The 574556-nt window shown below is 49.1% G+C and overlaps 9 protein-coding genes, 14 non-coding genes and 1 pseudogene across 42 annotated transcripts; 11 read left to right on the top strand and 13 right to left on the bottom strand.

Annotated features, from left to right (window-relative positions):
• Positions 1-29822: 29822 nt before the first annotated feature.
• Positions 29823-54333, bottom strand: LOC128823051 (zinc finger protein 383-like). Its single transcript, XM_054005094.1, has 5 exons — positions 54047-54333; positions 48960-49042; positions 45458-45584; positions 33590-33703; positions 29823-33191 (listed from the first exon to the last, which is right to left on the bottom strand). The coding sequence occupies exons 1-5, from the start codon at positions 54225-54227 to the stop codon at positions 32362-32364; spliced, it is 1335 nt and encodes a 444-aa protein (XP_053861069.1). The 5' UTR covers positions 54228-54333; the 3' UTR covers positions 29823-32361.
• Positions 54334-54565: 232 nt separating this feature from the next.
• LOC128822987 (zinc finger protein OZF-like) lies at positions 54566-126653 on the top strand. 10 transcript variants are annotated; one of them, XM_054004942.1, is made up of 5 exons: positions 113604-113999; positions 116510-116636; positions 122439-122552; positions 122902-124257; positions 125524-126653. In XM_054004942.1, exons 1-5 carry the CDS (start codon positions 113673-113675, stop codon positions 125628-125630), a joined length of 2031 nt encoding a protein of 676 aa, XP_053860917.1. In that variant the 5' UTR covers positions 113604-113672; the 3' UTR covers positions 125631-126653. The 10 variants fall into 10 exon arrangements, with proteins under 10 accessions (XP_053860918.1, XP_053860920.1, XP_053860924.1 ...); XM_054004948.1 differs by having other exon boundaries at positions 122902-123690; XM_054004943.1 differs by lacking the exon at positions 113604-113999 and adding an exon at positions 54566-54768 and having other exon boundaries at positions 116510-117154; positions 122902-125612.
• Positions 85342-85423, bottom strand: TRNAS-AGA (transfer RNA serine (anticodon AGA)). The gene has a single exon. It is a non-coding gene; the product is annotated as a tRNA-Ser (tRNA).
• On the bottom strand, positions 86444-86516 carry TRNAS-ACU (transfer RNA serine (anticodon ACU)). Its single transcript has one exon. It is a non-coding gene; the product is annotated as a tRNA-Ser (tRNA).
• Positions 86879-86951, bottom strand: TRNAF-GAA (transfer RNA phenylalanine (anticodon GAA)). Its single transcript has one exon. It is a non-coding gene; the product is annotated as a tRNA-Phe (tRNA).
• On the bottom strand, positions 97251-438956 carry LOC128823020 (zinc finger protein 883-like). 5 transcript variants are annotated; one of them, XM_054005028.1, is made up of 4 exons: positions 438917-438956; positions 111461-111553; positions 110677-110791; positions 97251-100521 (listed from the first exon to the last, which is right to left on the bottom strand). In XM_054005028.1, exons 3-4 carry the CDS (start codon positions 110708-110710, stop codon positions 98888-98890), a joined length of 1668 nt encoding a protein of 555 aa, XP_053861003.1. In that variant the 5' UTR covers positions 110711-110791; positions 111461-111553; positions 438917-438956; the 3' UTR covers positions 97251-98887. The 5 variants fall into 5 exon arrangements, with proteins under 5 accessions (XP_053861003.1, XP_053861004.1, XP_053861006.1 ...); XM_054005029.1 differs by having other exon boundaries at positions 111461-111549; positions 438917-438940; XM_054005031.1 differs by lacking the exon at positions 438917-438956 and adding an exon at positions 113599-113686 and having other exon boundaries at positions 97251-100518.
• TRNAS-GCU (transfer RNA serine (anticodon GCU)) lies at positions 167171-167252 on the top strand. The gene has a single exon. It is a non-coding gene; the product is annotated as a tRNA-Ser (tRNA).
• TRNAS-AGA (transfer RNA serine (anticodon AGA)) lies at positions 173185-173266 on the top strand. The gene has a single exon. It is a non-coding gene; the product is annotated as a tRNA-Ser (tRNA).
• TRNAK-UUU (transfer RNA lysine (anticodon UUU)) lies at positions 178992-179064 on the bottom strand. Its single transcript has one exon. It is a non-coding gene; the product is annotated as a tRNA-Lys (tRNA).
• Positions 217129-218900, bottom strand: LOC128823109 (potassium voltage-gated channel subfamily E member 3-like). Its single transcript, XM_054005213.1, has 2 exons — positions 218887-218900; positions 217129-217456 (listed from the first exon to the last, which is right to left on the bottom strand). Exons 1-2 carry the CDS (start codon positions 218898-218900, stop codon positions 217129-217131), a joined length of 342 nt encoding a protein of 113 aa, XP_053861188.1.
• Positions 229400-229471, top strand: TRNAV-AAC (transfer RNA valine (anticodon AAC)). The gene has a single exon. It is a non-coding gene; the product is annotated as a tRNA-Val (tRNA).
• On the top strand, positions 250550-250622 carry TRNAK-UUU (transfer RNA lysine (anticodon UUU)). Its single transcript has one exon. It is a non-coding gene; the product is annotated as a tRNA-Lys (tRNA).
• On the bottom strand, positions 251195-274275 carry LOC128823004 (zinc finger protein 154-like). 2 transcript variants are annotated; one of them, XM_054004995.1, is made up of 10 exons: positions 274188-274275; positions 271182-271268; positions 267065-267286; positions 266295-266317; positions 264615-264727; positions 264284-264316; positions 263315-263419; positions 261515-261603; positions 260790-260916; positions 251195-253840 (listed from the first exon to the last, which is right to left on the bottom strand). In XM_054004995.1, the coding sequence occupies exons 1-10, from the start codon at positions 274248-274250 to the stop codon at positions 252882-252884; spliced, it is 1821 nt and encodes a 606-aa protein (XP_053860970.1). In that variant the 5' UTR covers positions 274251-274275; the 3' UTR covers positions 251195-252881. The 2 variants fall into 2 exon arrangements, with proteins under 2 accessions (XP_053860970.1, XP_053860969.1); XM_054004994.1 differs by having other exon boundaries at positions 264615-264730.
• On the top strand, positions 274647-274718 carry TRNAM-CAU (transfer RNA methionine (anticodon CAU)). The gene has a single exon. It is a non-coding gene; the product is annotated as a tRNA-Met (tRNA).
• Positions 277285-295654, top strand: LOC128823050 (zinc finger protein 135-like). The gene is made up of 4 exons (XM_054005093.1): positions 277285-277832; positions 279120-279246; positions 291371-291484; positions 293104-295654. The coding sequence occupies exons 2-4, from the start codon at positions 279213-279215 to the stop codon at positions 294294-294296; spliced, it is 1341 nt and encodes a 446-aa protein (XP_053861068.1). The 5' UTR covers positions 277285-277832; positions 279120-279212; the 3' UTR covers positions 294297-295654.
• TRNAT-UGU (transfer RNA threonine (anticodon UGU)) lies at positions 299763-299836 on the bottom strand. Its single transcript has one exon. It is a non-coding gene; the product is annotated as a tRNA-Thr (tRNA).
• TRNAM-CAU (transfer RNA methionine (anticodon CAU)) lies at positions 350321-350393 on the bottom strand. Its single transcript has one exon. It is a non-coding gene; the product is annotated as a tRNA-Met (tRNA).
• TRNAA-UGC (transfer RNA alanine (anticodon UGC)) lies at positions 353391-353462 on the bottom strand. The gene has a single exon. It is a non-coding gene; the product is annotated as a tRNA-Ala (tRNA).
• Positions 383042-383114, top strand: TRNAF-GAA (transfer RNA phenylalanine (anticodon GAA)). Its single transcript has one exon. It is a non-coding gene; the product is annotated as a tRNA-Phe (tRNA).
• Positions 398603-438980, bottom strand: LOC128823031 (gastrula zinc finger protein XlCGF57.1-like). Its single transcript, XM_054005060.1, is given in 4 exon segments — positions 398603-400044; positions 400413-400526; positions 405449-405575; positions 438917-438980. Coding segments are annotated over 3 exon segments (1590 nt in total). The 5' UTR covers positions 405483-405575; positions 438917-438980.
• Positions 438981-439120: 140 nt separating this feature from the next.
• On the top strand, positions 439121-452966 carry LOC128823079 (zinc finger protein 470-like). Of its 4 annotated transcripts, none has more exons than XM_054005163.1 (5): positions 439121-439203; positions 446169-446257; positions 446936-447062; positions 451271-451414; positions 451736-452966. In XM_054005163.1, the coding sequence occupies exons 2-5, from the start codon at positions 446177-446179 to the stop codon at positions 452347-452349; spliced, it is 966 nt and encodes a 321-aa protein (XP_053861138.1). In that variant the 5' UTR covers positions 439121-439203; positions 446169-446176; the 3' UTR covers positions 452350-452966. The 4 variants fall into 4 exon arrangements, with proteins under 4 accessions (XP_053861138.1, XP_053861137.1, XP_053861136.1 ...); XM_054005162.1 differs by lacking the exon at positions 439121-439203 and adding an exon at positions 439223-439286; XM_054005161.1 differs by lacking the exon at positions 439121-439203 and adding an exon at positions 439306-439638.
• Positions 452967-486655: 33689 nt separating this feature from the next.
• Positions 486656-519840, bottom strand: LOC128823083 (zinc finger protein 239-like). 3 transcript variants are annotated; one of them, XM_054005168.1, is made up of 6 exons: positions 519615-519840; positions 500723-500805; positions 493716-493842; positions 491934-492033; positions 488453-488566; positions 486656-488043 (listed from the first exon to the last, which is right to left on the bottom strand). In XM_054005168.1, exon 6 carries the CDS (start codon positions 488033-488035, stop codon positions 487106-487108), a length of 930 nt encoding a protein of 309 aa, XP_053861143.1. In that variant the 5' UTR covers positions 488036-488043; positions 488453-488566; positions 491934-492033; positions 493716-493842; positions 500723-500805; positions 519615-519840; the 3' UTR covers positions 486656-487105. The 3 variants fall into 3 exon arrangements, with proteins under 3 accessions (XP_053861143.1, XP_053861144.1, XP_053861145.1); XM_054005169.1 differs by having other exon boundaries at positions 486656-488082; XM_054005170.1 differs by lacking the exon at positions 500723-500805.
• Positions 519841-520051: 211 nt separating this feature from the next.
• Positions 520052-548247, top strand: LOC128822998 (zinc finger protein 883-like; annotated as a pseudogene).
• A 14860-nt stretch (positions 548248-563107) lies between these two features.
• Positions 563108-563179, top strand: TRNAR-UCU (transfer RNA arginine (anticodon UCU)). Its single transcript has one exon. It is a non-coding gene; the product is annotated as a tRNA-Arg (tRNA).
• The last annotated feature ends 11377 nt before the right edge of the window (positions 563180-574556 follow it).

The raw sequence follows: 574556 nt of genomic DNA on the forward strand, positions 1-574556 counted from the left end.
TCCGGGAGCGGCCCTGGCGCACTGCAGCGCGGTGGCTCCAACGCTGTCCGGGGCCGCTCCTGGTCGCAGCACACTGAGGCTCCAGGAGAGGGGGTAAGCGCCATGGTAAGGGGTGGGGCACCCCCCCCGACCCCATCCTAACCATCACCATCACCCAGCAGCAGCCCATTATGTAATTGCAAATGTATACATACCATTAAAGCATTTAATGTTTTTAAATAATGTATTTAGTGTATTTTCAAATTATTACAAATTAATTTTTGAATGTATGTCACTGGTTATTTTTTACATTTCAAAATACATGTTACTATAGTATTGCAACTTTTTTTATGGAAGGGGCCCTCAAAATTGCTTTGCCCCAGGCCCCCTGAATCCTCTGGGCAGCCCTGTACACGGCTACGTTACTGATCCAGCCAGGAGACTGAATGCGGTGAAATATTGTACAGACACCCCCTCCCTCCAACTCTGCCTCTCACATTTTGAATATGTAAAAGTGTCTTCTATCGGTTTCTATGCCTATATGAAATCACTGCAGTTCATTTCTCTTATATAACGTGCTGAGTTGCTAACTCCCTCCCAGAGCCCACATGTCTGCACCCCCTCCTGTACCCCAATCCCATGCCCCAGGTCAGAGCCTGCACCCCTCACTCAAACTACCCATAGCCTGCAACCCTACTGCACCCCAACTCCATCCCAGAGCCTGCACCCCAAAAAGGGCTGGATTAACTTTTTGTGGGCCTGGTGCTAAACATATTTGTGGTCCCCAAGGCAGGAAATGGGGACATGGGGCATGGGGGGCAGAGTCCTCAGAGTGACGGGCTGGCCGGGGGCAATGGGAGATGGGTCATGGCACGGCAGGGACAACCCTGCTCCACCCAGCCCAGTACAATGGCACTGTTTACAAACCGGGAGCTGCCAGACGCACACTGGCCAGCCCGGCCCTGTGCTCCCATCATGCTTCTTCCCCTTCGGGGCGGGACCATGACCCCAAGGTGATACCAGAGTGGCCCCTTTGGTTGATCTGCTTCCTCCTGGCTAATGTGACAAATTGATCTATTGTACGATTGAGGCGCTCTGTTTCACGTATTTGTGTGTGAGTCCGTGAAAAGGGAGGTAAGCTTTGGGGGTACGGAGCATGCCCCTGAGCCCAAGGTGAGACCAGAGTGGCCCCTTTCATCAATCTGCTTCCTCCTGGCTAATGTGACACAGTGATCTATTGGATGATTGAGGCGTGCTGTTTCACGTTTTTGTGTGTGAGTACATGAAAAGGGAGGTAAGCTTTGGGGGTACAGAGCATGCCCCTGAGCCCAAGGTGAGACCAGAGTGGCCCCTTTCATCGATCTGCTTCCTCCTGGCTAGCATGCCCCTGAGCCCAAGGTCATACCAGAGTGGCCCCTTTCATTTTTTCCACTGGCTTCCGCCTTCCTTATTTCCAATGACTTGTCTGCTCATGCACCTGTCACTAGTCCATGGGGTTGCGAATCAGGAGGGATGGGGTTTGTGGTCAAAAACACTCACGGTCTGCTTCCTCCTGGCTAATGTGCCAAATTGATCTATTGGTCAATTGAGGCGCGCTGTTTCACGTTTTTGTGTGTGAATACGTGAAAAGACCCCCACAAACCCCCATGCCCAGTGCCCTCCCACAGACCACTCCGAACCCCCCCCCAGATCCTCTCACTGCCCAGTGCCCCCTAGCTGTAGACCCCCCACAGCCCTCCCACAACTGCACAGTGCCCTGCCCCTCCCCGCCCAGAGCCCCCCCACAGATTCCCTCACTGCCCAGTGCCCCCCACCGCCCCACTGCCACAACTGCACAGTGCCCCACCCAGACCCCTGCACACTTCCCAGTGCCCCTGTCGCGGAGTATTGGGGGACTCAGGGCCCTGCACCCCCGGCTTCCTGCGATTCACCATGACTCTCAGCCAGCCAGTAAAGCAGAAGGTTTATTTGGATGACAGGAATACAGTCCAAGACAGGTCTTGCAGGCACAGACAACAGGGACCCCCTCAGTTTGGTCCATCTTGGGGTCCCAGCCCCCCTTGGGAGGTCAGAGCCATCTCTCCCCCCAGCCATCTCTCCAGCCTGCTTCCCACACTCTCCCTTCAGCCACCCCTCCCACAGCCTTTGTTCAGTTTCCCGGGCTAAGGAGTCACCTGGCCTTCAACCCCTCCCTGGGTTCTCGTGTTACACACTTAGGTATGCGCCCTCGGGCTGTCTCCCATCCCCCAATGCAGACTATTCAGCCACACTTCCCTGTCAGCATTCACAGACCACAGTGAGAACAGGCCCAGTTCGTCACATCTCTCCCCCCTTTGAGACCGAACTGAGCAGGGTCACTTTAGCCAGTGACCCGGGGAAGTTCGAACCTACCCCCGTTCCCATGGATGCCCCCGCATCCCTCCAGTTCCTTGGTGGGAATTACACCAGGCCCCTTCAGTTTCACGCCCCCCCTTAGGTCGGGGTGCTTGATGGCACTCGCAGTTCGCATGTGGGAAGGTTTATGCGGCCTGTGCCCTTTTCCCACCCCCATACCTCTGGGGTTCCAACTGGGCTGTGGTCTTCTCCCAGCGCTCCAGTCTGGAGGTCTGTGCTTTGGGCTGTCTTGGTTTAGAGCCGCCCTTTTAACCTTGGCCACCCGCTGGAAAGGATCCTTTATGCTGGGCAAGGGTCCTAAAGCTGTTTTCCCCTTGTCCCAGGCCTTCCTCCCCCTCTGACAGGGGTCACAGGATCTGCAGTACTGTCGGACAGTAACAAAGACCCCAGGCCAGTAAAAGCTCCGTAGCAGCCTCTGCTGGGTACGCCAGGTTCCCTGGTGCCCTGAGAGGGGAATGTCATGGGCCCGGCACAGCAGCTGGCGGCGATACTTCTGGGGTACCACCAGCTGCCTCCTGATCCCCCCTGACTCCATTTTCCCTGGGGGAGCCCATTCTCGGTACAGGAACCCCTTCTCCCACAGGAACCTTTTCCGGCCACCTCGTCCCATGGTCTGTACCGCATTGAGGTCGGCCAGGTCCCTTATCTTCCGCAAGGAGGGATCTCTCTGCAACTCGGCCTGGAACTCAGCAGCTGGGACAGGGATGGCCACCTGCTCTTTCTCGCCCGCTGGGTCTGAAGCTGCAGCCTCCCTGAGCCGTGTCCCTGGGCGTTCCCTCCCCACCAGGTTAGGGTCCTGCGCCTCAGGCAAGGCACCCCCCCCAAGGCCAGGGCGCAGGGCCCCTCGCCGGCTCTGACTGCGGGTCACAACCCGTGCCTTTTGGGGGTTGCTTGGCCAGTTCTCCAGGTCCCCCCCATCAATACCCCAGTGGGCAAATACGGGTGTACCCCCACATCCTTGGGGCCCTCCTTGGCCCCCCACTTCAGGTGTACCCTTGCCACGGGCACTTTGACTGGTGTTCCGCCCACCCCCGTCAGGGTCAGGTAGGAGTTGGGCACCACCTGATCTGGGGCCACCACCTCGGGCCGGGCCAGCGTCACCTCTGCGCCCGTATCCCAGTATCCATTGACCTTCCTCCCATCCACCTCCAGGGGAACAAGGTACTCTCTCCGGAGGGACAGCCCCGCGCCCACCGTATAAACCAAAAACCCTGAGTCTGGGGCATCCAGCCCCCTAGAGGAGCTGGCCTGGGGCCCTTCTCTCTCTTGAGCAGTTGATAAACTGCCAGCCCCTCTGGCGTGAGAAGCCTGCCCCTCGTCCGTCTGGGCCTCTACCAAGTTAACCCGGTGCGGGTTCGGTCTGCTCAGTCTGTCCTTGAGCTTGGGGCACTGGGCCCGAACGTGGCCTCTTCGGCCGCAGTAATAGCAGCTCATGTCCTGTGGGTCCCCTCGAGCCGGTCGGTTGTCCCTGACGCTGGGCATTCCCCGTGGGAGGGGATTCCCCATATTCCCCCTTTGGGAGGTCCCAGGGTGACTCTCTCTCTGCATCGCGGCGGGCCTGTTCCTTTGGGGCTCCTCCCTGCCACCCCCTGACCGGCTCTTTACAAACTCATCAGCCAGCTGCCCGGCGTGTCGCGGGTTCTCTGGCTTTTTGTCCACCAACCACAGCCTCAGGTCAGAGGGGCACCGCTCATACAGTTGCTCCAGTACCAGCAGTTTAATCAGGTCCTCCTTCGTCTGGGCCCCACCAGCCCACTTGCTGGCGTATCTTTCCATGCGGACGGCTAGTTGCAGATATGAGATCTCAGGGGTTTTATCTTGACTCCGGAACCTTTCCCGGTACATCTCAGGAGTCAGCCCAAACTCACGTAGCAGGGCCTTTTTGAATAGTTCGTAGTCCCCTTTCTCTGCCTCTCCCAGTTGGCGGTACAATGCCACGGCTTTGGAGTCCAGTAAGGGGGTAAGGACCCGGAGTCTGTCCGCGGGATCAACCCGGTGCAGCTCGCAGGCCGTCTCAAAGGCCTCCAGGAAGTCATCCATGTCCTCCCCCTCCTTGTATGGGGCCATGATGCACTTATCAAAGCTCCGTGCAGTCCCGGGTCCCCCCTCACTCACCGCAGCCGGGGGTTCGCTGCCCTTCAATCTCGCCAGTTCCAGGTCATGCTGACGCTGTCTCTCATTCTCCTGTCTCTGTCTCTCTTCATGCTGTCTCTGTCTCTCATTCTCCTCCCGTTCATGCTGTCTCTGTCTCTCTTTCTCCTCCCGTTCACGCTGATGCTGTCTCTCTTTCTCCTCCCGTTCATGCTGTCTCTGTCGTTCATGATCCTCCAGCTCTCTCAGTTTTAGCTCTTTCTCCCATTCCAGCCAATTCCGCTCCACGGATGCCGAACGTCGCCGGGGGGATCCCCTGCTGGCCGGGGGGGTCACGGCGCCTTCGGTATTTGCTGGGCTCCTCCCCACCCTTCCCCTAGGCATAGGGAGGAGGGGTCTCGGGAAGCCCTCAGCAGCCGGCTGACCACTCCCAGCTGGGACAGACACTGGTGCCTGCGCTGCATTTGCCAGGCTGCTTCCCTGAGACACAGGGATCAGTTCATTCGCGCGATCTTCCGCCTCCAGCTGGGCAATGAGCTGTTCTTTGGTGAGCCTCCCAATGCGCAGCCGCCTCTGCTTGCACAGCTCCACCAGGTCGCTCTTAAGCCGCTTGGCATACATCTTCCTGCTGGCCACTCACCGGCCTGTGTGCTCACAGCTCCCCACAGTTCCCAGGGGGACCCCTAGTGTGCCAGCCCTTCTCGAGGTCACCACCTCTCTGCCAGGGTCGAGCTGCAGACTCCTCCGCCCCTGGGACCACTCGCTGCGATCCCCCCGGGGGACCCTGTTACTGCAAAAGTCCTCGCTGGTCACACACTCCCAGGGGTAATAACCGTCTCTCTCCCACTCTTCAGCAGGCCTGGTCCCCGTCAATCCCCCTTCGTTTTACTGCTCCCCAGTCACTTACTGCAGGAAGCGCCGTCCACGGGGTGCACTAGATCCCGCCGCTGCCACCAGTTGTCGCGGAGTATTGGGGGACTCAGGGCCCTGCACCCCCGGCTTCCTGCGATTCACCATGACTCTCAGCCAGCCAGTAAAGCAGAAGGTTTATTTGGATGACAGGAATACAGTCCAAGACAGGTCTTGCAGGCACAGACAACAGGGACCCCCTCAGTTTGGTCCATCTTGGGGTCCCAGCCCCCCTTGGGAGGTCAGAGCCATCTCTCCCCCCCAGCCATCTCTCCAGCCTGCTTCCCACACTCTCCCTTCAGCCACCCCTCCCACAGCCTTTGTTCAGTTTCCCGGGCTAAGGAGTCACCTGGCCTTCAACCCCTCCCTGGGTTCTCGTGTTACACACTTAGGTATGCGCCCTCGGGCTGTCTCCCATCCCCCAATGCAGACTATTCAGCCACACTTCCCTGTCAGCATTCACAGACCACAGTGAGAACAGGCCCAGTTAGTCACAGCCCCAACACACACAGATCTCCCCACCCCCCACTGCACAGCACCCCCCCAGACCCACTAGAGACCTACTCTCCCACACCCTAATCCCCAGCCACAATACCCGGCCCTGATGGGAGGTGACTGTGTCTGCCAGGCTGAGCCGGCAGCGCAGCCAGAGCTTGTCCTGGGGCAGGATAACTCCGGCCCTTGGGGGTGCAATCAGCCAGGCTGGAGCAGGAGCAGGGCCTACCCGGGCCAGGCTCCCTCAGGACCCACATGCCTGGCAGGACCCAGCTGAGCCTCCCACACTCTCCCCCTCCCCCAGCCGTCCTCTGGGACTGGCTGAGACTGGCCCAGCCTCTGCACCAATCCCAGGTGGCTCTTTCCCTGGGGAGGCAGGTGGGGCCCCACAGGTCCCAGACAGTGGAGACAGCTCAGAGCTGGAGCAGTGCTGGGGAGTGGGGCATATCCCTGGGACGTGACTCCTGAGATCCCACCCACACCCATTGGCCCCGTGGCCAGCAGCCCTGCCGAGCCCACATGGTGGCCCCCAGCTGCTGGGTGATGAGCCCCCTACAACAGCGGCATAGCCAGGTTCTAACATCAGGGATTTCTTGTATTATGTATAGTGAGTGTATTATATACAAATCAGGTAGTAGGTGTACAATGTTCTAACAAGAGATTCTGCTATTATCATTCTCCAGTCAACTTGCACACCACTATTTTGAATTAGTGATAATTCACAGAGAGAGAAAGAAGAAAGCTGAATTTAGAGAATAATTATTAACCAGATTCTTGGTTATTCACTCCAGTCCATAGCACACAGCACCATAAACCCAGTAGAATCTGGCCAAGAGAATATTCACCTCAAATTGTCATCTGCTACACTCCCCCCCACCCCCGGCCCATTCCCAGTCACCACTATTCAGCAGGTCCGCCCAGAGGGGGGGCAAGTGGGGCAATTTGCCCCAGGCCCGAAGTATGTCGGAGACTCCCCACACTTCCGTCTTCCCCCATCCCATCCCCCGGCATCCTGGATGTGGCACGCTGAGGCTCTGGTAGAGGGGGTAAGCGGCATGGTAAGGGAGGGGCCGGACAACCCCCTGACCCCATCCCCCCACAGCCATGACCCCCAGCTCCAAGCCCAGCCCCTCTGAGCCGGACACCTCCAGACCCCATCCATCCCCTCCACAGCCCAAACCACCAGCTCGGAGCCCAGCCCCTCTGGGCCGGCCCACCCCCTGACCCCATCCCCCCACAGCCATGACCCCCAACTCCAAGCCCAGCCCCTCTGAGCCGGATACCCCCTGACCCCATCTCCCCACATCCCTGAGCCCAGCCCCTGTGAGCCGGGCGCCCCCCAACCCAGAGCCCAGCTCCCCCCAGAGCCCTGGGCAACAGCAGCACCACCCCCAGGCAACGACAGCCCATTTGCACCAACCATCACCATCACCCAGCGACAGCCCATTATGTAACTGCAAATGTCTACATCCCATTAAAGCATTTAATGTTTTCAAATGCTGGATTTAGTGTATTTTCAAATTATTACAAATTAATTTTTGAATGTATTTCACTGGTTATTTTTTACATTTCCAAATACATGTTACTATAGTATTGCAACTTTTTTTTATGGAAGGGGCCCCAAAAATTGCTTTGCTTTGTAATAATTTGAAAATACACTAAATACATTATTTAAAAACATTAAATGCTTTAATGGTATGTATACCAGCTGCTTAGCTGCAGCGCGCCAGGGCCGCTCCCGGGCACAGCGCACTGAGACGCCGGGGGATGGAGGAAGACGGATGCAGGGGGAGCCTCCGACATATTCATGGCGGCCCCTGCGGGGCCCCCGAGGCCTGGGGCAAATTGCACCACTTTCCCCCCTCCCCCCCGGGCGGCCCTGAGACATTCTCTCGCCTAGACCTAGACCAGTTTCAACAGATTTAAAATTTTTATTAAAATGATTTAAAAAAAAAAGTGAACAGAGTTTGAGCATAAAAGTTTATGGTTATCAGGGAATACTGTACAGAATTATCGATGGTGCAAAGTTTGGTTTAAAATCAGGTGGCATAAGGAATACATAATCTGCAATATCCCCGATTCGGGGTAAAGGGTTGATGGGTCAAAGTACAGGCATTGAGATATGAGGGTATGAAGTTCATATAGTGGCTATGTATGGGTGTGGAGTATAATGAGTAGATATAATGATGAGGATGGATTGACCCTCATTTGGTGAGATTTAATGTTCAGGGAGTTTATGGTTCCAGTAATTCTCTACAGATTTGTCACCAAGATCAAGGACTGCAGTGAAAAGACAGCAAGGCCTGTGTGCTGGACTTGTGTGTAGAAGCTGATCCACAAATATTCAGTGTAGTGTATTATATGGTGTCATCTTACATCCTTCCCAAGGGCAAAAAATCTTCTGAAACAATGACGGCTTGGGCTCATAACCAGTGGCTGCAGAACTTTTGGATGCGCAAGTCCACATTTCTGCATCTGTGTGCAAAACTCACCAAAATAAAAGCTGCACTGACAATGGAAAAGAAAAAAAAATTGCACTATGGGGATCTGCAACAACCGATTCTTATTGGTCAATCAGTGGTCTGTCTCCTAAACCAAGGTGGACTGGATTTCTTTAATGTAAGTAGTCACAACATATTGTTAAAGCTCATTTTATGCTCAATGCTGTGTTAAGATCTCTGCAGTCACAGATAATAACGGTCTTCTTGGGGAATCAGGGCACAGTATCCAGTCTGCAAGACACACACACACACACCCCGCTTGAACAAAACCCCATCCCCCCAGTTTTGCAACCATCCCCCCAGAGGAAACAGACCGTGATTGTTTTCGACCACAAACCCCATCCCTCCCGTTTTGCAACCATCCCCCAGAGGAAGCAGACCGAGAGTGTTTTCGACCACAAACCCCATCCCTCCCGTTTTGCAACCATCCCCCCAGAGGAAGCAGACCGTGAGTGTTCTCAACCACAAACCCCATCCCTCCCGTTTTGCAACCATCCCCCCGAGGAAGCAGACCGTGAGTGTTTTCAACCACAAACCCCATCCCTCCCGTTTTGCAACCATCCCCCCAGAGAAAGCAGACCATGAGTGTTTTCCACCACAACCCCATCCCGCCTGTTTTGCAACCCTCCCCCCCCCCGAGGAAGCAGACTGTGAGTGTTTTCAACCACAAACCCCATCCCTCCCGTTTTGCAACCATCCCCCCAGAGGAAGCAGACCGTGAGTGTTTTCCACCACAAACCCCATCCCTCCCGTTGTGCAACCATCCCCAGAGGAAGCAGACCGTGAGTGTTTTCCACCACAACCCCATCCCTCCCATTTTGCAACCATCCCCCAGAGGAAGCAGACCGTGAGTGTTTTCCACCACAACCCCATCCCTCCCGTTTTGCAACCATCCCCAGAGGAAGCAGACCGTGAGTGTTTTCGACCACAAACCCCATCCCTCCCGTTTTGCAACCATCCCTGGACCAGTGACAGGTGCATGAGCAGCCCAGTCATTGGAACTAAGCAAGGAGAAGCCAGTGGAAAAAATGAAAAGGGGCCACTGTAGTCTCAACTTGGGCTCAGGGGCATGCTCCATACCCACAAACCCAACCTCCCCTTTCACGAATTCAATGAAAGGGGCCACTCTGGTCAGGAAGCAGATCGGGATTGTTTTTGACCACATACCCCATCCCTGCAGTGGAAAAAATGAAAAGGGGCCACTGTGGTCTCACCTTGGACTCAGGGGCATGCTCCGTTCCCCCAAACCTTACCTCCCTTTTCACGGATTCACACACAAAAAAGTGAAACAGCATGCCTCAATCATGCAATAGATCAATTTGGCACATTAGCCAGGAGGAAGCAGAGTGTGAGTGTTTTCAACCACAAACCCCATCCCTCCCGTTTTGAAACCATCCCCCACAGGAAGCAGACCGGGAGTGTTTTTGACCACAAACCCCATCCCTCCCGTTTTGCAACCATCCCTGGACCAGTGACAGGTGCATGAGCAGCCCAGTCATTGGAACTAAGCAAGGAGAAGCCAGTGGAAAAAATGAAAAGGGGCCACTGTGGTCTCAACGTGGGCTCAGGGGCACGCTCTATACCTACAAACCCTACCTCCCCTTTCACGAATGCAATGAAAGTGGCCACTCCGGTCAGGAAGCAGATCGGGATCGTTTTTGACCACATACCCCATCCCCTCCTGATTCGCAACCCCATGGACAGGCGGTAGCAAGTTAACAAACAGTTTACCAAACTGCTACACTGCGTGGCAGAAACCGCTCCCAGTTGCAAAAGGGGAGGGTTGCGTTTTGTGCTGATACACCCCTTTTCCCAGATCTTCCTCCCAGTCCTCCTCCTGCTGCGCCCTTGCCCAGCCAGGGGCCCCCTCCTCCCCTCAGCTCCCCCTCCCACTTCCCCACTCCTTGCCCCTGGTGCCCCGTCCTTGCTCCAACTCCTAACGGCTCCCAGCTCCAGCCTGGGCTAGAGTAGCAGCCACACTGTCCCTCCAAGTCCTGGGAGCATCAGGCGGCTTAACACTAGAGAGGGAAATGCCCCTTCCAGCAGCTGCTGTCCCATGAAGTGTGCAGGCACTGAGGGTCAGGAGGGCCTTAACACTGCACCCCCACCTTTACTCATCCCCCACGGCTATAAGGGGAGAGCGGTGAAGAGCTATTGCATCACCAGCACTCACAAGTTTTCTTTAGCTGAAAGAGGTCACAGGACTTTGCAAAAAGAGAAAAGTGCCCGGTTTTCCCCTCAAAAGGATAATTACTAAAGGCAAAGTGGTGATATATTTTGTGAGGGAGGCGGTGGAAAATTCAGTCCCCTACCCCATCTGTTCCTTGGTTTTGAACATTTAATAACTTTCAGGAGAGAGAAGAGGAAGTGGAGAAGAGGTGGGGGCAGGGCCTTGGGAAAGGGGGTGGAATCGGGGCATACTCTCTCCAGCCCCCTGCTGTGAACTGCTCAGGGCAGGGGGTTGGGAGCACCCCCAAAACCCCAGCCCACCTCCCCAGCCCTGACCCCTGTACCCCCTCACAAACTCCCAGCCCCTCGCCCTGACTCCTGCACCCCCCCCACAACCCCAGTCCTGACTCCTGCGCCTCCACACATACCTAGGCCCCCACCCCATGCCCTGACTCCTGCACCCCTCCACATCCCCACCCTGAGCAGCAAATGGGAGCTCCTGCACCCTCCCCCCTTCACATACCCACCTGCACCCCTCGCACCGAATGGGAGCTGCCCCAGGTAAGCACTCCACACCTCAACCTCTTGCCCCAACCCTGAGCCCCCTCCCTCATTCTAGCTCCTGGCCAGACCCCAATCCCCAGCCTGCTCCTGCACCCTAACTCCCTCCCAGACCCTGCACCCCCACCCTCAGCTCAGTGCAGAGAGAGGCGAAGAGAATGGGCTGGAACCAGGGAGAAGGTAGGTACCCACTCTATGTGGGCAGGGGTGGGGGGATCCTGTTTACCCCCTCCCCAGCCCTGCTGTGCTTGCAGTTTGCTCCCGGCCTCTCCCTTGCTCCAAGGATCAACCCTAGCTCCCGCCCCACTGTGTTTTTGCCCCCAGCCCCTGCCTTGCTCCAGTCAGCAGGGACTAATCCTCCCCCCATGCCCCACTGTGCTCATCTCACTCCTGCCCCCTCCCTCCCTCCAGCTGGGGACCAATCCTTCCCCCACACACACCATGCCCAGCTGTCAGGGTGGATAAAAATCAATGACTTAAAAAAAATCAGATTTTTTTTTATTTAAATCGTTTTCCCCCTCAAAAATCCAATCTAAAGATAGTTTTAATTAAGATACATTATATCATGGAATAGGGATTACAAATTCTGATTCTATCGTATGAGGCAATATATTCATGTAATGTTTAAGAAAAGTTTTGTAAATGAGTTCTAATAGTTCATGGCTTGTTATGCAGACAAAACTACACAGGATCATTTCAGGGGGCAAGGCAAAGATGCCACATTTATTATGATAACAATTTGATCTATAACCACTAGCTAATACCTTAATACTTATATATACACATACACACACATATCAGATGTTCTGCAGCTTCTGTATAGTTACCAGTCCTGAACATAGCTTGAGTTAGCAGCTTAGGATCGAAGCTTGTGGTGACTAACTGGCCAGGAAAGCCAGGCACAAGAAAGGGCTGGGTCTGCCATCCCATGTTGGCAGCAGAATGTAACCCTTCCAAGTCTTCCATAGCTTGTGGCGGCTAACTGGCCAGGAAAGCCAGGCACAAGAAAGGGCTGGATCTGCCCTCCCATGTTGGCAGCAGAACGTTACCCTTCCAAGCCTTCCATCTCACCCATCCTTTTTGTAGGCTTTAGTTTGAATCCAGAATCTATAGGTCTTGCTGTGTCAAGCTGCCTCTGGGTTTGGTGATTGATCACCTGTCCATTGCAGACGTGACTTTCAGCCTCAGACCTGGCTTTGATCTTCCTTCTATTGTACCTTTGTTCTTTTCTTCTTAGGGTGGACTCTTCTTACTTTGTTAGGGCTCTTGTCTGTATCTTCAGCTGTTGGTGTTTGAACTCTGTTTCATCAGGACAGGCTGTTGCTGGAGGTTGATTCCATCATCCATCCATACCTCATTCACACATCTAAACTAAACTAATAAGATTACAGCAGGGTTTTGCAAAAATGAAGGTTGCAGCAAGCTTTTACAAAATGGAGTAAGCGTTGTAAAATGGAGTTTGAATTACAATATGGCAAACAGTGAACAGAAGTAGACAAGTGTAGTGAATGGCAAAGAGTGAACAGAAGTTACAATGTAAGCAAGTGTAATGAATGGCAAACAATGAATGGAAGTTACAATACTGAAACAGTGCAAGTCTCAGGGTATGTCTACACTACGAAATTAGGTCAAATTTATAGAAGCCGGTTTTATAGAAATTGGTTTTATACAGTCGATTGTGTGTCCCCCCACATAAAATGCTCTAAGTGCATTAAGTCGGTGGACCGTGTCCACAGTACCAAGGCTAGTGTCGACTTCCGGAGCGTTGCACTGTGGGTAGCTAGCCACAGTTCCCGCAGTCTCTGCCGCCCATTGGAATTCTGGGTTGAGATCCCAATGCCTGATGATGCCAAAACAGTGTCGCGGGGGGTTCTGGGTACATGTCGTCAGGCCCCTCCCCTTCCATCAGAGCAATGGCAGATAATCAATTCGCGCTTTTTTACCTGGGTTATCTGTGCAGACAACATACCACGGCAAGCATGGAGCCCGCTCAGCTCAGCTCACCGTCACCATATGTCATCTGGGTGCTGGCAGACGTGGTACTGCATTGCTACACAGCAGCAGCACCTTGCCTTTTGGCAGTGGACGGTGTATTACGATTGATATCCATCATCATCATATTCCTCAGTGAGTTTGGTCAGAGGCACCTGGGCAGACATGTTTTGTCTCCTGGAGACTCAGTCCTGCCGGCAGTCCTATTGAACCGTCTTGACAATGATGGCTAGCAGTCGTAATACAGCATTTTCTGCCAAGCACCCAGAAGATGCTGATGGCTATCAGTCATGCTGCACTGTCTGCTGCCAGCTTAAGATGTAAAAAATAGATGGACCAGATTTGTTATGTATTCATTTGCATCACCCTCCCTCTGTGAAATCAACGGCCTGCTAAACCCAGGGTTTTGAGTTCAATCTTTGGGGGTGGGCATTCTGTGTGACAGTTGTTTGTGTTTCTCCCTGATGCACAGCCACCTTTGTTGATTTTAATTCCCTGTAAGCCATGTCATCACTCACCCCTCCCTCCCTCTCTCCCTCCGTCAGACAATAATTTCGCGCCTTTTTTCAGCCCAGACGCCATAGGACTGGGATCATGGAGCCCACTCAGATCACCGCGGCAATTATGAGGTCTATGAACACCATGCGCATTGTCCTGGAGTATATGCAGAGCCAGAACATGCCAAAGCAAAACCAGGCGAGGAGGCGATTGCAGTGCGGCGACGAGAGTGATGAGGAAATTGACATGGACATAGACCTCTCACAAAGTACAGGCCCCAGCAATGTGCAAATCATGGCATTACTGGGGGAGGTTCATGGCATGGAACGCCGATTCTGGGCCCGGGAAACAAGCACAGACTGGTGGGACCGCATCGTGTTGCAGGTGTGGGACGATTCCCAGTTGCTGCGAAACTTTCGCATGCATAAGGGCACTTTCATGGAACTTTGTGACTTGCTTTCCCCTGCCCTGAAGTGTCAGAATACCGGGACGAGAGCAGCCCTCACAGTTGAGAAGCAAGTGGCGATAGCCCTGTGGAAGCTTGCAACACCAGACAGCTACCGGTCAGTCAGGAATCAATTTGGAGTGGGCAAATCTACTGTGGGGGTTCTTGTGATCCAAGTAGCCAACGCAATCAAAGACCTGCTGATATCAAGGGTAGTGACTCTGGGAAATGTGCAGGTCATAGTGGATGGCTTTGCTGCAATGGGATTCCCAAACTGTGGTGGGGCGATAGACAGAACCCATATCCTTATCTTGTCACCGGAGCACCAAGCCACTGAGTACATAAACCGCAAGGGGTACTTTTCAATGCTGATGCAAGCCCTAGTGGATCACAAGGGACATTTCACTAACATCAACGTGGGATGGCCGGGAAAGGTACATGATGCTCGCGTCTTCAGGAACTCTGGTCTGTTTCAAAAGCTGGAGGAAGGGAATTTCTTCCTGGACCAGAAAATAACCATTGGGGATGTTGAAATGCCTATAGTTATCCTTGGGGACCCAGCCTACCCCTTAATGCCATGGCTCATGAAACCGTACACAGGCAGCCTGGACAGTAGTCAGGACCTGTTCAACTATAGGCTGAGCAAGTGCCGAATGGTGGTGGAATGTGCATTTGGACGTTTAAAAATGCGCTGGTGCAGTTTACTGACTCGGATAGATCTCAGCAAAGCCAATATTCCAACTGTTATTGCTGCTTGATGTGCGCTCCACAATATCTGAGAGAGTAAGGGGGAGACATTTATGGCGGGGTGGGAGGTTGAGGCAAATCACCTGGTTGCTGATTACGCGCAGCCAGACACCAGGGCGGTTAGAAGAGTACAGCAGGGTGCGGTGCGCATCAGAGAAGCTTTGAAAACCAGTCTTGTGACTAGCCAGGCTACGGTGTGAAACTTCTGTTTGTTTCTCCTTGATGAACTGCCCCCCCTTCACTCTACTTCCCTGTAAACTAACCACCCTCCCCTCCCCCCTTCGAGCACCACTTGCAGAGGCAATAAAGTCATTGTTACTTCACATTCATGCATTCTTTATTAATTCATCACACAACTAGGGGGATAACTGCCAAGATAGCCCGGGAGGGGTGGGAGAGGAGGGAAGGAAAAGGACACACTGCAGTTTAAAACTTTAACACTTATTGAAGGCCAGCCTTCTGATGCTCGGGCAATCATCTGGGGTGGAGTGACTGGGTGGCCAGAGGCCCCCCCACCGTGTTCTTGGGCGGCTGGGTGAGGAGGCTATGGAACTTGGGGAGGAGGGCTGTTGGTTACACAGGGGCTGTAGCGGCGGTCTCTGCTCCTGCTGCCTTTCCTGCAGCTCAACCATATGCTGGAGCATATCAGTTTGATGCTCCAGCAGCCAGAGCATCGACTCTTGCCTTCTGTCAGCAAGCTGACGCCACCTATCCTCTTCAGCCCGCAATTCAGCCCGCCACCTCTCCTCTCGTTCATATTGTGCTTTTTTGCACTATGACATTGACTGCCTCCACAGATTCTGCTGTGCTCTGTCAGCATGGGAGGACATCTGGAGCATCATCCCGAGTCCACCGTTTTCTCCTTCTAATCTTCACGAGCCTCTGTGAAGGAGAAACATTTGCAGCTAGTGGAGGAGAAGGGAGAGGTGGTTAAAAAAGACACATTTTAGAGAACAATGGGTGCACTCTTTCACATTAAATTTTGCTGTTCACATTACACAGCACATGTGCTTTCATTACAAGGTCGCATTTTTCCTGTTATATTGAGGGCCTGCCAGTTTGGTGTGAGAGATCACTCACGCAGTGCCAGGCAACAGAATTCGGCTTGCAGGCAGCCATGGTAAGCCACAGTCTTTTGGCTTTTTTAACCTTCTTAACATGTGGGAATGGTTTCAAACAGTAGCGCCCTCATTTCCCCTACCAAGCAAACCGTTGAGTTGGCCATTTAAAATGGGTTTGCAATGTAAAAGGAGGGGCTGCGGTTTCTGGGTTAACATGCAGCACAAACCCAACTACCCCCGCCACACACACCCAATTCTCTGGGATGATCACTTCACCCCTCCCCCCCACCATGTGGCTAACAGCGGGGAACATTTCTGTTCAGCCGAGCAGGAACGGGCACCTCTGAATGTCCCCTTAATAAAATCACCCCATTTCAACCAGGTGACCGTGAATGATATCACTCTCCTGAGGATAACAAAGAGAGATAAGGAATGGATGTTGTCTGCATGCCAGCAAACACCGGGACCATATGCTGCCATGCTTTGTTATGCAATGATTCCAGACTATGTGCTACTGGCCTGGCATGGTAAAGTGTCCTACTATGGCGGACGGGATAAGGCAGCCCTCCCCAGAAACCTTTTGCAAAGGCTTTGGGAGTACATGAAGGAGAGCTTTCTGGAGATGTCCCTGGAGGATTTCCGCTCCATCCCCATACATGTTAACAGACTTTTCCAGTAGCTGTACTGGCCACGATTGCCAGGGCAAATGTATCATTAATCATTAAACACGCTTGCTTTTAAACCATGTGTAATATTTACAAAGGTACACTCACCAGAGGTCCCTTGTGTGCCCTCAGGGTCTGAGAGCACGCCTTGGGTGAGTTCGGGGGTTACTGGTTCCAGGTCCAGGGTGATAAACATATCCTGGCTGTTGGGGAAACCGGTATCTCCGCTTCCTTGCTGTGAGCTATCTTCATTGTGTTCATCATCATCTTCCTCGTACCCCGAACCTGCTTCCTTGTTGTGTGATTCTCCATTGATGGAGTCAAAGCACACAGTTGGGGTAGTGGTGGCTGCACCCCCTAGCATGGCATGCAGCTCCGTGTAGAAGCGGCATGTTTGCGGCTCTGCCCGGACCTTCCGTTTGCCTCTCTGGCTTTGTGATAGGCTTGCCTTAGCTCCTTAATTTTCACACGGCACTGCTGTGCGTTCCTCTGTCCTTCATGGCCTTTGAGACTTTTTCTAATATTTTGCCATTTCATTTACTGCTACGGAGTTCAGCTAGCACTAATTCCTCTCCCCATATGGTGAGCAAATCCCGTACCTCTTGTTCTGTCCATGCTGGAGTTCTTTTGCGATCCTGGGACTCCATCATGGTTACCTGTGCTGATGAGCTCTCCACGCTGGGCAAACAGGAAATGAAATTCAAAAGTTCGTGAGGCTTTTCCTGTCTACCTGGTCAGTGCATCTGAGTTGAGAGTGCTGTCCAGAGCGGTCACAATGAAGCACTGTGGGATAGCTCCCGGAGGCCAATAACGTCGAATTCCATCCACACTACCCCAAAGCTGACCCGCAAAGGCCAATTTTAGCGCTAATCCCCTCAGTGGTGGTGGAGTAAAGAAACCGGTTTAAAGGGCCCTTTAAGTCAAAAAGAAGGGCTTCGTCGTGTGGATGTGTCCAGGCTTAATTCGATTTAACGCTGCTAAATTCGACCTAAACTCGTACTGTAGACCAGGCCTCAGTGATTTAAGCAGGAATTGGATTGACAGTGAAACTTACAAGGGCAACTGGCTGAACAGCCAGGGCTCTTAACAAGCATCTTAATTGTCAATTAGCCAGTTATTGGGATAACCGGTTTTAAGAATGAATGTTGTTTCATTCATAAAACTTTACTTATGAAGTTACATTAATAAAGTGAACAATTAAAAATTTTATTCATCAGTTCTACAGGCTTAGGGACCCAATCTTATGGGATTCCACAGACTTCTGTATATATTATTTAGGTTAATCTTTCTATCTACCCAATGGGACTCAGTGCTCTGTCTAGAAAATGCCATCAGAGATGCTTAGTTTTGCAGTTCTCAAACTGTGGATTTGTGTCTCCAGAGGTAACATGCTTATTAACAGCAAAATGGTTTTTAATAAATAAATAATATATAGAGGTGAGAAGTAACAGACCTCAACTCTATTGTCCCTCTGCAAATTTGTGTACACAGGGTCAACCAAGGGGTTGGTTTAAAAGTGAAGTTTCAAAAAGTTCAATAAATAAAAGATTGTTGGGGGCAGAATAGATCTGGACAAGGAGAAGTCTGGAGATAAATGTGAGAAGTGAGGGACTTTTTTTTTTTTTTGTTAAAATATTATGTTTGCTGTTGAAGAAAAAAAATCCAGAATACTTAACATTGTTGTTTTAGTTAAATAAAACAATTTAAATGTCTGTCCTAATACAGCATGGCAAGAAAATCCTCCAAATATTAATGATTAACCTCTTGAATTGGAGATAGTTCACCTCCCAATGACTTCAAAAGTATCTAAATATCGACTTCAATTATCTTTGGTAAATGAAATAACCAAACAATCATTCATTTTCTGATATAGCTGTAAAACTCATCTGAAAAGTTTTCAAAATAAATCACGGTTTAAAAATGTATAGTGCGTACCTTCTAAAAATGAAACCTAAATCTATCTCTAAGTTGTGAAGAATATGTTTTAAGGTTATAACAACCAACAAGAATGGACTTTTATGTAGAAACCCATGATTAAATCAAGTCTTCCTAACTAGTGATCATGATTTAAATCAAATCCACCGCCAGCTGTGCTCTTGCCCCCATCCTCTTCATTCCCCAGGGGGGCCCACAAATATGTTTGGGGCCGGGCCCACAAAAAGTTAATCTGGCCCTGGTGGGAACTAGCCCCAGCTTTGCTGCTCCTCCTGCCTGTGTGTGTCCCAGAGCCCCTGCAGGGACTGACCCAGACCCAGGCTCTTGCTGCTATTAGCACTTGCAGGAGCCAATCCAGCTATGGGAGAGTGAGCACCCCTGGGAGCAGGGAAGTGACCACATCTCCCTGCCAGAGGGTGGAGGGAGGCGGAAGAAAGGGAAAGAGGAGCAACTGAAAGGGGATAAGGAGAAATAAGTGGGGAAAGCAGCACCCATCCATTTTCTACTGCATCACCCCTGAGTAGATTACTCCTGAGCGTTAGGTAAATATCTCCAAGTGTCCAGGGTCTCCCAGATCCCCCTGCCTCCCAAGGGAATGCATACAGGCATCTTCTTCCTGCCAAGCATGATTACAAGGAGCTGTAGGTGTCACCCTTATGCCATGATTTGAGAAAAACAGCAAACCTTGGGAACATGTGTCTGTATTTACAGTCCAGTGTTACAATCTCTGCTCCAGGAGGTGTTTGTTCTATACTCCTGCTGGATGGGCACAGAATAGGGCAGCAAAAGGGTTGTGGCAGTTTTTGTTGCTGCACATTCCTTAAAAGTTCCAGATCCTGTTGCTTATTGAAAGAAAAAACTCAATATTCCAGTTACATGATTTATTAACAAGAACAAATAAATCCAGGCACACACATCACTAAGGCTAAATGACTATAAACACCACTCAGCTAAGGGTTAAACAATACAGTGATAAAGTTCAGGTCAAATCAGTAAATCAATGAGTTAACATGGATATTGCATTGGAATCAAGTCATCAATTTAGTCAAAGAATCAGATTAATACAGCAGAAAATCAACCCTTATAAATCCTAAAAGAGGAACCCAAGAAGACAGGTGCATATTTAATGATGCCGAAACCCCAATCAGAGATTTTTCCCCAGGCAGTGCAACCCAGATTTACCCAGCTGAATATTTAAATACCAAAACCAAATTATGACTTACATTTAGCCCACAACCTGAAAGCTAATTACAGTTTTCTCCTTAGATTTCACTATTGTGTAGCAAATACTTCTCCTCACCCTCTTGCCACAAAACACATACAGCCCTAATAGAGAAATTAGTAAAAGAAGTTCAAACAGCTCTCGCTGAACAATTCGTATCTGACAGCTTAACTCTTTGCAATGCTTCCATAGGTGAGGAGCATGCATTCAGTCATTTCATAGGGCGGAGTTTTAAGGCTATTAAGATTTGGGGAACTATTCTTCTTAGCATCGTCCCTTTGTAGATTTCAGAAGTGTTCACACACTGACACCCACTGTGTCACACTATTACACCTCAATCTAATAGAAACTCTGGGAGGTCTCCAAAAACAGAGAAAAATAGAAAAAGGAACAAAACATTTCTAAGATTATAAGGGGTTGGATCTCTGCACCTCTCAGTCTTTGGATTCACCTGGGGTAGGAACTGTAGCTGCAGTTTAGGAACCCGGTAATGGCATAGATGGTCCAGCACTTCAGGCTAGAAGGCTTTTTAGGTAGAGGGAGACTAGTGAAGGCTGCATAGCTTGTCGCCATTGTGCTTTATTCCCCAGAGGGGATCAGTCCTGGGACCCTGGCAGTCAGTCTTTCTTAGGCTATGTCTACACTGGCAGAGTTACAGTGCCAGGAATTACGGTTACACTCAGAGAGTGCTGAAGGGAAACCGTTGCGTGTTCATATTGTCAACTGCCTGTGTAATAGCGTGTTCACATTTGCAGCAGTATTCAGAGTGGTGCACTCTGGGCAGCTATAACACTGAGCATCTCATCCTCTTCTTCCACAAAGAGTTGTGCGAAGGTGGAGGTGCACAAATGGGCTTCCCTAACTGTGGAGGAGTGATGGATGGTCCGCATATTCCAATTCTGGCACCAGACCACCTAGCCACCAAGTATATTAATCGGAAGTGGTATTTCTCTATGGTTCTTCAGGCGCTTGTGAATCACCGTGGGCATTTCACAGACATTAATGCAAGCTGGTCCAAAAAGTGCATGATGCACGCATCTTTCAGAACACTGGCCTGTTCAGGAAGCTGGATCAGAAGATTACCATAGGGGAAGTCGAAATGCCCATTGTGATCCTGGGAGACCCTACCTACCCCTTAATGCCAGGGCTTATGAAGCCATACACGGGGCACCTTGACAGCAGCAACGAGTGGTTCAACAATAGGCTGAGCAAGTGCAGAATGACTCTTGAGTGTGCTTTTGGCCTTTTAAAGGCCCGCTGGCGCTGCCTATATGGGAGGCTGGACCTGGCCCATGACAATATTCCTATGCTTATAGCCACGTGCTGTACACTCCATAATATTTGTGATAGGAAGGGTGAAAGCTTCGCTCAGGGCTGGACCGCTGAGGCTCAGTGCCTGGAGGCTGAATTTGAACAGCCAGAGAACAAGGCACAGTGCAGGGCCATAAGGATCAGGAATGCCTTGGGGCAGCAATTTGAAGCTGAAAGCCACTAATATTTGTTGCTATGCATGGAAGTGCAGTGCATGTAATGCTAGGAGGTTACTGTGATTGGTGCCGACGATGCACTATGAAGGTTTAAGAAAATTGCCTGTTACTTTGGAGGGCTCTATTTGCTTTCAATTAATGGAATAAAGATTGCTTTCAAACCAAAACTATTCTTTTATTAAAAAAGAACAACCAGAGGAGAGTGACAAACAAAAAAACACATCAGCACTGTGGATGATGAGGGAAGGGAGGGTCCCATGAGGAGGTGAGGTCCTGGGACGGTTAGAGATTTGTTTATGTCCAGGTATCATACCCAACCTTATCCTTTAGAGTACTGTACTTCAGCAGGAATAAACTGCAGAGGAATGGGTGTTGAGTGCACTGGGTAGTGGGAGTCTGCAGGGTTGAACTGTGATGGGGCAGGAGTGGAATGTAGCGGGTACAGATTGGAGCCAGGAGGTTGATAAGAGTGTGTTGGCAGTGTCTGGGGGGTGCATGGGAAGGAGTTTTGTGACAGCGGGTGCAGGGGAGTGCGGGCGCAGAGCTGCTCGGTTTGCAGTGCTAGTAGTACCCGGAGCATGTCAGCTTGGCACTCCATAACATTTAAGAGCCGCTCCATGGCTTCGTTCTGGCACACCGCGCTCTCCTTTCGGTCCCTCTTCTTCCTGTCCGGCCACTCCTTCAATTCTTGTTTTTCACCCATACAGTGCATCATTACATTATGCAGAAAGTTTTCTTTAGTTCTTCATGGCCGCTTTCTAATTCTGCATAGCCATTCAGCCAGCGATAACAAAGAGGGAGGCTAGGCTCCCAGGGTCATATCTGTTGAAGCCAAAATGCAACATTTTACAAAAGCATTACTGTTTGCAACACACAGACCATTGATTCAGTGATTTAAAACCCAGCCACTATGCACATACCTATCACTAACTGGCTGACCCCAGGAAAGCACAAATGAGCCAGAAGACCCCCAAAATGGTAACAGCAGGGGCAGGGGAAATCACTGTTCCAGCACCGTACAGTACACTTTCCCACAGGCGGCGTTCATTATAGAAGGTCTCTCACTGCTGAGGGTGAGCAGAGAATCAAGGGAGGGACTTTTTCAAGACTACGGCTTCTGCCCTGGCTCTTTCGTGGCTTGCCTGTGTGCAGGAATGGTCTCCCTGCCCCCCACCCCCGAATGACAGGAGTGGCATGGGAAAGTTATCCTGAAACAAAGCAGCTCTGCCAAAGAACCTGTGGCAGCGGATTGCCCAGTATCTCCATGAGAGTTTCATGGAGATCTCTGGGGCAGATTCCCATGAAGTGAGGGAGTCAATAAACACCTTGGTCCGCTGATCAGAAGAGGCACATGGTGGTACGTGTATCATACAGCCACAAGCCTGCTTTCTGAAACCCTCCTGCCCCCAACAACTTGCTTCAGTGATTCCAAAAATCAAAGCCACTTTCCAGGGGCCTCCTCTCCTGTTTGCACTTCGCCAAGCTCCGACAGCTGTGACTGGCTAGCCTCTTCCAGGATAGAGAAGAAATCCTGGCTGCATGCATTTCTGACCTCCGACACAGCCTCTGCCTCTTGGTCCCCCTCTGCCTCCACATCCTTGTCCAAGATGACCTCCTCCTGGCTCAGTCCATTTTTGACTGGCACGTGAGCCACCAAAGTATCCACAGTGGCCTTCGCAGTGGAGGTGGGGTCACCACCGAATATCGCATCCAGCTCTTTGTAGAACTGGGAGCTCGTACGCGCAGCACTGGAGTGGCTGTTTGCCTCCTGCTCCTCGTGGTACGCGTTCCACAGCTCCTTCACTTTGACCCTGAACTGCAGTATGTCCAGGTCATGGCCCCTTTTTTCTCATGCATCGTGAAATCTGTCTGTAGGCATCATAATTTCTACGGCTAGAGCACAGCTGGGACTGGATAACCTCCTCTCCCCAAATGCTGATGAGGTTCAGCAGCTCAGCATTGCTCCAAGCCGGGGATTGCCTGGTGCATGGAGCAGGCATGGTCACCTAGAAATATGCACTGAGACCACTGCATGCATTGCTGAGCAAACAGGAAAGGGACTTCCAAAATTCCCAAGGTTCAAGGTTGGTCACGTGAGGGCACTACAGTATAGTTCAAACCAATGACCAGAGAGGTGAGAACAGGCATTGTGGGACACCTCCCGGAGGCCAATCGCAGCGCTGTAATCGACCAGAGCGTCTACACTGGCACCGCGCTGCTGTAGCCCTGGTGCAAAAAGCTGTACATCTGTCTTTGGGGTGGTTTTTTTACAGCGCTGCAACTGCGCAGTTTCTGCACACTAAGTGGCTTGGCAGTGTGTACACCTCAGAAGTTACATCGCAGAAAGCTGCTTTACTGTGCAGAAACTTGCCAGTGTAGACATAAGAACGCAAGACTGGTCATACTGGGTCAGACCGATAGTCCATCTAGTCTTGAGAGTGACCAGTGCCAGATGCTTCAGAGGGAATGTACAAGAACAGGCTTGTTGACCTGCAAGGTGAAGGTGTTTCACCCTTACCTTTAACTTCATTGTTGTCAATTCCTACTTCTGCTATCTTACCACACCTCCCCCGAGGTCTCTGGGCAAATCAAGTATGAACCACTCCTTTGATGCAGAAGTGTCCCAATCCAACTGAATTGAGGCAGACTTTGGGCCAATGTCAGTTTGGAAAAGGCCCACTTAACCCAGCAGGTTTCTCAAAGTATCTGTTGCTGTGAACTGCATGTAGTGTGGATGTGTGAACCTCAAAGATATCAAAAATGAAAGAAACACAAGGCCAGTTCTGAGAAGGTTTCCAGAGCCAGGCCTGAGGGTTAAACAGTTGTGCTCAAAAGGAAAAGGGGCCTCAGCACCTATAAAAATATCTGATTGCAAAAACAAAACAAAAGAAAAATTAAATTAAAAAACCAAAACAAAAAAACCCAGAAAAGCTACCATCACACATCCATCACCATTTTAGATTTTGACATCTGCTGTCTGATGCAACGTCTTTGCTTTGCAAACAAGAGACCTGGGGAAATCTGTGGCTGTTACCCTCCACCTGGGTAAAAGGTTACACATCTTGTCTCAAGTAATTTTCCTCTGAACGGAAGATTTATTTTAAAATTTATCAAAATAAATTCCATTAGAAATAGAAATAATTACAGTCTATACTGGGTCTCTATTCTTGTACATGCTATTTCTCTTACATATTCCCCCATTCTAATTCCTGTGGAGTGAGGTTTACATTTCAGGATTAGCCACCATTTCCTATGTAGTAGGAGGGGGCAGGGAGAGAACTATAAGAAAACTTTCAGTGTTACACTATAATTCAGGTTATCACAATCAACCTCTTACGTTATGTTGTGAGAGGCTACCGGTGTGGTGCTTCTGCTTTCTCCTGTTGATATCACTCGGCTGCGTGCGTGTGTTCCCTCTGTGTGCTGCCCCAGCTCTGCAGATAGCTGACACAGCAAACCCGACGAGAACCCCCAACGACCACAGAGTCTAGTAAGGTACAAAGGCACCTCAGCCAGGTTTATTGCGATCTCGGACACAATTGCAGTTCCCTGTAGGTTTCTGAGCCTAATTCAGGGCATACTACGAGAAAAGTGCCTCTTGGCAAGGACCCGGCTCAGTGGCGGGACTTTCCACTGCTCCTGTGGCCGGACAAAGACACCACCCCAGGGATACATTTTTATACACAGGTACAAACAAGTTACACATCACTCCTGACGTATTGAGGTGCAACCCCTCTACGCAGCAAGGTGCAACCCCTCTACTTAGTAAGGTGCCGCCTCTCACCTTGTACATGTTGATTCGATCAAAACAACTCTATCCATCATTTTACCCTTTTGCCCCTGTCATTGGGATGGGTTGGCCTGTTCCTTGTTATCTGTGGAATGTTCCAGTATAGTGTATGTTCTGATATCTGGTGTCCCGTACCTTTTAGGTCTGTCTCTTTTTGCAGCATCAGCCCTTTCCTTGCCAGCTTCTGTAAGCAGGGCCTGCCTCTGGCTCACAGCTTAACTTTGCTTTATGTTAGCAAAGTCTTGACCACTACTTTAGTTCAGGCCTTAGGCCTCATACCAGGCCTCTGATACCAAGGTTTATATCTCAGGGCCTCCTCTTACTACATTCCCCCACTTTTTGTCTTTTTTACGGGGAGGATGTTTACCCATCGTCCCGGAAAAGCATAATGTATGGACTGAGGATAACCCAGTGGGCTAAACACTGTCATGCGGTTACCTCATTTTATCATCCATACACTTATGCCCCATCTGTCTTTTTAGTCTGCACATTCCCATGTACGACTGATAGGCAGATTTTATTATCCAATTATTTTTTAGTCCCTTATGGTGGGCCTGGGAATGTTAGGCCCGGAACCATGACTGAGGAATGTAGTATTATGATTGAGCCTTAGAGGCACTCCCAAATATTTAATGTATATGAACAATATGGATATGGCATATATATTTGTAGTGTGTATGGGCATATATGTATAGTATGTATGTGTACATATTACACCACCTTATATCCAAGCATAACCATGTTTTTTTTTTAGTTTGGTGTTGAACTCTGGCCCTTTTACTTTGGTGACACAGATAGAAACACACTCCTATTAGGGCAATTCCAGTTATCACCTGTCTCATCATTAGTAGTAGGGTGAGTGTTTTAAAATACCGGATAGGGATTGTGATGGTGTGTCTCACAGTGCTATGTATATGAGAAGAAAAACAGAAATTTGGAGTAGTGACACTACCACTGAGGCCTTTATATATAAATATATTGTAATTAGTTACTACACAGTACTGTCCATTCATGTTATAGGTTACCCTTATGGCTAGTTGTCACCCTCTGGTTAGCTTCACTGGGCAGGAAATAGAAGTGGCTAGCTTTTCTGTTCCATTGGTTGCACGGCTCTGCGATACACCAGTAGTTGACATAGATCCAGTTGTTTCTTATGGATGCTGTCTTCCAGATAAATTGGTTACTGTCCATTCAGTAGGTTATCAAATAGTGCTGTGTCAGGATGTAGTATTGGTACCCAGACACTGAACAAGATTGTTTTGAGTAACATGTGCCTCAGTTAGGATGCAGTGTCACTGACCCAAATTATGACTGGTACTAACAGGCAATTTGTTTACCCAATTTGTCGTTACTATGTAACTTTTTGTTTGTTTACCACTTTGTTTTTTCTTTGCCTTCACGTTGTTTGCTGCCATTTGTTTGTTGATTTTTACCTGTGTGTTGGTTAAACAGTTTAGCAAGGTTATGCATATTGTAAATGTTGTACAGCAATAATACCATTCAACAATAAGACAATAGTACAACAATAATACAGTAGTACAGCAATAATACAGTTGTTTTTACATAGTAACCAAGTTGAAATTAAATGATGGCTTATTATGGTCCAACTAGTGGTTTTTAGCTGATTGTTAACTTAATTGTCCATATATGGTAGATAGAGGTGTATTTAACCAGTCTCTTATTTATAAAGCACTTCATTTTTCTGTTCTTGATGCTTGGGGGTTTCTTCGCTGTATACGGATATCATCTGGTGTCTTCAGGGTGTGATATTTTTTGGTGTCTTTGGTCTGTGGGATGCAACTTAAACAGCTAGTTAGTTAACATAATAAAGGATTTTTGTTTGTTTCTTTTTTTTGTTTTCAGTAACTTAAACTTAATACATAGTTTAACATGTTCTTATTACATTGTAAACAAACTAATGTAATAGGGACCAAGCTTTTATAACACAAGCTATACTTTTGCAATTGTTGTATAGACATTTATTTTCATTTGACGTGCATTACTAATATTTTTATACGAAATGTAATGCTTAACAGCTAAAATAAATGCTCACAATCTTCCATGAGAAAGTGTATTGCTTTCCCTTGCTGAACAATTTGTTTCAGCAAAGGAGTTAACAGAATTTTTACCAAGCTTTTTAGAGTTAATTTGCTTGTGATACCAATTTCACTTTTGTTAACTGTTTAGAAGCACAACTTTAACAACCACTGCTTCCCATTAACATAACAAAAGAAAAGCATAAAAAATTAAACCAACTATAAAATTAAATCAAAATAAATTTTAAATACAGTACTTTGAGGGTATTTGAGGGTATACTTTCATGATGCTTTGCTATGTTTGGGAGCCAAAGGTGGAAACCTGTTCAAATTGTTTGGTTAGCTTTATGCATAAATTGTTATTTTAAAACATTTTGGTTATGATATTCTTATAACTATATTTAAAAGTGCAAACAAGTTTATAAAAAGCCTAAACAAGAAATTAACATTTTGTTAATATTATTTTTACCTTAATGTTGAGGTTTCCCCTTACATTTTTTCTTTGAATAACAACAAAAAAAGAAATCTTAAAAAACAAAACAAAACTGTGATTGATAAGAGAGTATTTTTTGTTTGCAATTGCATTATTTGTTGAGGCAGAAATATATGTACATATATATGTAACTGAAACCTTTTTGAACTTTGCACAAAAAATTGGTGCTAATACTACTATGATTATACCTCAACCATGATCTTAAAATAGTGTGGTACCACATATACATAAATTTTTAAAAGGGTATAAAATTGACTTTTGTTGCCACAAAACAAAAATAATAAAAAATAGTCACGTGACTCACACAACATACAACACAAGACAACACACATGACATACAGGACAAACTTACAATTAACAACAAATGGCGCCAGAATTCTATTAATAACTATACAAAGTAAGGCAAACAAAAATAAAAAGGGTTATATTTGAATAAACAAATCATTACTTTATTTAAAACTTGTTACATAAATTGTTAAAAATATATTAATATTTGCCCAATGTATTGTATTAATTTGGTAACAAGGAATTTTGCATCACTTTATATTTAACATTATTTTAAAACTCTGCTATATGGAAATAAGAAAAGCCCATGTTTCAAACATTAGTAAGTGGTTAGGATTAGAAGCAGAGTGTGCATTTCTGTTGCTTGGCAACCATATCTTCAAGAAAGTTAGGAATAATTCCAGCTGTTGCATTCCTGAAGGGTTAAAATACTTAATTTACTGGGATTTATTTAAAGTAAAGTTTTTACCTTGTTTTCTTTTTGTTTCTTGTTTTATTCTGTTTTCAATTGCTTTATCTTTTGGGGGTTTCTGTAAAAACTATAACTTAACTTTTAAAACAAAAAGAAAGCAGAATTGAGGAGAGGCGGGGGGGGGGGGGTGAAGAGCAACCTAGGAAGGTAGTGAGACCTGAGCCAAGAGAGATTAACTCTATCAAGATATTTGAAAGTACAGGCAGCAGCAGCAAGTTTAGCAAACTAAGAAAGCATATAAAGGACAAAACTTAACCGGTATGTAAAAATATTTGAGAAAGAATGTTCTATTTTCAGATATGAGCGTGGAGTGTGGTTCCGTGGGTCAAAGCAGTTGGGAACCTGTACAGTTAGGAACCGCGCCCCTGTTTTTTATCCTGGCTTTGAGAGGAGAATGGGGGTAATTACCTGCTCTGTAAAACTTGAATTTGTTTCCCCAATGTCTGTTGCTTTTGTGTGCATGCCAGATGGATGGCGGGAGTGCCCTTTTTTGCTGCAGTTAACTGGTTTTGGGCAACGCCATGTGTTAATGCATTAATTCTAGGTGTTAATCCATTTAATTTTGGTTTTTTACTTTGAAATGCTTTTTTATTCGCTCCCGTGCGATCGAGTCGCAGCTCCTGTCTCCTAATGTGCTGTGAACTGTTCCATATTTTCCATCATTTGATTTACCAATTCTGTGAAAGTATTATGTGCTACTCTTTCCTTCTGTGCACTTACTTGTCCAGTTCTGACAGGCACCAGTCTAGGTCTCAGTTTAAGTTTAACTGGAACCTGGCTTTTATCATAAGGTAGTGGTTGCAATGCAGTGGACCCCGTTTCATCTTTTAATTTTACTAGGACCACCTTTTTCCACTTCTGTCCCCATTCTTCAGGCACAGGGTAGCTACCTGAAGCCTGCTGTTTACTACCAATATTTATAACAGGGGACGGCACTTTTTGCTTCTGCAGGTTTTTTACAGCTGTTTCCAATTTTTTATTTTCCTGCTTCACTTGCTCGAGCATATCATGAGTTTGGCCCGCCTGTTGCTGTGCTAACAGAGCTTGGGCTTTCCAGTGCTCAACTGCCCGGGTTACCTCTTCTACTCCTCCTGTTTTTTCTGTGACTTGTTTGGCCAGCATGCTAGCATGCTGTCTGAGCCGTCTCACTGCCAGAGACATGAGTTGCAAAATTTTTGCTTTTTTACTCTTATTACTGTTTCTCAGAGCTTCGGTTTCTACCATCGCTCTACATAAGCCAGTCCATGTTTCCCCACTCTCTTTTTTAAATTCATATGGACCCCCCTTACTGGCAATGCAGCGGGTCCAAGACTTATCAAACTCCGTGGGGATTATAAGGGAGGGAATAAGGGGGTTCCCTAGCTCGAGGTTTACTGCCATGTTAGACAGCGATTCTTACCACGGCAGTTTTGCTTACTCACCAGATCAGTGGTCGGGGTCACCAGTGTTGTCAGATGCTACCGGTGTGGTGCTTCTGCTTTCTCCTGTTGATATCACTCGGCTGCGTGCGTGTGTTCCCTCTGTGTGCTGCCCCAGCTCTGCAGATAGCTGACACAGCAAACCCGACGAGAACCCCCAATGACCACAGAGTCTAGTAAGGTACAAAGGCACCTCGGCCAGGTTTATTGCGATCTCAGACACAATTGCAGTTCCCTGTAGGTTTCTGAGCCTAATTCAGGGCATACTACGAGAAAAGTGCCTCTTGGCAAGGACCCGGCTCAGTGGCGGGACTTTCCACTGCCCCCATGGCCGGACAAAGACACCACCCCAGGGATACATTTTTATACACAGGTACAAACAAGTTACACATCACTCCTGACGTATTGAGGTGCAACCCCTCTACGCAGCAAGGTACAACCCCTCTATGTAGTAAGGTGCCGCCTCTCACCTTGTACATGTTGGTTCGATCAAAACAACTCTATCCATCATTTTACCCTTTTGCCCCTGTCATTGGGATGGGTCGGCCTGTTCCTTGTTATCTGTGGAATGTTCCAGTATAGTATATGTTCTGATATCTGGTGTCCCGTACCTTTTAGGTATGTCTCTTTTTGCAGCATCAGCCCTTTCCTTGCCAGCTTCTGTAAGCAGGGCCTGCTTCTGGCTCACAGCTTAACTTTGCTTTATGTTAGCAAAGTCTTGACCATTACCTTAGTTCAGGCCTCATACCAGGCCTCTGATACCAAGGTTTATATCTCAGGGCCTCCTCTTACTACACGTTACACTAATTAACTTCATGTTTAATTTCATTGTCACTGGTAACAACCTATTCAAAGATTACAAAATATAAACCGATAGGGCAGTTTTCTCTTAATTCCCATTTCCACCCAGTGAGCTTTGTGTGAAGTCACATTCTACAATAACCTAGGAGCCTTCCATTTCTTTGAGTTCATTTCTCCCTGCGTCTTCTCCTATAACTGTGGGTGGAAGGGGTCTCACACTACGTGGGAAGATTGCATCATGAGAAAAACCACCTATGCTCTATTTTCACACTTTCTAATCTTTCATAGTAGTAGAAGGCAGAGAAGTGATACCAATGTATTAGACTCAAGAGCAAACCTAAGAGTCCAAACCACAGACTCTAGACTCAGCATTCATGTATCCTGCATTCTGAACTTGGAATCTGATACATTCCCTCATTGGCTACCATCATTTGCCCAGCATGGAAGTGCTTCTTGTCCAAAAAGGCAGCCAGATTGGGACCCATAGGCGGAACGGCTCTGAAGGAATCAGCTGTTTCTCTCTGTGCTTCATGAAACTTTGGATCCAAATGGTAAAAGACAGTTGTTCCCAATTTAACCATGGCATCCTTTAGCAGTGTTATAAATGCCACTTAACTAGGGAGCAATGTTCTAAAAATAGTTTACCTGGGCTACAGGTCAGCATAGCGTTCATTTTTTGGGTGAAAATCAACCATTCGTACCAGCAATTTCTACTTGAGTTCTTGTAAAATCTTTGACCTTACTTGGAGTTATTTTACACTTCTCTGGCGTAGAATTCTTCACCAACCATACAACGTATCAGTAGCAATAATGAGGTATAACTCCCCCAAATATGCCCTTTTATTTCGTGAATCTGGTGGCACAGATTTAAATTAAGGACTAAATTCAGGTACTGCTTAGAATCCCTGTAAGACAACAAATGTCAGGTATCTATTGAAATAGTTGCAGAAAGATACTTATTATCACATTCAACACAGATTTCATTTTCTACACATTTGCAGCATCTCCCAAGGGGTGAGCTGAACAGAAATGTCACTTCCATTTTTCCCATCTCTACCTAGAAAGGGATAGCATTTCCCAAATAAAAGACAAAATGCACCTGATTAGAAAGGAGATATCTTCAGGAGCGACCTCCTGCAGGGCCTTGGCCACAACTGCTTTGGGGGCCAAATGCATGGGTATTTTGCTTAGTTACAAGTCATTTACTAGGGAATACTCTTCCCCACCCTTTAGAAAAAATATTGACCTAACCAATTGAATCCCTCTGCCCTCTTCCTGCTCTTTGTTATAGTCCAATATATTTTAAGTGAGGAGAACGGTAGTAAAAATATCTGCTCTCCAGCACAACCTGAAGCAACATGAGAACAACTGGGAATGAAACAATTTGTTCCCCAAGGGGAAACTTGATGACTAACAATTGCTTTGAAATGGGGGGACAGTATAACCTTGATGCTCAGGGTTTGTTTAGACTAGGAAAAGTCATGGAGTTTAGGTCAGGTCAAGGGGAAAGCTAATGCCAACCACTGCACCTGGGCTGCATCTGCACTACAACTATAATTGTCTTTTTACACCAAGATCACTAACTTGAGCAGCCAACGCCATGTACAGTCCTAGTGGATGTAAAGCACAGGTAGTTTTTGCCTCAGTGTAGCTTGTTGGGATCAAACCTCTCCCTCCCACCTGGAGCGGATGAACATTCCTGGCTGGAGGGACACACACTCCTATGACTCAAAAGGAAAGGAGTTGATAGAAAAGATCACAGGACGGACCCCAAAGAAGGTGAGCTGCAAAAGGCAGAAGCAGGCAACTCATCTGGGGGAGCTGAGAGACCACGGTGAAAATGGTGCAGAGATCACTATGTGGGAATTAGCAAATGTGATTTAAAAAAAAAAAAAAAAAAAATTTTTGGCCAGCCCTAGTCAAGGCACATCTTACAGTTCTCTCCCATGTGGATTTTCTGATGTCGAGTAAGGACTGAGCTATAACTGAAGCTTTTCCCGCACTCAGAGCATGTGTAGGGTCTCTCTCCTGTGTGGATTCTGTGATGTCTGCTAAGGGTAGAGCTCTGTTTGAAGCTTTTCCCGCACTCAGAGCATGTGTAGGGCATCTCTCCTGTGTGGATTCTCTGATGTGTGATCAGGGCAGAGCTCTGATTGAAGCTTTTCCCACACTCAGAGCATGTGTAGGGCGTCTCCCCCGTGTGGATTCGCTGATGTGAGATGAGGGCTGAACTAGCATTGAAGCGTTTCCCACACTCAAAGCATCCATAAGGTTTCTCACCCGTGTGGATTCTCCTATGACTGATAAGGTGTGAGCTCCAATTGAAGCGTTTCCCACACTCAGGACATCCATAAGGTTTCTCATCCGTGTGGATAATCTGATGTGTGATCAGGGCAGAGCTCTGATTGAAGCTTTTCCCGCACTCAGAGCATATGTAGGGCATCTCTCCTGTGTGGATTCGCTGATGTAAGATGAGGGCTGAACTACCAATGAAGCTTTTCCCACACTCATGGCATGTGTAGCGTGTCTTTTTCAAGTTGATTCTCTCACGTGTAATAAGGTCTGAGTGGCTACTGAAGTTTTCCTCTGGCCTCTGCTGAGTCTTACAGGCTTTTGCTTTTTCTGGGAGTGCACAACTCCCGGAAACATTCCCTTTGGATCTTCCTGATAACGTCCCATGTGGTTCTACTTGCTCAGCATCTTCCTGCTGGGGATTCTCCTCATTCTCACTCACCATCCCAACACCTGATGGGAGACAGAGAAAATCCAGACACAGGTCACTCCGTGCTCCAGAGAGAAAGGAAATCTCAGAGAGAGGAATGGAAAAAGGGATGAACAAACCAAAATATGTGCGGGAGAGATCAAACCTATCAGGAGCTGATTATCCCCAAACCTTTCCCGAGTAGAGAGAGGAAGGGATCAGTTCCGGGTATGTATCTCACCAGAACTCTTGGGGTAAGCAAGATTGGGGAGGGACCTGCTGCCAGTTGTCAATCAGGGTAGGTGGGAAGCCATGAGTGACATCTGCCTAATGATTCCACATCTGTAGGGAACAATCCTGAACTTAGAGAGCTCACAAGGGCACCTCAAATGTTTCCTGTATTCACGGACAGTTTTTTTACTTAGTTTAACCAATTCCTCACCTGTGCAGGCAGCTCTCGGGAGCACTTTTTTCTCAGAGCCCTGGAGGTCTGGAACCCACGGCTCTTCCCCTCGTTCCAGCTGCGAGATCACATCAGGTTTGGAAACTGGAAACCCTGCTCAAAGCAAAGAAAATAAGGAAGGTCTCTGGAATTTGTGGGATACTTGTAAGAAGGACTATTCCATGGTTTTAACCCCAGCTCATTTTTAAGTAGTAACATCCCAAGGCCAGCTTCCTTGGCTCAAAGTGGCAGGAGAGTTATTATTATTATAAATCATATTCATAACCTTAGGGCCAACTAACAGTGGGTCCCCATTGTGCTAGGCACAGTACAAGCCCAGAACAGTAGATGGCCCATGCCCTGAAGAATTTACAATCTAAATAGACAAAACAGACACAGAATGGGGGAAGGGGTAGAACCCACCAGCAGAGTGAACTATGTGAAGGCAGAGGGACAGATTTGATGAACACAGTGCATCCAAAGAAGTGAGGTTTTTACTCACGAAAGCTTATGCCCAAATAAATCCGTTAGTCTTTAAGGTGCCACCAGACTCCTTGTTGTTTTTGTAGATACAGACTAACACGGCTACCCCGATACTAGGCATCCATCTTGAGTCTATTGTATTGTTATGACTAGGGCCAGTGTTTTCCGGAAATTGCTGCTACTACTGCTTTCCCACCCCTTCCCGAAATTACTCTTCATTTCTGGAATCGCCCTTCATATCCGGAATTGCTCCCTCATCATGCTATAGAGCGGACGGCGCTCGCACCTGCTCTCGGCTGCATCCACAGCACCTCTCCCCTGCTCATCTCCCCTGCACACAGCTGGTTCATGCCCCGTCTCCCCAGCACACAGCCGGCTCTAGGCTCTCAATGCCCAGTGTCTGGGCCCCACCTCCCTCACAGCTGGTTCCTGTCCCCTCCTCCCAATGCACTTTCATGCGGTAAAGGATAACATATTGCTCATATTTGTCAATTACTCTGTTTTCATTGCCAGCAAACCCTGGCCCTACTTATGACTGTTATCTGTATATTTGAGCCAGCCCTTGAAAGCATGAATACTTCATAGACTATGATGCTGAGATGGGCCAGATGATACCAGGGAGGTCTGAAGGATGGATTTCCTGTGCAATCTGGTGTCACTAAGGGGTGATGAATGCCAAAGCTCAAGGTTGGTTATGCAGATCTCCCTCTTTTGAAGCTTTGCCCCATGCAGAAAAGGGCAGTGACTGATTTTTACCTGTTTCAGGGGACTGAAGAAGACAGACAGACTTTTTGGGGAGAAATAGCTGAGTTTGAGCTGCCTGAGAGGGGTCTTTTCGGCTACAAACTGACATGACCTGACCAAGAGGTAAGCTTTTAAGGAAGGCTTTAATACATTTTGGAACTGATCAGGGATTCCCAAGAGGACTGATGAGGGTGCAATGGTAAATACGCATTTAGATTCTTTTCTTGTTTTATATAGGATCTGTGCAATGCCCTGGCTTATAAACAGTTCTTGGGAAGTGCCCCTTGAGTACATTAGACCCCCCAATGGGTCCCACTCTTCCACAAAGATAGGCCTGAGACTGAGCCTCTGGCTTCAACACTCCTATTTCAACCTGTGAGCTCTGCCAGCAGGTCCAGCTGAACGACACTCCTGTTCAGAGACTGTTCCTCATTCTACACACAGAGCAAGTTTTTACTGTAACACTGGGCAGACTTTTAAAACATAGCAGGGTTTATTAGTGAACCAAAACACAGCATTGGAAAGTCCTTAGATTAGCTTGGAGAAGCAAAGAAGACAATATAGTCCATACTGGCCAATGCCCTTGAGCCCTGATACTGTAGAAAACATTTTATTTTCCTTTCACTGTGCCTGTCCATTTGTCTATGCTCCGGTAGAGCTCCCTGCGTCTGCAAGCCCAGTTCTTCCTGCTCCCAAAAACATAACGAGTCCATGTATGCATCACTCAGCCAAGTGGAGATCCTCCCAGGGACAGGTGACAATTATTCCCTTGTCTCTGTCAGGTATTCCATTGATGTAGGGTGGTCCCAGCCTGTCCTTATTGACCCATTCATATCACACCATGACAGCTGTGTCACAAAACATCTCATGTCTCCTGCTCTTTCTAATCATAGCAATACCAATCACAGAGGAAAACTGAGGTGTGTATTGGCATCATAGAAGTATGTTTAGCTTGGCTAAACAGTGAAATCCTTGCTGATCTTAAACACAAAAAAGAAGCTTACAAGAAGTGGAAGATTGGACAAATGACCAGGGAGGAGTATAAAAATATTGCTCGGGCATGCAGGAGTGAAATCAGGAAGGCCAAATCACACTTGGAGTTGCAGCTAGCAAGAGATGGTAAGAGTAACAAGAAGGGTTTCTTCAGGTATGTTAGCAACAAGAAGAAAGTCAAGGAAAGTGTGGGCCCCTTACTGAATGAGGGAGGCAACCTAGTGACCGAGGATGTGGAAAACGCTAATGTACTCAATGCTTTTTTTGCCTCTGTCAGACTGCTGCACTGGGCAGCACAATATGGGGAGAAGGTGACCAGCCCTCTGTGGAGAAAGAAGTGGTTCGGGACTATTTAGAAAAACTGGATGAGCACAAGTCCATGGGGCCGGATGCGCTGCATCCGAGGGTGCTAAAGGAGTTGGCGGATGAGATTGCAGAGCCATTATTTTTGAAAACTCATGGCGATCGGGGGAGGTCCCAGATGACTGGAAAAAGGTTAATGTAGTGCCCATCTTTAAAAAAGGGAAGAAGGAGGATCCGGGGAACTACAGGCCAGTCAGCCTCACCTCAGTCCCTGGAAAAATCATGGAGCAGGTCCTCAAGGAATCAATTATGAAACACTTAGAGGAGAGGAAAGTGATCAGGAATTCAGCATGGATTCACCAAGGGGAAGTCGTGCCTGACTAACCTAATTGCCTTCTATGATGAGATAACTGGGTCTGTGGATGAGGGGAAAGCAGTGGATGTGTTATTCCTTGACTTTAGCAAAGCTTTTGATACGGTCTCCCACAGTATTCTTGCCGCCAAGTTAAAGAAGTATGGGCTGGATGAATGGACTGTAAGGTGGATAGAAAGCTGGCTAGATCATCGGGCTCAACGGGTAGTGATCAATGGCTCCATGTCTAGTTGGCAGCCGGTTTCAAGTGGAGTGCCCCAAGGGTCGGTCCTGGGGCCGGTTTTGTTTAATATCTTTATTAATGATCTGGAGGATGGTGTGGACTGCACTCTCAGCAAGTTTGCAGATGACACTAAACTAGGAGACGTGGTAGATACGCTAGAGGGTAGGGATCGGATACAGAGGGACCTAGACAAATTAGAGGATTGGGCCAAAAAAAAACCTGATGAGGTTCAACAAGGACAAGTGCAGAGTCCTGCACTTAGGACGGAAGAATCCCATGCACTGCTACAGACTAGGGACTGAATGGCTAGGTAGCAGTTCTGCAGAAAAGGACCTAGGGGTCACAGTGGACAAGAAGCTGGATATGAGTCAACAGTGTGCTCTTGTTGCCAAGAAGGCTAACGGCATTTTGGGCTGTATAAGTAGGGGCATTGCCAGCAGATCAAGGAACGTGATCGTTCCCCTTTATTCGACATTGGTGAGGCCTCATCTGGAATACTGTGTCCAGTTTTGGGCCCCACACTACAAGAAGGATGTGGAAAAATTGGAAAGAGTCCAACGGAGGGCAACAAAAATGATTAGGGGTCTGGAGCACATGCTTTATGAGGAGAGGCTGAGGGAACTGGGATTGTTTAGTCTCCAGAAGAGAAGAATGAGGGGGGATTTGATAGCAGCCTTCAACTACCTGAAGGGGGGTTCCAAAGAGGATGGAGCTCGGCTGTTCTCAGTGGTGGCAGATGACAGAACAAGGAGCAATGGTCTCAAGTTGCAGTGGGGGAGGTCCAGGTTGGATATTAGGAAACACTATTTCACTAGGAGGATGGTGAAGCACTGGAATGCGTTACCTAGGGAGGTGGTGGAGTCTCCTTCCTTGGAGGTTTTTAAGGCCCGGCTTGACAAAGCCCTGGCTGGGATGATTTAGTTGGGAATTGATCCTGCTTTGAGCAGGGGTTTGGACTAGATGACCTCCTGAGGTCCCTTCCAACCCTGATATTCTATGATTCTATTACCAAAATTCCCACCTCCATCACACACACACACACACACACACTGCTCACAGACCTTAGAGAGAAAGCAAAGCACAGGAACTGGATGTTAGTCCAGTGAACGCAGTGGAGGACAAGCTGCAATCCTCAAACCCTGGTCAAAAAGGAGAGGTATGTGGGTCCCTACCCATAGAGAGGGACTGGATAGAGGCCTGATACCTTGAGCAGACCATGGAGGCAGGTCAAAGGCTTAGCTACCCCAGAACTGTGAAATCACAAAAGGACATTTTGGGGAATTAGGAAATCTAGTGACTCAGGTGTAATGGGAGGGAGAATTAAACTCCCCCAGTGTGTGGAGAAGGCTGGGGAATTAAACACTAAAATTCAGGAGCAACAGCCTCTAATTTTTCCAGAAAAGGAGAAGGTAAGAAACAAGAACTGGGCCACGCAACCTCAGGAGAGACAGGCTCAAAATCCAAGGAGCCTGGAGGGAAGACAGCTTGTGGCTGCTGCAGATGGGGAGAGGGGGGACAAGACTCTCCAAACTCTTACTCCTGCTGACCCCAACCTGATTTTATGATCTATGACCTAGTCACATGTCTTGTGGGTAATTTTATATTCACTAGAGGTAAAATATCATCATCAGAGTATTGCTTATTAGCTTGGAACATGCGTGGAGGGGTAAGGAGGTGAACATAAATAAATGGGTTATTTATTGCAGGTCTACACTACAGCTGGGATCGATGCTCTGAGATCGATCCACCCATGGTCCATTTAGTGAGTCTAGTAAAGACCCACCAAATCAACTGCAGATCACTCTCCAGTTGACCCCTTTACTCTACCCTGTAAAGTGTTGATGGGAAATTTTCTCCCGTTGACCCTCCCACAGCGTACACCCTGCAGTAACTCAACCGAAGGTACCTTGACTCCAGTTACGTTATTCACGCAGCTGGAGTTTTGCAGTGTAGGTCGATTGACCACGGTAGTGTAAACATAGCTAAAGCTTGCTACAGTTAAGGGCCTTGTATTAGGTGGAGGCTTTGTGGGAGTGATTATGCTGAAGTCTGGGATTTACCTGAATAGACCTAAGGAGAGAATCCCAGGTCAGATATTTTGCACCCTGATTTTGAGAGACTACCGAGAAACCACAAACAGGTGCAATACGCCACAGGGTTCTGAAAGAAGGAAGTTTGGGGCGGGCTTTAGCAATTAGGTTGCTATGCAATATCTCAGCATTTGGACCACATTCATATATTGGAATTATTTATAAATAAGTGATGTAAATCATGAGTATTAATGCTTGATGCTTAATTATGGACTTCCCAAAGGCCACATATGGGTTGGGGCAGCTATTGACATTATTGTAATTAGAGTAAAGGAGCAGATATGGTATATAGCCATCCTATTACCATAAGAAAGTGGATGAAATATCTCTTCTGGTTACCATTTTTTCATTTTGTTGGCTTCCCTGAGACCATGTAAACTGAAAGAGGGCTCCCTTCTGATGGTCTCCCTTACCTCTTGATCTTTATTTCCAATGGTGTCTGTAACTTGTAAGTATGCACAGTGCAAGACTCTCTTTACTATACTTATCTTAGTCCTGGTCTACACTACTAGGTTAGGTCGAATTTAGCGGTGTTAGGTTGATTTTATAAGCAATGCACAAGCAACCCTGTTCCGTCAACCTAAAGGGCTCTTAAAATCGACTGCTATACTCCTCCCTGACAAGGAGAGTAGTGCTAAAATCAACTTTCTTGAGTGGAATTTGGGTTAGTGCAGACGCAGCATTGTGCAATTCGACAGTATTGGCCTCCGGGAGCTATCCTAGAGTGCTCCAATGTGACTGCTCTGGACAGCACTTTCAACTCCAATGCGCTAGCCAGGTACACAGAAAAAGCCCCAGGAACTTTTGAATTTAATTTCCTGTTTGGTCAGTGTGGCAAGCTCAGGAGCACAGGTGATCATGCAGTCCCAGAATCACAAACGAGCTCCAGCATGGAGCGAACGGGAGACACTGGATCTGATTGCTGTATGCGGAGAAGAATCTGTGCAGGCAGAACTACGATCAAAAAGAAGAAATGCTTATATGCCAAAATTGCACAGAGCATGATGGAGAGAGGCTACACCAGGGACACACAGCAGTGCTGTGTGAAAATTAAGGAGCTCAGGCAAGCCTACTACAAGACAAAGGAGGCAAACTGTCGCTCTGGGTCGGAGCCCCATACATGAAGCTTCTATGATCAACTGCGTGCCATTCTAGGGGTGGGACCCAACCAGTACCCCACCACCTGCAAAGGGGGAGTCTCATGCAACAGGGAGGAGGATTTTGTGGATGAGAAAGAGGAGGAGGAGAATGCGCAGCAGGCAAGTGGTGAATCCGTTCTCCCCGGCAGCCAGGACCTTTTCATCACCCTGCAGCCAATACCCTCCCAAGGCGGGTTCCTGGACCCTGAAGATGGAGAAGGCGGCTCTGGTGAGTGCATATTTGTAACTACACTACAGGGGTTAAAAGTAATTGTGTTTAATGTTTGATTTGGCCTGAAAAATTGGGATGCATTTGCAGCCAGTACAGCTACTGGAAAAGTCTGCTAATGTGTCTGGGGATGGAGCGGGAATCCTCCAGGGGCATCTCCATGAAGCTCTCCTGGAGGTACTTTGAAAGCCTTTGCAGAAGGTTTCTGGGGAGGGCTGCCTTATTTAGTCCTCCACGGTAGGACACTTTACCACACCAAGCCGATAGCAAGTAGTCTGGAAGTAGTCAGCACAAAGCATGGCAGTGAATGGTCCTGGGTTTTGGTCACATTCATGCAACGTTCGGTCTTTATCTTTCTGTGTCAGCCTCAGGAGAGTGATATCATTCATGGCCACTTGGGTGAAATAGGCGAATTTTTGTAAGGGAACAGTAAAAGGACCCAGTTCATAATGGGCTGTTCGCACTTGGCTAAAAGGGGTCATCCCGGAGAACAGCCAAGTGGTGGGGGTAGGGGTGTGCTGCACATCCATCCCAAAACCGCAGCCCCTCCTTTTAAACAACAAATCCAACTGGCATTGCTTGCTATGGGAAAAGAGGGTGTTGCAGTTTGAAACCATTCCTACCTGTTATGAAGGCGGAAGAAGCCAACCTCACGTACCCTTTGGCTTACCATGGCTGCCTGGAAACCGAATTCTGTTGCCCAACCATGTGTGATGTGTCACCATACTGGCAGGCGCTCAATATAAAAGACAAAATGCAACCTTGTACCTAAAGCACATGTGCTATCTGCTGTGAATTGCTTGATTCACTGTGAAAGAGTCTCCCCTTTTGTTCTCAGAAATGTATCTTCTTAAATTTTACTCTCTCTTTTTATCCCCCCTGCAGGTGCAAATGTTTCTATGCTCCCTGTATCAATTCCGTCCCTGAGGTTATCGCAGATTAGAAGGTGAAAAAACCCACACTCGCAATGACATGTTTTCCAAGCTCATGCAGTCCTCCTGCACTGATAGGGCCCAGCTGAATGCATGGAGGCATTCAGTGGCAGAAGCCAGGAAAGCATTCAGTGAGCGTGATCAGAACATGCAGGAGGAGATGCTGAGGCTAATGGGGGAGCAAGCGGGTGGAGCTGCAGGAAAGGCAACGAAAGCACAGACTGCTGCTACATCCATTGTATAACCACCTGCCATCCTCGCCAAGTTCCATATCCTCCTCACCCAGACGCCCAAGAATGCGGGGTGTGGGGGGAGGCTCCGGGCACCCAGCCACTCCACTCCAGAGGATGGCCCAAGCAACAGAAGGCTGTCATTCAAACAGTTTTGATTTGTAGTGTGGCTACAATAAGCCATGTGGCCTTGTCCTTCCCTCCACCCGGGCTACTTTGTCAATGATCTCCCCACCGCCCCTTTTTTTTTTTTTTTTAAATAAATAAAGAATGCATGGATTCAAAACAATAGGGACTTTATTTCCTTTGCCAGCTGTGGTCGAAGCGGGGAGGGGGATTAGCTTACAGGGAAGTAAATTCAACAAAGGGGATGATTTTGCATCAAGGAGAAATGCACACAACTGTGACACCGTAGCCTGGCCAGTCATGAAACTGGTTTTCAAAGCTTCTCTGATGCGCAGTGTGCCTATCTGTGCTCTTCTAATCGCCCTGGTGTCTGGCTGTTCAAAATTGGCCGCCAGACGATTTATGTCAACCTCCCACCCTGCCATAAACATCTCCCCCTTACTCTCACAGATATTATGAAGCACACAGCAAGCAGCAATAAATGGAAATATTGGTTGCGCTGAGGTCTAACCGAGTCAGTAAACAGCACCAGCGTGCTTTTAAAAGTCCAAAGGCACATTCTACCTCCATTCTCCATTTGCTCAGCCTATAGTTGAACTGCTCCTGACTATTGTCCAGGGTGCCTGTGTATGGCTTCAAGAGCCATGGGAGCAAGGGGTAGGCTGGGTCCCCAAGGATAACTATTGGTATTTCAACATCCCCAACGGTAATTTTCTGGTCTGGGAAATAAGTCCTGTCTTGCAGCTCTTCAAACAGCCTGGAGTTCCTAAAGATGCAAGCATCATGCACCTTTCCCAGCTATCCCATGTTGATGTCTGTGAAATGTCCCTTGTGATCCACCAGTGCTTCCAGCACCATTGAGAAGTACCCCTTGCGGTTTATGTACTGGTTGGCAAGGTGGTCCGTTGCCAAGATAGGGATATGTGTTCCGTCTATCGCCCCACTACAGTTAGGGAGCCCCATTGCAGCAAAGCCATCCACTATGACCTGCACATTTCCCAGAATCACTATCCTTGCTTGCAGAAGGTCACTGATTGCTTTGGCTACTTGGATCACAGCAGCCCCCACGGTAGATTTCACCACTCCGAATTGATTCCCGACTGACTGGTAGCAGTCAGGCATCGCAAGCTTCCACAGGGCTATCGCCACTCGCTTCTCAACTGTCAGGGCAGGTCTCATCTTGATATTCCTGTGCTTTAGGGCTTGGGAAAGCAACTCACAAAGTTCCATGAAAGTGACCATACACATGCGAAAGTTTTGCAGCCACTGGGAATCATCCCATACCTGCAACACTATGCGGTTCCACCAGTCTATGATTGTTTGCCGGGCCCAGAATCGGTGTTCCACTGTATCAACCTGCCCACTGCCACCATGATGTCCCAACTACCACATCCCGTGCTTTCAGGAAAAATCTGTGTCCATATCCTCCTCACAATCATCCTCATGCTGGCGTCTCCTAGCCAGGTTCTGCACATACTGCAGGATAATGTGTGAGGTGTTTACAACGCTAACAGCAGCAGCGCTAAGCTGAGCAAGCTACATGCTTGCCTTCCTATGGTGTCTGCATGGGTAACCCAGGAAAAAAGGTGCAAAACGATTGTTTGCCGTTGCTTTCAAGGAGGGAGGAAGGGAGGGGAGACTGACGACATGTACCCAAAACCATCCACGATGATGTTTTTGCCCCATCAGGCATTGGAAGCTTAACCCAGAATTCCAATGGGCAGCGGGGACTGTGGGATAGCTACCCACAGTGCACCACTCTGAGTTGATGCTAGCCACAGTATTGAGGATGCACTCTGCTGACCTACCACGCTTAGTGGGGACATACACAATCAACTGTATAAAATCGCTTTCTAAAGATCGACTTCTATAAAATTGACCTAATTTTGTAGTGTAGACATACCCTTAGTCTAATCCTTATGTGTATTGATCCTTGCCTATGATTTCAATTTTAACTGTCCGTATTAAATCAAGTTTCTGTGTGTTTCACCAAATTCCATCTTCTCAATTAACTTTGAGCAGCCATGTGCAAGGGCAAGTTGTACCCCAATACGTAATCTTATAGGTGTAAAAATTGTACAGGCTACACTACTACCCTGTGACATCATCAACAAAGTGCCCATTTGTGCCTGGGTAGGGGCCCTGCTATGGGAGGGAGGAATGCAGCAAGGACTCAGGATCGGTGGCCGGGGTCGTTGTGCATAGGGATGGGGAGGTTATATGGGGAGGGGGGTAATGAGTGGGAGAGGGAGGTCAAGAGATAAAATAATATTTGGGGAAAAAATGTATAATGAAGTGAAACTGAACGGAAATAAAACTGGAGTGCAGGAGTCTCAAACACGCGGCTCTTCCCTGTGGCCCGCCAAGCTCCCCCCCCCCCCAGTTACTTCCCGAGTTATTTTATGTGGCAGCTAAGCTCCCTGCTTGCTGCTCCCCAATGTTTGGGGCCGTGTCTCTCCCCTGGCCCTGCCTGCCACCCCCACACGCCTCCCCCAAGTGTCCCCCGGGTTCACTTGCTGCCCCCTCTTTGCCCCGGAGCCTGCAGCTCCTGCTGACTCCGCTCCACTCTGCCGGCTTCCAGCATCACCTGCTGCCGCGGGGTCCTAGTGCCCCCCTCCACTAGGGCCAGGGCAGGCTGCCCTTCCGCCCTAGTCCTGAGTCTCTCCAATGCCCCTCACCCCTCATCCCCAGTCCCACAGCCCTCACCCCTGCACCCTCTCCTATCCCTAAACTCCATCCCAGAGTCTACACCCCACACCCTCCCCCACCCAAACTCCCTCCCAGAGCCTTAGGCAGGTAGGGGTGGAGGGCAGGTTCTGGGCACCACCAAAATTTCTACAAACCTGCTACCCCTGGAAGAGGCAGAGCAGGGGTGGAGTGGTGGTGCAGCCCAGTGCAGTGGGGGGGGGCTTTAACAGAAGTAAATCTAACTAAGTGTGTGTTTTGTCCTTTGAGTGAGGTGCATTACTGAGTGTATATATTTTATTAAAATTGCTTGGAAATGACTTGTTGTAGAAGCAGCACTGATCTGTATGCTCTGTATAACGCTTAGCACTTTCCAGGAGGGAGGGGGGGGAGGAGCACACTCAGGGGAGGTGGTGGAGAAGAAACGGGGTAGGGGCGGGGCCTCATGGAAGGGGTGGAATGGGGGCGGGGCCAGGCCCAGCGGAGGGGGGGGGGGGGTGTCAGTGATGCGGCCCTCGGGTCAATGCACTAGTCCTCATGTGGCCCTCGTGGTCATTTGAGTTTGAGACCCCTGCTCTAAAGCAACAAGGCTTGGGTAGGGATTTGGGGTTAAAGGTCTGGGATCCCCCACAGCGCTAGATCCCCAAACCTCTTCTCCCTCCTACTGACCCACCCAGTCCACTTCCTGGGTGCCCTTCCTCCACACTCCTCTTCCCTTTTTCCTGATACTCTCAGACGGCACCACCTCCTGGCACCTTGGGAGCTTACTGTGTTTCCTCCTTGTCTCTCACTATCTCATCCCTCCCTGCTGCTTCTTAGCTCTAATCCTGAACACACCTTCCCCATATCCTGGCACCCCAGAATTATCTAGTCCATCCCTTCTCCACTCCTCCCACAGCTCTTTTCTCCCTTCTCCCGTGGGGTCCTGAATGGCAACATTATGTGCTCTCCTATCAAAAGAAGAGTTCATCTTACTGTCACACAACCCATGCATATGTCATACAGCTATTTACTCAATTTAGAATTCTACAAGTGGCATATTTTCCTCTTAAAATGAGGAAAAGGCATGAAAGCTCTAGTTATTAATGTAGTTATTAATGTACCCAATAAGGATATATTAAATGCAATTCTAATATGACTGACAGAACCAAAAAGGCACGTGTCCAAAAATTATTCTAGAGAATGGGAGATAAGGGGAAAAAAGGGGGGGGGGGGGCGAGGAAACTTGTCAAAACTTGTATGACGAATAAAGTTATTACTACTCAGGTTCTTTAGAGACCCCACAGCTTCCAAAAACTGAGGGGACAGGACTCCTTACCCAGAAAGACCACCGTCTCATAGTTCTCCTGCATGACATCCCTGTAGAGGTCTCTCTGAGTGGGGTCCAGCAGAGCCCCCTCTCCACTGGTGAAATACACAGCCACCTCCTCAAAAGTCACCGGCCCCTGAAAGAGCAAGAGTCCAACACTCAGTACCTGCTGCCCCATCACACCCCACTATTCACGGAACAGCAGCAACAGGTAAATCGAAGCTCCGGGAGGCACATGTTAACAGAGTCCCACCCCATCTTGCTTAAAGCAGCCAGGAGGCATCAGAGGGTAGAAAGAGAGAACGTATGTGTCTCCTAGCTGACAGACGGACGCAGGATCTTCACATTTATCACATACCTATAGCCAGAGTGTGACAGGTTGAATCACAGAAACCCCCTTGGTAACTGCCAAGTGATGTGCCAAGACTACTTCTGCCCCTGCTTTCCCTTCCAGCTCGGGAACCCAGCACCCTATCTTGCTGAGCCAGACATGCCTGTCTGCTCCAACACAGACCCAGGGTCTGAATTACTTGCCCCAAAGCTACAGACTTAACTGGAAGCAGTTTACAGAAGTGTTCTTGTCTTTAACACTCAGATGCTCAACTCCCAATGGGGGCTAAACCCAAATAAATCCGTTTTACCGTGTATAAAGCTTATACAGGGTAAACGCATGAACTGTTTGCCCTCTATAACACTGATAGAGAGATATGCACAGCTGTTTGTCCCACACCCCCAGGTTTTAATACATATTCTGGGATAATTAATAAATAAAAAGTGATTTTATTAATTACAGAAAGTAGGATTTAAGTGGTTCCAAATAGTAACAAAAAGTGAATTACCAAGTAAAATAAAATAAAACATGCAAGTCTATGTCTAATAGAGTAAGAAACTGAATACAGATAAGATCTCACCCTCAGAGATGTTTCAATACGTTTCTTTCACAGTCTGGGCACAATCCTTTCCCCTGGTACAGCCCTTGCTCCAGCTCAGGTGGTAGCTAGGGGATTCCTCATGATGGCTCTCACTTTTCTCTGTTCCACCCACTTATATATCTTTTGCATAAGGCAGGAATCCTTTGTCCCTCTGGGTTACCCCCACCCCACCTTCTCAATGGAAGAGCACCAGGTTAAAGATGAATTCCAGTTCAGGTGACATGAACACATGTCACTCTAAGAATTCATTACCCACTTGCCAGCACACATGTATACAGGAATTTCAGGTAAAACAGAGCCATCTGCAGTCAATTGTCTGGGTTAATGGGAATCATCAAGATTCCAAACCACCATTAATGGCCCACACTTTGCATAATTACAATACGCCCTCAGTTATATTTCATATTTCTAGTTTCAGATACAAGAGTGGTACATTTATACAAATAGGATGATCACACTCAACAGATTATAAGCTTTGTAATGATACCTTACAAGGGACCTTTTGCATGAATCATATTCCAGTTACATTAGCATATTTTCATAAAATCATATAGAGTGCAAAGTCATACAGAGCTTGATATAAAAGAGATGGGGCTGTCTCTGTACCCTGCTGGTGGCTCCCTGGTAGGAATCCCAACACTCTCCAAATAAAATATATGGAAGAAACGGGGAAGTCAATAGTAAAGAATATAAGTTAGAAGGTCAGAATTGTAGAAAATTGGTAAGGGAAGCTATCAGAAATCAATGACCAATCAATGAAAATAAGAAGGAAGTTTTTAAAAGTACAAAATTAATCCTAACAATGGTAGTGGGAAATTACTAGGTGGAAATGGCAGAATAATAATAATAAAAAAAAATGCAGAATATGTAAAAGTGTTCAATAAATATTTCTCTCCTTGATTTGGAGAAAAATAGATGATGTACTCATATCATAAGATGTTGACAATGACACTCTTTCCATTCCAACAAGAACTCATGAGGACGTAAAACAGCAGCAATTAAAGTTAGACATGTTTAAATCAGCGGGTCCAGATAATTTGTATCCAAGAGTTTTAAAAGACCTGGTGGAAGAGCGTGGTGGACTCTTAATGTTGATTTTAATTAGGTCTTGGATCACTGGGGAAATTTCAGAAGACCGGAATAAAGCTAATGCTGTGCCAATATTTAAAAAGTATAAAAGAGATGACCCAGCTAATTACAAGAGTGTCAGTCTGACATCTATACTGCACAAGATAATGGAGCAGTCGATACTGGATTTCATTAATAAAGAATTAAAAGAGGGTAATATAATTAGTACCCATTAACAAAGGTTTAGAAAAAATAGATACTATCAAACTAACTGGATATACTTATTGGATGAGATCAAAAGTTTGGTTGCAGCTAATAGTATTGATGTAATATACCTAGACTTCTGTAAGGTATATGACTTGGTACAGCACAATACTTTGACTAAAAAACTAGAAGCATACAAAATAAACACGGCAGACATTAAATAGATTAAAAACTATGATTGTAAATTGGGAACCATGGTCGAGTGGATTTATTTCCTGCGGGAACCCACTAGGATTGCTTCTTGGCCCTGTGCTATTTAACATTCTTATCAATGACCTAGGAGAGAATATAAAATCATCACTGATAAAGTTTGCAGTTGCCACAAAGATTGGGGGTGGGGGTAACTAATGAAGTGTCAATAGATTCAGTGGGAGTCTAGGAAGTTTTCCCAAACCTGGCTGGAGGGTTATTTCCTGTTCCACAAAGAGGGGAAGTTCCAGTCCCAACTCCTGTGCCTTGAAATTAGGCCCTATCTGACACTACAGCCCATATTCAGTATAGTGGTTTGATTATAATATGATTAGGACAGAATTATGATGCAATATGTGCAAGATGCATCATGTGCGGTGTCATTGGAAAAGTTATGATTTGCTGAATATGATTATCCTATTTGTGTGAGTGGAACATGTTTGTATCTGAAGTTATGGATATTGACTATGTATATGTATTTCAAATGTGCTTAGTCTGGGTAACACCCACAACTAGCCTTTCAGGTACAACAATGAAGAAGCCAGACAGTGCTGATGGCTCATCAACAAAGACAATGGACCGTGGAAGAGCTTAGCCCTCCTGTGAATGTTTCAGCCAGCCTATGAGTCATGGCTACTATGACTCAGCAGGGCATGCTAGGACATGTGACCAGACCACATGACACTGAACTCCATTTTGGTAACTGTATTTTTCCACAAACTGGACTGCAAACTCAGTTTGGAAAAAAAGGGGTTCCGCCATATGGAAAAGCTACATAAGGTGGGGTGTGACATCATCTCTTGGCCTCATTCCCCACACAAGAGAACTCCTGGAAGCACCTGAAGAACAGAGACTGAACTGGGGGAAGTGCTGGACGCAGGGTAAAGGGATTTCTAGCTTTACACAACTCAACAGGTTTGTCACATCCTGTCCCCTCCCTTTCTCCACCCTAGATATTTCCTGCCTCCCATCACCTCGAACAGCTCCCACCAGCCTATGCATTACTGCTCCTCTCCCTCCAAGCAGAACCCACCACCAGCTCCCTGATAATCCCTTACCTGAGCCAGCTCCATTGCAGCTATTTCCTTCCCTCTGGGAGGACGGGATGATCTGGAGCGAAACGTGGACGTTATTCTGTAGCCTGCCAGGGCGAGAAGGGCAATTTGAGAGAATTCAGATGGGGCTTTTGTCCATTCCACACACCAATTCCCCCCAGGATTTTCCCCTGTTAATGGACATTCTAGGTTCTGCCACACTGTGAAGCAAAGAGTGACCTTATTCCAGTACAGGCCTAGCCCCCTCCCACCAGGATGTAATCCTCTGAGACATGGTGACACCCTCCCAGTAACAGAATCTCTCTGTTACACTTATAAAGTTTGCGGATGATACCAAGCTGGGAGGAGTTGCAAGTGCTTTGGAGGGTAGGATTAAAATTCAAAATGATCTGGACAAACTGGAGAAATGATCTGAAGTAAATAGGATGAAATTCAATAAGGACAAATGCAAAGTACTCCACTTAGAAAGGAACAATCAGTTGCACACATACAAAATAAGAAATGATTTTTAGGGAGGAGTACTGCAGAAAGGGATCTGGGGGTCATAGTGGATCACAAGCTAAATATGAGTCAACAGTGTAACACTGTTGCAAAAAAAGCGAAAATCATTCTGGGATGTATTTTTCCTCTTTCCCATGAGGATTTCCTGCTGTGTTGTGGTTTCCTTGAGGCCTTTCTGAGTTGCCCAACAGGAAAAGGTGGTTTGTCCATGGATGCACAGGCTGTCTTGGAAGGGCAGCTCAGCTGCAGTCCCTGCACACAGCTGGGGGTGTCCCCTGGGTCAGGAGAAGTCAATGTCCAGTCCTGTGGGGCTGTGCTCCTGGCTCATACCTCCAGCACTCACTGCTGTCCCTCCGTTACCAGCTGCACTGTTCAGCCAGCCCCAGGCCTCAGTGAGATCACTGTTGTGCTCCCCCCCCCATCCCTCGCAAGCCTTCAAACAGGGACATGGTGCACCTGTGCCAGAGTGCACTACTGTAAATTCTGTCTATACTAAGGGTTTGCACCAGTCCCTAAAACACTAGTGTGGCAGAGACCTTCAGTGCCCAAAACAGCAGTACGGTGGCACTAGAACTGGGATCTATTTCTAGCTCTGTCACATATAGCCTGGGTGACCTTGGACACTTCAATATTTCTCCTCCCAACTTTAGTCTCTTTACCCAACTGCCCACTCATTGGGGTCTCCTCTCTCTCCAGAACTGCTCACCACTAAAATCTGTGTGGGTGTCACCAGAGCTAAGATAGTTAATCTCTGGAATAGTCTTACAAGAGTGGCTGTGGAGTATCTTTTCCTGAAAAAAGAAGAACAGGAGTACTTGTGGCACCTTAGAGACTAACAAATTTATTAGAGCATAAGCTTTCGTGGACTACAGCCCACTTCTTCGGATGCATATAGAATGGAACATATAATGAGGAGATATATATACACACAGACAACCCCCCAACCTAAAGCAAATACTCACCAGCAACCACACATCACTGAACAAAACCACTAACCCAGGAACCTATCCTTGTAACAAACCCCGATGCCAACTCTGTCCACATATCTATTCAAGTGACATCATCATAGGACCTAATCACATCAGCCATACCATCAGGGGCTCGTTCACCTGCACATCTACCAATGTGATATATGCCATCATGTGCCAGCAATGCCCCTCTGCCATGTACATTGGCCAAACCGGACAGTCTCTCCGCAAAAGAATTAATGGACACAAATCTGACATCAGGAATCAAAATACTCAAAAACCAGTGGGAGAACACTTTAACCTGTCTGGTCATTCAGTGACAGACCTGCGGGTGGCTATATTACAACAGAAAAACTTCAAAAACAGACTCCAACGAGAGACTGCTGAGCTGGAATTGATATGCAAACTAGACACAATCAACTCCGGTTTGAATAAGGACTGGGAATGGCTGAGCCATTACAAACATTGAATCTATCTCCCCTTGTAAGTATGCTCACACTTCTTATCAAACTGTCTGTACTGGGCTATCTTGATTATCACTTCAAAAGTTTTTTTTCTCTTAATTAATTGGCCTCTCAGAGTTGGTAAGACAACTCCCACCTGTTTATGCTCTCTGTATGTGTGTATATATATCTCCTCATTATATGTTCCATTCTATATGCATCCGAAGAAGTGGGCTGTAGTCCACGAAAGCTTATGCTCTAATAAATTTGTTAGTCTCTAAGGTGCCACAAGTACTCCTGTTCTTCTTTTTGCGGATACAGACTAACACGGCTGTTACTCTGAAACTTATCTTTTCCTGGAAGTTTTTAAGAACAGGTAGGACAAACCTCTGTCGGATATAATCTACATATACTTGGTCCTGCCTCATTAGAGAGAGCTGGACTTGATAACATCTTGAGGTCCTGTCCAGCACTACATTTCTATGATGCTATGAAATATATACGTATAAAACACAACATACAGAATAAAACCCACCACAACATAATGTCAGGCAATTCATAAAAAAAGAAAAGGAAACCCACAGCATAAAATGACAATAGAAAGGAAAAGAAAACAACACAATGCTAACTAACACACCCTATGACAAAATTACACAACGAAAAAGAGCTCAACTCAAACCAACACAACAGAGGCACCAAACACGCTGAGGCAAAATAATGCACCATAAATCTATGCAACACAACATGGTACAATCACAGTTCCAAATGGCACCATGCAAAACAGCTCAGCATAGAACATAGAATTATTTCAATGTAGGCATGGAAGGAATCTCAAGAGGTCGTGTACTCAAGCTTCCTGTGATGAGTCAGGCTGAAGTATCCCTAGACATTCCCAGACTGGTGTACCTCTAACCTGATCTTAAAGACCTCCAATGATGGAAATTCCACAACCTCCCTTGGAAGCCAATGCAATGCAAACACAGACCAAAAGAACGCTGTACATCCACAAGCTGGGCTTGGGGCTAAGGGGAGAGGCACGAATTCAAACAATCTGGGTTCAGCTTCCAGTTTTGCCCCAAATTCTCCACACAAACTTGAGCAAATTACTTCAGCTCTCTGATCTTCAGTTTCCCCATCTGTAAAATGGAGAGTCGTCTCCCACCATTTGCCTATTTAGCCTTTCAGCTTTTTGTGGCAAGGACGCTGTCACTGTGGGCATGTCTACACTGCAGTTAGACACCAGCGGCTGGCCCGTGCCCGCTGACTTGGGCTCACACGGCTCAGGCTGCAGGGCTGTTTAATTGTGGTGTAGATGTTCCGGCTTGGGCTGCAGCTCAAGGTCTGGCACCCTCCCACCTCGCAGGGTCATATGATATCAGGGTTGGAAGGGACCTCAAGAGGTCCCTTCTCAACCCCCTGCTCAAAGCAGGACCAATCACCAACTAAATCCCCAAATGGCCCCCTCAAGGATTGAGCTCACAACCCTGGATTTAGCAGGCAACTGCTCAAACCACAGACATCTACAGTGCAATTAAACAGCCCCTTTGCCTGAGCCTGAATCAGCTCACATGGGCCAGCTGTAGGTTTTTAATGGCAGGGTAGAGATACCCTTGGTGTCTGTTCAGCACCTGTCACAATGGGGACCCTGATCTTGGTCAGTGTCTGTTCAGAGCCCTGCACAACAAGGTCCCTGCTCTCTGTAGGCGTCTGTGCAGTTCCTGGCACAACGAGTGCCCCAAACTCAGTCAGGGTTTGTGCAGTGCCCAGCACACTGGGGGACATGATCTCAGGCAAGGCCTGAGCCACGCATAAGGTACCATAAGAGCCCTGATCTCAGTCAGAAACCTGGAGAGAAAAGCAGGAAGATTTTCAAGAATTTGATATCAGTAGACCAGAACTGAGGAGAAAAGGGGGCACAAACTAAATATTTGCCAATATAAGAGAGAAACACCAATATCTGAGGAGATTTTATGTCACCATTCAACAGTTCAAGAGAAAAGAGGGGAAATTTGAGGGGATTATACAGTGATATTCAATCAACAACAGAATGGGATGAATTCTTCTTGCCTCACATTCACATGGCCAGCAGGAAGCCCTGGGTGATGTCGCTTTCACAGGGGAAAGGAGTGGGGCTGGAGTCAGAAAGTCACTGGCTGTGGGGTCTGGAAATGTGACTAGCAGGCGGTGTCTTGGGGTCCCAGCTGGAGAAATTCCTAAGTGGGGGATCCTGTGTCTCTCACTGGTAGCAGTGGGGTCTGGGAATGTGACTAACAGGTGATGGCGGGGGGGGGAGGGGGAGGAGAGAAGCTGCTGGGTTGGGTGGGGGAAGGGGGGGAAGTAGCTGGACTGGAAACCTGGGGCTGGAAACCAGGGGGGACGTTTGCTCTTTCCTTCCCTTCCTGGGCCTTTCCATGCCCTGTTGCCAGCAGAGAGTGGCCCCCAACCCAGAGGTATCCCTGTCTCAGGGCTCTCCCAGCCTCTGCCCATTAACCCTCTTCCCAGTTCAGAAATCACTCAGGGGAACCATTTCCCACCTAAACAAGGACAAATCACTGCAGGTAAAAATGGGGGGGGGGGGAAGAACACCCAAAACCTGAGATTTGAACTGGACATTGGCGAAGTGGAGAGAAAATGGGGAACAATCGGGGGAGGGGAACAGAGACCTTCTCAGGGATTTGAGGGAAGGGGGGGGGGGTCACCCTGGATGTGGCTCGTTGCTCTCTAGAGAAAGGGGGCAGGGCTGGAGAGGATGGGGGGTCCCCACGGGAGGGGGCAGCGGTAAATCCGAGGGGATCTCACCCCCCCCTTTCTCTCCACGCTCCTCGGGGGTCACCTGCTCTTCTCCTCCCCCTCCCCCCCGTCCAGGCTACACAGACATATATCCATACGCCCCTTTGCCAGGTCTCCCCCTGCCCCCCCCGCCCGGCAGCCCCCGCCCAGCCCCACGCCGGGACCCCAGTGGGGGCTGGTCTCCTCCCGCCGGGACCCCCCCGTGGGGCCCCAGGGCAGAGCCGGGCCGGGCCCGGGGGCGTTGGGCTCCTGCGGGGACAGCAGCTCCGAGCCCCCCGCGGGCGCTGCCCCAGGGAGCAGATCCCGGCGCTGCGAGATGCCGGGTCCCCCCCACGGACACTGGGGCAGAGTCACCGCCCGGCCCCGCCCCCGGGGCTCGCTCCGGTACCTGGAGGCTGCAGCGCCGCAGCGGGGCAGGCAGAGCCCGGGGCGGCCCCAGCGGGAGCAGGGCGCGGGCCGGGCACGGGGGGGTTAATGGGTCTCCCCGGCACAGACCCTCCTGCTCCGCCCGGCCCCGCAGCGCCAGGAAGCAGCAGCATGCGGCACTCTTCCCCCCTCCATCTGCGCATGCCCAGAGCCGGGAGACACAAACTCTTCTCCGGCTCCGGGAGAGGCTCCAACGGCCCCGCACGAGCCAGGAAGAGCCACAGCGCCCCGCGCGCGTTCACAACCCGACTCGTCCTCCCCAGTCCAACGTCACTTCCGTTCCCAGAAGGGGCAGGAACATCTCCGAGCGTGCCCCAGACGCCGCTTCCGCCCTCTTCAGCTCAAGTAAGGGAGAGTTTCAGCAGCTGTTCTCCGGTCCTCCCTGTCAACGTCACTTCCGCTCCCTGCAGAGTCAGGAACTACATATCCCAGACGGCTCCGGGAAGTGCTTCCGCCCTCTGCAGCTCAGGTAAGGGAGGGTTTCAGCAGTTGCAAGCCCCCCTAGGGCCGGGAGAACAAAGCTGCTGCTGTTTCCTCCGTGTGACCCGGGAGTCGGGGCTGAGCAGCTGCTGCTCTCTGGGGTCTGTGCTGGGGGAGCCCGGCATTAACCCCCCCGTGCCCGGCCGGGGGGGCTTTCTCCAGCTGGGACCCGCCCCCTGGGCAGCCCCGGGCCGGAGCCCCCCGGTGAGTGAGAGACCCCGGCCGGGGGGGGGCGCTGGGGCCGGGCAGGAAAGTGACTCTCCGCCCCGGGGGACCTGGGAGAAGCCTCGGAGCTGCCTCGGCCCCAGTGGAGCTGCAGCAGGATCTGCCCCCGGCCCCGCTGGGATTGGGGGGGGCAGAGACTGGGCCCGGCGGGGAGGTCCCCTGTGTGTTGTGTATTTGGTTGTCATAGTAATAGACTCTTGTGTTGCTATGGCAACTGAGTTAGATTATTAGGGGATAGTCCATACAGTTTTAGCTGGTTTTTGGTTAGTTCTCTGTGTGGCAATAAATGGCTGCTTCAAAGTTTACAGCTCTCTGTGTCTCCAGTGATTTCTTCCTAAAACTGTTACCCTGAAGGATATAACACTGTGGTGTGGGGAGAGGTGGGGGTGTCGGGCAGGGAGGGGAGAAGCCAGAGTTGTGGCCTGGGGCGGCGGGGGGGGGGGGGGTGTTGAACGGTCTCTGTGCAACCAGGAAATCCCTGGGGGAGAACTGGCGGGCGGGGGTGGGGAGTTAATTGGATCCTTTCCCTGTTTGTGCCACTTGCCTCCCACCCACTGATACAAATGCCCTCTAGTTCTTCCCCTTTTCTCTCTCAGTATCTCACACATGGCTATAAAATCTGGGGAGATTCCCCCCCCTTTCCCCTCAAATGATCAGCTCTCTGGTCTCCCCTGATTTCCCCCTGGTCTCTCCATAATTCTGAAATGTCAGTTTAAAATCTGTCCGATGTGGTAGTTTTTCCCACCCATTTTATCTGCAGCGATTTGTCCTTCTCCCAGTGGGAAATTGTTGCCCTGAGTCATTCCCCAAAACATGGCTGCCCCTGGAGTGATGATGGGATGGGATACCTGTTCTCTGCCAGGGTAGGGAAGGGAGGTGCATATGTTCCCCATGGGGACTGCCCATCACCGGTTTCCCAATCCCAGTTACTGCCCCCTAACTACCAACACAGTTGCCCCCAGCCATCTGTTACCAGTCACCTGCCCATCCCCCACTGCTGCCCCCTTCCTTCATCCAGGTGTTGCTGGCCCAGATGACACAACTCCTCACTGGTCTGGTTTGCACCCCACCTTGTGAAAATGGCTTAGGTTGGTAGTGACATTTCTTGAGACATGGAGAGTCTTGCTCCCCCATCACCATGTCCAATAGGCACAATCTGTCTTCTCTGCAAGCTTCTTGGATTTTTGAGTCCCTCATTCCCGAAGTCACATGACCCCGATTCTTATTTTTCACATTCTGCTTTTCCGGACTAATTAGAGTCCTGAATTATAGCTTCTAATTTCCCAGTGTTCTCCACACCCTGGGATTTTCCTACTCCCTCCCATTACACTGGACTCACTGGATTCCCTAGTACATAAGAATGGCCATACTGGGTCAGACCAAAGGTCCATGCAGCCCAGTATACTGTCGTCTGACAATGGCCAATGCCAGGTCCCTCAGAGCGAATGAACACAACAGGTAATTATCAAGTGATCCATCACCTGTCGTGCATTCCCAGCTTCTAGCAAGCAGAGGCTACAGACATCATCCCTGCCCATCCTGGCTAATGGCCATTGATGAACCTATCCTCCGTTAATTTAACTTGTTCTTTTTTGAACCCTGTTATAGTCTTGGCCTTCACAACATCCTCTGGCAAAGAGTTCCACAGGTTGACTGTGCATTGTTTGAAGAAATACTTCCTTTTGTTTGTTTTATACCCGCTGCCTATTAATTTCATTTTGTGATTCCTAGTCCTTGTCTTATGAGAAGGAGTAAATAACTTCCTTATTTACTTTGTCCATGCCAGTCATGATTTTATAGACCTCTCTCCTATCCCCCCTTCGTCTCTTTTCCAAGCTGAAAAGTCCCAGTCTTTTTCAACTCTCCTCATACAGAAGCTGTTTCATACTCCTAATCTTTTTTTTTTTTTTTTTTTTTTTTTTTTTTTTTTTTTGGCCCTTTTCTGTACCTTTTCCAATTCCAAGATATCTTCTTTCAGATGGGGCAACCCAACCACATCTGCACGCAGTATTTGGGCATATCATGGATTTATATAGTGGCAATATGATATTTTCTGTCTTATTATCTATCCCTTTTTTAATGATTCTCAATATTCTGTTCGCTTTTTGACTGCCGCTGCAACTTGAGTGGATGTTTTCAGAGAACTATACACATTGACTCCACGATCTCTCTCTCGAGTGGAAACAGCTAATTTAGACCCCATCATTTTATATGTATAGTGTTTTCCAATGGGCTGCAATATGCGTTATCCTGACATCTAGTACTGCTGAGATCCTGCATTCAGTAATATCCCTGCCCTTCCTGTTCCCTTTCTCCACTGAACCCCACCAGCCCATGCTTACTGTTCCCAGCTTCCCCAGGACTCTCTCATTGTCTCTGGACCTCTCTGTCAGCAAGAAGCAGAGCCAGGGAGACTTGCCCTCTCTCTGGAGTCTTCAAATTCTGGGACATGATTTTACTTTCTCGGTGTTTTAGGAGCCTCTTTGAAATTGAGTGTCTGTGACACCAACCACAGTGCAATCTGGACTGTTGAACAACTGTGGCCCCTCAGTTCCCCAAGCTGGGGTGCCTTTTACCCTGGTTTACTGTGAGAACAGCCACTCCTGGGCAGTTAACACACAGTCTCCAGCATCTAACTCGCTCCCAGCTACACAGTATTGAGTGCTGCTAGTCAGTGACTCACGAATTACAGTACCCCACAGGAGAACCCCAGAAAATTCTCTGGTCACAGACTTCCCCCAGAAATGTGCATCTTGCACTGTCCAGAACACTACTGAACAACGCAAGCTCATATGAAATCTGTTATTTCATCAGTGGAAAATGAAATGCACCAGCCTTTTTATCCCAAATAGAGTTTCCAACACACTTTAATCCAAACACACTGGTTAGATGAAACAATAAAACAAGATTAACTACCGGAAAAAAAAATTGACTACAGATAATGAGGCATAAAAGTCAGAATTGTTTACAAAAGAAATGCAAGGTAAAACACAAACTAATGTCTAACTTAACAAGCTAAAACGGATTCAAAGCTAATGTTTCTCTCACCATATACTGAGACAGGCTGGCTTTCCTTTCAGCCAGGACTCCCCCTAACCCGCTAATTCAGTTCTTCAGGAGTTGGCATGAGCAGAGGGCAAGGGGAGAGGGAGAGTCTCAAACATTTTTCTCACCTCTTTTTATAATTCAGTCCTTTGTACTAGAAACAACTTCAGTTCTAAGCTGAGTCATGGTGACAGGCTGTTTGTTGTAGATATGAACTTCAAGAGGTCCCTGTGATGGAATGTAAATGTCGTCTTCACACCTTCCCCCTGCCGCAGAATGACTATGTGACCAGCTGTTTGCCTTGCTGTCTCTGAGGAACTGGTCTGTGGGTGTTCCCCAGAATTGTAACTTTTTCAGTAATATCATACTGCAAAATCTCATAACTTTACATACAGTGTTGCTACACATTTTTAACAGGAGGATAATATTCAGTAAATTATGTGTTTTTAAATGATATCTCACAAGCCATACTGTGTACAAAATTTTTCATAATTTTCTAGAAGAGTGATCATAGGGGTACAGACTGACACAGTGTCTGTCTGTGTGTGTTCCCAGCAGATATGTGGGTATTTCAATCCCTCATAAGCAGAGGATTCAGCATCTTCAAGGACTTGGGGAGCTGGTCCTGGGAATTCACTGGTTTACTATGTGTGACACTCTATGGAATTGTGAGACACTTTATATTATTATTTTATTATTAATACCAATCTGACAAAATTAAAATGAATCGTGCTAGATATGCCATGTACGGTTTCAGTGAAAAAGTTATGATTTTCCAAGTATGATAATTTTGTTTCTATGTTTGTATCACCTTTGTATTGTGAGTTATAGATGTGTAGAGTATATCTGTATTTCCAGACTTGTGCAGTGTTTCTAGTTGACACCCCCAGACATACTGGCATCAGCACTGCCTAGGCTGTTTGATGGCCCATTCAGGGTCATCAGCTGTACAATGAGCCCATGGAAAGGATCAAGGGGATACACCTATTGAGTCAGCAAGACATGCAGGGGTATGCCTGTATATGGAGAACGCCAAGGCTTTTCCATGCCATGTGCCGTGAAGCTTGTGTTTGGGACACAGGAAGTAGAAGACACATGGCAAAAGGAATATAAAGGGCAGCTGCACCATCTCCATTTTGTCTTCAATCCCTCTTCCTACCTCTGGAGCAACTTCTCTACAAACTGAAGCCTTGAACATAGGACTGAATGACCCATGCAAACTGTGGATGTGTTCCAGACGGACTTTCAAGCAGCTACTCCCCAATACTGTTAAGAACCTGATACATTCCAAATCTATATATCTGACTGCTTTCCCATTTAACGTCTTCCTTCCTTCCTTCCTTCTTTTAGTTTAGATGCTAAAGGATTGGCTGACAGGATGATATTTTGTGTAAGATCCAAACCTATAGTGATCTGGTAATGTGGCTGACGCTTTGGGGTCAGAAGAACATTTTGTTTGTGAGCAGAGTTTTTAAATAACCTCTCACTGTAGTGGACCCTAGGTGCTGATTGGGAGTCAGAGAACTGGAATGCAATAAAGGGGGCTGTGGGATTTCTTTTTCCAGCTTTTCAGTAACCAATGTGGGTGATCAGAAGCACAATTTGTGACTGGTCAGTGAGTTTAACTTCAGTGTTAACCATCAGTTTTGGGAGCATCTGCTCTCCCTTTTTCAGCCTGCCCTGCCCTTGGCATTTTCAGTGAGGACTGCCTCAGGCACACCAGGTCACACTAAGCACTGAAGTTAAATTAATAGAATGTTTTTTTTATGACAAAGTCTTATGAAATCAATGGAACTCCTTTGTTTTCTTTCATCTGAGCAGGGTTTCCAGTTTCCCAATGTGATGTGATCTCCCAGCTGGAACAAGCGGAAGAACCATGGGTCTCAGACCTCCAGGGTTCAGAGGAAAGAGAGATCCTGAGAGCTCCCTGCACAGGTGAGGAAACATTAAACCAACTCAAAATCTGTAAGTGCCTGAAGAAAACATCTGGGATACGCTACAAAGTGCTTGGGAGTTCTCTCAGTTCATTATTGTCCCTTGCAGGGGTTGTATCCTCAGGGTAAATACAGCTCATGGCTTCCTATAGATCCTAGCAGACACCAGGCAGTAGCTTCCTCCCTTCCCCATGAAAATTTGGATGGGATGTGAAGGCTGAATTGATCCCCCTCCTCTCTCCTACTTGTGGGAGGAGTTGGGGGGAGTTCAGTTCCTGAATTTTATTTGACATCTCTCCAGCACTTGTTTTGGTTTGGTTTTCCCCTTTCCATCCCTGTTTGAGGTTTCTGTCTCTATCACAGCAGGTGATGCAATGGTATGTGAGAAAGAGGAGCAGAATTCTCAGCAGGAAAATGTTGTGCAAGTGGATAAACAAAGAGGATTATCGCAAAGATCGAAAAGGAATGTGTCCTGGAGTCATGAGCAGGGAAAATCCTGTGAGATTCAGCACAGACCAGAAAGAGAGCAGGGAAACCAGCCAGGGGAGAAAGTGGGTAAATTTATTTCCTGTTGGGCAACTCAGAAAGGCCTCAAGGAAACCACAACACAGCAGGAAATCCTCATGGGGAAAGAGGAAAAATACATGTACTGAGTGAGGGAAAAACTTCACTCGAAGATCAGCCCTTTCTGTTCATCAGAGAATCCACACAGGGGAGAGGCACTCAGCCCATGTTAGCCATCAGAGAATCTACAAGGGAGATCAAGATGATAAAAACCTCAGGGCTATCACTACTTTTTTTTTTTTCTGTAATACTTTTTCTGATTCCCACATAGTAACGTTTAAAGCTTTTTGAACTATTTGCAGCACCGTTATCCCTCAGCTTGTCCAGATGAGTGACCAATTTTTGCTTTTTGCAGTTCACCCTGTTTTAATGTGGACCCATTTGTCCTTTCTATCAAGTCCATTCTCCGATGAGTAACTTGAGTGTGCCCTTCCTATCAGGAGCCAGGGAACATCACATTTATACCATTCCTCCTATTACAAAATTATTGTTAGAGTAACTAGTTATACAGATCATATCATTGATGTTCTCACGTTGCTCTAGGTCAGGGGTAGGCAACCTATGGCACGAGGGCTGATTTTCAGTGGCACTCACACTGCCCAGGTCCTGGCCATGGGTCTGGGGGCTCTGCGTTTTTAATTTAATTTTAAATGAAGCTTCTTAAACCTTTGATAAACCTTATTTACCTGTCTATCTCATAGAGCTAGAAGGGACCCTGCAAGGTCATCAAGTCCAGCCCCCTGCCTTCATTAGCAGAACCAAGTACTTATTTTTGACTTGGATCCCTAAGTGGCCCCCTCAAGGATTGAGCTCATAACCCTGGGTTTAGCAGGCCAATGCTCCAACCACTGAGCTATCCTCCCATATTACTTTACATACAACAATAGTTTCGTTATATATTTTAGACTTCTAGAAAGAGACCATCTAAAAGCGTTAAAAATGTATTACTGGCACGTGAAACCTTATATTAGAGTGAATAAATGAAGACTCGGCACACCACTCCTGAAAGATTGCTGACCCCTGCTCTAGGTTGTGCTGAAGAGCAGTTATATTGGGAACTTTTCAAATTATATTATTTAAATGAAGAGGAGCAGGGGCAGGAAAAAGTGTCATTTCAGCCTCTGTGACACTGGAAGGAGATGGGGTGACTCAGAGATTCCTTCCTTCCCCATAAATGCAGAAATGTTACCTTTTGTCTGAGCTAGGCAGAGTTTATCTTCATCACATTCTATCCATCCACTTCTCAAAGTGTCATGTGATGAAGCATTCTCAGTTGTCTCTGCTTGGAGATGATACTTTAACTTCTTTAATCCTATACTAGAGTCGCTATGACTGGGGATGAAAGTGTCAAAAACCTGGAAGGGGAATTCAAATGGATCCTATACACAGTGTGATCATTTGGAGTTTAAATCCCAGGTTCCATCTACTGGTAAAGCCACTTCTGACAAGGTGGTTGTTTTGTCCCCCATTATGGGGATGTTAGGATACTAAAAATTTTGTAAATAACACAACTGACTATTGAGACAGTGCTGAGTGAAGCAGGTTTGAATGGATCAGAGGAGACTGTGATGGGAGAATCTCTTGTCCTGGTTCTGAATAATCAGATGTATCCTGCTCTGGAGTTTCACTTGACACTTTCATTGTCATGTATTCTGTCTCTCTGTGAGTGGGTTTCTGTCTTTCCTGGAGGCTCTTTGGTCACCCAATTGGATATTAGTTCAGTTTGATAGGATGTAGCTCAGATTTATTGGAGACTTTAAGAGAAATGACCATTTGCTAAAGTCGTCATTTCTCACTTCAGCTTTGCTTTTTCCCCACCTCTCCATGATGACATGGAGAAAATTCCTGTTGACAGAACTGCACTTGAGAGAAATCTCCAATTTACTGGATGTGCTAACAAAGAAACAATAGTGATTTAAAATCTCCACTGGGAAGTGATGAACAACAGCAGAACCCCAACTAACTGAAGGAAATGCATATGATCACAGTGTACTTCAATTGTTTAAGTCAATATTGTCTCAGATGATCTGGGGAGAGAATTCCATGGTAAGTGGTTTTGAAGTAGGTAAATTGTCCATGTATTTGGTTCCCAAAGCATTTGTAACCCAGGCCCCACAGAGGATCTTGCCTAGCTAATCCTATGGTATGGGAGATGCTGCTCTTCACAATGCAGATGTTGAGGAAATAGAAGTGGGTTTTTTGTTGAATTTATCCTTTGTAGGTATAAATGTGTATAAAATGAAATCAGTGTTTGAAATCTAATAGCTGCAGAAAAATAGCTATTTTTGAATAGGAACTCCAGCTCTGGTAACTAACAGTGTAAACCAGACAATTCTCTCTTGTGTTTTATGCATTTACATCAATTCTCCTCTGCCTCCTCCTACATTGAAAGATTAAAAAGTGTGAAAAGAGAGGTATTTTTCCTCCTGATGCAAACATTCCCACATGGGAGACCCCTTCCACCAACACACATGGCAGAAGAACCAGAGATATATGAACTCACAGAATTGGTTGGGACAAACCACAATTTGAGCCAAGGTTCAGTTGTTGGTAATGGGGATTAAAAAAAACCCTAACATATATGACAAGAATTTGTGATCTTTGAATATGTTAGTGTTACCAGTGAAAATGAAATTATAGGTGAAGCTATTTGTTATAGAGTAAGAGACTCCTTGTGTGATATTGACGTGAAAGTGAGTCACCCCAATCATAGGTCTTGGTGGGGATGGCCCATTCAAGTGGGAGGGAATTGTCATCCGTCCCTTGCTAATCAGTTATGTGATGTATTGCTCCATTATCAACCTTTGCACCAATCCAGAAAAGTCAATGGAAAACTATCAAAGACAAACTATAGATATCTAAACCCTGTGAAAGTGAAAAGAATGATAGGACGATCTCCTCATTGTCGTTTCTGTGAATAAATACAAAAGACAGACTCAGTTTATAACAGGGTGGAGAAAACACTCTGGGTCCATTCACCAAGGAGATCCCCAATGACAAGTGGCGTTTCATGAAAGGTACAGCCCTGGCTCCTAGGAACTAACAATCACTGCCATAGAATGAAGTATGAGGTGAGTATCTACTTAGATAGGGAAAGGTAACTATTGTGGAAGCAGAGAAAAGAACTGACAGAAGGGAACTGCAATGCATGATGGTTGTTAGCAAGAGTCAGGCTTCGTAGAAGGGAACTGCAATGCATGATGGTTGTTAGCAAGAGTCAGGCTTCGTTAGCAAGAGACAGTCTTTGTTAGCAAGAGTCAAGCTAGCTGTGACCCTGATAACCCTGATAACGCGAGATTTGTAGAAGCGAGGATTGTGTGAGACGGGTGAGAAAGAGCTGTGTAAGAAGTCATTGTGACCTCAGTATAGATAAGGTGTAGAAGACCTTGTGTAGATAAGGTATAGAAACTAATTGTATGTAGGCAAGAGTCAAAACAAGTAAGGAAATGAGATATCAAGATGGCCTATGTATAAACAAAATGCAGCTGTCCCTCATTATTTCTGTAATGAAAGGTATAAATGCTTGCTGTAATTAGTTACCAGGGAGAGACCTACTTGCTCTCTCCTCTGCACATGTGAGAGTTAATAATAAAGCCTCTGACTTGCTGCACCTAAACAAAAATAGTGAGAACTCAGTTTTTCTCCGACAATTTGGGGGCTCGTCCGGGATGGCAACGCCCACTGAGGCAACGGCAGCTGCTACGGATCGTTCCCCTTCGAACCCCATGGCGCCACAATAGAGGTAAGAGACCTTTTGAAATCTCTATTGGGGTGTCGGAGGAGGACTGTCCGTGGGGCCGTCTGCCCCTGTTGGGCTCACGCCATCCGAACTTATTGACTGTGCAGCAAGGTCAGATGCTGAGCGGCGTAATAGGGGAATTGTTTGCCGCCCCCTGTAAGCATATGCTAGGTGCATAGGGTTTGCACCTGTATTGAGGAGTTGTTACTGCCTCAAGAGGGGTTTTTACCGCCTCAAGTGATGCATCAAGGTACTTGGGAATAGTACCTGGAGGTACTCAGGAGTAGTACCTGGTAGAAGGCCTTGGTATGTTGGTGTGTGTGTGTGTGTGTGTGTGTGTGTGTGTGTGTGTACACAGTGTGAATTGAGTGTTACCGGAAGACGCCCAGAGTACTCTGCGAAGTCTTTTGGCTCGTGACCAGAACTACTCTAACGCAAGCCCGGTAACTAGAGGATCTTTAGGAGATCCGACCCATGTAGGTTGACTCGGCCTGGCATCGTCCGGCGAGGAGGCTACCTGGGTCTAGGAGTGTGTGCACCCATCTTCCCTCCCCTTTTCCTCTCCGTGTGAGCCACTGACAGTCTGACCATCTCACTGGATGCAACAGAGTAAGCGGCGCTGTCTCTCTGAGATTAGCCGACGCTCTTTGCTGAAGGGAGGTGTAGGGGGTCATGGCTATCCTCGTTAGTCACTCCTGTGTGAATACCCTGTAGGGAGAATCCTTAGTTTATGAGCCGCTAGCACTCACAGGGCATCCTTCCCCTTTGAGTGTGTGATTGGAAAATGGGTGGGGGACAGTCTAAGTCTTCCCTTTCACCCCCTAAGGGTACCCCAGCTTATTTCATGTACGTACATTATGGCCCGAAAACCTGCAGGTATTTAGATAATTTGAATCTTTACACGCGTGCAAATCCATCTAAACAATGTCCACTAGAAGGTACCTTTGATTTAGACAAACTTAAATACCTTAAAGAAACTCTGGCTTCACCAAAAGCCTCTGATACACAGTGGGAGCAATTTGTCTGTTGGTGGGAGGAAGCAACAAAGAGACTCCACGAGTCTCGAGTGCGGAGTCTAAAGGACTCCCAGGAAAAGTTAAAAGCTCAAGTGCAACATTTACAGCTTAAATGCAAGGCATCCAGCTGTTTACCCCCTAGAGCGATTCTTTCTGCTCCTGTGTATCTTAATCCCGTTCAAGCAATTCCTTCTGCTCCCCTTTATCCCCAATTAGTTAGATCTGACAGTGAGGAGGAAACTGCTGAGGATATTTTAGATTTCTTCAGTAACATTCAGCAGCAGCAGCCCGTGCTGCCTCCTCCCCCTGCACAGCCTGGGTCTGCTAACGAATCTCACCCAGCAGTGCCAGTTTCACCACCGCATGTATCAGCTGCACACATTGTTCTCTCTTCCCCTGGGAGAGAAGCCTCCTCTTCACCACAAAGAGGTGATTCTGAGCCTCCCAGTAGCTCCCCTGATTCTAATCCCTCTGAGGAAAGTACCCGTTATTTTACTAGAAGTGTGGCACATGCACTCCAGGTTCCTTTAAGAGGCCTGGAACTATTTCTCAAATGCGTACTTTTCTTGGCATGACTGGGTACTGTAGACAATGGATTTTAGGCTATGCAACAATGATTAAACCCTTACAGGATCTGACTAAGTCAGGTACCCCTGAGCCTCTTCCTTGGTCTCCAGAGGCTGAACAAGCTTTTGTTGCTATCAAGCAAAGTCTGTCCAGTGCACCAGCCCTGGGACTTCCTGATTATGCTAAACCCTTCACTCTTTTCTGTCATGAGCGTAATGGGTTTGCTTTGGCTGTATTAACGCAAAGGCACGGAGACAAACACCGTCCCATTGCTTATTACAGTACTGCCCTAGACGCTGTGGCAGCTGGATTTCCCCCTTGCCTGCGTGCTGTAGCTGCAGCAGCTCTTGCTGTTCAGGTATCTGAATCTATTGTCTTAGGATCTCCTTTGATTGTTGCTGTCCCTCATGCTGTGGCTGCTCTCTTGTTAAAATCTAAGACACAGCATCTATCCACTTCTCGTCTTACAAAATATGAGCTTGTCTTGTTGTCTTCATCTCATATTACTTTGGCTCGTTGCCCTGTTCTAAATCCTGCCTCCTTGTTGCCTGGGCCCAAAGACGGAGACCCACATGACTGTGTGTCTGTGACATCGGTTCTCTCTCGTCCAAGAGATGATTTACTAGATGTGCCTTTGCAAAATCCTGATCTTATTTACTTTGTAGATGGTTCGTGCTGGCGAGATTCTAAGGGCAAATTGGTTGCTGGTTATGCTGTGTGTTCTGCACATGCTGTTATTGAAAGTGCTTTCCTTCCTTCTGTGTTTTCTGCTCAAGTGGCCGAACTTGTAGCTTTAACTCGAGCCTGCATTCTAGCTCAGGATCAAGCAGTTACAATCTATACAGACTCTCGTTATGCTTTTGGAGTGGTACATGATTATGGGTTGCTCTGGAAGTATAGAGGTTTTCTTACATCCACTGGTTCTCCTATTAAGAACAGTCTGTATGTCTCTGCTCTTTTAGATGCCCTTTTATTGCCCAAAGCTATAGCTGTCGTGAAATGTACAGCTCACCAGACCCCTCATGATGAAGTTACCCGTGGAAATGCTTTGGCAGACTCTGCAGCCAAAGCAGCGGCCCTTTCTGCACCTCAGGCTGAATATACTTGTGCTTTGATTGAACAGCCTCCACTAGCCTCCCTTGAGGATCTGGCCAAGATCCAGGAAGCAGCACCGGCAGCTGAGAAACGTTTATGGAGTGCTAATGGCTGTATTCTACACCCTGATCATCTTTGGCGTGCCCCAGCTGGTCGCCTGGTTGCACCGAAGATGCTAATGCCCTATCTTGCTCATGTATACCACGGAATGGCTCACGTGAGCAAAGGGGGGATGGTTGCTGCAGTTAACCGAGATTGGTGTGCGTTCGGGTTCCCAGTCATTGCACATCACTACTGTCAACAATGTGTGATTTGTCAGCAGCATAACATTGGTAAAGCTGTTAAAGTTAGGCAGGCAGCTCACCCTCCCCCTTGGGGACCTTTTGTAAATATTCAGATTGATTTTATTCAACTGTCTAAATGTTGTGGCTATGAATATGTATTGGTTTTGGTGGATGTATTTTCAAATTGGGTTGAAGCTTTTCCCTGCAGGAAAGCAGATGCCAGGACTGTTGTGAAACTTCTGCTTAAAGATTTTGTACCACGATTTGGCATCCCTGTGAGTATCAACAGTGACCGTGGAACTCATTTTACTGGACAGATTGTAAAAGAGTTATGTGCAGCTTTGCAGACTCAACACAACCTTCACTGCCCCCACCATCCGCAGTCTGCTGGAACAGTGGAACGCCAGAATGGAATTCTAAAAAATAAACTGGCCAAGATTTGTGCTGAAACAAACTTGAAGTGGCCAGATGCCCTTCCTCTGGCACTAATGAGTATGAGGGCCACTCCCAATCGAAAGACTGGACTCAGCCCTCATGAGATTCTGACAGGGCGCCCGATGAGACTACCAACTGCGCCCCCACTGACCCTAGCTCAGATGGACATTCATTTAATGGATGACACAATGCTTAAGTATTGTCAGGCACTAATGAAATGTGTTAAGTCTTTCTATACACAGGTGAAAGAAGCACTACCCAAGGATCCTGTGCAGCCCTGCCACTCGCTGGAACCAGGAGACTGGGTCTACATAAAGGTCCATCAGCGAAAGACTGCCTTGGCTCCACGCTGGAAAGGCCCTTTCCAAGTCCTGTTAACCACTAACACTGCTGTGAAGTGCCAAGGACTGCCCACCTGGACCCATGCTTCGCACTGCAAAAAGACCCCTCCGCCTGGAGAGGATTCTCCAGCTGCTGATCAGCCTGTTTCTCCTGCTAGCTCTGCTGTGCCTCCTGGACAGCAGGGAAAGAGGACAAGGTGAAGTGCTAGTAACCTCTCCCTTGTCCACTGACAGATCTACTGTGCCTTTGAATTCTTTTACAGGAATCACACCAGTACAGGGTGAAGTGCTAGTAACCTCTCCCCGGTATTATGGTGAATCACAACTGTTTTTGAAGAAGAAAAGAAGAAACACTCGCTCTGCTGAAACCACCAAAGTCCAGAACTTTCTAACTACAAAAGACATTAAGAACTGGCCCTGGTGGAAGAAACGAAGCATTGTTTATTGGCAAGGAGGGAACTGTGGGGAACGTTCCTGGGAATGTGGGGTCCAGTGGTGGGGTGGATTCTTTCCAGGATCAGGGCTTTGTGAATATCAAAAACGCCTTGCCACTACAAAGACTACACCCACCACCACTAGTCCCTTGACCCTTGCCACCACCACTGTAACTTATCCAGATACAAACAGTACTACACATTCCAATGATGAGAAATTGGGCCAACTAGAGAAGGCCATAGGCCTTGTTTCTGGAGCACAACTAACCCAGGTACAGGCTGGAGTTGGTGAGTTACATGTTATCTCCGCCCTTAGTTTTATGACCCAGAAGTTACTGACAGAGATGGTATTGAATATCACTGAGGCTGGGAAGGCATTGCAGTGGGATCTAGCATGCTCAGAGATTCAGGATTTCTTGAATGACCAGCTAATGGCCATTCGGAATGATCTAGAGCACCAGGCTTGGCCCACTGCCCTTACAGACACGTCAGGAGTGCCATCTGACCTGTGGCCATGGAGACATACTTGGAAACTTTCTGGGTGGAAGTGTGGACGTTCTCAGTGCTCCTTCCAAGCATATGGAGCGGTACAGGGGGTGTGGGCTCCCACATACCGTATCCTGCCGGGTCCATGGGGAGGATGCATATGGGATTGGGTAATTCATCGAGACATCTGGGAAATTAGACCACCTGGTATGCCCAATCGATTTTTAGTTAGTGCTCCTAGGATTACACCTGACATTTGGATGGGGTTAGGTAACCTGTGGACATTCTGGCCATTAGAACCCCCACAGCTTCAGTGTACACGTAAACTGAAGCCAGGAGAAGTTGTCACTGTCTATGACTACGTTTGCTGGGAGGGTAGGGGACAAGGAACTACCCTGACAGGACACTTACTCTTCCAAGCTAATGATAGCTGTGTGTATGTTAATGACACCATATCACAAGACATACATTTTAATCTCACTACCACTGCAGGCAATCATATCATTTACTGGCCTGCAGATAGAGTTTTTCAAGTAGCCCTTAGGTTCCAGATACCCTTTAATTGGACTAGCTTACTATCTGATAGATTTCAAAACTTGCTTTCATTGTTACCTGAGATCCAGAAAATCTCTGAGGTACAAGGGCGAATTCACATGCTTCAAAATGTATATCAAGTAGAAAAGTATGCCTTTCACACTGCTTATAGAGTATCTACCTTATGTACTAAATATGATGTATTGTGCTTTATGACAAAGGCTGTACAACAACCCCATTATAGTATTGCTATGGGAATGTTATTGCTTGTATTGTTATTAGTTAGTTTAGGATTATGTTATTGTTGTTGTAAAAGACGTAATAATAGTAATACCTTTCATGTTCATGCTAATCATGCATTATCATTGCATCCAATCAAAACCCCAAAGGTTGAAGCATCTGATTTAGAATCTGAAGTCCAGGACTTGATGCAAATAGAGATTTGAGAATGTTTGTTGTAATAGAAGTACAAAAGGGGGGGTTGTGGAAGCAGAGAAAAGAACTGACAGAAGGGAACTGCAATGCATGATGGTTGTTAGCAAGAGTCAGGCTTCGTAGAAGGGAACTGCAATGCATGATGGTTGTTAGCAAGAGTCAGGCTTCGTTAGCAAGAGACAGTCTTTGTTAGCAAGAGTCAAGCTAGCTGTGACCCTGATAACCCTGATAACGCGAGATTTGTAGAAGCGAGGATTGTGTGAGGATTGTGTGAGACGGGTGAGAAAGAGCTGTGTAAGAAGTCATTGTGACCTCAGTATAGATAAGGTGTAGAAGACCTTGTGTAGATAAGGTATAGAAACTAATTGTATGTAGGCAAGAGTCAAAACAAGTAAGGAAATGAGATATCAAGATGGCCTATGTATAAACAAAATGCAGCTGTCCCTCATTATTTCTGTAATGAAAGGTATAAATGCTTGCTGTAATTAGTTACCAGGGAGAGACCTACTTGCTCTCTCCTCTGCACATGTGAGAGTTAATAATAAAGCCTCTGACTTGCTGCACCTAAACAAAAATAGTGAGAACTCAGTTTTTCTCCGACACTATTAAAAAGAGTAGGTTGCCTTTTGTGATTTTGTTTAGTTGGTAATGGTTGGTTTCCATAACTCACATTTGTTTCTGTTTAAATTTCTATCCCTAATTAAATACATTTCTGTTTGTTCAATAACTGTACTGAAGTGGTGTGTGTGTGTGTGAGAGAGAGAGAGATACAGGAGCAGTGGTAACCTGGGATATACCATTGCTTCGGGAAGAGAGGATCTGTGATTTCTCTGAGTATCTGGTGATCATGGCTGGACCCCAGAGGGGGACACATTGGAGGAACTCAAGGGTTAGGGTGACTCTGTTGTCAACTGGAAGGGCTGTGCTTGAGTGCCTGACAGGTTGGTGAGATTGGTCGCTAACATCCAGCTACCACATGCAAAAGTCCCTCTTAGTAGTGGCAGGTGGCAACAAGGAGACTCACAGCCCTCAGCACCCTCAGAAGGGTCACAATGTGCATCTATGTTGATCCACCTGTCAAATTCACACAGGGAAAGCACCCTACAGCATAGTTCCCTGCATCAAAATAGCCCTAAAACTCTGCCCTATGAAAGCATGGAACATGTGATCTTAGCTCTGTGAAAGCATGAAAAGAGTCCAAGCCCTGGAGGGTAGGGATTGGTCCAGAGTGACCTAGACAAATTGGAGGATTGGGCCAAAAGAAATCTGAGGCGGTTCACCAAGGACAAGTGCGGAGTCCTGAACTTAGGATGGAAGAATCTCATGCACCGCAACAGGCTGAGGACTGACCGGCTAAGCGGCAATTCTGCAGAAAAGGACCTGGGGATTACAGTGGACGAGAAGCTGGATATGAGTCAACAGTGTGCCCTTGTTGCCAAGAAGGCTAACGGCATATTGGGCTGCATTAGTAGGAGTGTTGCCAGCAGATGGAGGGAAGTGATTATTCCCCTCTATTTGGCACTGGTAAGGCCATATTTGGAGTACTGCATCCAGTTTTGTGCCCCCCCCCCACTACAGGAAGAATGTGGACAAATTGGAGAGAGTCCAGCGGGGGGGAACGAAAATGATTAGGGGTCTGTGGCACATGATTTATGAGGAGAGGCTGAGGGAACTGGGATTATTTAGTCTGCAGAAGAGAAGAGTGAGGGGGGATTTGATAGCAGCTTTCAACTACCTGAAGGGGGATTCCAAAGAGGATGGAGCTCGGCTGTTCTCAGTGGTGGCAGATGACAGAACAAAGAGCAACGGTCTCAAATTTCAATGGGGGAAGTCTAGGTTGGATATTAGGAAAACATATTAGGAAAAACTGTTTCCCTAGGAGGGTGGTGAAGCACTGGAATGGGTTCCCGGGGGGGGTGGAATCTCCCATCTTTAGAGGTTTTTAAGGCCAGGCTTGACAGAGCCCTGGCTGGGATGATTTAGTTGGGATTGGTCCTGCTTTGAGCAGGAGCTTGGACTAGATGACCTCCTGAGGTCTCTTCCAACCCTAATCTTCTATGATTGTAAGTAGCTGCAAGTGGTCCCTAAATGTTTCTTTGTGTTCACATCTTTAAAGACGCTGGGAATGGGCAACAGGAGATGGATCACTTCATGATTACCTGTTCCGTTCATTCCCTCTAAAGCATCTGGCATTGACCACTCTTGGAAGTCAGGACACTGGGCTAAATGGACCATTGGTCTGACCCGGTGTGGCTGTTCTTATGTTTTATGTACAGGAATGAGGCACTTACAAAGCAGAAAGGGGGGGAGGGGCTCTAAATTTAAATCAGTTTTAGAGAGGAATGTGTTCCAACACAATGAGACTCAATGTACAGAAGAAATAACAAGTGATCCCCAGCTCCTTCCCCCAAGCCTTAGGTGGGGATTAGCTGCCAACAGCTGCTACCACTGCTCTGAGGGGAGCGGTATAAGCTGTCTGCCTGTGAATGCGGCCCACCAGCTGGCTTTCCTGGGGCAGATGGTGAGTTGCTGTGCAGGGATGCTGTACCAGCTGTAGTCTGAAATATGAACAGGAATCTAAGGACTCTACACCGGCCTCCAGTGGGGGTTGAGGATGCTGAGGCAGTGTAATCTCAGCATCACAGTCATTAAGATTCAAAGCTGCTTGGGAGTGGAGAGGAGGGGGATGACTCTGCTGGATTTTTAGTGCATCCTCTTAACTACTCGCCCATGACAACCTGCCAGCCCCCAGCTTTGTCGCTGCACTGTGGTTCTGTTCTCTGTGGGAAGGGGCTTTTAGGAACTGGTATTTCCAGCTGCATGAACAAGTCATAAAAGAGAAGGAAGAGTTAATATCTTAGCCCTCGTCTACACTATGAGTTTAGGTCGAATTTAGCAGTGTTAGATCGATTTGACCCTGCTCCCATCCACACGACAAAGCCATTTTTGTTGACTTAAAGGGCTCTTAAAATCAATTTTGGTACTACTTCCCGATGAGGAAATCGACCTTGCTGGGTTGAATTTGGGGTAGTGTGGATGCAATTCGATGGTATTGGCCTCCAGGAGCTATCCTAGAGTGCTCCATTGTGATCGCTCTGGACAGCACACTCAACTCTGATGCCATGTAGACAGGAAAAGCCTTGTGAACTTTTGAATTTCATTTCGTTTGGCCAGCATGGCATGCTGATCAGCACAGGTGACTGGGCTGCGCTCACCATGGAGTCCCAGAATCACAAAAGAGCTCCAGCTTGGACCAAACGGGAGGTACTGGATCTGATCGCTGTATGGGGAAAGTAATCCGTGCTATCAGAATTCCGTTCCAAAAGACGAAATGCCCAAATATTTGAAAAATTTTCCAAGGGCATGAAGGAGAGAGGCTGTAACAGGGACCTGCAGCAGTGCCGTGTGAAACTTAAGGAGCTCAGGCAAGCCTACCAAAGAACTAGCAAGGCAAACAGCCCCTCCAGGTCAGAGCCCCAGACATTTTTTTTATTATTATATGGAGATAGGTATATCTCATAGAGCTGCAAGAGACCTTGAAAGGTCATAGAGTCCAGTCCCCTGCCTTCACAGCAGGACCAAGTACCATCCCTGACAGATATTTGCCCCAGATTCCTAAATGGCCCCATCAAGGATTGAACTCACAACCCTGGGTTTAAGCAGGCCAATGCTAAAACCACTGAGCTATCCCTATGATGAGCTGCATGCCCTTCTAGGGGGTGCCCCTACAACTACCCCACCCCTGTGCTTCCCTCCTCCCCGACCCCTCCCAGGCTACCTTGGCAGTTATCCCATTTGTGTGACAAATTAATAAAGAATGCATGAATTTGAAACAATGACTTTATTGCCTCTGTAAATGGAGATCAAAGGGGGTAGGGGAGGGCGGTTGGCTTACAGGGAAGTAGAGTTAACCAAGGGGGCGGGTTTTCATCAAGGAGAAACAAACAGAACTTTCATATCGTAGCCTGGCCCATCATGAAATTGATTTTCAAAGCTTCTCTGATGCACAGCACGCCCCGCTGTGCTCTTCTAACCGCCCTGGTGTCTGGCTGCGCATAATCAGTGGCCAGGCAATTTGCCTCCACCTCCCACCCTGCCATAAACATCTCCCCCTTACTCTCACAGATGTTGTGGAGCGCACAGCAAGCAGTAATAATGATGGGAATATTGGTTTCGCTGAGGTCTAACCGCGTCAGTAAAATGCGCCAGTGAGCTTTTAAATGTCCAAAGGCACATTCTACCACCATTCTGCACTTGCTCAGCCTATAGTTGAACTGCTCCTTACTATGTCCAGGCTTCATGAGCCATGGGAGCAATGGGTAGGCTGGGGTAGTTGTGACCGTGCGGTGCTGCCGACTGGGAGAGCAGCCTGAGGCAGAAGCCTCCAGCTGGCATGATATTCCAGGCAGGACTGAATCTCCATTAGACGAAACTTAAAGAAGAGAATCACCTGAAGTCATTCCTATTTTTGTCCAGGCCCCCCCAACCGACCTCACCGAGTCCGGCCAGGAGCACCCATGTCTGCCCAGGTGCCCCCGACCAACCTAACCGAGGTTGGCCAGGAGCACCCACAGGACGACAACGACGGTTAGCAGTTGTATTGCACTGTCTGCTGTCTGCAAGGCAAGGCAAGGGGATGCTGCTGTGTAGCACTGCAGTACCGCGTCTGCCAGCAGCACCCAGGAGACTTACGGTGACAGTGAGCTGAGCAGGCTCCATGCTTGCCATCATATGTCATCTGCACAAGTAACCAGGAAAAAAGGCGAGAAACGATTTTTTGCCATTGCTTTCACGGAGGGAGGGGGGCCTGATGACATGTACCCAGAACCACCTACGACAATGTTTTTGCCCCATCAGGCATTGGGAGCTCAACCCAGAATTCCAACGGGCGGTGGAGACTGCGGGAACTGTGGGATAGCTACCACAGTGCAATGCTCTGAAAGTCGACGCTAGCCTCGGTACTGTGGACGCACACCGCCGACTTAATGTACTTAGTGGGGACACGCACAATTGACTGTATCAAATCTATTTCTAAAAAATCAACTTCTATTAAATTGACCTAATTTTGTAGTGTGGACATACCCTTAGGAGAGTCTGTGTTAGATATGTGGAAGGGTGTCCAGAAATCAGTTTGCTCCAGTCTCTTTTCTCTGGGATTTCCTTTAGAAAAAAGTTTGCTCCGTGCTTCACCATCTGCTCTCTCATGCTCAAACTCTGTATCTTCAGATTATAAGGCTAACACACTGACAACTGCGGTAAGAAGGCTTTGGGGATAAGTGCATGTAGGACCTCCTACAGCAGTGACTGGGGCAGGGAAGGAGCCAGGGGTATGCTGGAAGAAGCAGGAAGATCTGGTCCCCAGACACCTTTCCTGGAAGCTTTCTCTGAAGCAAACAAACCAACTCCCCCTGCCACTGAAAAATCCACCTGGGACTAAGAGCAGCATTGGGGAGCTTTCTCCTTGCCACTTCTGCTGGGGTGGGCAGGCATCCTGGAGGCCTTTCTAGAAGAGAATTGGGAACTGAGTTGGGAAAACCAGTTTGAAAAGAGGAAACTCAGGTTTAGACTAATTTCTTTATAATATTAAATAATCGTTTGATTCTAGTGTCACAATCAATACAATTGCTTCAGCCTGATAGTTTCCCAAAGGGAGTTGAGAGAAAGCACATTTCAGAGTCCAAGAGAGACAGAGCAGGTGAAGGTAAGAGCTTGTAGAGGACCAACCTCTGTTGGTGAAAGAGAAAAACTTTGGAGCTAACCCAGAACACTTCTTCAGTTCTGTGTAGTCCAAAAGGTCGTCTCTTCCATCAACAGCATTTGGAACTTAAGAACAGAGATAGTGAGTCAGACCAGTTCATGTAGCCTACTATCCTGTCTTCTGACCGTGGCCAATTCCTGGCGCCCCAGAGAGAATGAACAGAATAGGTAATCATCAAGTGATCCATCACCTGTTGTCCATTCCCAGCTTCTGGCAAACGGGCTAGGGACACCATCCCTGCCCATCCTGGCTAATAGCCATTGATGGACCTATCCTCCAAGCACATCTCTAGTTCTTTTTTTAACTCTGTTCTAGTCTTGGCTTTCCACAGCATCCTCTGGCAAAGAGTTCCCCAGGTGCGTTGTGTGAAGAAATACTTCTTTTCAAACCGGCAGCCTATTCATTTCATTTGGTGATCCCTCCTAGTTCTTGTGTTATGAGAAGGAGTAAATAACACTCCCTTCCTTGGTCCTTTGAAAGATATTATGTGAGCCCCCATGCCCTATCTCATGTCCTGGGACCAACACGGATAGAACAATACCACAAACAACAAGGTTCAAAGTCAATTGCACATTGAAGAAGCATCTTGTGTTTCATTCCTTATGTCCCAGTCCCATCGTGTGGCCTTTTCCTTTCCCTCCTTTATGTTAAAAGCTTTTGTGTTTTGCACAGAAACATTATTTCTACAGGAGACACCCAGGAGTGGGGGCTGCATTCCTGTACCAAACACTAGAAGGAGGCAGACAAAGGCCTTTAAGATGAGGCATCCATCACAGTCAAAATATCATCTCCCTCCTGCAGGTGACTGGCAGCCTGAATTTGTTCCTTATCCTCCCGGAGTATTGTCTGGAATCAGCACTATACAGCCCCTCTGTATGTAGCAGGAAAAAACACAAACCTTGTCTTTAAAACAAGCGGTCCCCTTCCTTCTCAGGGAAAAATTTTCTATGATTGAAGTTGAGCTTCAGTTCACCTCTCCTAGGGGCGGGTTGGGTGTGGGGTCACCTCCCAATGAGATCTGTTTTCACCTTGGCCCTCTTTCAGTCACTCTAGGACGGTAACTTTGCTCCCAGCTGTCAGGTGACTGCCACCACATCCAGCCTGCTTACTAGCTCCATGGTCATGTGTCCCCGCCTCTGCTAGCACTCATAGTATGCAGGAAAGGTGTCCACACCAGGTGCTTTGGTGGTATAGTGGTGAGCGTAGCTGGCTTTCAAATAGTTGGCCTGGGTTTGAGTCTGGAACACTAGATCCCTACTTTTTTGTTGTTTCCTTGTCTGGAAGTGGTTTAATTTCAGTCACATTGTGTTGTAATCACATTATCAATAGAATGAGACAATAAATTCCCCAAAGCCCAGCCAGTCATACAGGATGGAGGCGTACAAGGGGCTGGAATATACAGGGAGCTGCAGCACACATCCTTGTGTCATTAGAGAAAGACAGAACACTTGGAAACCTGCATCTCCCATCCCCTTGCCTTCAGTGTTATGATTCCAGCTGTGTGCAATGTTTGCATGACGTTACTGCATGATGGGGAAATAAAGTTTTGCGTCAGTTTTTGCTTCTGCTGATTCCTTTGCTGTTACAATTATAATGACATGAACAAAAGGGAGGCAAAATAAAAATAAACCCAAAATTGCAATACAGGTAGGGAAAGAGAAGATCATGATTAGGCCAAACACTTCAAAATAAAAATTAACACTAAAGAGGGGGAGGCGAGAAGAGATCAGGTATATGGAAATCCCCTTGATATTTGAACTCACGTTGCTAGAATCAAAGTTCAGACTTGATATTGTGGAAAACCTACTACTACCCAACTCTCTGAATACCTGTGATGAGCAAGATCAAGTTGGGACACCTGTTCTGCTTCAATCATTTACTGTCTCTCTGTGTTCTCTGTCTCTTTCTTCTCCCCCATTTCTCTCCTCCAATGTCTCTGCCTTTCTCCTCTTGCTCCCTCTCCCCCTGCCCTTTCCCAGGAACTCACACTCTACAGCTTATAGGAAAAGCCAGAGCTTCCATGTTCTGCACATGATCCTGTGTCACAGGATGTATGAGACAGGTCAGAACCAGTCACCAGAACAAATTGGCCCTTTATGGGAAACTTCTCTGCCTACTCCCCAAATTACCCACTACCACCACTAAAGGGGGTTGGGTACAGCTGACTGGGAGGCCCCCACAGGAGAAATTTCAGCACAAAGACAAATTTGTGTGAAATGTTGAGAAGTGAAGAGCCCCCTTCCCCCCCCCCCAAATCCCCAGAACTCTAGTGTCACAGGGAACCCATTGAGATGGACTACAGAATACAAGGGGGAGGGAGCAGGGGAGAGAGGTGACAGGGAGTCTCTCTTTTTCCTTCTCTCTTCACTTTTTGTTCTTCTCTTCTCTTCCAGGAACTACAGTCACAGCAGGGAGGGCTTTGCCTCATTGTACGGGATCTGTGTCTGTCATGGAGGTCATGGCAGTGATGGATCCTGTGACTTCCTGCAATCTCTGTGACTTCTGCAGTGGCCACTGTGGCTGACTCCAAGGCTGCCCAAGCAGCAGCCCATGTGGCTGGTCCTGGGGACCACTTGACCAGCCGTTCCAAGGGAAGCAGGAGCAGCCACAGCTCAGTGGCCCCTAGCAATGGTCTTGGGGTGGCCGGAGGAGTGGCTGGCCCCCTGGGGCTTCCCCCCCCCCCAGCAGCAGCTGGAGTGGCAGCGGGGCCCCGGGGCTTCTCCCCTGGTAGCTGGTACTCATTATCCATCAAACAAATCGAATTTAGCCCAGGACCCTCAGAGTCAGCAGCTGTTGCACCTCACACTGAGCTCTCTGGTCAGGTGTCCTAGCACTGGAAGCCTCCTGTTTAGACCCTAAAATAGCATTTTTGCACAGTGGGGCTGAAATTTTGGGCCGGACATTGTAGCTCCACTGTTATTTTATTGAATTGTTTCAAAACAGAAACTCAAGAACGTCTCCTAAGTGCCAGGCTCTTTGCCATGGAAACAGCTGCCACTGCTCTCCAGGAGTCTGTCAGGAGTCCACACAGCAAAGTACAAGCCTGCTCCGAACTGAAGTGGGGTCAGACAGTGACAGGGTTGGTAACACAAATTCTTCATACCCTGGGTCCCTTTCTTTCTTTAACCCGGGACGTGCCAGTCAACTGTTAGCCATGGCGTTAGCATCATCTTAAAATACCTCTCAGTACATTTAACAGAGGAAGTGAAACCCCCTCACACAAATGGCTCCCTGGTTAGGAGTTGTACCATACCTGCCTCTGGAGACTGTCTGGTTTTATACTCTTAGAGCTTTTTCTCTTCAAACCCATCCTTATCCCAATCTATGCACCAACCTCCGCATTTCAGAGTTTAGAATTTACTCTCAGCACCCTAGTATGGCACTTTCCATGTGAATTAGACAAAGTAGGTGGGGGAAGCTACATGGCTATGAAAATTGATGCTCTGGGTGAGGCCTGAATTCATAACCCCAGCAGTACTTTGCCCTGCACTAACCAGTTGTACCCCTGTAGGTGCTTTGTAGACAAACTTGGGAAGTAGGCAGTTACCTATGTCTGTGATTAACAACTTTGGTTGCTAATTGAAAGGCTGATGGTTCAAACCCAACTGAAGATGAAGGTGTTTTTTTAACTGATGAGAATCCAGTACATTTAACAGGCAGAAAATCTCTATTCTGGTTTAGCCTCATTTGACTCCTGACCATCTTCTTCCTCCTCCCTCAGTGTCTTTCCTTCCCCATTGGGGACATGCAGGTTGAACCCTGATCAGTCTGTGTCACAGAGAGTCTGTATCCCATAGAGCCGTGGTGTTCAAACTGCGGAATGTAAGGCACTGGGTTGCGGCATCAGGGCCGTCCTTACCCATATGTAAAGTAGGCAGCTGCGTAGGGCACCAGGAAATTTGGGGCACCAAATTTCCTGGTGCCTTTGCAGCTGCATGCTGCTCCAGCCCCTGCTCTGGCTCTTCCCTAGGGCCCCCACCTCTGTTCTGCCCAAGCCCCAGACGCACTCCTGAGGAGTGCAGCTAGGTCAGGTCTGCGCTCACCGGCGGAGGGAAGTGCAGGGACCCGGCCCAGCCAAGCCACTAGTGAGTGCTGGGGGGTGGTCCCCACCTGTCCTCAAAGCCTGCCCTCCCCCGCCTCCTGTGGAGGCCTGGGGCCAGCCCCCCTGCTCATCCCCCTGCAGAAGCCTGGGGCCTCACACACACAGCCCGTGGGAGGGCTGCATAAGGCCCCAGAGTACCTAGGGACGGCCCTGGCAGCGGCTCTGGTCAGCACCACCGACCAGGCCGTTAAAAGTCCTGTCTGCGGTGCTGCCCGGCTAAGGCAGGCTAGTCCCTATCTGTTCTGACACCGCTCTGCACCCCAGAAGTGGCCAGCAGCAGGTATGGCTCCTAGGCAGGGGGGCCACTGGGCTCCACAAGCTGCCCCCAACCTGGCCAATTGGAGCTGGGAGGGGGCAGTGATTGCGGGCGAGAACCACACAGAGCCACTTGCGCACCTCCACCTAGGAGATGGACCTCCAGCTGGCTGCTTCTGGAGTCCAGCATGGTCCGTAGTGCCAGGATAGGCAGGAAGCCTGCCTTGGCACCCCCACTGTGCCTCTGACTGGGAGCCACCTAAGGTAATCCCGCGCCCCTGCCCCCTCCCCCAGGTGCTTTGGGGTGCCCCAGAGCCCACCATGGAGCTGCTGTCCCTGCAGGGTCCCTGGGAGTCACAAAGGGGTGATGTGAGGTTACTGCCCCGTCTGTCCTGGGGTGGGGGACTGGAGCCCCTGGAACAGCCCTTTGGAGACTCAGCCCTGTGGGAAATTCACTGCCTGTGGAAAAGTACTTCTAGGAATTGGGATTCCCAGCTGCATTAAAGCAGCATGAAGGAGAAGAAAGAGATAAAGCTTTAGAGAAGTCTGGGTGCGTTGGGTGTGAAGGAGGGTGCCCAGCTCTCAGTCTGTAGTACGGCCAACCCCAAACGTTCAAAAATCCTGAGTCAAGCTCACCAAAAATCAAGAGATTGGCTTTAAAATCATGAGATTATGTAAAAATAATATATTGGGGGATCTTTTTATTTGCCTTCTGCTTGATGAGCCTTTAGGGCGCACTGGGGTGACATTTTGAATCTTTCTCCACAGCCACAAAGGCTAGGAAGGTACTGTTTCTTTAAGAGAAAAGGCTGAAATAATCACATCTCTGTATGAATCGACCACTCGTGCATCTGGAAGGACCTGCTGAGACGGTCTGCTAGAGTGTTCTGGGCTCCAGGTAGGAACGATGCCATGAGATGTATCGAGTGGACAATGCAGAACTCCCACAGGTGAATGGCCTCTTGGCATAGGAGAGACGACCGGGCTCCTCCTTGCTTGTTGATGTAGAACATGGCCGTGGTGTAGTCTGTGAGGACTGACACACAACGGCCATGCAGGAGACCCAGAAATGCGTGACAGGCTAGGCGCACTGCCATCAGCTCTCGAACGTTGATGTGCAGAGCTAGTTGGGATGCGGTCCACAGGCCCTGGGTATGGTGCTCCCCGAGGTGAGCGCCCCAACCTAGGGACGAAGTGTCTGTGACCAGGTGGATGGAGGGTTGTGGGGCGTGAAATGGCATTCCTGCGCAAACCGCCTTGTGATCCAGCCACCAAGTGAGAGAGGTCAAGACCGAGTTCGGAACCGTGACCACCATGCTGAGGTTGTCCCGATAAGGACGGTACACCAACGATACCCAGGCCTGAAGTGGGCGAAGCCGAAGTCTGGCATGCCTGGTTACGTAAGTACAAGAGGCACGTCCTTATTGTGGTAATTGGGAAGACCTGGAGTCCGTGGATGATGTTTGTGATGGTGTGAAACCGAGTGCCTGGCAGAAGAGCTCGGGCGAGTCTGGAGTCTAACACTGCCCCGATAAACTCTATTCTCTGGGTTGGTTCCTGAGTGGACTTCTCCTTGTTGAGTAGAATGCCTAACTCGTGGAATATTTGCAGTATTATCTGGACGTGAGCTTGAACTTGCTCCCTGGTGCGGCCGTGCACCAGCCAGTCGTCTAGATATGGGAACACCTGCATCCTCTGTCGACAAAGGTATGCTGCCACGACAGCCATACATTTTGTGAACACTCTCGGAGCCGCGGACAAGCCGAAGGGAAGGATGGCAAATTGGTAGTGCATTTCGTTTACTACAAATCGAAGGAGGCGCCTGTGCGGGGGGTAGATCGCTATATGAAAATATGCGTCCTTCATGTCGAGGGTGGCGAACCAGTCTCCAGGATCCAGGGAAGGGATGATGGTCCCCAAGGAGACCATGCGGAACTTCAACCTTACTATGAATTTGTTGAGTCTGCGTAAGTCTAAAATGGGTCGCAGACCCCCTTTTGACTTGGGGATCAGGAAGTAGCGGGAGTAGAACCCCCTGCCCCTTAACTCCGGGGGAACCTCCTCTATGGCCCCCACAGCGAGGAGGCCAAAAACCTCCTGTATAAGGAAATGCTCGTGAGAAGAGTCCCTGAAGAGGGACGGGAAGGTGGCACGAAGAAAACTGGAGAGCGTATCCCCTCTCCACCGTGCGAAGGACCCACTGGTCCGAGGTTATAAGGGACCAAGCACGGTGGAAATGGGAGAGGCGATCCCGAAAGGAGGGAGATGGATCCTAGGTAGTGGCTGGGGCGCCGTCCTTGAGCGCACCTTCAAAAGTTTTGTCTAGGACCTGAAGGTGGCCTAGGCGGGCCCTGGTTCTGACCGGGTTGGGGGCCGGTCGACCTTCGTCTACCACCTCGACCTCGCCTTCTGGGAAAGTCCTGTCTCGGACGAGGCGGGGGAGGGTAGAACCTTTGCGGCTGGGGCCTAAAGGGTCTGCACTGGGGCCCTGGGACATGCATCCCCAGGGAGCGCATGATCGTTCTCGAGTCCTTGAGGCTCTGCAATCGAGAGTCCGTCTTATCTGAGAACAGTCCCTGGCCCTCGAATGGTAAATCCTGCAGGGTCTGCTGAAGTTCTGGCGGCAAGTCCGAAACCTGGAGCCAGGAGACGCGTCGCATGGCTGTGCCCGATGCTAGAGTCCTGGCGGCAGAGTCCGCTATGTCCAAAGAAGCTTGCAAGGAGGTCCTAGCCACCTTCTTACCTTCCTCCACTAAGGCCCCAAACTCCTCTTTTGAGTCCTGGGGAACCAACTGAATTTACCCATGGAGTTCCATGAGTTATAACTGTAGCAGCTCAAGAGCACCTGTTGGTTCGCGGCTCTGAGCTGCAAACCCCCGGCTGAGTACACTTTACGCCCGAACAAATCGAAGCGTTTAGCGTCCCTCGATTTGGGCGCTGCCGCCTGCTGGCCATGACGCTCTCTTGCGTTCACCAAGGACACGACCAGTGAACATGGTGGAGGGTACGTATATAAGTACCCATAGTCCTTAGATGGGACGAAGTATTTTCTTTCTACCCCTCTGGCTGTGGGTGGGATGGAGGCAGGGGTTTGCCATATAGTAGTGGCATTAGCCTGAATCATCCGAATCAGTGGTAATGCCACCCGGGATGGGGCATCAGCTGACAGGATGCTCACCACCGGGTCCTGCACTTCCACTATCTCCTCCGCCTGGAGGTCCATATTACGTGCCACCCTACGTAAGAGGTCCTGGTGGGCACGAAGATCTATTGGGGGCGGGCCCAAGGCTGATGTGCCCGCCACCGCCTCATCCGGGGAAGATGAGGAGGATGCCTCTGGGGGCAAGGGGTCCAAAGGGGGGTCCGGCTCTAAGGGTCCCTGAATCGGAGGGTCTCCTGTCCCGGGGTCCAGGGCCTGAGGTGTAGGCACGGGAGCCTCCATGCCCCCTGGGGGAGGACGTGAGATGGTGGCCTCCGGGACTCTGGGCTCGGAGTGTGCCGAGCGAGAGGCTAATGGTGGAGCCCCTTGCGCTTGGTGATACGCCCATGGAGTCCAGAAAGACCAATGCATAGGGTCCTGCGCAGGGTCCTCTGCCCCCTCCTGTCAGTGACCCAAGTCAGTGGCAGCTTGACCCTGAGGAGGGTATGCTGATCTCGAAGCGCCCTCGGAGGAGCAAGACGCTGATCTCGAGGGCCAAAGTGGTACCAAACGCATCTGAATGGGCTCCGTACGATACGGTGCCGATTGGTGCCAGTCCGCAGGCGAGCGGTCCCCGCGCGGTGCCGATGAGCGGTCCGTGATCGAGATCGGTGCCAAGATCCAGATCTGGACCGAGACGACGACGACTGCCTGTAGACATGGTGCTGGGAGCGGCCCCTCGAACTGGAGCGGCGCTCATACCGGTGCCGGGAGCTACGTCGCGACTCCGATCGGTACCGATGATCCCGACGGGGCCGAGACATAGATCGGTGCCGAGACGTAGATCGGTGCCGTGAAGAGGACCTAGGCCGCGAGTACGACCAGTGCCGGGGTGAAAGTCTGCGCCAGGACTGCGAGCGGCGTCGGGACCTGCTCCGAGACCTGGAGCTGTGTCGCGAGTCCACGCTCGGAGACGGCGGGCGTACCAGGGCAGGCTTGCCCTTGGATTGCACTGACCAAAGGGCGGGTGGTGCCGCGGGTTGAGACGGCACCGGCTCCGTGAGATCGATGAGGCCCTTCGCCGTCGCAAAGGTCTCCGGGGTAGACGGGATACAGGGCTCCACGACGGATCGTGGCGGTGAGCCAGTCTGCACCGGACTCAACGGCCCCGGTGCCGGAGTCAATGGTGTAGCCGATATCTGCGACTTCTGGCGCTCTAGAGGCGGACGCAGCTCTACCACTGGTACCGGGGGAGCCGGTGTCTGTAGGACAGCGGCCTTCTGTGTCTTGTGGGGTCTCTTATGTCCCGGAGACTGGGACCTGTGCCGAGGCGCTTGCGGCGAATGCGGTGCCGAAGGAGGATGGTGCCGCGAGGCCTTATCCGCATCTGCTCGCGATGTAGTACCGATAGGTGCCGCAGGGGCGCTGCGCACTGAAGCGCTCGGTGCCGGAACTTGGCACGCCGAGGGAGGATCTGGGCTAAGTGCTGCCTCCATGAGGAGCTGCTTAAGTCTAAAGTCCCGCTCCTTTTTGGTCCTGGGCCTGAAAGCCTTGCAGATCTTACACTTGTCCGTCTGGTGAGACTCCCCTAAACACTTCAGACAAGAGTCGTGAGGGTCTCCCGTTGGCATAGGCTTAGCGCAGGTCGTGCATGGCTTAAAGCCAGGAGCCTTGGGCATGAGCCCGGCTATGCGCTGGGGGAAACGTGGGGAGAAGCAGCCCCTTTAACCCCCACTAACTATTTACAACTATTTAACAATGAACTATGAACAGGAATAACTAATCTAAAGAACATACAACTATAAGTACAACTATCTATAAGAATTAACTGGATAAGCTAGGGAGAGTGGAGAACAGCTATGCCGCGCTCCACAGTTCCAACGACCGTCAGGGGCGGTAAGAAGGAACTGAGGGGGCGCTGGGTCGGCTGGGGTATATATCCGGCGCCATGAAGGTGCCACTCCGGGGGGCTCCACAGCCGACCCACTGGGTGTTGCTAGGGTAGAAAATTTCTCCGACGATCATGCACGCAGCACGCGCACACCTAATTGGAATCGATATGAGCAAGCACTCGAAGAAGAACTCCCAAATCCCTCCTGGTGTGGGGAGCCAGGATTACTGTTCAAATTCTGTAGATCATACATTGCCAGGTCTGGTTAGATAGTCCTAGGTCAACAGAAGAACTCATCTGTCAATGTAGCTATTACAGCTATGGGAAAACCCCTCCAATTACTATAGCAGCTGTCTACTCCAAAGTGCTATAGCAGCATCACAGCAGTGTTTTAAATGTAGACAGCCTAAGACTGAGACCAGATTTGGCTCCAGTTAGCACTGTGGATGCTCAAGCACGAAGACAACAGCAATAACAACAACAACACATTAGCACTTCTGTAATTGGCAGGATTTGAATCTGCACAGGGAAACCCCCATGGATTTCTAGTCCATCACCATAACCACTCAGCCACAACTACTTGATAAATAGCTGCTTTGCTACACTATTATTCTGTTCTCACTGAATTATCACTTTAAATTGTTTGCTCAGAGCAGCTGCCCCAGCACACTCACAGCTGTGCATTAGTGTAAGTGTGTCCGTGGCTGAAGAGCAAGAATTCCTGCCCATTTCCCTTCCAGCTGGAGCATGATTAGAGTGTGTTTGTGTTAACCACATTGCTGTAGATTGTTGTTCATTCCCCACTTTGACAATTCAGACAGTCCCTTTCCTATTCAAATCTCCAGTATATTATTCCAAAAGCAGGGGGCAGGATTTCTCTGGGATGAAAGTGACCACATCCCCTCTGTTTGACCACTGTTATTGCAGTAGAGGAGATTTGAATGGAATTGAATGCCCTGGCTCAGATAAGAGACAATGAAAGGTTTTGCTATTCATGGATCTGTGCAAAGGAAAGTGTGTCTCTGTGTGAAATTGAGGAGAGAAATGAAATGTCCACATGGTGGCCCAATGCCCTAAGGAATGTGGGTGAAGGACTTGGGCTGGGAAATGATTTAACAGGAGTTTGTATCAATTTATTGCCCTGATTAAAAACTATGGCTAAAAAGCAGCCATTGTTGTTAATACTGGTACCTGTGTAGGGATACCCCAGTGCTGTGAAGTCCATTGCCTTAACCAGGGGTAGGCGATTATTTTTCTCAAGATCCAAATTTCAAGGTATAATTGAGGTCTAGACTCCAGAGAAAATAATACATTGATGATAATAAGAAGTATATAAAAAGATTTTACAGTCACTATGGGCTTAATTACAATGATTGTGTCATGTCTCACTCTATATATTGCGCCACCGCCTTTCCCTTTAGCCTTTAGCCAAGAGTAAAACTAAACATCTCTTCAGATACAAGGGAGTGTTTGTGTTCATTCCTGCCAGCTACACAGGGGTTTGATGTTGCTGCTTTCAATCCTCCAGCTCTGCCAGGATAAGGAACAAAAACAGAAGAAGGAGTGCTTTGCTGGACAGCTAGGAAAAAGTAAACCATCATGTTTCTGTCCAGTTTTGAACTAGGGGCCTTTTGCATAGTAGGCAAATGTGAGAACCACTACACTACAGAAACTTTGTCACAGTGCTCTACCCCTCCCTTCAAATTCCATCCATTTGGCTGGTGCTCGACCTGGCACACACCAATGGGCGAACCTGGAGAAAATGGTGGGAGCCCTTCGATGGGTCAGCTGGTAGAGCAAAGAATTGGAGGCGGTGGCCAGGAAGTCATCCTTACACCCCCCCACTTTTGACCACAGCTTGAAGGAGAGCTTCTTTTTCTTCCCCTTGCTGAGAAAGAGCAAGAGAAGAAAGAAAGCTCAGGTGGGCCAACTCAGTGCACAAGCCCCCGCTGTTGAGCCGGGAATGGGGGACTCATGGCAAGTAGAGGTACTACTGCACTTCTAGAAAACAGCCCACGCTGGCATACAAAGACTATGCTAAAGCCTAAGATTGAACCAGTGACCTCCAGATCTTCAGTCTAACGCTCTCCCAACTGAGCTACTTCAGCACCTGCATAGTACCTTTGGCCTGCTGCTTCTCTGTCCAGGTTGTTTTTGTCAGCCACGGCACACAAAAAGGACATCATTGCGAGTGCCCATGAAGGTAAGATGAATTTTTGCCTGCATTGCTCAGCTTGACTTGCTTCCTCACCCCATTCCTGCCTTAGTTCCTGGGTTACCTGGTGGCTGAAGGTGACTGGGGCCCAGAAGGACAGGGAGGAAGTTGGACAGCTAGACCCTGGCAGCAAAAGTTCTGCCACCGCTGTTGTCCTGGCTTCATCTGCTAACTGCCAGGTATTTTGGCTCCAGCAGTGCAGGGAATGAGATGGACAGAGCCAGCCCCTTTGCCTCCTGGCTTGCCTTGGTGGCCAACAGCAATTTTGGGGTGCAGAGGCTCAGGGAGCAAGAAGGGAAAGCCTTGGCGGCCATCTCCCCCATATGCAGGAGAATTGGCTTCACCTGCTTTCCCTGTGGACTAAGTCACCAGGCCTTCAGCTCAACCCCTTCGAACCAATGGGTTGACCTAGGTGCCTGGGAGGAAGTTGGGCAGCTAGACCCCAGCAGCAAGAGTCCTGCTGCCATTTGCGGCCCGACCCTGTTGTCCCAACTTCACCTACTGACTGCTCAGCAGCACAGCGGAAGTAGGTGGTCAGAGACACCCTCGCCTCGAAGCTCAGGCTTAATAAACCATATCTTCATTCGACGATGGCCAATGCGAGACCGACATCGCTTGCTATTTTGTCACTTGAAAATGCCATTGGCCAGTCTTTGGCTCGCTCTAATGCTGCGCTTCAGTTCATGAGGGGAAAGGTGAGAAAAGTGACCTTTAAACTAAAGGACTAGGATTAACATTCTAGTGCTGTCTCTTACTGTAACACTATTTAATACTAGTCCACCCTGTGTTGGTGACAGTTCAATGTCTAGATGTTAGTACATTTCAGTTACTGTTCAAATTAAAAAGTTTCTATATGCTTAGAGGAAATGAATTATTTTATTTGCTTTTATATGGCATGAATAAATACAGATTTACAGATCCTATTATGCAAATTTATCATCTTATATGACAGAGAAAATCAAGCATCCAAATTGTGCATCAAAATAATGAAATGAGCTACAAATGCAATAAAAATAAGGTATTTAAAGGTTAAAATATGGGGGGGTACCAAGGGCACTTCTTGCCTAGGGTGCTATTTGGTCTAGAGGAGGCCCTGTCAGGGAGAGCAGGAGTTAGTTTCACATGCCTATTTTCAAGCTGTAATCTGTGGGCACCCTGCTCTGTGGGAGGGATCCCGGAAGCCCAGACTCAGGGCTGGAACAGGACCCTGATTTAGGGGGTGGCTGCATGGTTTACAGAAGGGGCAACTTCCTCACATGCCCACTGACCTTAAAGGCTCTGAGTCTAAAAGGGAGAGGGAAGTAAATAATTAAAAAAAAAAAAACCCAAACATTGTAATACAAGCATGATTCCAACAGCTCACTGTATAGTCCAGGGGTGGGCAAACTTTTTGGCCCAAGGGCCACATCAGGGTTCCAAATCTGCATGGAGGGCCGGGTAGGGAAGGCTGTGCCTCCCAAAACAGCCTGCCCCCATCCCCATCTGCCCCCTCCCACTTCCAACCCCCTGACTGCCCCCCTCAGAACCCCTGACCCATCAAACCCCCCTGCTCCGTGTCCCCTGACTGCCCCCTCCGAGGACCCCCTGCCCCTAACCACCCCCCCACTCCCTGGCCCCTGACTGTCCCGACCCCTATCCACACCCCCATCCCCTGACAGGCCCCCAGAACTCGCATGCCTATCCACCTCCCGCTGCGCCTTGTCCCCTTACTGCCCCCACCCAGGACCCCCTGCCCCTAACTGCCCCCCCAGGACCCTACCCTGTATTCAACCCCACCTCTAAAGACCCTTTCAGAATGCAGCCCTATGAACATGGGCAGCCGCGCAGCCGGAGAGAAACGGCAGTTTCCCCTTCAAAGCACCGTTTCTCTCTGGCCAGAGCCAGCCACGGTGCTATGCTGCACATCTAGCTGAGGCTGTGGGGGAGGGAGGACAGCAGGGGAGGGGCCGGGGGTAGGCTCCCCAGCCAGGAGCTCAGGGACCATAGTTTGCCCACCCCGGTATAGTTCCTCCCTTTCTTTCCTCCACTGTGTGTTTAATGGCCTGCTGGGATTTGGGACATTAATTCTCTCATTCCATTGACAAACTTATACAACGTGACTGAAATTAAACCAATTCCCAGCCAAGCAAACATCACATCACTGCATTGACTGGGAATCAAACCCAGGTCAACTGCTTGCTTCCAGAAGGAAGGAGACAGCTCCTTGTAAAGCACATTTTGTGTTGGTTCTTGCAACGTACAGAAGGGTTTGTTGCTGCCACTGATTCCAATCCTTGGGCTCTGCCTGGATAAGGAACGATTCAGCCTGTCACTCAAGGGAAGAAGGGAGGTGATTTTTTTGACAGGGACGGCTGCCTCATCTTAAGGGTGTTTGTTAGTCACCTTCTAATCTAGTGGGTGCTTGGTACATGCAGGCAGCCCCTGCTCCTGGGTCTCTCCTGAGGAAATAAACTTTCTAAACAAAATACCAAAGTTTTTCAGAGAAAGGAGGGAAAGGAAATGGCCACAAGATGGCGCCAGAACATAAAGAATGTAACAACACAATTCTTAGGGGAAATCCATTATTTTGTGTGAAGGTGCAAAATTGTTGCTCAAGATCTGGTTAAGGTCCAGACTCCAAAGAAAATAATAATAAAAAATAACAATAATGATAATAAGTAAAAAGATTTTGGGGGCCATTCAAAAGCGATTTGGCCCTCCGTTTGCTATTGATTACCCCACATTGACTCTGAGAGGTGATTTATCTCCACTCTTTCGTATTTGAAGAGATGGTTAGTTTTACCCTTGGTAAACTACCAGGCAGAACAAGCCATGTTATCGATGGTGACACTAGGATTGAAGGATTATATCATATTATAAACAATTGTAAATAAACATGTAGTCTGAACTTGAGCTTTCTGTTCTGAAAGGCTGGTTCCCCCAGTTGAGTTCCAAATGCTCTTCTGGAAATGCCCCTGGGACCCCGCCACTCCCCAGCAGGAGTGAAAGGAGAAACCTCCAGCATTGCACTTAGCTCCTGGCTGATTCATCAGGGGTGGGGGGAATTGACTTTTTTGCTGCTGAGCAGGGAGCTAGGGCAGTTGTTGTGGCATAGGTGGACTGTGGAGTTTTTATACCATGTTGGGCGGGGGCCACAAAAAGAAAAAGATAGGGAATCCCGGAGAATAAACACTCCATCCGACTCAATGTTGCCAATTGTCATGATTTTGTCTTGAGTCTCATGAGAATTGTTGTGTTCCTTAATGCCCCAGCTCCTGGAGTCAGGTGGAGATGTGATGATTTCAGCCTTCACTCTTAAAGATACAGTACGTTTCTAGTCCTTGTGGCTTTGAAGATTCAAAATGTGACCCCAGTGCGCCCTAAAGGCTCATCAAGCAGAAGGCAAATAAAAAGATCCCCAAATCTATTAATTTTACATAATCTCATGATTTTAAAGCCAATCTCATGATTTTTGGGGAGCCTGACTCAGGCTTTTTGAACGTTGGGGGTTGGCCGTTCTGCAGATTGGCACCGTCCTCCACACCCAGCGCACCCAGACTGTTGTAAAGCTTTAACTCTTCCTTCTCCTTCATGCCGCTTTAATGCAGCTGGCAATCCCCAGTCCTAGATGTGCTTTTCCCCACAGGGCTGAATCCCCACAGGGCTGTTCCGGGGGCTCCAGTCCCCCACCCCAGAACAGACGGGGCAGTAACCTCACATCACCCCTTTGTGACTCCCAGGGACCCTGCATGGACAGCAGCTCCATGGTGGGCCCTAGGGCACCCCAAAGCACCTGGGGGTAGGGGGCTGGGATGCGGAGTTACCTCAGGCAGCTCTCGGTCAGCAGCACAGTGGGGGTGTTAAGGCAGACTTCCTGCCTGTCTTGGCACTGCAGACTGTGCTGCACCCCGGAAGCAGCCAGCAGCAGGTCCATCTCCTAGGTGGAGGTGTGCAAGTGGCTCCACATGGTTCTCGCCCGCAGGCACTTCCCAGCCCCCCAGCTCCCATTGGCCTGGTCAGGGACAGCTTGCGGAGCCCCGTTCCCCCCCTCCGCCTAGGAGCCACACACCTGCTGGCTGCTTCTGGGGTGCAGCGCGGTATCAGAACAGATCGGGACTAGCCTGCCTTAACTGGGCAGCACTACAGACGGGTCTTTTGAGACTGATCGGTGGTGCTGACCAGAGCCGCCGCGACTGAGTGCCTTACATTCCACAGTTTGAAAAGCACGGCTCTACGGGACACAGACTCTGTGACACAGACTGACCAGGGTTCATCTCTGCATGTCCCCAGTGGGGAAGGAAAGACACTGAGGGGGGAGGAAGAAGACGGGCAAAAGGAGTCAAATGAGGCTAGACCAGAATAGAGGAGATTTTTTGCCTGTTAAAATGTACTGGATCCTCATCACTAAAAAAACACCGCTATCTTTTGGGTTTGAACCATCAGCCTTTCAATTAGCCACCAAAGTTGTTAACCACACATACAGGTAACTGCCCACATCCCAAGTTTGTCTATGAAGTACTTAGAGGGGTACAACTGGCTAGTGCAGTGAGATGCACTGCTGCGGTTATGAGTTGAGATCTCACCCAGAGCATCGGTTTTCATTAGCCATGGAGCTTCCCTCACTTATTTTGTCTCATTCACATGGGAATTGACACACTAGGGTGATGAGAGTAAATTCTAAACTCTGAAATGTGGAGGTTGGCCCATAGATGGGGATAAGGATGGGTTTGAAGAGAAAAAACTCTAAGAGTATAAAACCAGACAGTGTCCAGGGGCAGGTATGGTACAACTCCTCAACAGGGAGCTATTAGCGGGAGGGGGTTTCACTTCCTCTGTTAAATGTCCTGAGAGGTATTTTAAGATGAATATAACGCCATGGCTAACAGCTGACTGGCATGTCCTGGGTTAAAGAATAAAAGGGACCCAGGGTTAATAGTCTGAAGTATTTGCATTACCGTCACTGTCTGACCCCCCCTTCAGTTCGGAGCAGGTTTGTACTTTGCTGTGTGGAACGCACAGACTCCTGCAGAGCAGTGGCAACCGTTTCCATGGCAGAGAGCCTGGCCCTTAGGGGACATTCTTGACTTGCTGCTTTGAAGCAATTCAATAAAATAGCAGTGTCCGGTCCAAAATTTCAGCCCCCACAATGAAAAACGCTATTTTAGGATCTAAACAAGAAGCTTCCAGGCTTCTGGACACCTGACCAGAGAGCTCAGTGGGGAGGTGTAACAGCTGCTGACTCTGAGGGTCCTGGGCTAAATCCACTGGCAGGGGGAAGCGTTTTGATTTATTTGATCAATAATGAGTACCAGCTACCAGGGGAGAAGCCCTGGTGGCTCGCTGCCACTCCAGCTGCTGCTGGGGGGAGCCCCAGGGGGCCAGCCGCTCCTCCGGCCACCCTGGGACAGCTGCTAGGGGCCAATGAGCTGCGGCTGCTCCCACTGCCCTTGGAACAACTGGTCAAGCGGTCCCCAGGGCCAGCTGCATTGGCCGCTGCTTGGGCAGTCCCCGGAGCCAGGAGCTTGGGCAGACCTGGAGTCAGCCACAGTGGCCACTATAGAAGTCACAGAGGTCGCAGGAAGTCACAGAATCCATCACTGCCACAACCTCTGTGACAGACACGGACCCCTTACAATGAGACAAACCCCTCCCTGCTGTGACTGCAGTTCCCGGAAGAGAAGAACAGAAAGAGAAGAGAAGGAAAAAGAGAGACTCCCTGACACCTCTCTCCCCTGCTGCCTCCCCCCTTGTATTCTATAATCCCATCCCACTGGGTTTCCTGTGCTGGTGCCATGGGGGTGACTCTAGAGTTCTGGGGATTGGGGGGGGGGGGAAGGGGGCTCTTCACTTCTCAACATTTCACACAAATTTGTCTTTGGGCTGAAATTTTTCCTGTGGGGCCTCTCAGTCAGAGCTGTACCCCACCTCCTTTAGTGGGGGAGTGGGGTAATTTTTAGTATTTTTATTTTGAAGTGTTTGGCTTAACCATGATCTTCTCTTTCCCTAATCGTATTGCAATTTTGCGTTTATTTTTATTTTGCCTCCGTTTTATTCCTGTCATTATAATTTTAACAGCAAAGGAAGCTGCAGGAGCAAAAACTGACCCAAAACTTTATCTCACCATCATGCAGGAACATCAGATAAACATTGCACACAGCAGGAATCATAACACTGAAGGGAAAGGGATGGGAGATGCAGGTTTCCAAGCGTTCTGTCTTTCTCAGATGACACATTCCAGTCCCTTGTATGTCTCAATCCTGTATGACCTGCTGGGCTTTGAAACATTTATTGTCTTATTCTATTGATACTATGATTATAACACAATATGACAAACTAAATCACTTCCAGACAATGAACCAACAAAAGACAAAAGCTATTATTACTTTAGCTATAAATTGAACTCAGGTCAACTACTTAGAAGGCAGCTATGCTCACCACTATACCACCAATACCCCACACCCCACCCATTACTAGGAGAGAGGAACTGAAGCTCAATTTCAATCATTCTTCCCTGAGACGGATGGCACAGCTTGTTTTAAAGACAAGGTTTGTGTTTGCTCCTGGTACAAACGGAGGGGCTGGATGGTGCTGAGTCCAGCCCCCAGACTCTGGGAGGCTAAGGAACAAATTCAAGCTGCCAGTGACCTCCAGGACGGAGATGATTTTTTGACTGTGATGGATACCTTGTCCTAAAGGCCTTTGTCTACCCCCTTCTAGTGACTGTTTGGTACAGGAATGCACCCCTACTCCTGGGTGTCTCCTGTGGAAATAATGTTTCTGCAAAACACAAAAGCTTGTAACAAAGAGGAGGGAAAGGAAATGGCCACAGGATGGGACCAGGACATAAGGAATGAAATGCAAAATACTTCTTCCATGTGCATCGACTTTGAACCTTGTTGTTTGCAGTGTTGTTGCATCCGTGTTGGTCCCAGGACATGAGAGACAAGGAGGAGGGGGTCACATAATATCTTTTAAAGGACCAAGGAAGGGAGTGTTATTTACTCCTTCTCATAACACAAGAACTAGGAGGGTCACCAAATGAAATGAATAGGCTGCAGGTTTGAAATGAAAAAAAAAAAAAGGAATATTTCTTCACACAATGCACAGTTAACCTGGGGAAGTATTTGCCAGAGGGGGTTGTGAAGGCCAAGACTAGAAGAGGGTTTAAAACTGGACTAGATAAGTTCATGGAGGATAGGTCCACCAATGGCTATTATCCAGCATGGGCAGGGATGGTGTCCCTATCCTCTCTGGGCCAGAAGCTGGGAATGGGGGACAGGGGATGGATCACTTGATTACTTGTTCTGTTCATTCTCTTTGGAGCACCTGGCATTAGGCACTTTCAGAAGACAGGATAGTGGGATACATGGACCCTTGCTGTGACCTAGTATGGCCATTCTTATGTTCTAACTTCTGTTTGTGGAAGAGACAAACTTTGGGGCTACACAGAGCTGAAGAAGAGTTCTGGGTTAGCTCCAAAGCTTGTCTCTTTCACCAACAGAGGTTGGTCCTCTACAAGCTCTTACCCTTCTTGTCTTTTTTGGACTCGGAAAAGTGTTTTCTCTCAACTCCCTTTGGAGAGAAGTTAAGTTTTCCCTCTGGAAAACCGTAACGCTGAAGCACTTATAATTGTGATACTAGGATGAAAGGATTATTTAATATTATAAATAAATGAAACTAAACCTGAGCTTCCTGTTTTGAAACTGGTTTTCTCAACTCAGTTCCAAATTCTCTTCTAGAAAGGCCTCCAAGATGCGTGCCCATGCTAGCAGAAGTGGCAAGGAGAAATCTGATGAGGTTCAACAAGGACAAGTGCAGAGTCCTGCACTTAGAATGGAAGAATCCCATGCACTGCTACAGACTAGGGACTGAATGGCTAGGCAGCAGTTCTGCAGAAAAGGACCTAGGGGTTACAGTGGATGAGAAGCTGGATATGAGTCAACAGTGTGCCCTTGTTGCCAAGAAGGCTAATGGCATTTTGGACTGTATAAGTAGGGGCAAGGCCAGCAGATCGAGGGATGTGATTATTCCCCTCTATTCAACATTGGTGAGGTCTCATCTGGAGTACTGTGTCCAGTTTTGGGCCCCACACTACAAGGAGGATGTGGAAAAATTGGAAAGACTCCAGCAGAGGGCAACAAAAATGATCAGGGGGCTGGAGCACAGGACCCTAACCCTTACCCAGTCAGTCCTCAGCCTGTAGCAGGTCATAGGATTCTTCCATCCTAAGTGCAGGATGCTGCACTTGTCCTTGTTGAATCTCTCCAGATTTCTTTTGGCTCAATCCACCAATCTCTGGACCCAATCTCTACCCTCCAGCACTTGGATTCTTTACATGCTTTCACAGAGCAAAGAGCACATGTTCCATGATTTTGTAGGGCAGTTTTAGGGCTATTTTGAGTCAGGGAACTATGCTATAGGGTGCTTTCCCCGTGTGGATTTCATAGGTGGGTCAACATAGATGCACATTGTGACCCTTCTCAGGGTGTTGAGGGCTGTGAGTCTCCTCATTGCCACCTGCCGCTAGGAAGAGGGACTATTGCATTTGCCAGCTGGATGTTAGTAACCAAACTCACCCAGCCTGTCAGGCACTCAAGCACCCTCCTCTGAGCTACAGCAGCCCTGCCAGTTCCCAATAGAGGCACCCTAAGCCCTGAGTTCCTTCAATGTGTCCCCCCCCGGGTCCAGCCCCAATCACCAGATACTCAGAGAAATCCCAGTCTCTCTCTCTTCCCGAAGCAATGGTATATCCCATGTTACCAGTTTTACTGTAGACCACTGCTCCTGTATCACACACAGCACTTCAGTACACTTATCGAACAAATGGATGTTTAACAAGGGATAGAGATTGAAACAGAACAAAATCACAAAACGCAACCTACACTTTTTAGTGGTTACCTTTCCTATCTACGTAGATTCTCACCTCACACTTCAGTCTACTACAGCGGTTGCTAGGCCCTGGGAGCCAGGGCCCTGCCTTTCATGAAGCACCACTGGTCGTTAGGGATCTCCTTGGTGAATGGACCCAGAGTGTTTTTCTCCACCCTGTTATAAACGGAATCAGTCTTTTGCCTTTATTCACAGAAAGGAAAATCTACTCATTGTCCTATTGTCCTTTTCACTTCCACAGGATTTTGATGTTGCTAGTTTGTCTTTGATAGTTTTCCATTGGCTTTCCTGGGTTGGTGCAAATGTTGACAATTGAGCAATACATTGAGCTAGCAAGGGACGGGTGACAATTTCCTCCCACATGAATGGGCCGTCCCCACCAAGACCAATGATTGGGGTGACTCACTTTCATTACAATATCATTTGGGCATATTTTTCCATATACTTACATTATTCCTTCAATATGACTCATACACACCTCTCACAGTGATTAGGAGTATCAATAATTTACAAGCTTTTTTCAGTAGAGGTCTCGCTGCTATGGCTCTTGAATAAATATAATAAAATCAGTGTATTTGGTGTGGCAAGTTTGAAAGATCTGAGACAGGAGTTGCTTGTGAACAACAGTGACCCCTTTGCCATCTGGCACCAATGAGCTTTTGTCACACATGCCCTGAGCTATACAGTCACACCCTGATATAATAGAAAGGCAGCACCTCTCCTAGCTATTAAAAACAAAAATCAGAGAAACAAATAATAAGATACTAAAATGACAATGGTTGGAACTCTCCATTTCTCTCAGTCTTTGGACTGATGGTTACTGAGAGCTGTATCTACAGTTGAGGAACCAGGTGATCTGACAGCTGGCTCAGCCCTCCAGACTAGGAGCTCTCTCACATACAGGGAGACTGGTTAGTCATACGGGAGATGACCTAACAAAAAACAAACCTTTCAGTTTTTCAAAATAATTCAGATCATCACACAATGATTTCACCTATAATTTCATTTTCACTGGTAACACTAACATATTTAAAGATCACCAATTCTCAGATATGTTAGCTTTCTTTTAATCCCCATTGCCAACAACTGAAACTTGGCTCAAGTTGTGGTTTGGCCCAATGTAGGTCCCAACCACTTCTGTGAGTTCATATATCTCAGGATCATCTGCCATGTGTGTTGGTGGAAGGGTTCTCCTATATGGGAATGTTTGCATAAGGAGGAAAAACACCCCTCTTCTATGTGCACACTTTTTAATCTTTCAAAGTAGGAGGAGGTAGAGGAGAAGTGATGTAAATGCATAAAACAAGAGAAAACTGGTCTGGTCTACACTAAAGACATTTATTGGTATAACTACATTGGCTCGGGGTGTGAAAATAGCTATTTTTCTGCAACTATTAGACTTACAACACTGATTTCATTTTATGCACATTTTTAGCACCTACACAGGATAAATTCAACTAAACCCGCACTTCTATTTCCTCAACATCTGTGTCATGAAGGGCAGCATCTCCCATAATATAGGGTTAACTAGGAGAAGTCTTCTCTAGGGCATGGGTTACACATGCTTTAGGAACCAAATACATGTGCATTTTGCCCACTTCAAAATCACCTAATGTGGAATTCTCTCCCTGGATAATCTGAGACAATATTGACTTCAACAATTGAACTACTCTGTGATCATATGCACTTCCTCCAATTAGCTGGGGTTCTGCTGTTGTTCACCATTTCCGAGTGGAGATTTTAAATCACTGCTGTTTCTTTGTTAGCATGTCCAGTAAATTGGAGAGTTCTCTCCGTTGACAGAACTGCACTTGAACTTTCCCCATGTCATCATGGAGGGATGGGGGAAAAGCAAAGCTGAAGTGAGAAATGATGAGTTTAGTAAATGGTCATTTCTCTTAAATTCTCCAATAAATCTGAGCTACATTCTATCAAACAGAACTAATATCCAATTGGGTGACGAAACAGCCTTCAGGAAAGATAGAAATCCACAACACAGAGAGATAGAATACATGACAATGAAAGTGTCAAGTCAAATTCCGGAGCAGGTTACATCTGATTATTCAGAATTGGGACAAGAGATTCTCCCATCACATTCTCCTCTGATTCATTCAAACATACTTCACTCAGCACTGTCTCAATAGTCAGTTATGTTATTTGCAACATTTATACTATCCTAGCATCCAAATAATGGGGGTGGGGAGTGAGGTGACAGCCACCTTGCCAGAAGTGGCTTTACCAACAGATAGAACCTGCGATTTTAACTCCAAATGATCACACTGTGTTTGGGATCCATTTGAATTCCCTTTCCAGGTCTTTCACACTTTCATCTCCAGTCACAATGACTCTGATTTAGGATTAAAGAAGTCAAAACAACATCTCCAAGCACAAACAGCTGAAAACTGTTCCTCACATGACACTTTGAGAAGTGGATGGGTAGAATGTAATGAAGATAAACTGTGTATGGCGCAGACAAAAGGTATCAGTTCTGCAGTGATGGGGAAGGAGGTAATCTCTGAGTCCTCCCATCCCCTTCCAGTGTCACAGAGGCCAAAATGACCCCTTTTCCCCCTGCCCCGCTCCTCTTCATTTAAATATAATTTGAAAAGTTCCCAATATAACTGCTCTTCAGCACAACCCAGAGCAACGTGAGAACAACTGGAAATGATACAATCTGTATCATTGGTGACTTTAACAATAACTTTGCAATAGAAGAAATGGTATAAATGTGATGCTCCCTTGTTCCGGATAGGAAGGGCACACTTGAAATAGTCATGGGACAATGGAGTTGACAGAAAGGACAAATAGGTCAACTTCAAAACAGGGTGAATGGCAAAAGGCAAAAATGTACCACTCATCTGGACAAGCTGAGGGATAACTGTGCAGCAAACAGTTCAAACAGCTTTAAAAGTTAGTATGTGGGAATCAGGAAAAGTATTAAAGAAAAAAGTATGGATAGCCCTAGAGGTTTTTATGGTGTTGATCTCCCTTGCAGATTCTCTGATGCCTAACATGGGCTGAGTGCCAAGAGAAGGTATTCTCATGCTCACTGCATTCATAGGGCCTCTCCCCTGTGTGGATTCTCTGATGTTCAGAAAGGGCTGAGCTGGTAGTGAAGCTTTCCCCACACTCACTGCATTTATAGGTCCTCTCGCCTGTGTGGTTTCTCTGATGTTGAAAAAGGGCTGAGTTGGTAGTGAAGTGTTTCCCACACTCACTGCATTGATAGGGCCTCTCTCCTGTGTGGATTCTCTGATGCCTAATAAGGTTCGAACTGTTTATGAAGGTTTTCCCACACTCACTGCATTCATAGGGCCTTTCCCCTGTGTGGATTCTCTGATGTCTAATAAGGGTTGATCTGTGATTGAAGGTTTTCCCACACTCAGTACATTTATAGGGTCTCACACTGGTGTGGATTTTCTGATGATCAGAAAGAGCTGAACTGGTAGTGAATTTTTTCCCACACTCAGTGCATTTATAGGGCCTCTCACCAGTGTGGATTCTCTGATGTTGAAAAAGGTATGAGCTGCGACTGAAGGTTTTCCCACACTCACTGCATTCATAGGGCTTCTCCCCTGTGTGGATTCTCTGATGTTCAGAAAGGGATGAGCTGACAGTGAAGCTTTTCCCGCACTCATGGCATTCATAGGGCCTCTCCCCTGTGTGGATTCTCAGATGTTCAGAAAGAGCTGAGCTGGTAGTGAATCTTTTCCCACACTCACGGCATTCATAGGGCCTCTCTCCTGTGTGGATTCTCTGATGCGTACTAAGGTGTGAACTGCGACTGAAAGTTTGCCCACACTCACAGCATTCATAGGGCCTCTCCCCTGTGTGGATGCTTTGATGTAGAAAAAGGCCTGATCTGTGAGTAAAGTTTTTCCCACACTCACTGCATTCATAGGCCCTCTCCCCTGTGTGGATTCTCTGATGTTCAGAAAGGGCTGAGCTGGTACTGAAGCTTTTCCCACACTCACGGCATTCATAGGGGCTCTCCCCTGTGTGGATTGTCTGATGCCTAGTAAGGTGTGAGCTGCGAGTGAAGGTTTTCCCACACACACTGCATTCATAGGGTCTCTCCCCTGTGTGGATTCTCTGATGTTCAGAAAGGGCTGAGCTGGTAGTGAAGCTTTTCCCACACTCACGGCATTCATAGGGCCTTTCCCCGGTGTGGATTCTCTGATGGGTAATAAGGTGTGATCTGCGAGTAAAGTTTTTCCCACACTCACTGCATTCATAGGGCCTCTCTCCTGGGTGGATTCTCTGATGCTTTATAAGGGCTGAGTAGTCACATACGTTTTTTCCACACTCAGTGCATGTATTTTTTCTCTTTCCCATGAGGATTTCCTGCTGGGTTGTGGTTTCCTTGAGGTCTTTCCGAGTTCCTCGACAGGAAATACATTTACCCACTTTCTCCCCTGGCTGGTTTCCATGCTCTCTTTCTGGTCTGCGCTCAATCTCACAGGATTGTCCCTGCTCATGACTCCTGGACACATTCTCTTCCAATCTTTGCAATAATGCTCTGTGTTTATCCACTTGCTCAACATTTTCCTGCTGAGAATTCTGCTCCTCTTTCTCACATACCATTGCATCACCTGCTGTGATAGAGAGAGAAACCTCAAACAGGGATGGAAAGGGGAAGGCCAAACCATTACAAGTTCTGGAGAGAGGTCAAATAAAAATCAGGACCTGAACTCCCCCAAACTCTTCCCCCAAAAGTAGTAGTAGGATTTTGTGTTTATATTTTATCTGATTTAGAATGAAGGATAAAGAATAAGAATGTAGCATATATTAAATGTATTGGTGTATGATCTGATCATATCCTGCCAGCCACCCTTTTTGAATAACAGAAAGGAATAGCCTAATGGGACAACGGGTAGAGATACATCAGCCAGAATCTGTGTCTGGACTGATTTCAAGGCAGTAACAGACCTTCGAGGGTCACCAATTTGTTGTAGGTTTAGCATTGTAAAATAAGTAAAAGAATGCCATGATTGTTTTCTTTTTCATTGCAATTTGATGTTTCTGTTCAAAATGTTGTGTGTAAATTAATTCTGTATTGTGTGTGAATGAGAAATGTGTGTTTTAAGAAATAAGTGTGAAGGCCATTGCCAGATGTACAAGGGAAGAACTGGAGACAGACGCAAGGGCGCCATAAGGCTGCAACACATCCTTCAGGCCATTTAAAACAGCCTGGGGCCCCCACTCACCACTGGCAGTGCAGTGGAGCTGAGTGGCTTCCTCCCTGTTTGCTCCACGTGTCTGCCAGCTCCTCCCTGCATCCCCGGGGAGGCGGGGGGGGGGGGGGGCGGGCTGTGTCCTGACCCAAGTGCCCCTGCAGCCAATGGGCAGTGCCTGGGGGTAGAAGCACATGGAGACTCCTGGCCTGCCCTGCCTAGGAGTCCCAGGTAACCTCTGCACCCCCCCACAAAGAGCTTGTACCCCCCCTTTGCCCCTCAAACTCCCTCCCAGACCCTGCACCCCCAGGTATACCATGCGTATAAAGTGATCAATCACTCTGGGGTTGTGGACACCTGTCATAGAAGATCTAGGCAATAGGGGGAGGATTAGAGCCAGAACCCAAACATTTGCTTCAATCCCTCGGATAGAGACAAGCACCTACAAGATCTCTATCAAGCATTCTTAAAACTACAATACCCACCTGCTGAAGTGAAAAAACAGATTGACAGAGCCAGACGAGTACCCAGAAGTCACCTCCTACAAGACAGGCCCAACAAAGAAAATAACAGAACACCACTAGCTGTCACCTTCAGCCCCCAACTAAAACCTCTCCAGCGCATCATCAGAGATCTACAACCTATCCTGAAAGATGATCCTTTACTATCACAGATCTTGGGAGACAGACCTGTCCTCGCTTACAGACAACCCCCCAACCTAAAGCAAATACTCACCAGCAACCACACATCACTGAACAAAACCACTAACCCAGGAACCTATCCTTGTAACAAACCCCGATGCCAACTCTGTCCACATATCTATTCAAGTGACATCATCATAGGACCTAATCACATCAGCCATACCATCAGGGGCTCGTTCACCTGCACATCTACCAATGTGATACATGCCATCATGTGCCAGCAATGCCCCTCTGCCATGTACATTGGCCAAACCGGACAGTCTCTACGCAAAAGAATTAATGGACACAAATCTGACATCAGGAATCAAAATACTCAAAAACCAGTGGGAGAACACTTTAACCTGTCTGGTCATTCAGTGACAGACCTGCGGGTGGCTATATTACAACAGAAAAACTTCAAAAACAGACTCCAACGAGAGACTGCTGAGCTGGAATTGATATGCAAACTAGACACAATCAACTCCAGTTTGAATAAGGACTGGGAATGGCTGAGCCATTACAAACATTGAATCTATCTCCCCTTGTAAGTATGCTCACACTTCTTATCAAACTGTCTGTACTGGGCTATCTTGATTATCACTTCAAAAGTTTTTTTTCTCTTAATTAATTGGCCTCTCAGAGTTGGTAAGACAACTCCCACCTGTTTATGCTCTCTGTATGTGTGTATACATATCTCCTCAATATATGTTCCATTCTATATGCATCCAAAGAAGTGGGCTGTAGTCCACGAAAGCTTATGCTCTAATAAATTTGTTAGTCTCTAAGGTGCCACAAGTACTCCTGTTCTTCTTTTTACAGAACCCAAACTCTGTCCCAGAGCCTGTACCCTCACCCCTTTTTGCACACCCACCCCCTGCACTAGCCTGGAGCCTGCACCCAGTATCCAAACTCCAACCCAGAGCCTGCACACCAACCTCCTTCCCACACACCCTCTCCTGCACCCAAACTCCCTCCTAGAGCCTGCACCCCTCACCCCCTCCTGCACCCCCAGAGCCTGCACCCAGCACCCAAACTCCATCCCAGAGCCTGCATCCTAGACCCCCTCCCTCACCCTAACTCCCTTCCAAAGCCCAACCTGTCTCCTGTCCCGCACTCCAATCCCCTGCCCAAGCCCAGGACCTCCTCCCCCCACCCAAACTCCCTCCCAGAGCCATTGGCAGGTGGGGGGGGGGGGAGTTTGGGGGGACAGAGTTGGAGGGGCAGGTTCTGAGCACCACCAAAATGTCTACAAACCTGCCACACCTGACCCCCTGGTCCTAGAAGTGCCGGGCCATAAGGGGGAGGATTAGAGTCCTTGCTCCTATCCGTCTGTCAGGGGAAAATTGCATAGGTGAATATACCCTCAGTCATAGAAGGATAGAGCCCAAAGGGTAGGGGGCTTAGCGTTTCCCCATCCTGCTCTGTCAGGCAGAGTTCTTTTTAGTGGGTAGAGACTTTTCTGTTTTATAAGTCCCAGCATGAGCATGGGCATAGAGAAGTTATAAAGGTAAAATAAATTCATAAAAATATATGTTCAGGCAGTATTTTCTATGTGAGACTCAACTCTGCAAGATATAGGAGGGTGGACAAATAGTGGTAGCACCTGTGTAAGAAATGTTTAAAAGGAAGCAATCCAAAGATGATACTTTGTTCAAGAGATTACTCCTGTTAAACAGATCATGCTCTGTGCAGTGGGGCAGCTGCCCCACTCCATGAGAGAAAGGGCTGGAACAGCCAGAGACTCTGCGCAGACCAGCAGCCAATCAGCAAAGGCCTGTGGAGAGCCAATCAGGCCAAGGAAGAGGTAGCCAATAAGGGCCAGGCTGGGCCCTATATAAAGACTGCCTAATGAAGGAGAAGGGAGTCTCTCCCTGACTAGCAAGGGAGGAGGACTGGCTCCTGGCTTGGAGGAGCAGATGAGAGCTCTGGCCCTTTACCTGCCAGGCTGTGGTACCTGACTAGAAGGGCCGAGAAGGTGCAAGGGGGAAATGGCCCAGGGAAAACAGTTGGAGAAGGAGGGCAAAGAAGCTGCTACTAGAGGGTCCCCTGGGTTGGGACCCAGAATAGCGGGTGGGCCTGGGTCCCCCTTTCCCCCCCTTGTACTGCCCCTGGCTGCAGAGATGCGTGGCAGAGACAGACTGCAACATGCCCGAGGGAAGGGGCTAGACTTTGGGGTTGTGGTTGGTCACTGAGGCAGGTGCAAGCCAAAGGAGTGTTGTTACCCTCCCTGGAAGGGGGTGAAAATGGAGTAGTGGGCACTGCCGGAGGGCAGTGTCTTGAAGCGGATGCTGCTGAGCAGGGAGCAACGCAGATCCAAAACCAGCAGAGCAGACAAAGGGCAAGACACCACGCACAGAGGGCACTCCATGGCTGGCGAGAGCTAATTCCCAGACTGACCAGCAGGAGGCATCGCGGTGGTGAGTTTTGACGCTGCTACACTCTGTTAAACTAAACTCTGAAGGATATAGGAGTTTGGGCAATGTAGTATTTTGTCAATGATATTGTGGTGATGTCACAATTTTAAAGGACATGATTAAGGAAAGGGACCAGGAGGGGTGGGGGCTAGTTGAGGACCCCACCCCCTTGCTAAATTAGTAGTGAAACAAAGCCTGTGTCCATGAAAAGGGATGGTTCAGCAAGGAAAGCAGGGTCGGGCCCTGACAAACAGGTAGACAACAAATAAAAAAATTGGAAAACAGGTTGGAAGCCCTGAGGGCATAGTGGCAAAAGAGGGGGGAAAAAAAAGTAAGTGTAGGTCATGAGGAATTCAGATCCCTGGAACAATATTTGGAATGGTGAAATCTGAGTTGAAGGTGTCATTTTGGGAGATAAGCAAGCAATTTAAAAAAGAGAGTGAGAAGTTCCCTCTGCAGAGGCTGGAGGGAATTAAGCAGTTGAACGTTGTAAAAATCTTAAAAGAAAAGTGTTATAGAAAGAGAACTCCTGGTTTCTTTGTAGCCATTCTAAAGGGAAAAAGGCCCTTTTCCAAAGGAATGTCTGTAAAGCCAGGCAAAGAGACAATCTGATTTAAATCATTTGACTATGAACAACTTAGTCAAATTCACTAAAAGAACATAAGGGGTTTCTATTGGAACTTAACTGCCCCCAAATGAATACAAATGTAATCTATGTACAGCTATGTAAAAATTAAAGCAGTGTAAGGAAGGTTAAGAAAGTGTGTATAAATATATTGTGTAAATATGTGGAGCATTTAGGACCTAAAGCAACACTCGCGTTTGTAAAATTCTTGTCTTGCAGGTTTAAGATGAATTGGTTTTGTTTTTAAATAACACTCAAAATCCATTTGAATCGTTCATTCAAAGTTGCAAAACCAAGAAACACTTTTTGCCAGACACAGGTAACAAGTGTTTTGTTTTTTGGTATTTAGCATTTAACTTTTAAGGTACCTTAATGCTTTATAAGTTCAATATCTTTTTAAAAGACCAAAGTCATGGCTGCAGCAGGGCAGTTAAAACCAGGAGAATGGGGAAAAAATTCTAGGGTTTTTTGGGGGGGTAAAAAAAAGAAATTAAAAAAGTATACAGCGCCCCACACTGAGCCTTAAGGTGGCTCTGTGTAATCAAATTGTCACTTTGATAAGAGTACATAAAAGCTTTGAGCATAAAAGAAAGTTACACCTTATGTAAAAATTAATACAGATAATGTTCTACAAATTAAACTATGGAAGGAATGTGCATTTTCCCCAGAATATGTGCAGTGTATATTGTAGAAGGGGTAAAAGAAAAAACATACCATACTACTTAATTAAAATCCTATTCTGGCTCCCTCTGGAGCCCTAATAGGTTGTGTGGTGGTTTTTTTTTGTTTGTTTGTTTGTTTGGTTTTTTTTCAGATAGTTGTGTGTTTTAGAAGCAGAAGTTAAAAGTAATCAAAACTCTGGAAGTTGATTGTGTCCCTTTTAAGACAGTCTCTAAGCTGCTAATGGCTTTAAATCCAAAAGCAAGCCCAAAAGCATCTGTGTTTAATTTAAATTACCTAACTGATAAAGGAAGAAAAGAACTGCCCATAAATTGCAGCACAAAGTCCAACCAAAGGACAAGACAGGAGACAGGTAGATCAGAGGAAGGTAAGAGCACTAGTAGAAATGCCCGCCCCTACCAATGTCCACTCTTAAAGAGTACTACTAGGAAGATTCAATTTTCTTAGACCACACATCTATAAATATGCTAAAATAACTCACCCATTTCTGGAAACTGATTTTAAAAAAAGACAAAATGGGAATGGGAAAAAACAGGACTCCGCTTTAACCCTGCTAAAACAGAAGGCTCTCACAGCCCCAGCCCTGTGTTTCCCTGATGAATCACAGCCTTTTGTTAAAAAAACAAATGAACGTTTGGCAGCCAATAACATGGACTTGGCTGCCACACTATTACAAAATATTAAAAAAGGGCACCTTAAAATGGGAAAGAGGTCACTCACTAGAATCAAAATGGACAGGCCCTTACTCCATAGTGGATCGCCTTAGCCCATTGGTATACTGCATTAAAAAAATAAAAAACGGAAATGGGTACATGTTTCACAAATTAAACTGTTTATATAAACAATGTTTTAATTCTTTGCAGAAAAGGACATCCCGGAACCTGAGCACGAGGCGCTGCTTTCACCACCACAATTTTAATTCTCAAAAAAGAGACTCCAGTGTAAGGTCTGGCTTTACCTGCTTCTGGGAACTTTTAGTGCCCAGATAATTAAAGCAATTTAAAAAATGCAGCCCTCCTTAAGCCAATAATTCACTCCCTGCCAACCAATCAGCCTGATATTAGCTCCCCAGAGGCAAGAGCAAGGAAAGGAACCAACACCCGGGTGGGGTGTCAACCCAGCAACAGCCATTGTCCGGCAAGGGCGCTACAATGCAAAGATTCACCTGCATGAGGCCACACTAGGAGAACTGGTAAACCTTGCTTGGATAGACTCAGAAATGCTCACCTTACTCTGAAGCAGAGCGGGGCGCAGGGGCAAAGCCACAAGGGAAGAAAGGACATGATAAAAGGGAGAGACATTTGCCATTTTTCTCTCTTCCCCCCTACATCTACAGACCTCACCAACCATTAAGTGACTGAAGCGCTGATCAAAGGGGAGAGCCTGATTGAAAAGTAACCAGCCAGCCTGTGGTGAAACGTATCAAAGTTTGTAAGGACATCGAAAGTGTTAAGATGAGTTCAGAATGTGTTTTGCTTTTATTTCACTTCACCAAATCTGACTTGTTGTGCTTTGACGTATAATCACTTAAAATCTCTCTATAGCTAATAAAACGTTGTTTGTTCTACCTGAAGCAGTGTGTTTGGTTTGAAGTGTGTCAGAGGCTCACCTTGGGATAACAAGCCTGGTACATATGAATTTCTTTGTTAAACTGATGAATTTATATAATCTTTCATCATCCACTGAGCATTACTGGACACTGCAAGATGGCAGTTCCTAGGGTTGTGTCTGGACCAGAGAGATTGGCATTCGCTTGCCAGTAGCTGGGAAAAGCTTACATGCAAGAGGCTGTGTGTGAACACCCCAAGAGTGGGGTTTTCACAGAGCAGAGTAAGGCTGGCTCCCAAAGCCAAGGATTGGGGAGGCCGAGCAGATCACCAGTCCAGATAACACTGGGGGGAACGTCACACCAGTGTGTTTGGATTAAAGTCTGTGGGAAATTCCATTTGGGATAACAAGGCTGGTGCATGTCATTTTCCACTGATGAAATGAAAAATTTAACATGAGCTTGTGTTCAGTAGCATGCTGGATAGTGCAATATAAAAATTTCTGTGGGAAAGTTTGGCACTTGACAATTTGTGTTCTCCTGTGTGTAATTCATGAATGGCTGACTAGCAGCACTCAATACCGTGTAACTGGAAGAGTGTTACATGCTGGAGACTGTTTACTGCCCAAGAGGAGCTGTTCTCACAGTAAGAGTGGAAAAGGCACCCCAGGTTGGAGAACTGATTGGACTCTGAGTAATGTCACAGACACTCATTATGACAGAGCCTCTTACAACACAGAGAATGTAAATCCATGTCCCAGAAATTGAAGACTCCAGACAGAGGGCAAGTATCCCTGAAACTGCTTCTCTCTGACAGAGGTCCAGAGACAGAGTATCCTGGGGAAGCTGGGAACAGTAAGCATGGGCTGGTGGGGTTCAGCAGAGAAAGAAACAGGAAGGGCAGGGATATCACTTAATGCAGGATCTCAGCAGTGCTAGATGTCCAGCTAGCACATAGTGTAGCCCATTGGAAAACATAATCCCAACTATACATATAAAATGATAAAGGCTTAACTGTTTCCACTCAAGAGATAGATCTTGGAGTCATTGTGGACAGTTCTTTGAAAACATCCACTCAACATGCAGCAGCAGTCAAAAAAGCAAACAATGTTGTGGATCATTAAGAGAGGGATAGATAATAACAGAGAAAATATCATATTGCCTCTATATAAATCCATAGGACACCCACATATTGCATACTCAGTGCAGATGTCATCACCCTGTCTCAAAAAGATATATTGGAAAAGGTTCAGAAAAGGGCAACAGAAATTATTAGGGGTATGGAACAGATTCCCTATGTGGAGAGATTAAAAAGACTGGCCCTTTTCAGCTAGGAGAAGAGGAGATATGATAGAAGTCTGTAAAATCAAGACTGCAGTGGAGAAAGTAAATAATGAAGTGTTATTTGCTACTCCTCCTAACACAAGAACTGGAAGTCACCCAATTAAATTACTAGGCTGCAGACTTAAAACAACCCAAAGGAAGTATTTCTTCACACAACAGACAGTCAATCTGTGGAACTCTTTGCCAGAGAAAATTGTGAAGGCCAAGACTATAACAGGGTTCAAAAAAAGAACAAGATAAATTCATGGAGGATAGGTCCATGAATAGCCATTGGCAGGGATGATGTCCCTAGCCACTGATTGCCAGAACCTGGAAATGGATGACAGATGATGGATCACTTGTGGATTGCCTGTTCTGTTCATTCCCTCTGCGACACCTGGCTTTGACCACTATCAGAAGACAGGATACTGGGCTAGCTGGACCTTTGATCTGACCCAGCGTGGCTGGATTGACGTACTAGGGAATATAGTGAGTCCAGTATAATGGGAGGGAGTATGAAAATCCCTGGCTGTGGAGAACACTGGGAAATTAGAAGCTATAATTCATGAGCAACAGACTCTAATTAGTCTGGAAAGGCAGAATGTGAAAAATAAGAATCAGGTCATGTGACTTCAGGAATAGAGCCAGAAGAGAAGAGAGCTTGTGGCTATTACACATGCTGAAGGGGGAGCAAGACTCTCCAGGTCTAAAGAAGTTTCACTACCAACCTAGGCCATTTTCACGTGCTGGGGTGCAATCCAGAATAGTGAGGAGTTGTCATCTGTAATCCTGGCTGAGATTCATTGTTCTGCTGCTGGAGCTCCCTTGTCTGGATACCCCCTGCCAGCATTCAAGGTCACCCTGAGTGTATGTGCGACTGGTAACCCTGGACCAGCAGCTCTGACTCCAGCAGCCTGCTTGTTACACCCCATGTACATTCTGGTTTGGGTGAAGAAGGCTCAGGGTTTGGAAGAAGGCCAGGGGTAGGAACCTTCTTTTGGTTATGCTGAACCAAACCCCCAGTTTTCTTCAGCAAACGGGAGATATTTGACACTGTGCGATACTACTCCTGTGCTCTGTTCCCAAAGTGTTCTGTAGGAGGAGAGGGTAGAGTGGTATTGTATATGTCAGTGGCATGATGGGGCAGAGTAGAGGTGGCATTGTGAGACTGGCGTGAACCTTAGCTCTTCATTTCCCCCTTTTTGATGTTATTGACAAGAACTGGAACCGTATAGACCATTGTTGCAACTAAGGTCCTGTAGTGGCACCAAATCTTATATAAAGGGGGACAAATGAGGTGTCTAAGACCAGGTTATGGTTTGCTGGTTCTGATTATGCTATCTGTATGCACGTGTATTTTTGTATTAAAAGTTATGAATATTGGCTTTATACTGTCTGTAACTCAAACTTATGCTATGCTTCTGGGTGACATCCCAGAGAAGCTGGTGTTAGCTCTGCCTAGCCTGCTTGATGGCCCATAAGGACCATCAGCTATATAACTGACCCATTGAGAGAAGGCAGAAATACCTTATGACTCAGCAAAGTATACAGGGACTTACCCATGTGACTCCAGACTATTTTGCTGTAATTTTCCACTGTAAGGACAAAGAGGTGTCCTTACACCTGGAAGAGACTATAAAAGGCAGCTGCCTCACCTCCATCTTGTCTTCAATTCTGCTTCTTACCTCTGGAGGGACTTTGCTACAAACTGAAGCTCTAAACAAAGGACTGATGACCCATCCCAGCAGTGGATGTTCTCCAGAGACTTGATTTGAACCTGCAGTTTATTCCACTATTACTACAAGCCTGAACCAAGAACTTTGACTTTACTGTATGGAATTGATTCCATTTAACCAATTCTAGCTCATCTATATCTTTTTATTTTATGAATAAACCTTTAGATTTTAGATTCTAAAGGATTGGCAATGACGTGATTCATGGTTAAGATCTGATTTGTATATTGATCTGGGTCTGAGGCTTGGTCCTTTGGGATCGAACCTTTTTTCTTTTACAGGGGTATTGGTTTTCATAACCATTTGTCCCCATAACGAATGGCACTGGTGGGGATACTGGGAAACTGGAGGGTCTAAGGGAATTGCTTGTATGACTTGTGGTTAGCCAGTGGGGTAAAACCAAAGTCTTCCCTGTTTGGCTGGTTTGGTTTGCCTTAGAGGTGGAAAAACCCCAGCCTTGGGCTGTACTTGTCCTGCTTGAAGCAATTTGTCCTGAATTGGCACTCTCAGTTGGATCCCGCCGGAACCAGCATCGTTACACCCTTCTAATATCCGAGGGCACAGAAATCCTTACCCAGCGAGGTCACGCTCTCATAGTCCTTCTGCATGACTTGTCTGTAGAGGGCTCCTAAGCAGGTCCAGCAGAGCCCACTCTTCTACACAGCCACCTCCTCGAAGGTCACCAGTCTCTGAAAGAGCAAGAGTCCCACACAATACCTGCTGCCCCACTCACAGCCCCACTATTCGTGGGGTAGAGGAGCCAAATGGAAGTGCTGGATGGCTCGCAGTCAACAGAGTCCCACCCCACCCCGCTCAGAGCATCCAGGAAACACCAGGGTGAGGGGACGAAGAGAAAGCCCCTTGTCTCTCTCAGCAGATCCATCACACACCTACTAGCCACAGATTGATACAGGAGATGGAGCTCCTAGCAGGTTCCAGGGAGAGCTCCCTGGTTGGAAGCCCAACACCCTCCTCATTTTGAGGAGCTGAATATGAAGTGCGAGGCAGCTTTCCTAAGCCTGACTGGTGGGTGCCCCTTTCATATCTCAGAGCAGCCGCTGATTAGTCAGGTCGGGCTCCAGCACTATCAGTCTGGTCAGTTTTCCTAGCCCCATGTAGGTGGCTTATTTTCTGTTCAACAAATTAGAGCATTTCCACCTCCGAATCTCATGGGTCTGCTCCTAAAATCGAGGCCACTTATTAAACAACTCCCAGCAGGTTTGCCACAGCTGTCCTCCTCCCTTTTTCTACCCTGTGCATCTCCTCTCCTGCTCCAATCTCCAAATCAGACTGTGCAAACCTTCTGTCCCTCTCCACCAGCAGGAACCTACCAACCGCTCCCCCCACATGATCCCTACCTGGGCTGGTTCCACTGCAGCCATTTCTCTTCCCTATTCCATGGGAGGACAGGATGAGCTGGAGCGAAACATGGACGTCATTCTGCAGCCTGCCTGGGTGAAGAGGGCAGTGGTGGAGGTTTCAGAACAAGCTTCAGTGAATTTCACATCATGATTCCCCCAAGGCCCTTTCCCTGCAGACAGACATCCTAGATTCTGCCAGGCCGGGAAATGCTCAATCTGTTTATTACAATGTAGACCTGGCCCCTCCTGCAGAGCTAAGCCCACAGACACATTTTTAACCTCCCTTCTTCCTCCCTGCATCCCATAATAAAGTCTCTGAACACAAGGCTAGAAAAAAGCAGAACCAAAGGAGTTACTTTTGACAATTCCCTTTGCCACTGACCCTATGGGAGCAACACCCCAGCAGGAGGGATATGGACTCAGGAACTGGGTTTTCCTCGGTCTGATCCTCATCTTGTCCACAGGAAAGTGACTCTACCCAGGGTGCACTAATACATCTGTCTGGGCAGATTAGAGATCTGGAAATCTCTCTTGAAACTCTTCTCTCCCACAGCCCCTTTCAGTCTGTCTTTCTCCTACTATCTCCTTTTCCCTGCCGATCTGGTAGGAAAGTCCCATTCCTGGGTTGGTTGCTCCCCATGGCTGGATTTGCTCAATTGCTAATGGCAGGACAAATGACCGGGGAAGGGGGCACAGCTGTTTGTGTAGAGTCATTTTAATACCAGACTACAGCATTTTCCCTGGGTTTCTTTCAGTTACCTGGAGTCTGTGGCTCAGAATTTAGTATAAATAGGGCTCAGGTCTGCCCCAAGGCTGGAGAAAGTCATCAAGTGGGCAGTGCAGAGAAGAAGCTTTATTTAAAAGGTCACATCCCAGCACAGAACCGCCACTGGGAGAGCAGCAGCTGCTAAGCCTGGTCTCCCAGATCACAATGGAGGCTGCAGCATCTGACAGAGGAACCTGAACCCCAATATCCTGAGCAGAGAGGAACAGAGCGTTCGAGCAGCTTCCCTCCTTTAGCTCTCTGGGGAGAGCAGCTAATGAGAGCACCTCCTCACAGGGAGAATTACTAATCTCATTTGCCTCACTGTCCATCTGGAATATCTGCTTGTTTTCCATACAGTGACTCTGGATTAACAATGTTCTCAATGAAACCAGATTTCAGAAAGAACGAGTCCAGAATGCTGTGGAAGAGACCATTGTGTGGTAGTGCTAACCCCCTTCCCACCTCCCTCACCCCTCAGATCTAGGACAAGGACTGGGGGGCATGAATATTCCCAATGAAACCAGAAGGTCCTGCAGTTTTCAAGAGGGGAGAAAAGCAAAATCTGTGATTTCACCTCACAGTGTTTGATAAGTGGATAGAAAGTTATCACAGTGACCGAGCATGTGGATGGGGACTGCCAGGCAGTGCTTGGAGCCAGGATTCTGGCACAAACTGATCAGGGAGAAGGAATACTGTTAGTAGCAGCCCCTAGAGACCCCAGCCAGGATCCCACCAGATATTCCCTGGAACCCAGTCCCCAGAGTCCCTGGCCAGGGACCCCAGATACCCCTCAGAGCCCCACCAGACACAATAAGAGCTGGACATTGGCAAAGTGGAGAGAAAATGGGGTACAATTGGGGGCGGGGAACAGAGACCTTCTCAGGGATTTGAGGGAAAAGGGAGGGTCACCCTGGATGTTGCTCGTTGCTCTCTAGAGAGAAGGGGGCAGGGCTGGAGAGGATGGGGGGTCCCCACGGGAGGGGACAGCGGTAAATCCGAGGGGATCTCAGCCCCCCTTTTCTCTCCCCGCTCCTCGGGGGTCACCTGCTCTTCCCCCCCCCCATGTCCGGACTGCACAGACATTTTCCATCCGCCCCTTTGCCAGGTCTCCCCCCCCGGCAGCCCCCGCCCGGCCCCACGCAGGGACCCCAGTGGGGGCTGGTCCCCTCCCTCCGGAACTCCCCGTGGGGCCCCAGGGCAGAGCCTGGCCGGGCCGGGGGCGTTGGGCTCCTGCGGGGACAGCAGCTCCGAGCCCCCCGCAGGCGCTGCCCCAGGGAGCAGATCCCGGCGCTGCGAGATGCCGGGTCCCCCCCACGGACACTGGGGCAGAGTCACCGCCCGGCCCCGCCCCCGGGGCTCGCTCCGGTACCTGGAGGCTGCAGCGCCGCAGCGGGTGAGCGCTGCCTCTGCGCATGCGTGACTGCCCCCACCCCAGATCTGCGCATGCCCAGAGCCGGGAGACAAACTTCTCCGGCTCCGGGAGAGGCACCAACGGCCCCGCACGAGCCAGGCAGAACCACAGCGCCCCGCGCGCGTTCACAACCCGACTCGTCCTCCCGCCGCTCAACGCCACTTCCGCTCCCGGGAAGGGCAGGAACTATATCTTCCAGCGTGCCCCAGACGCCGCTTCCGCCCTCAGCTCAGGTAAGGGAGGGTTACAGCAGCTGTTCTTCGCCTCCTCCCTGTCAACGTCACTTCCGCTCGCTGCAGAGTCCGGAACTACATCTGCCAGACTACTCCGGGGGGGTGCTTCCGCCCTCTCCAGTTCAGGTAAGCTGAAATTGCGCATGCTCCGTGCGAGTCCCTGTGGGGCGGGAGAACAAAGCTGCTGTGGCTGCCTCCGTGTGGTCTGGGGGCCCGGGCTGAGCAGCTGCTGCTCCCCGGGGTCTGTGCGGGGGGAGCCCGGCATTAACCCCTCCGTGCCCGGCCGGGGGGGCTTTCTCCAGCTGGGACCCGCCCCCTGGGCAGCCCCGGGCCGGAGCCCCCGGTGAGTGACAGACCCCGGGCGGGGGGGGCGCAGGGGCCGGGCAGGAAAGTGACTCTCCGCCCCGGGGGACCTGGGAGAAGCCTCGGAGCTGCCTCGGCCCCAGTGGAGCTGCAGCAGGATCTGCCCCCGGCCCCGCTGGGATTGGGGGGGCAGAGACTGGGCCCGGCGGCGAGGTCCCCTGTAGATCAGCGGGGGGCGGGGGTTGAACTGTCTCTGTGCAGCAGGAAATCCCCGGGGGAGAAGTGGCGGGCGGGGGAAGGGGGGAGGGGAGTTAATTGGATCCTGTCCCTGTTTGTGCCACTTGCCTCCCACCCCCGATACAAATTCTCTCCAGTTCTTCTTCCCCTTTTCTCTCTCAGTATCTCACACGTGGCTATAAAATCCGGGGAGACACCCCCCCCTTTCTAGGGTTACCATACGTCCGGTTTTTCCCGGACATGTCCAGCTTTTCAGCAATCAAACCCCCATCCGGGGGGAATTGCCAAAAAGCCGAACATGTCTGGGAAAATGCCGGCCCGGCACTTCCCCTCCCGCGGCTGCTCTGCTCCTCCCCTGACTCTTCGGCTCTGTTTAAGAGCCGAGCTGCCCGAGCACTATGGGCTTCAGGCAGCCCCCTGCCTCCGGACCCCAGCCGCCAGCCGGGCACTTCCCCTCCCGGGCTCCAGCGGCTGGGGTCCGGAGGCACGGGGGCTGCCCGAAGCCGGTAGCGCTCAGGCAGCTCGGCTCTTACTCAGAGCCGAAGAGTCAGGGGAGGAACAGAGCCTCCGGCCGTGGCGGCTCTGCTCCTCCCCTGACTCTTCGGCTCTGTTTAAGAGCTGAGCGCTACGGGTTTTGGGCAGCCCCCATACCTCCGGACCCTGCGCAACCGGAGCCCGGGAGGGGAGGTGCCCGGCCGGGGGCGCAGGGTCCGGAGGCATAGGGGCTGCCCGAAGCCCAAGCGCTACCGGCTTCATGATTTGCCGGGCAGCCCCCAGACCCTGCGCCCCCGGCTGGGCGCTTCCCCTCCCGGGCTCCAGCTGCGCTGGGGAAGCGCCGGCCGGGGGCGCAGGGTCTGGGGACTGCCCGGCAAACCGTGAAGCTGGTAGCGCTCGGGCAGCCCTTTTCACGTGGCTGGGAGTGGGAGGGAGGAGGGGGCGGGGAAGGGGCGGGGTTGGGGTGGGAAATGGGCGGGGCCAGGGCCTGTGGAGGGTCCTCTTTTTTTATTTGTTAAATATGGTAACCCTACACTTTTCCCCTCAAATGATCAGCTCTCTTGTCTCTCCTGCTGGGGTGTGGCTGCCACAGGGTCAGTGTCAGAGGGAATCATCGAAAGTGACTCCTTTGTTCTAGCATTGTGTTCAGAGACTTTGTTATGGGATGTGGGGAGAGAGAAGGGAGGTTAAAAATATGTCTGTGGGCTTAGCCTGGCAGGAGGGGACAGGTCTACACTATAATAAAGAGATTGAGCATTTTCTCAGCATGGCAGAATGTAGGGTGTCTGTCTGCAGGGAAAGAGCCTGGGGGAATCGTGCTGTGAAATTAACTAAAGCCTGTTCTGAATCCTCCAGAACTGCCCTTCTAATCCATACAGTCCAAAGAATGATGTCCATGTTTCTCTCCAATTCATCGCAGCCTCCTATGGGACAGGGGAGAGAAATGGCTGCAGAGGAGCCAGTTTATGTAGGGATCATCGGGGGGTTGCTGGTGGGTTCCTGCAGGAGAGAGGGGGACAGCAAATATACGGGAGATGGGAAAGTTTGCACAGTCTGGTTTGGAGGTTTCAGTGGGGCAGGACATGCACAGGGTAGAGAAAGGGAGGAGGACAGGCCATGGCAAACCTGCTGGGAGTTGTTTAATAAGTGGCCTAGATTCTGGGAACAGACCCATGAGGTTCGGAGGTGGAAATGCTCTAATTTGTTGAACAGAAAATAACCCACCTACATGGAGCTAGGAAAACTGACCAGACTCCTAGTCCTTGAGGCTGACCTAACTAACCAGTGGCTGCTGTGAGATAGGAAGGGGGCACCCACCAGTCAGGTTTAGGGGAGATTCTCCTCCCTTCATATCCAGCTCCTCACAATGAGGAGGGTGTTGGGGCTTCCTACCAGGGAGCTCTCCCTGGACCCTGCTAGAGGTCCCATCTCCTGCATCAGTCTGTGGCTAGTAGGTGTGTGATGGATCTGCTGGGAGAGACAAGGGGCTCTCTCTTTGTCCCTTCACCCTGAGCTTCCATTTGATCGGCTCCTCTCCCCCACAAATACTGGGGCTGTGAGTGGGGCAGCAGGTACTGAGTGTTGGGCTCTTGCTCTTTCAGGGGCTGGTGACCTGCGAGGAGGTGGCTGTATATTTCACCAGGGAAGAGGGGGCTCTGCTGGACCCCACTCAGAGAACTCTCTACAGAGACGTCATGCAGGAGAACTATGAGTATGTGACCTCGCTGGGTAAGGGTTACTGTCCCCTCGGTTCTTGGAAGGGGAAATGAAGAAATAAGGTTCACACCAGCCCACAATGCCACCTCTACTCTGTCCTGTTTCAGCATCACCCCAATATGCCAGTAACACACACACTACCAGAGACCCTCCCCTGCTGCAGAACGCTTTGGGAACAGAGTGCAGGAGCAGTATCTCAGTGTGTCAAATATCTCTGGTTTGTTCAAGTAAAGCTGGAGGTTAGGTCCAGCATAACGAACAGAAGCTTCCTACCCCTGACCTTCTCTTCAAACCTGAGCCTTCTCCACCCAGACCAGAATGTCCTTGGGGTATAAAAAACAGGCTGCTGGAGTCAGAACTGCTGGTCCAGGGTTACTTATCACACAGACACTCAGTGCACCCTTGAATGCTGGCTGGGAGTATCCAGAAAAGGGAGCTCCAGCAGCAGAACATTGAATCTCACCCAGGATTACAGATGACACAAATCCTCACTATTCTGGATTGCACCCCAGCATGTGAAAATGGCCTAGGTTGGTCGTGAAACTTCTTGAGACATGCAGAGTCTTGCTCCTCCATCACCATGTGTAATAGCCCCAGTTTCATGTCCCTGCAAGCTCTTTGGATTTTTGAGTCCCTCATTGCCAAAGTCACATGACCCTGATTCTTCTTTTTACATTCTGAGTTTCCAGACTAATTAGACTCTGTTGCTCCTGAATTACAGCTTCTAATTTCCCAGTGTTCTCCACACCCAGGTATTTTCCTACTCCCTTCCATTACGCTGGACTCACTACATTCCCTAGTACATAAGAACGGCCATACTGGGTCAGATCAAAAGTCCATCTAGCCCAGTATCTTGTCTTCCAATAGTGACCAATACCAGGTGTCCCATAGGGTATGATCAGAACAGGTAATCATCAAGTGATTCATCTCCTGTCGCCCATTCCCAGCTTATGGCAAACAGAGTTTTTAGGGACACCATCCCTGCCCATTCTGGCTAATAGCCTTTAATGTACCTATCCTCCATGAATTTATCACGTTCTTTTTTGAACCCTGTTATAGTCTTGGCCTTCACAACATCCTTTGGCAAAGAGTTCCACAGGTTGACTGTGCATTGTTTGAAGAAATACTTCCTTTTGTTTGTTTTAAACCTGCTGCCTATTCATTTCATTGGGTGATTCCTAGTCCTTGTGTTATGAGAAGGAGTAAATAACACTTCCTTATTTACTTTCTCCACACCAGTCATGATTTTATAGACCTCTCTCATATCCCCCCTTCTTCGTCTCTTTTCCAAGCTGAGAAGTCCCGGTCTTTTTAATCTCTCCTCACACAGAAGCTGTTTCATACCCCTAGTTGTCCCCCCCCCCCCCCCCCCCCCCCCCCCCCCCGCCTTTTTCTAAACCTTTTCCAATTCCAATATATGTTTTTTGAGATGGGGCAACCACATCTGCATGCAGTATTCAAGATGTGGGCGAACCATGGATTTATATAGAGGCAATATAACACAGTAACTCCTCACTTAAAATCATCCCGGTTAACGTTGTTCTTCTGCTGATCAATTAGGGAACATGCTCGTTTAAAGTTGCGCAATGCTCCCTTGTAATGTCATTTGGCAACCGCCTGCTTTGTTCACTGCTTGCAGGAAGAGCAGCCCGTTGCAGCTAGCTGGTGGGGGCTTGGAACCAGGGTGGACCGGAAGCCCCCCTATCAGCTCTATGTTCCCCTAAATTGCCTGGGCATCAGCTGCCCAGCAGGCTACCAATTACTGGCAGTTCAGCTGTCCCTCCCCCCCACTGCCATGTGCTGCTCCTGCCCTCTGCCTTGGAGCTGCTCCTTGAGAGTTCTGCTTGCTGTGTGGGGTGAGAGGGGGAAGAAGGGGGCTGTCAGAGTGTCCCCCTCCCCCCTGCTCCTGCACCCCACTTACCCCATCTTCCATAGAGCAGGGGGGACACATGACAAGGCTCAGGATGGAGGGAGTTTCCTGGCAGCAGCTGCGGTCTCAGCTTGCCTATCTTATTAACAAGGCAGTGTACTTAAGAGTGGGGTCAGCATACTTAAAGGGGAAATGCACATCTCTCTCTCATACACACACAGTGTGGGTCTCTGTCTGCCATGCAGTCTCCCCTTCTCCATTCCTGCTGCCTTGTAGAGTGTGAGGCTACGTTAACAACGAATTAATCCTTGAGGGCTCAGCCAATTGCTAGTTCATCATTTAGCAGTAAGGCATTCCCTGGGAAACATCCCACTCTCTGACTTCACCACCTCAACCAAGCTTCACAATCATCATTGCTGTGTACCAGAATTAAATTATTTGTTTAAAGCTTATACTGTGTGTGTGTGTGTAGATATAGTCTTTTGTCTGGTGAAAAAAATTTCCCTGGAACCTAACCCCCTCATTTACATTAATTCTTATGGGGAAATTGGATTCACTTAACATCATTTTGCTTAAATGCGCATTTTTTCAGGAACATAACTACAATGTTAAGTGAGGAGTTACTGTATTTTCTGTCTTATTATCTATCCCTTTTTTAATGATTTCCAGCATTCTGTTCGCTTTTTCACTGCCTCTGTGGATGTTTCCTGAGAACTATGCACAATGACTCCAAGATCCCTCTCTTGAGTGGAAACTGCTAATTTAGACCCCATAAACTATATATGTATGTGTGTGTATGTATGTATATGTATAGTTGGGATTATGTTTTCCAATGGGCTGCAATATATGTTATCCTAACATCTAGTACTGCTGAGATCCTGCATTCAGTAATATCCCTGCCCTTCCTGTTCTCTTTCTCCACTGAACCCCACCAGCCCATGCTTACTGTTCCCAGCTTCCCCAGGACTCTCTCATTGTCTCTGGACCTCTGTCAAGAAGAAGCAGTGCCAGGGAGACTTGCCCTCTGTCTGGAGTCTTTGATTTCTGGGACATGGATTTACTTTGTGTTTTAGGAGCCTCTTTGAAATTGAGTGTCTGTGACATTAACCAGAGTACAATCTGGACAGTTGAACAGCTGTGTCCCCTCAGTTCCCCAAGCTGGGGTGCCTTTTACACTGCTTTACTGTGAAAAAAGCCACTCCGGGGCAGCTAACACACAGTCTCCAGCATGTAACTTGCTCCCAGCAACACAGTATTGAGTGCTGCTAGTCAGCGACTCCCGAATTACAGTACCCTACAGGAGAACCCCAGAAAATTCGCTGGTCCCAGACTTCCCCCAGAAATGTGCATCTTGCACTGTCCAGCACACTACTGAACAACACAAGCTTATAGGAAGTCTGTCATTTCATTAGTGGAAAATGACATGCACCATTATCCCAAATGGAGTTTCCAACACACTTTAATCCAAACACACTGGTTTAATAAAACAATGAAACAAAATTAACTACTGGGGAAAAAAAGATTTTTAAGTGACCACAGGTAATGAGGCATAAAAGTCAGAATTTGTTTACAAAAGAAACGCAAGATAAAACACAAACTAACGTCTAACTTAACAATCAAAAATGGATTCAAAACAAATGCTTCTCTTACCTATGCTGAGACAGGCTGGCTTTCCTTTCAGCCAGGACTCCCCCTAACCTGCCCCTGCCGCCCAAGTTCAGTTCTTTAGGAGTTGTCATGAGCAGAGGGGGAGAGAGAGAGAGGCTCAAGCATTTTCCTCACCTCTTTATAATTCAGTCCTTTGTACTAGAAACAACTGAAGTTCTCAGCTGAGGGCTGGTCCCCACTTAGTCCGGACTTCGGACTAAGGTACGCAAATTCAGCTACGTTAATAACGTAGCTGAATTCGAAGTACCTTAGTCCGAACTTACCGCGGTCCAGACGCGGCCGGAAGTCTCCCCCCGTCGACGCCGCGTACTCCTCTCGGCGAGCTGGAGTACCGGCGCCGACTGTGAGCACTTCCGGGATTGATTTATTGCGTCTTAACCAGACGCGATAAATCGATCCCAGAACATCGATGGCGTGCCGCCGGACCAGCCGGTAAGTGAAGACTAGGCCTTAGTCATGGTGACAGGCTGTCTGTTGTAGATAGTAGCCTCAAGTGGTCCCTGTGATGGAATGTAAATGTCGTCTTCACACCTTCCCCCTGCCGCAGAATGGCTATTTGACCAGCTGTTTGGGTTGCTGTATCTGAGGAACTGGTCTGTGGGTGTTCCCCAGAATTGTAACTTTTTCAGTAATATCATACAGTAAAATCTCATAACTTTACATACAGTGTTGCTACACATTTTAACAAGAGGATAATATTCAGTAGATTGAGTTTTCAAATGATACCTCACAAGCCATACTGTGTACAAAATTAATCATAATTTTCTAGAAGAGTGAACATAGGGGTACAGACTGGCAGTGTCTGACTGTCTGCATGTTCCCAGCCGATATGTGGGTATTTTAATCCCTCATAAGCAGAGTGTTTTGAATCTTCAAGGTTGGTCCTGGGAATTCACTGGTTTACTAAGTGTGACACTGTGTGGAATTGTGAGACACTTTCTATTACTATTTTATTATTATTATTACCAATCTGACAAAATTAAAATGAATCATGCTAGATATGCCATGTAAGGTGTCAGTGAAAATGTTATGATTTTCCAAGTATGATAATTTTGTTTCTGTTGGTATCACCTTTGTATTGTGAGTTATAGATATGTAGGGTATATCTGTATTTCCAGACTTGTGCAGCGTTTCCGGGTGACACCCCCAGACATATTGGCATCAGCACTGCCTAGCCTGTTTGATGGCCCATCCAGGGTCATCGCTGTACAATGAGCCCATGGAAAGGACCAAGAGAATACACCTATTGAGTCAGCAAGACATGCAGGGCTATGCCTGTGTACTGAGAACTCCAGTTTTTCCATGCCATGTGCTGTGAAGCTTGTGTTTGGGACACAGGAACTACAGGCCACATGGCAAAAGGAATGTAAAGGGCACCTGCAGCATCTCCATTTTGTCTTCAATCCCTCTTCCTACCTCTGGAGCAACTTCTCTACAAACTGAGTCCTTGAATAAAGGACTAAATGACCCATCCGAGCTGTGGATGTCTTCCAGATGGACTTTCAAGTCAGCAACTCACCAGTACTGCTAAGAACCCAGTATAGATTTCAGAATGTATCTGACCGCCTTCCCATTTAACTTCTTTCTCTCTTTCTTTCTTCTAAACCTTTAGTTTAGATGCAAAAGGATTGGCTAGGAGCATAATATTTTGGGTAAGATCCAAACCTGTAGTGACTTGGTACTGTGGCTGACCCTTTGGGGTAAGAAGAACATTTTGTCTATGCACAGAGTTTTTAAATAACCTCTCACTGTACTGGACCTAGGTGCTGATTGGGAGTCAGAGAACTGGGATGCAATGAAGGGGGCCGTGTGATTTCTTTTTCCAGCTTCTTGATAACCAGTGTGGGTGATCAGAAGCATAGTTTGTGACTGGTCAGTGACTTCAACTTCAGTATCAGGGGGTAGCTGTGTTAGTCTGGATCTGTAAAAAGCAACAGAGAGTCCTGTGGCACCTTTAAGACTAACCGATGTATTGGAGCATAAGCTGCATCTGATGAAGTGGGTATTCACCCACGAAAGCTTATGCTCCAATACATCGGTTAGTCTTAAAGATGCCACAGGACTCTTAGTTGCTTTCAACTTCAGTGTTAACCACCAGTTTTGGGAGCATCTGCTCTCCCTTTTTCAGCCTGCCCTGACCTTGGCATTTTCAGTCAGGACTGCCCCAGGCACACCGGGTCACACTAAGCATTGAAGTTAAATTAATAGAATGTTTGTTTTTTTATGACAATGTCTTATGAAATCAATGGAACTCCTTTGTTCTTTCATCTGAGCAGGGTTTCCAGTTTCCCAACCTAATATGATGTCCCAGATGGAACAAGGGGAAGAGTCATGGGTCCCAGACCTCCAGGGTTCAGAGGAAAGAGAGATCCTGAGAGCTTCCTGCACAGGTGAGAAAACATTAAAGCAACTCAGAATCTGTAAGTGCCTGAAGGAAACATCTGGGATGCCCTACAAAGACCTTGGGAGGTCTCTCGGTTCATTGTTGTTCCTCCTAGGGGTTGTATCCTTGGGGTAATTATAGCTCATGGCTTCCTGTAGATCCTAGCAGACACCAGGCAGTAGCTTGCTCACTTCCCCCTGTGAATTTGGATGGGATGTGAAGGCTGAATTGATCCTCCTCCTCTCCCCTGTTTGGGGGAGTTCAGTTCGTGATTTTTATTTGACCTCTCTCCAACACTTGTTTTGGTTTTGCCTTCCCATTTCCATCCCTGTTTGAGGTTTCTGTCTCTATCACAGCAGGTGATGCAATGCTTTGTGAGAAGGAGGAGCAGAATTCTCAGCAGGAAAATATTGAGCAAGTAGAAAAACACAGAGCATTATCGCAACAATCAAAAAGGAATGTGTCCAGGGATTATGAGCAGGGAAAATCCTGTGAAATTCAGCACAGACCAGAAACAGAGCAGGGAAACCAGCCAGGGGAGAAAGCGGGTAAATTTATTTCCTGTTGGGGAACTCAAAAGGGCCTCAAGGAAACCACAGCACAGCAGGAAATCCTCAGGAGAAAGAGAAAAAATACATGCACTGAGTGTGGGAAAAACTTCATTCACAAATCAAGCCTTTCTGTTCATCTGAGAATCCACACGGGGGAGAGGCCCTACGAATGCCGTGAGTGTGGAAAATGCTTCACTAGCAGCTCATACCTTTCTAAACATCAGAGGATCCACACAGATGACAGGCCCTACGAATGCAGAGAGTGTGGGAAAAGATTCACTCGCAGATCAGGCCTTTTTCAACATCAGAGAATCCACACAGGGGAGAGGCCCTATGAATGCAGTGAGTGTGGGAAAACCTTCAATCGCAACTCGCATCTTCTTAGTCATCAGAGAATCCACACAGGAGAGAGGCCCTACGGATGCAGTGAGTGTGGGAAAAACTTCACTCAAAGATCAAGCCTTTCTCACCATCAGAAAATCCACACAGGGGAGAGGCCCTACGAATGCAGTGAATGTGGGGAAAGCTTCACTCAAAGATCAAGCCTTTCTCACCATCAGAAAATCCACACAGGGGAGAGGCCCTACGAATGTGGTGAGTGTGAAAAATGCTTCACTAGCAGCTCAGCCCTTTCTATTCATCAGAGAATCCACACAGGGGAGAGGCCCTACAAATGCAGTGAGTGTGGGGAAAGCTTCACTCACAGATCAGGCCTTTTTCACCATCAGAGAATCCACACAGGGGAGAGGCCCTATGAATGCAGTGAGTGTGGGAAAACCTTCAATCGCAGCTCGCACCTTATTAGTCATCAGAAAATCCACACAGGGGAGAGGCCCTATAAATGCAGAGAGTGTGGGAAAAACTTCATTCACCGATCAGCTCTTTCTGTTCATCAGAGAATCCACACAGGGGAGAGGCCCTATGAATGCAGTGAGTGTGGGAAAACCTTCAGTCAATGCTCAAGCCTTATTAGTCATCAGAGTATCCACACAGGAGAGAGGCCCTATGAATGCAGCGAGTGTGGGAAAAACTTCACTCGCAGATCAGCCCTTTGTGAACATCAGAGACTCCACACAGGGGAGAGGCCCTATGAATGCAGTGAGTGTGGAAAAAGCTTCACTCAAAGATCAGCCCTTTCTGTTCATCAAAGAATCCACACAGGTGAGAGGCCCTACAAATGCAGTGAGTGTGGAAAATGCTTCACTAGCAGCTCAGACCTTTCTAAACATCAGCGAGTCCACACAGGGGAGAGGCCCTATGAATGCAGTGAGTGTGGGAATACTTTCTCTTGGCACTCAGCCCATGTTAGCCATCAGAGAATCTGCAAGGGAGATCAACACCATAAAAACCTCTAGGGCTATCACTACCTTTTTTTTTCTTTAATACTTTTCCTGATTCCCACATAGTAACTTTTAAAGCTGTTTGAACTGTTTTCAGTACTGTTAACCCTCAGCTTGTCCAGATGAGTGGCCCATTCTTGCCTTCTGCAGTTTGCCCTCTCTTGAGGTGGACCTATTTGTTCTTTGTATTGTCCCACGAGTAATTTGAGTGTACTCTTCCTATCAGGAACCAGGGAGCATCACATGTATACCATTCCTCCTATTGCAAAGTTATTGTTAGAGTCACCAATGATGCAGATTTTATCATTGCCAGTTGTTCTCACGTTGCCCTGGGTTTTGCTAAAGAGCAGCTATTATTGGGAACCTATCAAATTATATGTAAATGAAGAGGAGCAGGGGCAGCCTCTCTGACACTGGAAGGAGACAGGGTAACTCAGAGATTACCTTCTTCCCCATCACTGCAGAACTCTTACCTTTTGCCTGAGCCATGTAGAGTTTATATTCATCACATTCTATCCATCTGCTTCTCAAACTGTCATGTGATGAAGCATTCTCCATTGTCTGTGCTTGGAGATGATGCTTTGACTTCTTTAATCCTATATCAGAGTCATTATGACTAGAGAGGAAAGTGTCAAAGACCTGGGAGGGGAATTCAAATGGATCCCAAACACAGTGTGGTTATTGGGAGTTTAAATCCCAAGATCCATCTATTGGTAAAGCCACTTCTGGCAAGGGGGCTGTTTCCACCTCATTATGTGGGTGCTCTGATACTAAAAAAAATTCTAAATAACATAACTGACTATTGAGACAGTGCTGAGTGAAGCAGGTTTGAATGGATCAGAGGAGAATGTGATGGGAGAATCTCTTGTCCTGATTCTGAAAACTCAGATGTAACCTGCTCTGGAATTTCACTTGACACTTCCAATGTCATGAATTCTATCTCTCTGTGATGTGGGTTTCTATCTTTCCTGAAGGCTGTTTGGTCACCTAATTGGATATTAGTTCAGTTTCATAGGATGTAGCTCAGATTTATTGGAGAATTTAAGACACATGACCATTTGCTAAAGTCCATCATTTCTCACTTCAGCTTTGCTTTTTCTCCATCCCTCCTTGATGACATGGAGAAAGCTCTGTCAACAAGAGAGAACTCTCCAAGTTACTGGATATGCTAACAAAGAAACAGCAGTGATTTAAAATCTGCACTCGGAAATGGTGAACAACAGCAGAACCCCAACTAACTGAAGGAAGTGTATATGAGCACAGTGTAGTTCACTTGTTTAAGGCAATATTGTCTCAGATGATCTGGGGAGAGAATTCCACGGTAAGTGATTTTGAAGTAGGGAAAATGCCCATGATTTGGTTCCCAAAACATTTGTAACCCAGGCCCTACAGAAGGTCTGTCCTAGCTAATCCTATGATATGGGAAATGCTGCCCTTCGTGGCACAGATGTTGAGAAAATAGAAATGGGGTTTTTGTTGAATTCACCATTTGTAGGTGCTAAAAATGTGTATAAAATGAAATCAGTGTTGAAAATGTAATAGCTTCAGAAAAATAGATATTCTTGAATAGAAACGCCAGCTCTGGTAACTAATAGAGATTCTGATCCAGGCCTGGATCCAGTCCCTTGCCTGAACCTGTGCCATCGAATTAAAGAAAAGCTGGGCATGTTTCAGAAAGCCATTTCTCACTAACACTGCTGAGATTTTGAGTGGTTTTGTAAAGGATTCCACTTCAGAGAAGTGTAAATTTACCCTAACCAAGGCCAAAGATTTGGAAAGAACTGGGGTTGAAAGAGTCCACACCCAGTTCTTGGCTTCCACCCCCGTAAAGGAAGCTATAGTGACCAATGACCCAAGGAAAATTGTTTGTACCACTCCACTTCCTAGTTCAGTGTCCCTGATGACAGTTCCAAAGGATGCCAGGGTTAGATAGAGAACAAACATCCTTTATCGTTTGGATCCAAACCCTGGAAAAACACTCTGGGTCCATTCACCAAGGAGATCCCTAACAACCAGTGATGCTTCATCAAAGGCAATCACTGCAACAGACTGAAGTGTGAGGTGAGAATCTACTTAGATAGGGAAAGATAACTATTAAAAAGTGTAGGTTGCGTTTTGTAATTTTGTTCTGTTGGGTAACGGTTGGTTTCCATCATGCATGTTTGTTTCTGTTTAAATTTCTATTCCTTTTTAAATAAATTTCCATTTGTTCGATAAGTGTACTGAAGTGCTGTGTGTGAAACAGGAGCAGTGGTCTACAGTAAAACTGGTAACCTGGGATGTACCATTGCTTCAGGAAAAGAGGATCTTGGATTTCTCTGAGTATCTGGTGATCGGGGCTGGACACCAGAGGGGGACACATTGAAGGAACTCAGGGCTTAGGGTGCCTCTATTGTTGACTGGCAGGGCTGCTGTAGCTCAGAGGAGGGTGCTTGAGTGCCTGACAGGCTAGGTGAGTTTGGTTACTAACATCCAGCTGGCAAATGCAAAAGTCCCTCTTCCTAGTGACAGGTGGCAACAAGGAGACTCACAGCCCTCAGCACCCTGAGAAGGGTCACAATGTGCATCTATGTTGATCCACCTGTCATGTCCACACCGGAATGGCACCCTATAGCATAGTTCCCTGAATGAAAATAGACCTAAAACTCTGCCCATGAAATCATGGAACATGTGATCTTTGCTCTGTGAAGGCATGTAAAGAATCCAAGCACTGGAGGATAGGGATTGGGTCCAGAGTGACCTAAACAAATTGGAGGATTGGGCCAAAAGAAATCTGAGGTTCAACAATGACAAGTGCAGAGTCCTGCACTTAGGAAGGAAGAATCCCAGGCACTGCTACAGGCTGGGGCCTGACTGGCTAAGCAGCAGTTCTGCAGAAAAGGACCTGGGAATTACTGTGGATGAGAAGCTGGATCAGAGTCAACAGTGTGCCCTTGTTGCCAAGAAGGCTAACGGCATATGGTGCTGCATTAGGGCGTTGCCAGCAGATTGAGAGAAGTGATTATTTCCCTTCTATTTGGCACAGGTGAGGCCACATCGGGAGTATTGCATCCAACTTTTGGGCCCCCCATTACAGAAGGCATGTGGACAAATTGGAGAGATTCCAGCAGAGGACAACAAAAATGATTATGGGGTTGGGGCACATGATTTATGAGGAGAGGCTGAGGGAACTGGGCTTGTTTAGTCTGCAGAAGAAAAAAGTGAGGGGAGATTTGATAGCAGCCTTCAACTACCTGAAGGGGGATTCCAAAGAGGATGGAGCTCGGCTGTTCTCGGTGGCAGATGACAGAACAAGAAGTAATGGTTTCAAGTTGCAGTGGGGGAGGTCTAGGTTGGATATTAGGAAACACTATTTCACTAGGAGGGTGGTGAAACTCTGGAATGGTGGTGGAATCTCCATCCTTAGAGGTTTTTAAGACCTGGCTTGACAAAGCCCTGGCTGGGATGATTTAGTTGGGGTTGGTCCTGCCTTGAGTGGGGAGCTGGACTAGATGACCTCCTGAGGTCTCTTCCAACCCTAATCTTCTAGGACTATAGGCCACTGGATGCTCTGGAAACAGGAGGGCTCTGAATGTAACGCCTAACAACCATGGCCTGTGTGGGGTTGTAGCTCCATGGTAGAGCACATTTTTTCCATATATAAGGCCCTGGATTGAATCCCCATCATCTCCAGGTTCTCCTTTTGCCCTTCTGCTTTGCTCATGCCCAGCTTTTCTCTTTGACTCCCAGCCCCTCCTACTCTAACCTACTAAGCCCTTCTCTCCTCCCACAGCCAGGAATACAACCCAGGAGTCCTGGCTCCCAGACCCCCACTCTAACCCACTAGACCCCACTCCCTGTGACAAAGAAGAAGCTCTTCTGTGCTGTTCCCTCACCTCCCTGCCTGTGTTGCACTTGAAACCGAATGGGGTTTCCCTGGGCAGTTTGAATCTTGCTCCCAGGAAGGGTGTAATTTGAGGTGCAGGTTCCAAATAGTGCAGTTAACCAGCCAGAAGGGGCAGCAGGTATCGGTGTAGGAGCCATTGAAATAATCATAGCAACATACTTCAGGGAAACCTTTATTAATGATGTGTCAGTGAAAGGTCAGAATCTGATAGTGTTAGTGTCACAGTAGAGGGCGCTGTGATGGTTTTAAATTTGTCATCCAAACCCAGCCACCACTTCGCAGATGTTTTAACCTCTTCTTCTCTTACCATTGCTCATTATCAGAAAAGGGGAGTGAGACCTAGTGACTGAAGGAAACATTTCTTTGCTCCTTGCTTGGCTCTGTCAGTCATTTGGGAAACAAACTCACCCACCACCCACTGTCTCTCCTGGCTTTAATGGGCAGAAAGAGCTCAGCTGTCAGTGGGACTTGGGGAGCTCGGGACATTACTGGGAGTTGGGACCCCAGACTCACTCCCCATCCAGCTCCACCCCATCCTGAGCACTCCAAACCTTCACCTGTATGATTCCTGCTGCAGCTCAAATGCCCCAAGACCTGCCCCCATTCCCTCTCCCTCTCCTACATTCCCATCTGGACCCACGATGCCCCTCACGCACTGTCTGAGAACAGAAGAATGGCCATCCTGCGTCAGACCAATGGGGCTAGTGGGGGTTGTCCTGTGGCTCAGGACTCCAGGTGGTAGGGGCCAGTACTCGTGACACAGAGTGCTGTAGATGCTGGGGTCCGTGCCTCTGGTGCTCTGGGCGCTGGGGGCTACGATGCCTGCCCGGCACTCATGGTGTGGGAGCCAGTGCTCTGGGCACTGGAGCCACAGGGAGCTGCACTACCCACCCACCCGGCACTCCGGGTGCTGGGGTCACTGGGGGCCATGCCACCTGCCTACCTAGCATTTCCTCTAATTTGTGAGAGTGGATCTCAAATTGCTCATATTTGCATCCTTTTCTTTTTAATCATTAATCACAGCTATCAAATTTCAGATTTTGCTCTTTCCTGTATAATTATCATATATTGATTTTTTAAAAATCTTTTCAGGTTTGAGGTGTTCCCTCGGTTTTTAATTGCAGCCCTTCTTTTCTGGAGGGAATCCATGCTAATTAGGCCTCGGCTGAAGTATTATGTCCTGTTCTGCACACCACATTTCAGGAAAGATGTGGACAAATTGGAGAAAGTCTAGAGAAGAGCAACAAAAATGATTAAAGGTCTACAAAATGTGAACTATGAGGAAAGATTGAAAAAAAAATGGGTGTGTTTAGTCTGGAGAAGAGATCACTGGGAGGGGACATGATAGTTTTCAAGTACATAAAAGGTTGTTACAAGGAGGAAGGAGACACATTATCCTTAATCTGAGGATAGGACAAGAAGCAATGGGTTTAAATTGCAGCAAGGGTGGTTTAGGTTGGACATTAGGAAAAACTTCCTAACTGTCAGGGTGTTTAAGCACTGGAGTAAATTTCTCAGGAGGTTGTGGAATCTCTGTCAGTGGAGGTTTTTAAGAGCAGGTTAGACAAACACCAGTCAAGGGTGTCAAGTATCAGAGGGGTAGCCGTGTTAGTCTGAATCTGTAAAAAGCAACAGAGGGTCCTGTGGCACCTTTGAGACTAACAGAAGTATAGGGAGCATAAACTTTCGTGGGTAAGAACCTCACTTCTTCAGATGCAAGTCTGCAAGTTCTTGCATCTGAAGAAGTGAGGTTCTTACCCACGAAAGCTTATGCTCCCTATACTTCTGTTAGTCTCAAAGGTGCCACAGGACCCCCTGTTGCTGTCAAGGATGGTCTAGATTATACTTATGAGTACAGGGGGCTGGACTAGATGACCTCTCAAGGTCCCTTACAGTCCTATGATTCTATGGATGATTCTATTGGAGGTTGCATGGGGGATGAAATGGAGCCACATGCCCCCATCCCCTGCCCAGGGGCTACAAGGGCACGTTGGCCCCTTCTGGGAGGAGTGTGGGGCCAGGTTAAGTAGGGCGCCTGTCTTAGCATCAGCCACGCTCTACCGCCAACCGGGAGCCACCAGAGGTAAGTGCTGCTTGGTGGGAGGCCGCACCCCTTGCCCCAGCCCTGAGCCCTTTCCTGGAGCCAGCACCCCAAACCCCAGCCCTGAGCCCCCTCCCAGAGCCAGCACCCAAATCAGCCCTGAACCCCTGCCAGAGCTAGCACCCCAAACTCCTGCACCCCAAGCCACAGCCCTGACCCCCCTCCCAGAGCCCACATCCTGCATACCCTCCTGCACCCCAACACTCTGCCCCAGCCTGGAGCCCAGTCCTGCTCCCAAACTCGCTCCCAGAACTTTCAGTCCTCAACCCCTCCTGCACCCCAACCCACTACCCCAGGCTCATCCCAGAGCCCCCTACCACACTGCAAATCCCTCACCTGACCCTGAAGGGAGGTCAGGTGAGAAACATCTCCCATAGCAGGAACTGGGCAGGTGGTTATTAACTACAATACACTTGATTTATGCAGCTCCTAACACTCAATAACTAGGAGTCTGGACTCAAAAATTTAGAGGGCAGCTTAAAAACTATGAGATGTTTAAATGTTTCAAAATGCTACCTTTGGGGGTAATGTTATTTCTTTTTTTCTTTTTCCTCAGACTCTTGGGTCATGTTTCCTGCCTGAACTCAAAGGCTATAAATGGCCTTTTAAAAACAAATAAATGAAGGGGGAGTTTTTTTGTATCATCATTGGGCTCTCAGATTATTGTGCCGGGCACTGCAGAGACCCCGATTGAGGGTGGGAGGCCTGATTCTGCCAGGTGTTGTACAACTCATAGTGAGAGAGAGAGTCCTTGCTGCCAACAGCTCACAGACAAAATAGATGAAGTGTGGGAGGGTGGCTCCCATTTTATAGATGGCGAAACTGAGGCCCAAAGGTGTGATGTAATTTGTCCATGTTTGCACAGAGAATAATGGGGCCAAACTGGGAACTGAATCCATATTTTATGAGTCATTGCCTGGCCCTTAACCACAAGCCATGTTTTGTCGATTGCATGGCAGAGGCCTCAATGGGAAGTTGCAGAATCTCCTTCATTGGAGGATTTTAAGGGGTTATGCAAACATCTGTCAGGTCTGGCCTAGGGATACTTGGTCCTGACTCGGTGTTTTGCATAGTGTCACTTTGCACTCTGATGCATTGTTTCGTGTTGTATCATTTTTGCACTGCCTTGTGTTGTGTTAGTTTGAGCTGAACTCTTTTGCAGTGTGTCATTTTGCCTTATGATGCCCTCATTTGCATTGTGCTGAATTGTAGGGCTTTGCACTCCTACGTATTGCCACTTTTTGCTGGGGAATGTCATTTCATGCTGAATTGTTAGATGTTATATTGTGGTATTTTCACTTTTGTTGTTTTTTCTATTGTATTATAGAGATGTATGGCTGCAAGGGACCTAGAGAGGTCATCAAGTCCAGCCCTCTCTGCTGAGGCAGGGCCAAGCAGAGATGATGCATCAGGGGGTCATGTGGGGTCAAGTGCCCTCAGTGGTTGGCCCAGGCACAGAGCACAAGGTGGGAGCTAGAGCCAGAGCAGATTGTCTATGGGAGCAAGTATATGCAGACTATCCTTGTCAGAGGTTTGTTCAACCTGTTCTTAAAAACCTCTAAGGACAGAGACTCCACAGACACCCTTGGGAGCCTATTCCAGAGCTTAACTACCCTTAGAGTTAGAAAGCTTTCCCCAATATCTAACGGGAACCTCCCTGGCTGCAGATTAAGCCCATTACTTCTTGTCCTACCGTCAGTGGACATGGAGAACAATTGATATTGTCCTATTTATAATGACCAAACTTTTCTCTCTGCAATCATCCGTTAAATGGTTATTATCTCCTCTCTTGCCTGGGGTAGAATGAAAGAGGAGAAAATCCTTTCTCAACTCTCATTAGAGGATGCAAATGTCTGTTTGTTCTCTCTTCATGTTTTATTGAAGCTCAGAGAGAGGAAGAGACATTACCTGCCTAAGATTGTAAAGAGGACAGAGAGTTTATTTCATTTTGGGCTCTGACTGTAAGGGTATGTCTACACCACAAAATTAGGTCAAATTTATAGAAGCCAGTTTTATAGAAATCAGTTTTATACAGTCGATTGTGTGTGTCCCCACATAAAATGCTCTAAGTGCATTAAGTCGGCGGACCGCATCCACAGTACCGAGGCTAGCATCGACTTCCGGAGCGTTGCACTGTGGGTAGCTATCCCACAGTTCCCGCAGTCTCCGCTGCCCATTGGAATTCTGGGTTGAGATCCCAATGCCTGATGATGCAAAAACAGTATCGTGGGGGGTTCTGGGTACATGTCGTCAGGCCCCTCCCCTTCCATCAGAGTAATGGCAGACAATCGATTCGCACCTTTTTACCTGGGTTATCTGTGCAGACAACATACCACGGCAAGCATGGAGCCCGCTCAGCTCACCGTCACCATATGTCATCTGGGTGCCGGCAGACGTGGTACTGCATTGCTACACAGCAGCAGCTCCTTGCCTTTTGGCAGTAGATGATGTATTACAACTGGTATCCATCGTCATCGTATTCCTCAGTAAGTTTGGTCAGAGGCACCTGGGCAGACATGTTTTGTCTCCTGGAGACTCAGTCCTGCCGGCAGTCCTATTGAACCGTCTGGATGATGATGGCTAACAGTCATAATACAACATCATCTGCCAAGCACCCAGAAGATGCCGATGGCTATCAGTCATGCTGCACCGTCTGCTGCCAGCTTAAGATGTAAAAGATAGATGGACCAGATTTGTTCAGTATTAATTTGCTTCCCCCACCCTCCGTGAAATCAACGGCCTGCTAAACCCAGGGTTTTGAGTTCAATCTTGGGGAGGGGGGCATTCTGTGTGACAGTTGTTTGTGTTTCTCCCTGATGCACAGCCACCTTTGTTGATTTTAATTCCCTATAAGCCATGTCATCACTCGCCCCTCCCTCCCTCCGTCAGACAATAGTTTTGTGCCTTTTTTCAGCCCAGACACCATAGCACTGGGATCATAAAGCCCGCTCAGATCACTGCGGCAATTATGAGCACTATGAACACCACGCGCATTATCCTGGAGTATATGCAGAGCCAGAATATGCCAAAGCAAAACCAGGCGAAGAGGCGATTGCAGCGCAGCGACGAGAGTTTTGATGAAAACATCTTCCAGAAAGGCATCCAGTCCTGCTTTGAAGACTTCAGCAGATGGAAAATTTGCTAATTCCCTTGGTAGTTGGTTAACCTTTGCATCACCTTTACTGACATTTGCCAGCTCCAGGGTTAGGGGGTTGGGGCAGAATTAAGGTTGCATTGCAGGGGTGGAGTGTTAGTTTAGTTCTTCATTTCCTGGTTTTCAGAGGTTTTTACTTTCACCACTATACGCATGCTGGTAGGGCATGAGGCAGCATTGGGCAACCTTAACTCTGCTTTAATGTCGTTTAAGGGCATTTAATTTCCTTGATTTCTTTTTAATGGATGCTTTTTGCGACTGTAACCGTGTGTATATTAGAGCTTTTGCCAACAAGCTGTGTCAGGTAGGGATGTGATTTTTTTCCACACCAATAGCCGACGGAGCAATGCTCTCAAAACTCTGAATTAGCTACCAGTCCAATATCTACATGTACATTTGAGAGCACTTGAAAATCATGTTCTTAAGACAAATGTTGGTATCAAGGCAAGACTTCGAAGAGAAACTCCTGCAGAATGTAAGAAAAATCCACAACACACATTATCAGAAAGTTGTCAGTGATAGGGCTCAGACTCAAATGCATGATATAGCTCAGGTTTAATGGCCAGGGCATGTCCTCTTGAGCCAACCAATTGCTGTGACAGCAGATTGCTGGAGGCTCTCTAGCTTTAAAATACCTTCATCTTGCTGCACATAAGAATGTCAATCTCTTTGGTTTTATGATGGTGTAGGGAGGAGGGTTTGAGGTTTATTAGGAACTGGGGAACCTCTTGGGAAAGGAGGAGCCTATACAGAAAGGATGGGGTCCCCCTAAACCAAAATGGAACCAGACTTCTGGCATGTAAAATTAAAAAGTTTATAATGGGGATATTAAACTATGAGCTAGGGGAACGGCAATTGGTGTGAAGGAACACATGGTTCAGACAGAGCCATCCCTTAGGGGACGATCGCTGAATGGGGATTCTGTATATCCTAGAGGTTTGGTAAAGGATTCTTCTCCGGTGAAATGTCAATTTGCCCCAATCAAGATCAAGGATTTGGCAAGAACACAGGTAGAAACAGCAGGCACCCAGTAGTTGGTTTTCACTGCAGAGATGAAAGCTGTGGAGAGCTACGGTCCAAGTAAAACTGTGTTTAGAACACAATTCCCTTGTTCAGTGACATTGATTAGAGTCCCAAAGATGCCATGGTTAGATTGAAATTGTCCTTTACCATCTTAATCCAAAGTTTCATGAGCCAAAGTGAAGTATGAACTATTTTTCTCAGGACATTCCTTCCTCATGGAACCCATGCTGTCTGCCTTGTTGAACAATAAGGACTTTCCTTCTGTGTAAGTGATGGTAATCCATTAGGGAATGAGTCTGTCAAGCTTCAAATTCAGACTGCAGGATATGTGAATGTTGAGTCCTGATTTTATGCTTTAGTCTCTTAATTTTGGTCTTGTGTTTTATGTCTTTGCAGCACAGCTCCATCTCCGGCTACTTGGAAAGATTAAAAGTGTGAAAATAGAATAGAATTGGCTTTTCTCATGTTGCAAGCCTTCCCACATAGTGTGAGACCCCCTTCCAGCCACACTTATGGCAGAAAAACGAGAGATAAATTAATTTCCAGAAATGGAAGGCACCTATATGGGTGTAAACCACAAGCTTAGAGAAGGGTTCACTTGGATATGGGTATTAAATTAGAGGAAAGTAACATATATTATAAGATTGTATGATCTTTGATTATGTTATTGTTACCAGTGACAATGAAATTAAACATGCAGTGCATTATTTATTAAGGAACAAGAGACTAATTATGTGATAACTTCCATCTTTCCAATATATTTCTGATTATATTTCTCTTTTGATTAGTAATATAGGAATCAGTAGCTAGTCCTTAAAAGCTTATTTGAGGTATTTTACCTCTTATTACTAAGGAATTCTGAAATAAAACCGTACTCCAAAGGTTGCAGTGATGGAATATGGGAGCGTAATCATGTATGAGAATACAGATCAGTATACACTTGATTTTTATTTCCATTTCAAACTGAATTTATTTTTAGAAGCTAAAGTCAATTTCCATAAAGAGAGCAACTCAAGGAGAGAGTTGTGTAACCTTTTACCCGATTAGAGTGTACGGGTTACCTAGTTCCTCTAGTTCTTTTTAGCAAAGGAAAGACATGACTTCTATGATGAGATGTCCATATATATTTATAAGAAAGATGATGGCCATTACTAACTATTTTGTTTTGTTCTTTTTGTTAAAAACGTCTGCAACCAGTCATTTCTATGGGTAGTCAGACCCATTTCCTTTTGACAAGGCCAGATATTAAAGCATAGCCATTGAACCATTAGGCCAGGGTGTGGAGACATCCTCAAAACTGGCCTTGCTTTTCTTTCATTTTTATCTTTGGGGTTCACACATCTACACTGAATGTGGTTTTTATGAACAGATACTTTAAGAAAACTGCTGGATTAGAGAAGAATTTTCCAAAATGAAAGTTAACCCAAAGTTTGCCTCATTCCAACTGCATTGGGTCATGTTGTCGGCATCCTAGGAATCCTTTACCCTGATTTGCCCAGAGATCTCAGGGGACGCACCATTAAGTGCTGGAATTGTCATCCATAAGGACCAAGATACAGGCTGAAGTCTTTCACCTTTCCAGTCAACAAGCGCTCTAATAAAGATTGATGCCCTCTGGGGAAGGAAGTCATGTCATCAGTGACAGGCTATGGCAACCTTTTCCATCTCCCTATACTTGAGAAAACCCAGCGGTGGCGAATGCTGAGCCAGCTGCCCAATCACTTGGTTTCTTGACTACAGCTACTGCTCCTACTGTACAAACACTACAAGAGCTGGAGAGTTCCAACCCCTCATCATTTCAGCCATCCTTGTCCTACTTTTTATCTTTCATTTTTAATGACAGGTAGATGTCCTGGCTTTCCTCTCATAGTAGAGTGTGACTGTGTTCTTCAGACTCCAAAAAGGAGTTTGAGGAACAGCTAGCCAAAAACTCAAAAGGTAATAACAAAATGTTTTTTAAGTACATAAGAAGAAGGATGCCTGATAAACAATCAGTGGGGCCCATGGATGATCGCGATACAAAAGGAGCACTTAAAGACCCTAAAATCATTGTGGGGAAACTAAATGAATTATTTGCTTCAGTCTTCACGGCTGAGGATATTAGGGAGATTCCCAAACCTGAGCCGTCCTTTGTGGGTGACAAATCCAAGGAATTGTCACAGATTGAAGTGCCGTTAGAGGAGATTTTGGAATTAATTGATAAACTTCACAGTAACAAGTCATCAGGACAAGATGGCATTCACCCAAGAGTTCTGAAAGAACTCAAATGTGAAATTGCGGAACTATTAACTATGGTTTGTAACTTATCCTTTAAAACTGCTTCTGTACTCAATGACTGCCTAAATGGAGTCACACCAGGGATGAACTTATATTTTATCTGGTAGGTTTACAGAATGCCATCAAGAATCAATATCAACATAAACCCATGTGAGATTTGCAGCACATGCTTAATTGGAGAATAATGCAAAAATGTCACCGAGACAGAACATCTTAAGCTGCTTTGCTATTTGAAGTGGAAGAGGGGAAATGACTTGATGTGATCCGAAATTTGAAGGCTGATGAGTTTCTATTTCCATTAAGATTTTGACCAGTGAGCCAATTCTTCCCTCTGCCTCCTACACAGAGGCACTCTGGTTCAGGACCACCTCCTTTGGATGAAGTTTGTGAAATAAGCTGCTTCAAGTTAGGGGTGGGGGAAGGCCAAACCTTGGGGTTTTCTGTCAGGATATCAAATTAAAAAAATACAACTGCACTTAAATATACACTGCCCACATGAAAAACATTTTAAGCAGCGAATGAGCTGTTCATTAGAAGTCACCAATCCCACCTCTAAAGTCTCTAATCTAAAACACAGTATATTATTTTAATTGGTGATGTAGCCATCGGATCGATGACACAGACTGCACTTGCAAGACAAAGGACTACGTGATCTAAGCCCATCTTTTTCTTCCCTACCTTCAACGATCAACTGGGGGCTCAAGGGGATGTGGGGGCATTGGGAATCCTAGGATCATAGATGGTCATGCTCATCCACATGAGCACTGCCTTGGTGGAAGCTGTCTCAGTCGAATGCCAATCACACTAAGCTAAGTTCATCCTCTGGCGTAACTACTCCATTGACTTCAGTAAAGTTAGCCGCCATGGTAGGGTCTGTTCTGAGGAACGCGAGGTTAGGTGGCAGAAGACGAGAGGTTTGCCCATGTTTACTCTTAGCTCTTCCATCATCACAGCCTCATGACGAGCGTGAGTGAGCGCACGGTGAGCGGCGCATGCACTACACCATAAAATGTGCCAGCTCCATAGGCTGTCGAGACCTTGGATCTGCTTGGAGACACCCTACGGACTCCCACCCTCTGCTTTAGAGGCGAGCTAGGCCTGAGAGAAAACAACAGTGCAGGAGGGGATACGTGTTCGTTTGATTTGGGCAGGGGGATGGGAAGGGAAGCATCCTTTTCTCCTCTACTCAATTGCTGCCCACAGCTGGGAACTCTCTCCACAGGCGCCAACTTTCCTTGGTGCCGGTGGGTGCTTGTGCCTCCCCCGCCCCTCCCCAACTCCGGCCCCTCCCTGGCCCTATTGGACCCCCTCCCCAAATCCCCGCCCTGACCCCACCTCTTCCCCAATTGTGCTGCATTCCTCCTCCTTCCCCCTCCCAGCGGGTGGGCTGGCTGGCTTCAGGCAGGGTCGCCTGGGGTGTGGCAGGGGTTGGCAGAGCTTGAGGCAGGAATGTGGGACTGGCTGGCTTCAGGCAGGGGGTGCGGCAGGGGCTGGCTGCAGGAAGGGGGTGCAGGGCTGGCTGGAGACAAGTCTGGCTGTGGACAGGGCAGAAGGTGCGGGGCTGGTGCGGGCAGGGGAGGCAGCTGGAGCTCTGGCCCTTTAAATAGCCCCCGAGCCCAAGTTATCCCAGGGCTCTGGGAGCTATTTAAAGGGCCCGGGGCTCCCCTGCTTCTATCGCCCTGACCCTTTAAATAGCCCCCAGATCCCTGGGGAAGTGGCGGGGCAGTAGAAGCAAAGGGAGCCCCGGACTTTTTAAATAGCCCCCAGAGCCCAGCAGCCCTACCCCAGGTCTCCTGCAGTGGGGTTCTGGTGACAATTTAAAGGGCCTGGGGCTCCAGCCCCTGCTGGAAGCCCCAGGCCCTTTAAATTGCCTCCTGGGGAAGTTGCGCCACACCGGTATGCTGTACCAGGGCTTGGGCACGTGACCCTCTTAGGCGTGGGGCCCGAGTCAGGGGAATTGGTTAAATTGGCCTAAAACCGGCCCTGCTGATACACCCCCAGCTTCCCCATTCCCTCCCTCCAGGGCAGGGGGTGAACCAGGCAGCTGGGCCTGACCCCTCCTGGCAGGAGCGTGTCCGCCCCACACATGTCTCCGCCCCCTGCCCGCTCCGCATTGCCCCCAGACCCACCGTGCTGCCCCGGGAGCTGCAGGGTTGGAGCAGCCTCTGCACTGCGCTCCCGGCCCCGGCCATGGCCCGTGTGCAAACCTAGGAGGGAGGAGGAGGAATGCCACGTGGTTGGAGAAGTGGCGGGGCCAGGACGGGGATTTGGGGAGGGATCCAATGGGTCAGTGAGGGGGCAGGGCTGGGGGCGGGGCCAAGATGGGGATTTGGGGAGGGATCCAAGGGGGAAGAAGGGGACGGAGTACGGGAGGGTGGGCAAGAGCCCCTCTAGGCTCCACCTGTGAACCGGAGCAGAGGGCAAAATAGCTTGTTTGTCCCGTGTCTCAACTCTGTTGGGACAAGGGACAAACAAACAAATATTGGGACGTCTGGTCACCCTAAGATACACTGAAAAGGGGTAAGGAGAAATAAGAGGGGAAAGCAGCACCCCGCTCTTTTCTACTTCATCATCCCTGAGTGGATTGCTCCTGAGCTCTGGGTAAATAGCCTCCAGTGTCCAGGATATCCCAGATCCCCCTGCCTCCCCAGGGAATTCATATATGTGTCTCGTTCCTGCCAAGCATGATTACAAGCAGCTGTAGGTGTCACCCTTATGTCATGATTTGAGAAAAACAGCAAACCTTGGGAACATGCATCTGTATTTACAGTCCAGTGTGACAATGTCTGCTCCAGGAGGTGTTTGTTCTCTACTCCTGCTGGATTGGCACATAATGGGTCAGCAATAGGTTTGTGCCAGTATTTGTTGCTGCATGTTCCTTAACTTAGAAGAGTATGAAATGATATTAAATTAAAGGGAAATATACAAATAAAAGTTCCAGCCCCGGTTGCTTATTGAAAGAAATGACTCAATATCCCAGTTACATGATTTATGAACATGAACAAATAAATCCAGGCACATACATCACTAAGGCTAAATGACTATAGACACCACTTAGCTAAGGGTTAAACAATACAGTGACAAAGTTCAGGCCAAATCAGTAAATCAACGAGTTAACAAGGATATTGCATTGGAATCAAGTCATCAATTTAGTCAAACCATCAGATTAATACAGCAGAAAACCAACCCTTATAAATCCTAAAAGAGCAACTGAAGAAGGCAAGGAGGCAAGGCAAGGCAAGGTATTTAGAGATTTCTACCCAGGCAGTGCGACCCAGGCTAGCTGAATATTTCAATACCGAAACCAAATTACTGCTTACATATAGCCTACAATCTCAAAGCTAATTCGTTTTCTCCTTAGATTATGTAGCTAATGCTTCTTGTCTTTTCACCCCAAAACACATACAGACCTTAGCGACACATTAGTAAAAGAAGTTCAAACAACTCTTGCTGAACAAAATGTGTCTGACAGCTCAATTCCTTGCAATGCTTCCATAGGTGAGGAGCATGCATTAGGTCATTTCATAGGGCAGAGTTTTAAGGCTATTAAGATTTGGGGAACTAGGCTTCCTAGCATTGTCACTTTGTAGATGTCAGAGGCACACACAGAGACACTTCGCACCGCCTCCACCTCCAATCTAATAGAAAGGCTGGCCGGTCTCCAAGTTCATAAAAAGAAACAGACAAAAAATAGATAAAGGAACAAAACATTTTTAAAATTATAAGGGGTTGAATCTCTGCACTTCTCGGTCTTTGCATTCACCTGGAGTAGGAACTGTAGCTGCAGTTTAGGAACCAGGTAATGGTATAGATGGTCCAGCACTTTAGGCTAGCTGGTTTTGCAAGTACAGGGAGACTTCTGAAGGCTGCATAGCCTGTCCACGTTGTGCTTCATTCCCCAGAGGTGATCAGTCCTGGGATCAGAGGTGATCAGTACTGGGATCCTGGCAGTCTTTCTGAGCATATGTCTACACTGGCAGAGCTATAGCGCTGGGCGTTACAGTGTCGTTCAGAGAGCGCTGAAGAGAAACGCTATTGTGTGTTCACACAGTCAGCTGCCTGCACAATAGTGTGTTTACACTTGAGGCACTTACAGCGGTACTTGAAGCGGTGTACTCTGGGCAGCTATCCCACTAAGCATCTCTACCTCTTCTGCTGCTAAGAGTTGTGGGACGGTGGAGGGAGGTGTTTCCTAAGCCCAAAAGCGGTCAGCACCTCCGTGAATGCTCTGTGATGCATTGCTGCACATCTCAGCAATCCCTGGGCTTCCGTCCGCATTTGGCGCCATCTTTCAATGATTTGTGTGCTACGCGCTCTGCCTATTCGGTCTGTGGGAATGGATCCCGCACTTACTAACACGTCACGAGTGGCAGTGAAGTTATACTTTAAACTACAAAGGCAAGAGGAGTTCGACATTGATTTCACCATATGTAGTCGCTACAACACAAGATTGCTTGTGGCATTCATGGAGGTATTGACCACAGTGGAACACCACTTTTGGGCTCAGGAAACAAGCACTGAGTGGTGGGATCACATCGTGATGCACATCTGGGATGATGAGCAGTGGCTGCAGAGCTTTCGGATGAGGAAAGCCACATTCATGGGACTGTGTGATGAGCTCACACCAGATCTCTGGTACAAGGACACAAGAATGAAAGCTGTGTTGGAGAAGTGCATGGCAATTGCACTGTGGAAGCTGCCTACTCCAGACTGTTACCAATCAGTCGCTAACGAGTTCGGAGTGGGAAAGTTGACCGTTGAACGCATGTTCACAAGTGTGCAGGGCCATTAATTGCATCCTGCTCTGAAAGACTGAGACTCTGGGCAACGTGTTGACATTGTGGATGACTCTGAACAAATGGGCTTCCCTAACTGCAGAGGGGGATAGATGGCACACATATTCCATTTCTGGCACCTGACTATCTAGCCACTGAGTACATTAATCACAAGGGGTATTTTTCTATGGTTCTCCAGGCACTTGTGGATAACCATGGGCATTTCACAGACCTTAACGCATACTGATCAAGCATCTTTCAGAACACTGGCCTATTGAGGAAGCTGAGAGCAGGGACTTTCTTCCCGGACCAGACGATCACTGTAGGGGAAGTCGAAATGCCCATTGTGATCCTGGGAGACCCTGCTCACCCCTTAATGCTATGGCTCATGAAGCCGTACATTGACAGCACCAAGGAACGGTTCAAAAACAGGCTGAGCAAGTACAGAATGACTGTTGAGTGTGCTTTTGGCCATTTGAAAGGATGCTGGTGCTGCCTATATGAAAGGCTGGACCTTGCTGATGACAATATTCCTATCCTTATAGCCGCATGCTGTACGCCCCATAAGATTTGTGAAGGGAAGGGTGAAAGGTGAAAGCTTCACTCAGGGCTGGACAACTGAGGCTCAGCACCTGGAGGGTGAATTTGAACAGCCAGAGATCAGGGCTGTTAAAGGGGCAGAGCGAAGGGCCATAAGAATCAGGGATACATCAAGGCAGAAATGCGAAGCTGAAAGCCACTAATATTTGTTGCTATGTACTGGACTGCAGTGCTTGTAATGCTAAGAGGTGATTGTTTCTTTGCAAGGCTCGGTTTGCTTTCCATTAATGGAATGAAGATTGCTTTCAACCCAAAACTATTCTTTTATTAAAAATCAACCACCGGAGGAGAGGGAAAAAACAACAAAAACAAGAATTCAGCACTGTGGGGGATGGGGGAAGGGAGGGTCCCATGAGGAGGTGGGGTCCAGGGACAGTTAAAGATCTGTGTATGTCCAGGTATCGTATGCAACCTTATCCTTTAGAGTACAGTGTAGCGGGTACTGTACTTCAGCAGGAATAAACTACAGAGGGACAGGTGTTGAGTGCACTGGGTACCGGGTGTCCGCAGGGCTGGACTGTGATGGGGCAGGAGTGGAATGCACGGATACAGACTGGAGCCAGGAGGTTGATAAGAGTGTGTTGGCACTGTCTAGGGGGTGTATGGCAAAGAGTTTTGCAACAGCGGGTGCAGGGGAGGGTGGTCACAGAGCTGCTCAGTGTGCAGTGCTAGTAGAGCCTGGACCATGTCTGCCTTGCACTCCATAATGTTTAAGAGCCACTCCATGGCTTTGTTCTGGCGCACTGCGTTCTCCTTTTCGTCACTCTTCTCACTATCCCACCACTCCATTGATTCTTGTTTTTCAGCTGCAGAGTGCATCATGACCTCATGCAGAAAGTTCTCTTTAGTTCTTCATGGCCGCTTTCTAAGTCTGCGCAGCCGTTCAGCCAGCAATAACAAAGAGGGAGGCTGTGATCCCAAAGGCATATCCGTGAAGCCAAAATGCAACATTTTACAGAAGCAGTATTGTTTGCAACACAGACCACTGATGCAGTGATTTAAAACACAGCCACTATTCACATACCTATCAGTAACTGGCTAAACCCAGGCAAGCACACATTAGCCACAAGACCCCCAAAATGGTAAGAGCAGGGGCAGAGGAAATCACTGTTCCAGGACCATACCGTACACTGGGCACATGGCTCTTGGGGAGAGACAGAACTGTCGGTGGGACCTTATAATCATGTCTGTGCCCACATTTTCGACAGGCTGTGTTCATTATGGAAGATATCTCACTGCTGAGGGTGAACAGGGAATGAAGGGAGGGTCTTCGGCAAGACAGCGGCATCTGCCCTGGATCTTATGTGGCTCGCCTGTGTGCAGCAATGGTCCCCGCCTGACCCTCCTGTGATGGCAGAGTAGTGCGGGAAAGTTACCCTTAATGGGGCAAGAAACAAAGCAGCTCTGCCAAAGAACCTGCGGCAGCAGATTGCCCTGTATCTCCATGAGAGTTTTGTGGAGATCTCTGGGGCAGATTCCTGAGAAGGGAGTCAATCATCACCCTGTTCCATCGTTCAGACTAGGCATGTGGTGGTACACACATCATACAGAAACAAGCCTCCTTTCTGCAACCCTCCTGCCCCCAACAACTCGCGTCAGAGATTCCCCAAATCAAAGCCACTTACCAGGGGCCTCCTCTCCTGTTTACGCTTCGCCAAGCTCCGACACCTGTGACTGGCTAGAATCATAGAATATCAGGTTTGGAAGGGACCTCTATTCCAACCCCCTGCTCAAAGCAGGACCTAATCCCAACTAGCCTCTGGGGTAGAGAAGAACTCCTGGCTGCAAGCATCTCTGACATCCAACACATCCTCTGCCTCTGGATCTCCCTCCATCTCCACATCCTCATCCAAGATTTCCTCCTCCTTGCTTGATCCACTCTCGGCTGGCATGTGAGCCACCAAAGTATCCACAGGGGCCTTCGCAGTCGAAGCGGGGTCACCACCGAGTATCTCATCCAGCTCTTTATAGAGCCGGGAGCTCATGAGTGCAGCACCAGAACGGTAGTTTGCCTCCCGCGCCTCGTGGTAGGAGTTTCACAGATCCTTCACTTTGCAGTGTGTCCGAGTCATGACCCCTTTCTCTTATGCAACGTGAAATCTGTCCATAGGTATCAGAATTCCTACGGCTGGAGAACAGCCTCTTCTCCCCGAATATTGATGAGGTCCAGCAGCTCAGCATTGCTCCAAGCTGGGGATCACCTGGTGTATGGAGCAGGCATGGTCACCTGGAAAGATGCGCTGAGACCACTGCATGCAATACCAAGCAAACAGGAAGGGAACTTTCAAAATTCCGAAAGAATTTAAGGGGTGGGGTTCATGGTTGGTCACCTGAGGGCAGTGCAGTAGACTTCAAACCGAATTGAGGCAGTCTTTGGGCCAATGTCAGTTTGGAAAAGGCTCTCTTAACCCAGCAGGTTTCTCAAAGTATCTGTTGCTGAGAACCGCATGTAGTGTGGATGTGTGAACCCCAAAGATATCAAACATGAAAGAAACAAGGCCAGCTTTGGGGAGGTTTCCAGAGCCAGGCCTGAGGGTTAAACAGGTGTGCTCAAAAGGAAAAGGGTCCTCAGCACCTATCAAAATAACTGGTTGCAAAATATAAATTAAATTAATAAACCAAACCAAACTGAAAAAACAATCCAGAAAAGCTACCATCACACATCCATCACCATTTTAGATTCTGACATCTCCTGCCTGATGTGACATCTTTGCTTTGCAAACAAGAAATCTGGAGAACTCTGTGGCTGTTACCCTCTAACTGGGTAAAAGGCTACACATATTGTCTCAAGTAATTTTCCTCTAAAGGGAAGATTTATTTTAAAATTTCTTACAATAAATTCAATTTTAAATAGAAATAATTACCGTCTACACTGGGTCTCTATTCTCATACATGCTATTTCTCTTAAAAATTCCCCCACTCTAATTCCTTTGGAGTGAGGTTTTAATTTCAGGATTAGTCACCATTTCCTATGTAGTCAGAGGGGGCAGGGAGAGAAAACCTGAATTATATTGTAACACTGAAAGTTATCACATGATCAGCCTCTTCCATTACACTAAATAACTTCATGTTTAATTTCATTGTCGCTGGTAAGAACTTATTCAAAGATTACAAAATATAGAGCAGTTTTCTCTTGATTTTCACACTTTCTAATCTTTCAAAGTAGCAGCAGGAGAAGTGATACAAATGCATTAGACTTAATAAGCAAAACGAAGAGACCAAACCACAGACTCTGGACTTAGCATTCATGTAGCCTACAGTCTGAACTTGGAATCTGCTACATTCCCTCACTGGCTACCATTGTTTGCCCAGCATGGCAATGCTTATTGTCCAACAAGGCAGACAGACTGGAACCCATAGGCATGGAATGGCTCTGAAGGAATCACTGGTCTCTCTTTGTACTTCATGAAACTTTGGATCCAAATGGTAAAAGACAGTTGTGCCCAATCATGGCATCCTTTAGGAGTGTGACCAATGCCATTAAACAAAGGAGCAGGGTTCTAAAAATAGTTTACCTGGGTCACAGGTCACCATAGTTTCAATCTCTGGGGTGAAAATCAACCACCACTACCTGCAATTTCTACAGTAGCAGCCATGTTAGTCTGTATCCGCAAAAAGAAGAACAAGTGTACTTGTGGCACCTTAGAGACTAACAAATTTATTAGAGCATAAGCTTTCGTGGACTACAGGCCACTTCTTCGGATGCATATAGCCATTCTATATGCATCCGAAGAAGTGGATTGTAGTCCACGAAAGCTTATGCTCTAATAAATTTGTTAGTCTCTAAGGTGCCACAAGTACTCCTGTTCTTCTTTTTGTCAAATCTTTGACCTTGGAGTAATTTTACACTTCTCTGGCATACAATTCTTCACCAACCACACAACATATCAGTAGTTATAGTGAGGTATAACTCCCCCAACTATGCCCTTTTATTTTTTAATCTAGTGGCACAGATTTAAATTTGGGACAAAATTCAGATGCGTCTTAGAATCCCTGTAAGACAGAAAATATCAGGTATCTAATAAAAATAGGTTTCTTTCTGCAGCTATATCACATTCAACACGGATTTCATTTTCTACACATTTGCAGCACCTCCCAGGGGTGAGCTGAAGAGAAATGTCACTTGCAATCCCCATCTAGGTAGAGATGGGAAAATGTATTTCCCAAATAATAGGCAACATGCAGCTGATTAGGAAGAAGCTATCTTCAGGCGTGACCTCCTGCAGGGCCTGGGCCACAACGGCTTTGGGAGACCAATGAATGGGTATTTTGCTGAGTTACAAGTCTTTTACTAGGGAATCCTCTTGCCAGCCCTTTAGAAAAAATATTGACCTAACCAACTGAACAAGAGGGGATTGGGATGGTGATGGGGAATAAGATAATCCCTCTGATTTACCCTTACTTCTGTTGTTACAGAGGGTGAACTGACAATTTTTCCTATCCCTGCCCTGTTCCTGCTCTTTGTTATAGTTCAATATATTTTAAGTGAGGAAAATAGTAGTAAAAATGTCTGCTCTCCAGCACAACTTGAAGCAACATCAGGGAAACTGGGAATGAAACAATTTGATTCCGAAGGGGGAACTCGATGACTAACAGTTGCCTTGAAATGAGGGAACAGTATAACCGTGATGCTCAGGGTTTGTTTAGGCTAGGAAAAGTGATGGAGTTTAGGTCAGGTCAAGGGGAAAGCTAATGCCAAACCCTGCACCTGGGCTGCATCTGCTCTACAACTATAATTGTCTTTTTACACTAAGATCACTAACTTGAACAGCCAACGCCATGTACAGTCCTAGTGAATATAAGGCACAGTTTTTGCCTCAGTCTAGCTTGTTGGTATCAAATCTCTCTCTCACACCTGGAGCTGATGAACATTCCTGGTTGGAGGGACACACATTTCTATGACTCAAAAGGAAAAAAGTTAATAGAGAAAAATCACAGGATTGACCCCAAAGAACGGGGAGCTGCAAAAGGCAGAAGCACGCAACTCATCGAGGGGAGCTGAGAGACCAAAGTGAAGATGGTGCAAACGTCACTATGTGGGAATTAGCAAATGTGATTTTTTTTTTAATTTTACCCAGCCCTAGTCAAAGTATTTATTACAGTTCTCTGTCATGTGGATTTTCTGATGTCTAATAAGGTTTGAGCTGTGATTGAAGCTTTTCCCACACTCAGAGCATGTGTAGGGCCTCTCCCCTTTGTGGATTCTCTGATGTGTGCTCAGGGCAGAGCTCTGATTGAAGCTTTTCCCACACTCAGCGCATGTGTAGGGCTTCTCTCCTGTGTGGATTCTCTGATGTCTGATAAGGTTTGACCTCCAACTGAAGCTTTTTCCACACTCAGAGCATGTGTAGGGCGTCTCTCCTGTGTGGATTCTCCTATGTGTGCTCAGGGCAGAGCTCTGATTGAAGCTTTTCTCGCACTCATGGCATATGTATTGTCTCTCTTCTAAGTTGATTCTGTTGCTTGTTATAAGGTCTGAGTGGCTACTAAAGTTTTCCTCTGGCCTCTCCTGAGTCTCACAGGCTTTTGCTTTTTCTGGGAGTGCACAACTCCCGGAAACATTCCCTTTGGATCTTCCTGATAACGTTCCATGTAGTTCTACTTGCTCAGCATCTTCCTGATGCGGTTTCTCCTCCTCATTCTGACTCACCATCCCATCACCTGATGGGAGACAGATAGAATCCAGACATAGGTCACTCCCTGCACCAGAAAGAAAGAAAAATCTCAGAGAGAGGAATGGAAAAAGGGATGAACAAACCAAAATATGTGTGGGAGAGATCAGACCCATCAGGAGCTGATTTTCCCCAAACCCTTCCCCAGAGGAGAGAGGAAGGGATCAGTTTTGGTCTACATCTCACCAGAACACTCAGGGGAAAGCGAGATCGGGGAGAGACCTGCTGCCAGTTGACAGTCAGAATAGGAGGGAAGCCATAAGTGACATCTGCCATAATGATTCCACATTTGCAGGGAACAAGCCTGAACTTGGAGAGCTCACAGGGTCTTTGTAGGGCATCCCAAATGTTTCCTGCATTCCCAAACAGTTTTTGAGTTGCTTTAACCAATTCCTCACCTGTGAAGGCAGCTCTTGGAAGGAGTTCTTTCTCAGAGCCCTGGAGGTCCGGGAACCACGGCTCTTCCCCTCGTTCCAGCTGCAAGATCACATCAGGTTTGGATTTTGGAAACCCTACTCCAGGCAAAGAAAACAAGGGAGGTCAGTGGAATTTGTGGGATACTTGTCACAAAGAATATTCCATGGTTTTAACGCCCAGCTCATTTTTATGCAGTAACATTCCAATGCCATTTTTCTTGGCTCAAAGTGGCACGAGAGTTATTATTATTATAAATCATATGCATTACCTTAGTGCTTATGGATCAAATAACAGTGGGTCCCCATTGTGCTAGGCAAAGTACGAACAGAAAATAGTAGCTGGGCCATGCTCTGAAGAATTTACAATCTAAAAAGACAAGTCAGACACAGAATGGGGGAAGGGGTAGAACCCAGTCTTAGAATATATATATTCAGGTCTGCCTGTAAAGTCTATACTTTAATAACTTAGGTGTATTTTTATCACTTAGCTACTTACAGGACTATAAAAACAAAGAATCAAAATCTCTGTCTGTATTTGTAAGGTCCTTCTCTTACTGTGACAGTCTGAGGCCTTGTTCTTAGGCTAAGGCCATTGGCTAAGCAGCAGGGGAAGCCATAAGCTGGGAAGCGTAGGGTCACATCCTCACATCCCAAACCAATCACACTGAAATAAGGTGGTATTGGGCTGTTAGGAAGATGATCCTGTTCAGACATAGCCCATCACCACCAGCTACAGATACAGATCTTAAGATGGTTAAAGAACACTTAGTTTGATAGCATCCTGTCTGGCAAGAAATCACTTACCAATGCTTGTGGTTGTGAGGTGTGTATTGGCATCATACAAGTATCACCAAAATTCCTACCTCTATCACACACACACTGCTCACAGCCCTTACAGAGAAAGCAAAGCACAGGAACTGGATGTTAGTCCAGTGAACACAGTGGAGGAGAAGCTGCAATCCTCAAACCCTGGTCAAAAAGGAGAGGCATGTGGGTCCCTTTCCATAGAGAGACCTGACAGGGAATTCCTTGAGCAGACCATGGATACAGGTCAAAGGCTTAGCTACCCCAGAACTGTGACATCGCAAAAGCACATTTTGGGGAATTAAGAAATCTAGTGACTCGGGTGTAATGGGAGGGAGAATTAAACTCCCCTAGTTTGTGGAGAAGGCTGGGGAATTAAACACTAAAATTCAGGAGTAAGAGCCTCTAATTCTTCTGGAAAAGGAGAAAGTAAGAAACAAAAACTGGGCCTAGAAGCCTGGAGGGAAGACAGCTTCTGGCTACTGTAGATGGAGAGAAGGGGGAAAAGACTCTATAAACTCTCACTCTTGTTGATCCCGACCTGATTTTATGATCTATAAAATCTCATCTCTTGTGGGCAATTTTATACTCGCTAAAGGTAAAATGTCATTATCAGAGTATTGCTTATTAGCTTGGAACATGAATGCAGGGGCAAGGAGGTAGAAATAAAGAAATGTGTTATTAAGGGCAGGTCTAACTACAGCCGGGATTGAGGCTCTGAGATTGATGCACCGGTGATCGATTTAGCGGGGCTAGTAAAGACCTGCTAAATCAACTGCAGATTGACTGCAAATCGCTCTCCAGTACTCTACTCCTGACTATCCGTAAAGCTCTCCCATCGACCCCCCACCGTGTACACCCTGCTGTAACTTGACCTAAGGTAAGGCCAACCCAGCTATGTTATTTATGTAGCTGGAGTTGTGTAGCGCAGGTCGACTGACCACGATAGTGTAAACATAGCTTAAGCTTGCTACAGTTAAGGACTTTATATTAAGTTGAGGCTTTGTGGGAGTAGTTATGCTGAAGTCTAGGATTTACCTTAGGTTTGGGTAGGGATTCGGGGTTAAAGGTCTGGGATCCCCCACAGATCTCTCCTCCCTCCCACTGACCCATCTAACCCACTTCCTTCGTGCCCTTCCTCCACACTCCCCTCCCCTTTGTCCCATTACTCTCAGCCGGCACCACCTCCCGGCACCATGGGAACTTTTTGTGTTCCCTCCTTGTCTCTCACTGCCTCCTCCCTCCCTGCTCCTTCTTAGCTCTAATCCTGCACACCCTCCCCATGTCCTGGCACCCCAGAATTATCAACTCCCCCCTTCTCCGCCCCTCCCAGGCCTCTGTTCTCCCTTCATCCATGGGGTCCTGAATGGCAAAATTATACATTCTCCTATCAAAAGATGAGCTCATCTGACTGTCACACAAGCCATGCATGAATCATACACCTATTTCCTTAATTTAGAATTCTACAAGCAGCATATTTTCCTCTTAAAATGAGGAAAAGGCATGAAAGCTACAGTTATTAATAAGGATACATTAAATGCAATTTTAAAATGATTGATTGCATCAAAAAGGCACATGTTCAAAAATGATACTAGTGGGTGGGAGATAAGGCAAAAAAAGATGGACAAGGAAACCTGCAAAACTTGTATGATGAATAAAGCTATAAAGTTATTACTACTCAGGTTCTTTAGCAATCTCATAGCTTCTAATAACCCAGGGGGCAGGACTCCTTACCCAGCAAGATCACCATCACACAGCTCTCCTGCATGACATCCCTGTAGAGGGCTCTCTGAGTGGGGTCCAGCAGAGTCCATTCTCCCTTGGTGAAATACACAGCCACCTCCTCGAAAGTCATTGGCCCCTGAAAGAGGCAGAGTCCACACTCAGTACCTGCAGCCCCACTCACAACCCGACAATTCACAGAACAGCAGCACCAGATAAATGGAAGCTCCATGAGGCACATGTTAACAGAGGCCCACCCCACCTTGCCTAGAACGGCCAGGAGGCATCAGAGGGTAGAAAGACAGAAACTTTGTGTCTTCCAGCCTACAGACGGAGGCAGGGTCATCACATTTATCACATGCCTACTAGAGCTTGATATAGGAGATGGGGCTGTCTCTGGACCCTGCTGGTAGCTCCCTGGTAGGAATCCTAACACTCTCCAAATAAAATATATGGAAGAAAGGGGAAGTCAATAGTCAAGAATGTAAGTTAGAAGGTCAGAATTGTAGAAAGTTGGTAACGGAAGATATCAGAAATCAATTATGCGCAATCAATGAAAATAAGAAGGAAGTTTTTAAAAGCAGATTAAGTACAAAATTAATCCTAACAACTGTAGTGGTAAATTACTAGCTGGAAATGGCAGAATTATCAAAAATAATGCAGAAGAGGTAAAAGTGTTCAATAAATATTTCTCTCCTGTATTTGGAGAAAAACAGATGATGTAACTCATATCATAAGATATTGATGCCAACAGTCTTTCCAATCCAACAATAACTCACGAAGACAGCAGCTATTAAAGTTAGACCTGTTTAAATCAGTGGGTCCAGATAACTAGAGTTTTGAAAGACCAGGTGGAGGAGTTTGGTGGACTATTAATGTTGATTTTAATTACGACTTGGAACACTGGGGAAATTCCACAAGACTGGAATAAAGCTAATGCTGTGCCAATGTGACCTCGCTGGTAAGGATTCCCGTTCCGTAGGTTCTTAGAAGGGGAAATGCAGAGTTAAGGTTTACGCCACCCCCACAATGCCACCTTTGCTCTGCTCTGTTTCAGCATCATCCTGCTATGCTAGTGACACACATACAAGCCATCTCTCCTCCTCCGTTACAGAACGCTCTGGGAACAGAGCAGGACAGCAGAAAGTCTAACAACTTCTCTTTGCTAAAATAATATTTCGGTTCTTCTCTGTCATAGCAAACAGAAGCTTCCTACCCCTGGCCTGTGCTCTAGTACTGAACGTCCAGCACACAGACCATCTGAGACTTGCAGAGTGTTACCACCCCTTTGTCCTCAACCTGAGTTTTCCTTTTCAGTCACTGCCTTCACTTCCCCCTCACTAAGCCTCACAGATCACTAGAACATACGCCACCAGAGTGCTGACAATCCCCATGGCAAGAACACACCCTTGGGCACCTTTGCTGATACAGCCTACAACACTCAGCACGGAAATGAAGCAGAACCACCCCCCACCCCATTTCACATGCACCTCTCTTCATAGCAGTCACAGCTCTGCCCAGCTGCTCCAACCAAGCCCTCGATCATCCAGTTACAGCTACACCTGGCACAGTGCACACAGTTGGAGGGCATGCGAATAAATGCTGGGAGTCCCATCTGTGAACACAACACAATGGCACATTCTCTGAGTCTTTCCTCATATCGATTATAGGGTCATAGATTTTTAAGGCCAGACGTGACTATTATGTCATCTACCCTGACGTCCTTTATAACAAAGACATAGACGTTACTGCTGCATTGAGCTGAATACCTGAGTTCCTGTGGTACTTTGTTAACCTTCGCACCGCCCACACAGAACCATTATCAGGGGTTCTTGCCAGCTGCAGGGTTAAGGGTTGGGGGCAAAAGTTAAGGTTGCATTGAAGGGGTGGCGTTGACATTAACTTTTCATTTTCTGGTTTGCAGAAGTTTAACTTCAGTCACCGTCCATACTGTGCAAGGCAGGAGACACCACTGGGCAACTTTAACTCTGCATTAATGTAGCTTATGAGCATTTAGTTTCCTATTTTAAAAAATGGCTGCTTTTGCCACTATAGCTGTGTCTATAATTGAGCTTTTGCCAGCAGAGCTATGTTGGATGGTGTGCGTGTGTGCGCATGTGTGTGTGCACTTTTTCACAGCCTTAAACAACAGAGCTGTACTGGCAAAGCTTTTAAGAGCTACCTTAGAGCTACCTAACAATTTCCTCGACAGACACCTGACATGCCACCTTTAGGTGAACTCATATGCATGTACATGGCCTGTGGATCCCAATAAAACATTAGGCACCCTGTGTCCTCTGCCAGGTGGTATCAAGAGATCCATAGTGAGTCACATCCTCCTCCTTCTCCAATCGCTGCCTTAGAGTGTCCCTTAGGCTGATCCGGCTCACCCCATTTCAACCTTCTGTTTGTGTTCCATAGAGCTCTGTCCTTGGTCCCCTTCTTTTCTTCCTCTGCACCTTATTTCTGGGTAATCTCATCTGCACACACACATTCAACTACCATTTCTATGCTCATAACTCACAGTTCTACCTCTCTGTTCCTGACCTGTCTTCTTCTGTCCCAACTGAAATCTCAGCCTCTCTCTCATCTCCTCATTGATGTCCAACCATCAGCTAAAGATCAAGAGCTGAAGCAAAGCTCTTAATATTTCCCCCAAGCCCTCCCCACACCTTCTTTCTCTACCACGGCAAACAGCACCATTGTCCTGCCTGTCACTCAGGCCCATAACTGTGCAATACCTTTGTCACAGATCTCCCTCTGGGGCCTCCTATCCAGGCTGTGCCTACACCTTGCATTTTCGTTTTGCATAATATCCTTAATAACTGGCCTTTCCTATCCATCTGCGCAGCTAGAGCTCTTGGTCATCCTCTCCTGTCTCAGTTACTCCAACATCCTTTTCTCTGACCTCACCTTGCGCATCTCCATTTGGAAGGAAAAAAGCTGCCTCCTGGTCCTCAAACATAACCTATGAGGGAAGGTTAAAAGAAATGGGCATGTTTAGTTTTTAGAAAAGCGTGAGGGGGAAACCTAAGACCAGTCTTCAAATATGTCAAGGGTTGTCATAAGAGGACAGTGATTAATTGTTTATCATGTCCACTGAAGGTAGGAATAGAAGTAATTGGCTTCATCTGCTGCAAGGGAGGTTGAGGGTGGGTAATACAAAACACTTTCCAGCTATAAGGATAGGGAAGTACTGGAATAGATTACAAAGAGAGGTTGTGGAATTCTTGTCACAGGAGGGTTTTAAGAACATGTCAGACAAACTTATGGCATACTTATATCTGATCCTGCCACAGGGCTATGGGAATGGAATAGATGACCTCTCGAGGTCCCTTCCAGTCCTATATTTGAAGATTTTACTATTCATTGCCTTAGCCCTTTGCTTTGATCATGTCTCCCTTAGAGAATGCGGACCATTTTTGCGGATCGACTGCGGGTATAAATTTTGTATCTAGAGTCCTGAAAATCTGCAGATATCCATGGACCATTTTTGCGGATCGTGGATTGGATGTGGATATAAATTTTGTATCCATGCAGGGCTCTACCTGTCTTACTTCTGTCTATACCTACAACTTAAATCTATTTAGTACACAATGGTTACATTTGAAATAACATATGACATGACCATAACAATGATAAATGAATTATAAAATGAACTAATTGGCTCCATGAATCACGGAGACTCTTTCTTTTGCATCCTCACCTGCAAGAGCCGCAATCTTTCTTCCCTGCATGTTCTTTGGATCTTTGAATTTGTCCCCCCTGAAGTCACATGGCCTGATGCTTATTTTTCACATTCTCCTTTGGCAGAAGAATTTGTCTGTGGTTCCTGAACTATACCATCTAATTGGCCAGCTTTCTCCACGCACAGTGTTTTATTTATATTCCCTCCTTTACACCTGACTCACTAGATTCCCTAATGCCGCAGTATGTGCTTTCCTGACATCTAATGCTGCTGCAATCCTACATTCAGTGATATCCCTGCCCTTCCTGTTCCTTACTCCACTGAACCCCATCAGCCCATGCTTACTGTTCCCAGTTTCCCCAGGACTCTCTCATTGTCTCTGGACCTCGATGTCGGTTAGAAGCAGAGCCAGGGAGACTTGCCCTCTGTCTGGAGTCTTAAATACCTGGGACATGCAGTTCCAGTCTCCGTATTTTAGGATCCTCTTTGATAATGGATGTCTAGGTGTTTGTGTTCCCAGCAAAGATGGGAATAATTAAATCCCTGATAAGCAGAGTGTTCTGCACCTTTGAGCACCTGGGGAGACGGCCCGCGATTTTATTGGTTTTAAATGGGCTGGGGTTAAACTAATAGAAAGTTTTTTTGATGAGAAATGGCCTATGAATTCCCCTGATCTCCCTTGCTTTCTTTTCCTTGAGCAGGGTTTCCAGTTTCCAAACCCTATGTGATCTCCCAGCTAGAAGGAGGGGAAGAGCCGTGGGTCCTGGATCTCCAGGGTTCAGAGGAAAGCGAGATCCTGAGAAGTCCCTGCACAGGAGAGGAAACATTAAACCAACCCAGAAACTGTAAGTGCCTGGGAGAAACATCTGGGATTCCCCACAAAGACTTTGAGCTCTGTGAGCGCAAGGTAATCCTCAGCAGATCTCACTCCTGGCTTCCTACAGATTGTGACTGACACTTTGGTAGGAGCCCCCTCCTTTCCTAATGAGTGTTTGGTTGGGATGTGGACAGGCCCTGCCTTAGGGAAAATGCCACCCTGGATGAACTTGCATTTTGGTGCCTCTGGTCCCCATGGGTGTGGCACCCCTCCTCCATTTCCCCTGTCCTGCATGGGCTTCCCAGGCTTCCTACCCTCCCTTCCCTGCTAACCCCTGCACTGTGCCCTCTTCACCCCAACCCCTGCTCCTTCTCCTGCACCGCTAATCCCTACACCCCCTTCACTCTTAACTTCTGCCCCCTCCTGCACCCCAACCCCTGCACCCTCTTGTGCCCGAACCCCTGCACTGTGCCCCCTACACCCCAACCCCTGCTCCCTCCCCTGCATCCCTAATCCCTGCCCATACTGTGTCCCAACACCTGCACTGTTCCCCCTTTGCCCCAGTCCTTGCACTCCCCTCCTATGCCCCAATCCCTTCACCCCTTCACTCCTCCCTCCTGCACCTCCCTTCTGTGCCCCAACCCCTGCACTGTGCCCCTTCACCCCAACCCATGCCCTCCTCCTGCATCCCATCACCCGCATGCCCCCATCCCTACATTGTGCCCCCTTCACCCCCAACCTGTGCACCTCCCTCCTGTGCCCCTAATCCCTGCATGGTGCATACCCCCTTCACTCCAACTCCTATCCCCAGCACTTCAACACCTGCCCCCCTCCTGAGCCCCCAACCCCTGCACTGTGCCCCCTTTGCCCCTAACCCTTGCATTCTCCTGCACCCATATGGGGAAATTGACCTGGATGCACAAAGCAGGTGGCATTGCTGCTGACTCTCCCACTGGATGCTGCTCCTCCGCCCCACACGGCCTTAGGGGGCTGGAAACGGGGGAGCAAGGAGCAACGTCAGTGCTTCCTGCACCCAGATCACTTTCCCTGTGGGCTGCGTAAGAGGAGGGCAGGAGAGCAGCAGCTCCTGATGCCTCAGCACAACCCAGGTGGGGAAGTGACCTGGATGCAGGGAGCCCTGGTGTGTGTGTTGGGGGGACTGTGTGTGTGTTGAAGAGAGTGTGTGTGCCTGAGTGAGTGAATACACTTGTCTCTTTAAGAAAGCTCTCAGGGTCAGGAGCCTGAACTAGGCTTATTTAAACACAAGCGGCTACCAGCAGCTCCGGCCACACAGAGGCAGCAGCAGACACAGATTCCCCCTGTCCCGTCACCCCAGCATAGTGGAAATCGGGTACCCAGGTGGGGGGGAGGGGGATACCCCACCATCAATCAGCACCTCCCCCCCCACAGAGCAGTCAGGAGGACGCTTCCAGTCCAGAGTGGCCAGGGATGACTCCAGGGATGGGCGGAGGCATGCGGGGACAGGAACAGTAGCAGCTGCACACATGGAGCAGGGCAGAGAAGGGGACCTCCCTGCTCTGGAGAAGTCACCTGGCTCTGACGGCTGGTCGTCCAATTGCACCCTGCAGCTCTGGTTTGTCCCCCTCCCCCACGCTGCTGCTCACCTGCTTTCTCCATCAGCCCAGCGAGCCTCTCGGCAGCAGGTCAGGTGGGAATCCAAACCCTGTGACTGGTACCCCCTTGGGTGGGACTCCCATACGGCCCACCCTAAAGGCCAGCCCTGGATGTGGAGCAGAATTGATCCCCTCGGCTCTCCCCTATGGGGAAGAGTTTGGGGGAATTCAGTCCCCGATTTTTATTTTCTTTCTCCCCAGCACTTACTTGGGTTTGCTCTCTACCTTTACATCCCTAATTCTGAGATTTCTCTTCTATTCTAGCAGGTGATGAGGTGGTGAGGGAGAACGAGGAGCAGAATCCTCACCAAGATTATGCTGAGCTGGTAGAACTGCATGGGGCACTACTGCAAAGATCCTAAGGGAATGCATCCAGGCGCCAGGATCCAGGAAAAGCTGATGAAAGTTACCACAGACCAGAGCGAGAACAGGGAAACCACTCAGAAGAGAGAGTGGATGAACCCATTAATTGTCAGGGAATTCACAAGGACCTCAAGGAAACTACATCCCAGGAGAAAATCCTCAGGGAAAAGAGAGAGTATACATGCAGGGAGTGTGGGAAAAACTTCAATTACCGCTCAGCCCTTATTCGACATGAGATAATCCACATGAAAGAGAGACTGTATGAATGCTGTGAGTGTGAGAAAAGCTTCAATCATACCTCAGCCCTTATTAGACATCAGCGAATACACAGATGAGACAGACTCTATGAATGCAGTGACTGTGGGAAAAGCTTCACTCAGAGCTCAGACCTTTCTACCCATCAGAGAGTCCACACGGAAGAGAAACTCTATGAATGCTGTGAGTGTGGGAAAAGCTTCACTCAGAGCTCAGGCCCTACCTATCATCAGAGAATCCATAGAGGAGATAAACTTCATAAAAACCTTCTCTAGAGCTGTTAGAAGATTTTTTTCTTTAATTATTTTGACAGTTCCCAGGTAGTGACTGTTAAGGCTGTTTGCATCTTTTGCACACTGTCGTCCCTCAGCTCCCACACATGAGTTCTCTGTTCTCTGCCTGTCCCATGGTGTATGGGCCAGCCCTCAGGGCTTTGAATCCTCTAATCAGAGTTCAAGCCTCAGTGGGATCTTGGGGCAGCTCTTTTGCCACCTAACACTACTGGCTGTTCGAAGCCTTCCTCTTGGTCTTTCAAATGACATGGAAGCCTGTCTTTTGCCCACTAGCTGTTGTGACTTGAGTGCAAGAGGGAATGTTTGAAGGCTGGCTGTGCTTGGAGTCCTGAAGGTAGAGATGTGAGCTCCATTTCCTCTGAGTCCTGAAGCTGGGCTGCAGCCTGGACTAGGAGCAACCCTATTGGTTGACCTACTGACCCAAAGTCACTTGGGCGGTGTTGGTGTTCCCCTGGAATGCTGAAGGGCAGGCCTAATTAAGGGAGGGAGAGTTAATACTCCTCCCGGATGTTAGCTGAAAAAAGAGCAGGTTGACCCAGAGGCGGATTGAGTAGATGGGATCCTGTATTGCAATACTTGTTCCCCTCGACCCAATTGTCGAATAAGCACTGAAGTAGTTACTGCACCCTCTTTTTGTCTAAGTTAGTATTTACATGCCTACAACCATTACAACAGCCCCCAAACCCTTATTACGTAATAAAACACCCATTCTGTTAGTAGACCCACCCCTATCTATTGTTGACAGCATTACACATATTATACGGGAATTTTTTCCTTGAAAATACATTTCTTTGCAACAATCTGTTGCCACAAATCTCCCTGGTCAGCAATTTTCAGGGGAGGGAGGAAGGGGCCATAAGCCAGAGCTTGTTTATGTAGCTGGGAAAGGAAGAGGGGGGGGGAATAACATTTATTTTACCTTGTTTCACACAAAGGGCATTATTCGAGAGCCACATTTCTTATGCATCTGCATTTTTATTAACTCTTGCAAGCAACACAGAAAAGAAAAATATGGCAACTTATTTATTAAACAAAGAACTAAAACCTACCTATCCCTTTATCCCCTAATGCCATGTCAACACATTAGCAGCTTCCCAAGTCTGTTAGTTAACCCTTACATCTGCTAACACTCCCCCACTCTCTTCAAAAAAGGCCCCAGGCGCCCCTCCTTCTCACACACTGAACGGTGGGGCATTCAGGCTGGAGGCCCTGGCTCCAGCTAGTCTGATACCTTTGTTGCCTGCCTAGAACTGGGCCCCGAGATGGCAAATAGGGTTCATCGCCCGGTGTTCTTGGCACCAATAAAGACACCGAGGTGAGAAAGCAAACCAAGTTTATTTCAGAGCTATGAAATGGCACTAGGAGACAAGCATGTCTCAAATCAAGTGCAGCACATACAAATAAAATTTTCCCTTTCATATTCCAAGCTGTTTAGTGTAAGCCTTTGTCTGTTACTCCCTCTTACCCCTCCCACCCCTCCCTTCTGTAGTAGTTACAATTAGAAAAGTTCCCATTCCTCTGCTTATCTCTTGGCCATGCAAGGCCTGTTTACAGCAGCTTCCTGCTAGAAAAGCTGACCCTTACATTTCTGCTTCAACATGTAAGCACTTAGCACAGAAGTAGGTGAAAGTTCTCAAGATGGAGTCACTGTGTTTCAGGTAGGCCCAGAGCAGAAGAGCTTCATCGGCACTTTTGGCCTTTTACTCTCCCGAGTTACCTGGTGGCTATGTCTAGTGGCACCAACAATCCCTCCTTTGCGAATACTCAACAAACCTTTGTCAGAGTTTTCTCATTCTCTAAAGACAAAATGCGATTACGCTCCATGCAATCAGGATTATCAAAGGGAGGATATAAAGGAACCTCTGGGAAGGGAGAGGTACAAGTCTTACATATGAGCACTTTAGAGCAAATGAGCAAAAGGAAAAGGACAAAACATATCACAACACCTGTGAGCAATGCTTCCCCCTATACCCCCTAGTTCCCCTAAACCAGGTATCCAACCCCAAAGGGAATCCAAAATAGTAGGTTCCCCTTCTTGGGCCTTCCACTGATTCAAGGCCTGTTCGGCTGACAAGATGTGCTTGTTAATATCCTGTGAAAACTCTGGGACATAAGTACAACATTCTTCTTTAATAAGGGCACATACACCACCCCGTGAACCTAACACATAATCTAGGGCCTGGCGGTTCTGAAAATCCAGCAGTCGAAGCTGGTACAGCTCAGAACTTATGCGTTTCTCTATGGCCAGGGTATCATTGGCAAACTGAGTGAGAAATTTAGACAGTCTTCTGTAAAGTTGGGTTAACCGTCCCACCCCATAGGAAGGGAGGGATATCATCCCAAACCTGTCTTCTTCACCAGTAGGTTCAATGGTAGCTCTCAGGGACTGATACTACCTAGGGCGACCTGAGCCTTGGTAAGAACACAGAGGGGAGGAGCGAGTTAGCCTTTGTAACAGCTACCATGCCAACCATGAGGGAGCCATTTGTAGGCACTATTACCACATAGCCAGAATGCTTCACCAGAATGCTTTCCATTGTTACCTAGTAGGTCCCGTAGGGTGGCTTGTGGGGAAAGGGCAAAGAATGCAGCGCCGGTTTGCCAACTGGTGGCATTTAGTAAAGGAACAGTGCGACTTATACCAGGACCAATATAAAATCGACAGGTTTCAGAGTAGCAGCCGTGTTAGTCTGTATTCGCAAAAAGAACAGGAGTACTTGTGGCACCGTAGAGACTAACAAATTTATTAGAGCATAAGCTTTCGTGGACTACAGCCCACTTCTTCGGATAAAATCTACACTTACTAATGCCTGCAAACCAAGTGTAGATAAAAGCAATGCTCAGGGTTCTCGCGGGGAGTGCGCTGTGGCTGTTCAGAGAGATCAACAGGCATTTCCAGTGACCCTTACTGTCTTCCGAATAACAGCTTAAGTCCCAAATCATCACTGGCAGTCTTTTCCGCAGGCTGGACAGTCCACTGTTCAGGAGCGGGTACTGCTTTCAGTCAAGAGTGATGAAACCAGTTCTTGTGTCCTTCGACTTTTGCCGCTGTATGGGAAACAAGCAGGATGATGTGGGGTCCCTTCCACTTCTCTTGGAGAGGCTCGTCCTTCCAGGTCCGCACGAGAACGGAATCATCAGGCTGCAGGGAGTGGACCGGGGTATCCAGCAGACGAGGCTGTGAATCTTTGGGGTATCTGTGAAAAGAAGAAAGAACAGCAGACAGAGAGCCCATGTACTGAGACAAGAAACCACACCCCATCTCCCACTCCCCTTCCAGAACCGCGGTACCATTCAGAGGCCATGCCCTTCCAAACATAATCTCGAAGGGACTAACCTCTCCTTGGGGAGAGCACGAATGCAGAGTAACACAAGGGGAAAAGCATCAGGCCACCTAAGAGAGGCCTCCTGACAGAACTTTGAGACGTGTCGCTTGAGTGTCTGATTTGTGCGTTCCACTACTCCACTGGCTTGTGGTCGCCATGGTGTGTGGGGCTTCCAGGGGAGCACTTGATATCTTTTGAACAACTTGAGATGTGTTCCATTATCAGATTTCATCCACTGGGGGAGGCCGAAGCGAGGAATGATCTCCTTGACAAACTTAAGAGCCACTGTCTTGGCAGTGTTGTTACGACATGGGAAGGCCTCAGGCCATCCACTGAATCAATCCACTAAGACGAGGAGATACCTGTACCCTTGGGTCCTGGGAAACTCAGTAAAGTCTATTTGCCACACCAATCCTGGGCCTGGGGTAGGTTCCAGAGTGGCTGGTAACACTGCTACTCCTGGTCGAGGGTTGTTCTTTTGGCAGATTAAACATTCAGCCTGTACCTGTGATGCTAGGGGTTTAAGTCTAGAGGTTAGAAAATATTTATTCATAAACTGGGTAAGAGCCTCTCTGCCTGCGTGTGTGGTTTGATGCAGTTTCTGCCACACCAGTCGGATTAGGCCCTTGGGCAGGAGGATTTTTCCCTCTGTGGAATAAAACCATCCCTCTTTTTCCTGGAGACTGAGACTGTCAGCCAGGTTTCTGTCATCATGGGAGTACTGAGGAGCTGCAAGCTCACCCACTGATGGGATGAGGTCATGCATTTGGGCATTCTTCTCTGGTGGTGATTTCAGGGTAGCAGCTCGCTTAGCTTCCCTGTCTGCTCTGGCATTACCCTTGCTTACATCTTGATCTTCCCTTTGATGGGCTTTGCAATGCACCACTGCTACTGCTGAGGGGAGTTGTACCGCTTCTAACAGCTGGAGAATTTGAGACCCATGCTTAACCGGAGAACCTTGGGCTGTTAGCATTCCCCTTTGCTTCCACAAACCAGCGTGAGCATGCAATACCCCAAAAGCATACTTTGAATCAGTAAAGATATTAACCCGTTTGTCTTTTGCCAGCTCGAGTGCACGAGTCAGGGCCACTAGTTCAGCAAGCTGTGCAGATGTCCCGGCAGGTAAACTTCCAGCTTCCACGGTATCATGAAGTGTCACAACCGCATAACCAGCCCTCCTTTGCCCGGTACTACTGCCATCCGTATACCATTCCAAGTCAGCATTTGGGAGTGGTTGAGCCTTCAAATCTGGGGGGCTAGAATAGTGTACATCTATGATTTCCAGACAGTTATGTTCCTGCTTTTCTGTCTCTGGTAGCAGGGTAGCTGGAATAAGGGAGGGACAGGTTATTAGGGTAACTTCAGGATTCTCTAACAGCTTTGCCTGGTACTGAGCAACCCGATCCTCTGTGAGCCAAAGACCACCCTTAGTGTCCAGCAAGGCTCGGACCATATGGGGAATATACGCTTGCACAGTTCCTCCCAGTGTCAGTTTTTCAGCTTCCCCAAGCACTAGGGCAGTAGCTGCGACCGCCCTCAAACAGGCTGACCACCCCTTTGCAACTTGAGCCAGTTGCTTAGAAAAATATGCCACAGAACGGTTCCAGGCACCGAGTAACTGAAATGCCCTGTCCGCTTCTGGGGACCAGTGAAAGCGGTCATGATCGGCTCCCTTAACACATTCATACAGAGGTTTAGCTCACAGTCCACTACACTGTATCCTCAGAGTCCGATAAAGTTCAGGAGATTCACAGTAGCTTTAAGACAAGGGATTAGACCCACTGCAGCAATTAGCAAATCATCTACCTATTGCAGAAGGAGGGCTTTGTCCTCATTATCCCACTCCTCCAAATCTCTGGCCAGAGCCTGTCCGAACAGAGTGGGGGAATTTTAAATCCCTGGGCCAATACTATCCAGCAAAGCTGCTTTTTAACCCTTTTGTTGTCCTCATTATGCTTTGCAGTATTTTGCAGATCTCATAGTTGCTTGGGCACTTTCAGGCCCCCCCCTTTCTCTTGGTTGTCAGCCAAGTCTTGGCTTTGAAGAATGTCCTTGGACTGAGCCTGCTAGCTGTATTTTCCTCTCAGTTAACTCATTCTGTGCTCTTTTGCCTTCTCTCTTTCTCGGATTCTTCTAACTTCCAAAAGAACCTTCCACTCTTCACTTATACACCTTTTCCCCAACAATTAACACATACACATTGCCATTATACATCCTTTCAGTAACATAACTTCTGTACAGAGCTTTGAAGCAACAAACCAGGACGAGCACACTGATTTCTGAGGATTTCACTCTGTACAACCTCTGGTATCCAGTAGCTTTCCCTTCAAACTTTAAATGCCTTCTCCGTGCCTAACTTACACCTCTTCTCTGCCTCCTCCCTAGCCTTAGCTATAACCTGATTCCGCTCCACTTCAGACAACAAAGTTCTCATAAGTGTATTGCAGTCATCCCAGTCAGGCTTCTGGCTAGCTAGATACCCTTCAAAGACTGAAATAAACCTGCTTGGCTTCGTCGAGAACTCCCCTGCCTCTGCCTTAAAAGCAGCTAGAGGTACAGGGTTAAAAGGCACATGAGAATACACAGGCACAATCTGGGCTGCACGATACTCGGTTCCTGGACGGGCTACCACACTCTCAGTAATCAACGAATACAATCCCACCGGGGGGGGGTACTCTCTGGAGCCTGTGGGGGTGGAGGGGCTGAAGGGGACACCGATTTTGCCATTACAACAGTGGGAGGGTTCTGGGGTTTAGCAGCCATTACTACCGAGCCTGTCGGAGTCAAATGGCACTTGTATAAAATATCAGTCCTATTAACACCATACGCATGAGATGTTAATTCCATTTACCTGCTCTGTGACAAAACAAAAGCAACGGAAGGATTGTATTGTAATTGAGTGATCCTTCCGGTGGCCACCTTTCTTGGCACTCTAGCTGATACTGAGGCCAATCAACTGTACAGAACCTTTTCAATTTACTTTTAATCAACTAGTCAGATCCAGACACTTCCCAGTTCCCCAGAATGCATTCTAAGGGTGTACACTGTACCTTGCCGGCTGTACTCTGTTCCTGCCCCATAGGGAGATTCTGGGCGTCACCAGGTCACAACAGGTAGACACTGGGCATCCCCAGGTCACAACAGATAAGTCCCCACTGGACTGTTCCTACCTTAGCCAAGGGACCGGTTCCCCACCGTCGCCCGCAGCTGCTTCTCCACTGTCTGTGTGCGTTGCACCGTTGTGCCCTCCGGGGTCAAGCAAACCACGTCTCCACCGAGACCGCCGATGAAGTCACCGGTGCGCGCTGGGTGTCAATCGTCGCTATAATCCGTCGCCGCTAGGAGGGATCCGGGCAAGGCTAAATTTCAGCCTCGAGTCCCACGTTGGGCGCCAAAACTGTTGCCAGCCCAGAACTGGGTCCCGAGATGGCAAACAGGGTTCATCGCCCGGTGTGCTTGGCACCAATAAAGACACCGAGAGGAGAAAGCAAGCCAAGTTTATTTCAGAGCTCTGAAATGCCACTAGGAGACCAACATGTCTCAAATCAAGTGCAGCACATACAAATAAAATTTTCCCTTTCATATTCCAAGCTGTTTAGTGTAAGCCTTTGTTCTGTTACTCCCTCTTACCCCTCCCACCCCTCCCTTCTGTAGCAGTTACAATTAGAAAAGTTCCCATTCGTCTGCTTATCTTTTGGCCTTGCAACATGTAAGTAGTTAGCACAGAAGTAGGTGAAAGTGCTCAAGATGGCGTCACTGTGGTTCAGGTAGGCCCAGAGCAGAAGAGCTTAATCGGCACTTTTTTCCTTCCACTCTCCCGAGTTACCTGGTAGCTATGTCTAGTGGCACCAACACCTTGGTCTACTGACCATGCTACGAGGAGAGAGAGAGAAGGCAGCTCATAATGGGGTAAGCCACTTAATTTACAAATATGGCTTTTGAGGAGAGACTAAGGCAGTACATAATTTCAAACACCCCATGAATATGATCAATATTACAATTAATAGGAATAATATTCCTACAACATGAGTAAGATGACCAAGAAGTGAATGAGTGTTCGTTAGGCCTGTTTGAAGGGCACAGGCAACATTAGTCCAGGCACAATCAGCAGGCAGTTTAGTAGCCAGCTGGAAGGCATTCATTCTTCAAAGGCCCTTTGCTTCCAAAATCAGTGTTCAGCGATGCTCCACCTGGACCTCCTGGAGTAGCTGTATCATATGGTCACAGTTCATTTAGGTGGGTTCCATAGTCCAGTTAGTAGGTATCTTTGGGTGTCCAGTTACATTAAGCTGATGCATAGCTGATATATGAATCTGGAAACTGGCGTTTCCCAGCTGCAAGGAAAAGTTTCCTGGTCCAAATTTCATCCACTCCACACACTTTTCACCCTCCAAAACCTGGCCATTAAGCACGGCTGATTCCTCCCAACAAATTTTATTTCCCTGTTCCACCCAATGCTGAGAGGGGTACAGGTTCTAAACACTGCAGGGGCGGCAGTTCCTGGCGCCATCTCTTCCAGGTATTTCCCTGTCCCACCCACGCAAGACCCGTGTATGGGTAGTATACCTTGGATCTCATGAGAAACAGTGTGCCATTATTTGTTATTACTGCTTGCCATACGGCTTCTTGGGACCATTTCTATTTGCACCCACCCCCAACCTTGTCTGTAAATGGGTGGCTGAGGTCCATTTTCCTTCAGCCTCTAACAGTAAAGTTACACCGGCTCAGTGTGCATTCCTTCAAAATTGTCTCCCAGGTAGTTATAAAGGGCCAATACACCTTTAATTGATTTGCTCCATTTTTCCCCTTCAACTCAGTTGGCCATAAACCCTGGTGGGCATTTTGCAAGAGATTTACAAGATGATTGGTGAGGGCTTGTTGAACCTGGCTACATGCTTCGCCCCACAAAATAGTCTTTACCCTGTTCACCAATTTACTCATAAGGGATTCTGTAATATTCTTGAGGGTTAGAATTGTTGTTTCCCAACAAATGGTCAGTTGAGCTAAGCACAAATCCCTTTAATAACTGCGTCCCCTCCCCCCGCATCCAGTAGCCCCAGGTCATGTTCCAAGCATTTAATTTGAGCTGCTGCGTCAACTTCCTGAAACAAGTTTCAACCTTCACAGAGGTAGTTTGTGAGACTCGCCATTTTCAGATGTTCTTGTTTAATTCCCATCCATCCAATATAAATGAGTGTGAAATAACTCATAGCAACATTCTTTCACTTACTTTGGTAAACTGAGAACAGTTAGCAAATGCTGTATTGAGATACCAGTCAGTGGGGAACAGAGTGATGGTCATTTGTAAACCAGTTGCATTGAGACCCACAAGTCTTTGGATGGGGGTAGACCACCATGGGGATGGTGTGTCACAGACCATTTGGATGGAGGTGGCGGAGTAAGGTGTAGAAGAAGTTTAATTAGGGTACAATTTCCCTTGGTCCCAAAATGGGCAGCATGAGATATACAATTAAAAAGATCTGAAGAATTTACAATATCCACCAAATTAACGGTAATAACAAGACAAACAACACAAACACAGAGCACAATTTATTGTTGCGACGGGAGACCCATGGTTTTATGGGTTGGTCTTCCACTGGCTTGCCCATAAAGTGTCAGAAAACAAAATAAACGTTTCCCAGCCCCTTGTTGGGGACGGATTATTGCTTAAAAATGCCACCCCCCTTTTTTTTTACATTTTTTTTGCTGACTGCAGGTAAACAGAATCACCTGTTTTGTTTTATACAAAGGATACTTGCCGCATACCTAGGCAGAGTAGGCGTGTCTATGCAAACACAGTATGTTCCTCAAGTCTTTCCTGCAGCTCATCACTAGATGTGAGAGGGAACTCATTCAGACCCTGCTTACACTTAGTATTTAAAAACTCCTTATTGTCCCTACCTCTCCTGTCCCTTCTTTGATAGGTCAGATGTGGTGGCCGAGTGGTTAAGGTGATGGACTGCTAATCCATTCTGCTTGGCATGCATGGGTTTGAATCCTATCCTCATCGTGCACATTTAGTCTTCTCCTCTCCTTTACAAACAACCATCTCTCCTCTTGGTACAATGAAAGACCAAACCATGTTGCTTCTTGCAAACAAAAACCCTCTTAGGATCTCAGACCTCCCTTGCTTTAAATAAAGTATGTCTAAATCCCAGATTTCTCAAAGAGTTCTGTATTTCTTGGTTTTTATCTCAAAAGGTAACATACTCACAATCTCCCCCAAACACCCTGGGACACCCCCAAAGTATTAAAATGCCCCCTACCTCAGCAAGGCCACAACAGTGACCCACAGCTAGAGTGTCTAGGCCAAGCTGTTCTGAAGGAGAAACTCAAATATTTTCTTTCTGCTTCCCTTGTTTTCTGACTGGGAAAACAAAATCCCCCAAATTGAAAATTTTCTGCTGAAAAACCAATACTAGTCTGCTTGGGGACTTTCATTCGAATGCATTATTATTAGTCTCTTCTGAACTCTGAATTATTTCAGTTCAGTCTTTGTCCTCCAGGGGTGTTTCCAGGTATTGAGTTGTGGGGGAGAGAGGCCAAGTCATGATGTCTCTTCCCCTCTTTCATAGTTTCTTCCAACTTGCTAGGAAGCTCCTTTGCTATGTGAGTCAAGCAGTGTCCATTGTCTCCGTGCTATCTCAGCGAAGTCTGCATTGTACACGGTTCCTGGGATAGAATTTGGGAGTGTGGATACCTTTAATGGGCCAGCCGTGAGTCTGGCTCCTCCCATTCTTGCACCTGAAAGCCTGGTGGTGGGCATTTCCCAACCTCATAACATATTTCAATAACACACACAAAGCAAACTTCATAACTTCCCAAACAATGCTAGCACACAGAATGCAAGAAGACATTAATGTTCAACTACTCAAGACTTCTGAAATGATACCTCACAAGGCAGACTTTGTACAAACCACATCATTATATGACAGTCGTGAATATGGGGCGTCCAAGGTGTTGGTTTGAGCACATCAAGCCACACCTGGGCTTACAATGTAATGGAGACATACCCTTAGAGATAAAGATTGCAGCATGGCTGGCCTGGGTCATGTGACTTGGGCTCATGGAACTAAAGCTGTGAGGCTGAAAACTGTGGTGCAGATATTTGTGTGCGTGCTGAAGCCTGGGTTCAGAAACCCTCACCCCTCGTGGGGTCTCAGAGGTTGGGCTTAAGACCACATGTCTGCACCATAATTTTATAGTCTTGCAGCCCAAACGCCATAAGCCTGAGTCAGCTGACTCGGGCGTTGCAACAGGTGCCCTGTGTGTTTTAATCACTGTGTAGACATAATATTAGGATACATCTACAGTGCAATGAAATACCCACGGCTGGCCTGTGATGGATTAATCAGGGTCATGCGGCTTGGTCGTAAAGTTGCAGTGTACATGTCTCAGCTCAGGCTCAGTACCCTGCTCTAGGAGCCCAGCAGGTTGGGAGGGAGCTTAGCAAGTGGAAATGGTAAAATCACAGTGAAGTATTACCCTGGACTCAATGGTATTTCTCTACTGGTCACAGATTCTGGCAGCCACAATCAGGCATTTGGTATGAGAGCTCCAACCCGCCCCTGTCCCAGAGGGAGGGGTCATCTTTGAGAGGACTGGAACACTGACCTATAAGGTCTTAACTCCCAAACTTTCAGTAACTCTATTATCAGGACCGGTAAGGGTAATTTAAATCATAAGAACAGCCATTCTAGTCTAGACCAAAGGTCAATCTCACTCTGTATTTTGTCTTCTGACAGTAGCCAATAATCAGGTGCCCCAAAAGACACACAACAAGGCACCACAGGGAGTTGAACTCAGGACCTCCTGGTTACAAAACAGATGTTTTATCCCACAAAACCATGGTGTCTGCCTGTGATTAATTGATGGTGTCTGTCCACACCTGACTCCCTGCCAACCCCCACGGGAGCTTGACAAGTGTTGCTTGTGTTTGGATTCTGTAAAGCAGGGGAACAGGAAAAGTTTTCCTCCCAAGGTGTATGTGTGATTCTACAGGTCTACACTACAAAATTAGGTCAGTGTAACGACATTACTTAAGGGTGTAAAAAATTTTACAATTGCAATTCAGTTAGATCAACCTAAGCCCGGTGTAGATAGCACTGTGTCCACAAGAGGGCTTCTCCCATCAACATAGCTTGCGGAGATGCTTGGTTAGCGAAGATCCAGTGAATAGGTGGCCTGTGACTCTTGCATTAGGAGAGGCTGGGTGCAAGCACTGGAAGGTCCCTAGAAGTAGGGGGGCATCGGTGCCAAAATCCTGGGACTGCTTCCCCACTCCACCCCCACGTTACTCATTCTCCTCACTCTGAGGCCCCACCGTACTCACTATGTTGTCTAGGGACTCACTCATCCCTCCACAGCCAGCCTGTCCTAAATTTGGTCTAACACCTAAATTTTAGTATTAGGACCCAGACCCCGGCCCACTTGGCTTTGGAACCCATGTCCCCTGCCTAGCAAGTGCTATTGAATTGAAGGTAAGTCCCTCAATCGGGGTCTGCCATGCACAGTTCTGCTGCCCTCGCTTAACATAACAACCCTTTATTTCTCCTGCCCAATAACAAGGAGACTGGGAATCCAACACCACCCAAAAGTGATCATTTCGGTAAGCAATCCAACATATTTCCAACATACTGTAAAATCCACATGCAGACTCATACAGGAAACCTTGCAAGAAAAACTTCCTGAAGTGGTCTGAAGCTCCTGCTGCTGGAAGGAAGGAGGAAGACATGGGTTAGGACTGAGGAGCTCTGTTAAAAGGAGGGGACTGTGGGTTGGGATTGAGGGGCATTGGGAATAGCAGGGGCTGTGGTTGGGACAGAGGAGAAGGGTGAAGAGGACTAGGCTCTGGTTGGGAGTGAGAAGCAGTGTGCATAGAAGGCCCTGGTGGGTTCGGACTAAGCGGCACTGCGAATAGAGGGGACATGGGTTTGGGCTGAAGAGCATCCTCGTTTAGGGATCCAGCAGGCCAGGGGAAGGCAGCAGGTGATTCTAATTCCTTAAGGCTATTCTGTGGGTTTGTGTGTGTGTGTGTAGGGGAGGAAGGGCCGGCTCCAGGCACCAGCCCACCAAGCTTGTGCTTGGGGCGGCACCTGGAAGGGGGCGGCGCGGTGCTCCGGCTCCGGCCGCCGGGGAGCACGGAGCCACGGCTGGGCTCTCCCCCCTCCCCCCGGTGCTCTGGCCACCGGGGAGAGAGGAGCCGCGGTGGGCTCGCCGCCCTCCCCCCGGCACTCTGGCCCGTTGGGGAGAGCGGCCTGCGGCCAGGCTCGGTGCCCTCCCCTGCTGCCCAGTGCTTTGCTTGGGACGTCAAAAAAGCCAGAGCCGGCCCTGAGGGGAGGAACAAGCTGTATGCCCAGAGGCCTTTATTCCTCCAGCCTGCAAGGACATAGGGGATGTCGGGAAGTTGCCCCTTCAATCCCCCCACACAAAGGCCCTTTTCAAAATCCTGAAAAGAAAAAGTAACATCAAAGAGGACTACGGAAAGACAGGTTTTTAAGAGCCTGGTGAGTAGTTTATCACCTGAGCAGGGACTTAAACCCTGGACCTTCAGATTAAAAGTCTCATGCTCTACCAACTGAGCTAGCCAGGGTCTTAACAACAAGAACAACAACAACAAAAGCAAGTTGGTGCAGAGGAGAAACTAGTCAAGAAAAAGAGAGCAGGAGAGAATAGGGGAAACCTGCTGCTCTCTCTCTTTCTTCCCAGCCCTAGCCTGGCTTGGTATTAGTACTGGTTAAAAAGGGGGGGAAATATCAGCATCTATCAACCTTTTATACCTGTACAAGAATCAGGCACAATACAGAGATACCCATCTGCAAGTGCCAAATGGCTGGATTTGCTAATGCAACCTCTAAAAGTCCAGGGCACACTGGGATATAGAGCCAAGTGTACATCATCATCATTATTTCAAAGTGATAATGATAATGATAGGAAGGTTTACAATTGTTTCAGTAGTTACATACAAAGATGTACATTTGGCAGTGTACATTGGTAAATTCTGGCTCCTTCTCAGGCTCAGGTTGGCCACGCCTGTCTAGATGTAGAAGTTACAAAATTTAAACTTGAAAGAGGGCCAATTTTGCCATCATTTCACAGCTTTACAGCCAAACATGATGACTTGCTATCCAAGGAATGGGGCTGTTTAGCAAGGAAAGAAGAAAGATGTCCTTCTCACCCTGGAGGAATTGGGCTCTGTCATTTGAACCGAAAGGAGGGGAAGGAAATCGCCACACGATGGCAATAGAACCTAAGAAATGAACATGCTGGGCCCCCAGGGGCACAGAGGCTGGGACAGGTCAGCAGACTGGGTTGGACTTAGAAGTTGCTGGGAGTTCTCATTCCCTGAGAACTGGCCTGGCTCCCTTCTCACCAGCAAATAAATCAATTCTACACCCCCCCTCCCTGGAAAAATTAGCCTGGAGCAAAGGGCAGCATGGGACGATTCCCTTTAGTTCCCACCGAGGAATGAGAGAACCAAGGGCGTTTCTAGAAGAGCGTATGGAACTGACATGGGGAAACCAGCCTTTAATATCATGCAGCTCAAGTTTAATCTAAGTGTTTTTAATAATTTTTACAACATTAAATAACCCTTCAATCGTAGTGTTACCATCCATAAAATTGCTTCAGCCCTATAGGTTCCCAAGTGCAAATCTAAACATCTCTTCAAATACAAGGGAATGGAGATCATTCAGTGTTCAGAGTCGTCCCACATAAAAGAACCATGTTGTGGTAAATACTGGCCCCATCATGTGGCCATCGCCTTTCCCTCCTCTCTGTTAAAAGTTTTGGTATTTTGCACAGAAGCTTTCTTCCCTCAGGAGAGATCTTGGAACCAGGGCTGCCAGCCAGACAAACACCTTTAAGAGGAGGCGTAACCTGTCAAAAAATTATCTCCCTTCTTCAGTTCAGTGACAGCCTGAAATGTTACTTATCCCAGCAGAGCCAGAGGATTGAAAGCAGCTACATCAAATCCCTGTGTAGCTAACTGGAATGAACACAAACACTCTCTTGTAGCTGAAAAGCTGTTTAGTTTTACCCTTGGTAAACTACAAGACTAAAGGGCAAGATGGTGGTGCCAGATATAAAGAGCGAAACAATCATCATAGCTATGCCAGTAGTGACTGCAAAATCTTTCTATATTCTTATTATCATCCGCGTATTATTTGCTCTGGAGTCTAGATATTGACTATACCTTGACCAAGAAATTTGGATCTTGATAAAATAATTCAAGTACTAACAACAGTGGCTGCCTTTTTGTCAGAGCTTTTAATCAGGGCAATACATTGATACGAAGTCCTGTAAAATAATTTCCCAGCCGGAGTCCTTCACCCACATTCATTAGGGCACTGGGCCACCATGTGGACGTTTCATTTCCCTCCTCAATTTCACACAGAGACACAATTTCATTTGCACAGATCCATGAACAGCAAAACCTCCCTGTGTCTCTTGTCTGAGCAAGGGCATTCAATTCTATTGAAACCTTCTCTCGTGCAATGGCAATGGTCAGACAGAGGGGACGTGGCCACCTTCATCACCTCTGACAGTGAGCTATTGGCTCGGCTCTTTCTTTATGCTGCTCTTATAGTCCATGGAACATCAAAGATGGAATGCAAGGCTGAATTCATGCAGCAACCCCCTGAAAAATGTCAGTGCCCCAGCGAAATCATGACCCCTGCTATTGGAATGATATGCTAGACATTTGAGTAGGAAACGGACTGTCTGCATTGTCAAAGTGGGGCGTGAACAACAATCTATAGCAATGTCGTTAACCACGCTCCAACTGGAAGGGAAATGGGCAGGAATTCTTGCTGTTCAGCCATGGACAAACTTACACTAATGCACAGCTGTGAGTGTGCTGGGGGCGCTGGTCTGAGCAAACAATTTGAAGTGACAATTCAGTGAGAACAGAATCATTGTGTAATGAAACAATTGTATATCGAGTAGTTGTGTCTGAGTGGTTAAGGCAATGGACTAGAAATCCATTGGGGTTTCCCCATGCAGGTTCGAATCCTACTAACTATGGAGGCATTGGTGTATTGTCATTGCTGTCATCTTAGTATTGAGCATCCCCAATGCCAAACTGTAGCCACATCTGGTCTCAGTCTTGGGCTGGCCTCACTTAAAATGCCGTTGTGACACTGCTATAGCAGTTTGGAATAGACAGTTGCTACAATAAGTAGAGGAGTTTTTCATCCCTCTAATTGACAAAACCATCTTTCTTTTCATTTAGCACTATCTAACCAGGGTTTAGATCAGCTTAACTATACTGGTTCGGGGGTGTGTGGATTTTTCAAACCTTGAAAGATGTACTTGTTAGAGGGTTTATCTCATGACCCTCCCATTCCCTGGTCCTTCTCGCATGAACAGAAAGCAGCAATACCCGAAGTTCAAAGGTGCAAACAATTAGATGTTTATTGGGGTAAACTTCCAGCAAGCAATTATTTCAATTTCCTTCCTCAGTATCCCCCTTCCCAGCTCTGACACCACAGAGCCATGCCTGTGTCCCTGTTCCCATCCCCCCATTAGGAAAACATAATTCCAATTCCCCACACACTTCCTGATTGACTGCAGGCTATATAGTAAAACTTGCATTCTGCTTAGCTATATCTTAACCAATCATTTTACTGAAATTTAACTAACCTATCCTAACATATTGTAACATGATTATCTAACCAATTATTTCCCACCACCTTAATTGGTTTACACCCAAGAAAGTACTTATATAGCAGAAACAATCACAGAACCAGACAGAGATTATACAGACAAACAATAGGGAAGTGGGGACTACAGTGATAGAACAACAAAGAAATGAGGATTTCACACCCCAGCTAATGAGTTGTTGCCAGACAGGATGCATCATGGTAGAGGTTGTGGGTGCTGGTTGCTTAACTATTTGGCCCACAGGGCAGGATTTTGAGGTTCCCCATTACTTTTTCAGAATGCTAGCAACCATCTTTTGTTCACTTAAAACGTGAGCAGGGAGATTACACCACCTCAGAACTCATGGAGCTCTAGGAAACGTGAACTTTAGGGCCAGGTGAGTGTGTCTAAAAATCAGCTGTGCTGTAGAAAGTCCCTAGAAGTTGAAAGAGATGTGCCATCTCGACCTCCCTAAAGAGTTCATCAAATATTAATGTAAACTAGGGTTGATAATTTCTATTTTTTGTAACATCAGGATGGTGGACTGGTCTAAAGTGCTAGTTTTAAGACTCTTTTTTCTTATCTCTTGAGTGTTCTGGTCTCTGCATAGAGACGTGGTTTCAAATCCCACTCCTGACATGACCATTTTCTTCTATCTGGAGAAAATGGCCTCACTTCAATCTCCTTTGCAACAATGGAATACCATTTTCTTAGCATTTCTATTACAGTAGTTGTGAGAGACGTTCCAAACCAGGGTGAAACACTGCCTTTTCGCTCTACCGATCAATTTTTGTCTTCCTTCATTCGAAGCCATTTTCTCAAATACATCCATCTTTCCCACACTTTTTTGTTTAGTGTTCTTTGTTTTTATGAAACTTTAGGCTCATTTAATTGCCACACAACTGTACTTATGAAGTAAAGTGAAACACAATATTGTTTTGATATGTTTGCAGATGAGTTTTGCTTTCTGACCTGGAATTGAACAGGGGCTACCTGAGGGGGACAATGCTACTCCCTCTTCTTGACTCATCCAAAAAAGGTAAGTTCTTGGTACCCTTTGTTTCCCAGTTCTTCAAAGGAAATCAGCTAGTGTAGTGGCTCATGAGAGAGCCTTAGAAAGGGGTCCCAAAAATGACAGTAGTTGGTTTCTGTAGTGTAGTGGTTATCATATTTGCCTAACATACAAAGGTTGCTGGTTTAAAGCCAGGCAGAAACAGTGCTGCTTTCCCTCCTTTGGTCTTGTATCACTCCAAGTCCTCTCTCAACTATATCCATAGCTTCTATGCTTTCTTCCTCATTGTTTTTTTCCTTTCATGGAACTTTAAGTTCAAAAAGAGAGGGTTAGTCTGTATTTTGAGGGAAGGAATAGACTATCATTTGGGACATTGCCAGCTACATAACAAATCTGAGCTTAGAAGAATCCCAACCCTTTGTCCTGTGTATTTAGTTCCCAGCCAGCAGTTTCCCCCTCACTTTTGTTTATGTTAACTACAAACAGCCTCATGTATCCTTTTCATGTCAGAGAAATCTATTGAGTGATGATCACATTTCCGCTACTTTTCTGGCTAGGCAGGGTTGGGGGTATGAGGAATCAGAACATAATAATTGGAACTCTCTAACGCGTCCTTTTAACATACAACATCACAGTCCCCTTTTTAAATAACATTTTTCCCATAATATTTTTGAACTCTCATCATCTTGCATGTCTTCAAACGATGTTAACGTAACCTCTGAGCTACAAATTTCCTTACTGTTCTATTGGTATTTTTAGCACAGTATATTGATTTTTATTGCCATCTTGTTTTACTCTCAGGCTGGTTTTTATAAGTCATCACAAATGCAGTAACAAGGATTTAGAGAAATATACAAAAAAATGAATACAGTGTGATCCAGTCGATAGGCAGAGAGCTGACCGTCTGCAGCCTGAAACACTCTGCATGAGAATAAAGAGGGCTGGGAAGGATATGACACAGAAGTATTTATATGCCCAATGCAGGGATGGAACCAATGTAAGAAGAAGTAGAGAAGCTAAAGATCGCTGAAGGGGGACAGTCAGCTCTGGATGAGCTTTTCACGTGTGGCTAGCAGGGATCTTCCCTGATACCAGCCACGCCTTGGGGGGGGAGGGGGAAATAACGTGATCATCCAGAGAATTGGATGGGATGGTTAGTTTGTTTTCTGCTGCTGGATGTTAACAAGAAAACCACAGCACTCAGGAGGGCACAGAAGCTGAAAGACAATGGCTTACCCTGGCCGCATGCAAGCCGAATTCTGTTGCCCGGACCTGCATCTGTGATCTCTAGCAGCAAAGCCACAGGCACTCAATATTAAGAGGCAAAATGCGACCTTGCACAGAAATCACATGTGCTATGTAATGTGAATAGTGTTGTTCACCGTGAAAGAGTATAAGCATTGATCTGTAAAATGTATCTTTTTAAAAAATTATCTCCTTTTTTCCCTCCCTCCCACAGCTGCAAATTTTTCAAGCCTCCCTCCTCCGTCTCGAAGGCTATCACAGATAAAGCATCAGAAAAAGAGGACGCGAGACGAGATCTTGGCGGAAATCATGGAATCCACTCGCAATGAAAGAGCTAATCTAAATGAGTGGAAGGACATGGTTTCAAAATATAGGAAAGAAGCCAGTGAACGTGAGGACAGGAGGGACCAACGTGAGGACATGAGGGACCAACGTGAGGAGAGGCGGGACCAACGTGAGGAGAGGAGGGACCAACATGAGGACAGAAGGGACGCTCGAGATGAGAGGTGGCGGCAGGAAGATCAGAGGAGGCAGGATGCAACGCTGGGGCTGCTGCGTGAGCAAACAGACATGCTTCGGCGTCTGGTGGAGCTTCAGGAACAGCTGCAGGAAAACAGACTGCCGCTACAACCCCTGTACCCCCCTCCCCATGTTCCGTATCCTCCTCACCCAGACGTGTAAGAACGCGGGGGGGAGGCTCCGTACACCTTCCCATTCCACCCCAGTAGACAGCCCAAGCAAAAGGCTGTCATTTTTTTAACCTTTTTTTAGTGGCCTTTTCCTTCCCACCGATCCTCCTCCCAAATCCCACCCGGGTTCCCTCCCTCTTTTTCTAATCTATTAATAAAGAATAAATGATTTTTAAATGATAGTGACTTTATTTGGTTTGAAAGCAAGCTGGGGTAAGGGGGAGGGTGGGTTCCTTACAGAAAATGAGTCAATAAAGGGGGCGGGTTTTCATGAAGAAGAAACAAACAGATATTTCACACTGTAGCCTGGCCAGTCATGAAACTGGTTTTCAAAGCTTCTCTGATGCACAGCGCTTCCTGGTGTGCTCTTCTAATCGCCCTGGTGTCTGGCTGCGCGTAATCAGCAGCCAGGCGATTTGCCTCAGCCTCCCACCCCGCCATAAAGGTCTCCCCCTTACTTTCACAGAGATTGTGGAGCACGCAGCAAGCAGAAATAACAATGGGGAGATTTCTTTGGCTGAGGTCAGAGCGAGTCAATAATGATCGCCAGCAACCTTTTAAACGGCCAAATGCACATTCTACCACCATTCTGCACTTGCTTAGCCTGTAGTTGAACAGCTCCTGACTCCTGTCCAGGCTGCCTGTGTATGGCTTCATGAGCCATGGCATTAAGGGGTAGGCTGGGTCCCCAAGAATAACTATTGGCATTTCAACATCCCCAACTGTTATTTTCTGGTCCAGAAAGTAAGTCTCTTGCTGCAGCCATTTAAACAGAGTAGTGTTCCTGAAGACGCGAGCATCATGAACCCTTCCCGCCCAGCCCGCGTTGATGTGGTGAAAAGTCTCTTGTGATCCACAAGTGCTTGCAGCACCATTGAAAAGTACCCCTTCCGGTTTATGTACTCGGTGGCTTGGTGCTCCGGTGCCAAGATAGGGATATGGGTTCCATCTATCGCCCCACCACAGTTAGGGAATCCCATTGCAGCAAAGCCATCCACTATGGCCTGCACATTTCCCAGAGTCACTAACTTTCGTAGCAGCACCTGAGTGATTGCTTTGGCTACTTGCATCACAGCTGCCCCCACAGTAGATTTGCCCACTCCAAATTGATTCCCGACTGACGTGTAGCTGTCTGGCGTTGCAAGCTTCCACAGGGCTATCGCCACGCGCTTCTCAACTGTGAGGGCTGCTCTCATCTTGGTATTCTGGCGTTTCAGGGCAGGGAACAGCAAGTCACAAAGTTCCATGAAAGTGCCCTTACACATGCGAAAGTTCCGCAGCCACTGGGAATCGTCCCAGAACTGCAACACTATGCGGTCCCACCAGTCTGTGCTTGTTTCCCTTGCCCAGAATCGGCGTTCCATGGATAGAACCTGCCCCATTAACAACATGATCTCCAAAGCACCGGGGCCCGTGGTTTCACAGAATTCTGTATCCGTGTCCGTGTCCATGTCCTCATCATGCTTGTCGCTGCGCTGCCGCCGCCGCTGCCTCCTCGCCTCGTTTTTCTGGTCCTGGCTCAGCATAAACTCCACGAGAACGTGCGAGGTGTTTACAATGTTCATGACTGCTGTCTTGAGCTCAGCGGGCTCCATGCTTGCCATGGTATGTAGTCTGCAGTGTTCACCCACACAGGAAAAAAGGCGCGAAATGGTTGTCTGCCGTCCGTTGCTTTCATGCAGGGAGGGAGGGAGGGAGGAGGTGAGGCTGTACCCAGAACCACCTGCGACGATGTTTTTTGTCCCATCAGGCACTGGGATCTCAACCCAGAATTCCAATGGGCGCAGGAGACTGCGGGAACTATGGGATAGCTATGGGATAGCTACCCACAGTGCAACGCTGCAGAAATCGACGCTAGCCCCGGTACTTGGACGCACACCACCGAATTAATGTGCTTAGTGTGGCTGCATACATTTCGACTTTATACAATGTATCCACCTCCACCACGTGAGAATGCAGCCATCTGGGAGGAATCTGCTATATGTCCAGAGGACTTTTATTCCTCCAGCCTGCAAGGAAAGAGGGCATGTCAGGGAGTTGCCTCTTCAATCCCACAGACAAAAAGGCCCTTCTTAGCAAAGGCAAAGTGCTGAAGAGAAAAAGTAATATCAAAGAGGACTCAAAAGACATACATTTTTAATGACTTACTGAATAGTTCCATTACCTCACCCGGGACTTGAACCCTGTACCCTCAGATTAAAAGTCTGATGCTCTACCAACTGAGCTAGCCAGGCTCAGAAAGAAAGAAAGGAAGAAAGAAAGAAAGAAAGAAAGAGTAAGTAATAAGTTGGTGCAGAGGAGAAACTAGTCAAGAAAAAGAGTGCAGGAAACAATAGGGGAAACCAGTTGCTCTCTTGTCCCAGCCATAGCCTGACCTGGTATTAGTGTTGGTTAAGACGAGGGGAAAGTATCTGCATCTACCAGCTGTACAGCAAGGTGCTCCTCCTTTTGCCACTGGCCTGTCCCTCTGATAACCTCAGGGGTGGCAGGTTTGTAGAATTTTTGGTGGTGCCCAGAGCCCTCCCCCCAAACTCCACCCCCCCACACCTGCCTAAGGCTCTGGGAGAGAGTTTGGATGTGTGGGGGGAGGTCTGGGGTGCAGGCACTGGGCTGGGTCAGGGGATTTGTGTGCAGGACGGGTGCAGGCACTGGAAGGGAGTTTGGGTGTAGAAGGGGTGAGAGGTTGGGCTCTGGGAGGGAGTTTGAGTGGGGGAGGGAGTCTGGGGTGCAGACTCTGGGATGGAGTTTGGGTGCTGGGTGCAGGCTCCAGGCTGGGGCAGGGAGTGGGGGTGCAGGAGGAGGGTTTGAGGGGTGCAGGCTCTGGGAGGGAGTATGGATGCAGGCTGGGGTGGGGATGCAGGCTCTAGGAGGGAGTTTGGGGGAGAAGGGTGTGTGGGGGATGCGGGTGCAGGCTCTGGGAGTTTGGGGATGGGGATGTTGAGGGAGGGAGGGAGCTGTGGAAGGGGAAGGGGGGGGTGCAGGCTCTGGGAGCAGGTTTGGGGGCAGAAGGGGGTGTGTGGGAAAGGGGTGGGGGTGCAGGCCCTTGGAATGGGTGGGTGGGTGGCACTTACCCCCAGGCACTGTCCCCGTGGCTTCCTATTTGCCCCGGGTCACTTGGAGTGGGAGCAGCACACATGGACAGAGACCCAACCCATCCCACCCAGGGGCCACGGGGAGGGGCTGGCAGCCACGTGGAGCAAGCAGGCAGGAAGACGCTCAGCTTCGCTGCGCTGCTGGTGGTGGGTGGTGGCCCTGGGGCTGTTTTAACTCACCCGAGGGACACGTGGGGGAAGCACCTGGGGGTGGAAGACAGGCCTGAGGGAGAGACCCAGCCTCAAACAGTGCTGGAGCAGGGCCCCGGGCCAGGAATATTTCTGTTACCCAGGGTCCACGAGCCCATAGAACTTGCTGCCTATAACCCCAACCTCCGCATGACAGAGAGTCGTGACACCAGCAGAGAAATTACCACTTTCTCCAGGTTCACCCATTGGATGTGCCAGGGCGAGCGCCAGCGAAGTGGATGGAATTTGAAGGGAGGGACAGATTACTGTGGTAGAGTTTCTGTAGTGTAATGGTTATCATGTTTGCCTAATATGCCAAAAGTCTCTGGTTTGAAACTGGGTAGAAACATGAAGGCTTACTTTTCCCTGCTCCCTTAGCTATCCAGCAAGGTCCTCCTCCTTCTGCCACTGGCCTATCCCTGGGATTACCCCAACCCCTGCAGGACAGAGGGTGGTGAAATGAGCTGAGAAAGCAGCTTGACATCAGCAGGAGAAAGCTTAGAAGATCTGGACCAGCCACCTTTTCGAGCCTTGTGGCTTGGCCTCCTCTGCCTTGGGGTTAGCCTACAGAGGCAGTTCTTCCTACTGGCCTCCTTTGCATGACTTGCCAAAGGAGGAAGTGAGGCAGGAATGGGGCAAAAGAGGAAAGTCATGCTGAGAAAGGTACAGCAGAAGCTAAGCACCTCAGTGCGGCTAAGTGGGGTTAGTAGAGCACCACCATTTGTTCTGCAAAGTCTGGGGAGGTGCGGTTGGCTGCTGGGAGGTACAATCCTGTGCCTGCCTCTTGGCATCCCAGGGATGTCTACTTGCAGCTAAGGAGAAGAAGGAGGTTTCTGGGTGAAAGGAAGACAAGCAAAGCTATGGGAGGAAATTTGGGTGTGGGGTACGGGCTCTGCGCTGGGGGAGGGGGTTGGGGGTGCAGGAGGGGTGGCGCTTACCCCGGGCAGTGCAGCTCCCAGTGACTGGTACACTCAACCCTCTGGCAGCAGCTCCTACGTGGGCGGGGCCATGCGGTCTCCGCTGGCTGCTGCCTGTAGGCGCTGCCCCCAGAGCTCCCATTGGCTACAGTTTCTTGCCAATGGGAGCTGCGGAGTTGGTACTCGGGGCAGGGGCAGGAGGGGGTTGGGCTGGCTGTGAGCAACTGGGATCCAGGAAGCCCCCACCTGCCTTTCTGAGGTCCAAACCCATGGAGATGTGGTTGGCTTCTGGGAGATAGATCCCTTTGCCAGCATCCAGGGATGGCTACTTGCAGCCCAGGAGAAGAGGGGTTCTGGGTGGAAGGAAAACAAGCAAATCTGAGTCTGAGTGGGTGTGTGGTACTGGTTTTGCAAGCCTTCCTGCCACCTGTGAGGCAGCGAGAATGGCTACTCCTTTGTGGCCAACCCAGGGGCATGATTGATGGCTTTGGAGGTAGGGGTTGGGCTGGCTGTGAGCTACTGGGATCCAGGAAGCCCCAGCCTACCCCTCCGGGGGCCGTGTCTTCTTCTCTCCTGCCTTGGGGAGCCAAGGCTGCCCAGCATGTGTTGCAGCTCAAGCATTAAGCCTTCCTGTGTGGCCTGTGCTGGAGATGACCCTGATCCCCTGTGGGGTACTGTTGGGGGGAAATCCTTACTGTAAAAAATTCTGACCACCAGATCAACAACTTGCATCCAATGGGGCTAGCAGGTCAAGCCAAGTCCCTGCATGTGAGGTAGGCGGCCGCAGAGTTTCGCCTTTCCCACTCCCTGCACTCCTGCACCCTAAAATCCCTGTCAGCCAATAAGATGAGCCGGGAACCCAGCGAGAGGGGGCAAAGGAGTGGCCCGAACCCCCTCTGGCACTGTCCCTGCCCCAGGCAGCCCACGGAGACCCGCTGCCCCGCCCCCAAGTAACATGTGGAGACGTGCCAGCAGCGCTAAGGCAGCTCCATGCCCCCTCTGCCCCCTCCCTCCATGCCGCACCACTCCTGGAAGTGGTCTGCGGGGGAAGGGCATCTCCACGTGCTGCCTCTGCCCTGAGTGCAAACTCCACAGCGGGCCCCCACCGATCCCTCCATCTAGGAGCCACTGCTGGAGCAGAGCTTGTGCTGGGCCCTTTGGGAGGCACACTGCCTCAGGTAAGCACCACCCCGTGACCTTCTCCCACACCCCAACCTCCTGCCCCAGTGCAGCGGCTCTCTGTGTCGTCAACAAGCACTTACAAGTGTTGGCCAAGAACTTCTTTTCTATTTATGAGAAAGAAATACAAAAAAGGGAGCCCAACAGACAAGGTTCATTCAGCAAGGACAAACTGGCAGGCCAAGCCAGAATCTCTCAGTTACTAGGAAGGCTCTTCAGCCAGCTCTTCCCAAAGGCCAGTCTCCAGAGGCTTTTGTGACATGATGGACCTCAAAAGAGCCCCCTGTAGCCTCCATATTCATCATTCATAAATGGTTGTGATATTTCATACAAAGCATTCCATGTAAGTTATAATATGAAAAGTCATGATCTGCTGAAATCCGTCATTCTGCCCAAATATGTACAGCATTAGGGTGTATGAAGTTATGCATTTTGCTGTATGGTTGTTACTGAAATATGCTATAAGTTTGCTAGCGACACACAAAGGACCCCTGCTCAGGAGGATGTTCAACAACCATGAATCAGCAGAGAAGTTGTAATTAAGGGATTTGCAATTCAATGACAGATGCCCAAACACAACACTATGGGGACTGCTCAAGTCTATGACTCAGTTACACAAGCCCACAGCAGGAGGCTTCCCCAACCTAGTGACTCAGCAAAGCCCACCCAGACATGTCTGGGTAAGTGTCTGCTAGACACTTGAACTAAGAATATAAAATAGGAGACTGTGGCATCATGTTTTTGCCTTTCTCCTCCTGCACCTACGCTGGAAGCAGCAGGAATCCTGAGAAAATGAAGGTCATCTGAGGACAGTGATCCAGGATTCAGGGGGAATTCTATGTATTAACTCCAGTGGGGTGAGAAAATTGCTTGACCTAACTATTGCCTAGTGTAATAAGGTGTAAAGTTTAGATTGTGCATTTATCTTTTATATCTATGGTAACTTACTCTGATCTTTTATGGCTACCACTTATAATCCTTAAAAGTCCATCTTTCTGTAGTTAATAAATCTATTTTATGCTGTACTTAAACTAGTGTATTTTGCTTGAAGTTCTTGGGAAATTTCATCTCCATCACAAGGCTGGTTCATGTACTATTAACAACGAGGGAGGGGTGGACTCTGCATAATAAACTCACACTGGTCAGGCTTCTGACTAGGGCAAGATGGTATAATCCGGGGGGGCGGGGGCAAGGCTGCAGAGCTGGGGGGAATTGGCAGGAGGCTCTCTATCATTAGTTTTATGAGTGGCTGGGAGAAGCATTCATGTAACTCAGTAGGATGTGTCCCACTGAGGTCTCACTGTTCAGGTTGCATCCCGTAGATCCCATCATAGACTTTCAACAACCACAGCGAGACAGAGAGAGAAAGATGTCTCACTGAGACAGAGAGAGAAAGATGCCAAAATAGTGATCTCCAGTGCCTGCAGACATCAAACTATCAGGAATTCTGTGTACAGAGAGGACCCTGCTAGTGGAAAATGCCTTTGGAAAAGACCCTTCTGTCAGCAGCTGTGGTGATACAGTGCTTAGTGCGCTGTGTTGTGGCCTCATAAAATCATGGAATATAAGGGTTGGAAGGGAACTCAGGAGGTCATCTAGTCCAAACCCCTGCTCAAAGCAGGACCAACCCCAACTAAATCATCCCAGCCAGGGCTTCCTCAAGCCTGACCTTAAAAACCTCTAAGGAACCCATTCCAGGGCTTCACTACCCTCCTAGTGAAAAAGTTTTTCCTAATTCCAACCTAAACCTCCCCCACTGCAACTTGAGACCATTACTCCTTGTTCTGTCATCTGGTACCACTGAGAGCAATCTTGATCCATCCTCTTTGGAACCCCCTTTCAGGGAGTTGAAAGCAGCTATTAAATCCCCCCTCATTCTTCTCTTCTGCAGACTAAACAATCCCAGTTCCCTCAGCCTCTCCTCATAAGTCATGTGCTCCAGCCCCCTAATCATTTTTGTTGCCCTCCGCTGGACTCTTTCCAATTTTTCCACATCCTTCTTGGACACAGTATTTCAGATGAGGCCTCACCAATGTCGAATAGAGGGGAATGATCACGTCTCTCATTCTGCTGGCAATGCCCCTACTTATACAGCCCAAAATGCTGTTAGCCTTCTTGGCAACAAGGGCACACTACTGACTCATATCCAGCTTCTCGACCACTGTCATCCCTAGGTCCTTTTCTGCAGAACTGCTCCCTAGCCAGTCGGTCCCTAGTCTATAGCGGTGCATGGGATTCTTCCATCCTAAGTGCAGGACTCTGCATTTGTCCTTGCTGAACCTCATCAGGTTTCTTTTGGCCCAATTCTCTAATTTGTCTAGGTCCCTCTGTGTCCTATCCCTACTCTCCAGCGTATCTACCACTCCTCCCACTTTAGTGTCATCTGCAAACTTGCTGAGGGAGCAGTCCATGCCATCCTCCAGATCATTAATGAAGATATTGAACAAAACCAGCCCCAGGACTGACCCTTGGGGCACTCCGCTTGATACCGGCTGCCAACTGGACATGGAGCTATTGATCACTACCCATTGAGCCCGACGATCTAGCCAGCTTTCTATCCACCTTATAGTCCATTCATCGAGCCCATACTTCTTTAACTTGCTGGCAAGAATACTGTGGGAGATCGTATCAAAAGCTTTGCTAAAGTCAAGGAATAACACATCCACTGCTTTCCCCTCATCCACAGACGCAGTTATCTCCTCATAGAAGGCAATTAGGTTAGTCAGGCATGACTTGCCCTTGGTGAATCCATGCTGACTGTTCCTGATCACTTTCCTCTCCTCTAAGTGCTTCAGAATTGATTCCTTGAGGACCTGCTCCAGGATTTTTCCAGGGACTGAGGTGAGGCTGGCCTGTAGTTTCCCAGATCCTCCTTCTGCCCTTTTTTAAAGATGGGCACTACATTAGCCTTTTTCCAGTCATCCAGGACTTCCCCCGATCACCATGAGTTTTCAAAGATAATGGCTAATGGCTCTGCAATCACATCCGCCAACTCCTTTAGCATCCTCGGATGTAGCGCATCCGGCCCCATGGATTTGTGCTCATCCAGATTTTCTAAATAGTCCCGAACCACTTCTTTCTCCACGGAGGGCTGGTCACCTCCTCCCCATGCTCTGCTGCCCAGTGCAATAATCTGCAAGCTGACCTTGTTTGTGAAGACAGAGGCAAAAAAAGCATTGAGGATATTAACTTTTTCCACATCCTCTGTCGCAAGAGCCATGGATGCAAGTTGAGTTACGGTGACCTTTTCCTTGTCTCCATCTTTCTTAGGTGCCTCCTTCCGACACTTGTCAGAAAAAATGACCGGTTTCTTTTGCAAGCATTTGCATTGCTAGGCAAAGGCAGTCTTCTCTGCTTCCTCAAAAGATTGACCAGAAGGTGGGAAGAGCAGACACATTTGGCAAGGCATCACTGGATGCTGCATCCCTAACTCCACTTTACCTGGCAGGTGCCTTGGCCAGCTTAGCCACAGTGCCACTCTCTGGGACTTTTCTCCCAATTGGTCCATTTTTCATTAATGACAATCAAAAGGAAGGTGACAGAAGAGTATTGCCTATAAGGATCTCTGTGCATAGACATCCCCAGTGAATCACAAAGAAGTGTGGCACAGGCTTTTGTGTTGCAGCAATTGCAGTCAAAGCAACCGCCTGGCCAATGCCAGTCACAGCAGCGTTTTCATCAACTCCAGGCTTGTGATTTGATTCTTTTCAATGCTTCTCTCTAAAGAAGCCTTTTCCTTAGCAAGTAATTACTTGGATTGCCAAGGGCGGTCTCTTCTGTTTCCTAGAAAGGCACAGGAAAATGTGAGTGGAGGAGACCATGGCAGCACTGGGAGTTGAACCCAGGATCTCCTGTTTACTAGTCAGGTGCCTTAGCCAGCTAAGCCATAGTGCCTGCCTCAAGAAACTGCTTTCAACTGTTCCACTTGATGGTCCAGGACAACGCCTGCAAATTCCAAAGTACAGACATTCCCCATTTCCCTTAAGACTTGCAGACCTTGAGGTGTCTGGCTCTGTGTGCACAGAAGACCATAGCTAAGTTGACAGAGGACTTCTAACATGTGCTTCTCCCACCAGTCACTGTGATCGTATAGTAGTTAGTGCTCTGCATTTCAGTTGCAGTAACCTCAGCTCAGTTCTGAGCCATGGTAACTTTTCCATCAGCTCCAGACTTCTGATTTGCCACTTTCCAAGTGTGGTGGGGTGGCTGCCCCACACAAGCAGGAGAAAGGATAAGGCAGCCTTGGAGAACCCAGCCAATCAGGAAAGGACTTATTGGGAGAACCGATCAGGAGAAGGCTTGCTGGAGTAGCCCATATAATTCCCAGGATGGCCAGCAGGAGGTGCTGCAGTGGTGAGACATGCTCCATTACACCAGGACTTAGCTGCAAGGAAAGCTCTCTCCGTCTAGAACAAGCACTTAGAAGGATTGTGCTGACAGGTCTTTTCTTTTTATGAAAAGAGATACAAAAAAGGAGCCAACAGAGACATTAGGTTCAGTAGGGAAGAACTGGCAGGCCAAGCCAGGATCTCCTGGTTAGTAGGAAGGCTCTTCAGCCAGCTGTTTCCAAAGATCACTGTCTAGCAGCCTATTAACAGCCACTGCAGATGTTCACCACAAAAGAGACAAAGAGATGCCAAAATAAAGTTCTCCACTGCCTGCAGACATCAAGCTACTAGGAGTTCTGTGCATAGAGAGGCCTCTGCTGGTGGAAAGACGCTTTGGTAGAGACTCTTCTGACACCAGCCGTGGTCATATAGTGCTTAGCACTTTGTGTTGTGGCTTCAACATCCACAGATGCAAGTTCAGTTATGGGGATATTTTTCTTGTCTCCACATTTGTCTAGTGTCTCCTTTCAACACTTGTCACCAAAAAGACCTGTTTCTTTTGCAAGCAATGTATAGCTAGGCAAAGGCAGTCTTCTCCATTTCCTGAAAAGCTCAACCAAGCTGTGGGGAGAGGAGACGCATTCAGCCAGGGACCACTGGGTACTGGATCCTGAATCGCCTCTTTACTCAGCAGGGGGCTCTGTTTAGGGGCTTTCCCTTCACTCCCTCCCCTGGTTCTTGTCACGCAGGCAGAAATCAAGAGACCAGAAATCCGAAGTGCAGTCAACGTGATGTTTATTGGGGTTAGTTTCAAGCAAGCATATCCATAGCTCCTCATGCCAGCAGAGTCTGTTTCCCAGTGTTCTGTTCACAGCTCTGACACCGCAGAGCCTTTAGCCATGTCCCCTTTCTCCCTCCTCTTTCTTAGCAGCCCCAAATATACCTGCAGTGCATGCCCGTAGTCATGAGTCTAGGGGCTCGGTGCCACCTCTTTTGTATCCCATGGGAGGGGGAAGAAGTGAGATTGTGTACTGGTCAAGGCCAGGCTTTTCTTTGGCTTTTAGTGTGTCTTATTGCTTCCCCATCCCTGTCCTTGCCCCTTCCAACTGGTTGCTTTACCTTGGTTTGAGAGAGGAGCCAGGCAGCCTTCCAGTGTATGCTCCTATATTACACTCCCATCATACCTAGTAACACTTTAGCTGTATCCCTTAACTTTTCCATTATATTAACAAGCCCATCTGGCTGGGCAGAAGCAACATACCGTGTCTTTGTTCTTTGTTCACACATATTAGTACGGATATAAGAGCAGGGGTTGGCAACTTATGGCATGTGTAAGGGGATTGTTGCCCCCTTACTAACATTCAGTGGGGGTGTTTTGCTTGGCTAGCTCCCAGCACTAAAAGGGGAAGGGTCGATGGCAAATCAGGAGCCTGAGACTGACAGTCCCCAGGAACAATGGGGAGAGGCCAATGCTCCAGATCAGCCTGATTGACAGGGCGGGCAGGCTAATCAGAGAGTCAGGAGGCCAGAGGGGGTCCCGTCCTCCGTGTGAACTGGAATGGCCTGGGTCAGACAGAGGGGGGCCGAGCTAAGGAGAGAGCAGGGGCCCGAGCTAAGCTGCTGGAAGCAGAGCTGCAGCCCCAAAGCCAGAGCACAGCCCAGAGAGAGCAGAGCTGCCCTGGGAGCAGAGCTGCAGCAACCGGAGCCAGAGGGGCCAGACAAGCAGCCAGGAAGCAGGTCAGAGCTGGGAGCAGAGTCACAGAAGCAGCCTGCAGAGCAGACCTGTCCTGGGGGCAGAGCTGTAGTAACCAGAGACAGAGAGGCCAGAGAAGCAGCCCAGGGAGCTGAAGGCAGAGCAGCAACAGCAGCAGCTGAGGCCGAGTGGAGCTGGAACTGGAACTGGAGCTGGAGCCGGGGCTGGAGCAGTCCGGAGCTGGGTGCTGTGAGCAGCTGGGGAGAGTGAGGGGGATCCTGGGCAGGCCAGACTTGGAGGGGGGATCATAACCCCGACCGGGCAGGGGCGACGTTGGGAAAAAGGGTCCTGCCACCTAGAGCCTGAGAGCGTGTGGCCACCACCAGAGCAAGTGTCCAACCCGCAGCGTCTCTGCAGCACAGCCAGGAGCCTGGAACCTACAAGGAACAGACTGTGACCTGCCCTGACATTCCAGAGACACTGTTTGTGATGTTCCCTGCCACAGAGCAGGGTGATGTGTTTTCCTTTAACCTTTCCCATTTTTCCTTATTCTTTTTTAAAATTAATTGTTAATTAAACAACTTGTATTTGCTTTAAATTGTATGAAATGATCCACTGGTCAGGGAGGTGCCCAGTGCAGAGAGAGTACCCCGGAGTGGGGACACCCTAGCCCCTGTCCTGGGTGACCACCACAGGGTTGGGAGTCGAGCTCCCCAGGAATCCTGGGCCCAGCCTTGTCGGGGTTTACGAGGACTCTGCCAGACAGGAGAGTGGAAGGGGAGCCCTCAAGGGCAGGGAGGCCTCTGGGTAAAGGAAGTGGGAGCGAGGACTCGGATCCTTTCGCCAGCCCACTTCACCGGGGTAGTGCAGAAGCCAGGAAAGTTCCCCACAATAGCGGGACCATTCCCCTGCTTACACATGCATGCCAAAGGTGGCATGCAAGCCAATTTTTGATGGCATGCGGGGCGGGCTGAGCCACTCAGCCTGTCGCTGCTCTGGGGGTTCCCGCTGCTGGCCCCTTGCCAGCCGGGGTCCCGCCGCCGATCCCACTCAGCACCCGCTGCTGGCCTGGGGGAAGGAACCCCAGGCTGGCAGTGGGCTGACACCCCAGCTGGCAGGAGCCAGCAGCCAAAACCCCAGAGCGGCAGCAGGCTGGGCTGCTCAGCCTGTCACCGCTCTGGGGTTCCTGATGCTGGCCCCTTGTCAGCCAGGATCCCACTCAGCACCCACTGCTGGCCTGGGGGAAGGAACACCTGGCTGGCAGGAGCCGGCGGCTGAAACCCCAGACGGGGGCTGGCAGAGACGCTCAGCCTACCCCTGAAACCCCAGAGCTGGGTGGTCTGACCTGCTCAGCCCGCCGCCACTTTGGGGTTCTGGCTGCTGGCTCCGTGCCAGCCGGGGTCCCCACTCACCTTGCTTCAGGTTGGAGTTCCAGCACAGGCCCCCTGCCAGACAGGGTCCAGGCTTCCAGCCCTGCTCAGCCCTACCAGCCACCAGCTCCACTCACCTCAGTTGCCAATCTGGGGTTCCAGCCGCTCACCACCTGCCAGCCGGTTATCAACTGATAACTCAGAAGCCTGTGTGCAGCTTAAAGTATCCTAATATGTGCCAAACATTGGAAAACTCAGCAAGGAAAAGAAAGGGCAGGGATCATACTAAACTAATAAGTTCTGCATTTTAATTTAGTTTTAAATAAAGCTTCTGAAACATTTTGAAAACCTCGTTTACTTTACATATAACAGTAGTTTGGTTATATATTATAGACTTATAGAGAGACCTTCTAAGAAACGTTAAAATGTATTACCGGCACGCGAAGCCTTAAATTAGAGTGTATACATGAAGACTCGGCACACCACTGCTGAAAGGCTGCCGATCCCTGATATAAGAGTATCAAAAATCAAACACAAAATTCTATCTTGGGTTAACAAACAGGCCTATATACTAACAGGGTCTTGGCCAGATTAGCCACATTGCCGCTCTTTGGGACTGTGAGGGTTCACGCCCCTCCTTACAGGGCAGCACGGCCTAGTGGCCAGAGTCCATAGGATCAACCCTTGTTGCAGGGTAGCACGGCCTAATGGCCAGAGTCCATATAAGCACCCCTGGTTGCAGGGCAGCACGCCCTAATGGCCAGAGTCCATATAAGCACCCCTGGTTGCAGGGCAGCACGCCCTAATGGCCAGAGTCCATATAAGCACCCCTGGTTGCAGGGCAGCACGGCCTAAGGGCCAAAGTCCATATAAACGCCCCGGGTTGCAGGGCCATAGGACCTTACTACTGGCTCAGCGAGGGGGTTCTACCGAAACACGCTGAGGCTTACTGGGGTCAAGGTACCAGTCCGTCATCTCCCCTGGGTCGCTCCCTACTGGCTGGGGAGTTGGTGTCTCCCACGGATCCCAGGGTTCTCCGTGATTCTTCGGATCCGTCGCCTCCTCTGGTTCCTCCTGCAGTAGGGGTTCGTGCTGACTTGTAGAAGCCTCCGTTCCTGGTGGCTTCAAGAGTGTCGGCTGGTCCTTTGCAGGAGCTTCCCAGTTAGGTCCTTCTGCGGCCACCAGCCCCGACTGAGCTGAGTTCCCTCCTTTTATACTCAGTGAGGATCTGGAGCATGCCCAGTACGAACGGGGCGGGACTTCCTCTGTCAGAGCTATTGGTCTGACGTCGCTGGGGCTAGTGTGGGGCAGGGCTGTCCCATCACACACCTTCCCCCTTAAGAGAGACCCCTCCGGTTGGTCTGCCCCCTCCTCCCCCTGTCTGGAAAAGAAGTCCGCGTTAGCGTGTGCCTTACCCAGGTGATGAAATATTCGGAAGTCATAGGGTTGCAGCGAGAGGAACCAAAGTAGTATCCGGGGGTTCGTGTCCTTCATGCTATTTATCCATTGTAAGGGGGTGTGGTCTGTGATCAGCCTGAAGTTATTCCCCAACAGATAATAACGTAGGGCATCGATGGTCCATCTCACTGCCAGGGCCTCTTTCTCTATTGTGGAGTACTGTTGTTCCCGGAGGAACAGTTTACGGCTTAAATACAGTATCGGGTGTTCTTCCCCGTCCAACTCATGGGAGAGTACGGCCCCCAGGCCTAATTCCGAGGCCTGGGGGCCGTAAAAGTATAAATTCTTTTGAAAAATCATGGTATCGCAGGACCGGTTCATGAGTGAGTCATTCTTTCAGAGCTTCAAAAGCTTTATCACACTCTTCTGACCACTGCACTTGTCGAGGCTGTGAGTTCTTTGTAAGGTCCGACAGGGGGGCGGCTATGGATGCAAAGTCTGGCACGAAGCGATGGTAATATCCAGCTAGGCCCCAAAACTGGCGCACTTGCTTCTTCGTCTTGGGGACGGGTACATCTCTGAGGGCTTGCACTTTGCTGATTAGAGGCGTCAGTTTCCCACCCCGTACCGTATATCCGAGGTAGGTTACCTCCTCTTTCCCGAGGTGACACTTCGCCTGATTGGCTGTAAGGCCGGCTGATCGAAGTGCCTGCAACACCCCAGCCAGATGGCGTAGATGGTCCTCCCAGTTGTCGCTATAGACTACGATGTCGTCTATATACGCCGCCGCATACTGGTCATGAGGCTGTAAGACCTTGTTCATCAACCGTTGGAACGTAGCCGCGGCTCCATGTAGCCCGAATGGCATCGTTATATATTGGAAGAGGCCGAACGGGGTTGGGAAGGCAGTCTTCTCCTGGGAGTTTGGGGTGAGGGGGATCTGCCAGTATCCCTTGGTTAGGTCTAAGGTTGATAAGTACCTCACTCCCCCGAGCCGCTCCAACAATTTGTCAACCCGCGGCATCGGATACACTTCGAAGCGGGAGATAGCATTGACTTTTCGGAAATCAATACAAAAATGGGTAGTCCTGTAAGGCTTGGGGACTACGATGATGGGGCTGCGCCACTCACTCTTTCATTCCTCCACAACCCCCATCTCCAGCATTGTCTCCAGCTCCTTTTGGACAGTGTCCCACATCTTCCGGGGTAATGGTCGGTGGTGGTCTCTTACCTTCTGACCTGGAATGGTTGCTATATGATGGCTCATTAGAGTAGTTTGCCCAGTGTGGGCGGATAAAACGTCGGGGAACTCCCCTGTCAATTGCTGTAGTTGCTCTCTCTGTATAGGGGCGAAGCCCACCCCTAATGTCACTGGCCTTGGGTCCGGGGGGTCCCCTACTAGGGGTCCCAGTTCTGATTCCGGGATGGATGGGCCAATGAGCAGGGCTTCCCTGGTCTTCCAGGCCTTCAGAAGGTTTATATGGTATATGCACGTCATCCTCTGTCGCCCCGGTAGCCGGACCTCATAGTCTACTGGTCCAATCATCCGGATTACCTCGTAGGGTCCCTGCCATTTGGCTAGCAGTTTTGACTCGGCCGATGGTAACAAAAGCAACCAGGGCCGTCTCTGGCTTTTTTGCCGCCCCAGGCAAAAAAGCCTCCCCCCGCCTCCTGCCCCAGCGCAGCAGGGGAGGGCACCGAGCCCGGCCGCAGGCCGCTCTCCCCAACCGGCCAGAGTGCCAGGGGGAGGGCGGCGAGCCTGCCGTGGCTCCATTGGTGGCTGGAGCCCCGGGAGGAGGGCGGAGAGCCCGGCCGGGGCTCTGCTCTCCCCGGCGGCCAGAGCACCAGGGGGAGGGCGGAGAGCCCAGCCGGGGCTCCGCTCTCCCTGGCGGCCGGAGCCGGAGCACCGCACCGCCCCCCCTCCAGGTGCTGCCCCAAGCACAAGCTTGGTGGGCTGATACCTGGAGCCGGCCCTGAAAGCAACACACGATCCCCGGGACTAAAACTCCAATCCCTAGTTCCTCGGTTGTAGAGGCGTTCTTTGTTTGCTTGTGCCTGTATCAGGTTCTCCTGGGCTAACGCCCCTAGCATTCGTAGCCGTTCTCGGAGTTCCAACACGTATTGGGTGGTCCTGAGGACTCGAGTCTCCTGGGCTTCCCATTCTTCCTTCTGGAGGTCCAGGATCCCCCGGAGCTGCCTACCATACAGGAGTTCAAAGGGTGAAAATCCTGTCGATGCCTGGGGTACCTCCCTGATGGCAAACAGCAGGGCTGGCAACAGGATGTCCCAATGCGTAGAGTCCTCCTCCACGAACTTCCTTAACATGGATTTGAGTGTACCATTGAAATGTTCCACCAGGCCGTCGGTCTGGGGATGATAGACAGACGTCCAGAGGGTTCGTATATGGAGGAGGCGGCACAATTCCGCTATCAGTTTAGAGGACACGTTCGTGCCCTGATCCGTCAGGATTTCTGCCGGTATCCAGACTCTAGCAAAAGTCTTCAGTAGTTCGGTACCGATCGCCGGCGCTGTGGCCGTCCTCACAGGTACGGCTTCAGGGTAACACATCGCATAATCCACTATCACTAGGATGAAGCGATTTCCTGTCTTACTTCTGTCCAGGGGTCCAACCAGGTCCATCCCAATCCTTTCAAAGGACGACTGGCATAGGGATCAGGGGTACCCGGGCCTCACCTTTTGGTCCCACCCGTTGGCATTCTGGGCAAGTAGTCTCGCACCTCCCAGTGTATGCCAGGCCAGAAGAATCGACGAGCTATCCGCCCCAGGTGCTCAGCCCAGGGGTTAGCGTGGACTAGACGGAGGAGGCTTTGTCGCAGCCTCCGAGGGACCAATAGCTGACGGAATGTCTCCTGGGCCTGCGGTTCCTGTACTACCCGGTACAGGTGATCTTGCCATATCTCAAAGTGTGGACCCTATGGGGGCCCAAGGATCAAGCCTTCGCTCGGGACCGAAGCTGGTGGCTTGTTCCCAGGCCCTACTTAGGGTCAGGTTCTTGCACAAAGTCCACGTCCCGTTCCAGTTCCATTTGAGCATCCTCGACTGACCGGGCCCTTACAGGGGAGTTGGTCATGGGGGGCTCTCCCGGAGCCAATGTCCTAGCAGCCCCACTCGTGGGGGCCTCAACCCATCAGTTTGTGGGTCAGGCTGTTGCTACCTCCGGAGAATCTCCCCGAAACCCGGCCAGTCTCAGCCCAAGACTACCGGGTAGGCCAATCTGCGGGCCATGCCCATGCGAAGGCCCTCCTCCCAGTGGCAGACTTCTGTCTTCGCCCAGGCTGAGGGGTAAGGGTGGATGTCCCCATGTACACACTGTAGATGTATCTGGGTGTCAGAGAATTTGAGGTTAGGGACCAGCCTCTCACGTATGAGGGTCTGGCTGCACCCCGAGTCCACGAGGGCATTGGTGAGGATTCCCTCGACCCGGACGGGGACCACGAGCTTTCCCAGACCTCTCTTACGGGCCCTTCTTCCAGCGACCCAGGCTTGTCCATGAACGTGCAATCCCGCCGAAACTGCCCCTCTTGTCCGCACTCCCAGCACCCCTCTTGGACCGCGGCGGGTCCCTGGACTCCACCCGGTGGGCTCCCTCTCTCTCGTGGGAGTGGGTCCCTGTGGGTCGTTACCCGGGCTGCCCAGTGTCTGGGCTCGGGACTGGAGAGCTTCAGGGTCATGGAATGGGCACCGGATGGTGGCTCCCGAGCCCCTGCTCTCTGGGGATTCCCTTTGCCCGGTCCACCCCGTTGTCCGTAGCTTTCTGCTGTCCGGCGTGTCGCTTCAGTCCCCTCAGCAGACAAGTAGTCTTCCATCAAAGTCACTGCCGCTGAGAGGGTTGCCGGTTGGTACTGGCGTACCCCCCAGGCCCTTCCTCCCGAGGGCAGGATCTGGGAAAATTGCTCCAGCGCCATCATGTCCGCTACCTGGGGTCCGGTTAAGCCTTCCGGGTTCAGCCACCTCCAACAATGGTCCCGTATCCATCGGGCCCCATTTCCACGGTTTCTGTCTGGCTAGTTCCTATTGACAGTTTTCAGGGATTGTCTCCTCATCTAACTCATTAAGGGATGGGGTTTAATTCTCTCCTCACCAGGAGTCCAATCCTGGGCCCATTGAGATCAATGGCAAAACTTCCACTGACTTCAGTGGGGTCAGGATTTCAACTCAGGGGTTTGATTTCTCAGTCCCAGCTTTCGCGTTATCTCAGAGAGGCTTGTTCTGCTTCACAGGGTCACCACGATGGGTTCGGCTGCTCTTGGCAAACCCCCAGATGCACAAGAGTCCACCATACAAATGGTCACTGAACATTTTGTTGCCCTACATGTTCTCCTGGAGGGTAGAGCAGCTCTGCTAACGCCTATGGCTGAGTCTAGTGCTAACAGCCAGTCAAAGCCCCAGGAAGTCAGTGGGAGGACTGGGTGTCACACACAAAGTGGGGCTGATGTATAGCAATGGACGGTACAACATGTAGGTTATGATGCCTCTCCACAGAACCGACACACAAAGTTTTCCGGTAAGCACCCTGCTGCTGATTCGCTCTGTGTTGTTTTCAGCTTCTGTGTTACAAAGAGGCCAAGAAGCTCCCACATCCAGACACTTTGGATCGTCTCGAGGAGTGGACAAAACACCCCAGCCCAGTTTTCCGTTCACTTGGTCTAAGAGGACTCGGCATCCTGGCAACCCAACCAGGGAAGGTGAGAGCCCAGGCTTGGTTAAATGGAAAACGACGAGGTGGCTGTGACCCAGTGGACTGAGTTCTGGGCAGGCCGTGTTCTGTGTTCTGAGCCCACCTCTGCTGCTGACTTGCTGACCCATTCGGTGCCTCCATTTCCCCAGCAGGAACAGGGATCACAAAGGCCCCCTCAATGCAGATCTTTCCTCGGAGAGTATTTTAGATGGGATTTTACTGCTTGGATTTCAGGTGGATGTTATCATTCTCCTAGGGCTACCACACGTCCGGGTTTCCCCGGACATGTCCGGCTTTTCGCTCTTTAAATAGCTGTCCTGGGGGGATTTCTAAAAATCTAAAAATGTCTGGGATTTTCCCCCAGTCAGCTATTTATCGACCGAAAAGTGGCTGACAGGGCGGCCGAGCGCCGCTCGCATTGGGGCCTCGGCAGCCAAAGCCCCTTCCCAGCTCCCCTCATCCCCTGCAGCCTTAGCATGCCGCCTGGCAGCGCTGGGGGGCGGGGCTGTGCGCCTGTGAGGAAACGCGGGGGCGGGGCTGGCAGCGGCGGCCAGAGCCCCTCCCCCGCTTCCCCCCCTCCCCCACAGCCTCAGCACGCCACTCGGCAGCACTCGGGCGGGGCGCTCCTTGGGGCGTGGAGCCAGACACCTGCTCTAAGCCGAGTGGCACGGTAAGGGGGCCGGGGAGTTGGAGAAGGGGCTTTGGTGGGGCTGTCAGGGGGGCAGGGGTGTGGAGAGGGGTTGGAACAGTCAGGGACAGGGAGCAGGAGGGGTTAGATGGGTCGGGGGTTCTGGGGGGGCTGTCAGGGGGCGGGAAGTGGGAGGGAGTGGCTAGGGGGCGGGGCTTACCCCCCCCAATGGAGTGTCCTCTCTTTGAAAGTTCAGATATGGTAACCCTAATTCTCCCCCATGCAAATTACCCCAGCAGCATTCCTGTTCCTTCTTGGAGAGACCATTCCTGGTGCTATTACAAAGGAAGACCTTGATTGGTCTAAAGACCTTAGCGAGCACACAGGGCCCTGTCTTGCCCCCTCCAGTGGCAAGAGCCAACATTGCAGCACTGCCTCAGTTTTCCCCTCCTCGGCTTGACTTCACAAACACCTCGTTCAATAACACCCTTATTCAGGCTCATTTATTAAGACAAACAAGCCTTTGAAGGCCAAAGATAAAACCCTCAGAATCAAACCTGACAATGTCCAACAGACTAAAAATCAGAAACAGGATCTTCTGCCCTTACCACATCTCCTCTTCTGAGCTCACTCAACAAAGGTTCCACCCTGTCCTTAGTAAACATAAGAAAACTTAACTTTGGCTCCCTTCCTGGGCACCCCTTCTGCAAGCTCTTTGCCCCCAAGCTCTGCGGAGTTCTTTGTTCTCTTGGGGGAGGACTGCTTCCCAAGGCTTCCTCCCTGGAGGCCCTTTTCCCCCATCAGATTCCCCCTGCCTTCCCTCCCAGGGTACTCTAGGAGCCACTCCCTCCTGCTTCCCCTTCCTTCCTGACAGCCCAAAATCGTTCTCTCCTCCTCCGCTGCAGCTGATTAATGCATGGGGCTGGCTGGCCCCAAAGTCTCTGGCCCTGAGAGAGGCAGAGCACTCTCTTAAAGAGTGTTTGTGACCCTGCCCCCAAATGATATTTCAATGCCTTGCACTATCAGGTCCAAGTTTCTCAAACTTTGCAGAGGGTTCAGCTCTCACCTAGGACTCCCCATGGGCCAGGTTTGATTTTTTCCCCAAGTTTCACCATTTGGGGGATTGTCTGCATGGGAAAAGAAGGTGGCTAGAAGTTTTCGTTTGTTTGTTTGTAAGTGGAAAAACTGTCCTACAGCTCAGAGATGCAATCTCCCCAGGAAAAAATCACAATTGACTGGGGAGACAGCATGGAACATTTCCATCCAAAAAGGGAATGTTTTTAGAAGCGTATCAAAAGGAGCAACTAGAATGGAAACTGTGTACCAGCCTTAACTATGGAGATTACTGCCAGCATCTGCTATAATAATAATGAATAGCACATAGAAAAGCGAGAAAAACCCCGAAGCAAACCACAGCTTTGCCCACTCTACACCAGAACGACCCGGGACAGGGTTAGGATTCACTGATTGCCTCGTCAGGCATCCCCATCGATTCTAAAGCACCACGCCTCCGACTGTGGAGACGGAGCTTCTCTCTGACTTGGTGCCATGGGGTAGAAGAAACACAGCCCTGGCACTGTGGCTTGTACTCACTGGAGGGCTGGGAGATCTGATGAGCCCCCCCGTGTGTGTGTGTGTGTGTAGGTGGAACAAGTCAAGGCCCTTCTGCCTGCCATCCTTTGGGGCTTGGATGAGATGGATGATGGGAGTATTCTGGAGGCCATCTCAGCTGTTCAGAACCTTCTGCAGAGCCTGGATGGGAGTGAGCGCACCAGCGTGGCCAGGAAGCTAATCCCCTTACTCGATGCTGTAAGTCAGGGGCTCTTGACCTGCCCATCCCCAGCCAGGCAGTGTTGTGACTCTGGAGTCGTAGTGGTGGCATATCTGACCTGATCAGTTCCGAGCCATTGCCTGGGCCTCAGGCATTGGTGACACCTTGGTCTCTCGTGTTCTCTGTGTGTGGCATGCAACCGTTTGGTCTCCTGAGGACTGATATGCTTTAATCTAACTCAAGTTAACATGCTCAATGTAGTGGTCATGGGGTGAAATGTAATGTCCTGTGCTTTGGAGTCTAGATGAATGAATGGCCCTTAAATGCTATGAAACTATGAAAGTGTTGAACCCATTAAAGAAACCCTCCAAAGAGCCCTTCACTGTGGATGGAGTCAGCACTTACAGGAGGCCTCCAGGGAAATTTAGGAACCACTGTCCTAACCTGTGTTGTCTGCTCCTCCACTCAAACCTTTCTGCAAATGGGTGGGCAGACCATGGAGTTATTAGTCAGACTGGCCCCTATCTGTGGTTTGCATTGTGCCGAGCTCACCCTGTAAGGAGAGTGTGAAGCTCCCTCGGTGAGATCCCCTCATGGTTGTGTGTCCATCACAGGTGAGACCCCAGGTGCGCTCTGCTGCCATCATGCTCTTTACAAAGTTGCTTAACACAGTGACGAGGAGGCAGAAGCCCCTGCTGCAGGAGGAAGTGACCCGCAGCCTGGTCCCACTGCTCCTTCACTTACAGGACGAGGACCCTGACGTGGGCAAGGTGAGTCCCGCTGCCATGTGCTCCCTGGTGCAGCAGGCCCTGACTGCTCCAGCTCTCCTGCTAGGTCTGTCTCCAGAGCCGCCTCCCAAAAGTGAAAAATCTCAGCCCTACCTGCTTACCCAAGCATGTTCCCTGGCCTTCAATGGACACACAAGTGGAGATGTTTTATGGCTCCCAGCAGCCACTTCCTAAGTCACTGAACTGCAGCCACCATGAAGATCAAACTCCAGGAGCCTCCACTAATAGGAACAGAGACACCAAGGGTCAGCAGGATACCATGTGACCCCCACATTCCTTTCCCTCGTTGATCATTTCAGCTGGCTTTTCACTGCAGAGTGACCACAGATTCCAGCTCTTCTCATGATGCAAACTCTCCTTGTCCCATCTTGTGTTGCAGAGGTGTCAGAAAGCCTTGGCTGGGTGTTTTCAGCTCCTGGGATGGTCTTGTCCTAAGCAGATTAACAGCAAGAAGGCTTGGCACACCCATCCCCAGGTGGTGGACAAGATCTGCCAGCACTCTAAGTGAACAATCGGCTTTTCGTGAGTGCTGCTTCTAGATGTGGGACCGGAAACGTGTTCCCTCACTCACTGCCCTGATTGCATGTCTAGTACTAGCATAGTGCACTCTGGCTTCCTCTTAGAAGCACCCAGCTCCCCCACTCCTCCCAGTGCCTGTCAGATCTGAACAGCCAGACCTGGCCAGGAGTTCAGTACGGAGGTGAAAGCTCAGAACATAAAGAATCAGTTGATGGCAAAAATGCCTTCTGAATCCTGCAGGAAACTGGATGTCCCCATTTTTCACCTTACCCCAGCCCATTGGCCACTTCTGCACCGTATTTCCTATGCTTTGCACCCTCTCTAATGTCCTCCCCAGATGAAGCCCATACAACCGGGCTTCAGTGTTCTCTAGTGCCAGGCTCCAGCCCTGCAGTGCCAGCAGCTCAGACACCAGCAATGTGTCTGGTGACACTTTGAAATGGTCATTTAATGACTCCCTGGCATGTAGATGGTCGCCCCCAGGATACATGGAGATGGGAGCTGCATTCTTCCCACCCCTCCAAGCCAAGCAGATGAAATCTCTCTTCTCCTCACCCTGCGGCCCCAGCAACAAGAAGCTTCTTTGGTTTCTATTCCTAGGTGCTGAAGCTCAAGAACGTATCTGACATCTTGCTCCAATGTCTGGATCACCTCCAAAGCCCCCAGGCTCCAATACGACGGGCAGCAGCCATCTTTATCGGTAACCACTACTTTTCTTAAGCAACTTCTATCTGAGAGGTTGTCCCGTGTTCTGCTTGGAGGGCACTAGCAGCAAGAATTAACCCCCTGGGATCCTAGTGTCTAGATTTCCTGCCCTTGAGGCAGTTGGGCTGAGGATTATCTCAAAAGGCCTGGAGCAAATTACAACCCTACCCTCCAGCTCCACCCACTGGAATCCCTGTGGGACTGCAGCAATACCATAGCCATTGGCAATCAGGCTCTCTGTATCTTCCAAGACATGAGCCTCTTTGTCTTGAAGCTTGTGGACTTGTCTGATTATCCCAGGGACCACTTGAAAGCTGTTTTGCTTGTTGGAAAGACTGACATTTTTTAAAAGGGAGCCCCAGGGGAGGTGAAAACTCCTGCAAGATTCATTTCCATTGTACGTTCCAGGTTGCACTGTTCAAAGCTCAGAGCCCACCTTGGTCAGGCAAGAGAAGGAGCTGATTCTTCCGTGTAAGTAGTTGCCACATGGCTGTGTTTGCATGTGGAAGGAGAGCTCATGCTCCTTGTAGGATATCAGGGTTGGAAGGGACCTCAGGAGATCATCTAATCCAACCCCCTGCTCATAGGAGGACCAATCCCCAGATAGTGTTTGTTTGTTTTTTAAACCCCATTTCCCTATATGGCCCCCTCAAGGATTGAACTCACAACCCCGGGCTTAGCAGGCCAATGCTTGAACCACTGAGCTATCCCTCCCACTTGTGAACCAGTCTAGGAAAAAGTGCAACTCCCCCGCCATGCTGCTGCATTGAGTTCAATTTAGACGTGGCCAGATATAGCTGTTGAGAGAACCTGGACATCAGTCCCAGCTTTGTTTTCTTTGATGTCAGGAGTCACTTCCATCTCCAGGTGCCAGAAGGTTTTACAAGGAGAAAGTAAATGCCAGGCAGGGTGAGAGGCCCTGGCATGTGTCATGGAAACGGTGCTAAGGAGGTGGATGCCCCAGAATGCAGTGGAAGATGGTGCTGCCAAGGGCATATGTCACTGAGGACTTAAGGGGTTATCAGATGGCGATGACACTGATAGCCCTGGTGGGTCCAGAGCATCTGGGAGGAGTTAGTTGCTGTGGAAGATCAGGGGTGGCTCCAGGCACCAGCGCAACAAGTGCGTACCTGGGACGGCAAGCCATGGGGGGTGGGGGGGGCGTGCCAGTCGCCGTGAGGGTGGCAGTCAAGCAGCCTTCGGCGGCATGCCTGCGGGAGGACCGCCGGTCCCGCAGCTTCGGCGGCAAGTACGCTGAAGGCGCGGGACCGGCAGATCACCCACAGAAACGCTGCTGAATCCGCGTGACCAGCGGACCGCCCGCAGGCATGCCACCAAAGGCCGCCTGACTGCCGTGCTTGGGGTGGCAAAAAACATAGAGCCGCCCCTGTGGAAGATACAGAGGCCCATGGTGCAGGTGCTAGGGCATGCTAATACGATATGTGTTTTGACCTGAGCTTCCTCTCTCTGTCTCAGCTCTCAGTGGCCTGCAGCAAGATCCGGATTCCTCTGTCCGTGTCAGTGTCTCACGGGCCATTCAGCAAGTTCGGGATGGTGGCAGAAACCAGTCACGTCAGACCCTAGGAGCTAGATTCAGGAACCTGCTCTGCTGCTTGACCGGCCAGGAGGAGAGGGAAAATGCTCCTGACAGAGTTCTCTTGAGTGGCCCGGACCCTTCCCAAAGCCACCTATGGGACTCAGGAGGGCACAGAGAAGTTGGTGACTGGAGGAGGTTGGCTGAGCCACCACCCCAGGCCCGAAGCCAGTGCCTGCATGATCCTCTGGTAATTACGTGCATTGTTCCCCATGAGATGTAGGCAGCTGGGGATGAGTTTAAGTGACCCCAGTACTCAGCAGAATGACGGCTACTGGCTCCAGCTAAACAAAAAGGTGACAAGACTGTTAGTGTAAAACCAAGGGCATTTGCTCTCTCAACCTGGGACTGGATGACGGGGATGGATCACTTGATAAATTGCCCTGTTCTGTTCATTCCTTCTGAAGCATCTGGCACTGGCCACTGTCAGAAGATGGAATGCTGGGCTAGATGGACCACTGGTCTGATCCAATATGGCTGTTCGTATGATCCAGGCCTCTAGTTCCCCTTGGACAGTTAAATAAAACCCTTCATCTCTCCATCCATTGACATTATATAATCTCACTTTTCTTTAGACACTTGGGCCAGCACTTTCAAACATGGATGTCAAAAGTTATGTACCTAAATCCATACTTCTTCAACGCTTAGCCAAACGGTCGGCCGTAGCAATTGTTCACGATTGATCCGTTCCTGTGCTTGACGGGCCGAGAGCCCAACGTCGGAATAGACTTGAGGCACCCATGTAATAGGGGGCCTGCCTTTGGGCTGCCTGCAACCCTTGATTGGTCGAATTGTCTCTCGGATGTTACGAGCCACTCAAGGAACGGCATTCGCCGGAACGTCTTGTGGCATACTCACGACATGTCTGAAAAGCATAAGACGCCATCTGCGGACAATGGCCCCAGTAGTCTGTAGACCGGAGCGACCATAAACATCTGCTTTACAAATGAAGTCCTTTCACTCTATGCCCAATATACAACGTTGGCATTTTATGTGGAAAGCCTCCAGCTTTGCCCACTCTGAGTGGTGCAGTCCCAATGTTTCGCAACTGGACAGCAGTACAGAGAGGATACAGCTCGATTAGATCCTGAACTTGGTTGTCGTGCCGAGATGATGTTGATTCCGTATTCATTGTAAACGACCCATGACAGAGGCTGCAATGCCACACTAAGGCACCTAAATAAATGGCCTGACCTTTCTCAAATGCTGAATACCAAGAACTTCTCACTCGAATCTGCCGAAGCCGTGGCTGTTCAGCTCCTCTGAAAATCAATCCACTCATTTAGATGCTTGAATATGAATGTTAATGCCAGACTTTGGATAGTGACATAGGAAGACATTGGCCTGAGCCTATGCATGGACTCTCATCCTACAATCCAGCCCCTCAACAGATACATCCCAGCTTCTGACTGTGAGCCATTCAGCTACAATGGGGAGGCCTAGATGCTGTAAGTGAATTAACATGTAATGATAGATAGACAGATAGATAGATAGATAGTATAAGCTATTCTTTCTACCATCTGCCGTACGGATTTGCTCTGTAGAGCTTGCTGTCCCTGTTACTCATGGGTATTTATGTTCCAAAGCCCCACATGAGAGAGGGAAGGATTTCAGGCCCAAGGCCCAAGTGGGGCAAGAAGAAGCACACGCTCACCTCAGTTGCCTTCTTTGCTGAGGTAAGTTTTGTTGACTTGTTGAACTGAGATTGCAGAGCGTTGCTCAGTCCCAACTGGCAGTGCCCCATATGTATGTCTGGGGCACCTTGCATCCTCATTTCTTGACCTGTAAGTGGGGTGGCCTGGGGTTTATGTAAAAGGCAGGGATTGTGTTGAAACCATAATCATCCAGATACTTCTGAGGAAATCCCTCTGGAATAGTGGAAATAGCGTAGCATTCAGCCATCAGTCCCTCGGTAATTTCCCAGATTGTGACTGCGTTTGATTTCCCGTGAGACGTCTTGAAAACTGCTCTCTTTGTTGCACTGAGCCTATGATCTGCAGAACCATCTCACAGGCTGGGCCTCAAGGCTGGCAGGCTGGCAGATGCTGCACTGAGCAGCAGAGTTACTCTGTATCCTGAGTCAGGAAGCTTTTCTGCTGTTTCGCTGATCAGAGGAGCCTGATAGTTAAATGAGGCAGGAAGATACACCTGGTTAATGCAAAGACACAGATGGAGCCCTGGAAGCCCGTATTTCCTGGTGTTTAGTCAAAGAAGATCAGGCCTGGGCAATATGACTTGACAGTCCTCAGCAAGGACTCATCAGAGAGACCCTCAGATGTAGAGAGGGAGGAGGTGGGGGATATTGGGCACAAACTCCCCAGGTCCAGTTCTTTAGTCTGGGATCTGAGTGAGGGTGAGACCAGCCCGTCAGTCAAAGGAAATAGTGGACAGTGAGATGGTTATAGGCTAAGCCTAGTGATGCAGGAATGAGTCCAACCCCTCTTTGTTCAAGGTGGCCTGATCCAAACAAAGCTCACGGAAGTCAGTCTCTCTGATGTCTTTAATGGGCTTTGGCCCAGGCCCATGGAGAAGAGAATGTGTTCTTTGAGCCCTACAAAGGACAGAGCAGAGACCATTTCCATCATTAATAGTGTGATGTTTGAGCTGGAATAAAGCTAATCCAGGGTTCCCCTTTCTCTGCTGTTGCTAAACTTCTTTTTTCCTTGTTGATTCCCCCAACACATGAACTGCTGGGCACCGGCGAAGTCCACAAACAGGAGAAAAGAGGGAGGAGCAGCATCCGCCTGCTAAAATTCATGGCTGAGGACGGACCAAGTAACCTTTGACCCTGGGTAGCTCATTATGCGTTCCACAGGGGACCCTTATTACATAACAGTACAGTGATTGGCCAGCCCCAGGCTGGCAGGATAAACCCAGAGCACAGCAACCTCTGACCTCATGACTGAAATAGGCTAGTGCCACTAGACTGGGCCATGCCTCCTTCACCTCTGTTACGCAGCAGTAAGGGTGTGAATCACAGCAAGGAGATCAAAGCTCTGTAGAGCTAGAGACAAGCTCTCTTCTCGCCACCTTTCATATGGCAATTCTCACCCCTCCCCCACCCCCACCCTCACACACACACACACTTACAGAGGAGACTCTAGACAAAATACAGCAAAGTGCAAAATAACTGGTCCCTGGACTGTGGGAGGAGAGTTATGGGCACGGAGTGAGGGAGCTGATGGCAAGGGGAAGGCTCCGGGCGAGTGTGGTCCCGGTGATCAGCGAGCCTACGGGAGTTATTCACATTCCCAGGAGGCCGGGACAATTGCTTAAAACTAAGACAGGAAAGCTGGAGGCAAGACCACGTTAACCATTAAAGCAGCCTGTCGGTTTGCCTGGGACGGGGACAGTCCAGCTCGCAGCGTAGTTCTCCTACAGTCGCTCTGGATTGACTCTGGCTCTTGTCCCCACTGAGTCTCCCACCCCAGCCACCATGCACACATGAGCCCAGGGCGATTCTGAGGAGACCCCTATTTTCTGAACAACGGCTGGAGGAAGGACCTGGCTGGCTGGGAAAGCGCAGAGCACTACTGAGCCGGCTGGGCCCTTCATGTTTTTCAGCCTGTCGGCATATTGGATTCAGACTAATTCTCAGGCTGAACTCTATTTAGAACAGGTACCTTTGTTCCTTCCTGAGCTAACGTCACTCCGCTTTGGGGGAGAATAAGGACAAAGGCCTATTAGAGATCTGTAGAAAGCCGATCTGGGAGACAGATTCTTCCACAGCTGCTACTGTGAGATTCTGACAGCTTCCTCTGAACCATCGGGTGCTGGCTGCTGTCAGAGATGGGGTCCTGGACTGGATGGAACTCAAGTTTTGATTCAGTCTGCTAATGCCTATAGCTAGTCCTTCACTAGTCAGTACCAGACTCCAAGAACCAGCTCCTCCAATGGTGCAAATTGGCTTAGCGCTATGGACGGCAATGGAGCTCTGCAAATTCCCACCAGCTGAGGATCTCTAGCCCTGCAGCATCAGTGACTCAGGACACTGGAGGGTGTTGGCTGAGGCTTTGAAATGATCATGGCAGTGAGAGATGGGCTCAGACTGGAAACCCCAAACCCAGCACTGGTGGACGAGGGGACGCTGAGATCTGGATCCGGAGCCAGAGCTGAATGATGTGGCTTGGGGCAGTCGCTGATTACAATAACCCCTGGTGTGTAGCTGGGCTGTGTGCACTGCACACTGGGCTCCCAACTGCAGGATTTGACTAGTAGCCTTTTAAAAAAAAAGTTTTGAGGTGCAGAAGGACAAGGAAAAATGTGACACCCTGTCCCAGACCCTGAGCTATTTCTGTGGTCCAGGGGTCCCTTTACGAACACAGCAGCCATCTCCATACAGCAGCTAACAAAAAAAAAAGCTTCCATGATCCTTAAATTCTGACCCTGTCCCTCTTCCATCCTGCACTGTCCTTTATTACACAAAGGCCTTGTCTACACGTACGTCAGCACGTAGGGTGTGTGTAGCTACACGTGAAAGGCTGTGGTAGGGAGGGCAGCCAGGCTCAGCTCGGGGAGCTGCCGGTGCCATTCCGCACTGCCTCCCCCCACCAGAGCCTTTCCCCACTGGAATCTTTCACTGCTGTGGGGAAAGGCTCTGGCAGCGGGGAAGGGGCAGGACTCTACCCTACTAAATATAGCAGCGTAGACACAGGAGGCCTTGCACGGGCATGTAGGGTGCATAGCCATAGGGTTCAAGCGTCCCTTTACTTGCCTTAGCCAGGCCTCACCATCTACACTGCTGTTACACCCGTGCTAGCAGGGTCGAAATAGCCCCAAGTGTAGACCTACCCAACGCAACCACCTCTGTTCCTGGAGTCCTAATTGACTGCGCTTGAAGAGGCTTGGGGATTGCAAAGGAAGTCAGGGTCCAAGTTAACACCCTAGCCCAGCAGCAGCCCCTCTGGTGGGAATTCATCCTGGGCTCACTGCAAGGAACCAGTTCCCCCTTAGTTAGGACTTTGTATTGTTCTTCCAAAAAAGTAAGGCAGAAACTAGTCATGTAAGCCACTCACCACAGGGTGGCGCTGATGCTCTGCCTCCCCTACGTTTTTCTTCTCTTAGGTCCCTTTGCAGCGAATCAGATTATGGCCGGTCTCTGTGCCCATTGATGCAGTCTGAGTAGCAGGACATGGGCTGTTATGTGTTTGAATGATTAATCCTTCCTCTTCCTATTCCAGGCCAGAAGGGCTGAGGTGCTGTTTCCCGAGGAGCTGTTCCAGGACTAGCGAGGTAAGCACAGACATGGGCCGTGCACTACAGCTATAGGTACACCCAGGAGCGCCGCCAGCGTTTTTGCCGCCCTAGGTGGCGGAAGGTCCCGCCCCCGAAATGCCGCCCCCGACAGGCAGCAGAAGGTCCCGCCCCCGAAATACCGATGACAACGGGGGCAGCCGAAGATCTGGCCACCGCGGTCGCCGCCTCCCAAATGTTAGCGCCCAAGGCAACCGCCTAGGTTGCCTAATGGGTTGTGCCGGCCCTGGGTACACCCCTGTAACCCTAGAGGGGCAGGAAACGTGGTCCTTTCAGGTGGAAACGATGGTCGTTTTAATATGAGTGTAGAGTGTTTAGATGCAAGCTGGGTGGATAGAAACAGAGAGTTTGGAAGATCAATATGTAGCTGAAGATCATTGTTTTTACTGTGTTTTTTCCCCCTCTCATAGGAGCCTTTCCAAGTGTCACAGAAGTACGGGCCAGAGTTAACATGGCATAGAGTTGTTTGTTGCATAATAGAGCTGCTGCTGATTTCCAAGTGTGTGCGGTCAACTTTCCTCACTGTGCACTAGGCTGCATGTAGCCATGTGACTGAGATGTCGGCCTTCTCTTTTCTGGGCACTGCACCTTTAATAGTAGAGGAATCTTGCTGGCTGCAAGCATCCTGGCTAGGTTGCCAGGTGTCCGGTTTTCAACCGGAACACCCGCTCAAAAAGGGACCCTGGCGACTCCGGTCAGCACTGCTGACTGGGCTGTCAAAAGTCCGGTTGGCGTGGGGCTGGCAGGCTCCCTACCTGGCTCTGCACGTCTCCCTGCAAGCAGCGACATGTCCCTCAGCTCCTAGATGGAGGGACGGCCGCAGCCCCATGCACAGCCCCCACCCCGAGCGCTGGCTCCGCATCTCCCATTGCCTGGGAGCCGCGGCCAATGGGAGCTGCAGGGGTGGCACCTGAGGGTGGAGACAGCGTGCAGAGCTGCCTGACTGCGCCTCCACCTAGGAGCCAAGGGACATGTCGCCCTTTCCCTGGAACGGGCTGAGGTAAACACCACCCAGAGCCTGCACCCCAACCCCCTGACCCAGCTCTGAGCCCCCTCCTGCACCCAAGCTTGGGGATTGGTCCTGCTTTGAGCAGGGGGTTGGACTAGATGACCTCCTGAGGTCTCTTCCAACCCTGATATTCTATGACTCTATGATTCCCTCCCAGAGTCTGCACCCCCCCAACACCCTACCCTGCACCCCAAGCCCCTCATCCCCAGCCCCACCCCAGAGCCCGCACCCCTAGCCGGAGCCCTCACCTCCCCCCCCGCATTCCAACTGCCTGCCCCAGCACTGAACCCCTTCCCCCACCCGTCATCCCCAGCCCCACCCCAGAGCCCGCACCCCTAGCCGGAGCCCTCACCTCCCCCCCCGCACCCCAACCCCCTGCCCCAGCCCTGAACCCCATCCCGCACCCAAACTCTTTCCTGAAACCCACGCCCCAACCCCCTGCCGCAACTTGGACCCCCCTCCTGCTCTCCAAACTCCACACCCCCAGCTGGAGCCCTCACCCTCACCCTCACACCCCAACCTCCTGCCCCAGCCTGGATCTACCTCCCACACCCTGAACCCCTCATTTCTGGCCCCAGTCCAGAACCTGCACTTCCACCCCAAAGCCCATGTCCCCTCCCACACCCCAACCCCCTGCCTCAGCCCAGACCCCTCCCACACTCTGAACCTCTCATCCCTGGCCCCACCCCAGAGCCCACACCCCCAGCCGAAGCCCTCACTCCCTCCCACTCCCCAACCACCTGTCCCAGCCCGGTGAAAATGAGGGAGTGGAGTGAGGGTGAGGGAGAGCGAGCGACAGAGGGCGGGGGGAATGGAGTGAGCGGGGGTGGGGCCTCGGAGACGGGGCGGGGCAGGGCCTCGGTGATGGGGTGGCAATGGAAGGGGCCTTGGAGAAGGGTTAGGGCAGGGGTGTTCAGTTTTGTGTGATTAGAAAGTCAGCAGCCCTAATGCTGACTTTCGGGGGCAGGGGGCAAAACCGGGGGGCCTGCTGTAGTCTGATCAATGGCTGGAGTTCCAAGTGGTGCCTGTTGGCTCACAGTGGAGCAAGTTCAGCCTTTCCTTTCGAAAACTCAGCCGGGCATTTTGAAGGAGAATCTCAGCTTTCTTCTTCCTTTCGTTCAAGTGAATCGCTCTAGATTTTATGGCTGTGGGTAAATACTTGAAAATGTGAACTCCAAAGGCTCAAAAACCAGAGAGCAAATCATTTATTGATTTATTAACCTCATGATTTGGGGGGACATGACATGATTTTTGAACATGGGGTGTTTAGCCAGGAGAGTGGGGGGTAACCCCCCAATTCTGGCAAAAAGTGGTGTGGGATCTTCAGCAACGACCCCTGATTGGGATCTCAGTTTTATGGCTCCTCCGGCAGGTGGTCCAGCAGCAGAGCACCCCCTAGCCCCACTGGCTCAGTATTGACACAAAGGACCTCCAGCTCCTGCATTCCAAGCAGTGCAGGCTGGAAGATTCATAGTTGGCCAGGGGGAACTCAGACCAAATCTGAGTGATATTTGATGAGGAGGTAAACAATCATGAGTTAAAAGGTCTTGCAAAAACAAATCCTCAGATACCCGCAGATGCTCCTGCACATTGGCATTCTCTGACATCACGGCCTGCTCCTGTTCCTCCTCCTGTTCATGTGTAGATAAAAGCCTGAAACACTTGGAGAGCTTTAATTTTCTCTGCCCCATGCAGAGGTAACAGGATAAATGATCCACACCTCTGCTTACTTCTCTGTGGGGAAAACACATCTATTCTGCATTGCTCGAGCCACAGGGTGACTCATGGGAATGCAAACGTTCTCACTGACCTCCCGAGAGCCACATCAAACACGGAGCCGTGGCAGGAAACAAACCTACCAGACTGTAGGTCACGGCAAGTTCGGCTCTGGACTGTATTTCACCTGCAAACTGTTAACAATACAGGCAGCTCCGGAGGGAGTGCCACCAAAACACTCCCGGTTCAGCTTTGTGTTGACAATAACAGACCCAGAGCTAGGTTCTTGACACCACTGGTGTAAGGATAAGGACGCGACAGGTGAAGCCTCTGGTATGGCACTCGAGGTGTATATGTTCTGTATGCGGCTCCTCCAATACATTACGTAAAGAAGAACCCCACGGACTAGACAGTGCCATATAGGTACAACCCTGCGCAGGGCAAATCCACTGCCCATAGGAGTATGAGGCCCAAAGCTTGCAGAGCTCCCCAGCCTGGGCCCACGGCTGTGCCCCACAGGAGGATGCAGGGTGCCCTCCCCCCTGCTGCTCACCAGCTTTGTCTCTCCACTCCAGTCCTTTCACCACGGTGGCCAGTGTCCACAAGGCTACTAGCCGGGAGCAGACCCTGCACCCTCCAGCAGGCCTGTTTCAGGACGGCATCAATGTGCATTAGGTACCTTTAGTTCCCACCAGCGGGGTCTACACGGGCTGGCTAGAGTGCGACGTGCGAGTGCTGCACAACTCACACCCCCATAGAGCGGACTGCGGCGCCATGTAGACAATCCCATCGGTGCCTAAAGGGGCAGTTAGGCACCTAAATCCAACAATTAGGCACCACTAGCATTCACAAAAGCCCACTCAGCTGCTACCCTATAGGCACCTAAAGCCCCAGGCATCTACTTTTCCACTGTTGAAGTCTGTGAGGCGCTTACACTTGGTGGTGGTGGCCTCTGCGCAATAGCCCAGGAATCAGAGCTCTCACCCGGATCCAAATCCCCCCTCTGCCTGATGTGGGGCAGGGCCTCGAACCCTGCTCCCACCTCCCAGGAGAGTGCCCAGGCCCCTGGGCTCTGGGGTCTCTCTCCTGGTGAAGCTGTTCCCAGTGGTGCAGAGGCAGGCTGCGGGGCCTGGCATAGCACTGGGCCAATGCTCGGCTTTGGCGCCCGTCTCCCGCGGGGGAGTTGCTGCCGTGTTGTGCAGCAGATGCTCGGCTGCGATTTGGAGACGGGGCTGCAGATGCCTCACGCACTGGGTCCTACAGGCTCTAGCATCTGGTGGGCTCATACCCAAGGGACCAGTTAGGATCTATGATACACACAGTAATTCCTATCTTGGCCTGTAGGGGGCAGTCCAGTAGAGGGGTACAGGGTAACCCTGCCCCAGGGTGTTTCTCACGTCTGTTGCCTGGGGTGCCCCTTCCAGGCCGTCCCTATGTTAGAGGGCAGGTTTCCCTGTCGGGGGCTCAGTCAAGCAGCCTGGTCTCATTGGGGCCTCACCTCATTCTCCTCCTGTCTAGCTGCAGCGGTTGGATCACATCTGTTATTGCAGGCAGCTCCCCCTGGGAGAGACCATTAGGCTGCAAGCCCCAAACTCCCACCCCATTGACGATGCGCGACCTGCCCCAGGCCCTTTCCATGCAGAGACGTCCCTTCGCTGTGGTCAGAACACACTGCCCCCTGTCCCAGGCTAATCCCTGGTGGCTGGGGCACTGCACTGCACTGTTAGTTCACATTAGTGCCCCATTGAGAGACTTGAAGGGCACCTGCCTCTGTGCTCCTGCTGCAGCTTCTGCAGCCTCCTCTCCTGGCTGCATCCCCTTCCCTTCCTCTGCCTCCAGTTCCCAGGCTGCTGGACCCCTCACGTCCTCTGGCTCCCTAGTCCCTCTCCACTAGGCCGTCACAGCACCTTCTAGAGGCTGAAATGAATCCCTGCCCCTCCAGGAATGACCCTTGGCTCCGTCCCTTGCCACCAGCCCGTTCTGAACCGCTACAATGGGCTCTGTGCAGACAGGGGCGGCCCTAGGCGAGCTGCCAGGAACTGGAGCCCTAGGCAAACCATGCAATTGGCGCCCCACCCCCACCCCCAAGGGCAGATCTAGGCTGAGGTTTTTGGTAAACTGGGAAACATTTTGCCCCTTTTTTCCTTGTAATGTTTTTTAAGCGTTTGGGTTTTTTTAAACAGAGACTTAATTATTCGGTTTGTCCATCCGTCCATCTGTCCAACCAATGTTTCTGAGATCAGATAAAATAGAGAGACACAATTTTCAGAATAGATTTGTACACGACAGCTAGATGATATTTCAATCCGATTTCAAATAAAAATGCATTAAAAATGTTAATTATAATTTTTATTATTACAAATCCAAAATCATCCATTACGCTATCCTGCTTTAACTGCCATTACCACCACATCCGATATAGAAAGAAATAAAACTCTTCAATGAACTTTAACCTGTATTTACAAAACACTCCGAATAAAAAACACTCTGTGCTCTTAAAACATGACTTTTCTTGCTTTAAGTTTTGAAAATTCAGTCACTAGTTCTTTTAGATCCAGTTTTCCAGCTCTTTCATGCTCTATTGACATTGTGGCAAGTCCAACAAGTCTCCACCATTGTCGAACACAGATATGTTTTTACCAATTTTAACTTTGAGAAGCTATGTTCCCCACTAGCTACGGAAACTGGCAAAGTTAAAAGAGCTATAAAAATGTTTGGAAAACTGTCTGAGTTTATTTTCACAAACAAACTTCAGGAGTGGAATGTTTCTTAAGTCATCTGGAAAAAGCCTGAATGAAGCTCACTACATAAATCTGTAACATCAATGTCTTCTGAATTTTCATGAGTCAATGCCGACACCAGTTTTATACAAAATTCTCTTATCTGTTTTGCTGTTTTCTTTTGCAAGCTGTGGATATCATATAGAAAGCCAAATACTGACTCTAACTGCTGCATGTATTGAAATCTTTCATCAACCGAGTCAATAGCAGTATCAAGGACTGTGAAGTAGAAATTCACTTTGAACCTTTGTTTTGGATTCTGAATGGGTGTGTCTCGTCCTTCATACGAAAACTGCTGTTTCTTTTGCCGAATCAGAACTGGCTCTGCTTCAAATTCTGTCGGAAAGTCTATTTCTTCAGCAAGCTTAAGAGAATCTACCAGTGTTCTTTCGAACCCTTCATCACTTCTCAATTCCTCCAGAATATTTTTATTTTGCTGCAGTTTTTGAATAGCAGAATGTACGTTCAAGTTCTTTTCCTGAAGCTGCTTACTAGTGAGGTTAATCTCAAAAAGGATATTATACCACAAAATGAGTGAAAAGTCACAAATTTGAACTTGAAAAGACCATTTGCAAGAGCTTCTGCATCTGAACGTGTCATATTTCCAGATGATCCAATAAAGGTAGTATCATCAGAAATTTCAATTAGGGCATCATAAATGTTTCCAAGTTCATAGTGAAGAGGCTTCAAAGCATCAATGCGACTCTCCCATATTGTCTGACTAAGTGGCTTCACAGTTAGAGAATTCACATGGCGAGTCAGAATCTCCCAACGGCATGTTCAGCCTGAGACAAACACAAACACGTTGCACCAGGTCAAAGAAACTGCTTGCCTCCAAACAGCATCTAGCAGCATCATTGACAACCAAATTCAGGGAAAGCGCACTGCAAGGAACGAAAAAGGCCCGAGGATTGATTTCCATCATTCTCCTTTGCACACCATTGTCTTTACCCTTCCTATTACTCACATTATCATAGTCTTGGCCACGTAAGTTTTCAACAGATTAATGACATTGTTTCAAGCTCTTGTAGAATAGTTTCAGTCATAAATGCTCCAGTTGTCTCCTTCAGTGATACAAAACCCAAAAAATGTTCCTTTATGAGCACTTCAACATTATCTTCATCTGCAGACTTTTCCATATTCACAAAGGTAAGGGAAATTCATGAACTTGTTCGGGTCCATGTTCCACAAGAATTTGCCGCACGCTGTCATCACATCTGGGCCATGAAGCTGGGTCCCCATACTGTAACTTGTTTGTAACATCTTCATCCTTTCTTCCAGAATTCTACTTCATTTACTTCAATTTCTGCATGTGTCCGAAGGTGAATACATTTTTTCCACTTCCATATCAGTCTGATGCTGTGAGCTGCCTTCATCTAGAAGTAAGTTTCTTGATGTTCCAAACTGCGCTTGTGCTGGGGCTTACAAAACACAAAAAGTCTACACCCACTAAAAACAATGCCTGACAGAGCAGTACTGGGGAAGGCTAAGCCCCCTACCTTTTGGGCTCGATCCTGCTAAGACCGAGGGTATATTCACCTATGAAATTTTTCCCCGACAGACGGGTCTGAGTGAGGACTCTAATCCTCCCCCTATTGCCCGGCACTTCTACAACTCAGGGTGTGCACATGATGGCATAACCTTTTAGCAATATTTAGAAGTACAGTAACTCCTCACTTAAAGTCATCCCGCTTAACGTTGTTACGTTGCTTGTCAATTAGGGAACATGCTCATTTAAAGTTGTGCAATGCTCCACTCTTACGTTGTTTGGCTGCCTGCTTTCTCCACAGGTGGCAGCCTCCGTATGCGCCCCCCCCACCAGCGCCTCCCGCCCATCAGCAGACCCCGTGGATCAGCGCCTTCCCCCGCCTCCTGCCCGGGGCAATCAGCTGGCTTGTGGCGTTTTGGAGGCAGGAAGGACGGGGGAGGAGCGAGGACTCGGTGCGCAGGCTCCCCCTCCCTCCCCTGACTCCCGAACATCGCAAGCCAGCTGATTGCCACGGGCAAGAGGCAGGGGGGAGGGAGGGGGAGCCTGCACTAAGACCTTGCTCCTCTCCCTTCCCTCCTGCCTCCTAAATGCTGCAAGCCAGCTGATTGACCTGGGCAGGAGGGAGGGGGGAGGAGGGAGGACTCGTCGCACAGACTCCCCCCTGCCTCCTGAACTTGGCAAGCCAGCTGATTGCCACAGGCAGGAGGGAGGAGCCAGAACTCGGCGTGCCTCCCCCCTCCCTCCCCTGCCTCCCGAACACGTCAATCAGCTGGCTAGCGGTGTTTAGAAGGGAGGGGGGAGGAGCCAGGACCCAGCGTGCGAAGTAAAGGGGGAGGAGGTGGGGGGGAAGGGGTAGAGTGGGCGGGCTGAAGGTTGAGCCCCCCACTCCTGGTGCTTGCAGAGTAGGGAAAGCTGCCCTGGAACCTAACCCCCTCATTTACATTAATTCTTATGGGGAAATTGGATTTGCTTAACATCGTTTCACTTAAAGTCGCATTTTTCAGGAACAGAACTACGACGTTAAGTGAGAAATTACTGTATGTTCAATCACAGTGCGTGTCTTCCCCCTTTCACAATTCTCCACCCAAAACTGTTATGCTTAGAAGAAGCCCACGGGATCTTTTTCAGGGGAAATGGCAATACACCGCGTTTATTGAAGCTACAACAATTAGCATATGCATTCAATCACACACACATCCCCCCCACACACTGCCAGTCTATGTTATAGTTACCAGTTTAGAGTCCAGATCAATCTAGTGGCCCGTTAGGTTGATCACGTTTAGGGAGGAGCCGGGTTCTGTCCGCCATGACATGATGCTCCGGGGACGTCTTGGCAGGACGAACCCAAAGTTTCATGGTAAGGCACCCTGTTTACATAGTGATTTTCCTTTATTGGGACCAATGAGTTTTGCACCATCGTGCTGTAATCAATTGTTGTTTGACAAGTGCTTGTTTTCTTAAATTGTCCTCCTTACTTTTTATTTTGTTTTTTTATCAAGTTTTTTAGGGAGTTCTCCCAGGCTGGTTTTGATCGCAGCTATTTTGTCCCCATTGATAGGTGCCTGTTTCATTTTTAGAGTTGTTAATCTGCCCTCCTCTGACATTTCAATAGGGGCATGTTGCAGCCTCCTGGAGCCCTTGCGTCTGTCTCCGGTTCCTTCCTAGACCATCTGGTTCAGCGATGCCCTTCACACTTATCTCTTAACACACACATTTCTTATTTACACACAAAACAGAATTAATTTACACAGAACATTTTGAACAGGAACATCAAGTTGCAGTGCAAAAGAAAACAATCATGGCATTCTTTTACTGATTTTAAAATGCTAAACCTACAACAAAGGGGTGACTTTAAAACGTCTGTTACTGCCTTGAAATCAGCCCAGACACAGATTCCGGCTGATGCAGCTTTACCAAATGGCCCATTAGGCCATTCCTTTCTGCTATCCAAAAAAGGGTGGCTGGCAGGATATGATCAAATCATACACCAATACATTTAACACAAGCTACATTATTATTCTTTATTTTTCATTTTAAATTATACAAAATACAAACATAAAATCCTATTACTACAACTGTATACCATAGGCCTTATATTGCTAACAAGTCTCTTTCAGCGACAAATGTAGAAGCCTGTGCTTTTGGAATAGGAGGAGCTGAGCTCCATCTCTGCTGTCCCCAGGAAGTTCTGGGTAGCCAACAACTGTGTGTGCTACGTGGCCTTGGATTTATTAAAATGCACAACAGTTTACCCAGTGCAGGGAACACAGCTTACGTGGCATACGGACCCTTTTGGCCCTCGCGACAGAGACCAGTGGGAGCTGCGTGCGCTCAGCCCCTCTCGAGATCAGCCCCACAGAACGTTTTCCCTTCTCCCGGATTTGTTCTCTGGCTGCTGCCCTGAGAATGGGAGGCCTCCCTATTCAGAGCCCCATTAGACTCCAGGCCACACATGCATAGCGAGAGGCTGACAGGACGTGGAGGGACAAATTAAACCATCCGATTGGCTCATCCTCCAGCCATTCATTCTCTGCTCTGTTGACAGAGGCATCTCCACACACCGATGCCGGGTCCCAGCACCAACGTTCTGGACTCTAGGTGGAGACAAGAGGGGCCCTCCCCTTGTGCTCCCACCCAGTCCCCAAACTGTGTCCAGGAGCCCACTTGCTGTTGAGCTGCGTGCACCGTGCACCGGGATCTCCGCATCCATTTCTCTATGATCTCATATGGCGTCCAACATCACAATAACTAAGAACTTGCAGCACGCACATGCGTCCCATGCACCTTTGCATTGGAGCAAAGGATTCTGGGATACACTTAAGACCTTCCATCAGCCTATCCCCGGGCCCTTTGGCGTAAATGGAGACGCTCCTTTGGAGGAGAAGGAGGTTGGCGGGAACTTTGCAACTGGTGCAGAGTGATCAAGGACGGGTCTGCTGGCAAGTGTCCAGAGCCGTCACATGACTATTCTGCAGCCTCTAAGGTCTGGCGCTCTCTGCCTGCGTGCAAGATCACGCTTGCTGCTGCTCCTCTGCACTAAATGTGTCCGCGTGGCTGTCTCGTAGCAAGATGTGTGTCGGCCCCTCTGAGAAGAGTTTGGACCAGGGAAAAGGGTTTTTCCTGCTGCAGGAGGCAGATGCTGGTAGCTGTGCATGTCCTTGCAACAGTGTCCCTGCCCTGCTCAGATCATAGACACCCTGTTCTTAATGTACACGTGGTAGGGGTCGCTCCGCTTGTCCACCTTCCTGGACTTGGTGTAGCCCAGAATCAAACTCCCCACCGTGGCGGCAAACAGGATCATCACAAACAAGATGTACATGTAGGAATAGTTATCCTTGCTGGCTAGCTTGACGTGACTGCCATTTGTCTGCCCCATGGCCTGGTCTGGTGGGCACAGGATGGCACCGTGAAGCGTTTGGTTCAGGGCCTCCAGCATTGACTGCAGGCTTTGGTACCATGTCTCCGTCAGGTTCCCCACCTCCATGTCCTCGCAACTCCCAGGAAACTTTCTGCCAGGATAAAGGGGGAAAAGTGACTTCAGTAAGGCCTCACTGGGGGCGGGGCACGGGGGAGGCACATACACAGTAAACCTGGGATTGAGCTGCAGGGCTACATATGGCAGTGTAGACATCCGGGCTTGCGCTAGAGCCTGGGCTCTGAAACCTGGCGACGGGGTGGGTCTCAGAGCCTGGGTCCGACCCGAGTCTGGATGTCTACACTGCTAGTTTTAGCCCTGCAGCACGAGTCTCAGTCAGTTGACTCGGACTCTGAGATCGCAGGTTATTTCACAATGCTTTGAGGGAACTTACAAGTCACACAGCATCACTGCTGCAAGACAGGCCCTGCGGTCATGCTGGCTGATTAGCACCAGTGTACAACTTGTGCATATTGGTGAGATGGAATCAAAGTGCAGATCACATAACATTGTGATGTCACCTTCCCCCAAAGGATCCCAAAGCGTAATCCTAATGTATCACCAGCCACAGACACGCAGCGCCACGGAGATGCAGCCACCTCTGGTGCGGAGCACAGCAACCAGACAGCTCACAGTGGGGACATTTTGGCCATGTGCACTTCGGAAAACCCCTGTTCTTATGTAGGGAAATCCTGATCCTTTCCTCTGGGTCTGCAAGATAGTCGCAACAGATCCATTGCAGGGTGCCGGGCGCAGGATTTGTGAAGTCTGTAGAGAAGCTCTGGCATAGGCCTTACAGATCATGGCTGTGCAGGGGCTCTCTGGGCATGGCTCTGATGATGGATTGAGATAGGGTGCTACTGGGGCAGGAGGGTCTCCGAGCCACACAGATCCACCAGCCCTAGGCCCTGATGTACAGGGGGCTGGGGCCGGGGGTGGGGGGAGGAGGGTAAGTAGAGCCCACTGACAGTAACTGCCTCTTTAGGCCTGGTGGGACAGGAAGCTATTAGTGTTCAGCACAGCTGGAAGGATTTTCCCCCATCTCGTCTCTGTCTCCCACTCTGCGCTACACCAAAGCTCTGGTGATCCCTCACCAGGTGGGAACCTCGGCAGAGGTTCTCCTCGTATTTCTGTTCCCTGCTTTGCACCGCCCCTCTAGTAGCCACCCTGGGGACTTTCCCTCGGCCAAGAGTGACAAACTACGGATCGGTCCCTTCCTTCCACACCCGGGGGTCTAGCTTCAGCCTGCTTTCTGAAGGCCCCCGGAGCAGAGTGCAGCACAGAGGAGACCATCCGGCAAGGTCTACACCTCCATCCACATGGCCCCTGTAACTGGGTGATCACCAGTGCCGACAACACGCTCCCTTCATTGTGCTCCCAGCTGGGAGGGGCACCGTGGAAGACCCTGGTTAGACAGACGCGCAATCAGCCCCTGTCCATCATGTGCTGGGGCAGCCGGAGAGCAGTCATCCCTGGGGGCCTAACCCCATGTCAGGTAAGCCTGGGTAAATTCTTTGTACTTACACAGCATCTCCCATCCAAAGAGCGAGACAAAGGGGCCATGTGGTGTTGGCATCCGTCCCGTTGTGGAGATAGACAGGTACGGAGATCCCCAAGGTCACACAAGAAGTCACAGATGTCCACAGATAGGCTCCCTCGGGGCAGTCACCCTCAGAGAGGCCAGAGACCGAGTAGGCCTGCAGTGTGGGTAGCCCATTGGTGAGGTGGGGCGGAGGAGCTGGTCCCGTTGCTGCCTTCACAGGGCCTGTCCTGTGGACAGACAGAGGATGAGTCTCCAGGGCTGTCAATCAGGCACCATCATTTAGTTAAACTAAACATTAAAGTGGGAGAGCTCTCTGGGGCAGGTACCACCTTCTTGGTTCCGCGTCTGTACAGCGCCGAGCACAACGGGGCCATGATCTTACACGGGGCCCCAGTTTAACCTATGCCATGTGTGGCTCTCTGCCCCTCTCCAGTGGCTCAGCCCCAGAGATTTCAGATGGTGCCACAGCCATTTTGCTAACGGATCTGTTCATTTCACTCAAGCAGTGGAGACTGACGCTCTTCGATTCAGAGCTTCAATCCCAGCAGACAACCTGCCCGGGACACTGTCACGCGAGGCACTGTTGTAATGCAACAAACCAACCACCTGATCAAACCTCCGGAGATTTCAGAAAAGCTTTCGGCTTGCTTAGGGGCCACGCTGTGAGTCTGCTCCGGTTCTAGCTGCTCCCCAGCCCGGAGCTGGTCTCTCCTTCCCAGCATGTCGGGAAAGGATGTAAAAGTCAAACGAACCGAACAGTGACTCTGGGGAAAGGTGAGCCCCTGGCGTGAGTGGAGGTGCAGGGAAACCCTGAAATAAGGGGGTGGAAGTGTGAACACAGGGGCCTTGGGGGAGGGGAATGGAGAGATGCCAGGAGCGCCTGGCGTGTGCAATACACTCATCCCACAGCAGCACCAAAGCGTACGCCCCTCTAATTAAACTGCCCCCCAGAAACACTGCAGAGTGGGGCAGCGTTGGGCACTCAAAGCTCGAGCTGGGGAGTTAATCACAGCTAATTGCCAGGGGTTGAGCCTCCTTCCAACTGCTGAGTGAGGCTGAACACCCTCGAGTCCCAAGGACTTGTGGAGCATGGAGGATGCTCCCGGGATCAAGCCCCTGGTACTAATTGGGCCTAGCTGTGAGCTCAGCTGTAAGGAGTGAACGTTCCTACAACAGCACCACACCTACGGTAATACATGTTGATGGGGAAAGGTGCAAAGGGAAGCCACAGAGAGGAAAGGCCTGTTGATATAGCTCAGGGACTGTGTTAATGCCATGCCCCGTAACCAAGAGAAGGGTTGGACCGAAAATCAATGGACCAAAATTGGTGTGTCAGAAATTAGGTCTAATTGGTGAACAAATTCACGAGGGGAAGGGCTGTTTACCCATTGCATCCTTCTGGGGTCCTCAAAAAAACCCAACACTTTTGGGAGGAGTGTGGGGGGGAAGAGTCAAGAGGATGAAACTGGCTGCCAACAACCGCTGGCTGAGAGACCGGAGAACAGGAATGGAGCAAGATTCCTCATTACGGCGAGATTCCCCATCACGGCTGCCACCCCCACCAGCTCCTGGGACCCAGAACCCACCATGACACTGTTAGGCCTTCGTCGTCCTGATTCTCAGCAACGTCCCGACAGGGCCAGGCCAAGAGAAGGAGCCAGACTCAGGCCACATCTACTCTACAGACCTGTATCGGTATCACTACATCGCTCAGGGATGTGAAAAATCCACCCCCCTGAGTGACGCACTTCTACTGACCTAGCTCCTCGTGTAGACAGCGCGATATCGATGGGAGAGTTTCTCCCGCCAACATAGCCGCCGCCTCTCAGGGAGGTGGATTAACTACGCCACTGGGAGAAACTCTCCTGTCAGTGTAGGAGCGTCTTCACGTAAGCGCTACAGCGGCGCAGCTGTGCCGACGCAGCGTTTGAAGTGTAGACCTGCCCTCAGTGCTGCAGGTTTTGATTCCAGCCCTGGGGCAGTGTTCTGGCTGGCCAGGCAGTTGCATGAGAGCAACGGGGGCCCGAGCAGCACAGGCCCTTGTGCAGCTGCACAGGTCGCACAGACCCACGACGGTCACTGCTGCTCTGGCCGAGATTCCCCTCCACCACACAAGGTCTGTGCCGGTCAGCTGATCTGCACAGGATGGCCTTGCAGCTCAAGCGCAGCACTAGGGCTCAGGAGATCTGGCTTCTATTCCCCGCGCTACCACAGAATGTCCCAAAGCAAGTCCTGTAGCCGCACTCTGACTCAGTTTCCCCATCTGAGACCCAGGGATAACAATACTCCCCTGCCACGTAGGGGTACGGTGAGGCTTAATTCACTAGTGTTTTGGAAGCGCTTAGAGCTCCTTCAGTGGTCGGGCCAAATTGAAGTGTGGTGTAAGCAGGTCTAACTCCTGCTCTACTGCAGAGGCTCACAATTGCTCTACTGCTGCATTGCAAGGAGATGGCTTTGGCAGATTACACCCGGGGGTGGGGGGGCGCCAGCGGTTAAGGCCTCCTTTAACCACCCGAGGAGTTTCACCCACTCACGCGGATGCTGCAGCCCTTTGTTCCTTCCCAGACAAACGATGGCAGCTGCCCATTGTTCCGCCCCTCACCAAGGCTGTAGCACAGAGGTGGGCAAACTACACCCCGCGGGACCATCCTGCCCGGCCCTTGAGCTCCTGGCCAGGGAGGCTACCCCCAGTCCCTTCCCCATTGACCCCCCTCCCCCACAGCCACACCGCCGCGGCGTCCAGACATGCTGCTCTGAGCAGCATGGTAAGGAGGCCAGGGCCAGGGGTTGGATAAGGGGCGGGGGATCCCGAGGGGAAGTCAGGGGACAGGGAGCAGGGGGCGGTTGGATGGGGCAGAGGTTCTGGGGGGCGGTCAGGGGATGGGGAACATGTGTGTGTTGGGGGGGTTGGATAAGTGTGGGAGTCTCAGGGGGTGGGGATAGGGGTCAGGGGACGGGGAACGGGGGGTTGGATAGGTGTGGGGTCCCAGGGGGCCTGTCAGGGGGCGGGAGTGTGGATAGGGGGCGGGGCAGTCAGGGGACTGGAAGCAGGGGGGTTGGATAGGGGGCGGCGGTCCCGGGAGGGGGCGGTCAGGCGACAAGGATTGGGGGGGTTGGATGGGTGGAGAGTTCTGAGGGGGGCAGTCAGGGGGTGGGAAGTGGGAGGGGGTGGATAGGGGGCAGTGGCCAGGCTGTTTGGGGAGGCACAGCCTTCCCTACCCAGCCCTCCATATCATTTTGTAACCCCGATGTGGCCCTCGGGCCAAAAAGTTTGCCCACCCCTGGTGTAGCAGAACATCGTGGTGTCGTTATTAGTCAGCACATGGCAACGCCCTCTCTCCTTCCCTCGCATCACTGGTACCCCATGTCCCAGCACTCAGGGGTCACAAGAGCCAAGGAACGACCGACAGAGGGGGCTCAGCGCCTGCATTCGATCAGTGACCGGACAAAGGAAGGAACTGCCGAGCCCAGGCAGAGGTGGGACGCAGACAGTAGAGAAAGGGGAGGATGTCATGCAGCCAGGGCTCCTGATGACTTGTTCCCTCTGCTTCCCCTGCCCCAGAGCTCAGCACCATCTGCACCATGCGTCCAACGTGCATCCACCAGCATCAATGGGAATCTGTCCTTCTCCCAAGGGACAAGCCCCTAATAAGCAGCGACAGGTCAGTCCTGTTAGAAACAGTGGCAGGCAAACCCTGGATCTGGATTTTGCATTTGGCTGAGAGGTTCCAGCTGCAAACAGCAGCCCCATTGCTGGAGCAGGAGATTAGGCCTCAGTTTGCCCCTGACTCTGGTCCCATTGCCAAGGAAGGGAACCGAGCTGGCCCATAAGTTGTAAGCATGTGCAGGGCCCCCAAGCCGCCCTTATGCTTAAGGTCCTCTCTGATCAATGCACTCACAGGGAGACAGACCCATCCACAGCAAGTGTCACTAATTATACTAGTGAATGCCCCTGCCCCGCCTGTTTGCTGAGGTGACACATCACATCTCTTTTACAAAGCGAGACCCAGGCACAAAGAGACACTTGCCGCAGGTCAGAGACAGGGCATGGCACCCAGGAGCACTATGGTAGCAACAGACCTTCTCCACATCGCTGTCACGGAGCTTAAACCAGGGTCAACGTCCTTTGTTTGTCTCGACTCAGCTGCCTTTAGAAGCACGTGTCCCACCCTGCCAAGGAACTGCCCCGCAGCAGCGCCGGTCAGATGGGCTCAGCTGAGCCCCCTTGGCGGTCTACGGCACTCAAGAGATGAAGGAGCGAAGCAGCAGGGGAGCAGTAGGGGGTTGCCAGGGGAGATGATCCACTCCAGGAAGTTTCACACCATCTGCATAATGAAGAGGCTGGAGAAGCCTTGGCCCAGGGGCTCCTATTCTAGTTTGGTAGCAATATTATTGCTTCCTGCGGGCTGCTGGCTTGCACCGACCCTGCAGGGAGGGAGCATTTGCCACAGTACCAGGCTAACCTCTAATCTCTTTTGAAAAGCTCCATGTAAAAGGTCACTTCTCCCTGGCCAGCCTTCAGAGATGGGCAGAAGAGACCTTGCTTTAACATCTCATCGGAAGCATGCCATCTCTAAGGGCTTGTCTACACGGGGAAACTTACTGGCATAATCATACCTCTACAGTGATACCCGTGAGCCATTTTTAAACAACTCGCGCTGGTGAAAGGGGTCATACGGCCCCTTCTGTAGATGGACGCTTGCTGCCCACAATAGAGGTAGCAGTACAGCAACAATCCTTACACCATCCACCTGTAACCCCAGAACCAACTTGGCCCCGGACCTGCCGTGGCTGGGAGGGGGCAGCCCAAACCCAGTCCCAGCTCAGACCTGCCGCGGCCGGGGGGGCACCTATCCCACGGCCCCAGCCCTGGAGCTACGGTGGGGAGAGGCACCTCTCCCCACAGCCCAGGTGGTGCAGTGGGGAGAGAGAGCTGGGGGGAGTTCTCTCTCCGCGCCGTAGCACCGGAGCACCCTTCTGCACCCAAAACTCCTCATCCCCGGACCCATCCCAGAGTCCACACCCCCAGACGGAGCCTCCATCTCCTGCACCCAACCCTCTGCCCCAGCCCTGAGCCCCTCATCCCTGGCCCCACCTCAGAGCCCGCACCCCCAACCCACAGCCCTCATGCCCCAGCATCCCAACCCTCTGCCCCAGCCCATAGCCCCCTCCTACACTCCAAACCCCTCGGCCCCACCCCCACCAGATGAATTTTGTTATGTGCACAATGATAAATCTTGGAACAGGACAGAAATGAAATTGCAACAGAACCTAAGGAATTAAAAGCCTCTGGATTCTTGTGTGTGCATTGACGCCTAATGGAAACTGTAATTTGACTTGCTTTGTGTCTGTGGCCGGTAAAATATCAGGATAAAGTCATTCCAGTGATTGTGACACTGGGTTTGAGGAAGCTTTGGTCTTATTAAAATGTAATTAGCATGTTACACTTGTGTTTTTAAAGGTGGCTTCCCCAAGCAATCCCAAATTGTTCTTCCCACAGCTGGCTGATGGTGGGCAGCAGGAGATCTCCCCAATCTGGGGGAATCTCTCTGGGCCCCACTGTTAGTTCTCCATCCTTTCTCCCGCTAATCACACACACCCCTGCCCTCCCCATTATCAATGTTTTAGAGTGACCCTTCCCTTCCTCCCTTTATGGGATTCAGACTCTCTGTGACAGGACTGACGGGGGTCTCCTCTCTGCATGGCCCCAATGGGGAAGGAAAGAGACTGGGGGGCAGAAGGGAGAGAGAAGATGGGCTGAAGGAGTCAAATGGGGCTAAACCAGAATGGAGGGGATTTTCTTCCTGGTAAAATGTACTGGAGTCTCATCTCTGAAAAGCCGCATCTTGAGATAGGTTTGAACCAGCAGCCTTTCAATTACCAGGCAAAGGTGTGAACCACAGAGAATGATGATTGCCTACTTCCCAACTTCATCTAAAAAGCACTTGCAGTGGTGCAACTGGTTAGTTCAAAGAGGAATACTGTGGGCGTTATGTATTCAAGCCTTACCTGGAACACTGGTTTCTATTACCTGTGTTGTTTCCCCAACTCGCTTTGCCTAATTCACATGGAAAGTGCCATACCAGGAAAAGGAGAGTAAGTTCTAAAATGTGGAAGTGGGTGCATAGCTGTGAAACATCCACCCTATGCTGCCATTAGTTCCAGTAGATTGTTCACTGGCAGGGTGAATTGATTCATTTGCTGCTGAGAAACCTGCCAGGACAGGCCTCTGGGCACCAGATCTCCCTGCTTCTTCCAGAACACCCCTGGCTTCTTCCCTGCTCCAGTCACTGCTGTAGGAGGGTCCTATATGCACTGAGCCAAAAGTTTTTCCAAGCCTTCTTAGCGCAGTTGGCAGCCTCAGAACCTCAGAGTTCAAGCATCAGAGAAGACAATGGTTTTTGCTCTCTGCTTCAGATTTTCTAATGGAAATCAGAGAAAAGAAACTATAGGAGAGTGGTTTCTAGACACCCTCCCACCCATCTAACACACACACACACACAGAGACTTTTCTAAGTCATTAACTTTTCCTTCTCTATGGAGTTTGTATTCTCCATAGAGCAAAATAAAACAAAAACGTGCAAGTCTAAGCCTAATACAGTATGAAACTCAATACAGATAAAATATCACCCTCAGAAATGTTCCAATAAACTTCTTTCATGGACTAGACTTATTTCTAGTCTGGGCCCAATCTTTTCATGTGGTATAGTCCTTGTTCCAGCTCAGGTGGTAGCTAGACGATCTCTCATGATTGCAGCCACCTTTGTTCTTTTCCACCCCCTTATATAGCTTTGGTACAAGGCAGGAATCTTTTGTGTCTCTCCTGGGGAAAAGCCCCAGGTTTAAGATGGATTCCTGTACCAGGTGACATGGTCTACTTCCTCACCTGTTCACTGGCCTTGCAGTCTGGAGGAAGAAAGGCCTCAAAGCGCTGTGTGCTGACTTTTTGAGCAAATGCAGGGCTGGCCAGGGAGGCATGTTCCCACTGGGTCCTCCCTGCCAGAATAAAATTGTCCCCACAGAGTCCTCCTTGCCAGAAGTCAACAGAGATCAAGGGCTCCCCTGCTGGTCCCATGGTGTAGGGCCGGCACTCAGGGCTTTGAATCTTGCAATCAAAGTTTGTCTCAATGTGACCTTGGGGTCCTTTGGTTGCCAGCTAGCCATCCTGGGATTTCCAAAGCTTCATCTTGCTCTCTCAAATGACATGGTAGCCTGTCTTTTGCCTGCTAGCTGTTGTGACTTGAGTGCAAGAAAGGACGTTTGATCCAGAAGGCTGGCCATGCCTGGAGTCCTGTAGATAGGATGCGAGCTGCATTTCCTCTCAGTCCTGAAGCTGGGCTGCAGCCTGGCCTAGGAGCCAGCCCTATTGGTTGACCTACTGGCCCAAAATCACATGGGTGGTGTTGGTATTCCCCAGGAATGCTGAAGGGTGGGCCTAAGGGAGGGAGGTTTAATATTCCTCCCTATCAGTCAGGGCAGAAGAGGAGGGCTGCAAGAGTGGGCAGGTTGATGATCTGGGCCTTCTAGCATTCGGTTGGGGATGAGGTGGGGAATGCGAACTGGGAAAAACGGTTGCTGGCCTCTGAGGAATGGCTCAGCCAGTGGCGTAACTGGACCTTGTCATTACCTACAAGGTTGTAATGCTCAAGACCTATCTTTTGGCTGCAGGGAATTTCCTCAGTCATGTATATCCCCCTGCTCCGCGAGTGCTGCTGAGACCGAACATGATAGCCTTCCACTTCTTGTGGGGCAATAGGATGTCTCTACCTAGTTAGGAGAAGTGTGGCTTTTCTGCAGTATTAGAAGGGCGGTTGGGTCTGGTGGGCTTTGATGCCTTTTATGGCTCTACTTTTTCGTTTTTCAATTTTCAGCGGGTGGCTGAGCTGGAGGTCAGGTCAGGCACAAGAGGAATGGCAGAGCAACCACAAAGAATGCAACTGACTCTTTGGATTTGGCTGTATTTTTTTTATCCCACTGGGTGCAGCACCGGGTATGGGAAGGCCGATGGTGGCGGAAGGGGGAGGAGATTAGGAAGCCCTGCCCCTCTAGTGTTCTTCTACTCCCACCTTACATCCTACAGGATTTTCAGTGGGTGGCTAGGTGGAAGGTGCTTGCAGGATGGCTTCATCTGCAACAGTGGCTGCCCTCACAGCAGCGGTGACCACAGCAGAGAAGGCCCCCTTTTGGCTCAATCTGAACAGAGGTTAATGTACCACTGGGTGAGACAGGCCAATTTTAGGGAGCTTCCTCTGAAGGTGAGCAACTGTCCCCAGAACTTACTGACAGGAGCTTTAAAATATTTGCAAATGTTCGTGGCCGGCATGTGCAGAGCAAAGGCTGCCCAGGGGCACTGTGTCAGGCTCTGGCACCGCTTGAGACAATAGACCATCTTCAGCCACCAGGTAACCCAGGATCTAAGGCAGGAATGGGGTGAGGAAGCAAGTCAAGCTGACCAAGGCAGGCAAAAATTCATCTTGCCTTCCTGGGCGTTCGCAATGATGTCCTTTTTGTGTGCCATGGCTGACAAAAACATCCCAGACAGAGAAGCAGGAGGCCAAAAAAAGTGCTCTTCAGGTGCTGAAGTAGCTCAGTCAGGAAAGTATTAGACTGAAGATCTAGAGGTCTCTGGTTCAATCCCAGGTTTTGGCAGGCTCTTTCATCCCTTTGCGTGCAGCGGTGGGATGTTTTCTGGAATCACAGCAGTGCCTTTACCTGCCACGAGTCCCTCATTTCAGGCTCCCAAACAAGAAAAAATAGGCTGGACATATGCACCGAGTTGGCCCACCTGAGCTTTCTTTCTTCTCTTGCCGTTCCCCAATGGTCAGTCCTAGGACCAACCCTATTCAACTTATTCGTAAATGATATCGGTAAACAGTGAGGTGGCAAAGTTTGCAGACGATACTAAACTGCTCAAGATAGTTAAGACCAATGCAGACTGTAAAGAACTTCAAAGAGATCTCACAAAACTAAGTGATTGAGCAACAAAATGGCAAATAAAATTTAATGTGGATAACTGTCAAGTAATGCACACTGGAAAAAATAACCCCAACTATACATACAATATGATGGGGGCTAATTTAGCTACAACAAATCAGGAAAGAGATCTTGGAGTCCTCATGGATAGTTCTCTGAAGACGACCACACAATGTGCAGTGGCAGTCAAAAAAGCAAACAGGATGTTAGGAATCATTAAAAAAAGGATAGAGAATAAGATGGAGAATATTTTATTGCCCTTATATAAATCCATGGTACACCCACATCTTGAATACTGCGTACAGGTGTGGTCTCCTCATTTCAAAAAAGATATCCTGGCATTAGAAAAGGTTCAGAGGGCAACTAAAATGATTAGGGGTTTGGAACGGGTCCCATATGAGGAGAGATTAAAGAGACCAGGACTTTTCAGATTGGAAAAGAGGAGACTAAAGGGGGATATGATAAAGGTATATAAAATAATGAGTGGTGTGGAGAAAGTGAATAAGGAAATGTTATTTATTTGTTCCCATAATATAAGAACTAGGGGCCACCAAATGAAATTAATGGGCAACAAGTTTAAAACAAATAAAAGGAGGTTCTTCTTTCACACAGCACACAGTCAACATGTTGAACTTGCCTGAGGAGGTTGTGAAGGCTAGGACTATAGCAGGGTTTAAAAGAGAACTAGATAAATTAATAGGTTTCAGAGTGGTAGCCGTGTTAGTCTGTATCAGCAAAAAGAACGAGGAGTACTTGTAGCACTTTAGAGACTAACAAATTTATTTGAGAAACAACTCTGACATCATAATCAAAAAGGCTGACAAAGGAGGTGCTATCGTCATCATGAATAGGTCGAAATATGAACGAGAGGCTGCTAGGCAGCTCTCTAACACCACATTCTACAAGCCATTACCCTCTGATCCCACTGAGGGTTACCAAAAGAAATTGCACCATCTGCTCAAGAAACTCCCTGAAAAAGCACAAGAACAAATCTGCACAGACACACTCCTAGAATCCTGACCAGGGGTTTTCTATCTGCTACCCAATATCCATAAACCTGGAAATCCTGGATGCCCATCATCTCAGGCATTGGCACCCTGACAGCAGGATTGTCTGGCTATGTTGACTCCCTCCTCAGGCCCTACACTACCAGTATTCCTAGCTATCTTCGAGACACCACTGACTTCCTGAGAAAACTACAATCCATTAGTGATCTTCCAGAAAAGGTGCCACAAGCACTCCTCATTCTTTTTTCAGATAAATTAATGGAGGTTAAATCCATTCATGGCTATTAGCCACGATGGGTAAGAAATGGTATCACTAGCCTCTGTTTGTCAGAGGGTGAAGATGGATGGCAGGAGAGAGATCACTTGATCATTACCTGTTAGGTTCACTTCCTCTGTGGCACCTGGGTTTGGCCACTGTTGGCAGATGGGACACTGGGCTGGATGGACCTTTGGTCTGACACAGTATGGCCATTCTTATGTTCTTATGAAGGGAGGGGCAGAATCCTATGACAGAGTTTTTGTAGTGTAGTGGTTATACGTTTGCCTAACACGCAAAAGATCCCTGGTTCAAAACCAGGCAGAAACATGATGGGTTATTTTTCCCAGCTCCTACTGCTGCCACTGGCCTGTCCCTGCTATTGTAGAAGCAGCAGAGATCTGTATTCTCTGTATAACTATGCTATGTATAACCTGTATGCTCAAAAGATCTGTTATACATCCTCCTCCCCCCAACACTGCTTTTGTCTCCTCTCCCTCTCTGAATACCTGTGAAGTGGCTTTCCCCCTCCTCCTCCCTCCTGGAATGCTTGTGGGATGAATGGGCTGGTTGAACAGCTGGAAGATCAGAAGAGCTTCCAGGTAGACAAGGTGTCTGGGACTCTAATTAGGCAGCACTCACACACCCAATGCATGGACACTGCATGGACACTGGCTGAGGTGGAGTGTGACCAACCAAAAACAGCCAAGTCATCTCTAGTCGCAGGCCATGAGGAGCAGGTCCTTAAAAGGGGAAGGGGCCATGTGCTCAGGAGTGCACTCACAAGCTTGTACCTCCTGTGAAGGCCCTTTGCCCGGACCGCCTGGCCAGTTGTTCACTGCATTGCATTCCATCGTGCCTCGGGAAGACATGCCTTCATCACACCATCCATCGCTGTGCTGTGGGACACTTACCTTAAAGGATCCTGACATTTCCAGTGCTGTGCCTGTCCTGGGAGCGTGGGTATGGGAGTGTGAGTGTGACACCCTTCCCCCCTTCTTTTGAGTGTAGTTATCAATATAATAAATGTGCTGCTTTCTGCCAAACTCTGGTGGGTCATTAGTCCTCCCTAAGCTTACTAGCTGACCCAATTTCAGGTAACATTAATGGTGGAGGATGGTTCTGGGTGAAAGGATGACAAGCAAAACTATGGGAGGAAATTTGGGTGTGGGGTGCAGGCTCTGCGCTGGGGGAGAGGTTTGGCGTGCAGGAGGGATGGCGCTTACCCCGGGCAGTGCAGCTCCCAAAGTGACCGGTACACACAACCCTCCGGCAGCAGCTCCACAGTGGGCGGGGCCAGGGGGTGTCCGTGTGCCGCTGCCTGCAGGCGCTGCCCCCAGAGCTCCCATTGGCTGCAGTTCCTGGCCAATGGGAGCTGTGGAGTTGGTACTCAGGGCAGGGGCCATGCATGGAGAGACTCCCCCCGCCCCAGGGGATGCTGGGACATGCCAGCCACTTCTGGGAGCAGCACAGAGGGATGGAGGTAAAGTGGGCAGGGAGCCCCTTGGTGCTGCTGGCACATCTCTGCACACCCATTGGGGGAGGGGATCAGAGGGGCTCCATGCGCTGCCTGGGGTAGGGGCAGTGCACAGAGCTGCCTTCCCTCCCACCAGTACCGGATTTACCATGGCGCAAATGGCACCATGGCACCAGGCCCATGGTCCAAAGGGGTCCCAGCCCATTCTTCTCGTCCCCCGCTCTCTCCTGTGGGGGCAGAAGCTTGATACTGCTGGCTCCTGCTGCAGCAGGGCAGCCTCCACCCGCAGCCAGGCTCCTCCCCCGTCTCTTCCCTCAGCGTGCTCCATTCCCGCCCCTCCCCCCTCCCTGCCGCTGATCATCTGTTTGCCACCAGGAGGGAGGGGGAAGAGCAGAGCTTCAGCGCGCTCCCCGCTCCAGGGAGGAGGAGAAGACAAGACGGGGGCAGTGCTGTGAACACCCCCACGACCCCAGTCCACATCCTCAGCCCTGTGCCCACCCTGACCCCTGCACCCACCTCACACATTCCCAGCCCCCTGCCCTGACCCATGCATCCCCCCACATTTCCCCCACACCCCATGCCCTGACTCCTGCACCCCCCCACATCCCCACCCCCATCCAGAGCACCAAACAGGAGCTCCTGCACCCTCCATTCCCACCTGCACCCCTCGCACCAAACAGGAGCTGCCCCAGGTAAGTGCTCCACACCCCAACCTCATGACCCAACCCTGAGACCCCTCCCTCACCCTAGCTCCTGGCCAGACCCTGCACCCCAATGTTTTTTTTACAATATTTGGAAAGATCATTAAGTGGTCCATCAAGAGCCTCTGTGATTTTCAAGTGGTCTGTGGAAAAATAAGTTAGACTACAAGAACAATCAAGGTATCTCACTTTATTTTCATTTACTTGCTATTACTTATAGGAGGATGAAGAAAAAAGAATGAAGAACGGGGCGGGGGGGGATAAGAGACAATGGTCTTTTTCTTGGCTGAGTCCCAAGGAGATGCCCCCAAAATGAAGCTGAGTACAGAGCAGGGAGGCCCCACTAACTCTAAATCCACCACTGGCTGTCACGTCACCTGGGCTGGGGATACTGTGTCAGCTGATCTGCACAGTCTCCAACCTACCTGGGAAGTACAGCAAACATGGCCCTGCCCACTAGCTCCTCTCAACTCCCTAGCGCACCCACCACTTGCTTCCCCCTCCCCATCCTGCTTAAAAATTATTGCTTGTCCCTCCCCCCCCTCAGGCTTTTCCAGCTGCCCTGTTGCCAGGTATCCAGTTTTAGACTGGAAACTCCAGTAGAAAATGGGACCTGGAAACTAAAAGTCTGATTATAGGAGTAACCACATTAGCCTCCACTCCTACCACTCCCAACACTCACCCCAGAGGGCTGGAAGAGAACCTGTCCTGCTGCTGTGGGAGCGGGGCAGCTCAGTGCAAAGAGAGACCAAGAGAATGAGCTACCACCAGGTAGGTGCCTGCTCTATGTGGGCAGGGGTGAGGATCCTGTTTACCTCCTCCTCAGCCCTGCTGCGCTTGCAGTTTACCCCGGACCCTCCCTTGCTCCAGGGACCAACCCTAGCCCCCGCCCCACTGTGCTTTTGCCCCAGCCCCTTTTACAATCAATCCCCAGGGGGCCCCGCAAATATGTTTGGCGCCGGACCCACAAAAAGTTAATCTGGCCCTGTTAGGGGTCTATTACAGTAGTGGGTGGGTGGGGTCTTTTGGCCTGCAAGGTGCAGCAGGTCGGACCAGATGATCACACTGGTCCCTTCTGACCTTAAAGGCTCTGAGTCTAAAAGGGAGAGGGAAGTAAAGGGAAAAAAATTAAAAATAAACCAAACGTAATACAAGAATCACTCCAACAGCTCACCATATAGTCTCACCCCTTTCTTCCTTCACAGTGTGTTTATTGACCTGCTGGGATTTGGGACATTAATTCTCTCATTCCATTGCTAAACTGATACAATGTGGCTGAAATTAAATCAATTCCCAGCTGAGAAAACATCACATCCCTGGATTAACCAGGAATCAAATACAGATCAACTGTTTGGAAGGAAGCTATGCACACCACTATACCACCAATACATCTGGAAAAGTACCTCTCCTATGTGCCACTTATGCTCACCAAATGACTCACCCTCTCCCCTCCCCCCCCCCAAGCTAAGGAGCTGGTTGGAGAGTCTGGAGGCATCCTGTCAGCTGTGACCAGAGACAGGATCCCAGAGTGACTGACAGATGGAGACATGGGTGCTACATCCCAGCCTGAGATAGATCAAACCTCATCTCTGCCCTCAGACACGAGAGATGAAAATCAATTACCATAATGACAAATTTTACCCCAGAAGGAAGGAGACAGCTCCTTTTAAAGCACATTTTGTATTGGTTCCTGCTACGTACAGATGGTTTTGTTGCTGATGCCAATCCTTGTGCTCTGCCCGGATAAGGAACAATTCAGGCTATCACTCAAGTGAAGAAGGGAGATGATTTTTTTTGACAGGACGGCTGCCTCGTCTTAAGGATGTTTGTTTGTCACCTTCTAATCTAGTGGGTGCTTGGTACATGCAGGCAGCTCCCGCTCCTGGGTCTCTCCCATTTCTACACAAAGTTTCTACACAAAATACCAAAGCTTTTCACTGAAAGAAGGGAAAGGAAATGGCCACAAGATGGAGCGAGGACATAAGGAATGTAACACAACCCCGTTCTTAGGGGTAACCCATTAATTTTTGTCAGGGTCCAAAATTGTTGGTCAAGGTCTAGTTAAGGTCCAGACTCCAGCATAAATAATAATAAAAAATAACAGTAATGATGATAATAATAAGTAAATAAAAAGATTTTGGGGTCCATTGAAAAGCGATGTGGCCCACCGTCTGCCTATTGATTACCCTGCATTGACTCTGAGAGGTGATTTATCTCCATTCTCTTGGATTTGAAGAGCTAGTTAGTTTTACCCTTAGTATTCCACCAGGCTGAACAAGCCATGTTATCGATGGTGACACTAGGATTGAAGGATTATATCGTATTATAAAAAACTGTAAATAAAGATGTTGTTTGAATGTGAGCGTTCTGTAATGAAAGGCGGGTTCCCCCAATTGAGTTCCAAATGCTCTGCTAGAAATGCCCCCTGGGACTTCAGCACTCCCCAGCAGGAGTGAAAGGAGAAGCCCCCAGCACTGCACTTAGCTCCAGGCTGAATCATCAGGGTGGGGAATTGACTTCTTTGCTTCTGAGAACAGAGCCAGGACAATTCTCTGGGAATCAAGGTTCCCAGCCTGACCCAGCTGCTTCATTGCCCCCTGGAGCCCTGCAGGTTTAGACTGTTCCTGAGGACAGGCAGCTGCTCAGTGAGCTTCCCTGGTGTCGCTGGCAGTGCAGGAATATCCCACTCTAAGGGTGTGAGTTCAGCCATCAGGAAAGGCAGCAGCTTTGCTCCCTCTTTCTAAACAAAGTTCCAAGGCCGTGGTTCTCAACCAGGGGGCAGCGAGCAGGTTTCAGGGGGCCTCACCAAAATAAACCAGAAAGCAGGGCCGGCGTTAGACTCGCTGGGGCTCAGGGCAGAAATCTGAAATCTGAGCTTGGGAATAAAGGCAGCTCTGGACTTTCCCTCTCTCCCTTCCTTGGAATAAAAGCCATGAAGCCTCTTCCTTCCCTCATGGGTCTGAATTAATGTCCCATTTCCCACTATCTACTTGAAAGAAACAAATGTTTCTAACTCAGGTGAGTGGAGTTAATTCAGTTCTCCCCCCACTGCAACTTGAGACCATTGCTTCTTGTTCTGTCATCTGCCACTACTAAAAACAGCCGAGCTCCATCCTCTTTGGAACCCCCCTTCAGGTAGTTGAAAGCTGCTATCAAATCCCCCCTCACTTTTCTCGTCTGCAGACTAAACAACCCCAGTTCCCTCAGCCTCTCCTCATAAGTCATGTGCCCCAGACCCCTAATCATTTTCATTGGCTTCCACTGGACTCTCTCTAATTTGTCCACATCCTTTCTGTAGTGGGGGGCCCAAAACGCGACACAGTACTCCAGATGTGGCTTCACCAGTGCCTAATAGAGGGGAATAATCACTTCCCTTGATCTGCTGGCAATGCTCCTACTAATTTAGCCCAATATGCCATTAGCCTTCTTGGCAACAAGGGCACACTGCTGACTCATATCCAGCTTCTCATCCACTATAATCCCCAGGTCCTTTTCTGCAGAACTGCCACTTAGCCAGTCAGTCTGCAACCTGTAGCAGTGCATGGGATTCTTCCGTCTGAAGTGCAGGACTCTGCACTTTTTAATAGGGGAGAGTTTTAGGGCTATTGTGATTCAGGGAGCTATGTTATAGGGTGCCTTCCCTGTGAGAATTTGACAGGTGGATCAACATAGATGCACATTGTGACCCTTCTCGGGGAACTGAGGGCTGTGAGTCTCCTTGTTGCCACCTGCCACTAGAAAGAGGGACTTTTGCATTTGCCAGCTGGATATTAGCAACCAAACTCACCCAGCCTGTCAGGCACTCAAGCACCCTCCTCTGAGCTACAGCAGCCCTGCCAGTTGACAATAGAGGCACCCTAATCCCTGGTTCCTTCAATGTGTCCCCATCTGGGGTCCAGCCCCAATCACCAGATACTCAGAGAAATCCCAGATCCTCTCTGCCCAAAGCAATGGTACATCCCATGTTACCAGTTTTACTGTAGACCACTGCTCCTGTATCAAACACAGCACTTGAGTAGTTATCAAAGAAATGGAAATGTATTTCACAAGGGATAGAGATTTAAACAGAAACAAATGTGAGTGATGGAAACCAACTGTTACCAACTAAACAAAATAAACAAAATGCAACCTACATTTTTAAGTTACGTTTCCTATCTAAGTAGATTCTCACCTCACACTTCAGTCTATTGCAGTGATTACTAGTCCCTAGGAGCCAGGGCCCTGCCTTTCGTGAAGCACCACTGGTTGCTAGAGATCTCCTTGGTGAATGGACCCAGGTGTTTTTCCCCACCCTGTTATAAACTGAATCAGTCTTTTGTCTTTATTCACAGAAAGGACGATCTAATTGTTATATTGTCCTTGTCACTTCCACAGGGTTTCGATGTCTATAGGTGACAATTCCCTCCCACTTGACTGGGCCGTCCCCACCAAGACCAATCACTGGGATGATACACTTTCACGACAATACCACATGGGCATAATTTTCCATATACTTACATTACTCCTTAAATATGACTCGAACACACCTCTCGCAGTGATTAGGAGTAACAATAATTTACAAGCATTCAGTAGAGATCTCACTGCTATCCTTCCTGGATAAAGATCATAAAAGCAGTGTATTAGGTGTGGCAGGTTTGTCAGGTCTGAGAGAGGAGTTGCTTGTGAACAACAGTGATCCCTTTGCTAATTGGCACCAATGAGCTTTTGTCACACATGCACTGACCTATACTGCGCTATACAGCATTAAAGTGCCAATAGGCCGGCCCCGGCCTCTCCATGCAGAGAGAGGCTGTCATGGTCGCAAGATTGTAATCTGAAAACGGGGCCAGCCGGATGCTGGAGGAGTGGGCTCGTGAAAGATGGAAGCGTGACAGGTAGATGCGGTCCAACCAGGAGTGTCATGACTGATGGGCCTACACCCAAACATGAACATCTAGACATCGTCTGGGTGGTGGTCGTGCCAGACGTCCACCAGGGAGTGATGGTCAACAATCTCCCGGAGGACATCCAAGGCAGCCAGGCACTGCTCGGTCCCCGAGCAGTCCCGCTTCTCGAGGGTGGTGTTAAAGTCCCCGCACAGGACCAGGCACTTGCAAGGATCCAAGGAGCCGAGGAAGGTGGACGTCTGCTGATAGAAGCGTAGCCACTCTGGGTCAAAAGTCAGGACATAAATGTTGACAAGATTGATCACTAGCCCCTCCATGCGTACCTGGAGGTGCAGCAGGTGGCCCGGTACAGCCTCAGCGACCCCCAGCACCTTGGGCCATAGGTCAGGAGAGAACAGGGTCACCACTCCAGCTGTATGAACTGTGAGGTGGCTAAAGTAGACATTGTCTCCCCACTCCAGCTGCCAGTTAGCTTCGGCAGCCAGATCCATATGGGTCTCCTGCAGGAAAACCACAGAGTACCCCCCCGCTTCCCGCTGAAGGAAGGAGAGCATCTGGCACCTGCGGAGACCCATCCTACAGCCCCAGGTGTTCTATGTTGTGAAGATTACGGGTGCCATGAGGAGGGCTGGGGGGGATCCTCGCTGGCAGGGACGCTCAGGGCCCCCATTGGGCTGTGCAGCAAACCGTGACCTACCCTGTAGGTGAGCAAGGAGTCATGGAAGCCGTGGACCTGCTGGTAGGCTGCAGCGGCCTGGTTCCTGGTCCTTTTACCCTCCCCCATGAGGGCCCTCACGGCCCAGAGGATTTCATGAAAGTCCCCTCATCGCTGGAGAGTGAGCTGCACCTTGTTGTGGGAGCCACGGACATGTTCAAGAAACTCCCGCAGCTCCTAACGCAGAGTATAGGGGGGCAGGGTTACTGGCCCCCGGCCGTTCTCCGGCGGGGCCCCTGGTGCAGCCCCATGGCCCACCGAGATGGGCAGGCAAGGGGCGGAACCCCGACATGGCACCCGATGGGCCGGCGCCACATGGCCCGCCTCAGACCCTGGTTCAAGGGGGGCGGCGGAGGGAAGATAGCAGCCCCTGGTGGGTCGGGACAGGGAAACACAAAGGCCGCTCCCTGGGGGTCATCCTCTGGAAAAGGGAAGGAGACGGCCCTAGGGGCAGCAATAACATCGCAGGAGGTGGAGGGGATAGGGACGGGGTCGGCTTCAGGGACAGGGCAGGAGTCAGAAATAGGGGCAGGGCTGAGGTCAGGAATAGGGGCAGGGAAAGGGGTGATAGTGAGACCGGAGGCCCCAGCTGCTGGGCCACTGGGGGGTGGCACCCCGCATTTGGATTCAGGGGTCTGTGGGGTGAGAGGGGGGCCCTCAGCGATGCCAGGCTCGTGCTCTAAGGCAGGTGGTATGGCCATGGCATCCGTAGGTGGGGAATCAGCAATGGGGCCCCCAGCCAGGAAGAAGGTCAGCTGCCCTGCAGCTAGGAGGGATTCCCTGGTGACTCGGTGTAGCGAGGCGGTCTGGCTCCCTGCTGCCCTGGAAGGGGACGAGCCTCTCTGGATACCAAAGTGGGCGGAGCCAGCAAACCCTGCGCCCGCCCCTCAGAGGTCAAGGCGCAGGACAGGAAGTATAAAAGCCCGACCCCAGAGCTCACTTGGAACTCAGCCACTGGAGTGACCAGACATCTGTGGTGTAGCTCCCGGTGGGGAGACCACAGAGATCGGTGACCAACCCGAGGGCTCGCCAGATCAGCCAACGCCTGATGCGAGCCCAAGCCCAGAGACGCTGCCAAGCCTACCACTTGCCCATTACCTTGAGGAACAGCCAGGCCTACTGTTTGCCAGTTACCCCAAGGAGCTGCCAAACCAACTACTCACCAGCTACCCTGAGGAGCCCATAGTGTGTGACCCAGTGGAGGATGCTGTCCAGACCCAGGTACCTCTAGAGGGGGAGGTAGGAAGTATCCTGGGAGCAGCCAACCCGAGTCTGGCTGCAACACTGCCAGAGCCAATGTCAGTGTGTGTCAGTCAGGATCCCCACTGACACAACAGCGGGTCTTCTGCCACTGCTAGGGCCCTGGGCTGGGACATAGTGGAGTGGGTGGGCCTTCATCCCTGGCAGCTCAGAGCCAGGAGCCTGGGGTTTGCTGTTCAACCATTTGCTCAGCCCCTGCCTGAGGGCCTGAGCTACTGACGGTTTGTTGCCCCGCCCTGACCCAGGGCCTCGGCTTGCTACTATTGAACTGTTTGCTCATTCCAGGCCAGACCCAGGGCCTCGATCTCCTCGCAGATGGAAGGGAGATCACCTTCCCCCACCCTGGGGTTCTCCCCACCAGTGCCCAAAACGACACTCACCTTGGGGCTCGCAAGGGCTTCAGATGTTAAGGGGGAAGGAGGGGCTCCATCGGGCCCTTCCGTGGGAAGGGAGTCCAGTGGAGGGGTGGTGTCTCTCTCCGGTGCTGCCACATCTTCCCCAGCTGGCACCAGTGGATGGAAAACACCCGTGGGCAAGGCGGAAGGCTCGGTGTGGGTGGCCCCTTCCTGGTCTTCCGGGGGGCCTCTGAATCTGAAGGATGGAGCGAAGTTTGAGCCTTCTGCTTGCCCCGCTTCCCCTGTGCTAGGGCCCAGCCCTCCATGGCATCATCTATGGGCCAGCTAGCAGGGGTCAGATTGGGGGGAAAAGGGTGATGGTTTGGGGACTTGGGGAGGTAACAGTGGGGTGGCATGAGGGAGGGAAAATTCCCCCCGGGGAGGGCCCTCTCCCACGCCTGGCAGTACCCCCACTGCACCCTTCTCTATGGGCCCCACCAGATTGCATGCAGTAGAGGTGGGACTCTCCCGCTCATCTGGGCAGGCTGGGGGAGGTACCCCTAGGGCCCAAGCAGGAGCAGTGGTGGGCCGAGAAGGAGGAGGAGCAGCTCCAGGTGCCGGGCAGCAAGAGGTGCTAGCGATGACGGGGCCAGCGCCCTCCCAGCACTCAGGGGTCCCAGACGCTCCTTGCCGGGTCAAGGGGCAGTCCCTCCAGACGTGCCCCATCGCCCGGCAGAGGTAGCACCAGGCTTCCCCCATAGAATAATGCACCCAGTAGCAGGGCCCCTGGTAGGGGACCAGGAAGGACCTCTCGAGTGCCTCTCCATCGTGTGCTGCTGGCGGCAGTTGAAGCTGCACCTGCTGGTGGAACAAGAGGACGTGACTGAGGGCAGGGTCTTTGCAGCCCATTGGGAGAGGGCTGATAATGGAGATACGTTTCCCCAGGGTAGAAAGGGCGGGCAGCAGGGCGGCATTGGGGTGGAAGGGAGGAATGGAGGTCAGGACTACGAGGATGCCCAGGTCCTCCAGTGGCTCCAGGGGGATGAACACGCCCCCCAGTGCCAAGCTCTTCTCCACCGTCTCCTGGGTGGTGCCCTCCGATGCTAGGAAGAAGAGGACCTTTCCATACATTTTGGAGGGCGCCATGATGGCAGTGGGCCCCACCACCCTCGCCAACGCCCGCACATAGGTCTCCACGTGGGACAAGGTGGGCCCCAGGAGGCAACGGACGCCATGCTTCCTGTTTAAGGTGGGGAAGGGGCCCCAACTGCTATAGATGGTAGCAGAGGCGGTGGTCGGGAGAGATGATATAGTGACAGGTGGGGGTGCTGCCGCCACCTGGGAGTATGCCCTGGGGACAGAGCTGGTGGAGGGAACAGTGGGGAGGAGCACCGCAACCAGTGGTGGGGCTGTGGCAGTGGGAGCACCCCTGCCATGGAGGGCCTAGTCTTCTTGGAAGGGCTCTCTTCTTTTTGCCCTGGCCCTTTCTGCCAGCTGGGGGGGGCCTCCAGAATCGAGGGGGCGAGGGACTTGGCAGCAGCGGAGGTCACCCCGTTGCTCGCCACTGCTGGCGCCCCAGTAGGGGTGGTGGCAGGTGTTTCGGCAGCAGCGGTTGAAGTAGAGGCTAGAGGTGGTGACGAGGGGGCAGGTAGGGGAGGGGCAGCGGGGTCTACTTGTGGGGTCTTGCCCGCCGTGTTCCCCTCCATAATGAGCAGGGAGGAGGGGAAAAAACACCAGAAAAGGGGGGGGGGTGGAGAAGCAGGTCAACCACTCCTCCCCGCTAGGCTGCAGGCAGGGGAGGAGGGCACCGAAATGAAGGGGGCCAGATAGGGGGGCTATCAGGGACTTGGGGGGGAGAGGGAAGGGAGTCAGTCACCGATGTAAGATGGAAATCCGGATCCTCTAGCTGCACTAAGGGAGGGAAGGTTACAATAACATCGGGGGGTGCAGTGATTAACCAAAATGGGGGGGCACGAGCATGGGAGGGGGCATGGGCACACGAAGGGAGGGGCCAATCAGGGCAAGGGGGGTGCAAAGGAAGGGGAGCAACCAGGCTGGGAACGGGGCAGAGGAACCAAAGGGGCTAACTGTAGGGCTGGGGAGGGACAAACAAAGCTGCAGAAGAGAAAAGGCGGGACAGACAAACAAACTGAAGCTGGGGAAGGGCAAAAGGCTGCAAGGGGCAAATGGGGTAGGCAGCAAAGGGCAAAGCCAGGGGGCCTGTTGCCAAGGGGGGCGGGTCAGTCCGGGGGGGTACATGTGCCCACAAACGCTTGCACAAAGTCAGTGTTTGGGCTGGCCGCTGCTGCAGGTCCAAAAGGTGGAAATAGGGCATGGCAAGCCAGGAGAGCAGCTAAGTCCCAGAGGCAGAGGCGGAAGTAGAAGGTAAATAGCCAGTGAGGGTGGTGGAGGGGGCAGTGGTGGCGGGGGGGGGGGTTGGGAGGGACACAGATGGACCAGGGGAAGGCTCCACACCACACCCCGTGTCCCCACAAACACAGTTTAGACCCCCACCACTAGAGCACAGTTCGAAAATCACTCAGTCCCGGATGGCCCCCTCCACAGGGTCTCCAGAGTCTCTATGCGCCCCCCAGCAGCCGATGGTCCACTTAGTCCTCCTCCTCCTCCAGGCTCCAGCAGCTCCCCAGGACAAACAGAGCAGCAGCAACCCTGGCAGCCAGGCAGGAAGGATCCCCCACAGGTGGTAGCAATGGTGGTGTGGTGGGGTCCTGGCTTCTCCTTCCAGAGGTGGGGGGGTTAGGGAGGACAGGCCGGCCCCTCCACCCCTCACTCAGCAGTGGCAGCAGCAGTCCAGGGAGGGAATTCCAGCCAGCAGCAGTAGTAGGGTTACCATACGTTCTCTTTTTCCCGGACATGTCCGGCTTTTCGGCACTCAAACCCCCGTCCGGGGGGAATTGCCAAAAAGCCGAACATGTCCGGGAAAATGGCGGCTCTGCTCCTCCCCTGACTCTTTGGCTCTATTTAAGAGCCGAGCTGCCCGAGCGCTATGGGCTTCAGGCAGCCCCCTTGCCTCCGGACCCCAGCCGCCAGCCGGGCACTTCCCCTCCCAGGCTCCGGTGGCACAGGGTCCGGAGGCACGGGGGCTGCCCAAAGCCGGTAGCGCTGGGGCAGCTCGGCTCTTAAACAGAGCCGAAGAGTCAGGGGAGGAGCAGAGCCTCCAGACGCAGCGGCTCTGCTCCTCCCCGACTCTTCGGCTCTGTTTAAGAGCTGAGCGCTACGGGCTTTGGGTAGCCCCCATACCTCCTGACCCTGCGCCACCGGAGTCCGGGAGGGGAAGTGCCCGGCTGGGGGTGCAGGGTCTGGAGGCACGGGGGCTGCCCGAAGCCGGTAGTGCTCCGGCAGCCCGGCTCTTAAACAGAGCCGGGCTGCCCGAGCGCTACTGGCTTCGGGCAGCCCCCATGCCTCCGCACTCTGTGCCGCCGGAGCCCGGGAGGGGAAGTGCCCGGCTGGGGGCGCAGGGTCCGGAGGCAAGAGGGTTGCCCGAAGCCCAAGCGCTACCGTCTTCACGGTTTGCCGGGCAGCCTCCAGACCCTGTGCCCCCGGCTGGGCGCTTCCCCTCCCGGGCTCCAGCTGCGCTGGGCAAGCGCCGGCCAGGGGCGCAGAGTCTGGGGGCTGCCCGGCAAACTGTGAAGCCGGTAGCACTCGGGCAGCCCTTTCCCCGTGGCTGGGAGTGGGAGGGAGGAGGGGGCGGAGTTAGGGTGGGGAAGGGGCGGGGCTGGGGTGGGGAAATGGGTGGGGCCAGGGCCCGTGGAGGGTCCTCTTTTTTTTATTTAATAGATATGGTAACCCTAAGCAGTAGTAGCAGCCCAAGGGGAGGGAGGAAGAGCTCCAGCCAGCAGGGTAGCCAGAGAGGAGGGAGAGCTCCAGCCAGCAGGGCAGCCCGAGGATACCAAGCACTCCCTGTAGCGGGGTGGACACCCGCTCCTGCCTGGAAGGACTTAAAACAGCCCTGGGAGAGGGCTGAGATTGGGAGAGGGCTGCTGCTAGGAAGAGCAGCAAGCCTCTGCTGATTGGGGAACTAGCCACAGATGTGGCCATGCCCCAATCAAGGCCCAGTTGGCCTTTTAAGAGGGCAGTGGGCCTGGAACACACAGTCTCTCTCTCTCTCTCTCTCTCTCTCTCTCTCTCTCTCTCTCTCTCTCAATCAATGTGGAGAGGGATGGGTCTGGCTGTTAGGAGCTCACAGGGTACCTAGAGTGGAGCAGGGCTGAGGGAAGGATAAAGGAGCTGGGGAGCTCCAGCCTGGAAACCCCCAGTCTGCAGGCCTTGTTAAAGGCCCAGAAGGGTACTGGGGTTGCAGAGGGCAGCCCAGGGGTAGGCCAAGACAGCAGGTCCAACCCCCCCTTGCCAATGATGAGTGGCATTTACAGACTGCAGTCTGCCCCAGTGAATGGGGGCTAGATGGTGACTGGCAGTAGCCACTGAGATGAGGTGGGGATAAGGAGTGGGGGGTTCCCCTGAGTGGGGAAACCCAGATTGGGGGTTGCTGCAGTGGGCAGAACCCCTGGTAAAGGGCACCTGTGTCTGGGAGGGACAGGAGGGCCTGTGGCAAGCAGGATACCAGCCTGTAGAGGGTGCGCCAAAGCTAGAGAGCTAATTCCCATACCGGACCAGCAGGAGGCGCCCCAGCAGTGAGTCTCGCATCGCTACAGTAACCTACACTTTTTAATAGTTACCTTTACCTACCTAAGTAGGTTCTCACCAGGGCCATCCTTAGGCATACACCGCTGCGTAGGGCACCATGAAATTTAAGGCACCAAATTGCCCCAAATTTCATGGTGCCCTAAGCAGCTGCATGCTGCATACAGGGAGGCACCAGACCCAGTGACCAGCCCTATCCCTCAGCCAGCTTCCCCCCCCCCCCCCGCAGGCTGCACCCACTGCAAGGGGCAGGGCTGTCCCTAGGGGTGTGTGGGGCCCCAAACACCTCCCTTCGCCCTGCCTCTTACCCTTCCCCCATGCTCCACCCCCATTCCACCTCTTCCCCCATGGACCACGCACTCACTGTCAGTGGCAGGAAGCGGAGCAACCCGGCCCCAGCCTGCTCCGTTTCCCTTGCCCCGGCCCCAGTCATGTTGCACTGGGGTGGGGTTGGGGAAAGGTCCCCCCCCCCCGCACTCACCAGTGGCTGGAAGTGGAGCGCTGTGGCTGGGAGCTGGGGGAGTAGAGCAGGCTGGGGGCGGGGCAGGGGAAGTGGAGCAGGCTGCTGCTGGGCCCCCACTAATCCCCTGGGTGACTCTGGGCCTGCAGGGCCCCCAAAAAGTACTCCTGTGATGAACTGGGACTGTTCTTACTGTGGTCTGTGAATGCTGACAGGGGAGTGTGGCTAGGATAGTCTGCATTGGGGGATGGGAGACTGCCCGAAGGAGAATACCTGAGCGTGTAACATGAGAACCCAGGAAGGGGTTGGAGGCCAGGTGACACCTTGGCCCGGGAAACTGAACAAAGGCTGTGGGAGGGGTCGCTGAAGGCAGTGTGTTGGAAGCGGGCTGGAGAGATGGCTCTGACCTCCCAAGGGGGGGGCTGGGATGCCCTGGGACCCCAAGATGGACCTAACTGAGGGGGGCCCTGTTGTCTGTGCCTGCAAGACCTGTCTTGGACTGTATTCCTGTCATCCAAATAAACCTTCTGCTTTACTGGCTGGCTGAGAGTCATGGTGAATCGCAGGAAGCCGGGGGTGCAGGGCCCTGAGTCCCCCAATACTCCGTGACAACTGGTGGTAGCGCTGGGATCTACTGCACCCCGTGGACGGCGCTTCCTGCAGTAAGTGACTGGGGAGCAGTAAAACAAAGGGGGATTGACGGGGACCAGGCGTGCTGAAGAGTGAGAGAGAGACGGTTATTACCCCTGGGAGTGTGTGACCAGCGAGAAGGACTTTTGCAGTAACAGGGTCCCCCGGGGGGATCGCAGCGAGTGGTCCCAGGGGCGGAGGAGTCTGCAGCTCGACCCTGGCAGAGAGGTGGTGACCTCGAGAAGGGCTGGCACACTAGGGGTCTCCCTGGGAACTGTGGGGAGCTGTGAGCACACAGGCCGGTGAGTGGCCAGCAGGAAGATGTATGCCAAGCGGCTTAAGAGCGACCTGGTGGAGCTGTGCAAGCAGAGGGGGCTGCGCAGTGGGAGGCTCACCAAAGAACAGCTCACTGCCCAGCTGGAGGCAGGAGATCGCATGAATGAACTGATCCCTGTGTCTCAGGGAAGCAGCCTGGCAAATGCAGCGCAGGCACCAGTGTCTGTCCCAGCTGGGAGTGGTCAACCGGCTGCTGAGGGCTTCCCGAGACCCCTCCTTCCTATGCCTAGGGGAAGGGTGGGGAGGAGCCCAGCAAATACCGAGGGCGCCGTGACCCCCCCGGCCAGCAGGGGATCCTCCAGGCGAAGCTCGCCGGCCAGCAGAGGATCCTCCCGGCGACGTTCGGCATCCGTGGAGCGGAATTGGCTGGAATGGGAGAAAGAGCTAAAACTGAGAGAGCTGGAGGATCGTGAACAACAGAGACAGCATGAACGGGAGGAGAAAGAGAAACGGAGGCAGCATGAACGGGAGGAGAATGAGAGACAGAGACAGCATGAAGAAAGACAGCGACAGCATGAACTGGAACTGGCGAGACTGAAGGGCAGTGAACCCCCGGCTGCTGTGAGTGAGGGGGGACCCAGGACTGCACGGAGCTTTGATAAGTGCATCCTGGCCCCACGCAAGGAGGGGGAGGACATGGATGACTTCCTGGATGCCTTTGAGACGGCCTGCGAGCTGCACCGGGTTGATCCCACGGACAGACTCCGGGTCCTTACCCCCTTACTGGACCCCAAAGCCGTGGCATTGTACCGCCAACTGGAAGAGGCAGAGAAAGGGGACTACGAACTATTCAAAAAGGCCCTGCTACGTGAGTTTGGGCTGACTCCTGAGATGTACCGGGAAAGGTTCCGGAGTCAGGATAAAACCCCTGAGATCTCATATCTGCAGCTAGCCGTCCGCATGGAAGGATACGCCAGCAAGTGGGCTGATGGGGCCCAGACGAAGGAGGACCTGGTCAAACTGCTGGTACTGGAGCAACTGTATGAGCGGTGCCCATCCGACCTGAGGCTGTGGTTGGTGGACAGAAAGCCAGAGAACCTGCGACATGCAGGCCGGCTGGCCGATGAGTTTGTAAAGAGCCAGTCAGGAGATAACAGGGAGGAGTCCCAAAGGAACAGTCCCACCACAACGCAGAGAGAGAGTCACCATGGGACCTCCCCGTGGGAAAATACAGAAAAACCCCATCAAAGGGGAACATCCGGCGTCAGGACCATCCGACCCACTCAAGGAGACCCATGGGACATGGGCTGCTACCACTGTGGCCAGAAAGGCCACATACGGGCCCAGTGCCCCAGGCTCAGGGACAGACTGAGCAGACCGAACCCACAGAGGGTTGACTGGGTAGAGACCCAGCCCGGCGAGAGGCAGCATTCCCAGGGAAGGGGGGCTGGCAGAGTACCACCTGCTAAGGAGGGAGGAGAGCTCCAGGCCAGCTCCTCTGGGGGGCTGGATGCTCCAGACTCAGGGTTTTGGGTTTATACGGTAGGCGCGGGGCTGTCCCTCCGGAGAGAGTACCTTGTTCCCCTGGAGGTGGATGGGAGGAAGGTCAATGGATACTGGGATACGGGCGCAGAGGTGACGCTGGCCCGGCCCGAGGTGGTGGCCCCAGATCAGGTGGTGCCCAACACCTACCTGACCCTGACGGGGGTGGGCGGGACACCAGTCAAAGTGCCCGTGGCAAGGGTACACCTGAAGTGGGGGGGCCAAGGAGGGCCCCAAGGATGTGGGGGTACACCCGTATTTGCCCACTGAGGTGTTGATGGGGGGGGACCTGGAGGACTGGCCAAGCAACCCCCAAAGGGCACTGGTTGTGACCCGCAGTCAGAGCCGGCGAGGGGCACTGCGCCCTGGCCTTGGGGAGGGTGCCTTGCCTGAGGCGCAGGACCCTAACCTGGTGGGGAGGGAACGCCCAGGGACACGCCTCAGGGAGGCTGCAGCTTCAGACCCAGCCGGCGAGAAAGAGCAGGTGGCCATCCCTGTCCCAGCTGCTGAGTTCCAGGCCGAGTTGCAGAGAGATCCCTCCTTGCGGAAGATAAGGGACCTGGCCGACCTCAATGCGGTACAGACCATGGGACGAGGTGGCCGGAAAAGGTTCCTGTGGGAGAAGGGGTTCCTGTACCGAGAATGGGCTCCCCCGGGAAAATGGAGTCAGGGGGGATCAGGAGGCAGCTGGTGGTACCCCAGAAGTATCGCCGCCAGCTGCTGTGCCGGGCCCATGACATTCCTCTCTCAGGGCACCAGGGAACCTGGCGTACCCAGCAGAGGCGGCTACGGAGCTTTTACTGGCCTGGGGTCTTTGTTACTGTCCGACGGTACTGCGGATCCTGTGACCCCTGTCAGAGGGGGAGGAAGGCCCGGGACAAGGGGAAAACAGCTTTAGGACCCTTGCCCAGCATTGAGGATCCTTTCTGGAGGGTGGCCAAGGTTAAAAGGGCGGCTCTGAACCAAGAGAGCCCAAAGCACAGACCTCCAGACTGGAGCGCTGGGAGAAGACCACAGCCCAGTTGGAACCCCAGGGGGATTGGGGTGGGAAAAGGACACAGGCCGCATAAACCTTCCCACATGCGAACTGCGAGTGCCATCAAGCACCCCCGACCTAAGGGGGGGCGTGAAACTGGAGGGGCCTGGTGTAATTCTCACCAAGGAATGGGAGGGATGCGGGGGCATCCATGGGAACGGGGGTAGGTTCGAACTTCCCCAGGTCACTGGTTAAAGTGACCCTGCTCAGTTCGGTCTCGAAAAGGGGAGAGATGTGACGAACTGGGACTGTTCTTACTGTGGTCTGTGAATGCTGACAGGGGAGTGTGACTAGGATAGTCTGCACTGGGGGATGGGAGACTGCCTGAAGGAGAATACCTGAGCGTGTAACATGAGAACCCAGGAAGGGGTTGGAGGCCAGGTGACACCTTGGCCTGGGAAACTGAACAAAGGCTGTGGGAGGGGTCGCTGAAGGCAGTGTGTTGGAAGCGGGCTGGAGAGATGGCTCTGACCTCCCAAGGGGGGGGCTGGGATGCCCTGGGACCCCAAGATGGACCCAACTGAGGGGGGCCCTGTTGTCTGTGCCTGCAAGACCTGTCTTGGACTGTATTCCTGTCATCCAAATAAACCTTCTGCTTTACTGGCTGGCTGAGAGTCAAGGTGAATCGCAGGAAGCCGGGGGTGCAGGGCCCTGAGTCCCTCAATACTCCGTGACAACTCCCCCACATCTCCTGCCTCCCAGGCCCTTGCGGGGGAGGCCTGGGACCCCACAGAGCCCCCCCATGGGGGGGGGATGCATAGGGCACCCAAATGGCTAGGGATGGCCCTGGTTCTCACCTCACATTTCAGTCTATTGCACTGATTGCTAGTCCCTAGGAGCCAGGGCCCTGCCTTTCGTGAAGCACCACTGGTCGTTATGGATCTCCTGGGTGAATGGACCCTGAGTGTTTTTCTCCACCCTGTTATAAACTGAATCAGTCTTTTGTCTTTATTCACAGAAAGGACGATCTCCTCATTGTCATAGTGTCCTTTTCACTTCCACAGGGTTTCGATGTCTATAGTTTGTCTTTGATGGTTTTCCATTGGCTTTTCTGGGCTGGTGCAAAGGTTGACAATAGAGCAATACATCACATAACTAGCTCATAAGGGAGGGGTGACAATTCCCTCCCACTGGAATGGGCCATCCCTACCACGACCAATGATTGGAGTGACTCACTTTCATGTCAATACCATATGGGCATAATTTTCCATGTAGTTACATTATTCTTTTAGTATGACTCGTACACACCTCTCTAAGTGATTAGAAGTATCAATAATTTACAAGCTTTCAGTAGAGGTCTCACTGCTATGCTTCCTGGATAAATAACATAAAATCAGTGTATTAGGTGTGGCAAGTTGGTCAGGTCTGAGACAGGAGTTGCTTGTGAAGAACAGTGACCCCTTTGCCAATTGGCACCAATGAGAGTTTGTCTCACATGTCCTGAGCTATACTGTCACACACTGATATAATAGAAAGGCTAGCACAAAAAATAGAGAAAGGAACAATAAGATACTAAAATGACAATGGTTGGAACTCTCCATTTCTCTGTGTTTGGATTGATGGGTACTAAGAGCTGTAGCTACAGTTGAGGAACCAGGTGATCGGACAGCTGGCTCAGCCATCCATACTAGTAGCTTTCTCACATACAGGGAAATGGGTCAAATTTGGAATTGATGTCATGACTCGCTTCCCATAGGGGATCAATCTATCTAAGGCTATGTCTACACTTCAAACACTGGAAGTATTCTTCTGACAACCTAACACTGTCTACATTGGGAGGTCAGGTCACATTAACTACCTCTCTCAGTGGAGTGGATTTTTCACACACCTGAGAAATGTAGCTATGTCAACGTAGCTTTTCAGCGTAGACCAGCCTTTAGATGGCTTTTTTACCTGAAAGGCAATGGACTTCAGCCTTTCGCTGCATACTGATGGTTGACAATTGCAGCTTTCCTACCTGCTGGACACATCCTGTGACAGATGTCATGCCTTTCCTTTGCAAATTAGAGAACTGGGGAAGTCAGTGACCCTTACAGTCTAAGTGGGGAAAAGGCTGGTTCATAGAATTGGAAGGGACCTCAGGAGATCATCTAGTCCAACTCCCTGCTCAAAGCAGGACCAATCCCCAGACAGATTTTTGCCCCAGATCCTTAAATGGCCCCCTCAAGGATTGAACTCACAACCCTGGGTTTAGTATGCCAATGCACAAACTACTGAGCTATCCCTCCCTCCTCACATAGATTTCCTTTTTATAGAAATTGACTTTGAAACTAAGCAAAAGAAGTTCTATTTGAAATACAAAAAATTAAAATCTATACTGGGCCAATATTCTCTTCTACACTATTTCTCACACACATTGTCCCACTCCAACCTTCATAGGGAAGTTTTCTATCAGAACTCCTTACACTAAAGGGGGTAAATTAAATAAAAAAAAATCCACACAGCTGAGCAACGTAGTTACACAGCCCTAACCCCCTGTGCAGATAGCACTACATCAGCAGGAGTACTTCTCCTGCCAACATAGCCACTGCCGATTGGAGGGGCTGGCCTAATAAAGTCAGATGGGAGAGATCTCTCCCATTGGCTGAGAGCATCTGTAATAGCAGTGCTAAAGCCACGCAGCTACATTGGTGCATCTGCACCAACATCAGCTTTATTGTGTGGTGCACAGGGGAAACATGCTCACATTTTGCTACAGTGTCTACACTGTAGAGAGCTTTGATTTTCACACAGTCTCCAAACACCTTCCCAGCATCCTGAAATCTAAGTGGGAGTCTGAAGGAGCCACATACCTGCTCAAGGTACTTCTGATGTTCTAGAATGGAGACAGAGGGGAAAAAAGCTCAGTCCACAGTGATTCTAATGAGCATGAATAGCCAATTATCTTTCTATGTAACTACTTAATCAATTGTGAACCTTCCTGTCATTATCCCTTTGAAATAATTACGGTGATGTACACTTGATTTTATATCCAAGTGTGCCATGGACTTTTAGAGGTTGCATTCACCAATTCAACCATTTGGCACTTGCAGAGGGGTACCTCTGTATTGTCCCTGATTCTTGTACAGCTATGAAAGGCTGGTAGATGCAGCTACTTTCCCCTCTTCTTAACCAGCACTAATATGAGCCTAGGCTAAGGCTAGGGCTAGGAAGAGAAGGAGAGGGAGAGCTCAGTGGTTTGAGTATTAGCCTGCTAAACCCAGGTTTGTGGGTTTAATCCGTGAGAGGGCCATTTAGGGGTCTGGTGCAAAAATATGTCTGGGGATTAGTCCTGTTTTGAGCAGGGGGTTGGCCTAGATACCTCCTGAGGTCTCGTCCAACCCTGATATTCTATGATTCAATAAGAGAGAGAGAGCAGCTGCTTTCCTGCTTTTTCTTGCCTAGTTTCACCTCTGCACTAACTCACTCTTTCCTCCCCTCCCCTCCAAGCCTGGCTTGCTCAGTTGGTAGAGCATCAGACCTTTAATCTGAGGGTCCAGGGTTCAAGTCCCTGGTCAGGTGATGAACTATTCAGTATGATCTAAAAAATCTCTCTTTGACGTAACTTTTTCTCTTCAGGATTTTGCCTTTCCTAAGAAGGGCCTTTTTGCGTGTGGGATTGAAGGGGCAACTTCCTGACATTCCCTCTGTCCTCACAGGATAGAGGAATAAAGGCCTCTGGGCATATAGCATGTTCCTCCCCTGCACACACACACACACAAAATATCCCTAAGGAATTAGAATCACCTGCTGCCTTCCCCTGTCCTGCTAGATCCCCAAATGAGGATGCTCTTCAACCTGAACCCATGTCCCCTCTATTCCCAGTGCCCCTCAGACCCAACCCACAGCCCCTTCTATGCACACTGCTCCTCACTCCCAACCGGAGCCTACCCCCCTTCATTCGGAAGTGGAGTTGTACAAACAATTTTCCTTGGGCCGTTGGTCACCATAACTTCCTTTACTGGGGTGGAAAGCAAGAACTGGGTGTGGACTCTTTCAACCCCCGTTCTTTCCAAATCTTTGGCCTTGGTTAGGATAAATTTACAGTTCTCTGAAGTAGAATCCTTTACAAACCACTCAAAATCTCAGCAGTGTTAGTGAGGAATGGCTTCCCAAAACATGCCCAGTTTTTCTTTAATTTGCTGCACAGTTCCAGGCAAGGGACAGGATAAAGGGCTGGATCCAAATCTCTGTTAGTTACCAGACCTGAAGTTTCTATTCAAAAATACATATTTTTCTGAAGCTATTAGATTTCCAACATTGATTTCATTTTATACACATTTTTAGCAACTACAAAGGATAAATTCAAGAAAACCCCCACTTCTATTTCCTCAACATCTGTGTCATGAAGGGCATCTCAGATACCATAGGATTAGCTAGGAGAGATCTTCTGTGGGGCCTGGGTTACAAATCCTTTAGGAACCAAATACATGGGCATTTTGCTTTCTTCAAAAACCACTTACTGTGGAATTCTCTCCCCAGATCATCTGAGACAACATTGACTTAAACAATTGAACTACACTAGGATCATATGCACTTCCTTCAGTTAGTTGGGGTTCTGCTGTTGTTCACCATTTCCGAGTGGAGATTTTAAATCACTGCTGTTTCTTTGTTAGCAGGTGCAGTAAATTGGAGAGTTCTCTCCTGATGACAGAACTGCACTTGAACTTTCTCCATGTTATCATGGAGGGATAGGGGGAAAGCAAAGCTGAAGTGAGAAATGATGACTTTAGCAAATGGTCATTTGTTTTAAATTCTCCAATATATCTGAGCTACATCCTATCAAACTGAACTAATATTCAATTGGATGACCAAACAGCCTTCAGGAAAGATAGAAATCCACATCACAAAGAAATAGAATACATGACAATGGAAGTGTGAAGTGAAATTCCAGAGCAGGTTACAGCTGATGACTCAGAATCAGGACAAGAGATTCTTCCATCACATTCTCCTCTGATCCATTCAAACCTGCTTCACTCAGCACTATCTCAAAAGTCAGTTATGTTATTTACAATGTTTTCAGTAAATTAGTATCTCCATAATGGTGGGAAAAAACAGCCACTTTGCCAGAAGTGGCTTTGCCAATAGATGGAACCTGGGATTTAAACTCCAAATGATCACATTGTGTTTGGGATTCATTTGAATTCCCCTCCCAGGTCTTTGATACTTTCATCTCCAGTCATGGTGACTCTGATATAGGATTAAAGAAGTCAAAGCATCATCTCCGACAACAGAGAAAGCTTCATCACATGACACTTTGAGAAGTGGATGGATAGAATGTGATGAAGTTAAACTCTTCATGGCTCAGACAAAAGGTAAGAGTTCTGCGGTGATGGGGAAGGAGGGAATCTCTGAGTTACTCCATCTCCTTCCAGTGTCACAGAGGCTGAAATGACATTTTTTCAGGCCCCTGCTTCTCTTCATTTACATATAATTTGAAAAGTTCCCAATATAACTGCTCTTCAGCAAAACCCAGAGCAACGCGAGAACAACTGACAATAATACAATTTGTATCATTGGTGACTAACAATAACTTTGCAATAGGAAGAATGGTATAAATGTGATGCTCCCTGGTTCCTGATACGAAGGGCACACTCGAATTACCCATGGGACAATAGAAAGTACAAATAGGTCCACCTCAAAACAGGGCAAACTGCAAAAGGCAAAAATGGCCCACTCATCTGGAGAAGCCGAGGGATAACGGTGCTGCAAACAGTTCAAGCAGCTTTAAAAGTTATGTAGGAATCAGGAAAAGTATTTTTAAAAAAAGTATTGGTAGCCCTAGAGGTTTTTATGGTGTTGATCTCCCTTGCAGATTCTCTGATGGCTAACATGGATCGAGTCCCAAGAGAAGGTATTCCCACACTCACTGCTTTCATAGGGTCTCTCTCCTGTATGGATTCTCTGATGTTTAGAAAGGGCTGAGTTGTTAGTGAAGCATTTTCCACACTCACTGCATTCATAGGGCCTCTCCCCTGTGTGGATTCTCTGATGTTCAGAAAGGCCTGATCTGCGAGTGAAGTTTTTCCCACACTCACTGCATTCATAGGGAGTCTCCCCTGTGTGGATTCTCCGATGCCTATTAAGGTGCGAACTGCGATTGAAGGTTTTCCCACACTCACAGCATTCATAGGGCCTCTCCCCTGTGTGGATTCTCTGATGGAGAAAAAGGCCTGTTCTGTGAGTAAAGTTTTTCCCACACTCACTGCATTCATAGGGTCTCTCCCCTGTATGGATTCTCTGATGTTCAGAAAGGGCTGAGCTCTTAGCGAAGCATTTTCCACACTCAGTGCATTCATAGGGCCTTGCCCCCATGTGGATTCTCTGATGGAGAAAAAGGCCTGATCTGCGAGTGAAGTTTTTTCCATACTCACTGTATTCACAGGGTTTCTCACCTGTGTGTATTTTCTGATGCTTTATAAGGGCTGAGTAGTCATGTAAGTTTATCCCACACTCAGTGCATGTATTTTTTCTCTTTTCCATGAGGATTTCCTGCTGGGTTGTGGTTTCCTTGATGTCCTTCTGAGTTCCCCAACAGGAAATAAATTTACCCACTTTCTCCCCTGGCTGGTTTCCCTTCTCTCTTTCTGGTCTGTGCTGAATCTCACAGGATTGTCCCTGGTCATGACTCCTGGACACATTCCTTTTTGGTCTTTGCGATAATTCTCTGTGTTTAGCCACTTGCTCAACATTTTCCTGCTGAGAATTCTGTTCCTCTTTGTCACATACCATTGCATCACCTGCAGTGATTGAGACAGAAACCTCAAACAGGGATGGAAAGGGGAAGGCCAAACCAAAACAAGTGCTGGAGAGAGGTCAAAGAAAAACCAGGAACTGAACTTCCCAAAACTCTTCCCCCAAATGTAATAGTAGGATTTTATGTTTGTATTTTATATAATTTAGAATGAAGGATAATAATGTAGCATGAATTAAATGTATTAGTGTATGATCTGATCATATCCTGCCAGCCACCCTTTTTGAATAACAGAAAGGAATAGACTAATGGGCCAATGAGTAGAAATACATCAGCCAGAATCTGTGTCTGGACTGATTTCAAGGCAGAAACAGACCTTTGCGGGTCACCAATTTGTTGTAGGTTTAGCATTTTCAAATAAGTACAAGAATGCCATGATTGTTTTCTTTTGCATTGCAATTTGATGTTTCTGTTCAAAATGTTCTGTGTAAATTAATTCTGTTTTGTGTGTGAATGAGAAATGTATGTGTTAAGAGGTAAGTGTGAAGGCAATCGCTGAACCAGATGTACGAGAGAGGAACTGGAGACAGACGTAAGGGCACCAGGAGGCTGCAGTACACCCCTATTGAAATGTCTGAGGAGGACAGATTGACGACTCTAAAGATGAGACAGGCACCTACCAGTGGGGACAAGATAACTGTGATTAAAACCAGCATGGGACAACTCTCTGAGGAACTTGATGAAAGAACAAGATAAAGGATGAGAAGGACAATTTAAGAAAACAAGCACTCGTTGAAGATCAATTCATCACAGCAAGATGGTGCAAAACTCATTGGTCCCAATGAAGGAAAATCACTATATAAACAGGGTGCCTTGCCATGAAACTTTGGGTTCATCCTGCCAAGACTTCCCAGGACCATCGTGTCGCGACCGACCGAACCCAGCTCCTCCCTTCCCGTGATGAATCTAAATGGCCACTAGGTTGATCCAGACTCTGGACTGTTAACTATAACATCGACTGGCGGGACAGTGTATGTGTGTGTGGTGTGTGATTGAATGCATATGCTAATTGTTGTATCTTCAATAAATGCGGTGTATTTCCTTTTCCCCTGAAAAAGATTGTGTGCTTCTTATAAGCATAACAGGGTAACGCCCACAAGGTAGCTAGCTAGCACATCTTGGAGGGATTGTTGAAATTAAGTGGTTCATCAAGAAACACTTGATTGACAATGGACCATGGGAGAAGCCCATCTACACTGAGTGGACTGTCATGTAAATGTGCTGTCTGGAATGTAGGTAATGGCTTCCTGCAATGACTGAGGGAAATTGGGCATGAACATGTGACTTGCCCATGCGACTCCAAACTCCAGCTTGTTGCTGTAATTTTCCACAGTAAGAACAATGGGATGCCCTCCACATGGCAAAAGCTATAAAAGGCCCAGAAAACACCTCCACGTTGTCTTCAATCCTGCTTCTTACCTCTTGAGGAACTTTGCTACAGACCGAAGCTCTGAACAAAGGACTGAATGACCCATCCAAGATATGGATGTACTCCAGAGACTTGACTTAAACCAGCAGTTTATTCCATCACTGCTACAAGCCTGAACCAAGAACTTTGCCATTACTGTATGTAATTGATTCCCTTAGACAATTTTAACTCTCACCTTTCTTTCTTTTTATGAATAAACCTTTAGATTTTAGATACTAAAGGATTGGCCCCAGTGTGATTTTTGGGTAAGATCTAAGTTGTATATTGATCTGGGAGTGGTTGGCCCTTTGGGATCAGAAGAACTTATTATTTAATGACACTGGTTGTAAAGAACCACTCATCTCTGAATCCAGTGTTTTTGGTGGTGGTATAAGAACTGGAATGCCTGAGAAAACTGCCTTTATGTTTTCTTGTTAGCCAGTGTGGTGAAACAGGAGTTTACTTTTGTGACTGGTTTGGTCTATCTTATAAAAGAATAGCCACTAGTTTTGGGTTGTGTTTGACGTATTTCTCACCAGTTCATCCTGAATTTGGCATCCTCAGTTGTGACCCACTAAGGCATGGTGACAGGGTGCCAAGGGACGGGGCTAGGTCATGGATTTACAGGGAGTTAGATGACCTAGCATTCATACAGTCTATCTTGGGACCGCCCTCTTTAGGGTATGTCTAAGGTGCATCAGGGAGTCGGCCACTTTCCATGCTGGGTCTCCCGCTAGTGCATTAAAAATGGCTGTGGAGACATTGCTTTGATGGAGCTCAGACCATCCAGCCCACAGCCCCCCTCAACCCCTGGCTTTAGAACCCAAGCTACAGCCCAACTGACAGCGCTTACACCATTATTTGTAGTGAGTCAGCATGGACTCTGGCTGGGAGGCAGCTCACAGACGCAGTGCAGACATACCCTTAATGGGCGACATGCTAGCTTTAGCTTTTCCAAGGGCGAACCCCAATTCCCCATAGAATCATAGAGTTAAAAGGGACCACAAAGGTCATGTAGTCTAACCCCCTGCCAAGGTGCACGATTTGCTGTGACTAAACCACCCAAGACAGATGGCTCCAACCTCCTTTTGAAAACCTCAAGTGAATAACCTTCCCCCACCTCCCTAGGCGTCTGTTCCATTGTCCTACTGTTCTTCCAGTTAGGAAGTTTTTTCCTGAGATTTAATCTAAACCTGCTGTGCTGTAGTTTGAACCCACTCCTTCTTGTCCTGCCCTCTGTGGCAGCCTGTAGTGAGGAACAGCAGCAGGGATCACAACCCGCCTATTGGGCTACAGAGCCAGGAAAGCCACCTCCAGCCCTCCGGAAGCTGAGGGGCAGGACAGGAAGCGGAACTACAAAAGGAGGGACTTGCAGCTCAGTTGGGCTGGAGCTGCCGAGGGAGACAGACGCTTAACACCAGCTGTCGGAGCGGGACACCGAGGACCTGCTGGGGCAGCCGCCAGAGGACTGGCCAGAGCTCCCAGGGTCACCAGCCAGTCGAGGTGCCAACAAGCTGATGGGGCTGCCACAGACCACCGACCCTGGGGAAACGGAGGCCAGAGATACCAAACCCTGGGGATTGTAGAAAGTAGCCCAGGGAAACTAGACCATCGTCTGGTTGAGTGTTGGCCTGACATTAAGTCAGTGTGTTGTGGGCGGATCCCCGCTGATCCAGTGGTGGACTACACTGCCACTGTTAGGGCCCGGGGCTGGGACCCAGTGGAGTCAGATGGGCCAGTGTCCCCCTACCTCCTGCCACCCCATCTTTGGCCAGGAGGTCTGTGTTGGTCTACCGTCCGCTGAGCTAGGACGCTAGACTGTTTGGTGCTTGCCCCTGCCTGAGCCCTAGACTGTTTGGTGCTCGCCCTGGGCAAAGCCCCTAATTGTTTGATGTCCCGCCCTGCCTGAGGGCCTGGGCTTGGAGACTTTGCAGCTCTGCCCTGATTGCAGGCCAGAGCGCTGACTGTTGGTGGCCAGTCCTACCTGAGGGCCGGGCACCATAGATTAACTATTGCTCAGCCTGGATCAAGTGGCCTGAACTTTGAAGACTGCTAATTCCCCTTAACTGATTGCAGTGCTAAGAGCATGACAGCGAGGAGGCCTGGCCTCCCTCAGAGATAGACCAGGAGGGATAGCCCCACACACTTACAAAGTCTTTCGAGTATTCGAAGACCGCTATCATATCCCTCCCTCTTAACTCTTTTTTCCAAACTAAACACATCCAGTTCCATCAGCCTTTGCTCACTGGTTTGCATTCCATCCCTTTGATCATCTTTGTCACTTGCCTCTGGATTCTTTCCAGTTTCTCTACATCCTATCTAGTCACAGGTGACCAAAACTGGACCCAGGACTGCCCCTGAGGCCTAACCAATGCTGAGTAGAGCAGCACTATAACCACTTGTGATTTGCATGCTATTCTTCTGTTAATGCATTTGCTTCTTTTTTGCATCATCATCACACTGTTGACCTCACGTTGAGGGTGTGATCCACCACAACTCCCAGCTCCTTCTCAGTGGTGCTGCTGCCATCCCAGTTACCCCCCATTCCGTATTTGTGCACTGGGTTTTTCTTCCCGAACTTAGCACCTTACACTTGTCTTTGTTGAATTTCATTGTTGCTTATAGCCCAGTTCGCCAATTTATCACAATCCCTTTGAAGTTTTGCTCTATCCTCCAAAGTGTTGACAACTCCCCACAGCTTTGTGTCATCTGCAAATTTGATCAGTATGCTCTCTGTTCTTACATCCAGGTCATTAATGAAGATGTAGCCTCTGTTTGTCAGAGGATGGAGATGGATGGCAGGAGAGAGATCACTTGATCATTGCCTGTTAGGTCCACTCCCTCTGGGGCACCTGGCATTGGCCACTGTCGGTAGACAGGATACTGGGCAAGATGGACCTTTGGTCTGACCCGATACGGCCGTTCTTATGTTAAATATCAGACCCAAAACAGATCCCTGTGAAACCCCATTTGAGAAATCCCTCCATTCTGACATCATTCCGTTAATAGTTACTCTTTGCTTGCGGTTGTGTAACCAATTATATATCCACTTAATGGGAGTTCCATTGAACCCGCATTTCTCCAGCTTACTCATGGGACTGTGTCAAAAGCCTTTTTGAAGTCCAGGTCTATTTTATCCACCAAACCAGTTACCCTATCAAAGAACAATATCAAGCTGGTTTGTCATGTTACGTTCTTAGTAAATCCATGCTGGCTGCTACCGATTACCCCTTCATCCTCCAGGTATTCGCAAAATGAATGTTTTATACATTGCTCTAGTAGCTTCCCTGGTATTGAGGTCAGGCTGACTAGGCTATAGTTCCCCAGCTCCTCCTTTTTCCCCTTTGTAAAGATGGGCACTGTTAGCCCTTCTCCAATCTTCTGGGACCTCTCCTGTTATCTGAATTTGCAAATATTGCCAGGGGCTCTGAGATTCCATCAGCTAATTCTGGGGTGAACAGCAAGAAATTAAGTGGGGGGGATGATTTGGGGGATTAAGAGCTCTGTTATCAACATTTGAGCTGTTGAGCTTGAGTTGATGGCATCAGAGGGAGGCTGAGATTTCAGTTTGGACAGAAGGAGACAGGTTAGGAGTAGTGCGGAAGATCTGTGATTCATCAGTATACAGACAGTAGCTGAATTTGTGTTTATGAGTGAGATTTCCCAGAGATAAAGTGCAGAGGAAGTGACCAAGGACTGAGCCCTGTAGAACCCCCACAGAAAACTGGAGAGGGGGTGAGGATGATCTTCCTAAGGACACACTGAAGAAGTAGTTTCAGAGTTAGGAGGAAAGCCAGGAAGAAGACAAGATGTCAAGAAGACAACCATGGTCAGTGGTATGAAAGGTGGCTGACAGGTCAAGAAGAATAAGGATGGAGTACTGGTTCTGAGCTTTGCTTAGGGAGAACTCATTAGAGACTTTGGCAAGGATATTCTCAGTGGAGAGCTCCAAATATCTGCCTCCCTGAAACCTTCCCTTCCCACTGCCACCAGATCCTTCCTATTCCTTGGAGTGACCACTCCCCATCCCCTTCCCAATATCCTCAGTCTTTTTCACTTCCAAGTATCCCAGATCGCCTACCCAATCCTCCCTCTCCAACAGCACCACTGCTGGGACCTCCACCCCCTTTTCTCCATTCCCAGTCTCCCATTCCCCCAAACCACCACACTCCCTGTTTCCCAGGAGATTCTGTCTCTGATTCCTCACTTCCTCTTCCTTCCCTGGTACCCATCCCTCCCTGATACCCTCCAGTCTTCCACATACCTATCCCTTTCCTCCCACTACACTCAGCCTGCCCTACCTTGTGGCACCCCACAAGCACTAGCTCCCCAGTACTCTCCCCTTCCACTGCTCCCTGTTCTCCTTCCCCCTCCCCTCCCCCCCCCCAAGAACTCCTGAATAGGAACCTCACACTGCTCTCGTAGTCATTGGTTGGTTGGGTCAAGAGGACATGTTGTGGCCACTGCCTCTGAGCTACAGTCATTCATCTGAGTTGGAGCCGTACCACTGTTAACTTTCAGACTATGTGTATTGTGCATTTTGCTTGCATTCTGAAGGAGTTCCTCTTAGATGTTTCCCCCTGATTCCAAAATTTCAGGGCTGAGAGCAATATTTTAAAGCGTTTTAAAATCCACTTGCAGACTCTGGCCTCTTCGGAGCCGCAAAGTTTTGTCAGCAGAGCTCTGTTTGTTAGGGATGCGAAAAAACACATCCTTAATTGACATAATTATGCTGGCAAAAATCTCTCATGCAGACACAGAGTGCTGAAAAGTCTATTAAATAAATGAGAATCAAATGCCCATAAACTATGTAAATGTACAGGCTGCCCAGTTCTGCTGCATGCCTTTCCACTAGGTGGGTGGTGGCTAAACTTAAACCTCTGAAAACCAGAAAAGGAAGTGTTAATATACACACCACCCCTAAAATGCAACCTTAACTCTGTCCCTAGCCCTGCAGCTGGCACTAGCCACTGGGAATGGCTCAGTAAGGCTGGTGCAAAGATTAACAAACTAACAAAGGAAGTGGAGGTTTCTCCATTTCTTGAAGTCTTCAAGTCGGAGTGGATGCCTTTCTGGGGGAGGATTTAGTCCAACACAAGGTATTCAGCTCAGTACAGCAGTAACTGGATGAAATTCTATGACCTGTGTTATACAGGAGGTCAGACTAGATGACCTAATAGCCCTTTCTGGCCATAAAAATCTATGATTCTACAATAGATATGAAGGACTATGTTGTGTTCACAGATGGGAATACCAGCATTTATTGGCATGCCCTCAAGCTGTGTGCAGTGGGTCAGCTGTAGCTGTAACTGGATGGTGAAGGGAGTAGTTGGAGCAGCTTGGCAGAGCTGTGACTGTGATATGAAGGGAGGTGCATGTGAACCCTGAGGGACCTCGTCTGCCCCATTTCAATGCACTCAATGGGCTGCTGCTGAGACAGGGCAGAGTAGAGATGGCATTGTGGGAGTGGCATGAACCTTAACTCTTGATTTCCCCTTCTAATAACCGAGGGCATAGGAATTCTTACTGAGCAAGGTCACATTCTCATAGTTCTCCTGCATGACGTCTCTGCAGAGGGCTCTTTGACGGGGGTCCAGCAGAGCCCACTCTTCCCTGGTGAAATACACAGCCACCTCCTTGAAGGTCACTGGCCCCTGAAAGAGGAAGTGTCCAACACTCAGTACCAGCTGCCCCACTCACAGCCCCACTATTCATGGAGGGAGAGAAGTCAATCAAATGGAAGCTCTGGCAGGCTCACAATCAGCAGAGTCCCACCCTCAGAGCAGCCGGCAAGCAAAACAGGAGGGGAGATAGAGATCCCCTAGTCCCCCCCAGCAGACAGAGGGGGAAGGGTCTTCTCATTCAACACACACCTACAAGCTACTCTACACCTCACTGGTGAGTAACCTTTCCGCACCTTTATATCTCATAGCAGCCTCTGGCGAGTAGGTTTATGTTCTTGCATTAGGAAGCTGATACGTTTTCCCCACGCTGTCCAGGGTTCCCCCACCCACAAATAGGGTAATTTCTTCCCCCAAACCCCATGAATCTGTTCCCGGAATCCAGGACTTGGGTTAAACAATTCCCAACAAGTTTGTCACACGCCTTGTCCCCCTCCCTTTCTCCACCCTGGGTATTTCCTGCCCCCCTCCCACCTCCAGACTAAACTCCCCCAAAGATCCCAGGCGCTCAGTATTTCCTGCCCCTCTCCCTCCAGGAGGAAGCCACTAGCAACCCCGCAAAAATCCCTACCTGGACTGGCTCCACTACAGCCATTTCCCGTCCCTGTCCCGTGGGAGGCTGGGACAATCTGGAGCCAAAGGTGGGCGTTACTCTGCCACCTGTCAGGGTGAGAAAGGTGACAGGAAAGATTTCAGAAGTATGTTTAGTTCCTGTCACATCATGATTTGCCCTGGCCCTTTCCCTGCACAAGGTGTTTCTGACTCGCATGCTGGGAAAATATTCCATCACTTTATCACAGCCCAGACCCAACCCCTCCTAGTCTCCTGTGGGCTGCAAGATTTTGGTCTCACTCCAGCTGTTGGTTTAGTGGGTGGGTGCTGGGTGCTGTTTACAGCCAATGCTAGACACGAGGTCAGACCAGATGATCCAATTGTACCTTCTGGCCTTAGACTTTATGACTGGATGTGGGCAGGTTTGGGAGCTTGTGACCTTCCCACCCCACACTTATTTCTCCTTCATTTTCTGTCTTCTCTTTCACCCTCACCCCTCCCTCTGCCTGGGAGACTTAGTGACCAATGATCCCTGGGTTCCTTTGCTCTCCTGTGATTGCTGACAGCACTGAATTCCGGTTTGGATCCAAACTTTCTGCCTCGTCCCCATCTCTACTAACCACCGAAGGGATTTCAGTCTCGCTGGCTGTGATACAGGGAATGAAAGGGTTACTGTGCACAGCTGTAAACTGCCTAATTTCACAGCTGAAATAAGTAAGCAAGTACCACTTATTGGAAGTCAATTTTTTTCTCACCCCTGAACATTTACTAAAAAAGAATAAAACATGTATCCATGCTGAGTCTATATATAACTTGTATATTTCAAGAGGCTGACAGAGAACACTTGACCACAATGAACAGGGGAGTGAGATTTTCTTTGCTTTAGATCATAATGAAACACTCAACATCTCACAGTCTCCTTACTGCCTTTCCTGAGCCCCCAGGGGTCACAAACTACCACCTGAGAAACACCAGCCTAGATCATTATTTTGTGTCATCATTGACTACGCATGGGAAGAGAGTGCTACATTGTATGCGGACAAAGCATGAATGAGCCAAGTGCTATGGCATATATGGACCAACCCTGGGAACTGTTAATTCCAATAACACCCACATTTTGAACTCTCTTCTTTACTTCACTGTAAAAGGAAGATGAAAGTTCATAAGATCTTACAATACCCTATAGCAACAAGGTGATGAAAAGTAGGTTAAATTATTTTCAGCCATGAAGGCCATGCACAGGTGCAAGAAGACCAACTACAGAAAATGTAATTAGTCCAAACAAAAGGGGGCTAATGTCGTTCAGGGCCAGTACTAAGATCTATGCTTGGTGAACAAGAAAACCTGGGAACAAAGTTACCTCTGCCAAATTTGGCCTTAAGGACATGGATTTAATTGTAAATTAAGTAAACAAAATAATAAAAAATAAACTATGCCACCCACTTTTAGTCCTTTTGGGGCTTTTAAAAAGAGATTGGGGGGGGGAAGAAAATCATCTCCCACCTCACCCCTGACATGGCAACACTGCTAGTAAACTGATATATTTCCTTTCTGAAAGGCTTTTTTTCATTATATTTTAACTTGTATTCCCTCCTCTTTCTCCTCATGATGCATGACTATTAATTTGCACTTAACGTTGACCATAGTTCTATCCTGTTTCTCATAAAGGCTGTAAGGGCTTGTCAGTTAAAATATGTTCCAAAGAGACCCATTGCTCCTGTGATTAGTGACTTTCTTAAAGTCTCTCAGTGCTTGTAAGTTGAAAAAAATTTCTAAAAAGACCCTTCTTTTTAAGAGCAGGATTAGTAATGAAACTTACCCTGTTTCTCACAAGCCACTCCCTCTGTGCCTTTACTCTCCGATGCAACACCTTCAAATAATTCTGCTGAGGATGTTTCCCAGAAATTAATCATCATCGGGATGGCTAGGAATGTATTGGGGGGGAGAATTAAGATTCTATCTTAAATGAATAAAATCATTCCAAGAAATATAAATTAATTTAAGCATAAAAAAAAGTTTAGAGCAAAAAGTTAATTAAAAGAACCAAACAAATGTTGCATTCTTAAGGAAGTGCAGGTTATGCAAAAAAGAAATATTGAATTGTTGTTTTAACAAAATTAGATGCTAATAGCGGTTTTATTTATTTAAAGTGTAAAAATCAGCTACAACCTGTGTCACAAGAGGTAAATAGTGCACTAAAATAATTAGAAGTTAAAACTGTGAATTCATTACCAATTTAAAAAATCACAACAAAAAAGTCTATATATTTTTTTTAAAAAGCCAAAAAACTCTAACTAGACTAACAAACTTTCAAATAAATACATTTAAAAAAAAGCTCAGCCTTTATATTTTATTTTAAAAAGTATCGAGCAGCCACTCAAAAACAGGAAACGTTGTCAAAGACCTTAGTGGTCTTTAAAAAAGAAAAAGCTTTAAAATCAGACTACATAAACTTAATTGAAAACACTATTAATATTACTGCAATTAAAACTGCAAGATAAAATTCCTAAAATTAATGGTCAGTAAAAACTGCAATAATTAAAGAAAGTAAAAGCAAAAAAAATTAATTAATACTAAAAAAATTGCGAAACACTTTAAATGCTTACGTAATATTGATGAGCTAAAATATTTAAGAGACAAATCAGTTGAAAATATAGTGGTGCAAGAACAAAGTAACATTGCTTCACATTGTTACACAGCTTCCAGGTGCTGGAGGCTGCGATCCCCTGTCGTTAACATGGTTATTGGTCTGAAATCTCCCCATGGCCAGTCAGAGACAGACACGTACCTGTGTCACTCCCCAGCACCCGTCGCAGCATCTCTAGGGGAAGGAGAAGATGGGAGAGGTGAGAATTCAGCCCTCACATTCATGGAGAAATCCCCATTGCTTATTAATGCAACTGCTGTTAACTACGAGATGGTGCCAGAGATCAGAGGCCGATAACACAGCCGCTGCGGACAGGGCCAGTCCCACAGGGTTGCTTCATGGGGAAGGGTGACTCGCTGAGCTGGGCTGTGAGATGGAGCCCAGGGTCAGTGACATCACTAGAGTCCTGACTCCTCCCCAAGACAAGGGTCACTCTAACCAGAGGAGATGCCACACCCACACTCCAATTCACCTTTGAATCCCAGCAGCACCTCCTGCAGCATGGCACTTTTCAGAGAGAAATCGCTGAGTCTCTTCTCCAGCTGCGCAAACGCCGGCTCTGGCTTCTGAAACATTCTGTCCTCCCTGCTAGGGAAAGGAGGAGGGGTGAGAAATAGACCTGAACCCCAGACCCTGAGCCCAGCAACCCCCAAACTCCAGGAAACCTGAATCTGAGCTTTATAGCCTGAGATGGTCATTGTCATGGTGAATCACCTCAGCCCTGTGCCCCCCAGAGAGATGGGAAGTGGGGAGACACTAGAGCAAGGAATGGAGACATTGTTCTGTAGCTTTCTCAGGGACGCTCTGGTTCTGTGAGGTGCAGAGCCACCTCCCATGCTGGTTTATTGCAGTAACAAGGAGCACCAGCACTGGGATTATGTGGAAAGGGAGGAGACACAGACCAAAGAGTGGGCAGGTCCTACATGCTGACAGTGGCCACAGACAGAGCCCAGGTCTTCAGCAGGGAAAGAACCTGGGCCCTTAAACACCAAAACCCTCAAGCCCTTCAGCTAAAGCAGCATCCAGCTCATTTGGCAGAGAGGGCCATATTGCACTGTCCGTTATGGTCAGTGGCCCAGGGCCTCAGTTTAGGACTCTGTGCCCTGCTCCATTCACAGCAGAACACCCACTGCTCTCCATGGGACACCGATGTACAAAGAACAAGGGGAGAATCTGCCCTTCGTATAGGAAATAAAATTTTACTTCTTATTATTTTGTGAAGTCTTTGTCTGTCACACTCAGTGTCACTCAGGAGGAAAACAGCCCACTCCCGGACACCACTGTGAGGCCCTGCTAGTTCTTCCCTGTGTTTTCTTTCCTTTCCCACCCTGCTTTCTCCATTTCTCTCTTGTTCCTTGTCCTTGTGTCTCTCCTCTGTTCTTCCCTCCCCACAGAAACCCCCTATTCCCACCCCACAAAGGCTTCACTCCCACCCTCTCCCCGTTCCACCTGCTCAAGTGATCAGCCAGGGAACATTGAATGTTGACATCAAAGTGTTGCCATTTCAGTTGACACCCCGATGACATTAACAGGGGACAGGAGAGTTCACACTCTCAGAGCTATGGCTTCAGGCTGCTGGCAGCCCCAGCAAGGCAACACTGTCTCCGTTTACACTGGGAAAGTGCTGAGGGCCAGCAACTCACTTTAAAAAACGTGAAAGCTGAGATTCTGCGCCCTCTGAATATGTGATGTGGCCGCATCAGTCCAGGAGATAGGCCAGGTCTGTCCCATCGGCCCTATGTCTAGCAGCCCTGCTGTGACCTCATCAGCGATCAGACAGTAATGGGTCTTCTCATACCTGAGTCAGATACTAGGGGAGACAGAATCACAAGCTCCAAGGGCAGGGGGCAGCTTCCTATTCAGTGTAGTTATCAAACCTAACGACCCATGAGGGCAGGGCCGGCTCCAGGGTTTTGGCCGCCCCAATCAGCCAAAAAACAAACAAAAAAAAAGCCACGATCACGATCTGCGGCGGCAATTCGGCGGGAGGTCCTTCCCTCCAAGTGGGAGTGAGGGACCATCCGCCGAATTGCCACCGAATAGCTGGACGTGCTGCCCCCCTCCGGAGTGGCTGCCCCAAGCACCTGCTTGCCAGGTTGGTGCCTGGAGCCGGCCCTGCATGAGGGGGAGGGAAATGGAGCCCAGGACTTACCTGCCCCCAGTGCGCCCAGCAGCCTAAAGAGGGAGAGAAAGAGGAGGCCATCAGTGGGGGTGTCCCTGGGTGGGGAGGCCTCCTGCTCTGCAGGAGAGTCACCATTGAAGCCTCGGGCAGTAGAGGAATTTCAGGTTTACATTCCCAGAGCAGCTGCCACCCCCTACCAGGGACTTTCCCCTATGCAGCCCCAGTAATCCCTGCTGGCAGGTCGCCCCTGCGGAAATCTCCCCTGGCACTTTACAGGCAGAAGATATTTCTCTGCATTGAGAATCAAATTCCCCCCAGTGCTGAGAGACCCAGAAGGCCCCTGGCCCCACTAAACCCATTAACCTGCAGTGAGAGGGGCCTTAGGCCTGGCTCGGGACCTCAGCATGGCGGGGAGGGGATTTCACCCTGCAAGTGCAAATGCAGACAGACATTTCCAGGAGAAAGCAACAGAGGGTCCTGTGGCACCTTTGAGACTAACAGAAGTACTGGGAGCATAAGCTTTCGTGGGTAAGAACCTCACTTCTTCAGATGCAAGTCTGGAGAGAAGGAGAGAAGGTCTTGGGGCTGCAGCATCCAGGACTCCCAGGACCCATCCCTGGAGCCGCTGCCAGACTCACTGTGTGACCTTGGGCAGGGCTCTGCCCCTCCCTCTGCCTCACTTTCCCCAATTGTCCCATAGGGATAATGTCCCTGACCCCACTTTGTAAAGTGCTTTGGGGTCTAGGGCTCAGAAGCACCTATAGAAACGCTGCATATGATCATTGCAATAACAGTCTGACCTGCAGGGGTTGGCTCAGTGGCTGCTGTCCCTTCGCTCCTCCCCTCTCACTGAACAGGGAAATATCCCAGGACAGGCTGCAGATGCCCTCATCCCTTCTCTGGACAATGGCTCTCTCTAGCTCTTCCAGACGGGACAGCAGCCGCTGCTCCTGGTCCTCCAGAAACCCTTGCAGCTCCTTCCACTCCCAGATGATCTTCTGCCTCTCGGCTTCTGTCTGTTTCTGCAACAGGGAGAGGGCGGCTCGGTAACAGGGGAACATAGAACATAAGAACGGACATACTGGGTCAGACCAATGGTCCATCTAGCCCAGTACCCTGTCTTTTGACAGTGGCCAATGCCAGGTGCCCCAGAGGGAATGAACAGAACAGGTGATGATCAAGTGATCCATCCCCTGTTGCCCATTCCCAGCTTCTGGCAAACAGAGGCTAGGGACACCATCCCTGCCCATCCTGGCTAATAGCCACTGATAGACCTATCCTCCATGAAATTATCTAGTTCTCTTTTGAACCCAGTAAGTGTCTTGGCCTTCACAACATCCTTTGGCAAGGAGTTCCACAGGTTGACTATGTGTTGTGTGAAGAAATACTTCCTTTTGTTTGTTTTAAACCTGCTGCCTATTCATTTCACTGGGTGACTCCTAGTTCCTGTGTTATGAGAAGGAGTAAATAACACTTCCTTATTTACTTTCACCTCACAAGTCATGATTTTATAGACCTCTACCATACCCCCCCTTAGTCGTCTTTTTTCCAAGTTGAACAGTCTCAGGCTTTGTCTACACTGGCACTTCTCTCCTGCCAACAAACAGCAGCTACACTGCATGCCTGTTAGCAGCACAGCTGTACAGGCACAATCATGTTGCTAAAAGTTGCGTAGTGTAGCCATAGCCTCAGTCTTATTAATCTTGCCTCATACAGAAGCTGTTCTGTCCCTTCATCATTTTGTTGCTATTTTCTGTACCTTTTCCAATTCCAATATATCTTTTTTGAGATGGGGTGACCAGATCTGCATACAGTATTCAAGATGTGGGCACACCATGGATTTATATAGAGGCAATATGATATTTTCTGTCTTATCTATCCCTTTCTTAATGATTCCCAACATTCTGTTCACTTTATTGACTGCTGCTGCACAGGGCCGACTTTAAGCCAATTTGGCCGATTCCCCAGAATGGGGCCCCGCGCCTAAGAGGGCTCCGCAATGACCAGGGCTGCCGTCAGAGTGGAGGAAAAAGAAAAAAAAAGCCGCGTCCTGCTTCTCCCCCCTCCCTCCATTGCTTGCACTGCCATACAGCTGATCAGCGCAAGCCTGGGAGGGAGGGTTGAGGAGGAGGAATGCGACGTGCTGGGGAAGAGGCGGGGCCAGGGCGGGGATTTGGGGAGGGATCCAATGGGGCAGGGCTGGGGTGGGGCCAGGGCGGGGATTTGGTGAGGGATCCAATGGGGCAGTAAGGGGCAGAGTTGGGGCGGGGCCGGGGCGGAGTTGGGGGGGGGGGGGCACAAGACAATTCGTGTCCCGGCGTGGGGCCCCGCACCTGCTAAAGCCAGCCCTGCTGTTGCACATTGAGTGGATGTTTCCAGAGAACTATCCACAATGACTCCAAAATCTCTTTCTTGAGTGGTAACAGCTAATTTAGACCCCATCATTTTACGTGTATTTGATATTATCTTTTCAAATGTTCATTACTTTGCATTTATTAACATTGAAATTCATCTGCTCGGTAACTGGGGAAAATCATAAATGCACCTCGGGACAGGTGGCAGAGTTATTTAACAGAACACAAGATTTCTTGAATTGAGTGATGGGAAGTTCATTTATCCCAGGAAGGGAGGAGGGCTCAGGTTCGGGGTGAGCTGTACATCACCTACAGGAGGGACACTTCTCCCCAAAACCTCATCAACTTGCACTGAGCGAAATCCTCCATCTCTGCAGCCCACATGTCATCTCCTTCCTCCCCATTCCCCCTAGGAGCTAGACAGGGACACCCAGTGGATTCAGGGGGGCTGGGGTCCTTCCACTCTGAGTCTTCGGGGCAATTCGGCAGCGGGTCCTGGAGCAAGTGAAGGACTCGCTGCTGAATTGCCGCCGAAGACCCAGAGCGGAAGAAGCTCTGGGTCTTTGGCAGAGGGTCCTTCACTCGCTCCGGGTGTGTTCGGTGGCACTGAAGGACCTGCTGCCGAAGACCCGCCAAAAACTCTCGTGGGGGCCCCTGTGGGGCCCGGGGCAAATTGCCCCACTTGTCCCCCCCAGGCGGCCCTGGAGCTAGAAAGGATCCCTGGTCACTGTGACATCCCAACGGCCTGTGGGCAGTGTCTCTCAGCTAACACATAAGAACAGCCATACCGGGTCAGACCAAAGGTCCATCTAGCCCAGTATCCTGTCTACTGACAGTGGCCAATGCCAGCTGCCCCAGAGGGAGTGGACCTAACAGGCAATGATCAAGTGATCTCTCTCCTGCCATCCATCTCCATCCTCTGACAAACAGAGGCTAGGGACACCATTCCTTACCCATCCTGGCTAATAGCCATTAATGGACTTAACCTTCATGAATTTATCCAGTTCTCTTTTAAACTCTGTTATAGTCCTAGCCTTCACAACCTCCTCAGGTAAGGAGTTACACAAGTTGACTGTGTGCTGTGTGAAGAAGAACTTCCTTGTATTTGTTTTAAACCTGCTGCCTATTAATTTAATTTGGTGACCCCTAGTTCTTGTATTATGGGAATAAGTAAATAACTTTTCTTTATCCACTTTCTCCACATCACTCCTGATTTTATATACCTCTATCATATCCCCCCTTAGTCTCCTCTTTTCCAAGCTGAAGAGTCCTAGTCTCTTTAATCTCTCCTCATATGGGACCCGTTCCAAACCCCTAATCATTTTAGTTGCCTTTTTCTGAACCTTGTCTAGTGCCAGTATATCTTTTTTTAGATGAGGAGATCACATCTGTACGCAGTATTTGAGATGTGGGCGTACCATCGATTTATATAAGGGCAATAATATATTCTCTGTCTTATTCTCTATCCCCTTTTTAATGATCCTTAACATCCTGTTTGCTTTTTTGACCACCTCCGCACACTGCGTGGACATCTTCAGAGAACTATCCATGATGACTCCAAGATATTTTTCCTGACTTGTTGTAGCTAAATTAGCCCCCATCATATTGTATGTATAGTTGGGATTATTTTTTCCAATGTGCATTACTTTACATTTATCCACATTAAATTTCATTTGCCATTTTGTTGCCCAATCACTTAGTTTTGTGAGATCTTTTTGAAGTTTGTCACAATCTGCTTTGGTCTTAACTATCTTGAGCAGTTTAGTATCATCTGCAAACTTTGCCACCTCAGTATTTACCCCTTTCTCCAGATCATTTATAAGTTGAATAGGATGGGTCCAAGGACTGACCCTTGGGGAACACCACTAGTTACCCCTCTCCATTCTGAGAATTTACCATTAATTCCTACCCTTTGTTCCCGGTCTTTTAACCAGTTCTCAATCCATGAAAGGACCTTCCCTTTTATCCCATGATAGCTTAATTTACGTAAGAGCCTTTGGTGAGGGACCTGGTCAAAGGCTTTCTGGAAATCTAAGTACACTATGTCCACTGGATCCCCCTTGTCCACATGTTTGTTGACCCCTTCAAAGAACTCTAATAGATTAGTAAGACACGATTTCCTTTTACAGAAACCATGTTGACTATTGCTCAACACTTTATGTTTTTCTATGTGTCTGACAATTTTATTCTTAACTATTGTTTTGATTAATTTGCCTGGTACCGACGTTAGACTTACCAGTCTGTAATTGCCGGGATCACCTCTAGAGCCCTTTTTAAATATTGGCGTGACATTAGCTAACTTCCAGTCGTTGGGTACAGAAGCCGATTTAAAGGACAGGTTACAAACCCTAGTTAATAGTTCCGCAGACACAGACTGACCTTCTCCTGCCCAGCAGCCTCTTGCATCCTAAGGGCATCATGTTACCCATGTATCTGACCCTGCAGGCTCCCTGGGCTCCAGTGGGGATGGTTCTCTGGCTGAGGCTGGCAGGGTGGGCCCTGCATTCACCATGTCATTCTTATGCCAGGCAAACCTAAGTGGCGGGGAGCTCTGGGCACCTACCAGCAGCTCCTCGCTTTGCCGCTCCTCCTCGGCTTTGGCTGCTTCTCTCTCTTTTCCCAGAGGGGCCAGATGCTTTTGTGGTATCTCCTGGAAGAAGCAGGGGAGGGAGGATTAGAAACTGCTGCAAATGGCCTGCCAGCTGTCAGATTTCAGTGCCCATCCTGCCCTGCAGATTCCTGTGCAGAGTCGCTGGGACTCAGACTGAGAGGAGAGGGTGAGGGACCCAGACTACAGTGACGTGAGTGCAGCCCCACCCATATCCCAAGCAGCCAACTTCAGACAGTACCGCACTTTCCCCAGTTCCAGCCCCCAAAGCTCCCGCAGAGCCAGATCTGAACATGGAGCCTTCCAAACATCCCCCAATCCCCAGCCCTGACCCCCCCAGCACATCCCAAACTCTCAGCTCCCAGCAGCCCCACAGTCCCCAGCACCAGCAGGTCCTCACACCCCACAGCCCGGCTCTGACACCCCAGATCCACTCCCCCAGCTCCCCCAACTCCTCGCTCCCTGGCCCAGCCTGGGCTCCGAGCTCTGCAGCCGAGCCGCGCTCCGGGCCCCTCCTGCAGCTCCCGGCCCAGCCGCTCCCGGGCTCTGTCGCCCCGGCCCAGCAGCAGGGGCTGCTCCGCTCTGCCCCGCCCGGGACACTCGCCCCCCGCAGCCCGGGGCAGCCCCTCTCCGGCCGCGGGGAGCTCGGGGACCCACCCTGGCAGGGGGCGAACCAGGCAGCCGGGCCCGGCCCTACAGGTGTAGCCCCACAAAATGCTCCCGCTCCCGTTTTGCTACTTTGGGTGTACTGAGCATGCTCAGTAACCTTCGTTGTAGCTACTGCCCTCTCTCTGCCCTTACTTCTGCTAACGATTTGCTACCTCCTCTTTGGGGGGGTTTAAAAGGATTAAGGGGGGCAAATCGCAGCGGGGGGGCTGTCAGGGTCTGAGCAGGGGGCAGAATTTTACTGGCCTGGGGGGTTCAAGCTACTGTAGCTAGCGGCAGAAGAGGGGCTGAAGGGCAAAAATCGGTGGTGGGGAGTGAGAGCCGGGGTTAAGCGGGGGAGGGGTGACACTGCCAGACCCCGTGCGGGTACAAAACCCCCATTTAGGGAGGGGGAGGGGGGAACAGTGACCCCGTGGGATGAGCCACACACTGTGCTCGCTAATCTAGGGGTGTGGGGGGGGCAGAGGCTGTTTTTGTTGTTCTCACTGGGACGCTGCATGTCAGCCTCGGAGCAGGGGGCGGGTTCCTGGGGCTGGGGTCTTAAAGGCACAGGCCTCCAATTCCTAGCCTGTCAAAGATTAATCAACGCAGCTCCTCTCTATCCTATACAAGTGTTGCAGGGCCAGGGCCGCCCAGACGGGGGGGGGCAAGTGGGGCAATTTTCTGCAGGGGCCCCCACGAATATGTCGGAGGCTGCCCCCGCCTCCGTCTTCCCCCGGTGTCTCAGTGTGCCGCGTCCGGGAGCGGCCCTGGCGCACTGCAGCCTGGTGGCTCCAACGCGGTCCGGGGCCGCTCCTGGTCGCAGCACACTGAGGCTCCAGGAGAGGGGGTAAGCGCCATGGTAAGGTGTGGGGCACCCCCCCCGACCCCATCCTAACCATCACCATCACCCAGCAACAGCCCATTATGTAATTGCAAATGTATACATACCATTAAAGCATTTAATGTTTTTAAATAATGTATTTCGTGTATTTTCAAATTATTACAAATTAATTTTTGAATGTATTTCACTGATTATTTTTTACATTTCCAAATACATGTTACTAGAGTATTGCAACTTTTTTTTAATGGAAGGGGCCTCAAAAATTGCTTTGTATATGATGCAAATTGGAAGAGTAAAGTAAAAAAAATCCCTTTTCACGGATTCACACAAAAAAAAGTGAAACAGCATGCCTCAATCATGCAATAGATCAATTTGGCACATTAGCCAGGAGGAAGCAGACTGTGAGTGTTTTCAACCACAAACCCCATCCCTCCCGTTTTGCAACCATCCCCCCAGAGGAAGCAGACCGGGAGTGTTTTCCACCACAACCCCATCCCTCCCGTTTTGCAACCATCCCCCCACAGGAAGCAGACCGGGAGTATTTTCCACCACAACCCCATCCCTCCCGTTTTGCAACCATCCCCCCAGAGGAAGCAGACCGGGAGTGTTTTCCACCACAACCCCATCCCTCCCGTTTTGCAACCATCCCCCCACAGGAAGCAGATCGGGAGTGTTTTCCACCACAACCCCATCCCTCCTGTTTTGCAACCATCCCCCCACAGGAAGCAGACCGGGAGTGTTTTCCACCACAACCCCATCCCTCCCGTTTTGCAACCATCCCTGGACCAGTGACAGGTGCATGAGCAGCCCAGTCATTGGAACTAAGCAAGGAGAAGCCAGTGGAAAAAATGAAAAGGGGCCACTGTGGTCTCACCTTGGGCTCAGGGGCATGCGCCGTTCCCCCAAACCTTACCTCCCTTTTCACGGATTCACACACAAAAAAGTGAAACAGTATGCCTCAATCATGCAACAGATCAATTTGGCACATTAGCCAGGAGGAAGCAGATCGGGAGTGTTTTCCACCACAAACCCCATCCCTCCCGTTTTGCAACCATCCCTGGACCAGTGACAGGTGCATGAGCAGCCCAGTTCTTGGAACTAAGCAAGGAGAAGCCAGTGGAAAAAATGAAAAGGGGCCACTCCGGTCAGGAAGCAGATCGGGATCGTTTTTGACCACATACCCCATCCCCTCCTGATTCGCAACCCCATGGACAATGCAATGAAAGTGGCCACTCCGGTCAGGAAGCAGATCGGATCGTTTTTGACCACATACCCCATCCCCTCCTGATTCGCAACCCCATGGACAGGCGGTAGCAAGTTAACAAACAGTTTACCAAACTGCTACGCTGCGTGGCAGAAACCGCTCCCAGTAGCAAAAGGGGAGGGGAGCATTTTGTGGGGCTACACCTGGCAGGAGCGTGTCCGCCCCACGCGTGTCTCCGCCCGGGTCCTGCTCCCGCCCCCGGACCTACCGCGCTGCCTCCCGGGCTGCAGGGCTGGAGCAACCTCCGCGCTGCACTCCCGGCCTCAGCCATGGCTCCGCTGCCGACACAAAGGAGCTGCGGGCTGGGCAGGAAGGGGCGGCTCTTACCCGGGCCTGGCCCTGCCCCTGCCCCGCCGGGCCACCTCGTAGGGGGTTTGTGACACTCGGGGAATCGGGGAACCCTCCTCAGCGTGGAGGGCGGGGCAGGAGACTGGCTGGATCTTACCAGGAGAAAAGCAGGGGGAGGGGCTGGTTTTGCTGAATCATTAGACTAAGGAGACCCCGGCTGAGAATGCAGTGACCACATTTCAGTTCAGCGTTGGAGATGTGACACAACACATGTACAATCACCTTCCTCTAAAGCATCTAAATCCCATGGGCACAACTCTCCAGTGCACAGCCTGTGAGCTTCACAGTGAATACATCCTGCAGGAAACCCTCTATCCCCAGCAGAGTGGCGCAGCGGAAGCGTGCTGGGCCCATAACCCAGAGGTTGATGGATCGAAACCATCCTCTGCTAGCTTGGGTTTTATTACAACCCTGGAAATAATTCAGCCTGACTTCATTTGTTCCACATAGAAAAGAAGAACAAATTTTCTCCCTGTTTACTCTTCCACAGCGATTAAAGGAAGGAATAAAGCCCTAGCAGAGCCTTATCCCATAGAGTCCACTCCTGTAAGGTGAGAGATGTGCTATGACTCCAATCACATGGTTTCTTCTGCAGCAGGGTCTTTTTTTTCCTGGAGGAGCAGTACAGCTCCTGAGCAGAGGCAGCCTCATTAATACTCTGCAACTAAAACAAGCCATCTGAAAGATTCAAATCTTACTCCTTTGGAAATTCTGCACTACTGCACAAGCACAGAATTCATGTCCCCCACAGAATTATTTGTTTCCCTGCAGAAAAAATGACTTTCTTATGGGGAAGCAAAGGGAAGCCACAAGAGTGGTCATGCACCCCTCCCCAACTACACAGGCATGTCATTTTGGACCCTGGAGTAGGCAGCAGAGAGGTGGAGCCTCACCATTGAGTTCTTGTTCTGGGGGAGGGGGCTGCAGGGTGATCTTCCATCTCCATGCATCCAGTAGCCTGTGCTTCCCACTGCCATACTGGAGCCTCCACATTTATTTATTGACAAATAAAATGTGCAGAATTTTAAAATATTCTGCACAGAATTTTAATTTTATTTTATTTTATTTTTGGTGCAGAAACCCCTCAGGAGTAAAACCTACTCAGCAAACTCGGCTGCCCTATGAATAGATCCTGCAAGTATCACACCATGCACCAGAAGTGTGCTGGGTCCATAACCCAGAGGTTGATGGATCAAAACCATTCTCTACTCAATTGTGTTTTATTACTTACAGCCCCCTGGAAATAATTCAGCCGGCCTCTATTTGCTCCGCATAGAAAAGAGGAGCAAATTCTCTCGCTGTTTACCCTTCCACAGCAATTAAAGGAAGGAATAACCCCCCAGCAGAACCCTACCCCACAGGCTCCACAGGGTTCCCCCCCAGCAGTGGCCAGAGTGGCAGTGGGTCCCTAGGGCTTCCCCCTCCCCAGTGGCACAGTGGGCTCTTTGGGGCTTCCCCCTCCCCACCTAGCAGGTGGTGTTGTGGGCCCCCTGGGCTTCCAACCCCCCAAGATTCAATCAGGGGTATTTATGGTATAGGTTGGGGGCCATGATTTTTTGTTTCTTGCCCATGAGCTGTCCATGACTTTTACTAAAAATACCTGTGATTAAATTGTAGCCTTAGCTATGACTCCAGTCACATGGTTTCTTCTGCGGCAGGGTCTTTTTTCCTGGAAGAGCAGTGTGGTATTTCCTGGATGTGATGAAGTGGGGGATTTTCTTGTTTTTTCCAATGGTTTGCATGCAGGGAGTTAGGACTCAGTTTCCCTGAGTGTTACTGGTTTAACGAGGTGATGGGAGAGGGAGTTTGTCGTTACAGAGGACCAGCGAGGGAACTTGGGACCCCAGCCAATGGCCTGGAGAATGAATACCCCAGCGACTGGTGACCTGGTGACCCAGAGGCCCAGCTCAGGAGTTGCACCCAGTTCTAGTCAGTGGGAGGACAATGGGCTGCAAAGAGAGGACCCCAGTAACCTAACCAGCTGGTTCAAGCCAGAGGGGGCCAGAGGACAGAAGAGAGGCCTAGGCAACCCTGTTTACCTGGAGAGAAGACAATGGACAGAGGCAGGGCTTGGGGCTAGTGATATCAGATGCCCTGCTGGGAAGCAGGGGGAGCTCTGGGCTAGAGAGGGAGAGCAGGTAGAGCCCACCTGGATACAGGGGAGACTTGGATATGCTGTGCTGAGGGAGGCCAGGCCTGAGGGCCCAGAGAGTTTCCTATGCTGTGTTCAAATGCTCGATAAACCCTTCAGTTTTATGCTGGCTGAGTGTCACTGCAGTCTGGAGAACAGGGTTGTATTATTCCCTTTGGGAGAGGAGGCCCTGGGGTTCAGAGCGAGTGGACTCCCTGAGGGGGCCCAGGGCGAGAAACAGGTGTGCTAAGGCTCAGAGAGGTGCGGCTGCAGGAGGTGGAGGGGCTTAATCCCCTGAGAGAGTGGACCCCTGAGAAGGGCTGTCTCACTCAAGGGGGTTCCCCCACGGACCGCATGGGGCCAAGAGTGGGAATGATCTGTGAGTCCGTGACAGTGACCCCTTGCACAAAGCAAGCCTCTGAGTGTGACCCCCCTTATCAATTCAAAACACATTTCTTCTATTTAACCTGATTTTAAATGCTTAATTTATTCTTTAAAATGAATTTACCTTTTCTTACCACTTTTAAATTAAGCCTAAAACACACTTTAATTGGATTACTGTTATAAGCAGAAAATATTTTTTTTAATAGTTACTGTTTAATACTGGGGATGCAAAGACATTTGTCAATATCACTTTTCACAGCAGACTTCGTGCTCCATTGCCACCCTCACTTCTGCGCTGCTGCTGCCTGCAGAGCTGGGTGCGCTTGTGACCCCGACATAACTGAGGACAGTAACCCCCAGTCTGAGAACTCCTGGGCTGCCCCCTCTGGCTTGATCTCTTTCCCGTTCCCGGGCGGGGGGGGGAGGACTCCTGGAGCTGGATCGGCCCCTCCTGAGGGGAGCCAGAGGTGGGGGGCGGGAGGCCAGCAGCGCTGGAAGCCACAGACGCAGGGGAGCAGAGATGGGCTGAGGAGGAGCCGCTTGTGCAGAGTCACTTCCCTGCCCGCCCCCAGCGCTCCCTCCCCGCGCTCTCTCTCCATTCCCTGGGGGGCCCGGCTCAGCAGAGCCCCGGGCTGTCCTGGGGGACGAGTCCCAGCCACCGCAGACAGCCCCGGCGAGCGCGGCAGCCCGGGTGGGGTTTGCAGGGCACAGGAAGGGGCTGGAGCAGCTGGGAGCGGTGGGTGCCGGGAGGAAGGAGGCAGGAGCCGGGAGAACAAAGAACCGAGAGCATCAGACCCCGCGCAGCTCCTGAAAGACCAGACGCTGCTGCCTCCATCGTGACCTGGGAGCTGAGCAGCTGCTGCTTCCCCAGCGGGGTCTGTGCTGGGGAGAGCCCGTCATTAACCCCTCCGTGCCCGGCCGGGGGGGACCTTCTCCGGCTAGAAACCGCCCCAGACTCTGCTGACGGCAACTCCCGACCTGAGACTCCAGGTGACTGAGACCCTGGGGCTGGGCAGGTACCTGACTGCACAGTGCCCCCCCCCCATCTCTGCTCCCCGGGTGTGCGGGGCCCAGAGCTGCTGCCATCATTAAGGCCAGAAGGGATCCTTCTATCAGCGAGTCTGACCTGCTCCCACTGGCTCTCTGTGGTGTCCAGTAACTTGTGTGGATAAAGCAGGTCTCTCTGACTGGTACCGCCTTCCCCGCACGTGCAGAGCGGGGCCAGCCACGGGAGAGAGAAAGCCACCGAGAATGGGATGGTGACCACATCTCCCATCCAGGGGGGTAGGGTGCTAGTAAAGAGGAGGGCATCAGGAGAAATAAGGGGAGGCAGGTTCCCAGATTTCAGACTCCCCCAGGCACACTCACTGCAACATCCCTGCACAGGGTCACTTTCCTGTGAACAAGGTGAGGAGCAGAGAGGGGAAAAAACAGCCCCTGACTCTCCCTGTTTCCCCTGCTGCAGGAGTGTACTGCCCTGGGGACAGTGCCAGGGGGAATCCCCCCAAAGGGGCTCCTTTGGTTCTGGACTTTTCCAGTATTTGGTTCAGACTCTGTTCCTTGGAGGGTTTGAACATGTCTCTGTGGGTTTAGGGACAGGGAAAAGAAATGGCTGCAGTGGAGCCAGCTCAGTTAGGGGTTATTGGGGGTTGCTGGTGGGTTCCTGCTGGAGGGAAAGGGGCAGTAAATACTGAAGAGGTGGCAACTTCTGTGGAGATAGCCCTGGAGGGGGCAGGGAATACCCCAGGTGAAGAAAGGGAGGGGGATAGAGTGTGACAAACCTCTTGGGACTTGTTTAACCTGGGCCTAGATTCTAGGAACAAGCGCTTGGGTGTTGGGGGAGAAAATTCCCTAATTTGTGAAACAGGAAACAGACAAACCAACCCCCTGGGCAGGGCGGGGAAAACTGACCAGAATTCCAGTGTTGAACCCTCCACCTTCTAGCCAGAGACTGGTGTGACATGGAAAGGGGGCATCTACCAGTGAGGTGTAGGGAGGATGCCCCGTCTCCTCACATCCAGCTGTTGGCAGTGGGGAGGGTATTGGGACTGTATTAGCCTCTGGCTAGTAAGTGTGTGATAGATCTGCTGGGAGAAACAAGTGGCTCTCTCTTTGTTCTCTCACCCTGATGCCTCCTGGCTGCTCTCAGCAGTGTGGGGATAGAACTCTGCTGACTGTCTCTCTCTGAGTATCCATTTGATTGGCTCCTCTCCCCCATGAATAGTGGGGCTGTGAGTGAGGAAGCAGGTACTGAGTGTTGGACTCTTACTCTTTCAGGGGCTGGTGACCTTCGAGGAGGTGGCTGTGTATTTCACCAGGGAAGAGTGGGCTCTGCTGGACCCCACTCAGACAGCAATCTGCAGAGAAGTCATGCAGGAGAACTGTGAGAATGTGACCTCACTGGGTAAGGATTCCTGTCCCCTCGGTTCTTGGAAGGAGAAATGAAAAGTTAAGATTCACGCCACACCCACAATGCCACCTCTGCTCTGCCCTGTCTCAGCATCATCCCGACATGGAATCATAGAACTGGAAGGGACCTCGAGAGGTCATCTAGACTAGTCCCCTGCACTCAAGGCAGGACTAAGTATTATCTAGACCATCCCTGACAGGTATTTGTCCAGCCTGCTCTTAAAAATCCCTAATGATGGATATTCCACAACCTCTCTAGGCAATTTATTCCAGTGCTTAACCACCCTGACAGTTAGGAAGTTTTCCTAATATCCAACCTAAACCGCCCTTGCTGCAACTTAAGCCCATTGTTTCTTGTCCTATCCTCAGAGGTTAAGAAGAACAATTTTTCTCCCTCTTCCTTGTAATAAGCTTTTATGTATGTGGAAACTGTGATCATGTCCCCTCTTAATCTTCTCTTCTCCAGACTAAACAAACCCAATTTTTTCAATCTTCCCTCCTAGGTCATGTTTTCTAGATCTTTAATCATTTTTGTTGCTCTTCTCTGGACTTTCTCCAAGTTGTCCATATCTTTCCTGAAATGTGGCGCCCAGAACTGGACACAGTACTCCAGTTGTGGCCTAATCAGTGAGGAGTAGAGTGGAAGAATTAGTTCTCGTGTCTTGCTTACAGTACTCCTGCTAATACATCCCAGAATGATGTTTCCTTTTTTTGCAACAATGTTACACTATTGACTCCTATTTAGCTTGTGATCCACTATGACCCCCAGAACCCTTTCAGCAGTACTCCTTCCTAGGCAGTCATTTCCCATTTTGTATGTGTGCAACTGATTGTTTCTTCCTAAGTTTGTCCTTTGCATTTGTCCTTATTGAATTTCATCCTATTTACTTCAAACCATTTCTCCAGTTCGTCCAGATCATTTTGAATTTTAATCCTATCCTCCAAAGCACTTGCAACCTCTCCCAACCTGGTATCATCCACAAACTTTATAAGTGTACTCTCCATGCCATTATCTAAATCATTGATGAAGATATTGAACAGAACTGGACCCAGAACTGATCCTTAGAATCATAGAATATTAAGGTTGGAAGGGACCTCAGGAGGTCATCTAGTCCAACCCACTGCTCAAAGCAGGACCAATTCCCAGACAGAGTTTTGCCCCAGATCCCTAAGTGGCCCCCTCAAGGATTGAACTTACAACCCTGGGTTTAGTAGGCCAATGCTCAAACCACTGAGCTATCCCTCCTTGTGGGACCCCACTCATTATGCTCTTCCAGTATGACTGTGAACCACTGATAACTACTCTCTGGGAATGATATTCCAACCAGTTATGCTCCCACCTTATAGTAGTTCCATGCCAGTGACACACATACTAGCCCTTCTCCTCCCCTGTTACAGAATGCTCTGGGAACAGAGCAGTACAGCACAAAGTCTAACAACTTCTCTTTGTTAAGATAATATTTGGGTTCATCTCCATCATAGCAAACAGAAGCTTCCTCCCCCTGGCCTGCACTCGAGTACTGAACCTCCTGCACGCAAACCATCTGAGACTTGCAAAGTGTTACCACCCCTTTGCCCTCAACCTGAGTTTTCCTTTTCAGTCACTGCCTTCACTTACCCCTCACTAAGCCTCACAGATCACTAGAACATATGCCACCAGACTGCTGACAATCCCCATGGCAAGAACACACCCTTGGGCACCTTTACTGACAAAGCCTACAACACTCAGCACGGAAATGAGGCAGAATTGTCCCCCCAAGTTTCACATGAACCTCTCTTCATAGCACAGTAACTGCTCTGCCAAGCTGCTCCAACCAATCCCTCCATCATCCAGTTACAGCTACAGCTGACCCAGTGCACACAGCTGGAGGGCATGCGGATAAATGCTGGGATTCCCATCTGTGAACACAAGCTCCTTGTTAGCCTCATGAAAGACTGAGGCAAAGTATTTGTTTAGATATTGGGCCATGCGTAAATTGTCCTTAACCTCCACTCCATCCTTAGTGTTTAGCGGTCCCACTTCTTTCTTTCTTTGTTTTCTTATTTATATGGCTATAGAACCTTTTACTATTGGTTTTAATTCCCTTTGCAAAGTCCAACTCTACATGGCTTTTGGCCTTTCTCACTTTATCCCTACATATTCTGACCTCAATAAGGTAGCTTACCTTGCTGGTCCCTCCCATCTTCCACTCCTTGTAGGCTTTCTGCTTTTTCTTAATCACCTCTCTGAGATGCTTGCTCATCCAGCTTGGTCTACAACTCCTGCCTATGAGTTTTTCCCCCTTTCTTGGGATGCAGGCTTCTGATAGTTTCTGCAACCTTGACTTGATTTAAATCCAGGCCTCCTCCACCTTTAAATCCACAAATTCTTCAGCCCAATCCACTTCCCTAACTAATTCCTTAATTTTTTAAAGTTAGCCCTTTTGAAATCAAGAACCCTAGTCACAGATCTATTTTTGTTTATCCTTCCATTTAGTTTGAACTGAATTAGCTCATGATCACTCGAACCAAGGTTGTCCCCTACAACCATTTCTTTTATGAGGTCCTCACTACTCACCAAAACCAAATCTAAAATGGCATTCCCTCTTGTTGGTTCAGCAACTACTTGGTGAAGGAATCCATCAGCTATTGCATCCAGGAAAATCTGAGCCCTATTATTACTACTTGCACTTGTCCTCCAGTCTATAGCTGGGAAGTTAAAGTCTCCCATGACCACACAATTCCCATTAGTATTTATTTCATTAAAAACATTAAAGAGGTCTCTATCCATATCCAACTTGGATCCTGGGGTCTATAGCACACCACAAGCACTATCCCAGGGAGGCTCTAGTAGCTTTCTTCTGCAGTGTGATTTTTGCCCAGACAGACTCTGTCTTATCCATTCCATCACTTTTTATTTCTTTACAGTCTACCTCATCATTGATATACAATGCTACTCCACCACCTTTGCCTTTATTTCTATCTTTCCTAAACAGCACATACCCTTCAATACCTGTACTCCAGTCATGACTACTATTCCACCATGTTTCTCTTATCCCTATAATATCCGGTTTCACTTCCTGCACCAATAGCTCTAGTTCCTCCATTTTGTTACCTAGGCTCCTCGCATTAGTGTACAAACATCTTAATTTCTGCTGTTTGGCTTCTCTCACATTGTTTACCCGATTAGGCCCAGACATTCTACCACCAGTATCACCTATTAGACTGGTATCTACACTACCCTTCCGCCTTATGTCCATTCTCCTACCCATGGCTGTATCCTTTCTTACTTCATTTTCTTCCCTGTCAATGTTAAAATCCAGCGTGGAGATTACCTGGACATCTCCCACCATCTCCCCCAAATTTCTAGTTTAAAGCTCTCTTAATCAGTTGCGCCAGCCTCCATCCTAGAAATCTATTTCCCTCCCTACTCAGGTGAAGTCCATCCCAAGAGAACAGTCCTCTGTCCATGAATGCTTCCCAGTGGCCATGTATCCGAAAGCCCTCCTTATAGCACCACTGCCTGAGCCATTTGTTGATCATCATAATCTTGTCACACTTTTGTTGCCCTTCTCTAGGAACAGGCAGAATCCCACTGAAGATCACCTGAGCCTGGATTTCCTTAAGCGTCTTCCCCAGTCTGGCATAGTCTCCTTTGATACGTTCCAGTGAGAATCTAGCCATATCATTTGTTCCCACATGAAGGAAAATCAGTGGATTGTTTCACACTCCCGTTAGGATCCTCTTCAGCCTCAGGTCCACATCCCATATCTTAACACCCGGCAGACAGCACACCCTTCTGTTCTCTGGATCAGCTCTGGTTACAGGCCTGTCTATCCTTCTCAGTAAGGAGTCCCCAATCACGTAGACCTGCCTTTTCCTGGTGATGGTGCGATTCTCCGGTCTATCCCCTATTCTCTCCGGCTGCAAGTCCTCTCGATTCCTATTGTCCCTTGCAAACCTCCGCAACCCATCCTGTATCCTCCTGGGGCTTATATTTGGTGTTGTTATCTCCATTGACTCTTCCCCTCTTCCTATAGGACTAGCTGCTCTTCTCAGCTTCCTTGCCTTCTCACCTTCAGCAACCACCTGCTGTGCCCCTTCTTCATTTTCCAACTCTGCAAACCTGTTTCTGAGCTCTATTTCTCCTTCATTAGCCCATCTTTTCCTCTGCCTGGTTCTCTTAGTTGCATGCTTCCACTGTCCACTTTCCTCACCCAGCAGTCTCCCCTCAGAGTTCTTTGGTCCTGCTTCCATCTGCAAGTCTGAGCTTTTCCCTTTAGCCTCCTCATGTCTTTGCTCCATCATCTGCTTGAACCCTCTTCTAAACTCAACCAGAGTTTCCACCTGCATCTCCAATCCTCAGATCTTTTCTTCCATCAGCTCTATCAGGCGGCACTTCATGCAGACGAAACTCTTTGCAGGTACCCCATCCAGGATCATGTACATGCCGCAGCTTCCACATCCAGTCATCTTCATTGTGTCGTCCACTGCTTGGGTCATTACCACTGCTGCCTCTGTATGTGTCTATAATTGAGCTTTTGCCAGCAGAGCTATGTTGGATGGTGTGCGTGTGTGCGCATGCGTTTGTGCACTTTTTCACAGCCTTAAACAACAGAACTGGACTGGCAAAGCTTTTAAGAGCAAACCAGGTCAGAGTCTGCATGTGGATTTTAGAGCCCTTGAAAATATGCCTCTTGACCCAGAAATGTTGGTATCAGAGGGCAAAACTTTCAAGAGGATCTCCTGCAGGATGCAAGAAAAATGCACAACACACATTGTCTGAAAGGTATCAGTGGTAGGGGTCTCACTCAAACGCATGGGTGACGCTCAGGTTCAAAGGCCGCAGCATGTTCTCTAGATCCAATGAATCACAGTGAGGTTAGATTGCTGGAAAGCCTCTGGCTGTTAACAAGAGCCTTAGGCCTGGCCTACACTACAGAGTTAGGTCAACATAAGGCAGCTTACGTTGACCCAACTCTGTAAGCATCTACACTAAAATGTAGTTCTCACCAATGTTACTTGCCCATTACACTAACTTAATAACTCCACCTCCATGAGAGGCATAGTGCTTACGTCTGTGTAGTTAGATCGACGCAGTGTCAGTGTAGATGCCGCATTGCTTACGTCGACTGCTGCTGCCTTTCAGAAACTGTCCCACAATGCCCCACGCTGGCAGTTAAATTGGTGCAGTGGCTCCTGGTGAGAACACACATTACCGACACGAGGAGTGTAGAGCGCACATGTAAAATCAATTCAATAACTGTGGTGGCTGTATGTTGACTAAATTCTGTAGGGTCGACTTGCCCTTAGTCTTGCTGCATTTCATGTGCCTTTCAGGATCTCTGACTCTACCTTTTTCCTTGTGCAATCTGAAATTCCAACCTCTGCAGTTATTAGCTTTTTCTATACTGCATCCCCAAGGAGGCACTGGGTGCCATGTACCAGCAGAGATAAATGCCAAGGGACATAAGAACAGCCGTACTGGGTCAGACCAAAGGTCCATCTAGCCCAGTATCCTGTCTACCGACAGTGGCCAGTGCCAAGTGCTCCAGAGGGAGTGAACCTAACAGGTAACGATCAAGTGATCTCTCTCCTGCCATCCATCTCCACCCTCTGACAAACAGAGGCTAGGGACACCATTTCTTACCCATCCTGGCTAATAGCCATTAATGGACTTAACCTTCATGAATTTATCCAGTTCTCTTTTAAACACCGTTATAGTCCTAGCCTTCACAACCTCCTCAGGTAAGGAGTTACACAAGTTGACTGTGCACTGTGTGAAGAAGAACTTCCTTTTATTTGTTTTAAACCTGCTGCCTGTTAATTTCATTTGGTGACCCCTAGTTCTTGTATTATCAGAATACGTAAATAACTTTTCCTTATCTACTTTCTCCACATCACTCCTGATTTTATATACCTCTATCATATCCCCCCTTAGTCTCCCCTTTTCCAAGCTGAAGAGTCCTAGTCTCTTTAATCTCTCCTCATATGGGACCCGTTCCAAACCCCTAATCATTTTAGTTGCCCTTCTCTGAACCTTTTCTAGTGCCAGTCTATCTTTTTTGAGATGAGGAGACCACATCTGTTCACAGTATTCAAGATGTGGGTGTACCATCGATTTTTATAAGGGCAATAATTTATTCTCCTTCTTATTCTCTATCCCCTTTTTAATGATTCCTAACATCCTGTTTGCTTTTTTGACCACCGTGGATATCTTGTGAGAACTATCCATAATGACTCCAAGATCTTTTTACTGATTCGTTGTAGCTAAATTAGCCCCCATCATATTGTATATATAGTTGGGGTTATTTTTTCCAATGTGCATTACTTTACATTTATCCACATTAAATTTCATTTGCCATTTTGTTGCCCAATCACTTAGTTTTGTGAGATCTTTTAAAAATTCTTCACAGTCTGCTTTGGTCTTAACTATCTTGAGCAGTTTAGTATCATCTGCAAACTTTGCCACCTCACTTTTTACCCCTTTCTCCAGATCATTTATGAATAAGTTGAATAGGATTGGTCCTAGGACTGACCCTTGGGAAACACCACTAGTTACCCCTCTCCATTCTGAGAATCTACCCTTAATTCCTACCCTTTCTTCCCTGTCTTTTAACTAGTTCTCAATCCATGAAAGGACCTTCCCTTTTATCCCATGACAACTCAATTTACATAAGAGCCTTTGGTGAGGGACCTTGTCAAAGGCTTTCTGGAAATTTAAGTACACTATGTCCACTGGATCCCCCTTGTCCACATGTTTGTTGACCCCTTCAAAGAACTGTAATAGATTAGTAAGACACAATTTCCCTTTACAGAAACCATGTTGACTTTTGCCCAACAATGTATGTTCTTCTATGTGTCTGACAATTTTATTCTTTACTATTGTTTCGACTAATTTGCCCGGTACTGACTTTAGACTTACCAGTCTGTAATTGCCAGGATCACCTCTAGAGCCCTTTTTAAATATTTGCGTTACATTAGCTAACTTCCAGTCGTTGGGTACAGAAGCTGATTTAAAGGATAGGTTACAAACCATAGTTAATAGTTCCCCAACTTCACATTTGAGTTCCTTCAGAACTCTTGGGTGAATGCCATCTGGTCCTGGTGACTTGTTAATGTTAAGTTTATCAATTAATTCCAAAACCTTCTCTAGTGATACTGCAATCTGTGTCAGGACTAAATCGAGAGTTGCCTCTCCTCTTGTGGGTTCCCGTACCATCTGCTCCAAGTATCATTTAAAGTATCGAGAAATTTTGTCTCTTCATTTCATCCTGAGGTGACATGTTCCCAGTCAATATGGGGATAATTGAAATCCCCCACTATTATTGAGTTCTTAATTTTGATAGCCTCTCTAATTTCCCTTAGCATTTCATCATCACTATCACCGTCCTGGTCCGGTGGTCGATAATAGATCCCTGATGTTATATTCTTATTAGAGCATGAAATTACTATCCATAGAGATTCTATGGAACATGTGGATTCACTTAAGATTTTTACTTCCTTTGATTCTACATTTTCTTTCACATATAGTGCCCCTCCTTCCCCTCCCCTCCAGGTACGACCTGTTCTGTCCTTCCAATATATTTTGTACCCCAGAATGATTGTGTCCCATTGATTGTCCTCAGTCCACCAGGTTTCTGTGATGCTTATTATATCAATATCCTCCTTTATCATGAGGCACTCTAGTTCACCCATCTTGTTATTTAGCTAGCATTTGTGTACAAGCACTTTAAAAACTTGTCACTGTTTATTTGTCTGCCCTTTTCTGATGTGTCCGATTCTTTATGTGAATGTTTCTCGTCTGATCTGACCCGTACATTATCCTTTTCCATCCTCTGCTCCTGACTAGAACCTAGAGCAGGGGTTGGCAACCTATGGCATGCGTGCCAATTCGGCACACAAGCTGATTTTGAGTGGCACGCAGCTCCCTGACGTGGTCCTGGCCCTCAGCCACACTGCTCTCCCCTGCTGGGGCAGGAGGCAGAAGCTTGGTTCTGCAACAGCCAAGCTTTCCCCCTCCCCCACTTCTTCCCCCAGTGTGGTGCTTTCCTGCCCCTCCTCCTCTCCGTCCCTGCGTCAATCAGCTGATGGCCCTAGCGAGGGGGAGGGGGAAGAGCGGCAGCGTGCACACAGCTCCGTAGAGGATGCAGAGAGAGGTAGGGACGGAGCCTGGGGAAGGAGGTGGAACAGGGCATATCCCTTCCAGCCCCCTGCCATGAGCCGCTCAGGGCAGGGGTCTGGGAGCACCCCCACGAGCTGAGCACCCCAGCCTTCTGCCCTGCACCCCCCATACCCCCAGCCCTCTGCCCTGAGCCTTGAAACCCCCCACACCCCCAGCTCTCTGCCCTGAAGCCCCCCACCCCAACACACACCCAGCCTTCTGCCCTGCACCCCCACAGCCGCATTCCTCTGCCCTGAACCCTCCCACACACACATTCAGCCTTCTGCCCTGCACCCCCGTACCCCCAGCCCTCTGCCCTGACCCTTGAACCCCTCCCCACACCCAGCCTTCTGCCCTGATCCCCCTGCACCCCAACACACACCCGGCCTTCTGCCCTGCACCCCCCACAGCCCCCATCCTTCTGACCTGACCCTTGAACCCCCCCACACTCCTAGCCCTCTGCCCTGACCCTTGAACCACCCCACACACCCAGTCTTCTGCCCTATACCCCCCACACACCCCAGCCCTCTGCCCTGATCCCCCCCACACACACACACACACCAGCCTTCTGGCCTGAACCCTCTCCCTCAGTCCTCTGCCCTGACCCCTGAAACCCCCCCCCCCCCCCCGCCCAGGTCTGGGGTCCTGGCCATAGGCCCTGCTCAGCCCGCTGCCGGCCTAGGTGAACAGAACCCCAGGCTGGCAGTGAGCTGAGCAGGCTGGTGGCGTAAGATCAGCATTTTAATTTAATTTTAAATGACACTTCTTAAACATTTTGAAAACCTTGATTACTTTACATACAATAGTCTAGTTATATAATATAGACTTATAGAAAGAGACCTTCTAAAAATGTTAAAATGTATTACCGGCACGTGAAACCTTAAATTAGAGTGAATAAATGAAGACTCAGCACACCACTTCTGAAAGATTGCCTACCCCTGACCTAGAGAATCTCTATCAATAGACTCTCCTCTAAGAGAAGTCTCTGTCTGATCCACATGCTCCTCTGCAGCAGTTGGCTTTCCCCCATCTCCTAGTTTAAAAACTGCTCTGCAACCTTTTTAATGTTAAGTGCCAGCAGTCTGGTTTCACTTTGGTTTAGGTGGAGCCCATCCTTCCTGTATAGGCTCCCCCCATTCCAGAAGTTTCCCCAGTTCCTAATGAATGTAAACCCCTCCTCTCTACACCATCGTCTCATCCACGCACTGAGACTCTGAAGCTCTGCCTGCCTACCTGGCCCTGCACGTGGAACTGGGAGCGTTTCTGAGAATGCCACCATAGAGGTCCTGGATTTCAGTCTCTTCTCTAGCAGCCTAAATTTGGCCTCCAGGACGTCTCTCCTACCCTTCCCTATGTCATTGGTACCTACATGTACCACGACCACCATCTCCTCCCCAGCACTACACATAAGTCTATCCAGATGCCTCGAGAGATCCGCAACCTTTGGACCAGGCAGGCAAGTCACCATACGGTTCTCCCATATGGTTATCACAAACCCAGCTATCTATGTTTCTAATGATCGAATCTCCCATTACTAACACCTGCCTTTTCCTAGTGACTGGAGTTCCCTCCCCCGGAGCGGTAACCTCAGTGCGAGAGGATACCCTAACATCATCTGGAAGGAGGGTCCCAACTATGGGAAGGTTTCCCTCTTCTCCCGTTGACTGCTCTGCTTCCCTGAGCCTTTCATCCTCCTCAACAGGAGGTGGGACAATTCTACAGACAGTCACTTACCCCAAGGGCGCTGTATTTGCTCCTCCTTCATCTGGAGAACTCCCTTGTGAAACTCCCTGTTGCCAGCCCCTGAGATCACTTAGTGGAGAATTACAACCACAGTTTCCACCCCAGGTTTGTGCAAGACCGTGTTTTAGGAGCCAGGTGATAATGTGAAAAGCTGCTTTGGGGAGGGCTCTATCTCAGGAAATGCTTCATCAAATCACCCCATATTTGGGCCACTAGCCCTACTCGGCATCCCTATGATAAGCAGCAAATTTCAAGAGATTCTTAGCAAACAAGGGGATGTTAGACCAATTAGAACAGCTGATCTTTATAGAGAATGTAATGTTGAACTTTAGCTATGGTAGAGCTGGTGGTCTGCTATAATAATTTCCCAAGTGCATAAAGGGTATGATAGTTGGGGGCGGGGAGGGCTCATTGGATAGGAGACAATGGGAGGTTCCTTCCTTGAGAGAAGGTGATGCGGGGTTGGTGCATGAAAATTACTGGGACAGGAATATGGGTCTTCAGAGTCCCAGAAGGGTGGCGGTTCTGTGCCACCACTGGGCAACCTTGGCAGAGCTACTGACAATGTACATCCTGGCAGACCAGTCACTGCAGGAAGTGTCGCCCACATAAGAGATGATTGGCAGCTCTTCCAGTGACCTCTGATCCAGGCTTCCTCTTAAAACCTGGAAATACTGGGAAGCCCTTTGTGCAGCAAGGCAGATCCCTGACCTATTGCTGAGAGAGACCACGCCTTGTTCCTGGTCCCTGCCTTGTTACTCTGCTCTATGCTTCCTGGTGTTTTGAGCTGGACCCTGGCATCTGATTTTGGCTTGACCACGTAGGCCTGACCACTTATGGTTCTCACCACTGGACTTCACTTTTCATGCCCTGGTTCCTGTTAGCTATAGACACGCTCCAACCTCTGAGCTCTCTGAATGTCTGCCTGGACTGTCCAGCTCCCTGGACGCTCATAGTGTTGACAGATTCGCTACTTCTGAAGAAGCAGTGCATCCCAGCTTACCAGTTACCACTCAGATCACGACGCCATTTAACTCAAGGCACTCAGATGTGTTTCTAGTGAAAATAAGTGAAAGTTTATTTAACCAAGGATAGAGATTCAAGTGGTAGCAAGTAGAAGTCTTGGAAACAAATGGTTACACATCAAGTAAAATCATAACACGCTTTCTAGAACCTAGACTTACCTACCTAACTAGATCCATTCACGTTATAGAGCAAAACCCTGCAAAGTCCCTCCGGCATTTTACAGCCAGGCTTAAGTGTGATCATTTTTGCGGATCGACTGCGGGTATAAATTTTGTATCTAGAGTCCTGAAAATCTGCAGATATCCATGGACCATTTTTGCGGATCGTGGATTGGATGTGGATATAAATTTTGTATCCATGCAGGGCTCTACCTGTCTTACTTTTGTCTATACCTACAACTTAAATCTATTTAATACACAATGATTACATTTGAAATAACATATGAGATGACCATAGCAATGATCAATGAATTATAAAATGAACTAATTGGCTCCATGAACCACGGAGACTCTTTCTTTTCCATCCCCACCTGCAAGAGCCGCAGTCTCTCTTCCCTGCATGTTCTTTGGATCTTCGAATTCCCCCCTGAAGTCACATGGCCTGATGCTTATTTTTCACATTCTCCTTTGGCAGAAGAATTTGTCTGTGGTTCCTGAACTATACCATCTAATTTGCCAGCTTTCTCCACACACAGTGTTTTTTATATTCCCTCCCTTTACACCTGACTCACTAGATTCCTTAATGCCGCAGTATGTGCTTTTCTGACATCTAATGCTGCTGAGATCCTGCATTCAGTGATGTCCCTGCCCTTCCTGTTCCTTACTCCACTGAACCCCACCAGCCCATGCTTACTGTTCCCAGTTCCCCAGGACTCTCTCATTGTCTCTGGACCTCGATGTCGGTTAGAAGCAGAGCCAGGGAGACTTGCCCTCTGTCTGGAGTCTTAAATACCTGGGACATGCAGTTCCATTCTCTGTATTTTAGGATCCTCTTTGATAATGAGTGTCTGGCTGTGTGTGTTCCCAGCAAAGATGGGAATAGTTAAATCCCTCATAAGCAGAGTGTTCTGCACCTTTGAGCACCTGGGGAGCTGGCCCTGAGATTTTATTGGTTTAAAATGGACTGGGATTAAACTAAGAGAATGTTTTTTGATGACAAATCGCCTATGAATTCCCCTGATCTCCCTTGTTTTCTTTCCCTTGAGCAGGGATTCCGGTTTCCAAACTTTATGTGATCTCCAAGCTGGAAGGAGGGGAAGAGCCATGGGTCCCAGATCTGCAGGGTTCAGAGGAAAGCGAGATCCTGAGAAGTCCCTGCACAGGTGAGGAAACATTAAACCAACTCAGAAACTGTAAGTGCCTGAGAGAAACAGCTGGGATTCACAAAAGACTTTGTGAGCTCTGTGAGCTCAGGGTTTTCCCCAGACTGACACCTTGGCAGGAGCTCCCTCCCTTCCTACTGAGTGTTTGGATGGGATGTGGACAGGGCTGGCCTTAGGGAAAATGGCACCCTGGGCAAACTTGCATTTTGGTGCCCCTGTCCCCCATGGGCTCCCCAGGCAACCCACCCTCCCTTTCCCCCTAACCTCTGCACTGTGCCCCCTTTCCCCAAATGCCTGCTCCCCCTCCTGCACCCGTAATCACTACATCCCCTTCACTCCTAACTTCTGCCCCCTCCTGTTGCACCCCAACACCTGCCCCTCCTGTGCCCCTAACCCCTGCACTGTGCCCCCTTCACCCCAGCCCCTGCACTCCACTCCTGTGCCCCAAACCCATGCTATGCTTCACTGCTACCCCCTGCGCCGCTCTCCTGAGCCCCTAACCACTGCACTGTGCCCCCTTCACTGCTACCCCCTGCGCCGCTCTCCTGAGCCCCTAACCCCTGCACTGTGTCCCCTTTGCCTCTAACCCCTGCATCCCCCTCCTGCACTCATGTGGGGAACCTGACCTGGATGCACAAAGAAGCTGGCATTGCTCCTTGCTCCCCCACTGGACTTCTGCTCCTCCAACCCACACAGCTCTAGGGGGCTGGGAGGGGGGGGGAGCAAGGATTGATGTCAGGGCTTCCTACATCCAGGTTCCTTTCCCTGTGGGCTGAGTAAGGGGAGGGCAGGACAGCAGTAGCTCTTGATACCTCAGCACAGTACAGGTGGGGAAGTGACTTGGATGCAGGGAGCCCTGGTGTGTGTGTTGGGGGGACTGTGTGAAGGAGTTCGTGTGTGTGCCTGAGTGAGTGAATGTGCTGTCTCTTTAAGAAAGCACTCCAGCTCAGGAGCATGAACTAGGCTTGTTCAGACACAAGCAGCTGCCAGCAGCAACAGCCCCAGAGAGGCAGCAGCACACACAGATTCCCCCTGTCCTGTCACCCCAGTGTAGTGGAAATCGGGTACATGGGTGAGAGGGAGGGGGACACTCCCCATCAATCCGCAACTCCCCACCCCCCCAGAGCAGTCAGGAGGACACTCCCAGTCTGGAGTGGCCAGGGGCCACTCCAGGGATGAATGGAGGGCGGAGGCATGGAGGGGACAGGAACAGCAGTGGCTGCACACATGGAGCAGGGCGGAGGAGGGGCCCCCTGCTCCAGATCAGTCACCTGGCTCCCACATCTGGTCGTCCAATGGCCCCCTGCAGCTCGGGTCTCTCCCACTCCCGCACGCTGCTGCTCACCTTCCTGCCGTGCCGGCTCTGTCAGCCCAGGAAGCCTCTCAGCAGCAGATCAGGTGGGAATCCAAACCCTGGGCATGGCATCCCCTTGGGTGGGGCACCCGTACGGCCCACCCTAAAGGCCGGTCCTGGATGTGGAGCAGAATTGATCCCCTCCACTCTCCCGTATGGGGAAGAGTTTGGGGGAATTCAGTCCCTGATTTTTTTATTTTCTGTCTCTCCAGCATTTACTTGGGTTTGCTCTCTGCCTAATTCTGAGATTTTTCTTCCATTCTAGCAGGTGATGGGGTAGTGAGGGAGAACGAGGAGCAGAATCCTCACCAGGAAGATGCTGAGCTAGCCGAAGCGCATGGGGCATTACTGCAAAGATCCAAAGGGAATGTGTCTAGGTGCCATGAGCCAGGAAAAGCTGGTGAAAGTTACCACAGACCAGAGATAGAGCAGGGAAACCAGTCAGTGGAGAAAGTGTATGAACCCTTTAATTATCAGGGAACTCACAAGGACCTCAAGGAAACTACATCCCAGGAGAAAATTCTCAGGGAAAAGAGAGAGAATACATGCAGCGAGTGTGGGAAAAACTTCAATTACCGCTCAGCCCTTATTCGACATGAGATAATCCACACGAAAGAGAGACCCTACAAATGCTGTGAATGTGGGAAAAGCTTCAATCATTCCTCAGCCCTTGTTAGACATCAGCGAATACACAGAGGAGACAGACCCTATGAATGCTGTGAGTGCAGGAAAAGTTTCACTCAGAGATATACCCTTATCTCTCATCAGAGAATCCACACAGGAGAGCGACCCTATGAATGTTGCAAGTGCGGGAAAAGCTTCGCTCAGAGATCAGCCCTTATCTCTCATCTGACAATCCACACGGGAGAGCGACCCTACGAATGCTGCGAGTGTGGTAAAAGCTTCACTCAGAGCTCAAACCTTACTACGCATCAGAGGATCCACACAGGAGAGAGACCCTATGAATGCAGTGAGTGCAGGAAAAGTTTCACTCACCTCTCCTCCCTTACCTCTCATCAGAGAGTCCACACGGGAGAGCGACCCTACAAATGTTGCGAGTGTGGGAAAAGCTTCACTCGGAGCTCAAACCTTACTACGCATCAGAGGATCCACACAGGAGAAAGACCCCATGAATGCAGTGAGTGCGGGAAAAGCTTCACTGACCTCTCCTCCCTTATCTCTCATCAGAGAGTCCACACGGGAGAGAAACCCTATGAATGTTGTGAGTGCGGGAAAGGCTTCTCTCAGAGTTCAGCCCTTATTACACATCACAGAATCCACACGGGAGAGAAACCCTATGAATGTAGTGAGTGTGCAAAAAGCTTCAGTCATAGCTCAGCCCTTATCTCTCATCAGAGAATCCACACAGGAGAGCGACCCTACAAATGTTGCGAGTGCAGGAAAAGCTTCACTCGGAGATCAGCCCTTACTACGCATCAGAGGATCCACACAGGATAGAGGCCCTATGAATGCACTGAGTGCAGGAAAAGTTTTACTGATATCTCCTCCCTTCTCTCATCAGAAAGTCCACACAGGAGAGAAACCCTATGAATGTTGTGAGTGTGGGAAGAGCTTCTCTCAGAGCTCAGGCCTTCTCTATCATCAGAGAATCCATAAAGGAGATAAACTCCATAAAAACATTCTCTAGACCTCTCAGAAGATTTTTTTTCTTTAATTATTTTCACAGTTCTCAGGTAGTGACCATTAAGGCTGTTTGCATCTTTTGCACACTGTAGTCTCTCAGCTCCCACACATGAGTTGTCCACTTTTGAAGCCTGCCCGTCTTTGGGGTTATCCTGTGGTCCTTTCTATCAACTCCATTGTCCTGCGAGTCATGGGAGTGTGTGTCCTTTCTACCAGGAATGTCCATCACCCCAGGTGGGGGAGATAAGGGGTGTCTTCAACCAGCTATGTCGAGGTAAAATCTACCTGGGCCTCATCACTGTGGTTTCCATGGAGTTAGCTAGCTTGAGTTCGCTTTCCTGATGTAAAAAGACAGCTATTCTTGCAGTAAAGACATGGGCCATGGATAGTGGGTGGGGTTATCTAGCACATTTCCTCCTGATCTGACCTAACCACCATCACATTTCCTTGTCTAAACAAACCTGGAGAATCACATTTATACTCTTCCTCCCAGTGCAAAGTTATTGTTAGAGACGTCAAGTTCCTCTTTGAGGACAGATTGTCTCATTCCCAGTTGTTCTCACATTACCCTGGATCATGCTGAACAGCAGTTATTTTGTTGACCATTTTTCTCATTTAAAATATATTTAAATATAGTGAAGAGCCAGAGCAGTGTCAGGGAAATAAGGGTCATTTCAGGCTCTGTGACACTGGAAGGAGATGCAGTGACTCAGACATTCCGTCCTTCCCCATCACCCCAGAACTGTTACCTTGTGTCTGAGCCATGCAGAGTTCACCCCTTCATATTCCTTCACTTCCCAAAGTGTCTGGTGAGGTAGTATTCTTAGCTATCTGTGCTTGGGAATGGTGCTTGGATGTCTTTGATCCTAAATCGGTCACTCTGGCAGGAGATGAAAGTGTCACAGACTTGAAAGGGGATTTCAAATGGATCCCAAGCACCGTTCAAATCCCCTTTTCCCTCTATTGGCAAAGCCACTTCTGGGAAGGTCGCCTGTTTCCCCCCCCCCCCCCCCATGAAGATGCTAAAACTTTTGTAAATAACACTAATGAGACAGCACTCAGTGAAGCAGGTTTTATGGGAGAATCTCTCATCCTGATTCTGAGTTATCAGATGTAACCTACTCTGGAATTTCCCTTAAATGAAAATAAAAGTATCTTCTACCTCTCTGTGATATTGGTTTTCTATCTTTCATGAAGGCTCCTTGGTCATATAACTGCATGTTAGTTTTGTTTGACAGAATGTAGCTCACATTTATTGGGAAATTTCAGACAAATGATCAGTTTCAGAGTAACAGCCGTGTTAGTCTGTATCCGCAAAAAGAAGAACAGGAGTACTTGTGGCACCTTAGAGACTAACAAATTTATTAGAGCATAAGCTTTCGTGGACTACAGCCCACTTCTTCGAAAGCTTATGCTCTAATAAATTTGTTAGTCTCTAAGGTGCCACAAGTACTCCTGTTCTTCTTTTTGCAGACAAATGATCATCATTCTTTACTTCAGGTTTGTTTTCCCCCCTAGCCCTGCATGGTGACATGGAGAAAATTCAAATGCAGTTCAGTCAACAGGAGAGAATACTCCAAGCTACTGGACATATTATCAAAGAAACAGTAGTGTTTAAATCTCCACTCTGAAAAGGTGAACAGCAGCAGACCCCAAACCGTATAATTGACTGAAGTAAGTGCACATGTTCACCGTGTGGTTCAATTGTTTAAGTCAATATTGTCTCAGATGATCCAGGGATAGAATTCCACAGCAAGTGACTTGGAACTAGGCAAAATGCCCAGGTATTTGGTTCCCAAGGTATTTGTGACCCAGTCCCTAAAGGAAATTACTCCTGAAGAGATCTCCTAGCTAATCCCAAAATTTGGGAAATGCTGTCTGTGATGGTGTGTATCAACCCTGCACTGGCACTGCTTGGGTTAACTGCACTGTGTGGGCTGAAGAGGCCATACCCCCTCACCCTTCCTAGGCATGGTCCGACTGGAGACAGAGTATAAAAGGGAGCAGCTCAGCTCAGCCTGGGCGGACTGAGGAGGAGAGCAAACCTATGTTGTGGGCTCCTGCCGGGAAGCTGCTAGACCCTCAGGCTGCAGAGACCCAGCCATGCTGAGGTCCCTGCAGATACCCACTTGACCGCCAAGGATGGCCAAGAAGAGACGCTAGATGCTGGGAGATTACCGATGCTGGAAGTAAGGGTGGGAAGTGACCCAGGGAACGGGGCTGTTGCAGTGAGAGATCAAGCCTGGACACAGGAGTATTGGCAAAAAGAAGAACAGGAGTACTTGTGGCACCTTAGAGACTAACAAATTTATTAGAGCATAAGCTTTCGTGGACTACAGCCCACTTCTTCGGATGCATATAGAATGGAACATATATTGAGGAGATATATATACACACATACAGAGAGCATAAACAGGTGGGAGTTGTCTTACCAACTCTGAGAGGCCAATTAATTAAGAGAAAAAAAACGTTTGAAGTGATAATCAAGCTAGCCCAGTACAGACAGTTTGATAAGAAGTGTGAGAATATTTACAAGGGGAGATAGATTCAATGTTTGTAATGGCTCAGCCATTCCCAGTCCTTATTCAAACCGGAGTTGATTGTGTGGTTCTTCAAAGCCCTGGGTCAGGATCTGGTTGAGTAGGGTGGTCCCAGGTGCCTCTACCCCACACTACACCCACCACTGGATCGTGTCACCACCTGAAGACAAGCTGTCTTGACCCAGGGGACAGATTTCTTCTCCTCCCAAACCCCTGCCTTCTTCCTTACGTGGCCACACACCCTGCAACAGGATGTATCAACCCCATGACACTGTCCATAATGATGTAGATGTGGAGGAAACAGAAGTGGTGTTTTTGTTGAACTCACCATTTGTGGGTGCTATAACTGTGTGTAAGATGAAATCAGTGTTGAGTGTGAGATGGCTGCAGAAAAATAGCTATTTTTAAATAGGAACCTCATCTCTGTTGTTTTACAGAGATTCTAATCCAGAACTGTATCTAATCCAGGGGTGCGCAAACAACGGCCCAGGGGCCGCATCCGGCCCTTCTGACATTTTAATCCAGCCCTTGAGCTCCCACTGGGGAGCAGGCTCTAGGGCTTGCCACATTCCAACACTCCAGCCGGGGAGCGGGGTCGGGGGCTTGCCCTGCTCCGCATGTGCTGTGGCTCCGCGCAGCTCTTGGAAGCACTGGCATGTCCCCCCTCCAGCTCCTACACATAGGGGCAGCCAGGGGGCTCTACACGCTGTCCCCACCCCAAGCATCGCCTCCACAGTGCCCATTGTCCGGGACCTGCGTCCAATGGGAGTTGCCTGGCCATGCCTCTGTGTAGGAGCCGGAGCAGGGATATGCCGCTGCTTCCAGGAGCTGTTTGAGGTAAGCGACAACCGGAGCCTGACCCCCTCCCATGCCCCACCCCTGATCCCCCTCGCACCCTCCAAACCCCTCAGTTCCAGCCCGGAGCACCCTTCTGCACCCCCAACCCCTCATCCCTAGCCCCACCCCAATCCCTTGTCCAAGCCCGGAGCCCTCTCCCACACCCTGAACTCATTTCTGGCTCCATCCCAGAGCCCACAACCCCAGCCAGAGCCCTCACCCCCTCCCATACCCCAACCCCAATTTTGTGAACATTCATGGCCCGCCATACAATTTCCATACCCAGATGTGGCCCTCTGGCCAAAAAATTTGCCCACCCCGATCTAATCCCTAACCACAACTGTACTCAAGGGTTCACTGGTGGAAAGAGGGATTAAAAGAAAACTACCATATATGAGAAGATTCTTTAATCATTGAGGATTTATTATTACCAATGAAAATGAAATTAAACATGAAGTTACTCTTTAACGAAGAAGAGGCTTAATTATGTGATCAACTGAATTATACTGGAAAAATAAAACTTGTATTGTTTTTCTTTTAGTTAGTAATATAGGAAATGTGGCTAATCCTGAAAAGCTTCTTTGATGCAACTTACCCCCTTTGGCCTAAAATGTCCTGATGTAAAACCTCCAAAGGTTGGGGTGAGAGAATGTGTGTGAGAAATAGAGTAGAGGAGAAAACTTACCTAGTAGAGATTTGAATGATTTGTATTTCAAATGGAACTTATTTTGATTAGCTTCAAAGTCAATTTCTATGTAGGTATGTTAGCAAAAAGAAGAAGGTCAGAGAAAGTGTGGGCCCCTTACTGAATGGGGGAGGCAACCTAGTGACAGATGATGTGGATAAAGCTGAAGTACTCAATGCTTTTTTTGCCTCGGTCTTCACAGACAAGGTCAGCTCCTAGACTGCTGCACTGGGCAACACAGTATGGAGAGAAGGTGAGCAGCCCTCAATGGTGAAAGAACAAGTTAAGGACTATTTAGAAAAGCTGGGCATGCACAAGTCCTTGGTTCCGGATCTAATGCATCTGAGGGTCCTGAGGTAATTGGCTGATGTGATTGCAGAGCCATTGGTCATTATCTTTGAAAACTCGTGGCGAGTGGGGGAGGTCTTGGGCGATTGGAAAAAGGAAAATATAGTGCCCATAGGTCTGCACTGTAATTTTATAGTCTTGCAGCCCAAGCCCCATAAGCCTGAGTCAGCTGACCTGGGCTTTGAGACAGGTGCCCTGGGTGTTTTAATCACAGTGTAGACATAATGTTAGGATACGTCTACAGTGCAATGAAACACCCACGGCTGGCCCGTGTCAGATTAATCAGGGTCATGTGGCTTAAGCTGTAAAGTTGCAGTGTACGTGTCTTGGCTCAAGCTCTGTACCCTGCTCTAGGAGCCCAGAAGGTTGGGAGGGAGTTTAACAAGTGGAAATGGTAAAACTGCACTTATGTATTACCCTGGACTCAATGGCATTTCTCCATTGGTCTGTCTGCTTTGGGGCAGTGACAAAAACACGTCCTGCTGCATTCGTTATTTCAAAGGGTGGTTTAGGATTTTCATTCTCAGACACGGTGCACAAAGCAGGACTCAACACAGGGTGTAAACTAAATGAGCCACCCACAGATTCTGGCAGCCACAATGAGCCATTTGGTGTGAGAGCTCAGACCCACCCCTGCCCCTGTTCCTGTCCCTGTCCCAGAGGAAGGGGGGTCAGCTGTGAGGGGACTGGAATAATGATAATACCTACCAGCTCTTAACACCCAAACTTTCAGTAACTCTATTATCAGTGCCTGTGAGTGTAATTTAAACTATAAGAACAGCCATACTAGTCTAGACCAAAGGTCCATCTAGCTCTGTATCTTGTCTTCTGACAGTAGCCAATACCAGGTGCCACAAAAGCTACACAAGAAGGCACCACTGGGAGTTGAACTCAGGGTCTCCTGTTTACAAAACAGGTGCTTTAGCCAGCTAAGCCATAGTGCCTGGCTGTAACTAAAACATGGTGTCTGTCCACATCTCACTCCCTGCCAACCCCGCCGAGGCCTGACAAGAGTTGCTTGTGTTTGGATTCTGTAAAGCAGAGGAGCAGGTGAAGTTTTACTCCCAAGGTGTGTGTGTGATTTTTTGGACAGGTCTACGCTACAAAATTGCGCCCCCCCCCCCCCCCCGAGCAATGCAGTTATATCAACCTAATCGCGGTGTAGATAGCAGTGTGTCAACAGGAGGGTTTCTCCCATAAGCATAGCTTGGGGAGATGTTTGGCTAGTGAAGACCCAGAGAATAGGTACCCGTGACTCTTGCATTTGGGGAGGCTGGGCGTGAGCGCTGGAAGCTCCATAGAAATGTTGGGTGTGCCTGCCCCCCCCACTTCTCTGCCCCCTCCCCTGGTGCCCAGACCATGGTGCCGCCACCCCACCCCACCCACCTTGCTCCACCCTCTCTCCCATTTGGCCTCTACCTCTTTCACTGAGGCCTGCTGGTCTGCCTTTTGCTCGCTCCTCTCCTCACCTGCTGCTCGTGCCTCTCCACCCCCTACCCCAAGGTCTGCCAGCCCCCCCCACTTCTCTGCCCCCTCCCCTGATACGCACCGTGCCCACTGCCCCCACCTCTCTGACCCCTTCCCTGAGACCCCCCCATCCACTGCTCGCATCTCCCTGCCCCTCCCCTTTGTCTGCCACCCACTCATCTCTGACCCCTCCCCTGAGACACCTGCAGTTCATGCCTTAACACCACTTCCCCAAGGCCCTTCCCACCTTCTGCTGGCGACTCTCTGACCCCTCCCCCAGAGAAGCATGAGCAGTGGCTGGGGGAGACCTTGTGGGGAGAGGCAGAGTGAGTGTGGGAAGAGAAGCAGATCGGGTGGGGCCATGCAGTAAGAGGCTGGCTGGAGGGGGGCCTTGGAATCAAGCCCAGGCAGGGCCATGGTCCAAGCGCTGGTGCCTCCCCCACTTGTCGGGAGCTTGTGGCAGCAGAGCTCCAAAGGTGGCAGCCCAGCACCCCCCAAGGGAGGTGCATCACATCCAGCAGTTCTTGCCCCTTCAGCCTCCATTAGCCTCTTATAGCCACTGCCCATGATCAGTATCACTGGTAAATACAGTCAGATGAGACTCAGGGGGCCTGGGGTGTGAAATACCTGGATGAAACTGGCTGCCTCTGCATTCAGGAGAGCGGTGAGAGGGGGAGGGAACTCAGTGAGTAAATCCTCAGAAATCTCACCCCTGGGTTTGTAATGTCAGGCTCCAGCAAGCAGATTCACACACACAAATTTTGAAACAAAAACTTCACGAAGGAGTCGGAAGCACCTGCTGCTGGAGGGAAGTGTTGTGAGAGGCTACCGGTGTGGTGCTTCTGCTTTCTCCTGTTGATATCACTCGGCTGCGTGCTTGTGTTCCCTCTGTGTGCTGCCCCAGCTCTGCGCAGATAGCTGACACAGCAGACCCCAAGAGAACCCCCAATGACCACAGAGTCTACTAAGATACAAAGGCACCTCGGCCAGGTTTATTGCGACCCTGACACAATTTCAGTTCCCCGTAGATTACTTAGTCTACCGGGCATACTGCTAGAAAGTGCCGCTCGGCAATGGACTCAGCTCAGTGGCGGGACTTTCCACTGCCCCCTCAGCCGGACAAAGACACCACCCCAGGGACACATTCTTATACACAGGTACAAACAAGTTACACATCACTCCTGACGTATTGAGGTGCAACCCCTCTACGTAGCAAGGTACAACCCCTCTATGCAGTAAGGTGCCGCCTCGCACCTTGTACCTGTTGGTTCAATCAAAACAACTCTATCCATCATTTCACCCTTTTTCCCCTGTCATTGGGATGGGTCGGTCTGTTCCCTGTTATCTGTGGAATGTTCCGGTATGGTATCTCTTGGTACCATGTTTATACTATAACTATGCTAAATGAATATGTATTTCTGCAACATCAGCCCTTTCCTTGCCAACTTCTGTGAGCAGGGCCTGCCTTTTGCTCACAGCTTAACTTTGCTTTCTATGCTAGCAAAGCCTTGACCATTACTTTAGTTTGGTTCAGGCCTCATACTGGGCCTTCATTAGGCCTTTACTATGTTGCCTTCACTTACTACATTCCCCCACTTTTTGTTTTTTTAAGGGGAGGATGTTTACCCATCGTCCCGGAAAAGCATAATGCGTGGACTGAAGATACCACTGTGAGGTAGTTACCTTATTTTACCATCCATACATTCATGCCCCATCCGTCTGCCTAGTCTGCACATTCCCTCGTACGACTGGCAGACAGCTTTTATTATCCAATTAGTTTTTCAATCCCATATGGTGGGCCTGGGAATGTTAGGCCCGGGACCACACATATGTGGGGTTTGGCAGTCTATCTGATATCTATCAAGGGCTTTGTGGGGACATACAAACTATGCCCGGAATATAAAATTATATAACAACTTATATATTGATTATAAAATAAATGACTTATCCTAACTTGTCTATTACTAAATGGGAATCTATATGGATACATATATTAATTACTGTGCCTTAACTCCTTACTCTGTGAAATGACTATTTGGGTGTACAATCACAGTGTTGATTGCCATTTCCATTCCCTTATTCACTCGACCTTGTAACTTAGCGCGTCTTGTATGACGGATCATATAGCAACACATTCCTATTAAAACCATCACAGTTAGGGCCTGGATTCCCATGAGGATGATGCTTAGAGTGCGAACTACTGGATGTAAAGTTACATCCTCGGGGATTGCCCACCAGGGTGTTTCCACTGCCTCTTGAACCTCGTCCACTTCACGCATTTGCTGTTGTATTAAGTGGGCTATTGGTATTAGGGACTCCTTTGTCCTGGTTACTAAGTCATGTATATCCAACTGTAAGAATTTTACAGGTGGAAATAGATCAACAAGTAACTTTTGCAGATGTTCATGAATGATGACCGTTTCAGTGACAGCCTTACCCTTTTTTGTTGGCCAAAAGGCATGGGCTCCTATTTGGATAGTGCCAGTGACTGGTACACAAAATCCTGCCTCACTTGCAGGACAGATATTACCATCTATAGAGAAATTATAGTACCCTATGGCACAGGCCATATCCTGAATGCGCACCACCTCCTTAACCAATTCCTTTTGTACCAGCCATGCCCAGCCTTTTTTAGTGGCATTAATATCAATTTTGGCATAGCACTCACACAGCCACCATCGGAGCCGAGCCGAGCCGGAGCCACTGGGGCGGGGGGTGCTTGGCCGGGGCCGGGCCGGTGCGCTCGGCCGGAACCGGGGCCGGAGTGAGCTGCTCGGCCAGGGCTGGACTGGGCCATGCAGCGCCTTCCCGGAGTCCTTCTCGCGCCCCCTGCCACACCAGCTTACCTGGTGCTGCCTGCCTGTCTGCCCACCCCTGCTTCTTTTTGGACTTCCCGCGAACCTCTGATTCAGGGGAGGGGAGGAGGGGGGAAGTGAGTTGGGGGCGGGGTGGAGAGCTGTGGCGCGGGGCCTGATTCAGCCGAATTGGCTGAATCAGCCTAAAGCCAGCCCTGCGTAGGTCAGGATTGAGGAGCACTGTAAAAAAGGAGGTGCTGAGGGTTGGGATTGGGGGCACTGGGAATAGGGGGCACATGGGCTGGGGCTGAAAAGCATCCTGGTTTGGGGATCCAGCAGGCCAGGGGAAGGCAGCAGGTGATTCTAATTCCTTAGGGATATTTTGTGTGTCTGTGAATGCAGGATTTATATGTTGGAAGCAATAACTGGGGCTAAAAGAACAAGGAGTACTTGTGGCATCTTAGAGACTAACACATTTATTTACTAGAAATAGTATTGACAATAGGACTATTGACATGTAATAGACTAATGTACATCAACCAATAGTTGTAAATCAGGAATATAGTGGAGAGAATTTGTTTATGTCAGAAGGCAGAGAAAGCTACTGGGGAGAGCCTGTTCTAGATTTGATTTTGACAAATAGGGAGGAACTGGCTCAGAGTCTGAAAGTGGAGGGCAGCTTGGGTGAAAGTGATCATGAAATGGTAGAGTTCATGACTGTAAGGAACGGTAGGTGGGAAAACAGCACAATAAAGATAATGGATTTCAAGAAGGTGGACTTTAGCAAACTCAGTGAGTTGGTGAGTAAGATCCCACTGGAAGCAAGTCTAAGGGGAACAACGGTTCAAGAGAGTTGACAGTTTTTCAGAGACATTATTTAGGACACAAGCACAAACTACCTCCCAGGATAGGAAATATGGCAAGAGACCAGCCTGGCTTCACTAGGAGATCATCAATTATCTGAAACTCAAAACAGAGTCCTACAAAAAGTGGAAACTAGGTCAAGTTACACAGGATGCTATTAACAAATAACACAAGTATGTAGGGACAAAATTAGAAAGGCCAAGGCACAAAATGAGATCAAACTAGCTAGAGACAAAGGATAATAAGAAAACATTCTGTAAATACATTTGAAGCAAGGGAAAGACGAAGGACAAGGTAGGCCTGTGACAATGCGGTTCTGGCGGAACCCAACTGAGAGTGCCAACTCAGGACAAATTGCTCAGACGGGGCAGTTAGAGCCCAAGGCTGGGGTTTTTTCCACCTCTAAGGCAAACCAAACCAGCCAGACTAAGAGGACTTCGGTCTCACCCCACTGGCTAACCGCAAGTCTCACAAGCAATCTCCTTAGACACTCCACTTTCCCAGTATCACCACCAGTGCCACTCGTTATGGGGACAAATGGTTATGAAAACCAATACCCAAGTAACAGAAAAAGGTTCTCCTGATTCCAAAGGACCAAGCCCCAGACCCAGGTCAATATACAAATCAGATCTTACCCACAGATCACGCTGTTGCCAATCCTTTAGAATCTAAAATCTAAAGGTTTATTCATAAAAGGAAAAAGATAGAGATGAGAGTTAGAATTGGTTAAATGGAATCAATTACATACAGTAATGGCAAAGTTCTTGGTTCAGGCTTGCAGCAGCGATAGAATAAACTGCAGGTTCAAATCAAGTCTCTGGAATACATCCCCCGCTGGGATGGGGCCTCAGTCCTTTGTTCAAAGCTTCAGCTTGTAGCAAAGTTCCTCCAGAGGTATGAAGCAGGATTAAAGACAAGATGGAGATGAGGCATCAGCCTTGTATAGTCTTTTCCAGGTGTAAGAACACCTTTGTTCTTACTGTGGAAAATTACAGCAAAATGGAGTCTGGAGTCACATGGGCCAGTCCTTGCATACTTTGCTGGGTTACAAGGCGTATCTGCCTTCTCTCAATGGGTCCATTGTATAGCTGATGGTCCTTAATGGGCCATCAAGCAGGCTAGGCAGAACTAACACCAGTTTGTCTGGGATGTCACCCAGCAGCATAGCATAAGTTTGAAAAACAGACAGTATAGAGCCAATATTCATAACTTCAACTACAAAATTGATACACACATATAGACAGCATAATCATAACCAGTAAACCATAGCCTTGTCTTAGATACCCCATTTGACCCCCTTTATACAAGATTTGGGTGCCACTACAGGACCTTGGTTGCAACAATGATCTATATGGTCCCAGATTAGATCAATAATGTCACAAGGCCTGTTACTCAATGGTGGGGGTGGAGGGGAGAAACAATAACAGAAAACATGGAAATTGCACTTTTTTGTTTCAGTTTTCACCACAGAGGTTCGTAGCAATTGGACGTCTAACATAGTGAATGCCAGTGAAAATGAGGGAGGATTAGAGGCTGAAATAGGGAAAGAACAAGTTAAAAATTACTTAGACAAGTTTGATATCTTTAAGTCACTAGGGCCTGATGAAACGCATCCTAGAATACTCAAGGAGCTGACTGAGGAAATATCTGGGCCATTAGCGATTATCTTTGAAAAGTCATGGAAGACGGGAGAGATGCCAGAGGACTGGTAAAGGGCAAATATTGTGCCAATCCATAAAAAGGGAAATAAGGACAGCCCGGGGAATTACAGATCAGTCTTCTTAACTTCAGTACCTGGAAAGAGAATGGAGCAAATAATTAAGCAATCAATTTGCAAACAGAGAGAAAATAATAGGGTGATAATTGACAGTCAGCATAGATTTGTCAAGAAGAAATCATGTCAAACCAACTTAATAGCTTTCTTTGACAGGGTAACAAGCCTTGTGGATAGAGAAGTGGTAGATGTGGCATGATCGCCTCATAAACAAACTAGGGAAATACAGATGAAACTACTGTGAGGTGGGTGCATAACTGGTTGGATAACAGTTCCCAGAGAGTAGTTATCAGCAGTTCACAGTCAAGCTGGAAGGCCATGTCGAGTAGAGACCTACAGGGATCAGTTCTGGATCTGGTTCTGTTCACTAACTTAATCAATGATAAAGATAATGGCATAGAGAGCACACTCTTGGACACTGCGCTACAAGAGGGAACAGGAAGAACCATGGTGCGGGAAGATGGAAGGATGCCCCCCAACTCCCCTAGACTTCCAGCTTTTCCCACAACCCCATAAGAGGCAGTAATCAGCTTCTAGTTACTCAAGGGAAACTGAGTCACTGGGGGAAACATTCCCCAAAGTGAGACACCAAGGATTAGAACCCAGGAATCCTGGAGCCCACCCATAGCCTCCTCTAATCACTAGTCCCCACTACACTCCCAGAACCAGGATAGAACTCAGAAGTGAGCTGGGGCCTAGGCTGGCTGTAATGATGTTGGCTTTGGCAGGATCCAACTGAGAGTGCCAGTTCAGGACAAATTGCTTAAAGAAGGGCAGTTACAGTCCAAGGCTGGGTTTTTTCCATCTCTAAGGCAAACCAAACCAGCCAGAAAGAGAGGACTTTGGTTTTACCTCACTGGCTAACCACAAGTCACGCAAGCAATTCCCTTGGACACTCCAGTTTCCCAGTATCACCACCAGTGCCACTCGTTATGGGGACAAATGGTTATAAAAACCAATACCCCAGTAAAAGAAAAGAGGTTGTCTGGATCCTAAAGGACCAAGCCCCAGACCCAGGTTAATATACAAATCAGAACTTACCCACAAATCACACTGTTGCCAATCCTTTAGAATCTAAAGTCTAAAAGTTTATTCATAAAAAGAAAAAGATATAGATGAGAGCTCGAATTGGTTAAATGAAATCAATTACATACAGTAATGGCAAAGTTCTTGGTTTAGGCTTGTAGCAGTGATGAAATAAACTGCAGGTTCCAATCTCTGGAGTACATCCACAGCTGGGATGTGTCATCAGTCCTTTGTGTAGAGCTTCCATTTATAACAAAGTCCCTCCAAAGGTAAGAAGCAGGATTGAAGACAAAATGGAAGAGTAGCTTTTTATAGTCTCTTGCCAGTTGGTCTCTGATTTCTTTGCTCCAAAGACAAGCTGTCCATCACATGGCATGGAAAAACCTCAGAGTTCTGTCCATAGGCATGTCTCTGCACACCTTGCTGAGTCACAAGGTGTATCTGCCTTCTTTCTGTAAGCGGGGGAATGGTCCCCCTATTGTGGGGAACTTTCCTGGCTTCTGCACTACCCTGGTGAAGTGGGCTAGCGAAAGGATCTGAGTCCTCACTCCCACTTCCTTTACCCAGAGGCCTCCCTGCCCTTGAGGACTCCCCTTCCACTCTTCTGTCTGGCAGAGTCCTCGTAACCCCAACAAGGCTGGGCCCAGGATTCCTGGGGGTCTCAACCCCCAACCCTGCTGTGGTCACCCAGGACAGGGTGTCCCCATTCCGGGGTACTCTCTTTGCACTGGGCACCTCCCTGACCCACTGATCATTTCATACAATTTAAAGCAAATACAAGTTGTTTAACAATTAATTTAAAAAAAGAATAAGGAAAAACGGGAAAAGTTAAAGGAAAACACATCACCCCACTCTGTGGCAGGGAACATCACAAACAGGGTCTCTGGAATGTCAGGCCAGTTCACAGTCTGTTCCTTGTAGGTTCCAGGCTCCTTCTCAGGCCCTGGCTGTGCTGCAGAGACACTGCAGGTTGGACCCTTGTTCTTGTCAGGGACTCGAACCCAGACGGCACGGTTCATTGTCTGACCGCAGAGAGACAGGCAACACCAGCAAGGTCCAAACACAAGCTCTTTATTGAAGAGTGCACACAACAATAGAGAGAAAAAAAAGTCTCCAGAGAGAACCAGCCCCGATTACAATAAGTAGTAAGGTTATATAGACAGTTCCGTCGCGTCATAGTTAAAACAACCCAACCCCCCTTTATTAGTTAGAAAGCTTCTAATATTCATGCATATCTATCTTCTTTGACAGTACAAACAGTTCATGATGCCTCAGCAGCTTCTTATCAGCTTTTTCATCATGCACCAGAGGCTGGGAGAAAAGAGGGAGTTGAGTACAGATAAAGAACAGAAACAGGGAGTGGAGACTGCAAGTCTCCATCTGTCCAAACAAACTGTTCCTAGCACATCTGGTACAAGAATGCAGTCCCCACCTCCTATCTTATCTTCTGTAGCTTAAGCAAGTATGCCCTCAGGTTTCACAGAGAGGCAGGAATGGCCCAGCAACTACTGTTAGCCCAACTTTGGCTAATCTGGCCAAATAATGTTCTATACTCCATATTTTTGGCCTAACATTCTGACGGTGGCCACATGCTCTCAGGCTCTAGGTGGCAGGACCTTTTTTCCCAACGTCGCCCCCGTCCTGACAGGGTTACGATCCCCCTCCAAGTCTGGCCTGCAGAGCCTGTTGGCTGAGGTGTCTCCCTGTGCTGGGCCTGCTGCCCAGGCTCCCCCTCCTCTCCCCAGCTGCTCCCCGCACCCAGCTCTTGACAGCTCCAGCCCCAGCTCAGCTGCTGCTGCTGCTCTGCCTTCAGCTCCCTGGGCTGCTTCTCTGGCCTCTCTGGCTCTGGTTGCTACAGCTCTGCTCCCAGGACAGGTCTGCTCTGCAGGCTGCTTCTGTGACTCTGCTCCCAGCTCTGACCTGCTTCCTGGCTGCTTGTCTGGCCCCTCTGGCTCTGGTTGCTGCAGCTCTGCTCCCAGGGCAGCTCTGCTCTCTCTGGGCTGTGCTCTGGCTTTGGGGCTGCAGCTCTGCTTCCAGCAATTTAGCTCAGGCCCACTCTGTCTGACTCAGGCCATTCCAGTTCACACGGAGGATTGGACCCCCCTGGCCTCCTGACTTCCTGATTAGCTGCCCGCCCTGTCAATCAGGCTGATCTGGAGCATTGGCCTCTCCTCATTGTTCCTGGGGACTGTCAATATTAGGCTCCTGATTTGCCACCGACCCTTCCCCTTTTAGTGCTGGGAGCTAGCCAGCCAAAACACCCCCACTGAGTGTTAGTAAGGGGGCAACAGTCCCTTTATATTTCAATTGGTCAATTGTATAGCTAATGGTCCTTAATGGGCCATCAAGCAGGCTAGGCAGAGCTGACACCCAGAAGCGTAGCACAAGTTTGAACTACAGACAGTATGGAGCCAATATGTATAACTTTAAATACAGAAATGATACATGCATACAGATAGCATAATCATAACCAGCAAACCATAACCTGGTCTTAGACATCTTATTTGACCCCCTTGATACAAGATTTGGTGCCACTACAGGACCTTGGTTACAACAAGGTCCCAGTTCATGTCAATAACATCAGACTGGTGCAATGCCCAAGGGCGGCCCCTAGGTACCTCCTGTTCCTCGCATGTGCTTGCAATAGGCACAAGGCAGCCCCATTGTCTCCCCCATCCAAGTGGGAGGGGGGTATGTGGAAATGTACCCAGGGATGATCAGACCTTGAAAAAAAACCATGGCATCATGTGTCCCTGCAGCCACCCCTGCATCTGACAACTACGTTCTAGATTTGTTAGAAGACTAGGGCAGATGAGAGACAATGCCCAGCTAGACCCCCTCCCTAATAGACATGCAGGGACAGACCCCAGGAGTCCAGCCTCTCAGTCCTCCTCCCCCTCACTGTAACCAGTAGACCAGCAGTTACTGATTAGTAGCCTGAAGATGTTTCCCTCCCACAGCTGCAGGAGGGGAGTGGGGTATAGTGGTTAGAGCGGGGGGGGGGGGGGAGTGCTGAGAGCCAAGACTCCTAGGGCCTATCCCCAGCTGTTGCTTAGGAGAAGGTACCTAGCTTGGTGTTTCATTTCAAATCTCCGTTAGTCCCTCTCACAGAGTTGTTGGTGTTTCTCATGGAGGGGAGGTGACACTTGATGCGCCTGGGGCCTTTTCTGCGCAAACTCCCATGCCCTGTCGGGGGAGGGGAGGAGAGATAATGAAGTCACTCTGTGCCCACTGCGAGGACACAAGAGGAATGGGAGGTGGCACCACTGGGCATCAGGCCTTCTCCTACCCCATCTGTCTCCTGCAAACCCTGGGTTCTTGGCCTGATTCTGGGAGGAGAGCAGGGTCCAGTAGGTTAAGGCAAGGGGGCTGGTTCCCCAAAAGAGGACCCTGTGGGGGGGGAGGACCTGGAGGTACAGTTGGGAGTGCTGGGGGGGTATCTCTGGCAGAGGTGCTCACTGGAGATAAGTTTCAGAGTAACAGCCGTGTTAGTCTGTATCCGCAAAAAGAAGAACAGGAGTACTTGTGGCACCTTAGAGACTAACAAATTTATTAGAGCATAAGCTTTCGTGGACTACAGCCCACTTCTTCGGATGCATATAGAATGGAACATATAATGAGGAGATATATATACACACATACAGAGAGCATAAACAGGTGGGAGTTGTCTTACCAACTCTGAGAGGCCAATTAATTAAGAGAAAAAAAACTTTTGAAGTGATAATCAAGCTAGCCGAGTACAGACAGTTTGATAAGAAGTGTGAGAGTACTTACAAGGGGAGATAGAGTCAATGTTTGTAATGGCTCAGCCATTCCCAGTCCTTATTCAAACCGGAGTTGATTGTGTCTAGTTTGCATATCAATTCTAGCTCTGCAGTCTCTCTTTGGAGTCTGTTTTTGAAGTTTTTCTGTTGTAATATAGCCACCCACAGGTCTGTCACTGAATAAGGACTGCTTCTCCCTCCTCTGAGCATTCCCCATGGCTCTGGCAGAGCCTCAGTCTCCCCCCTCTGTCCCGGCCATGCAAGGAACCCCCCCGCCAGTGGTCCATGCAGCTGGGGCTGCCTCTCCCCCCTGGAGCTGCTGCCGGGTCCCGGTGCAGGGGAAAGTTTCTCGGCATGCGGTGGTGGCTCCCGGGAGCCCGAGCTCCCCCACCTGGGAAGGGCCCACGTTGCAGCGCCTCCCGCAGCAGTCTGGCCTGAGCTGCATCAGCCTCACCGGGTCCGGCTGGGAGCAGGGTGGAGGCTCCCTTGAGCCCAGGGGCAAGGCCCAAGCCACACACGCAGCACTTCTCTGCTCCAGCCCGGCCAGAGAGGGAGCCTGCGGCTGGGGTGCAGCCTCGCAGGTGGGAGTGCGCTGGGGCTGGGATGCCCAGCTCGGGGGCAGGCGCAGGGCCTGAAGCAACTTCCCGCCCCCCGGCTCTGGCTGCTTCTGCGCGGAGGAAGCGCCCGGCCGGGGGCGCAGGGACTGGAGAGCGGTGGGAGCCCAGGGAGGAAACGGCTGTTTCGGGTGGCTGGGAGGGGGAATGTGGCGAGCTCAGGGGAGGCGGTGGGGCTAGGATTTGGGGAAGGGGGCCAATAGGGCAGAAAGGGGGCGGAGTTGGGACAGGAACTTTGGGTAGGAAAGGGTTGGAATGGGAGCAGGGAAGGGGCGGAGTTGGAGCAGGGCAAGGGGCCCCATGGAGTGTCCTCCTTTTTCAGTGTACAAATATGGTAACCCTACTGTAAAATCCGGGGAGATTCAGCCCTTTCCCCTCAAATGATCAGCTCTCTCATCTCCCCCGATTTCCCCCCATTCTCTCCATAATTCTCAAATGTCAATTAAAAATCTACGATGTGGCGGATTTTCCCACCTATTTTATCTGCAGCGACTGAATCATTCCCCAAAACATGGCTGCCCCTGGAGTGGATTATGGAGCAGGTCCTCAAGGAATCAATTATGAAACATTTAGAGGAAAGGAAAGTGATCAGGAACAGTCAGCATGGATTCACGAAGGGGAAGTCGTGCCTGACTAACCTAATTGCCTTCTATGATGAGATAACTGGCTCTGTGGATAAGGGGAAAGCAGTGGATGTGTTATTTCTTGACTTTAGCAAAGCTTTTGATACTGTCTCCCACAGTATTCTTGCCACCAAGTTAAAGAAGTATGGGCTGGATGAATGGACTGTAAGGTGGATAGAAAGCTGGCTAGATCGTCGGGCTCAACGGGTAGTGATCAATGGCTCCATGTCTAGTTGGCAGCCGGTTTCAAGTGGAGTGCCCCAAGGGTCGGTCCTGGGGCCGGTTTTGTTTAATATCTTTATTAATGATCTGGAGGATGGTGTGGACTGCACTCTCAGCAAGTTTGCAGATGACACTAAACTAGGAGGCGTGGTAGATACACTAGAGGGTAGGGATCGGATACAGAGGGACCTAGACAAATTAGAGGATTGGGCAGAAAAAAACCTGATGAGGTTCAACAAGGACAAGTGCAGAGTCCTGCACTTAGGATGGAAGAATCCCATGCACTGCTACAGACTAGGGACCGAATGGCTAGGTAGCAGTTCTGCTGAAAAGGACCTAGGGGTCACAGTGGACGAGAAGCTGGATATGAGTCAACAGTGTGCTCTTGTTGCCAAGAAGGCTAACGGCATTTTGGGCTGTATAAGTAGGGGCATTGCCAGCAGATCGAGGAACGTGATCGTTCCCCTTTATTCGACATTGGTGAGGCCTCATCTGGAATACTGTGTCCAGTTTTGGGCCCCACACTACAAGAAGGATGTGGAAAAATTGGAAAGAGTCTAGCGGAGGGCAACAAAAATGATTAGGGGTCTGGAGCACATGACTTATGAGGAGAGGCTGAGAGAACTGGGATTGTTTAGTCTCCAGAAGAGAAGAATGAGGGGGGATTTGATAGCAGCCTTCAACTACCTGAAGGGGGGTTCCAAAGAGGATGGAGCTCGGCTGTTCTCAGTGGTGGCAGATGACAGAACAAGGAGCAATGGTCTCAAGTTGCAGTGGGGGAGGTCCAGGTTGGATATCAGGAAAAACTATTTCACTAGGAGGGTGGTGAAACACTGGAATGCGTTACCTAGGGAGGTGGTGGAGTCTCCTTCCTTGGAGGTTTTTAAGGCCCGGCTTGACAAAGCCCTGGCTGGGATGATTTAGCTGGGAATTGGTCCTGCTTTGAGCAGGGGGTTGGACTAGATGACCTCTTGAGGTCCCTTCCAACTCTGATATTCTATGATTCTATGATTCTATGATGGGATGAGATGCCCATTCTCTGCAAGGGCGGGGAAGGGAGGAGCACATGTCCCCCATGGGAAATGCCCAGACTCCAGTTTCCCAATCCCAGTCTTCCAGCTCCCTCTCCCCCTCCCTTGCCCTCTTCAATCAGCTCCTCAAAGGTCTCCCTGCTGCCCATGTGAATGGTGGCAGTGGGGGGAACCATCACTTTCTGTTTATCTATTGAACAGTCATATAAAATCCAGTCCCCTTTTCCCTCTAGTTATTTAATAGCAATATAAAATCCCCTCAGATCTTGGTGTTTTTCTCTCACGGTATCAGTTGCATAGTTTGTGACACGTTTTCTCTGCAAATCTCAAAGAGTCATATAAAATATCCTAAACATTTGCCCCACTTTTTCTCTAGTTGTCTATTTCTAATTGAATATGCCCTGAGATTTTCCCCTGTCTCTCTCATTATAAATTACTATGAAAATCTCTGATTTGCACTTTTTCTCAGATTCTGGGACATGGATAGAAAATGTTTGCAAATGTTGCCCATTTCCTCTCTATTCATTTATCAAATATTGATGTGAAATACTCAGATTTTACCTCTTATCAACAACTGATATAAAATCCCTCTGATTTTCCACTTTCCTCTCTATAATTTGCAAAAATGGATTCAAAATCCCTCAGATTTCCACCCTTTCTCATTCATTTCTGAACATTGATCTCAAATCTCAGGTTTTCTCTCTTTCTATGTCATTATCAAATGTCAATTAAAAATCCTGTCGGGTTTGGGGCCATTCCCCATGTTTCTAAATCCCAGCTATTTCTCCTTCCTTGGAGGGAACCTGTTGCCCTGAGTTGTTCTCCATCCTGGAGGTTGCAGAGGGTTAAATTGTCCAGTGATCATCTTTCCCCTTTCCTTTGAGAATCATTTGTTCCCTCCTTTATCTCTGTTAAAATGCTTGCCGATGAAAGAGACCAGCCACACAGTCAATACCCATCAAAGCCAGAGGCCTCCCCCTGTTTGGGGGATCGGTGGGTCCCAGCTGGTAACAGGAGAGTTGGCTGGACCCTTTTCTTTTCTCCAACTAGCACAGGATGAGGAGGTCTCTCTGTGTGCAGCGTCGGTCCAGAAGTATCCCAAACCCCATGACAAATGGTCTCCATGAGAGGCTGCTTCCCACAGTGCTAAGATGTAGCCACCTCTGGGGCGGATCCATGGTGTCCATTATTTGCTAGTGACAGGGCCTTGGAAATTTCTTACCTCTTTGGCCCTCCAGGCCTTCCAGTCATCTGTTCAAGAAGCATCCCCCAGGGCTCCCGCTGCATGTGGGACTGGCCAGCAGGGGGCAGTGATAACTTTCTATCCACTCATCAGACACTGTGAGGTAACATTGTTGGGGGGGGGGGTATCTGTTTGGGGAGATTTCAGCTGGAGCTGAAGGGGCATTGTGGTAGAGGGAGGCCTATGGGTGACTGGTTGGGGTACCCTATCATGTTGGTGGGTTCTGGAGGTTTGGGGTTCTGGGGGGTGGTTCTGATGTGCCCAGCCCTGTGGCCTGGAGGTGGGTATTGTTGAGGGCCTGTTGGCTGTAGAGCAGCGGGGGTGGGTGGGGCAAGGGCTTAGAGGGTGTCTGGTGCGGTGCCAGGGGCTCTGTTTGGGCTTCCCCTGCTGGCTCCTGGGATTGTTGCCTCGCCCAATGCACAAAGCTGTGGGGGCAATCCCCAGCACTAGGTCAGGGGATGCCAGGCAAGCAGAGTGAGGGGTCCTGCTGTAAAACATCAGGGGGTCCCACTGTGGGGAGGAGGGGGTTCCAAGAAAATGGCATGGCAGATACTGCCTGCCTGCCCTCCAGCAGGGAGGGACTGAGTTCGTAGTGGGGGGTCCCTGGCTGCTGAGGGCTCTTGGTGGGGGGAAACCTTTGGCATTCCCAGCCTGGCAGTGAAGGTCTGGTGGGGGTTTTCTGGCTGGTGGGGCTTTGAGGGGTATCTGGGGTCCCTGGCCAGGGACTTTGGGGGCTGGGTACCAGGGAATATCTGGTGGGACTCTGGCTGGGGTATCTGGGCTCTGGTTACTGGGGGGATGTCTGGGGGCCCCTGGCTGGGGGCTCCTGGCTGGGGGCTCTGAGGGCTGCTACTAACCATGTTCCTTCTCCCTGATCAGCTTGTGCCAGAATCCTGGCTCCAAGCACTGCCCGGCATTCCCCGTCCACGCCCAGTCACTGTGATGACTTTCTATCCACTTATCAAACACTGTGAGGTGAAAGCACAGATTTTGCTTTTCTCCTCTCTTGAAAACTGCAGGAACTTCCGGTTCTGTTGGGAAAATTCGTGCCCCCCCAGTCCTTGTCCTAGATCTGAGGGGTGAGGGAGGTGGGAAGGGGGTTAGCACTGCCACACAGTGGTCTCTTCCACAGCATTCTGGACTCGTTCTTTCTGAAATCTGATTTCATTGAGAACATTGTTAATCTAGAGTCACTGTATGGAAAGACAAGGAGTGACTCCAGATGGACAGTGGGGCAAATGAGATTAGCAATTCTCCCTGTGAGGAGGGGCTCTCATTAGCTGCTCTCCACAGAGAGCTAAAGGAGGGAAGCTGCTCAAATGCTCTGTCCCTCCCTGCTCAGGATCTTGGGGTTCAGCTTCCAGTGTCAGATGCTGCGGCCTCCATTGTGATCTGGGAGACCAGGCTTGGCAGCTGCTGCTCCCCCAGCGGGGGCTCTGTGCTGGGACGTGACCTTAATTAAAGCTTCTTCTCTGCCTGGCCCAGGTGATGACTTTCTTCAGCTGGTACTAGCCCCCTGGGGCACCCCTGGGCACCGTTAATACTAAATTCTGAGCCACAGACTCCAGGTAACTAAAATAAATGACGGGAAAATGCTGGGGTCTGGCATTAAAATGACTCTACACAAACAGCCCCCCCCCTTGCTCATTTCACCTCCCATTAGCAATTGCAGGAGCAAATCCATCCATGGGGAAGCAACCAACCCAGGAATGGGGCTTTCCTACTGGATGGGCAGGGAGAGGGGACAGGGAAAAGGCGAGAGAAGGAGAAAGAGAGACTGAGAGAGACCATGGGAGAGAACAGTTTCAGGACATATTTTCAGATCTCTAACCTCCCCAGACAGATGTATTACTGCACCCTGAGTAGAGTCACTTTCCTGTGGACAAGATGAGGATCAGACAGAGGAAAACCCAATTCCTGACTCCATATCTCTCCTGCTGGGATGTGGCTGCCATGGGGTCAGAGTCAGAGGGAATTGTCGAAACAGATTCCTTTGGTTCTGTTTTTTTCTAGCCTTGTGTTCAGAGACTTTGTTATGGGATGGGGGGAAGGAGAAGGGAGGTTAAAAATGTGTCTTTTGGCTTAGCCTGGCAGGACAGGACAGGAATACACAGTAATAAAGAGATAAAGCATTTTTATCACCTTGGCAGAATGTAGGATGTCTGTCTGCAGGGAAAGGGCCTGGGGCAGTGGTCCCCAACCTTTTCAGTGTGGCGGGTGCCTGACGACTAGCCGCCGAAGACCGCGGCCACCGGACAAGCAGCCGCTGAGAAGTATCATCATCAAGAGGTGTCGCCGCTGAAATGCCGCCGAAAAGCAGTGGCATTTCGTCAGCGACTCTTTTTGACGTTGCCGCTTCTTGGCGGCATTTCAGCGGTGGGGTGCTCCCTTGTCAGTAGGCGGGTGCCATGGCGCCCACGGGCACCACGTTGGGGACCACTGGCCTGGGGGAAGTGTGATGTGAAATTAACTAAAGCCTATTCTGAAGCTTCCACAACTGCCCTTCTCACCCAGACAGGCTGCATAATGACGTCCGTGTTTCGCTCCAGCTCATCCCAGCCTCCCATGGGACAGGGAAGAGAAATGGCTGCAGAGGAGCCTGTTCATGTAGGGATTATTGGGGGGTTGCTGGTGGGTTCCTGCAGGAGGAAGAGGGACAGCAAATACTCTGGCGACGGGAAGGTTTGCACAGTCTGGTTTGGAGGTGAAGAAAGGGAGGAGGACAGGGTGTGGCAAACCTGCTGGGAGTTGTTTACTAAGGGTAGGTCTACACTATCCAGTAGTTCGGCGGCAAGCAAATCGAACTTCTGGGTTTGACTTATCGCGTCTTGTCTGGACGAGATAAGTCGAACCCAGAAGTGCTCGCCGTCGACTGCGGTACTCCAGCTCGGCGAGAGGAGTACCGCGAAGTCGACGGGGGAGCCTGCCTGCCGCGTCTGGACCGAGGTAAGTTCGAACTAAGGTACTTCGAACTTCAGCTATGTTATTCACGTAGCTGAAGTTGCGTACCTTAGTTTGAATTGGGGGGTTAGTGTAGACCAGGCCTAAGTGGCCTAGATTCTAACAACAGACCCATGAGGTTCAGAGGTGGAAATGCTCTAATTTGTTGAACAGAAAATAACCCACCTACATGGGGCTGGGAAAACTCACCAGATTCATAGTGCTGGAGACTGACCCAAATAACCAGTGGCTGCTGTGAGATATGAAGGGGGCACCCACCAGTCAGGTTTAGGGGAGATTTCCCTCCCTTCATATCCAGCTCCTCACAATGAGGAGGGTGTTGGGCTTCCTGCCAGGGAGCTTTCCATGGACCTTGCTAGAGGTCCCATCTCCTGCATCAGTCTGTGGCTAGTGTGATGGATCTTGGAAGGGGAAATGAAGAAATAAGGTTCATGCCATCCCCACTATGCCATCTGTACTCTCTCCAGTTTCAGCTTCATCCCAATATGCCAGTGACACACACACTGCCAGAGACCCTCCCCTGCTTCAGAGCACTTTGGGAACAGAGCACAGGAGCAGTATCGCACAGTGTCAAATATCTGCTGTTTGCACAAGTAAAACTGGGAGTTAGGTCCAGCATAACCAACAGAAGTTTCCTACCCCTGGCCTTCTTTCAAACCCTGAGCCTACTCCACCCAAACCAGAATGTGCTTGGGCTGTAACAAGCAGGCTGCTGGAGTCAGAATTGAATCTCACCCAGGATTACAGATGACACAAGTCCTCACTGGTCTGGGTTGCACCCCAGCATGTGAAAATGGCTTATGTTGGTAGTGAAACTTCCAGAGACATGGAGAGTGTTGCTTCCCCATCACCATGTGTAATAGTAACAATCTGTCTTCTCTGCAGACTCCTTGGATTTTTGAGTCCCTCATTCCCGAAGTCACATGACACCAATTCTTACTTTTCACATTCTGCTTTTCCAGACTAATTAAAGTCTTGTTGCTCCTGAATTATGGCTTCTAATTTCCCAGTGTTCGCCACAGCCAGGGATTTTCCTACTCCCTCCCATTACGCTGCACTCACTAGATTTCCTAGTACATAAATCCAGTCATACTGGTCAGACCAAAGGACCAGCTAGTCCAGTATCCTGTCTTCCAACAGTGACCAATGCCCGGTGCCCCAGAGAGAATGAACAGAACAGGTAATCATCAAGATATTCATTTCCTGTCACCCATTCCCACATTATGGAAAACAGAGGTTAGGGACACCATCCCTGCCCATCCTGGCTAATAGCCATTGATGGACCAATCCTCCACGAATTTATCATGTTCTTTTTTTGAACTTTGTTATAGTCTTGGCCTTCACAACATCCTTTGGCAAAGAGTTCCACAGGTTGACTGCATTTTGTGAAGAAATACTTCCTTTTGTTTGTTTTCAACCTGCTGCCTATTAATTTCATTTGGTAATTCCTAGTCCTTGTGTTATGAGAAGGGGTAAATAACACTTCCTTATTTGCTTTCACCAAACCAGTCATGATTTTATAGACCTCTCTCATATTCCCCTTAGTCATCTCTTTTCCAAGCTGAAAAGTCCCAGTCTTTTTAATCTCTCCTGATACAAAAGTTGTTCCATACCCCTAATCATTTTTTTGCCCTTTTCTGAACCTTTTCCAATTCCAATATATCTTTTTTGAGATGAGGCAATAACATCTGCTCGCAGTGTTCAAGATGTGGGCGTATCATGGATTTATATAGAGTAAATATGGTATTTTCTGTCTTATTATCTATCCCTTTCTTAATGATTCCCAATATTCTGTTCACTTTTTGAATGCCTCTGCACCTTGAGTGAATGTTTTCAGAGAACTATCCACAATTACTCCAAGATCTGTCTCTTCAGTGGAAGCAGCTAATTTAGACCCCATCATTTTATATGTATAGGTGGGATTATGTTTTCCAACGGGCTGCAATATGTGCTGTCCTGACTTCTAGTACTGCTGAGATCCTACATTCAGGAATATCCCTGTCCTTCCTGTTCCCTTTCTCCGCTGAACCCTACCAGCCCATGCTTACTGTTCCCAGCTTCCCCAGGACTCTCTCATTGTCTCTGGACCTCTGTCAGCAAGAAGCAGTGGCAGGGACACTTGCCCTCTGTCTGGAGTCTTCAACTTCTGAGACATGGATTTAGTTTCTCGGTGTTTTAGTAGACTCTTTGAAATTGAGTGTCTGTGGACTGTTGAACAGTCTGGACTGTTGAACAGCTATTTCCCCTCAGTTCTCCAAGCTGGGGTGCCTTTTACACTGCTTTACTGTGAGAACAGCCACACCTGGGCAGTTAACACACAGTCTCCAGCATGTAACTGACTCCCAGCTGCTAGTCAGCAACTCATGAATTACCCCACAGGAGAATGCCAGAAAATTCTCTGGTCCCAGACTTCCCCCAGAAATGTGCATCTAGCCCTGTCCAGAACACTACTGAAGAACGCAAGCTCATACTAAGTCTGTCATTTCATCAATGGAAAATGACATTCACCAGCCTTGTTATCCCAAATGAAGTTTCCAACACACTTTAATCCAAACACACTGGTTAGATAAAACAATAAAACAAAATTGTTAACTACCAAACAAAAATATTTTAAATGACTACAGGTAATGAGGCATAAAAGTCAGAATTGTTTACAAAAGAAATGCAAGATAAAACACAAGCTAATGTCTAACTTAACAAGCTAAAGTGGATTCAGATCAAATGTTTCTCAACATACACTGAGACAGGCTGGCTTTCCTTTCAGCCAGGACACCCCCTAACCTGCCCCTGACGCCCAAGTTCAGTTCTTCAGGAGTTGTCATGAGCAGAGGGAGAGGGGAGAGAGAGTGTCTCAAGCATTTTCCTCACCTCTTTTTAAAATTCAGTCCTTTGTACTAGAAACAACTGCAGTTCTCAGCTGAGTCATGGTGACAGGCTGTCTGTTGTAGATATGAGCTTCAAGTGATCCCTGTGATGGAATGTAAATATCTTCTTCACACCTTCCCTCTGCCGGAGAATGGCTATTTCACCAGCTCGTTTGCCTTGCTGTCTCTGAGGAATCGCTCTGTGGGTGTTCCCTAGAATTGTAACATTTTCAGTAATATACTACAGTAAAATCTCAGAGCTTTACATACAGTGTTGCTACACATTTTAGTGGGAGGATAATATTCAGTAGATTCTATTTTCAAATGATACCTCACAAGCTATACTATGTACAGAATTGATCATAATTTTCTAGAACAGTGAACTTAAGGGTACAGACTGACAGTGTCTGTCTGTGTGTTTTCCCAGCAAATATGTGGGTATTTCAATTCCTCATAAGCACAGTGTTTGGCATCTTCAAGGACCTAGAGAGCGGGTCCTGGGAATTCACTGGTTTACTAAGTGTGACACTGTATGGAATTGTGAGACACTTTATATTAGTATTATTTTATAATTAATACCAATATGATAACATTGCAATGAATCATGCTAGATATGCCATGTAAGGTATCATTGAATATGTTATGATTTTCCAAGTATGATGATTTTGTTTCTGTTTTATCACCTTTGTATTGTGAGTTACAGATATGTAGGGTAGATTTGCATTTCCAGACTTGTGCATTGTTTCTGGGTGACACACCTAGACATATTGGTGTCAACATGCCTAGCCTGTTAAGTGGCCCATCCAGGGTCATCAGCTATACAATGAACCTATGGAAAGGACAAAGGGGATACACATCTTGAGTCAGCAAGACATGCAGGGGTATGCCTGTGTACTGAGAACTCCAAGGCTTTTCCATGCCATGTGCTGTGAAGCTTGTGTTTGGGACACAGGAAGTACAAGCCATATGGCAAAAGGAATATAAACAGCAGCTGCATCATCTCCATTTTGTCTTCAATCCCTCTTCCTATCACTGGAGCAACTTCTCTACAAACTGAAGCCTTGAACAAAGGACTGAATGAGCCATCCAAACTGTGGATGTGTTCCAGATGGACTTTCAAGCCAGCAACTCAGCAATACTGCTAAGAACCTGATATATAGATTTCTGAATGTGTCTGACTGCTTTCCCATTTAACAACTCTTTTCTTTTTCTTTTTCTTTTCAAGAAACCTTTAGTTTAGATGCTAAAAGATTGCCTGGCAGCATGGTATTTTGGGTAATGTGGCTGACTCAGGTCAGAAGAACATTTTTTTTATGTGAGCAGAGTTTTTAAATAACCTCTCACTGTACTGGACCTAGGTGCTGATTGGGAGTCAAAGAACTGGGATGCAATAAAGGGGGCTGTGTGATTTCTTTTTTCATCTTCTCAATAACCAGTGTGGGTAATCAGAAGCACAGTTTGTGACTGGTTGTGAGTTTAAAACTTCAGTGTTAACCACCTGTTTTAGGAACATCTGCTCTCCCTTTTTCAGCCTGCCCTGACCTTGGCATTTTCAGTGAGGACTGCCTCAGGCATACCAGATCACACTAAATACTGAAGTTAAATAAATAACATGTTGTTTTTTTTATGACAAAGTCTTATGAAATCAATGGAACTCCTTTGTTTTCTTTCATCTGAGCAGGGTTTCCAGTTTCCCAACGTGATGTGATCTCCCAGCTGGAACAAGGGGAAGAGTCATGGGTCTCAGACCTCCAGGATTCAGAGGAAATAGAGATCCTGAGTGCTCCCTACACAGGTGAGGAAACATTGAACCAACTCAGAATCTTTAAGTGCCTGAAGGAAACATCTGGAATGCCATACAAAGCCCTTCAGAGCTGTCTCAGTTCATTATTGTCCCTAGCAGGGGCAGTATCCTCAGGGTAAATATAGCTCATGGCTTCCTGTAGATCCTAGCAGACACCAGGCAGTAGCTTCCTCCCTTCCCCCTGCAAAGTAGGATGGGATGTGAAGGCTAAATTGATGCCCTCTTCTCTCCTATTTGGGGGGAAAGTTTGGGGGAGTTCAGTTTCTGATTTTTATTTGACCTCTCTCCAGCACTTGTTTTGGTTTGGTCTTCCCCTTTCCATCCCTGTTTGAGGTTTCTGTCTCTATCACAGCAGGTGATGCAATGGTATGTGAGAAAGAGGAGCAGAATTCTCAGCAGGAAAATGTTGAGCAAGTGGATAAACACAGAGCATTATCGCAAAGATCGAAAAGGAATGTGTCCAGGAGTCATGAGCAGGGAAAATCCTGTGAGATTCAGCACAGACCAGAAAGAGAGCAAGGAAGCCAGTCAGGGGAGAAAGTGTGTAAATGTATTTCCAGTCGGGGAACTCAGAAGAGCCTCAAGGAAATCACAACACAGCAGGAAATCCTCAGAGGGAAGAGAAAAAAATACATGCACTGAGTGTGGGAAAAACTTCCGTGACTACTCAGCCCTTACAAAGCATTATAGAATCCACACAGGAGAGAAGCGCTATGAATGCTGTGCGTGTGGGAAAAGCTTAGCTAGCAGCTCAGCCCTTTATCAACATCAGAGAATCCACACAGGGGGGAGGCCCTATGAATGCAGTGAGTGTGGGAAATCTTCCATCGCAGCTCACACCTTATTACCCATCAGAGAATCCATACAGGTGAGAGACCCTATGAAAGTAGTGAGTGTGGGAAAACCTTCTTTTAGCACTCAGCCCATGTTAGCAATTGGAGAATCCGCAACTGCGATCAACACCATAAAAACCTCTAGGGCTATCAATATTCTTTTTCTTTAATATTTCTCATGATTCCCATATAGTAACTTTTAAAGCTGTTTGAACTGTTTGCAGCACCGTTATCCCTCAGCTTGTCCAGATGAGTGGCCCATTTTGGCCTTTTGCAGTTCACCCTGTTTTGAGATGGACCCATTTCTCCTTTCTATCAACTCCATTGGCTCATGAGTAATTCGAGTGTTCCCCTCCTACAGGGAACCAGGGAGCATCACATTTATACCATTCTTCCTATTGCAAAGTTATTGTTAGTCACCAATGACACAGATTGTATCATTGCCAGTTGTTCTCATGTTGCCCTGGGTTGTGCTAAAGAGCAGTTATATTGGGAACTTTTCAGGTTATATTTAAATGAAGAGGAGCAGGGGCAGGAAAAAAGGGTCATTTCAGTCTCTGTGACACTGGAAGGAGATGGATGACTCAGAAATTCCCTCCTTCCACAACACTGCAGAACGGTTACCTTTTGTCTGAGCCATGCAGAGTTTATCTTCATCACATTCTATCCATCCACTTCTCAAAGTGGCATGTAATGAAGCATTCTCAGTTGTCTGTGCTTGGAGATGATGCTTTGACTTATTTAATCCTATATCAGAGTCACCATGACTGGAGATGAAAGTATTAAAGACCTGGAAGGGGAATTCAAATGGGACCCCAAACACAGTGTAATCATTTGGAGTTTAAATCCCAGGTTCCATCTACTGGTAAAGCCACTTCTGACAAGGTGATTGTTCTGTCCCCCATTATGGGGATGTTAGGATACTAAAAATGTTGTAAATAGCATAACTGACTATTGAGACAGTGCTGAGTGAAGCAGGTTTGAATGGATCAGAGGAGAATGTGATGGGAGAATCTCTTGTCCTGATTCTGAATAATCAGATGTAACCTGCTCTGGAATTTCATTTGACACTTTCATTGTCATGTATTCTATCTCTCTGTGATGTGGGTTTCTATCTTTCCTGGAGGCTCTTTAGTCACCCAATTGGATATTAGTTCAGTTTGATAGGATGTAGCTCAGATTTATTAGAGACTTTAAGAAAAATGACTATTTGCTAAGGTCAGAATTTTTCACTTCAGCTTTGATTTTCCCCACCCCTCCATGATGACATGGAGAAAGTTCAAGTGCAGTTCTGTCAAAAGGAGAGAACTCTCCAATTTACTCGACATACTAACAAAGAAACAACAGTGATTTAAAATCTCAACTCGGAAATGGTGAACAACAGCAGAATCCCAACTAACTGAGGGAAGTGCATATGATCACAGTGTACTTCAATTGTTTAAGTCAGTATTGTCTCAGATGATCTAAGGAAACAATTCCACAGTAAGTGGTTTTGAACTAGGCAAAATGTCCATGTATTTGGTTCCCAAAGCATTTGTAACCCAGGCTCCACAGAAGCTCTCTCCTAGCTAATCCTATGGTATGGGAGATGCTGCCCTTCATGACACAGATGTTGAGGAAAAAGAAGTGGGGGATTTGTTGAATTTATCCTTTGTTAGTTGCTAAAAATGTGTATAAAATGAAATCAGTGTTGGAAATCTAATAGCTGCAGAAAAATAGCTATTTTTTAATAGAAACTCCAGCTCTGGTAACTAACAGAGATTCTGATCCAGGCCTGTATCCAGTCCCTTGACTGGAACTGTGCCACTAAATTAAAGAAAAGCCGGGCATGTTTTGGGAAGCCATTTCTCACTAACACTGCTGAGATTTTGAGTGGTTTTGTAAAGGATTCTATTTCAGAGAAGTGTAAATTTACCCTAACCAAGGCCAAAGATTTGGAAAGAACTGGGGTTTAAAGAGTAAACACCCAATTCTTGCTTTCCACCCTGGTACAGGAAGCTATGGTGACCAATGACCCAAGGAAGGTTGTTTGTACAACTCCACTTCCTAGTTCAGTGTCTCTGATTGCAGTTCCAATGGATGCCAGGGTTAGATTGAGAACCATCATCCTTCACCATTTGGATCCAAGGAGAGAGTGCTTCATAGGACATTCCTTCCCTGTGGATCCCAAACTGGCTGCGTAATTGGGTAACATGGACTTTCAGGCTGTAGAAATGATAACCAATGAGGTAAGAAATGTCAGACTCCAATTTCAGACTTACATACATGCAGGTTGAGTCCTGATTCTATGGTTTTCTGTCTGATGCTATGGCTACAAAACAAAGCTGATGTTACACTGTTGCAGCTGCTGTAGCACTGCTAATAGAGATGCTCTAAGCCAATGGGAGAGATCTCTCCCATCGGACTTTATTATTCCAGCCCCCACAAGTGGCGGTGGTTATGTTGGCAGGAGAAGCTCTCCTGCTGACATAGCGCTATCTACACAGGGGGCTAGGGCTGTGTAACTACATTTCTCAGCGGTGTGGATTTTTCACAACCCTGAGCAATATAGTTATACTGATAAATGTCTTTAGTGTAGACCAGAACTTAGTTTTCTCTTGTGTTTTATGCATTTACATCACTTCTCCTCTCCCTCCTCCTACTTTGAAAGATTAAAATGTGTGAAAAGAGAGGTATTTTTCCTCATGATGCAAACATTCCCACATAGGAGACCCTTTCCACCATCACACATGGTAGAAGAACCAGAGATATATGAACTCACAGAAGTGGTTGAGACCTACCTTGGGACAAACCACAACTTGAACCAAGGTTCAGTTGTTGGCAATGGGGATTAAAAGAAAACTAACATATATGACAAGAATTTGTGGTCTTTGAATATGTTATTGTTACCAATGAAAATGAAATTATAGGTGAAGTTATTGGTTAAAGAGTAAGAGACTAATTGTGTGATAATCTGAATTATTTTGGAAAACTAAAAGTTGTCTTGTTTTTTGTTTTGTTAGTCATACAGGAAAATATGGCTAATCTTGAAAAGTTAGTTTGATTTAATTTACCCCCTATAGTGTAAGGAGTTCTGGTAGAAAACCTCCCTCCAAAGGTTGGGGTGGAAGAATGTGTGTGAGGAGGAGTGTGTAAGAGAATATTGGCCCAGTATAGGTTATAATTTTTTTGTATTTCAAATAGAACTTATTTTGCTTAGCTTCAAAATAAATTTCTATTAAAAGGAAAACTACTCGAGGAGACAAGTTGTATAACTTTTTACCCACTTAGACTATACAGGTCACTGACTTCCCCACTTCTCTAATTTGCAAAGGAGAGGCATGATATCTGTCATAGGATGTGTCCAGCAGGTAGTATCATCAACCATCAGTATCAAGGAAAAGGCTGAAGTCCATTGCATTTCATATCAAAAAGCCATCTAAAGGCTGGTCTACCCTGAAAAGCTATGTACACATAGCCACATCTCTCAGGGCTGTGAAAAATCCACTCCACTGAGGGCTTGTCACCAAAAACTGGCTTTTTACAACAAAACAGCAATAGTGTAAGTGTGTGAGGTGTGAAAGTGAAATGAATTATATTAAAGAAATAGAATGAATTAAAGAATGCTGTATGTACCTTTAAGTAGAAATGAGAAATGCTGCAAGCCAGGGGGGCAGGAAAGCAGACATTAACTGCTTAATGAATTGCCCCACTTAAGGGCAATTGGTGAAGCATTAGCCTTAGATCGATAAGAGTTAATAAGGAAGCAGGATATGCATATTGTGCCCTATGCAAATTTTACAATTTTGCTCTCTCTGTCCCTTTGTTTAGTTTGCGCCCTTTTATCTGTATAAATAAGACTGTTTGAATCTTGCATGGGGGCTCACATTATCTGAATGTATTAGCAGAGCCCTGTGCTAATAAAACAGAGTGGTCTGACAAACTATGAGTCCTGAGTCTAACTTTGACAATTTGGAGGTTCCACCGAGATGGCAACCGTCTTCACTGGGGCTGTGTGATTCCTGACCGTTTTTGTAGGACGACCGTGGTAGCCGGCACCTGGGCATTTGGCCCGAGCGGTCCTCCTCCTGAACGGAAGGGTGCACGACCACAGTGAGGTCTACGCCATCGAACCTGTTGGTTCCCACTCTGTTCTGGTAGGGATCCCGGGATCTGACATCAGGAATCTGGTCAGCTAATTATTTCTGTGTTTTGTCCGGACTGAGGACTGTCCTGTCTCTGTGTCTATCCGTCCTCCTGTGGAGTGTTTGAGTCTGCCATCTCCGTCCGGGGATCGGCCAACCAAGGGTTCCTGTCCCCGCGGTCTGAGTGAGTGAAATCTGCACAATCGCAGCCGCACTGCACCTTGGGTAAAACTCTTGGTGTGAAAGCAAGGGCGATTAAGTCAGTAGCCTATGGGCTCCTTTTGTATGTTGCACCGGGCATCGCTCTGACGAACCCGAATTTCCTTCTTGTGTGATTGGTGTGTGTAAATTCCTCCTGTATTGGGAACCAGGCTTCTAAGTCGGGACAGTTTCCTAAAGGAACGCCGGCTCAGTTTTAGGAAGGGTCCGGACTCCTGTAAATTTCTGGAAAAATGGTCTAGACTAACTCAGGGAGATCCCAAAACTCAGTGGCCACTGTTAAAACCTCGGAACAAGGACTGAGTGGACATAGAATCATAGAATCATAGAATATCAGAGTTGGAAGGGACCTCAAGAGGTCATCTAGTCTAACCCCCTGCTCAAAGCAGGACCAATTCCCAGCTAAATCATCCCAGCCAGGGCTTTGTCAAGCTGGGCCTTAAAAACCTCCAAGGAAGGAGACTCCACCACCTCCCTAGGTAACGCATTCCAATGTTTCACCACCCTCCTAGTGAAATAGTTTTTCCGGATATCCAACCTGGACCTCCCCCACTGCAACTTGAGACCATTGCTCCTTGTTCTGTCATCTGCCACCACTGAGAACAGCCGAGCTCCATCCTCTTTGGAACCCCGCTTCAGGTAGTTGAAGGCTGCTATCAAATCCCCCCTCATTCTTCTCTTCTGGAGACTAAACAATCCCAGTTCCCTCAGCCTCTCCTCATAAGTCATGTGCTCCAGACCCCTAATCATTTTTGTTGCCCTCCGCTGGACTCTTTCCAATTTTTCCACATCCTTCTTGTAGTGTGGGGCCCAAAACTGGACACAGTATTCCAGATGAGGCCTCACCAATGTCGAATAAAGGGGAACGATCACGTTCCTCGATCTGCTGGCAATGCCCCTACTTATACAGCCCAAAATGCCGTTAGCCTTCTTGGCAACAAGAGCACACTGTTGACTCATATCCAGCTTCTCGTCCACTGTAACCCCTAGGTCCTTTTCTGCAGAACTGCTACCTAGCCATTCGGTCCCTAGTCTGTAGCAGTGCATGGGATTCTTCCGTCCTAAGTGCAGGACTCTGCACTTGTCCTTGTTGAACCTCATCAGGTTTTTTTCGGCCCAATCCTCTAATTTGTCTAGGTCCCTCTGTATCCGATCCCTACCCTCTAGTGTATCTACCACGCCTCCTAGTTTAGTGTCATCTGCAAACTTGCTGAGAGTGCAGTCCACACCATCCTCCAGATCATTAATAAAGATATTAAACAAAACCGGCCCCAGGACCGACCCTTAAACCGACATCTTAAAAAACAAACTTGGCCAGCCTAAAACTAAATTGGCTAAAGGAGAGGTTAATTGTTTCATGCAGTGGTGGGAAGAGGCAAATCGTAGGTGGACAAAATCAAAACTCGCCCCTCTCAAATATTCAAATAATAAGTTAAAAGCTTTATTAAAAGCCTCCTCTCCCACCACCAGACTGAGCGCTCCCCTTCACCCTGTTCTCTGACACACACACACAAAAAAACAACAACCCTGGATTGATCCCAACTCCCTTCATACTCCCCTCTCATTGTAGAAAGGATAAAATGCCCCTTGTTCTGTTCCCCTTAGTTGTCTGCCTCAGAAACTGATTCTTTAGTGTTCCATTACCAATTCAGCAAGGAGGGTGGGTCCTCAACTAGCCCCCACCCTTCTGGTCCCTTTCCTTAAGCATTTCTTTCAAAATTGTGAAATGACCATAATATCACTCACAAAAATGGTTCATTGGAAAAAGCGGGATTGGGCCCAGACAAGCAGGCAAGCAACAGATAAAGAAACTAAAAAAAAAAACAAAAAAAAAACCAGGTTGGAAGCCCTAAGGGCACAGTGTCAGGAGTAAGTGCAAGTATGAACCCCTGGAACAATACTTACAATGGTGAAATTTGAGTTGATAAAGGTGTCATTTTGGGAAATAAACAAGTGATTTAAGGAAAGAGAGTGAAAAGTTAACTCTACAGAGGCTGGAGAGAATTAAACAGTTAAACTTTGTGAAAATGTTAAAAAGGATCTTGTTAAAAGAATTCTTGGTTTCTTTGCAGCCATTCTAAAGGAAAAATGGGCCCTTTTCCAGAGGAATGTCTGTAAATAATCCAGGTAAAGAGACTATCTAATTAAAATCATTTGACTATGAACAATTGAGTCAAATTTGCTAAAAGAACATAGGGGGGGTTCTATTGGAACTTACCTGCCCCAAATGTATAAAGGGAATGTAATCTATGTACAGCTACGTAAAAACAAAGCAGTGTAAGAGGGATGTTAAGGGAAAGAAAATGTGTATGTATCTGACTGTCTGTGGGAATATGTGAGGTTTGTAAAACTCCTGTTTTGTAAGTTTAAGATAAATTGGTTTTGTTTTGTTTATAGTGCAACTAAAAATCCATTTGACTCTTTAATTCAAAGTTGCAAAACTGACAGACCTTTTTGCCAGACACAGGTAATCAGTGTTGGTTGACTTTGAGATTTGGTATTTAACCCTTAAGGGGTAACTTGATTCTTTACAAAATTTAAATGTTTTCAAATAAAGACCAAGTCATGACTTCAGCAGGACAGTCAAAATCAGAAAAATAGGGAGAGACTCTGGATTCTGTTTGTTTGTTTTTGTAACAAAATAGCAAATGAAAGCTGTAGGAAAAGAATAAAGACAGTGGCCCTCTGAAGCAACAGCAGGGGTGAGGTGCACAAAACAAAAAGAAGCAATGTTAGAAACACTGAGGCCTGGTCTACACTACGGGTTTAGGTCGACTTTAGCAGCATTAAATCGAATTAAGCCTGGACACGTCCACACGACGAAGCCCTTTCTTTCGACTTAAAGGGTCCTTTAAACCGGTTTCTTTACACCACCTTCGACGAGGGGATTAGCGATAAAATCGGCCTTTGCGGGTCGGAATTGGGGTAGTGTGGACGGAATTCGACGTTATTGGCCTCCGGGAGCTATCCCACAGTGCTTCATTGTGACCGCTCTGGACAGCACTCTCAACTCAGATGCACTGACCAGGTAGACAGGAAAAGACCCGCGAACGTTTGAATTTCATTTCCTGTTTGCTCAGCGTGGAGAGCACAGGTGACCACGCAGAGCTCATCAGCACAGGTAACCGTGATGGAGTCCCAGGATCGCAAAAGAGCTCCAGCATGGACCGAACGGGAGGTACGGGATCTGCTCGCCATATGGGGAGATGAATCAGTGCTAGCTGAACTCCGTAGCAGTAAAAGAAATGGCAAAGTATTAGAAAAGGTCTCCAAGGCCATGAAGGACCGAGGCCATAACAGGGACACACAGCAGTGCCGCGTGAAAATTAAGGAGCTACGGCAAGCTTACCACAAAGCCAGAGAAGCAAACGGAAGGTCCGGGGCAGAGCCGCAAACTTGCCGCTTCTACACGGAGCTGCATGCCATTCTAGGGGGTGCAGCCACCACTACCCCAACTGTGTGCTATGACTCCGTCAATGGAGAAACACACAGGGAAGACGGTTCGGGGAACGAGGAAGATGAGGATGGAGGTACTGTAGGTAGCTCACAGCAGCAAGGAAGCGGAGAAACCGGTTTCCCCAACAGCCAGGATATGTTTGTGACCCTGGACCTGGAACCAGTAACCCCCGAACTCACCTCAGGACACACAGGAGACCTCTGGTGAGTGTACCTTTGTAAATATTTGTAAACATTACACATGGTTTAAAAGCAAGCGTGTTTAATGATTAATTTGCCCTGGCAATCGCGGCCAGTACATCTACTGGAAAAGTCTGTTAACGTGTATGGGGATGAAGCGGAAATCCTCCAGGGACATCTCCAGAAAGCTCTCCTTCATGTACTCCATGCCAGTAGCACGTAGTCTGGAATCATTGCATAACAAAGCATGGCAGCGTATGGTCCTGGTGTTTGCTGGCATGCAGACAATATCCATTCCTTATCTCTCTTTGTTATCCTCAGGACAGTGATATCATTCACGGTCACCTGGTTGAAATGGGGTGATTTTATTAAGGGGACATTCAGAGGTGCCCGTTCCTGCTCTTCTGAACAGAAATGTTCCCCGCTGTTAACCACGCGGTGGGGGCGGGGGTGAAGTGATCATCCCAGAGAATCGTGTGTGTGTGTGTGTGTGGGGGGGGTGGTTTACTTGGGTTTGTGCCGCATGTTAACCGGGAAACCGCAGCCCCTCCTTTTGCATTGAAAACCCATTTTAAATGGCCAACCCAATTCATCCTTGATATGGGAAATGCGCTGCTGTTTGAAACCTTTCCCGCATGTTAAGAAGGTTAAAAAAGCCAAAAGACTGTGGCTTACCATGACTGCCTGCAAGCCGAAATATGTTGCCTGGGGCACTGCGTGAGTGATCTCTCATACCAAACCGGCAGGCAGAGGAAAAATGCAACCTTGTAATGAAAGAGTGTACCCATTGTTCTCTAAAATGTGTCTTTTTTAACCACCTCTCCCTTCTCCTCCACCAGCTGCAAATGTTTCTCCTTCACAGAGGCTAGTGAACATTAGAAAGAGAAAACGTAGGACACGGGACAATATGTTCACAGAGCTGCAGATGTCCTCCCACGCTGATAGAGCACAGCAGAATGCGTGGAGGCAGTCAATGTCGGACATGAGAAAAGCACAATATGAACGAGAGGAGAGGTGGCGGGCTGAATGGCGGGATGAAAAGAGCAAGTGGCGGGCTGAAGACGATAGGTGGCGTCAGCTTGCAGACAGACGACAAGAGTCAATGCTCCGTCTGCTAGAACATCAAACTGATATGCTCGAGCGTATGGTTGAGCTGCAGGAAAGGCAGCAGGAGCAGAGACCGCCGCTACAGCCCCTGTTTAACCAACAGCCCTCCTCCCCAAGTTCCATAGCCTCCTCACCCAGACGCCCAAGAACACGGTGGGGGGGCCTCCGTCCACCCAGTCACTCCACCCCAGATGATCGCCCAAGCATCAGAAGGCTGGCCTTCAATAAGACTTAAAGTTTTAAAATGCAGTGTGTCCTTTTCCATCCCTCCTCCCCCACCCATCCCAGGCTACCTTGGCAATTATCCCCCTACTTCTGTGAGGAACTAATAAAGAATGCATGAATGTGAAAAAACAATGACTTTATTGCCTCTGCAAGCGGGAGGGGAGGGTGGGGTGGGGTGGTTGGTTTACAGGGAAGTAGAGTGAACCGGGTCGGCGGGGGGGGTTTGGAGGGTTCATCAAGGAGAAACAAACAGAAGTTTCACACAGTAGCCTGGCCAGTCACAAAACTCGTTTTCAAAGCTTCTCTGATGCGCACCGCGCCCTGCTGTGCTCCTCTAACCGCCCTGGTGTCTGGCTGCGCGTAATCAGCGGCCAGGCGAGTTGCCTCAACCTCTCATCCCGCCATAAAGGTCTCCCCCTTACTCTCACAGATATTGTGGAGCGCACAGCAAGCAGCAATAACAATGGGGATATTCTTTTCGCTGAGGTCTGAGGGAGTCAGTAAGCTGCGCCAGCGCGCTTTTAAATGTCCAAATGCACATTCCACCACCATTTGGCACTTGCTCAGCCTGTAGTTGAACAGGTCCTGACTACTGTCCAGGCTGCCTGTGTACGGCTTCATGAGCCATGGCATTAAGGGGTAGGCTGGGTCCCCAAGGATCACGATAGGCATTTCAACATCCCCAATGGTTACTTTCTGGTCCGGGAAGAAAGTCCCTTCCTCCAGCTTTTGAAACAGACCAGAATTCCTGAAGACGCGAGCATCATGTACCTTTCCCGGCCATCCCACGTTGATGTTGGTGAAATGTCCCTTGTGATCCACCAGGGCTTGCAGCAGCATTGAAAAGTACCCCTTGCGGTTTACGTAGTCGGTGGCTTGGTGCTCCGGTGCCAAGATAGGGATATGGGTTCCGTCTATGGCCCCGCCACAGTTTGGGAATCCCATTTCAGCAAAACCATCCACTATTGCCTGTACGTTGCCCAGAGTCACTACCTTTAATATCACCAGGGCTTTCATTGCCCTGGCAAATTGGATCACAGCAGCCCCTACCGTAGATTTGCCCACTCCAAATTGATTCCCGACTGACCGGTAGCTGTCTGGCGTTGCAAGCTTCCACAGGGCTATCGCCACTCGCTTCTCAACTGTGAGGGCTGCTCTCATCTTGGTACCCTGGCGTTTCAGGGCAGGGGAAAGCAAGTCACAAAGTTCCATGAAAGTGGCCTTACGCATGCGAAAGTTTCGCAGCCACTGGGAATCATCCCATACCTGCAGCACGATGCGGTCCCACCAGTCTGTGCTTGTTTCCCGGGCCCAGAATCGGCGTTCCACGGCATGAACCTGCCCCAGTGGCACCATGATTTCCACATTGCTGGGGCCTGTGCCTTGTGAGAGGTCTATGTCCATGTCAATTTCCTCATCACTCTCTTTGCCGCGCTGCAATCGCCTCCTCGGCTGGTCCGGGTTTCGCGTTGGCATGTCCTGGCTCTGCATATACTCCAGGACAATGCGCATGGTGTTCATAGTGCTCATAATTGCCGCGGTGATCTGAGCGGGCTCCATGATCCCAGTGCTAGCTATGGCGCCTGGTCAGAAAAAAGGCGCGAAACTAGTATCTGACGGACTAGGGGAAGGAGGGAGGGCGGGCCGAGTGACAACGTGGCGTACAGGTACAGGGAATTAAAATCAAGAACGGTGGCTGTGCATCAGGGAGAAACACAAACAACTGTCACACAGAATGGTCCCCCCAAAGATTAAACTGAAAACCCTGGGCTTAGCAGGCCGTTGATTTCACGGAGGAAGGGGAAGCAAATGAATATAGAACAAATCTATTTTTTACATCTTAAGCTGGCAGCCGACGGTGCAGCATGAGTGATAGCCTCTGCAGTACGATGACGACGGATACCAGTCGTAATATACCATCGTCTACCAAAAGGCAAGGGGCTGTTGCTGTGTAGCAATACAGCCCCACGTCTGCCAGCCCCACATCTGCCAGCACCCAGCATCGCCCTCGGCCTCTTCTGGGTGCTTAGCAGACAATACTGGGCAATTGGCAGAAAATAGTATACTACGACTGATAGCCATCATCATCAAGACAGTAGCATGTCTGCCCAGGTGCCCATGATTGACAGCCACTGCAATATGACGACGACGGATACCAGTCATAATATACCATCTTCTACCAAAGGGCAAGGGGCTGGTGCAATGCAGCCCTATGGCTGCCAGCCCCACAGCTATTACTCATGCTACACCGTCTACCACCAAAAGGCAGTTAGCAACTGCTGCTGTGTAGCAATGCAGTCCCACGTCTGCCGGCACCCAGAGGACATATGGTGACGGTGAGCTCAGCTGAGCTGAGCGGGCTCCATGCTTGCCATGGTATGTTGTCTGCACAGGTAACCCAGGTAAAAAGGCGCGAATCTATTGTCTGCCGTTGCTGTGACGGAGGGGGAGGGGCCTGACGACATGTACCCAGAACCTCCCGCGACACTGTTTTGCATCATCCGGGCATTGGAATCTCAACCCAGAATTCTAATGGGCGGCGGAGACTGCGGGAACTGTGGGATAGCTACCCATAGTGCAATGCTCCAGAAGTCGACGCTAGCCTCGGTACTGTGGACCCGGTCCACCGACTAGAGCACTTAGAGCATTTTATGTGGGGACACACACAATCGGCTGTATACAACCGGTTTCTATAAAACCGGCTTCTATAAATTCGAACTAATTTCGTAGTGTAGACATACCCTGAGCCTTAAAATGGCTCTGTGTAATCAGACTGTCACTTTGATAAGGGTACATAAAACTCTGTAAGAACAAAAGAAACAGTTACACCTTATGTAAAAATTAATATGGCTAAAGGTTTAAAAGTTAAAGTATAGAAGGAAGGTGCAGACGTGTGCAGTGTATATTATAGAGGGGGTAAAAGAAATGCAAACAAAACATGCTACTTATTTAAAATCCTATTAGGGCTCCAAAGGAGCCACAATAGATTGTGTTTTCTTTTTCAGATCTGTGTGTGTTTTGGAAGCAAGATTTAAAAGTAATCAAAACTCTGGTAAAAGTTAATTGTGTTCCTTTTAAGACAAAAAGAAGAACAGGAGTACTTGTGGCACCTTAGAGACTAACAAATTTATTAGAGCATAAGCTTTCGTGTGTATATATATCTCCTCATTATATGTTCCATTCTATATGCATCCGAAGAAGTGGGCTGTAGTCCACGAAAGCTTATGCTCTAATAAATTTGTTAGTCTCTAAGGTGCCACAAGTACTCCTGTTCTTCTTTTTGCGGATACAGACTAACACGGCTGTTACTCTGAACCTTTTAAGACAGAGTCTCTGAGCTCTGCTAATGGTTTTGAATCCAAAAGCCAAGCCTGTGTTGATGGAAATTATCTAACTGATAAAGGAAGTGAGAGAACTGCCAGCACAAAGAAGTTGCAGATAAAGAACATACCTGGTCAGCAAACAAATTGTCTAAATAAAAGGCACGGGATAACAAGATACCTTTAATTAAAATAAATGTAATGTTAATAAGTACCCCTGTAACAATGTATAGTGTGTATGATTTTTGAAAAAAAAAATCCTTTATGGTAATGATGCTTTTCAGCTGTTACCTGTGAACAAACTTAAAGCTTAATACAGCAGGAAAGACATTGTAACCTTGGTCTGCTGTAAAGGGAAAACTGAGGTACATCACCTCATGGATTTAATGACTGAACAGTGGGATAATTTCCCCATAACTCTTAAAAGATAGAAGCCATTAAAACCTGGCCTGCCTATAGAACAAAAACACAGGAAAATATGGAGGTAATTCCTCTTGTTTTGCCTGCAATCAGCAAGGGTATTTGTAAAAGAAAGGAATATTTTAAGCAATAATGAATGCCACCCCAAAAGGGGTAGAAAAATGTTATTTTTGTCTTTCAGAAAAAGCTAATATCAGCTACAGGACAACCTAATAAGAAACAAATAAAAGTGGGTATGCTTATCCATGCCTGTTGCTCCAAAGCCCTGTAGTAAAGACATCTCACTAGGATCCTGTATGTGGGATAAAATGAATAATGAGACCAAAGTACTGTATAATGGGCTATGTGTATGTGTTAATTCTTGGGTGGGAAAGTGTTTTTAAAAAAATGGAAGTGTTAGCAACCTTCCAATAGACAAATGTAAATGTAATGTAAGTAATGTGTTTACAAAAGGTAAAAAGGTAACATAGTTCCTAAAACAAACAAAAAGGCAATGTGGGAAACTGAACCATTCATATTATACATGCAAAATTAACAGAGATATCCCATCCCATCTCCTAGAACTGGAAGGGACCTTGAAAGGTCATTGAGTCCAGCCCCCTGCCTTCACTAGCAGGACCAAGTACTGATTTTGCCCCAGATCCCCAAGCGGCCCCCTCAAGGATTGAACTCACAACCCTTGGTTTAACAGGCCAATGCTCAAACCACTGAGCTATCCCTCCCCCCAAATATGCATGCAAATAGCAACATGTTAAGAATTGCCACTGCAGAAAGACATAACAGCTTACCATTGGTATAATATATTTTCTGAATGGTCTCCCACAACTACTGGCATACTAATGTTACTATCCCTAATTGTTTTTTATTTTAAATTGTATGTGTTTAATTGTAACATTTGAAATGTGCTGTTGGATAAAACAAATGTATGCAAAGCTAGAGCCACAGGCCCAAATCACCTCCCAGTATTTTCTATTATGTGGACTAAATAAGAAGTGACACTGGCGATTAATAATCTTAGTGTCAAAAGGGGGATATGTAGGAGCAGGATTTTATAATGTCCCATAAGAATTAATGTATGATTTGATTTCATCCCTGTCAGCCACCCTTTTTGAATAGCAGAAAGGAATGAGACCAGAACAATCCTTATGACTGATTATGGTCACCCTTTTGTTTTAGAATAAGTTATAATGTCTACTATGGTTTCCTATATGTATTACAAAGTAGGCCTCTAGTTAAATATACATTTCTTTGTTTTAAGGTTTAGTAAGTAAGAAACAGGATTCTCTATTGTGTCTATGTTAAGTAGATTAGAGGAACATTGAAGGCCTGGGTCTCAATGTAAATTGTCTTGGTTATTGATTGTAAAACTTAGCAAGGTTTAATTTGCAATGCCTTTTTGCTCCATATAAAATACTACTGTTTGTATTCTCAATCTGTGTGAATAAGGAATGTATGCATCAGGAAAAGATAAGGTGTGAAGGCCATTGTTATAGCCAGAGTCAAGGAAGAAGAAGTAAAGAGACTTAAAGGACATCAAAGAATCATTAGGTACTGCTTACTATCCAGATGGCTGTTAAACTGTCTGGCATCACAGCGTGCATACATGCTTTGCAGTGTAAGAAGGCACCCCCCCCCAGCAAACCAATCACCTCAGGACCACTCAGAGTCAATTTTGACTCCAGAAAATGACGTAGAGGAACAGCCTGCAATACCTTACCATCTACGCTCTCGTAAGGGTTGCCAGAAGCAGACAAGGACCTAAAGCAAGGCCCAAAAAGAAGCAGTAGTGAGCCTAGCGCCTGCTGCCTGGTGGATGTAAAACCGTGACTGCGGTTCCCTCAGTTGAGGTTGTCAGAACCGGAAGGGCCTTGCCTCCAACATGAACCTCTGGTGGTGCCTGTTCCTCGGCTGCTGGTGTCTTAAGGTCTGGGGAGTCCACAATGACAATTCTTTTATCCAGCAGCAAGTGTGGATAGCTCAGACCCTTAATATTTCTAATTGCTGGATCTGCAGCCACATCCCAGCCCACTCTCAAGCTTGTGTTCCTGTCCTGGCAATCCCACTCAATTCCCCAGACCTCACTGGAGGACCTCGTCCGTTTAACAAAACATGGAACAATAATGACACTTGGGAAGCAGTGGGAATAAATGTATCTAAATGGATAAGTGTGATGGAGGGAAAAGGTCATTGGTGTTGAGTGTGTAATGGACAGGGCTGGATCTGGGAAAAAGCCATTGCCTTCAGCATATTGTGGCCAATGGTGTATGGGATTATTCGAATAAAACTAAAAAGGGGCGGGCTGGGTATGGGGATATGAATTTTTTTCTTGACCTGAGGATCAAACAGAAAAAAAATCAATTTCATGTTCCCCCTACAGTAACCTTAGTGAAAACAATACAATCTTTCAACACCATGCAAAAAGGCTCCTGAGGTTACAAGCAGTAGTTGAAATAATGGCAAATGAAATCGGAGAGAGTTTAAAAAACCCTGGCCAAAGAAACAGGGGCGATCTGACAGATGGCCCTCCAAAACTGTCAGGCATTGGACATTGTGCTGGCGGCCAAAGGAGGGACCTGTGCTCTCATTGGAAAATAATGTGTGTTCATACCTGACGAACCCAAGGAAGTAATAGATCGCGCTAGTCACTTAGAACAAATCGCGTATCTTCCCCAAGAAGAGCCGAGTTCTTTATGGAAGTGGCTAAGTAACCTGTTAAATTTCTCTGGCATAGGAAACTGGTTGTTTCAGGGAGCCCTGACTATCCTGTTTGAAATCCTAATGATGCTTTCAGCTAATCTCCTGTTGTATCCAGAATTGTGTAAGGTATGCCACCCAAGTGACTGCCCCAAAACAGAGTGCTAATATGATTTCGAAATATCACTGATGAACGAAGAGATAAAGAACGATTAATATGTGGAACCCAGTAATTGTTGGTCTTTGCGTAAGCTTGACCAAAAGGAGGGATTGTGAAAGTGAAATGAATTATATTAAAGAAATAGAATGAATTAAAGAATGCTGTATGTACCTTTAAGTAGAAATGAGAAATGCTGCAAGCTGGGGGGCAGGAAAGCAGACATTAACTGCTTAATGAATTGCCCCACTTAAGGGCAATTGGTGAAGCATTAGCCTTAGATCGATAAGAGTTAATAACGAAGCAGGATATGCATATTGTGCCCTATGCAAATTTTACAATTTTGCTCTCTCTGTCCCTTTGTTTAGTTTGCGCCCTTTTATCTGTATAAATAAGACTGTTTGAATCTTGCATGGGGGCTCACATTATCTGAATGTATTAGCAGAGCGCTGTGCTAATAAAACAGAGTGGTCTGACAGACTATGAGTCCTGAGTCTAACTTTGACAAAGGTTACTTTAAAAAAAATGCCAAGATTTGGCAACAAAAAACTTCCACCCTGCGAGAGACTTTTGTCTTTTCCCCTCCTTTTATTGTTGGCAAACAGCCAGTGTAAACACCACAGGTTTTTATTTTATTTTATTTTATTGGCCTCCAGGAAGTATCCCACAACTCCCATGCTGCCGCTCTGGTCAGCGGTTTGAACTCTGCTGCCCTGCACCCCTCCCCCTTGCAAGCCCTGGGAATTTTAAATCTCATTTCCTGTTTGCTGGCTTCCCAGGTGGCTTTCCAGGTGAGCATGGCTGGTTATCGCACCAAATGTGCTCCTACTTGGACCACTGCTGAGTTGTTGGATCTGATCAATATATGGGGAGAGGAGTCTGTTCAGTCACAGCTGTGAGTGACTTGTAGGAATCGGGACACATATGAACAAATTTCTTGGGGCTTGTGCAAAAAGGGCTATGATCGGGACATGCAGCAGTGCAGAGCGAACATAACGGAGCTGAGGCAAGCGTATCATAAGGTGTGGGAGATGAACCATCGCTCCGGTGGTGCACCTAAGACCTCCCACTTCTATAAAGAGCTGAATGCTATCCTCGGTGGTGACCTCACCTCCATTGCCAATTGCCCCGTGGATACTTCACATGCAGCTGAAAGAGGGGGTAACCCGGAGGCTGAAATTCTGGATGAAGTTGAGCTAGAAGAGGATGTGGTGCTCCCAGTGGTGTCACCCGGTACGGCAGGCAGCCAGGAACATTTCTCCACTTCAGAAGTGCTCAACAGGGATCAGGAAGCAGATGAGACTTTGGGTAAATTGCTGTGGCTTGTGTAGGGAATTGAAAAGTGGGAGACAGGTAGTGTTTTCTGTGAGCTGGACATTGCCCTGTGTAGCTAATCTGTATGGCCAAGCAGGGTGTCGATGGACATCGAGACCTGCAGGGAATCCTTCAGAGAGAGGCTCTGGATAGTTTCCAAGAGGTACTTGTTAATCCTCTGCCGCAGATTCTAAGGGATTGCAGCCTTGTTAGTTCCCCCATTGTAGGAAACTGTACCATGCCATTTAGCAATCACTGGAGCTGGGACCAAAGCAGCACATAGCTGAGCTCCATATAGACCAGGGTAAAATCCACAAGCATTCAGCAGCTGAGACCTCGTTTCTCTGGTCAACCTCAGCAATGAGATGTCAGCCAGCAGGTTGGCTGCCTGTGAAAAAGTGTGGGATAATATTAGAATCAGATCCCTGCAAAGGTGCCCTGCAAGCCATGACCTTTTTGTCCATATGCACAACCGCCTTCCCCCACTCCTGAAACTCACCATGATTGGGATGCTCGTGGAGCTGTGTCCCTGCCTAGAATCTCAGAGAGAAAGTGATCTCTACTAGCAAAATGCCCTTTTTACTAAAATGTTTCAATTGTTTGCTGGAATGTAACAATCCCTCTTCTGTTCAGCACAGACCTTGAAGAAAACATCACACACCCCCGTGGACCAGCTGTGGCAGATAAGGGAAAAAACCTAGGCACAGCAAAGAAGACATATTCCGCGAGGTTATACAGCGTGATGAGAGACAGATCAGGGAACGGAAAGAGTGCTGGGAAGCCGAAAGGCAGGACAGAAAGGAGAATGCCGCTTTTGCTAGGCAAGTGACAGAGAGGATCATAAATGTTATGGAGGATCAGACAGAGATGTTCAAGTCTCTGATACAACTGCAGACTGAGCAGATCCAAGTTCAAGCGCCACTGCAGCAGATGCACAATTCTTTGCCAACCCCACCCCACTCTATGCCCACACATTCCTTTTCATTTCACAGCATTCCTGAGTTTCCCCATCACTCCTCCTCCCCCTCACAGCTTGCACAATGATAGCTGGAGCTACACACGGTAGTGAGGTTTTACTCTTTTTAACAATAAATAAAGGATAAGGTATTTAATGATACAGCATTTTTATTCTGTGTTCTACAAAAGTATATAGCAATCAATTCACTCTCAGGAACAGGCTTCTAAAGCATTTTGTTACACTGATCTTGGGCCCCAAAATTGTACATGGATGCAACACGGAAGTAACTCCAAAGCAGACATGTGTTACTACCCCTCATTGTCAAAGTGGTTCCTCAAAGTCTCTCTGATGTTAATAGCAGCCCTTCAGGGCCGGCTTTAGGAAGTGTGGGGCCCAATTCGAACAGTTTCGACGGGGCCCCAGCAGCGATGACTAAAAAAAAAGCCACTTAAAAAGAACCCTTTCATTTCTTCCGTGTATTATTTACTTTCCATGACTATATAAATAATAACAAAATTATATATTCATTAGCTGATTTTCACTTTCATATTAGGAAAATAATTCATGTTTTGATAGTTGTACAACTGATTTTCTTCAATAATGTTTATTTTATTAAAATTTATAAAACATTTCATTATTAATATAAAATTGTGCCCTCCTCCCCCCCCCAGCGCCTCTCGGCCCACGGAAACAAACTCTGCTTCCCCAGCGCCGCCCCGCCGAAACAGCTGTGGGCCAAAAAGGAAGAAAAGGAAGGTTTGGGGGTTGGGGGTGACATAGGGTGACCAGATCACAGCAGTAAAATAGGACCCGACCCCTCCCCGCTCGGCCCCATCATCACACCCCTCTTCACCCCTAGCCCCCCGCTGGCTTGCTGTGTCCCTCCTAGTCAGTCCCCCACCCACCACTTGCCTCCTTTCACCTTCTCCCTCCCTCACCAGAAACCCCCATGCCCACCCCTAGAACCCCTGCTGGCTCACTGCTTGCCTCTTTGCCCACCCGCCGCTTGCCCACCTGCTCGCAGCTCGCCCCCCCCAAGTATAAAGCCTCATTCAAAGACCCAGGGGTCACTATATTACTGCACACAGCAGTCAATCAGTGCAGTTGAAGATAAATCTCTGCATTATAGTATCAGAGGGGTAGCCGTGTTAGTCTGAATCTGTAAAAAGCAACAGAGGGTTCTGTGGCACCTTTGAGACTAACAGAAGTATTGGGAGCATAAGCTTTCGTGGGTAAGAACCTCACTTCTTCAGATGCAAGACCCTCTGTTGCTCTCTGCTTTATGCATTTTTGTATAACTTTTATATGACTTTGTATTGAACCTTGGTAATGTTATAACTGGCCCCTAAGGTAGTATAATTAAGGTGAAAGAAAAATGTCTTTTTGCTAGAGTTCTTCCCCCACTTTGGAAGTGCCTGCTTCCCACACCTTCCTCATTCACACCTCATTCATTCAACAGGTCAATTGATTACAGACAGCTGCAACCCTTGGAGAGGGGCTGGGAGCCAGCCAAGGAAAGCTTTGCCCAGGGCTGAGTGGGACAGAGTTTGGGTGCAGGCTCCGGGCTGGGGCACGGTGTGGGGTGCAGAATGGGTGGAGGGGTGCAGGCTCTGGGAGGGAGTGCGGGGGGTGGGTGCAAGCTCTGGGACAGAGTTTGGGGGCTGGAGAGGGGGTGGTGAGGGCTGGGGGGGAGGGGACTGCCATCACATGTGACTTCCTTCCTCCCCTGCTGCCCCTCACCATAGCCTCGGTGGGGGATGGGGCTGCCCCTTGCCCAGTGTTTGCAGGAGTGGTGGCTGGCGGGAAACCCAGTCAAACTCTGGTTTTACTCTTTCATTGATGGGTCACTTTAACCCCTTACAAGCCCCTTCCTGCCTCTCACCCCCCTTTTCTACTGGGCTTGTTTGATCTTTTCGGTGGAGCCAGATGAAAACCACAAACCCCAGCGAGAGCAACAGGCTGGAAGACTAGACTGAACCCACCACCCAGTCTAGTCCATCCCAGAGCCCAGGACTGAGGGCAAATGTCCCCCCACCCCCGGGCCACCTGCTTCCACTCCTGGCCTCTCCCAGTGCCACCAGCGATTCTGTGTGGCTGCATCGGATGGGATTTCAACCGGAACCCGCCCCCCCCACTAAATTCACTCCTGTTTTGTGACCACTCTGCACCAAGAGCACCATCCTTCCCTGCCCTAGAGCTGCTGGATGGCTAGAAAGCTGAGCTGGGTGTTTGATCGATCCAGAATATTATCGTGCCCTCCCCCCCCAAAATCCCTTAATGTTCACACAGCTTGGGGGGGGGGGAATATTCCTCCCCCCCAAAGCCGGTCTATTTTATTCTTGCAGGGCAAATGAAGGAGCCAGAGTTTAATGGAAATATTCAGCCCCTACAGTGGTCTTGCAGCAGGGGAAGCAGAGTTGATGGAAACGGAACTGGTTTGGATAGGAGCCCCTGTCCCCCTCCTTTGCAAAATAATTTGGGGAGGGGAATCAGATCACTCCGTGCCTCAGTTTCCCCTCTCTCGGGGGAGAAGGGAGAGATAAAAGTCTCAGCCTGCCATGTTGCAGACCTTTCGCATTCTCCCCACTTGATGTATTTGAATTCCTCCTCCAAACCTCCCTCTCTCTCTCTCACCTGGAATTCACAGCACTAAGTACCAGCTCTGAGCTTTCTTCCTGGGTTACATGATCCCGAGTTTAGTTTTGAAACACTAACAGACACAGGCAGGCATAAACTCACCCTCAAACAGCAACACCACTGCAGAGATTCCTGTCTCCCACCTGACCAGAAGCCCCCTCGGAGTCTCCTCCAGGTGAGTGCTGGGGGGAGGGGAGGGGAAGGCTGCAAAGCACATGTGCCTTCTCCCCTCTCCCCCCTCCTGACCTGCAACAGCCCCCGCTGCCTCTGCCTCAGCTCCCCCCCCCCACGGCCAGCGTCTCTCGTTGCCTGGCAACAACAGCTGCTGCTTCCGGGAGAGCCACGGAGCTTTGCTTCAGGCAGGGACACCGCCCGATCTGCGCGGGGCCCTCTTGGGGCGGGGCCCAATTCAGGGGAATCGGTGGAATAGGCCTAAAGCCGGCCCTGCAGCCCTTTGGGCTCCTCTACAATTCATCCGGGGATGTGCAAAATGTGCCATCATGCACCATTTTGTGTCCCACCCCTCCAATGGTTTCTGGCTTTCTTTCGTTCTGTTTTTCCAACTGTCATTCTTTTGTAGTGCATGCCAGTGAGAGAGGATGGGTCCCGCACTTCTCTCCTATGCTCTGTTAGCTGTCGTGAGGACATTGCGCATGGCAGCACAGTTACTCGCAGAATTACTTGCAAAGTTAGCAGAGGATAAATCGCAGGCACCCTAGTGTGATATGGATGGCAGCAACTTATCAGTGCTTTGTGCATTCACAGAGCAGCTGCATATAGGAGAGCATTGCTTTTGGGCTAGGGAAACAAATACTGATTGGTGGGATCGCATTGTCCTGTGGGTGTGAGATGACGACCAGTGGGTACTAGGGTTACCATATTTCAACAATCAAAAAAGAGGACGGGAGGAGCCCCGCCCTAGCCCCGCCCCGTCCTGTCTTAGCCCCGCCCCATCCTGTCCTAGCCCCGCCCCTGCCCCTATCACTCCCTCCCACTTCCTGCCCCCTCAGAACCTCCAACCCTCCCCCCCACTCCTTGTCCCCTGACTGCCCCCCAGGACTCCACCCTCTCCCTAAGCCTCCCTGCCTCTTGTCCCCTGACTGCCCCCTCCTGAGACCTTCCCCACTTCCTAACTGGCCCCCTAGGACCCTACCCCCTACCTGTCCCCTGACTGCCCCAACCCTTATCCACACCCCCACCCCTGACAGCCCCCCCCCAGAACTCCTGACCCATCTAAACCCCTCTGCTCCCTGTCCCCCCCTCCTGGGACCCCTGCTCCTAACTGCCCTCCAGAACCCCACCCCCTACCTAAGCCTCCCTGTTCCTTATCCCCTAACTGCCCCTTCCTAAGACCCCTCTCCCTAACTGCCCCCCAGGACCCTACCTCCTACCTGTACCCTGACTGCCCAAAACCTTATCCACCCCCCCGAAAGCTCCCCCCAAACTCCCGACCCCCCCCTGCTTCTTGTCCCCTGACTGCCCCCTCCTGGGACCCCTGCTCCTAACTGCCCTCCAGAACCCCACACCCTACCTAAGCCTCCCTGTTCCTTGTCCCCTAACTGCCCCCTCCTGAGACCCCCCCACCTGTACCCTGACTGCCCAAAACCTTACACCCCCAACCCCTAGACAGCCCCCCCCGAACTCCTGACCCATCCAACCCTCCCCCCTGCTCCCTGTCTCTTGACTACCCCCCCACCCCAGAAACTCCCTGCCGCTTTTCTGCCCCCCCCAGCCCCCTTACTGTGCTGCAGAGCAGCGCGCTCAGAAGCGGGGGAGGGGAGCAGGGTCGGAGGTCCAGACTGCCGGAGGCCGAGGCCGGCCGGCCATCTGCGAATGCAGGGAGGGAGGGGGAGGGAGAGAGAGGAGGGGAGTGGTGTCAAGTTTCAGGAGAGAGGAGGGGGAAGTGAAGGAAGGGCTCTGGCTGCCGGAGCCCCGAGCGAGTGGCAGGATCCGGGCTGCCCTGTAAGCCGCGCACGCTCTGTATGGGGGGAAGTCCGGACATTGACAAATTCCCCCCGGACGCTATTTTTAACTTGAAAAAGCTGGACATGTCCGGGGGAATCCGGACGAATGGTAACCCTAGTGGGTACAGAACTTTAGGATACATAAAGCAACCTTCCTGGGGCTATGTGCTGAGCTGGTTCCTGACCTGCAGCGGAAGAGACAAGATTGAGAGCTGCCCTTCCGGTAGAGAAGCATGTTGCAATTGCTGTGTGGAAGCTGGTGAATCCAGACTGCTACCAATCAGTCGCAAATCAATTTGGAATGGGAAAGTCCACTGTTGGGGCTGTATTACTCCAAGTGTGCAGGGCAATAAATCACATCCTGCTGCATAATACCATGACTCTGGGAACTCTGCATGAAATAGTGGATGGCTTTGCAGAGATGGGTTTCCCTAACTGTGGCAGGGTGATTGATGGCACACACATTCCAATTTTAAAACCAGACCACCTTGCCTCTGAATACATCAATAGGAAGGTATACAGGAACTTTCTTTCCAGACCACAAGTTCACAGTGCGGGATGTGGAAATGCCCATAGTAATCCCAGCTTACCTCTTACAGCCCTGGCTCATGAAACCTTACACAGGGCAGCTGGACAGCAGCAAGGAGTTTTTTAACAACAGGCTAAGCAGGTGCCGCATGGGGGTCGAATGTGTCTTTGGCCGTTTGAAAGCTAAGCAGTTGGTGTTGTAATGTTACAGTGGAGGTTGAAATGAGGCTATTTCTTCAGGTAGAAGACAATCATTGTGTCAGGAAGGGGATTGGAACACATGCCTTCATACGGAGCCCAGAACAACAAATGACAGAAAGACACAACCTTGCATCTGACATGTTAGACCACACAGCAAGCCTGACGTGGTTAGTTCAGTGATTTATCAATCTTAGTTTTCTTTAACTTGTTATGAACTCTTCAGGGAGGCAGAGATGGCACATATCTTTCAACTTCTAGAGTCCTTCTGAAGCAGAGCTGATTTTTATATGTAGTCTCCCTGCTCACTTTTTAAGAGAATAAAAGATGGTTGCTAGCATTCTAAGAAACTAATGTTGAACCTCAAACTCCTGCATGGTGGGCCAGACGGCCAAGCAACCAGCACCCACAACTTCTACCACCTTTTGTTTTCAAAATAGCTCAGACCTCAGTGTGTTCAGCCTTTCTGAAAACCTGGCCAAAATTTTTGGTGCCTAAATGGGAGCTGAGTTCTTCTGAAAATCTGGCTCTAGCGTGGGTGTGAGACCTTCTGAAAGTTCTGGCCCATGTGTCTGGAAGCTCTAAGAACCTTCAGAACTTTTATCATGTGCTAGAACCTGATGAGAAAACCTTCCTTCTGTAGAACTCAGCAGAGATTTTCTCATTGATTTACAATCACAATGTTTCATCTTGATCCCAGTTGTAGGTATGAACAAAATGCATGTATTGTATTTTTACATGCAATGTGAAACAAACACCCCTAGTTGGGTAGAGGGATAGAAGTAGGTCTGCCACTAAACCACATTGCCTTTCATCAGTAGCTACCTCAACAAGGTAGTAACCAGTGGCCAACAGGTGAAAGGCCCATCATCTATGCTTAGAACACTTCAGCAGATAAACCTCAGGAAAGGAAGAGGCTAATGATAACTTTCTCAGGGATGGTTACTTCCAAAGACTTGTATATAGAGTGGGATGAAAGTTTTTTGGATGAATATTTTATTTGCTGAAATATTTTGGTTTACTCGAAATGATTTTTTGGTTTTGTTTCACCAAGAAAATTGGAAAAAATATTCATCTTGGGTCAACCTGAATGTCTATTATTGTTATTATAAGGTTGGTTAGGCTAGCTAGCAAGGGAAAAAATAATTTGCACATGTCCATTTGTGTAAAAGGGCATGCAGCCTGGACTTCGAGGTGCACAGTGGAAACATGCCCACATTCTGTTACTAGTCAGTGGGAAACTTTGATTTTTATATGGTCTCCAAAGCCCTTCCCAAGCTTATGTAGAAGAAGGGGAATCAGAAAAAAACATGGATTTGTTTAAATTGCCTGTGAAGAATAAATTAATTTTTTTTTATATAACATCACCTTTCTCTAACTAAGAATCAAACCCACATCACAACAATGAGTGTGGCAAATCCTAACCACTAGACCACTGAGGAGGTAATGATGTGGTTTGTCTTCTCAGCTATGCTCCACTTTCTTAGGCTACTTTCTGTCCAATTTCTGAAGCTGATCCATTGTCCGTTCCCTGAGGGGCTAAAAACAGAGAGTGCAGGAACCCCTGTGCTCAGGGTCACAACCTGAGTCCAACCCAAGGTACTGAAACAAACACAAATGATGTTTCAGCTTCTTCCAGCAGGATCACAGAGCAACACAAAGAAAGCCCATGAGAAACAATCTTCCTCTGCCTTCATTTATCCCATTGCAACCCTCTCAGCATCCTACCTGGACACTCTTCTGGGAAGGACACTGAGCTGATAGGAGCTCTGGCATAGAGACCAAGGGAGGGAGTTTGTTCCCCCTCGGTGTGAGCTGATCGCATTCTGACTCCCGGGGTGTGGAACTGCCTTCCCCGTCACTTTCCCCTGCCCATGGAAAATCCATATATTCCATCGTAATCAATTGATTGACAGTGTCTCTGAGCCTAATAAGCAAGGTGACACTCCACCAGCGCTGTGTGTAATAAACTCCTATGCTTGACCTCTACACGGTGTGGATTTATGTTCCTTCAGGCGCCACCATGTGGCCAATTTATCCATTTCATGCTGGGGTGCTTTTACAGGGAAAAGCATTTTCTCTGCAGGGAGCCACTTGCCAGAAAAACCTGTTTCTGGCTGTCTGAGCTACAGCATTAGACCTTGTGGACACTCTCTCTTGTGCAGCTGCAGCCTCCTCTTGTCCCTTCCCCCATCTGGACCTGGTGCCTTGGTTCTGACTTCTATTCTCTTGGGACAAATCTGGCAGAGTTTTGGGGGAAAATGTTTTTTTTTTATTGCTGTTGTTTGTTTGTTAGGTGGAGGATCACAGTGACGGTTGTTGAGTGACACCAGGATGTGTTTTGTGAATCTTCTTCCAGGCGAACCATGCACTGGAAGGGCCCTTGCTTGAAGTTCAGCCATTGCGCAAATGCCCTTTGAGCTGGGGCTGGTGTTATTTTATAACCTTCACCAGAGGGAGGGTGTCCCTGGATCTGCCTTTCAGCACCTTATTCACGGCAGGTTGGAATCTTACTCTAGCACCAGGTTGACGATTTCCCTGGTTTAGTCGCACACAGCAATCCCATTGAACAGCAGGAAGGTTTCTGAAACACTGCATGCACTTGGACAACTTTAAGTTCCCTGTGTGTCAGGGTAACACCCACCTCTGCATGTGGCTTGAATGAACAAACAATAACATAGCAGAGGAGGGCACTGAAAGGAAAACTAGATAGAAGGAACTTTTGTGCAATAGTTCGGCCTCTGTGCTGGGATAATATAGCGAATTCCAGCACTGGCCATGGGGGTAACAAACCTTAACCCATTATTTTGCCTTTAGCCAAGCTCCTGGGCATAAAATCCACTGTTCTTAATGGGGGTAGGAATCAGCAATTATTGAATTAAAAAATCTTCAGAGAAGTAGCTGCAAGTGGTCCCCAAAGGTTTCTTTGTGTTCACATCAGTACAGGAATGAGGCATAAAGCAGAAATGGGGGGAGGGGCTCTGAATTTAAATCAGTTTTAGAGAGAAATGTGTTCAAACACAGTGAGACTTGATGTATGGAAGAAATAACAAGTGATCCCCAGCTCCTTATGAGGAGAGGCTGAGGGAACTGGGATTGTTTAGTCTCCAGAAGAGAAGAATGAGGGGGGATTGGATAGCAGCCTTCAAGTACCTGAAGGGGGGTTCCAAAGAGGATGGAGCTCGGCTGTTCTCAGTGGTGGCAGATGACAGAACAAGGAGCAATGGTCTCAAGTTGCAGTAGGGGAGGTCCAGGTTGGATATTAGGAAACACTATTTCACTAGAAGGGTGGTGAAACACTGGAATGCGTTACCTAGGGAGGTGGTGGAGTCTCCTTCCTTGGAGGTTTTTAAGGCCCGGCTTGACAAAGCCCTGGCTGGGATGATTTAGTTGGGAATTGGTCCTGCTTTGAGCAGGGGGTTGGACTAGATGACCTCTTGAGGTCCCTTCCAACCCTGATATTCTATGATTCTATGATTCCTTCCCCCAAGCCTCAGGTGGGGATTAGCTGCCAACAGCTGCGGCTGCTGCTCTGAGGGGAGTGGTATAAGCTGTCTGCCTGTGTATGCAGCCCACCAGCTGGTTCTCCTGGGGCAGAGGGTGAGTTGCTGGGCAGGGATGCTGCACTTGCTGGGGTCTGAAATATGAACAGGGGTCTAAGGAACTGGCCTCCAGTGGGGGTCGAGGATGCTGAGGCAGTGGAATCTCAGCATCACAGTCATCAAGAATCAAAGCTGCTTGGGAGTGAGGATGGGGGGCAGCAGCCCAAATGGATTTTTTGTGCATCCCTTTAACTACTTGCCCACAACAACCTGGCAGCCCCCAGCTTTTTCTCTGCACTACGGTTGTGCGCTCTGTGGAAAGGAGCTTCTAGGAATTGGTATTTCAGGAGTCATAAAGGAAAAGGAAAAGTTAATGCCTTAGAAAAGTCTGTGTGTGTGTGTGTGTGTTAAAAGGATGGGAGGGTGTCTAGAAACCACTCTGCTATAGTCTCTTTTCTCTAATTTCCTTAAGAAAATCTGAAGCAGGGAGCAAAAACAGTTGCCTTCTCTGAGGCTTGAACTCAGGACCTTCAGATTATGAGACTGATGTGCTGCCACCCACACTAAGAAGGCTTTGAAAGCTCTTAGGCTCAGTGCATGTAGGACCCTCCTTCAGCAGTGACTGGGCAGGGAAGGAGCCTGGTGTGTGCTTGAAGAGGAAGGGAGATCTGCTGCCCAGAGACCTGCCTGGCAGCTTTCTCAGCACCAAAAAAATCAGCTCTCCCCATCACTGAACAATCCACCTGGGACTAAGAGCAGCACTGGGGAGCTTTCTCACTGCCACTTCTGCTGGGGTGGGCAGGCGCTCTGGAGGCCTTTCCAGAAGAGAATTGGGAACTGAGTTGGGAAAACCAGTTTGAAAACAGGAAGCTTAGGTTTACACTCATTTATTTATAATGTAACCCTTCTGCCCATTTAAGTTGGCAGCAACAAGGGCCGGGTTCTGTATCTAGGGGTTCCGTTTCAATAACGCAATGCAAAACCGGCTCGAGCCCCCACCCAGTGACCTGGGACAATTACATAGCACCCCCTGGGTGCCTCTAAGAGGCAATACTTCCCCTCTCGCAAGCACGGAGTCTGAGTGTAACAGAAAATGTTTAATAACATGAGGTAAACGACATCAGCATTACATTGGAAAAACACCACAAACAGGATTCATAACACAAACCATGAGCAAAAAACCCACCCCAACAAGTTGGGCTGTGTCCTTTCCCTTGGGTTCTTGAAACCAGCAACCCAAGGATCACCAAAGTCCCAAAAGTCCAACAACCCCCCAAAGTCTCTGTCCCTGGTCAGTGCAGCCCCAGAGTTCGGGGGGGGGGGGGACACGCAGGGTGTTAAGAAGCACCTTACGTGATCCGAGGCCGATGGGGTTCCGCCACAGCCTTCACCACGAGCCGCTCCACTCCACCAGCTGCCCCGTGAGCTGCTCCCGCCATCCCACGAACTGTTCTGGCAGCTGCTCCACTCTGCTCACCGACCTGTGAGCCGCTGAGCTCTGCTCCACTTCAGCCGTCCCTTGGGCCACTCCCACAAGGCTCCGCTCTGCTCTGCCAGCCACTTAGCAATATAGCTTCAGGCTCCCCCACTAGTTAACACAGCCTCAGTGATCTCAGCTCTTAATAACTTTAGCTCTTTCGTGATTTCAGCTCTTAGCAATTTCAGCTCATAGTAGGGGAGCCCCAGTGCTAGTGCACCATTAGCCCAAAGTGAATTCAGCTCAGCAGTCTGTAACTAGACTTCTAATGGAATCAAAGTTAGCTCTGATATTCAACAGTGGAGAGAGGAGATAGTGCAATTGGTGTTTCAACCCCTCAGAGAGGGGGCCCATACCATCAGGTACAAATACGTGCCCTCATCCCATCCCATCCCATCCCATCCCCATGCACACTTAGGCCTGGTCACATTTCCTGGTGCCCTGCGCAGCTGTGTGCTGCTCCAGCCTCTTCCTGCACCCACCCTACCCCTGCTTCCCTGAAGACTGCAGCCAGCCCAACCCTGCACTCACCGCATGGTAAGTGGAGTGACCCAGCCCCAGCCTGCTCCGCTCCCCTGGCTCCCAGGCTTGGGGGGAGGGAGGAACCACCCCCCAGCACTTACCAGCGGTGCGGCTGGGAGCCAGGGGAGCAGAGCAGTGTCCATGAGAAGGGCATCATGGCTCCGGCTGTTCGGGCTCTCCAGTGAGGCACAGAACTCCCTGCAGGACCTCCCATTTGATGGCAAGTCTCTGTTTGACTCCTTCTGCCCATCTTACTTCCTGCCCCCTCAGTCTCTTTCCTTCCCCATTGGGGCCATGCAGAGAGGAGCCCCAGTCAGTCTCTGTCACAGAGAGTCTGAATCCCATAAAGGAAGGGAGGGGTCACTGTAAAACATTGATAATGGGTCGGGGAGGGGTGTGTGTGGTTAGGGGGAGAAAGGATGCAGAACTAACACTGGGGCTCAGAGAGATTCCCCCAGATTGGGGAGATCTCCTGCTGCCCACCATCAGCCAGCTGTGGGAAGAACAACTCGGGATTGCTTCGGGAAGCCACCTTTAAAAACACAAGTGTAACATGCTAATTATATTTTAGTAAGACCAAAGCCTTCTCAAAGCCAGTGTTACAATCACTGGAATGACTTTGTCCTGATATTTTGTTTACCAGCCGCAGCTGCAAAACAAGTCAAATTACAGCTCCTGTTTGGAGTCAATGCACACAGAAGAATCCGGAGGCTTTTCATTGCTTAGATTCTGCCGCCATATGCTGCAGCTATTTCATTTCTATCCTGTTCCAAGGTTTACCGTTGTGCAAAGCAATGTTAGGCCCTTGGGAGAGACCGGAGCAGAGGCTCCATTTATTTAACCTGCCAAAAAAAAAAAAAAAAAAAAGCAAGCAGAAATGTAGATTACCACCAATGTTCCTCCAGCCCAACCTTCTGCTGATGCACCTTAGCCCTCGCCGGTGCAGGGTTTGAAGCTTGCATTACTTAAATTCCAGGACACTCTAGGATTTCAGCTCCCCTTTGCCCAGAGGGAACCTGCACCCCACTCCTAACCAGGTTCTTCTTCATGGGATGACTGTAGGGGGGCTGGGTCTCTCTTTATATTTTCTCCCTTTAGGACAGTCCAGCATGCCTATAACTGGGGCATCTGAGCACCCAGGACTTTCTGTGGAGCTGCCATTCCCCTTCCCCTTCTATGGTCTCATTTGTCATTGACTCCAGCCTTTTTTCTATCCATCATCAGCACTATCCCAAGCAAGCTGCACTCACCTCAAAAAGACAGTGTCCCCTGTTGGGTGTAAATCACTGACCTTTCTGAGCACTGACTTGCCTCTCAGTCTGGGCAGATGGGACCTGTCCCTCTAGTGCTGGAGGATTCACTCTTCTCATCTATCATTGTGCCAAGCAGCACTGTGGGTGGGAATCTTAAACTTACTGATGTGACTTAGGAGCAGAAACCCCCACAGACCTTCTATGCAATTGGCACTTGCCCCTCACTGAGCAAGATTGAAACTTGGGCAGGGAAATGCTGGGTCACATCCGAGATGGACATGAGCAAACCTGCAGTGTGGGAAAAAAAAAAAAAGAACATGGAGATACTGGGGATTGAACCCAGGGCCTCATACATGCAAAGCATGCACTCTATCACTGAGCTACATCACCAGCTTGGATAAGGTCTGCTCTGTGGGCCAAACCTGCTGTCCTGGAGGTTGGTGGGTCATAGGGAACACTTTGCAGCAGGGCCAGATTCTACACAGCAAAGGGGGAGAGAGATTGGCATGCCCTGGACTTAGGGTGCAGAGATACAAGAATCAGCCCTCATACTGCATTGGATGGGGCGGGTGCTGTAATCCCCTGCTGGAAGGTAATGGGGGGGGCGCTGTGAGCAGCTCAACACCTGTCCCTGGTGGCAGAAGAGGGGGGGGTGTTGTACTTAAAGTACTGCACAGGATCTTTTCAGGGGGAATAAGGCAAAACGCCACATTTATTAGTAATACATGTATTTATTAACCGTGTATTATATGCATATAATATATTACACTTACACTCACACACAAACACACTCCGTCTTGTTGTTACCAATTAGTTGCTCCCCTTAACTTCACTGGCCAGGTGAGTTAGATGGGGGAGCCGGGCTTCTGCCGATCCGGATCGATGCTCCCATGTTGACAAGACGAGACCCGGGGTCCTCTGCAAGACACCTCACTTTTATAACAGCTTTCCTCTTATGCAAATCTATACCAGATTCAAACTCTGTGTCTGTGTCCATTGGTCCTTTGTGCTGCTTTCTTTTGAGTGTTGTCCCAATGCTGCAAAGAGGGTGTTTTCAAAAGAAGGTGCTTGCTTCTAACCCCTGAGGCCGTGGGTATGTCTGCTTGTCTTTAATGAGCCCACTTGACACGTTTTATTGTCCTTGGGTCTGGCTCCCAGCCCCTCTCCAAGGGTTCCATTCTATATGCATCCGAAGAAGTGGGCTGTAGTCCACGAAAGCTTATGCTCTAATAAATTTGTTAGTCTCTAAGGTGCCACAAGTACTCCTGTTCTTCTTTTTGCGGATACAGACTAACACGGCTGTTACTCTGAAACTCTCCAAGGGTTGAGGCTGTCTGGAGGTGCTGCCTTCCATGCCTTGCTCATCCACACCTCATTCATTCAACAGGGCAATTGATTAAGAGTGGGGGGGAGAGCTCTTGTTCTACTGCTAGCAAAAAGAAATTTTTCTTCTATCTTATTCTATCCTTAGGGGCTATAATATTATACTAAGGGCAATGCAAAGTTTCTAAATGAGGCTTTGATACAAAGTCCCATGAAAACAGAGGTCACACGTGGGTAGACCCACCACAAGGTAGGGTGACCAGACAGCAAGTGTGAAAAATCGGGACAGGGGGTGGGGGTAATAGGAGCCTATATAAGAAAAAGACCCAAAAATTGGGACTGTCCCTATAAAATCGGGACATCTGGTCACCCTACCACAAGGTTATATGAAGAGGCACAATGTAAAGTCATATGAAAATTATCAGAGATTTATCTACAGGGGGGGATTCCAGGTATTTCTAGGATCCGCTATTTCCACCTGCCTATAAAGTCCAGCTTTCCCCAGCACATTCACTATGGTGCAATTGGGTCACTGTTTCCAAGGCTGTACAGCTAAGAATAGCTCCCAATTTCCCTTCTATCTGCAGCAGGATTAGCCTGCGTCGATGGTTAATGAAGTGGATGTACTTGTAGATTGTTATTCATTCCCCACCTTGACAATTCACACAGTCCCTTTCCTACTCAAATCTCCAGCACCTCAGTGACGGTAGCAGGGGTTGGGTTTTCCCTGTGGGCCTGAGATTTTCAGGGTCCTTTTTTACCTCCACCTAGAGTGAACTCAGCTTTTTTCCCATCCCAGACATTCCATGAAATAACAACAGCAGCATAAAGAAAGAGGGGAGGGAACATCTCACTGCCAGGGCTGGATGTGCCCAGGGCCCCCTGCTTGTCCATTGTCTCCATTGCAGAAGAGGAAGGTTCCATGGAATTTGACATCCTGCTTAGCACAAGGGACAAAGAAAGATGTTGCTGTTCCTGTGTCTGTGCAAAGAAAATTGTGCTTTATTTTAAAAGAGAGGTGAGAAATGGCCCCTTGGTGGGACAATATCCTCAGGATTAAGAGCAAAGACTCAGGCTGAGAACCGATTTAACTCCACTCATCTGGGGTTTAAAAAAATTGTCTTCCTTGGAGAGATTGCAAACTTGTGACATTAATCTAGACTCTGGGGGTTTGGGCTGCTTTAACTCATGGTAGAAACATGAACTTGATTCCAAGAAGGGAGAGAGGAGAAGCCTGAAGCTGACTTTAGTCCAGGCTGGGATCTCCTGGATGGGTGGAAACTTCCTTCCCTGCTACCAGGGAATAGCGACTACTGGAGACATACCAGGGCTGGGATGAAAGGGGATTGTTGCATGGACTTTATGCGTACAGGGCCCCACTAACTCTAAATCCTCCACTGTAACAGGAACTTAGAAAGTCACACCTTGGTCAATGGTAGGACTGGGGTTTGAAAAAGAGATTCTTTTTTCCTCCCCTTCATGAGAAAGAAAGTAAGAGCTGGCAACTCAGGTGCAGAATACCACTTTTTCCTCTGGCTGAGGAGCTGGAAACCAGGCACAGATGACTGGTGTTTCCTGAAAGAGGCCGGGGGGGCACAATTTCAGGGTTCAGCCCCACCCCCTTATGATCAACAGCTCCTCCCAGGTGTGAACAATGCAGGGAGAGGAAGCAGCAAAGGCAGCCCCTCTCCACTTACCCCTCTAGCAGCTGTGCAGGGAGGGAGCCTTGCAGCACCACATGATGTAGCAGGGACAGCTAACCCAGGTGGGGCACATGACCCCACACACCGCCCTCTGCAAGTGTTGCCTCTGAAATTAGGAAAACTCGTGAGTTCAAGGCACAGCTGCACACCCAGAAGAAAGCCCAGCACGACATGCCCAGGGTGAAGGGGGTGCTAAAGCCTGGCATCAAGCCAGAAATCTTCAAATCATCAATCTAATGCACTCCCAGCTGAGCTACTTTGGCAATGACCAGGCCAACCAGGAAGGCTTAATACAAGAGTCGCAGCACATGCTAGGAAGATTTTAATCTTGATGTCACAATGCAGGAGACAAGCAGTGGACTTGGCCCATGTGCGGCAGGCTGGGGTTTCCTTTTGCGAACAGGGGCTGCTAACAGGGAGTTTCGCAAGGGAGTTTGGAAGGGAGCAGGAAGGGGGTGAGGGTCCCTTGCCGGTTCCATCTGTTTTCTCTTGATTCCCCTTAATACCTATAAAGCAACTACATTCTAACTGTTTGCTTAAACAACCCTTTCAGCTGACAGGGGGCTGCAGACGGGAGTTTGACAGAGGGAGGCTTACGATGGTTAGGAAGACCCGCAACACCTGTGCCAGCACTGCTGCTGTCTCCTCCACCTGTGCCTGTAGCCAGACAGAGTGCCTAAACATGGATGCCTCTACCCAGATCCTGGTGTGGTTTTGCAAAGACTGTAACTTGCAATTTCCACTTACTGATATCCAGGCTGGGGGGACCATCCAATGTGAAAGGTGCCTGCTGGTGGAATCTCTCAGGCAGCAGGTGGGAGAGCTACAGGAGGAGGTGGCTAGGTTGAGGAGCATCCGTATCCACGAGCAATTCCTCGACAGTGTCCATGTGGAGACAGCTGAGGTAGCTGTCCCAGTACACAGGACTGCTGATACACCACTGGTGGAGGAGGAGATGGCTCAGGGTGGACGCTGGCAGCTGGTTACTTCTGGCAGCAGGCAGTGCTCCACCCTTGCTCCGAACCCTCCTGCCGTGGTTATAGGTAACCGTTATGCTCTTCTTGATACAGGAAAGAAGGAATCACTCCCTACAGTAAAGGAGGAGAAGCCTCGTACCCCTAAGGCTGGAGAGTCTGCTGCCACCACTGCGAATAGGAAACGTAGGGTAGTGGTGGTCGGAGACTCTCTGCTGAGGGGGACGGAGGCGCCCATCTGTCGCCCTGACATTTCATCTCGGGAGGTATGCTGCCTGCCAGGGGCCCGTATCCGAGACATTACGGAGGCATTGTCGAGGATTATCCGGCCCTCTGACTACTACCCCATGCTACTCATCCATGTGGGCACAAATGATACTGCGCGGTGTGACACTGAGCAGATCAAGAGTGACTACAGGGCTCTGGGAGCATGGGTGAAGGAGTTTGGAGCACAGGTGGTATTCTCTTCAATTCTTCCTGTTAAAGGTAGGGGCCCGGGCAGAGACAGATGCATCATGGAGGTGAATGCCTGGCTGCGAAGATGGTGTCGCCAGGAGGGCTTTGGCTTCCTAGACCACGGGATGCTATTCGAGGAAGGACTGCTAGGCAGAGATGGCGTTCACCTTTCGAGGAGAGGGAAGACCCTATTCGGACACAGACTGGCTAACCTAGTGAGGAGGGCTTTAAACTAGGTTCGACGGGGACAGGTGAGCAAAGCACACAGGTAAGTGGGGAACATGGAGACCGGGGAAATGAGTCGGAAACAAGAGGGAGTGTGGGCTATATTGGCAGAGAGAAAGGAGAGTCAGGACAAAACTGGGAGGAAAGATCAAACCAGTATCTTAGATGCCTATATACAAATGCGAGAAGTATGGGGAATAAGCAGGAAGAACTGGAAGTGCTAATAAATAAATACAACTATGACATTGTTGGCATCACTGAAACTTGGTGGGATAATACACATGATTGGAATGTTGGTGTGGATGGGTACAGCTTGCTCAGGAAGGATAGACAGGGGAAAAAGGGAGGAGGTGTTGCCTTATATATTAAAAATGTACACACTTGGACTGAGGTAGAGATGGACATAGGAGACGGAAGTGTTGAGAGTCTCTGGGTTAGGCTAAAAGGGGCAAAAAACAAGGGAGATGTCATGCTAGGCGTCTACTACAGGCCACCTAACCAGGTGGAAGAGGTGGATGAGGCTTTTTTCAAGCAACTAACAAAATCATCCAAAGCCCAAGATTTGGTGGTGATGGGGGACTTCAACTATCCGGATATATGTTGGGAAAATAACACAGCGGGGAACAGACTATCCAACAAATTCTTGGACTGCATTGGAGACAACTTTTTATTTCAGAAGGTTGAAAAAGCTACTAGGGGGGAAGCTGTTCTAGACTTGATTTTAACAAATAGGGAGGAACTCGTTGAGAATGTGAAAGTAGAAGGCAGCCTGGGTGAAAGTGATCATGAAATCATAGACTTTGCAATTCTAAGGAAGGGTAGAAGGGAGAACAGCAAAAATAGAGACAATGGATTTCAGGAAGGCAGATTTTGGGAAGCTCAGAGAGCTGATAGGTAAGGTCCCATGGGAATCAAGACTGAGGGGAAAAACAACTGAGGAGAGTTGGCAGTTTTTCAAAGGGACACTATTAAGGGCCCAAAAGCAAGCTATTCCGCTGGTTAGGAAAGATAGAAAATGTGGCAAAAGACCACCTTGGCTTAACCACGAGATCTTGCACGATCTAAAAAATAAAAAGGAGTCATATAAAAAATGGAAACTAGGACAGATTACAAAGGATGAATATAGGCAAACAACACAGGAATGCAGGGGCAAGATTAGAAAGGCAAAGGCACAAAATGAGCTCAAACTAGCTACGGGAATAAAAGGAAACAAGAAGACTTTTTATCAATACATTAGAAGCAAGAGGAAGACCAAAGACAGGGTAGGCCCACTGCTTAGTGAAGAGGGAGAAACAGTAACAGGAAACTTGGAAATGGCAGAGATGCTTAATGACTTCTTTGTTTCGGTCTTCACCGAGAAGTCTGAAGGAATGCCTAACATAGTGAATGCTAATGGGAAGGGGGTAGGTTTAGCGGATAAAATAAAAAAAGAACAAGTTAAACATCACTTAGAAAAGTTAGATGCCTGCAAGTCACCCGGACCTGATGAAATGCATCCTAGAATACTCAAGGAGCTAATAGAGGAGGTATCTGAGCCTCTAGCTATTATCTTTGGAAAGTCATGGGAGACGGGAGAGATTCCAGAAGACTGGAAAAGGGCAAATATAGTGCCCATCTATAAAAAGGGAAATAAAAACAACCCAGGTAACTACAGACCAGTTAGTTTAACTTCTGTGCCAGGGAAGATAATGGAGCAAGTAATTAAGGAAATCGTCTGCCAACACTTGGAAGGTGGTAAGGTGATAGGGAATAGCCAGCATGGATTTGTGAAGAACAAATCATGTCAAACCAATCTGATAGCTTTCTTTGATAGGATAACGAGCCTTGTGGATAAGGGTGAAGCGGTGGATGTGGTATACCTAGACTTTAGTAAGGCATTTGATACGGTCTCGCATGATATTCTTATCGATAAACTAGGCAAATACAAATTAGATGGGGCTACTATAAGGTGGGTGCATAACTGGCTGGATAATCGTACTCAGAGAGTTGTTATTAATGGTTCCCAATCCTGCTGGAAAGGCGTAACGAGTGGGGTACCGCAGGGGTCTGTTTTGGGACCGGCTCTGTTCAATATCTTCATCAACGACTTAGATATTGGCATAGAAAGTACGCTTATTAAGTTTGCGGATGATACCAAACTGGGAGGGATTGCAACTACTTTGGAGGACAGGGTCATAATTCAAAATGATCTGGACAAATTGGAGAAATGGTCTGAGTTAAACAGGATGAAGTTTAACAAAGACAAATGCAAAGTGCTCCACTTAGGAAGGAAAAATCAATTTCACACATACAGAATGGGAAAAGACTGTCTAGGAAGGAGTACGGCAGAAAGGGATCTAGGGGTTATAGTGGACCACAAGCTAAATATGAGTCAACAGTGTGATGCTGTTGCAAAAAAAGCAAACATGATTCTGGGATGCATTAACAGGTGTGTTGTGAGCAAGACACGAGAAGTCATTCTTCCGCTCTACTCTGCTCTGGTTAGGCCTCAGCTGGAGTATTGTGTCCAGTTCTGGGCGCCGCATTTTAAAAAAGATGTGGAGAAACTGGAAAGGGTCCAAAGAAGAGCAACAAGAATGATTAAAGGTCTTGAGAACATGACCTATGAAGGAAGGCTGAAAGAATTGGGTTTGTTTAGTTTGGAAAAGAGAAGACTGAGAGGGGACATGATAGCAGTTTTCAGGTATATAAAAGGGTGTCATAAGGAGGAGGGAGAGAACTTGTTCACCTTAGCCTCTAAGGATAGAACCAGAAACAATGGGTTTAAACTGCAGCAAGGGAGGTCTAGATTGGACATTAGGAAAAAGTTCCTAACTGTCAGGGTGGTTAAACACTGGAACAAATTGCCTAGGGAGGTTGTGGAATCTCCGTCTCTGGAGATATTTAAGAGTAGGTTAGATAAATGTCTATTAGGGATGGTCTAGGCAGTATTTGGTCCTGCCATGCGGGCAGGGGACTGGACTCTATGACCTCTCGAGGTCCCTTCCAGTCCTAGAATCTATGAATCTATGAATATTGCATTCACTCAAGCCAGCACCTGCCCCCTCACAAGCTGTCACTGGCGCCCCCAGGTCAGCAAGACAAGAGCAGCGGTTCTCACTGGAACAAGTCCACCCACAGCTTGCAGGCTCCTCCCAAGCCTAAAACGGAAAACCATCTTGCCAGAAAGCAGCCCACTAGGACACACCATTGTTACTTTTCCTTCCACCCAGAACCCCGCTTCTCCAGGGCTGCAAGTAGCCATCTCTGGGATGCCAAGAGGAAGACACAGGGTTCTAATCCCTGTAGCTAACCACACCTCCATGTGTTCGGCCCTCAGAAGGGCAGGTGGGGGCTTCCTGGATCCCAGTTGCTGACACCCAACCCAACCCCTGCCTCCAAAGCCATCAATCATGCCCCCAGGTCAGCCACAAAGGAGAGGTGGCTCTCGCTGCACCACGAGTGGCAGGGAGCCTCTCAAGTCCATTATTGTACACCCAGCTTGGCCAGAAAAGAGTGCTGGCACATGTACACTCAAACTGAGCTTTGCTTGTCTTCCTTCCACCCAGAACCCCTCTTCTTCTTCTGGGCTGCAAGTAGCCATTCCTGGGATGCCAAGAGACAGGCACAGGATTCTACCTCCCAGAAGCCAAACACACTTCCTCAGGCTTTGGCAGAACAAATGATGGCACTTTACTATCCCCACTTTGTTGCACAGCTTCTTCCGTGACTTCCTCAACTTGACTTTCCTCTATGGCCCCATTCCTGTCTTACTTCCTCCTTTTGCAAGTCACGCAAAGGAAGCCAGCAGGAAGTGACGGCCTCTATAGGCCAACCTCCAAGGTCAGAGGAGGCCAAGCCACAAGCCTCCAAAAGTTGACACGCCTAACTCCTCTAGGTTCTCCAGACTGACGCCAAAGTGCTTTCTCCGCTGATGTCACCACCTTCTGTCATGAGGGGGTTGGAGTTATCCCAGGGATGGGCCAATAGGAGAAGGAGGAGTGCCTTCCTGGACAGCAAGGGGATCTGGGAAAAGGAAGCCAGCATGTTTCTGAACCAGGGGCCTTTTGTGTGTTAGGCAAACATGATAACCACTACACTACAGAAACTTTTTACAGTACTGTGCCCCTCCCTTCAAATTCCATCCACTTGGCTGGCGCTCGCCCTGGCACACACCAATGGGCGAACCTAGAGAAAGTGGTGGCAGCCCTTCGATGGGTCAGCTGGTAGAGCAGAGGACTGGAGCCGGTGTTCAGGAAGTCATCTTCACATCACCCTTGTGATTCTCGCTTGAAGGAGAGCTTATTTTTCTTTCTTTTTTTCTTCCCCTTCCTGACAAAGTGCAAGAGAAGAATGAAAGGTCAGGTGGGCCAACTCGGTGCAGAAGCCCATGCTGTTTTTTCCTGCTGCATAGCCTGAAATGAGGGACTTGTGGCAGTTAAAGGCAATGCGGGACTTTCAGAAAACATTCCACCCCTGCACAAAGGGGGATAAAAGACGCATGCTAAAGCCTGGGATTGAACCAGGGACCTTTAGTCTAGCACACATCCAATGGAGCTGCTTGGTTTCTTTTTTGGCCTACTGTTCTTCTGTCCAAGATGTTTTTGTCAACTGTGGCACAGAAAAAGGACATCATTGTGAGCGGCCCATGAAGGCAAGATTAACTTTTGCCTTCCTTGCTCAGCTTTACTTGCTTCCTCGCTCTATTCCTGCCTTAGCTCCTGGGTTACCTGAAGGCAACGGGGGCCCAGTGGTACAAGGAGGAAGTTCGGCAGCTAGACCCTGCTGGCAAAATTCCACCTCACTCTCTTCTCCCAGCTTCACATATTGGCCGCCAGGGACTTGGTGCCCAGCAGCGCAACAGAAGGCGGTGGACAGAGCCACCCTCACCTTGAAGCTCCAACTCATTAAACTATATCTTCAAACGATGATGGCCAATGAGAGACCGACATCGCTTGCTATTTTAGCACTTGAAAATGCCATTGGCCAATCTTTGGATCTCCCTAATGCTTAGGGTTACCATATTTTGTGCCTCCAAATGGAGGACACTCCACGGGACCCCGGCCCCGCCCCCAGCCCCGCCCACGCCCCCACCCCAACTCCGCCCCCTCCCCAAAGTCTCCGCCCCCTCCCCTGCTTCCTGCGAACATTTAATTCGCGGGAAGCCTGAAGCAGGTAAAGGGGGGGGGAGGAGGTGCGGCCCAGGTTGGCCCCCCCGCGGCTCCAGCCTGGGTCGGCTCAGGCCCTGGGGTGCCGGCCCCGGCCGACCACCCCCGGCCCGCCCAGCACTGCCGGCCGGCCCCCGGCGGCCCGGCGCACCCCCCGGCCCCGCGACCCCGGACTGGCTCCCGGACCGGCCCCCCGGCTCAGCGCACCCCACGGCTCCCGGCCCGGCGCACCCCCCAGCGGCCCGGCCCCGCGGCCCGGCGCGACCCCGGACTGGCTCCGCGGCCCAGCGCACCCCCCGGCGGCCCGGCCCCGCGGGCCCGGCCCGGCTCCCGGCACTGCGCCTCCTGCTCCCCGCCCGGCCCCGCGCCCAGCCCGGACCGGCACTGCGACCCCGGCCCGGCACCGCGCGCCCAGCCGGCTCCCGGCCCGGCACCATGCCCCCGGCCCCGCGACCCCCGGCCCGGCCCCGCACTGGCCCCGGCCAAAGAGGCCCCGGCCGAGCCCTCCCTCCCTCCCGATTTTCCCGGACATGCCCGGCTTTTGGGGATTTCCCCCCGGACGGGGATTTGAGCCCCCAAAAGCCGGACATGTCCGGGAAAATCCGGACGTATGGTAACCCTACTAATGCTGCGCTTCATTTCACGAGGGCAAAGGCAAGAAAAACAAACTTGGAACTAAAGGACTATTGTTAACATTCTAATGCTGTCTCCTACTGTAACACTATTTAATACTGGTCCACCCTATGTTGGTGACAATTTGATTTCTAGATATTAGTACATTTCAGATATTGTTAAAATTAAAAAGATTCTATATGCTTAGAGGAAATGAATTTGTTTTATTTGCTTATATATGACATGAATAAATATAGGTTTACAGATCCTAGCATGCAAATTTATCATCTTATATGACAGAGAAAATCATGCATCCAAAATATGCATCAAAATCATGAAATTAACTAAGACGCAATGAAAAATAAGATATTCAAAAGTTTAATGTGGGGGGGGGGGGGGCAGGCACTGAAGACACGACTTGCCTGGGGTCCCATTTGGTCTAGGGCAGAGAACAGGGAGAACAGGAGTTAGTTTCACATGCCTATTTTCAGGATGTAGGCACCCTGCTCTAAGGAAGGGATCCCAGTAGCCCAGACTCAGGGCTGGAACAGGTCCCTGATTTAGGGGGTGGCTGCATGGTTTACAGCACTCTGATTTATCAGACAATCTGTCTCTCCCAAAGCCTCAGATCTGTGTCCCCATAATGCTCCTGCACCACCTCCTCTCCTTTCACATTCAATAGCAAGGAGCAGCATCAAGGGTTAGGGATGAGCCATAGGGCACTACATGGATGGCAGAGGCTTCAGGAGCACGGAGTGTTTGCCTGTCTGGGGCATTTTGGCTGAGACCTCAGGGACACATTGTGAGGCAGAATCCCAGGCATCTATATGAAAGGAGCATAAGGACATAAGAATGGCCATACTGGGTCAGACTGGGTCCATCTAGCCCAGTATCCTGTCTTCCCATAGTGGCCAAAGCCAGGTGCTTCAGAGGGAATGAACAGAACAGGTAATCATCAAGTGATCAATCCCCTGTCACCCATTCCCAGCTCCTAGCAAACAGAGACTAGGGACACCATCCCTATCCATCCTGGCGCATAGCATATCCTCCATGAATTGATTTAGCTCATTTTTTAAACCCTGTTATAGTCTTGGCCTTCACAACATCCTCTGGCAAAGAGTTCCACAGGCTGACTCTGCGTTGTGTGAAAAAATACTTCCTTTTGTTGTTTTAAACGTGCTGCCTATTAATTTCATTTGGTGACCCCTAGTTCTTGTGTTATGAGAAGGAATAAGTAACACTTCCTTATTTACTTTCTCCACGCCAGTCGTGATTTTCTAGACCTCTATCATATTCCCGCTTAGTCATCTTTTTTCCAAGCTGAAAAGTCCCAGTCTTATTATTCTCTCCTCATATGGCAGACACTTCACACCCCTTTTCGGAACCTTTTCCAATTCCAATACATCTTTTTTAAGATGGGCTGACCATAGCTGCATGCAGTATTCCAGATTTGGGCATACCATGATTTATATAGTAGCAGTAAGATTTTCTCTCTTATTATCTATCCCTTTCCTAATGATTCCCAATGTTCTGTTTGCTTTGTTGACTGCCACTGCACATTGAGTGGATGTTTTCAGAGAACTATCCACAGTGACTCCAAGATTTCTCACTTGAGTTGCAACAGCTATTTTACATCACATCATTTTATATGTATAGTTGGGATTATGTTTTCCAATGTGCATCACTTTGCATTTATCAACATTGAATTTCATCTGCCATTTTGTTGCCCTTTCACCCAGTTTTGTGAAATCTCTTTTTAACTCCTCACAGTCTGCTTTGGACTTAACTATCCTCAGTAGTTTTGGATCATCTGCAAACTTTGTCACCTCACTTTTTAGCAGATCGTTTATGAATATGTTGAATAGTACTGGTCCCAGTACAGACACCACTATGTACCTATTTCCATCCTGAAAACTGACCATTTATTCCTACCTTTTGTTTCCTATCTTTTAACCAGTTATTGATCCATGTGAGGACCTTCCAGCGGTGAAAGTAAGCTGGTATGTTCCAGTATGGCATACCGGCAAGAGCTGGAACGCCGTGCCAGACTGGACCAGCTTCCCCAGGCTGGTGATTTAAAGGGCCCAGGGCTCCCAGCAGTGGCAGGAGTCCCGGGCCCTTTAAATTGCCTCCTGAGCTCCACTGCCGGAGCCCCGGGGAGCAAATCACTACCATGGAATGCTGCGCTCTCCTGCTCTACAAACACAGAGCAGGGGCGGCGGAAGCTTCTTTACAGTGGGGGGGGGCACCGTTGTCTGAACCGTGGCACTCCCATGACAACCCTTCCACAAGGACCCACACTCACAAGAGGCAGAGCAGGGGAGGGAAGTGGCCAAACGGGAGTGAGGGTGGAGCACAGATGTGGCCTTAGAGGAAGGAGAAAGAGTGGGGTGGAGTTGGGGGGCAATGCCACAGTCCAGGTACCGATGGCCACACCCTCAGAATGCCTCTTCCCCCAAAGACTCCACCCTTTCCCCCCCTCCATCATTTGTTCTAACAGCCAGTAAAGAGTGGTGGGGGCATGGCCCTATAAACTCCCTGTTCCAGCACCCCAACACAGAGCTAAGCAGGCAGCTGTGTGTGTGTGTGTGTGTGTGTGTGTGTGTGTGTGTATGTGACAGAGACTGCTGTGCTGAGCTGAGCCAGTGAGAGAAACAGGGGCTGATGTCAGGGCTGTCCCCTTTCCCCTGCCTCAGGACTGGTTGCTTCCAGCAGCTGTCTGAACTTACAGACAGTGTGCCAACACACTCACTCTTCCCCAACACACATACTGTCTTTCCCCACACACCAACAGTCTCTACCCCGCCACGCACATTGCAGTTCAAAAGCAGCTGGCAATCTAGTAGGATGCCCATGGAACAATGGGATAGAGAAAACTGCATTGTGTGATGTTGTACCGGCCCATGAGGCACTGCAAACCCTTCCCAAAGCACCCTGCGGCCAGTTCCTACAGTTGGATACCTACCCACAGTGCACTGCTCTTTGTGACAATGCAAGAGCAGCTAGCATGGATGCGCTCTGGTGACATAAGGGGCATAGTGTGGACAGGCAACACCTGTTTAATTAAAACATTTTAGCTAAAGTGGCATAACTCTGCCATGTCGACATAGCCAGAGAGTAAGATGAAACAAGACCCAGCTCCCGTTGAAATGAAAGAACAACCACTTCCTCTGTACTTGGCAGAATTTGAACCTTAACCACACAGCTACAACTACTTGCAGTAGCTATGCTTGTCTAGTTCTGTTCTCGATGTAAGCAGAGTCAGGATGAGCTCTACCCTAATGTCTGGTGGGGAATTATGGCAAGTGTGGAAAAGAACTCCAGGGGCTGATCTTGTTTGCATAGGCACACCCACTCGCCTGGCATGAAACAACAGCAACTGAAAGTGGTTACTTTGGCTGGTGTGGGATCCCCAGTTTCTCTGTTATTGGGGCAGGAAGAATAAAGTTTTGTTACCCTGATTCTGTGAATCAAGGCCAGTGGAACTGTTGTATGACAGAAGGACTCACCATTACCTAAGTAGCACTTGCTAGACAAGGGGCATGAGTTACAAAACCCAATGAAGTGAGAGAGGATGGGGGTGGGTATTTGCACTGGCTGGTATAGTGTGCCCTCTGCCTTCTTTTTTTCCTCTCTTCTTCTGAGGTCTTGAAACACCAATTGCACCACCTCCTCTCTCCACTGTTGAATGTCAGAGCTAAATTTGATTCTATTAGGAGTCTATTTATAGGCTGCTGAACTGAATTCATTTTGGGCCAATGGTGCACCAGCACTGGGGCTCCCCTACTATGAGCTGAACTCACTAAGAGCTAAAATTATTAAGAGCTGAGATTCCCTGAGTGCTGTGTTAAATAGTGGGGGAGCCTGAAGCTATATTGCTAAGCGGCTTCTGGGGATGGCTGGAGGAGCAGCGAGTGGCGTGGAGCCTTGTGGGGATGGTTGGTGCAGCCCAAGGAATGGCGAGCGGTGCCGTTTGCGGGAACAGCTGGAGCGGCTCACAGGTCGGTGAGCGGAGCCATTTGCGGAGACAGCTGGAGTGGCTCACAGGTCGGAGAGTGGAGCGGAGCAGCTCATAGAGCAGAGCAGTTTGTGGGACGGCAGGAAGTGGAACGGCTCATGGTGAAGGCTGCGGCAGAACCCCATGGAGAGATGGCCAGCCGGCCTCAGATCACGTAAGGTGCCCTCTTAACACCCTGCGTGCCCCCCTTTTACTCTGGGGCTGCACTGACTAGGGACAGAGACTTCGGGGGTTGTTGGACTTTTGGGACTTTGGGTGGTTGCTGGACCCGAGAGACTTTGGGGGTGTTGGACTTTGGGGACTCTGGGTGATTTTTGGGTTGCTGGATTTAAGAACCAAAGGGAAAGGACACAGCCCAATTTGCTGGGGTGGGTCTTTTGCTCCTGGTTTGTGTTATGAATCCTGTTTGTGGTGTTTTTCCAATTTAATGCTGATGAGAAGTATTGCCTCTTAGAGGCACCCAGGGGGTGGTATGTAATTGTCCCAGGTCCCTGGGCAGGAGCTCGAGCCGGTTTTGCATTGCATTATTAAAACAGAACCCCTAGATACAGAACCCGGCCCTTGTTGCTGCCAACTTAGATGGGCAGAAGGGTTACATTTTGGGGGGGCTTGTCCAGGATCCCTGGGTCAGTACCCCTCGCAAGCACCTGTTGAGTGTTCCACTGCATTGGGAAACCATTGTGTTTATATTTTGAGGAAATTACTGTTTGTTTAATGGCTAATATGTCAGGTTTGTTGGGCTCCGGCCCTGCAGCCTCTAGCTCAGGGGCCACAGCCTCAGCCAATGATTGGGCAAAAGCACTGGGGCAAATATTGGAAAAGGTTGTGCAGTCCCATGCTATGTCAAAGTCTTGTCATGAGTTAAGGTTATTTGCTGGGGCAGAGGAGTTCGAACCCTGGTTGGAGCATACCACTGAAGTGCTGCAGGAGTGGGCCGTACCTGATACAGAAAAGCGAAGATGTCTAATAGAGAGCCTTAGTGGCCCAGCATTAGATGTGATTCGGACCCTGAAGCTCACTGACCCTTGGGTCAGTCTGAAGGACTGCCTAGAGGCCCTTGATCATACTTTTGGGAGCGTAGAGGGCCCTGAAGACAGTTACTGTAAGTTCCTTAATTCCCAACAGCAAAGGGGCGAGAAGATTTCAGCCTATATACAGAGGCTGGAGAGACTGCTTCAGAGAGCTGTCATGAGGGGTGCAGTGACTGCTGAGCAGATGGATCAGACCAGACTGGCTCAAGTTGTAAGAGGGACTCAGTATCAGAACCCAATTCTACTTCATCTCCGGCTAAGAGAACAGCAGGAACATCCCCCAAGTTACTCCCAGCTGATAAAGGAGGTCAGGGAAGAGGAAGAAAGGCAGGCTGCCAGCGAGTTTTGGGAAGCTCAAACATTGGAGCCAGCCAGCACAACACCACTGCAAATGGCCAGTGTGCTGATGGTGAGCACCACAGAGGAACTGGCCCAACAAATGCAAGTCCTGACAGAACGGATAGCGGAGCTGCAAAGCACCATTGACCGAGCTAAGATTTCCAGGAATAAGGAGCCTCAGACTGTGGCAATGGAAAAGTCAGCATTTAGAGCCACCATCCCACCCAGGCGAAGGTGGAAAGGACAATTCTTCTGCTACCGATGTGGTCAGGATGGACACAGTGCTGCCAAGTGCCATAATGAAGAAAACCCCTCCTTAGTGTATGGAAAGCTGAGGATCAGTTGGGAGAGATCCGGAAGCTGCCAGAGGGTCTGGGGACGGGAACCACCCAGGCCTGCAGGATTTGAAGATTCCCTCAGAAAAGACCGTCCAGCTGGGATCCCCGCAGGACTGATAGGGCCCCGAGCAGAGGTCACGGTGAGGATTGAAGGGGCGGAGTGTAAAGCCGTGCTTGATACTGGATCTCAAGTGACTATTATATTTCAGTCATTCTACCAACAGATGCTTAGGCACCTGCCTATACAGTCACTGACTGGCGTTGGTCTGTGTGGCTTCAGCATGGATGAATACCCCTACCAAGGGTATGTCATAGTGCACCTGGAATTCCCAGAGGAGGTTGCTGGGGTAAGGGAAGAGGTAGACACAGCTGCCTTAATATGCCCTGACCCTAAAGGGACCTCTGATGTGTCTGTGCTGATAGGGACCAATTCCAGTCTCTTCAAGGTGCTCGCGGATTACTGCAGACAATGGGCTGGGGACCAGTACCTGAAAAGCCTGATGATCCATACACTTTGTGCTGAAGCCTATAGGAAGATTGAGAGTGCTAAAAAGGAGACATCTGAGCTACCGATTGGGGCACTGAAGTACATGGGCACAACCCCCTTAGTAGTGCCTGCAAGGACAGAGCAGGAAGTGCTTGTCATGAGTACCAGGCTGAAAGGCAGTAAAGGGGCATCAGCAATGGTAGAGCAGGCAGTTGAAGGAGAGCTCCCGGAAGGAGTGCTGGTCCCCAGTGGAGTCATAACCTGCTGAAGCCCAGGAAAAGGTGACTACTGATTTCTAATGAAACAAGTTGAGATGTTGTTGTGAAGCCAGGGCAAAAGATAGCAGACCTCTTCGAGCCTGAATCAATTGTAAAACCCCAGTGTGAGACTCAAGTTTGACTTTGGAGATTCACCTTTGTCCGAGGAGTGGAAAGATAGCCTGCAGAGGAAACTTTGTGAAAGATCCAAGGTGTTCTCATTGCATGAGTGGGATGTGGGATATGCAAAAGGAGTAGAGCACAACATCAGACTGCATGACTCTTGACCTCTCAGGGAGCGATCTAGGAGGATTGCTCTCTCTGAGATGGAAGATGTGTGACAACATCTTCAGGAGCTGGCTGCGAATGGCATCATCACGGAGTCCTGCAGCCCATACACCTCACCCATTGTGGTGGTCCGTAAAAAGATTGGGAAAATCCGGATGTGTATTGACTACCGCACCCTAAACCGCCGTACTGTGGTTGACCAGTACACCATGCCCCGAGTCCAAGATGCTTTAGACTGTTTGCTGGGAAGCCAGTGGTTCTCTGTGTTGGATCTTTGGAGTGGATACTACCAGATCCCTCTGGCTGAAGAAGATAAGGAGAAGACAGCCTTCATCTGCCCATTAGGGTTTTATCAGTTCAAACGTATGCCCCAAGGGATTTCTGGAGCACCTGCCACATTTCAACGTCTTATGGAGAAAGTTGTGGGAGACATGAATTTACTGCAAGTGTTAGTTTATTTGGATGACCTGACTGCCAGCAGATCGAGGAACGTGATCGTTCCCCTTTATTCGACATTGGTGAGGCCAGTTTTGGGCCCCACACTACAAGAAGGATGTGGAAAAATTGGAAAGAGTCCAGCGGAGGGCAACAAAAATGATTAGGGGTCTGGAGCACATGACTTATGAGGAGAGGCTGAGGGAACTGGGATTGTTTAGTCTCCAGAAGAGAAGAATGAGGGGGGATTGGATAGCAGCCTTCAAGTACCTGAAGGGGGGTTCCAAAGAGGATGGAGCTCGGCTGTTCTCAGTGGTGGCAGATGACAGAACAAGGAGCAATGGTCCCAAGTTGCAGTGGGGGAGGTCCAGGTTGGATATTAGGAAACACTATTTCACTAGGAGGGTGGTGAAACACTGGAATGCGTTACCTAGGGAGGTGGTGGAGTCTCCTTCCTTGGAGATTTTTAAGGCCCGGCTTGACAAAGCCCTGGCTGGGATGATTTAGTTGGGAATTGGTCCTGCTTTGAGCAGGGGGTTGGACTAGATGACCTCTTGAGGTCCCTTCCAACCCTGATATTCTATGATTCTATGATTGTGTTTGGAAGAATGTTGGAGGAGCACGAAGAAAGACTTCTTAAAGTGCTTGATAGGTTGGAGGATTATGGTTTGAAGCTTTCAATTGACAAATGTCAGTTCTGCAGGACCTCAGTAAAGTATGTGGGTCACATCGTGTCCCAAGAGGGTGTGAGTACTGATCCCAATAAAATAGAAGCACTCACTACATGGCCATGTCCAAGTAACTACAGAGAAATCAAGACCTTTCTTGGATTTAGTGGCTACTACCACCTATTTGTGAAAAACTATGCTACAATTGTAAAACCTCTGAATGATCTTACCAGGGGATACCAGTCCAGCAAGAACAAATCTAAGACCAAGAATAAGGGGAGGTCCCCAAAGCCTCCTGTACAGAGACACTATGGCCCCTTTGAACCATTTGGGCCACGGTGGGATGAGAGATGTGAAAGGGCTTTTCGAGAAATCATTACTTGCCTAACTCATGCTCCGGTCCTAGTCTTTGCTGACCCAAGCAAGCCGTTTATCCTGCATACTGATGCCAGTTTGGAGGGCCTGGGAGCAGTACTGTACCAGGAGGTGGAAGGCAAACGTAAACCTATAGCCTTTGCCAGCCGAGGACTGTCTGATAGTGAAACTCGCTATCCCACCCACAAGCTGGAGTTCTTGGCCTTGAAATGGGCCATCACTGAAAAATTTTGAGACTACTTGTATGGTGCTCAGTTCCAGGTGTGGATGGACAACAACCCACTGACTTATGTGTTAACAAGTGCTAAGCTGGATGCTACAGGGCAAAGATGGGTGGCCGCTTTGGCTAGCTATGACTTCAGCATTCAATACCAATCAGGGAGAAGCAATGTAGACGCAGATGCATTGTCCAGGCATCCACAGGTATCTGTGATACCCACAGATGTAGTGAGAGCTATTTGTAGTGTGAGTCGCCGAGAGCCAGAGGCCCATGAAAGCCTTCATGGATGTGCTGCAGAAGCTTTGGGCCTGCCCCCTGAATGCGTGCCTTCGGCTTCAGTGAACTATATTGCATTGGATCAATCTCCTTTGCCCATGCTTAATGCGGCTGACTGGCAGGAAGCCCAGCTGCAAGATATTGACATTCGTGATACACTACTTGCCAAAAGGGAGGGGCGAAGCCCAGCCGCGGTTGTCCCACCTAACCCAGAGGGTAAAGTACTATTGAGAGAATGGACCAAACTAAAACTGATTCAAGGAGTGCTATACCGAGTGACCACAGACCCTTTACAAAAACAACGGACTCAACTAGTGCTGCCAAAAGAGTACAGAGCCCTGGCCATGAGAGCCCTGCATGATGACTTTGGACATTTAGGGATGGAGAGGACCCTGTAACTTGTTGGTAGTAGGTTCTATTGGCCCCAGATGGCTCAAGATGTTCACAGGAAATGTGAGACCTGCGCTCGATGTGTGCAAAGAAAAACTCTGCCCATGAGGGCTGCATATCTGAAGAATATCACCAGCAACAAGCCTCTGGAGCTGGTATGCATTGATTTCTTGTCTTTAGAAGTAGACAGGAGGAATATTGGGAACATTCTAGTAGTGACTGACCATTATACGCAATATGCACAGGCATATCCCACACGTGATGAGAGAGCCACCACTGTCGCTTGAGTATTGTGGGAAAAATATTTCTCAGTTTTTGGATTCCCAGCCTGGATACACTCTGATCAGGGGCGGGACTTTGAGAGTCACCTTCTGAAGGAGGTGCTGAGGATAGCGGGAATTAAAAAGTCTAGGACAATGCCTTATCACCCGCAAGGTGATCCTCAGCCAGAGAGGTTCAACCGAACCCTATTAGATATGTTGGGGACTTTGCGACCAGAGCAGAAGGCAACCTGGAGCCAACATGTCGCATTTCTGGTGCACGCCTACAACGCCACAAAGAATGATGCTACAGGAGTCACCCCATATCTCTTAATGTTTGGGCGAGAACCAAGATTACCCATAGACCTGTGCTTTGGTGTATCAGAGGATGGAGATAGCTATGAAACTCATCAGCAATATGTATCCCGACTAAGAGAAAAGCTGCAGAATGCTTATCACTTAGCTACATCTGTGGCTCGGAAGAACGCAGACTGCAACAAACATCGATATGATGCTAGGGTACATCTGCAAGAACTCCAGCCGGGGGACAGAGTCCTGCTGCGAAATTTGGGTATTGCTGGCAAACACAAGATAGCTGACAGATGGAAGGCAATACCTTACTTGGTGATGGAAAAGCTAGGAGACCTGCCGGTCTACAAGATCAAACCTGAAGAGGGTCCAGGACAGATAAAGACAGTGCACAGAAACCTTTTGCTCCCTGTGCAGGAATTGGTAGGCAACCCTTATGAGATGGGCCACAACAGGGCAACTGGGCAGAAGGAAGGTGCTGGACCAAAGCCGCTCTCCAACGTGGACAGCCCGCCCCCTGCAGCTAACCTACCCCTATGCAGCACATCCGAGAGTGAGTCTGAGGAGGAAGACACAACCATGGTGTATCCTGGGATGGAGACAAAATTTCAGTCTTGATCAGCTGAATCAAAAGAGAGCTCCTCCTCTTCCACCCTAAACCCCATGGCAGAAGTATTTAGGCCCATTCCTGACACCCCTGAGGCACTGGTGGGACCCCCGTGTGATGACACACACAGGTTATTGGACAGTGGAGACATACAGGTGGAGGATGTCCTGGGCACCTTGGACCCTCCACTGTTAGAACTAGAAATGCAGGGGCCTATGCCAGTAGCCGAGGGGCCCTCAAAGGAAGCCTCTCCATCCATCGCTCAAGAGGATGTCCCTCCTACCACGGCAGCAGAGATTCTCAATAGACGAGACAGGGTAATAAGACCAGTAAAACGGTTAACTTATGATGCACCTGGGGTGACTAGTGAGGAGCCAATACATGTAGCACACAGACTTGTGGAAGCTAAAGTGGGCTATCTGAGGCCCTTTGGAGGGAACCAGTGAGTGGTATAATAGGGAGTGTGATTTGTTGGGATGACAAATTCTCGACTGGTGGGAGGATGTAAGCAGAGTCAGGATGAGCTGTACCCTGACATCTGATGGGGAATTATGGCAAGTGTGGAAAAGAACTCCAGGAGCTGATCTTGTTTGCATAGACACACCCACTCGCCTGGCATGAAACAACAGCAACTGAAAGTGGTTACTTTGGCTGGTGTGGGATCCCCAGTTTCTCTGTTATTGGGGCAGGAAGAATAAAGTTTTGTTACCCTGATTCTGTGAATCAAGGCCAGTGGAACTGTTGTAGGACTCACCATTACCTAAGTAGCACTTGCTAGAGAAGGGGCATGGGTTACAAAACCCAGTGAATTGAGAGGATGTGGATAGGTATTTGTATCTGATGGCATGGCCTGCTTCCTCTTGATATCACAAAACACCAATTGCACCACCTCCTCTCTCCACTGTTGAATGTCAGAGCTAACTTTGATTCCATTAGGAGTCTATTTACAGGCTGCTGAGCTGAATTCACTTTGGACCAATGGTGCACCAGCACTGGGGCTCCCCTACTGAGCTGAAATCACAAAAGAGCTAAAGTTATTAAGAGCTGAGATTCCCTGAGTGCTGTGTTAAATAGTGGGGGAGCCTGAAGCTATATTGTTAAGCGGCTTCTGGGGATGGCTGGAGGAGCAGCGAGCGGCGTGGAGCCTTGTGGGGATGGTTGGTGCGGCCCAAGAAACAGCAAGCGGCGCTGTTTGAGGAGATGGCTGGAGTGGCTCACAGGTCGGTGAGTGGAGCGGAGCAGCTCATAGAGCAGAGCAGTTTGTGGGACGGCAGGAAGTGGAACGGCTCGTGGTGAAGGCTGCAGCGGAACCCCACAGAGAGACGGCCAGCCGGCCTCAGATCACGTAAGGTGCCCTCTTAACACCCTGCGTGCCCCCCTTTTACTCTGGGGCTGCACTGACTAGAGACAGAGACTTTGGGGGTTGTTGGACTTTTGGGACTTTGGGTGGTTGCTGGACCCGAGAGACTTTGGGGGTGTTGGACTTTGGGGACTCTGGGTGATTTTGGGGTTGCTGGATTCAAGAACCAAAGGGAAAGGACACAGCCCAATTTGCTGGGGTGGGTCTTTTGCTCCTGGTTTGTGTTATGAATTCTGTTTGTGGTGTTTTTCCAATTTAATGCTGATGTCGTTTACCTCATGTTATTAAACATTTTCTGCTACACTCAGGGTATGTCTACACTACGAAATTAGTTCAAATTTATAGAAGCCAGTTTTATTGAAACCGGTTGTATACAGCCGATTGTGTGTGTCCCCACATAAAATGCTCTAGGTGCTCTAGTCGGCGGACCGCGTCCACAGTACGAGGCTAGCGTCGACTTCCGGAGCATTGCACTATGGGTAGCTATCCCACAGTTCCCGCAGTCTCCGCCGCCCCTTGGAATTCTGGGTTGAGATCCCAATGCCCGGATGATGCAAAAACAGTGTCGCGGGCGGTTCTGGGTACATGTAGTCAGGCCCCTCCCCCCCCATCACAGCAACAGCAGACAATAGATTCGCGCCTTTTTACCTGGGTTACCTGTGCAGACAACATACCACGGCAAGCATGGAGCCCGCTCAGCTCAGCTGAGCTCACCGTCACCATATGTCCTCTGGGTGCCGGCAGACGTGGGACTGCATTGCTACACAGCAGCAGCTGCTAACTGCCTTTTGGCGGTAGACGGTGTAGCATGAGTGATAGCCGTGGGGCTGGAAGCCGTAGGGCTGCATTGCACCAGCCCCTTGCCCTTTGGTAGGCGATGGTATATTATGATTGGTACCCATCGTCATCGTACTGGAGTGGTTGTCAATCATGGCCACCTGGGCAGACATGCTACTGTTTCGATGATGATGGCTACCAATCGTAGTATAGTGTTTTCTGCCAATTGCCCAGTATTGTCTGCTAAGCACCCAGAAGAGGCCGAGGGCGATGCTGGGTGCTGGCGGACGTGGGGCTGGCAGACGTGGGGCTGCATTGCTACACAGCAGCAGCCCCTTGCCGTTTGGCAGACGATGGTATATTATGACTGGTATCCGTCATCATCATACTGGAGAGGCTATCACTCATGCTGCACCGTCGGCTGCCACCTTAAGATGTAAAAAATAGATTTGTTCTGTATTCATTTGCTTCCCCTTCCTCCGTGAAATCAACGGCCTGCTAAGCCCAGGGTTTTCAGTTTAATCTTTGGGGGGACCATTCTGTGTGACAGTTGTTTGTGTTTCTCCCTGATGCACAGCCACCTTTCTTGATTTTAATTCCCTGTTCCTGTACCTGTACGCCATGTCGTCACTCGGCCCTCCCTCCCTCCCGCCCTCCCTCCTTCTCCTGGTACATCAGATACTACTTTCGCGCCTTTTTTCTGACCAGGCGCCATAGCTAGCACTGGGATCATGGAGCCCGCTCAGATCACCGCGGCAATTATGAGCACTATGAACACCACGCGCATTGTCCTGGAGTATATGCAGAGCCAGGACATGCCAAGGCGAAACCCGGACCACCCGAGGAGGCGATTGCAGCGCGGCGAAGAGAGTGATGAGGAAATTGACATGGACATAGACCTCTCACAAGGCACAGGCCCCAGCAATGTGGAAATCATGGTGTCATTGGGGCAGGTTCATGCCGTGGAACGCCGATTCTGGGCCCGGGAAACAAGCACAGACTGGTGGGATCGCATCGTGCTGCAGGTATGGGACGATTCCCAGTGGCTGCGAAACTTTCGCATGCGTAAGGGCACTTTCATGGAACTTTGTGACTTGCTTTCCCCTGCCCTGAAACGCCAGGGTACCAAGATGAGAGCAGCCCTCACAGTTGAGAAGCGAGTGGCGATAGCCCTGTGGAAGCTTGCAACGCCAGACAGCTACCGGTCAGTCGGGAATCAATTTGGAGTGGGCAAATCTACGGTGTGGGCTGCTGTGATCCAATTTGCGAGGGCAATGAAAGACCTGGTGATATCAAGGGTAGTGACTCTGGGCAACGTGCAGTCAATAGTGGATGGTTTTGCTGAAATGGGATTCCCAAACTGTGGTGGGGCCATAGACGGAACCCATATCCCTATCTTGTCACCGGAGCACCAAGCCACCGACTACGTAAACCGCAAGGGGTACTTTTCAATGCTGCTGCAAGCCCTGGTGGATCACAAGGGACGTTTCACCAACATCAACGTGGGATGGCCGGGAAAGGTACATGATGCTCGCGTCTTCAGGAACTCTGCTCTGTTTCAAAATCTGAAGGAAGGGACTTTCTTCCCAGACCAGAAAGTAATCATTGGGGATGTTGAAATGCCTATCGTGATCCTTGGGGACCCAGCCTACCCCTTAATGCCATGGCTCATGAAGCCGTACACAGGCAGCCTGGACAGTAGTCAGGACCTGTTCAACTACAGGCTGAGCAAGTGCCGAATGGTGGTGAAATGTGCATTTGGACGTTTACAAGCGCGCTGGCGCAGCTTACTGACTCGCTCAGACCTCAGTGAAAAGAATATCCCCATTGTTATTGCTGCTTGCTGTGCGCTCCACAATATCTGTGAGAGTAAGGGGGAGACCTTTATGGCGGGGTGGGAGGTTGAGGCAACTCGCCTGGCTGCTGATTACGCGCAGCCAGACACCAGGGCGGTTAGAGGAGCACAGCAGGGCGCGGTGCGCATCAGAGAAGCTTTGAAAACGAGTTTTGTGACTGGCCAAGCTACTGTGTGAAACTTCTGTTTGTTTCTCCTTGATGAACCCTCCAAACCGCCCCCCCCGACCCGGTTCACTCTACTTCCCTGTAAACAAACCACCCCACCCCACCCTCCCCTCCCGCTTGCAGAGGCAATAAAGTCATTGTTTTTTCACATTCATGCATTCTTTATTAGTTCCTCACAGAAGTAGGGGGATAATTGCCAAGGTAGCCTGGGATGGGTGGGGGAGGAGGGATGGAAAAGGACACACTGCATTTTAAAACTTTAAGTCTTATTGAAGGCCAGCCTTCTGATGCTTGGGCGATCATCTGGGGTGGAGTGACTGGGTGGACGGAGGCCCCCCCACCGTGTTCTTGGGCGTCTTGGTGAGGAGGCTATGGAACTTGGGGAGGAGGGCTGTTGGTTACACAGGGGCTGTAGCGGCGGTCTCTGCTCCTGCTGCCTTTCCTGCAGCTCAACCATACGCTGGAGCATATCAGTTTGATGCTCCAGCAGACGGAGCATTGACTCTTGCCGTCTGTCTGCAAGCTGACGCCACCTATCGTCTTCAGCCCGCCACTTGCTCTTTTCATCCCGCCATTCAGCCCGCCACCTCTCCTCTCGTTCATATTGTGCTTTTCTCATGTCCGACATTGACTGCCTCCACGCATTCTGCTGTGCTCTATCAGCGTGGGAGGACATCTGCAGCTCCGTGAACATATCGTCCCTCGTCCTACGTTTTCTCTTTCTAATGTTCACTAGCCTCTGCGAAGGAGAAACATTTGCAGCTGGTGGAGGAGAAGGGAGAGGTGGTTAAAAAAGACACATTTTAGAGAACAATGGGTACACTCTTTCATTACAAGGTCGCATATTTCGGCTTGCAGGCAGCCATGGTAGGCCACAGTGTTTTGGCTTTTTTAACGTTCTTAACATGTGGGAAAGGTTTCAAACAGTAGCGCATTTCCCATATCAAGGATGAATTGGGTTGTCCATTTAAAATGGGTTTTCAATGTAAAAGGAGGGGCTGCGGTTTCCCGGTTAACATGCGGCACAAACAAGTAAACCACCCCCCCCACACACACACACACGATTCTCTGGGATGATCACTTCACCCCTCCCCTCCACCGCGTGGTTAACAGCGGGGAACATTTCTGTTCAGAAGAGCAGGAACGGGCGCCTCTGAATGTCCCCTTAATAAAATCACCCCATTTCAACCAGGTGACCATGAATGATATCACTCTCCTGAGGATAACAAAGAGAGATAAGGAATGGATATTGTCTGCATGCCAGCAAACACCGGGACCATACGCTGCCATGCTTTGTTATGCAATGATTCCAGACTACGTGCTACTGGCCTGGCGTGGTAAAGTGTCCTACCATGGCGGACGGGATAAGGGAGCCCTCCCCAGAAACCTTTTGCAAAGGCTTTGGGAGTACATAAAGGAGAGCTTTCTGGAGATGTCCCTGGAGGATTTCCGCTCCATCCCCATACACGTTAACAGACTTTTCCAGTAGATGTACTGGCCGCGATTGCCAGGGCAAATTAATCATTAAACACGCTTGCTTTTAAACCATGTGTAATGTTTACAAATATTTTCAAAGGTACACTCACCAGAGGTCTCCTGTGTGCCCTGAGGGTCTTGGGTGAGTTCGGGGGTTACTGGTTCCAGGTCCAGGGTCACAAACATATCCTGGCTGTTGGGGAAACCGGTTTCTCCGCTTCCTTGATGCTGTGAGCTACCTACAGTACCTCCATCCTCATCTTCCTCGTTCCCCGAACCGTCTTCCCTGTGTGTTTCTCCAGTGAGAGAGTCATAGCACACGGTTGGGGTAGTGGTGGCTGCACCCCCTAGGATCGCATGCAGCTCCGCGTAGTAGCGGCAAGTTTGCGGCTCTGCCCCAGACCTTCCGTTTGCTTCTCTGGCTTTGTGGTAAGCTTGCCGTAGCTCCTTAATTTTCACGCGGCACTGCTGTGTGTCCCTGTTATGGCCTCGGTCCTTCATGGCCTTGGAGATCTTTTCTAATACTTTTCCATTTCTTTTACTGCTACGTAGTTCAGCTATCACTGCTTCATCTCCCCATATGGCGAGCAGATCCCGTACCTCCCGTTCGGTCCATGCTGGAGCTCTTTTGCGATCCTGGGACTCCATCACGGTTACCTGTGCTGATGAGCTCTGCGTGGTCACCTGTGCTCTCCACGCTGAGCAAACAGGAAATGAAATTCAAACATTCACGGGTCTTTTCCTCTCTACCTGGTCAGTGCATCTGAGTTATGAGTGCTATCCAGAGCGGTCACAATGAAGCACTGTGGGATAGCTCCCGGAGGCCAATAACGTCGAATTCCATCCACACTACCCCAATTCCGACCCGCAAAGGCCGGTTTTATCGCTAATCCCCTCGTCGGAGGTGGTGTAAAGAAACCGGTTTAAAGGACCCTTTAAGTCGAAAGAAAGGGCTTCGTCGTGTGGACGTGTCCAGGCTTAATTCGATTTTACGCTGCTAAAGTCGACCTAAACCCGTAGTGTAGACCAGGTCTCAGACTCCGTGCTTGCGAGAGGAGAAGTATTGCTTCTTAGAGGCACCCAGGGGGTGGTATATAATTGTCCCAGGTCCCTGGGCGGGAGCTCGAGCCGGTTTTGCATTGCGTTATTAAAACAGAACCCCTAGATACAGAACCCGGCCCTTGTTGCTGCCAACTTAGATAGGCAGAAGGGTTACATCACTGAGTGATCAATTCCAATTGTTTCATCAGACCAGCTTCCACAACACACTCACTGCTCTGCCATTGTGTGTCAGGGCTGAACAGCAAGAATTCCTGCTCATTTCCCTTCTGGCTGGATCATGAGGAGAGTGTGTTTGTGGTAATGATGTTGCTGTAGATTGTTGTCCATTTCCTGCCCTGATAATTCAGATAGTCCCTTTCCCATCATATCCCCAGTACATCAGTGATTGCAATAGCAGGAGGCAGGTTTTCTCTGGGTCACTGAGCTTTGCTGGGGAGGGTAGCTCCTTTCTTTTCTCACCCTGGAGTAAACTCAGCTTTTTATTCCATCCTTGATGTTTCATGGAATAACAATAGCAGCATGAAGAAAGAGGTGGGTAGGGTGGGTCTCAGGGGAGGGGCAGAGAGGTGTGGTTGGCGGGCAGACCTTGGGGTAGGGAGTGGAGAAGTACAAGCAGCAGGTGAGGAGGCCTCAAGGGAGGAGAGGAGTGAACAAAAGGTGGACCCGCAGGCCTCAGCCAAAGAGGCAGAGCAGGGGAAGGAAGTGGCCAAACGGGAGCAAGGTGGAGCACAGGTGGGTCCTGAGAGGGAGGAGAAATAGCAGAGTGGAGTGGGGGGGCAGTGCCACAGTCCAGGTACCGATGCCCCCCCCCACACTTTTAGGGAGCTTCCATCACTCACGCCCAGCCTCCCGAAATGCAAGAGTCATGGGTCACCTATTCCCACTTCGTCACAGGGTTGTCAGTGGGGTCTGAGCTGGGCAGCAGAACAGGGAAAGTGGGGAGGTTTCCCTTTGGAAAAATTAAACTGAAAAACATCCCCGTGTTCCCGCAAAAGCCTCTCATTTATCCCTTAACCCCCTTCCCCATGAAAATCTCCACCTCTGCCCTGGCACACAGAGACTCCCTCACTACAATGCAGATTTTTAATTTTTCTTACTTTTCCTTGTCCTTCTACAAACATTTTCCCCATCAAAATGATCAAGAGCTTTTAAAATGAGAATAAGAGAACAAACTAAACCAAAATCAAAGAAACTGCTATCCATCTCCCCACCACACACAGTTTGGGTTTGAATTTTTCTACTGAAATGTTGAGACAATAAAACTCACACTGCTATTGTCCAGAAAAGAAACCTAAACCTCCCATGCAGTACCTAGGACATCTATGTCTGAATCACCAAGGCTTCAGCTCCTTTGCTGAGATTTCCAGCTGCCCAATATTGCTGGTATTCCAGGGGAGCAATTCTTGACTCCTGTAAGCATTTATCTCAGCCCCGTTCTGTGCATCATGGATTTCTCTAGGAAAGGGCAGTGAATGGTTTTAGGTTCCAGTGATCCTCATTCAAATCAAACTAGAACCTAAGAATTCTTCCCCTTTCCCAGGTTGTCTGAGGGGAGACATTTAAAAGAGCTCTCTGAGCTATAGCACGTGGTTAAGTAAAGAGAAAAAGCCTTATATTCCCCCTCTGCTTTGGGTGCTAGGTTTACTCCTGAAGTCTCTGCCACCCACATAGTGACCTATAGCTCATCCCTAACCCTTGATGCTGCTCCTTTCTATAGAATGTGAAAGGAGCAAAGGCAGCGCAGGAGTCATCTCAGGATGCAGTTCTGAGGCTTTCAGAGAGACACATTGCCTGAGACATCAGAGCGCTGTAAACCATGCAGCCACCCCCTCAATCAGGGGCCTGTTCCAGCCCTGAGTCTGGGCTACCTCCCACAGAGCAGGGTGCCCCCAGATTACAGCCTGAAAATAGGCATGTGAAACTAACTCCTGCTTTCACTGACAGGGCCTCCCCTAGACCAAGCGGCATCCCAGGCACGAAGTGTCTTTGGTGTCCCCCCTACCCCTGCTTCATATGTTAAACCATTGAATTCCTTGTTTTTTATTGCACTTGTAGCTCATTTCATGATTTTGATGCACAATTTGGATTCATGATTTTCTCTATCATATAAGACAATAAATTTTCATGATAGGATGTGTAAATCTGTATTTATTCATACCATATATAAGCAAATAAAAAAAATCATTTCCTTTAAGCATATAGAAACTTTTAATTTTAACAGTAACTGAAATGTACTAACATCTAGAAATGGAACTGTCACCAACACAGGGTGGGCCAGTATAAAATAATGCTTCAGTAAGAGACAGCGTTAAAATGTTAACCTTAGGCCTTTGTTCAGAGATCGCTCGTCTCACCTTTCCCCCATGAACTGAAGCACAGCATTAGAGAGATCCAAAGACTAGTTGATGACATTTTCAAGTGCTAAAATAGCAAGCGATGTCAGTCTTGCATTGTCCATTGTTGATTGGAGAGATGTTTTATTGAGAATATGCTTCAAGGTGACAAGCAGCAGGCGAAAAAAGCCCCCTACAAGTGCTGAAGTAGCTCAGTTGGGCAAGCATTAGACTGAAGCTCTAAATGTCCCTGGTTCAATCCCAGGCTTCAGCATGCTCTTTTGTCCCTCTTTCTGCAGTGGTGGGCTGTTTTCTGGAAACACAGCAGTGCCTTTACCCGATGCAAGTCCCTCATTTCAGGCTTTGCTATGGGAAAAGACAGCATTGGCTTCTGCACTCAGTTTGCCACCTGACCTTTCTTTCTTCTCTTGCTCTTTCTCAGCAAGGGGAAGAAAAAGAAGCTCCCCTTCAAGCTGGAGTCACAAGGGTGATGTGAGGATGACTTCCTGAGCCCTGACTACAGTCCTCTGCTCTTCCAGCTGACCTAGCGAAGGGCTGCTGCCACTTTCTCCAGGTTCACCCATTGGTGTCTGCCAGGGTGAGCACCACCAAAGTGCATGGAACTTGAGTATGGGGCAGGGCAGCACACTGTGATGGAGTTTCTATAGTGTAGTGGTTACTACGTTTGCCTAACATGCAAAAGGACCTCAGCCCAAGAACAGGCAGAAACATGCTGGCTTCCTTTTCCCAGCTCCTCTTGCTGTCCAACAAGGCACTCCTCCTTCTTCCACTGGCCCGTCCCTGGAGTAACCCCAACCACTGCACAATAGAGGGTGGTGACATCAGTGGACAAAGTACCTTGGCATCAACCTGGGGAAGCTAGAGGAATTAGTCGCCTTCTGAATGCTTGCGGCTTGGCCTCCTCTGCCCTTGGAGGCTGGCCTCCAAAGGCCAGCTCTTCCTGCTGGCCTCCTTTGTGTGACTTGCCAAAGGAGGAAGTAAGGCAGGAATGGGGCAAAAGAGGAAAGTCATGCTGAGGAAGGCACAGCAGTAGCTAAGTGCATCATTGAGGCTAAGTGGGGTTAGTAGAGCACCACCATTTGTTCTGCCAAAGCCTGGGGAGTTGCGGTTGGCTGCTGGGAAGTAGAATCCTGTGCCTGCCTCTTGGTATCCCAGGGATGGCTACTTGCAGCTCAGGAGAAGATGAAGCGGGGTTCTGGGTAGAAGGAAAAGACGCAATGGTGTGTCCTAGTGGGCTGCTTTCTGGCAAGATGGTTTTCCGTTTTAGGCTTGGGAGGAGCTTGTGAGCTGAAGAAATGATTCAGCCTGTCACTCAAGTGAAGAAGGGAGAAGATTTTTTTGACAGGGACGGCTGCCTCGTCTTAAGGGTGTTTGTCAGTCACCTTCTAATCTAGTGGGTGCTTGGTACATGCAGGCAGCCCCCACTCCTGGATCTCTCCCGAAGAAATAGAGTTTCTACACAAATACCAAAGCTTTTCATTGAAAGGAGGGAAAGGAAATGGCCACAAGATGGCATGAGGACATAAGGAATGTAACACAACCCCATTCTTAGGGGTAATACATTATTTTTTGTCAAGGTCCAAAATTGTTGGATAAGGTCAAGTCAAGGTTTAGACTCCAGCATAAATATTAATAAAAAATAAATATAATGATGATAATAATAAGTAAATAAAAAGATTTTGGGGTCCATTCAAACACGATTTGGCCCACCGCATTGACTCTGAGAGGTGATTTATCTCCATTCTCTTGGATTTGAAGAGCTGGTTAGTGTTACCCTTGGTATCCCACCAGACTGAAGAAGCCATGTTATCGATGGTGACACTAGGATTGAAGGATTATATCGTATTATAAAAACTGTAAATAAAGATGTCATCTGAATGTGAGCATTCTGTAACGAAGGCTGGTTCCCCCAGTTGAGTTCTGAATGCTCTGCTAGAAATGCCCCCTGGGACCTCGGCACTCCCCAGCAGGAGTGAAAGGAGAAACCCCCAGCACTGCACTTAGCTCCAGGCTGATTCATCAGGGGTGGGGGAATTGACTTCTTTGCTGCTGAGAAGGGAGCCAGGGCAGTTCTCTGGGAATGAGGTTGCCTAGCCTGACCCAGCTGCTTCATTCCCCCCCTCCCCCCGCCCCGGGGCCCTGCAGGCTTAGACTGTCCCTGAGGGCAGACAACTGCTCAGTGAGCTTTCGTGGTGCAGCTGGCAATGCAGGAATATCCCACTCTAAGGGCCTGAGTTCAGCCATCAGGAAAGGCAGCAGCTTTGCTCCCTTCTTCTAAACAGAACTCCAAGGCCGTGGTTCTCAGCCAGGGGTCCGGAGCCCCCTGGGGGGCAGCGAGCTGGTTTCGGCGGGGGGGAGAAATATACCAGAAACCAGGGCCGGTGTTAGACTTGCTGGGGCTCAGGGCAGAAATTTGAAATCTGAGCCCTTCCACCTGGGACTGAAGCCAAAGCCTGTTAACTTCGTGGGGGGCCCCTGTGCTGTGCGGCCCTGCGCTATTGCTCTGCTGGCTACCCCCTAATGTCAGCCCTGGCTTTTAATCTACTGGACGTGCAGAAAAACAATTATTGTGGCACAGGTGGGCTGTGGAGGTTTTATACCATGTTGGGCGGGGGCCACAGAAAGAAAAAGGTTGGGAACCCCCTGCTCCAGGAAATCCCGGAGAATAAAGACTCAGTCCGACTCTGTGCTGCCAATTCTCATGATTTTGCCTTGAGTCTCATGAGACTTACTGTTTTCCTTAAAGCCCCAGCTCCTGGAGTCAAGTGGAGATGTGATGATTTCAGCCTTCGCTCCTAAAGACACAGTACATTTCTAGCCCTTGTGGCTGTGGAGAAAGATTCAAAATGTCCCTCCAGTGCGCCCTAAAGGCTCATCAAGCAGAAGGCAAATAACAAGATCACCAAATCTATTATTTTTACACAGTCTCCTGATTTTAAAGCCAATCTCATGATTTTTTGGTGAGCCTGACTCAGGGTTTTTGAACGTTTGGGGTTGGCCGTTCTGCAGACTGAGAGCTGGGCACCCTCCTTCACACCCAGCGCACCCAGAATTTTCTAAAGCTTTAACTCTTTCTTCTCCTTCATGCCGCTCTAATGCAGCTGGGAATCCCCATTCCTAGATGTGCTTTTCCACAGACAGTGAATTCACTACAGGGCTGAGTCCCCTGCAGGGCTGTTCCGGGGGCTCCAGTCCCCCACCCCAGGACAGATGGGGCATTAACCTCACATCACCCCTTTGTGACTCCCAGGGACCCTGCAGGGACAGCAGCTGCGTGCTGGGCCCTAGGGCTCCCCAAAGCACCTGGGAGGAGGGGGCAGTTCAACTCCCTTGTCAGGGGGCTCCTGTTGCCAGGAGGTGACTATATCCTCACAGCCCCTCCCCTCACACTGATATCCCCATGGACCCTCCCTTTCACAGCCCCTCCCCCTCACAGTGACACCCCCATGGACCCTCCCCCTGACAGCCCCTCCCCCTCACACTGACACCCTCATGGACCCTCCCCCTCTCAGTCCCTCCTTCTCACACTGACACCCCTATGGACCCTCCCCCTCACACTGACACCCACATGGTCCCTCCCCCTCACAGCCCCTCCCTTCACACATACAGGGACATGTTTGCTGGAGTCTGACATTACAAACCCAGCGGTAAGATTTTATGGATGTGGAATTATCCCAACCACATATTAACCCCCCCCCCAAACCCCAGTGCAAGGACTCCCCAAGCTAGTCGAGTCCATACGTGAGTCACTCTTTTCATCACACCAGATGGCTCCCTTTGAGCAATGACCTTTTGAGGCCAACAAGAAACATTCTAGTTTGGGCTCATTCATGCACCACATTTACCAGTTGTCCTGGGCTCATTGCCTGCACGTCTGCTGGCTGTCAGGCGTGAGACCCTTTGACTCCGTGCCTCACCTACAATCCTGTTTCTCAAGATCAAACCCAAGACCAGAAACTTGCTGCAGCTTATGCAGCCCTGTAGAGCCTTCAGAAACACAAAGAGAAGATCCATAGGTGACCTTGGCAAACCCCGTAAGAACAGTCAGAGTGGGTCAGACCAAAGGTCCATCTAGCCCAGTATCCTGTCCTCTGACAGTGGCCAATGCCAGATGCCCCAGAGGGAACTAACAAAACAGGCTTCCTGAGAGCATCTGCCCCTTCCACCACAAGAGCAAGCAGGCAGGTAAAAAGGGGGGGGGGGGGGAAGTCCCAGGAACCCTTCCTCTTTTTCTCCACAGCCACTGCCCATCAGCAGGATTCCTCCTCCTCCTCCTCCCTCCTGGGCCTCAGTGTGACTAAATCTCCGCACCTAGACAGCTGGTCCATCTGCAGCACCCCGATCCCCCATGCCTGAGCCTCCCTGCCAAAGTCCTGCACCTGGCTCCGTAGAATTATGGCAACTCGACTTCTTGTGCCCAGAGTGTCTTTGCCCCCTCAGTAGATGACCGGAGAAACAGTGTCCGTCTTTTCTAAAGGAGTGCTTGGAGAAGCTTTTCTCATGTGGCCTAATGGATAAGGTGCCTGACCTTGGATGAGGGGATTGAAGGTTCGAGTCCCTTTGCGGTTGTGCTTGTACGGTTTTCCCTTTGTACTGAAAGTCCTGCTCTCTTCTTGGCCGCTCAGGCCAATGCTCTGGCTTCAGTTAGAGCTCCGGGAAAGAGTTGGGGGTAGGACATCACAAAGGCGTGAGCCCCAGGTCTTCCAGTCTAGCCTTTACCATTCCTGACATACCAAAGGAAATGGGCGGGGGCCTGGGCTAGAGTGTAGAGCAGTTTCCCTCTCCCAAATGTGCACCTGTCCCTTTGCTTGAGGGGGCTTGCTAAATAGCGCCTTTGGAGCCTGGGTGATTCACTGCTTCTCACCAGCTGGGGAAAAGCCTCTTAGGGAAAAATCTTCTGCCCCACTGCAAAAGTGAGCACCTTGAGTGAGAACAGTAAGAGGCCCCACCAGGGGGGATTGCCCTGCTTTCCTACAACATTCTGATGTTGTCCACAGAGCATCAGCAGCCACCCCACATGCTGGATGCTGGTCTTCAGGTGGCCTTCAGTGGGTGTTTGGCATGCCAGGGAGGAGGCTGGCCGAGTGTCTTTGTGGCAGTCAGCTGGCAATGCATAGGCCTGGTCCTCCTCACCCTGGGTTACTCTGTGGCTTTTAAGCCTGCCCTTGGAGCTGTCAGCACCAGTCACCTCTGCTCTAGGTGTCCAGAGGAGGAAAGGTCTGCTGGGCTCCAGCCTGGGACTCTTCGTCCCTCCTGCCTACCCCTGACTATGAAGCCTGGCCCTGGCACTCCTTTCTTTAAGCACCATGTGGGCAAGAGGAAAAGTGTGGGCAGCAAACACAAGGGCAAAACTTGCAGGCATCAGGTGAAGCAGCGAGAATCCCAAACATCAGGTCAAACCGCAGGACTGCCGGCATCGGTAGCCAGGGTGGCAAGTTCTAGAGGCCCAACCCACTGCGGCCATCCCGTCACACCATCCTGACCAAAGACCTGGCTCCAGTGGGCGTGAGTCACCCAGCAGGAGGGAAAAGACTCGCTCTTTCACAACAGGAGCCAGGGAAGTGAGCAATTTGAGCGCCAGGGCTTTGATGCACCAAAGACAAGGTCCCACTGATATTTGAATTCAGATTGCAGGATTCAGAATCCTGAGTGCTGACCGTTACACCATGGAACCAGCTTGTGCTGTTTTTGTCTGGACATCTGTGCCCCTCACGGGGCTGGCTTGTGTAAGGGGATTGTTGGCCCCTTACTAAAACTTAGTGGGTTTTTTGGTGGGCTAGTTCCCAGTATCAAAAGAAAGGGGAAGGGTCGATGAGAAATCAGGACCCTGAGACTGACAGTCCCCAGGGGCAATGGGGAGAGGCCAAAGCTCCAGCTCACCCTGAGAGACAGGGAAGGCAGTCACCAGGCCAGGGGATCCCATCCTCCATGTGAGCTGGAACTACCTGGGCCAGAGTGGGGCCAAGCTAAGGAGAGAACAGGAGCTGAAGAAGAGCACCTGAGGCAGCGTGAGGACAGCGGTTCCATCACTGTCCACGTCCCACCCAGGCACATTCTCCACCTGGGAGCAGATCCCCAGGGACAGTGAGACCTGCTGCTCCCGGAGCCTTTGGGCGGAGTCTCTGTCCTGCCCGCCCAGCGCTGGCCCCAGGGTCTCTCTGGCCCCTGGTGCCTGCAGCTCTGGGCCAGGGGCATCAAAGCCTGGGACTAGGTCCAGCTGGAAAAAGTCCCCACCTCGGATGGGCACAGGAAGTATTTCAGTGAAAGTCTGTCCCTGGACCAGCTGTGCTGGGGCTGCAGCAGCAGCCCAGAGCTCAGCCCCGGCTCCTAGCTCACACTGGAGGCAGCATCACCAGCAGTGTCTCATACCTTACAACGCCCTGCCTCTGGGATCTGCCCCACAGCTCTTTTCCTGCCTTCCTTCCTACCAGCCCCCGGCTACCCACTGCTCCGGCCCCTTCCTGGCTCCTTCAAGCCCAACCGGGCTGCAGCTGCCACACTCACCGGGCCAGGGACTTTCTGAGGTGGGAACTAGCCCCATCTTTGCTCCTCCTTCTGCCTCTGTGTGTCCCAGAGCCACTGCAGGGACTGACCCGTACCCAGGCTCTCGCTCCTATTAGCACTCGCATGGGCCAATCCAGCTACAGGAGAGTGAGCGCCCCTGGGAGCAGGGAAGTGACCAAGTCTCCCTGTCAGAGGGTGGGGGGAGGGGAAGAAAGGGAAAGCGTAGAGAGAGACCAAAAGGGGATAAGGAGAAATAAGTGGGGAAAGCAGAGCACAGCTCTTTTCTACTGCATCACCCCTGAGTAGATTGCTCCTGAGCTCTGGGTAAATATCCCCCAGTGTCCAGGGTCTCCCAGATCCCCCTGCCTCCCAAGGGAATGCACATAGGGGTCGCCTTTCTGCCAGGCATGATTACAAGGAGCTGTAGGTGTCACCTTCGTGCCATGATTGGAGAAAGACAGCAAACCTTGGGCACATGCATCTGTATTTACAGTCCAGTGTGACAATCCCCGCTCCAGGAGGTGTTTGTTCTCTACCCTGCTGGATGGGCACAAAATGGGGCAGCAAAAGGCTTGTATCAGTTTTTGGTGCTGCACATTCCTTAACTTAGAACAGTAATGAAATGAAGAAAATGGAGATTGAATTAAAAGGAAATATACAAATAAAAGTTCCAGCCCCGGTTGCTTATTGAAAGAAATGACTCAATATCCCAGTTACATGTTTTATTAACATGAACAAATAAAGCCAAGAGCACCCATCACTAAGGCTAAATGACTATAGACACCACTCAGCTAAGGGTTAAACAATACAGTGATAAAGTTCAGGTCAAATCAGTAAATTAATGAGTTAACATGGATATTGCATTGGTTTGACTAAATTGATGACTTGATTCCATCAGATTAATACAGCAGAAAATCAACCCTTATAAATCCTAAAAGAGCAACCCAAGAAGGCAGGTGCATATTTAGTGATGCCGAAACCCCAATCAGAGATTTTTACCCAGGCAGTGCAACCCAGCTTTACCCAGCTGAATATTTCAATACCAAAACCAAATTATTGCTTACATTTAGCCCACAACCTCAAAGCCAACTACAGTTTTCTCCTTAGATTTCACTATTGTGTAGCTAATACTTCTCCTGTCCTCTCGCCCCAAATCACATACAGACCTTAGAAAGACATTAGTAAAAGAAGTTGAAACAGCTCTCGCTGAACAATACATATCTGACAGCTCAATTCCTTGCAATGTTTCCATAGGTGAGGAGCATGCATTTAGTCATTTCATAGGGCGCAGTTTTAAGGCTATTAAGATTTGGGGAAGTATTCTTCCTAACATCTTCCCTTGGTAGATTTCAGAGGTGTACGTACACACACACACACACACACACACACACACACACACACACACACACACACACACACACACACACACACACACACACACACACACACACACACACACACTGTTACACCCCAATCTAATAGAAAGGCTGGGATGTCTCCAAGTTCATAAAAAGAAATAGACACAAAATAGAAAAAGGAACAAAACATTTCTAAGATTATAAGGGGTTGGATTTCTGCGCCTCTCGGTCTTTGGATTCATGTTAGGTAGGAACTGTAGCTGCAGTTTAGGAACCAGGTAATGGCATAGATGGTCCAGCACTTTGGGCTAGTAGGGTTTTGTTGACATTGTGCTTCATTCCCCAGAGGGGATCAGTCCTGGGATCCTGGCAGTCAGTCTCTCTGAGGCTATGTCTACACTGGCAGAGGTACAGCGCTGGGAGTTCAGTGCCGCTCAGAGAGCACTGAAGGGAAACCGCTATTGTGTGTTCACACTGTCAGCTGCCTGCGCAATAGCATGTTCACACTTGCGGCACTTGCAGCGATGTTCACAGCAGTACACTCTGGGCAGCTATCACACTGAGTATTGCTTCCTCTTCTGCCGCTAAGTGTCGTGAGAAGGCGGAGGGAGTCGCGGGGCATCCTGGGTCCTGTCCCAATGCCCCGTGAGGCATTGCTTCGCATCCCAGCAATCCCTGTGCTTCCATTCACATTTGGCACCATCTTTCAATGGTTGGTGTACTGCGCATTCTGCCTCTTTGTGCTTTAGGAATGGATCCTGCACTGTTAGCCAATATGCTACACGTCACGAGTGGCAGTGGAGTTGTTCCTTAAACTACAAAGGCAGATGAGTTCGACATTGATCTCACCATGCGTAGTAGCTATGACAAGAGATTGCTTGTGGCATTCACGGAGGTGCTGACCACAGTGGAACGCCGCTTTTGGGTTTGGGAAACAAGCACTGAGTGGTGGGATCACATCGTCATGCACATCTGGGATGACGAGCAGTGGCTGCAGAGCTTTCAGATGACGAAAGCCACAGTCCTCCATCTAGCCCAGTGTGCTGCCTGAGAGTGACCAGTACCAGAGGGAATGAACAGAACAGGCTTGTTGACCTGCAAGGTGAGGGTCTTTCACCCTTACCTTTAACTTTATTGTTGTCGATTCCTAATTATCCTATTTTACTACCCCTCCCCCAAGGTCTCAGGACAAATCAGGTGTGAGCCACTCCTTTGATACAGATGTGTCCCAATCCAGCTGAATTGAGGCAGACTTTGGGCCAATATCAGTTTGGAAAAGGCCCGCTTAACCCAGCAGGTTTCTCAAAGTATCTCTTGCTGTGAACCGCATGTAGTGTGGATGTGTGAACCCCAAAGATATCAAACATGAAAGAAACACAAGGCCAGTTCTGAGGAGGTTTTCAAAGCCAGGCCTGAGGGTTAAACAGATGTGCTCAAAAGGAAAAGGGGTCTCAGCACCTATAAAAATAACTGGTTGCAAAAACAAAAATTACATTAAAAAAACAACAATCCAGAAAAACTACCATCACACATCCATCACTATTTTAGATTTTGACATCTGCTTGATGTGACATCTTTGCTTTGCAAACAAGAGACCTGGAGAACTCTGTGGCAGCTACCCTCTAACTGGGTAAAAGGTTCCAAATCCTGTCTCAAGTAATTTTCCTCTTAACAGAAGATTTAAAATTTATCAAAATAAATTCCATTTTAAATAGAAATAATTACAGTCTCTACTGGGTCTCTATTCTCCTACATGCTATTTCTCTCACATATTCCCCCACTCTAATTCCTTTGGAATGAGGCTTTAATTTCAGGATTAGCCACCATTTCCTATATAGTAGGACAGGGCAGGGAGAGAACTAGAAGAAAACCTGAATTATATTGTAACACTGAAAGTTATCACATAATCAGCCTCTTACATTACACTAATTAACTTCATGTTTAATTTCATTGTCACTGGTAACAACTTATTCAACAATTACAAAATATAAACCTATAGGGCAGTTTTCTCTTGATTCCAATTTCCACCCAATGAGCTTTGTGTGAAGTCACATTCTACAATAACCTAGGAGCCTTCCATTTCTGTGAGTTCATTTTTCCCTGGGTCTTCTCCCATAAGTGTGGGTAGAAGGGGTCTCACACTATGTGGGAAGGCTGCATCATGAGAAAAAACACCTTTTTGTGCTCTATTTTCACACTTGCTAATCTTTCAAAGTAGCAGCAGGAGAAGTAATACACATGCATTAGACTTAATAGCAAATCTAAGAGACCAAACCACAGACTCTGGACTCAGCATTCACGTATCCTGCAGTCTGAGCTTGGAATCTGATACATTCCCTTATTGGCTACCATCATTTGCCCAGCAGGGAAGTGCTTCTTGTCCAACAAGGCAGCCAGATTGGGACCCAGAGGCATGGAATGGCTCTGAAGGAATCAGCTATTGCCTGGGAGTTTGCCTGGGGAGAGTTTCCTCAGAGTGTTTTTGCCTTTCAGGCTTCTGTGAGAAGTAAATACAACATCTGAGGACACTTTTAGAAGGAAGACATGGATACTGAGCAATCAGCTGTTGTGACCTGCACAGGATGTGCCATGTTTATCTTTCTCCCAAAGGACAGAAGTGACTTTAGCTCTACAAAGTGCAAACTGGTCTCCATATTAAAGGACTAGAGATGCAAGTATCAACTTTGTGTTGCATCAGAGAAAATGAAGACTTTCTGGACAGAAGTCAGCGTTTGGTTCTGGAGGCACAACATGCCAAAGAATCAGAGAGGGCAGGTCAGAACAGGGAAGAAAACATGCACCATGTGACTTCCAGAAGAAGAATGAGGAGAACCCATGTACCCCCAATGCAGATAGAGGTACAAAGCCATTTTCAGGTTCTCTGCACAGGTTCTACTGCGGAGAATGATTTGGAAGAGCAATCTAGGGATCAGAAGGAGACCCCATCGACCAGAAGGCATGAGATGCATTGTCCTAGGGATGGGGGTTCCACGACCACCACTCCCAAGAGAAGGAGATGGGTGGTGGTGGTCGGCGACTCCCTCCTAAGGGGGACGGAGTCATCCATCTGCTGACCAGACAGAGACTCGAGAAGTGTGCTGCTTGCCTGGAGCTACAATTCAGGATGTGATGGAGTGTCTGCCGAGACTGATCAAGCCTTGGGACTGCTAGCCCTTCCTACTTCTCCATGTGGGTACCAATGATACTGCCAAGAATGACCTTGAGTGGGTCACTGCAGACTACTTGGCTCTGGGAAGAAGGATAAAGGAGTTTGAGGTGAAAATCGTGTACTCATTCATCCTCCCTGTTGAAGGAAAAGGCCCAGGTAGGAACCGTCGAATTGTGAGGGTAAATGCATGGTTATGCTGCTGGCCTTGGAGAGAGGGCTTTGGATTCATCGACAATGGCATGTTCCAGGAAGAAGGATTGCTAGAAAGAGACAGGATCCACCTAACGAAGAGAGGGAAGAGTATCTTCACAGGCAGCCTTGCTAACCTAGTGAGGAGGGCTTTAAAGTAGGTTCGCCTGGGGATGGTGACCTAAGTCCTGAGGTAAGTGGGGAAGTGGGATATCGGGAGGAAACACAAGGAGGATGCAATGGGGGGGGCTTCCTGATTCATACTGAGAAAGCAGGGCAATCGGCTAGTTTTCTTAGGTGCATGTAAATAAACACAAGAAGCCTTGGAAACAAGCAGGAAGAATTGGAAGTCCTGGCACAGTCAAAGAACTATGATGTGACTGGAATATCAGAGATTTTGTGGGGCAGTTCACATGACTGGAGAAGTGACATGGATTGGTATAAACTGTTCAGGAAGGACAGGCAGGCGAGGAAAGATGGAGGAGTTCCACTGTATGTAAGAGAGTGGTATGATTGCTCAGAGCTCCAGTATGAAACTGGAGAAAAGCCAGTTGAGAGTCCTTGGGTTAAGTTTAGAAGTGAGAGCAACACGGGTGATGTCGTGGTGGTTGTGTGCTATAGACCACCGGACCAGGAGGATGAGGTAGATGAGGCTTTCTTCGGACAACTAACAGAAGTTTCCAGATCACAGGCCCTGGTTCTCATGGGGCACTTCAATCACCCTGACATCTGCTGGGAGAGCAATGCAGCAGTGCACAAACAATCTAGACAGTTTTTGGAGAGTGTTGGGGATAACTTCCTGGTACAAATGCTGGAGAAACCAACCAGGAGCCATTCTCCTCTTGACCTGCTGCTCACAAACAGGGAAGTATTGGTAAGGGAAGTAGAAGTGGGTGGCAACCTGGGCAGCAGTGACCATGAGATGGTTGAGTTCAGGATCCTCACAAAAGGAAGAAAGGAGAGTAGCAAAATATGGACCCTGGACTTCAGAAAAGCAAACTTTGACTCCCTTAGGGAACGGATGGGAAGGATCCCCTGGGAGGCTAAGATAAGGGGGAAAGGTGTCCAGGAAAGCTGGCTGTATTTTAAAGAAAACTTATTAAGGGCACAGGAACAAACCATCCCGATGTGCAGAAAGAATAGCAAATATGGCAGGCGACTAGCTTGTCTTATCAGTGAAATCTTCGTTGAGCTTAAACACAAAAAGGAACCTTACAAGAAGTGGAAACTTGGTCAGATGACTAGGGAGGAGTATAAAAATATTGCTCGAGCATGCAGGGGTGTAATCAGGAAGGCCAAAACACAACTGGAGTTGCAGCTAGCAATGGATGTGAAGGGTAACATGAAGGGTTTCTACAGGTATGTTAATAATAAGAAAAAGGTCAGGGAAAATGTGGGACCCTTAATGAATGGGGGAGGCAACCTAGAGACAGATGATGTGGAAAAAGCTGAAGTACTCAATGCTTTTTTTGCCTCGGTCTTCACAGACAAAGTCAGCTCCCACACTGCTGTCCTGGGCAACACAGTATGGGGAGGAGGTGAGCAGCCCTCAGTGGTGAAAGAACAGGTTAAGGACTATTTAGAAAAGCTGGACATGCACAAGTCCATGGGTCCTAATCTAATGCATCTGAGGATGCTGAGGGAATTGGCTGATGTGATTGCAGAGCCATTGGCCATTATCTTTGAAAACTCGTGGTGATCAGAGGAGGTCCAGGATGACTGGAAAAAGGCAAATATAATTCCAATCTTTAAAAAAGGGAAGGAGAACCCAGGGAACTACAGACCAGTCAGCCTCACCTCAGTCCCTGGAAAAATCATGGAGCAGGTCCTCAAGGAAAACATTTTGAAGCACTTGGAGGAGAGGAAGGTGATCAGGAACAGTCAACATGGATTCACCAAGGGCAAGTCATGCCTGACCAACCTCTTTGCCTACTTTGATGAGAGAACTGGCTTTGGGGATATGGGGAAAGCAGTGGATGTGATATATTTTGAGTTTAGCAAAGCTTCTGATATGGGCTCCCACAGTATTCTTATCAGCAAGTTAAAAAAGTACAGATTGGATGAATGGACTATAAGGTGGATAGAAAGCTGGTTAGATTGTCAGGCTTAACGGGTAGTGACTAATGGTTCAATGTCTATTTGGCAGCCAGTATTAAGCAGAGTGCCCAAGGGGTCAGTCCTGGGGCCGGTTTTGTTCAACATATTTATTAATGATCTGGATGATGGGATAGATTGCACCCTCAGCAAGTTCGCAGATTACACTAAACTGGGGTGAGAGGCAGATACGCTGGAAGGTAGGCATAGGGTCCAGAGTGACCTAGATAAATTAGTGGATTGGGCCAAAAGAAAGCTGTTGAGGTTCAACAAGGACAAGTGCAGAGTTCTGCACTTAGGAGGGAACAATCCCATGCACCGCCACAGGGTGGGGACCGACTGGCTAAGCAGCAATTCTTCAGAAAAGGACCTGGGGATTATAGTGGATGAGAATCTGGATATGAGTCAGCAGTGTGCCTTTGTTGCCAAGAAGGCTAATGGCATATTGGGCTGCATTAGTAGGAGCATTGCTAGCAGATCGAGGGAAGTTATTATTGCCCTCTATATGGCACTGGTGAAGCCACATCTGGAGTATTGTGTCCAGTTTTGGGGCCCCCACTAAAGAAAGGATGTGGAGAATTCGAGAAAGTCCAGCAGAGGGCAACAAAAATGATTAGGGAGCTGGGGCACATGAATGATGAGGAGAGGCTGAAGGAACTGGGCTTGTTTAGTCTGCAGAAGAGAAGAGTGGGGGGGGGGGATTTGATAACAGCCCTCAAGTGCCTGAAGGGGGGTTCCAGAGAGGATGGAGCTCAGCTGTTCTCACTGGTGGCAGATGACAGAACAACAGGCAATGGTCTCAAGTTGCAGCGGGGGAGGTCTAGGTTGGATATTAGGAAACCCTATTTCACTAGGAGGGTGGTGAAGCACTGGAATGGGTTTCCTTGGGAGGTGGTGGACTCTCCATCCTTAGAGGTTTTTGAGGCCCAGATTGACAAAGCCCTGGCTGGGATGATTTAGTTGGGGTTGGTCCTGCTTTGAGCAGGGGGTTGGACTAGATGACCTCACGAGGTCTCTTCCAACCCTAATCTTCAATGATTCTCTCTGTGTTTCATGAAACTTTGGATCCAAATGGTAAAAGACAGTTGTGCCCAATTTAATAATGGCATCTTTAGGAGTGTGATCAATGCCACTTAACTAGGGAGCAGTGTTCTAAAAACAGTTTACATCGGCCACAGGTCACCATAGCTTCCATCTCTGGGATGAAAATCAACCACCATTACCTGCAATTTCTACATGAGTTCTTGTCAAATCTTTGATCTTACTTGGAGTAATTTTATACTTCTCTGGCGTAGAATTCTTCACTAACCACACAACATATCAGTAGTGATAGTGAGGTATAACTCCCCCAACTATGCTCTTGTATGTCTTTAATCTGATGGCACAGATTTAAATTAGGGACTATATTCAGGTGCGGCTTAGAATCCCTGTAAGATACCAAATGTCAGGAATCTATTAAAAATAGGCATATTTTTGCAGCTTTATCACATTCAACATGGATTTCATTTTCTACTCATTTGCAGAATCTTCCATTTTTCCCATTTCTAACCAGATAGGGATTGCATTTCCCAAATAATAGGCAACATGCACCTGATTAGGAAGCAGATCTTCAGGAGCGACCTCCTGCAGGGCCTGGGCCACAACTGCTTCGGGAGCCAAATGCATGGGTATTTTGCTTAGTTACAAGTCATTTACTAGGGAATCCTCTTCCCAGCCCTTTAGAAAAAATATTGACCTAACCAGTTGAACAGGGGATTGGGATGGTGATGAGGAATAAGGGAATCCCTTTGATTTACCCTATCTTCTTCTCTTGTTACAGAGGGTGAAATGACATTTTCCCCTATCCCTGCCCTGTTCCTGCTCTTTCTTATAGTTCAATATATTTTAAGTGAGGAAAATGGTTGTAAAAATATCTGCTCTCCAGTACAACCTGAAGCAACATCAGAATAACCGTGATGCTCAGGGTTTGTTTAGACTAGGAAAAGTGATGGAGTTTAGGTCAGGTCAAGGGGAAAGCTAATGCCAAACACTGCACCTGGGCTGGATCTACACTACAACTATAATTGTCTTTTTACACCAAGATCACTAACTTGAGCAGCCAATGCCATGTACAGTCCTAGTGGCTGTAAGGCACAGGTAGTTTTGCCTCAGTGTAGCTTGTTGGGAATCAAACCTTTGTCTCCCACCTGGAACAGATGAACATTCCTGGACGGGGACACACTCCTATGACTCAAAAGGAAAGGAGTTGATAGAAAAGATCAGAGGACTGACCCCAAAGAAGGTGAGTGCAAAAGGCAGAAGCAGGCAACTCATCTCGTGGAGCTGAGAGACCACAGTGAAGATGGTGCACAGATCACTATGTGAGAATTAGCAAATGTGATTATTTAAAAAAAAAAAATGTTTGCCCAACCCTAATCAAGGCATTTGTTACAGTTCTCTTATGTGGATTTTCTGATGTCTAATAAGGTGTGAGCTCTTTTTTAAGCTTTTCCCACACTCAGAGTATCTGTAAGGTGTCTCACCTGTGTAGATTCTCTGATGTATAATCAGGTCAGAGCTCTGACTGAAGTTTTTCCCACACTCAGAGCATGTGTAGGGCGTCTCTCCTGTGTGGATTCTCTCATGTGTGATAAGGTTTGAGCGATCATTGAAGCTTTTCCCGCACTCAGAGCACGTGTAGGGTGTCTCTCCTGTGTGGATTCTATAATGTGAGATAAGTTGTGAGTGCTGACTAAAGCTTTTCCCACACTAAGAGCATGTGTAGGGCGTCTCTCCTGTGTGGATTCTCTTATGTGTGATAAGGTTTGAGCGATCATTGAAGCTTTTCCCGCACTCAGAGCACGTGTAGGGTGTCTCTCCTGTGTGGATTCTCTGATGTCTGATAAGGTGTGAGTTCTCCCTGAAACTTTTCCCACACTCAGAGCACGCGTAGGGCATCTCTCCTGTGTGGATTCTATAATGTGAGATAAGTTGTGAGTGCTGACTAAAGCTTTTCCTGCACTCAGAGCACATGTAGGGCGTCTCTCCTGTGTGGATTCTCTCATGTGTGATAAGGTTTGAGCGATCATTGAAGCTTTTCCCGCACTCAGAGCACGTGTAGGGCTTCTCACCTGTGTGGATTCTCTGATGTGTGATAAGGTCTGAACGCTGACTAAAGCTTTTCCTGCACTCAGAGCATCCATAAGGTTTCTCACCCGTGTGGATTCTCCTATGTCTCCTAAGGGCAGAGCGCTGATTGAAGTTTTTCCCGCACTCAGAGCATGTGTAGGGTGTCTCTCCTGTGTGGATTCGCTGATGTGAGTTGAGGCTTGAACTATCAATGAAGCTTTTCCCGCAGTCAGAGCACGTATAGGGCGTCTCTCCTGTGTGGATTCTCTCATGTATGATAAGGTTTGAGCTCCGATTAAAGCTTTTCCCACACTCAGCGCATGTGTAGGGCATCTCTCCTGTGTGGATTCTCTGATGTGTGATAAGGTTTGAACGCTGACTAAAACTTTTCCCGCACTCAGAGCACGTGTAGGGCTTCTCTCCAGTGTGGGTTCTCCAATGTGTGAGAAAGTGTGAGCTCCAACTGAATCTTTTCCCGCACTCATGACATGTGTAGTGTCTCCCTTCCAAGTTGATTCTGTCGCGGGTTATAAGGTCTGAGAGGCTACTGAAGTTTTCCTCTGGCATCTCCTGAGTCACACATGATATTGCTTTTTCTCGGAGTGCACAACTCCCGGAGACATTCCCTTTGGATCTTCCTGATAACATTCCATGTGGTTCTACTTGCTCAGCATCTTCCTGCTGGGGTTTCTCCTCCTCATTCTCACTCACCATCCCATCACCTGATGGAAGACAGAGAGAATCTAGACATAGGTCACTCCCTGCGCCAGAAAGAAAGGAAATCTCAGAGAGAGGAATGGAAAAAGGGATGAACAAACCAAAATATGCGTGGGAGAGATCAAACCTATCAGGAGCTGATTTTCCCCAAACCCTTCCCCAGAGAAGAGAGAAAGGGATCAGTCTTGGTCCGCATCTCACCAGAACACTTAGGGAAAAGTGAGATCGGGGATGGATGTGCTGCCAGTTGTCAGTCAGAATAGGTGGGAAGCCATGAGTGACATCCACCATAATGATTCCATTCTGCAGGGAACTATCCTGAACTTGGAGAGCTCACAGGGTCTTTGTAGGGCATCCCAATTGTTTCCTGCATTCCTAAACAGTTGTTGAATTGGTTTAACCAATTCCTCACCTGTGAAGGCAGCTTTCAGGAGCACTTCTTTCTCAGAGCCCTGGAGGTCTGGGATCCACGGCTCTTCCCCTCGTTCCAGCTGCGAGATCACATTAGGTTTGGAAACTGGAAACCCTACTCCAGGCAAAGAAAACAAGGGAGGTCAGTGGAATTTGTGGGATATTTGTCACAAAGAATATTCCATGGTTTTAACTCCAGCTCATTTTTAAGCAGTAAAATACCAAGGCCAGCTTCCTTGGCTCAAAGTGGAAGGAGGGTTATTATTATTATAAATCATATTCATTACCTTAGTGCCTAAGGACCAACTAATAGTGGGTCCCCATTGTGCTAGGCAAAGTACAAACAGAGAATAGTAGATGGCCCATGCCCTGAAGAATTTACAATCTAAATAGACGAGACAGACACAGAATGGGGGAAGGAGTAGAACCCACTGTTAGAATAGAGATATTCAAGCCTGCCTATAAAGCCTATACTTTAAGAACTTAAGTGTATTTTTATCACTTAGCTAGTTACAGGGGTATAAAAACAAAGAATCAAAATCACAGTCTGCCTGTGTATGGGCCTTCTCTCACTAGGATAGTCTGAGGCCTTGTTCTTAGGCTAAGGCCTTTGGTTAAGCAGCAGGGGCAGCCATAAACTGGGGAGTATAGGGTCACATCCTCACATCCCAAATCAGTCACACTGAAATAAGGTGCTATTTGGCTGTTACGAAGACAATCCTGTTTGGATAGTGCCCATCACCACCAGATAAAGAATCATATTTTAAGATGGTTAAAGAAAACTTAGTTTGATAGCATCCTGTCTGGCAAGAAATCACTTATCAATGGTTGTGGTTGTGAAACCCTCATTTCTGTATTGTTTTATCTTTATGGCCACCACTTTTACCTTGTTAATCAGTCTGGTTCTCTAATTGTTTTTGTCTGCTGTAAAATTAATGTTGCTAGGTGTAAGTAAATTACGTAGTGGGATATAATTGGTTAGAGAATTATGTTACAATATGTTAGAATTGGTTAGTTAAAGTTCAGTACAATGATTGGTTAAGGTATAGCAGAGAATATTACTATATAAACAAGATCAAACAGGAGAGGGAAAGGAAATTGGAATCATGTTTCTTAAAGGGGGGAAACAGGAACAGGGAATGGGGACACAGGCAAGGCTCTGTGGCATCAGAGATGGGATGGGGGAAACAGGGAAAACGCTCTGTGGTATCAGAGCTGGGAAGGGAACACTGGGCAACAGACTCTATCATGTATAGAGATAATCCCGGCTGGTTTGAAGGGCTTCGGAATATGCCTGCTTGGAAACTAACCCCAATAAACATCGCATTCTCTGTGCTTCGGACTACTGGTCTTTTTGCTGCTTGCTGTCTGTGTGACAAGAACCAGGGAAGTGGGAGGGTGAAGGGAAAGCCCACTAACAAAACTGACATGACCTGATAACCAACAGGTAAGCCTTTAAGGAAGGTTTTAATACACTTTGGAACTGATCAGGGATTCCTATGATGACTGATGAGGAGGCAATGGTAAATACACATTTAGAGAGTTTTTTCTTTTTTTATATCTTTTCCCCATAAGGTGCACTGGCACAATGTCATGGATCCATAGGATCTGTGCAATGCCCTGGCTTTTAAACAGTCCTTGGGAAGTGCCTCTTGAGTGCACTACACCCCCAAGGGGTTCCACTCTTCCACAAGGATAGGCCATGTAGCTTCAACACCTGAGACTGAGCCTTTGGCTTCAAAACTCCTATTTCAACCTGTGAACTCTGCCCAGCAGGTCCAGCTGAACTACACTCCTGTTCAGAGACTGTTCCTCATTCAATGAACAGAGTAAGTTTGTGCTGTGACACTGGGCAGACTTTTAAAACATAGCAGGGTTTATTAGTCAACCGAAACACAGCATTGTAAAGTCCTTAGATTAGCACAGGGAAGCAACAAAGACAATATAGTCCATATTAGCCAATGCCCTTGTGCCCTGCTGCTGTAGAAAACGCTTTGGTTTCCTTTCACTGTGACTGTCCATTTGTCTTCATTCCGGTAGAGCTCCCTGCATCTGCAAGCCCAGTTCTTCCTGCTCCCAAAAGCATAACGAGTCCATGTATGTTTCACTCAGCCAAACGGAGATCCTCCCATGGACAGGTGACAATTATTCCCTTGCCTCTGTCGGGTATTCCACTGATGTAGGTTGGCACCAGCCAGTCCTTAATGACCCATTCATAGCACCCCATGACAGATACATGACAAAACACCTCATGTCGCCCGCTCATCATAATCATAGCAATACCAATCACAGAGGGAAACTGAGGTGTGTATTGGTATCATACAAGTATCACCAAAATCCCCACCTCTATCACACACACACACTGCTCACAGCCCTTAGAGAGAAAGCAAAGCACAGGAACTGGATGTTAGTCCAGTGAACACAGTGGAGAACAAGCTGCAATCCGCAAACCCTGGTCAAAAAGGAGAGGCATGTGGGTCCCTACCCATAAAGAGGGGCTGGCTAGAGACCTGATACCTGAGAAGCATTCCTTGAGCAGACCATGGAGACAGGTCAAAGGCTTAGCTACCTCAGAACTGTGACATCGCAAAAGCACATTTTGGGGAATTAGGAAATCTAGTGACTCAGGTGTAATGGGAGGAAGAATTAAACTCCCCCAGTGTGTGGAGAAGGCTGGGGAATTAAACACTAAAATTCAAGAGCAACAGCCTCTAATTCTTCCGGAAAAGGAGAATGTAAGAAACAAGAACTGGGCCACGCAACCTCAGGAGGGACAGGCTCGAAGATCCAAGGAGCCTGGAGGGAAGATAGCTTCTGGTTGCTGGACATGGGGAGAAGAGGGACAAGATTCTTCAAACTCTCACTCCTGTTGACCCTGACCTGATTTTATGATCTGTGACCTAGTCTCATGTCTTGTGGGCAATTTTATACTCGCTAGAGGTAAAATGTCATTATCAAAGTATTGCTTATTAGCTTGGAACATACATGGAGGGGCAAGGAGGTGATCATAAATAAATGGGTTAAGGGCAGGGACTGCACTACAGCTGGGATCAACGTTCTGAGATCGATCCACCGGAGGTCGATGTAACGGGTGCAGTAAAGACCCGCCAACTCGACTGCAGATCGCTTTCCAATCTATCCCTGTACTCTACCCCTGACAAGAAGATTAAGGTAAGTAGACCCTGCGGTAACTCGACCTAAGGTACATCGACTCCAGCTACGTTATTCACATAGCTGGAGTTGCGCAGCGTAGGTTGACTTACTGTGGTAGTGTAGACATAGCATAAGCTTGCTACAGTTCAGGGTCTTATATTAGGTTGAGGCTTTGTGGGAGTAGTTATGCTGAAGTCTGGGATTTATCTAAATAGGCCTAAGTAGAGAATCCCAGGTCAGATATTTTGCACCCTCATTTTGAGAGACTAACGAGGAACCACAAACAGGTTCAATATGCCACAGGATTCTGAAAGGAAGTAAATTTGGGGCGGGCTTTAGCAATTAGGTTGCTATGAAGTATCTTAGCAGTTGGACCGCATTCATATATTGGAATTATTAATAAATAAGTGACCTAAATCATGAATATTAATGCTTGCTGCTTAATTATGGACTTCCCAAAGGCTACATATGGTTTGGGGCAGTTATTGACATTATTGTAATCAGAGTAAAGGAGCAGATATGGTATATCACCATCCTATTATCATAAGAAAGCAGAGAAAATACCTCTCCTAGTTACCATTTTTTCATTTTGTCGGGCCCGAAGACAGTGTATACTGAAGCAGGGTGGATGGTCTCCCTTGCCCCTCGAACTTTGTTTCCAATGGTGTCCATAATTTGTAAGTAGGCACAGTGCAAGACCCTCTTTATAGACTTATCTTACTCTAATCGTTATGTGTATTGATTTTTGCCTATGATTTCAATTATAACTGTCTGTATTAAATCAAGTTTCTGTGTGTTTCACCAAATTCTATCTCCTCCATTAACTTTGAGTAGCCAAGTACAAGCACAAACTGTACCCCAATATGTAATCTTATAGGTGTAAAAATTGTACAGGCTACACTACCACCCTGTGACATCATCAACAAAATGCCCATTTGTGCCTGGATAGTCACCCTGCTATGGGAGGGAAGAATGCAGCAAGGACTCAGGATGGTTAGCCAGGGACGCTGTGCCTAGAGATGGGGAGGTTATACGGACAGGGGGGTAATGAGTGGGAGAGGGAGGTCAAGAGTTAAAATAATAATATTTGGGGGGGAAATGTATAATGAAGTGAAACTGAACAGAAATAAAACTGGAGTGTAGGCTCTAAAGCAACAAGACTTGGGTAGGGATTCGGGGTTAAAGGCCTGGGATCCCCCATAGCTCTAGATCCCCAAACCTCTCCTCCCTTCCACTGATCCACCCAGCCCACTTCCTGGGTGCCCTTCCTCCACACTCCCCTCCCCTTCTTCCCATTACTCTCAGCCAGCACCACCTCCCGGCACCTTGGGAACTTCTTGTGTTTTCTCCTCATCTCTCACTACCTCCTCCCTCCCTGCCGCTTCTTACCTCGAATTCTGCACACACGCTCTCCATGTCCTGGCAACCCAGAATTATCTACTCCCCCCTCTCCTCCCCTCCCACAGCTCTGTTCTCCCTTCACCTGTGGGATCCTGAATGGAAACATTATACACTCTCCTATCAAAAGAGGAGCTCATCTGACTGTCACATAAGCCATGCATGAGTCATACACCTATTTACTTAATATAGAATTCTACAGGCAGTATATTTTCCTCTTAAAATGAGGAAAAGGCATGAAAGCTAAAGTTTTTAATGTAGTTATTAATATAGCTAAGCGTACATTAAATGCAATTTTAAAATGACCGATGGCACCAAAAAGGCACATGTCCAAAAATTTACTAGTGGGTGGGAGATAAGGCAAAAAAAAAGGGGGCAAGGAAACTTGTCAAAATGTGTATGATGAATAAAGGTATAAAGTTATTACTACTCAGATTCTTTAGAGAACCCACAGCTTCTAATAACCAAAGGGACAGGACTCCTTACCCAGCAAGACCACCGTCTCATAGTTCTCCTGCATGACATCCCTGTAGAGGGCTCTCTGAGTGGGGTCCAGCAGAGCCCCCTCTTCCCTGGTGAAATACACAGCCACCTCCTCGAAAGTCACCGGCCCCTGAAAGAATAAGAGTCCAACACTCAGTACTTGCTGCCCCATTACAACCCCACTATTCACGGAACAGCAGCACCAGGTAAATGGACGCTCTGGGAGGCACATGTTAACGGTATCCCACCCCACCTTGCTTAGAGAAGCCAGAAGGGATTAGAGGTAGAAAGAGAGAACCTTTGTGCCTCCCAGCTGAAAGACGGAAGCAGCATCTTCACATTTATCACATACCTACTAGCCAGAGCATGATACAGGAGATGGGGCTGTCTCTGGACCCTGCTGGTGGCTCCGTGGTAGAAATCCCAACATTCTCCAAATAAAATATATGGAAGAAAGGGGAATTCAATAGTAAAGAATATAAATTAGAAGATTAGAATTTTAGAAAATTGGTAAGGGAAGCTATCAGAAATCAATGATCAATCAATGAAAATAAGAAAGAAGTTTTTTAAAGTATATTAAATACAAAATTAATCCTAACAATGATACTGGTAAATTACTAGATGGAAATGGCAGAATTATCAAAAATAATACAGAAGAGGTAAAAGTGTTCAATAAATATTTCTCTCCTGGATTTGGGGAAAAACAGATGATGTACTCATATCATAAGATGTTGATGCCGACACTCTTTCCATTCCAACAGTAACTCACGAGGATGTTAAACAGCAGGTATTACAGTTAGATGTGTTTAAATCAGCGGATCCAGATAATAAGAGTTTTGAAAGACCTGGTGGAGGAGCGTGGTGGACTATTAATGTTGATTTTAATTAGGACTTGGAACACTGAGGAAATTCCATAAAAGTGGAATAAAGCTAATGCTGTGCCAATATTTAAAAAGTGTAAAAGAGATGGCCCAGCTAATTACAAGAGTGTTAGTTTGAAATTGATACTGGGCAAGAGAATGGAGCAGCTAATACTGGAGTTCATTAATAAAGAATTAAAGGAGGGTAATATAATTAGTTCCCATTAGCAAAAGTGTAGACACAATAGATCCTATCAAACTAACTGGATATCCGTATTGGATGAGATCAAATGTTTGGTTGCAGCTAATAGTATTAATGTAATATACCTAGACTTCTGTAAGGCATATGACTTGGTTCAGCAGAATATTTTGCCTAGGAAGATACAAAATACACACGGCATATATTAAATACATTAAAAACAGTGATTGTAAATGGGGAACCATGGTCGAGCGGATTTCTTTCTAGGGGGTTACCACAAGGATGGGTTCTTGGCTCTGTACTATTTAACATTCTTATTCATGACCTGGAAGAGAATATAAAATCATCACTGATAAAGTTTGCAGTTGCCACAAAGCTTGGGGGTGGTGGTAACTAACGAAGTGTCAGTAGATTCCGACTCCAGCACTGGGAATCTGGGAAGTTTTCCCAGCCCTGGCTGGGGGGTTATTTCCTGTTCCACACAGAGGGGAAGTTCCATTCCCAACTCCTGTGCCTTGAAATTAGGCCCTATCTGACACTACACCCCCATTCAGCATAGTGGTATGAGTATAAAATGATTAGGACATAATTATGAGGTATTTTGTGCAAGATGCGTCATGTGCAGTGTCATTGGAAAAGTTATGATTGGCTGAATATGATTATCCTATTTGTGTGCATGGATCATGTTTATATTTGAAGTTATGGATATTGACTTTGTATCTGTATTTCAAATGTGCTTACTCTGGGTAACAGCCACAACTAGCCTTTCAGGTACAACAGTGAAGAAGCCAGACAGCGCTGATGGCTCATCAACAAAAACAATGGACCATGGAAGAGCTTAGCCTTCCTGTGAATGTTTCAAACAGCCTATGAGTCATGGCTACTAGGGCCTTGGCTACACTTGCAGCTGTACAGCGCTGTGAGTTAAACCTGTCTTCGTACAGCTGAGTAGGGAAAGCGCTGCAGTCTGTCCACACTGACAGCTGCCCAGCACACTGTCATGGCCACATTTGCAGCGCCATTGGGAGCGGTGCATTATGGCCAGCTATCCCACGGAGCACCTCTTCCCATTCTGGCACTGCGGGTTGTGGGAAGGGGGCGTGCGTGCGGGGCATTCTGCATCCTGTTCCAACGCCCTGTGATGCATTGCTTCGCATCCCAGCAATCCCTTTGTTTCCGTCCACCTTTGGCGCCATCTTTCAACGGTTTCTGTGCAGTGCGATCTGTCTGCGGGAAATGGAGCCCGAACTGCTGAGGCGTATGCTGACTTATCTTGCCAGCACGTAACGTTTGTCTGTCGAACTATTCCTTAAGATCCAAAGTGACAGTGAGAGTGAGGAGTCCGATGATGCTATCGAGCCACATAACGCGTATGACACGAAATTGCTTGTGGCATTCACAGACATGCTCAGGACCGTGGAATGCCGTTTTTAGGCTCGGGAAACAAGCACTGAGTGGTGGGATCACATGGTCATGGAAGTCTGGGATGACGAGCAGTGGCTGCAGAACTTTTGGATGAGAAAAGCCACTTTCATGGGACTGTGTGAGGAGCTTCCCCCCACCCTGCAGTGCAAGGACACGAGATTGAGAGCTGCCCTGCCAGTGGAGAAGCGGGTGGCTATTGCAGTCTGGAAGCTGGCAACTACAGACACCTACCGATCGGTCGCGAACCAGTTTGGAGTGGGAAAGTCGACCATTGGAATCGTGTTGATGCAAGTTTGCAGGGCCAGTAATTGCATCCTACTCAGAAGAACTGTGACTCTGGGTAACGTGCAGGAAATAGTGGATGGCTTTGCACAAATGGGGTTCCCTAACTGTGGAGGGGCGATAGATGGGATGCACATTCCTATTCTGGCATCACCCCACCTAGGATCCGAGAATGTTAATCAGAAGGGGTATTTCTCTATGGTTCTCCAGGCGCTTGTGGATCACGGTGGGTGTTTCATTGACAACACAGGCTGGCCCGGAAAGGTGCATGATGCATGCATCTTTCGGAATACTTGGCTGTTCAGGAAGATGCAGGCCGGGACTTTTTTCCCAGAGCGGAAGATCACGGTAGGGGAAGTTGAAATGCCCATTGTGATCCTTGGAGATCCCGCTTACCCGTTAATGCCGTGGCTCATGAAACCCTACATGGGGAGCCTTGACAGCAGCAAGAAATGGTTCAAGTACAGGCTGAGCCGGTGCCGAATTGACTGTGGAGTGTGCCTTTGGCCATATAAAGGGCCGCTGGCGATCTCTGTATGGGAAGCTGGACTTGGCCGAAAACAGCATCCCCTCGGTTATATCCGCATGCTGTACCCTCCATAATATTTGTGAAGGGAAGGGTGAAAGCTTCACTCAGGCATGGACCTCCGAGGTTCAACACCTGGAGGCTGAATTTGCACAGCCAGAGAGCAGGGCTATTACAGGGGCCCAGCCCTGGGCTGAAAGGATTAGGGATGCCTAGAGGGAGCAATTTGAGGCTGAAAACCAGGAGTGATATCTGGTGCCCTGCACGGGAGTGAAGTGCAGTAGTTCCAATCTTTAGGAATCAGTGTTTGCTAAGCAGACAAGCAGACTTGCAGTGCCTGTTTATTTCCTGGGCTAAGGAGTCTTTTACTTTATGCAATAATAAAGAATGTTTTCAAAGCCAAAGAATCCATTTATTGAAAAGAAAAAAAATTATTTATTGAAAAGAAACAAGGGGGTGGAGTGGGGAATGGTACAATCACAGATTCGCGTATGTCCTGTCTGGTGTGCTGTGCAGTGAGTGCTGCACTTCAGGATAGCTATACTGCATGGTGATGGGGGTTGAGTGCAGAAGGTAAGGGTCGTGGTTTTCAGGGCTGGGTGGTGAAGATACTGGTTTTGGAGGCAGCTGGTGGCATGAAGAACACGGAAATTGGGGAAAATGGGTTGGAGGTGACAGTGGGGCACAAGGGACAAGGGCTGTGTGTGGGGGTGGAGTTTGTGCTTATGGTACAGCTCCTTCTGCATGGCTACGAGCTCCTGGATAGCATCTGCTTGGCGCTCCAGGATGCTTATGAGCCGATCCGTACTTTGCTGCCGGTGCTCCGTGCTTTGCCGCCAGTGCACTGTGTTTTCCTGGAGGATCCTGCTTTCTCTCTCCCTCCAGTTCTGTGCTTTCTCATTCTCTTTAATAGATTGCCGCATCACTTCTTGCAGCATGTCTTCTTTGTTTTTTTGCAGTCTCTTCCTGAGTCTTTGCAGTCTCTGAGCAGGCGATAAGAGGGACGGCTGAGGTCTCAAGGTTGATGCAGCTGTATAGGCAAAATGCAACATTTAACAGAGGCAGAATTGTTTATACCAGACAAACTAATGATTTGCCCTGCACTTAAGGAGTAGAAAATGCACAGGGTCTACACAATAGCATAATTTTCCCGTCCGAAACAGAGCACACATATCCCATGGGAGCCTCAAAATGGTGAGTAAGGGGGACTGATTGTTTCAGGGCTGCACTGTCCTCTGGGTTTCTGTGCCTTGGGGAGAGCCAACAGCTTCAGGGGGCACCTACCCTGAACACTGTCCCAACATTTTCCACAGGAGTTCGTCTTGGACGATATCTCGCTGCTGAGGGTGACCTGGGAGGATCTTCTACTGCAATGCGGCTTCCACCCTGGCCCATATGCAGCTTGCCTGTGTGCAGTAATGGTCCCCCCACCCCTCATGGCACAGTGGCGCGGACACATTAGCCTGGCTGGGACAAGGACCACGGTGGCTCTCCTGATAAACCTGCGCAAGCACATTGCACACGTTCTGGATGAGACATTCGAGGAGATTACCGAGGCCGATTACTACGATGTGATAAACCACATCAATGCACTATTCCGCATCTAGGCATGCATGCCTAACCCTCCTCTCCCAAAGAGCCCGCACCGAAAAAATTCCTTCCCGAAAAAAAAACCGCTTACCGGGAACCTGCTCTTCTGTTTGTCCTCCACCAAGTACCGGCCGCTGCAACTGGCTACCTTCCTCCTGGCTCGAGAAGAGTTCCTGGCTGCATGGCTCCAGGGATTCTGGTGTGTCTCCATCCGGCCCACCACCCTCACTCCCGTTTTCCTCCTCCTCCTCCTCCCCCCCGCCACACCGGCTCTGAAGTGTCCATGGTGGTGCTCAGAGTGGAGGTGGGGTTAACCCCAAGTATCGCATCCAGCTCTTAGTAGAATTGGCAGGTTGCGGGGGGAGCACCTGAGCGGCCGTTTGCATTGCAGGCTTTACGGTAGGCACGCCACAGCTCCTTCACTTTAATCCTGCACTGCAGGGCATCCCAGTCATGGCCCATTTCCATCATGTCCTTTGATACCTTCCCTAAGATATCATAATTCCTATGGCTGGAGCACAGCTGGGACTGTATAGCTTCCTCCCCCCCAAACACTGATGCGGTCCAGCAACTTGCCATTGCTCCATTCTGGGGCTCGCTTGGCGCGTGGAGCCATGGTCACCTGGAACGATTCGCTGATAGCCCTCCATGCCACGCCGGGCTGAGCAAACAGGAAGGGGATTTTTAAAATTCCCAGGGAATGTAAAGGGCGGGTCACATGGTTGGTTACCTGAGGCCAGGGCAGTAGAGTTTGAACTGATGAACAGAGTGGCTAAAACAGGCATTGTGGGATACTGCCGAATACTTCTGGAGGCCAGTCACAGTGCATTGGGTGGCCACATCTGTGCCGCAGCGAAAGCGCATTACACACTATTCCTCTCGGGGACTTGGAGTACATACAGCGCTGCAACCACGGAGATACTGCGCTGCAAAAGCCTTGCCAGTGTGGACGGGGAGTGAGTTACAGCGCTGGGGGTGGCTTTACAGCGCTGTAATTCGCAAGTGTAGCCAAGGCCTATGACTCAGCAGGGCATGCTAGGGCATGTGACCAGACCACATGACACTGAACTCTATTTTGGTACCAATATTTTTCCACAAACTGGACTGGGAACTGAGTTTGGAACAAAGTGCTCCCCCCATATGGAAAAGCTACATAAGGTGGGTGTGACATCATCTCTTGGCCTCATTCCCCACACAAGAGAACTCCTGGAACATAAGAGCATAATGGAGCAAGTAATTAAGGAAATCATCTGCAAACACTTGGAAGGTGGTAAGGTGATAGGGAATGGCCAGCATGGATTTGTAAAGAACAAATCATGTCAAACCAATCTGATAGCTTTCTTTGATAGGATAATGAGTCTTGAAGATAAGGGAGAAGCAGTGGATGTGGTATACCTAAACTTTAGTAAGGCATTTGATACGGTCTTGCATGATATTCTTATCAATAAACTAGGCAAATACAACTTTGATGGGGCTACTATAAGGTGGGTGCATAACTGGCTGGAAAACCATACTCAGAGAGTAGTTATTAATGGTTCCCAATCCTGCTTGAAAGGTATAATAAGTGGGGTACCGCAGGGGTCTGTTTTGGGACTGGCTCTGTTCAATATCTTCATCAACGACTTAGATATTGGCATAGAAAGTTCGCTTATCAAGTTTGCAGATGATACCCAAACTGGGAAGGATTGCAACTGCTTTGGAGGATAGGGTCATAATTCAAAATGATCTGGACAAATTGGAGAAATGGTCTGAGGTAAACAGGATGAAGTTTAATAAAGACAAATGCAAAGTGCTCCACTTAGGAAGGAACAATCAGTTTCATACATACAGAATTGGAAGAGACTGTCTAGGAAGGAGTACAGCAGAAAGGGATCTAGGGGTTATAGTGGACCACAAGCTAAATATGAGTTAACAGTATGATGCTGGTGCAAAAAAAGCAAACATGATTCTGGGATGCATTAACAGGTGTGTTGTGAGCAAGTCACGAGAAGTCATTCTTCTTCTGTACTCTGCGCTGGTTAAGCCTCAACTGGAGTATTGTGTCCAGTTCTGGGCACCGCATTTCTAGAAAGATGTTGAGAAATTGGAGAGGGTCCAGAGAGGAGAAACAAGAATGATTAAAGGTCTAGAGAACATGACCTATGAAGGAAGGCTGAAAGAATTGGGTTTGATTAGTTTGGAAAAGAGAAGACTGAGAGGGGACATAATAGCAGTTTTCAGGTATCTAAAAGGGTGTCATAAGGAGGAGGGAGAAAACTTGTTCATCTTAGCCTCTAAGGATAGAATAAGAAGCAATGGGCTTAAACTGCAGCAAGGGAGGTTTAGGTTGGACATTAGGAAAAAGTTCCTAACTGTCAGGGTGATTAAACACTGGAATAAATTGCCTAGGGAGGCTGTGGAATCTGCATCTCTGGAGATACTTAAGAGTAGGTTAGACAAATTTCTATCAGGGATGGTCTAGACAGTATTTGGTCGTGCCATGAGGGCAGGGGACTGGAGTTGATGATCTCTCGAGGTCCCTTCCAATCCTAGAATCTATGAATCTATTAATAAGAATGGCCATACTAGGTCAGACCAAAGGTCCATCCAACCCAGTATCCTGTCTACCGACAGTGACCAATGCCAGGTGCCCCAGAGGGAGTGAACCTAACAGGTAATGATGAAGTGATCTCTCTCCTGCTGTCCGTCTCCACCCTCTGACAAACAGAGGCTAGGGACACCATTCCTTACCCATCCTGGCTAATAGCCATTAATGGACTTAACCTCCATGAATTTATCTAGTTCTCTTTTAAACCCTGTTATAGTCCTAGCCTTCACAACCTCCTCAGGCAACGAGTTCCACAGGTTGACTGTGTGCTGTGTGAAGAACTTCCTTTTATTTGTTCTAAACCTGCTGCCCATTCATTTCATTTGGTGGCCCCTAGTTCTTATATTATGGGAACAAGTAAATAACTTTTCCTTATTCACTTTCTCCACCTGAGGAAGCACCTGAGGAACAAAGACTGAACTGGGGGAAGTGTTGGTCCCAGGGTAAAGGGATTTCAAGCTTGGGTATGGAAACTTGATGGACTGCTTCTATCATCAGTCAGGGTGAGAAATTGCTAATTCAAATTCTACCCATCTAGTATGTTAGGAAATAACCAAAAGCTCAAACTAAGCCTAACTAATCTGCTTTGATTTCTTTGCTTTCACTCATCGCTGGGAAATTGGCTGTTGTCTTCTATCTGTCCTTGAGTGGCTTAGGTAAAGCACCCAGGTAGCTTAGTTGGATTCATGACATCACCTGCTGTTGTGTTGGGTGATAACAGGGCCTGGAGAGGCTGGCTGAATCTCCAGGAAAGCAGTGTGAGAAGGGCAAGCCCAGCTTCAGGGTTAGAGGGCACAGTGGTTCCCAGAAGCCCCCCACACTGCACCCCAGGGTGACAACCCATCACACCCTATATTACACAAGTCTCAGCAGGTTTGTTAGATCCTGTCCCCTCCCTTTCCCCACCCTAGATAGTTCCTGCCTCCCACCACTTCGAGCAGCTCCCACCCTCCTATACATTTACTGCTCCTCTCCCTCCAAGCAGAACCCATCACCAGATCCCTGATAATCCTTTACCTTAGCCAGCTCCATTGAAGCCATTTCCTTCCCCCTGGGAGGAGGGGATGATCTGGAGCAAAACGTGGATGTTATTCTGTAGCCTGCCAGAGTGAGAAGGACAATGTAGGAGATTTCAGACAGGGTTTTTGTCCATTCCCACATGCCAATTCCCCCCAGGATTTTCCCTGCTAATGGACATTCTAGGTTCTGCCACACTGTGAAGCACAGAATGACCTTATTCCAGTAGACGCCTAACCCCCTCCCACCAGGGTGTAACCCTCTGAGATATGGTGAAACCCTCCCAGTAGCAGAGTCTCTCTGTTACACTTATAAAGTTTGCAGGCGACACCAAGCTGGGAGGGGTTGCAAGTGCTTTGAAGGATAGAATTAAAATTCAAAATGATCTGGACAAACTGGAGAAATGGTCTGAAGTACATAGGATGAAATTCAATAAGGATGAATCCAAAGTACTCCACTTAGGAAGGAACAATCAGTTGCACACATACAAAACGGGAAATGACTGCCTAGGAAGGAGTACTGCGGAAAGGGATCTGCGGGTCATAGTGGATCACAAGGTAAATATGAGTCAACAGAGTTAAACTGTTGCAAAAAAAGCAAGTATCATTCTGGGATGTATTAGCAGGAGTATTGTGAGCAAGACAGCTCTACTCCGCGCTGATGAGGCCTCAACTGGAATAGTGTGTCCGGTTCTGGGCACCACATTTCAGGAAAGATGTGGACAAATTGGAGAAAGTCCAGAGATAAGCAGCAAAAATGATTAAAGGTCTAGAAAACATAGCCTATGAGGGAAGATTGAAAACATTGCATTTGTTTAGTCTGGAGAAGAGAAGACTGAGAGGGGACATGATCACAGTTTTCAAGTACATAAAAGGTTGGTAGAAGGATGAGGGAGAAAAATTGTTCTTTTTAACCTCTGAGGATAGGACAAGAAGTAATGGGCTTAAATTGCAGCAAGGACGGTTTAGGTTGGACATTAGGAAAAACTTCCTAACTGTCAGAGTGGTTAACCCCTGGAATAAATTGCCTAGGGAGGTTGTGGAACCTCCATCATTGGGAATTTTTAAGAGCAGGCTGGACAAACACCTCTCAAGGGATGGCCTAGAGATCAGGGGTCTCCAAACTTTATGAGACGAGGGCCATACTAGATTTTTGAAGGGGCTTCGCGGGTCGAAACGACTGTGAAAGAAATTAAATATATGCAAATATATGCAAAATCGTTAAAAAACAACACTATTCTACTGTGTCAGTGTTACATTAAATTCTAAATCAGGTATAAAAGTTACTCGATGCAGGTACTGTGAAATCACACAAAATATTTGTCAATATATTAAAAATAATTTCACTTTTTTAATTTTATTTCTAAAAACTCATACATTTGTATCATACAAATACTGTTTGGTTCTATTAGTGATATAGTTAAAATTTAACCATTATGAAATTGTTAATTTCCATCTTCTTTACTCCATTTATTGGAGATGTAATTAAGCACCTGGCTTGTATTTTTACTCCTAAGGGAGGGGTCCATGCCTGCTCGGCAGCAGCAATGACTCTCCCCTAAGTTGACTCCCCTTTTGGGGGGGACACTGGCTCCCAGAGGCACTCACCCCTCTGCACAGCTCAGCTGAGCTACCCCCCCCCACCGAGTTGCTGCCGGCAGCCCCTCCCCCTGCCTGCAGCCTGCCTATTTGCTTCTCCCTATACCTGCTTTGCTGAAGCAACGACTCTCCCCTAAGTTGACTCCCCTTTTGGGGGGATACTGGCTCCCAAAGGCACTCACCCCTCTGCACAGCTCAGCTGTGCTGCTGCCCCGTGTGAGCTGCTGCCGGCGGCCCCTCCCCCTGCCTGCTCGGTGTGCCTACTCAGCTGTTCACTTCTCCCCTGTTGTTTGGAGGGCTGGACAAATGGAAGCCCCGGGCCAGATCCGGCCACGGGCCATAGTTTGGAGACCCCAGGTCTAGATAATACTTAGTCCTGCTTTGAGTGCAGGGGACTGGACTAGCTACCTCTCAAGGTCCCTTCTGTCATATCCTTGGGGGCAGCAGGTTTAAGAAGAAATCACTTGAGACCAGAGAGCAGCAAGCTTACAAAGCAACCATTTATTTACAGACACTCACTGACCTGGCCAGCCAGCTGGAACTGGCTGGCTATCCCCTAATAATCTAACTCAGTTGCCATAGGAACAAAAACCATGACAACCAAATACACAACATATTCCTCCCCCCTTAAATAAGAACATCCCCTAAATAAAACAAACACTAGACTAGAGAAGGAGGACAGACTGCCTCCATTCCCGGCTAAACCCGGGGAATTATTTTGCCCCATAACCGTAGGTTTGCCCTAGCTAAAGAACCAGTCATTGAGGAGGTCTTCTGTCTCTAGGTAGATTACGGCGAACTTCTGGTGTTGTTGCACCCGAAAGTACCATGGGCGCAGGCCTGACAATGGGCTCAGGATTCGCAGCACGAACGGGTGAGGAGGTGGTATCAGCTCGTGCCGGGCAAAGGAGTATCTCAGCTGCCGGCAGTAATGGAGGAGAACAGTCAGGAGCAGGTGATTCTTGATTCGGGGTCTCGCCAGAAGAGGTGAAGTCAGACAACTCAACTGAAGATGTGTCCTGAGGACTGGCAATGGCTGATCTACATGTCGTCGCCAGGTGAGATTCTCTGCAGTCTGGACTGTGTAGGAAACAGGTCCTGTTTGAGTGATGATTGTGGCAGGGACCCATTTAGCTCCAGAAGTATAATTCCGAGCCAAAACCGGCTGTCCCGGGCTAAAGGTTCGGTCTTTTGTTCTGGGTGCCCGTTTGATGACTTGATATTGCTGCTGACGTTGCACAATTTGTCAGGGTTCAGAAGGTTTCAGCAGATCAAAGCAAGTGCGCAGCTGTCATCCCACCATTAGAAAGGCCAGGGATACCTTGGTCGTAGCATGAGGTGTGTTTCTGTAGGAAAGTAAGAAGGTATCCAGACGCTTTGGAATGGAGTGTTGTCCCTGTGCCGATTTCAAAGCTTGTTTAATTGTCTGCACAAATCTTTCAGCTAATCCATTGGTGGATGGATGATATGGTGCTGAAGTGATATGGTGTAATCCATTTGCCTTCATAAAATTTTGAAACTCCTGAGAGACCAACTGCGATCCGTTGTTGCTCACAAGTTGTTCTGGCAGACTGAAATGACTAAAGAGTCCCCGTAGTTTTTGGATAGTACTCTCTGCAGTAGTAGACTGCATTATAGAGACATCGGGCCATTTAGAATGGGCATCTACCACCACCTAGAACATGCTTCCTTCAAGGGGCCCAGCGAAGTCAACGTGAGTACGTTGCCACAGGTTTTCAGGCGTGTAGAGGTGTCCACTGGGGTAAATTCCTCACACCCTGACATGACATACAAGCTTTTGCCTTCTCTTCAATAGCACTGTCCAATCCAGGCCACCAAAAATAGCTTCGTGCAACTTCCTTCATGCGCACTATTCCACAGTGACCGGACTGTAGCTGTTCTAACATCTGTGACCTCAGTGGTGGTGGGATAATGACACGTCTCTCCCACAACAAACAACCAGATTGGATCGATAACTCTGTCCTCCTGGATATGTAGGTAACAAGGTCAGGTAAGACCGGAGAGGTGTGTCGAGCTTTTCCATGCATCCCATAACTTGGGACAATACTGGGTCAACGCGAGTTGCCTTCTTTATCTGAGTAGCAGTGATGGGTGTATTCTCTAACTGTTCAAAGTAGAAGATTTCCTTTTGGGCACTATCTTGATGTTTGACTGGCAAAGGCAACCTTGAGAGACCATCTGCATTGCCGTGCAGAGTGGATTTCCGATATTTAATTTTATAGGTGTGCGCTGAAAGTAACAATGCCCAGCATTGCATACAACTAGCAGCTAATGGGGGAATGCCTGTCTAGGGTCCAAAAATTGACATCAGAGGTCGATGGTCAGTGGGAAGAGTAAACTTCCACCCAAACAGATACTGATGAAACTTCCGAATTCCAAAAATGATTCCCAATGCTTCACGTTCAATTTGGACATAGTTAGTTTCTACTTTGCCTAGAGTGCGTGAAGCAAAAGTAATAGGTCTCTCTTCTCCCGAAGGCATAATGTGTGACACGACTGCTCCCACTCCATAAGGGGATGCATCGCAGGCCAATTGCAGGATGGATCAAAGTCCGTTAGAACTTCAGAATTTAGCAATGCATCCTTAGCTTTGTTAAATGCAACATTACAGGCTTCAGTCCACTTCCAGGTCTTGTTCTGCCCAAGGAGTTCGTGAAGTGGTTTTAGCAGTGTGGCTAACTGTGAGATGAACTTTCCATAATAGTTCAAGAGTCCTAGAAACGAGCACAGCTGGCTAACATTTTGAGGTGGGGGAGCCTCCACAATAGCCTTAACTTTGGCAGGGGCCTTATGAAGACCTGCAGCATCAATGATGTGTCCCAAATATTCAACAGAGGGCTGGAAGAATTCACACTTGTCTTTGCAGACTCGCAGTCCGTACTCTTCCAGTATTTGTAGGGTAGCCTCTAAATTCTTTAGGTGATCCTCCTCATTCCTTCCAGTGACCAGGATGTCATCCAGATAGCACTGAACTCCTGACAAGCCACACAAGATCTGGTCCATAGCCCTCTGGAACAAGGCGGGACCAGACGTTATTCCGAAGGGTAGGCGACAGTATCGATAAAGCCCCTTATGAGTCACAATCGTCAACAGCTCTTGAGACTTTTCATCGACGTGCATCTGTAAATACGCTTGACTCATATCAATCTTACTGAACTTTTGTCCCCCAGCCAGGCCCGCAAAGAGATCATAGATGCGGGGAAGCAGGTATTGCTCTGCACACAACACCGGGTTGACAGTGACTTTAAAATCACCGCAAATCTGGAGGGAGCCGTCTTTCTTCACTATTGGAATGATAGGAGTGGCCCAAGGGCTATGGGTAACTGGTATTAGAACTCCATTGATGACCAGGTGCTCCAGGTCCGCTTCAACTTTTGGCCTGATGGCATATAGCACAGTTCTGGCTTTCAGATATTTTGGTGGACTATCAGGTTTAATGTTCAATGTCACAGTAATTCCCTTCATGCTTCCCAGATCCTCTCCAAAAACAGCAGCATGTTTCCTTAGTATAGTGGTCAGACCGGTTACTTCTTTAGTCATTTGGTGCACTTCTGCCCAGTTCAGCTGAATCTTCCCAAGCCAAGACCTACCCATTAAGGCTCAGTAATTACCTCTCACCACAAACAGTGGCAATTTAACAGTCTGTCCATTGAGCTCCACCTTAACATCAATAGTGCCCAACATGGGCACAGCTTCTCCTGTATACGTCTTCAGAACAGTTTTTGTTGTCTGAAGCGGAAGATGCTGTAGCTTTTCTTTATACACAGTCTCGGAGACCAGCGAGATGGCTGCACCGGTGTCCAGCTCCATGTGTATAAGTTTGCCATCCAACAACGGGGTTACCCAGTATTCATGTGAGCCCACTGCCAAAGACAAAACATGCAGTGGCACTTCTTCTTGCAATGAGGTGTCACCTTGGTCATCCTGGGTCTGCTCTAGGGTATGCATGGTTCCCCTTTTGGTCGGCCAGACCACAGACCTCTTTTTCTTTTGTTTACAGGCACACTCAATGTGTCCCTTTTTGCCACAATGTCGACACACCAGGTCCTTACACCAGCATTCTGATGACTGGTGACCCAACTTACCACAGCGATAACATTCCTGACTCCCCACAGTTTTGTGGGTAGGTACTTGTGACACCTTATGCACCCTAAGGGATGCACCAATGTATTGCGCCTCCTTTGTAGCCAGTTCCATGGAGACAGCAATATCAACAGCCTTCTGTAAGGTAAGCTGAGCCTCTGCCAATAGGCGCTTCCGTATAGCTTCACTGTACAGGCCACACACTAACCTGTCACACAGGGCATCATTTAACATCTCCTTAAATTCACAGTGTTCTGCAAGCTTTCTCAAAGTTGCTACAAATTGTACAACTGTTACATCTTCTTTCTGGTCTCTTTTGTGGAACCTATATCTTTCAGCAATTACCAGTGGTTTTGGAGAATCATAGAATCATAGAATATCAGAGTTGGAAGGGACCTCAAGAGGTCATCTAGTCCAACCCCCTGCTCAAAGCAGGACCAATTCCCAGCTAAATCATCCCAGCCAGGGCTTTGTCAAGCCGGGCCTTAAAAACCTCCAAGGAAGGAGACTCCACCACCTCCCTAGGTAACGCATTCCAGTGTTTCACCACCCTCCTAGTGAAATAGTTTTTCCTGATATCCAACCTGGACCTCCCCCACTGCAACTTGAGACCATTGCTCCTTGTTCTGTCATCTGCCACCACTGAGAACAGCCGAGCTCCATCCTCTTTGGAACCCCCCTTCAGGTAGTTGAAGGCTGCTATCAAATCCCCCCTCATTCTTCTCTTCTGGAGACTAAACAATCCCAGTTCCCTCAGCCTCTCCTCATAAGTCATGTGCTCCAGACCCCTAATCATTTTTGTTGCCCTCCGCTGGACTCTTTCCAATTTTTCCACATCCTTCTTGTAGTGTGGGGCCCAAAACTGGACACAGTATTCCAGATGAGGCCTCACCAATGTCGAATAAAGGGGAACGATCACGTCCCTCGATCTGCTGGCAATGCCCCTACTTATACAGCCCAAAATGCCGTTAGCCTTCTTGGCAACAAGAGCACACTGTTGACTCATATCCAGCTTCTCGTCCACTGTGACCCCTAGGTCCTTTTCTGCAGAACTGCTACCTAGCCATTCGGTCCCTAGTCTGTAGCAGTGCATGGGATTCCCAGGATTTCCACAATGTCACTGTAAGATTTGGTCTCAGGCTTAACAGGCTGTAGTAAGCTGTGTAGTAGGAAGTAGGTTTTAGCCACTACAACACTTAAGAATATTGGCACCTTCTTCACTTCTGTAACGTCATTTGCAATAACAAAAAGCTCAAAATGCTCAGTATACACATGCCACTGCCCTATATTCTCATCAAAAGGTTCCAGTGTCCCTGTAAGTGTAGCCATGGTTTCAGTTTCACAGTCAGTGCAAACAAGCAACAGCTAAAAGAGTTTGGTAAGGTTTTTTTTTTTTTCTTTTTCTTTACCTTGACTTCTACTTCCTTCTGTTGCTGGGGCAGCACAGGAATCCCACCCTCATCGCCACTTTGTCATATCCTTGGGGGCAGCAGGTTTAGGAAGAAATCACTTGAGACCAGAGAGCAGCAAGCTTACAAAGCAACCATTTATTTACAGACACTCACTGACCTGGCCAGCCAGTTGGAACTGGCTGGCTATCCCCTAATAATCTAACTCAGTTGCCATAGGAACAAAAACCATGACAACCAAATACACAACACCTTCCAGTTCTATGATTCTATGAATCAAAGGCCAGAGAAGAGCAGAATCAAAGGAGTCACTTTGGGGATTCTCCCTGTCATTGTCCCCAAGGCAGCTCTCTAAGGTTTACAAAGTTGTTTGATTCTCCAGCCTTTATACAGTCTCTCCTGGCAGTGCCCCCTTTCATGGGCTGGGCCTAGTTTTAGCTTTTGACAAGTGTGACCCAGGGGGCTCTGAGGCTGGGCCTCCTTGCCTCAGCACACCTTGTTTCTTTCTGTGGCTCCCCAGTGAGTCCAAATGAGTAGATACTCCTGATAGAGACTGTGAACGTAAGAAGGGCCCACTGCGTCAGATCAATGGTCCATCTAGCTCAGCGGCCAATGCCAGGTGCATCAGAGGGAAAGAACAGAACAGGTAATCATCAAAATATCCATCCCCTGTTACCCATTCCCAGCTTCTGGCAAACAGAAACTAGAGACACCATCCCTGCCCATCCTGCCTGTGACACTGGCAGATGAGGTGATAGCTCTTGCAAAAGCCGCCATGTCTTAATTGAACAGGGACAAATGCAGAGCTGGAATCAGTCTGACTCACCTGTGTTAGTATTGTTAAAACAGGTATTAGAATTATAACAATGTGCTTAGACTTTATTGCATGCTTTATTGAGTTGCTGCCTGGGTTAGTATCTGACTAGTTGCATTGTGAGCCTCTGTGGCTATGTAAATCACCAGACAGGAGAGAGACTTTACCTATGTGAAGTGCTGATTGGCAACAGAATACATTACACCCTGCCTCGCAGGAAAGGTCCATCAACACCAGATAGACCATTATGGGATGTTAAAGAAGACAAAAGACTGTTGTGCTCTTGACTTCCCATTAGCTGAGTTTCCAGCTCAGAGCACATGGTAGGAAGGGCATAAAAACCCCATACAGAAAGAACTGATTATCCGTATGCTGCTTGGACTGTGGGGGGCAAAGTTTCTAGGCATAAGCAAGAGATCCCCAGCTGCTTAGCTGGGGTTAGTCCTAAAGAATATGTAGGGCTTGCTTATTATAGAAGCTTCTATTACCTTTTGAAATTTAAGACTAACTTGTCTGCATCTATATGATTACCTGTTTTTAACTTTGTAAACAACTCTCGTTTCCTCTTAAATAAATCTTAAGGCAGGTTATGACAGGACTGACTACAAGTGTTGTCTTTGTTGGGAGATCTACGATTCAATTCACCTAAGGAAGTGACTGGTCCTTAGGGACTGGCAGTAACCTGAACATTGGTGTGATTCGTGGTGTAAGGCAGTGGTTCTCAACCAGGGGTCTGGGGCCCACTGGGGGGCCATGAGCAGTTATCAGGGGGGCTACCAAGCAAGGCCAGCATTAGACGCGCCAAGGCTCAGGGCAGAAAGCTGAAGTCCCAGCACATGGGGCTGAAGTCCAGGGCCCTGAGCCCCACCACCTGGGGCTAAAGCCAAAACAATGTAGCTTTGTGGGGGGCCCCTGTGGCATGGGGCCCCAGGCAGTTGCCCTGCTTGCTACCCCCTAATGCCAGTCCTGGCTTTTCTATACAGAAAATCAGTTATTTTGGCCCACATGGGCCATGGAGTTTTTATAGCATGTTGGGGGAGGGGGGGCTCAGAAAGAAAAAGGTTGAGAACCCCCGGTGTAAGGGACCATCTGTCACAAAGGTGAGATATATGAGATGACCCAAAGGGACTGTCTGTGATTCCATGTTAATGCCGTTACTGTGCCTGCAGCGTTTACACTGGATACTTGGTTGGTGAAATCTACATATAGACCTCACAACCAATTTGGGTTTTCTTCCCTGCTTCTTACCAGTCTGCCTCAGGCTGGTGCTCATGCTCTCAAGTGCCTGAAGACAGCATTACAGAGACTTACGGGCACAACGCCACCAGCAGCAATTGGCAGCAATGCAGAGCAGACTTTACAGTGACACAGTGTGGGCCAAATGGTCTGTGGACTCAGTCAAGCCCCAGTTCTCCTCCAGTGCACGTCAGCATCCCGGCAACCTTCAAGGAGGGTCAAGGCTGCCACTCCTTCAGTGATGATGGATCTCCAGCATAGCATCACCCGCGCCCCATGACCCATCTTGTCTCCTCAGACAGAGGTGAACGACAGAGGGTGCACAACAGATCCTGGGGAGTAGGGAAAAGGATAACAAAACACACCTTCTGGTGTGAAGGTGACAGGCATTGTGGTGGCAATAAAGGGGGAGGGGAGGGAGTGGAAGCAGCACCCTCAAAGACAATGCTGCCAGTGGGTCGCCCCACCACATCAGGCATGGGGCTGATTGGGGGCCATTCCCTGGGCCTGGGTGCCTGTGAACGGCTATATAAACCCCACGCTGGCACAGAAGGGGTTAAACTGCTGCTTTAGTCTGGATTGGCCCAGCCCCTCCACACCTTCAAACCATGCCAGGACTGGAGCAGGAGTTTATAGGAGAGGCCTGCTCTACTCAGAAAGGGGCCACCCTGGGAAAGGAACTGTCTGTGGAGCATCTCCAGCTCCAAAGAGAAAGCTGGCCGCATTTAGGGCTCTGGCCTTCACTGAGGGAGGCTGGAGATCCCCAGGGCTCAAAGAGGGAGCACGCTGAAACTTGCCCAGGAGACCCAGTCAACTCTGAAGAGGACTGAGACGCCCCCATGGCTCCCAGAAATAAGAAGGGCCCATATTCTGATGGGCTCTGTCCACAGTTTTTCCTCCCAGCCATTTCTTTTCTTTCATTCCTTTATTTACCCTTATTTGCCAACAGTTGGCTGTTTTGCTGTGTCATGTAGTACCCCGAGAGAGAGGAAGAAAGTGCCCCAAGGCCTCAGCCAGAGGGTTGAGACCTCACACACCCCTGGCTTAGAGGGTCTCTGCCAGTCAGGAAGGGGTAGCAGCGAGGGAAGATGGGGTGAAGAGGTTTGGGCTATGGTGAGGGGCAGAAGCAGCTGGGACTGGATAACCTGGGGCTGGGCAGTCTCCATAGGATTAATGAAGGTGTCAGTGACTAGATGAATGTTCAGTAAATACGCAGAAAGTGATGGCTCCCCATCCCTACCTGCCATTCACACAGGGAGCAAAGCCTTGGGCAAGGCAACTTTAAAGAGTTAAAGAGAAGGGGCTACAGCTTAGAGTTTCTCTGCCAGTCAGGAAGGGGTAGCAGCGGGGGAAGACTGGCAGCTGATAGTTGGAGGGGTGAAGAGGTTTGGGGTATGGTGGGGGAAGAAGTGGCTGGCACTGGGTAAGCTGGGACCAGGCAGTCTCCGTTGGGGACACTTTCTCCCCCTGTGCCCCTTCCACACACTCTTGTGAGTAGAGAATGACCACTCTGTCCCCACCACCAAAGGCAGCCATGTCTCAGGACTCTCCCAAGTTGCACCCACTAACTCTCTTCGCATTTGGGGTATAGCTCAGGGCAACAATTTCCCACCAAGATGAACCCAGCTGGCTGCTTCCTGTTCTGGTGCCACAGCGTGGGTGAAAAGCAGAACGGCAGCAGTTCTCAGCAGAATGTATTTTCTTCATGCAAAAAAAAAAAAAAATTCTGCGCTGGACATGAATTCCGTGTGTACGCAGTATCTCAGAATTCCCACGAGTAACTCGCACCCTGCACAAACATAACCTGCTCACTCCCATCTCTTCTCCTTATGTCTCCGAGTCCCAGAGCTGCTGCTGTCATTAATGCACACAGGCTTTCACTCCCATCAGTGCCGGCAAGACCCAATCCAGTGACAGGACTGAACCCTTATTTTCCCATCACATGGGACAGTCTCAGCTGAGGGGGAGGGGAGAGTGGGAGGGGGTACAAAGGGAAAATAATTGTTGTAGCCATGTTGGTCCCGGATATCAAAGAGAGGGATGTTTAATTGTTTCTAAAAGAAATTACCTCACCCACCTTGTCTCTCCAAGAGACCTGAAAGTGGCAGAAGGAGACAAACAGGATGACAGAACTCAGGACTTTAAACCAAACATTTTCAGGCCCCTGGAAGAAACTACATTTCCCTTCTGCCCCTGGGTATGTTTGTGTCCTATATGAGGGACCACCCCATTCCTCTCACAGCATCAAGGGGAGACTGCAGCCAGCCCCAGAGTGTCCTTCTCCATCCTGGGATGGGTGTTGTGAAGACCTTTGTGTGTGGTGGGCATGCAGGCTGGATCCCCAGACAGCTAGACCCATCTGCAGAGTGGAAAGCCAGGGCAACTCCAGCACAGCATAGGGGCTGTGGGCAGGCGTAGCAATTCTGGAGCTGGGCCTCTGTCCCCTCTACGTCCCATGGCAGATGGCTCTGGCAACATCAAATGGGTCCATCACTGCAGGGGAAGGTTGGGATAGTGTCTGAGATCGGGGTGAGGATTGGGGGGTGTCCATGCCCAGGAATAGAATTCACCTCCCCAACCCTCTGCAGAGCTCAGCAACTAGGGATTTATCCAGTGAAGTGAATTTCACTCTGGGTGACTTTGAGCCAGTCACTGAAAGATCCTTGTGCCTTAGGTTCCACACTGACCAAAGGAGATTACTAGTACTCTCTCCCCAAACTGCTGGGGGGCAGCCAGGGATAATTAGTAGGTTATGGGAATTAGAAGATGAAAATTCATTAAGAACAATGATATTTGTGTGTTTATTATTAAATTCCCAGACACCTACCAATCGCCGTCGTCCTTCCAATGAGCTATAAATATTTAAGGGACTCAGCGACTGATCATGCAGTGAGTTCCTGCCCCTCCTCACTTTCTCTAGCAGCACTTTTAAGAACAGACCAGGGAAACATGTAAATACTTTGTATCAAATTCTGGAAGCTGCTGAGCATGCACAAGCTAAAATGAAACCAAGGTTCTGTCTCTCCAAGGACCTGGCCCCTAGTGCAATATTATAGACACTCCCCAGAAATCTGAAAAGGCCATTTCAGAACTGAGAGAATGTTATTTATCTATTGACTTCTGGGAATTACCACTAAAAGAAACAACCCAGTGAAGTTGATACCCTGAGAGAAAGTTCTCATGTCTTTACAAATCGGTATAATCTAATCTGGGACTTTATATACTAAAATGCCTTATGCGTTGCCCTATGGCAATTGCTTGGTGTCACTATAATTAAGGGTGGGTGCCTTAGCTGTGAATTTCCATCCCCTAGCATATTGTGATTGCTGTTAAGTGGGTTTGGCAAAATTCTATTTCTTTTTTTTATTTCAATTGATGATATATATATTTATTTTTAAGCCCTTTTTTCAGTGTTTATAATTTCAATTTTCAGAGCTGTGGGACGTTATGGGGGTCATCAGACAATTGATTCAAAAAGCCAAATCTTTATAACTGTTCAAACACAAACTGAATAACACATGCAAAATATACAGTGTAAATATCCTTAAATCAAACTCTACTTTCTCCAGAAGCATTTCTGTATTTTACCTATATAAATATTTTTTCATCTGTGTGTACACTGAAAACAACATTTTACTGCAATTTATTAATAAAAATCCAGTCCTTTCAAGCATACATTTAAGTAATGAAATACTTTAATTCTTTCACTTTCTAGACTGTAATGCTTGTCTTGAAGATAATTACACCCTCCCTGTGATGTATTTTACTCTCAGTACCATAACCCCATCGTGATGTAGCTCCTGTCTGGGAGCTCTGCTGAGGCCAGTGCCATTATGATCAGAAGGTGACACTCTGACGTATGGGCAGAGACACATAGGGGAGGGTGGAGGATGAGGTAACATGGAGGCTATCAGGGTTGAACATGGCTCTACAGAATGTGGGGAGCAAACACCCTCTCAGCCTCTCCCACCTCCCAGAATCAGTAACTCTGATAAATGGTTTCCTGAAATCTAAATAGCCCCAGTATGTGAGTCAGTGATTAACGCAGGTGCCTTGGGTGCTGCAGCGCCAACCCCCTGCCTGGACGAGGATGATGAAGAACTGCAATAGAGACAGGTTAGGCTGGGAGAGGGCACAGCTGATGTGGGACTGGGAGCCAAGTTGACTGTGAGGCCAGAATTCATGGGGGGGTTGGGACAAGAAATCAACAGGACTGGGTAGAGGCACTTCTGTGTATTTCCCGTTTACCGTCCTGCCATATATTTAATTTAGAAACTTTTCATTCAAATTTAAACACATTGGAGCTAAGCTGTGTTGTTGCATTTTCACTTACAGTGGTACAGTTTTAAATGGGTGCTTAATCAGATGCTTATGCAACACAAAGCAGTCAATAATTGGCATGTTTTATTAATTAACTTGACTGTGTGCTGTGCATCACTTTGAAAAAAAAGATGGTGTGAATTAATGTCAAAATTTCAGGCATTAAGAAATAGAAAATAGGTGTCAGTTCGTTTCTCATGTGTTTATCTCCTAATTTTAATTTCAGTTTTGAATCAGTATTAATACCATGGTGTTTTAATAGCAGTAGAGTTTATTTCTATAATTGTTTGCAAGATTTCATTGGATATTGTGAACCAGCAGTCTTAACCTTTTATTTTGAGATTTCTAAATACAATCCAGAGCACCACTCATGAAAGACTGCAAGCCCTGGCCCGTGACATGCTCCCTAGAGAGCAAACACCTGACGAGCTCTTTCGCCCTAAAAATCGCTTTTGACTCTGACATCAGAAAACACTATAGATAACCAGGTCATTACAGCAGACCTTCACTAGGTATATACTTCTACCATCTATGTGCCAAAATTCAAATGGTTCCATTTGTTTGATCTTTCATTCAGCTTTGCAATTATTAGATCCCATTTAAAAACTGGAACAGAAATAACCAAAGCAAGTTAAGAAGAGAGTGACATAGGACATAGGTGGGGGTAAAAAATAAATGGAAAGAACTGACTATGCAAAAAGGAACATCCCAAACTATCAGAGTCCCAGACCCTCGTCCAAGTGAATCCACCCCAGCCAGGCATATCAAGCTGGGCCCCTGAAAAATCACCCATCCCATCTGGCAGTGAATGCTGCGTGCATCTGGTCTGCTGATGTGCTGCTCTAGTACGGAATGCACCACGGCCACAGGGAGCAGAGACATGGACTCCTACAAAATAAAATCCCAGAAACACCTCCAACATCCCATCCCCTCCCCCACCTCCACATGGCCATTCTCAGCCTATTGCTAACAGTTCCTTCCAGCCTTCAGCACTATAAATAAATAAAACATGGTGTTACAAAAGGTAGATGGTGCCAGAGAAACCATATCTCCTTCCGTGAGAAGGTAACTAATTTTTTGGACAAAGGAAATGCAGTAGCTCTCATCTATCTGGATGTCAGTAAGGCATTCGATACAGTTCCACATGGGAAACTATTTGTTAAATTGATGAAGATGGGAATTAATATGAGAACTGAAAGGCTGATAAGGAATTGGTTACAGGGGAGTCTACAAGGGGTAATACTGAACGGTGAGTTGTCAGACTGGGAGGTTGGTTACTAGTGGAGTTCCTCAGAGATCAGTCTTGGGACCAATCTTATTCAACATTTTTATTAGTGACCTTGGCACAAAAAGTGGGAGTGTGACACAAATCTGGGAGGGATTGCCAATATGGAGGAGGACAGGAATATCATACCAGAAGATCTGCATGTCCTTGAAAGCTGGAGTAATAGAAATGGGATGAAAATTAATAGTGCAAGAATTTTTACAATAAGCAATAAAAAATTAGTACTGTTCTAAAAGGCAACAATGAGACCTCATCTGAAATACTGTGGGCAATTCTGGTCTCCCAAGTTTAAGAAAAATGAACTCAAAGTGGAACACGTGCAGAGAAGGGCTACTAAGATGGCGGGGTGGGCAAACTATGGCTCGCGGGCCGGATCCAGCGGCCCCCAGGTGGGGGGGAGGAAGGGGGGGCAGAGGGCTCCATGAAACAGAGAACCGTGGCCAATGGGCGCTTCGGAGGAGGTACCTGGAGGTGAGGCAAGGGCAGCACTTCCTGGAGCGGTGCGGGACCGGGGACGGGGCAGGCATGCCAGGAGCCAGCCCTGGCGAGCACCGCTGCCACCCCGGAGCCGCTTGACGTAAGCTGGGCTGGAGCCTAAACCCCTCCTGTACCCTGCCCCCAACTCCCTGCCTGCACCTCGCACTCCTCCTGCATCCCAACCCCCTGCCCTGAGCCCCCTCATACACCCCACACTCTTCCTGCACCCCAACCCCCTGCCGCACCCTGCACCCCTGTGCACCCCAACCCCCTGCCCTGAGCCCCCTGCTGCACCCTGAACACCCAGCCCTGAGCCCCTTTCTGCATACTGCACCCCCTCCCACACCCCAACCCCGGCCCTGCATACTATTTCCCCACCCAGATGTGGTCCTCGGCCCATAAAATTTGCCCACCCCTGTACCAGTATGATGTGACGAATGGAAAATCTGCCTTATAAGGGGAGACTCAAAAAACTTGGCTTGTTTAGCCTAACCAAAAGAAGGCTGAGGGGCGATATGATTGCTGTCTATAAATACATCAGAAGGATAAATACCAGGCAAGGAGAGGAGTTATTTAGGTTAAGCACCAATTTTTGGCCCTAGAACAAATGGATATTGGCCATCAATAAGTTTAGGCTTGAAATTAAGCGAAGGTTTCTAACTATCAAAGTGAAGTTTTGGAACAGCCTCCTAAGGAAAGCAGTAGGGACAAAAAAACTGCTAGCAGCAAATATCTCCAAAGGCCAGTGATGGGACATTGGATGGGAAGGGCTCAGTTACTACAGAGAATTCTTTCCCAGGTGTCTGGCTGCTGGGTCTTGCCCACATGCTCAGGGTCTATTTGATTGCCATATTTGGGGATGGGAAGGAATTTTGCCCAGACCCATATTGGCAGAAACCCTGGGGTATTTTTTTTTTTTTTTGCCTTCCTCTGCAGCATGTAGCGTGGCATGGGTCATTTGCAGGTTTAAACTAGTGTAAATGGTGGATTTTTTTGTAATTTGAAGTCTTTAAATAATGATTTGAGGACTTCATTAACTCAGAAAGAGGTTAGAGGTCTATTACAAGAGTGGGTGAGTGAGGTTCTGTGGCCAGTGATGGGCAGGACTAGATAATCATGATGGTCCCTTCTGGTCTTAAAGTCTGTGAGTCTATAAATTGTGCCTTGCGTTGCACAGACACTGATGGAGATCAGGGCCCCATTGTGCTGCGCATAGAAGAGAATCTGACTGAGATCAGCACCCCATTGTGCTGGGCACTGCACAGACAGACAGGGGCAGTCCTTGCCCCCAAAGAGATCACAATCCAAGTAGACAATGGGTAAGAGGAAAACAGAGAGGGGCTGTGAGTTCCCCAAGGTCACCAAACAGGTCAGTGACAGAGCCAGAAACAGACCCAGGTAATGCCAGAGCCCCGTCACCCACAGCTTGGAAACATCCCCAGACCCCATTGTATTAGGCTGCAGGAAGAGATGGTTTGTCCACGGATGCACAGGCTGTTTTGGCAGGGCAGCTCAGCTGCAGTCCCTGCACACAGCTGGGGGTGTCCCCTGGGTCAGGAGAAGTCAGTGTCCAGTCCTGTGAGGCTGTGCTCCTGGCTCATACCTCCAGCACTCACTGCTGCCCCTCCATTACCAGCTGCACTGTTCAGCCAGTCCAAGGCCTCAGTGAGGTCACTGTCCCGTGCCCCTCCCCTCCAAGCCTTCAAACTGTGGCACTGGTGCACCAGTGCCAATCAGAGTGCACTATTATAAATTTTGTCTATACTAAGGGTTTTCACCAGTGCCTAAAACACGAGCGTGGCAGAGACCTTCAGTAGGGACAGTACTTGGTCCTGCTGTGAAGGCAGGGGACTGGACTCGATGACCTTTCAAGGTCCCTTCCAGTTCTATGAGATAGGTATATCTCCAGATTAAGTATCCAAAACAGCAGTACAGTGGCACTAGAACTGGGATCTATTTCTATGCTCTGTTACGGACAGCCTGGGTGACCTTGGACATGTCAATGTGTCTCCTCCCAACTTTAGTTTATTTACCTAGCTGCCCACTCACTGGGGTCTCGTCTCTCTCCAGAGCTGTTCACCACTAAAATCTGCGTGGGTGTCACCAGAGTTAAGGTAGTTAAGATCTGAAACAGGCTCACAAGGATGGCTGTGGAGTGTCTGTCCTTGGAGGTTGTTAAGAAGAGGTAGGACAAACCTGTGTCAAGGATGATCTACATATACTTGTTAGTCTCAAAGGTGCCACAGGACCCTCTGTTGCTTTTTACAGATTCATACTTACACGGCTACCTCTCTGATACATATACTTGGTCCTTCCTCGGCAGAGAGAGCTGGACTTGAGGACATCTTGAGGTTCTGTCCAACCCTACATTTCTATGCTATGCAATATATACATATAAAAACATGCAGAAAAATCCCCACCACAACATAATGTCAGGCAATTCAGTTCCCCCACCACCACCAAAAAAAACCCAACAACGTATACTCCACAACATCAAATGACAGAATACAAAAGAGATCAAAGCAACACAATGCAAACTAATACAACCTAGGACAAAAGTACACCATACAAAAGAGCTCAGCTGAAACCAACATAACAAAGGCACAAATCAACCTGAGGGAAAACAATGCTCCATAAAACTGTGCAACACAACATGGTGAGATCACAGTTCCAAATGGCAACATGCAGAATAGCTCAGCTTAGAACACGACACAGCACAAAACAGAATTATTACAATGTAGGCATGGAAGGGATCTTCAGAGGTCATTTACTCAAGCCTCTTGTGATGAGGCAGGACCAAGTATCCCTAGACATTCCCAGACTAGTGTACCTCTAACCTGGTCTTAAAAACCTCCAATGATGGAAATTCCACAACATCCCTTGGAAGCCAATGCAACACAAATAATCACATCAACACAATGCTGTACATGCACAAGCTAGGCTTGCAGTTAAGGGGAGATGCAAGAATTCAAACAATCTGACTTCAGTTCCCAGTTTTGCCCCAAATTCTCAACGCGAACTTGAGCAAATTATTTCCCCTCTCTGAGCTTCAGTTTCCCCATCTGTAAAAATGGGTGTAGTGTGAAAAACTGCTATCTGTCTTAATTTGCTACCAGTAAGCAGTTTTTTACAATACCTCAGGCCTTGGCTACAGCGCTGCAACTTGCTGCGCTCAGGGGTGTGAAAACGCCCCCCCCCCCAAGCACAGTGAGTACAGTGCTGTAAAGCACCAGTGTAATCAGAGCCTGCAGCGCTGCACGCTCGCTCGCAGCACTGCAAGCTATTCCCCTCGGAGAGGTGGAGTACATACAGCGCTGTGAGAGAGCTCCTGCAGCGCGACTACACTTGCGCTTCACAGCGCTGCCGCCACAGTGCTGCCGCCAAGTGTAGCCAAGGCCTCACATAACAAGGCCTACTACTGGAACAGGGGTGGCGAATTGTAACCAGTAGCATTTACTAATACATAAGGTTGCTCTTATTTGCTGACTTGTCGTCATTTGCTAAAATTTGACAGTGGTGTGGGATGGAAGCACAAAGTCTTCAGCTTCCAAACAACCCAGCCTGGTGTACATATATCAATTACCTCTAAATAGAGTGAGGCTATTTAAACATTTATTTTGTAGCTTCATTTACTGTGCTAACAATGTAACATTGTGACATTGATACTTCTGTCCAAGTGACCTGTGTGTTGGATTCATTGTAGTGGGATGCGGGACATGTGGCTGATCATTTAAACTCTTCATTTCCTTAGGGTTTGCCTTCAATATACTTCTATGCTGGTGCGATCTCTGACCATTACAGTTCACCAACTCAGCAGGCAGGCACAGGCAGCAATTCACTTGTCCTGTTGCCTTGACTGAGAAAGGTTTTTGATCAAAAGGAGCGTAGATTCCAGCAAGCTCCTGGTGTAATATCTCGTTGGAGATGAAAGGGCTTGTTCAGAAAGAGATTTTGAAGTCTGCAGGGTCAAGATGAGCCAGATGGATTTGTCTCCATGCAGGTATATTTTAGTCTCTGTGGGATAGGTAGAAAGGAGAGAGAAGTATTTGGGATTTCCTATTTACCTTCCTCAGGGCCATCTATGCTCACCTAAAATTTTTATGGCAGAAGCAGTTCCCACCAAAGGTAAATGATCAAGTCCTAAGAGTAATTCAGGGAATCCCAGCAGCAGATAAGACAAATTTGTGAACTGCTATGAGACTTTATGCAGTCAGATACACTGATAAGGGATTCTTTGTTAAAAACAGGGCTTTGAAGCTGTGCTCCGGCTCCAGAGCAAGTTCCAGGCAAAAAATTGCAACTCCACTGCTCCGGAGCTGCTCCGCGCTCCAGCTCCAGGCTCCGCTCCAAAGCCCTGGTTAAAAAAAAGCCTCTCTGCCCCCCCCAACCCTATTTTTGCAAACACTGGTGTCTCAGTCCACCGAGGTAACTGTTACCCCTGCCTGTGCTGGGGTTTTGCCCTCTGTCACCGTCTGGCAGTGCTGCACCCCTGGGCTTAACCCCAGCTCCTTCCCCCCCCTCCCTGATTTTGCCCCTCAGCCCCTATCCTAACCCTGCCTCCAGATGCTTGACACTCCACCCCACCCCGGCCAGTCAATTTCCACCCCCAGCTCAGACCCTGGCCAACCCCCTTTGCCCCTTTTTAACTCCAGTAAAAAGCAGTCCACACAATCTGATGCCAAGTAAGGGCAGAGTGAAGGGCAGTGGCTTCAGCAGATGTTATTGAGCATGCTCAGTACACCCTAAGTAGCAAATTAAGACAGAGCAGTTTTTCCACACTACACCTCCTTAGGCACCAGCCCAAGGTCTGGCATCCTCCCACCTCGCAGGGTCCTACAGCCTGGCTCCAGCCCGAGCCCAGACATCTACACTGCAATTAAACAGCCCCTTAGCCTGAGCCCTGTGAGCCTGATTCAGCTGGCATGGGCGAGCTGTGGGTTTTTAATGGTAGTGTCAACATACCCTTGGTGTGTGCAGCACCGGTCACAATGGGGACCCTGATCTTGGTCAGTGTCTGTGCAGGGCCCTGCACAACAGAGGACCTGACCTCAGATGGGGTCTATGTAGTGCCTGGCAAAAGAGAGCTAAATTCCCTCTAAGCTGCCTGGCCGCACAGCAGCTTATCAAGGGCCGCGCAGCACTCAGGGCTGCGACGGGGAGAGATGCCTCTCCCCCAGCCCCCGGACCTGTCACGGCAGGGAGAGGCAGGAAGAGATGCTCTCCTCCAGTCCCCTAGTTGCAAGGGAGAGGTGCCTCTCGCTCAGCCACAGCCCCAGAACTGCTGCGGCCAGGGAGAGGTGCCTTCCCCCGCCAACCCAGATTCTGCTGAGGGGAGAGAGGGCTGGGAGGAATCTGCACTCCCAGCCAGAGCCCTTACACCCCCTCCCGCCACATCCTCTACCTCTACCCCGGCCCTTTGTCCACTCCCACACTCCAAACCCCTCGGCCCTACCCCCGCAACACATCACTTCCATATTGAGGCACATCACAAAATTCATTCTGCACATGCATGGGAAAAATGAGAGGGAACATTGAAAGAGGGTCTGTGATGTCAGTCGGGGTCTCTGCCGTGTGTGGTACAATAGGGACCCTGATCTTGGACCCTGCAGTACCAGGCAGAATGAGGGCCCCAAACTTGGTCAAGGTCTGTGCAGCACCCAGCACACCAGGGGCCCTGAGCTCAGTCCAGGTCAGAGCCATGTTCAGTACGATAGGAGCCCTGACCTCAGTCATGGTTTGTGCCACATTCGTCACAATGGGGATCCAGCTCTTGGTCAGGGTCTGTGCAGAGCCTTCCACAATGGGGGGCCTGATCTCTGTTGAGGTCTGTGCCATCTCCAGCACATCAGAGGCCCAGATCTCTGTCTGGGTTTGTACAGGAAGGGATTGGGGAGAGATACAGGGCCTGATCCGGGGGAGGGGTGGGATTTCAGGCATCAGATTGGGAAGGCCTGGGAGCGGAGGTCATCCTGCAAACTCCAACATGGAGAAAGAGTCAAGCAACAGGTTCCCTCCAAAAATGTAGAAGAGGCTGCAATTATAACCCATGAGGAGCACCTCCAGACCAGTAAGGATTTTTCTCAAATCAGAGCTGGATAATACTATGGGAAATGGTAACATCTGATGTTTGAAACCAGTGCTTAGTAATAAAAAGAACAGGCTGCAAATATGGGGAATTTTAGCATCCTTATCACAAGTTAAGGGAAAATGGGAAAAGTTTGAGGAATTTTCTAGCAGTAGTTGACACAAGGGAAAGAGTTAAAATTTGAATGGATTTCAGGTCAATCTTTGATAGAGACAAAGGGGCAAAATTTGCAAGGGTTTTATATTAATCAATCTTCAAGAAGTTGAGGAATGGCAACACCCAAGGAGGTTTCATGTTCTCCGATAATTAGATGGGAAAATCTCCAGGAATAATAAATCAGTTAGACACCAGGAGAGAAAAATGGAAAGATTTTTGAAGAATTTGATATCAATATTTCAGAACTGAGGAGAAAATGGGGCACAAACTAAATATTTGCCAATATAAGAGAGAAGCATCAACATCTGTGGAGATTTTATCTCACCATTCAACAGTTCAAGAGAAAATTAATGATCTGGAGGATGGCGTGGACTGCATTCTCAGCAAGTTTGCAGATGGCACTAAACTGGGAGGAGTGGTAGGTACGCTGGAGGGTAGGGATAGGATACAGAGGGACCTAGACAAATTAGAGGATTGGGCCAAAAGAAACCTGATGAGGTTCAACAAGGACAAGTGCAGAGTCCTGCACTTAGGACAGAAGAATCCCATTCACTGTTACAGACTAGGGACCGAATGGCTAGGAAGCAGTTCTGCAGAAAAGGACCTAGGGGTTACAGTGGACGAGAAGCTGGATATGAGTCAACAGTGTGCCCTTGTTGCCAAGAAGACTAACAACATTTTGGGCTGTATAAGTAGGAGCATTGCCAGCAGATCGAGGGATGTGATCATTGGTGAGGCCTCATCTGGAGTACTGTGTCCAGTTTTGGGCCCCACACTACAAGGAGGATGTGGAAAAATTGAAAAGAGTCCAGCGGAGGGCAACAAAAATGATTAGGGGGCTGGAGCACATGACTTATGAGGAGAGGCAGAGGGAACTGGGATTGTTTAGTCTGCAGAAGAGAAGAATAAGGGGGGGGGGGATTTGATAGCTGCTTTCAACTGCCTGAAAGGGGGTTTCAAAGAGGATGGATCTAGACTGTTCTCAGTGGTACCAGATGACAGAACAAGGAATAATGCTCTCAAGTTGCAGTGGGGGGGATTTAGGTTGGATATTAGGAAAAACTTTTTCACTAGGAGGGTGATGAAGCATTGGAATGGGTTACCTAGGGAGGTGGTGGAATCTCCTTCCTTAGAGGCTTTTAAGGTCAGACTTGACAAAGCCCTGGCTGGGATGATTTAGTTGGGATTGATCCTGCTTTGAGCAGGGGGTTGAACTAGATGACCTCCTGAGGTCCCTTCTATGATTCTATGAAAAGAGGGGGAATTTGAGGGGATTATATAGCGATATTCAATCAACAACAGAATGGGATGGATTCTTCTTGCCTCACATTCGCATGTCAGGCAGGGAGCCCTGGGTGATGTCACTTTCACAGGGGAAAGGAGTGGGGCTGGAGTGAGGTGGTCACTGGCTGTGGGGTCTGGGAATGTGACTAGCAGGTGGTGGGGGGAGGGGGCTGCTGGGTTGGGCAGGGTGGGGGAGGGGAAGTAGCTGGGCCTGGGAAGCCCCGGCCGTCTCCATGGGGGACGCTTGCTTCTCCCTTCCCTTCCTGGGCCTTTCCATGCCCCGTTGCCAGCAGAGAGTGGCCACCCCCAGCCCAGCCGTAACCCTGTCTCAGGGCTCTCCCAGCCTCTGCCCATTATACCTCTTTCCAGTTCAGAAATCACTCAGGGGAACGATTTCCCACCTAAACAAGGACAAATCACTGCAGGTAAAAATTTGGGGAAACAGCCCAAACCTGAGATTTGAACTGTCCATTGGGGAAAAGGAGAGAAAATGGGGCACAATCGGTGTAGGATAGGGTTACCATTCGTCCGGATTTACCCGGACATGTCCTCCTTTTTGTTCTAAAAATAGCGTCCGGGGGGAATTTGTAAAGCACTCAAAATGTCCGGGATTTCCTCCCTCCCCTGGCAGAGCAGAGCGAGCAGCTGGGAGGGCTGCAGGAAAGTCCCGGGCTGGACTCCGGAGCAGCTGTAGAGGAGCCGGATCCGCCCTGCATTCTGAGCCGGCAGCTCTCCCCTGCAGCCCGGTCCGGCAGCACTGTGCAGGGCCAGGGACCGGGTTTTGTTGTGTTGGGGAGCGCAGCCACGTGTCCGGCTCGGCTCGCACAGAGCCCAACACCCTGTTCTGAGCAGCAGGGTAAGGGGGCCAGGGGGCAGGAGAAGGGGCAGGGAGGTTCTGGAGGGGGCAGTCAAGAAACGGGGGGGGAGGGGGGCTTTTTGGGGGGAGTGGAGAAAGTTTTGGGCAGTCAGGGTACAGGTAGGGGGTAGGGTCCTGGGGGGCAGTTGGGGGGGGTCTTAGGAGGGGGCAGTTAGGGGACAAGGAACAGGGAGGCTTAGGTAGGGGGTGGGGTTCTGGAGGGCAGTTAGGAGCAGGGGTCCCAGGAGGGGGCAGTCAGGGGACAAGGAGCGGGGGGGTGGGGGGCTGGGAGTTCTGGGGGGGAGCTGTCAGGGGGCAGGAGTGGGGAGAGGGATCGGAGCAGTCAGGGGACAGGGAGCAGAGGGGTTTAGATGGGTTGCGAGTTCTGGGGGGGGCTGTCGGGGCAGGAGTGCGGAGAGGGATCGGAGCAGTCAGGGGACAGGGAGCAGAGGGGTTTAGATGAGTTGGGAGTTCTGGGGGGGGGGCTGTCAGGGGGCAGGAGTGCGGAGAGGGATCGGAGCAGTCAGGGGACAGGGAGCAGAAGGGTTTAGATGGGTTGGGAGTTCTGGGGGGGGCTGACAGGGGGTGGGGAGTGGTTGGATGGGGCGTGGGAGTCCCAGGGGTCTGTCTGGGGGTGGGGGTGTGGATAAGGGTTGGGGCAGTCAGGGGACAAGAGGCAGGGAGGCTTAGATAGGGAGTGGAGTCCTGGGGGGCAGTTAGGGGCAGGGGTCCCAGGAGGGGGCAGTCAGGGGACAAGGAACGGGGGGAGGGTTGGGGGTTCTGGGGGGGCGGGAAGTGGGAGGGGCTCCTCCCGTCCTCTTTTTTGCTTGCTGAAATATGGTAACCCTAGTGTAGGAGAACAGAGACCTTCTCAGGGATTTCAGGGAAAAGGGAGGTCACCATGGATGTTGCTCGTTGCTCTCTAGGGAGAAAGGGGACAGGAGTGGAGAGGATGGGGGGTCCCCACGGGAGGGGGCAGCGGTAAATCCGAGGGGATCTCAGCCCCCCCTTCCTCTCCCTGCTCCTCGGGGGTCACCTGCTCTTCCCCCCCCCATGTCCGGGCTGCACAGACATTTTCCATCCGCCCCTTTCCCAGGTCTCCCCCCCGCCCGGCAGCCCCCGCCCAGCCCCACGCCGGGACCCCAGTGGGGGCTGGTCCCCTCCCCGGGACCCCCCGTGGGGCCCCAGGGCAGAGCCTGGCCGGGCCGGGGGCGTTGGGCTCCTGCGGGGACAGCAGCTCCGAGCCCCCCGCGGGCGCTGCCCCAGGGAGCAGATCCCGGCGCTGCGAGATGCCGGGTCCCCCCCACGGACACTGGGGCAGAGTCACCGCCCGGCCCCGCCCCCGGGGCTCGCTCCGGTACCTGGAGGCTGCAGCTCCGCAGCGGGGCGGGCAGAGCCCGGGGCGGCCCCAGCGGGAGCAGGGCGCGGGCCGGGCACGGGGGGGTTAATGAAGGTCTCCCCGGCACAGACTCTTCTGCTCCCCCGACCCCGCAGCGCCAGGGAGCAGCAGCGGGTGAGCGCTGCCTCTGCGCATGCGGGACTCTCCTCCTCCTGCATACCCAGCAACGGGAGATACAAAACTCTTCTCCGGCTCCCAGAGAGGCTCCAACCGCCCAGCGCGAGACACGCTCGTCTTCACCGCCAGAACGTACGTCACTTCCGTTCCCGAAAGAGTCAGGAATTACTTCTCCCAGCCTGCACTGGGGGCGCTTCCGCCCTCTCCTAGACCAGGTAACGGAAGGTTTAGGCAGCTATTACTGCGCATGCTTAGTGCGAGCTCAAGCGCGGTTTGCCAGGCACATGCCGGGGCTTGGAGCAACTGCGGCAGCGGGGCCGGGAGGCAGGAGAACAAAGCCCAGATCCCGGGGGCGGGGCTCTGGCCCAGACCGGACGCTGCTGTTGTCGCCGTGTGACCCGGGAGCCCGGGCTGAGCAGCTATTGCTCCCCGGGGTCTGTGCGGGGGGAGTCCGGCATTAACCCCCCCGTGCCCGGCCGGGGGGGGGGGCGGCTTTCTCCAGCTGGGACCCGCCCCCTGGGTGGCCCCGGGCAATACCCTCACCAGCCCTCGGACCAGACCCCCCTAGTGAGTGAGAGACCCCGGGCGGGGGGGCCGGGCAGGAAAGTGACTCTCCGCCCCGGGGAACCTGGGAGAAGCCTCGGAGCTGCCTCAGCCCCAGTGGAGCTGCAGCAGGATCTGCCCCCGGCACCGCTGGGATTTGGGGGGGCAGAGACTGGGACCCGCGGGGGGTCCCCTGTGGTGTGGTGGGAGGAGGGGTGTCGGGCAGGGGGGAGAAGCCGGAGTTGTGGGGGGGGAAGGGTCAGTGGGACGGGACGGGGGTGCTGAATTTGTCGGGGACTCGAACCCAGACGGCACAGTTCGTTGTCTGACCGCAGAGAGACTGGCAACACCAGCAAGGTCCAGTGACAAGCTCTTTATTGAGGAGTGCAGACAACAATAGAGAGCGGCCCATCTCCAGAGAGAACCAGCCACGGTTTTAACAACTAGTAGGGTTATATAGACAGTTCCGTTGCATCATAGTTAAAACAACCCACATCCCACCCCGCTTTGTTAGCAAGAAACTTCTAGTATTCATGTATACCTATCCCCCTATTCAAGCAGCCTTAAGCAATCCATAAGGTCTCAGCAACTTCCTTATCAACACAGTTAACAAGCACCAGAACTAGGAGACGCGGGAGTCAAGGACATACAAAGAACAGAAACAGGGAGTGGAGGCAGTATGTCTCCTAATCTATCTTCTGAGCACACTGTTTTTAGCACATCTGGTACAGGAATGCAGCTCCCCCCTTATCTCACTTTTCCAGCTTAAACAACTGTGTCTTCGATTTTGCCTGGGGACTACCCAGAAACCTCTGTTGGCCTAATTCTAGTTAGGTTGGCATAAATGCTCTACAATTTTTCCTTTTGGGCCTAACAAACTGTCTCTGTGCAGCCAGGAAATCCCTGGGGGAGAAGTGGCAGGTGGGGAAAAGGGGGAGGGGAGTTGATTGGATCCTTTCCCTGTTTGTGCCACTTGCCTCTCACCCCGATACAAATTCTCTCTAGTTCTGTCCCTTTTCTCTCTCTCAGTATCTCACATGTGGCTATAAAATCTGGGGAGATTCCCCCTTTTTCCCCTCAAATGATCAGCTCTCTTCTCTCCCCTGATCTCTCCATAATTCTCAAATGTCCATTTAAAATCTCTCCGACGTGGGGGGATTTTCCCACCCATTTTATCAGCAGCGATTTGTCCTTGTTTAGGTGGGAAATTGTTGCCCTGGGTCATTCCCCAAAACATGGCTGCCCTTGGAGTAGGGATGGGATGGGATGCCTGTTCTCTGCCAGGGTAGGGAAGGGAGGAGCAAGTGTCCCCCATGGAGACTGCCCAGACCCCAGTTTCCCAATGCCAGTTGTTGCCTCCTAAGTACCAACACAGTTGCCCCCAGCCATCACCTGCCCATCCCCCACTGCTGCCCCTTCCCTCATCCAGGGAGCCTTCCAGCTCCCCCTCCCCCTCCCTTGCCCTCTTAAAGCAGCTCCCCAAAAGGCTCCCTGCTGCTCATGTGAATGGTGGCAGTTGGGGAAACCATCACTTTCTGTTTATGTATTGGACAGTCATATACAATCCAGTCAAACGGTCCCCCTTTTCCACTAGTTCTTTAATAGCAATATAAAATCCTCTCAGATCTTGGTGTTTTTTCTCTCATGTTATCAATTGCGTAGTTTGTGACGTGTTTTCATTACAAATCTCAAAGATTGATATAAAATACCCTAACTATTTGCCCCACTTTTTCTCTAGCTGTTTATTGCTAATTGAATGTGCCCTGAGATTTTTCCCTGTCTCGAAGTATAAAATACTAAGAAAATCTCCGATTTATACCTTTTCTCAAAAAGAAGAACAGGAGTACTTGTGGCACCTTAGAGACTAACAAATTTATTAGAGCATAAGCTTTCGTGGACTACAGCCCACTTCTTCGGATGCATATAGAATGGAACATATATTGAGAAGATATATATACACACATACAGAGAGCATAAACAGGTGGGAGTTCTCTTACCAACTCTGAGAGGCCAATTAATTAAGAGAAAAAAAACTTTTGAAGTGATAACAAAATCACAAAGGAATCAAATCAGGAATCAAAATACTCAAAAACCAGTGGGAGAACACTTTAACCTGTCTGGTCATTCAGTGACAGACCTGCGGGTGGCTATATTACAACAGAAAAACTTCAAAAACAGACTCCAACAAGAGACTGCTGAGCTAGAATTGATATGCAAACTAGACACAATCAACTCCGGTTTGAATAAGGACTGGGAATGGCTGAGCCATTACAAACATTGAATCTATCTCCCCTTGTAAGTATTCTCACACTTCTTATCAAACTGTCTGTACTGGGCTAGCTTGATTATCACTTCAAAAGGTTTTTTTCTCTTAATTAATTGGCCTCTCAGAGTTGGTAAGGCAACTCCCACCTGTTTATGCTCTCTGTATGTGTGTATATATATCTCCTCAATATATGTTCCATTCTATATGCATCCGAAGAAGTGGGCTGTAGTCCACGAAAGCTTATGCTCTAATAAATTTGTTAGTCTCTAAGGTGCCACAAGTACTCCCGTTCTTCTTTTTGCGGATACAGACTAACACGGCTGCTACTCTGATACCTTTTCTCAGATTCTTGAACATGAAAATAAAATGTTTGCAAATGTTGCCCATTTCTTCTCTATTCATTTATCAAATATTGATGTGAAATACACTTAGATTTTACCTCATCAATAACTGATATGAAATCCCTCTGACATTCCACTTTCCTCTCTATAATTTGCAAAAATGGATCCAAAATCCCCCAAATTTCCACCCTTTCTCTTTCGTTTCTGAACATTGATCTCAAAGCTCAGATTTTGCCTCTTTCTACATCATTATCAAATGTCTATTAAAAATCCTGTCGGGTTTTGGGCCATTCCCCATGTTTCTAAATCCCAGCTACTTCCCCTTCCTTGGAGGGAACCTCTTGCCCTGAGTTGTTCTCCATCCTGGAGGTTGCAGGGGGTTAAATTACCCTATGATCATCTTTCCCTTCTCCTTTGAGAATCATTTGTTCCCTCCTTTATCTCTGTTAAAAATGTTTGCCGGTGAAAGAGACCAACCACATATTTAATACCCATCAAAGCCAGAGGCCTCCCCCTGTTTGGGGGATCAGTGGTTCCCAGCTGGTAACAGGAGAGTTAGCTGGACCCTTTTCTTTTCTCCAGCTGGCACAGGATGAGTGGGTCACTCTGAGTGCAGCATAGATCTAGAAGTATCCAAAGCCCATGATAAATGGTCTGTGTGAGGAGCTGCTTCCTGCAGTGCTAAGATGTAGTCACCTCTGGAGTGGATCCACGGTGGCCATTATTTGCTAGTGACGGCATGGAAATTTCTTACCTATTTTGGCCCTCCAGGCCTTCCATTCTCCTGTTAAAGAAGCATCCCCCAGGGCTCCCTCTGCCTTGTGACTGGCTAACTGGGGGTGGTGATAACTTTCTATCTGCTTATCAGACTCTGTGATGTAACACTCTTGCTGGGTGCAGGGGCGTGGCTGTGTGGGGAGATTGCAGCTGCAGCTGAAGGGGCATTGTGCTGGGGGAGGTCTCTGGGTGACTGGTCAGGGGGTACCCTAGTAAGGTCCGTGACTTCTGGAGGTTTGGGGTTTTGGGGGGTGGTTCTGATGTGCCCAGCGCTGAGGCTATGGGTCCTGGAGGTGAGTATCGCTGGGGGCCTGTTGGCTGAAGAACAGTGGGGTGGGTGTCTCTTGGGGAGGTGGGAGAGGGGGATAGAGGGTGCCTGGTGCTGTGCCAGGGGCTCTGTCTAGGCTTCCCCCACTGGCTCCTGGGATCGTTGCCATGCCCTGTGCACAGAGCTGTCGTGAGGATCCCCGGTGCTAGGTCAGGGGATGCCAGGGAAGCAGAGTGAGGGGTCCTGCTGTAAAGCATCAGAGAGTCCAGCTGGGAGGAGGAGGATGTCCCAGGCAAACGGCATGGCAGATCCTGCTGGAGGGCAGGCGGGGGTCCTAAGCAGGCAGTGAGGGAATCCCATTCAGGCAGTGAGTGACTGAGCTCCCAGAGCAGGGTCCTTTTGGGGGTTCTCTGACCACTTTGGGGGCTCTTAGTGCATGGAATCCTTTTGGGTTCCCAAGCTGATAGTAAATGTCTGGTGGAGATTCCCTTACTGGTGGAGCTCTGAGGGGTATCGAGTTCCTGGCCAGGGACTCTGGGGGCTAGGTCCCAGGGAATATCTGTGGGGGTCCCTGGCTGGCAACTCTGGATACAAGGGGCTATCTGGGGCCACTAGCTGGAGGCTCTGGTTGCTACTACTGACCACGCTCCTTCTCACTCATCAGCTGGTGCCAGAATCCTAATCCAAGCACTGCCCGGTGTTCCCCGGCTACTGCCAATCACCGTGAAAACTTTGTATCCACAGTGAGGGACTGAGTTCCCAGTGGGGGGTCCTTTTAGAGGGGGTCTGTGGCTCCTCGGGGCTCTTGGTGGGGGGAACCCTTTGGGTAATATAATGCCAATATTTTAAAAGGGCTCTAGAGGTGATCCCAGCAATTACAGACCAGTAAGTCTAACATCAGTACCAGGCAAATTAGTTGAAACAATAGTAAAGAATAAAATTGTCAGACACATAGAAAAACATATATTGTTGGGCAAAAGTCAACACGGTTTCTGTAAAGGGAAATCATGTCTTACTAATCTTTTAGAGCAACAGAGGGTCCTGTTGGACCTGTGAGACTAACAGAAGTATTGGGAGCATAAGCTTTCGTGGGTAAGAACCTCACTTCTTCAGATGCGCATCTGAAGAAGTGAGGTTCTTACCCACGAAAGCTTATGCTCCCAATACTTCTGTTAGTCTCACAGGTCCAACAGGACCCTCTGTTGCTTTTTACAGATTCAGACTAACACGGCTACCCCTCTGATACTTAATCTTTTAGAGTTCTTTGAAGGGGTCAGCAAACATGTGGACAAGGGGGATCCGGTGGATATAGTGTACTTAAATTTCCAGAAAGCCTTTGACAAGGTCCCTCACCAAAGGCTCTTATGTAAATTAAGTAGTCATGGGATAAGAGGGAAGATCCATTCACGGATTGAGAACTGGTTAAAAGAGAGGGAACAAAGGGTAGGAATAAATGGTAAATTTTCAGAATGGAGAGGGGTAACTAATGGTGTTCCCCAAGGATCAGTCCTAAGACCAATCCTATTCAACGACGATACTAAACTACTCAAAATAAAGACCAAAGCAGACTGTGAAGAACTTCAAAAAGATCTCACAAAACTAAGTGATTGGGCAACAAAATGGCAAATTAAATTTAATGTGGATAAACGTAATGTAATGTACATTGGAAAAAATAACCCCAACTACACATACAATATGATGGGGGCTAATTTAGCTACAACTAATCAGGAAAAAGATCTTGGAGTCATCATGGATAGTTCTCTGAAGACGTCCACGCAGTGTGCAGTGGCAGTCCAAAAAGCAAACAGAATGTTAGGAATCATTAAAAAAGTGATAGAGAATAAGATGGATAATATCTTATTCCCCTTATATAAATCCATGGTACACTCACATCTTGAATACTGCGAACAGATGTGGTCTCCTCATCTCAAAAAAGGTATCCTGGCATTAGAAAAGGTTCAGAGAAGGGCAACTAAAATGATTAGGGGGTTGGAACGGGTCCCATATGAGGAGAGATTAAAGAGGCTAGGACTTTTCAGCTTGGAAAAGAGGAGACTAAGGGGTATATGATAGTGGTATATGAAATCATGAGTGGTGTAGAGAAAGTGAATAAGGAAAAGTTATTTACTTGTTCCCATAATATAAGAACTAAGGGGCCACCAAATGAAATTAATGGGCAGCAGGTTTAAAACAAATAAAAGGAAGTTCTTCACACAGCGTAGAGTCAACCTGTGGAACTTCTTGCCTGAGGAGGTTGTGAAGGCTAGGACTTTAACAGGGTTTAAAAGAGAATTGGATACATTCATGGAGGTTAAGTCCATTAATAGCTATTAGCCAGGATGGGTAAGGAATGGTGTCCCTAGCCTCTGTTTGTCAGAGGGTGGAGATGGATGGCAGGAGAGAGATCACTTGATCATTACCTGTTAGGTTCACTCCCTCTGGGGAACCTGGCATTGGCCACTGTCGGTAGACAGGATACTGGGCTGGAGGGACCCTTGGTCTGACTCAGTATGGCCATTCTTATGGTCTTATGATTCCCAACCTGGCAGTGATGGTCTGGTGGGGGTTCCGTGGCTGGTGGTGCTCTGAGGGGTATCTGGTGTCCCTGGTCAGGGACTCTGGGAGCTGGGACCCAGGGAATATCTGGTGGGACCCTGGGTCGGGGTTCTGCGGGCTGCTAATAACCGAGGTACAGGACATCACAGGGAGGTTAAAAATATGTCTGTTGGCTTAGCCTGGCAGGAGGGGCCAGGTCTACACTGTAATAAAGAGATCAAGCATTTTCCCAGTGTAGCAGAGTCAAGGATGTCTGTCTGCAGGAAAAGAGCCTGGGGGAATTGTGATGTGAAATTAACTAAAGCCTGTTCTGAAAACTCCACAACTGCCTTTCTCGCCCTGCCAGGCTGCAGAATGACGTCCATGTTTTGCTCCAGCTCATCCCGTCCTCCCATGGGACAGAGGAGAGAAATGGCTGCAGAGGAGCCAGTTCAGGTAGCAATTATCGGGGGTTGCTGGTTTGTTCCTGCAGGCGTGAGAAGGACAGAAAATATACCGGAGATAGGAAGGTTTGCTCAGTCTGGTTTGGAGGTTGGAGCAGTGCAGGAAATGCACAAGGTGGAGAAAGGGAGGAGTGCAGGGTGTGGCAAACCTGCTGGGAGTTGTTTAATAAGTGGCCTAGATTCTAGGAACAGGCCCAAGAGGTTCGGAGGTGGAAATGCTCTAATTTGTGGAACAGAAAATAACCCACCTACACTGGGCTAGGAAAACTGACCAGACTCTCAGTGCTGGAGCCTGAACTGACTAACCAACTGCTCTAAGATGTGAAGGGGGCACCCACCAGTCAGGCTTAGGGGAGATTCTCCTCCCTTCATATCCAGCTCCTCACAATGAGGAGGGTGTTGTGCTTCTTCCCAGAGAGCTCTTCCTGAACCCTGCTAGGGGCTCCATCTCCTGTATCAGTCTGTGACTAGTAGGTGTGTGATAGATCTTCTGGGAGAGACAAGGGGCTCTCTCTTCATCCCCTCACTCTGCTGATTCCTGGATCCTCTGAGTGGAGTGGGAGTGGGACTGTGTTGACTGTGAGTCACCCAGAGCTTCCATTTGATTGGCTCTTCTCCCCCACGAATAGTGGGGCAGCAGGTACTGAATGTGAGACTCTTGCTCTTTCAGAGGCTGGTGACCTTCGAGGAGGTGGCTGTTTATTTCACCAGGGAAGAGTGGGCTCTGCTGGACCCCGTTCAGAGAGCCCTCTACAGAGACGTCATGCAGGAGAATTATGAGAATGTGACCTCGCTGGGTAAGGATTCCTGTCCCGTCAGTTCTTGGAAGGGGAAATGAAAAGAGAAGATTCACGCCACCCCCACAAAGCCAACTCTACTTTGTCCTGTTTCAGCATCACCCCAATATGCCAGTGACACACACACTACCAGAGACCCTCCCCCACTGCAGAACACTTTGGGAACAGAGCACGGGAGTAGTATCGCACAGTGTGAAATATATATATAACAGAAGCTTCCTACCGCTGACCTTCTCTTCAAACACTGAGCCTACTCCACCCAGACCAAAATGTGCATGGGGTGTAACAAGCAGGCTGCTGGAGTCAGAGCTGCTGGTCCAGGGTTACTTATCACACAGACACTCAATGTGTCTTTGAATGCTGGCTGGGGGTATCCAGACAGGGGAGCTCCAGCAGCAGAACACTAAATCTCATCTAGGATTACAGATGACACAACTCCTCACTGCTCTGGATTGAACCCCAGCATGTGAAAATGGTTTAGGTTGGTAATGAAACTTCTTGAGACATGGAGAGTCTTGCTCCCCCATCACCATGTGTAACAGTCACAATCTCTCTTCTCTACAGGCTCCCTAGATTTTTGACTACCTCATTCCCAAAGTCACATGACCCTGATTCTTATTCTTTACATTCTGCTTTTCCAGACTAATTAGAGTCTGTTGCTCCTGAATTATAGCTTCTAATTTCCCAGTGTTCGCCACACCCAGGGATTTACCAACTCCCTCCTGTTACACTGGACTCACTAGATTCCTTAGTACATAAGAATGGCCACACTGGGTCAGACCAAAGGTCCATCTAGCCCAGTATCCTGTTTTCCAACAGTGACCAATGCCAGGTGTCCCAAAGGGAATGAACAGAACAGGTAATCATCAAGTGATTCATCTTCTGTCACCCATTCCCAGCTTATGGCAAACAGAGGTTAGGCCCACCATCCCTGCCCATCCTCGCTAATAGCCATTGATGAGCATGAATTTATCATGTTCTTTTTTTTAACCCTGTTACAGTCTTTGCCTTCACAACATTCTTTGGCAAAGAGTTCCACAGGTTGACAGTGTGTTGTGTGAAGAAATACTTCCTTTTGTTTGTTTTAAACCTGCTGCCTATTAATTTCATTGGGTGATTCCTAGTCCTTGTGTTATGAGAAGAAATAAATAACACTTCCTTATTTACTCACTCCACACCAGTCATGATTTTATAGACCTCTCTCATATTCCCCTTAGTCGTCTCTTTTCCAAGCTGAAAAGTCCCAGTCTTTTTAATCTCTCCTGATACAGAAGTTGTTCCATATCCCTAATCATTTTTTTTTGTCCTTTTCTGAACCTTTTCCAATTTCAATACAACTTTTTTGAGATGAGGCGACCACATCTGCCCACAATATTCAAGATGTGGGCATACTATGGATTTATGTAGAGTCAATATGAAACTTTCTGATTGCCTCTGCACCTTGAGTGGATATTTTCAGAGAACTATCCACAGTGACTCCAAGATCCCTCTCTTCAGTGGAAACCGCTAATTTAGACCCTATAATTTTGTATATATAGTTGGGATTATGTTTTCCAATTGGCTGCAATATGTGCTATCCGGACATCTAGTACTGCCGAGATCCTGCATTCAGTAATATCCCTGCCCTTCCTGTTCCCTTTCTCCACTGAACCCTACCAGCCCATGCTTACTGTTCCCAGCTTCCCCAGGACTCTCTCATTGTCTCTGGACCTGTCTGTCAGCAAGAAACAGTGCCAGGGTGACTTGCCCTCTCTCTGGAGACTTCAATTTCTGGGACATGGATTTAGTTTCTCGGTGTTTTAGGAGACTCTTTGAAATTGAGTGTCTGTGACATTAACCACAGTACAATCTGGACTGTTGAATAGCTGCGTCCCCTCAGTTCCCCAAGCTGGGGTGCCTTTTACACTGCTTTACTGTGAGAACAGCCACTCCTGGGCAGGTAACACATAGTCTCCAGCATGTAACTCTCTTCCAGCTACACAGTATTGAGTGCTGCTAGTTAGTGACTCACAAATTACAGTACCGCACAGGAGAACCCCAAAAAATTCTCTGGTCCCAGACTTCCCACAGAAATGTACATCTTGCCCTGTCCAGAACACTACTGAACAAAGCAAGCTCATACGAAGTCTGTCATTTCATCAGTGGAAAATGACATGCGCCAACCTTGTTATCCCAAATGAAGTTTCCAACACACTTTAATCCAAACACACTGGTTAGATAGAACAATAAAACAAGATTGTTTAAAATCTTTTTTTGGGGGTGGGGTAGTTAAGTGACTATGGGTAATGAGGCATTAAAGTCAGAATTGTTTACAAAAGAAATGCAAGATAAAACATGAACTAATGTTTAACTTGACAAGCTAAAACGGATTCAAAGCAAGTGTTTCTCTCACCATATGCTGAGACAGGCTGGCTTTCCTTTCAGCCAGGACTCCCCCAACCCACCCCTGCCGCCCAAGTTCAGTTCTTCAGGAGTTTTTATGCGCAGAGGGAAAGGAAAGAGAGTCAAGCATTTTCCTCACCTCTTTTAATAGTTCAGTCCTTTGTACTAGAAACAACTTCAGTTCTCAGCTGAGTCATGGTGACAGGCTGTCTGTTGTAAATATGAGCTTCCAGTGGTCCCTATGAAGGAATGTAAATGTCTTCTTCACACCTTCCCCCTCCAGAGAATGGCTATTTGACCAGATGTATGCCTTGCTGTCTCTGAGGAACTGGTTTGTGGGTGTTCCCCAGAATTGTAACTTTTTCAGTAATATCATACAGTAAAATCTCATCACTTTAACATACAGTGTTGCTACACATTTTAACAGGAGGACAATATTCAGTAGATTATGCGTTTTCAAATGATACCTCACAAGCCAGACTATGTACAAAATTTATCATAATTTTCTAGAAGAGTGAACATAGGGGTACAGACTGACACAGTGTCTGTCTGTGTGTGTTCCCAGTAGATATATGTGTATTTCAATCCCTCATAAGCAGAGTGTTCGGCATCTTCAAGGAGCTGGTCCTGGGAATTTACTGGTTTACGAAGTGTGACACTGTATGGAATTGTGAGACACTTTATTATTTATTTTATTAATACCAGTATGATAAAATTGCAATGAATCATGCTAGATATGCCATGTAAGGTGTCAGTGAAAATGTTACGATTTTCCAGGTATGATAATTTTGTTTCTATGTTTTTTATCACCATTGTATTGTGAGTTATAGATATGCAGGGTATATCTGTATTTCCAGATTGTGCAGTGTTTCTAGGTGATACCCCCAGACATATTGGCATCGGCACTGCCTCGCCTGTTCAATGGTCCATTCAGGGTCATCAGCTGTGCAATAAGCCCATGGAAAGGACCAAGGGGACACACCTATTGAGTCAGCAAGACATGCGGGGTATGCCTGTGTACTGAGACCTCCAGGCTTTTCCATGCCATGTGCTGTGAGGCTTGTGTTTGGGACACAGGAAGTAAAAGCCACATGGCAAAAGGAATATAAAGGGCAGCAGCAGCATCTCCATTTTGTCTTCAATCCCTCTTCCTACCTCTGGAGCAACTTCTCAACAAACTGAAGCCTTGAACAAAGGATTGAATGATCCATCCAAGTTGTGGATGTGTTCCAGATGGACTTTCAAGCCAGCAACTCAGCAATACTGTTAAGAACCTGATATATAGATTTCTGAATGTATCTGACCGCTTTCACATTTAACAACTTTTTGTTCTTTCTTTCATTCTTAAACCATGCTGACAGCCAATCCTTTAGCATACCCAAAATACCTTTAGTGTAGAAGATCCAAACCTATACTGACCTGCTAATGTGGCTGACCCTTGGGGTCAGAAGAACATCTTGTTTATGTGAGCAGAGTTTTTAAATAACCTCTCACTGTAGTGGACCTAGGTGCTGATTGGGAGTCAGAGAACTGGAATGCAATAAAGGGGGCAGTGGGTTTTTTTTTTTCCAGCTTCTCGATAACCAGTGTGGGGGATCAGAAGCACAGATTGTGACTGGTCGGTGAGTTTAACTTCAGTGTTAACCACCAGTTTTGGGAGCATCTGCTCTCCCTTTTTCAGCCTGCCCTGACCTTGGCATTTTCAGTGAGGCCTGCCCCAGGCACACCAGCTCACACTAAGCACTGAAGTTAAATTAATAGAATGTTTTTTATGACAATGTCTTATGAAATCACCTGAACTCCTTTGTTTTGTTTCATCTGAGCAGGGTTTCCAGTTTCCAAACCTGATGTGATCTCCCAGCTAGAACAAGGGGAAGAGCCATGGGTCCCAGACCTCCAGGATTCAGAGGAAAGAAAGATCTTGAAAGCTCCCTGCACAGTTGAGGAAACATTAAACCAACTCAGAATCTGTAAGTACCTGAAGAACACATCTGGGATGCCCTACAAAGCCCTTGGGAGATGTCTCGTTTCATTATTGTTCCTAGCAGGGGTCGTATCCTCAGGGTAAATATAGCTCATGGCTTCCTGTGGTTCCTAACAGACATTCCTGCCTTGCCCCTGAGAATTTCAATGGGATGTGAAGGCTGAATTGATCCCCCTCCTCTCTTCTATTTGGGGGAAGAGTCTTGGGGGAATTCAGTTCCTGAATTTTATTTGACCCCTCTCCAGCACTTGTTTTGATTTGGTCTTCCCCTTTCCATCCCTATTTGAGGTTTCTGTCTCTGTCACAGCAGGTGATGCAATGGTATGTGAGAATGAGGAGCAGAATTCTCAGCCAGAAAATGTTGAGCAAGTGGATAACCACAGAGCATTATCACCAAGATCAAAAAGGAATTTGTCCAGGAGTCTTGATCAGGGAAAATCTTGTGAAATTCAGCACAGACCAGAGAGAGAGCAGGGAAACCAGCCAGGGGAGAAAGTGGGTCAATTTATTTCCTGTTGGGGAACTCAGAAGGGCGTCAAGGAAACCACAACACAGCAGGAAATCCTCAGGAGAAAGAGGAAAAATACATGCACTGAGTGTGGGAAAAACTTAACTCAAAGATCAGGCCTTTTTCACCATCAGAGAATCCACACAGGGGAGAGGCCCTACGAATGCAGTGAGTGTGGGAAAAGCTTCACTCAAAGATCAGCCCTTTCTGGTCATGAGAAAATCCACACAGGGGAGAGGCCCTACGAATGCACTGAGTGTGGGAAAAGCTACACTCACAGATCAGCACTTTCTGAACATCAGAGAGTCCACACAGGGGAGAGGCCCTATGAATGCAGTGAGTGTGGGAAAAGCTTCACTAGCAGCTCAGCCCTTTCTGAACATCAGAGAATCCACACGGGAGAGGCCCTATGAATGCCGCGTGTGTGGAAAATGTTTCACTAGCAGCTCAGACCTTTCTAAACATCAGAGAATCCACATAGGTGACCGGCCCTATAAATGTATTGAGTGTGGGAATACTTTCTCTTGGCACTCAGCCTATATTAGCCATCAGAGAATCTGCAATGGAGATTAACACCATAAAAACGTCTAAGTCAATCAATATTTTTTTTCTTTAATACTTTTCCTGATTCCCACATAGTAACTTCTAAAGCTGTTTGAACTGTTTGCAGCACTGTTATCCCTCAGCTTGTCCAGATGAGTGGCCCATTTTTGCCTTTTGCAGTTTGCCCTCTTTTTAGGTGGACCTATTTGTCCTTTCTATTGTCCCATGAATAATCTGAGTGTGCTCTTCCTATCAGGAACTAGGGAGCATCACAATTCTCCTATTGTAAAGTTATTGTTAGAGTCACCAATGATACAGTTTGATACAAATGATACAGATCGTATCATTTCCAGTTGTTCTCATGTTGCTCTGGGTTTTGCTGAAGAGCAGTTATATTGGGAACTTTTCAAATTATATTTAAATGAAGAGGAGCAGGGGTCAGAAAAAAAGAGGAGCTGGGACCCCAGACCAGGGGTGCAGGTGGGAATGTGTGGGGGGTACAGGAGCTCCTGTTTGGTGCTCAGGGTGGGGGTGGGGATGTGGGGTGTGTGTGCAAGAGTCAGGGCATGGAGTGTGGGGGGGCTGGGTATGTGTGGGGGTACAGGAGTCAGAACGGGGGCTGGAGGTGTGTGGTGAGTGCAGGGGTCAGGGCAGAGGGCTGGGTGTGTGTGGGGGATGCAGGGGTCAAGGCAGAAGGCTGGGTGTGTGTGGGGGGTCAAGGCAGTGGGCTGGGGTGCTCGGCTCATGGGGGTGCTCACGGCAGGGGGCTGGAGGGGATATGCCCCGTCCCCACCCCTTTCCCCAGGGCCCTGTCCCCACCTCTTCTCTGCCTTCTCCCTGGAGCAGCTCCGCTCTCCCCCTGGCAAGGGTGATCAGCTGATTGGCGGCAGGCAGGGGGAGGGGCAGGAAAGCACCACACTGGGGAAAGAAGCGGGGGAGGGGGAAGCTTGGCTACCGGCAGGACCAAGCTTCTGCCTCCTGCCTCCACAAGAGAGGGGGGGCTGAGTAGGGCCAGGACTCCGGCAGGCAGCAGCGTGCTATCAAAAATGGCATGCATGCTGCAGGTTGCCGACCCCTGCCCTATGGGAAGCAAGTCATGACATCAATTGTAGCTACAGCTCTTAGTACCCATCAACACAAAGACTGAGAGAAGTGGAGAGTTTGAACCATTGTCATTTTAGTATCTTATTGTCCTTTTCTCTATTTTTTCTGCTGGCCTTTCTATTATATCAGGGTGGGACAAGCTCATTAGTGCCAATTGGCAAAGGGGTCACTGTTTTTCACAAGCAACTCCTGTCTCAGACCTGAGAAACTCACCACACCTAATACACTGATTTTATGATATTTATCCAGGAAGCATGGCAGTGAAATCTCTACTGAAAGCTTGTAAATTATTGTTACTCCTAATCACTGCAAGAGGTGTGTACGAGTCCTATTGAAGGAGTAATGTAAGTACATTGAAAATTATGCCCATATGGTATTGTCATGAAAGTGAGTCACCCCAATCATAGGTCTTGGTGGGGACGGCACATTCAAGTGGGAGGGAATTGTCACCCGTCCCTTGCTGGTCAGTTATGCAATGTATTGCTCCATTGTCAACCTTTGCACCAACCCAGAAAAGCCAATGGAAAACTGTCAAAAAGTATAGACATCGAAACCCTCTGGAAGTGACAAGGACAATATGACAATGAGGAGATCATCCTTTCTGTGAATAAAGACAAAAGACTGATTCAGTTTATAACAGGGTGAAGAAAAACACTCTGGGTCCATTCACCAAGGAGATCTCTAGCAACCAGTGGTGAATTATGAAAGGCAGGGCCCTGGCTTCTAGGGACTAGCAATCACTGCAATAGACTGAAGTGTGATGTGAGAATCTACTTAGATAGGAAAGGTAACTATTAAAAAGTGTAGGTTGCATTTTGTGATTTTGTTTTTCGGTAACGGTTGGTTTCCATCACTCACATTTGTTTCTGTTTAAATCTCTCTCCCTTGTTAAATAAATTTCCCTTTGTTGGATTACTGTACTCAAGTGCTGTGTGTGATACAGTATCATAGAATCATAGAGTATCAGGGTTGGAAGGGAACTCAGGAGGTCATCTAGTCCAACCACCTGCTCAAAGCAGGACCAATTCCCAACTAAGTCATCCCAGCCAGTGCTTTGTCAAGCCTGACCTTAAAAACCTCTAAGGAAGGAGATTCCACCACCTCCCTAGCTAACCCATTCCAGTGCTTCACCACCCTCCTAGGGAAAAAGTTTTTCCTAATATCCAACCTAAATCTCCCCCACTGCAATTTGAGAGCATTATTCCTTGTTCTGTCATCTGGTACCACTGAGAACAGTCTCATCCTCTTTGGACTCCCCTTTCAGGTAGTTGAAAGCAGCTATCAAATCCCCCCTCATTCTTCTCTTCTGCAGACTAAAATCCCAGTTCCCTCAGCCTGTCCTCATAAGTCATGTGCTCCAGCCCCCTAATCAGTTTTGTTGTCCTCCGCTGGACTTTTTCCAATTTTTCCACATCCTTCTTGTAGTGTGGGGCCCAAAACTGGACACAGTACTCCAGATGAGGCCTCACCAATGTCGAATTGATAGGAATGATCATGTCCCTCGATCTGCTGGCAATGCCCCTTCTTATACAGCCCAAAATGCCGTTAGCCTTCTTGGCAACAAAGGCACACTGTCGACTCATATCCAGCTTCTCGTCCACTGTAACCCTAGGTCCTTTTCTGCGGAACTGCTGCCTAGCCATTCAGTCCCTAGTCTGTAACAGTGAATGGGATTCTTCTGTCCTAAGTGCAGGACTCTGCACTTGTCCTTGTTGAACCTCATCAGATTTCTTTTGGCCCAATCCTCTAATTTGTCTAGGTCCCTCTGTATCCAATCCCCACCCTTCAGCGTATCTACCACTCCTCCCAGTTTAGTGTCATCTGCAAACTTGCTGAGAGTGCAGTCCACGCCATCCTCCAGATCATTAATGAAGATATTGAACAAAACCAGCCCCAGGACCAACCCTTGGGGCACTCCGCTTGATACCAGCTGCCAACTAGACATGGAGACATTGATCACTACTCATTGAGCCCTGGTTTGTGAGCAGCAGGTCAAGAAAAGCTCTGCCCCTAGTTGATTCCTCCAGCACTTGCACCAGGAAATTGTCCCCTACACTTTCCAAAAACTTCCTGGATTGTCTGTGCACCGCTGTATTGCTCTCCCAGCAGATATCAGGGTGATTAAAGTCTCCCATGAGAACCAGGGCCTGCGATCTAGAAACTTCTGTTAGTTGCCGGAAGAAAGCCTCGTCCACCTCATCCCCCTGGTCTGATGATCTATAGCAGACTCCAACTACGACATCACCCTTGTTGCTCACACTTCTCAACTTTATCCAGAGACTCTCGGGTTTTTCTGCAGTTTCATACCGGAGCTCTGAGCAGTCATACTCCTCTCTTACATACAACGCAACTCCCCCACCTTTTCTGCCCTGCCTGTCCTTACTGAACAGTTTATATCCATCCATGACAGTACTCCAGTCATGTGAGTTATCCCACCAAGTCTCTGTTATTCCAATCACATCATAGTTCCTTGACTGTGCCAGGACTTCCAGTTCTCCCTGCTTGTTTCCCAGGCTTCTTGCATTTGTGTATAGGCACTTGCTTCAGCCATGCCACCTTTTCACTTAGCTATCTCCTGAATAGTGGTGACTGGGATTGGGGGGGGGGGGGGGAGGAGGGAGTGTAGCAGATGACAATTTGAGGTGAACAGTCTCTTGGCCAGATTCTACTGGGTTTATGGTGCTGTGTGCTATGGACTGGAGCAAAGTGGCTGGTGAATAACCAGGAATCTGGTTAATAATTGTCCTCTAAATTCAGCTTTCTTCTTTCTCTCTCTGTGAATTATCACAAATTCAAAATAGTAGTGTGCAAGTTGACTGGATAATGGTAATAGCATAATCTCTTGTTATAACATTGCAAACCCTACTACCTGATTTTTATATTAAACACTATACATAATACAATAAATCCAACAGAAACAAAACCTAGGAAAACTTTATTCATTCTGTGTCTTATTTAACATTTTACAGTAATCTCCTCTTGCTTCAGAATGCCTCATGCGTCACCCATACTGTTTGCAATAGGATTCAACCTGTGGCTTGGCTGATGACTCTTTACTGCTTCCTGAAGAGCTGAGAGCTCAATATTCATCTCAGATACTATATGCAGAAGCACAACTCTGTATATATGGGGGGGGGGGGGGGATTATTGACCTTGTGCATATGTAATGGTGTTTGGTGTTTGTAAGACAAGGTATAATAATCATACTTCCAAATTACAATGAACTGTGGAAAAGTTCCTGTTTGGTGTGAGAGATGTTACTTATACCTAGATGCACTCCCCTTCCCCACCCCCAGCCCTACACATGCTGGCTTGTGAATATCACTGCTGTAGTGTCAGCTTTTAAGAGAGCTTCACATGCACCACTTCTAGTGTTATGGTAAGTTAAAACAGCTGGAGTACATTGGGACATTAATACACTATTACAGTGTTTGCATTAGCATATTAAAAGCAATAACACTTAACAGACCAGTATATCCAGGACATTACTAGTACACTTTTCCCCCACCGATAACTAGTAGTTGCACTGTTATCACTCATAGCTACTTATGTTGCAGCTTTTTTTATTAAAAGTAAATTGGGAAGAAAGACTACTGATTCAGAGCTTGTTTAATGGTTACTTTATTGCTAAAGGGTGTAGTGGGGTGTAGGCTTGGAGAGAGGAAGGTTTCTATGATGTAGGCAAGATCAGGTGTTTTATCCAAAACCAGAATATGAATGGTGCTGGTCTTCTTGGTGGCTGGCTGACCTTGAATTATTGTCAAACGTTAGAGGGTGTACTCTTCTCCTTCCTCACATTTTGGTTGAGGATTCCATTGATAAAGGGATTGGGCTCAAAATACCTGGTTGTAGGACTCTTCCATGGTGTAGTTTTCATCTTGGTGGGCACGGTCCTAATTATATTAAAGCGTGTACTTTAGTCTCTGTAATTATCTGTTATAACTCTGTAGCTTTTTATAAAGGCAGGAGTAAAAAAAAAAGTAGCTGCAATAGTTCCACATATCAGAGGGGTAGCCGTGTTAGTCTGAATCTGTAAAAAGCAACAGAGGGTCCTGTGGCACCTTTAAGACTAACAGAAGTATTGGGAGCATAAGCTTTCGTGGGTAAGAAGCTCACTTCTTCAGATGCAAGAGACTTGCATCTGAAGAAGTGAGCTTCTTACCCACGAAAGCTTATGCTCCCAATACTTCTGTTAGTCTTAAAGGTGCCACAGGACCCTCTGTTGCTTTTTAATAGTTCCACAGTTAACTAAACCTGAACATTTACATAATTTAAATCAGACTCCTAATCTTAATTTTTGCTTAATAAATAAATCCATAAGACAACTCTGTTGGGAAACTGCTACAGTTTACTTAGGAAGTGCACTTCTCCTATATAGGTCATAAGGATCCTATCTGTCTGAATACTGGCTGCTCTTTCTTTCTTTGATCTGCAGAGTGACTGATGCTTTTCAGACATCAGTTGTGGGTACAGGAGGGTTTCATTGCATCTTCTTTCTTGGCCCCAGCTACTGTTCTCCCTTCTTGTTGCATTGATAGTGGGTGGGTGTGTCTCACCTTTTTTTTAAAATCATATATGCTAGGGACAGTCTTGTCCTCTTCTCCTCTCCTGATGTCAGTGTAGAGGCAGGCAGTGCAAGATGTCCTACAGTCATATAGTATCTCAAATACAAAGCTGCATTTCTCTGATCTGAGGTTTGAAGAACAACATGGAACTAGCTATTTTACGGGATGTCTAGATTTCATTCCTGTAGTAACAGAACTCGTGATAGGAAAGCAGGAAGAGGTTTGTTTTTTGTTGTTGATGTGTTTGTGTATGTCTGTGTCTGTGTGAACAGCTTAAATTGGTTAAAAACCCTAACTTTCAGTATTCAGTGTTTCAAAAATGTTAGACTGCCAACCTGTGTCGTAGAGATGTCTTCTGTTTAAAAAAAAACACCCATGAATAAAGCTACTTTAAGGGAAATTACTGCTTTGTCCAACCCCAAAGAGCTATGAGATCTTTGCTTACCAATTCTCATAAAACTTGTATGTGTCATGACTTTTTGGTGGCTTTAGCATTACGATCTATTATCAATAAAATGGAAAAAGTGGCCAGTATTTTTTTTAAACATGTGACAATTATAAACTATTGTATTCGGTCATTTAATTTCTAGAAGCTAAAGTATATTTAAGTGTAATCTAAAGTTCTCCTGCGAAATGCCCACTGTGCAAACCCTTCCGTGGCTGGATCATTCTTATGTTTTTATTTTAAGTACAAAATAAATATGTATAATGAATTTAAAAGTATGTAATTAGTAATTTGATATGTCGGGTGGCGCCTTTTTTTAATGGGTTTGCTCCCCCTGATGTTAGAACCTGTCTATGCCACTGGGACTCCTCCAATAGGACCTCAGGAGTGGAGCTTCAGACTGGGGCTGAACTTCATGGGTGTTAGGTAAGCAATTTTCAGCAGGTTTCCAGGTGGAGGGTTGGAGTGTGGCTGCTCCCACGAACCCTGCAGACCCGGGTTGAAGACTCCTGGGTCATGACAGTGAGTGATCTCTCCCTGCTCAAACCTCCTGCAGCAGGAAACAGTCTCCAGGATACTGGACACATCTTCTGAGAATAAAAAGAGGATATCATGATGAGAAATAGGTCTCTGTATTAGGGTTGGGATCTGGGGACACAAAGCTCCCAACCAGGATATGTAGCAGGAGCCCCCTGTTTGTTGCAAGAGCCCCAAGTGGCAGGATGAGTGAATGGTTCTTACCTCCAGGAGGTGCATGAGATCTTCTATCTGAGCTTCAATGGGACCCATGTTGCTTGGTTTGACAAGATGAGATGACCTGTCCCCACTGCTCCCTGAGCTGGGCTGGCTGCAGGATCTATCTGTGTGAGAGGCTGGGACAGAGCCTGAAAGATAGATGTGACAATCAGGGTTCTGTCACCTCCGGGGGAGAACAGAGGGTCTGAACCCCAAAGAATAAGCAATTGAATCAACTGATTCAATGAAGAATTATTGTGCCATACAGGTACATCATTAGGTCCTTTCATGTATTGGTAACTGGTTAAACACTGCTCTGCATTGACTGCCCTGACCACGGGTGGCCCAGTGGCCCACTGCACCCCCAACTTAGCAGCTCCAGCTACCAAGAGAGCAAGAACCAGAGGCCTTCCTGCTCCTGGGACAGAGGAGTAGGTTGATGATCTACCTGGATGTGAGTGTTGGCCTTCCCCATGCCCATGGTCTAGACTTCATTCAGGGCAGCACACAGGAATTGCGATTCCTATTCTGGATCTAGGGGCGGTTTCAGTTTGCTGGCAGGAGACTGTACATGAGACCTTGCAGTTGTGGGGTGATCCAGGCACTAACATGGGCACGGAAGTTTGAGGAACAGGGCAGAGGCCTGTGTGGGGCAAGGAGGGCAGGGATTTGGGAAGCAAGAGCAGAGGATCAAACACTTTCTTCATGTGGAACAGGATGATCCCCATTTCAAAGATAGAGAAAGTGAGGCACCAGATGGGAGAGTGACCTGGCCAGGATCACGTTCCCACTCAGTGGCAGGGCTGCAGTATAACCTGTTCCCTGGTCTCATCACTCGACCCTGCTGCCCCTTCTGTAGGACCCCTCCAGCCATCCTCTCCCATAGGCCATCCCCACCCCTCTCCAATACCAGGCTGTTTCCATAATGGAAGCAGGCTTGTAACAGAGTTCACTCACTGATAGGTGCCCCTTCCTGGCGAGGCCTGGGGTCACAGCTTTCCTGCTGGGCTAGCACCCCCGCCGAAAGTCGCTAGGGCACTCTGGCAGTTTTTTGCCTGGGAACTCAGCCCTTCAGTCAGGTGACCGTCTTTTAGTACACTCCTTCCTTGGGCACCCTCATCCCAAATGAAAAGTCCAAACATGTCTTTAACCGAAACAAGGTCCTCCATCTCTTTGGGGCTTTTCCTCAGCCTGACTTTGGCTCAGCCTTGCCCTTGCTGGCCTTGGTAGTCCTTTCTATGGCCTTGTATGTCCCGTTCCTCAGAGATCATGGGAGAACCAGTTCTACCCTGGATTATAGGTTCTGCCCCAAGGCCCTGTACTGAACAGCTAGGCCTGCTCCTGTACCTTTGCTGCGGTTTTCCCTAGCTTCCCCTCAGGTGGAGCTCACTCTGTAATCCATTGGGCCTAGCTCCAGGCTTTATTGCCCACAGGTCAAGCCCCCCCGTCATATACGCTCCTCCTTAGAAACTGGCCCACATGAGGGGCAAGTTCTATTCTTGTCCTGCTTGATCCCTCGTCATCTCGCCACTGTCACCGGCTGTGTACTTGTACAGCCTGCACCCACAGTGGCTCCAGCTCCACTGCCAGCTTGCTCACCAGAATTCAGAGGCAATCCTCTTCTACAGTATCCCAACGCTCTTCCTGCAGCCACTCCTCCTCATTAACAGCTGCTTGCAGAGCCTCTTCTGAAGCCTTTAACTTCTTCTGTAGCCTTTTTGCTACTGCCGCTGCATATACCAAAACCTTTTCCATCAGGGTCAGAGATCCCACCATGGACTGCTCCACCCTTGTGTTTGTCCCTCCTCCAGTCTGCTTCATCTCTGGGCCAACCATTTTGTCCTTCACCTCCCTGCAGCACCCGACAGGGTGTGTTGCTGGAGGGTCTGCAAAGTCCATGGCCATCCCTGCCACCTCCACGTTGCCTGCCTCATGTGGGTTTGTGTTAGAGGACACCTTTTCCTTTCTTTCTAACTTCTTGGGGCCCTGCCTTCCAGGGCCAGTGTAGTCACTAGGTGAACTAGGCGGCAGCCTAGGGTGCCAAGATTTGGGGGTGCCAAAAAGCGGTACCCCCCAATTTTTTTTTACACTACAGTGGAGTTGCATCTTATGCAGGGGTTAGGTTCTAAGGTCAGTGCATAAGGGGAAAATCACGTATAGTGAAAATTACCATAAAGTACAGTACACACAGTATACACTGTGTACACTAGAACAGGGGTCCTCAACCTACAGCACGCATGCCAAAGGTGGCACACAAGTTGATTTTTTTTAAATGGCAGGCTGCAGGTCCCGGCCACCACTGAGCCCGCTGCCAGCCTGGGGTTACATTCACTCAGCCGGCAGCGGGCTGAGCTGCTCAGCCTGTTGCTGGTCTGGGGTTCTGGCCGCCGGCTCCTGCCAACCGGGGTCCCGGCTGCCAGTCCTGCTCAGCCTGCTGTCAGCCTGGCTCCCAGCCCCTGGCTCCCCTCAGCCTCCTGCCCGCCTGGGTGAATGGAACCCTAGGCTGGCAGCAGGCTGAGCGGGACTGGCGGCCAGGATCCTGGTTGCTGGGAACCAGTGGACAGAACCCCAAACCGGCAGCAGGCTGAGTAGCTCAGCCCACTGCTGGTCTGGGGTGCTGGCTGCCGGCTCCACTCAGCTCACTGATGGTCTGGGGTTCTGTTGCCTTCCTGTCATTGTGGAGCAGCTGGGGAAGCAAATCCTCATGGAGGGCCCTGCCCGCATCCCTGTGCTCTGGGCTCCCTTGCTGGCAGAGATAATTATGGATCTAGCTCTAGCTCCTATCCTCTAACATCTCCTGCAGAGGGGCTGAGGGAAAGGAGAGTCCTGGCCCAGGCAGGACTGGGAGCTGACAGCAAAATGCTGATGGAGTCCCCTCTCCCTCTTCTGTCCATTTGAACTCAGCCAAATTCCCCAGGATGGGTCACCATGTGGCACAGCTGACTCTGTTCATCGGTGACCCAGACAAGGACATCAGCCAGCAGGCCAGGGAGGGGGTTTACTGGCTCTACCAGCTGTTGCTGCACCAGAGGGGTAAGGAACCCACCTGGGAAATGGCACCCGATAGACGAGTGAGACTGGGACCCCAGCCAATTTCTCTCAGAGTGAGCCCGGCTGGAGGAAGAGTCTCTCTCTCTCTCTCTGTGTTCTACACCAGCCCCTGCAATTCTGTTGGGCCAGGCATGCAGGGATGACTCTGCCCACTGTGCAGCCACCAATGGGATTGGAAGGACACAAGCACTGCAACCAGAATGACAAATGTGTGTGTCTCTCTCGCTTTCCCAGACCTGACCATCCCTGAGGCCGAAGACCTGTAGGTCTGGGACTGGCACCAGGACAGCAGGCTCCTGGGCTACAAAAACACAGCCAGGGTTGGGGAGATAAGGACACTCTGCCAGGGCATGACACAGCTCTGGCAGTGTGGGTGGCTGCCTCCTGGAGCCACTAGATGGAGTTGCCATTCTAGTCCAGGATTTGGAGCCTGCTTCTGGGCAATCTGCTGAAGCCTCACATCCGGTTGGTTTCAGGTCTTCAGAAAGTTCTTCTCAGAGGGGCAGGGAAGCTTCTTCCTCTGGACAGGAGTGCTGGCCATCCATGACCCCCTGCTGTGTGTCAGCCAGGCTGGGCTGCTCCTCACTTACTCCCTCCTGGGGCAAGCCCAGCAGCTGATGGGGGACAAGGTGAGCAGCTGCATTAGACTCAGGAGATTGGGGCGGAGCCCAGGCCTCATTCCCATCCTATGGCCATTTGCCCGCCTGGCAGCAAGGCGACTGGTGGGGAATGAGAGTGAGAGCAGGTGCTACTGGGAAAGGAGATGAATTCACCTCCATGAGCAGGAAGGAGGCAGCTTCTTCCCGAAGCAGCTCCAGCCTAGCTCATTAGCAAGGCTAATGAATGACAAGCATTGCCTCATCACAGACTTATGTTCTTGGGAAGGGCAGTAGAGTCCTCTAAGTGCCCTCTGCTAGCCTCTCCTGTCACCCGAGCCACCACCCAGAGTTGTTCCCATCACTGGCAGCCTGGGAGGCCAAGGACTGAGGGGTGATGGCGACTGACCGGGCAGTTCTGAGGCACATGGGTGGGGGAAGCTTATCCTGCTGCCGGCAGGCCTGGACCCGCTCTAGAGAGAACGGGAGGATTCAGTCAGAAGGGGCTGCTGATCTGGCTAATTCACCAGGGCTGCCATCCTGCGGCTTCAGCATTAGTGGCTGGATGACTTGGGAAAAGGTCTCAACTTCCCCACATCCCACTTCACTGCTGCCAGAATCCCTCCTGCCTCCCTCTGCTAGAGCCCCCTCCCTGCCCAAGCTGGGTGGGAGTGGAGGAGAGGGGTCTGAGAACTTGAGCTGTGGATTGGAGGTGGAACAGCTGTCAGGGGCACTGGGCTGGAGGTGGCAGGAGCTCACCCTACAAGGATGGGGGTTGGCACTGGAGGTCATTAGAAAGGACAAGACTCCATTCTGGGGATCAGAAGGGGGATTCCATCCCTCAGAGGTGGGCGGGTGCTGGGTGGAAATGCTGCTGGTCCCAGGTGCCCTTAATCCCCCCTGATTCTGTGGGGGCATCTGAGTCTGTGACAGGTCCTCGTTCCCTTGCAGCAGGAGGACGTCACAACCAACGTGATGCAACAACTGAACATCATCTGGCACTTGCGCCAAGTGTGTCAGGCAGTGCAGGAGCTCTGCCTCCGAGGCCACCAGCAACTCCCGCTTCCTGTAAACGGGGAGTGTAATGAGACTGAGTGGTCTCCCGCTGAACGGGAGAGCGAGGAACCCCCTACATGCCCCTTGGAGGGCAGAGCCTATATTGCCCCACCCCCCTCACCGTAAGGACCGGGGCATGGCCGGAAGTATAAAAGGCCGGTCCTGCAGAACAGTTGGGGGAGAGTCTGCAACAGAGGAGGATGCTCGGCCTGTTCTCCAGAGGCCCCGAGAGGAGCCTGCGCCTGGCTGTTCCTGATCCCCAGGCGTGGATGAGGACTGGCCCAGAGTACCCCCTGCAGTTTACCCCAAGGAGCCGGAAGAGGCATGGAGGCCACAGGTACCAAACCCTGGGAAGGCAGGAAGTAGCCCAGGGGCAGCCGGCTGCAGAGCCCAGCATGGCTCAGTCGGCGTGTTGTATCCAGATCCCCACCAACGCAGGGGCAGCCAATCCTGCCCCTGCCAGGGCCATGGGCTGGGATGCGGTGGAGTAGGGTAGGCCCGCATCCCCCTGCCACTCCACCCTGGGTGGCTGACCCCCTACACGGTGCAAGGAGGCTCTAGCCCAGGACAGGAGCTCCCTTCTCCCTCACCTGGTGACTATTTGTTTGTGGGCTACTGGGCCCCCACCCAGGCTAAAGCCAGGCCTATTAAGGCTGTTTGTTGGCTGGCTGCCTGAGCCCTACTCAGGCTAGAGCCAGCCCTGTCAAAACTGTTTGCTCGCTGGCTGCCTGGTATCCACCCAGGCCAGGGCCTGGCCTTGAAGACTGGTTGTTTGTGGGCTGCTTGGGCCCCACCCAGGCCAGAGTCACTCCTCGTAGACTGTGTTGAGGGGCTGACCACTTGAGCGACCCCAGCACAGGCCACAGCCTGGTAGCAACAGTTGATCGCTGTGGTGAGGCTGCTGCCCCACCCCCATGCGAGAGGGGGCTAGAGTAGGCAGAGCAGCTGCGCAGGCCAGCAGCCAATCAGGGAAGGGCCTACTGAGAACCAATCAGACCTGAGATTAGAGCCAGCCAATCAGGGCTAGGCTAGGCCCTATATAAAGGCTGCCCAGGAGAGCAGCAGGCAATCTGTCCTAAACCTTCATGGGGGGAAGGTCTGTCTCTAGAGCAGGAGACCAGCATCTCAGACAGAGCAGTACTGCACCTGGCCACATAGTGGTTGAGACAAATTGCAACCGGCCCTTGAGACAAGGGGCTAGACTTTGGGGGTTGTGGTTGGCCACTGAAGCCAGCTGGAGTGGCCTCCCTCTGAGCAGGAGAGCAAGGGACCCCTATGGGGAGCTAGTGGAAGGGGAAATGGAGCCCCTGGCACTCTCAGAAACTCTCTCCTCTCTCTTTGTAGCAAGGCCCTTCCATTTGCCTCCCAAATTCCTTCATCTGGGGCAGGAGCTCTTTCCCTCACACCCACTCCCCTCTCCCCTTTCCTTGGTGTACCCCCATCCCATTCCCCCTGTGCCCAGGCAGAGCTCTCCCTGCCCCATATGGTGCAGAAAAGCCCTGGTGTCAGGGCCCAGGCCCCAGCCCTACTGAAGCTCAGAAAGCTCCACTTTTGAGGTGGTAGGGGTGGGAAAGAGGCTCAGGGCTAGCTTCACCTCCTGCCCTTTATTCTCCCTTCTAAGGCCCTTCTATGGGGTCTCTTAGAGCCTCCTTCCCTGCTGTCTTCCAGGCCCTGGGATCTGGCACAGCCTCCCAGATGGGCACATCCTGTAGCTGAGCCACATCAGGGAGCAGTGGGACAGGTCACCTTGTCCCATCCAAGCAAGCAATGCTGGCTCTCAGAGGCTTAGATAGAAGACCCCACTCCCTCATAGAGGTAAGAGCCATTTACTCCTTGGGGCATGGGGATCTCTTGAGGGAGAAATGGCATCCCCGATGCATAGCCTGGCTGGAAGCTTCCCCTGTCCCTGGCTCCCAGCTCTGGGACAGAAACATCTCCATCATCGTACCTCTAGTTTCCTTCCTAGGAAGGGGCTCCCCAGAGATGTCCTTGAACCTGGACTCCTGAGACCATTTCTGACAGGAGGCTCCACCCCTCAGGCATGAAGAGAGCATCAGGGAGTCTTGATCACATGGCATTTCTGGTCTCCAGCTCCACTTACCGCAGCAGGGCAAACGAACCCATCAGTTCCCAGAATCCCAATTCTTTGACTTCCTTCCACTCAGCAGTGGGGTTTCTCCAGCCCTCTCACCCCACCTGTCAGCCTCTGAATGATGAAGGGCCTGAATGTTAATCACCAGAACAAGCAAACTCCAGTTCCGGGCAGTGGGTCCTGTGTGTACTCAGCCTCTCTGGAAACCACGTCTGAAATGGGGGGCAAGGACCCCAGCCCAGTAACAGTCGGAGTGGGAAGAGCAGGCCTGTAACAGGGTGCTTTCCTCTTGGCTGCACAGCCTGGGGCCTAGCCAAGCTGATTATAGAATGAGCCCTAACTGAGAGGCAAAAGGAGAGGCCAGCACCTCCTCCTCCCCTCTGGAGCATTGCTTATTATAAACTTTCAAAAATGAACACAGTGGAGTCACATCTTACACGGGGGTCAGGTTCTGAGGTCAGCGTGTAAGAGGAAGATCGCGTGTAACCCTTCTGCCCATTTGAGTTGGCAGCAATAAGGGCCGGGTTCAGTATCTAGGGGTTCTGTTTCAATAACGGAATGCAAAACTGGCTTGAGCCCCCACCCAGTGACCTGGGCCAACTACATACCACCTCCCGGGTGCCTCTAAGAGGCAATACTTCCCCTTTCGCAAGCACGGAGTCTGAGTGTAGCAAAATCCTTTTAATAAAGGAGGGAAACAATGCAGCATTATACTGGGGAAACACCACAAACAGGATTCATAACACAAACCATAAGCAAAAGACCCACCCCCAAGTAAGTTTGGCAGTATTCTTTTCCCCTCAGGGTCTTAAGTTCAGCAACCCCAAAAAAATCACCCAAAGTCCAACACCCCAAAAGTCTCTGTCCCTGGTCAGTGCAGCCCCAGAGTTCAAAAGTTTATCTGCAGAGTTTTACCTCCCAGCTTGGGGTGTGTGTGCATGCAGTGGTGTTAAGGGGCACCTTACGTGGTCCGAGGCTGACTGCCCCGCCTCTCCATGGGGTTCTGCTGCAGCCTTCACCACGAGCCACTCCACCAGCCATCCCACCAGCCACTCCAGTCATCCCACCACCTGCTCTGCCAACCACTCAGCAACATAGCTTTAGGCCCCCCCACAGCAGTCAGTGATTTCAGCTCTTAGTAATTTTAGCTCTTTAGTGATTTTAGCTTGTAGTAGGGGTGTAATAATGCGGTTCTGGCGGGACACAACTGAGAGTGCCAATTTAGGACAAATTGCTCAAACAGGGCAGTTACAGCCCTAGGCTGGGGTTTTTCCACCTCTATGGCAAACCAAACCAGCCAGACAAAGAGGACTTCGGTCTCACCCCACTGGCTAACCACAAATCACAAAAGCAATTCCCTTAGACACTCCAGTTTCCCAGTATCACCACCAGTGCCACTCATCATGGGGATAAATGGTTATGAAAACCAATATCCCAGCAAAAGGAAGAAATTTCTCCTGATCCCACAGGACCAAGCCCCAGACCCAGGTCAATATACAAATTAGATCCTACCCACAAATCACGCTGTTGCCAATCCTTTAGAATCTAAAGGTTTATTCATAAAAGGAAAAAGATAGAGATGAGAGCTCGAATTGGTTAAATGAAATCAATTACATACAGTAATGGCAAAGTTCTTGGTTTAGGCTTGTAGCAGTGATGAAATAAACTGCAGGTTCAAAATCAAGTCTCTGGAATACATCCCCAGCTGGGATGGGTCATCAGTCTTTTGTTCAGAGCTTCAGTTTGTAGCAAAGTCCCTCCAGAGGTAAGAAGCAGAATTGAAGACAAGATGGAGGAGAGGCATCAGCCTTTTACAGTCCTTTCCAGGTGTAAGAACACCTCTTTGTCCTTACTGTGGAAAATTACAGCAAAATGGAGTCTGGAGTCACCTGGGCCAGCCCCTGCATACTCTGCTGAGTTGTAAGGCATATCTGCCTTCTCTCAATGGGTCCATTGTATAGCTGATGGTCCTTAATGGGCCATCCAGCAGGCTAGGCAGAGCTAACACCAACTTGTCTGGGATGTTTCCCAGAAGCATAGCATAAGTTTGAAATACAGACAGTTTAGAGCCAATATTTATAATTTCAACTACAAAATTGATACACACATATAGACAACATAATCATAACCAATAAACCATTACCTTGTCTTAGACACCTTATTTGACTCCCTTTATGCAAGATTTGTTGCCACTACAGGACTTTGGTTGCAACCATGTTCTATATGGTCCCAGATTATATCAGTAACATCACAAGGGGAGACTCAGTGCTGGCACACCATTGGCCCAAAGCAAATTCAACTCAGCAGCCTGTAATTAGATTCCTAATGGAATTAAAATTAGCTCTGAAATTCTAGAGTAGAGGAAGGAGAAAATGCAATTGGTATTTCGGGCTTTCAAAGGACACCCATATTATCAAGTACAAATACCTGTCTACATCCTCTCTCAATTCACTGGGTTTTGGAACCCATGTCCCTTGTCTAGTGAGTGGTACTTAGTTGATGGTGAGTCCCTTTGTCATAAAACAATTCTATTGTCCTTGATTCACATATTCAGGGTAACAACACCTTATTCTTCCTGCCCCAATAACAGAGAAACTGGGGATCCCACAGCAGCCCAAGTGACAATTTGGGCTGCTGTGGGCTCATGCTAGGCAGGGTAGGTGTGCCTATGCAAACAAGATCAGCCCCTGAAGTTCTTTTCCACAACTTGCCACAATTCACCATCAGATGCAGGGTAGAACTCATCCTGACACTGCTTACACGCATATAGTGAAAATGACCATAAAGTACAGTACACACCATATACACTAGAACAGGAGTCCTCAACCTATGGCACATGAGCTTTTTTTTTTTTTTCTTTTTAATGGCAGGTTGTGGGTCCCGGATGCTGCTGAGCCCACGGCCGGCCTGGAGTTCCGTTCACTCAGCCATCAGCAGGCTGAGCAGGGACATCGGTGTGCTGAGCAGGGCTGGCAGCTGGAACCTCAGCCCGCTGCCAGCCGGGGACCTAGTCGCCAGCTCCGCTCAGCCTCCTCCCAGCCTGGGTGAATGGAACCCCAGAGAGTTCACCTAGGCCAGCAGGAGGCTGAGCGAAGCCAGCAGCTGGGACCCCGGCTGGCAGAAGTGGGTGGACAGAACCCCTGCCTGGCAGCGGGCTGAGCAACTCATCCCGCTGCCGGCCCCTGGCCAGCCTCCTGCCGGGATCGCAGCCGCTGGCCTCTGGCCAGCCTCCTGCCAGCCTGGTTGAATGGAACCCCAGACCTTCAGTGGGCTGAGCGGGCTGGCAGCCAGGACCCCAGACCAACAGCGGGCTGAGCTGCTCAGCCCGCTGCCAGTCTGGGGTTCTGTCCACCAGTTCCTGGCAGCTGGGATCCCGGCCACTGGCCCCACTCAGCCTGCTGCCAGCCAGGGGTTCCATTCACCCAGGCTGGCAGGAGGCTGAGAGGAACCCGACTGGCAGCGGGCTGAGGTCCCAGCTGCCAGCACCACTCAGCCTGCTGGTAGCCCTGAGTGGGCTGGGCAGGGCCAGTGGCTGGGACCCCGGCTGACAGTGGGCTCAGTGGGACCAACGGCTGGGACCCGAGACTGGCAGGAGCCGGCGGATAGAACCCCAGACCATCAGCGGGCTGAGCGGGACTGGCAGCCAGGACCCCAGACCAGCGGTGGGCAGAGCTGCTCGAACCACTGCCAGTCTGGGGTTCCGTCCACCCACTCCTGCCAGCCAGGGTCCCAGCCGCTGGCCTTGCTCATCCCGTCGCCGGCCCCACTCAGCCCGCTGCCAACCTGGGGTTCCGGTCACCCAGGCCAGCAGGAGGCTGAGAGGATCCGGTGGCTTGGATCCCAGCTGGCAGTGGCCTGAGGTCCCAACCGCTGGCCCCACTCAGCCTGCTGCTGGCCCTGAGTGGGCTAAGTGGGACTGGCGGCTGGGACCCCAGTTTGCAGCGGGTGAGGTTCCAGCCCCGCTCAGCCTACTGCCAGTCTTGGGTTCCTGCCGCTGGCCCCACTCAGCCCACTGCCGGTCTGGGGTTCTGGCCGCTGGCCCCATACCAGCCGGGGTCTAGGCTGCCGGCCCTGCTCAGCCTCTTGCCAGCCTAGGTGAACGGGCAAGAACCTGGAGCATGGTCCCCTTAAAAGTGAGAGTCGCCACTTAACCAGGACAAGAAGAACTTGACTCAAGCCAGGCTCATTCTCTGCTTTGACTCTGCCTCCCCAAGAGGAACACTTCTAACCCACAGCCCTGCAGCAGCAAATCCTACAGCCCATTGGAGCCAGCCCCCCTAAGCCTGGAGTCAGGAAGCTGGGGTCAGAGGCCACTTATGTCGAAGTCAGGGAGGGTGATGGTGGATGTGAGCAGGGCCGCGCTGCTCCTAATGGCCCTGGCTCTCTCTCATGACACCCTGGACATGATCCACTAGTTAATATGCTGTGGGGAAAGGAGGCAGCTCAGGATGAATGGGCGGGTGCATGTGTTGTGCTAATGAGCCCCTCCCCATCCCCAGGGGGCTGAGACATTGTGCGCAGGGTGGAATATCTGATTCATTGATCGCAGAACTTTAGAAGATGATTGTTGCCCCCAGGACGATGCTTGTATCCTGCAGGTCTCAACTTGTCATTGTCTCTCTAGATTGGGACAATGCTCGGTGTTGGGGCTGGTCCCATCCTCCCTGAACTCCTGATTCCTGAACAGCTCACCAGGAAGGAGACAGACCCCACCCCCCTCCCTGGCTCTCAAGTCCTTGGTTGGGTGAAGGGACTGAGTGTGAGCACAATCCTCCCAGAAATCTCGGGGCCAGTCAGAGACAAGGGCTGATTCTCTGGGGCCCTCCTGTTTCTCTAGGAACGAGCCTGTGACTCTTCTCTGAGGACCATCTTCTGGATCTCACAGGAGGGGTTCAGACTCTCACTCCCCAAGCCAGCCAGGGGCCCCATGGTTAGTGCTCAACAGAACCAGGCAGAGCTCTGGCTTGAACTCCCAGCTCCTTCCTCTGTCCTTCAAGGAAGAAGGGCCTGACACTGCATTGCACTGACTGCCCAGACCAAGGATGGCCCACTGGAGGCCCAGCTAGGAGGATAGACTGGAAATGGATCTAAGAGTTAGGGTAAAATTGCCCCCACCCCTCTCATTGGGCTCACCTCCAAGATGTAGTGGAGCTTGTTGGTGTCTAGGGACTTTGCCAGCAGGTTCCCAGCATGGCGTCCAGGAAGTCTGGCAAGACCCTATGCAGATCCTGCAAAGCAAGGGAGAGCCATAGGTCAGACTTAGGGAAACTGGGGCTACACCTGCCACAGGATGGGAGGAGGGGTCTCTGGGAAGCACTGATGAGACCCCCAAACACATATCCTGGCCTCTCTCATTCTCATCCCACTGCAGGCAATTAGCAAGGATTTGTGGCAGGATGAGAGCTGGCTCCCCAATCCATGATTTAGCTGATCTACCTGGACTTGGGTGGTGTCCGTCTGCGTGCCCAGGGTGAAGACTGCATGCAGGGCAGCTCGGAGGAGATGGATCTCCAGCTCCAGCTCCAGGGCAGGTGTCATGGTGCTGGCAAGAGAGAGGAGCCGGTATTAGACTGTACAGTGCGGGGGTGGGAGTGGCACCAACACGGATGTGAAAGTGCAGGGAAATAGGCAGAGGATGGCGAGAATGGAAACTGAGGTACCAAGCCAGGGAATGATAAGGCCAAGGTTTCCCAGACAGACAGTGGCAGGGCAGGAATGGTGCCTGTTCCCTGGATCCTGCTGCCCCTCCTGTATCTGATCCTGGGAGTCAGCCTCTCCCCAAAGCCATTGCAATGTTACTGGAATGAAAAGAACAGAGCAGCTAGGAGAGGGAGTGAACCTTCCTGCCACCTCTGCCAGAGGAGCCACCCTTGGGAGGTGACCTGGGAGTGGGAGGGGCAATGACTCCCAGCCACGGGTCTGAGCAGCACTGGGATTAGGGGAACTGGGCAAGAGGGTCCCTCGGTACCTGAGATTGGCCACAGCAATCAGGCAGTTGGCCAGGACAGCACCGGGTGGAGAGTTATCAGGCAGCTCCCCAGTGAGCTCCTGTGAGACCCAAAGGAGACAAAGGAGCGTGTGAGATTTGGGCCTCGCTGACATTTCCCAGCATCCCACACAGCCAGCAGGATACCCCCAGCTGCCTCCCACTCCTCCAATTCCTGCCCACTAGTTCTCCTGTCGAATTCTCCCCAATCTTCAGCCCCACCAATCCCTGCTCTCAGGTGCCCTCCAGGACCAGCCATCCCCCAACCATTGGACCGAGGAGACCCCTGCCCCTCCCGTGTCTCTTGTCCACCCTCCAGCTGCCGGGCACTGTGTCTCGCTCACCACAATCCTTTCTGCCACAGCTGCCTTGCAGCAGTGTGGCTCCAGTGTGTCCTGCCCTCTCTGCTGTGCAGCGAGACACACGGGGTGGATGGCATGCAGGAACACGAGCTGCTGGGCCTCATCCTGTGCCCACCAGGAGTGGGGTTAGGGGAGAGAGAGCCAGTTAGCCAGGGACCTCCCTGCCCCAGCCACACCAGCTGCAGGACTTAGGCCTGAATGGGGGATAGTGGGGACCTGCCTATTGTCCAAATCACCCACGACTCCTACAAAAGCAAGGTCAGGAACAGGGACAGTGCCTGTGGGGGGAGGAGACCCCAGCTGGTGTGTGACAAACACCCCCAACTTGGGGGTCCCAGATCATGGAGGAGAAAGGTCCCCATTAGGGGTGGTGGCTCATGAGGGCCAAGACCCTTTGCAGGGGGTCAGAATGCTGGGAAGAAGCAGGACAATCTCAGTTCCAGCACAGCTGGGGAACATTTGTATCTTTTTTCAGCCCTGGAGCTGCTCTCGGATGTTTTTGAGAGCAGTCTCCTTTGTTACCAAGTCCACCCAAGGTGGGGGGGTGGCATTGTATGTCAATAGTGAAATAAGCTGTAAAGAAATAATAGTGGATGGAATAGATAACACAGAGTCCGTCTGGGCGATACTCAAGCTGGGTAAAAGTACTACTAGAGCCTCTCCGGGGATAGTGCTTGGGGTGTGCTATAGACCGCCGGGATCGACCCAGGATATGGATAAGGAATTGTTTAATGTATTAAGGGAGGTAAATACTAATAGAAACTGTGTAATTATGGGGGACTTTAACTTCCCGGATATAGATTGGGGAACAAACGCTAGTAGCAATAATAGGGCTCAGATGTTCCTAGATGTGCTTGCGGATCAATTCCTTTATCAAGTGGTAGCTGAGCCGACGAGGGGGGAGGCCATTTTAGATTTGATTCTGGTAAGTAGTGAGGACCTTGTTGAGGAAGTGGTAGTGGGGGACAACTTGGGCTCCAGTGATCATGAGCTAATTCGCTTTAAACTAAATGGAAAGAGTACCAGAATTAAGTCAAAGACTAGGGTTTATAATTTTAAAATGGCCAATTTTAACAAATTAAGGGGACTGGTAAGGGAAGTGGATTGGGCAAACGTATTAAGGGACCTAAAGGCAGAAGAAGCCTGGGATTACTTTAAGTTAAAGATGCAAGAGCTGTCAGAGGCCTGTATCCCCAAAAAGGGAAAAAGATTACTAAGCAAGAGACTTAGACCGAGCTGGATGAGCGACCGGCTGAAAGGGGCAATTAGGAAAAAACAGAAAGCGTACAAAGAGTGGAAGAGGGGAGGGATCAGTAAGGAAACTTACCTTAGTGAAGTCAGAGAATGTAGAGATAGAGTGAGAAAGGCCAAAGGCCGGGAAGAGTTGGACTTAGCGAGGGGAATTAAAAGTAATAGTAAGAGGTTTTACAGCCATATAAATAGGAAGAAAGCAAAGAAAGAAGAAGTGGGACCGCTGAAGACTATAGCCGGAGAGGAGATTAAAGATAATCTAGGCATGGCGCAATATCTCAATGAATATTTTGCATCGGTGTTTAATGAGGCCAATGAAGGTATTAGGGATACTAGCACAGTTACAGAGGGGCATACGGGATGGGGGATTACCGCATCCGAGGTAGAAACAAAACTAGAACGCCTTAATGGGACTAAGTCGGGTGGACCGGACGATCTTCATCCGAGAATATTGAAGGAATTGGCGCAGGAAATAGCAGGCCCATTAGTGACTATATTTAATGAATCTGTAAACTCGGGGGTAGTCCCGTTAGACTGGAGAATAGCCAATGTGGTTCCTATTTTCAAGAAAGGGAAAAAAAGTGACCCGGGTAACTATAGGCCTGTTAGTTTAACATCAGTAGTGTGCAAAGTGCTGGAGAAGATTCTGAAAGAGAAACTAGTTGAGGACCTTGAAGTTAATGGCAAATGCGATAAATTACAGCATGGTTTTACGAAGGGCAGATCGTGCCAAACGAATCTGATCTCCTTCTTTGAGAAAGTAACGGACTTATTAGATAAGGGAAATGCGGTGGACCTAATATACCTGGATTTCAGTAAAGCGTTTGATACAGTACCCCATGAGGAACTATTGGTTAAAATGAAAAACATGGGGATCAATATGAAAATCCAGAGGTGGATAGGGAATTGGTTAATGGGGAGAATGCAGCGGGTCGTATTAAAGGGTGAATTGTCGGGTTGGAGGGAGGTTACTAGTGGAGTGCCTCAAGGTTCGGTTTTGGGACCCATCTTATTTAATCTATTTATAACTGACCTCGGGACCGATTGCAAGAGTGGGCTGATAAAGTTTGCGGATGATACGAAGGTGGGAGGAGTTGCAAACTCGGAGGAGGATAGGGATACTGTGCAGGGAGACTTGAATGAGCTTGTGAATTGGAGTATCAGAAATAGGATGAAATTTAATAGTAAAAAGTGTAAGGTGATGCACTTGGGGACGAATAATAACAATTTTAGTTACAAGATGGGGACGCATTGGTTAGAAGTAACGGAAGAGGAGAAGGACCTAGGGGTCCTTGTGGACCACAGGATGACTATGAGTCGGCAATGTGACGTGGCGGTGAAAAAAGCCAATGCGGTCTTGGGATGTATTAGGCGAGGTATATCTAGTAGAGATAGGGAGGTCCTGCTTCCGTTGTATAAGGCGCTGGTGAGACCTCATTTGGAGTACTGTGTGCAGTTCTGGTCTCCAATGTTTAAAAAAGATGAACTCAAACTGGAACGGGTGCAGAGAAGGGCAACTAAGATGATCAGAGGAATGGAAAACCTGTCGTATGAAAAGAGATTAGAGGAGCTTGGGTTGTTTAGTCTGACAAAGCGAAGGCTGAGGGGGGATATGATTGCTATCTTTAAATATATCAGAGGGATAAATACAAGGGAGGGAGAGGAATTATTCCAGTTTAGTACTAATGTGGACACGAGAACGAATGGATACAAACTGGCCGGGGGGAAGTTTAGGCTTGAAATTAGATGAAGGTTTCTGACCATCAGAGGGGTGAAATATTGGAACGGCCTTCCGAGGGAAACGGTGGGGGCGACGGACCTGTCTGGTTTTAAGATTAAGTTGGATAAGTTTATGGAGGGAATGGTTTAATGATAAAACATAGTAGCCAAGGAAAACCAAGCAATGGTACATGAACAGCATAATGGCCAACAAGGGTCAGGCTAGAGACTCTTGCCTATATGCTCGGGGTATTACTGATCGCCATATTTGGGGTCGGGAAGGAATTTTCCTCCAGGGTAGATTGGCTGAGCCTCTGGAGGTTTTTCGCCTTCCTCCGCAGCATGGGGCAGGGATCACTAGCAGGAGGGTCTCAGCCGATTGAAGTCACTAAAACACAGGATTGGGGACTTCAACGGTAGAGTCCAGGGAAGGGTCTTGCGGCCTGCAGCATGCAGGGGGTCAGACCAGATGATCATAATGGTCCCTTCTGACCTTAATGTCTATGAGTCTATGAGTCTATGAGTCCTTCTCCTCCTCCTCGGAGTCCCTGGCGGACCCTGCACCAGGGAGAGAAGGGGACAGGGTGACTCCTGCTGCCACTCAGGGGAAGGACAGGGGCATGATGGAACAATGTGCCCCCTTCCCACCTCCAGGACATAGGGTAGATCGGGCCCTACACTCCCCCCTCTCAGTGATGTCAGCCCCCAACTCTTTCAGGAGCCCATAGCAAAGAAACCCCCCACACTGTCCTGGACTCCCTGAGAGGTGCCTCCCCCCGCCCAATGGAGCACCAAGGACCAAAGTGGCAGCATCTAGTGTCAGTGGGGTTCACGTGGGTCAGGCCAGACACCTGGGTTGGGGACCCGCCCCCATAGCACTGCTTGAGGGCCTAGGCCCAGGGTGTTCACAGCCCCCTCCTCACCCCTCCCTGAGCCCAACCTGGCTCCTCCTTGAACAAAGCAGAAGCATCCATTGGCCACGCTGCTGTCCGAGTCGCAGGCGCTGCTGCTGTCCCATGGGGAGTGAGCTGACCTGCTGGTGCTGGGAGAGGGATCCTCCACTTCCTGCCCTGGGAAGGCTGGAAGGTCCTCACTGACTAGGCAGGTGATGCCTCCTGCTGGAAATTGGGGCTGGGCTCCTGGGGCCACTGCTGCCCACACAACAAGCCCTGGAGCCACCCTGCCCGGTTCCGCTCCTGGGCTGGGTCCTGCCTGCCCAGCCGCATCCTGGCCCAGCTCCATTTTGGCCTGGCTGGTGCCTCTCCCACCTCGGCGCCTGTGCCGGGAGCAGGTTTCCTCTTCCAGAAGGCTGGGCACTTCCACCTCCTGGCCCGGCTGGGAGCTCCTACCCTGCCAGCAGGGACGGAGGGGCTGCTCCACTCCTGGGGAAGATGGCAGCTGCTTCCCTCAGGCTCTGGGGCCACCTGCAGAGCCTTCTTCCTGAACATCCTCAGGAGCCTGGCCATCCTGGGACCGAGCGGGGAGCAGGCATGAGTCTGGGGTCAAGGCAACCTCTCACTAACCAGCCTTTTTGGTCCCTCCCCATTCTTGCCCCAGCCAGAGCAGCGCCTCCTCCCCCCAGAAGGGTGCAGGGAGGGCAAGCTACACACACTGGCAGGAGTTCATTGCATGATCTGCTCCTTCTCAATGTTCCCCCTCATCATCCCTGGGGCTGCAAGAACCGGGGAGTCTCATCCTTTTTGAGCACCGGGGTCAGTCACAAAGACGATCAGTCACTTTGGACAAGCAGCTCCCTCCTGCCAGCCCAGGACACACTCACACTCTCCCTCCCCGCCCAGGCTAGAGAAGGAACAGAACCCAGGAGTCTGGACTTCTCCTGGGAAACCATTCCCCACTTCAAAGTCCCTAGGCATAGCAAGGCAAGGACCCCCTCGTTTCCCATTGATTTCCATGCTCAGCAGCTCAGAGGGTCTGGCCCAGCTCAGAGACGCTCAGCCTGGGGAACAGTCTCCCACAAGGGAAGGGCTGGGAGCCCCATTGCTGGGACCTTGCGAAACACACAGGAGATGGCTCTGGAGAAGCCCCTCCCTGGTCTGAGAGCGAGGGGCTCCTGGGGGCGGTTTTCAAATCCAATCGCCTTTGGGAGAGATTCTCTCCCCCTCTTTCTGCCTCTCCCCAGACAGACAGGGAATGCCACAGAGGAACCCTAATGCTACTCACTTGCTCTGGTGATGGAGCGATGGATGGAGAAAGTTCAATGTCATCCCTCGCCCTCCTCCTCACTCTCCAAGCCCAAGGCAGGCTGGAGAGCGGGGTGGTGACCTGAGGAGTTACCCTGCCCAGCCAGCAGGCAGAGTGATGACACTGGGCGATTGGCTGGCTGTGAAAACAAGAGTCTGTCGTATTGCCAAGGGATGGAGAAACTCGGCCAGCAGCTGGGGGTGCAGAACACAGCCCTAGTGTGGGGGTGACAGCCCCTCCGGGATCCTGACATCCCAGCACTTTACACACCTTCCTGGAGTCTCCCAACCCCGCTGGGCTGTCGGGACTGCAACCCCAACCCTACTGATGAGAACCAGGCCTGGGGAGGGGAAGCTACTGGCTCAGGGTCACACCAAGTGTCAGAAGTATGGAGGAACCCAGCAGTCCTTCTTTCCAGGCCCCTTCACTAACCACTGCTTCACACTCTCTCCCACGGCTGGCAATTACAAGCAGGCCCTCATGTCCGCTCCCCCTGCCTCTGAGACGGAGTGTGCTCCACTGGAGTGACTGGACCAGGGGTGGGAGTCAGGACTCCTGAGTTCCATTGGTTTCCTATTGGTTCCATTGCTGGTTGTTTTCCTTTTCCTGTGGGACTTTGTGCAAGTTGCTCCCCACTCTAGGGCGTTTTGAATTCCAATCCTGTGCTCCGAAGTGCTTGGTGTCATTTGCAAATTTTAGAAGCATACTCTCCACTCCATTTTCCAAATCATTAATGAAAATATTGAATAGTACCAGACCCCGGACCGATCCCTGCCGGACCCACTCAGTACACCCTCTCCGTTGGACAGCCAAACATGGAGAAGGGCTCTTGGAGTCTGGGCTTTCAACCAGCTCTGCACCCACATTACACTAATTGCAGCTAGACCACATTTCCCTCGTTTGCTTGTGAGAATGTCCTACGGGACTGTGTCAAAAGCCTTAGTAACACCAAGATAGATCACATCTACTGTTTACCCACCTCCACTAGGCCCGGAACCCTGCCAAAGAAGGAAATAGGATTGGTTTGGAATGATTTGTTCTTAACAAATCCATGCTCACTAGTCCTAAGAACCAAATTATCCTGTAGGTGCTGCTGACAAACTGATTGTTTAATAATGTATTCCAGTATCTCTCCAGCTATGGAAGTGAGGCTAGTTAGTCTGTAAGTCCCAGGATTCTCTTTGTTCCCCTTTTAAAGATAGGTCCTGTCTTGTTCATGGATGGGAAGATGTTCTTTTTCAGGGATCTCAGATGAGAACTGGGGCACAGCAACGGATTTTTTAAGGCCTCAAAAATGGAGGCAGGAACCTCTTCTCTCCTGCTGGCAAGAACCCCAGGTACCTAAAAGACAGGGACTCACATCCCTGAATGGGCTTTAAAAAAGGCAATGGTTAAAAAGTTTGGCCCTGACCATTTCTTGTTTCCGCAGACTAGACATTTTAGCAAACTTTAGAATTCCTTGGTGCTAAACACCGAGAAATTCCCCTAGCTCACTCAGGCTCATGACTGCCCAGAGTTCAAGAATTGTCCCTGTTCCCATTGGAAAGATGGGGAGGAGCCTGAGGTACACAGAAGGGAAGTGACCTACCCAAGGTCCTACACAGCAAGGCAGTGGCAGAGCCAGAAAGAGAAGCCACCTGTCCTGACTTCTGTTCTAACAGACAGCAAACCCCCCCAGAGGCAGGGATCGAGCCCAGGAATTGAGAAGGTGGGGAAATGTCATTGAAACCATTTCAGTCAGAAAATCCTATTCAGACTAAACCAGTTTGTTTCCTGAAATCATAACAAATGGGATGAAACTTCTTTGCAAAAATATTTTGTTGCAAAACAAAAGCATCTCCTGTTTGTCACAGTGTGTTAAATTGTCTCATCGCACACAAAGAAGAGACACTTAGATCTCAAAAATTAGACAAGATGCTTCAGTCTGAGCTAAGTCGTTGCTGCTCTTAACAATTTCAAAATAAAAAAATACAAATAAAATAGAATATTTCAGCTATTCTATTATGTCATAATCTGATCGGAGTAAATGTGATAGGACACCTCATATTATGCACTACTCCTAGTCAGGGCCGGCTTTAGGCCAATTCCACCAATTCCCCCGAATCGGGCCCCGCGCCTAAGAGGGCCCCGCGCCCAGTGGCAGGGCTGCTGGGGTGGGGGCAAGTGGCCGAGAATCCCTTCCTTGGCTAGAGGCTCCTTTTTAATTTTTACTCACCCGGCAGCGCTCCGGGTCTTCGGCGGCACTTCAGCGGCAGGTCCTTCACTCGCTCTGGGTCTTCGGCAGCCCTTCGGCAGCAGGTCCATCAGTGCCACCAAAGACCCGGAGCGAGTGAAGGACAAACCGCCGAAGACTACGAGTGCCGCCCGGTGAGTACATGCCCCACATGTTTTTTTACGTGTTTTTTTTTTTTTTTCAGTCATCCCTGCCGGGGCCCCGTCAAAACTGTTCGAATCGGGCCCCGCACTTCCTAAAGTCGGCTCTGCTCCTAGTGACACTCTCCGATGGATCCCTATCCTCCACCCACCATGAGGTAAGTAGGAGCAGATCATTTTTTTCCCTACTTGAAAGAGGGAGAAGCTAAGGCTGAGAAAGGAGAATTGATTTGTCTTAGGTCACACAGCAAGCCAGTGGCAGAGTTGGGAATAGGACGCAAGAGCCCTGATTTTCAAACTAACCATCGGATCTTGAATTTCATACATTGAATGACCTCAGTAAAGTGCTCTCAGATGAGCTCCAGACCAACAGTGCACAATAATTATTCAGCAAGTATTTTAGGAGAACTGAAATGTTAGAGAGAATCATGAACTGCTCACAGACCATTAATACAGAGAAGCAGAAAAATTTGTCAGACATATGACTGGTTATGACTTATTTACTTAGTCTTAAAAGAGAACAAGGACCTGAGTCTCCTCCCTGTCAATAACCCCCTGCTCAGCCAATCAGGGTAGAGAATGAGGACGGGAGGCTGAGGGTTCTCACCAGAGAGCCCAAAGGATGGCCCAGCTCACTGGTGGGGATCACTGCCTGAGCACTATTTCAGCCCCACATTTTTGGGTGGACCTCCCACAGTGGGAGCTGCAGAGTACTCCCCCATGACACACACACACACACACTTCCTGGTGTTGGGAGGGGAACAGGAGAAAGGACAAAAGAAGCAAGAGAAGAAGAGAAAGGAGGGAGGGATGGAGGAAAAGGTAAAACAAAAAGGACAAACCCTAATGTCCCCAGTGATTCTAAGGGACAAAATCCCAGGTGCAGAATAAAATTCTGCCTCCTTAAACTCGTGTTTTCCATGCCTAGAATTCAACTGTCACCAGATGGCTCAGACTGAACAGGTTTCAAACCTCAAGGAGGCTCTTACCTTCTAAACAGGGATGGCTGTTTTCTAGTAAAATCAGGAAAAGGAAAGAAGAAAACTCAAAAGAGGTTCCTCCTCACGCTTACGTACGTGAACCCGAATACTCTCTCAGTCCTCAAAGAGAGACCTTGAGAAGGAGACTTGCTGAAGCAAAGCCACGGGGGTCTCAGAGGTTTCCATGGCCCCTCGCCCCTGTCCTGTCTGGCTGATGTCAGCATCTCTCTGTGAGGTCATCACCTCCCCACCACCTTTGACCAATAGTCTGAGGTCCTGCAAAAGGCCTTTGTGATGTCACTGTCACACCCCTCCCCTGCTGTGCTAATGTCCTGCCCCTGGCCAGGCACTTTGGAGGTTTGAGCTACTCCATGTGGATGACCCCACTCAAGGAGCGTTCATTCTAGGAAGCAAGCTGGCTAGACAGTAAAACATCAGACGCTGCTCCCAATGCTACACTCAGTTTTTCAGAAATTGGTCAACTTTATGGCCAGAAGAGACCATTAGAACATCTAATCTGACCCCCTGCATATCACAGGCCTCCTGTATGACACAATAGTTACTTTTGTGGCAAACACATTCCAGAAAGGCATCTAGTCTTCATTAAATGACATCAGGAGATGGGGAATCCACCACTTTCCTTGGTAGCTTGTTCCTGTGGTGAATCATCCTCACTGTTGACTATTTGTGCCTTATTTGTAATATGAATCCTTGGTCTGGCTCCCAGCCCCTCTCCAAGGGTTGCAGCTGTCTGGAGGTGCCTGCCTTCCACGCCTTCCTCATTCACACCTCATTCATTCAACAGTGCAATTGATTACAAAGTGGGGGAAAGATCTTATTCTACTTCTAGCAAAAAGACATTTTTCTTTTACCTTAATTATACTACCTTAGGGGCCCGCTATAACATATTACCAAGGTTCAATACAAAGTCATATACAAGTTATACAAAAATGCATAATGCAGAGATTTATCTACAACTGCATTGATTGACTGCTGTGTGCAGCAATATAGTGACCCCTGGGTCTTTGAATGAGACTTTATACTTAGGGGGAGGTGAGGGGCAAGTCGGGGGGGCAAGGGGTGAATCGGAGGCAGGCGGGTGGGCAAAGAGGTGAGCAGTGAGCCAGCAGGGGTTCTAGGAGCGGGCATGGGGGTTTCTGGAAGGGGAGGGAGGAGGTGAAAAGAGGTGAGTGGTGGGTGGCGGACTGACTAGGAGGGACGCAGCAAGCCAGCGGGGTTAGGGGGTGAAGAGGGGTGTGATGGTGGAGCTGAGCGGGGAGGGGGCGGGTCCTATTTTACTGCTGTGATCTGGTCACCCTATGCGTGCCATTTCTTTCCCCCTCTACAGGCTTCCACACACTGTCAGTGCCTTGCTAGTGTGCCATGCACCATGAGAGAGCTCTTCTCTTTGCATGTGACTGTGAGTGTTTCCCTTGTATGTGAATTTATTCAACAAAATCTTGAGCTTCGTAATGGATACCATGAGTGAAAAGAAAAAGAAAATCAGAGCACAGCGTTTTCAACACTGAATGGACGAATAAATACTTACATATTGAGAACGATACAAGAATCTTACCGAAGTTGCACTGAAAACGTTCAGCATTTTTGGAAGCACTTACATATGTGAACATTTTCCATCACGAACATAAATAAAAACAAGCAATGTTCTTCTCTGACTGACGACCATTTGGAAAACATTATGAAAATATCCACTTCAAATATGACCCCCAAATACGACGACCTTGTTGCTGAAAAGAGATGTACTATCTCTCATTAAATTTGCATGTAATTATGAAAAGTTTTCTTTCAACGAAACAGGTGTTTTTCATTTTTACATGATTCATAAAAAGATTTAAAAAATCGTTTGCTTTAATTGAAAAATTCTTAATAAAGTATCACACACACACCCCAACCTTCCTTTTCGGCCCACAGCTGTTTCAGTGGGGTGGCGCTCCGGAAGGAGGGTTTGTTTCTGTAGGGCTGGGCAGTGCTGGGGGGAGTTTTTCCACAGAGCTGGGCATCACTGGCGGGGGGGAGGTGTTTCCACAGGGATGGGCGGTTTGGGTCCTCAGTTGTTTTCTTTGGAGCAATATGTCCCTTGCCGCTTTACGAGTTGTGCAGGCCTGATGTATTGGGTGTCTCTCCTGTGTGCATTCTCTGATGTCTGATAAGGTTTGAGCTCCTATTGAACCTTTTCCCACACTCAGAGCACGTGTAGGGCGTCTCACCTGTGTGAATTCTACAATGTCTGATAAGGTGTGAGCAGTCATTGAAGCTTTTCCCGCACTCAGAGCATGTGTAGGGCATCTCACCTGTGTGGATTCTACGATGTGTCATAAGGTTTGAGCGCTGATTGAAGCTTTTACCACACTCAGAGCATGTGTAGGGCATCTCTCCTATGTGAATTTTCTGATGTCTGATAAGGTTTGAGCTCCTATTGAACCTTTTCCCACACTCAGAGCATGTGTAGGGCATCTCCCCTGCGTGGATTGTCTGATGTGTGATAAGGGCAGAGCTCCGATTGAAGCTTTTCCTGCATTCATGGCACGTGTAGCGTGTCTCTTACAAGTTGATTCTGTCACGTGTTATAAGGTCTGAGTGGCTACTGAAGTTTTCCTCTCGCCTCTCTTGAGTGTCACAAGAATTGGCTTTTTCTTGGAGTGCACAACTTCTGGAAACATTCCCTTTGGATCTTCCTGATAACGTTCCATGTGGTTCTACTTCCTCAGCATCTTCCTGCTGGGGTTTCTGCTCCTCATTCTCACTCACCATCCGATCACCTGATGGGAGACAGAGAGAATCCAGAATTAGGTCACTCCCTGCGCCAGAAAGAAAGGAAATTTCAGAGAGAGGAATGGAAAAAGGGATGAACAAAACAAAATATCGGTGGGAGCGATCAAGCCTATCAGGAGCTGATTTTCCCCAAACCCTTCCACAGAGGAGAGAGGAAGGGATCAGTCTTGGTCCGCATCTCACCAGAACACTCAGGGGAAAGCGAGATCAGGAAGGGACCTGCTGCCAGTTGTCAGTCAGAATAGGAGGGAAGCCATGAGTGACATCTGCCATAATGATTACACATCTGCATGGAACAATCTGGAACTTGGAGAGCTCACAGGGTCTTTATAGGGCATCCCAAATGTTTCCTGCATTCCCAAACTGTTTTTGAGTTGGTTTAACCAATTCCTCACCTGTGAAGGCAGCTCTCAGGAGCACTTCTTTCTCAGAGCTCTGGAGGTCCAGGACCCATGGCTCTTCCCCTCGTTTCAGTTGTGGATCACATCAGGTTTGGAAATTGGAAACCTTACTCCAGGCAAACAAAACAAGGGACGTCAGTGGAATTTGTGGGATACTTGTCACAAAGAATATTCCATGGTTTTAACCCCAGCTCATTTTAAAGCAGTAACATCCCAAGGCCATCTTCCTTGGCTCAAAGTGGCAGGAGAGTTATTATTATTATAAATCATATGCATTACCTTAGTGCCTAAGGACCAACTAACAGTGGGTCCCCATTGTGTTAGGCAAAGTACAAAAAATAATAGATGGCCCATGCCCTGAAGAATTTACAATCTAAATAGATAAGACAGACACAGAATGGGGGAAGGAGTAGAACCCACTGTTAGAATGGAGATATTCAGGCCTGCCTGTAAAGCCTATACTTTAAGAACTTAGGTGTATTTCTATCACTTATCTAGTTACAGGGGTATAAAAACAAAGAATCAAAATCACAGTCTGCCTGTGTATGGGCCTTCTCTCACCAGGATAGTCTGAGGCCTTGTTCTTAGGCTAAGGCCTTTGGCTAAGCAGCAGGAGCAGCCATAAGCTGGGAAGCGAAGGGACAAATCCTCACATCCCAAACCAATCACACTGAAATAAGGTGCTATTGGGCTGTTAGGAAGACAATCCTGTCCGTACAGCGCCCATTACCACCAGATAAAGAAACAGATCTTAAGATGGTTAAAGAAAACTTAGTTTGATAGCATCCTGTCTGGCAAGAAAGCACTTATCAGTGGTTGTGGTTGTGAAATTCATTTCTGTATTGTTTTATCTTTATGGCCACCACTTTTCATTGTTAATCAGTCTGGTTCTCTAATTGTTTCTGTCTGCTGTAAAATTAATTTTGCTAGGCGTAAGTTAATTAGGGTAGTGGGATATAATTGGTTAGAGAATTATGTTACAATATGTTAGAATTGGTTAGTTACAATGATTGGTTAAGGTATAGCTGAGAATATTACTCTATAAACAGAGTCAAACGGGAGGGGGAAAAGGAAATTGGAATTATAGAATATCAGGGTTGGAAGGGACCTCAGGAGGTCATCTAGCCCAACCCCCTGCTCAAAGCAGGACCAATCTGCAACTAAATCATCCCAGCCAGGGCTTTGTCAAGCCTGACCTTAAAAACCTCTAAGGAAGGAGGCTCCACCACCTCCCTAGATAACCCATTCCAGTGCTTCACCACCCTCCTAGTGAAATAGTATTTCCTAATATCCAATCTAAACCTCCCCCACTGCAACTTGAGACCATTACTCCTTGTTCTGTCATCAGGTACCATTGAGAACAGTCTAGATCCACCCTCTTTGGAACCCCCCTTCAGGTAGTTGAAAGCAGCTATCAAATCCCCCCTCATTCTTCTCTTCTGCAGACTAAATAATCCCAGTTCCCTCAGCCACTCCTCAGAAGTCATGTGTTCCAGGCCCCTAATCATTTTTGTTGCCCACCACTGGACACTTTCTAATTTTTCCACATCCTTCTTGTAGTGTGGGTCCCCAAACTGGACACAGTTCTCCAGATGAGGCCCCACCAATATTGAATGTTTGTTAAGGGGGGGAACCAGAACAGGGATACAGGCAAGGCTCTGCGGCATCAGAGTGGGGAAGGGGGACATGGGGTAAATGCTCTGCGTCATCAGAGCTGGGAAACACTGGGGAACAGACTGGATCGGCATATCGAGATAAGCCCAACTGGTGTGAAGGCCTTCGGAATACATAATCTTATAGGTGTAAAAATTGTACAGGCTATACTACCACCCTGTGACATCATCAATAAAGTGCCCATTTGTGCCCGGGTAGCGGCCCTGCTATGGGAGGGAGGAATGCAGCACGGATTCAGGGTCGGTGGCCAGGGTCGCTGTGCATAGAGATGGGGAAGTTATATGGGGAGGGGGTAATGAATGGGAGATGGAGGTCAAGAGTTGAAATAATAATATTTAGGGGGAAAATGTATAATGAAGTGAAACTGAACAGAAATAGTACTGGAGTGTAGGCTCTAAAGTAACAAGGCTTCGGTAGGGATTCGGGGTTAAAGGTCTGTGATGCCCCGCAGCTCTAGATCCCCAAACCTCTCCTCCCTCCCACTGACCCACCCAGCCCACTACCTGGGGTGCCCTTACTCCACACTCCCCTCCCCTTCTTCCCATTACTCTCAGTCGTTACCACCTCCCGTTACCTTGGCAGCTTCTTGTATTCTCTCCTTGTCTCTCACTACCTCATCCCTCCCTGATGGTTCTTAGTTCTAACCCTGCATACACCCTCCCCATATTCTGGCACCCCAGAATTATCTCCTCCCCCCTTCTTCTCCCCTCCCACAGCTCTGTTCTCCCTTCACCCGTAGGTTCTTGATTAGCAACATTATACGCTCTCCTTTCAAAGGAGCTCATCTCACTGTCACACAAGCCATGCATGAGTCATACACCTATTTACTCAATTTAGAATTCTACAGGCAGCATATTTTCCTCTCTCCCCCACCTAGAGCTGATGAACATTCCTGGCAGGAGGGTCACATGCTCCTACAACTCAAAAGGAAAGAAGTTGATAGAAAAGTTCACAGGACTGACCCCAAAGAAGGGTAAGCAGCAAAAGGCAGAATCAGGCAACTCATCTGGGGTGCGGAGAGACCACGGTGAAGATGGTGCAAAGATCACTATGTGAGAATTAGCAAATGTGATTAAAAAAAAAATCTTTGGCCAGCCCTAGTCAAGGCATTTATTATAGTTCTCTCTCATGTGGATTTTCTGATGTTTAATAAGGCTTGAGCTCCGATTTAAGTGTTTCCCACACTCAGAGCATCCATAAGGTTTCTCATCCATGTGGATTCTCTGATCTGTGGTAAGGTATTAGCTATAACCGAAGCTTTTCCCACACTCAGAGCATGTGTAGGGCGTCTCTTCTGCGTGGATTTGCTGATGTGAGATGAAGGTTGAGCTATAACTGAAGCATTTCCCACACTCAGAGCATGTGCAGAGTTTCTCTCCTGTGTGGATTCTGCAATATGAGATAAGGACCGAGTGCCGACTAAAGCTTTTCCCACACTCAGAGCACGTATAGGGCATCTCTTCTGTATGAATTCTCTGATGTACGATGAGCTTTGAACTATCAATGAAGCATTTCCCAAACTCAGAGCATGTGTAGGGCTTTTCTCCTATGTGGATCTTCTGATGTATAATAAGGCTTGAGCTCTGATTGAAGCTTTTCCCAAACTCAGAGCATCCATAAGGTTTCTCACCTGTGTGCATTCTCCGATGTCTGATAAGGCTTGAACTCTGATTGAAGCGTTTCCCGCACTCAAAGCACGTGTAGGGTTTCTCTCCTGTGTGAATTCTCCTATGTCTGATAACGTAGGAGTGCAGACTAAAGCTTTTCCCGCACTCCTGGCATCCATAAGGTTTCTCACCTGTGTGGATTCTCCTATGTCTGATAAGGTTTGAGCTCTTACTGAAGTGTTTCCCACACTCAGAGCCTCTGTAAGGTTTCTCACCCAGGTGGATTCTCTGATGTGTGAGAAGCGCAGAGCTCTGATTGAAGCTTTTCCCGCACTCATGGCATGTGTAGTGTGTCTCTTCCAAGTTGATTCTCTTGTGTGTAATAAGGTCTGAGTGGCTACTGAAGTTTTCTGCTGGCCTGCGCTGACTCTCACAGGCTTTTGGTTTTTCTGGGAGTGCACAACTCCTGGAATCATTCCCTTTCGATCTTCCTGATAACATCCCATGGGGTAATACTTGCTCAGTATCTTCCTGCTGGGGTTTCTCCTCGTTCTCACTCACCATCCCAACACCTGATGGGAGACAGAGAGAATCCAGACATAGGTCACTGCCTGCACCGGAGAGAAAGGAAATCTCAGAGAGGGGAACGGAAAAAGGGATGAACAAACCAAAATATGTGCAGGAGAGATCAAACTTATCAGGAGCTGATTATCCCCAAACCTTTCCCCAGAGGACAGAGAGGAAGGGATCAGTTCTGGGTCCTCATTGCACCATAACTCTCAGGGGAAAGTGAGATAGGGGAAGGACCTGCTGCCAGTTGTCAGTCAGGGTAGAGGGGAGCCATGAGTGACATCTGCCTAATGATTCCACATCTGCAGGGAACAATCTTGAACTTGGAGAGCTCACAAGGTCTTTGTAGGGCATCCCAAATGTTTCCTGTATTCACGGACAGTTTTTGACTTGGTTTAACCAATTCCTCACCTGTGCAGGCAGCTCTCAGGAGCACTTTTTTCTCAGCGCCATGGAGGTCTGGGACCCACAGCTCTTCCCCTCATTCCAGCTGCGAGATCACATCAGGTTTGGAAACTGGAAACCCTACCCCAGGCAAAGAAAACAAGGGAGGTCAGTGGAATGTGTGGGATACTTGTCACAAAGAATAGTCCATGGTTTTAACCCCAGCTCAGGGGGGAGGGATAGCTCAGTGGTTTGAGCATTGGCCTGCTAAACCCAGGGTTCGATCCTTGAGGGGGCCTCTTAGGGATCTGGGGCAAAATCAGTACCTGGTCCTGCTAGTGAAGGGAGGGGACTGGACTCAATGACCTTCCAGCTCTATGAGATAGGTATATCTCCATTTGTTTTTTTAAGCAGTAACGTCCCAAGGACAGCTTCCTTGGCTCAAAGTGGCAGGAGAGTTATTATTATTATAAATCATAAGCATTACCATAGTGCCTAAGGGCCAACTAACAGTAGGTCCCCATTGTGCTAGGCAAGGTACAAACAGAGAATAGTAGATGCCCCATGCCCTGAAGAATTTACAGTCTAAATAGACAAGACAGACACAGAATGGGGGAAGGGGTAGAACCCACCAGCAGAGTGAACTATGTGAAGGCAGAGTGACAGATCTGATGAACACAGGCATACATCTTGAGATTGTCATATTTAATGTTATGACTAGGGCCATTGTTTTCCAGAAATTGCTGCTATTACTGCATTTTTTCCCCAAAACTATTCTTCATTTCTGGAATCACCCTTCATATCTGGAATTTCTGATCAGAGGGTGGGTGGGGCATGCAGGGTCGCAACCCCCCAGATTTCTGCCCAGAGACACCTGACTCCTCCGCAGAGTGTAGGGCAGAGGCTCGATGCGGTTGAGATTTGCTGCCAATTTCTTCCCTCCTCATAGAAGTCTGGGCTCAGCAAAACCACCGTGGAGCTTCCCCTGGGTAGGAGGGGCACCTGGCAGTGGGACATCAGGCTCCCTCATCATGCTGAGGAGCAGACGGCGCTCGCACCAGCTCTCGGCTGCGTCCATAGCACCTCTCCCCTGCACACAGCTGGTTCATGCCCAGTATCCCCAGCACACAGCTGGCTCTAGGCTCTCAATGCACAGTGTCTGGGCCCCACCTCCCTCATACAGCTGGCTCCTGTCCCCTTCCCCCAATGCACTTTCATGTTGTAAAGGATTATATATTTCTCATATTTGTCAATTACTCTGTTTTCTTTTCCAGCAAACACTGGTCCTAGTTATGACTGTTATCTGTATATTTGAGCCAGCCCTTGAAAGCATGAATACTTCACCGACTATGATGCTGAGATGGGCCAGATGATACCGGGAAGGGTTGAGGGATGGATTTCCTGTGCAATCTGGTCTCACTAAGGGGTGATGAATGCCAGATCCTAAAGCTGGTTATGCAGATCTCCGTCTTTTGAAGCTTTGCCCCATGAAGAACGGGGCAGGGACTGATTTTACCTCTTTGAGGAAACTGAAGACAGACTTTTTGGGGAGAAACAGCTGAGTTTGAACTGACTGGGGGGGTCTTTTGGGGCTACAAACTGACATGACCTGATAACTAAGAGATAAGCTTTTAAGGAAGGCTTTAATACACTTTGGAAACAATCAGTGATTCCCAAGAGGACTGATGAGGGGGCAATGGCAAATATGCATTTAGATGCTTTTCTTGTTTTATATCTTTTCTCCAGAAGGCGCACTGACACTGTCATAGATCAATAGGATCTGTGCAATGCCCTGGCTTTTAAACAGTCCTTGGTAAGTGCCCCTTGAGTGCACTAGACCCCCAAGGGGTCCCACTCTTCCACAAGGATAGACCATGTAGCTTCAACACCTGAGATTGAGTCTCTGGCTTCAACACCCCTATTTCAACCTGTGAGTGAGCTCTGCCAGCAGGTCCAGCAGAACTACACTCCTGTTCAGAGACTGTTCCTCAGTCAATGCACAGAGCAAGTTTTTGCTGTGACACTGGGCAGGCTATTAAAACATAGCAGCGTTTATTAGTCAACTAAAACACAGCATTGGAAAGTCCTTAGATTAGCACAGGGAAGCAAAAAGACAATATAGTCCATATTGGCCAATGTCCTTGTGTCATGATGCTGTAGAAAATACTTTGGTTTCCTTTCACTGTGACTGTTCATTTGTCTTTGCTCCAGTAGAGCTCCCTGCATCTGCGAGCTCAAAAACATAACGAGTCCATATATGCTTCACTCAGCCAAGTGGAGATCCTCCTAGGGACAGGTGACAATTATTCCCTTGTCTCTGTCGGGTATTCCATTGATGTAGATTGGCCCCAGCCAGTCCTTAATGACCCATTCATATCACCCCATGACAGACACATGACAAAACACCTCATGTCTCTTGCTCGTTATGATCATAGCAATACCAATCACAGAGGGAAACTGAAGTGTGTATTGGCATCATACAAGTATCACCAAAATTCCCACCTCTATCACACACACACACTGCTCACAGCCCTTGGAGAGAAAGCAAAGCACAGGAACTGGAAGTTAGTCCAGTGAACACAGAGGAGGACAAGCTGCAATCCTCAAACCCTGGTCAAAAAGGAGAGACATGTGGGTCCCTACCCATAGAGAGGGGCTGGCTAGAGGCCTGATATCTGACAGGGCATTCCTTGAGCAGACCATGGAGGCAGGTCAAAGACTTAGCTAACCCAAAACTGTGACATTGCAAAAGCACATTTTGGGGAATTAGGAAATCTAGTGACTCAGGTGTAATGGGAGGGAGAATTAAACTCCCTCAATGTGTGGAGAAGGCTGGGGAATTAAACACTAAAATTCAGGAACAACAGCCTCTAATTCTTCCAGAAAAGGAGACTGTAAGAAACAAGAACTGGGCCATGCAACCTCAGGAGGGACAGGCTCAAAGATCCAAGGAGCCTGGAGAGAAGACAGATTGTGGCTGCTGCAGATGGGGAGAGGGGGGACAAGACTCTCCAAACTCTCACTCCTGCTGACCCAAACCTGATTTAACATCTATGACCACCATGTCTTGTGGGCAATTTTATACTCACTAGAGGTAAAATGTCATTATCAGAGTATTGCTTATTAGCTTGGAACATGCGTGGAGGGGCAAGGAGGTGATGCAGGTCTACACTACAGCCGGGATCGACGCTCTGAGATCGATCCACCTGTGGTCGATTTAGCGGGTGTAGTAAACACCCACTAAATCGACTGCAGATCACTCTCCAGTCGACCCCTGTACTCTACCCAGATGAGAAGAGTAAAGTAAGTCGATCCCCTGCAGCGTACACCCTGTGGTAACTCTACCTAAGTTATGCTGACTCCAGCTACTTTATTCACGCAGCTGGAGTTGCGCAGCATAGGTCGACTGACTGCGGTAGTATAAACGTAGCCAAAGCTTGCTACAGTTAAGGGCCTTATATTAGGTTGAGGCTTTGTGGGAGTGATTATGCTGAAGTCTAGGATTTACCTGAATAGGTCTAAGGAGAGAATCCCAGGTCAGATATTTTCCACCGTCATTTTGAGAGACTAACGAGGAACCACAAACAGGTGCAATACGCCACAGGATTCTGAAAGAAGGAAGTTTGGGGCGGGCTTTAGCAATTAGGTTGCTATGCAGTATCTCAGCAGTTGGATCACATTCATATATTGGAATTATTAATAACTAAGTGATGTAAATCATGAGTATTAATGCTTGATGCTTAATTATGGATTTCCCAAAAGCCACATATGGGTTGGGGCAGCTATTGACATTGTAATCAGAGTAAAGGAGCAGATCTGGTATATAGCCATCCTATTACCATAATAAAATGGATAAATTACCTCTTCTTGCGACCATTTTTTCATTTTGTCAAGTCCCTGAGACAGTGTAAACTGAAGCAGGGCCTCCCTTCTGATGGTCTCCCTTGCCCCTCGATCTTTGTTTCCAACGGTGTACATAACTTGTAGGTATGCACAGTGCAAGACCCTCTTTACTATACTTAGTCTAATCGTTACGTGTATTGATCCTTGCCTATGATTTCAATTATAACTGTCTGTATTAAATCAAGTTTCTGTGTGTTTCACCAAATTTCATCTTCTCAATTAACTTTGAGTAGCCATGTACAAGGGTAAGCTGTACCCCAATACGTAATCTTATAGGTGTAAAAATTGTACAGGCTACACTAGCACCCTGTGACATCATCAATAAAGTGCCCATTTGTGCCTGGGTAGGGGCCCTGCTATGGGAGGGAGGAATGCAGCAAGGACTCCGGATCGGTGACCAGGGTCGCTGTGCATAGAGTTGGGGACGTTATATGGGGAGGAGGGTAATGAGTGGGAAAAGGAGGTCAACAGTTAAAATAATAATATTTGGGGGGAAAATATATAATGAAGCAAAACTGAACAGAAATAAAACTTGAGTGTAGGCTCTAAAGCTTGGGTAGGGAATCAGGGTTAAAGGTCTGGGATCCCCCACAGCTTCAGATCCCTAAACCTCTCTTCCCTCCCACTGACCCACCCAGCCCACTTCCTGGGTGCCCTTCCTCCACACTCCCCTCCCCTTCTTCCCATTACTCTCAGCTGCCACCACCTCCCGGCACCTTGGGAACTTCTTGTGTTCCCGCCTCATCTCTCACTACCTCATCCCTCCCTGCTGCTTCTTAGCTCTAATCCTGCACACACCCTCCCCATGTCCTGGCACCCCAGAATTATCTACTCCCCCCTTCTCCTCCCCTCCCACAGCTCTGTTCTCCCTTCACCCATGGGGTTCTGAATGTCAACATTATACACTCTCCTATCAAAAACAACAAGCATTCTAGTGGTGGCACCTTAAAGATTAACAGATTTATTTGGGCATCAGCTTTCGTGGGTAAAAAACTTCACTTCTTCAGATGCATCTCCTATCGAAAGAGGAGCTCATCAGACTGTCACACAAGCTATGCATGAGTCATACACCTATTTACTTAATTTAGAATTCTACAGGCGGCATATTTTCCTCTTAAAATGAGGAAAAGGCATGAAAGCTACAGTTATTAATGTAGTTACTAATGTAGCCAATAAGGATACATTCAATGCAATTTTATAATGACAGCACCGAAAAAGCACATGTCGAAAAATGATACTAGTGTATGGGAGATAAGGCAAAAAGGGGGGGGGGGGGGCAAGGAAACTTGTCAAAACTTGTATGACGAATAAAGGTATAAAGTTATTACTACTCAGGTTCTTTAGAGAACTCACAACTTCTAATAACCCAGGGGACAGGACTCCTTACCCAGCAAGACCACCGTCTCATAGTTCTCCTGCATGACGTCTCTGTAGAGGGCTTTCTGAACAGGGTCCAGCAGAGCCCGTTCCTCCTTGGTGAAATACACAGCCACCTCCTCGAAAGTCACCAGCCCCTGAAAGAGAAAGAGTCTAAAACTCAGTACCTGCTGCCCCACTCACAACCCCACTATTCACGGAACAGCAGCACCAGGTAAATGGAAGCTCCGGGAGGCACATATTAACAGAGTTCCACCCAACCTTGCCTAGAGCAGCCAGGAGACATCAGAGGGTAGAAAGAGAGAACCTTTGTGTCTCCCGGCTGAAAGACGGAAGCAGCATCTTCACATTTATCACATACCTACTAGCCAGAGCATGATACAGGAGATGGGGCTGTCTCTGGACCCTGCTGGTGGCTCCCTGGTAGAAATCCCAACATTCTCCAAATAAAATATATGGAAGAAAGGGGAATTCAATAGTAAAGAATATAAGTTAGAAGGTCAGAATTGTAGAAAGTTGGTAAGGGAAGCTATCAGAAATCAATTATCAACCAATGAAAATAAGAAGGAAGTTTTAAAAAGTACATTAAGTACAAAATTAGTCCTAACAATGGTAGTGGTAAATTACTAGATGGAAATGGCAGATTTATCAAAAATAATGCAGAAGAGGTAAAAGTGTTCAATAAATATTTCTGTCCTGGATTTGGAGAAAAACAGATGATGTAACTCATATCATAAGATGTTGACGCTGACACTCTTTCCATTCCAACAGTAACTTACGAGCACATTAAACAGCAGCTATTAAAGTTAGATGTGTTTAAATCAGCGGGTCCAGATAACTAGAGTTTTGAAAGACCTGGTGGAGGAGCGTGGTGGACTGTTAATGTTGATTTTAATTAGGACTTGGAACACTGGGGAAATTTCATAAGACTGGAATAAAGCTAATGCTGTGCCAATATTTAAAAAGTATAAAAGAGATGACCCAGCTAATTACAAGAGTGTTAGTCTGAAATCGATACTGGGCAAGAGAATGGAGCAGCCGATACTGGATTTCATTAATAAAGAATTAAAGGAGGGTAATATAATTAGTACCTATTAAAAAGGTTTAGACATAATAGATCCTATCAAACTAACAAGATATCCTTATTGGATGAGATCAAAAGTTTGGTTGCAGCTAATAGTATTGATGTAATATACCTAGACTTCTGTAAGGCATGTGAGTTGGTTCAGCACAATATGTTGACTAGAAAGATACAAAATACATACAGCATACATTAAATAGATTAAAAACTGGGATTTTAAATAGGGAAGCATGGTCGAGTTGATTTCTTTCTAGCGGGTTTCCGCAAGGATTGGTTCTTGGCCCTGAGCTATTTAACATTCTTATCAATGACCTAGAAGAAAATATAAAATCATCACTGATAAAGTTTGCAGTTGCCACAAAGATTGGGGGTGGTGCTAACTACTGAAGTGTCAGTAGATTCAGGTTCCAGCATTGGGAGTCTAGGAAGTTTTCCCAGTCCTGGCTGGAGGCTTATTTCCTGTTCCACAAAGAGGGGAAGTTCCATTCCCAACTCCTGTGCCTTGAAATTAGGACCTATCTGACACTACACCCCATATTCAGCATGGTGGTAGGATTATATGATTAGGATATAATTATGAGGCATTTTGTACAAGATGAGTCATGTGCGGTGTCACTGGAAAAGTTATGATTTGCTGAATAGGATTATCCTATCTTTGTGCATGGATCATGTTTGTATCTGAAGTTATGGATATGGACTATGTATCTGTCTTTCAAATGTGCTTAGTCTGGGTAACACCCACAACTAGCCTTTCAGGTACAACAATGAAGAAGCCAGACAGTGCTGATGGCTCATCAACAAAGACAATGGACCATGGAAGAGCTTAGCCTTCCTGTGAATGTTTCAGCCAGCCTATGAGTCATGGCTACTATGACTCAGCAGGGCATGCTAGGGCATGTGACCAGACCACATCACAATGAACTCCATTTTGGTACCTGTATTTTTCCACAAACTGGACTGGGAACTTAGTTTAGAACAAAGGGTTCCTGCTATATGGAAAAGCTACATAAGGTGAGGTGTGTCATCCAGTGGCGTAGCCAGCTTCTAAGAGGAGGGGGAGCAAACATAAAAAAGGTGCCCCCCTTGGCTCCTCCTCTGGCCATGCCCCCTTGGCTCCTCCTCCAGCCGCACCGCCCCTCACCCCCATGACTCCTCCGGCCCTGTCGTGCCACCCCCGTGCCCCCCCTTGCTCCTCCGGCTGCAGCTGCCGGCCACCATGCTGTGCCCCCCGCTCCTCCAGCCATGCCCGCCGCCCCCCCATGGCTGCCGGCCGCACTGTGGAGGTGGGCAACTGAGAGGGGGAAAGCAGTAGGCAGGAGGAGAAGGAGCTGACTAGACCCACGCTCTCCCCAGACCACCATGGGGAAAGAGAGAGAAGCCACCGCCGCCTCCCAGCATGGACCTAGCAAACTCCCCCAGCAGCCGCCGCAGGATGGCGGCGGGGTGGCTGCCCCCTCGCCCGCCCTGGGAGCGGCCCAGAGAGCTTGCGGAATGGCTACGTGAAGAGCAGCATGATCTCCCTCAGGCAGGACCCCCCCAGGGGCTTCCTCTCCCTGCTGCTGCTCCCCACCGCCTCCCCCAGGGCTCTGCTCAGCCTCGGCGCCCTGGCCACCTTTTTCCTCTCGCTCCTGCTCTCCTACAGCCAGAGCAGCCCCTGGGGCCAGCAGGGCAAGAGTGGCTGGCGGGGTCCCTCGGCGCTGCACACCCTGCTGGGACTGTCCCAGCCTCCTCTTCAGCATCGCCTGTGCTTTCTTCCTTACCTGCTAACTAGCCCAGGACAAGCACGGGGAGCCCGGCAGCAGCAGCAGTCTGCGCCACCCCCTCGCTGGTCCGGCCGCGGCTGCCGAGCCGCATGCCGTGCCCCGTCCCGCTCCTCCAGCAGTGCCCACCCCCCCCCATGGCTGCTGGCCGCGCTGCAGGCTGCCAGCCTGCACCCCTCCCCTCGCTCCTCTGGCCCAGGACAAGCACGAGGAGCCTGGTGGCGGCAGCCTGTGGGCCACCAGCCTGCGCTGCCCGTTGCTGCTCCGGCCGCGGTTGCTGGGCAGCGCTGCAGGCCGCATGCTGCATCCTCCCCCTCGTTCCTCCGGCTGCGGCTGCCGGGCCGTGCTGCAGGCCGCATGCCGCGCCCCTGCCTCACTCCTCCGGCCACGGCGACTGGGATGCAGGCCTCATGCCACGCCCCCCCACTCCTCCAGCCGCTTTTGGAAAGGCGGGGGAAGCGGCTGCTTCCCCTGCACCCCGCTACCTACACTACTGGTGTCATCATCTCTTCGCCTCATTCCCCAGACAAGAGAACTCCTGGAAGCATCTGAGGAACAAAGACTGAACTAGGGGAAGTGTTGGTCCCAGGGTAAAGGGATTTCTAGCTTGTGTATGGAAACTTGGTGGACTGCTTCTATCATCAGTCAGGGTGAGAAATTGCTAATTCAAATTCTACCCATCTAGTATGTTAGGCTTGGTTTGAGTTTTTGGTTATTTATCTGCTTTGATCTGTTTGTTACCACTTAACGCTGGGAAACTGGCTGTTGTCTTCTATCTATCCTTGAGTGGCTTAGGTAAAGCACTCGGGTAGCTTAGTTGGATGCATGGCGCCACCTGCTGTCCTGTTGGGTGATAACAAGGCTAAATCTCCAGCAAAGCAGTGTGAAAAGGGCCAGCCGAGCTTGCGTGTTAGAGGGCACAGCAGTTCCCAGAAGCCCCCCAGTCTGCACCCTGGGGTGACAACCCATCACACCCTATATTACATAAGTTTCAGAGTAACAGCCGTGTTAGTCTGTATCCGCAAAAAGAAGAACAGGAGTACTTGTGGCACCTTAGAGACTAACAAATTTATTAGAGCATAAGCTTTCGTGGACTACAGCCCACTTCTTCGGATGCATATAGAATGGAACATATAATGAGGAGATATATATACACACATACAGAGAGAGCATAAACAGGTGGGAGTTGTCTTACCAACTCTGAGAGGCCAATTAATTAAGAGAAAAAAAAAAAAAAAAAAAAAAACTTTTGAAGTGATAATCAAGCTAGCCGAGTACAGACAGTGTGATAAGAAGTGTGAGAGTACTTACACTTACAGGGAAAGATTAAGAATGAGCTCTCAGAACTGGATACTCTCATAAGAAACCAACCTTCCACACAAACTTCCTCATGGATAGACTTTACAAAAACTAGACAAGCCATTTACAAGACAAACTTTGCCTCTCTACAAAGGAAAAAGGACACTAAACTATCTAAACTGCTACATGCCACAAGCAGCCACAACAGTAGTTCCCTTAACCCACCCAGCAATATTGTTAATCTTTCCAGCTATACTCTTAGCCCAGCAGAAGAGTCTGTCCTATCTCGGGGCCTCTCCTTTTGTCCCTCCAGACCCATGAATATGATACAGTTCTGCGGTGACCTAGAATCCTACTTTCGACGTCTCCGACTCAAAGAATATTTCCAACATACCTCTGAACAGCATACTAACCCACAGAATCCTCCCTACCAGCACTACAAAAAAAAGGATTCTGCATGGACTCCTCCGGACGGTCGAAACAACAGACTGGATTTCTACATAGATTGCTTCCGTCGACGTGCAAAGGCTGAAATTGTGGAAAAGCAACATCACTTGCCACATAACCTCAGCCATGCTGAACACAACGCCATCTACAGCCTCAGAAACAACCCTGACATCATAATCAAAAAGGCTGACAAAGGAGGTGCTGTCGTCATCATGAATAAATTGGAATATGACCAGGAGGCTGCTAGACAGCTCTCTAACACCACATTCTACAGGCCATTATCCTCTGATCCCACTGAGGATTACCTAAAGAAACTACACCATCTGCTAAAAAAACTCCCTGACAAAGCACAGGAACAAATCCGTACAGACACATGCCTAGAACCCCGACCAGGGGTATTCTATTTGCTACCCAAGATCCATAAACCTGGATATCCTGGACGCCCCATCATCTCAGGCATTGGCACCCTAACATCAGGCTTGTCTGGTTATGTAGACTCTGTCCTAAGACCCTACGCTACCAGCACTCCCAGCTATCTTCGAGACACCACTGACTTCCTGAGGAAACTACAATCCATCGGTGATCTTCCAGAAAACACCATCCTGGCCACTATGGACGTAGAAGCCCTCTACACCAATATTCCACACAAAGATGGACTACAAGCTATCAGGAACAGTATCCCTGATAATGTCACAGCTAACCTGGTGGCTGAACTTTGTGATTTTGTCCTCACCCACAACTATTTCACATTTGGGGACAATATATACCTTCAAGTCAGCGGCACTGCTATGGGTACCCGCATGGCCCCACAATATGCCAACATTTTTATGGCTGACTTAGAACAACGCTTCCTTAGCTCTCGTCCCCTAACGCCCCTACTCTACTTGCGCTACATTGATGACATCTTCATTATCTGGACCCATGGAAAAGAAGCCCTTGAGGAATTTCACCATGATTTCAATAATTTCCATCCCACCATCAACCTCAGCCTAGATCAATCCACACAAGCGGTCCATTTCCTGGACACTACTGTGCTAATAAGCGATGGTCACATCAATACCACCCTATACCGGAAACCTACTGACCGCTACACTTACCTACATGCCTCCAGCTTCCATCCAGGACACACCACACGATCCATTGTCTACAGCCAAGCTCTAAGATATAACCGCATTTGCTCCAATCCCTCGGATAGAGACAAGCACCTACAAGATCTCTATCAAGCATTCTTAAAACTACAATACCCACCTGCTGAAGTGAAAAAACAGATTGACAGAGCCAGACGAGTACCCAGAAGTCACCTCCTACAAGACAGGCCCAACAAAGAAAATAACAGAACACCACTAGCTGTCACCTTCAGCCCCCAACTAAAACCTCTCCAGCGCATCATCAGAGATCTACAACCTATCCTGAAAGATGATCCTTTACTCTCACAGATCTTGGGAGACAGACCTGTCCTCGCTTACAGACAACCCCCCAACCTAAAGCAAATACTCACCAGCAACCACACATCACTGAACAAAACCACTAACCCAGGAACCTATCCTTGTAACAAACCCCGATGCCAACTCTGTCCACATATCTATTTAAGTGACATCATCATAGGACCTAATCACATCAGCCATACCATCAGGGGCTCGTTCACCTGCACATCTACCAATGTGATCTATGCCATCATGTGCCAGCAATGCCCCTCTGCCATGTACATTGGCCAAACCGGACAGTCTCTACGCAAAAGAATTAATGGACACAAATCTGACATCAGGAATCAAAATACTCAAAAACCAGTGGGAGAACACTTTAACCTGTCTGGTCATTCAGTGACAGACCTGCGGGTGGCTATATTACAACAGAAAAACTTCAAAAACAGACTCCAAAGAGAGACTACAGAGCTAGAATTGATATGCAAACTAGACACAATCAACTCCGGTTTGAATAAGGACTGGGAATGGCTGAGCCATTACAAACGTTGACTATCTCCCCTTGTAAGTACTCTCACACTTCTTATCACACTGTCTGTACTCGGCTAGCTTGATTATCACTTCAAAAGTTTTTTTTTTTTTTTTTTTCTCTTAATTAATTGGCCTCTCAGAGTTGGTAAGACAACTCCCACCTGTTTATGCTCTCTCTGTATGTGTGTATATATATCTCCTCATTATATGTTCCATTCTATATGCATCCGAAGAAGTGGGCTGTAGTCCACGAAAGCTTATGCTCTAATAAATTTGTTAGTCTCTAAGGTGCCACAAGTACTCCTGTTCTTCTATATTACACAAGTCTCAGCAGGTTTGTCACATCCTGTCCCCTCCCTTTCTCCACCCGAGATATTTCCTGCCTCCCACCACCTCTAGCAGCTCCCACTGTCCTATGCATTTACTGCTCCTCTCCCTCCAAGCAGAACCCACCACTGGCTCCCTGATAATCCCTTACCTGAGCCAGCTCCATTGCAGCCATTTCCTTCCCCTTGGGAGGATGGGATGATCTGGAGCAAAACGTGGATGTTATTCTGTAGCCTGCCAGGGCGAGAAGGGCAATTTGAGAGAATTCATACGGGGTTTTTGTCCATTTCACATGTCGATTCCCCCCAGGATTTTCCCCTGCTAATGGACATTCTAGGTTCTGCCATACTGTGAAGCACAGAGTGACCTTATTCCAGTACAGGCCTAGCCACCTCCCACCAGGGTGTAACCCTCTGAGACATGGTGAAACCCTCCCAGTAGCAGAGTCTCTCTGTTACACTTATCAAGTTTGCGGATGATACCAAACTGGGAGGGGCTGCAACTGCTTTGGAGGATAGAATTGAAATTCAAAATGATCTGGACAAACTGGAGAAATGGTCTGAAGTATATAGGATGAAATTCAATAAGGACAAATCAAAGTACTTCACTTAGGAAGTTGCAGACATACAAAATGGGAAATGACTGCCTAGGAAGGAGTGCTGCGGAAAGGGATCTGGGGGTCATAGTGGATAACAAGCTAAATATGAGTCAACAGTGTTACACTATTGCAAAAAAAGCAAGTATCATTCTGGGATATCTTAGCAGGAGTATTATAAGCAAGACGCAAGAAGTAATTCTTCCACTCTACTCCGCGCTGATTAGGTCTCAACTGGAATAGTGTGTCCAGTTCTGGGCACCACATTTCAGGAAAGATGTGGACAAATTGGAGAAAGTCCAGAGAAGAGCAACAAAAATTATTAAAGTCTAGAAAACATGACTGTGACAGGGCAGCCCCACCCTGCATTAGCCCCGGCAGAAGTCCGGTGGCGGAAGTCCCACCCCGCTTGTACTGGGCATGCTCCAAATGCTCTGGGCGTATAAAAGGAGGGAACTCAGCTCAGTCTGGGCTGGTGGCTGCAGGGGAAGTACCTAACTGGGAAGCTCCTGTGGAGGACCAGCCACCACCCTTGACGTTGCTGGGAACTGAAGCTTCCCCTGGCCAGCATGAACCCCTACTGCGGGAGGAGCCTGAGGGGGCGATGGACCCAGAGACCCATGGAGATCCTGGAGATTCATGGGAGACCCCAACTCTCAAGATGGTAGGAAGCTACCCGGGAGGGGTGACGGACTGGTACCTTGCTGCCGGTAAGCCTCAGCATGTTTTAGTAGGATCTCCCCGCTGAGCCAGTGGCAAGGCCCTACGGCGGTGTAACCAGGGCAACTCTATGGACTCCAGCCACTAGGCCGTGCTACCCTGTAACCAGGGGCAACTCTATGGACTCCAGCCACTAGGCCGTGCTACCCTGTAACAGGGGCAACTCTATGGACTCCGGCCACTAGGCCGTGCTGCCCTGTAACCAGGGGCCTGTTGAAAGGTCCAGCATAAGGAAGTTAAACCGGGGGAACCCTGCCAAGCCTCATGACGGAGACGGAGAAGGTCCTAAAGTGGATGCTGCACCACCCAGCACCAAAAGCACCAGCAGCAGCTCCTCCAGGAATTAGCAGTTCAGCAGCAGACACAACAAGAGCGCATGGTGCAGCAGATGGCCACGTTGTTACGCCCAGCGGGAGCCACAGCTGCCATACCTGCGGGGACCGGACCCAGGGAGATTTTGGGGGAACTGCTGGTATGCCTCACTAAGATGGGGCCAGAAGACGACCCAGAGGCTTTCTTAGTGATGTTCGAATGGGTAGCGACTGCTGCCAGGTGGCCCCCAGTACATTGGACCACCCTACTAGCCCCCTATCTGATAGGACAGACCCAGGCCACCTATCGTAGCCTCTATCCCCGGGAGGCCCTAGAGTACCCCAGAGTGAAGGCGGCCATATGGGACCATTCCGGTATTAGCCCAGAGACCTATCGTCAAAGCCTCTGCAAGGAACAGTACCCTGCTTGGGCCTGGCCCTGGGCAGTGGCCCAGTGCATCCGAGACCATTGTTGGAAATGGTTGAACCTTGAAGGCTTGATGGGGCCACAAGTAGCGGAGATGGTGGCACTGGAACAGTTCACTCAGATCCTGCCCCCGTGAGGAAGGGCCTGGGTATGTCGGCATCGACCAGCGACCTTGTCAGCGGTGGTGGCCATGATGGAGGACTACTTGTCCGCTGAGGGGGCCGAGGTGCCGACCTGGGTAGCAGGAAATTCCGGTTGAAAGGGTGGGCTAGGAAAAGGGAATCCCCAAGGGTCGGGACCACAGGAACCGTCGACAGGCGCCTGCTGCACACCTCCAAAACTCCCTGAACCTAGAGCCAAGGCCTCCTGGGCACCGATCTGAAGGGACCAACAACCCTGAGAGCAAGGGAGCCCCCTGGGCGGAGGCCCAGGACCCGCCGAGGCCCGAGGGGGGCTGGGAGTGCGGACAGGAAGGGCATTTTCATCAGGATTGCCCATTTATGGACTGCAACTACGGACAAGCCTGGGTCGCAGGATGAAGGGCCCAGAAGAGAGGAACAGGAAAGCTGGTGGTCCCTGTCCGGGTCGAGGGGACCCTCACGAATGCCCTCGTGGACTCGGGGTGTAGTCAGACCCTCATATGGGAGGGGCTGGTCCCGGACCTCCATCTCTCAGGCCCCCTGATCCATTTACAATGTGTACATGGGGACATCCGCCTAACCCCGTGGCCTGGGTGAAGCTAGAAGTATGCTGCCAGGAGGAGGCCTCCAGGTGGGAGTGGCCCCCAGGTTAGCCTACCTGGTGGTACTGGGGCGAGACTGGCCAGGCTTCGGGGAGGTTCTCCAGAAGTACCAACTGCCAGACCCACGAATGGACAGGCTTAGGCCTCCGAGAGCGGGGCTGCTCGGACGCGTGCCAAGGATTGACCCTGGAGAAGGGACCTCGGCACCAGAAGAGACCCCCGCGACTCGTCCCACAGCCAGGCCCCGTTTGGTGGAAGATGTCCAGGCAGAACTGGAGCGGGACGTGGACTTTGTACAGGAGCAGAGGGAGGACCCGACCATAAGTAGAGCCTGGGAACAAGCCACCACCGGACCCCAATGGAGACCCGAATCTGCGACCCCCACAGGGCCCCCGCTTTGAGATATGGTGGGATCACCTATATCGGATAGCCCAGGAACCCCAAACTCAGGAGATGTTCTGCCAGCTATTGGTTCCCTGGAGGCTGCGGCAAGGCCTCCTACAAACCCCTGGGCAGGACACCTAGGGCGGGAGAAGATCCTACAGAGGGTGGCTCACCGGTTCTTCTAGCCGGGCATACCCCGAGAGGTTCGGGACTATTGCACATCTTTCCCGGAATGCCAGCTGGCGGGACCGAAAGGGGTAGCCAAGGCACCCCTGGTACCCATGCCGGTAGTTGGTGTACTCTTCGAGCGGATTGGGCTGGACCTAGTCGGCCCCCTTGAAAGAAGCAAGACAAGGAATCGCTTCATCCTAGTGATCGTGGACTACGCGACACGCTACCCTGAAGCCGTTCCCCTAAAAAGGCGCCAGCGCCGGCAATTGCTAATGAACTAGTGAAGATTTTTGCTAGGGTCGGGATACCGGCGGAAATCCTGACAGACCAGGGCACGAATGTGTCCTCCAAACTGATACCCTCCTCCACATATGAACGCTCCGGATGTCAGTTTTGGCCTTGTGGAATGTTTCATAGAATCATAGAATCATAGAATATCAGAGTTGGAAGGGACCTCAAGAGGTCATCTAGTCCAACCCCCTGCTCAAAGCAGGACCAATTCCCAGCTAAATCATCCCAGCCAGGGCTTTGTCAAGCCGGGCCTTAAAAACCTCCAAGGAAGGAGACTCCACCACCTCCCTAGGTAACGCATTCCAGTGTTTCACCACCCTCCTAGTGAAATAGTTTTTCCTGATATCCAACCTGGACCTCCCCCAGTGCAACTTGAGACCATTACTCCTTGTTCTGTTTTAGGGTGCCATTGTTATTTCAATGGCACCCTAAAATCTATGCTAAGAAAGTTCATGGAGGAGGACCCTGTGCATTGGGATACTCTGTTGCCAGCCCTGTTGTTCGCCATAAGGGCGGTACCCCAGGCCTCGACGGGGTTCTCACCCTTTGAACTCCTGTACGGGAGGCAGCCCATGGCGATCTTGGACCTCCTGAAGGAGGATTGGGAAGCCCAGGAGACGCGAGTTCTCGGGAGTTGGGCCGGTGGATTACGAGGTCCAACTACCGAGGCAACGGAGGGAGATGCCTAGCTACCATGTGACTCAGCCTGTCCACCCCAGAATCGGAACTCGGGCCCCTAGTAGGGGACCCACCAGACCCAAGACCGGTGACGCTAGGGTCGGGCCTCACCTCCGTACAGCGAGAACAACTACAACAACTGGTAGAGGAATTCCCTGATGTCTTAGCTGCCCGCCCAGGATGAATGACTCTGATGAGTCATCACATCACCACCACCCCTGGTCAGAAGGTGAGAGACAACCACAGACCGTTGCCCCGGAAAATGTGGGATTCGGTCCGACAGGAGCTAGAGACAATGCTGGAGATGGGGATCGTGGAAGAATCGACGAGTGAGTGGCGCAGCCCCATCGTCCTAGCCCCAAAGCCAGATGGGACTACCCAGTTTTGCATTGACTTCCAAAAGGTCAATGCCATCTCCCGCTTCGACGCATACCCGATACCGCGGGTGGACGAACTGCTGGAATGGCTCAGGGGAGCGAGGTACTTGTCAACCATAGATCTAACCAAGGGATACTGGCAGATCCCCCTCACACCAAACTCCCGGGAGAAGACAGCCTTTCCAACACCCTTCAGCCTCTTCCAATTTATAATCATGCCATTCGGGCTACACGGAGCTGCTGCTACATTCCAGCGCTTGATGAATAAGGTCTTACAACCCCACGACCAGTAGGCAGCAGCATATATAGATGATATCGTAGTCTACAGCAACAACTGGGAGGACCACCTATGCCATCTGGTGTGGGTGTTACAAGCCCTTAGAGCAGCCGGCCTCACAGCTAACCCAGCAAAGTGTCACCTTGGGCAAGAAGAGGTAACCTACCTTGGATATAGTGGGGGGGGGGACTGACACCCCAATCAGCAAAGTGCAATCTCTCAAAGACTTTATACAATCTCTCCTGGGAGTGCCCCCTTTCATGGGCTGGGCCTAGTTTTAGCTTTTGACAAGCATGACCCCGGGGGCTCTGAGACTGGGCCTCCTTGCCTCAGCACACATGGTTTCTTTCTGTGGCTCCCCAGTGAGTCCAAATAAGTAGATACTCCTGATAGAGACTGTGAACATAAGAACGGCCCACTGCATCAGACCAGTCGTCCATCTAGCTCAGTGGCCAATGCCAGGTGCTTCAGAGGGAATGAACAGAACAGGTAATCATCAAGTGATCCATCCTCTGTCACCCATTCCCAGCTTCTGGCACACATTAGCTAAAGACACCATCCCTGCCCATCCTGCCTGTGACACTGGCAGATGCGGTGTTAGCTCTTGCAAAAGCCCCCATGTCTTAATTGAACATGGACAAACGCATAGCTGGAATCAGTCTGGCTTTCCTGTGTTAGTATTGTTAAAAAAGGTATTAGAATTATTAGAATATGTTTAGATTTTATTGAATGCTTTATTGAGTTGCTGCCTGGATTAATATCTGACTAGTTGCATTGTGAGCCTCTGTGGCTATGTAAATCACCAGACAGGAGAGAGACTTGACCTAGGTGAAGTGCTGATTGGCAACAGAATGCATTACATCCTGCCTGGCAGGAAAGGTCCATCAACACCAGATAGACTATTATGGGATGTTAAAGAAGACAAAAGACTGTTGTTGTGCTCTTGACCTCCCATTAGCTGAGCTTGCAGCTAAGAGCACATGGGAGGAAGGGGATAAAAAAAAACCCATACAGAACTAACTGATTATCTGTATGCTGCTTAGACTCTGGGGGGCAAAGTTTCTAGGCATAAGTAAGAGATCCCCAGCTGCTTAGCTGGGGTTAGTCCTAAATAATATGTAGGGCTTGCTTATTATAGAAGCTTGTATTACCTTTTGAAATTTAAGACTGTAACTCGTCTGTATCTGCTTTAACCTGCTTTAATTTTTTAAACAATTCTCATTTCCTTTTAAGTAAATCTTAATAGAGGTTATTACAGGACTGGCTACAAGTGTTGTCTTTGTTGGTAAATCTAAGATTCAATTGACCTAAAGAAGTGGCTGGTTCTTTGGGACTGGCAGTAACCTGAACATTGCTGTCATTTGTGATGTAAGGCAGTGGTTCTCAGCCAGGGGCCTGGGGACCCCTGGGGGGCCACGAGCAATTACCAGGTGGGCTGCCAAGCAAGACCAGCATTAGACTCGCCGAGGCCCAGGGCAGAAAGCTGAAGTTCCAGCGCATGGGGCTGAAGTGCAGGGCCCTGAGCCCCACCACCAGGGACTGAAGCCAAAGCCTAAGCAATGTAGTTTTGTGGGGGCCCCTGTGGCATGGGGGCCCCAGGCAATTGCCCTGCTTGCTATCCCCTAACACCAGCCCTGGCTTTTGTATGCAGAAAACCAGTTATTGAGGCCCACGTGGGCCATGGAGTTTTTATAGCATGTTGTGTGGGGGGGAGGGGGGCTCAGAAAGAAAAAGGTTGAGAACCCCTAGTGTAAGGGACCATCTGTCACAAAGGTAATCTCACCTGCCTGGTGAGATATATGGGATGACCCAAAGGGGCTGTCTGTGATTCCATGTTAATGCTGTTACAGTGCCTGAAGCGTTTACACTGGACTCTTGGTTGGTGAAATCTACATATAGACCTCACAGCCAATTTGGGGTTTGTTCCCTGCTTCTTACCAGTCTGCCTCAGGCTGGTGCTCTCGAGTCACTGAAGACAGCATTACAGAGACTTACGGGCACAACGCCACCAGCAGCAATTGGCAGCAATGCAGAGCAGGCTTTACAATGACACCGTATGGGCCAAATGGTCTATGGACTCAGTCAAGCCCCAGTTCTCCTCCAGTGAACATCAGCATCCTGGCAACCTTCAAGGACGGTCAAGGCTGCCACTCCTTCAGTGATGATGAATCTCCAGCATAGAATGACCTGCGCCCCATGACCCTCCTTGTATCCTGAGACAGAGGTGAACGATATAGGGTGCACAACGGATCCTGGGGGGGTAGGGAAAGGGATAACAAAACACACCTTCTGGGGGTCACCCCTCAGGAAGTGAAGGTGACACGCATTGTGGTGGCAGTAAAAGGGGAGGGGAGGGAGTGGGAGCAGCATCTTCAAGGGCAATGCTGCCAGTGGGTCGCCCCACCACATCAGGCATGGGGCTGATAGGGGGCCATTCCCTGGGTCTGGGTGCCTGTGAAGGGCTATATAAACCCCACGCTGGCACAGAAGGGGTTACACTGCTGATTTAGTCTGGACTGGCCCAGCCCCTCCACACCCGCAAACCATGCCAGGACTGAAGCAGGAGTTAACAGATGAGACCTACTCTACTGAGAGGGAGGCCACCCTGGGAAGGGAACCATCTGTGGAGCATCTCCAGCCCCAAAGAGAGGGCTGGAAGCATTTGGGGATCTGGCCTTCACTGAGGGAGGGTGGGGATCCTCGGAGCTCAAAGGGGGAGCAGGCTGAAACTTCCACTAGAGACCCAGTAAACTTTGAAGGGGACTGAGATGCTCCCAGGGCCCCCAGAGGTAAAAGGAGCCCTTCTCCTGATGGGATCTGTCCACAGTCCCCCCTACTTCTTTTCTTTCATTACTTTATTTATCCTTGTTTGCTGACAGTTGGTTCTTTTGCTGTTTCACCTGGTACCCCGAGCAAAAAAGAAAATGCCTCGAGGTCTCAACCAGAAGGTTGAGCCCTGACACACTAGAATGACATGTCCCTGTAGCACTCCTGGGGCAGGAGGAAATTGGACTCACAGAGGTGCACCCCAGAAGGCCTGAGGCCCAGCAGTTGGGCACCAATTGATGGGCTGGATGGCCTCTCACTGGGGGCTGCCAGCAGCCTGGCACATGGAGTAGATAACGGGTGGTCTGGGGAGCAGGAAGCAGGGCGTCCCAGACAGCACGCCGAGAAGGGAAATGGAGAGGGGACGAGGGGCACTGCAGTGAACTCAGCACCTGTCCTGAAGGCCATTGGCAGAAAGTTGTCCTCTCCATTCACACAGGCAGCAAAGCCCTGGGCAAGGCAACTTTCAGAAGCAAAGAGAAGGGGATAGAGCTTAGAGGTTCTCTGCCAGTCGGGAAGGGGTAGCAGCGAGGGAAGACTGACAGCTGATAGTTGGAGGGGTGAAGAGGTTTGGGGTATGGTGGGGGCAGAAGCGGCTGGTACTGGGTAACCTGGGACTGTGCAGTCTCCACAGGGGACATTTGCTCCTCCTGTGCTCCTTCCACACCCTCTTGCGAGTAGAGAATGACCACCCTGTCCCCACCCCCAGAGGCAGCTGTGTCTCAGGACTCTCCCAAGTCACACCCACTAACTCTCTTTCCATTTGGGGTATAGCTCAGGGCAACAATTTCCCACCAAGATGAACCCAGCTGACTGATGGCTGTTCTGGTGCCACAGGGGCCTCTGGTGGGTGAAAGGCAGAACTGCAGCACTTCTCGGGCAGAATGTATCTTCTTCATACAAAAAAGAAATTCTGCACTGGACGTGAATTCTGTGTGTACGCAGTGGCGCAGAATTCCCACATGAGTAACTCACACCCGGCACAAACATAACCTGCTCACTCCCATCTCTTCTCCCTATGTCTCCGAGTCCCAGAGTTGCTGCTGCTGTCATTAATGCACACAGGCTTTCACTCCCGTTAGTGCTGGCAAGACCCCAATCCAGAGACAGGACTGAACCCTTATTTTCCCATCACATGGGACAGTCTCAGCTGAGGAGGAGGTGAGAGTGGGAGGGGGTACAAAGGGGAAAGAGTTGTTGTAGCCATGTTGGTCCCAGGATATCAAAGAGAGGGATTTTTAATTGGTCCTAAAAGAAATTACCTCACCCACCTTGTCTCTCCAAGAAATCTGAAAGTGGCAGAAGGAGACAAACAGGAAGACAGAGGTCAGGACTCTAAACCAAACATTTTCAAGCCCCTGGAAGAAACTACATTTCCCTTCTGCCCCTAAGTATGTTTGTGTCCTATATGAGGGATCACCCCATTCCTCTCACAGCAGCAAGGGCAGACTGCAGCCAGCCCCAGATGGTCCTTCCCCATCCAGAGATGTGTGCTGTGAGGAAGTTTGGGTGTGGTGGGTGCACAGGCTGGGTCCCCAGGCAGCTAGACCCATCTGCAGACTGGAAAACCAGGTCAAGTCCAGCACAGCATATGGCTGTGGGCAGGGGTAGCAGTTCTGGAGCTGGGCCTCTGCCCCCTCTAGGTCCCATGGCAGATGGCTCTGGCAGCATCAAGTGCAGGGGAAGGCTAGGGTAGTGTCTGAGAACGGGGTGAGGATTGTGGGGCCGGGAAGGGTCCATGCCTAGGAATGGGGGATGGAATTCACCTCCCCACCCCTCTGCAGAGCCCAGCAACTAGGGATTTATCCAGTGAAGTGGGTGACTTTGAGTCACCCACTTCACTGGATAAATCCCTAGTTGAGTCACCCACTGAAAGATCCTTGTGTTTTAGGTTCCACACTGGCCATAGGAGTTTACTAGTACTCCCTCCCCAGACTCCCGGGGAGAGCCAGGGATATAATTAGTGGGTTATGGGAATTGTAAAACGAGAATTCATTAAGAACTATGATATGTGTGTGTGTTGTTAGATCCCTAGACACCCACCAATCGCGGTCCTTCTTCCAATGAGCTATAAATATATAAGACGGGGTGGCCAACCTGTGGCTCTGGCGCCATGTGCAGCTCTTCAGACGTTAATATGCGGTTCCATGTATAGGCACCGATTTCGCGGCTGGTGCCAACTTTCCAATGTGCTGGGGGGTGCTCACTACTCAACCCCTGGCTCTGCTGCAGGCCCTGCCCCCACTTCACCCCTTCTCGCCCCCTCCCCTGAGCCTGCAGTGCCCTCACTCCTCCCCTCTCCTACCCAGAGCCTCCTACATGCCACAAAACAGCTGATCGGGAGGTGCGGGGAGGGAGGGGGAGGCGCTTATCAGCAGGGCTGCCGGTTTCCAGGAGGCGCTGGTAGCAGGACGGGGGAGCTGATGGGGGGCGGCTGACATATTACTGTGGCTCTTTGGCAACGTACATTGGTAAATTCTGGCTCTTTCTCAGGCTCAGGCTGGCCACCCCTGTTCTAAGAGATTCTGCTACAGATCCTGCAGTGAGTTTCTGCTCCTCCCACTTTCTATAGCAGCACTTTTAAGAACAGGCCAGGGAAACATGTAAATTCTTTGAACCAAATTCCAGAAGCCGCTCAGCATGCACATGTCGGTATAATCTTATCTGGAACTTTATACAGTAAAATGCCTTAGTTGTAGCCCTCTGGCGATTGGCCGGTGTCACTACAGGACAGAATTTAGTGGGGGCCTTAGGCTTGAATTTCCATCCCCTAGCATATTCTGATTGCTGTTCATTTCAATAGATTATAGCGATATTTATTTTTAAGCCCTTTTTTAATGTTTACAATTTCAATGTTCAGAGCTGTGGGAAGTTATGGGGATGGTCAGACAATTATTTAAGTACAGTAAATGTTGAGAGTCAAAGAGCCAAATCCTATAACTGTTCAAAAACAAATTGTAAATGTCACATGCAAAATATACAGTCTAAATATCCTTATATCAATCTCAGACTTCCTCCAGAAGCATTTCTGTGTTTTACATATATACATATTTTTTCATCTGTGTGTGTGTGTGTACAGTGAAATCAACATTTACTGCAATTTATTCATAAAAATCCAATCCTTAATGAAGTACTTGAATTCTTTCATTTCCTGGACTGTAATGCTTACTTTGAGGATAATTACACCCTCCCTGTGATGTATTTTACTCTCAGTACCGTAACCCCATCGTGAGGTAGCTCCTGTCTTGGAGCTCTGCTGAGGCCAGTGGCATTATGATCAGAAGGTGACACTCTGACACATGAGCAGAGACACATGGGGAGGATGAGATAACATGGAGGCTACCAGATGGCCCTACTGAGTGTGGGGAGCAAACTCCCTCTCAGCCTCTCCTCTCTCCCAGAATCAGTAACTCAGCACCAGCCCCCTGCCTTGACGAGGGGGATGAAGAACTGCAGTAGAAATGGGTTAGGCTGGGAGAGGGCACAGCTGATGTGGGACTGGGAGCTGAGTTGATCAAGAGGCCAGAACTCATGGGGGGGGGGGGGGAGAGGAGGGGAAGGGGTTGGGAGAAGAAATCAACAGGACTGGGTAGAGGCATGTCTGTGTAATTTTCCCGTTTACCATCCTGCCATGTATTTAATTTATAAACTTTTCATTCACATTTAAACACACTGGAGCTAAGCTGTGTTGATGCATTTCCATTTATAGTGGTACAGTTTTAATCAGATGCTTACAAACACCAGGGGTTCTCAAACTGGGGGTCAGGAGGTTATTACATGGGGGGCTACGAGCTGTCAGCCTCCACCCCAGGCCCCGCTTTGCCTCCAGCATTTATAATGGTGTCAAATATATAAAGAAGTGTTTTTAATTTATAAGGGGGGGGGTTGCACTCTGAGGCTAGCTATGTGAAAGGGCTCACCAGTACAAAAATTTAAGAACCACTGTGCGACACAAAACAGTCAATAATTGGCGTGCTTTCCTTAATTAACTTGACTGTGTGCTGTGCATCACTTTTAAAAAAAAGATGGTGTGAGCGAGTGTCAAAATTTCAGGCATTAAGAAATGGAAATTAGGTGTCAGTTCATTTCTCATGCGTTTAGCTCGTGATTTTAATTTCAGTTTTGAATCAGTATTAATACCATGTTGTTTTAATAGTGTTAAGGTCTATTTGTATAATTGTTTGCAAAATTTCACTGGATACTGTGAACCAGTCTTAACCTTTTATTTTGAGATTCCTAAATACAATCCAGCACACCACTCCTGAAAGACTGCAAGCCCTGGCTGTGACATATTTCCTAGAGAGCAAACACCTGACGAGCCCTTTTGCCCTAAAATTGCTTTTGGCTCTTTGACATTTCTTTATCCACCCCACCAGAAAATGCTATAGGTAACCAGGTAATTAAAGCATACCTTCACTAGGTATAGTTCTACGTGACTGTGTGCCAAAATTCAAATGGTTCTGTTCGTTTTATCTTTCATTCAGTTTTGCAATTATTAGATCCCATTTAAAAACTGGAAGTGAAATAACCAAAGCAAGTTAAGAAGAGAGTGGCATAGGTGGGGGTAAAACAATAAAGGGAAAGAACTGAATATGCAAAAAAGGAATATCCCAAACTATCAGAGCCCCAGAACCCGGTCCAACTGAATATACCCTAGCCAGGCATATCAAGCTGAGCCCCTGAAAAATCGCCCATCCCATCTGGCAGTGAATGCTGCGTGTTCCAGATGGAGCTATGGTGTGTGTGTCTGCTCTGCTGACATGCTGCTTTGGTACAGAATGCACCATGGCCACAGGGAGCAGAGACATGGACTCCTACAAAACACAATCCCAGATACACCTCCAACATCCCATCCCCGCACCCACCTCCACATGGCCATTCTCAGCCTATTGTTAACAGTTCCTTCCAGCCTTCAGCACTATAAATAAATAAAACATGGTGTTACAAAAGGTAGATGGTGCCAGAGAAACCCGATCTCCTTCTGTGAGAAGATAACTAGATTTTTGGACAAAGGAAATGCAGTAGCTCAAATCTATCTGGATGTCAGTAAGGCATTTGATACAGTTCCACATGGGAAACTATTCGTTAAATTGGACAAGATGGGGATTAATATGAGAACTGAAAGGTAGATAAGGAATTGGTTACAGGGGAGACTACAAGGGATCATACTGAATGGTCAGTTGTCAGGCTGGAGGGAGGTACTAGTGGAGTTCTTCAGAGATCAGTCTTGGGACCAATTTTCTTCAACATTTAGTACCTTGGCACAAAAAGTGGGAGTGTGACACAAAGCTGGGAGGGATTGCCAATATGGAGGAGGACAGGAATATCATCCAAGAAGATCTGCACTACCTTGAAAGCTGGAGTCAAGAAATGGGATGGGTTTCAGCATGGTAGCCGTGGGATGAAATTTAATAGTGCAGTAAGTTAGTACTGTTATACAAAGCACCAATGAGACCTCATCTTGCCCCAAAGAGATCACAATCCAAGTAGACAATGGGTAAGAGGAAAACAGAGAGGGGCTGTGACTTCCCTAAGGTCACCAAGCAGGTCAGTGACAGAGCCAGGAACAAACCCCGGTAACTCCAGAGCTCCGTCACCCACAGCTTGGAAAGGTCCCCAGACCCCATTGTATTAGGCTGCAGGAAGAGGTGGTTTGTCCATGGATGCACAGGCTGTCTTGGCAGGGCAGTGCAGCTGCAGTCCCTGCACACAGCTGGGGGTGTGTCCCCTGGGTCAGGAGAAGTCAATGTCCAGTCCTGTGGGGCTGTGCTTCTGGCTCATACCTCCAGCACTCACTGCTGCCCCTCTGTTACCAGCTGCACTGTTCAGCCAGCCCCAGGCCTTAGTAAGGTCACTGTCGTCCCCCCCCCCCCCCCCCAAACCTTCAAACTGGGACATGGTGCACCAGTGCCAATCAGAGTACACTAGTGTAAATTTTGTCTATACTAAGGGTTTTCACCAATGCCTAAAACACCAGTGTGGCAGAGACCTTCAGTACCCAAAACAGCAGTACGGTGGCACTAGAAATGGAATATTTTTCTAGCTCTGTCACGGCAGCCTGGGTGACCTTGGACACGTCAATGTTTCTCCTCCCAGCTTTAGTCTATTTACACAGCTGTCCACTCACTGAGGTCTCCTCTCTCTCCAGAGCTGCTCACCGCTAAAATCTGTGTGGGTGTCACCAGAGCTAAAGTAATTCAGCTCTGGAATAGTCTTACAAGGGTGGCTTTGGAATCTTTTTCCCTGGAAGTTTTTAAGAACAGGTAGGACAAACCTCTGTCAGAGATAATCTACATAAACTTGGTCCTGCCTCAGCAGAGAGAGGTGGACTTGATGACATCTTGAGGGCCAGTCCAGCCCTACATTTCTATGATGCTATGCAATATATACATACAAAAACACAACATGCAGAAAAAACCCCACCACAACATAACAAAAAAACAAACTACACTCCACAGCATAAAATGACAATACAAAGGAAAAGAAAGCAACACAATGCAAACTAACACACCCTAGGACAAAAGCACACAATGGAAAGAGCTCAACTCAAACCAACAGAACACAGGCACCAAACAAGCTGAGGCAAAACAATTCACCATAAAACTATGCTACACAACATGGTGCATCACACTTCCAAATGACACCATGCAAAACAGCTCAGCGTAGAGTACGACACAGCACAAAACAGACTTATTTCAATGGCATAGAAGGGATCTTGAGAGGTAGTCTACTCAAGCCTCCTGTGATGAGGCAGGACCAAGTATCCCTAGACATTCCCAGACTGGTATATCTCTAACCTGGTCTTAAAAACCTCCAGTGAAGGAAATTCCACAACCTCCCTTGGAAGCCAATGCAAGGCAAACACTCAGACCAAAACAACGCTGTACACACACACACTGGGCTTGTGGATGAGGGAAGAGGAAAGAATTCAAACAATCTGGGTTAAGTTCCCAGTTTTGCCCCAAATTCTCCATGCAAACTTGAGCAAATTACTTCAGCTCTCGGAGCTTCAGTTTCCCCATCTGTAAAATGGAGAGTCGCCTCCCACCATTTGCCTATTTAGCCTTTGAGCATTTTGTGGCAAGGACTCTCTGTCACTGTGGACATGTCTACACTGCAGTTAGACACCTGTGGCTGGCCCGTGCCTGCTGATTTGGGCTCACACGGCTCAGGCTGTGGGGTTGTTTAATTGTGGTGTAGATGTTCCAGCTTGGGCTGCAGCCCAAGGTCTGGCACCCTCCCATCTCGCAGGGTTCTATAGCCTAGCTCCAGCCAAACCCAGACATCAACACTGCAATAAAACAGCCCCTTCCCCTGAGCCCCATGAGTCTGAGTCACCTGGCATGGGCCAGCTGTGGGTTTTTAATGGCAGTGTAGAGATACCTTTGGTGTCTGTTCAGCACCTGTCACAATGGGGACCCTGATCTTGGTCAGTGTCTGTGTAGAGCCCTGCAAAACAGGGGGCCTGACCTCAGTTGGGTTCTCCACAGTGCCGAGCACAACAGGGGTGCAGATCTCAGTTGGGGTCTCTGCAGCTCCAGGAACAAGAAGGTCCCTGATTTTGTTTCCAGTCTCTGCAACATCTGGCACAATGGGAGCCTGATTTCACTTTGTGTTGATGCAGGGCCTGGCACAACAGGGACCCGCAGCTCATTCAGAGTCACTGTAGCACCCGGCACAACAAGGTCCCTGCTCTCTGTAGGGGTCTGTGCAGTGCCTGGCACAAAGACTGCCCCAAACTCAGTCCGGGTTTGTGCAGTGCCAGGCACACCCGGGGACCTGATCTCAGGCAAGGCCTGAGCCATGCTCAGTACGATAAGAGACCTGATCTCAGTCAGACACCTGGAGAGAAAAGCAGAAAGATTTTCAAGAATTGGATATCAGTATTTCAGAATGGAGGAGAAAATGGGGCACAAACTAAATATTTGCCAACGTAAGAGAGAAGCACCAACATCTGTGGAGATTTTATGTCACCATTCAACAGTTCAAGAGAAAAAGAGGGGAAATTTGAGGGGATTATACAGCGATATTCAATCAACAACAGAATGGGGTGGATTCTTCTTCTCTCACATTTAAATGGCCAGCAGGGAGCCCTGGGTAATGTGGTTTTCACAGGGGAAAGGAGTGGGGCTGGAGTCAGAAGGTAACTGGATGTGGGGAGGGGCTGGCAAGGGGGTCTGGAAATGTGACTAGCAGGTGATGGCGGGGGGGGGGAGGGTTGCTGAGTTGGGCAAGGTGGGGGAGGGGGAAGTAGCTGGGACTGGGAAACCTGGGGCTCGACTGTCTCTATGGGGGACGCTTGCTCCTCCCTTCCCTTCCTCGGCCTTTCCATGCCCTGTTGGCAGCAGAGAGTGCCCCCCCCAGCCCAGAGGTGTCCCTGTCTCAGGGCTCTGCCAGCCTTTGCCCATTAACCCTCTTCCCAATTCAGAAATCACTCAGGGGAACGATTTCCCACCTAAACAAGGACAAGGACCTTCCTGACACAAAGAAGAAACGAGGAGCAGAATACGGACCCTGGACTTCAGAAAAGCAGACTTTGACTCCCTCAGGGAACAGATGGGCAGGATCCCCTGGGAGAATAACATGAAGGGCAAAGGGGTCCAGGAGAGCTGGCTGTATTTTAAAGAATCCTTATTGCGGTTGCAGGAACAAACCATCCCGATGTGTAGAAAGAATAGTAAATATGGCAGGTGACCAGCTTGGCTAAACAGTGAAATCCTTGCTGATCTTAAACGCAAAAAAGAAGCTTACAAGAAGTGGAAGATTGGACAAATGACCAGGGAGGAGTATAAAAATATTGCTCAGGCATGCAGGAGTGAAATCAGGAAGGCCAAATCACACTTGGAGTTGCAGCTAGCAAGAGATGTTAAGAGTAACAAGAAGGGTTTCTTCAGGTATGTTAGCAACAAGAAGAAAGTCAAGGAAAGTGTGGGCCTCTTACTGAATGAGGGAGGCGACCTAGTGACCGAGGATGTGGAAAAAGCTAATGTACTCAATGCTTTTTTTGCCTCTGTCTTCACAAACAAGGTCAGCTCTCAGTCTGCTGCACTGGGCAGCACAATATGGGGAGGAGGTGACCAGCCCTCTGTGGAGAAAGAAGTGGTTTGGGACTATTTAGAAAAACTGGACGTGCACAAGTCCATGGGGCCGGATGCGTTGCATCCGAGGGTGCTAAAGGAGTTGGCGGATGAGATTGCAGAGCCATTAGCCATTATTTTTGAAAACTCATGGTGATCGGGGGAGGTCCCAGATGACTGGAAAAAGGCTAATGTAGTGCCCATCTTTAAAAAAGGTAAGGAGGAAGATCCGGGGAACTACAGGCCAGTCAGCCTCACCTCAGTCCCTGGAAAAATCATGAAGCAGGTCCTCAAGGAATCAATTCTGAAACACTTAGAGGAGAGGAAAGTGATCAGGAACAGTCAGCATGGATTCACCAAGGGGAAGTCGTGCCTGACTAACCTAATTGCCTTCTATGATGAGATAACTGGCTCTGTGGATGAGGGGAAAGCAGTGGATGTATTATTCCTTGACTTTAGCAAAGCTTTTGATACCGTCTCCCACAGTATTCTTGCCGCCAAGTTAAAGAAGTATGGGCTGGATGAATGGACTGTAAGGTGGATAGAAAGCTGGCTAGATCGTCGGGCTCAACGGGTACTGATCAATGGCTCCATGTCTAGTTGGCAGCCGGTTTCAAGCGGAGTGCCCCAAGGGTCAGTCCTGGGGCCGGTTTTGTTTAATATCTTTATTAATGATCTGGAGGATGGTGTGGACTGCACTCTCAGCAAGTTTGCAGATGACACTAAACTGGGAGGAGTGGTAGATACACTAGAGGGTAGGGATCGGATACAGAGGGACCTAGACAAATTAGAGGATTGGGCCAAAAAAAACCTGATGGGGTTCAACAAGGACAAGTGCAGAGTTCTACACTTAGGACGGAAGAATCCCATGCACTGCTACAGACTAGGGACTGAATGGCTAGGTAGCAGTTCTGCAGAAAAGGACCTAGGGATGACAGTGGACGAGAAGCTGGATATGAGTCAGCAGTGTGCCCTTGTTGCCAAGAAAGCCAACGGCATATTGTGCTGCATTAGTAGGTGCACTGCCAGCAGATTCAGGGAGTGATTATTCTCCTCTATTCGGCACTGGTGAGGCCACACTTGGAGTATTGTGTCCAGTTTTGGGCCCCACACTACAGAATGGATATGGACAAATTGGAGAGTCCAAAGGAAGGAAACAAAAATGTTTGGGGGGTGGGGGGGCTGGAGCACATGACCTATGAGGAGAGGCTGAGGGAACTGGGCTTATTTAGTCTACAGAAGAGAAGAGTGAGGGGGGATTGGATAGCAGCCTTCAACTACCTGAAGGGGGGTTCCAAAGAGGATGGAGCTCGGCTGTTCTCAGTGGTGGCAGATGACTGAACAAGAAGCAATGGTCTCAAGTTGCAGTGGGGGAGATCCAGGTTGGATATTAGGAAACACTATTTCACTAGGAGGGTGGTGAAGCACTGGAATGGATTACCTAGGGAGGTGGTGGAGTCTCCTTCCTTGGAGGTTTTTAAGGCCCGGCTTGACAAAGCCCTGGCTGGGATGATTTAGTTGGGAATTGGTCCTGCTTTGAGCAGGGGGTTGGACTAGATGACCTCTTGAGGTCCCTTCCAACCCTGATATTCTTTGATTCTATGAAATCACTGCAGGTAAAAATGGAGGGGAAACACCCCAAACTTGAGATTTGAACTGGACATTGGCGAAGTGGAGAGAAAATGGGACACAACCGGGGGAGGAGATCAGAGACCTTCTCAGGGATTTGAGGGAAAGGGGGTGTCACCCTGGATGTTGCTCGTTGCTCTCTAGGGAGAAAGGGGGCAGGGCTGGAGAGGATGGGGGATCCCCACGGGAGGGGGCAGTGGTAAATCCGAGGGGATCTCACCTCCCCTTTCTCTCCACGCTCCTCGGGGGTCACCTGCTCTTCTCCTCCCCCGGCCATGTCCGGGCTGCACAGACATTTTCCATCCGCCCCTTTCCCAGGTCTCCCCCCCCCCCGGCCCCACACAGGGACCCCAGTGGGGACCGGTACCCCCCATGGTGCCCCAGGGCAGAGCCTGGCCGGGCCCGGGGGCGTTGGGCTCCTGCAGGGACAGCAGCCCCGAGTCCCCCGCGGGCGCTGCGAGATACCGGGTTCCCCCCACGGACACTGCGGCAGAGTCACCGCCCGGCCCAGCACAGTCCCCGGGGCTCGCTCCGGTACCTGGAGGCTGCAGCTCCGCAGCGGGGCAGGCAGAGCCCGGGGCAGCCCCAGGGCGGCTCCCGCGGGAGCAGGGCGCGGGCCGGGCACGGAGGGGTTAATGAAAATCTCCCCGGCACAAACCCGCCTGCTCCGCCCGGCCCCGCAGAGCCAGATGAGCGCTGCATCTGCGCATGCCCAGAGCCAGGAGACACAAAACTCTTCTCCGACCCGGGAGAGGCCCCCACACCACCGCACGAGCCAGGCAGAGCCGCAGCACCCCGCGACTGTTCGCAGCCCGGCTCGTCCTCCCCCCCACCAACGTCACTTCCGTTCCAGGGAGAGTCAGAAACTACATCTCCCAGCCTGTCCCGCGGCCGTTTCCGCTCTATTCAGCTCACGGAAGGGAAGGTTTCAGTAGCTGTTACTGCGCATGCTTAGTGCGAGCCCCGTTCGTCCTCACCACTGCCCAACGTCACTATCGCTGCTGCCTCCGTGCCCAGGGGGGTCTTCCTCCAGTTGGGACCCGCCCCCTGGGCAGCCACCGGGTCTGCCCGCAGCAGTCCCGGGCCGGAGCCCCCCGGTGAGTGAGAGACCCCGGGGGGACGCTGGGGCCGGGCAGGAAAGTGACTCTCCGCCCCGGGAACCTGGGAGAAGTCTCGGAGCTGCCTCAGCCCCCGTGGAGCTGCAGCAGGATCTGCCCCCGGCCCCGCTGGGATTGGGGGGGGCAGAGACTGGGGGCCGGCGGGGGGAGGGGGAGTGTTGGGCAGGCGGGGAGAAGCCGGAGTTGGGGGCGGGGAAGGTCAATAGGACGCGGGGTTGGGGGGGGAGGGTTGAATTGTCTCTGCAGCCAGGAAATCCCCGGGGGAGAAGTGGCAGGCGGGGGGTTAATAGGATCTTGTCCTGGACCGGCTCTAGGCACCAGCAAAACAAGCTGGTGCTTGGGGCGGCATGGCCGGCGCTAGAATGCTGCCCCTAAAAATGTGCCCCAGCCGCCCTAGCTCACCTCCGCTGCTGCTGCCACGGTGCCCGAAACAGCTGATTTTTGCGCTGCTACTGGCCCTCCCAGGCTCTCAAGCCTGGGAGGGAGGGGGAGATCCCGAGTAGCCGCGCTGCTGCTCCCCCTCCCTCCCAGACTTGAGAGCCTGGGAGGGAGGGGAAGGAGCGGCGCCCGCGCGGCGGCCACTCGGAGTCTCCCCCTCCCTCCCAGGCTCTCAAACCTGAGAGGGAGGGGGAGACTCCGAGTGGCCGCGGCGCCACTTCTCCCCCTCCCTCCCTCCTAGGCTTGAGAGCCTGGGGGGAGGAGGCAGGGCTGGGGATTTGGGGAAGGGGCAGAGTTGAGGGGGGGCCGGGGGTGGGGTAATTAAAGAACAGGGCGGGGGCTGCCAAAATTGTTTTTGCTTTGGGCGGCAAAAATCCTAGAGCAGCCCTGATCTTGTCCCTGTTTGTGTCACTTGCCTCTCACCCACAGATACAAATTCTCTCTAGTTCTTCCCCTTTTCTCTCTCAGTATCTCACACGTGGCTATAAAATCCGGGGAGACTCCCCCTTTCCTTTCAAATGATATGCTCTCTCCTCTCCCCCGATTTCCCCCTGTTCTCTCCCTAATTCTCAAATGTCCATTTAAAATCTCTCCGATGTGGGGGATTTTCCCACCCATTTTATTTGCAGTGATTTGTCCTTGTTTAGATGGGAAATTGTTGCCCTGAGTCATTCCCCAAAACATGGCTACCCCTGGATTGGGGATGGGATGGGATCCTGGTTCTCTGCCAGGGCCAGGAAGGGAGGAACATGTGACCCCCATGGGGACTGCCCAGACCTCGGTTTCCCAATCCCACTTGTTGCCCCCTAACTGCCAACACAGTTGCCCCCAGCCCTCAGTTGCCAGTCACCCACCCATCCCCCACCGTTGGCCCCTTCCCTCACCCAGGAAGCCTTCCAGCTCCCTCTCCCTTGCCCTCTTAAATCAGCTCCTCAAAGGGCTCCCTGCTGCCCATGTGAATGGTGGCAGAGGGGGGAATCATCACTTTCTGTATATGTATTGACTGGATTTTATATGACTGTCCAAACAGTCCCCCTTTTCCCTCTAGTTATTTAATAGCAATATAAACCCCCCTCAGATCTTGGTGTTTTTCTCTCATGCTATCAGTTGTGTAGTTTCTGACACGTATTCTTTGCAAATGTCAAAGATTGATATAAAAAATATCCTAATCCCCACTTTTTCTCTAACTGTCTATTTCTAATTGAATATGGCCTGAGATTTTCTTAGTATTTTATAATTAGAGAGACAGGGGAAAATCTCAGATTTACACCTTTTCTCAGATTCCTGAACATGGATATAAAATGTTTGCAAATGTTGCCCATTTTCTCTCTATTCAGTTATCAAATATTGATGTGAAATACACTCAGATTTTACCTCATATCAACAACTGATATAAAATCCCTCTGATTCTCCACTTTCCTCTCTATACGTATTTAATACACATCAAAGCCAGAGGCCACCCCCTGTTTGGGGGATTAGTGGTTCCCAGCTGGTTACAGGAGAGTTGGCTGGACCCTTTTATTTTCTCCAATTGGTACAGGATGAGGAGATCATGCTGAGTGCAGCCTGGGTCCAGAAGTATCCCAAAGTCCATGATAAATGGTCAGTGTGCGGGGTTGCTTCCCGCAGTGCTAAGATGTAGTTACCTCTGGGGTGGATCCATGGTGGCCATTATTTGCTAGCGACAGGGCATGGACATTTCTTACCTATTTTGGCTCTCCATGCCTTCCATTCTCCTGATAAAGAAGCATCCCCCAGGGCTCCCTCTGCCTGTGTGACTGGCCAGCAGGGGGCAGTGATAACTTTCTATCCACTTAGCAGACACTGTAAGGTAACACTGTTGCGGAGGGGGGGGGGGTGCATGCCTGTGTGGGGAGATTGAGCTGGAGCTGAAGGGGCATTGCGGGTTAGGGGGAGGCCTCTGGGTGACCGGGCAGGAGGTACCCTAGTCAGGTTGGTGGTTTCTGGAGGTTTGGGGTTTTGGGGGGGGCGGGGTTCTCATTTCTCCTCCCATTAGCAATTGCCAGGAGAAAATCCAGCCAGGGGAGAGCAAAGAACCCAGGAATGAGACTTTTCCAGCTAGAGGGGCAGGGAGAGAGGACAGGGAAGGGAAGACTGAAAGAGGCAGTGGTAGAAATGAGTGGGGAGAGAGATTTCCAGCTCTCTAATCCACCCAGACACATCTTACAGCATCGCTGGGGAGAATCACTTTCCAGTGAACAAGAAAAGGATCAGACAGGGGAAAAGCCAGTTCCTGAATCCATATCCCTCCTGCTGGAGTGTGGCTGCCCTGGGGTCAGTGTCCGAGGGAATCCCCCACAGTGATTCCTTTGGTTCTGCTCTTTTCTAGCATTGTGCTCAGAGACTTTGTTACGGGGTGTTGGGGAGGGAGAAGGGAGGTTAAAAATCTCTTTGTGGACTTAGCCTGACAGGAGGGGCCAGGTCTACACTATAATAAAGAAATCAAGCATTTTCCCAGCATGGCAGAATCTAGGATGTCTGTCTGCAGGGAAGGGGCCTGGGGGAATTATGATGTGAAATTAACTAAGCCTGTTCTGAAACCTCCACAACTGCCCTTCTCACCCAACCAGGGCTGCAGAATGACGTCCATGTCTTGCTCCAGCTCATCCGATCCTCCCATGACACAGGGAAGAAAAATGGCTGCAGTGGAGCCAGTTCAGGTAGGGATTATTGGGGGGTTGCTGGTGAGTTCCTACTGGAGGAGAGGGACAGCAAATACGCTGGAGATGGGAAGGTTTGCACAGTCTGGTTTGGAGGTTGGAGCGGGGCAGGAAATGCACAGGGTGGAGAAAGGGAGGAGGACAGGGTGTGGCAAACCTGCTGGGAATTGTTTAATAAGTAGCCTAGATTCTAGGAACAGACCCAAGAGGTTCGGATGTACTCTATTTTGTGGAACAGAAAATAACCCAGCTACATGGGGCTGGGAAAACTGACCAGACTCATAGTGCTGGAGCCCGATCCGACTAACCAGTGGCTGCTGTGAGAGATGAAGGGGGCACCCACCAGTCAGGCTTAGGGGAGATTCCCCTCCCTTCATATCGAGCTCCTCACAATGAGGAGGGTGTTGGGCTTCCTACCAGGGAGCTCTCCCTGGACCCTGCTAGGGCCTCCCTCTCCTGTATCAGTCTGTGGCTAGTAGGTGTGTGATGGATCTGCTGAGAGAGACAGGGGGCTCTCTCTTCGTTCCCTCACCCTGGTGTTTCCTGGATGCTCTGAGCTGGGTGAGGGTGGGACTCTGTTAACTGCAATCCACCCAGAGCTTCCCTTTGATTGGCTCCTCTCCCCCATGAATAGTGGTGTGTGAGTGGGGCAGCAGGTACTGAGTGTTGGACTCTTGCACTTTCAGGGGCCGGTGACCTTCGAGGAGGTGGCTATGTATTTCACCAGGGAAGAGTGGGCTCTGCTGGACCCCACTCAGAGAGCTCTCTACTGGGATGTCATGCAGGAGAACCATGAGAATGTGACCTCTCTGGGTAAGGATTCCTGTCCCCTTGGTTCTTGGAAGGGGAGAAGAAGAGAGAAAATGTTTATGCCACCCCCACAATGCCACCTCTACTCTGTCCTGTTTCAGCATCACCCCAATATGCCAGTGACACACACACTACCAGAGACCCTCCCCCACTGCAGAACACTTTGGGAACAGAGCACAGGAGCAGTATCACACAGTGTCAAATATCTCCTGTTTGGTCAAGTAAAACTGAGCGTTAAGTGCCGCATAACCAACAGAAGGTTCCTACCCCTGACCTCTCAAACACTGAGCCTTCTCCACCCAAACCTGAATGTGCTTGGGGTGTAACGAGCAGGCTGCTGGAGTCAGAGCTGCTGGTCCAGGGTTACTTATCACACAGACACTCCGTGCATCCTTGAATGCTGGCTGGGAGTACCCAGAGAAGGAAGCTCAGTGGTGGATTTAATGTTAGTGGGGCCCTGTGCTCAGCTTCATTTTTGGGGCCCCTCCTTGGGACCCAGCCAAGAAAAAGAACATTCTCTCTTATCCCCCCACCCCCATTTTTCATTATTTTTTTCTTCATCCTCCTCCTATAAGTAATAACTTATAGTAGTCTAACTTATTTTTCCACAGAGCACTTGTAAATCACTGAGGGTCTCGGCGGATCACTTAATGATCTTTCCAAATATTATTTGTACCGTTAGCTAACTAGTGTAAAGTGCTTTGGACAAGAGCCCTTTGAAAAAAAAATGTAAAAAACATTGTGGTGCGGGGTCTAGCCAGGATTTAGGGTGTGGGAGAGGGCTCAGGGCTGGGGCAGGGTCTGGGAGGGAGTTAGGGTGCAGGAGCAGGCTGGGGTTTGGGTACAGGGTCTGGCCAGGAGTTAGGGTGTGGGAGGGGGCTCAGGGCTGGGGCAGGGGGTTGGGGTGTGGAGCGTTTACCTGGGGCAGCTCCTATTTGATGCGAGGGATACAGGTGGGGATGTGTGTGCGGGGGAGCAGGAGTCAGAGGGGCCTGGAGGTGCGTGGGGGGCAGGAGGTATGGAGTTGCAGGAATCAGGGAGGTTAGGGGACTGGGGTGTGTGTGAGAGGGGTGAAGGAGTAAGGGCTGGGGGTGCAGGGTCTGTGAGGGAGTTAGGATGCAGGAGCAGGCTGGAGGTTGGGGTGCAGGGTCTGGCCAGGTGTTAGGATGCAGGAGGGGGCTCAGGGTTTGGGCAGATGGTTGGGGTGTGGAGCGCTTATCTGGGGCAGCTCCCATTTGGTGCGAGGAGTACAGGTAGGAATGTGTGTGGGGGGTGTACAGGAGGTCCCATTTGGTGCTCAGGGTGGGGGTGAGGGTGTGGGGTGTCACGGAGTGTGGGGGAGTCAGGGCCCTGCAGCCCCACTTACTGCGATTCACCGTGACTCTCAGCCAGCCAGTAAACCAGAAGGTTTATTAGGTGACAGGAACATGGTCTAAAACAGAGCTTGTAGGTACAGAGAACAGGACCCCTAAATTGGGTCCATCTTGGGGGGCAAGGAGGCCAGAGTTCCATCTGGGCCTCCCTCCATTTCCCCAGCCAGCTCCAAACTGAAACCCCCTTCAGCCCCTCCTCTTGCCTTTCTCTCTTTCCTGGGCCAGGAGACCACCAGATCTTTGTTCTCCAACACCTTTAGTTAGCACCTTGCGGAGGAGGGGCCCAGGCCATCATTTGCCAAGAGACAGGGTATCAGCCATTCTCTGTGCAGACCCCTGCCCCTCCAGGGCTCTGCAACAATCACACGCCGTTATCCCACCACCTATGCACTTAAGAAAGGCATAGGGGAAACTGAGGCACCCACACAGTCTTCAGAGAAACCATTAAGAACATTCCCACTTCATCACCTCTCCCCCCTTCGAGACCAAACTGAGCGGGGTCACTTTAGCCGGTGACCTGGGGCAGTTCGAACCCACCAACATTCCCATGGATGCCCCAGCATCTCCCCCATTCCTTGGTGGGAGTTATACCAGGCACTTCCAGTTTCACGCCCATGTTGGGTGTGCTTGATGGCACTTGCAGGCTGCAGGTGGGAATGTTTATGCGGCCCGTGCCCTTTTGCCACCCCACAACCCCTGGGGTTCAAACTGGGATCGGGTCTTCTCCCAGCGCTCCAGTCTGGGGGGGCTTTGATTCGGGTTCTCCTGGTTAAGTGCCCTCATCTAGACATTGGCCACCCTCTGACCAGGTGACTCTGTCACCAGCAGCTTGGCATCAGCCCCTTTCATTTGATGCAGCCACATTGGGGCAGAGGGGTCAGTATACACCGCAAAGTGTCGCCCAAATAGATATGGCTGCAGCTTTTTAAGGTCCTGCACCATGGCCAGGCATTTCTTCTCTATGGCCGGACAATTCTACTCCCGGGGCAGCAGCTTCTTGCTCAGGTACCCGATGGGGTGTGTCTCTCCCTTAGTATTGGCCTGCATCAGCACCGCGCCCAGCGCTGCATCTGAGGTGTCAGCAAACACTTTAAGGGCTTGGCAACGTCCTGGTTTACCAGATTTACCGGGCCCTGGATTAGAGCCTCCTTCAGCGCACAGAGAGCCCTCTGGAACTGCTCGGTCCAGACCACCACGTCTGGCTTCCCCTTCTTACATAGCTCAGTGATGGGGACAGCTAGGGAGCTAGAGTGGGGTACAAACCCCTGGTAGTATCCTGCCATCCTGATAATGGCCTGGACTTGTTTCTTGGTCTGGGGAACGGGCCAATCTCTGATCATCTTCACCTTGGCCAGATCTGGGCTTGAGCAGCCACTCCCCACCTTGTGGCCCAGATACATCACCTCTGCCATCCCCACCCTCTGGCTGGGAACCTGCAGCACTGCTGGACTGTGTCACAGACTCCGGGCCAGTAAAAGTTCTGCAGCAGCTGCTGCCTGGTGCAGTGGATCCCCTGGTGTCCAAATTCAAATCCTCGGCCGTTACAGGAGCAGGGCCTGGATCCTGCCCCAAAGAGACAGTCACCCCCCAACAGTCCTCACAGCCGATATCCTGGAGAACCCCAACGACCAGCCAGCCCAACCCCTTCTTGGTCTGCACAGGGATCTGGGCCATAGGCAGGGTGAGGGGCTTCATCCCTGGGACCTTCACGCAGGTCACACAGCGCCTCAGCATCTGGTGGGGTGCACCACCCTAGGCCTGACAACAGTTCTCTCTGTCCCAGGATCTCACCACTCCAGGAATGTCTCCCCATTGACCATCACCTGCTGTTCCCACTGGGGGTCCCGAGGGTCCTGAGCCCAGGAGACTCCACACAGACACATAGGTTGGGGTCAGAAGTGGAAGCCTGACCACCACCCCACCCATCTGGCTGCTGGCGTCTATGGTCTTGGGACCCAGCAAGAGAGCTAGACACTGGGCTTTTCTGCAGGATCCCCCTGGTTCAAATCACCAGCCTGCTCAAAGGCAGTGTGGTGGGAATCCACACATCCCCCCTCCTTAACCAGGGGCAGCAATTTAGTATCGAGGTTTCCTGCAGAACTGGCACCCTGGGGTCTATCCCCACTCACCCCTGGGAAGTCCCCTATGCCTCTCCGCTCCACCACCACCAGTCCATGCTGCTGCTGCGTCTCCTGCAGCTTTTTCTCAGGCTCTCGCTGTCTCTCACGGTCCTCTTGCTCTCTCGGACTCAGCTCCAATCCCATCTGTCTCTGATCCCCTGATGGGGAACCCGATCGTGAAGACTCCCATTTGGTTGGGGACAGGAGTTTTGGGGATGCCTGGCTTCCACTCCAGCTGCTCCCAGATCCTCTTGTAGCCCCATTTGGGTCAGGAATCTGCTCCTTAGAGCGGTCATCATCTTCCAGCTGCCCGATTAACTGTGCTTTGGTGAATTTTCCAATGTGTAACACACTCTTTTTGCACAGGTTTACAATGTCCTTCTTAAGGAGATGGTGATAGGGCATCACTCCACTGTTCCCAAGTTGTTCTGGACTCACCGGCCTGTGTGCTCTCAGCTCCACATGGTTTCTAGGAACAACCCCTAGTGTGCCAGCCCTTCTCCAGGTCACCACCTCTCTCCCAGGGTTGAGCTGCAAACTCCTTCACCCCGAGATTGCTTGTCACAGTCCCCAGGGGGACCCTTCTCGCTAGTCAGACACTCCCAGGGGTTAAGTGTAGCTCCTTCGCCCCCTGAAACCACCCCTCTAGGAGCCTTCAGCATGCTTGGTCCTCGTTAACCCCCCTTCGTTTTACTGCTCCCCAGTCACTTACTTCAGGAAGCGCCATCCACGGGGTGCAGTACATCCCACCACTGCCACCAGTTGTCACGGAGTGTGAGGGAGTCAGAGCCCTGCACCCTCACTTCCTTTCATTCACCGTGACTCTCAGTGAGTCAGTAAACCAGAAGGTTTATTAGGTGATAGGAACATGGTCTAAAACAGAGCTTGTAGGTACAGAGAACAGGACCCCTCAATTGGGTCCATCTTGGGGGGCAGAGAGGCCAGAATTCCATCTGGGCCTCCCTCCATTTCCCCAGCCAGCTCCCAACTGAAACCCCCTGCAGCCCCTCCTCTTGCCTTTTTCTCTTTCCTGGGCCGGGAGACCACCTGATCTTTGTTCTCCAACACCTTTAGTTAGCATCTTGCGGAGGAGGGGCCCAGGCCATCAGTTGCCAGGAGACAGTGTGTCGGCCATTCTCTGTGCAGACCCCCACACACCCCTGCCCCTCCAGAGCTCTGCAACAATCACACACCCTTATCCCACCACCTAGACACTTAAGAAATGCATTGGGGAAACTGAGGCACCCACACAGTATTCAGAGAAACCATTAAGAACATTCCCACTTCATTACGGGGGGGGGCTGCAGGAGTCAGGGCATGGGGTGTGGGAGGGCTGGGTGTGTGTGGGGGTTCAGGAGTCAGGGCAGGGGTGTATGGGCTGGGGTCATGGGGGTGCTCCCGGCCCCCTGCCCTGAGTGGCTCACAGCAGGGGCTGAGGGTGGGGGGTATGTGATAGGGGAGTGCAGGGGCTCTGCCCTGATTCCACCCCCTTCCACAAGGCCCTGCCCCCACTTCTTATTCGCCTCCTTCCCCAAGCATGCTGCAGTCCCAGTTCTCCCCCTCCCTCCCAGAGTGACCTGAGCTCCGGCAAACAGCTTTTTGGCAGAGGGGGAAGCGGTGGGGAGGGGCAGGAACACAGTATGCCCCAGGGATGAGGTGGGGAGCGTGGAGCTTGGCTGTCGGTTGGTGCGGCGCCTGCAGCAGGAGCCCCAGGAACCGGCAGGACCAAGCTTCTGACCCCACAGCTGCCCGGCCCTGCGGCCTCCTGTCATTGGGGGCCCTGTGCCAGGGCACCCTGTGTTTTAATATAAATCTGCCTAAGAGGGAGCTCCAGCAGCAGAACATTGACTCTCACCCAGGATTACAGATGACACAACTCCTCACTGCACTGGATTGCACCACAGTGTGTGAAAATGGCTTAGGTTGGTAGTAAAACTTCCAGAGACCTGGAGAGTCTTGCTCCCCCATCACCATTTGAAATAGCCACAATCTCTCTTCTCTGCAGGCTCCTTGGATTTTTGAGTTCCTCATTGCCACAGTCACATAACCCCGATTCTTATTTTTCACATTCTGCTTTACCAGACTAATTAGAGTCTGCTGCTCCCGAATTATAGCTTCTAATTTCCCAGTGTTCTCCACACCCAGGGATTTTCCTACTCCCTCCCATTACGCTGGACTCATTAGATTCCCTAGTACATAAAAACAGCCACACTGGGTCAGACCAAAGGTCCATCTAGCCCAGTATCCTGTCTTCTGACTGTGGCCAATGGCAAGTGCCCCAGAGGGAATGAAAAGTACAGGTAATCATTAAGTGATCCATCCCGTTGCCCATTCCACAGGTTGACTGTGCGTTGTGTGAAGAAATATTTCCTTTTGTTTGTTTTAAACCTGCTGCCTATTAATTTCATTGGATGATTCCTACTCCTTGTGTTATGAGAAGGAGTAAATAACACTTCCTTATTTACTTTCTCCACAGCAGTTATGATTTTATAGACCTCTCTCATTTCCCCCTTCGTCTCTTTTCCAAGCTGAAAATTCCCAGTCTTTTTAATCTCTCCTCATACGGAAGCTGTTCCATACCCCTAATAATTTTTTTGCCCTTTTCTGGACCGTTTCCAATTCCAATGTATCTTTTTTTTTAAATGGGGCGACCACATCTGCACGCACTATTCAAGATGTGGGCGTACCATGGATTTATATAGAGGCAATATGATATTTTCTGTCTTATTATCTATCTCTTTCTCAGTGATTCCCAACATTCTGTTCGCTTTTTGACTGCCTCTGCACCTTGAGTGGATGTTTTCAGAGAACTATCCACAGTGACTCCGAGATCCCTCTCTTGAGTGGAAACAATTAATTTAGACTCCATCATTTTATATATCTATTTGGGATTATGTTTTCCAATGGGCTGCAATATGTGTTATCCTGACATCTAGTACTGTTGAGATCCTTCATTTAGTAATATACCTGCTCTTCCTGTTCCCTTTCTCCACCGAACCTCACCAGCCCATGCTTACTGTTCCCAGCTTCCCCAGGACTCTCTCTTTGTCTCTGGACCTCTCTGAGCAAGAAGCAGTGCCAGGGTGACTTGCCCTCAATCTGGAGTCTTCGATTTCTGGGACATGGATTTACTTTCTCTGTGTTTTAGGAGCCTCTTAGAAATCGAGTGTCTGTGACATTAACCACAGTGCAGTCTGGACTGTTGAACAGCTGTGTCCCCTCAGTTCCCCAGGCTGGGGTGCATAGGCATGCGCAGCACATTTCATTAGGGTGTGCACCCAGGGAATTTTATTTTTTTTAAAAGGTGAACATTTATTGAATACTCAGTCATAAGGAACATTATTTTTATTCAGCAAACAAACTAAAGAAACTAAAGCTTAACTAAACTTATTTTTTTTAAATTAACAACTAAACTTTACTTAAAAAATACAAACTTAAAAAATGAGACACAAAATACCAAATTTTTGCTGTAGTGATAACCAGACGTATACAAAGATACAGTCAATTTTCATGATCTTTATCTTTAACCAGATAATGAGCTAACCCAAATTGACCAGATTAACGTTTCATCATCTTCCTGTCCTAGAGAATGAGACGTCGCTCACCAGGTGTTGTGGACTTAAATTCCTCAATCACATCATTGTAATTAACTGATGAAGCCAATTCTTGTTCAATGTACAAAATCATGAGTGAGTCGAGGCGCTGTTGGGACATTGTACTACTTAGTTTGTTTTTTTACATGTGCTAGTTTCAAAAAGGCTCTTTCACACGAACAGCTTGTAACAGGTAAGACTGCAAAGCACTGAATAGATTTGTAAAAGGCCTGGAACATGGAAGACCGATCCGATTCCTTTAGCCAATCAAGCCACTCTCTGGTGGTGTTCGTAGTGCTACCTTTAGGAACAGATCCATCATAACCCCGAAGCAATCCGACTTCAGCTTCCAACTCATCCAAGGACACTTTAAATTTGTTGGCAATGATTCTCATATCGTCCCTGCCCAATGTCTAAGCTCAGCAGTTTTCCCATTGCAGTCACAATTTTACAAGTGTCCTGTTCAAATTGCTGGTCAATGCCGGTAATCATTGAGTCTAGGAGTGGGTAAAATGAAGTTATTCTCTCCTGCTCCTCTTTTGTATCAAAGTGATGCTGGGACTCAAACACATCAACAATACGAGTGGACATTTTTCTCTTCTTAACTGGTGCAATCGATATATCATTCTCTACACACATTTTCACACTGTCATTGAAAATATTCTGGGCCACTTCACATCGCAGCCAAAGAGTTATGCAAGCTTTTCACCCCTGTCATTGCAGTAAGTAAGTTGAGATCTGGAGCTTGAAGAGCCTTACTCACTTTTACCACCATCTGGAGAATAGGGTGCATCATGTGAAGGGCAAAGATGAACTTGAATGAATTTAGTTCATGGATAAGGCCCCTGGCTTTTATTTTAGCATTAGCAAAGCGAGTTGTTTCGATAATCTCTTGTAAAGCTTGTAAAATGATGGAGTAGTTTTGTTTTACAGCAGCCACTGCTTCTGCTCTGCATGCCCATCTTGTGTTTGACAGTCTTTAACTGGGATCCTACGTCTTGTGAAATCTTCTCCATTACTGCATGTTGCACAGGACTCCCCTCCATGAAGGCATAAAGAGTCTGAATAACACCAAAAACATCAAAGACGGTTCTGTTTTGTTTACTTGAAGTGCATACATCTACAGGCACTGTGCATAGCAGTGTACATAGAGTATTTCACTGTTTCTTTACATTTCATTTGGACTCCCGCAGTACATCCAGACATAGTAGATGTGCCATCAAAACAGACAGACATCACTGATGACCGGTCAGTGTTAAGAATGCCAAGGACATCATTTAACTGGTCAAAAATAGACTGAGCATCAATTGTTAATAGTCTCTGAACAGACACAAAATGTTCAACTGGACTATGTTTTTCATTGTCAAAATACCGCACCACAATGGACATCTGTTCATGGTGTCCACAGTCAGTAGTGTCGTCGGCAATTATTGAGACCATTTTTCCATTTACCGAAGACACAATCTTTTGTTGCGCAATATTGTGTCATTTTGTGTCAAATCATTTTGGATGCGATTACTCAGGTAGCATTTCGAGGAGATTGTTGCACATGCTTTGCTATTATGGGATCATATTTTTGGACCATATTGACAAGATTTAGAAATAAACCTTTCTCAAAACTGTCAGCTTTTTCATTGTGACCCCTGAATGGTCTCCCACCTTTTGCCAAACACAGAACAATGTCAATCGGTCGCTCCATTACACTTCGGTTATGGCACCGTTCTTCTTGTTTAGACAGATAAGCCTGCTTGCCCTCATCCAACAGTACATCAATACGTGTCCCTTCATTAAAACTTGACCATGAAAATCAGCTCAACACATGAGATTTTGACAGTTGGTGGTTTTTAAAACATTCGTTAGCCCTATGCCAGTTTTTTAATCCCTTATCAATTAATGCTGGATCAGTGTGACCTTTGTTTGCTGCATCATTAGAGGAGAAGAAACGGCAGTAAAAGCAAAATGCTGCGTCCTTTGATGAGCTATATTCTAACCATCTATACTTTTCATACCAATCGGACTGAAAACTTCTTTGTTTATTCCCTATTTTACTTCTAGGAAACAAGCTCAATGTAGGCTGATAAGGACCTCTAGATAATCGAGACTGGTGGTTAAATCTATTTTTTGGAATATCACAGACCGGGTCATCAGATGGAATGTTTGATGGCTTTGAATAGGAACTACGCTGACCTGAACTAAGAGACAAAGTCTGTTTCTGTTGGTCATTACTCAGTTTATTGCACAGGCTGGAACTGGTGGCAGCATTATCTTCATGTAAGTTCTTAACCGAGGAGTCTGAGGTATTTGCACTACTATCAGCACATTCATTATAATTCAGTTTGTCTGCTCCTTTTCTTAACAATGAACTGATCCATATTCTAAAATTAAAAGGGAGTACAATACGATTGAATTAAAACATAAAGCCACGGGCTTGTTATGCTGTTTCAGTAGAGTACACGCGACAAAGATGACAAACAGTGTAGACACTGCACTGGGCACGCCTGATGCGGCCATTTATATAGGTCAAAGAATTTTCTAGAATAGCAGTCAGAGAGGGAGGGGAGGACCAACGGTAATGCGGCGCCGCGGTAGTGGGGACGCATGCTGCGAGCAAATGTGGGCTTTCTAGATAGTGTATCACGCGATTAAATTTAAATTAAAACACAAAGCCAATTTTTTTTGAGACATTAGGGCAGGGATGGGCAAACTTTTTGGCCCGAGGGCCACATCGGGGTTGCAAAATTATATGGAGGGCCAGGTAGGGAAGGCCCTGCCCCCTAGCCACCTCCCACCCCCTGACAGGCCCCTGGGACTCCCACGCCTATCCAACATCTCTGCTTCCTGACCGCCCCCTCCAGAGACCCCTGCCCCTAACCACCACCCTGGAATCCCACCCCCTAGCCAACCAGGGGCGGCAGGTGTGTATAATTTTTGGTGGTGCCCAAGCAGAGCTGTCCCATCCATAGGACGGATTGGGTCAACCACCCTGGACCCTGCACTTTGCGAGGCCTTGTGCTTTAGGGAGACACAGGTTCCAGGGCAGCTTGGGGGCTTAGCGTAGGGCCTGGCACCAGCGAGCAACCCAGCCCCTGCATGCCTCACTCCACCCCTTCCCCCCCACCCCACTCCACTCCTTCCCCCCAAACCCCTGCCCCGAGCAACGCTGGGAGCTGGTGGGGTGGAGCAGAGCGGGTTGGGACCAGGTCACTTGCTGCTGCCAGCGCCAGGCTCCCCACTATCTCCCCAGGCTGCCCTGGACCCCTTGTCCCCCTGAACAATGGGACAGGGGTAGGCACCACCATGTTGCGTGACGGACACTTGACAAAGTTATTGGACTTAGTGATGGACATTGGGGGAGGTAGGGGGTATTATGTCATTCAACCGGTAAAATAGCACACAATTTTCCACACTGAAAAAAAAAAGTAACCTAGTTAATAATAATTAATAATAAAATCAACTCATATAATTAATGAAAAATGTGTGTATACTGTATATGAGATTATTATATGAGAAATGAAAATGAGCTTGCTTTGGGATTTTACAAGGCACTTATATCATTTAAACACATTTGGTACCCTAAGTAATGATAACACTTCTTGAAAATCACATAAATAGGGATATCATGATCCCCTTCCTTCACCCCATTGCAAAGGTGCAGGTGTTATTGCTGGCCCTAGGGCTGCAGAAAACCCTATGGGCAAAACATATGGAAAGAAGAGGATCAATTTATACAGAGGGCTGAAGGGGGAGTCCCATAGTGCATTAATTAACACTTAGATAGAATGGAATGCCCAGAAGAATGAATGACTTGAGGACAATTTCCTGAGGGACCCATGCCCTTGCAGAGCTTTTCTAGCTCTGGCATTTACATTTCTACATAGGGTGGTTTGGCCCACAGAAATAAAAATCTGCAGATCTTCCATGTGGTTTTGGACCAATGGAAAAAAACAGTTACAATTCAAGTGACTTTTAAAATTCCCTATGAAACTGAGTTAACAAAATAAATGAGCTTATGGACAACCAGAAAATATACTTCTCAGGTGAAAAACTATAACTGGGCTTCTTTGCAAAGAAATTGTACATTTTCTTACAGGAAAAGCCACAAACTGTCTGGAAAGGAAGAGTAGATTAAATTACTTGCCTCAGTGAAATTAAATATCCGGAGAATTGCTGTGCCTGTGATGATGATGACCGGGGTTTGCTCACCTGTGGCTCCCCCTCCCTGTGCTGTGGAGGCACAGCCAGGCAGGTCTGCATCTGCAAGCAGGCCCCCTGCCTCAGGTGCAGCTCCCATTGGCCTTGGTGGCCAACAGTCTGGGAGCCTCCTGGCCAATGAGCTGGGGGTGGGAGGGGGAAGTCAAAGGGGAAGATTGTATGGAGCTCGGGAGCAGGGGAGGCAGTGGGGAGGGGAGCTGTCTCTGGAGGCACAAAGTGGGGCTCTCTGGAGAGGGGTGATGGGGGCACAGAGGCTGGTGAGGATCTTTCAGGGGGGCAGAGGGTAGTGTGGGTCTCTGTGGGGTGAGGGGGAGTGATGGACAGAGCCAGCTGCAGCCTGGGTCTGGTCTGTGGGGGAAGGGAGTGTTGCTATACCCCCGCCCCCAGGAAGCCCCCTCTGTACTGTGTATTTTATGCCAGCCCCAGGGTGCCCATCGCTGCTCCTTTCTGCTCCCCTTATCCTCCCAGCCCCCCTAACCATGAGGCTCCTAGCAGCGTTTGGCTCAGCACAGAGCCAGACATGCTGCCCCAGAGCTCTGCCCTGCATTAGGGTGTGCCTGGGCACACCTGGCACACCCGATGTGCACGCCTATGCAGGGGTGCCTTTTACACTGCTTTACTGTGAGAGCAGCCACTCCTGGGCAGTTAACACACAGTCTCCAGCATGTGACTCGCTCCCAGCAACACAGTACTGCTAGTCAGCCACTCACAAATTACAGTACACCACAGGAGAACCCCAGAAAATTCTCTGGTCCCACACTTCCCCTCAGAAATGTGCATCTTGCCCTGTCCAGCACACTACTGAACAATACAATTTCATGTGAAGTCTGTCATTTCATCAGTGGAACATGATATGCACCAGCCTTGTTATCCCAAATGGAGTTTCCAACATATATTAATCCAAACACACTGATTTGATAAAACAATCAAACAACGTTATTAACTACAGGGAGAAAGAACAGGAGTACTTGTGGCACTTTAGAGACTAACAAATTTATTAGAGCATACGCTTTCATGGACTACAGCCCACTTCTATATGCATCCGAAGAAGTGGGCTGTAGTCCACGAAAGCGTATGCTCTAATAAATTTGTTAGTCTCTAAAGTGCCACAAGTACTCCTGTTCTTTTTGTGGATACAGACTAACACGGCTGCTACAGGGAGAAAAAAGATTTTCAGTGACTACGGGTAATGAGGCATGAAAGTCAGAGTTAACAAGCTAAAACGAATTCAAAGCAAATGTTTCTCTCACATATGCTGAGACAGGCTGGCTTTCCTTTCAGCCAGGACTTCCCCTAACCTGCCCCTGCCACCCAAGGTCAATTCTTCAGGAATTATCATGAGCAGAGGGAAAAGGGAGAGAAAGAGGCTCAAGCATTTTCCTCGCCTCTTTTTATAATTCAGTCCTTTGTACTAGAAACAACTTCTGTTCTCAGCTGAGTCATGGTGACAGGCTGTCTGCTGTAGATAGGAGCTTCAAGTGGTCCCTGTGATGGAATGTAAATGTCTTCTTCACACCTTCCCCCTGACGGAAAATGGCTATTTGACCAGCTCGTTTGCCTTGCTGTTTGCTGAGGAACTTAGGGTTAGGGTTGCAACTTTTTCAGTAATATCATACAGTAAAATCTGATAACTTTACATACAGTGTTGCTACACATTTTAACAAGAGGATAATATTCATGAGATTGTCTTTTCAAATGATACCTCACAAGCCATACTGTGATAAATGAAGGGGAGGGGAGGGAGCTCCCTTTTATTAATCACCCAGCCAGCCAGTTAGCTGTAAAATCCCTGTTGGTGTCTGTTCTCTGCTTGCTTTACCTGTAAAGGGTTAACAAGCCCCAGGTAAAAAAAAAAAGTAGTGGCACCTGACCAAAAGAGCCAATGGAAAGGCTAGAACTTTTTGAAACGGGAAAAAAACTTTCCCTTTGTCTGTTGTTCTCCGGAGAAGGAGACAGGGAGTAGCAATGCTGTGTACGGCTTGAAGCAGGTATGAAAATTCATCTTCCATACCTAGAAGAAATGATTGGGATAGGAAATGTCTGGAGAGACACAATCAGGTTTATTTTTTATTTTGAATTTTGGATCTCCTCTGTGCTATCCCAGATGCTTTTCTTTGCTTGTAACTGTGACGAACTGGGACTGTTCTTACTGTGGTGTGTGAATGCTGACAGGGGAGTGTGGCTAGGATAGTCTGCATTGGGGGATGGGAGTCTGCCCGAAGGAACATACCTGAGCATGTAACATGAGAACCCAGGAAGGGGTTGGAGGCCAGGTGACACCTTAGCCCGGGAAACTGAACAAAGGCTGTGGGAGGGGTCGCTGAAGGCAGAGTGTGGGAAGCGGGCTGGAGAGATGGCTGGGAGGCAGAGATGGCTCTGACCCCCCAAACTGAGGGGGGCTGGGATGCCCTGGGACCCCAAGCTGGACCTAACTGAGGGGGGCCCTGTTGTCTGTGCCTGCAAGACCTGTCTTGGACTGTATTCCTGTCATCCAAATAAACCTTCTGCTTTACTGGCTGGCTGAGAGTCATGGTGAATCGCAGGAAGCCGGGGGTGCAGGGCCCTGAGTTCCCCAATACTCCGTGACAACTGGTGGCAGCGGCGGGATCTACTGCACCCCGTGGACGGCGCTTCCTGCAGTAAGTGACTGGGGAGCAGTAAAACGAAGGGGGATTGACGGGGACCAGGCGTGCTGAAGAGTGAGAGAGAGACGGTTATTACCCCTGGGAGTGTGTGACCAGCGAGAAGGACTTTTGCAGTAACAGGGTCCCCTGGGGGGATCGCAGCGAGTGGTCCCAGGGGTGGAGGAGTCTGCAGCTCGACCCTGGCAGAGAGGTGGTGACCTCGAGAAGGGCTGGCACACTAGGGGTCCCCCTGGGAACTGTGGGGAGCTGTGAGCACACAGGCCGGTGACTGGCCAGCAGGAAGATGTATGCCAAGCGGCTTAAGAGCGACCTGGTGGAGCTGTGCAAGCAGAGGGGGCTGCGCATTGGGAGGCTCACCAAAGAACAGCTCATTGCCCGGCTGGGGGCGGAAGATCGCGCGAATGAACTGATCCCTGTGTCTCAGGGAAGCAGCCTGGCAAATGTAGCGCAGGCACCAGTGTCTGTCCCAGCTGGGAGTGGTCAGCCGGCTGCTGAGGGCTTCCCGAGACCCCTCCTTCCTATGCCTAGTGGAAGGGTGGGGAGGAGCCCAGCAAATACCGAGGGCGCCGTGACCCCCCCGGCCAGCAGGGGATCCTCCCAGCGAAGCTCGCCGGCCAGCAGAGGATCCTCCCGGCGACGTTCGGCATCCGTGGAGCAGAATTGGCTGGAATGGGAGAAAGAGCTAAAACTGAGAGAGCTGGAGGATCATGAACGACAGAGACAGCATGAAGAGAGACAGCGTCAGCATGAACGGGAGGAGAAAGAGAGACAGCGTCAGCATGAACTGGAACTGGCGAGATTGAAGGGCAGCGAACCCCCGGCTGCTGTGAGTGAGGGGGGACCCAGGACTGCACGGAGCTTTGATAAGTGCATCTTGGCCCCACGCAAGGAGGGGGAGGACATGGATGACTTCCTGGAGGCCTTTGAGACGGCCTGCGAGCTGCACCGGGTTGATCCCGCGGACAGACTCTGGGTCCTTACCCGCTTACTGGACCCCAAAGCCGTGGCATTGTACCGCCAACTGGAAGAGGCAGAGAAAGGGGACTACGAACTATTCAAAAAGGCCCTGCTACGTGAGTTTGGGCTGACTCCTGAGATGTACCGGGAAAGGTTCCGGAGTCAGGATAAAACCCCTGAGATCTCATATCTGCAACTAGCCGTCCGCATGGAAGGATACGCCAGCAAGTGGGCTGATGGGGCCCAGACAAAGGAGGACCTGGTCAAACTGCTGGTACTGGAGCAACTGTATGAGCGGTGCCCATCCGACCTGAGGCTGTGGTTGGTGGACAGAAAACCAGAGAACCCGTGACATGCAGGCCGGCTGGCCGATGAGTTTGTAAAGAGCCGGTCAGGAGATAAAAGGGAGGAGTCCCAAAGGAACAGTCCCACCACAACGCAAAGAGAAAGTCACCATGGGACCTCCCCGTGGGAAAATACAGAAAAACCCCATCAGAGGGAAACATCCGGCGTCAGGACCATCTGACCCACTCAAGGGGACCCATGGGACATGGGCTGCTACCACTGTGGCCAAAAAGGCCACATACGGGCCCAGTGCCCCAGGCTCAGGGACAGACTGAGCAGACCGAACCCACAGAGGGTTAACTGGGTAGAGACCCAGCCCGGCGAGAGGCAGCATTCCCAGGGAAGGGGGGCTGGCAGAGTACCACCTGCTAAGGAGGGAGGAGAGCTCCAGGCCAGCTCCTCTAGGGGGCTGGATGCTCCAGACTCAGGGTTTTTGGTTTATACGGTAGGCGCGGGGCTGTCCCTCCGGAGAGAGTACCTTGTTCCCCTGGAGGTGGATGGGAGGAAGGTCAATGGATACTGGGATACGGGCGCAGAGGTGACGCTGGCCCGGCCCGAGGTGGTGGCCCCAGATGAGGTGGTGCCCAACACCTACCTGACCCTGACGGGGGTGGGCGGAACACCAGTCAAAGTGCCCATGGCAAGGGTACACGTGAAGTGGGGGGCCAAGGAGGGCCCCAAGGATGTGGGGGTACACCCGTATTTTCCCACTGAGGTATTGATGGGGGGGGACCTGGAGAACTGGCCAAGCAACCCCCAAAGGGCACTGGTTGTGACCCGCAGTCAGAGCCGGCGAGGGGCACTGCGCCCTGGCCTTGGGGGGGGTGCCTTGCCTGAGGCGCAGGACCCTAACCTGGTGGGGAGGGAACGCCCAGGGACACGGCTCAGGGAGGCTGCAGCTTCAGACCCAGCGGGTGAGAAAGAGCAGGTGGCCATCCCTGTCCCAGCTGCTGAGTTCCAGGCCGAGTTGCAGAGAGATCCCTCCTTGCGGAAGATAAGGGACCTGGCCGACCTCAATGCGGTACAGACCATGGGACGAGGTGGCCGGAAAAGGTTCCTGTGGGAGAAGGGGTTCCTGTACTGAGAATGGGCTCCCCCAGGGAAAATGGAGTCAGGGGGGATCAGGAGGCAGCTGGTGGTACCCCAGAAGTATCGCCGCCAGCTGCTGTACCGGGCCCATGACATTCCCCTCTCAGGGCACCAGGGAACCTGGCGTACCCAGCAGAGACTGCTACGGAGCTTTTACTGGCCTGGGGTCTTTGTTACTGTCCGACAGTACTGCGGATCCTGTGACACCTGTCAGAGGGGAAGGAAGGCCCGGGACAAGGGGAAAACAGCTTTAGGACCCTTGCCCAGCATAAAGGATCCTTTCCGGAGGGTGGCCAAGGTTAAAAGGGCGGCTCTAAACCAAGAGAGCCCAAAGCACAGACCTCCAGACTGGAGCGCTGGGAGAAGACCACAGCCCAGTTGGAACCCCAGAGGTATGGGGGTGGGAAAAGGGCACAGGCCGCATAAACCTTCCCACATGTGAACTGCGAGTGCCATCAAGCACCCCCGACCTAAGGGGGGGCGTGAAACTGGAGGGGCCTGGTGTAATTCTCACCAAGGAATGGGAGGGATGCGGGGGCATCCATGGGAACGGGGGTAGGTTCGAACTTCCCCGGGTCACTGGCTAAAGTGACCCTGCTCAGTTCGGTCTTGAAGGGGGGAGATGTGACGAACTGGGACTGTTCTTACTGTGGTGTGTGAATGCTGACAGGGGAGTGTGGCTAGGATAGTCTGCATTGGGGGATGGGAGTCTGCCCGAAGGAACATACCTGAGCATGTAACATGAGAACCCAGGAAGGGGTTGGAGGCCAGGTGACACCTTAGCCCGGGAAACTGAACAAAGGCTGTGGGAGGGGTCGCTGAAGGCAGAGTGTGGGAAGCGGGCTGGAGAGATGGCTGGGAGGCAGAGATGGCTCTGACCCCCCAAACTGAGGGGGGCTGGGATGCCCTGGGACCCCAAGCTGGACCTAACTGAGGGGGGCCCTGTTGTCTGTGCCTGCAAGACCTGTCTTGGACTGTATTCCTGTCATCCAAATAAACCTTCTGCTTTACTGGCTGGCTGAGAGTCATGGTGAATCGCAGGAAGCCGGGAGTGCAGGGCCCTGAGTTCCCCAATACTCCGTGACAGTAACCTTTAGCTGAACCCCCAAGAAAGCTATTTTGGGTGCTTACAAAAATTAATTGTTTCTTTTAAGATCAAGCAAAAAGCCTAAGTTCCAGATGTATTGTTTTCCTTTTTGATTTTAATCAAATTTACCTTTTTTAAGAATAGGATTGGATTTTTGGTGTCCTAAGAGGTTTGTGCATGCTATTTGACTAGCTGGTAGCCACAGCTAATTTCCTTTGTTTTCTTTCTCAGCTGTTTCCCAGAGGGGAGGTGAAAGGGCTTGAGGGCACCCCAGAGGGAGGAATTCCCAAGTGCTCCTTCCTGGGTCCAAGGTTTTTTTTTTTTTTTCATTTGGGTGCTGGCAGCATTTGCCAAGCCAAGGTCAGAGGAAAGCTGTAACCTTGGGAGTTTAATACAAGCCTAGAGTGGCACGTATTAATTTTTAGAATACTTGCAGGCCCCACTTTCTGCACGTGTAGTGACAGAGTGGGGATTCAGCCCTGACACATACTACGTACAAAATTGATCATAATTTTGTAGAAGAGTGAGCATAGGGGTACAAACTGACACAGCGTCTGTCTATGTGTGTTCCCAGCAGATATGTGGGTATTTCAATCCATTATAAGCAGAGTGTTCAGCATCTTCAAGGACCTGGGGAGCTGGTCCTGGGAATTCACTGGTTTATTAGGTGTGACACTGTCTGGAATTGTGAGACACGTTTTATTATTATTATGTTATTATTAATACCAATATGATAAAATTGCAATGAATATGCCATGTAAGGTGTAAGTGAAAATGTTATGATTTTCCAAGTATAATAATTTTGTTTCTATCTTTTGTATCACCTTTGTATTTTGAGTTATAGATATGTAGGGTATATCTGTATTTCCAGACTTGAGCAGTGTTTCTGGGTGACAACCCCAGATGTATTGGTATCACTGCTGCCTAGCCTGTTTGATGGCCCATCCATGGTCATCAGCTGTACTATGAGCACATGGAAAGGACCAAGGGGATACACCTATTAAGTCTGGAAGACATGCAGGGGTATGCCTGTATAAGGAGAATGCCAAGACTTTTCCATGCCATGTGCTGTGAAGCTTGTATTTGGGACACAGGAAGTACAAGCCACATGGCAAAAGGAGAATAAAGGACATCTGAATCATCTGGATTTTGTCTTCAATCCCTCTCCCTACCTCTGGAGCAACTTCTCTAGAAACTGAAGCCTTGACCAAAGGACTGAATGATGTGGGTGTGTTCCAGATGGACTTTCAAGCCAGCAACTCACCAATACTGCTAAGAACCAAATACATAGATTTCCAAATGTATCTGACTGCTTTCCCATTTAACAACTTCTTTCTTTCTTTCTTTCTTTCTTTCTTTCTTTCTTTCTTTCTTTCTTTCTTTCTTTCTTTCTTTCTTTCTTTCTTAATAAACCTTTAATTTAGATGCTAAAGCATTGGCTGGAAGGAGGGAATTTTGGGTAATATCCAAATCCATACTGACCTGGCAATGTGGCTGACCCTTTGGGGTCAGAAGAACATTTTGTCTGTGTGCGCAGAGTTTTTAAATAACCTCTCACTGTACTGGACCTAGGTGCTGATTGGGAGTCAGAGAACTGGAATGCAATAAAGGGGGCTGTGTGATTTCTGTTTTCAGCTTCTCGATAACCAGTGTGGGGGACCCAGGAGCACAGTTTGTGACTGGTCATTGAGTTTAACTTCAGTGTTAACCACTAGCTTTTGGAGCATCTGCTCTCCCTTTTTCAGCCTGCCCTGACCTTGGCATTTTCAGTGAGGACTACCGCAGGCACACCAGATCACACTAATTACTGAAGATAAATTAATAGAATGTTTTTTATGACCAAATCTTATGAAAACAACTGAACTCCTTTGTTTTCTTTCATCTGAGCAGGGTTTCCAGTTTCCAAACCTGATGTGATGTCCCAGCTGGAACAAGGGGGAGAGTCGTGGGTCTCAGACCTCCAGGGTTCAGAGGAAAGAGAGATCCTGAGAGCTCCCTGCATAGGTGAGGAAACATAAACCAACACAAAATCTGTGAATGTCTGAAGGAAACATCTGGGATCCCCTACAAATCCCTTTGGAGGTCTCTCAGTTCATTATTGTCACTACCAGAGGTCATATCCTCAGGGTAACTATAGCTCATGGCTTCCTGTAGAATCTAGCAGATGGCTTCCTTCCTTCCCCCTGTGAATTTGGATGGGATGTGAAGGCCGAATCGATCCCCTCCTCTCTACTATTTGGGAGAAGAGTTTGGGGGAGTTCAGTTTCTGATTTTTATTTGACGTCTCTCCAGCACTTGTTTTGGTTTGGTCTTCCCCTTTCCATCCCTGTTTGAGGTTTCTGTCTCTATCACAGCAGGTGATGCAATGGTATGTGAGAAAGAGGAGCAGAATTCTCAGCAGGAAAATGTTGAGCAAGTGGATAAACACAGAGCGGAAAGGAATGTGTCCAGGAGTCGTGAGCAGGAAAAATCTTGTGAGATTCAGTACAGACCAGAAAGAGAGCAGGGAAACCAGCTAGGGAAGAAAGTGGGTAAATGTATTTCCTGTCGAGGAACTCAGAAGGATTTCAAAGAAACCACAACACAGCAGGAAATCCTCAGGGGAAAAAGAAAAAATATATGCACTGAGTGTGGAAAAAACTTATGTGACTACTCAACCCTTATAAAGCATCAGCGAATCCACACAGGAGAGAGGCCCTATGAATGCATTGAGTGTGGGAAAACCTTCAATCGCAGCTCGCACCTTATTAGTCATCAAAGAATCCACACAGGGGAGAGGCCCTATGAATGCTGTGAGTGTGGGAAAACCTTCAATCACGACTCGCACCTTATTAGTCATCAGAGAATCCACACAGGGGAGAGGCCCTACGAATGCAGTGAGTGTGGGAAAACCTTCAATCGCAGCTCGAACCTTATTAGTCATCAGAGAATCCACACAGAGGAGAGGCCCTATGAATGTAGTGAGTGTGGGAAAAACTTCACTAACAGCTCAAACCTTAGTAGGCATCAGAGAATCCACACAGGGGAGAGGGTCTATGAATGCAATGAGTGTGGGAAAAACTTCACTCACAGATCAGGCCTTTTCGAGCATCACAGAATCCACACAGGGGAGAGGCCCTATGAATGCTCTGAGTGTGGGAAAAACTTCACTCACAGATCAGCCCTTTCTAAACATCAGAGAATCCACAGAGGGGAGAGACCCTATGAATGCAGTGACTGTGGGAAAAGCTTCAATTACAGTTCGCACCTTATTGGGCATCAGAGAATCCACACAGGGGAGAGGCCCTATGCATGCAGTGAGTGTGGGAAAAACTTCACTCACAGATCAGCACTTTCTAAACATCAGAGAATCCACAGAGGGGAGAGGCCCTACGAATGCAGTGATTGTGGGAAAAGCTTCAATTACAGTTCACACCTTATTGGGCATCAGAGAATCCACACAGGGGAGAGACCTTATGAATGCAGTGAGTGTGGGAAAAACTTCACTCACAGATCGCACCTTATTATGCATCAGAGAATCCACACAGGGGAGAGGCCCTATCAATGCAGTGATTGTGGGAAAAGCTTCACTAGCAGCTCAGACCTTTGCAAACATCAGAGAATCCACACAGGGGAGAGGCCCTATCAATGCAGTGATTGTGGGAAAAACTTCACTAACAGCTCTGCCCTTTCTAACCATCAGAGAATCCACACAGGTGAGAGGCCCTATGAATGCAGTGAGTGTGGGAAAAACTTCACTAACAGCTCAGCCCTTTCTAACCATCAGAGAATCCACACAGGGGAGAGGCCCTATGAATGCCATGAGTGTGCAAAAACCTTCAATCAAAGCTCGCACCTTATTCGGCACCAGAGAATCCACAAAGGGGAGGCCCTATGAATGCAGTGAGTGCGGGAAAACCTTCTCTTAGCACTCAGCCCGTGTTAGCCATCAGAGAATCTGCAAGGGAGATCAACACCATAAAAACCTTTAGGGCTATTAATAATTTTTTTTTCTGTAATACTTTGGCTGATTCCCACATAGTAATTTTTAAAGCTTTTTCAACAGTTTGCAGCACCGTTACCCCTCAGTAGTCCAATGAGGGGCCCATTTTGGCCTTTTGCAGTTTGCCCTGTTTTGAGATGGACCCATTTGTCCTTTCTATCAGCTCCATTGTCCCATAAGTAATTCGAGTGTGCCCTTCCTATCAGGAGCCAGGGAGCATCACGTTTGTACCATTGCTCCTGTTGCAACATTATTGTTAGAGTAAGCAATGATACAGATCGTATCATTGCCAGTTTTTCTCATGTTGCTCTAGGTTGTGCTGAAGAGCAGTTATATTGGGAACTTTTCAAATTAAATTATTTAAATAAAGAGGAGCAGGGGCAGGAAAAAGTGTCATTTCAGCCTCTGTGACACTGGAAGGAGATGGGGTGACTCAGAGATGCCTTCCTTCCCCATAACGGCAGAACTGTTACCTTTTGTCTGAGCTATGCAGAGTTTATCTTCATCACATTCTATCCATCCACTTCTCAAAGTGTCATGTGATGAAGTGTTCTTAGTTGTCTTTGATTAGAGATGATACTTTGACTTCTTTAATCCTATACTAGAGTCGCTGTGACTGGAGATGAAAGTGTCAAGGACCTGGAAGGGAAATTCAAATGGATCCCAAACACAGTGTGATCATTTGGAGTTTAAATCCCAGGTTCCATCTATTGATAACGCCACTTCTAACAAGGTGGTTGTTTTGTCCCCCATTATGGGGATGCTAGGATACTAAAAAAAATTGTAAATAACATAGCTGACTATTGAGACAGCGCTGAGTGAAGCAGGATTGAATCATTCAGAGGAGACTGTGATGGAAGAATCTCTTGTCCTGATTCGCATGATCAGATGTAACCTACTCTGGAGTTTCACTTGACACTTTCATTGTCATGTATTCTATCTCTCTGAGATGTGGCTTTCTATCTTTCCTGGAGGCTCTTTGGTCACCCAATTGGATATTAGTTCAGTGTGATAGGATTGTAGCTCAGATTTTTGGAGACTTTAAGAGAAATGAACATTTGCTAAAGTCATCATTTTTCACTTCAGTTTTGATTTTCCCCACCCCTCCATAATGACATGGAGAAATTTCAGGTGCAGTTCTGTCAACAGGAGAGACCTCTCCAATTTACTGGAAATGCTAACAAAGAAACAGTGGTGATTTAAAATCTCCACTCAGAAATGGTGAATAACAGCAGAAACCCAACTAATTGGAGGAAGTGCATATGATCAGAGTGTAATTCAATTGTTTAAGTCAGTATTGTTTCAGATGATCTGGGGAAAGTATTCCATGGTAAGTGGTTTTGAACTAGGCAAAATGTCCATGTATTTGGTTCCCAAAGCATTTGTAACCCAGGTCCCATAAAGGTCTCTACTAGCTAATCTTATGGTATGGTATGTGCCCGTCATGGCACAGATGTTGCGGAAATAGAAGTGTGGGTTTTGTTTAATTTATCCTTTGATAGACCTTTGGTCTGACCCAATATGGCCGTTATGTTCTGTGAATAAATATTTCCTTTTATTCATTTCAAACCTGCAGCCTATTCATTTCATTTGGAGACCCCTCCTACTTCTTGTGTTATGAGAAGGAGTAAATAACACTCCCTTGGTCCTTTAAAAGATATTATGTGACATCCCGCCCCCTTGACTCTCATGTCCTGGGACCAACATTGATACAACACCACCACAACAAACAAGGTTAAAAGTCAATGCAAATGGGAGAAACATCTTGTGTTTCATTCCTTATGTCCTGGTCCCATCATGTGGCCATTTCCTTTCCCTCCTTTCTGTTAAAAGCTTTGGTGTTTTGCACAGAAACATTATTTCCCAGGAGAGACCTAGGAGTGGGGTCTGCATTCCTGTACCAAACAGTCACTAGAAGGGGGCAGACAAAGGACTTTAGGACAAGGCGTCCATCACTATCAAAAAATCATCTCCCTCCTGCAGGTCACTGGCAGCCTGAATTTGTTCCTTATCCTCCTGGAGTCTGGGGGCTGGACTCAGCACTATCCAGCCCCTCTGTATGTAGCAGTAACAAACACAAACCTTGGCTTTAAAACGAGGTGTTCCCCTTCCTTCTCAGGGAATATTTTTCTATGATTGAAGTTGAGCTTCAGTTCCCCTCTCCTAGGGGCAGGTTGGGTGTGGGGCCAGCTCCCAATGAGATCTATTTTCACCTTTGCCCACTTTCAGTCACTCTGGGATCCTAACTCTGCTCCCGGCTGCCAGGCAGCCTCCAGCCCATCCACCCTGCTTAGTAGCTCTATGGTCATGTGTCACCACTTTGATAGCACCCATAATGTGCAGGAAAGGCATTCCCCACCAGATGCATTGGTGGTGTAGTGGTGAGCCTAGTTGCTTTCCAAGCAGTTGACCTGCATTCTATTTCCAGCTAATGCAATAGTGATTTTTCTCATTTGCTGTTTTCTTGTCTGGAAGTGGTTTCATTTCATTCACATTGTGTTATAATCGCATTATCCATAGAATGAGACAATAAATGTGTCAAAGCCCAGTAGGTCATACAGGATGGAGACACACAAGGGGCTGGAATGTGACATCTGTAAAAGACAGAACACTTGGAAACCTGCATCTCCCATCCCCTTCCTTTCCGTGTTATGATTCCAGCTGTGTGTGATGTTTGCATGATGTTCCTGCATGATGGAGAAATAAAGTTTTGGGTCAGTTTTTGCTCCTGCAGATTCCTTTGCTGTTACAATTATAATGACATGAACAAAAGGGAGGCAAAATAAAAATAAACTCAAAATTGCAATGCAGTTTGGGAAAGAGAAGATCACAGTTAAGTTAAACACTTCCAAATAAAAAAATAATACTAAAGAGGGATGGGGGTGGGAAATAGATCAGGTATGTGGAGATCCCCTCGATATTTGAACTCACGTTACTAGAATCAAAGTTCAGACTTGACACTGTGGAACACCTGCTGCTGTCCGTCTCTTTGAACACCTGTGATGAGCAAGATCAAGTTGGAACACCTGTTTTGCTTCAATCATATAGTCTCTGTGTTCTCTGTCTCTTTCTTCTCCCCCACTTTCTTGTCTCCAATGTCTCTGTCTTTTTCCTCTTGCTCCCTTTCCTCCTGCCCTTTCCCAGGAACTCACACTCTACAGCATTTAGGAAAAGCCAGAGTTTCCATGTTCTGCACATGATCCTGTGTCAGAGGATGTGTGACCCAGGTCAGAACCAGTCACCAGAACAATATGACCCTTTGTGGGTGACTTCTCTGCCTACTCCGCAATTTACACCTCCCCCCAACTAAAGGGGGGGTTACAGCTCTGACTGAGAGGCCCCACAGGAGAAATTTCAGCCAAATACAAATTTGTGTGAAATGTTGAGAAGTGAAGAGCCCCCTTCCCTTGCCCCCAAATCCCCAGAACTCTAGTGTTACCCCCATGGCACCAGCAGAGGGAACCCAGTGAGATGGGATTACAGAATACAAGGAGGGAGGGAGCAGGGGAGAGAGGTGACAGGGAGTCTCTTTTTCCTTCCCTCTTCACTTTCTCTTCCAGGAACTGCAGTCACAGCAGGGAGGAGTTTGTTTCATTGTAAGGGATCCGTGTCTGTCCCAGAGGTCACAGAAGTGACAGATTCTGTGACCTCCTGCAACCTCTCTGACTTCTGCAGTGGTCACTGTGGCTGACTCCAGGGTCGCACAAGTAGCTGGCCCCAGGGACCACACGAGCAGTGGCCAAAGAGGCTGGCCCTGGGGACCTGCTTGAGCAGCGGTTCTGAGGGTGGCCAGAGCAGCCGCAGCTTAGTGGCCCCCGGCAGTGGTCCTGGCATGGCAGGAGCAGTGGCTGGCCCCCTGGGCCTCCCCCCTTGGCAGCAGCTGGAGTGGCAGCAGGCCCCCAGAGCTTCTCCCTTGGTAGCTGGTGCCACAGGCCCCCTGGTCTCCTGCCCCATAGCTGGAGTCGCAGATCCCCTGGGCTCCCCTCCTCAAGATTCAGTGAGGGGTATTTATGGTATAAGTCATGGACAGGTCACAGGCAGTGATTTTTTGTTTCTTGCCCATGACCTGTCCATGACTTTTTCTAAAAATACCCGTGATTAATTTGTCGCCTTACTCATTGTCAATCAAATAAATTGAAATGCTTCCTCCTGCAAGTGGATTTAGCCCAAGACCCTCAGAGTCAGCAGCTCTTACACCCTCCACTGAGCCCTCTGGTCAGCTGTCCTAGCACTGGAAGCCTCCTGTTTAGATCCTAAAATAGCATTTTTGCACCAGGGGGGCTCAAATTTTGGACTGGATATTGTAGCTCCACTGTTATTTTATTGAATAGCTTCAAAACAGCAAGTGTAGAAAGTCTCCTAAGGGCCAGGCTCTCTGCCATGGAAACAGCTGCCACTGCTCTCCAGGAGTCTGTGCGTTCCACCCTGCAAAGTACAAACCTCCTCTGAACTGAAGGGGGGTTAGACCAGGACAGGGTTGGTAACACAAATACTTCAGACTGTTAACCCTAGGTCCCTTTCTTTCTTTAAAGCAGGACATCCCAGTCAACTGTTAACCATGGTGTTATCTTCATCTTAAAATACCTCTCAGTACATTTAACAGAGGAAGTGAAACCCCCTCCCACACATGGCTCTCTGTTAAGGAGTTGTACCATAACTGCCCCTGGAGACTGTCTCATTTTATACTCTTAAGAGCTTTTTCTCTTCAAACCCCTCCTTATCCCAATCTATGGCCAACCTCCATATTTCAGAGTTTAGAATTTACTCTCAGCACCCTAGTAGGACACTTTCTATGTGAATTAGACAAAGTAAGTGGGGGAAGCTACATGGCTAATGAAAACCAGTGCTCCGGGGGAGACTTGAATTCACACCCACAGGAGTATTTCCCCTTGCACTAGCCAGTTGCACCACTGTAGGTGCTTCTTAGGCCTGGTCTACACTACGAGTTTAGGTCGACTTTAGCAGCGTTAAATCCAATTAAGCCTGGACACGTCCACACGATGAAGCCCTTTTTTTCGACTTAAAGGGCCCTTTAAACTGGTTTCTTTACTCCACCTCTGACAAAGGGATTAGCGCTAAAATTGGCCTTTGCGGGTTGGATTTGGGGTAGTGTGGATGGAATTCGACATTATTGGCCTCCAGGAGCTATCCCACAGATGCACTGACCAGGTAGACAGGAAAAGCCCTGCGAACTTTTGAATTTCATTTCCTGTTTGCCCAGCATGGAGAGCACAGGTGACCACGCAGAGCTCATCAGCATAGGTAACCATGATAGAGTCCCAGGATTGCAAAAGAGCTCCAGCATGGACAGAACAGGAGGTACGGGATCTGCTCGCCATATGGGGAGACGGATCAGTGCTAGCTGAACTCCGTAGCAGTAAATGAAATGGCAAAATATTAGAAAAGGTCTCAAAGGCCATGAAGGACAGAGGCCATAACAGGGAGGCACAGCAGTGCCGCATGAAAAGTAAGGAGCTAAGGCAAGCCTACCACAAAGTCAGAGAGGCAAACGGAAGGTCCGGGGCAGAGCCACAAACATGCCGCTTCTAGGCGGAGCTGCATGCCATGCTAGGGGGTGCAGCCACCACTACCCCAACCGTGTGCTTTGACTCCGTCAATGGAGAAGCATGGAACAGGGAAGTGGGTTCGGGGTACGCGGAAGATGATGATCATGAAGACAACGAAGATAGCTCACAGCAAGAAAGCTGAGAAACCGGTTTCCCCAAGAGTCAGGATATGTTTATCACCCTGGACCTGGAACCGGTAACCCCCGAACTCACCCAAGGCATGCTCTCAGACCCTGAGGGCACACAGGGGACCTCTGGTGAGTGTACCTTTGTAAATATTACACATGGTTTAAAAGCAAGCGTGTTTAATGATTAATGATTAATTTGCCCTGGCAATCGCAGCCAGTACAGCTACTGGAAAAGTCTGTTAACGTGTATGGGAATGGAGCAGAAAACCTCCAGGGACATCTCCAGAAAGCTCTCCTTCATGTACTCCCAAAGCCTTTGCAAAAGGTTTCTGGGGAGAGTTGCCTTATCCCGTCTGCCATGGTAGGACACTTTACCACACCAGGCCAGTAGCACATAGTCTGGAATTATTGCATAACAAAACATGGCAGCATATGGTCCTGGTGTTTGCTGGCATGCAGACAACATCCATTCCTTATCTCTCTTTGTTATCCTCAGGAGAGTGATATCATTCACGGTCACCTGGTTATGCCTTTCTAGCAGGATTGGGAACCATTACTAACAACTCCCTGAGTATGGTTATCCAGCCAGTTATGCACCCACCTTATAGTTCTAAATTGTATTTGCCTAGTTTATCGATAAGAATATCATGCGAGACCATATCAAATGCCTTACTACAGTCTAGGTATACAACATCCACAGCTTCTCCCTTATCCACAAGACTCGTTATCCTATCGAAGAAAGCTATCAGATTGGTGTGGCATGATTTGTTCTTTACAAATCCATGCTGGCTGTTCCCTATCACCTTACCACCTTCCAAGTGTTTGCAGATGATTTCCTTAATTACTTGCTCCATTGTCTTCCCTGGCACAGAAGTTAAACTAACTGGTCTGTAGTTTCCTGGGGTTGTTTTTATTTTCCTTTTTATAGATGGGCACTATATTTGCCCTTTTCCAGTCTTCTGGAATCTCTCCCATCTCCCATGATTTTCCAAAGATAATAGCTAGAGGCTCAGATACCTCCTCTATTAGCTCCTTGAGTATTCTAGGATGCATTTCATCAGGCCCTGGTGACTTGCAGGCATCTAACTTTTCTAAGTGATTTTTAACTTGTTCTTTTTTATTTTAACTGCTAAACCTACCCCCTTCCCATTAGCATTCACTATGTTAAGCATTCCTTCAGATTTCTCGGTGAAGACCGAAACAAAGAAGTCATTAAGCATCTCTGCCATTTCCAAGTTTCCTGTTACTGTTTCTCCCTCTTCACTAAGCAGTGGGCCTACCCTATCTTTGGTCTTTCTCTTGCTTCTAATGTATTGATAAAAAGTCTTCTTGTTTCCCTTTATTCCTGTAGCTAGTTTGAGCTCATTTTCTGCCTTTGCCTTTCTAATCTTGCCCCTGCATTCCTGTGTTGTTTGCCTATATTCATCCTTTGTAATCTGTCCTAGTTTCCATTTTTTATATGACTCCTTTTTATTTTTTAGATCATGCAAGATCTCGTGGTTAAGACAAGGTGGTCTTTTGCCACATTTTCTATCTTTCCTAACCAGTGGAATAGCTTGCTTTTGGGCCCTTAATAGTGTCCCTTTGAAAAACTGCCAACTCTCCTCAGTTGTTTTTCCCCTCAGTCTTGATTCTCATGGCACCTTACCTATCAGCTCTCTGAGCTTACCAAAATCCGCCTTCCTGAAATCCATTGTCTCTATTTTGCTGTTCTCCCTTCTACCCTTCCTTAGAATTGCAAACTCTATGATTTCATGATCACTTTCACCCAAGCTGCCTTCTACTTTCAAATTCTCGAGTTCCTCCCTATTTGTTAAAATCTAGTCTAGAACAGCTTCCCCCCAGTAGCTTTTTCAGCCTTCTGAAATAAAAAGTTGTCTGCAATGCAGTCCAAGAATTTGTTGGATAGTCTGTGCCCCGCTGTGTTATTTTCCCAACATATATCCGGATACTTGAAGTCCCCCATCACCACCAAATCTTGGGCTTTGGATGATTTTGTTAGTTGTTTAAAAAAAGCCTCATTCACCTCTTCCACCTGGTTAGGTGGCCTGTAGTAGACTCCTAGCATGACATCACCCTTGTTTTTTACCCCTGTTAGCCTAACCCAGAGACTCTCAACACTTCCATCTCCTATGTCCATCTCTACCTCAGTCCAAGTGTGTACATTTTTAATATATAAGGTAACACCTCCTCCCTTTTTCCCCTGTCTATCCTTCCTGAGCAAGCTGTACCCATCCACACCAACATTACAATCATGTGTATTATCCCACCAAGTTTCAGTGATGCCAACAATGTCATAGTTGTATTTATTTATTAGCACTTCCAGTTCTTCCTGCTTATTACCCATACTTCTCGCATTTGCATATAGGCATCTAAGATACCGTTTGATCTTTCCTCCCAGTTTTGTCCTGACCCTCCTTTCTCTCTGCCAATATAGCCCACACTCCCTCTCATTTCCGACCCATCTCCCAGGTCTCCATGTTCCCCACTTACCTGTGGGCTTTGCTCACCTGTGCCCATCGAACCTAGTTTAAAGCCCTCCTCACTAGGTTAGCCAGTCTGTGTCCAAATAGGGTCTTTCCCCTCCTTGAAAGGTGAACGCCATCTCTGCCTAGCAGTCTTTCCTTGAATAGCATCCCGTGATCTAGGAAGCCAAAGCCCTCCTGGCAACACCATCTTCTCAGCCAGGCATTCACCTCCATGATACATTTGTCTTTTCCTGGGCCCCTACCTTTGACAGGAAGAATCAAAGAGAATACCACCTGCGCTCCAAACTCCTTCACCCATACTCCCAGAGCCCTGTAGTCACTCTTGATCCACTCAGTGTCACACCGCACAGTATCATTTGTGCCCACATGCATGAGTAGCATGGGGTAGTAGTCAGAGGACTGGATAATCCTCGACAATGCCTCTGTAACATTTCGGATATGGGCTCCCGGCAGGCAGCAGACCTCCCGAGATGAAATGTCAGGGTGACAGATGGGCGCCTCCGTCCCCCTCAGCAGAGAGTCTCCGACCACCACTACCCTACGTTTCCTATTCGCAGTGGTGGCAGCAGACCTCTCAGCCTTAGGGGTACGAGTCTTCTCCTCCTTTACTGTAGGGGGTGATTCCTTCTTTCCTGTATCAAGAAGAGCATAACGGTTACCTATTACCATGGCGGGAGGGTTCGAAGCAGGGGTGGAGCACTGCCTGCTGCCAGAAGTAACCAGCTGCCAGTGTCCACCCTGAACCATCTCCTCCTCCACCAGTGGTGTATCAGCAGTCCTGTGTACTGGAACAGCTACCTCAGCTGTCTCCACATGGACCCTCTCCAGGAATTGCTCGTGGATTCGGATGCTCCTCAACCTAGCCACCTCCTCCTGTAGCTCTCCCACCTGCTGCCTGAGAGATTCCACCAGCAGGCACCTTTCACATTGGATGGTCCCCCAGCCTGGATATCAGTAAGTGGAAATTGCAAGTTACAGTCTCTGCAAAACCACACCAGGATCTGGGTAGAAGCATCCATGCTCAGGCACTCTGTCTGGCTACAGGCGCAGGTGGAGGAGACAGAAGCAGTGCTGGCACAGGTGTTGCGGGTCTTCCTAACCATCGTAAGCCTCCCTCTGTCAAACTCCCGTCTGCAGCCCCCTGTCCACTGAAAGGGTTATTTAATCAAGAAGTTTAGGTTTTAAGGCGAATAAAGGGAAAACAGATAGAACCGGCAAGGGACTCACTCCCCTTCCAAACTCCCTTGCGAAACTCCCTGTTAGCAGCCCCTGGTTGCAAAAGATCCCTGGTCGCTTGTGCGCTGCTTTATAAAGCCCTGGCCTGTATGAATGCCCCACCCACTGTTTAAGGCTCAGCCACTTACCAGAGGCTTCTAGCTTTCAAACCTTCCTTGAAGCTCACAGCTTCTAACTGCCAGCCACACCAAACGGTCCCCAAAAGGGTGCTGTATTGCTCCTCCTTCACCTGGAGAACTCCCTTGTGAAACTCCCTGTTAGCAGCCCCTGGTCGCAAAAGCTCCCAACCCAACGGGTCCTTGGTATGGGAAATGAGGGCGCTGCTGTTTGAAACCATTCCCACATGTTATGAAGGTTTAAAAAGCCAAAAGACTGTGGCTTATCATGGCTGCCTGCAAGCCGAATTCTGTTGCCTGGCACTGCATGAGTGATCTCTCACACCAAACCGGCAGGCCCTCAATATAAGAGGAAAAATGCGACCTTGCAATGAAAGCACATGTGCTGTGTAATGTGAACAGCAAAATTTAATGTGAAAGACTGTACCCATTGTTCTCTAAAATGTGTCTTTTTAACCACCTCTCCCTTCTCCTCCACCAGCAGCAAATGTTTCTTCTTCGCAGAGGCTAGCGAAGATTAGAAGGAGAAAATGGTGGACTTGGGATGATATGTTCACGGAGCTCCAAATGTTCTCCCACGCTGAAAGAGCACAGCAGAATGCATGGAGGCAGTCAATGTCAGAGTGCACAAAAGCACAATATGAACGAGAGGAGAGGTGGCGGGATGAATCGCAGGCTGAACAGAGCAAGTGGCGGGCTGAAGATGATAGGTGGCGTCAGCTTGCAGACTGAAGGCAAGAGTCAATGCTCCGGCTGCTGGAGCATCAAACTGATATGCTCCAGCATATGGTTGAGCTGCAGGAAAGTCAGCAGGAGCAGAGACCGCCGCCAGAGCCCCTGTGTAACCAACAGCCCCCCTCCCCAAGTTCCATTGCCTCCTTACCCAGATGCCCAAGAACACAGTGCGGGGGCCTCCAGCCACCCAGTCACTCCACACCAGATGATTGCCCGAGCATCGTAAGGCTGGCCTTCAATAAGTGTTAAAGTTTTAAAGTTTTAAACTGCAGTGTGTTCTTTTCCTTCCCTGCTCCCCCACCCATCCTGGGCTACCTTGACAATTATCCCCCTAGTTGAGTGATGAATTAATAAAGAATGCATGAATGAGAAGTAAAAATGATTTTATTGCCTTTGCAAGCGGTGGTCGAATGGGAGAGGGGAGGGTGGGGTGGTTGGTTTACAGGGAAGTAGAGTGAACCGGGGTGGGGGGGCGGAGGGTTTATCAAGGAGAAACAAACAGAAGTTTCACACCGTAACCTGGCCAGTCACAAAACTGGTTTTCAAAGCTTGTCTGATGCGCACCGCGCCCTGCTGTACTCTTCTAACCGCCCTGGTGTCTGGCTGCACGTAATCAGCAGCCAGGCGATTTGCCTCAACCTCCCACCTCGCCATAAATGTCTCCCCCTTACTCTCACAGATATTGTGGAGCGCACAGCAAGCAGCAATAACAATGGGGATATTGGTTTCGCTGAGGTCTATCCGAGTCAGTAAGCGGTGCCAGCGCGCTTTTAAACGTCCAAATGCACAATCCACCATCATTAGGCACTTGCTCAGCCTATAGTTGAACAGGTCCTGACTACTGTCCAGGCTGCCCATGTATGGCTTCATGAGCCATGGCATTAAGGGGTAGGCTGGGTCCCCAAGGATAATGATAGGCATTTCAACATCCCCAACGGTTATTTTCTGGTCCGGGAAGAAAGTCCCTTCCTCCAGCTTTCGAAACAGACCAGAGTGCCTGAAGACACGAGCATCATGTACCTTTCCCTGCCAGCCCACGTTGATGTTGGTGAAACGTCCCTTGTGATCCATCAGGGCTTGCAGCAGCATTGAAAAGTACCCCTTGCGGTTTATGTACTCGGTGGCTTGGTGCTCCGGTGCCAAGATAGGGAGGGTTCCGTCTATCAACCCACCACAGTTTGGGAATCCCATTGCAGCAAAGCCATCCACTATGACCTGAACATTTCCCAGAGTCACTACCCTTGATATCACCAGGTCTTTGATTGCCTTGGCAACTTGGATTACAGCAGCCCCCACAGTAGATTTGCCCACTCCAAATTGATTCCCGACTGACCAGTAGCTGTCTGGTGTTGCAAGCTTCCACAGAGCTATCGCCACTCGCTTCTCAACTGTGAGGGCTGCTCTCATCCTGGTATTCTTGCGCTTCAGGGCAGGGGAAAGCAAGTCACAAAGTTCCATGAAAGTGCCCTTACGCATGCGAAAGTTTCGCAGCCACTGGGAATTGTCCCACACCTGTAACACGATGCGGTCCCACCAGCCTGTGCTTGTTTCCTGGGCCCAGAATTGGCGTTCCATGCCATGAACCTGCCTCAGTATCACCATGATTTGCACACTGTTGGGGCCTGTACTTTGTGAGAGGTCTATGTCCATGTCAATTTCCTCATCACTCTTGTCACCGCGCTGCAATCGTCTCCTCAGCTCGTCCTGGTTTTGCTTTGGCATGTCCTGGCTCTGCATATACTCCAGGACAATGCGCTGGTGTTTGTAGTGCTCATAATTGCCACGGTGATCTGAGCGGGCTCCATGATCCCAGTGCTATGGCATCTGGTCTGAAAAAAGGCGCGAAACTAGTGTCTGATGGAGGGAGGACAGGGCGAGTGACGACATGGCACACAGGTACAGGGAATTAAAATCAACAAAGGTGGCTGTGCATCAGGGAGAAACACAAACATCTGTCACAAAAAAAATTGGCCCCCGCAAAGATTGAACTCAAAATCCTGGGTTTAGCAGGCCGTTGATTTCACGGAGGGAGGGGGAAGCAAATGAATACAGAACAAATCTGGTCCATCTATTTTTTACATCTTAAGCTGGCAGCAGACAGTGCAGCATGACTGATAGCCATCAGCATCTTCTGGGTGCTTGGCAGAAAATGATGTACTACGACTGATAGCCATCATCGTCAAGCATCAGATGCCTAGAGTGGAAAGTTTGGTGCAGTATTTCTTAGAGGAATCTGCTGAAGAACTTTCCCGGGTGCCTCTGATTGAACTCACTGAGGAGTACGACGATGACGGATACCAGTCGTAATACACCATCCACTGCCAAAAGGCAAGGAGCTGCTGCTGTATAGCAATGCAGTACCATGTCTGCTGGCACCCAGATGACATATGGTGACAGTGAGCTGAACTGAGCTGAGCGAGCTCCATGCTTGCTGTGGTATGTTGTCTGCACAGCTAACTCAGGTAAAAAGGCACAAATCTATTGTCTGCCGTTGCTCTGATGGAGGGGGAGGGGCCTGATGACGTACCCAGAACCCCCCGCAACACTGTTTTTACATCATCAGCCATTGGGATCTCAACCCAGAATTCCAATGGGCGGCGGAGACTGCGGGAACTTTGGGATAGCTACCCACAGTGCAACGATCCGGAAGTCAACTCTAGCCTCGGTACTGTGGACGCGGTCCACCGACTTAATGCACGTAGAGCATTTTATGTGGGGACACACACAATCGACTATATAAAACCGATATCTATAAAACCGGCTTCTATAAATTCGACCTAATTTCGTAGTGTAGACATACCCTTAGATTAATTTGGGCAGTAGGCTTTTACCTGTGTCTGTGGTTAACACCTTTAGCTGGTAACTGATGGTTAAAACCCAAATAAAGATGGAGGGTTTTTTTAGGGATGCGAATCCAGTACATTTTAACAGAAAGAAAATCTCCTCTATTCTGGTCTAGCCTTATTTGACTCCTTCTGCCCATCTTCTTCCTCCCCTGTCAGTGTCTTTCCTTCCCCACTGGGGATATGCAGAGATGAGCCCTGGTCAATCTGTGTCACAGAGAGTCTGTATACCATAGAGCAGTGGTTTTCAAACTGCGGGTTGTGAGCTAGTAGTGGGTTGTGGAATGTAAGGCACTGGGTCATGGCAGCTCTGCTCAGCACCACTGACCAGGCCGTTAAAAGTCCCATCGATGGTGCTGATCAGCTAAGGCAGGCTAGTCTCTACCTGTTCTGACACCGCGCTGCACCCCAGCTCCTAGGCGGGGTGGTCCACAGTGCCTGCAGGCAAGATCCATGCAGAGCTGCTTGCGCACCTCTGCCTGGGAGCCGGACCTGCTGCTGGCTGCTTCTGGGGTGCAGCATGGTCCGCAGTGCCGGAACAGGCAGGAAGCCTGCCTTAGCATTCCCGCTGCGCTGCTGACTGGGAGCCACCCGTGGTAATCCCGCAACCCCATACCCCAATCCCCTGCTCCAGCCCTAAGCCCCCCCAACCTGGACCCCCTTCCTGCACCCCACACCCCAAGCCCCTGCCCCAGCCTAGAACCCCCTCCCACACACTGAACCCCTCATTCCTAGCCTGAACCCACAGCCCTCACCCCCACACCTCAATCCTCTACCCCAGACCTGAGCCCCTCCCACACCCCAACCCCCTTATCCCCAGATCCATTGGGTCATGGGCACCAACAATTTTCTTCAACTGAGTCACCAGAAAAAAAGTGTGAAAACCACTGTCCTAAGGAATGTGGGTGAAGGACTCTGGCTGAGAACTGAATTAACTTCACTCACCTGGGTTAGAAACATCTGTTTCTTTCAAGTAGATAGTGGGAAATGGGACATTAATTCAGTCTCAGGAGGCAAGGAAGACGCTTCATGATCTTGATCCCCAGGAAGGGAGAGAGGAAAAGGCCAGAGTTGCCTTTAGACCCAAGCTGGGATCTCCTGGAAGGTGGAAAAGTTCCTTGGTCACTAAAGATCACATGGGATCTTGCTGCTCCAGATTCTCCAGAGTCCTGGGTGCGGGGAGGGGGTCACTGCCCAATGTGAAATGCAAGGGAGAGGACCCTGGAAGGGAAGGGAGGAACAGAAAAAGGAGAGGAATGAAACAGGGAGAAAACCCCTCTTCTCTCTGCCCTCCCCCTCCCAGCAAGAAGTGTGATCAATGGGGAAACTCCCCACCATGAAGGGCAGAGAACACAGAGACATTCGCCTCAAACTGAGCAGTGATACACTTATTGCCTCCTATCCCAGTGACAGCAAAGAGCAACCAGAGCTGGAGGTGTGGGCTGCTGTGCTTTCCTTCCCAGATGCTGGAATAATTTGTAGCACAGAGACCTGGCTCAGCACTGATCGGGCAGAAGACTTGCTTGCCCCAGTGGGTGGGGGGGGGTCCTCAGGAGAAGAGGCTGAGTGGGGGCAGGGCATGGGGGCAGAGCACAGGCGGGGCCATGGTCTCAGTGCTGGTGGCTCCCCCACTCCTCGGGGGGTTCTGTCCAAAGGCAGCGGCCCAGCCCCCCTCCAAGGGAGGTGCGTCACATCCAGCATTTTTTGCCCCGTTTGGGGAGGCTCAGCCTCCCTGAGTCTCGGGGCCTGGGGTGTGAAATACCTGGATGAAACTGGCTGCCTGAGCCCAGCCCCTCTGCACTCAGGGGAGCAGTGAGGGGGGAGGGGGCTCAGTGAGTAAATCCTCAGAAATCTCACCCTGGGTTTGTAATGTCAGGCTCCATCAAACAAGTCCCTCTATGGGTGATGGGAGGGGCTGTGAGGGGTAGGGTCCATGGGGGAGTCAGTGTGAAGGGAGGGATTGTGAGAAGGAGGGCTATTAAGTGTCTCTGTGAGGGGAGAGACTATAAGGGGAGGGTCCATGGGGGAGTCAGTGTGAAGGGGAGGGGGTATGAGGGAGAGGGCTATGGAGTGTCTCTGTGAGGGGAGGGGCTGTAAAGGGGAGGGTCCATGCGGGTCTCAGTGTGAAGGGAGGGGTTGTGAGAAGGAGGGCTATGAAGTGTCTCTGTGAGGAGAGGGGCTATGAGAGGGAGGGTCCATGGGAGTGCAGTGAGAGGGGGAGGGACTGTGAAGTGGAGGGCTATGGAGTGTCTCTGTGAGGGGGGAGGGGCTGTGAGGATATGGTCACCTCCCGGCAGCAGGAGCCCCCTGACATGGGAGTTGAACTGCCCCCTCCCCCCCAGGTGCTTTGGGGTGCCCTAGAGCCCAGCATAGAGCTGCTGTTCCTGCAGGGTCCCTGGGAGTCACAAAGGGGTGATGTGAGATTACTGCCCCATCAGTCCTGGGGTGGGGGACTGAAGCCCCCGGAACAGCCCTATGGGGACTCAGCCCTGTGGGGAATTCATTGTCTGTGGAAAAACACTTCTAGGCATTGAGATTCCCAGCTGTATTAAAGGGGCATGAAGGAGAAGAAAGAGTTAATGCTTTAGAAAAGTCTGGGAGCGTTGGATATGAAGGACGGTGCCCAGCTCTCAATCTGCATACGGCCAACCCCAAACGTTCAAAAAACATGAGATTGGCTTTAAAATCATGAGATTATATAAAATTAATAGATTTGGGGATCTTTTTATTTACCTTCTGCTTGATGAGCCTTTAGGGCACACTGGGGTCGAATTTTGAATCTTTCTCCACAGTCACAAGGGCTAGAAACATACTGTGTCTTTACGAGCAAAGGCTGAAATCATCACATCTCCACTTGACTCCAGAAGCTGGGACATTAAGGAAAACAATTCTCATGAGACTCAAGACAAAATCATGACAGTTGGCAGCAGTGAGTCAGATTGAGTCTTTATTCTCCGGGATTCCCTGGAGCAGGGGTTCCCAACCTTTTCCTTTCTGTGGCTCCCACCCAACATGGTATAAAAACTCCACAGCCCACCTGTGCCACAACAACTGTCTAACGCCAGCCCTGCTTTCTGGTTTCTTTTGGTGGACCCCTCTCCAAACCTGCTCCCTGCCCCCTGGCTGAGAACCATGGCCTTGGAGCTCTGTTTAGAAGGAGAGAGAAAAGCTGCTGCCTTTCCTGATGGCCAAACTCAGGCCCTTAGAATGGGCTATTCCTGCACTACTAGCTACACCAGGAAAGTTCACTGAGTAGCTGCCTGTCCTCAGGGACGGTCTAAGCCTGCAGGGCCCAGGGGGCAATGAAGCAGCTGGGTCAGGCTGTGAACCTTGATTCCCAAAGAACTGCCCTAGCTCCCTTTTCAGCAGCAAAGAAGTCAATTTCCCCACCCTTGATGAATCAGTCTGGAGCTACGTGCAGTGTTGGGGGTTTCTCCTTCACTCCTGCTGGGGAGTGGCGGGGTCCCAGGGGCGTTTCTAGAAGAGCATTTGGAATTGAACTGGGGAAACCAGCCTTTCATTACAGAACGCTCACATTCAGATGACATCTTTATTTACAGATTTTTATAATATGATATAATCCTTCTATCCTAGTGTCACCATCGATAACATTGCTTGTTCTGCCTGATAGTTTACCAAGAGTAAAACTAACCATCTCTTCAAATACAAAAGATTGGAGATAAATCACCTTTCAGAGTCAATTTGGGGTAATCAATAGGCAGATGGGGGGGGGCAAATAGCTTTTGAATGGGCCCCAAAATCTTTTTATTTACTTATTATCATTATTGTTACTTTTTATTATTATTTTCTCTGAAGTCTGGACCTTAACCAATTTTGGACCTTGACACAAAATAATGGATTACCCCTAAGAATGGTGTTGTGTTACATTCTTTATGTCCTAGTACCATCTTGTGGCCATTTTCTTTTCCCCTCCTTTCTGTGAAAAGCTTTGGTTTTTTTTTAGAATCTTTATTTCCTCAGTACATGCAGGCAGCATGTACCAAGCACCCACTAGATTAGAAGGTGACCGACAAACACCCTTAAGAAGAGGCCACCGTCCCTATCAAAAAAATCATCTCCCGTCTTCACTTGAGTGACAGCCTGAATCGTTCCTTATTCAGGAAGAGCCCAAGGATTGGAATCAGTGGCAGCAACAAACCCTTCTGTACGTAGCAGGAACCAACACAAAATGTGCTTTAAAAGGAGCTGTCTCCTTCCTTCCGGGGTAAAATTTGTCATTATGGTCATTGATTTTCATTTCCCTTCTCGGAGGGCGGAGATGGGGTTGGAGCTACCTCATGCTGGGATATAGTGCCCATGTCTGCATCTGTCAGTCACTGTGGGAACCTTTCTTTGCTCACAGCTGTCAGGCTGCCGCCAGCCTCTCCAGCCAGCTCCTTAGTGCTGGGTGTGTGTGAATCATTTGGTAAGCATAAATGGCACATAGGAGACGTACTTTTGGCAGATGCATTGGTGGTATAGTGGTGAGCATAGCTGCTTTCTAAGCAGTTGACCTGGTTTCAATTCCTAGCCAATGCAATGTACATTGTAATGCAACTTACAATGATGTAAGTTTTTTTGGCTGCTAATTGGTTTAATTTCAGTCACATTGTATCAGTTTATCAATGGAATGAGAGAATTAATGTCCCAAATCCCAGCAGGTCATTAAACACACAGTGGAGGAAAAAAGGGGCAGGACTATACAGTGAGCTGTTGGAGTCATCCTTGTATTACAATGTTTGGTTTATTTTATTTTTAAAAAAATATTTACTTCCCGCTCCCTTTTAGACTCAGAGCCTTTAAGGTCAGTGGGCATGTGAGGAAGTTGCCTCTTCTGTAAACCATGCCCTGAGTCTGGGCTATCAGGAGCCCTCCCACAGAGCAGGGAGCCCCCAAACTACAATTTGAAAATAGGCATTTGAAACTAACTCCTGCTCTCCCTGACAGGGCCTCCTCTAGACCAAATAGCACCCCAGGCAAGAAGTGCCCTTGGTGCCCTCCCCCATATTTTAACCTTTAAATACCTTATTTTTATTGCATTTGTAGCTCATTTCATTATTTTGATACACAATTTGGATGCATGATTTTCTCTGTCATATAAGATGATAACTTTGCATAATAGGATCTGTAAATCTGTATTTATTCATGCCATACATAAGCAAATACAAAAATTCATTTCCTCTAAGCATATAGACACTTTTTAATTTGAACAGTAACTGAAATGTACTAACATCTAGACATTGAACTGTCACCAACACAGGGTGGACTAGTATTAAATAGTGTTACAGTAAGAGACAGCACTAGAATGTTAATCCTAGTCCTTTAGTTTAAAGGTCACTTTTCTCACCTTTCCCCTCATGAACTGAAGCGCAGCATTAGAGCGAGCCAAAGACTGGTCAATGGCATTTTCAAGTGACAAAATAGCAAGCGATGTCGGTCTCGCATTGGCCATCGTCGAATGAAGATATGGTTTATTAAGCCTGAGCTTCGAGGCGAGGGTGGCTCTGTCCACCTACTTCCGCTGTGCTGCTGAGAAGTCAGTAGGTGAAGCTGGGACAACAGGGTCGGGCAGCAAATGGCAGCAGGACTCTTGCTGCTGGGGTCTAGCTGCCCAACTTCCTCCCAGGCACCTAGGTCAACCCATTGGTTCGAAGGGGTTGAGCTGAAGGCCTGGTGACTTAGTCCACAGGGAAAGCAGGTGAAGCCAATTCTCCTGCATGTGGGGGAGGTGGCTGCTGAGGTTTTCCCTTCCCGCTTCCTGCTCCTCTGCACCCCAAAATCGCTGTCAGCCACCCAGACGAGCCTGGAGAGAGGAGCCAAAGGGGCTGGCTCTGTCCATCTCCTTCCCCTGTGCTGCTGGAGCCCAAGTACCTGGCAGCCAGCAGGTGAATCCAGGACAACAGTGGAGTCAAGACTCTTGCTGCCAGGGTCTAGCTGCCCAAATTCCTCCCTGTCCTTCTGGGCCCCAGTCACCTTCAGCCACCAGGTAACTCAGGAACTAAGGCAGGAATAGGGCAAGGAAGCAAGTCAAGCTGAGCAAGGCAGGCAAAAATTCATCTTGCCTTCATGGGCCGCTCACAATGATGTCCTTTTTCTGTGCCACGGCTGACAAAAACATCTAGGACAGAGAAGCAACAGGCCTAAAAGATGCCCTGCAGGTGCTGAAGTAGCTCAGTTGCAAGAGCATAAGCCTGAAAATCTAGAGGTCCATGGTTCAATCTCAGGCTTTGGCATGCTCTTTGTGTGCTGGGGTAGGCTGTTTTCTAGAAGCGCAGTGGTACCTCTATCCGCCATAAGCCCCTCATTTCAGGCTTCCCAGCAGGAAAAGACAGGGTGGGCTTGTGCACCCAGTTAGCCCACCTGAGCTTTATTTCTTCTCTTGCTCTTTCTCAGCAAGGGGGAAAAAAGAATCTCTCCTTCAAGCTGGAGTCACAAGGGCAACATAAGGATGATGACTTCCTGAGTGCCGGCTCCAGTCCTTTGCTCTATTAGCCGACCTATCGAAGGGCTGCCACCACTTTCTCCAGATTTGCCCATTGGTGTGTGCCAGGGCAAGCGCCAGCCAAGTGGATGGAATTTGGGGGGAGGAGCAAGACAACGTGACAGAGTTTCTGTAGTGTAGTTGTTATAATGTTTGTCTAACACACAAAAGATCTCTGGTTCAAAATCAGGCAGAAATAGGAGAGCTTACTTTTCCCAGCTCCCCTAGCTGTCCATCAAGGTGCTCCTCCTTCTGCCTCTGGCCTGTCCCTGGGATATGACCAACCCCTGCAGGACAGAGGGTGGTGAAATGAGCTGAGAAAGCACCTTGGCATCGGCTGGGGAAAGCTAGATGATCTAGGCCAGTCACCTTTTGGAGGCTTGTGGCTTGGCCTCCTCTGCCCTGAGGTTGGCCTATGGAGGCCAGCTCTTCCTGCTGGCCTCCTTTGCATGACTTGCCAAAGGAGGAAGTGAGGCAGAATGGGGCAAAAGAGGAAAGTCATGCTGAGGAAGGCACAGCAGAAGCTAAGCACGTCAGTGCAACTAAGTGGGGTTAGTAGAGTGCCACCATTCGTTCTGTCAAAGCCTGGGGAGGTGCGGTTGGCTGCTGGGAGGTAGAATCCTGTGCCTGCCTCTTGGCTTCCCAGGGATGGATACTTGCAGCCCAGGAGAAGAAGGATGGTCTGGGTGAAAGGAAGACAAGCAAAGCTATGGGAGGAAATTTGGGTGCGGGGCATGGGCTCTGCGCTGGGGCAGGGGGTTGGGGTGCAGGAGAGGTGGCGCTTTCCTCGGGCAGTGCAGCTCCCAAAGCGACCAGCACACACAACCCTCCAGCAGCAACTCCTTGGTGGGCGGGGACAGGGGGTCTCCATGCACCACTGCCTGCAAGCACTGACCCCACAGCTCCTATTGGCCCCAGTTCCAATGGGAATTGAGGAGTTGGTACTCGGGGCAGGGGCAGCATGTGGAGACACTCCCCCACCCCGAGGGGATGCCAGGACATGCCAACCATTTCCAGGAGTGGCATGGAGGCATGGAGGCAGAGAGGGCAAGGAGTCACCTTAGTGCTGCTGGCACGTCTCTGCCCACCCATTGGTGGGAGGGGAGCAGAGAGCCTCCGTGCGCTGCCTGGGATGGGGGCAGAGCACGGAGCTGCCTCCCACCCCCAGCCAGGGGGCTCAGAGATGTGCCAGCAGCCAGCCGCTTCTGGGAGGAGCCTGAGGCCACCAGCCTAAGCCCTGCTGCACTGCCAGCCTGGACTCGGGACCAGGTTGTCAGATGAGATTTGTCCTGCATTTTGAGGGTCCCCTGTCATTGGGGGCCCTGGGCCACCACACAGTTTGTTTAATGGTAAATCCACTCCTGGCCTGCTACAGCCCTCCGCTCTACCATCTAAGCTATTGAAGGGAAGCTTATTTGCAACTGCTACTGCCTGTTCCTCCAAGTTAACCTATCCATGCAGAGTTTTGCAGCAGTAACGCACTAGGCCAGTAAGTCAGAGGTCAATGGACTGACACTATTCTCTGCTAGCAACAGGCCCCCTTGTTTTTATTCTGGATCTTCAAGTGTGGCAGGGGCCTGCAGAGCAACAAGAGCCTGGCCCCTGAGGTCAGGGACCTGCTGAAGCTGCATCCCGCTAGGAAGGTCCCTAGCACTTCTCGTTGGCTCTGATGAAGTCAAAGGGCACTGCCATGGGAGGTAAGTGCCTCATTTCCTGGCCTGAAGCATCAGTGTTTGTTTGTCCCCTTCTCCTACCCAGAGAGGCAGGCAGCTGCTGTGGGGACATGCGAGCGAGGTGCTCAGGATATCGGTCAGCTAGGTCTGGCTGGCAGGGGAAAGAGCCAAGCCTTCCATCTCAGCCTGCCATTGGCCCACATTGCTCTGTGCTTGGCCAGCCATGGGAGGTGGGACTGTGGCTCAGGCTTGGGCCGCATGGCCATGCTTCCCTAGCAGGGTATGCCACAGGCAAAGAGCTGGGCACAGTCTACATAGTAGCGGGTGAGAAGGAAGGTGGAGCCTGCTCATCTCATGGGTTTCTCCCTCGCTACTCAGGCAGAAGCAGGAGGGGAACAACAAAGTCCTGGCTGAAGATTTTGCACTTGGACTGGAGGATTAAGCCTGAGGCCCTGGCGTTGCTGCTCAGACATGGTGTTTTGTGGTGTTGCCCCTATGGTCTCCCGTCCACTAGGTCAACACATTGAAGCCAAGGGGACCGGCTTGGAGGCAGCAAAAGGGGCCATTTGCTGTAGCCAGCAGTTCTCAAGGAGAATCTGACATGTACGCCCTGAGTGCCATTCCCCTCTGGGCATGGCACAACTTTGTTTTGGTTTGTCAGCATGAAAAGGGTTTTTTTTAATGAAAATCTAACCTTCACTGCTGTGCCATGATAGAGGGTGGATAAACCTGATTTATCCACACTGGATTGTTGCAATCTGAGGCCTCCCCATCCTTTTTGGTTGCACAGATCAATTTGTCCCCTGTTTAAATATGAAGCAGGATGGCCACCATTTATCAGCCCATTTCTCAGGTGCAGCCATGAACCCCAACAAGTGTGCCTGGTATGCAGAAGTTTTGGGGTCTCCAATTTTGGACTTGGATAGAAAACTCCCTCCCTCACCAATGATTCCCATTACATTGCTAGTCCACAAACCCACTCCTCTCAGCTCCAGTTTTTCAAAGGCTATGTCTACACTACGGGATTAATCCGAATTTACAGAATTCGATTTTTGGCAACAGATTGTATAAAGTTGAATGTATGCGGCCACACTAAGCACATTAATTCGGCGGTGTGCGTCCATGTACCGGGGCTAGGGTCGATTTCCGGAGTGTTGCACTGTGGGTAGCTATCCCATAGCTATCCCATAGTTCCCACAGTCTCCTCTGCCCATTAGAATTCTGGGTTGAGATCCCAATGTCCGATGGGGCCAAAAACATTGTCGCGGGTGGTTCTGGGTACATCCTCCCCCTCCCTCCAGGAAAGCAACGGCAGACAACCGTTTCTCACTTTTTTCTTGCGTGAACAGTGCAGACGCCATACCACAGCAAGCATGAAGCCCGCTCAGCTCAAGACAGCAGTCATGAACATTGTAAACACCTCGCGCGTTATAGTGCAGTTTATGCTGAACCAGAACCTGCAAAACCAGGCGACAAGGAGTAGGGCTATGGCAGCACGGCGACGAGAGTGATGAGGACATGTACATGGAATTCAATCAAACTGCAGGCCCCGGCGCTTTGGAGATCATGCTGTTAATGGGGCAGGTTATAGCCATGGAACGCCAATTCTGGGCCCATGAAACAAGCACAGACTGGTGGGACCGCATTGTGTTGCAGGTGTGGGATGATTCCCAGTGGCTGCGAAACTTTCGCATGCGTAAAGGCACTTTCATGGAACTTTGTGACTTGCTTTCCCCTGCCCTGAAACGCCAGTATACCAAGATGAGAGCAGCCTAATTGAGAAGCGAGTGGCGATAGCCCTGTGGAAACTTGCAACGCCATAAAGCTACCGGTCAGTCAGGAATCAATTTGGAGTGGGCAAATCTACTGTGGGGGCTGCTGTGATGCAAGTAGCCAAAGCAATCACTGAGCTGCTTCTACCAGAGGTAGTGACTCTGGGAAATGTGCAGGTCATAGTGGCTGGCTTTGCTGCAATGGGATTCCCTAATTGTGGTGGGGCGATAGATGGAACCCATATCCCTATTTTGGCACCAAAGCACCAGGGCAGCCAGTAAGTAAACCGCAAGGGGTACTTTTCAATGGTGCTGCAAGCACTTGTGGATCACAAGGGACATTTCACAAACATCAACGTGGGATGGTCGGGAAGGGTTCATGACACTTGCGTCTTCAGGAACACTACTTTGTTTAAATGGCTGCAGCAAGGGACTTATTTCCCAGACCAGAAAATAAGAGTTGGGGATGTTGAAATGCCAATAGTTATCCTTGGGGACCCAGCCTACCCCTTAATGCCATGGCTCATGAAGCCATACACAGGCAGCCTGGACAGTAGTCAGGAGCTGTTCAACTACAGGCTGAGCAAGTGCAGAATGGTGGTAGAATGTGCATTTGGCCGTTTAAAAGGTCACTGGTGCACTTTACTGACTCGCTCAGACCTCAGCCAAACCAATATTCCCATGGTTATTGCTGCTTGCTGTGTGTTCCACAATCTCTGTGAGAGTAAGGGGGAGACCTTTATGGTGGGGTGGGAGGCTGAGGCAAATCGCCTAGCCACTGATTACGTGCAGCCAGACACCAGGGCAATTAGCACACCAGGAAGCGCTGCGCATCAGAGAAGCTTTGAAAACCAGTTTCATGACTGGCCAGGCTACCATGTGAAAGTTCTGTTTGTTTCTCCTTGATGAAAACCCACCCGCTTGATTGACTCGTTCTCTATAAGCAACCCACCCTCCCCCTTCGATCCCAGCTTGCTTTCAAAGGAAATAAAGTCACTATCATTTAAAAATCATGCATTGTTTATTAATTGATTATAAAAAGAGGGAGAGAAATGACAAGGTAACCCAGGTGGGGTTTGGGAGGAGGATAGGAGGGAAGGAAAAGGCCACTAAAAAAGTTCAATATAATGACAGCCTTTTGGTTGGGCTCTCCACTGGGGTGGAGTAGGAGGGTGCACGGAGCCTCTCCCCCGCGTTCTTGCACATCTGGGTAAGGAAGCTATGGAACATGGTGAGGGGGGAGGGAGGTTATACAGCGGTTGCAGTGGCAGTCTGTGATCCTGCTGCCATTCCTGAAGCTCCGCCAGATGCCGGAGCATGTCCATTTGATCACGCAGTAGCCCCAGCATTGCAGCCTGCCACCTCTAATCTCGAGCATACCTCATGGCCTCACGTTCACTGGCATCTTTCCTGTACTTTAATACTGTGTCTTTCCATTCATTCAAAAGTTTGCAGGGCGTTTCTTGTCTACCTGGCCAGTGCATTCGAGTTCAGATTGCTGACCAGAGAGGTCACAATGGTGCACTGTGGGATAGCTCCCAGAGGCCAATATCGTCGAATTGCCGCCACACTAACCTTAATTCGAAATGGCAATACCAATTTCAGCGCTACTCCCCTCGTCGGGGAGGAGTACAGATATCAATATTAAAAGCCCTTTATATCGAAGTAAAGGGCTTCATTGTGTGGATGGGTGCAGGGTTAATTCGGTTTAACGCTGCTAAATTTGAGATAAATTCCTACTGTAGAACACGCCAAAGAGTGATGACTCGAGATAGGTTTCTCTTCCAGAAACGCTTTTTCTGCCTCAAGACATAATGCAATTGCAAATGAAAAGGATTCTCTTTTATTAATCACAGGGGTTTTTTATTCAAAGAAAAACTGCAGAGAAACCTCAACATTAATGAAAAGGTGATTTTAAGAAAATGTCAGTTTCTTTTTTGGGGGGCATTACAAACTTGTTTGCACCTTTATTAAATATTAAAATATAGTTATAAGAATGTTACAGCCAACATGTCCAAAATATTACAATATATATTATATCTAGTTTTGTTGCAAAAGGTTAAAACTAACCAATTTCAACAGGTTTCTATTGTTGTTGCCCAAGCACAACCAAATATAAAAGTTTAATACCCTCAATGTGTTTGCATAGACCTGCCTTTAAACTGCATTTGGGTTTCATTTTATACTATTTTCATCTGTTATGTTATGTTAAAAAGACATGGTGGTTGTTAAAGTTTGTGCTTTCAGACAGTTAACAAAAGTTGAATCGCTATCACAGGGGAAATTAAGAAATTTGGGTAAATATTCTGTTACTAACTCATTTGCTAAAACAGAGAACTCAGCTGGGGAGAGCAATTCACCTTCTCACAGAAGATTGTTGTGAGCACCTATTTTAGCAGTTAAGCCCTATATTTAGTATAAATAATTAGTAACGCACATGGCAAATGAAAATGAATGTGGATACAACAACTGCAAAAGCATGTAAAACAGGTACATTCATGCTAAAGAACTGGGAAAATCAGAACAAAAACATAGTTTGTACTATAAAAGACTTGGTACCTATTACACGAAGGAAAGTTAACCTGTGTATTAAATTTTAGTTATTGAAAACCAGAGAAATGTAAAACAAACAAGCAGAAACTTGATTACATTAACCAACTTAAGCTGTTTAAGGGTATACCAATGACCAAAGACATCAAAGGACATCAGAGAACAGTGAAACCCTTGAGTGTTGGAAGAAGAAAAGATAAAGTGCCCTATAAATAAAAATCTTGTCAACTATACCTCAGTCTATCACATAGGGACAACTGAGTATGCAATCGTCTATGGCGACATTATAGAAATAACTACTTGGGCCAGATCTAACAGTTATTTAAACTGTAAATTATTAAGCAACATGAGTTCCGATGCCTGTGATTTTAAATGTTTATCACTGGAAAATCACTAACATTTTGTTACTATGTAAAGGCAACTGTACCTTTCTTTTCAGTAACATGCATGGAACCTGAAGACTGGGCAAAAGACTATTCCAGAGTCTGATATCTCTCAAACTAGGAGACTCCAAAATTGAAATGGAATTATGGGTTTCATTTCAAGATTATCTGAATCTGGAGTATCTATTTGGAACAGAGTAATATATATATATATATAGATTGATATATATATATATTACTCTGTTCCAAATAGATATATAATAAGATATGTGATAGACTGATATATATATATATTACTCTGTTCCAAATAGATATATAATAAAAAAACCAAAGCATTAACTATTTTGACCACTGGGCAGCAGAAACTTTCTCTGAAACTATAATTCATGGTATTAAGGGTTGGCTACTGAGGAAACAGTACACCATTGAAAATCTGCATGCATTGCTAAACTTTTTAACCAAACACAAATAAAAATTAATGAACTAATTTCAGGAAATAATATGAAGGCAAAATTTCTTAAATAATTTTTTTTTACTGCTTAGCAGAGTTATATAACTACCATAACAAGTCATTAGAAAACATTTAAAAACAAAGAGAGAGAAAGTTGACTAAACTTATTAGTAATAAACAGCTAATTTGCATTCCCCTTAGAGTATAACCAAACAGTAGTGAATTGGCCATGTGTCAAATTGTTAAAACAAATTCCCTGTTAGGACCGGTCACAATCTGGGGTCAGTGACACTGCATCCTAACTAGGTACATGTTATTCAAAACAGGCTTGTTCACTGACCAGTTACCCATACTGAATGCAGACACAGCAATATTTGATAAATTGGTTACTGTCCATTCAGTAGGTTATTTCCTACTTATTCATAAATAATGAAGATGCTCTAAGTGGATGGGAGAGAGCTGTCCCATCCGTGTAGTTAATCCACCTCCCTGAGAGGTTGTAGCTATGTCAGTGGGAGAAGCTATGTTGGTGGGTGTGCAAGCTGGGGTGCCTTCATGTATATATAAAGTTTAATCAAACCCCATTTTTAAAACCACTGTGGTCTGGGAATGGAAAAGAAGCTTGCTGAGGCAGGGCCTGTCCTTCAAGATCCTTAAGATCACTGACTTGCCAGTGTAAGTAGCATGAGGATATAGCTCAGTGGTAGAATGTTTGACTATAGCTCAAGTGGTCATTGGTTCAAATCCAGGTGCCCTTTTACAAACCTGCTCCTTTAATAAAAATATATGCATATCCATTTCCATTATGTTCAGGAGTTCCACTTAATAGGGATGTCTGAAATCAGTCTACCTAGATAATCAGTAGGGGACTCTCCTTTGTTCTGTTTACAGTTGGTAATCTTTGTCCAATCCATTTTCTTAGGGCAAACCTCCATAATGGAGTTTAAGAGACTGTCCCTAGCCTCACTCAACTCACTCTCAATTCCAGGGTCAGCACCGGGCCAATCAGCCTGTTTGGAAAGCCATTGTCGAACTTTGGCTGGCATAGCTACCCGCAAGAGTTGGTTAATATCCACCCAAGATGGATTATAACACTGGATCACTGTCCGGAGCTCTTCTCTAAATTTTTCTGGCTCCTCCCTGACATTAGGAAATTCCTTTACCAAGTTTCTAAGATCCCCTGGTGTCCAAAGGGCATGCACTATAACTAATTCCCCTGCAGCCCCAGGCAATTCTCTTAAAGGAGCCTGGAGTGTTGGTACCTGGCTTCTAGTAAAATAATGGACAATTTCATCAGGGTTGGGCGAGCTACTGGAAGGATCAGAATCACCCCTTTGTGGTGAAGAGGAGGATTCTCTCCCAGGAGAAGAAAGAACAATCTGTGCAGTTGATACACGCTGTGGTGAACCTGACACTACCAGGTGAAGCTCATTAGCAGGCACAGCCTGTGGAGGGGGAGGAGGGGGAGGCAAAGGCTGTGGCCGTGGGACATTGCTGAAAAAATCCACAATGTCCTCAGCAGCTTCCTCCCCGCTCTCAGTCTCAACTAATTGGGGATAAAGAGGAGCAGAAGGAATTGCTCGAGCAGGAAAACATCGGGATGCTTTACATTTAAGTTTTAAATCCTGTACTTGAGTTTTTAATTTTTCCTGGGAGTCCTTTAGACTCCGCACCCGAGACTCATGGAGTCTCTTTGTTGCTTCCTCCCACCAATAGACAAATTGCTCCCACTGTGTATCAGAGGCTTTTGGTGATGTAAGGGTCCCTCTGAGGTATGTAAGTTTATCTAAATCAAAGGTACCTTCTAGTGGGCAGTGTTTAGATGGATTTTCACGCATGTAAAGATTCCAATTTTCTAAATATCTGCAGGTTTTAGGACCATAATGTACATACATGTAATATGCTGGGGTACCCTTAGGGGGTGAGAGGGAATGCTTAGACTGTCCCCCACCCATTGTCCAATCACACACACACAAGGAGGGATGGTGCCACTTACTGTCATTGCTTCCAGTGAGATGATCAGACTGTCAGTGGCTCACATGGAGAGGAAAGGGGGAGGGAAGATGGGTTCACGCCCTCCTAGACCCAGGCAGGTCCCTCGCCGGACGATGCCAGGCAGAGACAGCCCACCTTGGGTTGGATCTTTTACCGATCCACTAGGTGGAGTCACCGGGCTTGTGTTAGAGTATTTCTGGTCAAAAGCCCACGGCTTCGCAGAATACCCTGAGCGTCTTCCGGCGACTCTCATACACAGTGGTGTACACACATACACCAAGGCCTCTGTTTCTAAATACCATGATGCATCTGTACCTTATGTCCGGACTCAATACACTTTCCCTTATGAGGCAGTAACAACCCCTCAGCACTGGTGTATTAACCTAATGCATTTCCCTTATGCATTAACCTTGTTGGGGGTGGCAAAACTAAGTCCCCAACACCACATCAAACTAACCTTATTAGGGACGGCAAAAACAGTTCCCCAGCACCGCTCTGCATCTGATCTTGCTGCACAGTCAATAAGTTCAGATGGCGTAATCCAAACAGGGATAGTCCTCCTCCGACACCCCAATAGAGATTTCAAAAGGTCTCTTACCTCTATTGTGGCA

This window comes from Malaclemys terrapin, chromosome 15, assembly GCF_027887155.1.
Source record: "Malaclemys terrapin pileata isolate rMalTer1 chromosome 15, rMalTer1.hap1, whole genome shotgun sequence".
NCBI classification, from domain to species: Eukaryota; Metazoa; Chordata; order Testudines; family Emydidae; genus Malaclemys; species Malaclemys terrapin.

Bases quoted from the DNA above. Each gene is read 5' to 3' on its own strand.
- LOC128823051 (XM_054005094.1), bottom strand. From the start codon at position 54,227: ATGCGCAGATGGAGGGGGGAAGAGTGCCGCATGCTGCTGCTTCCTGGC. The intron at 45,585-48,959 runs GTAAGGGATTAT...TTGCTCTTTCAG, and splicing joins CTGCAATGGAGCTGGCTCAG to GGGCCGGTGACTTTTGAGGA. The intron at 33,704-45,457 runs GTAAGGAGTCCT...TGCTTTGAGCAG, and splicing joins TGAGACGGTGGTCTTTCTGG to GGTTTCCAGTTTCCAAACCT.
- LOC128823020 (XM_054005028.1), bottom strand. From the start codon at position 110,710: ATGCAGAAGGACTATGAGAGCGTGACCTCGCTGG. The intron at 100,522-110,676 runs GTAAGGATTTCT...TCTCTATCACAG, and splicing joins TGAGAGCGTGACCTCGCTGG to CAGGTGATGCAATGGTATGT.
- LOC128822987 (XM_054004938.1), top strand. From the start codon at position 113,673: ATGCCCAGAGCCGGGAGACAAACTTCTCCGGCTCCGGGAGAGGCACCA. The intron at 116,637-122,438 runs GTAAGGGTTACT...TCATCTGAGCAG, and splicing joins TGAGTATGTGACCTCGCTGG to GGTTTCCAGTTTCCCAACCT. The intron at 122,553-122,901 runs GTGAGAAAACAT...TCTCTATCACAG, and splicing joins CCTGAGAGCTTCCTGCACAG to CAGGTGATGCAATGCTTTGT.
- LOC128823004 (XM_054004994.1), bottom strand. From the start codon at position 274,250: ATGGCTGAGGCCGGGAGTGCAGCGCGGAGGTTGCTCCAGCCCTGCAGC. The intron at 266,318-267,064 runs GTCAGACTGTTA...CTCCCTCTTTAG, and splicing joins CACTGAGCCAACCCCTGCAG to GCTGCTGGGCGCACTGGGGG. The intron at 264,731-266,294 runs GTAAGTCCTGGG...TCCTTTCCCTAG, and splicing joins GCTGGGCGCACTGGGGGCAG to CAGGGAGGACAGAATGTTTC.
- LOC128823050 (XM_054005093.1), top strand. From the start codon at position 279,213: ATGCAGGAGAACTGTGAGAATGTGACCTCACTGG. The intron at 279,247-291,370 runs GTAAGGATTCCT...TCCCTTGAGCAG, and splicing joins TGAGAATGTGACCTCACTGG to GGATTCCGGTTTCCAAACTT. The intron at 291,485-293,103 runs GTGAGGAAACAT...CTTCCATTCTAG, and splicing joins CCTGAGAAGTCCCTGCACAG to CAGGTGATGGGGTAGTGAGG.
- LOC128823079 (XM_054005163.1), top strand. From the start codon at position 446,177: ATGACGTCCATGTTTTGCTCCAGCTCATCCCGTCCTCCCATGGGACAG. The intron at 447,063-451,270 runs GTAAGGATTCCT...TCATCTGAGCAG, and splicing joins TGAGAATGTGACCTCGCTGG to GGTTTCCAGTTTCCAAACCT. The intron at 451,415-451,735 runs GTAAGTACCTGA...TCTCTGTCACAG, and splicing joins ATTAAACCAACTCAGAATCT to CAGGTGATGCAATGGTATGT.
- LOC128823083 (XM_054005170.1), bottom strand. From the start codon at position 488,035: ATGGTGAGTGAGAACGAGGAGAAACCCCAGCAGGAAGATACTGAGCAA.